The sequence below is a fragment of the Thrips palmi genome, unplaced genomic scaffold (assembly GCF_012932325.1).
Source record: "Thrips palmi isolate BJ-2018 unplaced genomic scaffold, TpBJ-2018v1 HiC_scaffold_4, whole genome shotgun sequence".
NCBI lineage: Eukaryota > Metazoa > Arthropoda > Insecta > Thysanoptera > Thripidae > Thrips > Thrips palmi.
The window spans coordinates 1,994,511-2,523,946 of record NW_023144631.1 but is presented as its reverse complement, the minus strand read 5'-3'; the positions used below and the strand labels follow the sequence as shown (position 1 = coordinate 2,523,946).

At 55.5% G+C, this 529,436-nt stretch overlaps 51 protein-coding genes across 86 annotated transcripts; 24 read left to right on the top strand and 27 right to left on the bottom strand.

Annotated features, from left to right (window-relative positions):
- The first annotated feature begins 55,185 nt into the window (after window positions 1-55,185).
- On the top strand, window positions 55,186-131,705 carry LOC117649725. 2 transcript variants are annotated; one of them, XM_034392709.1, is made up of 7 exons: window positions 55,186-55,549; window positions 86,364-86,471; window positions 117,940-118,256; window positions 128,564-128,765; window positions 128,846-129,001; window positions 129,075-129,248; window positions 129,513-131,705. In XM_034392709.1, the coding sequence occupies exons 2-7, from the start codon at window positions 86,408-86,410 to the stop codon at window positions 129,689-129,691; spliced, it is 1,092 nt and encodes a 363-aa protein (XP_034248600.1). In that variant the 5' UTR covers window positions 55,186-55,549; window positions 86,364-86,407; the 3' UTR covers window positions 129,692-131,705. The 2 variants fall into 2 exon arrangements, with proteins under 2 accessions (XP_034248600.1, XP_034248601.1); XM_034392710.1 differs by lacking the exon at window positions 55,186-55,549 and adding an exon at window positions 64,589-64,834.
- A 91-nt stretch (window positions 131,706-131,796) lies between these two features.
- On the bottom strand, window positions 131,797-133,153 carry LOC117649730 (rRNA methyltransferase 2, mitochondrial). Of its 2 annotated transcripts, XM_034392716.1 has the most exons (4): window positions 133,119-133,153; window positions 132,647-132,772; window positions 132,413-132,552; window positions 131,797-132,327 (listed from the first exon to the last, which is right to left on the bottom strand). In XM_034392716.1, exons 1-4 carry the CDS (start codon window positions 133,136-133,138, stop codon window positions 131,885-131,887), a joined length of 729 nt encoding a protein of 242 aa, XP_034248607.1. In that variant the 5' UTR covers window positions 133,139-133,153; the 3' UTR covers window positions 131,797-131,884. The 2 variants fall into 2 exon arrangements, with proteins under 2 accessions (XP_034248607.1, XP_034248606.1); XM_034392715.1 differs by lacking the exon at window positions 133,119-133,153 and having other exon boundaries at window positions 132,647-132,987.
- Window positions 133,154-133,614: 461 nt separating this feature from the next.
- Window positions 133,615-139,350, top strand: LOC117649723 (NFX1-type zinc finger-containing protein 1-like). The gene is made up of 13 exons (XM_034392705.1): window positions 133,615-133,705; window positions 133,809-133,957; window positions 134,158-136,291; window positions 136,375-136,535; window positions 136,606-136,827; window positions 136,900-137,102; window positions 137,180-137,538; window positions 137,616-137,759; window positions 137,828-138,002; window positions 138,110-138,374; window positions 138,453-138,615; window positions 138,700-138,864; window positions 138,948-139,350. Exons 3-13 carry the CDS (start codon window positions 134,171-134,173, stop codon window positions 139,029-139,031), a joined length of 4,062 nt encoding a protein of 1,353 aa, XP_034248596.1. The 5' UTR covers window positions 133,615-133,705; window positions 133,809-133,957; window positions 134,158-134,170; the 3' UTR covers window positions 139,032-139,350.
- LOC117649724 (protein KIAA0556-like) lies at window positions 138,925-144,177 on the bottom strand. Of its 2 annotated transcripts, none has more exons than XM_034392706.1 (16): window positions 143,864-144,177; window positions 143,691-143,750; window positions 143,126-143,601; window positions 142,789-143,048; window positions 142,508-142,705; window positions 142,294-142,431; window positions 142,060-142,200; window positions 141,820-141,964; window positions 141,627-141,723; window positions 141,352-141,514; window positions 141,114-141,270; window positions 140,864-141,031; window positions 140,623-140,762; window positions 140,446-140,547; window positions 140,231-140,367; window positions 138,925-140,151 (listed from the first exon to the last, which is right to left on the bottom strand). In XM_034392706.1, the coding sequence occupies exons 1-16, from the start codon at window positions 143,902-143,904 to the stop codon at window positions 140,022-140,024; spliced, it is 2,553 nt and encodes an 850-aa protein (XP_034248597.1). In that variant the 5' UTR covers window positions 143,905-144,177; the 3' UTR covers window positions 138,925-140,021. The 2 variants fall into 2 exon arrangements, with proteins under 2 accessions (XP_034248597.1, XP_034248598.1); XM_034392707.1 differs by having other exon boundaries at window positions 140,864-141,028.
- Window positions 144,178-144,398: 221 nt separating this feature from the next.
- LOC117649726 (methylglutaconyl-CoA hydratase, mitochondrial) lies at window positions 144,399-145,602 on the top strand. The gene has a single exon (XM_034392711.1). The coding sequence runs from the start codon at window positions 144,519-144,521 to the stop codon at window positions 145,422-145,424; it is 906 nt and encodes a 301-aa protein (XP_034248602.1). The 5' UTR covers window positions 144,399-144,518; the 3' UTR covers window positions 145,425-145,602.
- Window positions 145,439-150,383, bottom strand: LOC117649727 (monocyte to macrophage differentiation factor). 2 transcript variants are annotated; one of them, XM_034392712.1, is made up of 6 exons: window positions 150,163-150,383; window positions 149,496-149,660; window positions 149,306-149,393; window positions 149,075-149,232; window positions 148,738-148,990; window positions 145,439-148,659 (listed from the first exon to the last, which is right to left on the bottom strand). In XM_034392712.1, exons 2-6 carry the CDS (start codon window positions 149,606-149,608, stop codon window positions 148,486-148,488), a joined length of 786 nt encoding a protein of 261 aa, XP_034248603.1. In that variant the 5' UTR covers window positions 149,609-149,660; window positions 150,163-150,383; the 3' UTR covers window positions 145,439-148,485. The 2 variants fall into 2 exon arrangements, with proteins under 2 accessions (XP_034248603.1, XP_034248604.1); XM_034392713.1 differs by lacking the exon at window positions 150,163-150,383 and adding an exon at window positions 149,911-150,045.
- Window positions 150,384-150,496: 113 nt separating this feature from the next.
- On the top strand, window positions 150,497-155,705 carry LOC117649505. The gene is made up of 7 exons (XM_034392374.1): window positions 150,497-151,600; window positions 151,823-152,044; window positions 152,187-152,428; window positions 152,619-152,683; window positions 152,771-152,966; window positions 153,891-154,436; window positions 154,611-155,705. The coding sequence occupies exons 1-7, from the start codon at window positions 151,456-151,458 to the stop codon at window positions 155,598-155,600; spliced, it is 2,406 nt and encodes an 801-aa protein (XP_034248265.1). The 5' UTR covers window positions 150,497-151,455; the 3' UTR covers window positions 155,601-155,705.
- LOC117649729 (rab-like protein 3) lies at window positions 155,614-157,005 on the bottom strand. The gene is made up of 4 exons (XM_034392714.1): window positions 156,824-157,005; window positions 156,316-156,677; window positions 156,111-156,224; window positions 155,614-156,023 (listed from the first exon to the last, which is right to left on the bottom strand). Exons 1-4 carry the CDS (start codon window positions 156,867-156,869, stop codon window positions 155,766-155,768), a joined length of 780 nt encoding a protein of 259 aa, XP_034248605.1. The 5' UTR covers window positions 156,870-157,005; the 3' UTR covers window positions 155,614-155,765.
- An 890-nt stretch (window positions 157,006-157,895) lies between these two features.
- On the bottom strand, window positions 157,896-166,446 carry LOC117649504 (basic proline-rich protein-like). Its single transcript, XM_034392373.1, has 9 exons — window positions 166,231-166,446; window positions 164,658-165,502; window positions 163,084-164,555; window positions 162,830-162,873; window positions 162,552-162,744; window positions 162,266-162,471; window positions 161,999-162,184; window positions 159,637-159,837; window positions 157,896-159,554 (listed from the first exon to the last, which is right to left on the bottom strand). The coding sequence occupies exons 1-9, from the start codon at window positions 166,444-166,446 to the stop codon at window positions 159,501-159,503; spliced, it is 3,417 nt and encodes a 1,138-aa protein (XP_034248264.1). The 3' UTR covers window positions 157,896-159,500.
- An 11,401-nt stretch (window positions 166,447-177,847) lies between these two features.
- LOC117649970 (two pore potassium channel protein sup-9) lies at window positions 177,848-187,758 on the bottom strand. The gene is made up of 2 exons (XM_034393192.1): window positions 187,545-187,758; window positions 177,848-181,281 (listed from the first exon to the last, which is right to left on the bottom strand). The coding sequence occupies exon 2, from the start codon at window positions 181,150-181,152 to the stop codon at window positions 179,989-179,991; it is 1,164 nt and encodes a 387-aa protein (XP_034249083.1). The 5' UTR covers window positions 181,153-181,281; window positions 187,545-187,758; the 3' UTR covers window positions 177,848-179,988.
- Window positions 187,759-188,962: 1,204 nt separating this feature from the next.
- Window positions 188,963-190,887, bottom strand: LOC117649976 (ATP synthase subunit b, mitochondrial). The gene is made up of 5 exons (XM_034393202.1): window positions 190,733-190,887; window positions 189,833-190,117; window positions 189,557-189,720; window positions 189,290-189,478; window positions 188,963-189,199 (listed from the first exon to the last, which is right to left on the bottom strand). The coding sequence occupies exons 1-5, from the start codon at window positions 190,758-190,760 to the stop codon at window positions 189,023-189,025; spliced, it is 843 nt and encodes a 280-aa protein (XP_034249093.1). The 5' UTR covers window positions 190,761-190,887; the 3' UTR covers window positions 188,963-189,022.
- Window positions 190,888-191,256: 369 nt separating this feature from the next.
- Window positions 191,257-193,371, top strand: LOC117649503 (pneumococcal serine-rich repeat protein-like). The gene is made up of 4 exons (XM_034392372.1): window positions 191,257-191,479; window positions 191,549-191,774; window positions 191,857-192,271; window positions 192,355-193,371. The coding sequence occupies exons 1-4, from the start codon at window positions 191,386-191,388 to the stop codon at window positions 193,369-193,371; spliced, it is 1,752 nt and encodes a 583-aa protein (XP_034248263.1). The 5' UTR covers window positions 191,257-191,385.
- A 317-nt stretch (window positions 193,372-193,688) lies between these two features.
- On the top strand, window positions 193,689-200,910 carry LOC117649963 (WAS/WASL-interacting protein family member 2-like). Of its 3 annotated transcripts, none has more exons than XM_034393179.1 (9): window positions 193,689-193,968; window positions 194,585-194,794; window positions 194,881-195,030; window positions 195,114-195,283; window positions 195,366-195,633; window positions 195,750-196,081; window positions 196,171-196,246; window positions 196,330-196,431; window positions 196,512-200,910. In XM_034393179.1, exons 2-9 carry the CDS (start codon window positions 194,608-194,610, stop codon window positions 196,595-196,597), a joined length of 1,371 nt encoding a protein of 456 aa, XP_034249070.1. In that variant the 5' UTR covers window positions 193,689-193,968; window positions 194,585-194,607; the 3' UTR covers window positions 196,598-200,910. The 3 variants fall into 3 exon arrangements, with proteins under 3 accessions (XP_034249070.1, XP_034249069.1, XP_034249072.1); XM_034393178.1 differs by lacking the exon at window positions 193,689-193,968 and adding an exon at window positions 194,230-194,338; XM_034393181.1 differs by lacking the exon at window positions 193,689-193,968 and adding an exon at window positions 194,468-194,486.
- Window positions 200,903-202,261, bottom strand: LOC117649983. The gene is made up of 3 exons (XM_034393213.1): window positions 202,068-202,261; window positions 201,507-201,692; window positions 200,903-201,397 (listed from the first exon to the last, which is right to left on the bottom strand). Exons 2-3 carry the CDS (start codon window positions 201,660-201,662, stop codon window positions 201,227-201,229), a joined length of 327 nt encoding a protein of 108 aa, XP_034249104.1. The 5' UTR covers window positions 201,663-201,692; window positions 202,068-202,261; the 3' UTR covers window positions 200,903-201,226.
- A 20-nt stretch (window positions 202,262-202,281) lies between these two features.
- On the top strand, window positions 202,282-203,289 carry LOC117649982 (transmembrane protein 107-like). 2 transcript variants are annotated; one of them, XM_034393211.1, is made up of 4 exons: window positions 202,282-202,497; window positions 202,586-202,653; window positions 202,738-202,838; window positions 202,940-203,289. In XM_034393211.1, the coding sequence occupies exons 1-4, from the start codon at window positions 202,405-202,407 to the stop codon at window positions 203,092-203,094; spliced, it is 417 nt and encodes a 138-aa protein (XP_034249102.1). In that variant the 5' UTR covers window positions 202,282-202,404; the 3' UTR covers window positions 203,095-203,289. The 2 variants fall into 2 exon arrangements, with proteins under 2 accessions (XP_034249102.1, XP_034249103.1); XM_034393212.1 differs by having other exon boundaries at window positions 202,738-202,866; window positions 202,940-203,137.
- Window positions 203,161-208,904, bottom strand: LOC117649953 (transmembrane channel-like protein 5). Of its 3 annotated transcripts, none has more exons than XM_034393165.1 (21): window positions 208,799-208,904; window positions 207,238-207,370; window positions 207,012-207,164; window positions 206,825-206,930; window positions 206,593-206,743; window positions 206,360-206,511; window positions 206,162-206,280; window positions 205,952-206,061; window positions 205,732-205,880; window positions 205,495-205,645; window positions 205,148-205,404; window positions 204,944-205,061; window positions 204,761-204,870; window positions 204,532-204,691; window positions 204,326-204,456; window positions 204,085-204,243; window positions 203,874-203,998; window positions 203,724-203,800; window positions 203,585-203,645; window positions 203,374-203,502; window positions 203,161-203,294 (listed from the first exon to the last, which is right to left on the bottom strand). In XM_034393165.1, the coding sequence occupies exons 2-21, from the start codon at window positions 207,290-207,292 to the stop codon at window positions 203,251-203,253; spliced, it is 2,517 nt and encodes an 838-aa protein (XP_034249056.1). In that variant the 5' UTR covers window positions 207,293-207,370; window positions 208,799-208,904; the 3' UTR covers window positions 203,161-203,250. The 3 variants fall into 3 exon arrangements, with proteins under 3 accessions (XP_034249056.1, XP_034249054.1, XP_034249055.1); XM_034393163.1 differs by lacking the exon at window positions 208,799-208,904 and adding an exon at window positions 207,934-208,193; XM_034393164.1 differs by lacking the exon at window positions 208,799-208,904 and adding an exon at window positions 207,955-208,193.
- LOC117649948 (trichohyalin-like) lies at window positions 208,409-232,606 on the top strand. Of its 8 annotated transcripts, none has more exons than XM_034393148.1 (47): window positions 208,409-208,594; window positions 213,534-213,636; window positions 213,711-213,800; window positions 215,413-215,535; window positions 215,626-215,810; window positions 216,554-216,930; window positions 217,019-217,222; window positions 217,312-217,449; window positions 217,561-217,835; window positions 217,922-218,075; window positions 218,783-218,860; window positions 218,943-219,071; window positions 219,148-219,276; window positions 219,562-221,476; window positions 223,468-223,589; window positions 223,661-223,852; window positions 223,989-224,113; window positions 224,195-224,456; window positions 224,545-224,640; window positions 224,716-224,881; window positions 224,979-225,158; window positions 225,231-225,404; window positions 225,490-225,653; window positions 225,729-225,854; window positions 226,164-226,322; window positions 226,739-226,885; window positions 226,977-227,090; window positions 227,179-227,335; window positions 227,419-227,545; window positions 227,622-227,736; window positions 227,820-227,993; window positions 228,100-228,212; window positions 228,291-228,399; window positions 228,512-228,640; window positions 228,711-228,878; window positions 228,969-229,124; window positions 229,208-229,315; window positions 229,389-229,568; window positions 229,646-229,741; window positions 229,828-229,882; window positions 229,958-230,108; window positions 230,185-230,338; window positions 230,416-230,519; window positions 230,597-230,756; window positions 230,859-230,971; window positions 231,129-231,188; window positions 232,092-232,606. In XM_034393148.1, the coding sequence occupies exons 2-47, from the start codon at window positions 213,539-213,541 to the stop codon at window positions 232,321-232,323; spliced, it is 8,583 nt and encodes a 2,860-aa protein (XP_034249039.1). In that variant the 5' UTR covers window positions 208,409-208,594; window positions 213,534-213,538; the 3' UTR covers window positions 232,324-232,606. The 8 variants fall into 8 exon arrangements, with proteins under 8 accessions (XP_034249039.1, XP_034249044.1, XP_034249045.1 ...); XM_034393153.1 differs by lacking the exon at window positions 208,409-208,594 and adding an exon at window positions 209,124-209,360 and having other exon boundaries at window positions 216,761-216,930; XM_034393154.1 differs by lacking the exons at window positions 208,409-208,594; window positions 219,562-221,476 and adding exons at window positions 209,124-209,360; window positions 222,126-222,216.
- Window positions 232,489-238,541, bottom strand: LOC117649980 (proteoglycan 4-like). 2 transcript variants are annotated; one of them, XM_034393206.1, is made up of 3 exons: window positions 238,142-238,541; window positions 237,145-237,413; window positions 232,489-232,692 (listed from the first exon to the last, which is right to left on the bottom strand). In XM_034393206.1, the coding sequence occupies exons 1-2, from the start codon at window positions 238,451-238,453 to the stop codon at window positions 237,150-237,152; spliced, it is 576 nt and encodes a 191-aa protein (XP_034249097.1). In that variant the 5' UTR covers window positions 238,454-238,541; the 3' UTR covers window positions 232,489-232,692; window positions 237,145-237,149. The 2 variants fall into 2 exon arrangements, with proteins under 2 accessions (XP_034249097.1, XP_034249098.1); XM_034393207.1 differs by lacking the exon at window positions 237,145-237,413.
- Window positions 238,542-239,754: 1,213 nt separating this feature from the next.
- Window positions 239,755-244,092, bottom strand: LOC117649961 (alkaline phosphatase-like). Its single transcript, XM_034393176.1, has 10 exons — window positions 243,978-244,092; window positions 243,825-243,896; window positions 243,635-243,742; window positions 243,345-243,550; window positions 243,073-243,182; window positions 241,425-241,683; window positions 241,000-241,183; window positions 240,738-240,912; window positions 240,329-240,600; window positions 239,755-240,101 (listed from the first exon to the last, which is right to left on the bottom strand). The coding sequence occupies exons 1-10, from the start codon at window positions 244,054-244,056 to the stop codon at window positions 239,827-239,829; spliced, it is 1,740 nt and encodes a 579-aa protein (XP_034249067.1). The 5' UTR covers window positions 244,057-244,092; the 3' UTR covers window positions 239,755-239,826.
- A 4,636-nt stretch (window positions 244,093-248,728) lies between these two features.
- Window positions 248,729-255,553, top strand: LOC117649959 (receptor-type guanylate cyclase gcy-3). 2 transcript variants are annotated; one of them, XM_034393173.1, is made up of 10 exons: window positions 248,729-248,966; window positions 251,634-251,884; window positions 253,280-253,405; window positions 253,521-253,727; window positions 253,809-253,970; window positions 254,059-254,311; window positions 254,392-254,605; window positions 254,895-255,113; window positions 255,187-255,278; window positions 255,374-255,553. In XM_034393173.1, exons 1-10 carry the CDS (start codon window positions 248,859-248,861, stop codon window positions 255,536-255,538), a joined length of 1,797 nt encoding a protein of 598 aa, XP_034249064.1. In that variant the 5' UTR covers window positions 248,729-248,858; the 3' UTR covers window positions 255,539-255,553. The 2 variants fall into 2 exon arrangements, with proteins under 2 accessions (XP_034249064.1, XP_034249065.1); XM_034393174.1 differs by lacking the exon at window positions 248,729-248,966 and adding an exon at window positions 251,425-251,529.
- A 1,386-nt stretch (window positions 255,554-256,939) lies between these two features.
- LOC117649984 lies at window positions 256,940-261,607 on the top strand. The gene is made up of 3 exons (XM_034393214.1): window positions 256,940-257,215; window positions 260,960-261,100; window positions 261,177-261,607. Exons 1-3 carry the CDS (start codon window positions 257,101-257,103, stop codon window positions 261,239-261,241), a joined length of 321 nt encoding a protein of 106 aa, XP_034249105.1. The 5' UTR covers window positions 256,940-257,100; the 3' UTR covers window positions 261,242-261,607.
- LOC117649979 lies at window positions 261,484-262,573 on the bottom strand. The gene is made up of 3 exons (XM_034393205.1): window positions 262,497-262,573; window positions 261,972-262,354; window positions 261,484-261,891 (listed from the first exon to the last, which is right to left on the bottom strand). The coding sequence occupies exons 2-3, from the start codon at window positions 262,341-262,343 to the stop codon at window positions 261,667-261,669; spliced, it is 597 nt and encodes a 198-aa protein (XP_034249096.1). The 5' UTR covers window positions 262,344-262,354; window positions 262,497-262,573; the 3' UTR covers window positions 261,484-261,666.
- A 441-nt stretch (window positions 262,574-263,014) lies between these two features.
- Window positions 263,015-266,701, top strand: LOC117649971. The gene is made up of 8 exons (XM_034393194.1): window positions 263,015-263,269; window positions 263,803-263,835; window positions 263,933-263,998; window positions 264,077-264,456; window positions 264,605-264,723; window positions 264,834-264,940; window positions 265,046-265,181; window positions 265,280-266,701. The coding sequence occupies exons 1-8, from the start codon at window positions 263,195-263,197 to the stop codon at window positions 265,498-265,500; spliced, it is 1,137 nt and encodes a 378-aa protein (XP_034249085.1). The 5' UTR covers window positions 263,015-263,194; the 3' UTR covers window positions 265,501-266,701.
- A 3,477-nt stretch (window positions 266,702-270,178) lies between these two features.
- Window positions 270,179-271,427, top strand: LOC117649981 (kinesin-like protein KIN-4C). The gene is made up of 3 exons (XM_034393208.1): window positions 270,179-270,831; window positions 270,913-271,113; window positions 271,186-271,427. Exons 1-3 carry the CDS (start codon window positions 270,715-270,717, stop codon window positions 271,366-271,368), a joined length of 501 nt encoding a protein of 166 aa, XP_034249099.1. The 5' UTR covers window positions 270,179-270,714; the 3' UTR covers window positions 271,369-271,427.
- Window positions 271,428-272,713: 1,286 nt separating this feature from the next.
- Window positions 272,714-299,431, bottom strand: LOC117649502. The gene is made up of 6 exons (XM_034392371.1): window positions 299,406-299,431; window positions 280,110-280,206; window positions 279,845-279,952; window positions 275,940-276,011; window positions 273,545-273,757; window positions 272,714-272,986 (listed from the first exon to the last, which is right to left on the bottom strand). The coding sequence occupies exons 1-5, from the start codon at window positions 299,429-299,431 to the stop codon at window positions 273,614-273,616; spliced, it is 447 nt and encodes a 148-aa protein (XP_034248262.1). The 3' UTR covers window positions 272,714-272,986; window positions 273,545-273,613.
- A 598-nt stretch (window positions 299,432-300,029) lies between these two features.
- Window positions 300,030-303,602, top strand: LOC117649977. Its single transcript, XM_034393203.1, has 3 exons — window positions 300,030-300,487; window positions 301,696-301,918; window positions 302,255-303,602. The coding sequence occupies exons 1-3, from the start codon at window positions 300,347-300,349 to the stop codon at window positions 302,509-302,511; spliced, it is 621 nt and encodes a 206-aa protein (XP_034249094.1). The 5' UTR covers window positions 300,030-300,346; the 3' UTR covers window positions 302,512-303,602.
- Window positions 303,603-305,456: 1,854 nt separating this feature from the next.
- On the top strand, window positions 305,457-309,877 carry LOC117649951 (7SK snRNA methylphosphate capping enzyme-like). Its single transcript, XM_034393160.1, has 9 exons — window positions 305,457-305,621; window positions 306,104-306,470; window positions 306,568-306,814; window positions 306,893-307,156; window positions 307,247-307,452; window positions 307,531-307,660; window positions 307,752-308,108; window positions 308,200-308,418; window positions 308,531-309,877. Exons 1-9 carry the CDS (start codon window positions 305,498-305,500, stop codon window positions 309,506-309,508), a joined length of 2,892 nt encoding a protein of 963 aa, XP_034249051.1. The 5' UTR covers window positions 305,457-305,497; the 3' UTR covers window positions 309,509-309,877.
- Window positions 309,878-309,936: 59 nt separating this feature from the next.
- LOC117649958 (cell cycle checkpoint protein RAD17) lies at window positions 309,937-313,549 on the bottom strand. 3 transcript variants are annotated; one of them, XM_034393170.1, is made up of 16 exons: window positions 313,415-313,549; window positions 313,204-313,328; window positions 312,941-313,033; window positions 312,721-312,856; window positions 312,468-312,642; window positions 312,254-312,382; window positions 311,998-312,176; window positions 311,764-311,922; window positions 311,297-311,553; window positions 311,080-311,216; window positions 310,887-310,996; window positions 310,756-310,810; window positions 310,600-310,665; window positions 310,454-310,522; window positions 310,320-310,379; window positions 310,120-310,249 (listed from the first exon to the last, which is right to left on the bottom strand). In XM_034393170.1, the coding sequence occupies exons 2-16, from the start codon at window positions 313,249-313,251 to the stop codon at window positions 310,120-310,122; spliced, it is 1,803 nt and encodes a 600-aa protein (XP_034249061.1). In that variant the 5' UTR covers window positions 313,252-313,328; window positions 313,415-313,549. The 3 variants fall into 3 exon arrangements, with proteins under 3 accessions (XP_034249060.1, XP_034249061.1, XP_034249063.1); XM_034393172.1 differs by having other exon boundaries at window positions 313,204-313,275; window positions 313,415-313,537; XM_034393169.1 differs by having other exon boundaries at window positions 309,937-310,249; window positions 313,204-313,548.
- A 49-nt stretch (window positions 313,550-313,598) lies between these two features.
- On the top strand, window positions 313,599-316,419 carry LOC117649965 (zinc finger protein Xfin-like). Of its 3 annotated transcripts, none has more exons than XM_034393186.1 (6): window positions 313,599-313,638; window positions 313,753-314,757; window positions 314,844-314,977; window positions 315,047-315,267; window positions 315,348-315,821; window positions 315,901-316,419. In XM_034393186.1, exons 2-6 carry the CDS (start codon window positions 314,445-314,447, stop codon window positions 316,163-316,165), a joined length of 1,407 nt encoding a protein of 468 aa, XP_034249077.1. In that variant the 5' UTR covers window positions 313,599-313,638; window positions 313,753-314,444; the 3' UTR covers window positions 316,166-316,419. The 3 variants fall into 3 exon arrangements, with proteins under 3 accessions (XP_034249077.1, XP_034249078.1, XP_034249076.1); XM_034393187.1 differs by lacking the exon at window positions 313,599-313,638 and having other exon boundaries at window positions 313,645-313,815; window positions 314,599-314,757; XM_034393185.1 differs by lacking the exon at window positions 313,599-313,638 and having other exon boundaries at window positions 313,645-314,757.
- A 226-nt stretch (window positions 316,420-316,645) lies between these two features.
- On the top strand, window positions 316,646-323,705 carry LOC117649957 (ubiquitin carboxyl-terminal hydrolase 1). 2 transcript variants are annotated; one of them, XM_034393167.1, is made up of 9 exons: window positions 316,646-316,799; window positions 317,364-317,618; window positions 317,711-317,937; window positions 318,027-318,238; window positions 318,317-318,444; window positions 318,519-318,802; window positions 318,889-319,159; window positions 319,235-319,421; window positions 319,511-323,705. In XM_034393167.1, exons 2-9 carry the CDS (start codon window positions 317,375-317,377, stop codon window positions 320,157-320,159), a joined length of 2,202 nt encoding a protein of 733 aa, XP_034249058.1. In that variant the 5' UTR covers window positions 316,646-316,799; window positions 317,364-317,374; the 3' UTR covers window positions 320,160-323,705. The 2 variants fall into 2 exon arrangements, with proteins under 2 accessions (XP_034249058.1, XP_034249059.1); XM_034393168.1 differs by lacking the exon at window positions 316,646-316,799 and adding an exon at window positions 316,878-317,088.
- An 89-nt stretch (window positions 323,706-323,794) lies between these two features.
- LOC117649501 (aminopeptidase N-like) lies at window positions 323,795-335,125 on the bottom strand. The gene is made up of 16 exons (XM_034392369.1): window positions 335,083-335,125; window positions 335,007-335,013; window positions 334,834-334,859; window positions 328,069-328,304; window positions 327,715-327,989; window positions 327,489-327,644; window positions 327,051-327,362; window positions 326,636-326,976; window positions 326,280-326,545; window positions 325,859-326,203; window positions 325,589-325,765; window positions 325,195-325,394; window positions 324,946-325,113; window positions 324,706-324,849; window positions 324,524-324,605; window positions 323,795-324,437 (listed from the first exon to the last, which is right to left on the bottom strand). Exons 1-16 carry the CDS (start codon window positions 335,123-335,125, stop codon window positions 324,243-324,245), a joined length of 2,973 nt encoding a protein of 990 aa, XP_034248260.1. The 3' UTR covers window positions 323,795-324,242.
- Window positions 332,555-376,600, bottom strand: LOC117649950 (kinesin-like protein KIF13A). 4 transcript variants are annotated; one of them, XM_034393155.1, is made up of 36 exons: window positions 376,153-376,600; window positions 375,580-375,667; window positions 349,202-349,365; window positions 348,973-349,127; window positions 348,628-348,741; window positions 348,268-348,515; window positions 348,069-348,183; window positions 347,741-347,977; window positions 347,437-347,527; window positions 347,205-347,353; window positions 346,865-347,111; window positions 346,623-346,769; window positions 346,369-346,543; window positions 346,113-346,275; window positions 345,898-346,029; window positions 345,636-345,794; window positions 345,431-345,556; window positions 345,145-345,325; window positions 344,932-345,043; window positions 344,587-344,829; window positions 344,368-344,501; window positions 344,096-344,278; window positions 343,804-343,995; window positions 343,484-343,686; window positions 343,317-343,407; window positions 343,083-343,228; window positions 342,764-342,965; window positions 340,933-340,947; window positions 339,161-339,226; window positions 338,327-338,796; window positions 338,072-338,187; window positions 337,635-337,995; window positions 337,359-337,548; window positions 337,092-337,280; window positions 336,845-337,009; window positions 332,555-336,766 (listed from the first exon to the last, which is right to left on the bottom strand). In XM_034393155.1, the coding sequence occupies exons 1-36, from the start codon at window positions 376,205-376,207 to the stop codon at window positions 336,672-336,674; spliced, it is 5,919 nt and encodes a 1,972-aa protein (XP_034249046.1). In that variant the 5' UTR covers window positions 376,208-376,600; the 3' UTR covers window positions 332,555-336,671. The 4 variants fall into 4 exon arrangements, with proteins under 4 accessions (XP_034249046.1, XP_034249048.1, XP_034249047.1 ...); XM_034393157.1 differs by having other exon boundaries at window positions 347,765-347,977; XM_034393156.1 differs by lacking the exon at window positions 340,933-340,947.
- Window positions 376,601-376,730: 130 nt separating this feature from the next.
- On the bottom strand, window positions 376,731-383,064 carry LOC117649966 (cyclin G). Of its 2 annotated transcripts, none has more exons than XM_034393188.1 (7): window positions 382,786-383,064; window positions 379,963-380,220; window positions 379,738-379,875; window positions 379,394-379,655; window positions 379,061-379,308; window positions 378,765-378,976; window positions 376,731-378,686 (listed from the first exon to the last, which is right to left on the bottom strand). In XM_034393188.1, exons 1-7 carry the CDS (start codon window positions 382,855-382,857, stop codon window positions 378,554-378,556), a joined length of 1,323 nt encoding a protein of 440 aa, XP_034249079.1. In that variant the 5' UTR covers window positions 382,858-383,064; the 3' UTR covers window positions 376,731-378,553. The 2 variants fall into 2 exon arrangements, with proteins under 2 accessions (XP_034249079.1, XP_034249080.1); XM_034393189.1 differs by lacking the exon at window positions 382,786-383,064 and adding an exon at window positions 380,536-380,568.
- LOC117649974 (transmembrane protein 183) lies at window positions 381,967-396,705 on the top strand. The gene is made up of 7 exons (XM_034393199.1): window positions 381,967-382,199; window positions 393,994-394,080; window positions 394,174-394,269; window positions 394,351-394,537; window positions 394,631-394,838; window positions 394,915-395,067; window positions 395,141-396,705. Exons 1-7 carry the CDS (start codon window positions 382,163-382,165, stop codon window positions 395,429-395,431), a joined length of 1,059 nt encoding a protein of 352 aa, XP_034249090.1. The 5' UTR covers window positions 381,967-382,162; the 3' UTR covers window positions 395,432-396,705.
- Window positions 396,706-397,314: 609 nt separating this feature from the next.
- LOC117649964 (serine hydroxymethyltransferase, cytosolic) lies at window positions 397,315-400,188 on the top strand. 3 transcript variants are annotated; one of them, XM_034393183.1, is made up of 9 exons: window positions 397,315-397,472; window positions 397,976-398,182; window positions 398,277-398,452; window positions 398,545-398,727; window positions 398,827-399,039; window positions 399,125-399,297; window positions 399,377-399,551; window positions 399,638-399,754; window positions 399,843-400,188. In XM_034393183.1, the coding sequence occupies exons 2-9, from the start codon at window positions 397,980-397,982 to the stop codon at window positions 400,007-400,009; spliced, it is 1,407 nt and encodes a 468-aa protein (XP_034249074.1). In that variant the 5' UTR covers window positions 397,315-397,472; window positions 397,976-397,979; the 3' UTR covers window positions 400,010-400,188. The 3 variants fall into 3 exon arrangements, with proteins under 3 accessions (XP_034249074.1, XP_034249073.1, XP_034249075.1); XM_034393182.1 differs by lacking the exon at window positions 397,315-397,472 and adding an exon at window positions 397,744-397,900; XM_034393184.1 differs by lacking the exon at window positions 397,315-397,472 and adding an exon at window positions 397,750-397,887.
- LOC117649972 lies at window positions 400,178-404,844 on the bottom strand. Of its 3 annotated transcripts, XM_034393196.1 has the most exons (7): window positions 404,496-404,844; window positions 403,848-404,039; window positions 403,532-403,747; window positions 403,286-403,439; window positions 403,038-403,182; window positions 402,948-402,959; window positions 400,178-402,857 (listed from the first exon to the last, which is right to left on the bottom strand). In XM_034393196.1, the coding sequence occupies exons 1-7, from the start codon at window positions 404,581-404,583 to the stop codon at window positions 402,645-402,647; spliced, it is 1,020 nt and encodes a 339-aa protein (XP_034249087.1). In that variant the 5' UTR covers window positions 404,584-404,844; the 3' UTR covers window positions 400,178-402,644. The 3 variants fall into 3 exon arrangements, with proteins under 3 accessions (XP_034249087.1, XP_034249088.1, XP_034249086.1); XM_034393197.1 differs by lacking the exon at window positions 402,948-402,959; XM_034393195.1 differs by having other exon boundaries at window positions 400,178-402,959; window positions 404,496-404,841.
- A 79-nt stretch (window positions 404,845-404,923) lies between these two features.
- LOC117649978 (28 kDa heat- and acid-stable phosphoprotein-like) lies at window positions 404,924-407,244 on the top strand. The gene is made up of 6 exons (XM_034393204.1): window positions 404,924-405,081; window positions 405,554-405,660; window positions 405,737-405,844; window positions 405,929-406,092; window positions 406,185-406,336; window positions 406,419-407,244. Exons 1-6 carry the CDS (start codon window positions 405,072-405,074, stop codon window positions 406,481-406,483), a joined length of 606 nt encoding a protein of 201 aa, XP_034249095.1. The 5' UTR covers window positions 404,924-405,071; the 3' UTR covers window positions 406,484-407,244.
- Window positions 407,245-407,464: 220 nt separating this feature from the next.
- LOC117649986 lies at window positions 407,465-408,078 on the bottom strand. The gene is made up of 2 exons (XM_034393217.1): window positions 407,862-408,078; window positions 407,465-407,728 (listed from the first exon to the last, which is right to left on the bottom strand). Exons 1-2 carry the CDS (start codon window positions 407,953-407,955, stop codon window positions 407,574-407,576), a joined length of 249 nt encoding a protein of 82 aa, XP_034249108.1. The 5' UTR covers window positions 407,956-408,078; the 3' UTR covers window positions 407,465-407,573.
- Window positions 408,079-409,453: 1,375 nt separating this feature from the next.
- LOC117649973 (programmed cell death protein 2) lies at window positions 409,454-410,971 on the bottom strand. The gene is made up of 4 exons (XM_034393198.1): window positions 410,302-410,971; window positions 410,017-410,223; window positions 409,723-409,940; window positions 409,454-409,637 (listed from the first exon to the last, which is right to left on the bottom strand). The coding sequence occupies exons 1-4, from the start codon at window positions 410,822-410,824 to the stop codon at window positions 409,485-409,487; spliced, it is 1,101 nt and encodes a 366-aa protein (XP_034249089.1). The 5' UTR covers window positions 410,825-410,971; the 3' UTR covers window positions 409,454-409,484.
- On the top strand, window positions 410,944-413,393 carry LOC117649969 (transcription initiation factor TFIID subunit 7). Its single transcript, XM_034393191.1, has 9 exons — window positions 410,944-411,178; window positions 411,414-411,545; window positions 411,651-411,731; window positions 411,821-412,021; window positions 412,096-412,258; window positions 412,345-412,487; window positions 412,581-412,896; window positions 412,979-413,142; window positions 413,227-413,393. Exons 1-9 carry the CDS (start codon window positions 411,098-411,100, stop codon window positions 413,248-413,250), a joined length of 1,305 nt encoding a protein of 434 aa, XP_034249082.1. The 5' UTR covers window positions 410,944-411,097; the 3' UTR covers window positions 413,251-413,393.
- A 14-nt stretch (window positions 413,394-413,407) lies between these two features.
- LOC117649975 (L-seryl-tRNA(Sec) kinase) lies at window positions 413,408-414,829 on the bottom strand. The gene has a single exon (XM_034393200.1). It carries the CDS (start codon window positions 414,795-414,797, stop codon window positions 413,772-413,774), a length of 1,026 nt encoding a protein of 341 aa, XP_034249091.1. The 5' UTR covers window positions 414,798-414,829; the 3' UTR covers window positions 413,408-413,771.
- A 25-nt stretch (window positions 414,830-414,854) lies between these two features.
- On the bottom strand, window positions 414,855-415,901 carry LOC117649985 (mitochondrial import inner membrane translocase subunit Tim10 B-like). Of its 2 annotated transcripts, none has more exons than XM_034393215.1 (3): window positions 415,757-415,901; window positions 415,164-415,259; window positions 414,855-415,074 (listed from the first exon to the last, which is right to left on the bottom strand). In XM_034393215.1, exons 1-3 carry the CDS (start codon window positions 415,778-415,780, stop codon window positions 414,892-414,894), a joined length of 303 nt encoding a protein of 100 aa, XP_034249106.1. In that variant the 5' UTR covers window positions 415,781-415,901; the 3' UTR covers window positions 414,855-414,891. The 2 variants fall into 2 exon arrangements, with proteins under 2 accessions (XP_034249106.1, XP_034249107.1); XM_034393216.1 differs by lacking the exon at window positions 415,757-415,901 and adding an exon at window positions 415,610-415,750.
- A 23-nt stretch (window positions 415,902-415,924) lies between these two features.
- LOC117649962 (tRNA modification GTPase GTPBP3, mitochondrial) lies at window positions 415,925-418,293 on the top strand. The gene is made up of 9 exons (XM_034393177.1): window positions 415,925-416,090; window positions 416,192-416,368; window positions 416,458-416,577; window positions 416,648-416,817; window positions 416,899-417,009; window positions 417,088-417,193; window positions 417,275-417,641; window positions 417,715-417,900; window positions 417,987-418,293. Exons 1-9 carry the CDS (start codon window positions 415,979-415,981, stop codon window positions 418,264-418,266), a joined length of 1,629 nt encoding a protein of 542 aa, XP_034249068.1. The 5' UTR covers window positions 415,925-415,978; the 3' UTR covers window positions 418,267-418,293.
- A 579-nt stretch (window positions 418,294-418,872) lies between these two features.
- Window positions 418,873-422,236, top strand: LOC117649960 (constitutive coactivator of peroxisome proliferator-activated receptor gamma-like). The gene is made up of 11 exons (XM_034393175.1): window positions 418,873-419,088; window positions 419,187-419,329; window positions 419,403-419,620; window positions 419,761-420,033; window positions 420,109-420,325; window positions 420,409-420,726; window positions 420,826-420,995; window positions 421,094-421,300; window positions 421,371-421,451; window positions 421,574-421,682; window positions 421,862-422,236. Exons 1-10 carry the CDS (start codon window positions 418,997-418,999, stop codon window positions 421,625-421,627), a joined length of 1,773 nt encoding a protein of 590 aa, XP_034249066.1. The 5' UTR covers window positions 418,873-418,996; the 3' UTR covers window positions 421,628-421,682; window positions 421,862-422,236.
- LOC117649952 (exocyst complex component 1) lies at window positions 421,504-426,322 on the bottom strand. 2 transcript variants are annotated; one of them, XM_034393161.1, is made up of 16 exons: window positions 426,275-426,322; window positions 425,525-425,707; window positions 425,336-425,425; window positions 425,145-425,240; window positions 424,946-425,054; window positions 424,708-424,862; window positions 424,394-424,621; window positions 424,064-424,306; window positions 423,718-423,967; window positions 423,357-423,640; window positions 423,068-423,264; window positions 422,769-422,979; window positions 422,539-422,692; window positions 422,312-422,457; window positions 422,025-422,219; window positions 421,504-421,954 (listed from the first exon to the last, which is right to left on the bottom strand). In XM_034393161.1, the coding sequence occupies exons 1-16, from the start codon at window positions 426,305-426,307 to the stop codon at window positions 421,802-421,804; spliced, it is 2,727 nt and encodes a 908-aa protein (XP_034249052.1). In that variant the 5' UTR covers window positions 426,308-426,322; the 3' UTR covers window positions 421,504-421,801. The 2 variants fall into 2 exon arrangements, with proteins under 2 accessions (XP_034249052.1, XP_034249053.1); XM_034393162.1 differs by lacking the exon at window positions 426,275-426,322 and adding an exon at window positions 425,948-426,113 and having other exon boundaries at window positions 421,802-421,954.
- Window positions 426,321-429,924, top strand: LOC117649968 (mRNA-decapping enzyme 1B). The gene has a single exon (XM_034393190.1). The coding sequence runs from the start codon at window positions 426,590-426,592 to the stop codon at window positions 427,901-427,903; it is 1,314 nt and encodes a 437-aa protein (XP_034249081.1). The 5' UTR covers window positions 426,321-426,589; the 3' UTR covers window positions 427,904-429,924.
- Window positions 429,925-430,022: 98 nt separating this feature from the next.
- LOC117649954 (pyridoxal-dependent decarboxylase domain-containing protein 1) lies at window positions 430,023-435,337 on the bottom strand. The gene is made up of 16 exons (XM_034393166.1): window positions 435,205-435,337; window positions 434,584-434,781; window positions 434,269-434,504; window positions 433,980-434,181; window positions 433,734-433,881; window positions 433,507-433,634; window positions 433,346-433,417; window positions 433,115-433,255; window positions 432,914-433,015; window positions 432,741-432,812; window positions 432,558-432,656; window positions 432,315-432,479; window positions 432,008-432,233; window positions 431,752-431,904; window positions 431,508-431,669; window positions 430,023-431,398 (listed from the first exon to the last, which is right to left on the bottom strand). The coding sequence occupies exons 1-16, from the start codon at window positions 435,247-435,249 to the stop codon at window positions 430,902-430,904; spliced, it is 2,646 nt and encodes an 881-aa protein (XP_034249057.1). The 5' UTR covers window positions 435,250-435,337; the 3' UTR covers window positions 430,023-430,901.
- A 44,994-nt stretch (window positions 435,338-480,331) lies between these two features.
- On the top strand, window positions 480,332-502,694 carry LOC117649193 (GTPase-activating protein CdGAPr). 2 transcript variants are annotated; one of them, XM_034391699.1, is made up of 12 exons: window positions 480,332-480,547; window positions 492,041-492,175; window positions 492,882-493,091; window positions 493,188-493,433; window positions 493,515-493,919; window positions 494,018-494,562; window positions 494,644-494,891; window positions 494,984-495,670; window positions 495,761-495,948; window positions 496,032-496,271; window positions 496,377-499,210; window positions 499,288-502,694. In XM_034391699.1, exons 2-12 carry the CDS (start codon window positions 492,104-492,106, stop codon window positions 499,481-499,483), a joined length of 5,871 nt encoding a protein of 1,956 aa, XP_034247590.1. In that variant the 5' UTR covers window positions 480,332-480,547; window positions 492,041-492,103; the 3' UTR covers window positions 499,484-502,694. The 2 variants fall into 2 exon arrangements, with proteins under 2 accessions (XP_034247590.1, XP_034247591.1); XM_034391700.1 differs by lacking the exon at window positions 492,041-492,175.
- Window positions 502,695-502,781: 87 nt separating this feature from the next.
- LOC117649619 lies at window positions 502,782-512,665 on the bottom strand. The gene is made up of 12 exons (XM_034392517.1): window positions 512,475-512,665; window positions 507,299-507,445; window positions 507,062-507,205; window positions 506,745-506,981; window positions 506,531-506,671; window positions 506,285-506,427; window positions 505,695-506,208; window positions 505,352-505,581; window positions 505,009-505,277; window positions 504,888-504,919; window positions 504,497-504,795; window positions 502,782-504,434 (listed from the first exon to the last, which is right to left on the bottom strand). Exons 1-12 carry the CDS (start codon window positions 512,476-512,478, stop codon window positions 504,201-504,203), a joined length of 2,394 nt encoding a protein of 797 aa, XP_034248408.1. The 5' UTR covers window positions 512,479-512,665; the 3' UTR covers window positions 502,782-504,200.
- Window positions 512,666-515,553: 2,888 nt separating this feature from the next.
- Window positions 515,554-520,401, bottom strand: LOC117649051 (integrator complex subunit 6). Its single transcript, XM_034391432.1, has 16 exons — window positions 520,148-520,401; window positions 519,703-519,780; window positions 519,382-519,621; window positions 519,124-519,304; window positions 518,906-519,037; window positions 518,745-518,803; window positions 518,516-518,647; window positions 518,283-518,435; window positions 517,983-518,210; window positions 517,734-517,879; window positions 517,495-517,640; window positions 517,210-517,410; window positions 516,994-517,130; window positions 516,548-516,911; window positions 516,048-516,470; window positions 515,554-515,969 (listed from the first exon to the last, which is right to left on the bottom strand). Exons 1-16 carry the CDS (start codon window positions 520,262-520,264, stop codon window positions 515,734-515,736), a joined length of 2,973 nt encoding a protein of 990 aa, XP_034247323.1. The 5' UTR covers window positions 520,265-520,401; the 3' UTR covers window positions 515,554-515,733.
- Window positions 520,402-521,333: 932 nt separating this feature from the next.
- On the bottom strand, window positions 521,334-528,251 carry LOC117649052 (ras-related protein Rab6). Of its 2 annotated transcripts, none has more exons than XM_034391433.1 (7): window positions 527,896-528,251; window positions 527,369-527,427; window positions 527,232-527,285; window positions 527,048-527,153; window positions 526,767-526,972; window positions 526,616-526,682; window positions 521,334-522,877 (listed from the first exon to the last, which is right to left on the bottom strand). In XM_034391433.1, the coding sequence occupies exons 1-7, from the start codon at window positions 527,963-527,965 to the stop codon at window positions 522,807-522,809; spliced, it is 633 nt and encodes a 210-aa protein (XP_034247324.1). In that variant the 5' UTR covers window positions 527,966-528,251; the 3' UTR covers window positions 521,334-522,806. The 2 variants fall into 2 exon arrangements, with proteins under 2 accessions (XP_034247324.1, XP_034247325.1); XM_034391434.1 differs by lacking the exon at window positions 521,334-522,877 and adding an exon at window positions 523,291-525,639 and having other exon boundaries at window positions 527,896-528,250.
- Window positions 528,252-529,436: the final 1,185 nt, after the last annotated feature.

The window sequence follows — 529,436 nt, the reverse complement described above, 5'->3', positions numbered from 1 at the left end:
TTGCGACCGCACGTGATGATGCGGCCGTAGATTTGGAGCGAAGTTACGCGCGTCGGCATGGTGAATGGGTGACCGCACACGCACCGCACCGGCCCGGTTCACCTGGTGCACCTGACAGCTGATGACCGACTGACAGAGCGACCGACTTCCCCTTCCCCCACCGCCCGGTCCTCTCGGGTCCTCTCGACGCGACGCGCGAGGGCCCGGCCTGGGCCCGCCTGGGCCCGGCGGTGAAGGGCACTGGAGCCCTTTCACCTCAGTGGCCGCCATGCCCCGCCGCCCCGCCGCGCCGCGGAGGGCTCTTGAACGCCACAAAAGTTGCAGCTGGAGTGTCCCTTCCCTTTCAGAGCCAGGCATCGGATGGCCCCGCCAGCGCTGCAGACTGCTGCAGCCGTGCAGGCAGGCAGTGTACCGCCCACAATGCCTCAACGCGGAAGCAGCCTGCAGTGTGCCTGCAGCCCGGGGCCCTTCCGCGCGTCCGCCGTGCAGCCATGCAGTCCGCCAAGCAAAACAAGCCAAAAAGGATCTCGAGGCGTTTTCTTGAGGTGTGGGCTCTTGCTACGCACGGTACACTGCTATATGCACCGCGCGCCGCTCGGTCCGCGGACGACTCGCGGTGCAGCAGCACCGTGACGAGACCCCCCCCCCCCTTTTCCCCCGGCCGTGTTGTGGCGACAGGTGCAAGTGCTGGCTGACGCGGAACCCCTCCCCTCAACCCCCTAGGGGGCTGCTGCGCTACTCCCCTTCCCCAAACACCTCCCTGGGGCCCTCGCCCCGCCCCGCCCCGCCCCCTTCCAAGTCAACGCGGCCGGACCCCCTCCCAGGCTGGTAACCTTAGCCTAAATGTCAGTGGGGGGAAAGCCCTTCCTGAAAGAAAAAAAAGGAAGGACACTCAATTTGCAGAGTCGTAGCAGACCATAAGTCAAAAAGCGAGTTGTTTCGGAACGAGCGTGGAGCGGATATTGGCCGGCAGGGAAAAGAAAAAGTCGACTTTTGACCTGAAAATCTAGTTGCACGTAGTACCCAGAGGTGCCCCGAATCCGCTTAATCCCGTGAGGAATCACTTTCATTCACGGTCGCTGGGGCCGGAAGGGTCGCTGTGTGTGTGTGTGTGTGTGTGTGTGTGCGTGTGTTAGTGCGTTGTACTCGGCGGCCCTCTGCGTTTTATTCCCTGGCAGGCACCTGTGTGGACGGCATGCCTGTGGGGCCGCTGCGGGCCGCCGGCCGTTGTGGGTCCCCATTTCACTTTTGTTCCCCCGTCGGATTCCAGATATTTGGGCGCCACTCACACACTCTCACCGCGCGCGCGCGCACACACACACACACACACACACGTTGCATCCCAACTGGAGCTCGAGGTGGACGGAGGCGTCCTTGAAGGAGACGCCCTTGACCGGGGCAGGCATTAAGGACGCGGGGGCCGCGGGGCCGCGCAGGGCCGAGGCCGCGGGCACGACACAAGGTGTACACAACAAGGCACAGCAAGGCGTCCTCGCGGCCTCGCCGAGGAAAGGAAAGGAAAGGAAAAAGAAAAAGGAAAAAAACGTGGCGTCGAAACGCGATTCGAACCCACACACTCAGCGAATGTGTGCGGCCAGCCGGCGCCTCATGACGATAAGGAACCCCTTCATCAATGGCTTTTGACGGTGCTTCCCCAAAACTGGTGGGGCGTGGCGGGGCGTGGTGGGCCGTGGCGGGGCGGGGTGGGGGCGGGGTGGGGGCGGGGCCGCTAAGGCGCGGCACCGCTACTTGCGAGAATTGGCTTCTGTGTGAATCCCATGAAAGCGGAATTACCGACGGCGAAACGCTCGGTGCAGCAGAGGCAGACAGACAGAGAGGGACGGGCACAGGGCAGCATCCGCTCACTCCCCCGCACCAGTCAGTAAGCCCCGGCCCAAGATAAGCGGCACGGTAGCGCCGGCGGCACCGCCTGCACCGTGACTGCGCCATTTTCGGGAATTTTCGCCATTTTCTGCCGCCCTTCAAAATGTGGTGTGCCGCAGTACACGCGAAAGAAAGGGAAAATAAACCAAAACCTGCAAAGAATGAAAAAAAAATTCACGGTGAAAAAGATCTTTGAAAAGTCCCGCAGGATCTTCGAAGACATTGCGCATGGAAAATAATTGGACATTCTTTTCCCTCTCTCTCAGTCAAACCATCGGAACCGAACGTGACGAAGCGTTCGGCCCCATTTGGACGTCGACGTGCGGTGGGTTGTTGTGATTGCAAGAAAACGGCGCGTTCTTACCTGCGCTTACGCCTCCCTGTTGATAAGATAAAGCCAATGTTTGTGGCGCAAACCGCGGTAAGCACTTTGTTTATTGCACGTTCGAGGCGGCACAGCGCTCTGCCGCTCCGCAAACCGACACGCCGCACGCGCATCCCAATGAGAAGTAAACACAAAAACAACATCAACCGTAGAGTCCAAGGGCTCTATATATCCGAACGTGCAATTTTTCATCCCTCCTCGCAGCAGGGAGAGGTTGGCAAGGCTGCAAGACCCACTTCTCGCAGTTCGCACGCCGTCGTCGTTTTACATTGTGGAATATTCCTCGGAAATAGGGCACGGCGGCGCGGGCCTGCGAATGAATGCAATGAATGCACTGAATGCAATGAATGCACGCGCCCGTTTCTTCATTCATTGGTCAGCCAGGCCGATGCCTCTGAAACAATGTCCTGCTTGTCCCGCCCCTGCATCCCGGGGGGTGGCGCGGCCTGCGCGGCCTGGCCGGCAAGGGGGACGCCGACCGCCGACGACGTCCTCGACGTCCTCGCCGTCCTCCCGCGGGGGAAGGAAACTGCAAATTTCATTATTCGCAGCTCCCCATTCAAGTGCAGGAGGAATGCGGCTCTCTCTCGGGACGCCGCGCGAGGGCGAGAGAGACAGAGCGACTCTCCTTCGGACAGCCCGCCCGGCTGGCGGCCCGGACCCACACAAGGGCCGCGCCTCCCCTCCTGGGATGCGACGGGATGTGTGGCTGTTGCCATTGGCAGCTTGACCCTTTTCCTGTGCAGTCCCTTGCAGTCCGTGGAACGCAGCGTGGGCCTGGCACTGGCCTGGGCGGCCTGGCCCAGCAGATGCACTACACCACTATCGGAACACAAATCATTTCTCTCGTCTCATTTCGCATGGCTGGCGGCGTCCTGGCGGCGTCCTGGCGGTGCTGGGTGCGGATCGGGTTGGGCACCAGGCAGCCAGGCAGCCAGGCAGCCACGCTCCGCGGCAGGGGGCCGGTCAAGCGGACAAGCTCCCCACTACACTACAAGCCGCCCTGTCAACGCGGATCAACAACATCCTGACACATCCCCATCGCAGCCACGGCGTGCCGCAGCCGTCTCCGTCTGCCGCATGAAAGAGTGAGCGAGTCGGCCGCCGTGAAATCTTCGCCGAGTCCATCCATACATCGACGGGCAGGACAGGCACTCACTCCACCTGCACTCCGATCTCGCCGAACGACGTGCGCACTTCAGTGCTCCGCGTCCGTCCGAGCGCCGCTCTTCGTCTGTCTCTCTCGCACCCCTTGGAGCCGCCCCAGCAGTGCGACAAAGAGAGAGAGAGTGGAATCCAGTCCCCGCCGACGCGTGAGCAAAAGCACCCCAACTGCATAGGATACCCTAATCACTTGGCGTCTTTTTCCTCTCACCGGACTGGAGGGAGTTTTGCCGCCAAAACGAGGCAGCCGATAAAAAGCGTGACTCACAGTGTGGGTGCGTGGCGCTGGGTGGCGACGGCGCCAATCTGCATGCCGTGGCTCGGCCTGGCCACTGCCATTGTGCGCGCGGGACGGCGTGGGACCGTCTCGGCGCCCTTGACTACATCGCCCGCATCGCCAGCCGGGGATAAATAGAGCACATTCTTTCGCCAATAATAAATTCTCCAGCCACCTTTCCCGCCGCACCTTCAGTTTGTTTGTTTTTTTTAGACGACTTTTTTTCTTTTTTTATTGCGTCGTTCGGTCGGGAGCAGCTGGAAAGGAGAAGGATAAATAATCTGCATACTGACTGCTGCCGCCGCTTTGCGCCGCGGTGCGCTTCCGTCTTTTTCCCTTTTGCCTACAAGTTGCCCCTGCAGGCCGGCAGCCTCCGCCCTCCCACACGGCGTCCGCCATGTCCGCCGCTGAAGCGACCCTACAGGTTATTCACCGTCAAGTTTGCCCCAAACTTTTCCCTTCAAGGAAAGTGAAAAAGTCCATCAAGCAGACGATGCTACCTGGCGGCCTGCCGGCCTGGAGGGGGTGCTCCGCGCTCCGCGCCCCGCGGACGGCCCATTGGGCAGGCTGGCTGGCAGGCCGATTCCGAGTCGCTCCGTCTCTCTCGCACCCCTGCGGCTCGGCCCGTGAGTGCGAGAGAGACGGACAGAGCCGTCCGCAGGCAGTCAGCGGGCGTCGCGTTCACGGTGTAAACAAGCCGCCGGGGTGGCCTCTCGCGGGGCAATTAGCTCGTTCAATGCGACAGGCGGAGCGGCGGAGCGCACAACGAGATTTCGCGGAGCCATTCAGTGATTGCCGTCTCTCTCGCACTCGCGGGCCGGCCCGTAGAGGTGCGAGAGAGACGGGGCGGCGTGGCGCTTCCTTTGTGGGCCTTGCTGGTTCGTTTGGCCGCCCTGCGGTGTGGTGGCGCCAGGCGCCGGGCTCCGGGGCGCCAGTAGTCAGTCGATCATGCAATGCTCGCCCCGCCACGCCGCCAGGACGCCAGGACACCAGGACTCGTCCTGCCCGCCCCGCGGTCGCCGAAGTCTCCCAAAGCCGCACTTCTGACGGTCCTACGGCCCTTCCCCGCGCGCGACAGCTGAAATATGTTTGCGGGCGCGCGGCGCAGCATGACTCCTCCCAACAGTGGCGCTTCGTTCGCTCTGTCTCTCTCGCTCCCGACCGGCACGCCGCGTGAGTGCGAGAGAGACAGAGCGACTGACGGTGCGACACGTGACTCGTCGCGCGCGCCCGGCAGAGTCCTCTGCTGCGAAAAGCGGGGCGCCTTTATGCGCCCTCAGCCACGGCCCGGTGCTGACGACAGCGACGACGAAAACAGCAGTAGCAGTGCCTCAAGAAGTACTAAGTACTCGACGCCAGGCCAAACCGAATGAACGAACAGCGACATGGAACAGGGAGCGGTCTCGACACCCACGCAGGCCGCCGCAGCCTCGACGCCCTGCTCGGGAACGCTAACGCTTCAGCCGTCTGTTTCCCGACAGACGAATTGCAACTTTCACCCTTTTTCGACCGCCGCAGAAGTTTAGCTATTTGGAGGGCGCCGCCCGCCATAGGGACAGGAGAGAGAGAGACAGAGAGGGAGAGAGAGAAGGGTGGTTGGAAACAGGGGCGGCGCGGCCCGGTACGCCGAGTGTCGCAACAGGTTTGTGAATGCGAGGCGACGCGTGGCGACGATGCGAAGCGCTCTGTCTCTCTCGCACCGCTACGCAACGCTCCATGAGTGGGAGAGAGACAGAGCGACGAAAGCGACTCGCTTTTCCCCCATTGCCCAAGTGCAACAGCGAAAGGGAGATCGGCTGCAGTGGCGCAGCATGGCGCAGCAGCTGGACCGGATGGCCGGATGGCCGGATGGCCGCTCCACTGCATTCCCCGCGCCGTCAAGGTCCCCGTGACAGTGGGGGGTGGACGACGACGTCACCGAACGCCTCCCCGTAGTCCCGTGGGGCGGTGGGGCCGTAGGGAGGCCACTGTAAGGCGGCCGGTGATCCTAAGCCAATTCGCGCTCAGCCGCTCAGCCTTATCTCTGGCCTTGAACTTGGGCGTAAAAGGGTTTAAACCTCGCGGCGCCGCGCAGAGGGCCGCGTCAGACGCGCAGAGGGCCGCGTCAGACGCGCCAGCGCGCCGCTGCCTGCCGCCAGAGCTAGCTGCTTCCAGTGTCGACACCAGAGCGGAGCAGAAAACAGCAACACCAGCCCCTCGTTAGATGAATGGACCAATGAGAGAATGACGCGCGAGCGTGGCGAGGCCGCGTTCGAGGCGGCGGCGGTTCGGCGTCTCTCTCGCACCCACGGCACGATGCCGCCCTCGCACGCACGGCGCTGGGAAGGGGCGCCTCGGAGGTGGCCCCGCGTGGCCCCGCGTACAGGGAGACCCCAGACGCTTCAAAATAACTCTGGCTTCCCCCGACTCACCTCACTCTGCCTCTGTTCCGCCTCGAGGGTGCACTTTTCGGATGAAAGGGTTATGGGCTTCCCTGCGGCCTACGGCAGGCCCGCCGGGCGGCCTATCCGGGCCTATCCCGCGGAAAACGCGGCGAACGACAAGACGCCGTGGCGGCTTCACTTTGGCATGCCAGGACGGCCGGTCGACGCGGTGCTCCAGGATGCCGTCGACGGCAACACTCGAGGAGCAGCCCGCCGACGCGGCGCTCGCGAACCGCCCTCTTGAACGCGCAGCTGGGGCCGAGGCCGAATTCTTGAACCCTCGCGACCCCGACGGCCGCCGCGACGCCGTGCCCTTTTGGCCTGGTTTGAGTTTTGGCGGCGAAAAGGGCGCGCCTGGCCGGCGCACTGGCAGGGCTCTCGTGGCGCCGTCTCTCTCGCACCCCCGCGGAGCATACGGAGTGCCGCACCAGTGCGAGAGAGACGGAGAGAGACGGCCCACACTCGTCAACATGAACCAGGCTGCAGGCGGAGGGCGTTCTGGTACTCCTCCTTTAGCCTACCTGTGGACGCGAAGGCGACCTGCCGCATAATAACCCCAAAGCAGTAGCAGGTGCTGCTGCGCGGTGGGCCGGTGGGCCGTTGGTGGGCCGGCCGCCCGGCTGCAGTATTTTACCTTATAATTTATACCTCGTTTTCGCAATGGGGCAGGGTAGGGCCGTGCCCCGGCATCACAGTCCCCGCTTTCGTCCCTTTTGCCAAACTTTCGTTTTCCTTTGATGTACTGTTTCCCTCTCTTTCCTTTATTTTTTTGCCGAGCGGGCTTGTTATTGACTTTTTTCCCGTCCACGCACCCGGCTGCACTTAGCACCGCCCTGACCTCGGCAGAGCGGGCAGAGCAACTCGGCAGAACGCAGAGCAGTTTGCGAGTTGGCGGGCGAATGCGGCGAATGCAAGTTGGTTGTGATTTGTAAACAAAACAGTCTCACGGTGCGGCGGTGCGGCCGCACGGCCAGCCACCGCACCGCGGGCGCTGTAAAAGTCATCAGGTGCTTTGGCGGGCTTGAGAGGGGGGAGGGGAGGGGGAGGGAAGACCGACCGAACCGGGGGAAAGGAGAAGGGGAGAAACACGGCGTGAAAATCGAATTGGCGGTGCGTGCGGGAAACCTCTCCCCAGTCGTAGATTTCGCTCGCGTGCCACACCTCAGCAGTCATTTGATTTGTTGAAGGGGAAAAAATGCGATAAGGCGCGAGGCTAGCAGGGCGGCCGCGTCCGAACGGGGCGTCCGTCTCTGTCGCACTCACGGGGCGTGGGGGCGCGCCGCGGGGCGTGCGAGAGAGACGGAGATGGAGCCGGAATCCGGCAGCCCCGGCAGCCTATCGCGCCATCGCTCTTCTTAGGTCGGTTCACCTTGGCGGTGCTTGGCGGCCGGACGGTCAGACGCGGTCCGCCCGACCGCACTCTTCTTTCGGGCGGCGCAGAAATAGCGCTGGATGGAACGGCGAGGGGGTTGAGTGATGTGCGCGCGATGTTTCCAGATTCCAGTTTTACAGCGGCAATGCTGCCAAACCGCCAATTTCAGCGTCATTTTCACGAACGCGTTTCTTGTCTTGCTTGATAGAGTGCGGTTTTCTACGCTTCCGTCTAATTTGGAAGGGCCAGAGTAACCCGGCAGTCTCAGCGCGCAGAACTGCCGACAGTGTCGTCGAGAGGACCTCGCGGCGGCGCTACCGGCGCTACCCCCGGCGCCGCACGGCGCCGCGACGCGGGGTATGTCCGCCAGCGTCCTCCTCGCCGTCTCCCCGTCTCATCTCTTCTACCTTCCGCCCCGCCAGGTTTTCCAGAGAGGGGCGCCGGGTGCCGTGCCACCTTCGAGTACCGTCCTTCTCCGCCGCGGCGGCCGAGCCCCGGGTTCGAATCCCCCCCGCAATAAAAGTTTTTTGACACGGTGAGCCCCGAGCTGATGGCCGCCCCGGCCGAAGTTTCCAACTCCCATTCTGTACCATTCTGTTGCATGGGTGTCGCGGCGTCGCGGCAGCTCAGTGCCTAGTGTAGAGCCTGCCTGCCGCGGCGCGGCAGCTGCAGCATGGTGCTCTTCCCCCAGCGCGCCTTCTCGGCCCTGGGTTCGAATACCCAGTCGGTTTTTCTTTTCGGCGTGCGCGCCACGGCCGCCACGGCCGCACCCACTCGCGGACTCGCGCGCAGGAGCCAGGAGCCAAATTTTACACCGACTCGGGGCGCGCCACGAGGCCCCATGAGTGCGAGAGAGACAGAGCGACGAACGTTCTGTTCGGAATCGGGTAACGGCGTGGCGCGGTGGCGGCAGTGGAACAATGGGCAGCGTCTCGTTGCAGGCCTTGCAGGCGGCCCGGGGCGCTGCAGCACCGCGCAGCACCGCGCAGCACCGCGCAGCACCGCGAGGTACTGCTTGGCCACGCCGCGGATCGGGTGGCGCGGCGGCGCAGCACGACGGCGGATGCGGAGCGGGAGGTCCCTCTCTCTCCCTCGCACTCACGGGGCGTCCCGCGCGAGTGCGAGTGAGACAGGCCGACGGGAACACGCTGCATGCATCCAGCAACCGACTTGTGCTGGACCGAGTGCTGCGGTCGACCGAGCAGAAACGCGGCCCCCGCTTCGCCTCACCGAGTCCACAATGCACACAGTGTGCCACACACCACCAACCGTCTGGATTGCGGAAACCCGCGAGAAAGATGAATGAAATAAAATTTTGACTTGATATGCACTGTATACTCACTGTGTCCGCGACGTCGGCGGCCCCTCGCATCGCTGGCACGGCTGGCACTGTGAACCAGCGTAGTCCTCTACAGCATGGCCGTGGCCCCGCAGCTGCAAACAGCAAGGCAGAGAGTCAGCGCCGCGTCTCCGCTGAAGGTCCGAGGAGGCCGTCCCGGAGGCCGTCCCGGAGGCCGTCCCGGAGGCCGTCCCGGAGGCCGTCCCGGAGGCCGTCCCGGAGGCCGTCCCGGACAAACGTGAAGCGCGTGCAGTGCGGGTCAGAGGACACCCCTTTTCCTCGTCTCGCGGACTGCACAGCCTGGCACGGCCTGGCACGGCCCCACCCCCAAATTTTACTCGGCAAACGACGAAAAGCGGCGACCTTGGAGAACAGGAGCTGCGCGGACAGAGAGAACGAACTCCACGGCGAAGAAGGTGGCATTATTTTTCGTCTCTTTTTTCCGGCGCGTCTCTCTGGTAGCGTATTTGCGAACCGAACTTCAATCATCATCCCTGTGGGTACAGGGGGTGGGCATCGGAGGGGAAGGGGAAGGAGGAAGGGGAGGGGAAGGGGTATCGGCTTTCCGAAGGGACACACGGACACTGTGGCGCCTAAGACCGGGCAAGGCGGGGCAGCGGCGGGGCAAGGCGGCCAAAGTCAAAGGCCAGTCCGCCGCCTCTCTCGCACCCCCGCCGGACGCCCTCGGGACGCCCCATGAGTGCGAGAGAGGCAGCGCGACGAGAGCGCCGTTTCGGGGGCTGCCCGGGGGCTGCCATGGGGCTGCAGAGACTCCAGCAGCGCACGCTTCCAGCCTTCCCGCTTCCAGAGCCCCGCCGAGGGGCCCACCAGACTGGGGCCCACAGCCCAGCCGCCACGCCAGATCGACCGTGAAGAATGCAGGGGCTGGGCCAGTCCCTCGGCCGGGCCGTGCTGGGGCTGCGGCCACGGCCTGCGGTGCCTGCGGCCAAGGCATACATTTGGCGACGGCATGTACTCGCCGATAGGCGACCGCCTTGTTTCCAATTTCGCCCCGGGCCACCGAATCAGCCCTTCCGCTCCTCCAGCGGCCTGACTCGGAACACGGATCTCTGCCTTCTCTCTCGCACTCACTGCTCCCGAATCAGCCCCACACAGGCCTCTCGAGTCCTCGCATCTCGCGAGGAAGCATTGTGGCTTTCCGACCCGCAGCACGCGCCTCCCGCTGTCGCTGTCTCTCTCGTTCCCTCGCCTTGGCGACGCCGTAATTAACTCAGCCTGACGCACCAGTTACGATTAGGAAGTCGACAATAAACAAATGGTGCTTGCTTGCTTGCTGGTTGGCGCAAATGAGCAGTGGGGTGGGTCCTGTTTCCGTGAGGCGCTCTCACCGCGACACACACACCCACACACACACACACCCACCCACACACACACCTACCCCCCCCCCTCTCACACACACACACACCTAAATTAATTTGCCCCGCGCTGCTCAAGGCGAGGGGATGAATGCTTTGCGGGATAATCTACTTGCAACACGACGCGACCCTCATACTATCCCCATATCGCTGCGAAGTGACGACTCGGCCGCACAGGTACAGTCAGCAGCAGCAGCAGCGCGGCGAGGCGTCAGTAGAGTGTACACTCCGCGCCAAAGCTCAGCCAGCCGACCGCCCTCCGTGGAGGATAGCTGGAAATCGCCGCCGTTTTCAAACACTGCGATTTGCGATTTTCCCGGCGCGCTGCACCTCAGTGCTGGAGGCGGCAAGGTGCGGGGCAGGTCAAGGGCCGCGCGGGGACAGTGCAGGGACACTGCAGGGACTGCCTCCGGGTCCCTCGCACCGCCTCGCACGTGCTGCAGACAGGCAGGCAGACCGGCAGACCCCTCGCCCTCGCTCCGGTGCACGGTGTGGCGGAGGCCCCGGTCAAGGGGGGCAAGGGTCATCCTTGTCACTACCTGATTAGCACGACGAGGGCGGTGGTGAGGGCGGGGCGTGGTGGGGCGGGGCGGGGGGGGCGGGGCGGGGGCGGGGCGGCAGGGTTCCCCTTACAGAAATGGATCACGTCGTTGTTGGTGCTAAAAGTGGGTGATAAAGTGTGTCAAAAAGGGGTTCTCACGGTACCTCCTAGATGCACCACTAAAAGGTGTCTAGCCGCAGACACCCTTTTAACCGCGAGAAAGGGGTCCAAAGAGGGTCTGAGGTGGGTTCCGAAGAAAGTGCCAAAAGTGTGTGCGGGCATGCTCCGCGTAGGCGAAGCGACGCTGCAGTCGGGATTCGATCCTCGGACCTTTCTGTTATGAGGCCTCCACTTTACACCTGAGCCATAGCGCTTCTCCTGTCAGAGGTTCCGCGCGCCGCCCATATGCTTCTACAGGTCTGGACTTAGAACGCCAGGCTTGTTTTCCTTGCCGGGCGCGTATCCGAAAACGAAAAAGAAGAGTATTGCGACATCGCCCCCCCCCTTCCTTTCACCAGGTCCAGGTCCGCGGTTTCTTTCTCCAGTTACAGAAACAATAATTCGCGCGAATATGAAAGTTTACGATAGACCTGAGGCTAGAACCAGATTCTAATTATAGAACGCCATCCTCTCATAGAAACCAGGACTTTGCAGGACTTGGAAAGCCGCGACATCGTGACCGTCACTCCTCTGAATAGCAACTTGGTGGCGTGCATGGAGAGTCATCACCTGCGCCGTTCTGCATCGCGTCAAAGGCACCCCTTTTTGGACCCCCTTCGCGTGAAGAAAAGGGGTCCACGTCCGTTGGAGGACTCCCTGAGCTTGAGCAGCAAAAAGGGGGTACTGAAAAGGGCCCCTCGTCTCTTTGAGAGGAGAAAACGGGGTCACGAAGGGGTTCAAATGAACGAAGAGGGTCGCAGTGGGTGATTTTGAACAAAAGGGGTATGAAAAGGGGCGAAAAAGTGGTCCGCAGTACCACTTATCGACCACCTTCCACAAATCCATTTCTGTAAGGGTCCCGTCTCGCCGCAGTAACGGGCTGCCCCGCCAGCCCCGCCAGCCTCGCCACCACTAATCCCCATTCAATGCAAAAGACGCCCGCAGCCCGCCGCCGCTCCGCTGCTCCGCTCGGAAGACCAGCCGCCGCCCGCCGCGGCCGCTGCAAAATATGCCAGCTATTTCATATTTCACGACCAATATTTTTGACCTCGCTTTTCGGCCGCGCCGGCCGCGCTGTTCCGGCGCCGCGCCCTCGCCGCCCATTGTGTACACTCCACTAATAGCGCCGCCATTTTCTTTTCCCACCGTCCAAAGCAATTAATCGGCGGCCGGGCTGTCGCCGCGTCGTCGCCGCGCTGACGGCCACCATCGAGTGGCGGCCGAGGGCAGGGCGGCACGGCACGGCACGGCACGGCACCAGCCGCCCCTCGTCACCTCCACAAAGGAGGGGAAGGCATCCCATCGCCGCGAATAGCAGCTTCCGCCGCGACTTGTCATAAACGCGGAGGCTGGCTCGCGGCACGCCCCCGCCCCGCCCCGCCCCGCCCGGCCGCCGTATTGACAGCTCGGGCGTTCGGCATGCCGGCGATGGGATGAGGCGATGAGACGCGGCCAGCCACGCCAGCATCCCTTCACGCCGGGGGACAGCTTGGAGCGGAGCGGCGAGCGGCGAGGCGCAGTCGGGGCGTTACGTCGGGACGAGGGCCCGTCCGCCCCGTCCGCCGCGCGAGTATAAAATAATGTGAAAAGAGCGGGCCGGGCTCGGGGCCGGGCACGGCGGCACGGCCAGGCTGGTCCGGCCTCGTTTATCTGACACGCCCTGAAAGAGGCTGGCGGGGCCGACGGGGCTGGCAGCCAGCCGGACGGGCGGGCAGGGATGGGGCGCGAAGCGCGAATTTGACTCATTAAAGTCACCGGGTTTGGAAAAGGCTTGACAACGGGGCGCTCTGGAGGGTAAAAACACGGCACGGCTTGGAATCGCGCTAATGGAGGCCGAGGTCGCCATCCAGGCCATCCAGACCGTGAGGCCGTCGAGCAAAGACGCGCGGCTCAAATCTATAGCACCGTTTTTGCACACAGGCGCGGTTTCTAAAAAATAACCGCTCCGCAGAGCGACCGACGTCGCATCGGCTGACATTACCGCCTGCGTGGCTCGGACTTTAGCTTGAGGTTGTTCTCAACCTTGACACGGTCGATGCGGGGCAACGCGTCGCTTCCTGATAGCCAGCACCGCCAGCACGCCGGCCGACTCGCTCCGTCTCTCTCGCGTCCGTGGCGCGTCCCGGAGGCGTGCGAAAGAGACAGAGCGACGATGCCCGTTCGCGATGGGACTGCGAGCCGCGAGCAAAGCCATCCTCAACACGACGGCGGCGCACTGCGGCAGATTGACTCGGAGTGAACCATTCCATTCACCTGAGCGACTCCCAGTGCAGCGCCGCAACCACCGAGTGCGTTCGGTGCTCGGCGTGATGCCTTCGGGGACCGTCACTAAGCGGGCAGCGGGCTGGGCTCCGCCGGGGCTCCGCCGGGGCTCCGCAGGCCCAGCAAAGTGGCGGCGGTGAGAGGGTTGACCGCAAGCCAACGCAGAGGTAACCGCCAAAGTGTCGAGCCAAGTGTCCCAAGCTGTTTCGGCCCACCGCCCCTTCCTGAACCTGAACCTGAACAAGGCCCTCGTCTCGTCGGCCAGCGGCTGGAGAGGTGGTTTTGCGCGCGGCCCCTGCAAGTAGGGCGAGCTGGTCGCTCTGTCTCTGTCGCACTCGCGGCGCGTCCCGCAGGACTGCGAGCGAGAGAGAGAGAGAGAGAGTTACAGAGCGACGACCGACGCCGCTGCTCTTGTTTTTCATCGGACAACGCCGACAACGCCATCCCCTGGCTGCCGGCAATCTGCTGCTGCAGCGCGGCCCAGTCCTGGGGGACGCGTCGCGTCGCGGGGGCACCGACCGCGGCGGCGTCCTCGGAGTGGCGACCGACGGACCGACCGCCGACGCCCTCCGTCGCGTGGCGGCAGTCCCTTCATGTCCTCGGGCCGGACCAAGAACCAAGGGCAGAACGGCCCGGCCAGCTTGGCTAGCACGGCCAGCTTGGCCTGCCGCCGGGCCGACGCGGGCCGGAACGGGGTGAGGGTCTCACCGAGGCGGGGGGAGAGGGGGGGGGAGGCGAACAGCACTTCCACTTGAGAGGCAACTGCCCAGACGGACCTTTGCTCCAATCCGACGGCGTGGCTATAAACGGGTGCCTGGCGGTCTGGCGGCGCTCTCCGCCTCCCCTTCCGACAAACCACCCCCAACTCCCCATCCCTCCACACGACTCGCTCGCGGCCGGCCCGGCTGGCCCGGCTCGGCGCGCAAACTTATTTGCAGGCCTCCGCGAGCTACACACATAACTCAGGAAAAGTCCGCCTTTTTTACGATTTTTCCCCTTTTTCCGCGCTTATTTCCATTATTCTTGCCTTGTTGTTGTTGTCGAGCTTCTGGCGGCCTGGCGGCGGCAGCGCGGTGCGTAGGCTGCAAGGACCTGCAAGGACCTGCAAGGACCGCCCCGCTGACTTTGACGGCCGCCAAAGCACAAAGGGGCTGCTGCTCTCGAGGAGCGCGATTCCCGCGAGAGGCCGAGGAGGTCGACGACGCCACCAGGAAGGTTTCCCCGCTGGAGGCTGGAGGCTTCGCTGAAACGCCGTTTTTGGAGCCTGTCGTCATGGCGGCACCGCGGCAGCAAGGTAAGGCCGCGTAACAAATGGCACGACGAAGAGGCGATCTCCTGTCCCGTCGTACCGTCCCGACGACTGGCCCTTCCTCAGCGCCCCGAACACAGTCGCCCTGTTGCGCCGCGCGCAGCCACCGCCAAGGACCGCGCCAGACGGACAAAAAGCGGAAGAAAGTTTAAAGGGCCACGAAGCCAAGCTGCCGCCGCCATGGACTTTGATTCACGGCCTGTCCGTTTGATCCGCGCGCGGTCCGTGACCCCCGTGACCTCCCCGACGGCCGCCATGGCTCCGCGTCGTCCGTGGCACTCCGTGGCGGCAGGGCGAAGGACGTCGTGCGGCGTGGCCCTACACTGTGGCCCCACAGTGTGGCCCCACAGTGTGGCCCAAGGACCAAGGACGCCTATTACCGACATGATAAATGTGGCCGAAGGATTCCCCGCGCCGGAGCGTCGCTGGAGCGTCGCCGGGGCAGGCGAAGCAGGGCGGGCCGAAGTACACAGCAGCTGCCGCGCCTTCATCCCTCATTCTAATTGACATTGAAATGTATGAGCCTATAAGGCCCTGGCGCAGCGCGCAGCCAGCGCTGTCCCTTACAGTGTCAGTGCTGGTGTGCGTGTGCTGTACGTGTAAATGGAAGTTGAAGTGCGCCCGCGTTTCGCGACGAGGAAAGACATAGAAAACGAAGAAGCAGCAGGTAAGTGCGATGGATAAGCTTGCGTCACAATGCATGCAGTAAACGCGCACGGTAGTCGACGGTCTGCTTGGCGCGGCACGGCACGGCACGGCGCCACGAAGGGACGTGGTAGTACCGCAACGCGCCAGCGCGCCTACCGCCCATTCATGGCTGGAATGCGGTGCCGCGCCGTGCCTCGCCGTGCCAGTCCGTGGCCGAGTGGCCCGGGCCAGCGGGGCGCGAGTGCGAGAGGGAGAGAGAGAGGCAGAGCGACGAAACGGCGTTCGGAAATCAGATGAAATGCGCAGAACAGCCCGCCAAAGCACACTCCACTCTGCGATGACGTGTGCGCACCCACTCTAAGTGATAGGCCTGCCGCCCGGGCCGGCCGCCCTGGCGCCCCTTGGTCTGGTTTTCATTTCACCGTTTCCGGACCCGAACGGCCGAATGCCATTCTAGTCCGCACCGGCCCGGCCCCGGCCCGGCCCGGCGCGCTATGCCGCTAGGGGCGTGACCCCGTCTCGGCCGCGTCCGAGAAGTGCGCGCTCCTGGCCATTCATTAGTGCGGGCCGCTTACAGTGAGTGGCCCAGCGGCGCCCTGCCCGGCCGTGCACACGCCGTGCTTGGCGGAGTAGGGGAGCGCGGCCGACGCGGTTTGGCGGTGCGGTGGCGGTGGTGGCCGCGGCAGTTGCGCAACCATCGGGGGGCGAGAGGTGCCCGTTGCAGCGGCCGCCCCTCCCCGCCCGGGGGGAAATGCACCACCAGTGCATACCGGATGCTGAATCACGGTCTGCTCCGCCAGCACCGAGACCACGCCGTCGGAGTCTTCCAGCGCGGTTCGCGATACGGCGTGCCCCCAGCTCGGCCTGCTCGTCAGCCAGGCCCTTGTTGTGCTCGCCGCGCGCCGCGTGAAGGGGAGCCAACAACGGAGGATTACCCTCTAATCTTTGGCGGCACTTGGCGAGCTGTTTTGCAGCAATGCAGCCGGCAGCCCGGCTCGCTCGCTTGACCCACTTGGGCCTCGTCATCATCATCCCCCAGCTGGTGGCCGAGTCCACCAAGTCCGGGTCAGCACTCTCTGACCTACATCGCCGTCGTGAGTCATTGGCGCGTCCTCGCGGGGGTGGCGGGGCGGGGCAGCCCGCTCGGAGCAACCAACTGGGAGCAAATAGTCAACACGCCAAATGCACTGCAGCGCGCTACGCCGCCACGCCGCCCCCGTCCTTCGAGACAATAAGGCTTCATATCGTGTGTGTGTGTGTGTGTTTGTCTCTGCGCCCCGCCCGGCCCCGCCGCCCCTGCGCCGGCTCGGCTTGTGGCAGGGGTTGATACGAGTCTCGGCGGGGTAGTCCGCGGCGGTGGCTGCGCTGGCGAGCCTCTGGGGGACGACGAGTGGGGGAGGAAGAAACGGTTCACGGCTCCACGTCGACAATGAATTTGTCAAACGCGGAAATATCCCCACATCACATCGTCCACCAAAAGGACAACATTTTCCCATTTTTTTTCCAAAACAAAAGGGGGAGAAATTTCCTTCTGTGCTAATCGCAAAGCAGCGGCCTGGCGTTTCCTCCCAGTCGTTTCCGGCCCGGTGAACTCATGCAAGGATCGCCGCCTTGTTGATCAGGTTCAAAGTAATTATTGCTGAGAAGGGGTGCAGCGAGGGTGAAGCGCCGGCCGCAGCCAGCCCGCTGCAAGGGCTGCAAGGGCTGCAAGCAGGCGGGCAGCAAGGCGCGCCCAAAGGCGAGGCCCTGCGACTCCGGAGGGTCTTCCGTCTCTCTCGCACCCCCGCGGAACGCCCCATGAGTGCGACAGCGACAGAGCGACGAAACGACTCTTCTTCGGAGCCGCGGCAGAGGACGGACGAATATCACGATTTTGTTCCTCCCGAGCCGCGCGAGGAGTGCACACTGGCCCGGAAGGGAGCGCCCTCGTTGTTGTTGTTGTTCTAAAATCTTTTTTCGCAGCATTCCTGCTTGCCGCCACCGGGCGCGGCACGGCGCGCCGGCCGAGATGCACCTATTGTCTTTTCATTTACGAGCGTCACCACTTCCATCGCGGCGCCTCGCCTCGCCTCGGCCGCCTGGAGCAAGGCCTGGAGCAAGACGTCCAGCCTGGAGGTGCCTGCCGTGCCTGGGCGACAGCGCACAGTGGGCCAGAAGACCGGCGCCGGCGGCCAAAACTCTAGACGCGTTTTGGGCTCCAGAGTCTCTAAATGGGACTCGAACCGGACGTGTGACCCCACCAATGGATTGCTCTTCGAACGAGGATTCCATTGGTGGGGGTCACACGTTCGGTTCGAGTCCCATTTAGCGACTCTAGAGCTCAAAACACGTCTACGGTTTTGGCCGCCTCCACCGGTCTTCTGGCCCACTGTGCAGCGGCGTCGTCTCCAGCCTTTCCAGCCTCTCCAGCGCGGCCGCCAAGGCCCGGAGAGGCGCGGCGTGAGGTGTTTGAACCTGCAGCATAACGATGAGCCCGGTTGGGCTAATCGCACCGCCACCGCCACAGTCGCACACCAGGTGGTGGTTTTGACGGTTTTGACCCGCAGCCGCGGTCGCCGCCGCCGTCGCCCGATACAAAACAAACACCGATCACACCTGCAAGTCGCAGAAGCAGTCTCAGGGAAACTTCCGAAAAACATTTCTTGAATCTAAAAAAATTAGGCTGAATTTTGTATTTTACTAGGTCACGAGTACTACCCTTCTCTCTTTACTCAAAGGAAAGAAAAGCATGTTGTTGGTTTTCTTCCATTGCAGCTCAACACGTGCTGATAAACCCCTCATCAACTACGCACACACACACACACACGCACACACACACACAGGCCCCGGCTGGCCACCAGACCACCGCGCGTGCCCCGCGCTACGTACACAGACAAGGCCGATACAGAAGCCCACCGAAACCTCCCGGGCCGGCGGCTCGCCCACAGCAGCACCACCGCCCCGCGCGCGCGCGCCCACACACACACACAAACACACACGTACGTGTTAGTTAGGCGAACACAAACAAAATTCCGCGACTTTTCTCGTCTTTTTGGCCGGGCGGGCCGGGCGTGGTGTGCTGCTATGTGTGCCCGGCAACGCGTGGCTCTATGGCCGCCGCGCCGCCGCAGCGATTGTGCAAACCGCGCACGGCGTTGCACGGCGTGCACCTGCCGCCCCAGTGCCGCCCCAACCAAAGCACCAAACAGCACCAAACAGCAGCGCGACCTTGGCGTTGGTAATTCCGTCATGCCGAGCGGAGTGTCGCCACGGGGATACAACGAAACAACGCCGCTCGCCGCTAATCCACTGTTTTTTCGGATCGACGAACTTTTGGTCGTGCTGCTGTTTTCACACCAGCACAGTGACACGCAGTCCCTGATTTTTACGGTGGGGTGTCTCTTCTCTAAAACGGCCCCCCTTTTCAGCAAGATCGCCTCCCGAATGCCGCTCCGTCTTACCGGGACGCCCCACGAGTGTGACAGAGACGCTGCGACGGAGCTGTTCGTCTGGTTGGCGTCGAGTGCCGTCCCCGCTGCCCGGAGCCAGGGGCAGTCAGGGGGCGGTGGAGGCGAATTCTTTCCGCGGCGACCGATTGTTTCGAGAGGGCGGTGCTCGCGGTGCTCGTCGAGCGAGGTGAGGCCCTAAAGCCCTAAAGGCCCCAAAGGTGCGGCGGCCGAATCAGTCTGCAAGGCGGAGGAATCGGATTATTTCAAGCAGCCGAGCCGAGGGGAGGGGCCGTCCCCGAAGCCGCGGTCGCGCGGTCCACTGGCGTTGCGTTTTATGGCGGGCTTTATCAAACTGCATGCACCGCTGCGGCGCTGCTGCGGCGCCACTGCCAAACAAACTGCTGTTCCGTCGTTCCGCGTTCCGGCAGGGGATCTACCTCTCCAAAGTTTGCCTCTCTCTCCAGGCCCCTAGCGCCGCCACTGCGCCGCCTTGTCGTAGACACGCCGACCGACAAAGCCCTCCAAATCCGATCTTAAGTTGTTTTAATGCAATAAATCACTTTTACGTTCCGCGTTCGTTGCCGCTAGTCTTTTTCCAGCCACCGCTTCGCTCCCTTGCCGCGCCACTTTGGCCGAGTGGTAGTCCTGTCCTTGTCGCGAGGCTAGCCCGCTCGCTAGGGGAGGCAGGGCTCGAGCCAGCCCTGGGGTAGGTGAGGTCTCAGGTGCGGTGCGCGCGGCGGAGGCGAGGGCGAGGCGACAGCGCGGTCCCGGGCGTTCCGAGGGCGGCTCCTACCTCATTGCTACATCGCCTCACTCCACTGGACGGACTTTTCCGCAACGCTACCCCACCGGAAAATGTGGCGGGCGTGCTGTGCGCGGAGCCACGCGAGGGAAAATTAGGTCACACGCCGATGACGAATGTTCGGTCGCCAAACGGAATTCTATTCGAGGACACCCGCTGGAGAGCGGCGGGCCCTTGCGCAGCCCTCTCTGTCGCACTCACGGGCCAGCATAGGCCCTTGCAAAGAACGGCAGGGTGCTGCGGACAGGCCGTCACGTCAGGGGACTACGTCAACGGTGTCCTGACGTGGTGTAGGGCCCGTAGGGCGCAGCGGCGGCGTCCCTTCGGCCCTGCGGCCCCAAGCCAGCCGACATCTGGAAGGGAACTGGATGGGGTACGCCACCCACACACCGCCTTCCCAGAAGTAAAGGGAGCGGCCCTCCCGCCCTCCCTCTCTCCCACACACGCACAGCCCCACCTGGTACGCTGTAAAATGGCCGGCCGGCCGCATGTTGCTGGCCGCTCGGCTCGCTTCCGGCGGCCAAATAATCGAGTTTCTCGCGTTTCCACCGCGCCTTGCCACGGCCACGGCCCGGCCGCGCCGCTGACGACACTTTGAGCGCCACGATTTGGAAGCGCGACGCGAGGCGACGGGGCGGGACGGCGCCCCGAGCGAGCGAGTAACTGTGCAGCGCCGCCTCGCCGTGCTCCGCCGCTATCAGCGCCAGCTCCGAGTGTGTGAGTCACAACAGTCTGCCGCCGCCCGCCGCTTTTCGGGAGGAATATTACTTTGACACTTTCTCATTTGCATGCCGCGCGTGAATCGGCCCCGCCTGCGACGACACTGTCAGGCCCACGCCCCACGGAGGGGAAGTGAGATCACATCGCAAGTTTTATTGCAGTTCGGCTTCCTGGCAAATTACGATATGAACCAGGTTTGCGTACTCGGTCTCGGATCGGTCGTGGTCGCCGAGCTGACGAAACTCTGTGGACGGTTCGAGGCTCGGTTCGATGTCCTCCGGGGTGCCTCCTCAAGGGCCGACCCGACCCCTTCCCCTTCTGTCTGCAGCCCGAAGTCCCGAAGGCACCCACACTCGATACGCGCTCTCCGATTGGTGGAGCGGTGGCCGCGGCTCCGGGAAGCCATTAGGTCGATAAGTTGACTGGATTAGGCCGCACTCCGCCGAGGTATGCACTTGTCGGCGCCCGATTGGGCCCATTGTCGGCGCGGCACCGGGCCGCTTTGGAAACACATTCACATTCGGATCGGAATCCGGCCGGCCGGACCACGCCACCAAGAAGCACGCTTTTAGAAGCGGTGGCGTGTTGCCGCCAACACCACGCGGACCACGCCGCGGACCGCGGCTTGGGCTGGCGGTGCCAGGTGGTCTGCTGCAGCCCCATCGATTTGAGAGACACTGCGGTGGCAGCCCAGCCCAGCCAGCCGGCCGGCAGATGCACCGATTACCTAATTCTCTTTCGGAAAAGCGGCCGCGCTATTGACCCGCCCCGCCACTCCTCGACTCCATGAAGCATTGGAATAGGATTTCTTGGGGCAACAAACTTTGAACGCGCCGCCCAACTGGCGGAGCAGCAGCAACACATCTGGGCCACTGGCAAAAGTGCATCGCCACGCAAGCTGCAGCGAGAGAGGGAGAGAGAGAGAGCACTGCTATATTTACCAGAGGCAACGGCATCGCATCCAGTCTAGTCGCGGCACGCGGCACGGCCCGATGTGGCCGCCGCCAGGCCGCCAAGGCCGCCTGGCCGCCACGATGCCCCGCTCTGTTGCATCTCCCGGGATGCGGTCGGAGAGCCCAAAAGTTGAAATTGTCGCTTCGGCGACCAAACGAGCTACCCGGCACGGCGGGCTCATTCCAGTGTGCTCTCGTCGCCCTGTCTCTCTCGCTCTCACGGGTCGTTCCGCCGGGTGCGAGAGAGAGGCGACTCGCCGCTGTCCGGAGTCGGGCAGCACCGCCCGCGGCCGTCCTCCGAGATTGGCCACACGTGCCAAAGACTCCAGAGACGACCAAAGGGGAGGCTCTACTCCAAACGCGGCGCGCGCTGCGCTGCCAAGGCTAACGCACTCTGGGCCCCGCGTCGCTCCAATTCAATCGACGTGCTCACAGTGCAGCGGACTGGCCTGCCGAGCTTTGGGCAAAGCAGCGAGGCTGCGGCCGACGCGTCACGGTGAGGTGCTTGACCTGCGTCCTTACGGCGAGGTGACGTCACCTTGACGTCATTGCGTCACTTCGTGTCCACTCAGGACAGCGCCCGGCCGTTCGATCTCTGTTAGTCATCTCCGAACGCAGTCCCATTTCAAACAGCGTTGCTACGGGACGCCCCCCATGAGACGGAGCGACCAAAGCACTGTTCGGAATGGGCCTGCTGCATGGAGAAGCATTTCCGGCGGCGTCCTGCCCGGCCGGCATTTCTGCGGTCCGAGTGTTGCAGTGCAGCGGGCCGCGGTGGCGACCGGGCAGGCCTGGGCCTGAGGCAAGTCAGGGGCAGGCCGATGACTAAACCAAAGCCCACCTACGTATTGATGGTGGCAGTTTTTCTAGACGCGGACGTCCAGACCCATCCGGTCTGTGCAGCGCAGCGCATCGGGACTGGCCCGCCGGAGTGGCGATCCTCGCCGCGGCCCGCCTCACCCCGCCTTCCGGATGGCTCGGAATAACTCTCGACCTGTCCTCCGGGCGGGTTGAACGAAACACACACACACACACACACACACACAGCGGAAGCGATGACCGGCGGGTCAATGAGTCATCCTGCGATACCCCACGCGTGCGTGGGCGACTCGTCCCCCAGTGTGCCGGCCGGTCCCCGCGGCCTATCATTGCAACCCCCTCGTCCTCCTCCTCCTCCTCCTCCTCCTCCTCGTCGTCGTCATCCCAGGCAGTGCGGCGGACGGCGGAATTCCCTGGCAGGTGATTTATCCGTCCGATTGCGATAGTTTCCCCGTCGTTTCGTCAGGGAGGCTGGTTGACTGGCCGGGGGGCGTGGCGGGGCGGCCGTCGTGGACACTGCGCCGTGCGGTGGCGGCGGCCGGAGGGCGGCCCGTTCCCGGAACCCGCGCCACGCCACTGCGTATCACACCGCCTTCTAGACCTCCAGGCCCTTCAGGCCTTCGGACACCCACCGGTGGGTGATTCACCCCGCCGGCTCGTCTCCAGTAGTCTCCAGCAGGCCCGACCCATTTCCAAACTTTCGTCGCTGTCTCTCTCGCACTCGCGGGGCGCGTGCGCGTTCCGTAGCGGTGCGAGAGAGACGCGGAGAGCGTCTGCAGCGGGCCGCCCAGTTTCACATAACTTGGCGCGCGTCGCGCGACCTCCCCGGGCCGAGTCCCGCCCCCCGAGGCTGCCGTGTGCGTCCGTGTGCGTCCGTGTGCCCCATGATGATGCATCGGTGAGCCATTCCATTCGGCCACTCCAGCGACTCCAGCAGCCAGGCGTAGCCAGGCGTGCCTGGAGAGTGACTCCAGCGCGGAGCAGCGCGGAGCGGGAAGCTTCTGGATTGTTTTAGCCACGCGTTCGAACGACCAAGACATTTCCCGCAGTCTGTCTGTCCGTCCCTCCGTCCGTCCTCCAGCACTTATGGCAGTGCCGCCCCGCCCCGCCCCGCCCCGCCGCGACGGGCCTAAGCCGATGAGCGCAGACTGCGAGGCGACAGCGGCGGCTGGAGGCTGGAGGCGGCGTGGCTGGCAGGCTGGATCAGCCAGCCAGACGAATATCTAACCATCAATCAAGCGGCCCGGCTGGAGCGGCTGGAACCACTGGAACCACACAATGCACGAGGCCAATCGGCTCTGTCTCTCTCGCACCAATGCGGGAAGCGCCGTGGGTGCGAGGGAGACGGGGACTCCGCATGGAAGTGGCGACGGCCACCGGCGCGGCTCCGCGCTCCGCTCCCGGTCCACCTCCCATTCTTGCGATTCTTGCAAGGCGAAAGGGTGCGGGGGAATGAACCGACCATGGAGAGGGGAAGGGGGGGAGTGTCTTCCACACGACTGCGCCGCGATTGGCTCGTTACGTTCGGGATTTCGGTTTGGCGTGTTTCGGGCTGCGCGGCGGAGCGGCGGAGCGGCGGGCAGCGTGACGTGACGCCTCGAGAACGGCAGCGATAGTATCGAATCGAACTGTCTCGCGACGAGTAGACGAGTAGCAGTGTGGCGGCGGTGGCGATGGTCCGCCTCGACCGTCTCGGACACACCGCCCTCCTGCTTTCTTCGCGTCAAGGCCGCCTCACTTACTCCGTGCGCCCTCTTTATTGGCTGCCGCCACTTTTTCCTCTGCCCTTCCGAGCGTCGCCTCTCTCTCGCACCCCGGCGGTGACGCCCCACGAGTGTCAGAGAGACAGAGCGTCGTCCCTCTCCCACCGACTTCCAGCCAAGTCAGCGGCCGTAACTATAGTACCGCACGCATTCCACTCTCACTGCTTCATTTGACAAAGGCACGCATTTGTTTGTGGAAATCTCGGACCGTGCGCGTCGCTGCTGTCGCGCCACTGCCGCACGGAATGCACCGTGGGGCGTTACTGATTGCTTTCGAAAGGAAGAGTGCATCGTTATTACGCCCCCCCCCCCCTTTCCCAGTGTACCTCCCGGTGGCGGGGCGGCACCTACAGTGTTACGTAATTGTTGTACGGAGGACCATTAATAGAGATTAGATGGGCTGTAATGACGGTCATCGCGGTGGCCGCGGAGACCACAGGGGTCGCCCCGCCCCGCCCCGCCCCGCCCCGCCGTGCCCCGCCCCAGTTATGCAAGCCGCTGTCACTAATGGTACGTGCGTCGCGGTGCGTACGCTGGGATCGGTAGGTAAGTCCTCCTGGGGCGGCGGGCGGCAGTGGCGGCAGCGAGGACGCCGTCGGCTCATATTTAGGCGCGCTATATCACGGGCTTTAATCGGACACTAAACTTTTACAACGCGCTGCCTGAACGCTGCCTCCGCGGGTTCGAATCCTCGTCCAGTCGGCGGCTGAGCTGCCATGGCGGCAAGCTGGCCAGAGGCGCGACGCGCGCGGTGACCAAGCAGTAAGTGGAGTGGACTGGCGCGCGTGGCTTCCTGTTGTTGTGCTTTGGCTTTGGCGCGAGGTCGCGGTGGACGTCGGGAAGGTGGCGTCTCAAAATGCCCCTTGTTCGCGACGCCACTGCCAAGGGCCGACCCCCAGCCTGCCAGCAGCGCGCCGAACAGCCACCCCCGCGTCAGCACTTTAGCATGGGACAGTTCCTCAATCGCAGTGCCCCGCCCCGCCCCTTCCACTGACTGCTGCGACGCTGTGCGACGACGCCCCGTCGGACCGACCGCCGCGCCCCGCCCCGCCCCGCCCCGCCCCGCCCGCCCCCCCCGCCCCCCGCCCCGCCCCGCCCGGCAACGCTCTACGGTCTCCACGGCATCGGAAATCTTTCAGCCGAAATCGACTTGCATTCGAGAGCCGCGGCCTCGATATCTCGAATTGTTCTCGGCTCGTCCTCCCCGACCTCCAGCCAGCCTTCCCGATCTTCGACTCGGACGCCGTTTTTAATTACCGAGGCGCTGACACGAAATCCAAGGAGGGGAGGGAGCGAAGGGACCCGAAGGGACCAAAACAACGAAGAACACGGCCCAGACTGCCAAGGCGGGCGTGAGAGTAACGCTGCCTGTTTTTCGCAGAGCGGCGGAGCAAGGATTTTTCCGGGAGGAAGTCACTTTGAAGTCACTCGCTTTTCTCGCGTACGCAGAATACGAAGATGCGTGAATACTTTTGAACGGGTCAAAGGCCTCCTGCCGTTGGAGTTGCACGACGCCGTGGGCCGCCCAGCCCGGCCCTGCCTCGCTGCCTTTACTTTCCTTGCTGTGCGTGTAAGTAACGCCGCTCAAATTTTTCCGCGGCGACGCACGCGCGCTCGCGCGAAGAACACGGTGCGCTCCAAATTGCTTTAAAATCCACAAAAGTTTCGGATGACTGCGCATGCGCGCCAAAGTTGAAATTGGTTTCCGTGCCCGAACGTCTCTGAGCCCTGAAAAGCTCTCCCTTTCTCCTGGGAGACAGGCCGGGCAGGCTGGCGGGGCTGGCGGGGCCGGCGGGGCCAAGAGAGCAAAGCTCCAAATTTGACATGGCCTTCGCTAATTCAATCCAGCGCCGCTGAAGAGCAAAGGGCGACGTGGTGACGGGGCGACGGGGAGGTAGGGTTGCCACCCGCCGCGCTGGCCGCGCTGGCCGCGCTAGGGGGGCCGCCCGGCGCGGCTCTGCCACAAACTGCAGGCAGTCGCAGGCGGTCGCGGGCAGCACATGAATGATGGCGGAGGCCCGGCTGGTCAAGGCAGTCGGCCACACGTGAAATAGCGCCAGCAGTCATTTCGCTGCTCTGTCTCTCTCTCTTTCTCTCAGCGCTGCGGGCCGCCCCACGAGTGCGAGAGAGACAGAGCAACGCTCGGACTGCAGGCCTGTGGAAAGCCCGGCGCGCCTCGAACAGACCGGCCAGAGAGAAAGCACCATTTTTTGGGGGGGAGCGGGAAATTTGAAATGGGGTGAGAAATTGATCGAGTGCTTGATGGTGTGACGCGATGACGCGCCCTGACATGGAATGGGGTCCACGTCCACGGCGATGGAGGCGTTATCGGCGGCAGGCCTCGCGAGTCGCCAGAAACAACGGCCGGGCGAGGCGGGGCGGGCGGAGTGGCGGCAGCAAAACTTCGCCACTCATTAGCCGAGAGTTTGGGCCCAACGCTATCCGGTCTCCAGAACGGAACGGGACGCGACAGACAAGGGTGATGCGCCCCGCCCCGCCCCGCCTGTCGTCCTTGGCGCCAGCCACCACGCGCGACATTAAAAAAAGGAAAAAGAAAAGAAAAACAAGCAAAGGTTTGAAAAAAAAACCTCATAAAAATTCCTTGGCAGAGAAAAAAGAATGAGTGGGCAATTTGCGGCAGGGAGATTTCGCGTTGTCAGTGTGCCTGCTTGTCCTTGAGGCGGCGGGGCGCGCTGCGCGCTGCGGGGGAGTCGGTGGTGGACCGTCGGACTGGGGCAGCGCGACAGTTAGCACAGCCACAGCCGCGGGGGGCGGGGGCCTGGCGTGGGCCGAGGGGTGGCGCGGCGAGGGAAGTCCAGTCAATGATTACTTCCTCATGCCGCAACATCGAACAGAAACAGCAGCAGGGCCCCCTCCCCCTCCCCCTCCCCCGGGGTGGCCAGGGCCAGCCCATAGGGCAGCCCAGGGCAGCTGGGCCTTCCAGCGGCCTTCCGGGAGCTTTCTAGTTAGGAGGGAGCCGAGTTGGACCCAAGTCCAGTCCGCGTGGCGGCGTGGCGGCCTAGCCCGGGACGGCCGGGACGCGAAGCAACTTGGGCCTGTATTTCAAGTTGCGGAAACTAGTGCGCCTCCCCGGCCTCCCCCACCCTCCCCGTTCAATGGTGGCGGGGCGGCCGCTCCGCTCTGGACCACGCCGATGATGACGATGACGGCGACCGCGGGCACCGCGCGCTAATCACTGTGATTGGTAGTCGGCGAGGGCCAATCATGCCGCGCTGATTGCCGTCACTTCCGGTTGCAGGCCACTTCCGGTCCTCGTGTGTGTGTGTGCGTGTGTTTCTAGTGTGTATGGGGGAGGGGGTGTTTTTGTGGCCAGGGCGCGCCCGGCCGCGCCCCTTACGAATCAACAGGTATTAGGGTGGCTCGCTCGCGGTGGGCCAGGGCCGCCACCCCGCAGGCCGAAGTGGGCCGACTGCCGCCGCCCTTGCTGCCGCGGCCTCGACGTGGCTTTCTGTTGGGGCTCCGCGCCGCTTCCTCGCTCCTACATTGGCCGCTCCCGCACGGCCCTTCTCACGCGCGATTTGGCAGGGCGGCCGAAAAGAGAGAGAGAGAGGATGAAGGGGCTGCGAAGGTAGGCAACAAGCTGGGGGCTCCGGAGCCACCCCCTGCGAGGGCGGCGTCGAGCAGCACGGCGTTGTGGTCGGGGCGGCGGGGCGCGCTTGAGAAACATCTCATGAGGAGATGGGGCGCAGGGCGCAGCGAGGCGGGCCGGGCCTGCCACGCCGGGGCCTGGGTGCCTGGGCGCTGCAGGTTGGCGTCAGATAAGACACGCCCGGAATGCACGGCGCCACGGCGCGGTGCTGGGGTGTTGGGGGATGCCGTCGACGCCCCCGCCCCGCCCCGCCCCGGCGGATGCGGCGCGGCCGTGTGTCTTGGCGCTCAAATTGAATGGCGAGGCGAGAAGTGAGCCCCGTCGCCCCGTCTCTCTCGCGCCCCTACGCGACACCCCTAGAGTGCGAGGGCGACAGCGCGCCGTCCGGAGGTTCCGGAGGCAGCCGGCCGCGCCATCGCTGCGCGCTGCGCGTTCACAAAGGCAAGACTGAGCCTCATCAGACCGCTGCAACGCTGTAGTGCTTTCCTCAAAGTGGACACCTTATTGTCGCCGTGACGTCACACGGGGCTTCCTACGAATGAATGGCGCCGCCTCATTGGTCACGGCCTGCTTCGCCTGCGCCGCCACCGCTTGCTGCTTTGTGCTGCTACGGCCGGGGAGGCGCCACGCCAGTGCCACGCCACGGCCGCCACAGATAGCAGTGACGTCACTGCCGGGGAAACGTCGGGAGACTGTCGGGAAGGGGGTCTTTATGGCAATGGAAACCCATCCGCCGTAACATTACCGGCCGAGTGTGTGTGTGTGTGTGTGTGTGTGTGTGTGTGTGTGAGTGTGCCAGTATGTGGGCTTGCGTGCTTGGACGCGCGGCGCACACATTTCGGCCCATCAGGAACCCAAAATGACCGAGTCCCTGAGGTTTTACGTGTCAGGAGGGAAGTCCCTCTGCCTCCGCCGCGCGGCCACGCCCTCTCCCTCCCTTTCGCCTGGCCTTGGGACCCATTACGCATCATCGCCCGAAACCGAAAGTGACTGCAACTGGAGGCGCGCCGGGCGGGCCGTGTCGGCCATGTCAAATCCGGACCGAGTCGGGGCGAGGGCGAGCCGGAAGCAGCCGCCCTGCACTGTGAGTGGCGATTGCTGTACAGTACATGTACAGTACGCGACACGCACACCGATCTAATCTCGACATTCTGCCAAAACGGCGCGGGGGGTGTGGAGTCTCGGTGTCTGGGCGTCTCCGGGGAGCCGTGTTTCAACACTGTGCCGTGCCGCGCCGTGCCGTGCCGCCACCAAAAGTGCGCGCCTGTACCGGATGCGGGCTCGTTCTCAATTCCAGCAGCCACTAGTACAGTACTCCAGTACTCCGCGAGAGCGGTATGTGCACACACACACACACACACCGAGCACGCGGCGGCCAAATCGGGAAACTATCATCGGAATCTGGTTGGCTGTAATCGCGGGCGGATCTTCGAGAACCTCGTTGGCGGTCCGTCTTCCGCAGGTGTGGACCGAAACCGAAATTCCAGTCCGATACACTGTAGCCGAGCCTTGACCGTCAGCGCGGACGACGGGGACGACGAGGGCAAGCCCGGGCAAGCCTGTCACTGCGAGGAAGAAGACGGCCTCCTTGGGGACGTGCTGCACGGCGAGCTGCGGGGTGCGGCCCGCGCCACCGAGGCGTCCAAGGGCGTCGCTTGGTACGGCCAGACGCACGACAAAAGGAAGACCTCGCCCGGCGAACAAGATCAGTGAAAGTGACCACCGCGTGGCGCCAGCGCGCCAGCCCGCCAGCACCGCGCCTGGCGTTCCGTCTCCTTCCCTCTCTCTCGCACCCCCAGGGGCGCCCCCACGAGTGCGAGTGAGACAGAGCGACGAAAGCGCAGTTCGGAATGACCAGGCCGCAGCGCCAGCATTGTGCTCCGAGCAGGAGTCACTCAGGAGCTCATACAAACAACAACACAACATTTCGCCTTCGCCCCGGACCGCCCCGGACGTACGGTACGGTCTTCATGAATTATCCTCATGGCGGGGCAGCGAGGCAGCGAGGCAGGCGGCCGCCGGACTGGACCATCCGTGAGAAGAAAACAAAGAAAACAAACACAACATTTCCAGCATCGGAGTCTAGTCCGCCCTTTTCCCCGAACACGAGGCCTGCGGGTCTGTGTGTGTGTGTGTGCGCGCTCCTCTCTATTTACGTACTGCAAGCTCGTTACCCTGCCCATGCGTCGTGTCGGCGCGTCGGCGCGTCGGCGCAGCACCCTTTGGCCCCAACCTACTCCACGACATCGAGGCGACTCGACCTCTTCCTCCGCCAGGCTGCTGCCGCGGCCACAAAGTAATAGTTAGAGCCGACAACAACAACAAGCAGGCAAGGAAACAACAACAAGGTGCGATAAAAAGAAGGGAACACGGTCATCAGCGCGGGCCGGCCAGGGGCGGCGCGCGGCCCAGGTGATGTGATGCGTGTTTAAACATAAATTCAATAACCACAGGCGGGGCGGGGGGGGGGGGGGGGCAGCGCGGCGGGCCTCACTTGTAATCATCCTCGCCGTGGACGTGGACCCGTAGACCCGGGACGAGGGCACGGCCTAGACGATCGAGGCGGGAAACAATTTGGGCTGGCGGCGAGCGCGCCCTGGCCCTACACCGTGGGCGCTGGCCCGCGCGCGCACTGGTAGTTCGGTCGGACAATTGATTTCCATTACATCGGCCAGGCGGGCCAGTCCCTTCGGACCTGCGTTACAAGTCTGTTAGTGGCAGGGGGCGTGGCGTGGAAGCCGAGCCGTCACAGCACGGCATTTACATGTGATGTAACTGAACATTGATCCCGAGCAAAGCAGTCCGCAGGGGAAAGTGTCAAATCGACGAGCAAACGACAAAAGTGTAATGATATGCCGTTTCTCCGAAATGCGTCCGAAAATCAAGAAAGAGGCCTGGCCTTTGCGCGCCTTGGCGGCTTCCTCCGTTTGTAGGTCGTGTACACTGTACGCATGGCGTTCGCTGCGAATGACATGCCGTGACGGCGCCAGTGCCGTACTGCACGCCGCCTCGCCGCTGTCCGTGACATTTGTGGCGGAGCGCCTCATCTGCCTGCGCGTCTCTCTCTGTCTCTCTCGCACCGCCGGGTAACCTGCGCGACGCCCCACGAGTGCGACGGAGACAGAGAACCTCCGTCCGCGGCTCCGCGGCTCGCCTTGGAGGGTCCGCGGTATCCCATCCCATCGATGCTGGAGAGCTTGGGGTTGATAAATAAGGCAAGCAGCCGTCGCCGTTTCACCGTTTCACGGCTGGAATAAGGCACAGTCAGCGAATCGGGCGCGAGGCGGCGAGGTCCCCAGGCCGCACAGTGGGCCAGAAGAGCGGCGCAGGCGGCGGCCGAAACTCTGGAAGCGTTTTGAGCTCCAGAGTCGCTGAACAGGACTCGAACCGAACGTGTGACCCCACCAATGGATTCCTCGTTCGGAGAGCAATCCATTGGTGGGGTCACACGTTCGGTTCGAGTCCCATTCAGCGACTCTGGAGCTCAAAACGCGTCCGGGATTTTGACCGCCTCCACCGACTGGCATAGCCACTGTGCGCCAGGCAGCCAAGCGCCGTGGCGGTAGGCAACACGGGCAACCCGCGTCGCGACGCGCAGTCTCCTTTCCCGCAGGGTTTCCGGGCGGGTGGGGCGGCACGGCGCCACAACGCGACACGCGAGCAAAGTGGAGTGACGAAAAGTGAAATAGAGCGGTTGGCTGCGGCGCCTCGCCGCCCCGCCCCGCCGCGGCACCGCGTCGACCCGAGTGCCAACCAACTCATGCAAATAGGGAGCGCGCGTGCGCGAGAACATTGGTTTACATGTAAATTATTTCATCGAGAGGAGCCTCAAGGGGGATGGCTGGCTGCCTGCCTGGCTGCCTGCCTGGCTGCCTGCCTGGCGGGTGGGGCCGGCCGCAATGCAGCCAGCCAGCCAGCCAGGGAAGGGGTGAGTCAAGTGTCGCGAGAAACTTTTTTAATTTCACTCAGTTTCCTTTGACGATTGTGAACCGCTGCCTTCCGCCCTGGCCATGGCCAGGCCGGCCTGCCAGGCAGCAAGCACATTCACTGCGCCGACTCCAAACTGCGCCTTTCGTCGCCCCGTCTCTCTCGCACTCGTCGGGCGTGCCGTATGGGTGCGAGGGAGACGGCGGAGACGCACAGTGGGCCAGACGACCGGTGGAGGCTGCCAAAACTCAAGACGCGTTTTGATCTCCAGAGTCACTAAATGAGACTCGAATCGAACGCGTGACCCCACCAATGGATTGCTCTCCGAACGAGGAATCCATTGGTGGGGTCACACGATCAGTTCGAGTGCCATTTAGCGACTCTGGAGCTCAAAACGCGTCTAGAGTTTTGGCCGCCTCCAGCGGTCTTCTGGCCCACTGTGAGACGGGCCGGAGGAGCAGGAGGCAGAGGCAGGCCACAGAACTCACAGAACGCATTAGAAGCCGGCAGGAGAACTGCCGTGCGGAGTAGCGGACGACTCCAGGGGGGACGGGAAGGAGATATCAGCGTCAGGGGAAGATGCATTAGCGTCGTACTTTACTCGCACGCGTCAGCCCCTCTCCCTCTCTCTCGCACGCACGGCGCCGCACGCACTCGGCGCGGACGTGTTCGCACATTTCACTCACGCGCGAACTACTCGCAGCGGAAGCGCCGCCTGGCGTCGCGAATCAGTTGAGATAGAACGGCCGTCTTCAGCGGAGAGAAAACACAACAAAGGCTCCGCTCGTCGAATCAATGGGGCACTTTAGAAAAGTCTATCCACGCGGATCTGAAAGCCGTCTCCTTTGAGCGTTGTGTTGCGCTGGCTCGCTGACTGGACGAAATATTCTTCCAGTGGTGTGTGCAGCAGCCAGGCAGGCAGCCGTCTGGCAGCCTCGGGAATATAATGTAACAGTAACAAGCCAGCGACAGTTATACAGTTGTGACAAGACGCCCAGTTCAGTGTCCGGCCCGGCCAGCGACATACGGCGACGCGGACCTGTGCCAACCTGCGTGTCTGCGTGTCGCGTCGGCGAGGTGGCTGGCCGAGACCACTGTAACAGAGCCGGCGCGTGGCACAGTTACCTGTCGCTTCTCGGAGCAGCGGATTAGGGCGTCGCCTCGCGTCGCTCTGAGCGAGTCTGGACGCGTCGAGGAGTCAAGAGGCCGTGCAAGGTGCACTGCGGGGCGGTGCACGCACAGTGCATGCCCTGGCCGGGCAGGCAGGACCCTGCGACTCGGAGACACGGGACCACCGCAGGTCAAACAAAGAGTTCGCTAATGCGCCCCTCCCCTCCCCGCCCCGCCCTGCTACTGACCTCTCCACTCCACCACGGCGTCGAGGTGCTGACCAGGGACTAGGGACCGGGGACCAGGGGTTGGTGTCCTCGCAAAGCGACCGCCGGGCGGCGTGAGCGCCGCTAAGTGACAACTACACACCAAGTACACGACCATGGTGACCGGCCGGCCGCTCTGCCTCCCTCGCACTCTCGTGGGGCGTCCCCGCTGGCCCCGCAGGGCCTCGCAGGGCCCCGTAGGGGTGCGAGAGTGACAGAGCGGCCCCGGCGGGCTGCAGGCCGGCGGGGGCCGTCCCTCAACGAGGAGACGGGTGCGGCAAAAAGGCACACAAACCAGGGCAGCCACTGCACTGCAAGGAGGGCACCAAGCACCAAGCACCGCGCCGCGGCAAATAAGGAGAGAAAAACGGGGCGCAAAAAAGGTGGAAAGGTTGCGCGGAAGGCGGGAAGCGGTGCGGCGGTCATGAGGAGTAACGCGCTCACCTGTCATTGCCCTCCAGGCTCCAGGCTCGCTTCCAGGGCCTCCAGGCGGGCGGCGGCAGCGCTCCAGGACTCCAGGAGCGGCTTCAGGAGCGGCCCGCGGCGCGGCCCATGGCGCGGCGGCACTGGGAAAGAAAGAGACGACAAAAAGGAGGTGTAAGGACGACGCAGTAAAGATCCCCTGCAAATAGGACAAACGGCGACGCCAACGACTCGCGCCACTCGCGCGTTTTCGTCGCTCTGTCTCTCTCGCACTCGTGGGGCGTCCCGTGGAGGTGCGAGAGAGACTCTCGGAACCAGTGTACCGAGGGCGGCGATAAAGAGGGACAGGGCCTGCACTGCACTCCTCGGCGGCCCGGCTAGAGCATGCAGGGGACGTGCACACTAGCCTGCAATCACCCACACCCACACACCCACATACACACACAGTGTATTGGCAGGACGGCATGGGATTCCATTGACCGGCACTTTCTCACGAAGAGACCGGCTGCTTCTGGGAATGCAACGGCACCCGTGTAAAGCCCCGGCACGGCACGGCACTGCAAGGCGTGGCGGAGTCAGGATCAGCCCACAGCGGCCTGCAGCGTGCACTGTGCAGCGAGCGTGCAGCAGGGCGGCGTGGGCGGCGACGGGCACGAAGCACAATCTCACGGCGATCTCCACGACGGCCGCCGTGGCCGAGGACTCGCACTTCTTCGGCCTGCCGGCGAGCTTGCCCTGCCGGACACCCCGCGGACCCTCGGCCTCGGCCTCCGGGCTGCGACCAGCGCACGGAGAGCGCGCAGCGGATGAGAACCCGCCGGTGTGTGAATGCCTTGCGAGCACGGACGCGGGGCGGGGCGGGGGTCGGGTCAAGCTCTACCGGATCAAGATGCGACTACGCGGCGCCCCCAGCACTCCGCTTTACCTCCAGCAGGCTTGACGGGTGAGACTACCCCTCCTTGCTAATTTTATTAGGCTGGAGACTGACGCCGAGTGCCCGCCCCCACCCCGCCCCTTCGCCATCAGAGTTACGCCTGAGTCGGGAGAAGCGGGAGAAGCGCTCCGCTCACTCTGGCGGAACAGGACGGCGGAACGCCCGAAACGGTTTACCCGCAAATCGATGGATGGTCACGTCAAAAGCCCCCGCCTGCTCCACGCGCCACGCCGCGCCAAACCCCGCCGAACCCCGTCGGAACTTGCGCCTCGCGCCTTCGCGCTCACTGTAAACCCCTTCCACCAAGTTAAAGCAGTTTCCGTGTTTACCGAGCTGGAGCCCTGAATAAGATGCCCCTTTGGTCCGTCAGAAAGGGCTAGGCCGGGGCCGGGGCCGGGGCCGGGGACACAGAGCGAGACTGAGAGATAGAGAGGCAGGAGCACCGCCCCCTCTTGCAACTCCAACCGCACCATCGAGAGGCGAGTAGAGGTAGCGCCCTGTGGGTAGGCCACCCATCGCGCTCGCCCCCTTCCCCCCCCCCCTTCCCCCTTTCTCTCTCACTCCTTTCCTTCTGCTCGATTACGCCGAGTTCGTTCGGGTTCGGAGGTTATCGGATCGGCGTCCGGCGGACCGCACTCGCCAGCAGCCTTCCAGTGCGGCCTCTCCCCGGGAGTCGAATGGGATGCCTACCTCGCCGGCGCCTCTCCGCCTTGCAGTGCCCTGGCAGTGCCCTCCACCTCGCACGAACCCGCGTCCGCCCGCGTCGCACAGCACGTCCCAGTCGGTGGCCACGGATCCGGAAAATGGGCTGCGGACTCGAGTAGAGAATTTTCTGGCAAGAGCATGTCGTGCCCTGAACAGGGGCGTCACCGACACGGCGACAGACACAGACTCGTGGTTACTCTACTCCTCTGGCACGTGTAAACGATTTTAACGAAGCCGTTTTGACAGGGAAGGTCCCCATCAATTTGATGGCAGCTTTATTTTAGCTGCCGCCGCGTCTGCCTGCCTGGCCGCTGGGCCGCCAGGCCGTTAGTCCTAGTCAGAGCCTGACCTCAGGGAAACACAAGTTGTGCACACTCAGCACAACACCGACGGCCCGGGCATGGTGGGCATGGCGGGCATGGCCCACAGCCATCGCACAGCCCAGCACGAGCACACAGCCTCCGCAGACCCGCCACGCCAGCACACACACACACACACACACACACACACACACACACACACACACACACACACACACACACACACACACACACACACACACACACACACACCTAATTCAGAAGCGGGATGGCAACAGCCAAAGCGAAGTCATGGAACGCGTCGTGCTTCCCGCAGCAAGCGTCGGCCGCCGCCTCGCCCGGCCGAGACAGACGCAACGCGACACAACAAACACACTCTCATGTCGAGGACTGCGCACGGTGCCTCTGCGGCCACACCTTCCCCTCCCCTCTCCCCCCTCGCCCGGAGCGGCAATGCAGAGACAATACAGGTCCTTGCACCGCGCCGCACACGCCAGGCACGCTAGGCGACCTGCAACGCATTCGAGTGCACGCCACTGTGAACGTCCCCCTCCCCTCCCCTGCGCCGTGTTACTTGTCTCGAGCCGTGTCTGCAGCCTTGTGTTTGCGCTAGGCGTTCTAGCCGCCGTCTCTGTTCTATTTGCCCCCCGCCCCTCCCCCTTTCCGGCTTGGCGGAGCAATGTGACTACCGTGACCGCTCGGCCGGGCCAAAGCCGCGGCGCTGGGCCTGCTTGCCAACCATCCTGGCGGGGAGGGTCGCCGTCGTGGACTTGACCGGAGCGGACGACGGCGTCGAGGTCGGCGTCGACGGCGGCCTCGAGGTCGCCGTCATAGAACGGTAAGAAACCCGACAGGTACTCAACGACTCTAACATGATCATAGCCAAATTAGTAAAAACTGAGCACAAATAAAAGGAGGCAAAACGTTTTGTTGTGATTTCAATCAAGATGCACTACAGGAAGGGGGGGGGGGGGCAGCGACCCGCAACCGGAACGTGCCGGTGCATCCCTGGGCCTGTCATCAGCGGCGGCCATCGCCTTGCACTGTGGCCAGGACCCCTCGGGCGGGGCGGAGCGGAGCGAGGCGGGGCGGGGCGGGGCGGAGCACGTTCGCACCGCGGTATCTGATGCACCTCGCCGCCGGGGAAGCCAAGTCAGGCGAAGCACTGCGGTGCGCCGCGCGGAGCAGCGCGGAGCAGCAGGCCTAAATGTAGACATGGCGTGTTTGCATCCTGCTGTCGCACCGCTCGCTGTTGTTGATGTTGTTGTTGTTTGCAGGGGTCGCGCTCGGTCAGGCTATGCCGGGCCATGCCCTACCGCACCGAGTTGCCGTGCCGGCGCTCGGCTGTGCCGTGGCTGTGCCGTGAGTCGATGCGCAAAGTGGTGGGGCACTCAAGTTGCCTACCGACCCGGCACCCGGGCGTCACCTCAAAGGTAAGCGGTCCCGATGGGACGGCCGCCCCACTCCGCCAGGCCCAGCGACGCTGGGATGGGGATGGGGATGGGGAGTTTGATACGCAGCCACGCAGCGCGCCGATGGGAGGATTGGAGGACGTCTCCGCGTCCACGCCGCCCGACCCGTCGGTCCCGTCCCCGCGACCTCCACCGCAGCGCGCACGTGCCCGCCCCGGGCCAGGCCCCGCTCCAGCCCGCCTAATGCATTTTTCATCCCGGCCGGCGCGTCGGCACACAAACTAATTTGTCGCGGCGCCGCTGCTTCCCCGCGGCATGGCGGCGGCACGGAGCTGATTCCTGTTTTATTGCCGCGCCCCGCGTGCCGTCGGCGTGCCGCTCCTCTGCTTGCTGATGGTGGCACTCGCCAGCGATACGGGTCGTGCGGTCTAATGTCCCACCTGCGCTAGGTGGGAGGGGACGTCGCCAAACGGCCTGCAACTCGATCACGGACGGCGGAACCGCGCCCCGCACCACAGACAAGTCATTTCCCAAATTCCATTTCTGATCGATATGGTCCCGTGCGAGAGTATCGCAGCTGTCGCCGTTTTCGAGATTCGCCCGCACGGCGGCACCGCACCGCCGCCGTGGCCCCCGCGCGACCGGCAGGGCCCTTCCGGGGGCAGAAAATATGTAACCGGCGTGTTGGCTTTGCGGTATCACGGCATGGCAGCATCCGATCCGAACGGCGCCGCGCCCCGCCCCGCCGCACCCTGCCCTGCCGCACTCGGTATCGCCGGCTCCTCATATTGACCTTGCATAATGAAAGACATGGACCGAAGCAGGGCGGGCCTTTGGCGCGCTTTGGCGGACCCGGCCGGGTCGGCAAACAGGGCTAATGGTTTGGCGAGTTGAGAGTCTTTTGTTTGTTGAACGCCTTCATGTATAATGCAGACACGCGCGGTTTAAAGCGCGCGCTGCTGCTGGATTTTCAAATGCATCAACAGTAATTCATTAGGTTGTGCTGCTGCGTTCTGCGCTGCCAGAGCGGGGTGGAGGGCGGAGCGGCGGAGCGGGGGGTGAGTTTTTAATTTGAGGCGCCTAGGCACGGCCCGGGGTGGGGCCAGCCCCGCCCCGCCCCGCCAGGACGGCTATGGGGCGCAGCGAGGCGCAGGCTCACCGCGACCTGTGGCCGTGCCGCCGTGCCGCCGTGCCGCGGCCGCCCTGATGGGTGCTGTTAGCGGATTCGAGGGGAGTAACTTGTTGTGGCATAAGTTTGATGGAAACCCGCCCTGGAGGCCGGCCGGGGGGGGGGGGCGAGTGCACTCACCCTCGGCCGACGGCAAAGGTGCGCGGTGTTTTGGCAGCTCTATCCACCCTTTGCGCCCTGCTGCGCCCTGCTCGGCGCGGCGGGGTTGACAGCCGCTCACTACATCAAATTAAGTCCGCAGTTCTTAATTGTCCGCCAGCTGAACAGCCCGGGCGAGGCGACGTGGAGGCGGAAGCGGGCGGGAGTCGCTGGGGCGAGCGGCGAGCCTGACGTGACAAGGGCTGGGCGCGGACGGCGGGCACCAAGAACGTCATCTGGGTCAAGAATTCTTCTGGCAGTCACAGCGCGGCAGTGGCAGCGGCACCAGAAGTGGTATAGTGCTCCCCGAAGGCGAGGAGTGCCCCGTGCCCTTTTTCTTGCAGCCTGCTGGCGAGGCTATGGCAGTGCCCCACCCCACGCACTGCATCACCGCCGCCTCCAAGACGACCGGGAACTTGCTCTGCCAGCCCTGCGCGCCGAACATCGTCGCCGACGAGGAGTCGAATCCACTTTGATTCAACGGGCGAACGGCGCGGGGCCTTTCATGGCGTCTCGGAGGAGGACGGCGTCTCGGTCCGCGAGACTGGGAAGAGTGTCCGTCGCCGTCGTCCTGGACGGCGGTTATCAGGGGGATAAGGAGGACGGCGCGGTAGGGGAGGGGAGGGGGCGCTGATTATTCATTGAAAAGGGAAATGAACCATTTCAGCTTCTGCGGACTGGCAGCAGAGATGAGCGGCGCGGCGTGGCGGGGCGTGGCGGCGCTTCGTTCGACGCCAAATTAAATTTCCGTTCCAAACGCGCATCATCAGTTTGTTAAAAGGCCGCCTCTCACTCTCTCTCTCCCCCCCCCCTCTCTCCCGCACTCGGCCGGCGGCGGTGGCGGCGCCAACCCTTCCCGGCACCAATTATTCACAGCGCGAATCGCACGGCCAGGATTATTCGCAGGCAGGCTGGCCGAAGTGATTATTCGCAGCGCCGTGCTGCTGACCGTGCGCGACAGGGGTGTGGCTATTCGCAGGGCGAGGCGCGAAACCGCCGACCCCGGCGGCGCGTGGACACTGTGAATCTTACAGTGAGGGGCAGGGGTGCCTTATGGCGACACGGCAGACCGTTTGGCCCGGCCAGATAGTTTAAGTTGGCCTCCCGGAGCACGCGGGGCAGGGCGCGGGGCAGGCCGGCCTGTGAGTAACAGGCTTTGGCCGAGCTTTTGGACGTCAGCGTCCGCTCAGCCATGGGCAAGCCATGGGCAAGCCATGGGCAAGCCATGGGCAAGCCATGGGCAAGCCGGGAGCGCCGCCACGGGCAGAGACATAGGCACAGCCCAAGGCACAGCCCCCGGCGGTCGACTGGCACTGCAGATAAGCGGCCCGGGGGTGGGGCGGGGTGCTGGACCTGCCGGAGGCCGTCTAGTCCGAGAGCGCGCTGGCCGCAGCGCCACAGCACTCCGGCCCGGGTCGGAATGGGCGGGCCGGTTCAAGCGGCCACCAGCAGGGAGGCGGTCACCGATGTCAAAGTGCACAGCGCTCGGCAGGCCGCCCCGCCCCCGCCAACCGCCCCTTGCAGCCACTACACTGGCTTCGGCCCTCGTCCGCTTATGTTAATAAAGTGGCCTGCTCCGGCGGCGTGGCGGCCTGACGGCGTGCGGGGAGGGGTGGGGATATCGCACAGCTGTCCCGCACTGGACACTGCCGCCCCGAAAGGACGACCCCGCAGAGAGGGGGAGGGAGGTCGCCAACGACCGAACCACCCGAAATCTCGCGCGGCCGTGGCCGGGATTTGAACCTACGACCGTCATGTTTCGGCAGTTTGACGGCGGCGCGCGGCGCGGGGCCCTTCGGGACGCGCCTTGGTGCCGCGCTCCGCCCTCGGGACTCTGTGGACCGGAAATGGACGCGGCGATAAAAAGATTCGAGATCTCGCTGCGGAGCGCTGCGGAGCGGGCCTGCTGGCTGCAGAACGAGGCTGGGCCAGCAGGCCTCGCGCGTGCCCCAGTGCTCCAGAGGCCCGGCCTGGCGGCCCGGCCTGGCGGCCCGCCTGCTCCAGCGCGAGAAGCTTGTTGCAAACTTGATGCCGACTCATACGGGATGAGCGACAGCCGATACCTTGCACCGAGTAAGCAAGCCGTTGCCATCCCTCTCCCAGACTCTCCGACAACAACAGCAGCAGCCTGCAGCAGCCAGCACACTGCAGACAAGCCCCAAATTTTCGAGCGAAAATTGCGAAAGTCATCAGGCCGCGGCACGCGCGGCCGAAAGAACAATGCGCCGCGTCGCTGTCTGTGTTCGACTAGCTCGTGTTTTTCGACGAGCGGCGGCGCCACCGGGCGCCACTGCTTGTTCTCGTTTTGCTTGTTGCCATGGAAACAATCAATGGCCGTGGCGCAACGCGAGGCAGCACGAGGGCCATACAACAAGGGGCGAGGCTGTGCGAGGCTGTGCGAAGCTTGCCGAGCCGACGCAGCGGAGCAGCGAAGCACTCATGCGATTGGCTCAGCGCTGGAAAGAAAGACCCCAAGCCGGGCCGGCGGGACGTGGCGGGAGGTGGCGGGACCCTCCCCTTGATCTGATTCCTATCGACAACTCGCACACTGCCGCCCGGGCCGGGCCTGGCCGCCCCACCGATTGACACCTCGGGACAAGAGTGGCGACGATGGCGCGATACACTCAAACGTTCTCTTTCTCCGGCCGGACCGCCATCGCAGGGCGCCATCAGGCTGTCCCTCTCGCACGGGGCGCACCATGAGTGCGAGAGAGAGAGACTACTCGGAATCGGAACCAGGGATCCGCGATAAACGGCCCGCCACGCCACTGTACGTGACAGTGCTCCGCCAAAGTGGTTCCCCTCGTTGTCGTTTTTGCCCGCGGTTGTTTAGGGACAGCCCCGTGTCCGCCGCGCCACTGGAACACACTCGCCAAGTGTATTTTTGTGTACTCTGCGACGGGATGGGTCGCGCGGGGGGCCCGGCCCGGCCAGGCCCAGCGAATCGAGGGCTCGTCTGCTTATTACTTTCACCGCGAGAGAGAAAGAGAAAAAGAGTGGAAATAAAAGGCCACTGCTGGCGAGCCCGCGGCGGCATATGGGCGTTAACGGGGAGGGGAGGGCAGGCCGCAGCGGATCTCTCATCACGATGAATTCGTTTACGTTCTATATTTTTGGGTCACGGCGCGGCCGCGCGGCAGGGCGCTGTATCCCTCCCTTTTGCGCGCGCCCTGGGCTTTGATCATTCATTTTTATATGCCTCCGCCGGGCCTCTGCATCACTCACGCACACAGACACACCGACTGCGTGGCAGTGACCGTGGGACCGGCCTAAACAGGACCGGTTTGGGAGCCGACTTCTGCTAGTCAGTGCCAGCTCCAGGTTGGCCCGTCCAGGCCCGGACGACGGCCTGGTCGCGCGCCCGTTCCCCTTCCTGGCCGCCCCAACCTGTCGTCGTCTTCGTCGCTCTGTCTCTCTCGCACCTATACGGGGTGCCCGTGAGTGCGATAGAGACAGAGCGACGAGAACGACTCTCGGAGTCTGCTGGCCGCCGGGATTGGGCTGGTGGCGGTGCCGGCCCGGCGTCCAGCAGTCTGCGCGGACCGCGCCGCGCCGCCGAGGCGCAGCGCGCGGCAGCGAGTCCTCTCGACGTCGCCGTCGGACGAAAATCAAACGCGCTAGAACGAGGAGAGACGGCGAGGCGGACGACAGGCGGCCAGAGACACAGTGGCGGGCCCTGCTCGAACTGCGGTGACCTACATTCCCGATTCAATGATTCAACATCGCAGACGGGGCATCGCGCGTGGCGTGGCGGGGCGTGGCGTGGCGGGGCGGGGCGGGGCGGGGCGTGGCGGGGCGGGGCGGGGCGGGGCGGTTCGCTCTTCGATTCGGCGCCAATTTTCAGGCACCGGCGGAGCAGTAAGCGGCGCCGCGCTTCATGTTCTGTTCCTTACAGGCTGGGGCGCCGCTCCCACTCCACTGCGAACAGGGCGAGGCAAAAGGTTGCACGACACCGCGCTCCGACTGTCTCGTTTCCACCGACAGTCTTTCTATTTGGCTCTCTCTCTCTCACTGTCTCTCTCTCTCTTTCGGCCGCGGCCACCGAACAACAACACGCGCCGAAATGCCGAAATCAAAGCGTGTAGCGCGCGGCGCGTTCGCCCACCCGTGAACCGAATTGGCAGTGTATGGGTACCCCTAGGAAGCCCTAGGAAGCCCGGGGCGGCCGCGGCGGGGAGGCGGGCGGAGAGCTGCTGACGCGTGCGGAGTGCGCGGCCGAGCCGCGAGGTGCCCCACCGGTGCGCGCGGTCGGAAATGCGTTTCCAGTGGACGCGCCGCGCGCCTCAAACGCACCAAATGGACGCGGCCGACCTAAGCCCAGCCCTCCCCATCCGCACGGCAAAAACGCTTTCTGCTTTTCCCAGGTGGCCCAGCGATTTTCAAAGGGGAGTTCCCGGGAAAACCAGGACCAGTTTTTGCCGTGCGTTCAGCGGCCAAAAGAAAGTTCGAGCACGTCCAAATAAAAAACGGACCGCCGAGCCGCGCGCGTTTGCGGCGTTTGCGGCGTTTGCCCAGCCATCGGCCGCTGCCTCTGTTTGGCTGCGATCATCAGCGGACCATTGTTTGCAGTGGCGGGGCGAGGCTGGTCGCGCTGCAGTTCTGCTACTTTTGTGCCGACGACGCGTAGCGTGCGCGATTCCGAACCCAGAACCCCGAAACCCCGAAGCCGGCACGGCGTCGAATGCAGCTCGTCACAAACCCGACTCCGACTACAACGCAGTCTTTCCGAACGCGAGAAATTGGTGACGGGGATGTGGCGGCGCGGCGGGCGGAGCGGGACGGACGAGTACCGTTCCAGGCGGGCGGAGGGGGGGGGGGCGTGGCTGTCCCGCTGCAGGCCCTGCAGGGGCTCCAGGATGAGGGACTTGTCCGCCGCCAAAGGTCAAAGAGTCACTGCCGCCGCGCAGCCGCGCACCACACTGGAAGTGTGCGCCGCAGCCACACTGCCGTCTCAGCCGCGCTCTGCTGGGACCGGGTTCGATTCCCGCCTAATCCAGGGAAAAGGCTAAAGGCTCCGCCACTGCAAAAGGCTTTACCTTTTACAGCGGGCTTGCACTCCGCCGCGAGTGCCGCGACGCAGAGTGGCCCGCTAGCCGCACCTGGAGCCCGCCCCGCCCCGCCCCGCCCCGCCCCGCCCCGCCCCGCGTCTGGAGTGCACGCTCTGCAGCGCCTCCAAGCGACCGGCCAGGAGTGCCAAATGAACGGCCGCGAAACGAAAATAGGCGGGGCGGGGTGGGGCGGGGCGGGGCGGAGTGGGGCGGGGCGGCCGGAGCGCTCGGCTCGGCCTGTCGATACTCTCACGGCGAGACGCAAATTCTCGGCGATTACCCGAGGTGGAAAATGGCGGCCGCTCGCGACTGCCGCTGGTAAAAATCTATCGAAAGTAGACGACGGGTCTCGAGGATAAGGGGGATGGAAAAGGAGGGGGAGTGCATGCACTTCCCCCTCAAGCGGGCCGCCCTCTCGGTGACGTCACTTTCGTTTTGCCTCGTTTTCGGCGTCGAGATGTATCGAGAGTATCGAGCACTCGGCGTCGTGGAAATACAGCCGCACAGTTCGAGTCTAGTTTTCAAACTGCAAGGCGGGAATCTGTCATTGCCCGCCCACAGATTGCTCCGGGCAAACAATCGGTGACGCGTACAGCGTCGGTGCCGTCCAGCGGCAAGGCCTACTTGAGCTGCAAGTGGCACAGGCAGAGGCACAGATTGATTCAGCTTCGGCCTGGCCACCGGGCTGCCACCGGGCCGGGTCCAAACAATGACAACCCATTGATTCGCCTCCCGGCCCGGCCCGCCCCCTCTCCGCACTTCCAGCGTGCTTCCAGCGTGCTTCCAGCCCAGGGGCGCAGTGAAAGTCGTGGGGCCGGAGACGGTGCGGGGGAGAGGGAGGGGGGACATTGGGTGTGCTCACGACACAACTTGCGGATGTAGATAGGACCGTCTTGCAGTGGCGGAGCGCACTTGACATCGCATTGAGGGAACTAGGTGAGGGGGGCAGCCGGTGGAGGACGCGTCGCGGCAGCGAGGCAGCACCAAGCCGACGGCAACGTCAGCGATCTCAGTACTCACTTTTACGCACTGCACGGAGTTGGCCGGACTCAGTTACGTGTTTCCATTTTCTGAGGACGGAATCAGGCCGTGTCATTTGGGCGCGTTTGGGACGGGGAGCGACGCGGAGGAGGACGTCGTCGTCGACGCGCGGCGAACGTGCGTGACACAGTCAGCGGGGCCCACTGGGGCCCACTGGGGCACACCGATGCCGATACGCGCCGATACGGCCCGAATCAAGTCAAGGGCAGGGCGCGCCCGTGTGCCCGAAAGCCACATGGAGCACGGAGCGGCGGCAAAAAAGAGGAACACACGGCGAGGTTTAGGGGGCAAGGCGTGCCGCTGAGAGTGTGCCCCCGCGGCGGGGCGCGGCGGGGCGCGGCGGGGCATCGCGCAGTGTACTGTACTTGCTTAACTCTGTATTCTTATCGCGTTCCTGGAAATGTTTGCTTTAATGGGCCATCAAAGCAGCGGAAAAAGAAAGTGTGCGATGGCAGCTAGGCTGGGCCCGGCTAGGCCCGGCCAGGCCAGGCAGCGCGACAAGAGGAGGAGGAAACGGCGACCGAAAACTCGAAAACCCGAAGACTGCCGATCATAAACTGTCGTTGAAAAGTTTGCGCACTTATCGTGGACGTGATGCGACGCCCTGGCCGACGCCCTGGCAGGCGCCCTGGCGATGCGGGCCGAGGTCTCGCCAAGGCCCCGAACCCCTTGCGAGCAGCCTGGAGCAGGATACAGGACGGCGGCGGCGACACGGCGCGGCGCGACGCGACCCGCGCGGCCGACATCGCAGACCGCAAAACCGCGCGCACGCGGCGGCACGCGCGGCCGCAGACACGCCGATTGAGGTATCCGTGTCAAGACGCGCCTTGCCACTACACCCTTTAATCAAATCAGGGGCTCTGATCCACGCGCCACGCCGCGGGTTCGACTGCGATACACAACGCGCAGTTTCCTGCCGAGGTTCATGTCCTCGGCAGTGGCCAGGGCCGAGTGACTGGCCGTAGAGTGCAGGGGCCGAGTGTGACAGTGCAGGCACGCGGTGTCGTCGGCAAGGTCATGAACCCAAGAGGCCTGGTTACGTCGCAGACCTGCGAACATTCGGGAGGCGCGAGGTAATCCTGGCCTGCCGGACTCGGCCCGCCCCACACACGTCCCACACGGACACGGCATGATAAGTCACGCCGGGCGTGTCCCTCCAGTGTGCCTGCCCCGCGCACGCCGCGCCGCGTGCTCCAGTCGGGTTCATCGCGCCCATTACCGGCGACACCCTCCCTCCGGGCCGCGCCGCGAGTGCGAGAGAGACAGCGCGGCGTCCGGAAGCAGCCCGCTGTGCACGGCCGGCACGTCCCGCCGCATGCCGGTGACCAAGAGCCATGTAACGCGTCGAGGGCCGCTCCGTCCCTCTCGCACGCGCACGGGCGCGCCGCGAGTGCGAGAGAGACGGCCCGCAGGCCCTACACGCCGGCACCAGCGTTGACCCACTAAAAGCCGCTGTGCGCTCACAAGAGCACGGCGAGCCGTAATCACCAGCATCGCGCGCGGTTTGCTTTGCGTGGCCCAAATTTGCGGAACGCCACCGCTTTTTGTTTGCCGCCCCTTTTTCGGGTGGCGCGGGCCAATTTGTCGGTGTAGGTGCGAAGGGCGGTGCACGGCGTGGCCGGCGAGGGTCACCGTTGATTAGAGTACAGTGTAGTGTACACACACGACGGCCAATGAGTTTGGCGGTGCGGGCCTACGGGTCAGGTCACTGGCGGCCGCGGGGCGGCAGTGTGGCGGCTGGACGGGCCGGAAAGGTCCAGCCACTTGCTTTTTTACGGTGCACGGCCTAGACTACGACCACCACGAATCATTTTTCATTTCATATTGCACTTTTGCGAGCGGCCGCGCGCTGCGGGTCGGCCAGTTTGCCAGTCCGCCCACCGCGGGCCTCGCACAAGGCCTCGCATGGCTGGACTGCGTTGAACACCGCGCCGCCAAATTCAGCCGGCCGATTACCCAGCAGGCCGATTCCGCAGCGCGTCGCTCTGTCTCTCTCTCTCGCACTCGTGGGCCGTCCCGAAGAGCCGTAGGGGTGCGAGAGAAACAGAGCGACGAGGGTTCGGGCTGGGGCGCGGCAGGTGCCGGGTGTCGCCCAGGGCGGGGACGCGTCGACGCCCATTACGTATTCTCTTCGCACTCTCCCCCCGGCTGTCTCCGGATTCATTTCTGTCCGAACGACGCTGGCCGCGCTGGCCGGCATCACGAGGTACCTGAAAGCACGCGCCCGCACCGTTAGCGTCAGCCGCGCTCACGTGCTGCCCGCGTTGCGCGAGTGTGGCAGTGTCGTCGCTCTGTCTCTCTCGCACCCCTGCGGCACGCTTGGCGGCACGCAGCGGGGGTGCGAGAGAGACAGAGCGACGCAGCCGCCGTTGGGAATGAGCCTGCGGCAGGCCAGGCACCGCCGCGGTGGAAAGGTGCTTGTCTCATCTCGGCCGCCACACTGTCGCGGCAGTCCGCGGCGGTCCCCGGCGGGGCCACGCGACCGATGCAGTGGCGGTAAGCAGTTCTTCGGCGACGTGACGCGACCGGGACGGACTCGGCCGCCTGGCTGGCCACACGCGGACACGCCGCGCCCACGCACTGGCCGGGCCGGGCTTTACCGCCAGGCCACGCAACGCCACGCAACGAGGGCCTTGGCGGCGACGCAGCAGCGACGCGGGTTTTTACCAGTGTCACCCAACGCGCAATGCTGGCAATACTGCGGCCTCCAAAATCACTCACGTCGCAGTGTGCGTTTTGTTTGTGGCAAAGATACCGCGTTTTGAGGGCCCCACCGCGCCCCGCCGCGCCCCGCCGCGCCCGGGCGGCCGAAACAGGCCAGTAGGCTAGCTAACGGGCACCGGACGCACTATAGCAATTTTGGACCCCTCGCCCCGTCCCCTTCCGCCCCACTGATAAGCACCATGTGTCTGCCTCGGAGGGTGGCGCGGCGGGGCGGGGGGGTGGGGCGGGGTGGGGCGGGGCGCGGCCGCTGGGCGGATGGGGCGGCCCAAGGACGGGGCGCTGGGTTCCGGAAGAAACAGTCGTATCGATAATTAACTCCGTCGGGAAAATATTTTTCGACGCTCGCAAGTTTTGAGACGACCGCCATGTTGCTGTAATTTGGCTGCCCTGCCCCGCGGAGGCCCTGCTTGCCAGACTCCAGACGTCTGGAGGCTCCTGGAGTCCTGGAAGCCCCGGCGATGGTGGAGGGCGGGGGCCTTCCCCCGAAGCCCAAGCAGTCCCTGGGCGCCTCGGCCGGCCTCGGCCCTGCGTTAGAAATTGCACCAACAGCTTCTTCGCCCCCCCCCCCACACCGTGTCAGACCGAAGAGCCAGCCGATTGGCCTCGTAATATTTTATGTGCCATTTCAGGAGTGTCATAAACCCTGCCCCGCCCTTCCGCTCAAGAGAGAGAGAGAGAGAGAGAGAGAGAGAGAGAGAGGCGATCTGCAACCCCCTTTCCTCCCAGTGGCGTGCGCGGCGTTGTTGATGCGACGACAAGTGCTGGTGTCGGACGTAAAGAAAAGAATTAAATGAAATCTGCGCTCCGGGTCGCTGCGGGCCGCGGCGGAGGGGCGGGACACTTCCATGGACAGCAGAATGAAAACACAGAGGGGGCGGGGAGGCACGCCGAGGCACGCCGACATGGTCTCGTGGTCCCGGCGGCAAGCAAGTCGGCAAGCAATCGCCGCACGGTCCGGGAGCGCATCAAGAAGACCGTGGCCGTGCCGTCGCCGTGCCGTGGCTGGGCGAGGAAGCGTTTGGTTCTGCAAGACTGCCTCGGGGACCGCGCCGTGCCGTGCCGTGCCGCTCCTGCACGATCACTTTCCCAAAACAACCGAGCAGACGGCCGTGACACTCGACTCTCTTTGTCTCCTCCATTCATTCGTGCATTCATTCATTCGAGACGCCGCGACACGATCATTATTGCGTTTATCATAATGATCGGCCGTCGCGCCGCCGCCATCATTGTATTCGTCACCGTCTCGTGCGAGAACAAGTGCACGAGCTTCATTACTCTCCATTTTTCTCCTTTCGCGGCGTGTGCCGCGGGGCGGGGCGGGGCGGGGCGGGGCGGGGCGAGGCGGGGCGGGGCGAGGCGGGGCGTGTGAAAACGCTCCTCCCGTCACCGCCGTCACGAGTCCGGCACCTGGCCCCCGAGCCCCGGGCTGGCAGTGCACCACGCGTTGGTGGAACGAGCCAGCCCCCGGGGTGGCAGTTATCTCCTCGGCCTGCACTGGCCCCATGCACCGACACACACCGACCCCCTTGGCTTTGGCGGCGGGGCTCCGCGGCTCCAAAGCATAACTACGTTTCCCCCAATTCCGGGTCCGTGGCCCTGCTAACCAGATGACAGTGCCCGCAGGTGTAACCGCGGCGGCCCGACATGCGTGACAAAGCTGCCAACCCGCGGCCAACCGGCGCAGTGCTTTCGCACTGCACTGTAAGGGAGACTGCAGTCTGGGCGGCAGCACTCCCGGGAACGGCCGGGCCGGAGTTCCGCGGGTTATAGAGTATCGAAAATCAGGGATTGAAATTTTAAATTAACGCCGCTGCTGCGCGCGAAACGCGTGTTGGAACTCCCGCCGTTAACGAGATATATGAGCACGAAATCGGGAGCGAGTTACGACCGCCGCCTCCCCTGCGCGCTCGGCCTGCCTTCCGCAGGCTGGTGCCGAACAGTGTGCTTGGTCGCGCTGTCTCTCTCGCACCCTTCGGGGCGCACCGTGCGTGCGAGAGAGACAGCGCGACGGAACCACTGTCCGGTCGGGAACGGAGGCAGGCTGCGGCGGAGCGCCTGGCGCGTAGGCAGCCCGGCCGCACCGGTGCGCCGCGGGCCGGCCTGTGCAGGTTGTCAGGCGTTCCGACCCTGCTGCACTGTAAGCTCCGGCAATCAGCCGCCGAACTCTCCTGACCCATTTCGGCCTGCGTCCCTTTCCGCCACTCGCGGTCACGCAAAGTAAACGTCCTGCAGCCGTTTGAAGGAACCGGCAGGGCCTCCGGGACGTCAAGTAGACTGATCCCGAGAGTCGTCTGTCTCTCTCGCACTCACGGGGCGTCCCGCATGGGTGCGAGAGAGACAGTCCGCATGGCGATGCAGCGCATGCACAAACGCTTTGCTAATGAGGCGGCCAGGGCCGTGGCCAGGGCCGTGGCCAGGGCGAAGTGGGGCTGGCTCATTAGGCGCGAGTGCGAGGTTCGGTTTCGGCCTTTCGGTTCGAGGAAGCTCCGGCCAAGGCATGGCCAGGCATGGCACTGTGTGGTCCCGCCGTGCCGACTGGCCGTGCCGACTGGCCGTGCCGACTGGCCGCACCGCGCCGACTTCTCGTCACCTACTTCCCACGGGCCGCGGAGGGAAAAGGGAGGGTGGAGCCGCGAGCCAGTCAGCCAGCGAGCCGGTCCAGGTCCAGCCAAGGGCCCCTCCCCCCTCCCGCCAATCCTCCTCGGCGGTGGCCGAGCGCATATGCTTTTGTGAATGGCACGGCGGCGCGGCACGGCGAGGGGACTCGTCTGCCGCGCTGCCCTGGGCTCTGGCCGTTCCGTTTGGCGCGCGTGGTGGAAAGTGTTCCCACAAGAACGACTCGCTTCACTTTCTAGTCGATGGGATTACGCACGCCTCGGCCGGCCGGGCTGGCCCTCGGACTGCACGGAGTGCACCGCCATAAAGGCCCGGACTGACGGCCGGGCAATTAAAGGGACCGTGGGGAAGTCGAGTCCACGGGGGCGCCGCAGGGACAACAGGACCGCCGCCTCGCAGAGGACATCGACGACGAGGAAATGCCGATCATTGAAATGGCGACTAAACAGCCGTGGTGCTGCACAGCGCATGCGTGCTGCTGCACTGCTGCACAACCCGCGAGGACCGCGGACGCCGAGCTCACCTGTTGTTCCCCTGCGGGGCTCGGCGGGCTGGGCGGTGGTCGGCCCGCACGGAGAAGGAGAAGAAGTATCCACTCGGCTTGGAGGCTCGGCCTGGCTTGGCCTGGCGGCGGCCCGTCAAGGGGTTAGGGGCGCCGTGCACTGCTGGGCCTGCTGCGCCTGACGCGGCGCACGCACGTCCGCACGGGGTTCAACAAGTCGTCCGCGACGCTCGCGGCGCTCACTCGCGGACTCGGGGGACACAACGACGCGGCGGGAAGCACTCGGCGGGGCACGGAGGCACGGCGCACCTCGACGGCGACGCGGCGAAGCACGCGAAGCACCAGCACCGCGAACGACGGCCAGCAACTGAGCGGCTGGGCCGGGCTGGGCGGCTGAGCGCGCGGAGGGCCGACGACGACGGCGGACGGGCGGACGGCGCCGGGCTGGCTGGCTGGACGGGCTGGCCGGGCTTCGGGCCGCAACACTGACTGCCTGACTGACAGAGTGACAGACGGACAGACAGACAAAGCTGCACACCGCCGGCCTGCCGCCGGCCGAACCAAGGAGCCGGAGGAACTAACACAAGCAAAGGCGACCGCGCCGCGCAGCTACGCCCCACCACCGCCGCCCCGCCCCGCCGCGCCCCGCCAGCCTCTCGCCGCCGTGGCCGTGCCGCCGTGCCGGCCGTGCCCCCCTGTACCGCGAACAAGTTCCGTTGGATTGCGACCTGCAGGCGAAGCGCGAAGCCGGCGAAGCGGCAGGAGGACGCTGCATAGGACAAACGCAGACGCAGAGCGCAGGCAGCAGCCGAGCCGTTCAGGAGTCGCTCCGTCGCTCCGTCTCCGTCGCACTCATGGGGCTCTCCGAAAAGGTGCGAGGGAGACAGAGCGACGAACCGCTCTTATGAATGGCTCGGCAGCGGCCGCGTCGGGAACGGCGAGTGTGCGCGTCGCTCAATTATTTCGGGAGTAGGTAATAAGCTTACTTGCCTCTTACTTACCTCCACAACTCACCCGTCTACTCACCTGAGGCCCACTTACCTCCACACGCACGACTAGAACGTCACGTCGCTCATTGAAAACAATATGTAAGTGCTCGCCGTGCCGTGCTTACCTTTCGGACGGCCGTGTCAAATCTCGCATCACCATGAACACGATCCTGTTTTACAGCGGTGCTCGGGTTGCCGCTGCATTTCCCAGTGTGTCATCATCGGCGGCCTCGTGGCATCGCTGGCTACGCTGGCGTCGCGTCGGCGGGAGCTCGAGTCCAAAAACCATACCGCCATTGGCGCGGTGCCGGCCGGCAGTGCCGCTGGATGGATGGCCGGGTCGCGAAGCCGATCAACTTTATTTTCCGCACCAAAGAGAAATTTCACTTGGCACTGCAGGCCGCGGGGCTGGGCGGCCGGACGGCTGATTTATTCCCATCAATCATCTGATCGGCGAGACCGGAGGCCGTCGGCCACCTCGTCGTCTAGCCTCACCTCGCCCTGCTGCCGCCGCTGCCGCCACTGCCCAAGGCCCAGCCCCGGGCGGGGCGCGGGGCGACGGCGAGATGCTATCAGTCAGGGCGGTGGCGGTGGGCCCGGCCGGGCTGCCGGCCGGGCTGCCTGCCTGGCTCATTCGGTATGCTCGCAGCGGTCCGGGGAGATGGATCGGCGGCGTTCGACGGCCACCCCGGCCGGGCCGTGTCAGCCGTGTCCGGGGCGCGGCGTTCCGGAGGCGGCCGCGCGGACCGAGGACCCGAGGACCAGGACGCCCAGGACGGAGGACCACTCGACTGCTTTATTTGCCACTGTCCGTCCGGCAAGTTTGACCGGCACGCGCGGCGCGGCGCGGCGCTCGGCCACCTCGGGACCACTTTCGCTGTCGTCTGTCCGTCCGCCTGTCCGTCCGTCCGCGGGGGTGGCCTTCGAGAATCCGAGACAGACCTCGATGAGCAAGACGACGCCTTTGCAGCGAGCGCAGGCAGCGCAGGTGACAAAGAGGTGCGACAGAGAGGGAGACACGGGGAGATAGAGAGAGGGAGAGGAGAGGAAGAAGAGGAGGGAAACGACGTGGAAACGGGTCAGTGGGTGAACACGGCCGGGGGGAGTTTTGTTTGACAACAGCGTGTCGCTGCCGGCGAACTGCTGAGTGTGTACTTTCGCATCATCAGTAGCCCTGCGCGGCGTGGCGCGGCGTGGTGTGGTGGCGGTGGAGAGGCGGCTTGAATCGGTACGCGGTGCGACTGCAGCGTGCAGGGATGTCGTGGCGTGGCGGGCGTGGCCCAGCGGAGTGGACAAACACAACACGGCGAGCGCGGCGCGCTGGCCGGACCTAGGCGGACCCAGGCCGCCGCGGCGGAGGCGTGTGTTGTGTGTTTGGCGCCGGCAACCGGAGCTGCGGCGCGCCGCGACACAACACCGGCACGTCCGCCAAATTCTTGCAGCGTTCACGAAAAGGGAGGCGCCCAAATAGTGTAGTGACTCACGCACCACGCGGCGCCGCCGAGGCGAAAGGGGTGGGCAGAGTCCGCCGTGCTGCCGCCAGGGGAAGACCATGCAGCCCGAGGCAACCGGAGGCAGGAAGAGCAAAAAAAGGTGACCCTAACGGGATTTGAACCGGCGGCCGGGCCGGGCGGCGCGAAAACGTAATTAGATCGGCAAACAAGAAATTAGGTGCTTCACAACACGGAGGCGGCCGACGCGCCCGACACCGGCACGCGCGGGATGGCCGAGATCCCCGGCAATAACGCGATCCTAATTGATATACGTGGACGGCATGGTGCTTGGCCGCTTGGCCCGCGCACCGATTAAATGACGCTTAGGGAGCAAATTGAAAGATACGGAGCCCTTACCATATGCACCGCCAGCACCGCCAGGGCCGCCGGCCGGAAATTAAAAACTTGCGCCTCTTCGCCGGGGCCAGGAAAGAGAGGAGCCTTTTGCGCCCCAAAGGAAAATGGACGATGAAGAAAAATTGAAAAATTAGACAGTCAAGCGGAGGGAGGTCATGGTTTCATCGCCCTCGACGCGCCTCGACGTCGTCGGCCTTCCTGGCGGTTGGTTCTCTCGGAGCAGGGGGGAGGGGCGGGGGCTACAACTGGAGCCTTGCAGACTGATTCTGAGGGTCGCTCTGCCTCTATCGCGCCTGTGCGGGACGCCCCGTGAGTGCGAGAGAGACAGAGCGACTCTCGGAATGAGTGTGCTGGCTTGCCGTGCCGGTGTGCATCAACTTCGCCATCGAGCCTCGTGTTTGTGTTGCTCAAGTAGCATTCAAACTCATATGGCAAGCGAATGAGTACGGTCCGGGCGGGGCGGGGCGGCTCGGCAGGGCTCTCCATGAAGGCGCGCCCAACTCGGCGGCCGCTGCGTCGCCGTGCTAGTTGGGAACGCACGTGAGCCCGGCACTCCGACGGGCCTGCCGTCGCTGTCGTCGCTCTGTCTCTCTCGCAGCCATGGGGCGTGCCGTGCGGGCCGTGCGGGTGGGAGAGAGACAGAGTGGGGTCGGCCCGGATCGGCCGGGCTGGCGGTGTGGCGGCAGGCCAGGGCCAGGCCCCGCGCGCAGCGGCTGGCCACTCAGCGCGCGCGCACGATGGGCTGCCTACGCTGCAGGCGCTCATCCAGTGTGGGTCGCAGCTTTCCAAGTCACGTCACAGCTTTTGACTTAAAGTCAAGTCACGGCTTTTGAGACCAGGTCGCGGGCGTGGAATAAATTGCAAATATTCCACGGACAGTAACAAACGGTCCGAATTTCGAAATTCAGTGGTGCACGACGGTCGTTTGGGGAGCGCCTCCACTCGGTTGCTTTTTGCCGTCCGTCCGGCCAGGACTCACTCCCTTCGCTGCGTCCTCCGCCTCGTCCTAGGACAAGCGTCATTTCCTTCAGACTGCACAAGGACGCCACAGGCTGGCAGGGGGCGGCAGCGGGGGCGGCCGGGCTTGGCGCCAGAACTGGGGCGTGAAAATGTGAGCTGCTGACATTTCATAAATGCCGGACGAGCTGCGGAGGAACCGCCGGCGCGCCGCCGAGGGAGCGCGGTGTGAATCCGAGCATCCCTGCCAGCCTCGCCAGCCTCGCCAGCCCCCTCCCTTCCCGGTCACCCGAATAACTTCGTTTCCGGTTCCGGCCCGCCCGGGTTCGGCCGTGCCTGTCCCTGCCCAAGTGGTGCCCGTCCGCCCTCCAGGTGGCGCCTGATTCGCGCTCGTTAGCGACGTTCCGCTCGTCTGGGCCGCGCCGCTTGATTCCGAAGGTTCGCCTGCCTCTCGCCGTGAGTGCGAGAGAGACGGAACGACTTTCTCGGAATCGGTCTGCTGCGCCGCGGAGCTAGGCCGCACAGCGCGCGGCAGCGCTACGCTTGCTACGCTTGCTACGCTCCATCGGAGCGGCCGCCAGGGCAGATCACATCGAACAAAAGGAGGCGCAGGCGTTTGCATGCCTGGATCCGGGAGAGGGACAGGGAGGGCACGCTGCCATTAGAATCGACGAGGCGGCCGCAGGGCCAGTCCGGCGAACATCTGCAAAGCTCGCACTTTTCATCCCCAACGTGGTTAGCCCCCGCCCACCTATTGTCTGCGCACCAGCAGTGGCCTCTGCGTTGGGTCCACTGGCCGCCGCACTTGCCCTGGCTGAGCGCGCCGAGCGGCACGCGTGGACAATGAATGCCGTTTCTAGCCCACGGTGGCCAGGCGGGGCCAGGCCGAGCGTTAGCGTGGCGGCATCGCCCTCCCCAACAAGTAAATCTCTTCCCGGGGCGGAGCGGCACTGCGCCGGCAATCGGATTCCTGGCGGCTTTAAATCGGCACCGCCGACAAGCAGGCCGCCAATGAGGCGGTTCGGCGCGCCGCGCAAAAATCCGCCAATAATAGGCGATTAGTCGTGCCCCGGGCACGGCGCCAGCTTGGGCGCCAGCCTGGACCCTGGACGCGCCGCCGCCACGCCGCCAAGGACGACGACCTCGGCGCCCTCGCCCCCGCCGGAAGGACGGGGAGGCCGCCAACGACGCCGTCAGTGCCGGCTGGCCGTTTGCGGCCTCGTTCGCCGGCCGCCTGCGCCTGCACCGCCTCGGGGGGCATCACCACGATCAACGTCGCCGTAGTTTTACATTGTGTAGTCGGGGCCCAGCGCGCCGTGCCACGGTTAAGCAGTCAGCCAGCCAGCTCGCCGGTCAGCCAGGCAGGCAGCCTGGCTTTTGTTAGGGCTCACTGCCCCCCGCCCCCCGGCCGGCCTCCGGGCCACGGCCCGCAATCAAGAACTTGGAGCCCCCGCCCCTGCTTCCTCGTGGCTGACGACTAGAAAACGCCGAAAAGCAGAGCGCCGAGCCAGCAGCGTGGGCTGGCGGCATGACCCTGCAGACTGCACCGAAAACAAATCCAGTGGGCCGCCTCGCCTCCCCGCGCCCTGCGCACCACATACGCGCACTGCCGTGCCGCCGTGGGGCTGAAGAGCACTGAAAAGTTGAGCCAAACACTGGGGCAGAAACAACCGAGAAAACGGGCAGTTTTGAATCATACAAAGAGAAGAACAAGACGTGCGCACTGCGCAACCTGTTCTAGCTGTCTGCATGGTGAGCGTGCTACATGCTGCCAGACTAAATAGTGGACTGCGAATACCGAGGGCAAAACAAAACACGGCCCCGCGTCGGCAAAACAGTGTGCAGACTGTCCGTTGTGTCCACTGGTTCGCGTCCCGCGCGTTCCGCACCGCTTCGTTCTGTTGTAATCGTTAAATATTTGTATTTAATTTTTGTGTTGTGATAGTGACTGTTGCCGAATCGTCTGTTGGTTCGAAACTTTTCGTTTGTCAACACCTGAATGCTCAACAGACTGCGTGTGTGTTTGAAAGTCATACAAGTTTATCAACACACATCACCTGCGTCTAGAGCCGTAGTACTGTTCAATTACTTTAAATGTTGGTTCCCAGAAAAAGCAATGGCCCTGTATTCAAATTTCTTCTAAGCGGGTGCTGCAGTACCTAAGGTTAGTATAATTTACAGAATCAAATGGATGTGAACAAATGGGGGCTATGAAATACAAACAAGAAACCTACTCATATGAAAGCGACGTAGTTTGGCAAGTTTTTAGTTTCACCAATGTGCTGGTGTGTGGCTTCACCACCCAGGCTTTATGTAAGCTAGCAAGGCCGCTGTTGTAGTGAGTGGTGTCTATCGATGTTAATTATACAGGCGAAATCACCGGGTTTTATTCAAATTGTCTTGTAATAATTAGCGTACAGTTGTGATGTTGATGGAAAATTTCAAAAATAAGCAGGTGGCTGGTGTCATATTCATAATAATATGACTGCTCAACCAAGCCTGTGATGTTACTTCAATTGTGACCAATTACGTTCAATTGATTAAAAAGGATTTCCCATTTGAAGGAACGTGACAACGCTACGCTCCTGAAATAGCAGCATACTTGATACTAGGTTACAATTCCAAGCTTGCAAGCACACCCTTTGAAGTGCTGAGAAGATGCCATGTTTATGATCATCTCAGAAGTGTCTCGCATTTGTGAGTGTGTACCTAGTCAAAATTTAGTTTTGTTATTGTTCCTTCTGGAGAAACGGGCTCCAATAAAAAGTGTCTGGAGGTGGTGCGACCGAGCAGGGAGAACGGCGCCATGAATTATGGCCTCTCTTTGGCTTGAAACACTGTGCAAGCCCCTCGCCACGCCGAAGGTGCGGTGCCATGGGCGGGGTGGGGCGGGGCGGGGCGGGGCGGGGCGGCCAGGTGAAAAGGCGGCCGCCACCCTCAATTACCGCCTTGACAGAAATACAGGAATAACGATCACGCTGAGGCGGCGGGGCGGGGAATGATGTTGGACCGCACACGCGTCCCCGACGTCCCCGTCTTCCCCGTCGTCGTCGCCGAGGCCGAGACCCTCTCCATCCCGACGGAGCGAAAAATAATTTTCGGGGCTCGCCGTGCCGTGCGGCGCGTGATCGCGGCGGCGCTGTTGTGTTTTCCTCCAGCGTGCGGCCGGCTGGAGCCACGCTGGAGCCACGCTGGAGCTGGAGACGTGAGGGCGCCACCCTAGCGTCCCGAGCGGTGGTGACCAGCAGAGGCCGTTCCACCGCTCTGTCTCTCTCGCACCCGTGCGGGACGCCCCATGAGTGCGACAGAGACAGAGCGACGAAAACGACGCTTCGGAGTCAGTTTGGTGGCGGTGCCCTGGCGGTGCCCTGGCGGTGCCCTGAGCCCGCCGGCGCCGGGCCCCGCTGGGCCCCACTCCCCACGCCCTCTGGGAGCTAAACGCCAATTCCCCGCAGGCGATGGATTTACCTCGCCATGGCGTGCGGCACGGGGCGGGGCGTGCCTTGCATTAAAAGTGCCGCCAATGATTGCCGGCCGAGCGAGCCTGGCCGCCTGGCCCAGGCCAACCCGGCCAAGAGGCCGGGCCGCCCTAGCCCGTAATGGTAATGGCAATACGGCGGGTAGGCAGCCGGCCGGCCTGGCGCGCGGCTGTGCGGCGGGACGGCGCTCCGCTCCGCTCCGCGCTGCGCACCCCACTGCATTGTCCGTCCACGCCGTGAATGCTTGCCGCTGCAGTCGGAATTTTCGGTGCCGCTGTTTGAAAAAACAAACAAGCAAAAAACAAGCAGCGCGCAAACAAACATGGCAGCGCAATCGGCACCGCTTTGGAGGCCCCGTTCCGCTCGCCATTCACACGGCGGTCGGCAAAACGAGGACTCCTCGACTCCACGCGCTGTCTCTCTCGCACTCACGGGGAGTCCCGTGCGGCATCGGCCGAAGCGGCAGCCGAAGCGGCAGCCCACTGGAAGCATTTTTGGCGCGCGGGCCGCGGGGTCGTCGCCGCGTCGCCGTTGCCGTCGCACGGTTAGTCTCGGTCCTGAAAGATTCAGGACCGGAACGGGTCCTCGAGTAACCAGGACACCTGTTTCCAGGACGGGGGTGGCGCAATTCGACCAGTTTGCCGTTTGGTCCTGGAAACGGGTGGCATTGGCGCCTCGCGTCACCAAGATCCAGGACGGTTCGGAATGTTTGGCGCTCTCGGTCCTGGAAACGAGTCTTCTGGGCTCCAAGACGTCGAAAAGAGACCAGATCGGACCAGAAAGCTTGCGCGCCGCACCCAGGTCGGCCACAGACCTGGTTCTGGTTTGCTGCGCCCCTGGCAGGTCACGGCTGACAGTCGCCCTGCGGTCCAGGTCGGCCGTCAGTCCTGGATCTGGTTTCTGCGCACCTGGTTGGTGTGGCGCCGCCAGTGTCAGTTCCATCCAGGTCGGCCGTCAGTTCTGGCTCTGGTTCGCAGCGCGCGCGCCTGGAAAGCAGACCACCCACGCGTGCCGCTACGCAGCTGCGCGAGGTGGGTTGCCTACCATGCCCCTTCCTCCACCCCTTTTGCACCACTCCCCTTAGTGAACTGCGCCAATGAAAGGATGCGTTAATCATTTCCCAAGTCGCACGATCCCCAAAATCGAGGTCTCGGATTTCGACCAAACTCGGTAAATTCTTTCCTTAAGTGCCCAAGAATACCCAAAAATTGTCAGAAAAAATATTCATTGGGTTTGATTATTTGCTTCAAAGACACCTAAAAAAAATCTCAAAATAGTTGTAATTGAGTGAAAATTTTCCAAAAATGTCCCAAAACTCCTAGCATATCTTTGCATTAAATGCCATCTAATTCTACTAAGAAACAGGGATGATACCCAAACCGAAACGATACCAGGGCCGTTACGACAAAAGTTTGCACACATGGCTGAAACTCAAAAAGTGTTGCACCTGGAACCAAGGGAAGAGCTTCTCCTTGTTGATCAAGGCGTACCGGAGTTTTGTTCCCATATGGGCCAAGTCCAAATTCCGCTTCCCTGAGTTTTGTTCTTTTTGGGGCCTAAATCAACAAAACTCAGGGAAGCGGAATTTGGACTTGACTCATATGGGAACAAAACTCCGGTGTGCCTTGATCAACAAGGAAAAGCTCTTCCCTTGGTTCCAGGTGCTACACTTTTTGAGTTTCAGTCATATGTGCAAACTGTTGTCGTAACGGCCCTGGTATCGTTTCGGTTTGGGTATCATCCCTGCTAAGAAATGGTTAAGAAGTCCAGAAACTTGAATTTCCGGAAAATAGGAGTGACATACTTTTAGCATTTACTTGATTCAGTGTAGCTCAGCCACAGTGTAAAGTAAACAAACAGGTTCTTAACCATTTCTTAGTAAAAGTAGATGACATAGTGCAAGGAGTTGCGCAGCTGCGTAGCGGCACGCGTGGGTGGTCTGCTTTCCAGGCGCGCGCGCTGCGAACGAGCCAGAACTGACGGCCGACCTGGATGGAACTGACACTGGCGGCGCCACACCAACCAGGTGCGCAGAAACCAGATCCAGGACTGACGGCCGACCTGGACCGCAGGGCGACTGTCAGCCGTGACCTGCCAGGGGCGCAGCAAACCAGAACCAGGTCTGTGGCCGACCTGGGTGCGGCGCGCAAGCTTTCTGGTCCGATCTGGTCTCTTTTCGACGTCTTGGAGCCCAGAAGACTCGTTTCCAGGACCGAGAGCGCCAAACATTCCGAACCGTCCTGGATCTTGGTGACGCGAGGCGCCAATGCCACCCGTTTCCAGGACCAAACGGCAAACTGGTCGAATTGCGCCACCCCCGTCCTGGAAACAGGTGTCCTGGTTACTCGAGGACCCGTTCCGGTCCTGAATCTTTCAGGACCGAGACTAACCGTGCGCCGAGTCGAGTGCGAATGAGGCGGGGCACCGCGGGGCACTCGGTGTGAGTGTACGAGGAAAATCGGCTGCGCTCCCCTCCTCCCCCTTCCGCTGATTTACATTTTTCCGCTGCACTGTAAAAACAAAAATTGACATTTAATCAATTTTTTTTGGTCAGTGGAGCCGCGCGGTTATGCGGTTGGCTGCCGGCTGGGTCTCGCCGCGCCCGCCGCGTCGCCTTCGACGGCCACCTCGCCAAATGGCGCGTGAAACTCCCGGACGACAAAAGGAGGAAAAGGTAAAGGGTGAAGGCGGGAAAGGGGGCGACCGGGGGAAAGACAAACTAACGAAATGTCTGTCTTTGGACCGAAACCAAGAACCGCGAGCCGAGCCGCCAGTGGCCCGCCAGTGGCCCGCCAGTTAGGCCGCATCAAAAATCACCGATTTTTGCGAATTGACATTTTTCTGAAAGATCATGTTCAGAAACGACCCTCCACCAAATTTGAGCGCGTTCCGACAACGGGAACCCGAGGCGCACAGGGCCTAAAGATTTGCGGTCCGCGGGTTGCCTACCTCTAGCTGCTTCTTCTCGGCGCCGCGGCTCTCTGCTGGTGCACTCAAGGAACGCAACACAGCGTTGGGGCTGTCCTTTGGGGTCAGTACTACACATTCAATACGTTTTGAGCACCGTCGGGTGCGACCCCGCGAGTACACCGCGAGAAAACCGCGAAAGGTTTACTCTACTTTCTACGCATTTGAAGCGTTCGCGACGGGCGAAATCGCTGGTGGAGCAGCAAACCATATCGGCCAAGGACACACAAAGTTTGAGCAGAATGCGCCACCTGCATCACCGTCAAAATGAGGGGAATAGTGGCCCCCGGGAAGCTAGGCCAGGGTTGGCCATAAAAAAAGTCCCGAATTTGCAAATCGACCTTTTCGCCTATTTCTAGTAACCATGCTTAAAACGACCCTTCCCCGAATTTGAGCGCATTCCGATAACGGGGAAAAACCGAGTTCCATGGGCGAAAATTGATTGTGCGCGGGTGGCCTACCTCCGGACCGAGCGCAACACTATTCCCTCTTTTGACGGTGATGCAGGTGGCGCATTCTGCTCAAACTTTGTGTGCCCTTGGCCGATATGGTTGTGCTGCCCACCAGCGTTTTCCCCCGCCGCGAAGGTTCAAATGCGTAGAAAGTAGGAAAAACCGGTTTCGCGGTTTTCTCGCGGGTACTCGCGGGGTCGCACCCGACGGTGCTAAAAAAGTATTGAATGTGTAGTACTCCCCCAAAAGGACACCCCCAACGCGTGTTCTTTCCCTGAGGCCCAGAGAGAGCCGCGGCGCCGAGAAGAAGCAGCTAGAGGTAGGCAACCCCCGGACCGCAAATCTTTAGGGCCCGTGCGCCTCGGGTTCCCGTTTTCGGAACGCGCTCAAATTTGGTGGAGGGTCGTTTCTGAACATGACTTTCAGAAAAAGTAAATTTGCAAAAAAAAATTTCGATTTGAGCGGCCCCACCGCCAGTGGCCCGCCACCCGCAGGCCGCGCACGGAGGGGAGTAGCGACGCAGCGGAAACTGCAACGACCCTAAGCGGCAACCTGTTCGAGCTGCGAGGCTGCGAGGCAGCGCGCGGAGGGACGTGGAACGTGTCTCGCGAGCCAACAGCTAACACGATCTCAATCGCCGGGCCGGCCGGGCCGCGGCGTGCAAATAAGGCGGGCCCGACTTTGGGCATTATTCGCAGCGCGGTCGCCGTGTCGCGGCCCGCGCTCCGTGTGCGCGTGTGTGTGTGTGCGTGCGTGTGTTTGCCCGCCGTGCCCCACTGGCAGGGCAGCGGGATATTATCCCGGGGGCACACACGCAGACGTGCCTGGACACTGAAGAGATGTATTGCCATCCGGATTTATGTGGGCAGCGTCGTCGTGGGGGAAGGGGGGAGGGTGCAGGTGGGGTACCGCTGCCTGCGGGGGTTGGGGGTGGGGGCAGATCCCGCGACCCGCCCCTCCCCCCGTCGCCCCACCGCCGCCCCACCGCCGCTGCTGCATGGATTGGGGGATGAATAGGGATTTGGCCCCGGGAGTCGAGCGGCACACACACACACACACACACACACACACACACACAGAGACGCGTGCACACACATTACACAACACGCGTACACAATCGCACACCTCCAATACAAAGTGCGCGTTGAATGGCGGCGTGGCGCCCGATCCCCGTTATCCGCACTATTGTAGCGCTGCTCCGCCCTGCTCGCGACGCCGCGTCCGCCACGCCACTGCTACAGACTCACTGCGAGGGACCGTTTCCGTCGCGCCGTCTCTCTCGCACTCATCGGCCTTACCGCACGGGCGCGAGAAAGACATCGCCGAATAAACGACTCTCGGAATCAGTCTGCCTGTGCTAGTGCGGCGGTGGTAGTGGTGATCCAAAGCGTCACGCTGTCGCGACCAGTCGCGACGTTGTGGCTGCAGACACACACACACACACACACACACGTACACACACACACACACACGAGGAAAACAGCGCCGTGACGGTTTGACACCTTGCATGCTGTGCGCCAAACGTGGCCAAAGTAGGTGCACGGCCCCGCCCCCCTGACTGGCGCGGCGCGCTGCTACCGGGGGGCACGTTTCGGGGACAACCCCCCTTCCCCCTCCCCCTTCCCGTCCGAGCCCCATTTGCGCTCCCTCCCCCCACTCCAGGAGGTCAGCGGCTCGACGCCATCCGCACGGTCATTTATTCTGCGCAGTTTTTATTGTTTTATTTTTCCTCGGGCGTGATCCATTTGTGGTATTACAGTGACACGCCCCGCCCCGCCCCGCCCCGCGCTGCGCCGCTCCAGCGGCAGAGAGCAGGCAGCCGATGGCATCCCGACCCGCCGTCGCCCTCTTCATCAATGAGAGCTGGAGGCCGCACCAGTGCCGCGCCAACAACAACAACATAAAGTATTCCGCGGCAGAGATAGATCAAAGAGAACGCGGCATTGGACTGACATTGAAAGTGCGCGCTCGGCGAGCTCTCCTTCAAGACCGTCGCGATCTCGGTGCGCTGCGCGGCGCTGCGCTCCTCTGCAGCAGGCGGGCACGGCGGCTCCCCGTGGACGCCCTGCCGGCCGTGTGCCTCAGGGATGACGGCCGCGATGGAGGCGGCGGGGCGCGCGGATCCAAGTCTGCAGCGCGCAGCGGCGCAGCACAACGGAAAACTTGGCCCGGCAAGTATGCGCGCGCTCTAAGTTGAGATTGGTGTCAGGGAAACAGTGGCAGGGAGGGAGGAAAAAGGCGCGTGGACTGGGCGGCGAACCAGCGTCCTCGCGCTTGGCGCAGCGGAGCGGAGACCGCTTGGCTAGCGCGTCAACGGGAGAGGTGCGCGGTTGGCGGTGCGCGGAGAGGGCGGCTGGCAACCGTGACGGATAGGCGCCCCCCTTCCAGCGCACCGCCTACACGGGGCCGCGCCGCCCCGCCACTCCACCCCGAGTCGCATTCCGGGCGAGCGGGACGGTGACAAGGAGGCGACGGGGATGAGAGCGAGAGGGGGGGGGGAGAACTTCTGGACACATTCATCCATTCCTCCGCTCGAGCCGCCGCCGTCGACGTCGCCCGCCACACTGCAGGGAAGCCGTAGCGCGCGTCGTCGCCGAGATCGAAAAAAAGTAATTAGTTTGTTTGTGTTTCGAATGAAATAAACATTGATTCAGTTCTCGGCGGCGTGGCGGGGCGCTTGCCGGTGTCAAGGTGGGCGATGGCGGCGGATGGGCGGCGGGGCGACACGGCAATCAAGCCTTCGGGGAGGGGGGGGGGGAAGCAGCAGGGCCAAATTACGGCCCCCTCCCCTCCAGGCCCTCCCCGCTCCTCCTCTAATTCTCCAGTTCTAATGTGCTGTCGGTTCTTCCTCCCGCTCAAGACACAAATTATGAAGATTACTTTCTCGACTCTTATTTGAATTCCGCGCGCTTTGCATGGCGGACGAGAATTATTATGAGCGGGGCACTGGAAAATGATGTTTCCATTTTTTGGCGCGCTGCACGCTTCCATCCCTCTGCGGCGCTTTGCGGCGCTTTGCGGCGCTTTGCGGTGGAGGAGTCCGGCCGATCGGCGCACTTAATCCTCATCCAGCCACTGCAGGCCGAGGCCGACGCCGAGAGGGGCGTCGCTGTCTCTCTCGCACCCTCACGGGACGCGCCGCGAGAGAGAGAGGGAGACTCCACCCCTTCGGAATGGGCCTGTTGGGGCGCCTCTTGATCAATCTTCGTTCCCGGCTGCAGGGCGCCGGTCCACCCCGCCGGTCCACCCCGCCGGTCCACCCCGCCAGGCTGCCCTGCCTTGGCCCTGCCCGCACTCGGGCTGCATACAATCCCTTGATGAATGGCACGGCCTGGCACGGCCGAGAGGTGCCGAGCCTCAACAGGTCCGCTGCTGTTTCTGCGAGATGGATAGTTCCTCTTCTTTGAGTCGGTAAGTAAGGAATCGTCGCGGGGCGGCCAGCTTACCCACAGCCTAACACGTCCTTCGGCGTGTCGGTGTGCTTGCCTGCGTCAGTGTGTGTGTGTGTGAGTGTGTGCTGGTGATAAATCCCCGAGGCAACACTCCGCCCCGCCACGCCGTACAGAACTCGGGAAGCTTTGCGACTACGGCGTGGTGCTGCTTGGCTGCGCGCTGCGCGGCGGCAGGCGGGCGGGCGGCGCGGGGAGCGACCCACCAGGATGACGACACGGTTAGAGGCATTCCGGCGCGCCGTCCCAGGACCGTCCCAGGACCGTCCTCGGCTTCTAATACCGGCTGCCTCGACAAATATACAAGGGCGGCAGCGAGCGGCAGTCTGCAGACACGTAGCGGGGCGGGGCGGCCGGGGCCCCGCGGCAGTTAGCGCGGAGCAGGCAGCGCTAGTGGAAACGATAACCTTCCCCCGCACTGCCAGCACGCGGCCCGGAGTTTACTCTCCGAAAGCGCTTTGCGCGCAGGGCGCAGGCAGCGGCCCACTCTCACTGCAGCGGCCTCTTGAACGCTGCCGCCGACTTGGAGCGCGGTGCGGCGCGGTGTGGACTCGAGAGTCACTTTGAGCGGGCCGCCAGACTCGGCCCTCGGCGGCGTCCCCGTCCTCGGCGCGCAGGGCATGCTGCAGCAGGGGCTCCCTCGCCCACTACGTAAGTACAGTTAAAAACAATGTCCGCCGCCGGACGCCCCGCCGCCCCGCTGGACGCTCGAGGCCCTGGACGCTGCCTGCGGGGCGCGGCGGGGCGCGGCGAGGCGCGGCCCCTGGAGGGGATGCTGGTGGGGGCGCCACTGGAGGGGGCTGCGCGGGTGCGCGGTGGTCGCGGGGCGGCGCGGCCGGCAGTCTGCCAGCGGACCCCGAGCAGAGCGAGCACCCCGAGGACGCACGCGGCGCGGCTCGCTGTGGCACGCTACGCTGTGGCACGCTACGCTGTGGCCCCGCTGAGAGCGCACACGGCGTCGCGACGCCCCACCGGCACTCCCCTACCGGCACGGTGCCGCGCTACCGCGCGTCGAGCAGCGTCCAGCCTCGCCTGGCCACGCCGGTGCAGCCAGCGGCAGCCAGCGGCCAACCTCCTGGAGTAGCCGCCGTCGCGACGTGCGGTAGGTACTTCCGACTTGGCTCGAGTGCTTGTGCGAAAGGGGTGCCGGAGGCGGAGTGTCTTGGAGCGTTGCGTTACTCGGCGTTAACGTCCGTCCTTTCCGCTTGACTTCACCCGTCGCACAGTGGATTTGCCACGAGGCCGGTGAACGCGTTTTTAGCTCCAGAGTCACTAACTGGGACTGTAACCGATCGTGTGACCCCACCAATGGATCGCTCTCCGGACGAGGAATACATTGCTTGGGTCTCGGTTCGAGTCTCATTTGGGGACTCTGGCGTTCAAAACGCGCCTCGAGTTTTGGCCGGTCTTCTGGCAAACCCACTGTGCGACTGTCCGAAGTGAGCGACGCGCGACTCCGCCACTGTGCGGGCGGCACGTGCAGGAGAGCGCCTGATTGGTCGTTGCGACGGCATTCCGCGGTGGCGGCAGTGGCGGCACTTCCCTCGTTTCCCAGTGTGCCGCGCCGCGCCAAACTTGGCGGTGACATAATTGGAGGCGGACAGCGCGGCGAACGGCCGAGATGTAAACTTTAATTAATGCCCGAGCCGACGCGACGGCTGCCTGGCCCTTCTTGGCCGCGGCTCTCCCGGCGGCTTTTCTTGACGGGAAGTCGGGCAAACGTCGCGGCCGCTCCGCCAGGTGCGCGGCGACGCGGCGATGCTCTGGGGACGCGGCGCCGCGCTTGGCGCCAGGCCTCTTGAACGGCGGCCTGCCTTCGGCCTACCTGGAGTGTAGCGGCGCTAAGTGCCGAGGACAACAAGGCGGCCCGGCCGTCTGACAGGCCGACTGCCTTGGGCAGTGTGCCGGAGGTCGAGGACGGAGCGCCCGGCAGCCCGCCGAACGCGGCCGCGCGCCGGGCGGGGCTGCCTCCACGGCGCTCCCCGCGGCAGCCGCCCCGCGCGCTGTCCCGTCGCACGCGCGGGGCGTGCCCGGCGTGCCCGCCGCTCCGCGGGGGTGCGAGAGAGACAGAGCGGCGACCGCACGCGCGAAGGGGCGAGATAATGAAATGAGCCGCTGAGGTGCGGCGCTCATCACGCCTTATGGGGTTAACTACCCCTTCCCTCCCCGCGCCGCACCGCGCCGCGCCGCGGAAGGCGGAGACGGTGCGAGCTTTACGGGCTGCTTGGCTGCTTGGTCATTAGGAGGCTGTTCAAACACGGCTCATCTCTCCGCCAAGCGCGGCCAAGCGCCGCCAAGCGCGCTCATCCCGGGGCTGATCGATGCAGCCCTTCGGCCCAACTACTCACATCCTGCAGCGGCAAGCAGCGGCGGCCCCCTCGGGGCACGGCGCGGCCTCGGCCTCGGCCTCGGCCGCCTCGGCTGGCCGGGCGGAGGGCCTCCGGGCCGGGAGGCGGAGGCAGATAGGTCAAGCTGTGAGCCCGCAGCAGCAGCACCAAGTTTTTCCCTCGCCGTCCCTCTCTCTCCCTCTCTCACTCTCCGGCTCCGTGCGCGAGGCGGCTCTCTTTTTCTGTACGTCGCTGCAGCAGTTGGCACCACTGTAATTGGCGCTCCGCCTCGTCCCTCCAGCCGAGCCGCCCTTTGCTCCGAGCGGCCGGCGCATCCAGGCGGAGGGACCGCAGCGCAGCGCGCCCCGCCGGGATGAGATTTTTAATGAAAGGTGTCGTGCGCGGCGCGCGGCCGAGAGTCGTCACATCGTCGCTCTGTCTGTCTCTGTCGCACTCGCGCGGCGTGCCGTGGGGGCCGTGGGGGTGCGAGAGAGACAGGAACGGACTCCCCGGAGTCGACGCTCGCAGAGCAGCAAGCGCGTCCAGGATCGGGAAGGCAAGCGTCATACGCAGAGTCATGAACGGAAGTTCAAAAATACAGTTTTTGTCACTGTAAAATTTTGTGTACAATTGATTGTGTGAATGTGCAAGATTTCTGGCGTTTTTGCCACACATGTTGCCCACTTACAGAGGCGTTTTTGCCACCTGAATGTGGAATGTGGTGAAATTTTGTACAATGAATGTGGGAAGCTGTTCCCCCCATCGTTTTTTTTTGACATAATTTCTTAAAAACTCATCGTGGTTTGAAACAGCACCAGTGACGCGCGGGAACCACCCAGCCGCGGATGCCAGCCGTTGCGGTGGAGTGCGTGCGTGACCCATTTTTAAAGCTGCTTTCACGAAGCCGAACGAAGCTTTGAACAAAGTCGGGAAGAACACCAGCAGCAAATTTCCCTAAACCGCGCGCACCACGTTTGCTCCTGCAGCGGAAGTGCCGCGCTGTCGTGCCGGGCCGCCAGCGTGTGTGCGCGTCGGGGAGGAAGGGCAGGACAGGTGCCGAGAGAGAGAGAGAGAGAGGGAGAGAAGGGCGGAGAGATGCGAGGTGGGTGATATGAAAAACGGGCCCGGGTAAAAGGGTTCTAAATTCGAGCGGGCGGAACGTGGAACGCTTGGCGCTTGGCGCGCACCTTTAGGGGGTAAGCAACACGCAGCGCCGGGCACGGCTCGGCTCGGCACGGCTCGGCTCGGCTCGGCATGGCACGGCTCGGCTCGGCACGGCTCGGCTCGGCATGGCACGGCTCGGCTCGGCACGGCTCGGCTTACAACACGCGGCGCCACGCCACAGTGCCCTGCAGCAGCGCGTTCAAACGAGTCGCGCTAAATGACAGCCCTTCATCTCACTCTACACGTCTCTCTCCGGTCTCGCTCCGCCTCTCTCTCTCTCTCTCTCTCTCTCCTCTCTCTCTCTCTCTCCCCCCCTCCCCCCCCCCGCTCTCGCTCTGGCAGCATGCCCCCGTCCGCCTGGCGTCGAGAGGCGGGGAGGCGGGGTTTCCCTTCGGCAGAATGAGAAAAGAGAGAAAGGAGAGGGGAGGGGAGAGAGAGAGAGAGAGAGAGAGAGAGAGAGAGAGAGACATTCCTCTTGAAAAAGTTGATTGCTCGAGGAGGCGGACGCTTTATTCTGGGGATGGAAATTGCAGTTTGGTCGATGAAATTAACGCAGCGGGGCAAAAAGGGGAAAGGATAGACCTCTCGGCGTGGCGCTCGGCGTGACGGACAAGGAGAGGACGAGGGCGGCAATGGCGGCGGGGCGAGAAGGGCACTCGAGAGATCGATTTATGAACGCCCCCTCCCCCTGCACGGGGCGTGTTCTGCATGCTCGCGATGCGACCGGTGTGGTCGTATTCGGTCGTTTCCTTGCTCCGGTCGTCGCGGTCGCTCCGCACCAGTTGCTTCGAGCAGGCCGTGGCATTTGCACAGCGCCCCGATGGCGACCCCGCACCGCGTCCAGAGGGCACACTCAGAAAAAAAAAGGTTTCTTGATTTTTAATTTTTTTTTGTTTTTGTAAGAGAAACAAATCTTTACACTAAGAAAAAAAATTCTTATTCAAGAAAACAAAGTTTGGATCCAGATATTTTTTTTAACAAAACCAAGCGAAAAGTTAAATTTTTCTTGATTCAAGAAGTCAGGTCGGGGAGGAACATTTCAGCGATTTGCTGCGGCGCTTAAGTGGGTTGCCGTTTGCAATTGAAAATTAAAAGAAAAGAGAGAGAGAGAGAGAGAGAGAGAGAGAGAGAGAGAGAGAGAGAGCGTTTCTCAGCGTCCTGGTGTTCTTCAGACCCTACTTGTGCTGATTGCCAACGACTGATTGAAACGACTCGCCCGATTTGGGTGCGGACCTCGGCGTTCAAAAGGGCGCGGGGCGCTGACCCCGCGCGAGATTCCCACGCTTGCGTTTTGGCTGCACTGCGTGGGCTGGCCCGCACTGCGCTGTTAGTTGTGGCTGTAATATTTCCCGCTGCCCCGATGGCGTGCGGCATGCTTGTTCAGCCCCCCCCCCCCCCCCCCCCCCCCCGCCACCACAGGGTCCGGTCCGGCACAGCCGAGACAACATCCACAAAGAAAATATTTTCCCCGCCGCTGCGCTGCTGCCCTTCCCATTTTTCGCGGGGTGACTTTGATCTCGCATGACACACGACATGGCGGCGTTCCGAATGTGTTTTCTTTTTTTCGTGGTGGAAGAGGGGGGCCGGGGCACAACACACAGGCCGGCCTGGTTTTGCCGACAGGGTGGTAAAACCGCGACCCTTAGCAGACGACCCCGTCGAAGGTACACCCGCCGTGCGTACACACCCATTCCAATAACCCAGTCTGATTGCCCATCCCCCCTCTAGAAAGCCCTCGGGGGCGGGGCGGGGCGGGGCGGCCCGTAAACCTGAAAACAGCTGCCTCGAGGGAGGCGGGGTTCCCGAAGGGGTTCCCGTGTGAACGCCTCCCCTCGCCGCGCCGTGCGCCCCACACTGCCGCTTCTATCACATTCGGCGTGCATACATTATTTACGATTGGTCCAACCTCCGCGCCACGCCGCGCGCTCTGCCGCCCTATCTCTCTGTTATTTGGCGTGGCGCTGCAACGTGTGCTTACCGAGCGGTAATATTCTCGCCTGTGTCCCTTGTTATTGTGCCATAAATCTGGACAAAACACTGGCGGGGGAGGGGCAGGGGGGTGAAGATCAACGCAGCCATGGAATTATGTTAATTTCGGTCGGGGAGTGGACCTTGTTTTGGGTGTTGAATTGAATTAATCTGAAGCTGCAGTGCGAGGGTGTGGGGGGCTGGCGCAGGGCTTGGATGGCGTTATATGGGGGCTGACCCGCTGGAATGGTGCCCCCCCTTCCCCGCGGAGCCTGACGCGCTGTAACCGGACCCTTTCTAAAAGCACGCGCAGCCCGGCCGGCCTGGCGCTGCCACGCTGGACCGCCGCGCCCGCCATGGCGCGCCACCGCTAAAATGTCACCGTTATGTGTAGCGGCGGGGCGCTTCCTGAAAAAGGGGAAAAAGCCACGGGGGCGAAGCGAAACGAAACGGCAGGGAAGGTTTCGAGTTCCGTGCAGTTGTTTGGTGTTTTTTTGGACGAGGCGAGGTCGCAGCGGCGCTGGGATGGACGGCACGCTATCTGTGGGATCGTCAAACCCGGATTTGCATCCCTGGCAGTGGCGTGGCAGGCCGGCGAGCAGCACCAAGGCAGCCCCAGGTGCGCGGCGAACACCGGCCTATTTTCTGCGCGCCTTCGCCCTCTCGATGGCTCTCCGGGCGCCCTCGCCGACCGAGGCGCGGCAGTGGCAGATCGGCATTGGCATCTCATTGCGCTAACGAACTCGAACCGAAGCGGCCATCGGTTTCGAACTTGTTGCTCCCGCTATGCAGCTGGTAGCAATGGCACACTGCTCGGAATGGCACGGCACGGCGAGCAACTAAAAAAGCACACAGCGACGATCCCCCCGGAATCCTCTGACTCTGAGCGACGACGAGGGCGACGGCGTCCAGGGCTGTATTACTTTGGCACACTTTAGCATAACCGCTTTCACTTGTGTACGCGCACGTGTGTGTGTGTGTGTGTGTGTGTGTGTGTGTGTGTGTGTGTGCGGTGCGTGTGAGAGAGAGTGAGAAAGTGAGCGAGCCCCCGAGGCCTTTATCATCGTCATCCCAGAGAGTTGTCGCGAGTGCGAATAAAACCGGCAAAGCGGCTCGCAACGCCCCAGCAGCGGCCCCGACCCGCCCCGCGCGGTTTGAAATTATTTTGTCACGAGGAAAAGAAAAGAAGGGAACTCTGCGATGGCCCGCGGGCAGGCACGGGGAGGGGGAAAGGGAGGGGAACTCCGGGCGGAAGTGTTTCGAAAAGTGAGCGTGTCCAAAGCGAGCCGCACGGGCGCCGCGGCGCGTCGAGCCATAACAGTAACAGTATCACCGACCTCGTTCCTTCCTTCGCTGCTTCGCTCATCTCTCGCAGTGGGCCAGGGAGTGCGCGAGAGAGGGAGAGAGAGAGAGAGAGAGAGAGAGAGAGAGAGAGAGAGAGAGAGAGAGAGAGAGAGAGAGAGAGAGAGAGAGGCGCGAGGGGATTACCGCCGGATTTGGGGTGTCGCCGTGCCGTGGCGCTCCCCGTCTTCCAGCCTTCCAGGCGCCAGTCTTCCAATCCAAGGCAATCGTCCGTAATTTGCCGCTTTTGCCGCGAGCCGCGGGGTAATGAAATCCAATACAGCGGCGCCCCATTTGCATTCAGATATGACAGCTGTGTTCCTCCTGACCATAATTCCACCCTCTCTCTCTCTCTCTTCCCCCCTCCCTCCCACCGCCGCGCGGGGCGGCGTTTTCATTTCCAGGACCTGCCTTACCACGGCGCCGTGCCGTGCCACGCCGTGCCGTGCCGTGCCGTGCCACCCTCGCCAAAGTGGGGCCGCGCCGCGCCGAGTTACTGGTGTACCAATCTTGATGCGGCTGTCACAGCGCAGTCAGTCCTGTCGCGCTGCTCTAAAAAAAAATAGCAAAAAAAACAGGGGGCGCGCAAACAGTTTGCATAGAAAAATGGCGTGGTTCAAAAAAGTATTTTTTAAAAAAGTGGGTGACAATTTTTTTTGTTCATTTCGCACGGCAGGACATTGCAGTCGCGACCGAACGCGCGATCCCCATTAAATTTGCTCGCGCGAGATCGCAGCCAATCAGCGCCTCTCTGGCGCGGGGCGCTTTTCCTCCTGGACTTTTCCTCCCGCACTTTCCCTCCAGAACTCTTTTTCTAGGACTTTACCTTTTGGACTTTCCCTCCGGAACTTTTTCTTCGGGACTTTTCCTCTGGAATTTCCCTCCAGGACCTCCCCCCTTGCGGAGTGTGGTGGGACGGTGGGACGCACGGGTCGCGACCCCCTTCCTCCCTGGCGGCGCTGTGTCGCTTTCCCCGCGTTTTCCGTCCGCTTTGCGCGTCCCCACCTCGACCTGCCCTGCCGTGCCGAGCCGAGCCGAGCCGTGCCGGGAGTTAGCGCGCGTCTTTTGAGTGGTCCCTCGAAACCCAATTTGCAGCTCGAAAAGAAAACAAACTTGTTTCCCTCTTCCGGCTGCTGCCGGGCCGGCCTGCCCGGAATTCGCCCCCCCTCCCCCCCCCCTCCCCGCGGCTCGGACACGATATGTTTTCGCTCCGCGGAGCTCCAAGTCGTAACCTCTTCTCCCCGGTATGCAAAACCTCTTTCTGCCGGCGGGGCGGCGGGGCGGCAGCGGCAAAACGGATCGCCCTGGCGCAGCAGACTGGTTCCGAGAGGAGCCTTCTTCGCGCTGTCTCGCTCGCACCTGCAGGGACGCCCCATGAGTGCGAGAGAGACAGAGCGACGATAAAGGCTCTCGGAATCCGTCGGCCCCGCCGGATTCGAGGACGACTCTCTGCCCCCTTCACGTCGCCAGCCAACGGGTCCAGCCCAGTGGTCCAACCGAAGCACCCGATTGGCTGGCAACAACTAGAGCCGCAAAGTCACGAAGGAAGAAGGGCGTGTGTCGAGTGCAGTGCCTTAGTGCCTATAAGAGTGTAGGCGCACACTGTGTATGCGCGGATCGCTTCTGCAGCGCCGGATCTGCAAATTTAGAGGAGAGGGGTGGGGGTGGGGGCAGTAATAGGTGTGTGCGCGATGCACAATTCATGAGGGCGCTGGGACAGGCCTCCGTGCCGGGGGGGGGGGGGGAGCACGCTAAACGCCTCGGCAATCGCTCATTGCTGTGCAACAATTACGGCACGACTATCACGCGCGTCGAAAGCTTCTTCAAAGACTGCGAATAGTGACGCCCTGCGAACACCGCGGCAATGGCGGCCAAGTTTTATCATTCCGTTCGGCTGTTTTTGTTTTAATAATTTCCGAGTGGGTTGGCCGGGGGTAGCCGGGCAGCAGAAAGCGAAATATGGGTAAAGAATTTGTGTCGCGCGCCGCCGTTGGCGCGGCCTGCAGCCCCCAGCCCCCGAAATGGGGTCGCCCTATGCACAGCCAGACCCAGCGGACGACGCACATGTGTTGTAGACGTGACCCCCCCCCCCCTGCCGCCCCTCGCCAAGCCCTCGGGCACTCCGGCCCCGTCATTGGCTTTCTGGACAACCCCGTGCTCGGCTCCAAGGCGGCCCAGCCGAGGCCCAAGCGGGAGCATCCCTCACGCGCGTTTCTTCCCCATACCTGTATTAGTCGCCGTAACCCCCCCCCCCCTCCCCACCAAGTTTGCGCCAAGTTTTTGCAGTGCCGCGCCCCACCGAGCGAGGGGTCGTAAACGTGTTTATTTTTCGCAACGGAGGATGAAACTTTCCATTGAAAGTCATTTACAAAGTCCGCGCGCGCGCGCGTCGTGGGTGCAGCCTCAAACACTCGCGCTTACACACACACACACACACACACACACGCACAGAGGCGCGGGCTCCCCCCTCCCCCCTGAATGTGTAGCCGAGTGTGCTCCGTTCCGTTCTTTCCGATACATTTTCCAGACACGCGAGCCCCGCAAAGCCGCGCGCAAGCCGGCCGGGCATTATACGGCACGAATGCGGGACAACTTACGTCACCGACACGCTCGCTGCCGCCCGGCCCGGCCCTGCCCGCCCGGCCAAGCAGTGTACAACGTACAGTACAGTGGGCACAAGTGCTCCCGAAACGGGTCCACGCGGTCCGGGCGGTCCGGGCGGGGAGGAGGCGGGCCACGAGGCGAAGCGGCGAAGCCCGTAGCCGCCTCACTGCACTCCACTCCTTCATTTATTCACCCCGTCTCTCTCTCTCCCTCGCTGCCCGGCCACATGTGCGTGCGCGAGTGTGTGCGCGTATCACAGTGACTTCACGCCTCAGTTGAAGCGTGCGGGCTCGTTCGGCCAGCAAATTAAATGCAGCGTGAGTGGCGGGGCCGGCCGGGGCGGGCGGGGCGTAGGGTTGCGGTGGGGCCCCAGTGTGTGTGTGTGCGTGTGCCCGCCTTGCCAGTGTGGGGGCCCCACCGAGGCTGCGTGATTAACGAGAGACCTGCTGGGCCTTGGTTCGCCCGAGGCCTGGCCAGTCGGCCACCCCGGTCTGCGACTCGGACCGGGGCCCGGGGCCCCGACACCCCCTGCCAGTGTGTCTCCCTGTATCGCGACGCTCGGCCGTGTTTCGGCTAAAGGGCGCTCTGCGGTCTGTCTCTCTCGCACCCCTGCGGGCCGCGCCGCGAGTGCGAGCGAGAGAGGGCGCTTGGCGCGCACTGGGCGATACCCCCGACTCGGCCGCACGCGGCAATGGCACGCGGTCAGTGGAAGCGGCGCGTCATCCATCTCTCTCGCCTCCTCAGCCCTCTCTCTTCCTCTCTCTCGCCCTCCGGCCCCTCCGGCCGCTTCCCTATTCATGGTACTCATCCGTCCGCCCCGTCCGTCCGCTCTGTTTCACTCTGTTTCGCCGCTGGGCTGGGGTTCAAATACCAGCCGAGCGGATGCCTGCCGTTTTTTCACCCTCCTCGTTCCCCGGTGTGGTGGGCGGGGCCGAAACGACGTGACCACTTTGGAGCCGTTGGGCGCCCTGGGGTCATCTTGACGTCTCGACTCCGTTTCAAGGCCAGCGGCCGAGTGATTCAGAAGCGCGGTTCGTCGCTCTGTCTCTCTCGCACCCTTATGGAGAGCCCCATGAGTGCGACAGAGACAGAGCGACAAATGGCTGGCGGGTGCTGGCTGGTCGTGGGACGACGGGGGCGTCCACGTGACAGCCCTCGCCCCTCATCGTCTTGTGCCTCATCTTACTTCGACTGCCGCCGCCCAGCAGACTGGTCGGGGCTCGTCTCTCTCGCACTCACGGGCCGTGCCGTATTGGTGCGAGATAGACAGCGCGACGAAAACGGCTCTCGGAATGAGTGTGCTGGGTGCCCACCGGCCGGGCCGGGTGACGTTGAAGCATGCGCCTCCCCGCCAACATTCTTCTTGATCAGACGGCCGTACGGGCAGGGCAGGGCAGACCGACCGCACGACACACCAGCGACTCAAACGGCTGCAGCGGCGGGCCGGCGGGCCGGCGCCCCCACATCCTTCATTGCCCTTCGCGCTAACGTGCGCGTCGTTACTCAGTGCCAGTGCCGTGGAGTCTGGAGCGGCCGCCATGGAGCTGGAGTCGAAGCAAGGTCGTGCCATTATCCGTCGGCCTAGTTCGGCCGTCGCCGCTTGTGTCGGCCACTCTCCCGAACTCCCTGGCGGCGCTGGCGGCTGGCGGTCGACGGGGTGCTAAGTGACTGCATAGCCGTTTAGCGGCCTGTTACAGCCCCCTGTTCGATCCCTTCTGGGGCCTGGCCTGGCTGGCCTGGCTGGCCGGGCCCTGGTGCGGGGGCTGTGCCGGTCGAACACATCGCACTCCGCCCGCCTGCCACCCTCGACCAGCAGCACTCCCCGGAGGCCCCGGGCGCCGCCAACGCCGACCCGCTCAGGTTAGGTCGAACCCCGGGCCCTACACCCCGAGCCCGACACCCCGAGCCCTACACCCCGAGCCCTACACCCCGAGCCCTACACCCCGAGCCCTACACCCCGGGCCCTACACCCTACACCCCGAGCCCTACACCCCGAGCCCTACACCCCGGGCCCTACACCCCGAGCCCTACACCCCGAGCCCTACACCCCGGGCCCTACACCCCGAGCCCTACACCACACCCCGAGCCCTACACCACACCCCGCGCCCTCCACCACACCCCGCGCCCTCCACCCCGAGCCCAACACCACACCCCGAGCCAGACACCCCTGGGCGGGCGGGGCGGGCGGTGCTCATACCGTTGCGGCCGTTGGCGGCATTGACTGGGAAGTTTATCGGCGGGCCTTTCACCGACACCCTTTCACCTCGGCGGGGTGGCGGCCCTGGCGGCCCTGGCGGCCCGATGGCCCGGCGGCCCCGAGGCGGGCCGGCGGGCCGCAGGCTATCGCCCCGATTGCAGGCCGTTTGGATTTGGCCAACGCGGTGACCGCCATGGCGCGCCATCGCCACGCCGCCATCCCGGCCGGAATCCACAATGGCCTTAACTTGCGCGGGGTGCGGGGCGCGGAGCGTGGAGCCCGACCCGCTTCCATTTTCCCAGCCGTTTTCCCTCCTGCTCGTTTTCCGGCGGAAAAGTAACATAGTCGGCGCGCGTCCGGCAGGTGGCGGCGCTCTCGGAGTGCTGGACGGCCTGGACGGCCAGGACGGCCAGGACGGCCCTGGAGGACGGCGGCGGACACACGTAGCGTGCATAAAGGGCGCATGAGGGGCATGAATCACGCTGATGGAGCACCGTCCGTCTCCCTCGCACTCGTGGCCGGCCCGGACGGCCCTGCGGGTGCGAAGGAGACAGAGCGACGGACAGCGCCACTGTTCGGAATCTGCAGCGTGCTGGAGCGGCCCGGCCCGCCTGGAGTGGGCCGCCTGGAGTCCTGGAGAGGGGCCCGGCCCGGCCCGGGCGGCCCTGCGGGTGCGAAGGAGACAGAGCGACGGACAGCGCCACTGTTCGGAATCTGCAGCGTGCTGGAGCGGCCCGGCCCGCCTGGAGTGGGCCGCCTGGAGTCCTGGAGAGGGGCCCGGCCCGGCCCGGACGGCCCTGCGGCCGATGGATGGCCGCGGAGAGCAGTCGAAGGAAACTTTTTATGGAGGTAGAAAGTACTCGTGAAACCCGAAGCCAACTTTTGCCCTCTCCCAGGCCGCCAGGCCGGCCGGCTGGCTGGCTGGAGGGAGGCCTCTTGACGTCGGCTTCACACCCCGCCCCCCGAGGGGGAAATCACTCCTAAAACCTGCGACCCGACTATTACGCCTATAACGCTCTATTACGCCTCAAAATATAGCGATTAAGCTGAAAACAGACCAAAAAACCCCTAAAATAGATCAAATTTTGAGAATTTAAGCTATTACGCTACTATTACGCACACTATTACGCGTGCTATTACGGACAGAGTGACCCGACTATTACGCGAGTGCTTTCCCCCTCGCCGCCCCCTTTTACAGCGCCGCAGCGCCGCTCACTGCACTGACCTTTCCCTGAAAAGGTGGCGCTCTGCAAAGCGCAGCAAAGGCCACCCGGTCCACCCCTAAGCCCTAAAGCGCGGGTGGGGCTGCCTGCCGGCCCTGCCTGCCGGCCCTGCCTCGGGAAATGACATGTTCTCTCCAAAAGTTGTATTTCCCTCCTTTTTCCTGGCGGATCGACGCCCGCGGTGTGCACGCGAACACGTGTGTCGGCGTGGCGCGCCGCGCGCCGGCCGTGTGACCTGCATGGCGGCGTGGCGGCGTGGCGGGCTCGCCCTCGCCCCCGGGGCTCCACCTGCCAGACTAATTGGCTTCGTTATCCTTGTTGGGAGCGAGCGAGGAAGCAATTGGGGGTGGGGGAGGGTGCCCCCGGGGGCCGGAGGAGGGGTCGGCGCGCGCGAGAAGACGACGTCGCCGTTGCCGCCCCGCGTCGCCCCGCGGCGCTGTGGCGCCGGGGCCTCGGCTGGAGAGCCCCGTGGCGGCGAGGTGACTGGCCATCTGGCCGAACACCCGGCCAAGCAGGCCAAGCAGGCCAAGCAGGCCCAGGTGTTGCTGGGGGTGCCGCGTCGTGCCGTGCCGTGGCCATGTTGATTATGACGCTGCGCCAATTTGTTGGATGCGCCGTGTCGTCGTCGGCGAGGGTCGCTCCGCTGCCCGCGGCGACGCCGCCACGACGCCGCCACGACGCCCACATCAATCATGTGCGGGGCCACGGCGCTCCGGCTTGCTCCAGCCTCGCGCCCGCCGCGCCCCCAGGCGGCCAGCTGATGCCTGTTCGAGAAGGGTGGCCCGCCGCCGTCCCGGGTTGATTGGCCCTGTCGTGCCATTCCGCCGCGCTGTCTCTCGCGTCCACGGGACGCCCCGTGAGTGCGACAGAGCCAAAGACTCTTTCCGAAGCGCTCGGCTCCTCGCGGCCCGACTGCGGGACGGAGTCGGTGGAGTGGGCGCCGAAACAGGGAGGCCGGCCCTGCCGAAGGGCTCAGCGCGCTGCGTGCAAGACGTGCAAGGCCCGCACCCTTTCGCAGTGGGGGAGGCAGCGGGGCGCGCGGCAGTGGCAGCAGGCTGAGAGGTGGGATCCCCTATCGCTCCTAATCCAGGCCGTGCCGTGCCGTGCCGTGCCGGGCCGTCGAGGGCGTCAAAGAGGCGGCCTGCCCGTCGCTGCCGAGGCCGCCGACCACACGACGGCCCGACAGCCCCCCGATTGCGAGTGTAGTGGCCCGTCGGTCCGCCGGCCCGTCCCGTCCCGAACCGCTCCACGAACAAGCACTATCCACCCGGCCAGCGAATCCACTCCCAGAGACCACTGCTTCCCTCCCTGGCTGCGCGCCCTGCGCCCGCTGCCCGGCCAAAAACGGGGAAGTCCAGCTGGGTCATTTTTGGCGCCGAGAAAAACGACCACAACGTCAACACAGTTGTTTACGCGCGTGCCGAGCCGAGCGGTGTCGGTGACAATGATTGCAGCTGTGATTGGGCACATCCATCATGGCCTTCATGGCCTCCGTGGCGGGGAGGTTCACTCCGCCCCGCAATGGAGCCGCACTGCTTGTGGTGCTTGGCGCCGGCGCGCGGCGCCCGCCTCGCCGTCTCGAATTTCTATTTTTCTTCATCTTTTATACTCTGCACGGAAACCGCATGGAGAGGGGTGAGATATTTTGAAGGATTCATTGTCCTCGACCAGGCAGCTCAGCCCCTCCTGCTCCTCTCTGCCCCGCCTCTGCAGTCCCACACAAGCCACCCGCCCCGCCCCCTCTCGGGGCGGCCCAAGAACGCCGATACAAGCAGGCGGGTTCCTTGCCTATAACCCGCGGCTAAGCCGATATCTGCCACGGCGTCGCGGCCAACTGGTGCGGGGGAGGTGGCTGGGGTGGGGTGGGGTATTGCTGGAGTATTGGGGGTAGCTCGGAGGAGAAAGATGGTCCCCTTCTATGGCGCTCTTAAAAGCAGCCTACAAAGGCACGCCCCGCCCCGCCCCGCCCTCCGAACGCTCAAGAAAATAGTCTTTCACCGGCTCGCCTTCCCTGTTCTCTCTGTCTCTCTCACGGCAAACAAGCAGACTCTCCGTCTCTCTCTCTCTATCGTGCATCTGACACGCGTGCGTGAAGGTGTGTATTGATCTTACATAGCTGCGAGGTGCGCCGTTTCGTGTGAGTGTGTGTGTGTGTGTGTGTGTGTGTGGGTGTATGTGTGTGTGTTGGCAACCAGCTATGGGGCAGCAATCCACCCTCCAATGGTCAATTTGGAGCGACCGTAAACGGCGGCAGTAATAAAAGCCGGTGTGCGCTGCGTGCGGATATCAACTCTGCGTATATATGTGTGTGTGTGTGTGTGTGTGCCCTTTGCGAGTGTGTGCGTGCCATCTGCGCGAGGCGCGCTGTGTGTGTGTGTGTGCGTGGCGCGTGTTTGTGATTGCGTGTGTGCGTTTGTGATTGCGATGATGGAAGTGTGATTGTGGCGTGGGAACAGGAAGACGTTTAGAGAGATACCGCCGCGGCCACAGCCCTGTGTTTTTCCAAGGACGAGCAGGGCTTGCGTGGGTGTGCGTGCGGTGCGCGTCGCGGCCGCCGTGTTTTCACTGAAAATGTTGCGACAACGCGCGCCGCGCGGTGGTTGGTTTGCGTGTTTGGCGCTGTCGCCGCGCCGCCGCGCCCTGTCGCCGCGCACGGCTTTTGGGGCTCCCCACCTTCGCCGCCACCAGCGGCTCGCGGCCCTCCGCACTGGGTTCTGCAGGACGGTGCAGTCCGCGAGCACCGCGCCGACACGGCGAGTCAGACAGAGACGGACACAGCAGCGCCTCGGGCAGAACCACTGGACTGCACTTCCCAGCCGCGCCAAGGCGTTCCGGTTCGCCTCGCCTTCCGACCCTCATTGGGGCGGACGCGGCCGAGATTTGGGGCCCCGGGGGGAGGCCTGGGCGAGGGCCTGGGCGAGGGCCTGGCTGAGGCCGGCGCCGTGGCCGAGGCCGTGGTCCGGGCCGTGGCCCCAAGGTCAGGCGGCAATCCGCAAATTACGCCGCACCCCTATTTATTCTGTCTGCCCGCCCCGCCCGCCCCGCCAGCCCTTCGCGTTTCTTCTTCCGCCTTCGCGCCTCGCTCTTCACGCCTCTCCCCCGCGCGGACCGTGCGGCCGGCTGAGCCCCCCGCCTGGCTCTGGCTCTGGCTCGCCGGGCTGACTGAGTAAGGTGCGGCGGGGCTGTGAATTCCCAATGCCTCGTCCACACTGCTACTTCCTTCCTCTCTCTCTCTCTCTCTCTCTCTCTCTCTCTCTCTCTCTCTCTCTCTCTCTCTCTCTCTCTCTCTCTCTCCCCCTCTCCCTCTCCCTCTCCCTCTCCCTCTCCCCCCCCCATCCCCCTCTCTCCCTCTCTCTCGGTGTCCGTTCGCTGCAATTAATTCTGCCTGACGCCGCACCGGCTAGTTTCGCACGGAAAAAAATCCCTTAGTTGTGACAGCTAATGCATTGGCTGATATGGGGCCAGCCAAGAATCAGCAGTCGTGGTAACTAAAAATATTGCTAGCAGCATCAGCAATCATGCCTGGTCGCGACAGCCAAACACATTTGTTGTGCTAGCTAATACCTCAGTTACAAACGCTAATAAACTTTTTACTCTCCGAAAAATACTGAGACGGGAATAGAACCCGGGACTACTGGCTGAGAACCGTGCTCGGAGGCACTGAGCCACGGAAGCACATGTGTGTGTCGTATGGCCTGCCCCAATGTCACTCCGGGTGGAGGGCCGAAAAAAATACTTCGCAACTTTGATCGCAGTTGAAGTAAAGCTTTGAGGGACTGCATGATTTGCGCGTGCAGCTAACCCCATTAGTTGTCTCAGCTAAGAACCCCACGCTGGATCAGTAAACGTGGGAGTGGCTCTCACGGCAAACACTATCAGTTGCGGTAGCAAAAGCATCATGGTTTTCATAGCTGAACCTCCTACTGTCTGCCTTAGCTAATTTAAAATTTGTAGCCACGGCAATGAGGGTTATGTTTTATAGCTAAGATAATGACTGCGGTAGCTGAGAACATTAGCTGGCGCCATATCAGCTAACACATTAGCTGTCACAACGAATGCTCAGCTGTAACAACTAAGATATTTTTTTCCGTGCGGGGCGGCGGGCAGAAAGGCAGGGAGGCGGGCAGGGAGGCGGGCAGGGCGGCGGGCGGGGCGGCAGGGGGATGATGAAGTTGTGGCACCGAGCAAAGCGGTTCGAGCCTCTCCTGCGGCGCGCCAGCGCCACGCTCGCCCAGAAACCACCTCTAACATTTTAAATGCGTTATGCGACGCCCACGCGTTCGAATACCTCGTCTAAAAAGGGTGGGTAGGAGGGAGGTTGGGTGGGTCGCGAAAAGAGGAAAAATAGGAGTGAAATAGCCTGCTTCAATGGGTGAATCTAATCGTGCCCTTTGTTGGGTTCACACCAAAAAATAATTTTAAACTAAAGGTTTCAGTTTTTTTTTTAGAATTTAGAACATCGCAACCAATTAGCTTTGCCGAGGAAGTAAGGAGCAGGCAAATTGTCAATTTGGAAATCCAATTTGAATCGCGACGCCGCCGGAGATATCCTGCCGGCGTGTGATGTGTGTGGAGAGTCGAGGGGGCGTGGTGGCGGGCGGGGCGGGGCGGGGCGGGGCGGGGTGAGGCGACGCCGTTCGACAAGAAGCGGCCAATAATTGGTGGGAGGCCATGCGTGAGCGAGTCGAAGTACGGGAAATGGAGGGTGACTTGGAGTTGTGAAGAGAAGGGCGTGGTGTAGGCGGCCGCAAGGGCGCCTCTGTGCCGCGCGTGTGTGTGTGTGCGTGCGTCTTGTCTCGGCGAGTGTGTGTGTGTGAGGCCCTGCAGGCTGGTCACGCCGCCTGCCCGCCGTGATAAGGGATAGGATCAATAAGAGGAAAAGAAAGGCAGTACACTTCGGCCGACTCCGAACAGGCCGCTGACTCCGTCGCCCTCGCGGCGGGCTTCCCGTCGGAGTGCGAGAGAGATGGAGACAGCGGCAGTGAGGGGCGGCGGCGGTAGGGGATTACGGAGTCAGGCGACGCGCCTCAGCTCGACGCGGGATCGGCAAACTCATACACGCGGCGACGCGGCGTAATAGGCCGGCAAACAGGCCAACAACATCAACAAGACAAATACGGCCGCCAGCCATCCTCGGGCCTTGCCGGCCGCGCTAATTTCAGCCGAAAATACAAACAAAAACAAAAGCAACGCGGAGATCGTCCATCACCCGGAGTGCCCGGCCCGGGCAGCAGCCCGCCGACACGCACACACAGCGAGAGACAGATTCGCTGTTGAGGGATCTAATTGTTGCCGGCTGGCTGCTGTGCTGTGATTGGCCAAAGCTGCAGTCTGGCCGGCAGTCTGGCCGGCCATTAGCTCTGCCTCGATGAGGTGGCCAATCACACGGAGAGGATCAGCACCGCGATCAGTACCGCCAGAGCCGCACGAGCGGCACGGGCAGCACGCCGCCGCCGCCGCCGCCATCCCGTTCAGGGAGGTTGGCTCTGTGTGTGCGTGTGTGTGTGTGTGTGCGCGCGCGCCTTTCTTTTCATTAGCCTTGCAAGAAATGGTGTATATTCCGCAGCAAGTTTCCGTGGAGCCTCTGTGTGTGTGTGTGCGGCACTCGCTCACACCGCAGCGGGGTGGGTGGCTCTGGGTGGCTCCGCCGCGCCGCCGCTCCGCCGTTCAAGGCCCCTTTTGCGCCGTCCGACGCGCCGCGCGCCGCGCAGTCTACCCCAGTGTACCGCGCAAGGCTGCGTCGCCCCGTCTCTGTCGCACTCGCGGGCCGGCCCGGCGGGGTGCGAGAGAGACGGCGCGGCTGGTGCGTCCCGACTCCCCGGGCCCTCGCTCGCGCCGCACGTCACCGGCAGGTGGAGGAGGAGAGGGAAAGTTAAAACAGAGAGAGCACCTTCTCAGCAGAAAGATGAGAGCAAGAGGCCCAGGGCCGGGAGGGCGGTTTCAAGAGCGAAGCGGCGAGGCTGCGATTGGCAAGAGGGAGGGCGGGCAGCCACTTGCACGCCGAGGCCGCTGTGGAGGCCCTGGAGGCCCTGGAGGCCGAGACAAAGGCCTGCGAGTGCCTAGGCCGAGGCCTAGTCCGAGGCCTAGTCCGAGGCCTAGTCCGAGGCCTAGTCCGAGGCCTAGTCCGAGGCCTAGTCCGAGGCCTAGTCCGAGGCCTAGTCCGAGGCCTAGTCCGAGGCCTAGTCCGAGGCCTAGTCCGAGGCCTAGTCCGAGGCCTAGTCCGAGGCCTAGTCCGAGGCCTAGTCCGAGGCCTAGTCCGAGGCCTAGTCCGAGGCCTAGTCCGAGGCCTAGTCCGAGGCCTAGTCCGAGGCCTAGTCCGAGGCCTAGTCCGAGGCCTAGTCCGAGGCCTAGTCCGAGGCCTAGTCCGAGGCCTAGTCCGAGGCCTGGCCGGCCGCGCGACACCTTTGCAATAACGCTGCAAAACGAAATGACGCCGTAACCGCGCCCAAATAATTGGCCGTTTACGAGGGCGCCGTAAAAAGGGCGTAAAAAGTAAAAAATCGGGAAAGGGCACAGAAAGCAGCAACAAGCGAATAAGATTTGCGGCGCGCAGCGCGGGGGGCTTTACGGCACTGTAAAAGCGATATTGTAACAATTGTCATTTACGGCTGCCGCCCTTCGGCCTTCATTTGCAGTGCAGGCACTGGCATCGCGGTCGCGTGGCTGCCTGGCTCGCTTCGCACCGGGTTTGCTGTTGCTTTTCGGAGTGTGGCCGCCGCCCGGGCCACCCGGGCCGCCAGGGAGCGCAGCGAGGTGCACACGCTACAACGCCTCGCGCCCTCGCCCCCCGCTACACCCTAAAAACGGCAAGCACTGCGAGTCGCCCCGCAGTAGCCGCCTATACAAAATTCATTTTGATTTACGTCGGCTGGGCGTCTCAGCCGCGCCGCTCATCCAGGCGCGTCGGCTGCCCGGTGCACTCGAGCTCGCACGGACCGGATTCATTTCGGGCGGGCCTCGGCCACGGCCGCCACCCGCACGGCGTTAATAACAAAAAGTAGAGCAGCAATAATCAGATGATACGACAACTGCTGTTGCGGCGCCAGCCACCGGGAAAAAAAGATATCAAAAAGAGAGGAAAAGAAGTAATTTCTGGGCGCTGTAAATCCTCCTCGCCCCGGCTGACCCGGGCAGCCGTTGGCAAATATCTCAAAGGAAATAAACGGGAAGATGGTTGCGTTTTGGTGTCCAGTGGGGAGCAGTGTCTTGCCTGCCGGGCCCTACCCGGCCGGGCTGTTGTTGCGGAACAATCCGGCGGTGGAGAGCAATAAAAAGAGGTCCGCGGCACGCCAGGGCGCCAGGGCTCAGGGGGCGGCGAGGTGCCACACCGCTTGCTTGCAAACACGTCGCCATTTCGTGGGGATCGCCCAGCATCGCTTTGACCGAAAAGGAAAAAGTAAAAGTGATTCTTTTTTTTTGTTCCCCGCTGCCGGCGGCGTGTGGTTCTCTCTCCGACTTGCCGCACCCCGCGCCGGTTAGGTGTGGTCAGGCAGTGGGTGGGGCGGGGTGGGGCGGGGCGCCAGCGGGGCATCCGATTAGGGTGTGGGGTCCCTGGCCGCTGCCGTGCTGGTTTTTGCGTTGCCGTGACTGCTTGGGAACGCCTAATGACGACTGTCGGGGATCCCCCGATAAGAATGCCCCGGGGGGGGGGGGGGGGGCGTCCGAGGCGGGGGGTGGCGGCAGCGCCCTGTGAAGGGGTAGGCCCGAGGCCACGCGGACGCCCCCTAAAGTTGCAGGGCGGCAAGCGCCTGGCGGCGAGGGTCAGAGACCGACAGAGGCCGTCAGGGACCCCCTCCACTGGCATTCGGAATGGATGTGCGCCACGCTAGGCCACGCCACGCCGTGTTCTTTGCGCGCATCAATCCGACTGCCAGCAACAACAACAACAACTGCACACGCTACACGATGACACGAAATGCGCACTGCTCGCTCTAAGTTGGCCGGGCCGGGCGGCGGGGCGGACGGCTCGGGCCGGGCCACTGGGGCCTGCACTGCGAGGCGTGGCGGCCGGCCGGGCCAGAAATCACGTAACGACGCACTGCGAGGAAACCGTGTTCATTGTTTTCATTACCAATCCGCTGAGGCTGTCGGACCGTGCTTAGCGAGGAGTGCGCTTTCTCAACAGCGGCAGAACCTGTGACCTTTTGCTTCGCAACGAGAGGAGTCAAGCCCGCCGGGGAGTTGGCACGTGCAAACTTTGCGCTCAGCCAGGCGGAGAGCCCGCGACAGGGAGTCTGCGCGCGAGTCTGTGTCACTCTGACTGATTTCGAGAGTAGAATGAAAGCTGCTTTTCCCCCTCCTTTTTCACGTGAGTCGTCGAGTGAGGCGATACGACGTGCGCGAGGGGGGAGGGATTCGGACGCAAAGCGAGCCAGACTGAAGTCGTTTTCATCACTTAACGCGTTGCACCCCCCGCCCCCTCTTGTCTCTTTGAATGGTGTCGCTAATTTTCAATTTCGGCGCCCGGAGTCGCTCCGGCCCGCAGCCGCCGGCTCGCATCGAGGGGCACTGACTACGCACTCGAGGTTTTCCTCGATGCAGCACTTGGAGGATTAAATGTAGAGCCGAAATGCGATGACGACGCGGCAGGTGAAGCGCGACAGTGTCGCGGCAGGTGGAGCGCGACAGTGTCGCGGCAGGTGAAGCGCGACAGTGTCGCGGCAGGGGAAGCGCGACAGTGTCGCGGCAGGGGAAGCGCGACAGTGTCGCGGCAGGCGAAGCGCGACAGTGTCGCGGCAGGGGAAGCGCGACAGTGTCGCGGCAGGGGAAGCGCGACAGTGTCGCGGCAGGGGAAGCGCGACAGTGTCGCGGCAGGGGAAGCGCGACAGTGTCGCGGCAGGGGAAGCGCGACAGTGTCGCGGCAGGTGAAGCGCGACAGTGTCGCGGCAGGTGAAGCGCGACAGTGTCGCGCCTGGCAATGCGCGACGGCGTCGGGGCAGGTGAAGCGCGACAGCGTCGCGGCAGGACGGTGTCCTTCTAATTACTCGCCTTTGAATGTAGTGAAAGTGGATAAAAAGGCGACAACTTTTTTGCATCTTGTGAAAAAGCGGACGCAGTATATAGGAAGGGGAGATGGGAGAGCAGCGAACGAACACTCCGGTCGGAGAACACGACAAAACGAAGAGCAAGTGGATCGGGGGGATCGTTTTATAGTGGTATTTCCGCTTGCTCGTCGCGGACTGTGCGATGCGTGGTTGGTCCATCGGGGCATCGGCGGGGACGTTGACAACTCATCCAGGCCCCAAGTTTGTCCCGGCGAACGCGTATCCTCGAAATGCGGTCCTGCAAAATAGTGTAGTTGCGGGTTGGCAGTGTGGCGTACGCGGCGTTCAGGCCGGAGATGGAGTACGCCAAGTACAAATGCAACCCCCCCCCCCTTCTTCCACTCCAGCAAGTCTCGCCAGTGTAACACAGCAGCGGACGCTGCGAGACATTCGCTTGACGGAGTAAGTCTCATTTGTCATCGCAGTTGTCTTGGAGCGCCACTCGGTGGACTTGCAGCGGGCCTCCAGCCTCCAGCAGGCCTCCAGCGGGCCCCTGGCTCCCAGCGAGCTTTCGCGGGGCCTGGGGGACCTGGAGGCGGCAGCATCCGGGACGGTCCGGGACGACTAGACAGCGGTTGTCCTGTTTGAATGTGTGGTTCAGGGAGAGCCGTGAGAAATCGTCTGTTTTGGTCGTGGATCGAGAAAACCTCCGAAACGCGTCCGGCAGGCAGCCTGTCATTCCGAGCGTGCAGGCAACATTGGCAGTGACCCTGCCCCCCTCCAGCCCGTTCCTGGACTCACAGTGCCCCTCCTTGTGCCGCAGGATGATGCGCTGTGCCACCGCCGCCGCCTGAGGACGAGGACGCCATGTGGGTCACCATGTGGGCAGTGCTGTCCCTCGCCGTGCTGGCCGTGGCCGCGGCCCACGCAGGTAAGCAGCAACAACAACAACTAAAACGGGAACAATAAACTTGTGACAACGAGGGTAGGTGGGCGCCGCCCCTCGTCACTTGGAGCCACGCCACCGTTAGCGCCGCGACTGCGAGCACTTTCCCCAGCCATCCATTCCCTTTGGGCGGCGGTGCATCACCCAACGATATCCATAGCAGCCCCTTGCCCCCCCCCCCTCCTCCCTTTCTTCTCTTTCAGGGGGTGCTTGAGGACGAGCGTCCCCCTCGCCTTGCTCCTTTGTGCTCCTGTCGGCACGACGGCACGCCAAGCGGCACGCCGAGCGGCAGAGACACTGGGTGGGGGACAAAGTGGGGACAGATATGGCGGTTAGCGGCGCCGCCGCGGGCAGTGTACTTGCAGTGCGTGCGTGTGTGTGTGTGTGTGTGTGTGTGTGTGTGTGTGTGTGTGTGTTTGTGTGTGTGTGTGTGTGTGTGTGGGCGCGCGCGTGTGCGTGCAGAGGTAAGGAAGGTGCAGGTGTGCGGATCAGATCCGTATCAATTTTCACTTGTGTTTGTTGTCAGAATACGACCATGCAAGTGCGCGGGGGATGCACTTGTGTTTCCTTTCAGAGTGTGTGTGTGTGTGGAAAAGGGGGGGGGGCAGTATCGACATGACAGCGTCATCGGCAAGGTAGAGGGAGACACAAGATGGGGCGAGATGAAGGAAGCTGGGTCCGGAAGAGGAAGCAGGCGAAGCGGGGCGACGAGGCGGTGGCGTCGGGTGGATAGAGACACACTCACACGGACACACACACACACGTAGCGCTGTAGGTACAAAGGCCCGTGGCAGTGAAGGCCGTTTGCCCCGCCCCGGCTGCCAGCGAGTGGGGAAGGACCAGGGAGGACCCGCTGGAATGAAAACTGCAAGGAAGCGTGCCCGCCGCGCCCGCGGTCCACAGACATGCAAATCAACGCAATTACGGCTCTTGCGCGGGTTCAAACCCCGCCCAGGAGGAGTGGCCACGCCAGTTTTTTTTCTTTCTTATTTTACATTATTTTTTTTAAAGGGTGTGGGCAACGCGCCGAGCGCTCGTCGCCGCCCAAAAGCAAAGAGAAAACCGTTTTAAAAAAAATGGGTGGAAAACGACGCTTTTGCTGCGTCCAACACGCACCACGCCCCGCCACGCCCCGCCACGCCCCCAGACCCCAGGAAGGGGCTTCGTTCGCCACCCCTTCCTTTCACAACCAGCCCAACGTTTACAGGTCTTTTGTGCGTCAAGCTTGGGAAAAAAAACTAAACATAAACTAGGCGAATAAATTACACTAATTGCGCGGTGATTAGGACCTGCGTGCGCGCCTGTGTGCGTGTGTGTCACTGAAACCCTCCGCGCGCGCGTTGCGCAATAGCAATCCGGCCTCGCCACACTCGCTCGGATTCCCGGTATCGGAATGCAACGCACCTTCGCATTCGCCGCATTTCAGGATGACGTTTGCGGGAATCCGTTTAATGCTCTTCCGAAACAGATGAGGAACCCCCCGCGTTCTCGATGATAGATGTGCTTTTCGGTGGAAGCGCGTAGGGTAACGTGCCCAGTGATGGCCAGGGTACCAGTGATGGCCACTTCACACTTTGCGCTGACTTTCCCACCAGGCGAGATTAGTTAAAGAATTGAGCTTTTGAGGTTTTGTACTGTCACATATTGACAACACAACGCCGAAAAAATTTCAGCTTTTTAGTGTTAGGGACGGCCGCACGGGCGCAGCGCGCTGAACACTGCGTTCTCGGCCGGTCGAACGTTGCTTTCCTTACCGGCCCAGATTAGCGCAGGCTTTAACGGCGTCGCTTGTCATTTGTGAATACGAGGTCCGTGCAAGAGAAACATCACGTCAGAAGAATCGAAAGAGGGCAAGTTAACCATAACATGCAAGTTTTTTTGAAATTTCGTTACATTTGAGGGAAAAGGGGTGGTGGCCAGTACTGGGCAGGCAAAACAGTGCACAGCCAGTGATGGCCACACTAGTGTTTTGAGGCAGACTTTGCAACGAGCGATGCGACGCCGTGCATGTCCGTCTAGTTTGTTGCCTGAAATATCTTGGTTTTGACCTGGCATCTCAATCCGCCTGCCTCATGGGGACCTGAATTCACGGTACCATGGAAACTGTTTAGACTCCGTACGTACAATAAGTTTTGTTTTTAAGTCAAAATTTTAAATATGCGATAGAAACAATTCGATTTCAGAAACGCGTTCACCTCAACAAGATGAACAAAAAATGTTAAGCATGTTTTAGGTTCAGGCTTGATTTTCAGAAGTTATCGGCCTTGAAACAGGCCTTGAAACAGGAAAAAAGATGCATTTTGTACCTTTTTCCACTTTGGACACCGATAAACCTTTGAATTTGAAGTCTGTACCTATAACATGCTTAACATTACATGTTCACCTTCTCGAGATCAAATCATTTCGGAAACCAAATCTTTTATGGTATAAACACAAGTAGATTCCCAGGGTAGGTTCCCAGGGTTACACTGATTTCCGTTTCCTAAGACACAGTGACCCCTGTAGCTTCGAACAAGGTGCAAACCAGCTGAAATTGGGTTCAATAACTGTCAAAAACGAAAACAAAGCGCTCAAACCCTAGTGTGGCCATCACTGGGCCGGGACCCTGGCTATCACTGGGCAAAAGGTGGCCATTACTGGGCAAACTGTACTGATAGTTTGGTTAACTTTTTCTCAAAGAATAAATTTTATTTTGCTGGTTTCTACCCTTGGGAACCTTTACTCTATCCTTCTTTTATGTTTCTGGAAATTTTCATACCGGTACGACGTGCGGGACGCTTAGTAAAGGGGTTAAAGGCGCATCAGTGCGCTAAAAGTGGCCATCACTGGGCACCTTACCCTACCTTCCCTCTCATAAATGACGTCATTGTTCGCCAATTGCAAACGCGCTGTCCCGCTCCCTCGGCGGCAGAGGCTTCTTGATACGTCGCTGCAGCCTGCAGTGCTTACGTACGTACACAAGCCGGCAATGGCGCCAGAGTTTGCTGCGTGGAAAAGTTTGGTTATTGCGCACGATTACAGTGGTGTGGCCCTTCCTCGCCCTGCGTCGCCCTGCCTCCACGATGATGACCCGGACAATGGCGTAACATTCCTGAACTCGCCGCTGTCGTCCTAATTGCCCGCACCACGCCCGGTTGCTGATGTTGTTGTTGTTGTTGATGGTGATGATGTCGTCGTCGTTGTGATTGTGCGCGTCGGGACGACGTAAGATGGATGAAACGCGTCGCCAAGTTGGATTCGCGAGGCGGCGGGTGGAAACGATACGGGCCGTGGATCTAGACGAGGCGGGGCGGGGCGGGCTGCCAGACGCACAGACCGCACCTGCGAGGGGCTTTGGGAAACAAAAGCCAACAAAACCGCGGCGGCGGCGGCAAGCCTGGGCCAGCCAGCCAGCCACGGGCGTGCCGCGTGCGCGCGAGCGGCTTACATGAATGATTCATCCATCAGAATCCTCCGCGGCTGAATTTAATGAATTTGATGAATTTAATGAACGGCCCTTTCTTTTCCCCGCGAAAGTAGCAGCAGCAGGCAGGTGGGTCTCTCTCTCTCTCTCTCTCTCTCTCTCTCTCTCTCTCTCTCTCTCTCTCTCTCTCTCTCTCTCTCTCTCTCTCTCTCTCACTCTCTCTCTCTCTCTCTCTGAGTCGGGCTGCCCATCCGCGTTCCCCGCCGCAGCCATCGCGACTGTCACGCTGCCCTGCGACTCTCGACGCACCTGATGGCACGGCCCGATACACCGCATACTAGCAGCACTAGCAGTGTGGCTGCGAGGCGGCCCGCGACACTGGAACTCGCTCGCCCTAATCGGAAATTAAAATTGTTGCCGATGCTGGCGATACGGGGAAACGAACCGCGTGTCTCATTCCACAGTGGCGGCGCGCTTGGCGGCCGGGCGCGTCGCTCCGTCTCTCTCGCACCCCTTCGGGCCGCCCCACGAGTGCGACAGAGACAGAGCGACGGAACGGCGGGAACGCGGCGCCCTTGTCTTCCGCTGCGGGACGCGCGCGCCTCGCCTCGCTTTAGCGGCAGTAAAGCGACGAGGAGGTATAAAATCGGGGAAAAATCTGCGCTGCCCCGGCCGCTGCGCCGCTGCACCAATTTGATGGCACGGAGCGCAGCGCACCGGCAAGCACCTGTTGGCCGCCATTAAGACGCAGCAAGCACGGCGAGCTAAGCTCGGCAAGGCCAGGCAAGGCCAGGCAGGCGGAACCTCGCTAAAGTTGGCCAGGGTGAGCGTCAGCACGCCTTCACGGCAAGAGCGGGAACGGGACGGGGACTGCATCCGCGCGAAGACGAAAACGCGACCAACCTCGGTGGGACTCGAACCCACTTCAGACTGATAGTGTCGCTCTGTCTCTCTCTCGCACTCGCGGGTCGTTCCGCCGCAAAGGGCGCGCAAGAGAGAGACGGGGAAGGCATTACGAGGCAATGAAGGCCCCGATGCAGTGCGGGCTGCGGCACGGCGCGGCACTGTGCGTTGCGCCGCCCGCATCCACCACACTGGCGGCACTGGGCGACCGCCACCGCACTGGTAGGCCTGGCAGCGCAGGGCCGGCAGGGCAAGGAGGGACGGATACCATTCGGCCTGTAATTCGATGGGCTTGGCCAGCCCGGCCAGCCGGTCATTTGCGGTCAGGTGAACGAATTGAACGTCTCCCCGTCCTCCCCCCCCCCTTCCCCACAGAGCGCCCGCCGGTCTGGAGGCCTTGCCAGCGCCGCCCCCTCCTTCATCGCCTCCTCTCCGCCGCTCCGCCGCTGCGCCCCTCAGGCCCGTTTTCAGCAACTCAGCATTAATTGAAACTTCCCCAGTCACGCCCACATTTGCATGCACAAGTGGACTTCCTTGTCGATGCCTCTCGCCCCATTTTTCTCGCCGTCCAGCCCGCCCGCTTGCCCGCCTGCGGGGTGGGTGTCCGGTGGCGCCACCGGGCGCCACCCCCTGCCCGCCGACATGGCGGCCCCGATGCCGCCCCGACGGGTAACTCGAGTACCGTCCCGACGGGTAGGTGCAGCGGACTCATTCCGAGAGCCTTTTTCGTCGCTCTCTCATGCGGCGGTGCCCCGTGTAGGTAAGAGAGAAATGGAGCGACGAAATCGACCCTCGGAATGAGTGTCTGCCGCCAGCGTGGCGGCGTCCACAATGGGGCAACTTTCTCCGGACCTTCTTGTTGTTGCTGTTGTTGCTGCTGCGCCGCAGCTTATTTTTCACTTGAGCGACTGGACTGCGGGGGCTGCTCCTGAAATATTGGCCGCCGCTGTCAATATGGCCTTCCGGGCAGCGCGGCCGCGCAGCGGCACGCCGCCGGGGGCTTGCCGGGGGGCAGGCCCAGGGCCACGACGACGGCCACCCCGCCCCGCCCCGCCCCGCCCCGCCCCGCCCCGCCCCGCCCCGCCACGCCCCGCCACGGTCCACATGACGCCGAGGGCCTCGCTGGCTGCCAGGCTGCTTGTTGCAGAAGACGTACGTGATGGCCTTGAAGCACAGAGCTGGAGGCCGTGCGGGCCGTGCCGGCCGTGCTGGCCCGGACAGTGATTGGATAGCCGAAAAAGCCACCGAAGCGCGGCGGAAACGGGAAAAAAAATTTGGCGGCGAAAGAAAGAGCGCGATGGTTTAAAGGCCTTTGACGCTTGGTGGGGCGGGGCGGGGCGGGGCGAGCACCGGGGGCGTTTAATCTCGCCCGTCAATACGATGACACAGCGACAAGTGCAGATTAGGGGGCGGGAGGCGGCAAAGAGCAAGGTGGGGCCGTGGGGCCGCAGCCGCGGTGGCAGCTCGGCTTGTCGCTTGATGGATACGACTCGAGATGCACAAAGGGTCATCTCCCTTTTTACCGATAGGCAACAGAGAAGAAGAAGAAGAAGAAGATAGATGAAGAAGAATAAGATGATGAAGAAGACGATGGTGAATAAGAACAAGAAGAAAGGGAGTGAAAGAAGGAGCAGAAACAACTCGTGTAGTTGTAAAGAAAAGGACAGCAAGCCCATGATGGTGCCCGAGGGTTGTTCCGCCTGGGCTGCACCGCACGGCGCCCCGTCGCTCTGTCTCTCTCGCACTCGCGGCGCGCCCCGCAAGACCCGCGGATCCGCGACACCGCTAATGCCGCACCGTGGCGCCGATTGGGGTCGCGCGGCGCGCAGCTCGGCGAGGAGTTTCGCCAAAGATTACAAGTAAACAGCATTAAAAGTGTTCCGGCAGGCATGGAAGCGATCTTCCTCTCTCTCTCTCTCTCTCTCTCTCTCTCTCTCTCTCTCTCTCTCTCTCTCTCTCTCTCTCTCTCTCTCTCTCTCTCTCTCTCTCTCTCTCTCTCTCGCTCTCCTCCCGGCCGGGCGCCGCCTTCCCAACACAGATGTTGTCTACAGCCGCAAACGATGCCGCACAGTTTAAGTGGGTGGCGTGGACGTCCATTTGCGAACGTCTAATTGTTGGTCGAGGGCGGCGCTGCGGCTCGGAGACGGACGGGGACGAGGTCTCTGTCGCTCGAAACGAAGAAAACGTTGACAGTGGCGAGGCATCGGCCTTGCCCCGGGGCTGTGGCGGGCTGTGGCGGGCTGTGGCGACATGCCCCGCAAGGTGTTGTGATTGTGCCGCGCCTCCCCGTGATCCCCTGCAGCCCGCCGAGTCCCCGCCGTCACCTGGCTGTGCCGTAATGCCTCCACGCCGGCCTGGCCCGACCCGACCCGGCCCGACCCGGCACGACCCCCGTCAGGCCCTCGCTGCCCTCGCCCTGCCCGGGCAGAGCCGCCCTGTGCCGAGCCAAGCCGGGTCCTAATTCAAGTCTTCGCCCCTTCTCTGTCACACCCAAAGCCTCCGTCCCCATCGGAACGGCAACAGCGGCGCGGCCCGCCCCGCCCCGCCTTGCTTACTGTCAGGCTTTACCGGAGGCCGGGCCGTGCACGCCAACAAAACCGAGGTGACTTTCCGAAAAGGCAAGCAAACTATCCCCCGCGCTGCGCCAGCTCGCCGAGTCGCCGTCCTCCGCGGCCCTGACGTGTTATTCCTGGAGATGCAAATCAAAGAGGGGCTTTCTCAGAAGAAAGCCGCCTGCCCGGTGGCGCGCCAATCTGGGCCAACCCTTCTCTCTCGCTCCTCCTTCGGAGAATCCCCGGTCGTCTCTCTGCAACAACGGGCCGGTAACGACGTCCCCGTCGGCGAGGCGAGGCGAGGAGACTTTCAATTCATCGCAGCGTGACGCACTTCGTCTCGGCCGGTTTCTTTGGGCGAGGATTTTCACTCGGCGAGTGGCGGCAAGGGCGCCGTGATCAAGGGCTCCACGGTCACTGCGCGAGGCACTACAAGGACAGCCGCCGAGTCGTTCCAGGTCGAGCAGAGGCGTTCTCGCGGTACAGTGTAGCGACCAGTGTAGGCCCTGGCGGGGGTAGTTCCCGCGTCGACCGAGGGGAACGGGGCGCTGCTGCCGCTGCCATTGACTCGCTTCGAAAAGGCGTCGGCGGGGCTGCTGGCTGCCTGCTGGCTGCCTGCAGCAGGCAGTAATGAGGGGAAAACAATTGCAGGCATCTGTTCCTTTCCTCTCTCTGCAGCTCGCACGGCCTTGGCGGCCTGGGCGGCCCGTCCCGGCCCGTCGTCCCGCTCGCCGCCAAGCTCTCCGTCATGCTCCCCGCGTTGCGCCCCGCGCCCCGTTCCGCCGTCGTTTCCGCGCGATATTAATTAGAAGCCCTTGTCTTCGGGACGAATGCCGCCAGTGATGTAACGAAAGAGGTTTTGCTCTGTCTTGCCTCGCGCCGCCTGGTGCTGCGGCGCTAAAGGGCTGGGCCTCTGGCTGGGCCTCTGGCTGGGCCTCTGGCTGGGCCTCTGGCTGGGCCTCTGGCTGGGCCTCTGGCGGAGCCGGCTGAAAAAGAGGTGGAAAGCCGAAACCGGCCTGCTTGCTGCAAAGACGAGAAAATTACTAGCGACAGCAGTTGTTTCGTGTTTTTGCTGTTGCTCGTTTTATCTTTTTTTTTCGTGATTTGAGGACCGACTCCCAAGGTCAGCCAATGACTTTTCGTTGGCATTTTGACTAACGTTGCTAAGCCGATACGCCCGCCCACTGTACTGCGGCTACCCGAGCACCATACTCGATGGGTCCCGATTTCACCTCTGCCGGCGAATTCTCCGCCGCCCCTTTTCTAGTTTGTTTTTGTTTTCGGCGCCGGCCGGCCACTCCCCGTGATTAGCGCTGCACTCGCCGAAAAAGCGGCGAGGCGGCGCGATAAATCGAAGCCCGCCTCGACCTAACGAAGGTTAATATCTCGATATCTCGACCCGGCGGCCCGGCGCGATGTTGCGCCTCGCGTTCCCTTCTGTGCTTTCTTTTTGCCGCGCCCCGCCCCGCCACGGACAGTATAATTAAGTCCGCGGGGCATTCTGATGATAAACAACGTGCCTAAGAGCGAGAGGGAGGAGAGGAGGGAACGGTGCAGACGTTTCTCCCCCCCCCCCTTCCCTCTCGCTCGGCCGGTGCGCGAAGCTACAATTGCGTTTACATTCCAGCAGGCACACCGTCGCCGCCATCGCCACCGATATCCGTTATGTAATTCGCGGCCTCCCTTCCGAGTGCGCGGCGCGGGGCGCGGCGCGGCGGTCAGCGGGGCCACCCCGCCCACTCCAGCGGCTCCAGCGGGGCGCCGCCGCCAAATTATATGAAGATTCATGGATTCCGGTTTATCTCGCCTTTTAAGCGCGGCAGGTTATTCGGCCGATGTTTGGGCGGAGCGGCGCGGCGCCCCGAGTGGAGCGGGGTGGAGCGGGATGGAGGGGAGGGGAGGGGAGGTTCTCGATGGAACCATCAGTCAGCGTATAACGGGCTGCCAACTTCATCTTATCGGGGCTGCTGCTGCTGCTGCTGCTGGGCCGCAGCGAGTCGAGCCAACTGCTGCCTTGCGGTCCGAAAGCCCGACCGGCCGGGGTCGGGATTGCCTGCGCACCCATTCCCAGGGTCTCTCTCGCACTCATGGGGCGTTCTGTGTAGGTGCGAGAGAGACGGACAGACGAAATCGACTCTCGGAATCGGTCTACTGGGTATCAATCTGGCGGGGCAGGCAGTGCAGGCGCCTCTGATGAGAGGGCGCGTCTCGCTCGCACCCCCCAGGCCCCAGGCTCGGCGCGCGAGTGCGACGGGGACGGAGCACCGATATCAACCTGGGCGTGGCGTGTTTGCGGCTCCGCTCGGCTCCGCTTAGACGCGCAATAAAATGCAGATCGGAGCGGCGCTGCGCCGGGAAGGCTTGTTGCGGTGCACCTGCACGCGCGGCTCGGCACGGCGCGGCTCGGCTCGGCACGGCTCGGCCGGCCGATTGGCCGGAGGGGAGGGGGGAGGGGGTAGTCAGGCCGTTTATTGCATCATTCGTTACTATTAACAGCGCCAAATCGAAATAAACTGTTCCCCGGGGGAAAGGCGCCGGCCAGCCGGGCAGGCAGCCAGGCAGGCAGCCAGCCTGGCAGTCATCACAGCCAGGCAGCGCATCGGCCCTGCGCGGCCCAGAGGCACACCCTCGTCATGAAAAGCTGCTCGCAATGACACCCGGCCCGCCACGCCACGCCCCTCATCCGACTCTGCTTCTTGAAACCTATGTGCTCCCGAGCCCCGCGCAAACTCACAGACACAAATTGCAGCTGCCGCCCCAGCCCTCACCGCCCCGCCCCGCAACTACTTCAGACGTCAGCGCGCCAGCAGGCGGGCCAGGCAGGCCGGCCTGGTCCGCGCACTTCCGGCCGACCTCAGCCTCTGGCCGACCTTGAGGCCTTGAGGTTGGCTCCCCGCCGCTCTGCCCCGCTCTGCCCCGCTCCGCGCCGCTCCGCCCTCTGACCTTTTGACCCTCGCCGACAATCTCCTTCCCGGACGGAATGCTCACCTCCGGGCAGTTGATGATGGCCGGCAGCGCACGCGCGTGACGGGGAGGGGAGGGGGCAACGGGGCAACGCTGTGTCGCGCGTGCACACACACACACACACACGCACACAGGGCGTCTTCGTAATGGCGGCCGTCGCTCAATGGGACGTTTAATCCCGACTCGAGCTTTACGACGAGGGCCACGTCGTCCTCGCCTCCACGACACACTGCTTGGGCTCCACGAGGACGGCCTGCTGCCACGGCCCATAACGCACCAGCTCTAGCATGCTGCAGCACGCGCGGGGCGTCGTTCGGTACAGCGGACTGTCTCTCTCGCACCCGCCCACGCCCCGCCCCGCGCGTGCGACAGGGACAGCAGCTGGCCGCGGGCGACGCGGAGCGGCGTAGCGCCTGCCAAGTCGAGGGTAGGCCAGCCTCGGCGGCGGCGCGGCGGCGTGCGCCGGGTTGCCTACGCCGCGGATGGCAGGCGCGCTGCCTGCTGCCTGCCGGCGGCGCAGCGGAGTGCCGAGTGAGTGGTGAGCCGCCGAGACACTCCGCCCCGCCACTGTCCGCCATTGCTGTTAGTGCCGCACGGTTTGCGCCACCCTACACTGTGCACTAACACTGTACACGCCGCCCTGATGGCGCCGCGGAGTGGTCCGCCCGGGGGGAGGGGCTCACGTGAGCAGGTCGCCATTCCAGACACGCGGCGCGCGTCGGGTGCGTCGCTGCGTCGCGGGGACAGAAGGCGTGGCGATAAAATGCGGTATTCGATGGCGGCGCGGCGCGGCGCGTGGAGGTAAACCGATATGGACCGCCGTGTGTGGCGGGCGAGGCGGAAGGCGGGCGGCCCGGGCGGCCCCGGACATGCAGCATCAAATGCCCCCGGCGTGCCCCGCGCCCCCGCCGACGCGGCCGGGCCGCCCCAACCCGAGTCACCTCCTCGTCGATATCAATATTACCCCGCCTGTCTCGCCAGCAGACGGCCGGATCAAATAAAACAAAACGGGGAAAAGGGTTTTTTTGGCCTCCTTTCCCGATGCATGGTTTTGTGATATGCCTGCACACGATGGCACCGACTCATGTCTGTTCGCTTCGCGGCGACCCGCCCCGCCCCGCCCCGCCCCGCCCCGCCAGGCCCAACGTTACTTCTGCTGCGGGCCGATTCCGAGAGGGAACGCCCCGTGAGTGCGAGAGAGACAGAGCGACGAGACGACTCTCGGAATGAGGCTGCTGGCGCTGCGCCTCCCAGCCCAGGCCGCCGCCGTCGGGTCGTCGTCTGTCATCAGTGCGATCGCCGATTCCGAGGCTCTGTCTCTCTCGCACTCGTGGGGCGTCCCGTTGGGGTGCAAGAGTGAGAGAGAGAAAGGGCGACGCGGCCTGTCCGGAATCGCTCTATATGCTGGCCCCGCACTACTCCCAGCACTAGTGTCGCCACTCTCGCTTTTTTTTTTTTCGTGCTGCCTCCGCGCCGCGCATGATATACTCCCACACTAGTTGCATGCCGGCCCGGCCTGCCCGGCCCAGCCCGGCCTGGCCCCGGACGCGCGATGCGCGCCGAGAAAAATGGCGCCAATATGTTAAACTGATGTACTGGCACTCTGTGCCGACGTCGGCAGCGCGGCCAAGCGGAGCCAAGCGATGGCACGGCACTGTTAACATGGCCGCCCTGGTAATGACAAACCGCCACGCCACTGCAGCAGCGCCATCTGGCGCCGGGAGAGGGAAGGAAGGGTCATTGGGACTAGGGGGCTCGCGAAACCAGAATCATGGTTCAGCGAAGCCAGAAAAAACAGCAGAAGGTAAATAATTGCCCTGAGCCTCGCCTCTTTCCCTTTTATTCGTGTCGTTTCCGACCTGCCGAGTGTTTTGCCGTCGCTGTTCTTTGAGGCGCCACTGGGCCGCTGGCTGCTCGCACGCAAAACCTCCGCGGCCGCCGAGACGCCGCGGCAGCGCTTCAGGAGAGAGGCCGCCGCCTCTCCCCTCTCCGCCTGACATTTTAATTTCCTGTCACCTCCGCGGCCCGGCGCGCCGCCAGGCCGCCACCAGGCCGGGGCGCTCCACCACATGCCGCTGCGACGCGGCGACGCGGCGACGCACTGCTAGCGCTGATTCGCAGGGACGGCCCCGCCGGCTGCTACACTCTTCACGCGCCTGCGAAAAAAAAAACAACGAATAATTTGGATGATTGACTTGGCTAGGCTTAATTCGATAGCTGCCATCGAAAATCCGATCAAACCACACGACGGTAAATCGTAAAGGACAGCAGGACAGGGTGGCGGCACCGGCTGGGTGTACAGCACGCCGGGTAAACACGATCCACTGTCCAAACTGATCTGGGCCGCGGCGTCGCGCTGTCTCCGTCGCACTGGCAGGAGGGAGGCAGGGCCGGGCCCCGGGGAAGGCCGAGGCGAGCGATTCCTTTCCTTCCTCCAAATTAATGCGACCTGCCGATTCCCATTTGCAGTGGCGTGGCGGGCCGCGGGGCCGCGGGCTGTAAATAAAATAGGCGGGAAAAAACAAAACACGCGACCCGACGGCAGTGGCGGCAGTGGCGGCAGGGCTATCCGTCTCTGTCGGGCTCCATCTGCCCCGACCCGACCGCCCGGCAGTCCGGTCCGCGGCGCCACCAGCGTGGTGCCGCCACGGCCAGGGCCTCCACCGCCACCGCGACGCCTCCGCAGCCGCCGCCTTCAATAATACGCGGCGCGTTGTTGTTGGCGGTGCTCGGCCACGCTCCGCTTTCACGCGTCCAAAAGCTGAACCACGTCCAACCAACCAACGAGCGAGGAAAACCCAGAAATGATGTAGGGCCCACTGTAGGCGGGGTGCATTAGCGCCTGGTACCCGCTGATCTCCCGGCCGCGGTGCTGCGATGCGCCCCGCGATCTCCGCCCCTCCCCTCCCCCGCGACCCGTAAGCCACGCGGATTATAAACAGTAGCAGGCGTATAATGGCTGATATTCGTGATGTACACAATGCGCTGGCGGGGCGGGGCGGGGCGGGCCGGGGCGTGGCGAGGCGCGGGGAGGAACAAGCCAGACAGAGAAAGGGCCGCGATTATACGGCGAGCCATTGAAACCGTGTCGGCGGCAAACACCGCACGGCTCGCAATTTCGTTTTATTTTTCTTTATTTCCGACTTTCTGGCGGAACTTGCTTCCCGGTTAGCAGTGCCGCCTCGCCTTCGGGCCGTGGCGCCGCGGGGCCGCCTTGACCTCCCCGCCATCGCTCGATGAGTTTTATTACCGTGGGCCTCGGGGCTTGTGCCGGCTTCTGCCTTCAAACATCCCAAGCTTATGACTTCCACGGCCGTGCGCCGCGTGGGTGCGGCGCGGTGCGGTGCGGCCGGCCCCACTGCCTCCCTCTCTCCTTGGAGGGGCGGGGGAAGCGCGCCCCGTCCCCGCCTTCCCGGCCGTGCGCCGTCCCGAGTCCTGTGCAAGCAATCACTTGTTTCCCGCAACGCGCAGTGCTCGCCGTGTCACTCCTGGCTGTCTGGCCGGGGCGGACCTGCCCCCGGTGTAGTGTGTGCACACTACGCAGCGCCGCCCGCTTCTCACGACAATAATACGTACAGCCAAAGAAGGCAAACGGGCGGCCAGCTTCAGAAAAGATAAGGTCACGTTTTGCGGCCGGACGCTACTCCAAAAAAGATGTTTTTCGGCGTGCGCCCGGCCACCGCCTTGACGCGAGGACGACTTATCCCGACGATTGCGGCGACTGTCCCCCCCACCGCAAAGCTGGCCTCCACGGCGTGCGGGGCGGCGAGGCCGCGGTCCGAACGTGACGAGATTCAGGCTCTGTGGGCCGAGTGGCGTGGCAGAGGATTTCCAGCCTGGAAGGTGAGCCAAAGTGTTGGGCTGTGCCGCGCCGTGCCGCGCCGTGCCGTGGGGCCTTAATGGGGCGGCCAGCTGCCAGACGCAGCCCCCCCGCGGCCCCCGCGGCCCCCACAGCCCTCCGCGGCCACGCCACGCCCGCCTGCACTCCGGATTAAAAGCCCTCACCGGCCAAACTGGAGGGCGGCCGAAGGCAGCGCACAAGGGGCGGAGTGGCGGCCCGCTCCAGTGTGTGTGAGTGCGTGTGTGTGTGTGTGTGTGTGTCAGTGCGTGTGCTGGCCGTGCCAATGAGAGGGCGCATCTTGCACCGCATTGACTGCGTTAAGGCTGGGCCTCGCTCTGATTAGAGGCAGGGGCTCTGGCAGTGCCTTGGTACGGTTGAGGGCGGGGGGGGGGGGGGGGGGGGGGGAGGGACGCACTGCCCTGGGCATGCCCTGCCCCGTCCTTCGTTGTGGTCGCCTTGGTGGACGGAGACCTTGTGCGTCCTTCTGGCACGGCGCCGAGGACGCGGTTTCGACTCTGTGTGTGTGTGTGTGTGTGCCGCTCGATGCAGTATTTAAAGGCCACACACACCCGCCCTCGTAACGCGCCACGCGGCTGCGCCGGGCTGCGCGGCAACGGAAATGAACGGCTGCAGCGCCGCACTTCCACACGCCATTGCCCTGCATAAGCCATGAGCTAAAAGCTAAAAGGAGCTCTTTAAGACGACCCTCTTTCCTTTTCCTTTTTTCCCTCCCCTTCCTTTTCCCTTCTTTTGTCGTTTCCGTTTTACTCTCTCTCACTCTGTCCCTTTTTCTAAACACCGCGCCGCGGCTGCTGCTGCTGCTAGTACCACCAGGGGAACATACAAATGCGTACAAAGCACACACATGTACGTGTAAGTGCACATGGTCACACACACACGCGCGCCCGCGCGTATAAGTGAGCACCCTCCACATCGCGTACACACCCACACACGTAATCACTCTCTCTCACACACACACAGGGTGCGCGGAAAGCTACCCCCAACTTACAGTGCCACTACCCACCCGGCCCCAGGCTTGCCCGAGGCTTGCCCGAGGCTTGCCCGGGGCTTGCCCGGGGCGCGCCCCGACCTTTCCCGCCCGTCCGGCAACTTGTGGACCAAGTTATCTCTGCTCCGGGCCGGCCGTGCCAGCCGTGCCAGCCGGGCCGGCGCCACACTGATAGCGCTGATAGTCCTGATTCCGATGCGGGCAGCGCGGACGCAGCCAGCAGCTCATTGAAACGGAACGGGGACTCTCTGGACCCGTCCCGTCCCCACCCGCGTCGCAAATAAACAGGTTGTAATGCGCGCCAAAATAATGTATTGCACTCCCCCCCCCTCCCCACCAGGCCCTCCCATTCGCCCGCCGGCCTCCGGTCTGTCTGTCTGCCTGTCCGTCCGTCCGCTCGCCCGTCCAATATCCTCCCCGGGCGGCGTGGAGCAGCCCCTCGACGTCACGAGTACACGCCGCGCGCCCTCCTCGCCTCGACGAGTGCCTGCTGGCAACACACTACACCAACACGGCGCCGCGTTATTTACACCTGCACGCCACACACACACACACACACACACACACGTGCAGGGCGTTCGGTAGGCCTGCATATCATCACCCCCTTGCTGTGACGGCACGAGGGCCCCTCGGGGGGGCCGGGAGGTTAAGGTTAGGGGGTAACGAGGTGAGTGGGGGGCGTGGCGGGGACGTGGGGGGGGGGGGGGCAGGGCAGGTGTGGCGGGGGCCGTGTTGGCACGAGGAAGCTCGGGGCGGCGCGGGGCGCGGCGCGGCGGGGCTGCGGGCACTCACACATTACCGGCATGACCACAGCCGTCAGACGCAGGGCGCTGCAGAGCGCTGCAGCCCGGCCTGCATGACGGCAAGGAGTCCCGCCACGAGTACGCCCGCCACACAGTCGTACAGTCCGTGCCGAAATAACAAACAGTCGTGGTGGCGGTGCGGCACCGAGTTGGCCGGCCAGTGGCTGCCTCGCTGGCTGGCTGGCTGGCGGTAGAGCACTGCCGCCTGTGGAACTTTTCGCTCCGACAAAAAGGCGGTGAGGGAAACTGGAGCGTGCAGGTCGCTCCGCTCGCTCGGCTCAACTGCAGCGGCCGAATTTATCGGTGTTGTTCATAAACACGCCGCCGCCGCGCTGCTCCGCGCTGCTCGCCGGAGTCTAACACGACCCGGAGGAATTCTCGGCCGTAATCAAGGTGATGAAAAAAGGGAGACTCGGCGGCGGCGAGGGAGTTTCCCCCACGGACCGTTGGCTGCAAAAAAAGTGAAGGGAGGGGGGCAATGATCGCGAAACGCCCCCACCCACTGGCCCACTGTTTAAAGTGTCACTAGCGGCCGGCGCGACACGGCGAAAAAAAAACACAACTATTAACCCTCAACACGAGCCGAAGTCGCCAACACGTGGCCGGTTAATATTTAGGCGGAGTCAATGATTCATCCCCACGGGGCCTCGCGTCGCTGTGTGTGTGTGTGTGTGCGGCCGAGTCGGTGTGTTGGCGTGTCACCGGCGGTGGAGGGGCGGATGCAGGGGGGGGGGCGGCGAACTTGAAAAGCCGCTCCATTGTCAAACTCTTTCTCCGTCCCGCGCTCCGCGGCTCCGCGCTGCCTCTTTCTTGCTCCATCTACCTCCGCCTGGACTGTGCCATAAATAATGCAGTAGCGAAGGAGCGCGGGGCGGGGCGCGGCGCGGGGGCCACAGGCAAATTCCAACTTTCACTGTCAACGACGGCGCACCACACCCCGGGAGCGGGGTGTGGGGGTGGGTGGTCGTGAGGGGCCGGCCAGAGGCTCACGGACTGGGAGCCCCGCCGGCCCGGCAGCCCCCACACCGGCTGGCCGGGCAGGCAGCTCGTCGCCAAGGCCGCCAGGCTCTAGGCCGCCGCGCCGCAGGAGGCGGCTTGTTGCTGCTCGGACGAGCGCCGTCGCAGTGAGCCAGACCGGTGGAGGCGGCCAAAACTCCAGACGCGTTTTGAGCTCCAGAGTCGCTAAACAGGACTCGGACCGAACGGGTGCAAATAGATTGCTCTTCGAACGAGGAATCCATTGGTGGGGTCACACGTTCGGTTCGAGTCCTGTTTAGCGACTCTGCAGCTCAAAACGCGCCTAGAGTTTTGACCGCCTCCACCGGTCTTCTGGCCCACTGTCGTGCCTCGCCGCGCACCTCTGGCCTTATCCTGTCCTGGCCCGTCCAAACAACTTCTATTCCTCATTTTTCCTTTTTGTGTGTGTTTTCCTTTCGCGAACACGTGAAGCGCGCGCGTGCCTGCGTGCGTGGTGGCACAACACGACAGCCACCTCTCGCGGTGCATGACACCAGGACGGCCAATTCGTCTTGCTCTCCAGCGCCCTCACCGCCACCGCGTTGCTGGAGCGGCGCCCCCGGCCGCCCCCGGCCGCCCCCGGCCCTGGAGCGGTGCTTCGTTCGCCGCCAAAGTTGTCGCCGCTGTCGCGCTGTCGCGCGCGAAATGTACTCGCGTTGTTTACACCTACACCACAAAAACACTGTTCCAATTTCAAAGCAAAGTTCGGTTTTCATTGTTTTGTTTTATGTGTTTATCTGGCGCTCCGGTTGCAGCCCCGCCGCCCCCTCTGCCTTCGGACGGCCTCGACGGCCTCGGCTTGAACCCCGACCTGCCACGCGGCACGCCATTCCGGCCTCTCCGCGAGACCCCGCAACATGATGTGCGGTACGCCCCACCCCGCCCCGCCCCGCCCCACCCGCGTCCGGTCTAGAGCCATCTCGTTCCGCTCCGACAGCTCCATATCACTTGGACCTGTCTACTACCCGCCACGCCGCGCCACGCCACGCCATAGTGCTCGTCGCGCGTCCAAACAAACTCGGAAACACAATCTATCACCGCGCCGCTGCAAAAATACCGAAATACACGCGTGGTGCGGCCAGATAAGAAGATGTACCAAAGCGCTCCCCCAGCGGACCAGCGCCCCCGCCTCGCCGGTACCGTGGACGGCCTTCTGGGAGCAGCCGCCGACGTGCCCGCCGGAGAACTAGAGGCTGGGGGCAGCACGGCCAGGGCACGGCCAGGGCACGGCCAGGGCACGGCCAGGGAGCGGCCAAGGCGTGTGGCCGTATGAAGTTTACTCTGGTGCAAAGCTCCTCGGTAAATAGAAGATGGCTGCTGGCCTCCCAAGCGCGGCGGCGGCGCGGCGGCAAGGGGTTAGCTCAGCAAACAGGTGGTGTGGTCTGTAATTTTGCGAGCAGAGTGGAGCTGGGCGGGGCGGGGCGGGGCGGGGCGCAAGGTGGGGATGGGGCCGTTTGGACCTCGGGGTGCGAGCAGTGCGGAGCAGAGCGAGCGGCGTAGGCCAGACTCCGATAAGGCTGGGGTCGGAAGGAGGGAGAGTGAGAGGGAGTGAGAGGGAGGTAGGGTAGGCAGGGCGACACGCCAAGCCCGACCCGTCACCAGCACGGCGCGGCCAGCACCGCCAGCAACGCCAGCAACGCGGGGCCATCGACTTGGCGCCGCTCTCCAACTTTGGACGCTCCGCCTCCCTCGCACTCGCGGGGCGTCGCGGCTAGTCCCGGCCGGGTGCGAGGGAGACAGCGCGACGAGGCTCTGTTCGGAGTGAGACTCCCGGCTCCGGCTTGGGTCGGTATTTGGCACCGCCTCGGATGCACTGCGCGAAACTCCCGCCGGGCCGGCCGGGCCGGGCCGGTGTGTGACCTTGCCGCCGCCCTCTCCCTCCCCCAGCCTCCCGGCCGGGGCTCAGGCAGCAAAGCGAGGGAAATCGGCGTCCTCCAGAGGAAATGGATTTTTTTTCCCCGCCAGGAAATTGGTTGCCCCGCCGCGACCGCGACGTCCTCGGCGGCGTGCGGGTCGCGCGGTCGCGGCGGTCGCGCTCCATTCGTCGCGGAGTGAGTGTTCCAGGGGCGGGGCGTGGCGGGGCGTGGCGGGGCGTGGCGGCATAGCGGGAGATCACCCCTGACTCGTGGCGGACTCAGGTCGTGCCCTAAGCCCCAGCCTCGCCTCGGCGCGGCCTATGCTCCATGCACTCCCACTGCCCCAGCAGGGCTTCCCTTCCGGCCCTTCATTCAGACGAATCGGTGCAGCCGTCGCGCGTAGGTGGTGCCGGACACCTTGTCGGGGCGCGGCGCGGCGCAGTCCGCGTCCTTGGCCCTTCGCGCCGCAATCCTGGAATCCTGACTGGCGCCGCGCCAGGGGAGTCCTTCGCGCTTCGCGGCGGAACGGTGGAAAGGAAAGTCGTGGCGCGGCACGGCGGCGTGTCCCTCTCGCACCCTGACGGAGAACCCCGTGAGCGCGAGAGAGACAGAGCGACGAATCGACTCATTGCAGGCCGCTGCACTCGCGTCCAAAGCCCGTCGCGACGGCCAGACGGCCGTAGAAGCGCAGCACCGTCGCGTCGCCTCGTCTCGCCGCCCAAACTTATTCCACCCCAATTTCCTTCGTTCGCTCGCGCGGCGCGGCGCGGTTCGTCAACGCGAGAAGGTGCTCACTGCACTCCCAACTTTGTGTCCAAAATCCTCTCGCTCCATTTACCTGACGGCCTCGCGCGGCCACGTCGCTTCGCCGGGGAGGGGGAGGGGTGGGGGCGGCTGTAAGCTATCTAATTAATGGGGACAAACGAAGACCAGGGGGGCGGGGCGGGGCGGTGCGGGGCGGGCGCGAACTGAACAGTCGTACCTGGGGGATGGGACGGCCTGGGACGTCCTGTTGCCCGGGAGGAGGGGGCGAGTTAGTCGAGTGTACGAGGGGAGGGGGGAGGGGGAACGGGAGCAGACACCTGCGTCCGACCAACAGGCGCTCGATTAGCTCCCTGGGATCGTCCTTTCGTCCTCCTACAACTCATCCTCTCGCACACGGTGCTGAAAGCCTGATATGTGGTCTCTCTCTCTCTCTCTCTCTCTCTCTCTCTCTCTCTCTCTCTCTCTCTCTCTCTCTCTCTCTCTCTCTCTCTCTCTCTCTCTCTTCTCTTTTTCACTCACACACACATAGAGTACTCGAGCGTGTACGGTTTTATTTGCCCCTTGTCCCTGCCAGCACGCCACACGTGTACTCGCACCCCCCCCCCCTTGCTTACTCGCAGCTAAATTAGCATCGCTGCGCTCGGAATAAGTCTACCGTGGCTCAGGGCGCGCACGGCGCACGGCGTCGCATATGATGCAGGCTGCACGTTTGTTGCCTTTGCCTGCAAATAAGCAGTGGCGGCGGTATACGCCGGTGGCCGCACTGCGCTCTGCCTCGTGCGGTGTGTGTATGTGTGTAGGTGTGTGTGTGTGTGTGTGTACTCCTGAAAACGCCCCGCCCACCCGGTCCTCGTGACGGCACACACGGTAAGTCTCATCTCCACATCGGCGTATTGTGTCGCGTGTTTGCTCGGTTCGCACACGCGGGGAGGGGAAGGGGGACCACGTCCCGGGACGACGTCGTGGGTAGCGTTCAGAGCGCGGCCCGCCGTGGGAGACAAGGCTGGTTCCAACGGTACCTCCGCCATGTCGGCCGTGCCTCCCTCGGACTAGTCCGGCAGCCAGGCCCTCTGCATATCACGCGGCGACCCTAATCGCTCGCCAAGAAGGGGTGGCCCTGGACCGCTGCCTATCTCGGACGCAGGTTGGGCGGCCGACCGCGGCCCGGCCCCCTGGCGGCGTGCTTTAAGGACAGTCCCTGCGGGGCCCGGCAGCGCGGACCGGGCGGCTATTGGCTCCATCCGGATGGCCAACTCGCCGGCCGGGCCCCGGGGACCGGACTCATTCATTGATGGGCTGCCAGTCTCGTTGGAGATCTCGTTCGAGCGGAGGTCTCTCTCGCGGTGGCTGTGCCTGCCAGTCCTGCCAGTCCGCTTCGTCCCAAATCCCCAGCCAGCACCCCTGTCTCGCGGCCAGACCCGCTCCACGGCGGCACGGCGGCGCTCTGCGGGTTGCCTAGCCGGGACGCCGTGCTCCGCCGTGCTCCACCGTGCTGCTCCTGTTGCTTTTCAGACGAGTCCCTGGAGCAGCAGCAGCAGCGGCGGGCCGCGCCATTGGCAGAAGCCGCAGCACGATAACGCACGGAGCGCGCGCACACACAGACACACCTAGCCTCACACGCGGTCACGAACGCACTCACACACACACACGCGCACCCCTTTCCTTCGAAGAATGCGTGTGCCCTCTAAACGTGCGCGGCGCCCACCAGTGCGGCGGGGATAAGTACACGCGCTCTGTGTGTGTGTGTGTGTGTGTGTGTGTGTGTGTGTGTGTGTGTGTGTGTGTGTGTGTGGAGGGGGCTGGCTTGTGAGAATGTACCGTGCTTAATAACGCGCTGTGTGTGGAACCGCCTCAAGGCTCCAAACTATCCTCAGCCTCCACGAGAGCGAGGCTGCGAGGCTGAGGAGCGCTCCCCCCCCCCTCCTCCTCCTGGTGCCGCCCCTGGGACGCCTTGCCGGCCTCGCCCCTCAGTCGGGGCCGCGCACAAAAGCCAAGCAGGCCAAGACGGAGGGGCGAAAGGGGGACGGGGGGAAGTGGGACGTCATAAGTACAGCAATAATCTCGCTGCGGGATGAGCCACGGCACGCAGCAGGCCGCCGTCAGGCTGCCAGAGGCACGCATACGCACCCACCGCGAGCCAGCCAACTCACTCGGTCCGACCCCAAGACTCGTTTGGACGGGACGCGGACTCGCCCCGAGAGGTTTCTTCGGAAAACCTTTGACCGTCGTAAGCTTTCAGGGAGTGATTTTGCAGGCCACCGCCTTGCCAGAGGCGGGCAGAGGACGGCTTGCGGTGGCGCTGCTGGGCCGGGCCAGGCCGGAGTCGGCGCCAGGCGATGGCCGCCTCGGTCCGATCCGCAGAGTCCGTCTAGTCCGCCGCCAACTTGGCGATGGCAAAACAAAGCTTTGCGCTGGTCCTCTCCTCGCCGGGCTCCTCGTCCTCCTCGGACTCCTCGGACTCCTCGGCCGGCCCGGCCCGGCCGGCCCCTCCACGGTCTACATTGTTTGCTTTGACGGCCCGCGGCCCCGCGGCCTCACTCCGCCCAAAGCAGTGATTGGCGCCCAAGTATTCCTCTGGTCCGGCAGCCCGCCAGTGCGGGGTTCGGAGGCCAGGCCGGCCTCTAGCCCCTGGATTCGGGGTTCGGCCGGCTGGGCGCTGGCGCTCTGATCTTTGCCCGGCTGCCGCTCGGCTTCCCGCCAGAACCGCCAGCAGGCTGATTCCGAGAGTCGTTTTCGTCGCTGTCTCTCTCCCACTCACGGGGCGTCCTGTAAGGGAGCGAGAGAGAGGGATCGGCCTGCAGCACAGACGGAATGGAGCCACTTTGTGCGTCGGATTGATACTCAGTCGTACACAGCGTGGAGCGGCGTGGAGCGGCGTGGAGCAACAATGCGGTGGGGCGGACGGGACGGGGGCTCTTTCGGCCGCCACACAGTGGGCCAGAAGACCGGTGTGGAGGCGGCCAAAACTCCAGACGCGTTTTGAGTTCCAGAGTCGCCAAATGGGACTCGAACCGAACGTGTGACCCCACCAATGGATTGCTCTCCGAACGAGGAATCCATTGGTGGGGTCACACGTTTCGGTTCGAGTTCAGTTCAGCGACTCTGGAGCTCAAAACGCGTCTGGAGTTTTGGCCGCCGCCACCGGTCTTCTGGCCCACTGTGGCCCGCCCGGCGATCTCCGAGAAAGTTGGCTGACTCGGCCAGAAACTCGTCCGCTCGGCTCGCGGCTAATGATTCAACAAGCTTAGCCACTAACTAGGTCGACTTGGAGGAGCGCAGCGCGGTGGCCGTCCTGGCCGCGCGGGCCGCGCCGCGTGAGCGGCAGCAGGCGGGTTCGCACTAGTCTCGCGCAGGGTCAGCTTGCAAAACTAGTCAAATAAAGGGCGGATGGCTTGGCCAGCCTCGCACCTGGATGAGCCAGCCGGCCAAGCTTGTTGACGGCCAGGGGCTGCGCTGCGCAGTGCGCCAGGCCGGGCCGCACTGCTGCAAAACAATACGGACTGGATCAACACGGAATGTCACAAAGCGTTGTCGGTACGCCCGTCGCCTCTCTCTTTCTCTCTCTCTCGGCTGGCTGGCCGGCCGACCGTCCCCGCCTCCCTCTCTGTTTGTTTACCGAATACTCATGCATTTTCATCATTTTGTTCCGACGCAGAATGCAGGCAGACGGCCCAATCACTATCGCCTGCCACTCTCGCCTAATCCAGGCTTGTCCACACACACGCGCGCGCACACACACACACACACACACACACACACACACACACACACGCCAGAGACACTGAGGCAATCGACATTCTGGTCGGCACGAAAGCGCCAACTCTGGAGAAACTGGTGGGAGCCTCTGCGGCCCTAGGCCCCGCTAGGCCCCCTTGGGGTCCCCCCTTGGGGTCGACGGGGTCCCCCCTGACAGCTAGTTGTGCGCCTCACGTAAAGTATTGAAGCCGTTCACTCGGCAAAACTTGTCCCAAGTTTGCAGTACACCTGCAGTGGCGGGACGGGGCGGGGCCTTAATGAGGGCCTCGGCTGCCTCCTGGGGCCGTGCCACGCCGTGCTGTCCGTCCGGCGCAAGATGAGTAGCGCCGCGTCCTCGAGGTTCATTCTTCCCTTCAGTTGGCGGTGAGGACGGCGATGGCGGTGGCGGTGAGGACGATGACGACGGTGACGACGAGCTCCCCACAATGAGCACGGTCATCACCATTCAGCCCCATGCACTTTTGTTTTCCTCTCTGCAAGTATTTCCCTTTTCGTCGCTGAGGCAAAACAAAAACATCGAAGATGTTTCTTCCATGATTGTGAGTTGTTGTGGGAGTATCACGACGGCTCGAAAGCCCGCTGGGAAATTTTGTCGATATCTCCGGACTCGGAAATTTTCAAGTGCAGCAGGCCAGGACTGCGAACGTGCGCCTAAGTGCACCACTATTTGATAGGGCGCGCTTGAATTTGAATGGCGTGCCGTGCCGTGCCGGGCCGGGCCGTGCCGGATACAGCAGAATAATTGGCTACTCCTGTTGGAGCGTCGCCAGTATCTGATAATCGTCCTGCTTGTCGGCGGGGGAGGGGAGGGGGGGAGGCTGATGTGGGGTGGGGGCGCGGGCTCACAAAGGTGACGGTCTCAGCCTCGCTCGGCCTGCCTTGTAAACCAGCGTGTAAGGCCGTCGCAGCGCTGTCATCCTGCAGGCTCATCCCGCATGCTCTCTCTCTCTCTCTCTCTCTCTCTCTCAGCGCAGCCATCAACCTGGCGGCCATTAGAGCAGGCCGACACGCGTTATCGCTGCGTCCTTCTCGCAGTATCGCGCGCAAGTTTCCCCCTTTTTTCACTTCCCTCTCCGTCCGGATTGTTTTTATTCTTGTTGTTGTTGTTTCCCGGGGCCGGGCGAGGCCGCCACGCCACACCTGCCGCGGTGGACGAGGGCTCCGCGCGGCTCCACCGTAAGAAGTCCAAATCCCGTGAATCCCGGGGGATGGTGGCGCCGCGGCGCCGCGCGGCATGGCGATGAGGGGAGGGGGGGGGGCAGTCGGTTGGTCGGTTTTCATTTCGGCCGGCGAAAAAGTGGCGGGAATAATCCCCTCGCGGCTTTTGCTTACAGCGCGCTAGGAAAGGCTTGGCTGCGCGCTGGCTGCGCGGAATGCACACGATTGTCCCGAGAAGGATTCACCTCGCCGCTTTGTTCTTTGTTCCGGCAAGAAAGAGTGCGCCCTGCCGCGCGGCCGAGTTTCGGTCGCGGTGGCTCGGGCCGGCCCAGGCAAGCAGCGCGGGTTCAAACACTGCTCTTCTTTCCCTTTTTTTGTGTGGTTGCCTCCCGCCGCGTGCCTTAGAGATGCTGGAAACAGTCTGTTTGGCGCACAGTGGCCGCACTAAAGTGCCTCCCCCCCCCCCGCTCCGCCGCCCACTCATACATTCCCGGCCTACACCCCTCCCCCTCCCCTTTTCCCCAGAGCCAGATGGGGCAGCATACCGGTATTGGATCGGATGAGACCGCGCGCTGGCAATCAGCATAAGAGCGCGGAAGGTAGAGCTACTCTGTCGACAAAACCTACCAATTATTTTCCTTTTTTTCCCTTTTGCTCGATGCCGTATAATGGGCGCCGGGCTCCTCGATTCCCCAGCCGCCCGAAGACAAAGTGTCGACGAGAACATCAGCGCGGTGCGGAGGACGGGGCATGCTGCGCCACGACACCGCCACGGCACCGCCACGGCACCGCCCCCGCTGGGAGTCGAACTCGTTACCTTAGAAGCAAACCTCGTTCAATCCGGCGAGCAAAGACCGAGGCCGTAATGAGAATGGCGAAGCCTCGTCGTTCAGCTCGCCTTTATTTCTGCCCCTTTTTTTTCCACGACAAGGGTTTTTCTTTTCCTTTTTTTGTCGAGCTGCTGTCCCGGACGTCCCCCGACCCGACCCGCGGTGCTGTCAGCCGGCACGGCGCCTCGGCGGTCTCGGTACACACGGCCCCCGGCCCCCGCGGCCCCCGCGGCCCCCTGCCATCTTGACTCTCACCTTGGAAATAGAATTTGCCAAAGTCTCTGCCGCGGCGCCGAGGCTGCCGAGGGATTCCGAACCGGCGTTGCGTCGCCGCTGTCGCTCTCGCACCCGGACGGCACGCCCCGCGAGCGCGACGGAGACAGAGCGACCGAACCAGACCAGTTCCCTGCTGCTGCCGGGGCGCCGGGGCTCGGAATACACGGGCCCCATGATTGAAAGTCGACAATGCAGGTCACAGCCTATCTCCACGACGATCCATACCCACATGCATTACGCCGAGGGAGATCAGAGGACACACACACACACACTCACACACACACACACACACACACACACAGTCGAGCCTATTTCCCCGATGAGAACGTTTCCTGGCTTCGATCCCTTTTTCGCCCCTCCCCCTCCCCTCCCTCTCCGTCCGCGCGCGGCCTGGCTGCCTGCTGCTTGGCGCGCTCTGTGGCGCTGTAGCGCCCGCGAACTCGCGGCTAGGCCAGCCCGCCGAACGCGGCGTCCGGGCGGCGGCCTACCTCGCAGGCGCCATGGGCCTCGGCCGGCCGGGCGCGCACTGTCCCACTCACACACACGCCCACGCACACAGTGACACTGTGAGACAGACAGCCGCGGACGGCAGAGAGGTGCCAGAAAGTTGCCGCCTCTCTCTGGTGAAACTTGAGGGTCCGCGGGGCCGACCGAACTCTTTGCGCCCCCTCCCCCTTCCTCTTTCTGCAGCAGCCGGGCTCGCCGGGCTACACAGTGATGTGTGACAGCGTGTCGAAGCCAGCCGTGCCGTAAATACGGAGGGGGACAAGCCCCTCTGGAGGGGGCCGCTACCCGCTGCAGGCTGAGAGTCTGTCTCTCTCGCACCTACACGGCACGCCCCGTGAGTGCGAGAGAGACAGAGCGGCACGCCACGGCGGTGACGTCACGTGGGCCCACCGCCAGCAGGCCACTCTGTCTCTCTCGCACCCTGAGGGACGCCCCAGTGCGCGAGAGAGACGGCGGCTGCTCGAAGCCGGGCCCGCTGAGGTGTGATTCGAGGTGTCTTGGCTGCTGGCTGGCGCGGCGCTGCGTCTCGTCCTCGTCGCGAGCGAGAGAGACAGAGAGAGGGGGGGATTGGCGACGGGAAAGTTGAGCCGTCGTCGCGCGAGGGCGGCCGAGGGCGGCGCAAGACGAAGGCGAGGCGGCGAGGGAAAAAAGGAGACAAAATAAGCGAGGACGTCACCGGCAAGCCGTGCCAGGCCGTGCCAGGCCGTGCCAGGCCAAGCCATCCCCCGGGATGAGGTTTTGGTTGGACTCGGAAGGCGAGAAGCGCTTTGGGCTTTGGGCTCTCTGGGTGGGCCTGGGTCGGGCTGGGCCGGGCCGGGGCGGGCCAAGTAAGGGTATTGGGGGAAGGGCGCACGTACGCAGAAACGGTCGGGTGTTTGGTCAGGGCACCGGCCCGCCCCCCTCACTCTCTCTCTCTCTCACACACACACACTCACACACACACGCGCCCGATCCCCCAGCCACACACAAGCCATCACACAATCCAGGGCAAGCCAACACAACACACTAACAGCCAAGGGAGCAGAAAGAGAACGCGGCCGGAGCGCCGGAGCGCTGCCGGCCTGATTGAAATCTCTTAAGTCCGATAAATCCCCAGGCCCTTCCCCCCTCCCCTCCCCCCTCCGGGCTCGTCCCTCGCCGCCCTCGCCGCGCGTCCCCGGGAGTCGATCCTGCTTGGACGTCGGAGAGGCCCCGCCCCGCCCCGCCCGGCGACATTCCCTTGTTCCGAGTCTCCACCCAATTACCATGTCCAACGCGCGGCACGGCGGCACGGCGCTAGACCCGGAGACGAGGCGGCCGCGAGGGTCTGAGGGCACGCGACCGTGTCCGCGTTCCGCGTGGTTCGCCGACGGCGCCCGCCGGCGCCCGCCGCGCTGTCTCTGTCGCACTCATGAGGCTCTCTTTAGGGGTGCGAGAGAGACAGAGCGACAAACCGATCTTCTGAATCGCTCGGCAGGGCCTTGGACAGCGAGGCTCAAACTAACGTTTCGTCTCTCTGTCTCTCTTGGACTCAGCGGGCGCTCCGCGGGAATGTGAGCCATGGGTGCGAGAGAGATGGAGGGGAGGGCGGTTCGGAGTGAGCTCGCAGTGCGGTGCCCAGGCCGCGGCCAGCGAGCTGGAGTAGCGACAGACCGCAAGGCCGAAGTACCGAAGTGCATCCCAGGCCGGGACGGCGCGCCGTGGCGGGTAGTTGGCCGGACGGACCAAACCGCGGCGGCAGTACTTGGACTGCGCCACCAAGCACCAAGTTGGCCGCGGAGTTGCCTTGCGGTGCCGCGACGACCAACGGGGAAGACGGGGTTGGGATCCAGGATCCAGGCCAGGGAGTCACTGGAGCTTGGCGGGCCTCGGTGTGCCGCACGTGTGGAGGCGGGACAGCGGGACGGGACGGGGCGCGCAGATTTATATTCATATCGATGTCAACGCGCCGCCACCCAGTCACGGACCCAGTCCCACCTCGGCTCGCTGTTGGCTTCGTCTTCCGGACCCCTGCTCCATGCCTGCTCCGTGGGGCCGTGGGGCCCCGGCCCGTCCCAGCACGCCCACCGCTACCGCGCCCCTCGCCGGGCCTAGGGCGGCCTGGGGCGAACCCAAGCCCTACCCCAGACGGCCGTAGATTGGGCCTAGAAATTGCTCTAGCGCCCCAGAGGCCCAGCGGCCCAGCGCCTCGAGGAGGACGTCGACGACGTTGTCGTCGGCTGCATCCCCCTTCCCGGCCCCGGCCCCGGCCCCGGCGTCCCCTCGGGCGGGGCGGCGCGGCGCGGAGGCGTCTGCAGGGTGTTTCGCGGCCGCTTCCGCCGTTCTCTTTTCATTTGTTTTGGTTGCGGCGGCCCTGATATTGGTTTCTCTCTCACACCACACCCCTCGCCTCGCACAGCGCCTCGCCCTCGCCACTAGGCTCGAAAATATTTGGCGAGGTGATCGGTGTCCTGGCCGTGTCGTGCCGTGTCGTGCCGCGCCCCCCGGGCGACGCCACCGCCGAACCGAACACGTTTACCCGGGGAGGGAAAGCAATTTAGTGTTTGCTTGCCGAGGAGCTCCTAGACGACGCGCTGCGCCCGAACCGCGACACGTCACGCCGAGCCGAGCCGAGCCGAGCCGAGCCGAGCCGAGCCGAGCCGAGCCGAGCCGAGCCGAGCCGAGCCGAGCCGAGCCGAGCCGAGCGTGGCGGCGCCCAGTCCAGCCGGGCCACGGTGGAGTGCACCACGCAAAACGGGCCGAGTCGGGACGAGTCAGGCAAAGACAATCAAGGACAGGGAAAGGCAAGTTCCAAGTGGAATCGCTCTAGTCATCCCAGCGGGGCCGCTGGTATTGAATGGGTCTCGCAAACATGGCCGCAACAATTGTGAGGGAAAGCAGTGGCCACGAAAACGCTCTCCCTGCAGCCGAGGGAAAAGCATCTGGCAGAAGCCGTCCACCACCGGTCTGGACCAGTGTTGGAAGCAGTGTGTTGACGACAGGCCTGATCTACACCGGGTGTGTGCTGAGGGCGACTAGAGGTACCCAAGGCGGAGCCGGCCCGTCTCCTTCGCCCAAATGGACAAACAAATTTTGTCTTGGTGGGGGGCGGGGAGGTGATACTGCGATCAATAAGTGACGCTTGACTGCTCTTCTTGACGCCGCCCTCCCTGAGATGCACTGCAAAAAAAAAAACACGCACACACACAGCCCCAGCGCCCGTGCCCCGCCAGCCGGTAAAGCCATCTTTATTGAATTTCTCGGATGTTGAGAAGGTCCGGCGAGACTCTGGAGGGCAATAGACGGACGCCCGAGAGGCACTGGCGTCAAGCTGGAGAGACTCTGGAGAGACACTGGAAGAGAGGCGAGGGACGTCGGACTAGGGTGGCCCGGCGAGGCCTCAAAGAGAAACCCTCCGGGGGGCAGAGGGGCCCGACAGGCCAGTGTGCAGGGGGGCGTGAACCGCCGCCGTATGACAACCAGAATAGCAATCGGACAATAACAAGATATTCTTCGCTAAGCCGATACCGGCGGCCGTCCGTCCGACAGGCGGGGCTGGCAGGCAGGCAGGCAGGCAGGCCGACAGCAGGAGGCCTTCCTCGTCCTTCGTCAGCAGCGAGAGTGCTGAGCTGGGCCGGGCAGGCCGGACGGCCGGGCGGGCTGACCTGTCTCGTTTATTATTTCATCTCGCTCTATTAGTGTTCCCTCCCCTTCTGGCGAGGCTGTCGCGTGCGGGTGAGCAAAGCGGTCAGGCCCCGGGTTCGACTCCGGACGACGCGGTGCCGTTTTTGCGCCGGCGTCGTTCGTTCATCAAGCCTGGCCGAGGATTGAGTGACAGTCGCACGCGGGGCGGCGGAACGACAAGACGCGCGCCGAAACTCTACACTCTGCTCTCGGCTGGATTTGCATAGAAATGGGGGAGCAAAATGGAATTCCGGGGCCGCCGTTGACGAAAGTGTATCATGCGATCATGTCGATTGGAGATAAGCGCGAAACGGGTGCGCTCCACGCTTTTTACTGTGTTTTTTTTCGGCGCCCGTGTGCGTGCGCGCGTGTCGGGCTTGCCGTGCCGTGAAATTTGAGCTTCCAGTTTACGGTGTCCGGGACCAGGATACGCGCACACGGGATCTGCTGCCTGGAATGGACATTGAGCAAAGTTGACGTGGTGGTGGCAATGAGTTTGTGCAACAAAAATGAACGAACCGCAACCCGCGCGACGCCGAGTTAGTTACACACACACACACACACACACACACACACACACACAACGCCGCGCGGTGCAGTGGGGCGAGCCGTACCCCCATGCGCACACACACATGCACAGCGGCCTGTCTTTTCCTTTCCTCTGTGTGTGTGCCTGTTTGTGTGCGGGGCGGGGTTGCGCGGTGCGCTCTTCAATCTGTCTTGTCGACCTAGTTTTCATCAACGCTATTCAGAGCGGCCGGAAAATGAAAATGTCAGTTGTCATATGTAAGGACGCGACGGGGGCGGGGCGGCGCGGGGCGGCGCAGAGCGACTCCATCCCGGCGAAATGCCCTCCCCTCTCCTCTCCCCCTACCCGGGACGGATTTCCTGTTCCCGATGTCCTCTGCCCCGCCCCGCCCCCTTCCCGCCACCACTGCATCGCCTTCTTCTTCCTTGTTGCCGCCCGCCAGGCCCCGCCAGGCCCCCCGGGCGCGCCGGCGTGGAAAAGCGAGTGATTCCCCCCGTCGTCGTCCTCGCCCCGCGCGCGGTGCGCGATGCGCGCGATCTTTGCCGCGCTGCAGCCTGCAGCATTCAAAGTGAACGAGTGGATGATGCGCCTGCCCCGCCGCCTGCCGTGCCGCCGTGCTTGCCGCCTTGCCGCGCGCGTCAACTGCAGCCGGAGGGGCTCTTCAAGGCGGTCTACTTGGTGGCCTGCTTCCGCGCGCCCGTGGAGATTGGCCTCTCTCTCTCTGTGTGTGTGTGTGTGTGTGTGTGTGTGATTGCGAGTGTGTGCGTGTGTGTGTCTGAGAGTGATTGCTAGTGTGTGCGTGTGCGCCCTCAGGTCAAGTGGGCGGTGGTAGAAGCGGGACTTCCGCCTGACTGCAATCGCCTGAAAAGCCCGACTTGGAAACCGAGAGCGAAGAAAAGGGCGCCGCTTGGGTCTGTCCGTCTACCCTGCCGCCCTGCCGCCCTGCCGCCCTGCCGGCCTGCCCCTGGCCGCCCTATGCTGTTGCGCATCACATTGCGCAGGGCTGGGGCGCAGGGCTGGGGCGCAGGGCTGGGGCGCACTGCAGGCGGTAACGGGGCCAGTGGGCCGGCGGGGCGGCAGCGCCCGCTGTTTGAGGCCAAGCAGGGCAGGCAGGCCAGGCAGGCCAGGCACACCGCTCGTTGCCGATGATTAAACCCGCCCCCTTTTCCGCACTTTCTCTGGACGACGGCGACGTGCCTCGGCCCTCGGTCTCGGCCCTCGGGCTGGCTGGACCGGAAGGCCGAGGTGTCCGGCACTTCCACGTCCTGTCACCGGAAGTGAGCGCCCTGCCCCCGCCGCCCCCGCCACCCCCCGCAGCGCCCCGGCCCCAAAGTCGCCAAAGTGCCCCCCGCCGCCGCCACCCCCACCCCTCGTCGCGAGCTCTAACAAGCTATAGCAGCAGCAGCCTCCCCCGGCCGGCTCCCCGGCCTGCTTTGAGGCGAGGAGGAGGAGTGTCAGTTACCGGCGGCGAGGCGGCCGGGGCCTTGGCCGGGGCGTCGTCCGGGATGACCCCGCACGACGGTCAGCCTGGCAGATCCCGGCTCCCCTGTCTCTCTCGCACTCATGGGGCGTCCCGTAGGGGTGCGAGAGAGACCGAGCGACATCAGCCTGCAGCACTTTGTGACGTTGTGTTCTGTTGCAGCGCCGACGTCCGCCATCGTGGGCGGGCTGGAGACGTCCCTGCTGGACGGCCGGACGCAGGGCCAGGGCCAGGGCCAGGGCCAGGACCAGGCGCAGCCCCAGGGCCCCGTGCTGGGCCGGCCGACGACGGCGCGCCTGGAGCGCGTGTACAGCAGCAGCGTCAAGGCGGGCGGCAAGGTGAAGGCCGGCGTGGCGCGGCCCGCCACCGAGTCGTACGCGCGCACCGGCAACCGCGTGCACCTCACGCCCGCCGGCACGCCCTCCGAGAACCCCGCGCCCTGCGCCATCGGCGGCAGGCACTTCCTGCACGGACAACAGGTAGGCCAGCGGCCAGCCTGCTCACAGTGGGCCAGAAGACCGGTGGGTGCGGTCAAAATCCCGGACGCGTTTTGAGCTCCAGAGTCGCTAAGTGAGACTCGAACCGAGCGTGTGACCCCACCAATGGATTGCTCTCCGAACGAGGAATCCATTGGTGGGGTCACACGCTCGGTTCGAGTCCTGTTGGCGACTCTGGAGCTCTAAACGCGTCTAGAGTTTTGGCCCCCTCCGCCGGTCTTCTGGCCCACTGTGCAGTACACCGGCGGAGAGAAAAAAAAGATTACGAGTTTGGCGGTGTTCGAACCCACGCACGCGGCCGCGCGGCTAACTCAATCAACGTGCGAATTGGCTTGGGTGACGGGCCGCCGCCCCGCCAGCTGCGCGTGCAGATTAGCGCCGTGCGATGTAGTGGTGTGGCGGTGTGGCGATGTGGCACAGCGCGGCAGGATGTAGATGTAGCGGCGCAGCGCGCGGAATGCGCAGTAATCCGTGCAGCCAAATCGTTCCGTTCCGAGTCTTGTTTGTTCGGCGGGGCGGGACGGGGCGGGGCGGCGTGGGAAAAGGGAGGCTCAGGTTCACGGCGTCGTCACGTCACAGTGAGGTCGCTCTTCCTGCCCGGGTGGACGTCCCCCCCCCCCCCCCCGGGGCAAGTTTTTGCGAGCTTTCCCGTTTTTCCAGTGGCCGCGGCGACGCCTCTTCCTCGGCGAGCCGTTTCATTTCGCCCTCGGCCCTCCGGCCCTCCGGCCGCGCTGCAGCGATATTGCTCGTGTAGCGATGCAAACGCTGAGCGCGGCGCGCCACGCCGGTGCGGAGGGCGCGCCGCGCTTATAATCATAACCGTTTTGCCGGAACGCCGACTTGATTGTTTTCAGCAACGCCGGCCGCAGCGCCGAGTGGCAGCCGGACGGACGGACAGACAGACAGGCAGACAGACAGACGGACAGACAGGCGGGCCTCCGGCAGGAAGGGCAGCGCGAGGCGAGGACGGAAGGTGGAAGGCAGGACGTAATGCTGGCGCAGTCGAGCGATGCCGAAAGGTCGTTCCGCCGCTCTGTCTCCCTCGCACCGCGCCCCTGCCCCCTGCGGGACGCCGGGACGCCCCGGGAGTGCGAGAGAGACGGACGAAACGACTCTTCGGAATAGGCCTGCAGGGCGTCGCAGGGCGCAGCCGCACAGAATGGCTGCTTGCTCCCTGGGTGCGTCGCGGAGGCCTGGCCTCGCCTCGCCTCGCCAGCCATTCTGTATGCACGGCCTTTTGTTTCGTTGCGCGGAACGACCGGCCTCAGCCTCACGGCCTTGGTGGCCTCGGCCTGGTCCCGGACCGCGTCCCGGACCGCGTCCCGGATCGAACCGAAGAGGGCAAACTTTACGGTCTCCCCGACGACGTGCCCGCCGACCCCTTTTCTCCGCGCCCCGTCAAAGAGCCGAAGGGAAGGAAAGGTGAATTAATTTTGGAAAACGTTCGTGACTTTTTGATGCGCCCAGGGGATCGATGATAAACTGCGAGACCCGTTTTCGAATTTTGAATAATTTAGCTAGGGCGTTGAGTTTAAAAGAGAGTGGAAAGCACAGCAGGCCATCAGTTAATCTGCAATCCTTTGCGTCCGATGGTCAGATTAAAGAAAAGGTGACGCAGTTTGTGAATTTGAAACGGTATTTCGGTGAAACGGCGCTAGGCTGATACACGCAACGAGCACTAGAGCCGCGGTCCCTCTCAGCCACCCAATGACGGACCTTGCAGTGGGCTCCTCTCAAATGTAGCCTCGCGGCGGGCCTCTCCCGTAATTTAGTGTTGGACTTTTCGGAATGCACGGGCACACGGCTCAAGTGATGGGGCAGGGCTGGGCCGGGCCTTGCCGCCTTGCTGGGCTGAAAGCCTGAAAGGCAGGGCTGAGAGGACGTCGCCCCGTCGCCCCGTCGCCCCTCGGAGCCTGGGAGCCTCGGAGGCGCAGTGGAGGGCCATAAAGGGATGACTACGCAAAATCTATGATCCCTCACTCGTGCCCTCCTCCCTCTTTCCTCACTCTTTTCTCTCTCTCTCTCTCCTCCTTTTGTCCCCGAAATCCCCTCTAATTTTTTATTCCTTGTCCCTAAGCCCAATCCGCCCACCGCCACACCCTCAGCTCCGCCTTCGTTTCCGCCCTTGGATTTTTTTTTATTTTTCTCTTTCCTCGTCTCCTCTCTATATTCGGGCCTCTCTCTTTCTCTCTCCGCCAGGCATCCCCGGCCGCTCTGCTGCGCTCTGCTGGCAATGTGGTCGTTTTTCGAAATGCCCGAAACGGTAATGGTTTCGCTTGGCGCACCGCGAGAAGGCCAAGTCTCGGCCCGCGACTAGTCTTCGCGCTCTGCTCGACGCCGTCAGAACAAAAATGACTCCTACAAATTGAAAACTTGGAAACTAAATTAAGTTTCCGAAAGTCGTGACTCTGGTGCCCCACCCTCCTATCCTCCGTCCTCTATTGTCCAGGGGACGGAAGCGCTTTGATGCAATCACCCCCCCCCCCACCCACCCACCCCCCGGTCCCCCCGTCCCCCTGCCCCGGTCACACGGCGTGCCGACCGCAGCGCAGGCCGCCGGGGCGGGGCGGGGCGGAGCGCACCACCACTTCGCTCCTAATACCCTCATTGACTCGCAAAGCGCGCAGTTTATCCTTTTGCGAGTAAAACAACAGTTCACCTTAACGGATTGTCGCGTGCCGTGCCCGCCCCCGCCCCACTGGCGCCGTTGTCGCCAGCCCTGCCAGGCCCGCCACTCTCCCCGTGCCCTCTGTCTCTCTCCCTTCCGTCGCGCGTTGGAAGCCTCCCGGCCGCCACTAGCAGACGGCCGGTGCCGTTTTGACGCAGGCACTGTACCAACCCCTTGGCCCCGGGCTGCCGCTGCCCTGGCGCTGCCCTGGCGCTGCCCTGGCGGATGTGGCTGCGAGTAGCACTCAGAGCATGCTGGCTGGCTGCGCTCGGCTACGCGGGTAGACAGGGCAACCGGTGCGAAAATGTCAGCCGCCGCCACCCGGGCTCGAACCCAGCGCCTCTCCGGTCGGCCGCCTTCAAAGCCGCTCACTCTCCCCCTTCCCCTTCCGCGCCCCGAGGCATGCCGTCAACAATTCACTCTGCCGCGCCACGCACGGATTCGTAATTTTATCGATATGCGCCGTGCAGGCAGCAGCAGCGTCCCAGGCCGAGCCCAGCGACGCGGACGCCTCGTCAGACGACGCCGTCGCGCATGGCAAGCCGGCGACGGTGATGCGATCTCGTTTCGGCCTCGGCCTCCCCCAGACGGCGGCGTCCTCGCCTCCGGGTGTGCTGCAGTGCTGCAGCGGCGTCGCTAAGCAGACGAGAAGCCGGCGTAGTCGAGTGCAGTCAAGGCTGCAGTGGGTTTGCTTTTTCCCGGGCCGCCTTACTGCGTCCCCTCCGACTGGGAGCGTCCGGTGCCGCCGTTCCTACGCCTGCTACGCCACTGCCGCGGCCGCTGCGGCGCTGCCCCGGTGGCATTGCCGACGTACGGGGCCGGGAGGACGAGCAGGACGAGCAGGGAGAGGGAGGAGAGCGATGATGGAAGCGGCCGCCCCGTCAACTCTCTTTTGTTTTGCCCCCCCCCCCTTTTCCCCCGGCTGCTCTTTTCTGCTGTCGATGTGGGATCGCGACTAATGAATACCGGGAAATCCAAGCCCGGCTTCAGCCGAGCGATCCCGAAGAGCAGCCGCTCGCTCTCTCTTTCTCTCTTCCTCGTTCGACGGGCGATCCCTCGGCGCCCTCATGTGTTTCATTCAACTCTCGTGTGAGGAAGAGAGAGGTCGAATCGAAATGTGCTGCTTGGCTCGGCTCGGCGCCTGCCAAGCGGCGTTCAGGCCACCGGCACACACGCCTGTCGGACGGCGGCCTACCTCGCAGGGGCACTCGGCACTCATTGCGGCTCAGTTCGGGTCGGGGGAGCTTCGAGCCCAAAACGTGCCCCGAGGTGGCCCAGACTGGCCTCGCCGGCGACCGCCGCCGCGCCCCAACACGCCCCCTTCCCGGTCCGCGGGGTGGTGGCGGGGCGCAGAGCGGCGCGCAGCGACTAATATGAAGAGGTTATTAGAGGCACTCGGAGAATGCTAATGCACTTTGTAAAACAAGGATCCGGCACTTGTTAAAGTTTACTCATATTTCAAGTGAAAGGGGTGGGGGCGGCGCGCCATTCATCAGCACCGCGAGGAGTGCGAGGAGTGCGAGGTGCATGAGGGTAACGGGGGCGTGCGCCGCGTCCGTGCGCCACTCGGTGCGGCGGCGGCATCAAAAGTGTACTATTCATAGCGGCACTTAAAAGATACCTCCGCGACGGCGATCCCCGTGGCAGAGGTCATGTGACGTCATGTGAGTGAGGCCAGGGGACGGAAGGATGAAAAGAAAATACACCGACAATTTTTTTATGGCCCCTCTTCTTTTTGCTCCCTACGACGCTCCACGCGGCCTAAAAAAAAAATACTTGATGAAATTGTGATGGTGACACGATGCCGAGACGCGTTGTCGTGTGACTCTAACGCGAGGAGGGCGTGTCTCCGTCTCTCCACAGTGGGCCAGAAGACCGGCGCAGGCGGCCAAAACTCTAGACGCGTTTTGAGCTCCAGAGTCGCTAAATGGGACTCGAATTGAACGTGTGACCCCACCAATGGATTGCTCTCCGAACGAGGAATCCATTGGTGGGGTCACACGCTTCGTTCGAGTCCCATTTAGAGACTCTGGAGCTCAAAACGCGTCTAGAGTTTTGGCCGCCTGCGCCGGTCTTCTGGCCCACTGTACTCTCTCGGTCTCTCCGTCTAGTCCGTTTTCGCGCTGTCTTCTTCTCTGTCCGTTTTCGCGCTGACGCGTCGTCGCCACCCTTTCAGCCAGCAGGCCCACTCCGAAGAGTCTTGCCGTCGCTCCGTCTGTCTCTCTCGCACTCGGGTGGCGCCCCGTGGTGGTGCGAGAGAGACAGACGGAGCGACGGAACGACTGTTTGTAATCGCGCTCGGCCAGCCCGCCCGGCCCAGGCCCAGCCCGCTCCCCGTTCCACCCGCTCGACGCCCCAAATTATTCACGAGTTGAATCAGAGAAGCATTGAGTTGTGTGTCTAATTTTTCCGTCCAAACACTTGAGCCGCCCCCCCCCCTCCCCTCCCCCGCGGACCGTGGCCAGGCTGGCGGCGAAGCGAGGCAAGGCTTATTCCGAGGGGCTTCTAGATGCGGCGCATCGCAGCCTGGCAGCGCGGCAGCGCGGCGAGCCAAAACCACTCCGCCAGCCTTAATGCGGCCGTGAGACCGATTCTTCTCCTTTCCTTCCCGTTTTGTCTTTTTGTCGTAATTAAAGGCGAGCGAAGAGTGAGGATAAAGCCCGCTAGCGGACCGCCGTGGCGCCGAGGCCGCAGATCCCGCACGGGGGGCGGCGGGGGCGGCACAGGTGGCCGACTGCCGGGCGGCGCGGCGGCTACTCAAAGTAACAGCCGGCGCAGCGTCGCAGCTCCAGTCTGCCGCTGGCCCGCCGGCCACGGCGTAAAACTGTATCGGGGTGACGTTGATGCGGGCCGCATGCCACGGCCACGCCACGCCGGCCGCCCAGCCCGGCCCGGCCGTCAGAGTGGCGTAAAGGCAAAGGGGTCGTATTTCAAACGACGCGGACATAGGTCGTATTACCGTAGCATATCATGGTTATTTTTCATTTTATTTTTTTTTGAAAGAAAATTAATTATTTTTTTTTTACGTCGACTGTGCGCGTACTACAACTTCCCCCTCGCACCGGCATGGCCGGGCATGGCACGTCACTGGCAACGGTCGCGCCGCCACTGCTAATAAAGAAGAGGCATGGCCGCGGTAAATCGCCCAAATGAACGCCGCCGACTCGCCGACTGAATTAACCGGAGGTGACGCTGCAGCCGCGCGAGGCACGCGTCGTGCTGTCTCTCTCGCACCGCCACGGGCCCCGTGGGACGTAGTGGGACGGCCCGTGAGTGCGAGAGAGACAGACCGGCGACGGACACACTGTTAGGAAACAGCCCGCACGGCGCGACCCCCATAGTGCGTAAATGTGATGCGTTTTGTTCTGTGGCTGGGACGGACGCGCGGTGCGCGGCGCGGAGCGGCGGCCACTTAAAATGAAATCACTGATGGAGATCGATAGTGGGGGGGAGGGGGAGGGGGAGGGGGCGCTGCGGCACTTAGCCTGTTGCCGGGGAGAGGAGCGGAGAGGGTCTCCGCGAATGCTTACGTCACGGGGCGGCGGGGGCCTCGGCGGGGGCCTCGGCGGGGCGGCGGGCGTCACGTGGCGACCGGCCGGTCGGTCCAGCCGATTCCAGCGGGCTGTGTCGTAACACCGGCCCCGCCGGTCACGCGGAGCTTTAAGGGCAGCGAAAAATATGTTGCCCCCCAAGAAAAGCGTCTCGCAACTGGACGCGATTACCGGAGAGAGTCGTCAGGTTTGGCGACCCTGGCGGTTCGAACACCGGGGCTTTCGCTGTTTCCGGTCGACTGGCTCTGCTTCGCGTGCTTGGCGTGCTCCGCGACGCGAGTGGAGTGCGCCAGTGTCCCAGCAGGCTGGTTCCGAAGAGCCGTTTCGTCGCCCCGTCTCTCGCATCGCGCTAAACGGGGCGTCCCGCGGGGCTGCGAGAGAGAGAGAGACTCCTCAGCCTCCAGGGTCGCGACGCGAGTGGAGTGCGCCAGTGTCCCAGCAGGCTGGTTCCGAAGAGCCGTTTCGTCGCCCCGTCTCTCGCATCGCGCTAAACGGGGCGTCCCGCGGGGCTGCGAGAGAGAGAGACTCCTCAGCCTCCAGGGTCGCGACGCGAGTGGAGTGCGCCAGTGTCCCAGCAGGCTGGTTCCGAAGAGCCGTTTCGTCGCCCCGTCTCTCGCATCGCGCTAAACGGGGCGTCCCGCGGGGCTGCGAGAGACAGAGAGACTCCTCAGCCTCCAGGGTCGCGACGCGAGTGGAGTGCGCCAGTGTCCCAGCAGGCTGGTTCCGAAGAGCGTTTCGTCGCCCGTCTCTCGCATCGCGCTAACGGGGCGTCCCGCGGGGCTGCGAGAGAGAGAGACTCCTCAGCCTCCAGGTCGCGACGCGAGTGGAGTGCGCCAGTGTCCCAGCAGGCTGGTTCCGAAGAGCGTTCGTCGCCCGTCTCTCGCATCGCGCTAAACGGGGCGTCCCGCGGGGCTGCGAGAGAGCGAGAGACTCCTCAGCCTCCAGGGTCGCGACGCGAGTGGAGTGCGCCAGTGTCCCAGCAGGCTGGTTCCGAAGAGCCGGTTCGTCGCCCCGTCTCTCGCATTCGCGCTAAACGGGGCGTCCCGCGGGGCTGCGAGAGAGCAGAGGACTCCTCAGCCTCCAGGGTCGCGACGCGAGTGGAGTGCGCAGTGTCCCAGCAGGCTGGTTCCGAAGAGCCGTTCGTCGCCCCGTCTTCGCATCGCGCTAAACGGGGGTCCGCGGGGCTGCGAGAGCGAGGCTCCTCAGCCTCCAGGGTGCGAGCGAGCTCCGTGAGCAGGGCTTCGTGAGCAAGGTATGGTTTATTGTTTTCCACCCCTTGCCATCCCTTATCCGGAGCTGCGCTGGCGCTACCATGGCGCTACAGTGGCGCCACGCTCGCAGCGCGCTTCGCTTCGGGCTTCGGCTTTTAATGGCCTTCCCTCGCCGCGCTCGCCGCCACGCCATTGTATCTCCACCGCTACGGTCCATCTCTGCCGGCGAAACCAGCAAAACGTGGCTCAGTAGACTGATTCCGAGATGCCGCACCTGTGCGGGACGCCCCGTGAGTGCGAGAGAGACAGAGCGACGAAGGCGACTCTCGGAATGAGTCTGCCGGCGCGCATTTCCAGCGTCGCGCATCAGCGTCCCTTTTGTGGGCCGTGCGTCTGGCTGCGTCTGGCGAGCGCGGCGAACGCACAATCATCTGCCTCGGCGAAGCGGCGAAGCGGCCGAGCACAAACTTTGGGCGTTGCATATTGGAGAGGCGTGCCGGGGAGTGTAGTGTTTTAGTCGCAGTGCACTCGGGCTAAAAGCGTTGGCGCGGCCTTTACAAAAGGAAACTTTTGTAAAGTGCGTACAAGGCGGTGCAACGGCGGCCCTCCCTCCCAGTGGCGGTGCCGCCCGATGCCGCCTAGAGACCTAGAGGCTGACGGAGAAGCGCGGGCGCCGTCGCGCGCTGGCGGCCATTTTGTCTGGGCCGGCCCAGAGGGGAGCGGGGAGGGGACAGGGAGCGGAACGGAGAGCGGTGCGGTAAGGTGGGGCCAGGCGGAGCGCAGCAGACAGACCGAACAGTTTTTCGGCCACAGCTCGAAAACCGTTCAAGTTAGAGTGGTACAGTAAGCGAGCCGATTGTAGCTTGTACAGAGACCTACAATCGGCTCGCTTACTATACCCCTCTATCTAGAACGGTTTGGAAGCTGTGACCGAAAAACCTTCTCCAGCCGTTAAGTGCGTGGGCCGCCATTTTGTCTGGAATATGAGACAGCTCTCCGGCCGCGCGCGGGGAGTATGAGAAACTGTTGGTGCGCTTATCGGCGCCCGCGCTTCTCCGTCAGTCTCTAGGTCTCTAATGCCGCCTTGCCGGCCTGCCTCAGCAACAGGCCCGGTCCGCGTTTCCTCGTCCCGATCATTGCCTTGGGATGTTCGCTGTCTGTGTGCGCTCCGCCCCGCCCGCCCCGCCTCTCAAACCGTGCCGGAGTTTGTTCCGAGAGACTTTGCCACGCGGCATTAGGCTAAGAAGGCGTAAGACGGATAGGCGTGGCTGCCGGCTGGCTGTGCTGCCTAGGCAGGCGGCCCCCTCCGCGGCGGCGGCCCCCACTCAGCCCAGCCCCTTAGGCCTTTCGGCGGCCCGCCTACTTTTCTAATTTCGCGGCGCGCCTTGCGAGCGTTCCCACCGCCGCGGCCTGGTAGTTGGATGGGGTTCTTTGCGGCGCGCCGGATTTCTCATCCTGGACTTGACAATCGTCGCGAACCTCTGCCGAGGCCGCCAAGGCCGTCGCCGACGTCGCCGGGGAGCCTGCACTGATTGGCAGGCAGGCCTCGCGTCGCGGCAGGCTCATTCCGACCGGGGTTATGTCTCTCTCCCCCCTCTCTCTCTCCCTCTAGCTCTCGTGCCGCGACACATGGGGTGCGAGAGAGACAGGGCGGCCGAGGGGCACACGCGTACGGCCTGACGGCCCTGACGGCCCTGACGGCCTAGGCGCGGCGCGACCTCCGGCGGGGGATGGCGGCGCGCGCCGCTCGCCAATCAGCTGATTTGATAGTCCAATCGGCAGCGCGGCACGGCGGGCGGAGCGCGGAGCGGCCCGCCGGGGTTTTATTATTTATTATTTTTTCGTTTCCTTGTCGACGCTCCGCGCGGCTCGGCGTGACGGGCGCGGCAGTTGGATCAGGGGGGCGAAAAAGGAAGGGTACCGTTCCATATTCGCCGGACGGGTGAATAAAAAACGAGAAGGGACCCATGCGGCATTTGGAAGCGAGGCGGGGCGAGGCGGGGCGAGAGGGAAAAAGGCGCCAAATTGGCGGCAGTGCAGACAGGCATGCCGGCCCGGCCCAGCCCGGCCCGTCGGACCGATCGGCAGCGTGACCCAAAGAGGACGCGGATCTTTGATGAAATAATGGGCCGACAATGGCGAGAGCAGCGAGAGCAGCCAGCTTTCTGCAAGTTCCTTTTGCACTTTGCGTCGCTCTGCGCTTGAAAGGCCCTTTGTGCACTGCACCCCTTCCCTGCCCTTCCCGCCCAAAATGAAAGCGAGCGATGAACGCAACGCGTACGTGTGTTCGTTCGTTCTCTTTCTTTCTTTTTCTCCCCCAGTAGTGCTGAACTTGTCCTTCCCTTTGTTGCCGGCCAACTGAATTTCCCATCATTCGGAGAGCGCAGGCCGGATTAGCCTGTGTACACTGTGTACGAAGGGAGGGAATCCGGCGCGGCATTGTCCCCAGAAGCGGCGCCGCCTCCTTCCCGCCAAAACTGTCCACGCATGCGCCGCCGCGCCGCCGAGTTTGGCGGGAACGGGAACGGGTGGCGTGACAAGCCGCTACTCCAACTTTCCTTCAGCACCATTTCGGAATCCAATATGAGGCCTCCGATTGTCTGCGATGCCTGATAAGCGACACGAAGGCGGGAGGGGGCTGGGCCAAGAGCTGGGCGAGGTTAGGGGCGGGGTCTCACGGGGAAGTTGATCCTCATCCCGGCAGTCCCAACAGGTATAGCGGGGTGGCGGGTCGCCCCTTAAGGATCAGAGCAGACCGTGGATTAGCCGCAGCCCGAGTGGTACTCCCTTTCGGTGTTCCGCAAGAGAGCCAGTAAAAGTGAAGCCGGCCCTCGTAAAGCCTTCCCTCTCTGTCTCCAGGTGACGCGGTCCGACCCGTGCGAGTTCTGCGTGTGCCTGGACGGCGAGGTGTTCTGCTGGTGGCAGGACTGTCCGCCCTCCACGGCGCAGGGCCCGTGCCGCGGCCGGCCCGCCTTCAGCAGCTGCCAGGACGACGCCACCGCCACCGCCGCCTCGGCCACCGCCACCTCGGCCACCGAGCAGGCCTCCGCGGAGAGCGACGGTGGGTGGAGTGGGGCCTGGAGGGCGCGTGTACGAATTCCGCGACCCCCTCCCTCACTTCCTTTTGTTTGTTTTTTCCAGATGCCTCCCAGAATGAAACCTCGACTGTCTCCGCCACGCCGCCTGCCGCCACGGACACCACCTCGCCGTCGAGGGGCCAGCAGGGCCAGCAGCTGCAGACGACTGGCGCACTGCAGGACCCCACGACGAACCCGCAGCCCGCCGTCCCCGGACTAGGTAGTAAAGAAAACAACTTCCATGAAAAATTAACCGTTTTCAGTTTTTAATGCGAAACGTTTTTCCCTTTCAGGCGATCAACCTGCCAGCTCCGGTACGGAAGCGGCCTCCGCGGCGACCGGGCCCGACAACAACGGCAGCGTGCACGACGGCCACGCCGCGTCCACCGCCGCCAGCGCCGCCAGCGCCGCCAACACTACGACCACCAGCGTGCCGACCACCACCGAGCTCATGTGCCACGTCCTGGGTACGTACGCCACGCCTCACGTCAACGGCGAGCCCCGTGCTGGCTATGCGGTCCCGTCGAACAGGGCTGCGTCCGGGACTGCCTACCTGCCAGGCGCCCTGCGGCGAGGATGGCGTGCGCGGCAGTCCCCGGTGCGGTTCCGCTGTCTCTCTCACACTTAAGAGGCGTGCCGCTAGAGTGCGAGAGAGACAGAACGGAGGAGCGTAGGTGAGCCACTCCGACTCCAGCCCCTCTCACGTTCCCCGTCTGGTCTGCCTTCTCCAGGATCGAGCTACCGGGTGGGCGAGGTGCTCCCCCGCGACACGGGGTCCTGCCTGCAGTGCGAGTGCAGCCCCGTGGGCCGCGTCACGTGCTCGCCGAAGGACTGCCTGTCGGTGCGCGAGGAGGAGGACGTGTACCAGCCCGCCAGCAGCCTGGACATGTTCGACGTGGACAGCTTCTAGACGGGCAGCCGCCACCACCTCCACCCTGCGCGACAGCGACACAGCGACCACCTCTGTGACACGCGGCGCGTCGCCCCGTCAACAATGTGTGGCTGTGTGCGTGTTGTGAGAGAATGTGCGTGAGAGTTTGCGTGCGTGTGCGAGAGAAAGGGAGAGAGAGAAAGGGCGAGCGAGAGAGAAATAGTAAAAATGACCCAGGCGGTGGAACTAGATAGTAGGGTCGATCGTCGCCTTGAAACCCCCCACGGTGCTCCTGCACCATTTAAGTGCCTCACCAATCAGAGATGTAGAGAGGGTGCGAGAAAGTGCGTTAGTGTTGTGTGTCTGTGTGGGCGAGAGAGAGAGAGAGAGAGAGAGAGAGAGAGAGAGGGTGAGAAAGAGGTGCGAAAATGAAAAGGGAAGAGAGATATGGGGGAGAGGCTCTCATCAAATCCAAATCTCATATCCTACAAATTTGTATTGCCCCTGTGATTAAATTCCTGTAGCTCCTTGCTTAGTGGGCCACCTCCAAAACGCTTAGAAAAAGCTGTCTATCAAGTCACTTTGTTACAACGTATCTATCAAAAACTCTATGTACCATTTTCAAAAATATCTGTAAAAAGGAAAACTATTGTAATGATCCCTCTAGCTTTCGTAATTTGTGTAAGCCAATGCAACTTTGTTGTTTATTGTTGAGACAAAAAGACAAAAAGGGTATTAATTGATCTATTTGCAATCATGTAGCACAGGGACATCAATTAGGAATTTACTAAAGTTATCACATACTCAATTTTTTTTTTTTTAAAGGAAAATTATTGTGAAAACTGGAAATAGGGGAAATAACATCAAACAAAATGAAAATTTGCTGGCCTAATGTATGATGAAGAAAGTTTTTCACAATTCTGAAATTTAGATGTCAGTGATAAAATTGTTACAGTTATTATTCTTACTGCTTTCTTACATCATCATTGCATAGAATTTTGTTTTGTTATTTTTTTTCTTAGACTGCTTCAGTTTTTTTTATGCAATGTGTGTGTGTTTATCCAAAGAGTGAGTGAGATATAGAGTGATACGCTTGAGGATTAAAAAGAGGTTGAGATAACTTTAAGCTAATACCTAATCATCATTTTTAAGCCCACATATCTTTTGTTTTTCTCAGTCTGACATTATCTTAAAATTATTTGATTGATGTGCAGAGCAGAAGTACCCATCATTATCATCACTTTGTCAGAACCAAGTTACATATCGCATGGCAGAGGTATAAAATGTGCCCATAAAGAAATTTCCTGTCTACAATGAAAGGAAATCAAGACAGTTTCAAGTGCTCTAGACAATAAATAAAAATGATGCAAGCCATGGTAACAGAAAATTTCATGTTTAGATTCAAAGGAGTGGCACATCATGTGACTTCATTATTCGTAGTCTCATTCATTACTTGTGTTGGTTTTATTGAAATGGGTGTTTAGGCATACTGCAGCGTTATTGTTAACTTTTTCTTCTCTCGCATAGGGCCTATACTGTGTATGTGCGGTGTGGTATACGTGAAACATGATTCTGCTGGCAGACTAGGAAAATATTTTATGGGCACAACTAAATTTACCTCCACCTTAAAGCTTATTGTGGCATTGATTCTATGCAGATACTGGATAATCCTTAATGTAGTTCTCTCAAGAAGTTTTCTGAAACTATGTGATATGTGTGAAACAAATCTACTCCCATATTGAACTGGATAAATAGAGATCCAGCTCCATCCTTTTCCCCTTTATCTGGCATGGATTACTTTGGTAAAACAGCTTTAGTTTATCAGCTGCCTTTCTTAGGTACTTTTGCATTTGTTTACAATGTCTTCCACAGAAGAACCCAAAGCATTATACCATATTATTAAAAATCTTCATTCACTGTTTTTTTCCTCTCAGCTGCTACGTTTGATTAATGAAAATCTTATCAGAAGTATTATAGTAGTATGAAAAATGTTACATGTATAGGTTTACCATTGTATAAGTTCTGAAAAATAAATTGGGATTCGAACATATCACCATTACTTCATCAATCTTTAGTAACAACTTGCTCTTTTCTTTCTCTCTTACTCTCTGCTCATTAAAGACATTAAAAAAATGGTCTGAAAGTAAGGCTGTTTCAGTCATTTCTATATTTTTACAAGAAAATAGTTGACAGAGAACAAGACAAACAGAAATTAAAATGCAGCTCTAGTAACTATTGTGAAGGACGAGCCTTCAAACCCTTAAAGCCCTGACAATAGAAGTAAATTTCAGCTGAGTCCTTACGACTAGCTGGAGGTTTTACAATATGAACTGTTTGGTAAAAACGCTCTAATTCATTCATGAGATTTTGCATTTGAGCTCCATTCCAAATTTTGGCTAGAAAGGAACCTCCTGGCCTAGACACTTGAAGAGCAAATCGTAAAGCCTGAACAACCAAATCGATTATTCTTTCATGATCTAACACTGCAACACCTGTGGCATTTGGAGCCATGTCACTCATGAGCACATCTACAGGCTTTCCATTCAAACATTGTTGAATCTTTTCCTGGGTGCTGACTTTGGTGAAATCCATGGGACTCAACAATATTGTTCCAGGAATGGGATGAATCCTTATCAAATCAATGCCGACCACTGTCCCAATGTCACTATTAGTATCTGAAAAGCCCATCAATGAAACCTCACTTTTAAAAAAGACAAAACAGTTTCTTATTGACGCAATTAATTACAAGTAGTCAGTTACCTTTTCCATCGGCATTGCAGCGTTGGGCAGCCACTTGTGTCCAGCCTCCAGGAGACGCCCCGCAATCAATAATGATGTTTCCAGGTCTCAAGAATTTAAATTTATCATCAATTTCGATCAGCTTAAATGCACTTCGACTCCTTAAGAAAACAAAATAAACAAACGAACAACTTGCAAAGGGAAAGAGTCATTTTAAAACTGAAACCAATGTAAAATGAAACATCGTACTAATACCTGTAGTTTTCAAGTCTTGATTTCTCCACATATGGATCCTTAAGCTGCCTTGTAAGCCATTCCTGAGAACTTTTCTTGCGACCTTTTAAATTAGTGGGCGTTTCTTTGAAAAGAGTTCTGCACGTACTAAAACAACGTAGGTTAGGTTTAGTTAACATTGTGTGAGAACTTCGAACTAAAAGTTGTCATTTGCTTCTGAGGCAAAAAGTATGCGCGACAATAATACTTTATTCAGCTGAAATAAAACTTAAGGCTCCATTCACATAAAGACAAGTAAACCACATGGCAACATCTAAATAAACAACAGCAGAAGCAGACAACACACACGACCTCGAAATTTTTCATACGAGTCTTTAATCGGGGTAGAAGGATTTTGCCCCACTCCGACTCACTGCCACTACCGAGGCCGAGAAAGCTAAGGATTGTAAGAACGCTATAAGATATGAGAGGAAATGAATTTAAATTGTATCACTTTCTTAGTATTTTGCTCATAAAAATGAACAACTTAAAGGACTACTTCGTGGAGCTATTTGTTTCGAAACAGATGGAGTTCCGTACTACTCCGCTGTCACCGTGTCTACCAATGTTTTTAGTCAAACAACACGACCACACTATGCAAAAGCAATTTATCACTGAACATTTTCTACAAATCTATAAATATGGATTTGTATGCATTAAAAAAATCATACAAGCAAAGCCACTGTCTAGCATAATATCTACAAGAATAATAGAAATTTAACGTTTGTACAGTTGGCATGAGTCCTCATTTCCGGCACTATTTGAACTGCAGTAAATGGGGAAACGAAAATGCAACTATTTGTTACAGGTCCCAAATCTACTCAACTTTCAACTTTTTTTAAACGTGGTGCATTGTAACAATACTCTATAAACCTTTCTGTTCTTTTCTACAAACACTCTAAACTACATCAAAGTTTACCATTTCCCGTTTTTCTGTTTCCTTTGTTTCCGGTAACTTCCAACCCTGCGAGCATCCTGAAAGATAGGCAATCCTCAACACAACCTGTGGAGTCCCGAGTCACGACGACCAGTGTCAAGAAAGTAACGTGAACTATTTTTTTTTTTTTTAAATTTTGAATCTATTTGTCCGCGGATACCTCGGACTTATCGTAGTTTTTGTTTCTTTGAAATGAAAATTTTATAGGTATTTACTGGATAGTTTGGTTAGCAAGTGCAGAAAACTTGCGGATCGTGGTGGCGGACCAGCGATCGCAGAAGGCACAACGAGGCATTTTGGTGCCTCGCGGAAATGAGCTATTCTGAATGAAGTTTTTAAATCCACATCATTAATAGGTAAGCAATGCGATGATTCCCCTAGACTTTAGCATTCGATCGTTGCTGTCAGCGGTGTTTGGTTGCTTCTTTGGCATGTCAACGCGAGTGATCCCATTTGACCTGTCACTGATCAGTTGGCTGACAATGATTTAATGATTCACTGTCCACCTTGTAACTTTACTGTGGTTTCATTTTGGAAATCTTCCTTATTTTTGCAGTCTATTTTATATCATGAATTCGCAGACTCTGCTTCAAGATCTCCATTTTGATCTGGGCAGCTCTGATAGTGCTTACGTCTCAAAACCAAAACGCTCTGTTAGTAAGGAACGAACATTTCTGTATGAGTTTGTTGACCGATCACTAAGGACTGCAAAGTGGGTTGCAAATTTGCACAGTAGACAGAGGAGTTTGAGCACTGACAGCTATTTTGGTTCAGAGTCTGTTTGTGATAAGCTGAAGAAGAGTTTCCTGAAGCCTCGCACTGTAACCGAAGAAGAATTAGAAGATCTAAGATCAAAATTAGCAGAGATAAAAATCAAAGACTCTGAATTCTGCCTGGAGGATCCAAAGTTAAAATGTACTCAAGGAAAAATCTTACATGCTGATGACAGTAATGTTACAGAAGGTGACATTTGTTTTATTTCTGAGCATAATAGGCCTGTAATGCAAAGATTCAGGTCAAAAACTGTGCCTTTGTTTAGTTTTAATAATGAAGCGAAAAATGGATGTGTGTGTGAGAGTTCAGATAAAAATGATAAACAAACGGATGAACTTGGCATTTCATCCATTCAAATCATCAAATTGAAGCAAGAGCTTTTCACCTGTAATAATGCCCCCGTACAGCCTCTTGATGAGGGGTGCAGTGAATCAGAACCAAAAGATGCAGTGAATGAGCAGATTTGCCAAGATGCTGCCTTAGCTTCTATTCAATCAGTTGACTTGATAAAGGATTTATGTTTGGATGAAAATCGAAATCTGATTGCTTCTGCTGATCTTGAGAGGCAGGAAGAGTGTAATTCAAAAGTAGAAAGTTTGTCACACAATTTTCGGTGTGAAAGTGTCTTTCCCAATCAATCTGAATTAAAGGGACCAAGAAAACCTTTTGACTTGAGACCCAACAAATTAATCGGCCTGTATGAAAATGAAGAGGATTATTTGAAGACACATTTTTATTTGCTTAAGGAAGATTTTATTGGACCTCTGAAGGAGGGTATTAATGAGTACAGGAGACAGCTAAGGAGAGGCAATGCTCCTGTTGATGTTCGAAATTTGAAACTTCACCACAATGTGTTGGTAGTTGAACCTCACATTAAAGAGGACAGGCTTGGTCTTGTAATAGATATGGGCTTTCCTCTTAGTGAAAAAATAGGAGACAAAGACTTTATGGATGGGTCTCTGGTTCTTATCACACCCAACCATTTTAAAGATATTTTTGTTGGAACTGTATTCTCTCGTAAATTTGTATCTCCGTCAGGTCAGAGAGAAACTCGTAATCCAGGAAAGAATAACAGAAGACCATCCAATATTTTAATGGTGCAATTGCATGGAACAAGTCATTTTGACCCAGCTCTCAAGCACCGTAGAGTGTTGCTGGCCGAATCTCAGACTTTCTTTCAGCCCTACTATTATGTCATGAAAATTTTTCAAGGCATGACACATGATGATTTGCCATTGAAAGAATACATTCTGGGCTCTCGATCTAATGGTGGTGTTGAGTGTCCTTCATACCTACTTACGGACACAGAATATACACTAGAGGACAATTTTAGAGTTAAAGTAATGAGTGATGCTTCATGGCCTGATGCTCAGGTGCTAGATGTAAACGACTCTCAGCTCAATGCATTGAAGAGAGCCCTATCAGAGAAGCTGGTTTTGATCCAAGGGCCACCTGGCACTGGGAAAACATACTTAGGGTGCAAAGTTGCTAAAGCACTTCTGCAGAACAAGCATGTCTGGAATAAAGGCGGCAATCAGCCTTTGCTATTGATGTGTCAAACTAATCATGCTCTAGACCAATTTATGGAATTGCTTCTACCAATGTCAAGAAATGTGATTAGAATTGGATGTCAATCCAAAAGTGTCTTGTTGGCACCCTTCAATATCAGAGAATGGCTCAGAAGAAGGCGGAGCAAAGCAGGAAAACAATCTGCTGTCGTAGATTTAAAAAAGGATCTGAAGACATTGTCAACAAACATTCAAGTTTGCCAGATTGAGCTCAAGAGGGTAGCTTCCTATGGTATTGTAGATTTTCAAACTCTTGTCACCATGGGAGCCATGGATTTGAAAAGTGCAAGCTGTTTCATAAATTCAGAAAATTACCTGATGTGGCTTGAAGGTGCCAAAAGTGATCAGGTGAGATAAATATCATTTTTCACTTCCAATTTGGCCCTAGCATTTTTCCTCTTAACAGCCAAGATTACTATTGTACCTTGCAGGCTTCCTTTGTTTCGGATGATCAACTGGCGCAGGAAGGAAACACTGGTAAATCAACTGATTGCTTGGTTCACAAGAAGATGCCTCCTACCTCACTTGAGTCACAAGGACTCAATACTTACAGTAATTTCCCATCCTCTTTAAATGAAGAAGCCAGCTCAAGGTATGGTTTTTCAGATACTGGTATTAATGAAACAATATTACTCAATAACTTACTCATGTTATTTGTATAGCGCAATGAAGAATATTCATATAAAATATCTCATTAGTTTATATGACAATGAGAACACTGTAAAAGAACAGCCTAGCAATACATCTGCAGAACCTGATCGTAAACTGTTGGAAGCAAGAATCCGCTTTTTCAAACATTGCCTTTCTGAATCAAGTGAAGATTCTCATGTAACGGTGAAATGTCTGTGGACAGTTGCTCCCAATAATCGTTGGGGTTTGTATAGGTAATTTTGATATTTGCTCTCTAAAATTGCCTTTTGAGGGTGCATTATAATTTATCCTATTGTATGTTTTAGGTCATGGATTAAAAACCTTGAGAATGTGTTGCAGTCACATTTGCAGTTGTTGGAAACTCACTATCTGTCATCATCTTCTGCCTATGCTGATTTAAAGCAGTTTGAGAAATTGGAGGTGATGCGTCAAGCTGAAATTGTTGGCATGACCACATCAGCTGCTGCCAGATTATACCCAGTGCTATGTGAACTGCACTGTCCCATTGGTAAAAGTTTACAGATTTTATTTTCAATCCAATTTTTATGAAACTCTGCTATAATTTTAAATCTTATTTATTTGTAGCACTTGTTGAGGAAGCAGCTGAGGTCCATGAGACGCACATCGTTGCTACCATCACAAAGCACTGTCAACATTTGATACTTCTGGGTGACCACAAACAACTCCGACCACGTCCAGCATCATATGCATTATCAAGAACACATTTTACAGATGTGTCACTGTTTGAGAGGCTATTGTTAAATAAAACAGTTACTGTCAACACACTACTCACTCAGCATCGTATGCAGCCTCAGATTTCAGCTTTGATTAGACCTAGTATTTATGCACAATTGTATGATCACATGTGCACAAGAAACAGACAAAATATACTAGGCATCAAGAAAAATGTGTTCTTTTTCTCCCATCGGTGGCAGGAAAAAAAGGTATCGTACTTTTATGCAAAGTCAAAATTGCATCTTTTCATCTCTTAACTAGTGTGTTTTGCACATTTTCCTCTCAGAATCTGCTCACTGGAAGTTACAGCAATCCTGAAGAGGCCAAAATGGCTGTGCAACTAGTAAGGTACCTACTAAGGGAAGAGTATAATTCAGATGATATTTGCATTCTAGCAGCATACCGTGAACAAGTGAATGAACTTGAGTCTGTGAGTATTTTTTAAATCTTGGTATTTCCGCCAAAAAGACACCCTTGCATAGATTTCGAATTTTGCAGAATTGCAACATGTACCCTGAACTAACTGGCATACGATGTCTCACTGTGGACAATTTTCAAGGAGAAGAAAGTAAAATTGTCATTTTATCTCTTGTTCGCAACAACTCTGAAAATCAAATTGGATTTCTTAAAATTGAGAATCGTGTTTGTGTAGCTTTATCCCGAGCACGCGATGGTAAGTTACTAGATTCATAAGAGATTTCTACTTTGCAGCCTTAAACATGCAACCCTATTGAATTTATTTATCAGTGGGTAACATTCCTTTGTAAATTTTCCTTTCAGGTCTATTTATGTTAGGTAATGTACAATTGCTGTCAAGTAACAGTGAATTGTGGATGTCAGTTCATAAGGTGTTAAAATTAAATTCAATGGTTGGTCAGTCCATTCCATTAAGCTGTAGCCGGCATCCACAGAAGCAAAGAAATGTTTGTAAGCCTGATGACATCCCCAAATACGTATGTCGACAAACCTGCTCCTTTAAACTGGCCTGTGGCCATCTTTGCCGCAGAAAGTGTCACCCTAATGATTCTTTGCATTTGAAATTCAGGTGCTGTAACGTTTCAATTATTTTAATGACTCAAAGTCTTAGAAAGTTCATGACTAACACATTCCTTTTTCATTCAAGGTGTGAGGAGCCCTGTGACAAGACCTGCGCATTTGGTCACAGATGCAACAAGCTATGTTTTGAGGAGTGTGGGGAGTGTGAGTGCATGGACTGGAAGCACCTCGCTTGCGGGCACTGGGCAGTGATGAGGTGCAGTGTGGAACCCAGCAAATACCTCTGTGAAGTGAGATGCAAACAGTAGTACTGTACAGATTTAGAAATTAGACCAGTATCAACTTGAAGTAATTCTTTTCTCCACTTCACACAGGTCACAGTGAAAAAGCTCATGCACCCATGTTCACATTCTGTAAACTTACAATGCTGGATGCCTTCAGTTTCTCACAAATATTGTCCTAACCAATGCCCAGTGTCATTGAAATGTGGCCACAAGTGCCCAGTGCGCTGCAATGCAGTAAAACATCCAAATCACGAGGTAAAAAAAAGGCTGCTGCCTAGACCCAACCCTGGACAATCTGCCTAATTTCTGCCCTTCTTTTTTTTTTTTTTTTTTTTCAGGTCAGTTGTTGCACTTATGAGGATAAACCACGTATTCTCAGTTCAAAGACCAAGAAACATGGCAAGTCTCACAACAGCAGATAATACAAGATATTGTAGGGCGGAGGTAGTAGACGGTGTATGAAATGTGCTTTGCAAGATATGAGAGTTCATTTTGTGTCAAAATGTTTCACTGCACTTGTTATTCAACTAGTTCTATTTATGTAAAGAATCATATTCTTTCTTCAGCTGTAATGAATATTTGTCAATTGATTTTATTTGCTTAGTAAGCAGTGATTTACATAGTCATGAAATTCGAAAAAAGAAAGCTATGTTGAAGCATCAATGGTCTTGCATTCATCATAATAAGGCAGTAATTGTGAAATATAAATAAGTGAATTAAATATACATTAAAAAGTACTTACAGAGTTTGTAATTAGTTAATACTCCTCTTTATGGATATGCAATGCGTAAGTGGTCCAGCCACATAACTATACTTATAAACGAAAAATGTGCCACATAAAGAAACACCACACAAAAAAAATCTAGTTTGACTTGCAAAAACTTGCAAGCTGTCATTGGTCAAAAGCCTTATTTGGAATAAAAAGGTGGTTGGTCCCACATAAAATCACAAAATGCAAAGTGATTGGGCAGTGCAGGAAAAATTTCCTTTGAACTCCAATCACAAATAACAGGTAAAAAAATCAAAGAGTCTTGGATCATGGAATATTGTTTTTAAAAAAATCATTAGAAAGCTTTTGTATACAACCATCATTGGCCCACATTTTCTGAATGAAAAAGTTTGGCATATTGTTACAATAACACTAAGCAGTCAACTTATTTCTTTTGAAGATTTAAAGAGGCTGTGTCTATATGATTCAAAAATGATGTGTACCCTTTTACAGGTGATTTTTGCACTTTCCTATTGTATGGCCAGAAAGTCACACATGGTCTAGTAAAAAGGCAATTCTTGATACCCACACTCCACCCACATAAGTCTATGCAAAATGCAGCACCACTCATTGTTAGTTAAAAGATGATATAAAATAAGTAAATACAAAAAGTTTGAAATTAAAAATATCACAAAATATTCGGCTATGAAGATTGATACGTGCCCGGCTGCGTGCGGTGCTGCAGGGATGTAAAAGGTCTTTTGGACTGATCTGCAGATTGAGAATGACCACTGGAGGTCGCTTGAAGCCTTGGGCTGACTGGAGAGCTCCTCCTGTAAGAGACAAGAGAAGGTGAAATTTCCATACACACTTCTCTGTGTCAATTTTTACTTAGCTAGATGATAAAATTACCGAGTCTGTGTTTCTGCTTCTCTAGCCAAAAGACTTTGGTCAGCGGAAAATATCACACTTCTATAAGGCACATTACTTCTCTTTCCATCAACACAATCCAAAACTCCATTATAAATAAGTAAATCATCAACCAAAACCTGAAAATCATATTAGTCTTGAATCAATGCTACTTCATAAAGGCTTGTGTTTCATCACTGGTATTTTAATATACTTACACCAAATTCTCTAACTCCACGACTTGGTGTCTTGGCATAATTCCACAGTTTCAACATTGAAACTGTCATAGCTGTCTCAAACATGATATTAATCCTATTTATCTGAAATGCAAGTAAAAGATGACAAGTAGCAATCATAAAAATAATGAAGGAAAGAACACACTTGACTCTCCATACCTTTCCAGGCAATATAGGAGCAAGCCACATGTGACGTCCGTCAAGAGTCTCATTGACACCATCGATGAGCTTATCTGGGGTTCTAACGTCTCTTGCAGAACCCTCAAGGACATTCACACTTTCAGGATGGGCACCAATATCTAGAACAGAGTTAAAAGGAGAAAAAAGTTGGGAGCTTGTTAGTAAATGTAAAATATTGAAAAGAATAATTCTCGATAGATAAAATATTTTTGAAACTGACTGTGATGTCCTAATGATATTCGATACCCATCAGCATCATAAAGCTCAATACCATTGAGACCAACATAATATGGGTCACCCCAGGTAGAAAAAATAAGTAATGTAAACAAGGTACCAGTAGGGACACCAGTATGTTCATACTCATCTTCAAGCATGTTGGGTAAGACTACTGTAACAGAAATAATTCATATGCAGCCCTTCTTGGTTTCTGAAAAATTGTTTAGTTGGTTGAGAACATAAAAGCAACATACATGACGGAGAGTGAGAAAAATTAGTTCCTTCTAGCATGCTTCCTTTTTCCAAGCGCAAAATTTGTCCAAAATTGTAGTGTAAATTTCCAGGAGCTCTACGTACAGTCAAGACACCACTTTTGAATTTGCCTTTAATTCTCAACTGAATTTCCCTCACCTGAAATAAAAAAGCAAGAAGGTAACAAATTTGAAATGAACAATGGGTGCCGCACTTGTGCTGAAATCAATAGATACTCACCCCGCATGAGGTAAAATCTGGTGATGCATTGTAGTTCCAAACTTGAACGGCAGAGACTTGGTGCTCTGCTCCAATCCTGATAGAAAGCACAACAGGGTGCGATTTGAAATCTGCACTCCACATGTGAGAAGAGTCCATAGTCCAATTTTCCCCATCAAGCAACCTGTGAGAAAATAAATTTATATTCATGTTAAGTGCAAAAGGAACAAACTAGAGATTAATTTCACTAAATATTCCCTCCTTTTAAAATACAGGAATAGAACCCTGGTACAAACCTGTAAATATGACTAGGATTGTCTTCACTTTGAATGTCTTGAGGAGAAATTGGAATCAGAGCACCAGAGGATCCCATTATCTCAAGGCCAGTGAGCCCTAAAGAAAGGTTGTTTTAGTGTTGTTATTTTATTTTTTTACAACTTAGAACAATAAAAAATCTTAAAATTTGAGCAATTAGTTAACAATACTTACCTATGGTTGATGGGTGGCCCCAATTGCTTAACAGGAAAATATCCAATTGCTGTTTAACTTTTTTCTTTGAGCCCCACTGAGAAACCTCTTCAATATCATTTGATCCACTGCCTGGCACTGATGAAGTGAAAGGTCTACTAGATTCCTAAACAGGAAACATGAAAATAAAATGTTTCATAATAATGTAATTCTGCAGAGGAAACTATGGACATAAAGAGACACGAAACGGTTTTTACTAACAGAACAATCAGCAGTTGGAGGACGCTCAAATGGTTGAATTGATGAAATATTACCATGATGATATGATACATTACTGTCAAATGACTTATCATATTTTGATATTAGTTCTAGAATAGCATCATCAGTTGTAAACAGAATTGTCTGGAAGATAATCCAATCACATAAAAAAAGATAGAACATGAAGATTCCTGGGTAAAACACACATAGTTCTGGTTCGGAACTGCTGACACTTACATCACCAAATGCATCAGTACCTCCCTGTATAGTACCACAAGCTCGTGCAATTTCTCCCCGGAAAATAAGTACACCATCAAGAAATATCTCTACATCTTTGGCACCTCTAAATGAATGAATACGTGATTTATTGTAGTTCTGAAAAACAGAAGAATAAAGTGAAGTCTGCAAACATTTTCCAAAAGGGGCATCTTTAGTGTCATTTATTACATACCCATATTCGTAACATTGCAATAGTATATGGGACAGAGAAGTCCACATTTATGTAATGATGGGCACCAGGTGTGAATGGCGCAAGCCACAGGTGTAAATCATCTCTTGTGCGATTAACTCCATCGATGAGATTCTTGACAATGCGTGGATCTCCATTGTACTCAGGAAGAACATTAATGTCTGCTGGCTGGGCCCAAATCTGGAATAAAATTCACTCAAACGTGTGAAAAACAAGACGACATGTTAATGAATAAGATCACTTGTTTGTTAGAAAAGACTTACATGAGCAACTTCGGGTGGTAGACCATCACTTGTAAACAGTTCAATACCATTCAAGCCAAGATAGTGTCGATCACCCCATGTACTGAGTACATCAATGGTGAGTTTACTACCAGAAGGAAGTTCAGGAATGATAAAATCTCTGGGAGATTGAGATGGTGTTAAATCACGCCTCGGGTCCGGCCCTTCACTGGCAGTAGATTTCCTACGATCCAGATGGCTTATAGGCCAGTCTAATGGGCTATCATCTTTTAGGTCAGCATCTGCTTAATACAGAGAGTATAATGATATTAAATGAAAAAACAACAGTTTTTGACAAGGAAAATTAAAGTAAACTGACCCTGATCAGTGGCTGTGATGGTTAGTCTTCCTCTTTGTTTCTGATTAAAAGTATGCAGGACATTCCAGGATTCTTCAAGAGCCTGTTGCGCAAAGGTAGAATGATGAAATGTATCCAGCTGTGCAGGAACCTGAGGTCTTCTGTCATCCACTTCTGCTGATCGACTTGCCCAGCTATTTCTTGCTAAGGTAAGTTGATCTGTTCTATCATCCTCAACTGACTTTCCTGACCTTAGACTATGCAACCACCTGCTTCTGTTGGGCTTATCCCACAAATCTTGTAGTGATAATTTATCCCAGTCAGCACGTATACCACGTAGCCTTTCTCTTCTGGAGCTCTCTTGTCCAAGACGTATATCATTGCGAAATTTATTCGGACTTAAAGGACTATGAGGGCTGTTTCCTGCGGATGATGATGCTCTCCGACCATGTCTTGCAGAATCTCCTCGAAGGGAAAGCAACGTTTCACCATCAGGCCTTGAAAAACGAGTCCAAATTTGAACAAAGCTTGAAGAAAAACTATGGCAAAATGCTTTTGGGCACAACAGGTTGTAAAATCTACTCACCGTAAATGAGTACTTGTGAGAGCTCCTTCGGCAGACGATGGTTGCAATTGCCGCCCATTGCTGTAACAATAAGAAATATGATATGAGTTCACTCAAAGACAGAATTTTTTTTACTCGAATTTACCCACTAAAACACAAAATGGGGTAAGAATGACAAGCCTTCACAAGCATACCTTGATAAATCTTGGAGCCACTTGGGTACTGTCCTGTCCATTTCGCACAGGTACAAATGTCATGACATGATTTAGCTCTTCCTTGGTTTCATCATTTATGGCAGGTTTCAGCGAGGAAAGGGCATTTCAAGTGATGTCAATAATGACTTCTCCTATGTATAACTTTCATGTTTTAAGTCACGTTCTGAAAACTCAAACTTGTCTCACATGATTTGAAGAGTTTTTTCAAATAAACTTAGATATATTCAACAGTTACTCGCTGTTCCTTATTCGTGGTCGTCCATGTTTTGATCAGGTTTTGACTATCAGTTACCATGGCAACGCCTTTGGTAGAAAAAGATGGGGGGGGGCGGGGCAGCAGAAAACCATTGCACAAAACGAGTAGAGTTGGATAAAGTCTTAAAAATATTTTAAAAACATAAATCTTTTACAGTTTTATTGCTTTTCATGCTGAAATATTTGTTATAATCACGTAACGCCTCCTTCAAGTTGTGAAACTCCATCCATTGCGCGTTTATCTTTTTGACGTTGGTAGTAGAAGTAGCAGAAGATACACTGCAGACGACACATGCGCCACGCTGCCAAAAACTTGCGACATCATCCGAATCATCATTATCTGTTGACAAACATCTTTTAACATTTGCATCTTTCAACAATGACTTTGAAGCATTTAGTGCGTGGTGTGACGTTGCTTCAGTTAGCTCGTTGTCATACAGTGTCGTGTCGTCGAAGAATTTCATCAACAAGACAAGGGACGGATGAAGAGAACCTACAGGTGTCTTACCTTGAAGGAGACCTCAGCGGAATAGCGGTGTTCGGATTTAATCGTCCTAAGGCTAAAAATGCGCTTAGCAGAGACTTAGTCAAAAATTTGCTGGACTCACTGGACTCTGTTCGTTTCAACTCAGCCGTCAGAGTTGTCATTCTGCGGAGTATGGTCCCTCAAGTCTTTTGTGCTGGTGCCGATTTGAAAGAACGAGCTACATTTTCCCCTGCTGAAGTGAGTGCTTTTGTCAACAAATTACGTCTCATGACTAATACTATTGAGAATTTGCCCTGCCCTGTCATTGCTGCTCTGGATGGAGTTGCTCTTGGTGGAGGCCTTGAGATAGCCCTTGCATGCGATATGCGAACAGCTGCAGCTTCAACGAAAATGGGTTTAGTTGAGACCAAACTGGCCATCATCCCTGGAGCTGGAGGTTCCCAAAGACTTCCAAGAATAATTGGAGTAGCTAAAGCCAAAGAGCTTATTTACACTGGAAGAATTTTAAATGGTCAGGAAGCCCTAGACATTGGGCTCGTCAATTGTGTTGTTGAACAGAATGTAGACGGTGATGCTGCGTACATGAAAGCGTTATCAATTGCATCTGAAATACTACCAAATGGGCCAATAGGGGTACAAATGGCTAAAGCTGCAATCAATAGAGGAATGGAGGTTGACATAAGCTCTGGATGCTTTATTGAGGAAGCTTGTTACTCCAGATTAATCCCCACCAAGGATAGGCTAGAGGGCTTGAAAGCATTCAGGGAGAAGAGGGTTCCAGTTTACAGAGGAGAATAATATCATGCCTACCATTCTGTGGTTCAATCTCACAATTTCTTTATTCTTCTATATGTTTTGTTATAATGTTGTCTCGTTTCAGTTGAAACCTATCTTGAGACAGGACATCACTTTTTAGATACAATAATCATATAATGTAAATTACTAAGAGAAATAAAGACTGTTTTTCTTATCTTGATTCACAATTTTAAATTTAGTGAAACAATCCTGCCATAAACTGCATATTTAAGGAAAAGTTATACCAGCTGACCAGCGAGAATAAAGCCACAAAGGTGAAAAGAATTCTTTTGAAAGTCAAACACACACACACACACACACGTTTTCCCTTTGGGTCATATGAGTAAAATTCGAACATCAATGAGAAAGCCTATTGATCATGGAGACATTCTACGCTCCCATTTTATAAAGAGTTGAAAAAGGGAGGTCTTGAATTTATGAATACAATGAAATGAAAATAGAATGGAGATTCAGCATGAGGCCCTCTTCTAGACCTTTTAAGTTTGAGTAAGCGACTAAAACAAACATCACGCAAAGAAAAACAAAATCCTAACAGGAAAAAAATCTTATTTGTAATTTGCAAATCTACCATGCCAACAGACAAGCCTTTACAATGAAGTTGTAAAATTTGATAGGTCAAATCAAATCAATCCACAATTATTTTTTTTAATGGTCCCAAACTCTATATGTGAGAAGCTCCTCTACAAAAATGTCAGGTTCAAACTATAACAGCAGTTTTAAACACATATATTCGTTTTTTGTTATAAATTTACACAAACTTAAAGCAACAGAGAAAGAGATAAAAGGTTTAGTAGGCCTCCATAATCAGATACAAGTTACAATCTACAGACTTAGGGCATCAACCATCAAAAACAGTTCCTTTGAACATTGAGTTAGTAGGTACATGGCTTTCTTTACATCACAGACAATGAGCAAGTACACGCTCTCCTACCTGAAAGCATTTGAGCTGATTTGATCACAATATATCAATATCTATGTAAGTATAAACCTCTTCTAGCTTAAGGTGAATGAAAAACACTTGAAAGAAACACAAGGCAAGAAAAGAAATGAGCTCATGAAAATGGTTTCTCACACGCCAGACTTGCAACCTTTTTCACAAAACTGAATGTTGTATCCAAACATCAACTCAAACTGACCTTATAAAATAACAGATGGCAATTCAACAAAGCTGTTCTCGTGGCTGTTTAGAATTATTGGAGATCAGTTGTTCTAACCTTCATTACAAGGTCAAATGAATATATAAAGAACAAGAAGGAAAAAAATCTACAATACTAACACAACTTATTATTAATTCCATTTTTTCCCCTTTTCTTTCATGGAAACCAAAATAACAGAATCCAGTCTCTTAAATATTAGTCAAAAAGAAAACATTTTGTCTTCCAGGGATTTTAAAAAGTTCAAATTTTAGGAAGAATGTTTTTGTCTTGCACAGGTACACTTCAAAGTTGCTCCCCAATCATAGCACTGCAAGTTAGTGTCAATATTGGACCTATACTATAATCAAGGTAAATTTAATGTTCAGTAGTACCCTTTGACATTGAATTGGAGAAGAGGACCGACAGATCAGTCAAAAAAGAAAAACCAATACATGAAGTAGTTTTAGGACTACTTGAACACACTCACTGTTCAGACACATACTAAAATATTGTTCAATTGTTTTTTCCTAATTGGCACTAAATGACATCATTCTCAAATTATTCTGTTCGGTCTTGAGACAAGACTCACAAATGAATTCAGAATTTGAAATATTCTTGTAGCCTTCTGTTTTAGTTGTATATGTAATTCGCTTTAACTATAGATAAGAGAAATGGAGAAAGAAAAGGCAAAATATTGGCACTCTATGTCTTAAACAAAAGTCATCACAACAGTGACAAGCACAGAAATTACAGAAAGGGCAGTTTTGCATTTTACCTACATTCAGGCTGATCATATCTCAAAGTTGGCTTCCTTCCAAGGAACACTTTGGCTAAAAGGGAAAGGGAACATCCCCCATCCCTTCTCCCTTTTTTTAACACCCACTCCAATCTCTGCGAACACCACTGTATCACAACCAAGAAAAAGTAAGAGTATAGTCATTTTCTTTCCTTCCTACCTTAGAACAACTCAGGACACCTACGGACAACAAACACTTTACTACATACCCATAATGTTGGTTAGTTAATTTAAACACAGGAAATGCTCATGGTAACTAAAAAAGAGATAACACACTAGCTGCTTAAGGGATTAATCTTCACCAAAAGAAGATATTGTACCAACTTTACACAGAAGTATGATTGTAATACATTTTCATACATTTCAAAAGGGAACATGAGTATTTTTAATACATGGTTGACTATCGCTTACCATTAAATTCTTGAAAAATTCTACACAAGCTATCGCCATGTTCCCCTTCACAAATTGAGACCATCTGACTATATATGACACACAGTTTGATGACACATGGTCAAGTATTAGGCCACACATTCACTGACTAAAATAATACAGTTCACTGCTTCAAAATGGTTCTGAACCTAAAATAACAATTAACCTTTCCACAATATCTATAAACATGATATTTATCTTTTCTAACGTTCATATATATATTTATAATATACATAAAACAGATTGGCTGCAGAAAAGTGTGATACTTTCTGTGAGAATACATATACACTCCTCGTCTTTAAAAAAAAAATCAATAACTAAGTATAACTAAACTTTTTTTTTTCACTACAACTAATACCACATGGAATGATAATCATTGGCATTGAAAACACCAGGAGTTAACAAGGTATTTGTTTGATATTTTTTGGCAATACTACATTATGCTTACAGGGGAAACAAAACTAGATTTTTCAATGCACAAACACATGCAATTGGCCACTAACACAGAGAGCAAATATAAACACTGTCAATTAGAGATAAATGTTACCCCTATACAACAACATGGGTGTACTAGAACATGCTTCTCTTTTTAGAGTAAACGTGTCAACTCATAATAAAACAACAAAAACATAAACAATGCCTAATATAAGAGAGCCATGTAGTGATAGACAAACTTTCCTGTCTATGGGTACAGGTATTTCTGGACAGCATTGTAATGAGTGGCAGCAGCCCATGCCACCATCAAATGCCAAATGGCATGAGCACAGGGAATGCGCCCATCACATTTAAAAAATGACACCCCAATCAAGTAAATAAGCCCACCAAGTTTCAACTCTGTCAATCCATGGAAATCATCCTGAAAGAACAAACAATGGTATAAAAACCAAAAGAAAAAAAACACACAACTTAACGGTGATACTTCTAGCAGACAAACCTTTGGCATTATAGTTGTTGCAGGAGCTATGCCCATGAAACAGTAGAAGATAGTTTCAAGGGTTTTGTACCGTTCATGGAATAATTGTTGGTACAGAATGCCGCAAAACGCTAGGACCCATATCAACCACCATAGGTGAGAACCTATACCATCAGATGCTACGGGGCCAAGCATTAACCAAGGAAAGTATGAAGCGGCAATGAAGACATAGATCATTGCTCGATCGGTTCGATGGAGGATATCCTTTAAGTACCTGCACATTGACCCACATTAGATTATCACCAATAGAGTGGATTACACAATCCAAATCAGATAGCATTTTGAATCTTCCTTTTACCTGCTAAGTCCACAGAAGTGAACTGTATGGAAGGAAGTTGACATGAGGAATAGGAGAACCAGAGATGAACCGTAGACCAAAGCTGACAGATACTGTGCCCAGGACTGAGAGCGGCTCATCAAGTCCCTTGAAGCCCAAGCACTAGGTATGATCAGCAACTGCAAAGGGAAAGGTATGTCATAAAATTGGTTGTGAAAATGATCCTAGACTGTTTACTGTAAATTAACTTACTCCATGTGTTAAGATATTAGCTACATGTTCGACTGTAGTCGGTACATAGGCCTGATTGGAGAGGGCCGGAGAATTACGCCACTTGACACTGAAAGGAATAAAATATTTCAGATTACTAAAATAAGCGAAGATTTTGCCTTTTAAATAAAAATTAAAGAACCAATATGGTAAAGAAAAATAGAAGTCTTACCAATGCATTGTTTTAAAGATCCAACTCACAGAGCTGGAAGTTGAACCACAGAGACCTTCACAATTATTAACTTTATCTGATGATACTGAGCCGTTTCGAACCTTCATTGTCATTCAGCAGACTTTAGTGTATGAAAACAGTCCTTCTCCAAAGAGGCTGCTGAACCTGATGACAAAGAAAGGTTATAATTTATAGAGTTAATGACAACAACATCAATGACAAGAGCTGAATGCCAATGACAAACATCAGAATCGCAAGAAAATGCAATAAGGAAACCAAACAATAACCTAACACAACCACTGTAAATAAAACATTTCTTCTAATAACGGATGACAGCACGGCTCTTGGCAAAGAGACAACACGAAAACCAAAGAGGAAAATGTAAAGGAATCAACAGCGTAAGGCTGATACTAACGGAAGCGGAATGTTTACTTGGTTCCAACCCCAGGCTCCAGTAGCAGACGAAACTCGTCTGACAGCGTCCCCGCACCACAAACAGCTGAGCCGTCCTGACAGTCCACTCGCCTCGATCCAATTGTGACCATTAAGGCCTCCGTCCTATCACTCTCAGCTGTTCTGTCGCACCCTGATCCGAGTTTCCTGAACCTTGGTCTATTTTGCAACGCCCCACTAGAGAAAGTTTCCCAGCAGACGGACTGGCACTCACCGTGGTGCAGCTCCTTCTCCTTCATTGTGTGGAAATGGGAATGGGCCGCTCGAAAGCCTCGGCAATGTCCTCCTCCGCCTTTGGCTGCCTTTGGCGCCGAGCGCGGCCACAGGTTCACCCTCTCATTACCGGAGCAAAGCCAGCAATTATGCAACAACTGCAGACTGCCTGGCGAGAGGCTGCCCACGGGCTGCCCCTGGCCTAGCAGACGACGCGACGCGACGCCCCTCACAGCCCTGCGACTTGCACCGTTCCTTGCGCCAAGGCTGCCAACCCCCAACCCCTACCCCCCAACCAACCCCAACCCCCAACCCCTCTGCCTGCTGTCCACCGTCCACCCAGTGCCCAGCCAGAGCAGCCGAGCCGCGACGTTCAGGCGCCGACGCCGAGCCACGCGCGCACTGTGCAGATTACGCCGAGAGACTGCCCCTGCCCCCTCCCTCTGTGGCCCTGGCCCTGGCTAGACCGCCTCGACTAGACTAGACCGTAGACCGACCCGATGGCCATGGGCACATGGCACGCGGCATGGCATGGGGCCGCATGGGGCCCACGATGGGCTTCGTTCGCGACATGGTCCCGTCCCGTCCCGTCTGCCGTGGACCAGAGCCGCCGCTCCACGGGTCACTGGTCACTTCCGCACCATGAAGACGGCTAGCACCGCGAGGCCCGCTCTGCCTGCCAGGCCGCGCCTGCGCACGCACCGATAGGCAACCCGCCAGTGTGGGTACAGATGAACTGGTTACCCCGAGTCATTCATCACAAGCCCCAATCGGGGAAGGACCAAGTAAGAAAGGTAGGGCGAGCCTAAGGGGAGCAGGCCCCGCACGAGGGAAGTCCCAGGCCCGCCATGTTTGGGTGTTCGGGACGCGCCCTGGGTGTGGCAGGCAAGGCAATTGAACGCACATCGAAACAGACGCAGAAAGTATTTCGTGCCAAGTTGTGCCTCTCTCCCTCAACCCCCGGCCGGGAGGCGAGGGGGTGGGTCGGGGTGGGTTGCCATAGCAACAAAACACGTCTCGTGGAGGAAGCTCGGCCGGCGGAATAAAACATGTCCTGTGTTGGCAAAAACCGCGGGAAACTGCAAACGCGCCAAGATGAGGAGGAAGACAAGCAGCCCCGGTGAGAACTGTCTACTCGTGGGATCGTTTCAGTAAAAAGCGCGGGCCAGTCGTCATCGATCGTAGAGGGCTTTGGAGGTTGCCGCGCAGGAGGAGGATTCCGGACAGAGGCTTCATCGCCCTGTCTCTCTCGCACTCATGGGGCGTCCCGTAGGGGTGCGAAAGAGACAGAGAGATGTCACTGCTCGGAATCAGCCAGCATGGTTCGACTGTCGTGGCCTTCTTCAGGATAACGCGCGAGTCCCTGAGGCGCCTGTGCAAGGAGAACAAGGGGTACGTGACGCCACACCTCAACGACATCCTGTACCTCCACTACAAAGGTAGGGGAGAGCAATAGACGACTTGAGCTAGGCGAAAGAAGAGGAAGAAAACACCTTCCCGAACATGGCGGACGGCCGCCGTCGGCTGCTAGGACCAATGAGGGGCCGGCCGCCATGTTCGGGAAGGTATTTTCTTCCTCTTCTTTCGCCTAGCTCACGTCGTCTATGGGACCAAATGGGACAGGGTGGCCAACCCACTAAACCGTACCAAAACAACACCAGGTTACACCAAGATCGAGAACCTCGAGGAGTACACGGGGCTCAAGTGCCTCTGGCTGGAGAGCAATGGCATTTGCTGCATCGAGAACCTGGACCAGCAGCTGCAGCTCCGCTGCCTGTACCTGCACCACAACCTCATCTCCAGCATCGAGAACCTGGAGCACCTCGAGTTCCTCGACACGCTCAACTTGTCGCACAACAACCTGCACCAGCTGCAGAACCTGAGTGAGTTCGGTGGCGGCACCGCGAACTCTGCAGTGTACCTGGTGCAGCACTGTACCACACTGTGCCCGCTGCTGCATCACTTGAACGCGATGCCCCGCAATCAGGGCGAGTCCCACCATTCCGCTCTACTTGTTGTCGGCAGGCGCGCTGCCCGCGCTGCACACGCTCAACGTGTCCCACAACCGCCTCCGGGCGGTGGAGGACGTCGCCGAGCTGCAGCGCTGCGCCGCGCTGGGCGTGCTGGACCTCTCCCACAACGTCATCGAGGACCCCGGCGTGCTCGGCGTGCTGGGCGCCATACCCAACCTGCGCGTGCTCACGCTCACCGGCAACCCCGTCATCAAGAACGTCCCGAACTACAGGAAGGCCGTCACGCTGGCCTGTGTGAGTGCCGCGAGTTCAAACACCAGTGTGCTCTTTTTTTCTCTCTCTTTTTTTCTTCCTTTCCATTATTCCGGTTGGCTAGCCCGTCAAGCCAGACCGGTTAATGATGGGCATACGCGGGGCTCCGCGGAGACCTTGGCCATTTGCAGCGACTAAAAAGAAAACACGAACAGAGAGAATTTTGTTGCAGAAACAACTGACATACCTCGACGCCAGGCCCGTGTTCGACAAGGACAGACGATGCGCAGAGGCATGGTCAGTGCGACACATGGCGTGGATCGCGGTTCCGAAAAAACACGACGAAGAGACTAACCTAACAATGACTGTCGGCATGCCCTGCAGGGAGAAGGGGGGCCCGGAGGCGGAGCGCGCCATGCGGAAGGAGCTGCAGGACGCGGAGAACAGGCGGATCTCCGACAGCGTCAACGGTAAAGCGCCAGGAGTGGAAACGGCCGTGGGAGCCTTCGACGCCCGCCGCCTTCCACTTAATGCACTAGATGTCTATCTTCCGGCGCCCCTATGCCGCTATGCAAGTTTAGCAATAGAATAGATTAGAATAGAAAGATCGCCGCCCGAAGCAACACACTCGCGTTTCTGCTGTCCACAGCCAGTGAGTTGACCCCGAGGCCGTGCTGGTCGAGGCCGAGCCCGCCTTGCTGCTCCAGACACGGTAAGGTGCCGCCCGCCTCCGTCAAGCGCGTCTTTGTCGTGTTGCAGCGCTCATGCGGATCCGGCGCGGCCGGGACGACGCCAGGCCAGCCGAGGCCAAGCAGACCGAGGCGTCGGCGGGGGACGCGGCGTCGGCGGCCTGCAGCAACGCGTCGGCGGACAGGGTGAGCGAGGAAGGCCCAGGGAAGTCCCACAAAGACTCACGCTGGCTGGCTAGCTGTCCGCATGGAGCGCGTGGAGCGCCGTGCAGGTAGGCAGGCCCGCGGCACTCAGCTGTGTGACGGCGGCGGCCCTGGCAGGCTGGCAGGCTGAGTGCCTCGCCGCGCGCCTTGCCGCCTCGGCCCGCATCCCCGTGGGGCCCCTTCCCACCACTTCCCTTCTCCCCTGCTGCCTTTCCCTTTCTCCCCCCCCCCCTCTTTCCCCCAGCGCGCTCGTAAACGGATTCGGGAACACGTCACCGACAGAGGGTAGCAGCACGCACAAAAAAAATGCAATCGAACATAAAGGCGACTTGGGTCGGGGCAGAAAAATGGGGGCTCACCTGTACGTTCTGGGCTGCGACAGGTGTCCGGCGGCGAGCTGGGCGGCGATGGCGCGGCTGAGGACGCCGTCAGCGACGAGGAGGCAGGGCTATCCTCGGACTCGGACGCACCGGCGGTGGCAGCGGGGCCGGCTGGGGACGTACTCCGTCAAAGCGGGGGCGTCCTCGTCTCAGAGGTACGTGTATGTGTGTGAGTGTGTGGCGGCCGGCCGCGTGTCCAGAAGTGTCTCACAGTGGCCGTCCTGATTCAAGGTCGGCGCGGAGGACCCGCCGAGCAGCCCGACGCTGCCGCAGAGGAAACGAGGCCAGCAGGGACTCGGCCTCGGCCTCGGCGCGCCGGGCCCTCAGTGCGCCAAGCTCATTGAGATGATAGAGGAGGACGGTGACGGCCTCGACCCGCCCGACCACGACTTGCAGGACCTCTGCCCGCGCCAGCACTGCCAGCCGCAGCGTGACAGCTCGCTGCTAGCGCTGGAAGGGCTGGAGGAGGCCGCGACTGCCGGCGTCACACGCAAGGCGACGCCCGCCAGGGCCGCGGCGCCGCGGATACTCATCGAGGAGGTGCCCGAGCCCGTGGCGGGGCCCAGCGTTCGCGATGACGTGCGACCCGTGGCCGCCGACGAACCGGGACTTGAGGAGGAGAGGGTGGACGTCCGAGCCCTCGACGCCGAGTGTATGCATGTGGAAAGCCCCGATGCCGGGGAAGTACACGTAGAGACGCTCGCCGGGGAGACCGCCGTCACCGATGCTACCATCACGGAGACCGCCGTCACCGAGACCGCCGTCAGCGAGGCCGCCGTCAGCAAGGCCGCCGTCAGCGAGGCCGCCGTCAGCGAGGCCGCCGTCAGCGAGGCCGCCGTCAGCGAGGCCGCCGTCAGCGAGGCCGCCGTCAGCGAGGCCGCCGTCAGCGAGGCCGCCGTCAGCGAGGCCGCCGTCAGCGAGGCCGCCGTCAGCGAGGCCGCCGTCACCGAGGCCGCCGTCACCGAGGCCGCCGTCACCGAGACCGAGACACCGGACTGCAAGTCAGCGGGACAGGACGGTCCGGAGTGTGCGCCAAGCCCCGACGAGCTGGAGGCGCTGGCTCGCCTCGAGGCCCTCGTGACGCAGCCCGACGCCGACTCGGAGTCCAGGGTGGTGGTCCCGAAGTACGAATGGATTCGGGGCCGCCTGCCCGAAGCATGCGCACGCCGCGCGGCAGGCCACGAGGCAGGCCAGGCCGGCCCGGGGGAGGCCATCCTCGACCACCAGACCATCGCGCAGCGCTACCTGGACGACCTGCGCGCCAGGAACGACCTCTCCGACGAGGAGCGCGCCATCATGGAGAGCATCCAGAGGATGGCGACGGACAGCGCGAGCGACGAGGACGACAGCGAGGCGTCGGAGGGCGAGGGCGAGGCAGGCCCGCCCCTGAGGCACGCCAGCTCCGACAGCGAGGACGCCCGGGACGTCGTCATCGGCGCACTCAGGGACTTCAAGGCTGTGGAGGAACTGCCGGAAACAGAAATCTCCAGGGAGGACGACGTTCAACCGCCACACATGGAGACAAAGGTCACAAACGCCCAAATCAAACAAGCAAAAGTTGTTAGGAAGAGTGATGTGAGGATAAGCAGATGTGTGCAGATCAAGAAGCTGCTGGATCAACACGAAAACATCATGGCAATGCTTCCAGAAGAACGCAAGCAGCTGACAGGCCAGCTCCTGCAGCACTTGCAAGAATGGAGAAGTGTGGAAGATAAGAGGAGAAGAAAATCACAGAAACAGAAAGTAAATTGTACTGATAAGAATCATCAACCAACAAGCAAACCAGAGGCAGATGACAAAATGAATAAAGATGACGAAAGACAGACAGCTGATACAACCAAAGTCGAGTCTGATGATGATGATGATGGAATACAGGAGGATGAGATAATAAGAAATGTGTCGCAGACTTTGGAAATGCAAATAGCATCTATAGATATGTAGCTAACAAATTTTGTCAAATTTTTATGACAATTTTATTTAAAGAAATGGAAATTACATGAAACAAAAAATAGCACAATAAATTCTTTTAACATACATAGAAAATGCAACATGGAAAATTATTTTGACATTTTAATAGCTCAGTCTTCCATAAATATCTAATAGCCTCTATTCATTATGAGCAGATTTAAAACTGTACGCACTGTAGGCACTATATCCACTTAAGGGACTCAAGGTACTCAGAGGGCTCATTGGGTTACTGAGTGGGGAGGAGAATGGCCTTCGCCCACTTAAATTATTTCTATCAACATACGGGCTGATACTGTCACGGCCATGATGCCGCCTTTCTATTACCTTATCAAAAAACCTGCTAAGTTTAACAGCCGAACTGCTTCCTGCTGCCAAGGACCGCACCTCAGTATTATCCTGAAATCGAGCGTAAAAACACATTAGTCTCTAAATGACAGTACCCTTACACAAATACCGCCACTGAGCAACAATCTTCATACATACTACAGCAATTTCGTCCGCAGCACATTCTTCAGCAATTGTTGCTGATCTCCTCTGAGCATGTGCACGGGATGCTTCAAGCATATCAACCTTTGTACCAATCACAAGAATGGGAATCTGTAAAATAGAAATTTGGATATTCAACACACCAGTAAAGATTAACTATTTCATTTGAATAGCTATTCCATTTGAGTCCAAGATCATGTACCTGTGTAGAGCCAACGAACTGCTCAGGATCAAAGTCATCAAAAGTGTGGTTCTTGTACTTTGAATTGCCTTCTTTGTTTAATACCTCCGCCAGCCACTTCTGAAGATTTTGTTCGGACTTTCGGTTTGTCAAATCATGAACAAGAATTATTCCGTGGGTAGGGTTGTAGAACACTGATCGTGTATTGCGGTGACTGCTGCTGCCACCAACATCCCACAGCTCCACAAAGTAAGTCTTTTGATTTTGAGTTCCCTCGCGATATTCATGAAGCTTCATCTCAACAGAGCATCCCACCGTCCACGAAGGGTTGCTAATAGTTTGCCCATGACAGATGAGCTGCACTAAGGACGATTTGCCCACTCCTAGAGGAACACGAATGATAAAGTGTGAAAATTACATGAGAAACTGAGAAAATGGCAGAGACACTGGACGTCACGACGATTTACATCAAAAAAGTAAGAAATGAATGAGTGAATCGTGCTTTGACAGATCACATAACCACACTCACCAGAATCCCCGACAACGATGACCTTCACTTTATCGATAGCCGCCATGACGAGAGATTTTTGGGGGAAGTGTTACGGCTTACAATTTTAAGGAATGTTAATCCAAAGAACTGTTTTCCAGTCTCCCAAAGAGTTGTGTTTACGTCAGGTGTCCCTCGTCCCCTCCCCCTTCCTTCTCCTGCGAATAACACGCTCAGCACTGCGAATAGGCGCCGGCAGCCTGCTCCGCGCGGCGGCACATTTGACTGCAGGCGGCGGCCGGTCCAGTAGTCCAGTGGTCCCCTTGCTGGGACTTAGAATGTCTCGTAGTTAATGATCATTCTAGAAGTACCGCGTCCACGATATATTGTGAAGGGCTCAATTTATGTTTTATGGGAGAATGAATAAACAAAGGGAAAATTTGAGGTAGAATAAATTAATCAATATTATGATGAAAAACAAAGGCTGAAGATTTACACTGTTGCTTTATCTCTTTAAAACAAAAGAAAATCGAATGGCGATTTTTATTTGCTAAATTGCGTTAGAAACGCAAAAATGCAGGTAAGGTATTTTATGCAGCAATTAGTGTACAGACTATAAAGAACCTTAACATATTTATCCGTGAGTCAGGCTTCACCAATATCAGCTGACAAGAATGTGCATCCATCTGATCGTACAAACGCCTCTAGCAGGAGAAGTTGTTGCTCCTCGTGGAGAATATACCTAGCGCAGTCAAAGTCAAATGATAGGTTTTACAACAGATAAACAAGTACCTAAAAGTTCGTACATAATAATGGCACTCGCGGTATAGTAGACAGGGAAACAACCTCAAAACTCTATGATAAAACGAAGCGAAACACGTTATATAAAATTAACACAAAACTCCCACTGCGAATAGGCCCCAGTCAGCCCTATCTCCGCGCGGAAGGCACATTTGACTGCAGGCGGCGGCCGGTCCAGTAGTCCAGTGGTCCCCTTGCTGGGACTTGAATGTCTCGTAGTTAATGAGTCATTCTAGAAGTAGCCGCGTCCACGCATATGTATTGTGAAGGGCTCAATTTTATGGTTTTATGGGAGAATGAATAAACAAAGGGAAAATTTGAGGTAGAATTAAATTTAATCAATATTTATGATGAAAAACAAAGGCTGAAAGATTTACACTGGATTTGCTTTATCTCTTTAAAAACAAAAAGGAAAATCGAATGGCGATTTTTATTTTCTAAAATTGCGTTAGAAACGCAAAAAAATTGCGGGTAAGGTATTTTATGCAGCAATTAGTGTACAGACTTATAAAAGAAACCTTAACATTAATTTTATTTCGTGAGTCAGGCTTACACCAATATCAGCTGACAAAATGTGCATCCATTCTGATCGTACAAACGCCTCTAGCCAGGAGAAGTTGGTTGCTCCTCGTGGAGAATATACACTAGCGCAGTCAAAGTCAAAATGATAGGTTTTACAACAGTATAAAACAAGTTACCTAAAAGTTACGTACATAATAATGGCACTCGCGGTATAGTAAGACAGGGAAACAAACTCAAAACTCTATGATAAACACTGTAAAAAATACCATTAAATTTATGTAGCCAATGGCTTCTTGAATTTTCTTAGCCAGACACGAAAGTGTGTTTAAAGCGCCACTGGCTATGGAAAGGTCACTTTCCAAACCGCGACAGTGAATTTATAGTGCCAGTGGCTTATGAAATTCCAAGTTCGAAACGTGAAATTTACCGCTTGGCTAACAAAACGATGCTTCCCTCAGCCACGACTTTAAATTTAACAGCCCCTTGGCGAAGAAAAATCATAGGTGTGGCACTGAAAAGGCATCCTACCCTGACGACAGTTATGAAATTTCAAGTCGTGGCTAAGGGAAGGATGCTTTGCTTCGCCGCACCTGGTGGTGGCCAGACTAGTCCTCGCGAGTCCATGATGAAGCTCCGTCGAGCGCTCTGCCAAGCAGCGGTGCGGTGGCCGAGGGGTCAGGGCACAAGACATCCAAGTTGAAGTTTCGGGTTCTATGCCGACCGCTCGTGCCGCTTTTTTCATCGGCCCGAGACGAATTCTCCTCGCCACAACTAGAAAGTTCACAATATTGGTTCCGAGTATCCTTGCCAGCGCCACGACTCAAAAATTGCCATTTGGCGTAGGAAGAAGCCTTCTGATCGCCAGTGGCCAACAAAATTTCGTGTGCCATGGCGAACGAGATTTCATTGCCACTGGCACACGAAATTCATTAGAAGTATAACTAAGAAGGGGCGTTTCACTAGCCACAACAAGAAATTTCGTGTCAAAATTTTTTACAGTGAAACGAAGCGAAACACGTTATATAAAATTCTACACAACAAAACTCCTCCTCGCGAATGGGGCATGAGTCCCCCAAGTCGAGCTCACGTATCTCGCGAGGGGAAGTGCGAAAGTCATTTATTGATAAACATGCGTTACAAAACGCTACACACGCTGCTCGCACAGCGCGACTAAAAACTCGTGGGTACAAAGTACAAAATCGTCTTGTTTCTCTGGTTTTCCCCGTGACCGGAAAACAACGATGACTGAGATGAGCAGGAACTCGTCGAGGGCGTTGTTGTTGGCGATGGCACGGTGCAGGGCAGGGCAGGGCGGTCCCAAAGGTCCCCAAGGACGGCGAGGGTGGAGGGGTGGACGTCGGCGACGCCGGCGGGAGGCTGCGGCTCCGACGCGTCCTTAGCCCTCGCTCTGTTCTGACCGCGCCATGGACGGAGACCTCAGCATGGGACTCTGTGGGTGGAAGGAGACAGATAATTGAAATTGGTGGCAAATTTGGACTTTCTCGTCGAGGATCCCAGTGAGTGAGACGTACGTGGGCGCCGGATGCTCGACCCTCCGAGGGCGCTCTGGAACTCCGGCAGGAGCTGGGGTCGCGCTCGCTGGGGGTCGACATCTGCCGCAGGTAGTCCTTGTCGTCGAAGATCTTCCTCTCGCCGCCGCCGGGTTTGTGCTTGACGTTGTCCAGCGAGCCGATCTTGCTCTGGGCCTTGACTTCAATCTTCTGGTCCTCGATCTGTAACAGGACGGTGAGGACCGTTAGGCTCGGCGGGGCGTGTCGCGCAGGCTGCGTGCGACAGACACAGACAGACAGGTGGGGGCGGGGTGTATTTACACCGTTCGGATCGGCGCGAAGGCTCGCAGTGGTCAAAAGCAAGAATAAGGGTTCCAAACGTATCGCATGTGCAACGCACAGTCGAACCGCCACCCGTCACGGCTGCGTTAAAAATGCGTTACGTCAACAACCCGCTTGATGGTGCCGGGGACAGGGCGACTACCGACGAGTGCGCAACAGAGACAGACACACACCAGATGACACGGCAGACAGACAGAGAGAGAATGTGAGTGTTATGTACACACGTGCTGAAAAAGAGCTTCGGTGTATTAGAGGGTAAACCTATTTCTCATCTTCTTAGTGATACTAAACGCCATTTACACAAAGCTCAAGACCGGTTCCACTGTTGAAAATAGGATTAGTTTTGTAACAAATGACTATTTAACTCATAATTATTGTAAGCGAACTCGTGCAGTGCGGACATAATCTTCCTCGGGTGCAGTTAGTTCGGTGCAGTTAGGTCAATGTCACCTTTATACAGACAGAGATTAGTCAGTATTTGCTACACTTTTTGCCGAGGCAATTTAGATTCTAAAGGGTGTGCCAAGACAGTCGAAAAAATAACTTACCTCTCTATGGTTTGTTTCATTGCATGTTAGGCCTACCCTTTAGTAAAAAAAAATTCTGCATCAGCAGTAAAATAAAAACAATTGGGTGTTTTGTGATTATTTTTTATTGAGTTGAGTTGAGACAATTTTGTCATACTTGATGTGGTATCAGAGGTTTGATTTCCGTTTCCCTTTCCCAAAAGAAGCCGAGCGGCGCCCGACAAGCTCCGGGGTCCCTAGCTCCGGGTAGGCAGCCCAACCAACATCTGGCCCCAAAATCTGACCCCACCGTACATTCACGCGTCTCTCTGCAGTATTGGACACACCGACAGGGAGTTTTTACTCGGCAAAGAAAACCTAAAGCTACCATTTTATGTACCTTTTGGTGCTCTTAAAGTTTACCTTTTATGGAACGGGTTGTACAAAAAGGTCTAAATGACACTACGAAAAGAAAAATAGAAAAATACAGAGGTCACAATGAGGTTACTTATTACTTGTTTACTATGAAGGAGATCACGTAAATTAGGTAATCGTTTGTCATTAAATGTAAAGAAAAGTTTTTACAATACACTAACATAAGAAAGACTTTCACGAGAGACCTCTTGAGGCAGCCTTTAAAAATCTACCAAAAAAGTCAATCTGATACCACGACGTATTAAAAAAAGAAACTCTAACAATAATGCAGAATAATTAATTACATAAAGCACGACAAAGCTACCGGGAGCGGTGATACAATAAAGTAAACCGAGAACGACGTCATGCTGCACAGCGGGTACGTCATGTTAATCATCATCTTAGTCGTCGTGTGAGTCTGGAATGTCTCGGTGAGATTCGTTTTGTCTACAGTTATTGGTCCTATGAGAAGCGAAGTCGACGGATGGACGGTTAGATACAAGTTAATGAGGTGAGTCGGCCACACGCCTCGGCCCCGCCTCGGCCACGTCGGCCCGGTCGTGCTCGTCATCGACCACAAGGCCCTGGCCGCGGACGCGTCGCCCCGCGTCGCTCCTGCTCCTGGAGGCTGAGGCAGCAGGGCCGTGCCGAGCCCTGCCAAGGCCCTGCAGGGCGGCGTGGCGGCATGGCTGCTCGGTGGCGGTGGCGCCGTGGCTACGCCCTACGCGTCGCCTTCCTGCGTGGAAATATGACGCTCCAGGATCAGTGCGGGCTCGTCGCCAGAGAAAGGGGGAGAGAGGGGGGGGGGGCGCTGGGGGGTGGATGACGAGCCGCACTGATCCTGCGCATGCTGCGAGTGCTTCAATGCCCAAAAAATGAAGAATTTTTACAAAACTGACATCTGGGATTTTTGTGGAAAAATGCATGCAAAACCGTAGGGGCGCTCCCGGTTTTGTTTACTACAGTATCATTTCTCGTACTTTCAAAACAATGGCAAAAATATGCAGTTTCTAGGAGGCTGAAATTCTTTTCAAAAAGATGTAGCTGGCATGCACATTCTTCATCACCAAAAGAGTAAAAAAGTTGAAAAAATTATTTAAAAAACGCAAAACTGCTCTCACCTTGACCTTGCCCCCGCCAGGCTTGTGTGTCATGTTGTCCTTGGAGCCGATCTTTGGCTTGGCCTTGTCCTTGAAGTCCAGCTTCACCGATTCGATCTTCTTGTCCCCTCCGCCCGGCTTGTGGGCCGTGTTGTCCAGGGACCCGATCTTGGACTTGGCATTCCAGATAAGCTTTTTCTGCTCAATCTGGCCCAAACAGGAGTGAACAAGAAATTAAACAAAAGGATTTCCCTTAAAGCACTATACCTTTTTTCTTCTCATTTGTACCTTCTTGTCGCCGCCGCGCGGGACGTAGGTGTCGTTGAGGGCCTCGATCTTGGGCGCCGCCTTCCACTCCAGCTTCCTGCTCTCGATCTTGACGCGGCCGCCGCCCGGCTTGTAGGCCGCGTTCTGCAGCGACCCGATCTTGGACCTCACCGTCTTCAGGTTGGGCGACGGCGCCGCGCCCACCTGGATCTTGTTCATCGGCAGCTCTGCGGGAAGGGCGGACAGACAGTTACGCCAAAAGGTTCGCGTCAAACTCGCCTTTGCCGTCCTCAATCCGGACCCTTACTTTTGGCCGCGCCGTCCGGAGTCCTGGGCACGGACTGCGACGCGGACCTGGGCGACTTGAGGGGCGACTTGAGCGGCGAGAGGTCCCCGCCGGTGGCCGGGGGCGCGCTGGGGTCGCGCGGGCCGCGCGTCTCCCGGGGCCTGCCCCTCGGCTTGATGGGGAGCTTGGCGGGCGCCATCGCCCCGTTCACGTCCTGCGACAGGTGAAAGCGGGTGTCAAGCCGAAACTCTATTTATTGCTCCCCGAAGGGCCGACGGCAACGGGTCCTGGGTACTCACCCTGCCCTGGGTCGACTCATCCACTCCGCTATCGTGGTCTCCATCTGGAAAAAGAATGATGCGGAGTCAGTTTGTTATTGCTCGGGGCAAGGCCGCTCCACCTCTCCTCCTCCTTCGCGGGGTCACCCTCGCCACCCTCAGGGTCACCGCGACCTTACCTTTTCTCTGCGCCTCCGAGCCCGAGTGTGTTCGCATGCGCGGCGGCTTAACAGCCACACGCCTCGCGAGGGAGCACTGCACTCCACTGCACTCACCTGAGCCTGCCTTGTGCGCGTCCGCGGCGCCGGGCGACGTCCGCACGCCGGGCGTCCGCTCCACGATCTTGCTGGAGATGCCGTTGGTGAGGGAGGCTGGGGCGTTCCTGTCTCCCGACGCGCTCGGCGGTCGTTCCCTCGTCGCCTCGCCCAGGACCCTGCTCGCGTTGGCGTTGTCGAAGGACCTCTCGGTGGCCAGCTTGAAGGGCGGCTCCGGTCTTCTCGGTAGGTCCACGCCGCTCGCGTCGGCCGCGGGCCGCGCCGTCCACCGGTCCGGCTCTCTCCTGTCTTCGGGCTTGAAGGCGGCCGGCGGCTGCTGGGGCGGGCCCTGGGGCGGGCCCTGGAGCACGCGCTCGCTCGACTCCTTGGTGAAGGTGGTGTTGAGGGGGAAGTTGGGCGGCGCGTTCTGCAGGGGGTTGGCGGGCCGCATCCCGTTCGTCTGGCCGCCCGGCTGGTTGTTGACGGCGCCACCTAACCTGCCGGCGCCTCCCCCGGACGACGGTCTGTCCTCCTCGAAGGACGACCGCAGGGGCTGCTGCTGCTGGCGAGGAGGCCCCGGTGGGGGCTTGGCCGCCAGGCTGGGGTCCATTCCTCCGTGAGGCCCCGCCGACCCCGCGCTGGGCGGCCTGGAGAGGGGGCCACCTTCGCCCTGCTGTCCTGGAGGTCCTGGAGGTCCTGGTGGCGCGCCGTTGCGCATGGGCTGGCCTCTGCCCATGCCAAGAGGTTGCTGTCCGGGTTGTCCAGGTTGTCCGGGTTGACCGGGCTGTCCAAACTGTCCGGGTTGTCCGGGCCCCGGGCCGAGCTGCTGACCCGGTGGAGCTCTGTTCGGATAGGGCGGCCCCCGCTGCACCGTGACCACGTCCTCGTCATCATCCACGCTCCTCCGGTCCACGTTGGGCTTGGCCATTTGGTACCCGGGTCCTGGGCCGCCCCCGGGCCCACCCCCAGGGCCGCCCCCAGGCCCAGGCGGCGGTCCCCTGATGAGCATGCGGGGGTCGCCGCGCATCACGCTGTCCGTGCGCTCGAAGGGCCGCGGCATGCGCGGGTCGCCCTCCCCCTGTGGACCCTGCGGGCCTTGTGGACCTGGTGGGCCCTGTGGCCTGTAGGGCGGCCGCTGCATGGGCTGCATGGGCTGCATGGGCTGCATAGGCCGCATGCCTTGCGGCGGCCCTGGGTAGCCCTGCGGCGGGCCCTGCTGCCCCGGCATGGGCATGCGGTTGGTGAGGTCGGGCCGCGGGCCACCCTGGCCCTGGCCCTGGCCTTGGAATGGCGGCTGCTGCTTCATGAACTGCCCGGGCCCTGGGCCGGGGTACTGGCCGGGGGGTCCGGGCGGCCCAGGCGGTCCGGGCCGCGGCGGCTGGTTCATCGGCATCCTCGGCGGCATGCCCTGTTGCTGCGGCCCCTGCGGCCCCTGCGGCCCCGGCGGCCCCGGCTGCCCTCCGCCGTCCATGTCCGCGTGCGCGACGAGCCTGCTGCGGACGCGCGCCCAGCCGAGTGCTGGCTGCAGAGGCGGCTGCAGCGGCTGCTGCTGCTCCGCGGACGTGGCGGCCCTGCGCGGCCCCGCGGCGACCTGCCCGGACGGCGGTGACCTCGACGGCGGCGAGGCTGGCGGCGTGCCGAGCAGGAAGGACTGGGAGCGCGTGGGCGTGCCCGGGTCGCCCAGGGACGACGGCGGCCTGCTCGGCGGCTTCCACGCGCTGGGGCTGCTCGGGGGACTCTGCACGGAGTGCTGCTGCTGCAGTTGCTGCAGCTGCGTCAGCGGTGGCGGGCGCTGTCGCTGAGGCGTTCCCTGCTGCGGCGGCGGTGGCTGGGGCGGCTTCTGCTCCGTCTGAGGGTGGTGGTTGTAGTTCTGGAAGGCGTACTGCTGCGGGTATTGCTGCTGGTACTGCTGCTGCGGCTGGAACTGCGTCGGCGGGTACCGGTTAGGCGCCGCACTTTGTTGCTGCTGTTGGTGTTGTTGTTGTGGTTGCTGCTGTTGGTAGCCTTGGCTGGGAGGCCTTGGGTACGCGGCTTGGGGAAGTTGCTGAGGCGGAGGGACGCGCTGCTGGCCCCGTGGCGATAGCTGCTGGTTGTGGCCGGCCTGGGGCGCGAGCTGGTTGGAGACCTGGTTGGGGACCTGGTTGGAGGCCTGGTTGGGGACCTGGTTAGGGACCTGGTTGACGGCGGCGGACGGCGGCGAAGGTAAAGACCTCTGCTGCTGCGGGGGCTGCTTGGCCTGCTGGGGTTGAGGGGAAGTGTACTGCCTCTGGTACAACTGCTCGCTTAGTTGCTGCTGAAATTGTTGTTGTTGGCTGTAGTTGTTGTTGTTGCGCGGTGGGGGTGGGGGAGACTGCTGGTAGCTGCTGGGGCTGTAGGGCGGCGAGGCCTGCTGGATGCCGACCAGGGACGCCTGCTTGTACTGCGGCTGCCCCGCTGAGTTCTGCAACGGAAAGGGGTCGTGTTGTGGACGCGTCTCGGCCTCCTCAGTGACCCTCGTGTGGGACGCGGCGGGCGTGCGACGGGGTGGCGCGCGCGGGAGGCACCGGGCTGGGCGCGGCGCGGCGGGGGCGGGCGGGGCAAAGCTTTGTAGGCCGTCGTACCATTCCGTTACATCCTCTGCCCGGCCCGCCGCGCCCCACGGTGCCCCCACCACACTGCCACCCCGCCGCCCCTCCCCCGGCCACCCCTAGGGGGCCCCACCCTGGGGCCCACCCCACTGCCGCGCGAATAAAAATCTATTCCATATTTTGACTGCTGTCTCACGGCGAAGGGGGCTCCACGAGGTCAGGACACAGCATACCGTCGCCCGCCCGGCCTCGCCCTCCGCGGCCCTCCACGGCCCTCCACGGCCCTCCGCCACGCTGGCTTTCCCTTTCGCGGCCCCTCCCCTCCGACTGCGGCGTCCCCCCTCCCCTCCCCTCCCTCGCTGCGTGGCGTGCGGCTGATTGGCTCGCAGCAATTGCGCGGCCGAGCCTCTCCTCTCCGCGCCACTGCTAAGTAGTCCACGGCGAATTACCGCGGTGAGGCCTCGTAAACGGCCTGCCGGCCGTGCCACAGATTAGCGGAAAGAAAATGGGGATCTCGATCCGCGAAGCACCCTTCCTCCTCCCACCATCGACGACGAGGGCCTCTCCGCCGAGGCCGACACGCCGACTAGGCCGACCTTACCGCCGCGACGTGTCCGTTGATGTCCGAGGCCGTCAAGAAGGACGCCGGCCCCTGCCTGGCCGCGAATCCGAGGCCGGCGTCAGAGGCGTTGGGGGCCGGGGCCGCGTGGCCCGCACTGCCCGCACTGCCCGCAGCACGCTGCTCGCCGTTGACGAGGGACGAGGCCGTGGGGCCCGGCGAGTCCGAGGCCGTAGCTGAGGCCGCCAGGGCGGCCATGTTCGCTGTTCGCTTTTATCCCTGGTTTGATCTTTAGTTACGGCCGAGGCCAGAGAGGCGGGGCCATGGTTTTAGCAAGATGAAGGCAGGGCTGGGGATGGCGGCCGAGGCCCGGGTGGCGTGGCCGAGGCCGAGGCCCCGCGCCTGCACGGCCTGCACGCCCCGTCGGGCCCGTCGCTGCGGCACCCCCAGCCAGCCCCGGGAACGGCGCGCCCCGCGAGAGCCGCGACTGCCGCGAGGCCGAGCCGAATGCTGCTTATTTAGCTCGAGTACTTTACGGTTTAGAGTTTGGTGTTTAGCAGAAACAGAGACAGACAGCATTAGTTTTGAGTTTCCAGCGGGCACGTCGAGCGCGGCCGCCCAGCACTGCCAGCACGCACCCCTAGGCGAGCGGGGCGGGGCGGCGGGGCGCGAGAGTAAGACTGGAGTTCGTTTGGAGCCCAACAGCGCCACCTGGTGAATATTTTTGTCGCTTAACTTCCCCTCGCGAAATGACTTTCTGCGGGATTCGACTGTGGCTGGCGGTGCTTGGTCGGTGTACTTTAGAGTAACTCGTTGCCACAACAAGGCAGAGTCCACTCGAAGCCCGTCACGGCTCGTCGCTGCACGCCAGCGTTGCCTCGGCGCCTCACGCTCCGAACGGAGTTCCCTGCCGCCGAGGCCGAAACTCGCCGGCCCATGTTGCTAATGGGTGCCAAACACATGAAGGCAAAGTTTGCCTCGAATCTGATTCGAGAGTAGCGGTATCTCGTTTTCGGCACGGCGGCGCTACGCAGCGGCAGGGCGGTGGAGTACCGCAGCCCACCGGAGAAGTTGCCTCAAGTTGGTCGCTTGGCTTGCTTCGCCGCTCGCTGGTCTGCGCCGCGAAATCGGCACGTGAGATCCAAGGGTTGTCGTCATGGCCGAGGCACCCAGGTACACGAGGCCCAGACTGCAGAGCGCTCTAGCGCCTGCGAAGCGGACTGTCCCGTCGCACGCCCCAGTGTGGCGGGCCTGCCTGCCCAGCCAGGCGCTCCCCGCTGCCGGCCGCCGCCGTGGGTCCCGCCGTGCGCGCCGCGCGCCTAAAGCGTGGGCGGGGAGGGGTGGGGGAGGGGCAGCACGCGCGTAAGAAGCTTTGGCATGTGCACCGCTCGGCGGGGAAGCCCCACGCCCACGCCGACAGTCGACACGCGCAGGGAGAGCAGGCGAGCGCGTCGGCCGACGCGGACCCGGCAGTGCCTTCGAATCTTTCATTTCAATGCTCCCGCCTGCTCCCGCCGCCCCCAAGGAGACACGGCACCGCAGCGCCAGGCCACCGGCACAACGGCTTGAGTCTGGTCGTTGTCGTCGGCACCGTCAGCACGTGCAGGCGTTGTCGCCGTGGCCGCCCTGGTCTGGTGGTCGATGCGGCGATGCGGCCACGCCTGGGCCACGCACTTGTCCCGTCCGCTCCCTCCCCGCGCGCACCCCAGCGCCTCAGGTGGGCTGCAATCTAGCCCGGCGTATTGGCAGAGTGGGCTTAACCACTTAACCGCTTTCGTCTGCCGGCTGATTCCGAACCCCGCTGCCGTCGCTTTCTCTCTCGCGCTCTCGGGGCGTCCCGCAAGCGTGCGGGGGAGAGAGAGAGAGAGAGAGAGAAAGAGAGGTAGCGATGTGCAGTGGACCGCGTGCTGGCTGGCTGGATGCGCGTGGCCGACTGCAGGGACTGCATCGGGGAGGGTAATGAGGCTGCCACTTAGGCCTTCCATCAACCCTTCCCTTCGGCCCTCCCATCCGCGAAGGCCCAGCCATTCACCCCGCCCGAGCACACCGTTTGGCCCCTTTGGCCTCGACGTCGTTGCCAGTCCGTTTTGCGTCTCGGAACGACGGCGGATAGCGTCGTGTGTGCAAGCGGGGGGCAATAAAATGAATGTGTGTTTTACCTGCAACCCGCCCGGCCCGTCCCGTGCGCCCCGCCGCCCCGCCCACGGACGATGGAAGCAAGTAGAACGTACCCCCGGCCCTTATAGTGCCGCCGCCGCCCGCCGCCCCCGCGCGCCGCCCCCGCGCGTGTCTGCGTGTCCGCGTGTCTGCCTCCGCGACGCGCCGTTAGCATCGATCGGTAAACATACATTGTTCCGTATGGTTCTGCGGCGGCCCGTCGGGGCCCGTCGCCGTCGCCTCGGCGGCCCTGCAGTCCCGCACGCCGCCGCGGCCTCCAAACTCCCCGCGCCAGCACCGTGCCGTGCCGTGCCGCCGCGCCGCCAGGCCGGACACAACTGTCCGAGGAGCGGCCACCGGTCGCCTCCAGCAGCAGCAGCAGCCTCATGCCGCGTGCCGCGTCCGGGAGGACTGAGGCTGCATTGTGGATACACTGCCAACCACACCGCCACGCCATGCGGTTTGCGCGGGCCGCGTGCGTCTGCCGCCGCGTCATTGGTCTGCTTCAGTCTGCGGCGCATCACTAGACCGACAAGGAGGGAAGGAGGGAAGGCCAGAAAAAGGCGGATATATTTTATTGGGGGACGCCCCAACCGCCCCCACCGCACCCCCGCGACCCTCCCCCTCCCCCAGACTTGCAGGCGGCCACGCAGCCCCCCGGCCCCCCGGCCCCTCGGCCCACCTCGGCCCACCTCGGCCACCCCGGCCCACCTCGGCCACCCCGGCCCACCTCGGCCCACCTCGGCCCACCTCGGCCACCCCGGCCCCCTGGCGGAGCAACTGCGGCTGTTATGCAGCCCCATCAAAACGCCAAAACACGGAAGGCAAGGGCGGGCCTAGGCCGCTTGGGGCGGGGCGGGGCGGGGCGAGGCGGGTGTCGAGTGAAACTTGGCCAAATTCTCAGTGACAGCAGGGACAGGGACAGGCCCGTTTGCGGGACGGAGTTTATATCCGGCTGGCTGCAGCTGGAGCGCGTCCTTGGCGTCCTTGGCGGCGGCGCGCGCCACAGCATGCTCATGCACAGCACGTTCTCGTCGCCGACGGGACGCGCCACGAGTGCGAGGGAGACGGCGGCGAAACGACTCGTCTTCAGTGTGCAGTGCCCCAGCGGCCAGGGACGAGCGGCGAGCGACGCGCGGAGCAGTGACGTGCATCCCGGTTCGGCACTGACAGATTTCCTGTTAGCGAACGACACCCGTACGCCGGTGAGGTTCGTCGTCTCGCGCTGTAGGCGATCCGCGCCGTCCGCGCCGCCAGCCGCCACTCGCGTGACCCGTCCAAGACGCCCGTCCAAGACGCCGCGTCACGGCGCGTCACGGCGCGTCACGGTCGTCACGCCAGTCACGTCGATACGGCGTTCGACAGACACATCCACCGCACAACACAACGCCCCCGCCGTGGCACCCAGCCTGCCGCTAGGGTTGCCTACAGCCAGGCTGCGGTGCTGGTCAACAACTCCTGGCGGCGGTGGGCAACCCAACCCTGTAATCCGCCACCGTGCCCGGTGTCCACGACAGGCCCGGAAGGCGTGGTGGCTGGATTGATTGCGAATGATCCGCGGACTGTCAAAACGCCCCCTCCCCTTTTCCGCCCCGCCCCCGGCAAGAGCTTCCGCTGTGTATAACCCGGGCCCCCGTTTGGCGATACGGGCACGTTGGTGTGTGCTGGTGTGTGTGCGTGTGTGTGCATGGTATTGATTGGAGGGTCGCTGCCCCCTCATTGCTGCTGGTGTGGCCGCTGCCCGCGCAGCCCCACACTGATAACTGCTGGAACGTCCTGGAGCCGAGGCCGAACCGGAGGTGCGCGTCGACGCAGATCGCTCGCTCGCCACGGAGACCTGCACGAGCGAGCCGTCGGCGCGGCGTGACGCCTCGAGCGGCTCCAAACACTGGCCACTGCCAAAGCAGCCCGGAATTAATTCTTTCTTCCCGCGCCTTCCAGTGGCGCGCCGAGCACGAAGCACCGAGCACGAAGCGCCAATCACAGGCGGGCGGTGTTTGCTTTGCCAGTCCTTGTCGAGGGCCGCGGCCCAGGGCGCACTCCGCACGACGCGCACGACAAGGTCGGCCTCGTCGGCCTGCTCCGAGACGCCGCGGCCGAGCACTGGGTCAAGGCGTCGACGGGCACCCCCGGCCGGCCACTGCCCTTCACTTCCCTGGATTCGCCGCCAGACGCCAGAGCACCCCGTCGGCTGACGGCGAGGCCGGCGGCGAGGCTGGCGGCCGTCCGTGCCCTCTGCTGGCGTGCGCGTCGAAGGCCCCGCTCGCCTCGGTCATGAACTTGACCGGCGTGCCGAGGAGTGACACAAACCTACTCTATTATTCAGTCTCCTTCTCGGGGGGCCTTATTCGGGGGACGGGGAGGACGGGGGAGGGGCAGGGCGTCGCAGCAATGAGGGCGTGAGAAGACGCTTGCATGTTGCGGCGCCACCGCCCGACAAAAATCCCCTCCCCACCGCACCGCACGGGGCAGACAACGACGACGGAAAGAAGGGAAACCCCAGCAGCAACAACAACAGCGCGCCAACACCACCACCAACAACAACAACAACAACAACAACAACAACAAAATAAACACCCCCTCGGGGCTCAGGTCCGCCAAGGCATGCCTCGGCGGCCAAGGGTGGCTCGCAGCACTGGATGCGAGGCGAGGCCCCCGCGCACCGCGGCAGGCAGGAGGCCGTCGGTGGATTGCGGAGGCGACTTTGTAGGCCGCACCACAAAACCATAAAACGCGCTCGAAACCGACCATTTCCAGTGGGCCTCCTGCCTCGTCCTGTGCCGGGCTGTCGGGCTGGCAGCAAGCCGGTTTCGAGCAGCGCCCTCGCACAGCGTCTCTCTCACTCACACTCAAGGGGCGCAGGGTACGAGGGAGACAGAGCGCCGAAGCATTCTGGTCGGAAGCGGTCTACTGCCCAAACCTTTTCCTGCCTAACTAACGACGCGATCCTCGAGTAGTCTGTCCGGCCGTGCCGCCGCCGTTGAAGCAGTGGCGTCGCATCCCTCTCGGATACAATCGATACCCCATGAATAATGAACACACACACACCGACACACACACCGACACACACGCGCGCGCGCCATCGGCCACCCACACGGCACGGCATCGTCCTTTGCCTTGGCCCACCATGATGGTGGTGCACTGCTTCGCCTGCTTGGCTTGTCCGCCACGCCGCGCGGTGCGGTGCGCTCTCAATGGCGTGGGAACGCGTGGAGGGTGTCGGCGAGCGTCGGCGGGGGCCTCTGACAAACGAGGGGGACAACACTGGCGCCCCGCACACCGCCAGGCGACCGCCAGGGCACTTTCGGACAAACCATTGTCTAGGAAATGAAAATAATAACCTACTCAGGAATGGGTCGGTCTGGAATTCAAAGACTACTAGCAGGTGAAGTGTTCTCGTTTACCAAGCGTGAAAAAGGTCCCTTTTTTGCGAACTTTTAGTGACAGTGCACGAGAGCGTCTGCAGATTGCAAGCGGATTCCGAGAGTCGTTTCCGTCACTGTCTCTCTCGCACCCACACGGGACGCCCCACGAGTGTGACAGAGAGAGACGAAAAAGGCTCTCGGACTCACTGAGTGTGCTGCAGGGCGCTCCGCGGGCCTGTCGCCGCCCTGACTCTGACCTCCGCGGCCTCCCGGCCTCCGGCAGTGGGGCACACGGCGTGCACGGCGTGCCGTTCGCTGTTCCGACGTTCCGCCGCTCCGCCGCTCCGCGCGATGCCACTTTATTTCCGAGATGTGCCCTGCTTTTTTCCTTCCCCTCTGTGACGCTGTCACGCTGTCACGATGTGACTCACGCCGTCACGCCGCCACGTGAAGCCTCGTCACACGCGATCGTGTGCCTCCGCTTGGGCGGGGCGGCGCGGGGCGGAGCCTTTGGGCGCGGCGGGATGGGCAAAAACGGTAGCAAGTTACCCCTTGGCCGATTCATCACGATCATCACGCTGCAGGGCCGCCAACAGTGGATAACGAGGTCCGAACCGAAAGCGCGCGCTGGCTGCGCTGCAGGTCGCAGGCGCACCAACCCAACCATTTCCTTGCCCGTAACGCTGTAATGCCGTTGCATGCCAAATTGCCGCCCGGATACAACACACGCGGCGCGCCCGTAAAAGCGATGAGTCACGGAAAGAGAGATTCTTTGAAATTGGGGATGCCTTTCGTTCCGCCGGGCGTTTCTGCGTTGTTGTTGTGGTGGTGGTGGCCCGCCTGACCGCAAGCCGCAGGGGCTATTCGCGTTAACCCGGCGCATCATTCGATTAGCGTCTCTTCGATTTTCGATTCGCCGATTGATTCGCACAGACAAAGGGCTTGTTGTACCAAACGGGCGGGCCCGCGTATCTACAACAAACTGCCTCGCTGTTCGAGAATGTGAGCTCTTGTAAATGGAAGTCATAACAAACAGCAAGACCTGGCTTCGAGTTTTGAGTGAGCTCTCAGGATGGCAAAGGACAAGGACCGGGCAACGTACGATTAATTTGCATGCACCATTCACAGAACGATTCATTCCACATTATTGACGTCACTGACTAGACAAAGTCTCAGGGCACCGGCTCAGGAATAGTTTCCGAAACACGCCCATGCAACTGATTGATCACCAGAAGGCATGAACCAACGGAGAGGTCGGTGACCCGGGCACACCAAAAGGCCCTGCAGGTTGCGTCTGTAAGTCAACCGACGTCTACGTAACAATCGGCAACCTCTCGGCACGAACACCCGAGGCAAGGCGGCAAGGCCGTACCCTGTCGGGCTGTTGCACTCCCCCTGCAGCCTGAGCTACCCCACCGAGGCGCACGGCATGATGCAAGAACCAACAACGCCCTCTGTCAACGTTCATTGACGAATGCATCCAACCGAGGGCATCGGAGCTAGCTGTTGGGTATCTACGCGGGCTGGAGTTCTAACCCCCGTCGAAACAATTGCATGACACACAGTGCTGGGTCGGCAACCCTTCCTCTAGAAGCGCCGCCTTGTCGTCTGACACTAGACGGCACTCCCTCGACTTGTCAAGGACAAGGAAAATCGGCGAACTTCAAAGTGAGCACAACCCCCCAGTTCGCTGCCACGTCGCTGCCATGGTGCTGCTCACCTGCTGCCCGCTGGCGTCGAGGCGTGCGTCCGCGCCGCTGCCGCGCCGCTGCTGCTCCGCTACGTTGCGAGGGTGGAGGCCTGGTGGGGGCGAGGCGCGTCCCCGGCCGAGGCTTGGCGTCGAATGACGGCGCAGGGCTGCCTGGGGGCGCGGGGCGGCAGGGCGCACGGCGCGCATAGGGCCGGGGGCTTCGAGCCAGCGGGGCGGCGCGGCGGCGGCGCGGCGGCGGCGCGAGGGCGGCACTGCAGGTGGAGGGGAAGGGGCGGCCGTCGACGCATGCAAGTACGCACTCGTCACTGAGCCGCACGCAGTAGCACGCAGTCGTTGTCGAGGTCAAGAACAAGCAATCCCCCTTCCCCACATTGGTTCATGCACATTGGCACTCCGAGCCAAGTGGATCGAAGTTTTTAAAAAATGGATTCATTCTTTTTGGCAGCTTCCACGTTCAGAGGCGTACGGTCTGTTCCTCTACCATTCCTCTACAGCCTGGAGGGCGTAGATGTAATTCCGTTGTGTTCATTTGAGAGGCGTGTTCGCCTCTTCTCTGTTGAAGATGATTCCAGCAGGGAGGCGACATCGACATCAGCAATGGCCGTTTCTTCTGAAAGGATGTGCAGTTTAGCCCGGCCTCCTCGTGGTTCGGCGCCGGGCCACGCCGGGCCGTAAAGGGCATAACGAGCACGTCGTCGTTGATGTGGGTCCGGCACGCCGCGGCGGACAGCCCGCCGGCACGCGAGCACGCCCTGCACGACCTGCACGCCCTGCAGGGGCGGACGGTGGCGCTGGACGCTGCACTGTGGGGCTGTAGGCGATGATGCCTGGAGGGCGGAGCTGGCGGAGCGCGCCTCGTCCAAGGCCTCGTCCCCGCGGTGACGGCCAGGTGACGGCCATGACGATGACAGGCGGCCTCTCCAGGGACACCGAGCTCGTTGGCAAATTGGAGTGCAGCGCGGCTCTTACCTGGAGGCGTGGCGCCGCGGGCACGAAGGACTCTCTGCGGACCTACCTGCCAGTTTCAGCATCGGCCCACGCACCCGCGAACAGCGTACCAACCTGCGGACACAGAAAGACAAACAACAACTGTTACTCTGGTTGTTATTGTTATTATTGGCTCGGCTCGGGCCGCCTGGGCCGCCGGGGCGAGTGACATGTGACTGGCGATGGCACGTCGAGGCACGTGACGGGACGCGACCTTGGCAGGAGGCAGTGCCTCGTACGGACTCGATGGCGCGGAGGAAGCGCGGGGGCGGCTCGGGGGAGGAAACTTGAACGCTTGCTGGGCCCTTTCTTGAATGAATGAATGAATGAATGAATGAATGAATGAATGAATGAATGAATGAATGAATGAATGAATGAATGAATGAATGAATGAATGAATGAATGAATGAATGAATGAATGAATAAATGAATGAATGAATGAATGAATGAATGAATGAATGAATGAATGAATGAATGAATGAATGAATGAATGAATGAATTCATTTTCGTCTTTTCGTTTTTGTTTTTGAAAACGAACGAACGAAGGAACGACATCGGTCCCGTGCCATGTGTGCTTTCTCCGATGGTGACATTTCCTCCCGATCGACTGGCTCGGCGGCCCGGTGACCCTGGTGACCTGGTTGTCATCGCATCGCCGTGCCATGGCTGTGCCGCCTTGCCGCCTTGCCGCGCCCCGTCCCCCGCGCCGCGCCGCACGCAAGTTGTCATTCCCTTCCCGCTGCGCCTTGCTGCGCCTTGCTGCGCGCTGCGCCGTCCGGCAGACGTCTCCAGGAATCGATGTTGTTGTCGGAGGGCGACGATGATCGCTCGAAAACTGCAACGTCCGGTCCGCCACGTCTCTCCGTCCTTGCTCTTGCTTCATTTGTGTGCGGCGGGCATTTCTGCTCAGGGAGAAGTTGTCTGGCTGCTCCGTGACGTGACGATGTGACGTCACTGCGAGTTGGCGGGACGGTGGGACATCCTCATCAAGGGTGGGCGTCGCCGCGTCGCCGCCACGCCGCCTCTCATCGGGCAGCCTGTTGCCAAAGCGCAGCGCGCCGCGACGACGCCGCGAGGAAGGGCCGTCGGGGTATCGACGCTCGGCCGCACGGCCCGCCGTGGGGTATCCCCGGCGACGGCTACGGCGACGGCGTCGCGACGCCCGGCGCTACACCGCGCGCTGCGCGGGTGGTGAAAGGCCTGACGGAACGGCGACGCTGGCGCCCTCTGCGGCCGAGCGCCGCAACTCGGCCAAGCCGAGCGACACGCCGCCCCACTGAGGGGTGGGGGCGGGGCGCGAGAAGGGCAGCCAGGGGGTGGCCGGGGGCGGGGCGGGGGCGGGCCAGGGGCTGGTGAAAGGGAACAAAGCCCAGCTCGAAAGCGGTCGACGCCGTGCCGCCCGCCGTATCCAGCGAGAGGACGACGAACTACAGAGCCGGCAAGCTGAGGCAAGCCGAGGCAAGCGGGCAAGCATCGGGCAGGGCGGCAGGGCGGTGCGGTATCGCGGTATCGCGCTGCCGTATCGAGTGGTGCGGTCGCCGTGGTACTGCGGCTAGAGGTAGGGAGGCTGAGGCCGCCGCCGTCCAACCGCGGTATCAGTTCGGGGCAGTCCGGACTGGCTGCTGGTAGCCCTTTGCAGGAATCCTGGTCGCAGAAATGGAAGACGGCGAGCCCCGCGTTGGCGGCACGCGGCACGCGGCAGCAACGGCAGGCAACCCGCCGGGTTCGCAAAGCAGGATGGCGACGGCCCCCAATCCGGACGCTGCAGTGAACTGGCCCCCTCCTCCTTGATCCACGGAATCCAGAGGGCCGCGTCCAGGGCGGCGCGCGCGGCGCGGCGTGCGTGCCGAACAGTGCCGATCTGCGCGTGCGAGACGAGGAGACGCCGTCGCCCCGGACGCCACCCCAAGGAGGCTGTCAAATCGCTGGGGGTGTGAGGGGGTGCGCGCGCAGAGCAACAGGCATGGGGAGGGTGGCGCAGTGCCGGGCGGGGAGAGGCGAGGGGCTGCGGGGGCTCGGGCCGGGAGGGGAGGGGGTGAGTCACCAAGTGTGTGTGCTGCTGCTGCTCAAGGAAGTGGTTTCGCTCGCGCATATAATGGACGTTTCGTCCCGCAACACACCACCCCTTCGACGCCCCGCCACCCGCCACGCCCCGCCACGCCCCGCCGCGCCTTGCTCCGCTTGATCGAGCCGCGGATCCACATCCGCCCCCTCTGCTCCCCGGTCGACGCGCAGCTCGCAAGCGTGCTGGCGGAGGGGCACCTACCTAAGAGCCTGAGCCGCCACATCTGCAAGATGCGCTGCGTGTCGCTGATCGTGAACGTGGCGGAGGAGGCCATGGTGCTGCGCACTGGGCGGTCCTGGGTCCGCGACGACAACGCGACGACAACGCGAAGACGCACTGCGGTCCGCCGCGCGCGCAACTAGACTGGCCGACATGTGCGATAGTTTGTTGTCCGGCCCGACGGCCTGGGCGGCCTGGGCTGGGCGGCCTGGGCTGGGCGGGCTGCTCCAGGCGGAGGACGGCCGGGCAGGGAAACAGGAACAGAGTCCCGGCAGGCTGATTCCGAACAGTGCTTCGTCGCTGTCCCTCTCGCTCCCCAACGGAACGCCTCGTGAGAGCGAAAAGACAAGGCGACGTTTCGAATCGAATCAGTCTGTGGGCAATTGCCCAAACGATGGGTCTCATGTTGTGACAATGAGGCCCCGGCACTGCTTGGCCGGCGGCCGACCACACCCGCGTCGTTGGCCTGCACTGCGCCGGTGCGCGCGCCGCGCGGGCGGGGCCGTACGTCGTACCCCCGCGCTAGCGGTCCTGAGGTGAGGAAGCCTCTTCATCTCTTTCGTTGCGTTTCGCTGGCAGCGCCTGGTGGCGCCTTGAAGGCGCCTAGTCTGGCAAGTTCGGCACCGCCTGAATGGCCGACCGCAGCCCTCGCCGCACCCACGCCCGCAGCGGCCCGAAGCCACACACAGCTGCACCACGTACTGGTAATTGACCAAAGTACTGCAGCAGTCACTCCAAGGACAAAAAAAGACGACGACGCGGCCACATCTATCAGAAAAAGCGGCCGAAAAGAGAGCATCGCGCGCGCTGCGGCATGGCGATGGCGCGCACACCGTGATATCAATTCCACGTTGCGGCGGTGACGTCATCGTGCTGAGCCGAGCTGAGCCGCCCCCGCCCCCAGCTTGGCCAGCTTTGTGGCAAAAAAACAAAACGTAATCGTGTTTCGGACGTTGCGTGCCGCGGCGCCTCGCCCAGCCTGGCGCAGCCCGGCGCGGCCGATGAAGGCGATGAAGAGTCGCCACTTCCTTTAATTATTTGATTGCGCGACTTGGTGGGCCTGGCTGGCCTGGCCAGCCCGTCCCGGAAGGGTGTGTGTCAAGTTGGCATCCGTGGAGGTGGGAGGAAGCAGGGCAAAGCAAAAAAGGCGGCAGAGGCATTGTGGACGACCTTTTTATTCTGTCGTGATTCAAACGTTTGGCACGGAATAAAACAACAGATTTTAAAGTCGTTTACAAAGCAAATCAGTAAACTGGCAAACATGAGAAAAAGAATTGTTTCACAAGGGAAAAATGGATAATCTTCTAAATATTGGTCAAGAAGGGGGAGAACTACAAAAAGAGAAATGTATATAAAATGAGATCAAAAAAATAAATTAGTTGAAAGACTAGGATAACATATAATTTCTATCGTTAACAACGAACCGATTTAAGTTCCATAACAGACTTATATAATATCAAAATTGGCAATGCAATTAGATAGTGGCCGGCGCAACGCCCTGAGGACTCGCGGCTCTTGGATGACAAGGCAGAGGCTACTCAGAAGACTTTGAAAATACCATGTACGGTTGAAAGAACTAGACCTGCATCGCTACGGACTGATACATGTTAAGATGCAGGCCGAACTTCTAGTGCAAGAACTGTATAATCGATATGAAAGGATTAACTTTAAAACGAAAAAGAGACTTGGCGCATCTGTCGTATTTTAGAATATACAAGAGTAGTAAACTGATACGTACTAACTACTGAATAATAATAACAATTGGAGGAAAAAAAGATGTATCTAAATGTTAGAGTAGAAAACTGCCGCAGCATGTGGCATAGGCACAGAACACACATCGTCCAATTCGTCCAAATCAGCCTTGAGTTGAGAGGGGTGGGGGAGCGCCCGGGGGGGCAGCCACCGCGGCAGCCACCCTGAGCGGGGCCCTCCCTGCCGCCCCCCGGCGCCCCACCGCGAGCCCCTCGAAACCCTCTCGTTCGTCATTTCTCATAAAAACATGATTTATAAAAGTGATGCTCCGTTTAGTTTACTTTGTAATGTTAAGGCCCACGCGCGAAATACGCTAAAAATATTGTTTATTCGGGAAGAGTTTAAAGCTCGCTAGAAGTAACGTTATTTAAAAGTTAATTGATTCCCTTTAGATTTGTCATTATTATTTCAAAAGTACCGAAGGCGTTTGCGCGAAATGAGAACAACATTCTTAAAAGGAAGTAAAAGCTTACGCCAGAATCACAGATTCCTATCACCGCCGACATTCCAATTTCAACTTTTCTGGCACTTTCTTTTTAACACTCTCCACCTCTCCACCACCCGCTGCACCCTCGTGTAGGTTCACGGCGCTAAACCCTTGATAGTTTAAATTTCCGTCTGAAAGCCCTGCATTAGTTTTTGGTCAAAATGAATTTGTAAAAGAAACGAGTTAGAACATTAAAGATTTAAGGACAGCCGCTTCGGTGACACGAAAGAGACGCTAGAGATGCTTTGTAAGACGGCTAACTCGATCACGCCGCCTGACATGAGGTGCAACCTCCCCTTCCCCTCCCCCGTCCGTGGGGTGCATGGGGTTGGCCAGGTTATGCAACCAGCCCTCGACCGACTGGGGTCTTTATACACAAGGCGACGGGCTCGGCTCGAGTAAGGCTTTAGAAGCTCCTGCAAAGGAAATTATATCACCTTTTTTTCCCACCTCCCAACCACGCAAAAGTTAGCCAACACGCACCCCATAATCAATTTTGGACTTTTAACCGGTCGTTTGTCCACAAAAGCTCACAACCCATAAATTGACTTGGTATAAAAGTAGGCTTTTCCGTTCGAGGACTCATCTTCCACTCTTAGTGACGGGCGCTCACCACAATATATTGTCGTATCTTAGCGTAGTTAAAGCATGGTCATCACAACTTCTCAACTTATCTTTTAATATGGAATTTTTTCGACAGGAGTATTGAGCATTTTAGCACGCATGTTTTGAGTTTTATCTAGCGCAATTATATGACCATAAATTGCTTCCAAACCTGGCAATAGTACACAAGGTATACAGAAAAATTATCACATATTCTTTGGCTTTTTTTTACGTCTACTAAAACAAAATTGGCAATAATAACAATAATTATAAAGGCTAGTGGTTGCAGAAAATTGTCGAGCATCGTTAGACCCTTTGTGGCAAGGCCTGGGGTACACCACGGGCCTGAGTGAGCCCTGAGTGAGGCCCAGACAGGACTGGGTGTGCAGGCCAGGGGCCTGGATGCAGGTCTGTGAATTGGCCATGGGCGGCCAGGGGCGGTAAGGATGGAGGCCTAGATGGAGTTGCGGTAGGTGGGCACGGCGGGCCAGTCGCACTCGTTGGCCAGCCTCTTGGCGCGCATCGGCCGGTCCCGCTCCATGAGCAGGGGCATGAGGGCCTTGAGGGGCGGCATGAGGTGCGCCGTGTTGTGCGCGATGCCGTGGCCGAGGGACGGCCGGTGGTGGCGGCTGGGCGGCGGGCTGGGCGGCGCGCGCGGTGCGTGGCGGCCCAGACACCCGCACGGCAGCGAGCACACCGAGGCCACGTCATCGTCCATCTCCACCAGCTCGGCGTGCTCCACGTGCTCGCCGTGGCCGCCCTGGCCGCTCATGATGGAGCCGTTGGCAGTGATGACGTCACCCTCGAGGCGCACGGCGCCCTGCATGGCCTGCAGCGCCTCGGCCTCGTCGCGCCGCTCGTCCTCCGTGTTCATCGTCACGAACCGCAGCACCAGCAGGTTGAGCGACGCGGCCACGATGGCCAGGCCGAACAGGATGAAGATGAGCGCGAAGGCCACGTACTCGGGCTTGGTGGCGAGCGCGTTGTCCTTCTGCAGCGCCACCATGTCGCCGAAGCCGATGGTGGTGAGCGTGATGAAGCAGTAGTAGACCGAGTCGAAGTACGTCCAGCCCTCGTAGCGGCTGAAGGCCGCCGCGCCGCCCGCCACCGTCAGCCCGGACAGCGTCGTCACCACGCAGATGAGGTTGATCTCGGAGGCGTCCGTGTCCTTGCAGTTCATGACGCGCTTCACCTTCTTGATGACATGCGAGGAGAACTTGTTGAGGCGCTCGCCGATGCTCTGGAACATGACGAGCCCCAGCGGGATGCCCATGATGGCGTAGAACATGGTGAACAGCTTGCCGGCCACGGTGGATGGCGTGGAGTGGCCGTAGCCGATCGTGGTGAGCACGGTGGTGGCGTAGTAGAAGGCGCCCGCGAACTTCCACTGCTGGCCCGCCTTGTGCGGCTCCGACTTGAGGATGATGGTCTCGAACAGCTTGAAGTCGTCGTTGGACACCGAGTACTTCTGGATGAGCTTGCGCTCCACGTAGTCCAGCACGTCGCGGCGCCGCTTCTCCGTCTCGGACTCGAGCGCGTCGAACACGGCCGCGCCGATCAGCAGGTAGGTGAAGGTGCACACGATCAGGGAGAGGGTCCGGACGTTCTGCTTCTTCATGGCGGTCGCAGGGCGCGGCGGCCCGACGCCCCGCCGACACCGCCGTCACCGCCGTCAACGGACCGCCGTCAACGGACCGCACACCCTCGACTTCGGCTCGGCTCGGCTCGGCTCCCTAGCAGCCCGCACCTGCGCACACATACAGGGTGGTTAGAGAACAACCGAGTAAGGACCTTTTTCTGCGGCACAAGATGCATGTGTGCTACGTGTGCGCGGCGGTCCGAGCCGTGCCGAGCCAAGTCGAGCCAAAACCCTAAAACCCTTTCAAAACGCAACCAGACCGTAATGCCCTTTAAAAGTAAATATCCGAGAGGAGTGCCCCGCCCGCGGCGTGCCTTAGTTACACGGGCCACTGCGCGCCACTGCGCGGCTGGCCCGGACACACCCCGTTTCCTCCTCGGCCTGCCTTGCCTGCCGCCTTGCCTGCCGCCAGGACCACGTCCGACCCTGTCGTCAAAACGGCTGGAAATGCAGGCAGCTCATCTTTAATGACTCGCTGGCCGGCGGAGCGCGACGGGGACGGGCCGCTGCCACACTGGTGGCTTGCGTTCCATTTCGATGAGGCTCCGGCCGCCTCGCTCTCAGGCCTGTCGATGCAGACGCACAGCGCCAAACGCCGCACGCAGCGCAGTGTCTCGGTGAAATGGCAACGAGATCGGCCACGCCGGGCCACCACGCCCACGCGTCCAAGACAGTGGCGGTGCTTACATCATGCTGCCCTTCCGCGCAGAGCAGCACAGACAAATGACCCTCGAGCGGCTCCGACTCCGTGACTCAGTGGAGCGCCTCCCGGTGGACCTGCCCGAGCGGCCCGAGCGAGCCCCCTCCCCTTCCCGGCCGCTACCGACCGCCACCCCTGCTGCGCCAGCAGAGCCCGCCGCCGAACGCTCATTCCGAACAGTGCTCTCTCTCTGTCTCTCTCTCTCTCGCTCCCTCCGGGGCGCCCGGGCAGTCCGGGGAGTCGGGGGACTCAATGGCCCAAAGGAATGGCGTGTCATGCTCACACGTGCGCGCACGCCCGTGCGCCGACCGGCAGGGCGCGGCCTGAGTTACGGACTGCAAGCACACCCTGGCCTAACCTAGCCGATCGGCCGTGTGTGTGTGTGTGTGTGTGTGTGTGTGTGTGTGTGTGTGTGTGTGTGTGAGAATGTGAATGTGTGTGTGCAGGTGTGTGTCTGTGAGAGTGAAGGATGGACCGCGCCCGTTGGGGTGTCCCTGCGCCCTTCTCGCCCTCCTCGCCGTCCGCTCCCACACACTCCACCACCGCTCCACTCCAACGCCCTGCTCGCTCTGCTCGCTCTCTGCTCGCCCGGCTACGCCCCCACCCTGGAGTCCGCAATGCGCAACTGCTGTGTATAATCCCGGCCGGGCTGCTGGGAGTGCCGGGAGCGCGGGGAGCGCCGGGAACGGAATGCACCGGCAAGCCGCGGCATGCAGGCCCGGAATCAATAGAAGGCGTCGAGGAGGCCCTTTGTAACGGGCCGCGAAGCAGCGAAGCCGCCCAAGCCGTGTCACCGCGTGTCGCGCTCGTGGAGATGAACAAGGGCCTGGCGGACCTGGTGCGCGAATAAAAAGGGGGAAACGCGAAGGGGAAAAAACAGCACAACACACGCACTCCGTCATGTCCTCGCGAGCACCCGCCCTTGCCTCCAACGTGCGCCATGTCAACTTGACCGCGTCACCGCGTCGCGTGTATGCAAAGCCTGCACGTTTGTGTGTGTGTGTGTGTGTGTGTGTGTGCGTGTGTGTGTGTGTGTGTATATATGTGTGTGTGTGTGGTGACGTCACATGACGTTGGCGCACTCCCGCAGGGTGGGGACAGCGGGCCTCGGGGAGGGGAACGGTCTGTGTGCTCAGGATGTGCAGGGGGAACACAGTGTGGTGGCGGGGAGGGTAAAGGGAACGCTGCTCCCCCCCTCCCCCCTCCATTTTCGCCCCGTCGCTTTCATGGCAAATTGCCACTCATAGTGCGACAGAGCATTTTGGAAAGGAGCGGAGGCGGGGGACTTCCCTTCGCTGGGTGTGTCTCTGTGCCTCCCTGCAGGCCGATTGCGAAGAGTCGTCTGGTCGCACTGTCCCCGTCGCACTCTGGCGTCGCGTTAGGGGTGCGAGAGAGACGGAGCGGCCTAGGCTGGCGCGGGCTGGGCCGCTGGGCCGCTGGGCCGCTGGGCCGGGCGATACGGTCGTTGAGTCGCCACTCATCGGCGTGGGCGGCCGGCCGACCAGGGGCCGAACGCGGCGCGGCAATCTGAGGACCGCGCCGAGGAGAGGCGCCTCGGTCTTGGAGTCGAGTCGCACTCGTGCCGAGTCGACTTCAAGCCGAGTAGAGGGGCCTAAATCGAGAAAGCGAAGTCCTTGCGAGGCGGGGCAGCGCGGCGATGCTGGATCCACGCGTGGCGTAGTGGATCTAGGCACGGTCCTTATGAATGGTCACGCGACGCGCCAGGCGTCCGTTGGCGTGGCGTGGCGCGGCGCGGCGTGGCGTGGTGGGGTCACGGTGTGGGTGGTGAGGTGTGGCTGCAACGTCTTCACGCGGCGTGCGCGAAGTCAAGTCCGTGCGGCACTGGTGTGGATTCTATCGCCTCTGCTGTTGCCGCTTCACTCAAGTCCCTCTCCCTCCCTCTCTCTCTTTCTCGCACGCTCGCGCACAGCACTCACACACACGCACAAACGAGCCATACTGTTACACACCGCTGCGCGAGGCTGTGTGCGACACACACACACACAAAGTGCCCACCACCTACAGGATGTCCCAGAATACATACTCGGCGCGCGGCGGCGGTCGCTTCTTTTCCCCTCCCTTCTTTCTCCGATCGCGTTTTGTTTACCTTTTTACCCTTTTTGCTGACGCAGAGGGCGGAATTGGCGCCAGCGGCGCTCTCTCCAGGCGGGGCGCGGCGCCCATGGGAAGCGCACTGCGAGCGGACAGGCGGCGCCTGGGACAGTACGGACCATGGGGACCGGGGCCACCAACATGGTAACGAATAAACGACAAAGGTTCTCCAACGAAACCACCAGATGAGGGCCATCGGTCCATTGGTTCGTTCGCCCATTCACCCAAGAAGTGAGATTTGTTGTTGTTTGTCGTGGGTTTTTCAGTTAGCACACTTTCTTCCTCACAGTGTGGTAAGTAATGACAGTGGCGCCGTCATTGTGTGGCTGTCGTCCCTGTCGGTGGCGTCTGAAGTCCTGAAGTCCTCTGAAGCCTGGTGTGGGACTCGGACAAAGGGACGCAATTAACAGTGCACAGTGCACCGCGTCATAGCAGCCATGGAGTCCCCTCTGGTCCCCTCCCCGGGGCGCGGTGTGGCGGCGCGGTATGGAGACAGACAGACAGACAGACAGACAGACAGACAGACAGACAGACAGACAGACAGACAGACAGACAGACAGACAGACAGACAGACAGACAGACAGACAGACAGACAGACAGACAGACAGACAGACAGACAGACAGACAGACAGACAGACAGACAGACAGACAGACAGACAGACAGACAGACAGACAGACAGACAGGCAGGCAGGCAGGCAGGCGCCGCGCCGAGTGCTCTGGGACTCAGTCCGAATGACTCGCATGCCCGCGGCCGGGGCCCGCCCGTTTTACTTTGACGGTCAAGTTCGCCTGTCCCTGCCTCTCTGCCGCGACGCCGCGACCCAGGCCCCGACCGCCACGCCGCCGCGGTCCTGGCTCGCGAGGCCTCTACGTGCTCGCCAACATTGCGCGCGGGTTTCTGGCTTCCTCGGTTCGAGCAACCGCACACCAACTCCTTTCACTGTTTTTGCGCGTGTCTTTTTGGGGGGGTGAGTGTACTCGTTTTTCGCTTGCTTTCGTTGTTGTTTGGTTGTTTCCGACCCTCGGCTTGATCATCGGAGACCTCCGATATTTGGACGCGGCCCAAATTGAGTCACCCCAACGCTCCAACGGCCGCACTGGGCGCACTGTACAGCAGTGCTGCACGTACTGTGCCAGGACAACGGGGAGCCAAAACACCGAAAGCTCGCTTCTTTTTGCGGACCCATTTTCCGTTCGCTTGGCCGGCCAGGGCGACCCGCCCCGCGGGGCGGAGTCTCCCCGACGACGCGGCGCGTACACGCGTGAGCGTCGCGTGAGCGTGACCCCCGCGGGGACACCGCCTTCTTTCGAGGCTTATCTTGTTGGAAAAGAACAGCAGGTGCAGATAGTGTGAGCCTCAGTGGCCCACTTACAGTGTGCGCTGCACGTTGCAGTTGTGCCATGCCACCATGCCGGCTAGGAGCAGGCAGAGCAGGCGGTACTGGTACCCTCCACGCCCCGCCCCGCCGAGACGGTCGCAGTGCAAAATCGATTAGGCGTATTCAATTAAGCTGGTGGGTCCCTGGGCCCGGCCCTGCCCTGCCCGGCCCTGCCCGGCCCTGCCCGGCCCTGCCCCGGGGCGTGGCGGTGGGAGTCTCCGCCAGCAGGGCCAGCAGGGCAAGCGGGGCCACCAGGGCGCGGCGACTAAACTGCGACGGCGAAATGCGCCATGAATGCACGCGACAAAACTAATGTCCCGCTGCACTGCACGCCAGGACACCGCGGAGTGGAGCCCAAAACATTAGTCGCAAAACACGCCGATTACAAGCATTAAAAGGCCATCAGTGACAGGCGGGACCAGACAGGGCCGGCGATGCCTCCGAGCCCCGCCCCGCTCCGCCACGCCACGCCCGGTAACGTGACGTGCCGATGCCCAGAGGATCAATCCCGATCTAGCTCATCATGTTCGCTCCCGCGATCATGGGGCGCCCGGCGAGTGTGCGAGAGAGACAGAGACAGAGGTGATGGAAATCACTGCGCAGGACGCAGAGTGTGCACCACGCGATCGATAATTCCCGCGTTAGTACGTTATCTGACACGCCGGGGCTGCCGGCATGCGGCAGTGCCGGTGCCGGCGGGGGCCGCCCCGCTTCCGTGCTGTTTGCGCTGCTGCACTGTCAGGCCCTCGGTCAGGCCGGAGGAGTGATAAAGATAAAGAGAGACAGAGCGAGAAAAGCGCTGTTTGGATGAGCCGGCCGGCGGGCGGGCGAAACCGCCTGCCGGGTCCGGGGTAGGCCGCCGAGCCGCACTGCGCCGCCGCCGCGTTGCCTGCCTCCACGGCGCTCGGGCCGCCCTGGCCGTCCCGGCCGTCCTCGTCACGGACCAGGGACGGGGACGACACGCGCCCGTCGATCACGTCAACGTGTGTGCCGACGACGACCCCCTTCCCACCCGTCTGTTCCGCCGCCATGGGAAGTTCCAAAGCTGCACGTCGGAGTGATAACCGCCCCCGGCGTGGCCGCGGTGCCGCGGTGGCGGCGCCCAGCCCAAATCCAGGACGACGTCTGGGCTGGCAGGGCTGTCGGGCCGCACCGCACGACCCTGCAACATGCATGCAACGTGTCGTGCAGCGCGGCACCGCGGCACCGCGGCGGGCTTCCGTGCCATCCAAGCCGCGCCCCTTCTCATCGCCCCGGTCCCGGGTTCAACTACCGCTCGAGGCCGGCTCCGTTCTTGTTGGCTTTGCCGATGGTTCCGGCACGCTTCGTTCGTTTACACTGGGAGGCCGCCGGCTCGGGCTCCTCCAGGCTGGATTAGACGGGCGAGTCATGGAGGAAGGGTGAGCGCGGACCGCGGGGCGGCCGCGCGGTGACCACGGGGGCCGCCGCGGCCGCGGTGGCCGTGAGGCCATCGGCGGCCATGGGGCCGTGATGGGCGAGAGGGGACGCTGCCCTCAGGGCGAAGAGCGATTTGCCAGAAGCCCACGGGGGCCATGGAGAGCGTGTGGTGCTACCCGCAGGGGGCCATGGGGCCATGGAGGCCCGGCGGAGTGTCGCAGGCTGCGCGCTGCGCGCTGCGCGGACTCTGGTCCACGCGGGCCGTGCCCGCCGTGCCTTATCGATCCAGGCAGGCAGCCAGCAGGGCAGGACTCTAGGCAGGGCCACCGGCAGGGGGTAGGGCTAGGGCTGCTCCGCCTTGCTCCGCACGGCGTGGCGGGGGCAGCGGGGCCCGCGGGGGCAGCGGGGAGGAGGGGAGGGGGCACACTCGGCCAACCGGCTGGGCTGGCTGGGCGCGCCCTCACCCCTTGTGTCCGCTGCCGTCCTGCCCGCCCCGCCCCGCCACCCCGGGGAGCGCGCCCACCGCGGCCCCCGCGGCCAAACGGACGGACACCCTTCTGACCGACAACTTTTCTAGACTTGGTCGTTTGGCCGGAAGTTGGCAGCCACCCGATTACACTGGTGTGCCGCCGTGCGGTGGCGGTGATCGCGGAGGCCCGGCCAGTGTCCTGCAAGGGGAAGCGTGGCGCCGGGGTGCCCAAGCTTGCTGTTGAGCACACTCGCCGACGACGTGTTTTTGTTTGCCAAAAGTGGTCCCACTGCACTTCCCCGAGCTGCTTACCTTTGTGCGGCGCTCTGCTCTCCCTCATCGAGGCCCCAGAGGACGCCGACGTCGGGGCACCTGGGGCGACCGTCGTCGTCATTTTGGCGTGGCGGGCGGGGCGCGACTCGGCCGGGGGGCGACCAGCTGCCAACAACGCGGACGTTCACCGGCGGGGCTCACTCGGCCGCCGCCATGGCGCCCCACGAGGACAACGACGGTCTCGGCGAGGCGCGGCGCGCGCTGGGGCTGCGGCACGCGTTCGCTGACCACTCCGACCGCCGCGGACTGGACTGCCGTCGACCGTCGGGGACAGCGGCGAGGGCTGGGGGGCGTGGGGGTGCGTGGGGCCGCGGGCACGGCAGGCAGGCAGGCGTGGCGAAGGCCCGCGCAGTGGCCCACTCCGCGGGGAAGGCAGCGAGAGACTGAGCGAGGAGCGAGCGAGTCGAGTGAGCTGCTGCTGCTGTGGTCGCGGGCGCGGTGGGGCGTGGTGGGGCGCGGTGGGGCGCGGCGGGCGGACGCAGGATAGATCGTGTCGCGTCCCGTGCGCTGTGCGCCCACCCGGGGCTAGGGGCTACCCGGGGCCCGGGATGGGGGCGGAGGCGGGGCGGGGCGGCGGAACCGGGGAAGGACTAGTACACCGTCCTCCCACCAGGGGCCGCGAGGGTCGGTGTGTCAGTGCAAGCAATGGAAAGCACAAGCACGCCACCGTTGGACTTAACCGCCATGCCATATCCTAGGCCCTGCACCCTCTCCTCTCCTGCTGTGCTACCACCCTAAGGCACCCGCGAGTACCCCCAGGCCCAGGCACCTTTAGGGTCTCTAGGCGTGCCGGCAGACTAACTTACATCGTGCCGGTGTGTTCGCGTTGGCGGGGGGCGGGGCGTCGTGAAGCGGGAACTGCTCCATCCCACTACGACCACGTGATGCAAGTGCGTGCAACACGAATGAGAATGAGGAACAATTAGGATAATTTTCGTACAGTTGGAATCGTTTGAATAAATAGCGGTTTGATGGTAATTTTAAGGAATGGACTTATTTTTAAGCAGTATTTCTGCTGACAACTTGTTCATGAGTGTCGGAGCGGAGTGCTGCCTGTACCTCATCCCTCTGTTCATTGATGGGTGACCAACACACACTCAACACAAGCTCTTCTATCCTGGAAGAACGCAGCCATTCTGTAAACTGTACGCAAAGTCTTAGGGTGGTTCTAGAGCACTCCTGCCCTGACATGCAAATGTTTCCTCAAAGTTCAGGGTGTAATTGGTGAAAGAAATAACAAGAGACGACAATTTCTAAAGCCCAAGCTTAACATTTATTAAACTTGACATAAAAATTTGTACAAGGTGTTTCATTTTAATTCATACATCACTTTGATGACTGTATACTGGACAGGTAAATCCACTTGCACATGAACCTAGATAGCTAGGCTAGGTGGAATAATTGAATTATTGCAGCATTATCAAAAGACTCCCCGCTGACTACTAAAGAAAGCCCCACTAAGCAGAAGCGGAAAGAGATTTCAAGTCACTAATGCACTTCTTGAGCGCCTCAGCTTCCTGAGCAGGAGTGATGGATTTCAGGACATTGTTAGTGATCCATGAGGACATGTTCTTCTGGGCAATGCGTCGTTCAACAGTAGCAAGGTCGACCTGGTAGTCCAACCTCTTCTTAGCCTGAAATGATAATTAACACAAGGAACATGAAAGGGGGAACTTTCAGCAGCAAGTGAAACATTCCAAGAACTGAGCACCAATGTTAGTTACCTCTTGGTAAGCAGTGACCTGCCACTCTCGGTAGAGTGCTTCCTGAGCAGCTGCAGCAGCCTCACGGCGAGCATTCATGATGTCCTTGTAGACATCCAGCTTGCTGTTGTAATCATTAATGTCAGCAATAGTTCCCTTGATGTCCACCTTTTCCTGATCCTCAGCTTCCTTGGTATCCTTGGACCATTGCTGCAAACACAAAAATAAAGTTGGAAAACAGTTGCAATTTAATTATTCATAAGAACATTGAACATTTGAATATCTTACATCAATTTGCTTATCAGCCCATGCTGCAATCTGGGGACCCATTTTGTTGTGGATGATGGAAATAATCAACAACATGGAGAGACCGTTGTAGAAGTTGTGCTCCAGAACGTAGATCTCTTTGCTCAGCAGCCATGTCCAAATACCAATGCCAAACATATAAGGACCTAAAGTTTATATTTAAAACAAAAAATAAAAAAAAAAGATAGGTTACATAGGTTTAGATTGTGGAAGATCATAGTAATAATAACACTTCATGTATCAATAAGTTCGACGCACCAGAAACACCAGTTTTCTTGTAGAAGAATTCAAAATATTCCTCAGGAATGAATGCTAGGCGAACAGGATCAGGGTGCTCCTTCTGCACTGGCCTCGGGAAGTTAACAAGATCACGTTCAGGTCCTTCTTTGTTCAAAGCAGGAACAATCGGAGCCTTGTCAATGGGATCCTCAAGATCCTCAAGCTTAGGGATAGCTGGGTTCGGCTTGGCAGGGGCAGGTGCAGATGATGCCATCTGCACACTGACAACCAGTGGGCGACTCAGCATTGGCTGACATTGCAGCGCTGGAACACAAACAATGACAAGTTGATTACAATCACCGCACTCTTGTTGACAAAAAAAATATACAAAACACTAAAACTTATAAACATGTGTCACATGTCATTGGAGGGTAAATCAAAAAATTCAGGAAGAAACAAGATGAAGGGAGATTGGGGCAAAACAGACTGAGGTACCAAAAAATTATTGAACGTGTCAGTGCTTTTTTTTGCAAGAACTTGCCCCATTAGATACGGGTCAAGCAAAACGACAGTCTGTCAGGGAAGAAATGATATTCTCGGGCAACGCTCCAATCGAGGGGCTCAAGCCAGAGGGGCGCAGACAGAGACGACGGGGCACCACAACCTTCAAATGACCCACTACGGCAACGCCGACTTTTGACAGGCGCAAGACTTGCCAGGATAACAACAAAGAATACTCTGCAGGATAAAGTCCTCATTGATGGATGCAACAGATCACAGGCCGGGCGACAAAATTATTTCAAGGATTCAAGCAACTAAATCGCTGTGCAGAGGTTAGAGCGGCCCGCTACACTTGAACTCCGAATGGTCCATGGGTACGACAAAAGTCTGGTTTGACGTCAGCGACAATTTGCGTACAACGGAGGCAAGAAATATTACCTGCCCTGGACGCCAATCGGGAGAGCATTTTGGGGCGCTCTAGTTTTAAAGTCGGAGTCGATCAAATAGTCTTCTGCCCCGAGCACTTGCAGACTGCTCTCAGCTGGGAAGAAGATCGGGGAAGAAGAAAAAGAACCCGATCGACTTGGTCAGGTTTGGTCACAAATAATTCCGTTTTCTAACCTGCCAAAAACCCGAAAACGAGGCACATCAGGACAGATTTTGGTTTCAAAATTGACCAGATGAATTTTCTGACACGATTCAAGTCCGGAATAGCTGGCCGCTAGCCGCCGGGGCAATGGCGCCGCAGCCAGCGATACCCCGTGCCCTTCCAAGGGCTGCCCCGCTCACCCCTCCCCTCCTCCTCGCCCGGAGAAGCGCCGAAAGCGACGCTAACTCCGCGACCCGCAGTCGCCCTCATTTCAGAAAATTGTGCCGCGGCCCGGAGTCGGCCCCGTTACTCTATCTCCTCCACTTAGAGAAACTCTCGACGGACAGCGATAGAGACGCACCCTGCTGCAGTAGGCCGCCGTATCACATTGCCACCCACCCTCGCCCCGCGCCACGCAGCCTCCGTGTATAAGCCGGTGGCCGCCGCCGCGAGCCAGTTGGATGCCGAGGAGGCCCGCGTCGTCTAGCTCCGGCACTGGGAAATGGCGATGTCGTCGGCGGCCGCGTGGCTGCTGTTGGTGGCTGCGGGGTGCGCCGTGGCGGTGGACGCGGTCGGCGGGCCCCCGCCTGTCGACGGTGCGTGAGTGTCTGTGTTCTAACGCGCGAGCGGCCACAGCCGAGCTTTAACGTTTTTAACTGCTCCAGATCGAATTCGCACCGACATCTTCGCGAGAGGGCTGAGGCCCCGCTTCTCGCTGCCGAGCAAGGAGGGCCCGCAACTGCCTCTGGAGACTCTCAAGGCCATCGACAAGCTGTGGGACTTGCCCTTCTTCCAGGACGACGACGAGAACCTCAAGTCCGTCCAGAACATGGTGACAGTGACCACGGACGACATTGACAAAGCCGACAACGTCATGCATCCGCCTCTAGAGTGAGTGGTCCTGGAGGGAAGCGTCGCCATATCTGGAACTTATTTCTTTGCAGTGTTTGCATAGTTTGTGCGCTTGTTCAAGGTACTCGGTCCCCGAGACCTTCCGGCAGCCCGATGACGCCTTCTTCGACTCGGTCGCGGACACTGAAGCCTGGGACTCGTCGACCGAGGCGGCCGAGGCGGCAGACGAGTCGACGCAGGGCAGCGACACCCGTCGCCTGGCCGACTGGCTGCCCGAGGGCGTGCAGAAGTACCTGCCCAAGGTGCCCACGCTGTCCTCCATCCTGCCCTCCTACATCCCGGGCGTCAATCTGCAGGCCGAGGTGCACCGCAAACCCATCCGGCTGCCCGTCATCCCCTCGGCCGCCGACGTCAAGGTGTACGTCAACACCCTGCTGCAGAGGGCCTTCGACAACCTGCACCGCAAGCAGCTGCAGCTGGCCGAGCTCATCAAGTGCTCATGCCCGAGGCCTGCGCGCTGCGACGCCATCCTGGAGGTGAGTCGCCGCGGAGCCGCGGTCGCCGTCCATGTCCATTTCATTGGCTGGCTGACCAGCGCGCCGTGCCGTCCGTGTTGCAGGAGTTCCTGGACGGCATCAAGACGAACAAGAAGCCGTCCTCGCCCTCCGCCGCGAACATCGCGACCCCAGCGGGTGCTGGGGCTGGGGCCGCCACTGGGGCGAACGCGGGCAGCGCGTCGCCGCAGCTCAGCTTTTACGCCGGACTCACAAAGCCTGACGGTGAGGAGGGTCCCGGCCTCGGTTTCTACGTGGACCAGAGCGGTCCCCACTTCAGCCACCACAGCCCGCAGCACCAACAGCAGCACCAGCAGCACCAAGCCACCGCCCAGTCACAAGCCTCGGCCACCTCGGCCGCAGCAGGACCTTCCTCATCGAAGCCACCGGTCCCTGCCGGTTCGAGGCCGTCAAAGCCGTCGCGGCCCTCCGGATCGGCCGCGCAATCGCAGGCCTCGGCCACGTCGGCGGCGCAGTCACAAGCTTCGAGGCCCTCCTCCTCGGCCTCTGCCCAGTCCTCGGCCCAATCCTCGACCCACGCTTCGAAGCCGTCCGGGCCATCGGGGTCGGCCTCGTCCCACTCCTCCGCGTCGGCGTCCTCTCACTCTTCCGCGGCGTCCTCTCACACCTCCGCGTCGGCGTCCTCTCACTCTTCCGCGGCGTCCTCTCACTCCTCCGCGTCGGCGTCCTCTCACTCCTCCGCGTCCGGCTCGGGGCCGAACGCCTCGGCGACCGCGCTCTCCTCCGCGTCCGCGTCCGCGCACCGTCAACAGCTGCAAGGTGGCGTGTCTGTGCCGCCGGCGGTGCCGCCGGTGCCGACCCCCACGGAGTACACGGCCACGTACGGCGCCCCCACCCCCACCCTTCCGCTGCCCACCTTCGCGGCCCCGCCGACCGTCGGACGCGCCCCCGCGCCCATTGCCCTCGGTCTCCCTTCCGACACGTCTGACGATTATCCCTACTCCTTCAGCCCGGACGAACCACCAACCACCACAATCCCCGACCGCGCAGAGCCTTCAGAACCCTTGTACCCGTCGCAACCAGACCCGGAGACTGCGACTTCCCCCATGACCCGCGAGTAGGAATGCTGTTAGGAAAAGTTTCACGTTATCCTTCTAAGTTTATATATTTTTATATTTTTTAGTTCAGATAGTAATTGTGATATTTTTAACTGTAAGTAGTGGCAATAAATTTCCTGCAAAGCTCTGCAATCATTAAGTGCAGAAACAGCCAAAACCCTCACTCTAAAAGCAAGTAAACAAGGTGCAGACGATTCTTGATTATAGGCAGTGTACACCCGAAGCGCTATTCGCAGTCAAAACTCCCACGGCCTCTCCGTGTGACGTCACGAGAGTTCCTACCATGTCCCCCGAGTTCTCGCCAAGTTTCACTGTCTCTCTCTCCCTCCCATTCATTGGCGCATTCTCTCTTTCTCTCTTTTCCGTCTCTGTTTATCATCTAGTTCTATCTCTGTCTATCTCAACTGAGTCAGCAGCCATATTGATAGGTGGAGCTGGGCCGTGTTGATGTATTTGCTAAAATGTTGGTGGGCTGCAAATTGAAAGCCTCCCACCCAATGTAAGCTCTAACTAACAATGCTTGAAAAGCATTTTCGCCCCCAAACTAGCCCAGTCGAAATTCTGGAGTTTGGGCCGTCATTTGTAGCCTTTTGATCACAGGTGAGTTTGGAGGACGTGTTCCAAGGAACAGGTTGACGATCTAGTTATCAAGAAAGACCATGAAAATATACACAAATGAGACTTCAGTTAGTAGCGGCATTCTTGAGACACTTTTCTAGTCGCTGCCATGTGCCTAAGCACTGTGGTGTCGATGTACAAACATCAGGAAAGGCAGACTTGACCTCGGGTTGGGGTTCCCACCTTCTTGACGAGGAACATAACCCTGATCAGTGAAGTGCTCCCCTCAGCCTATTTCGCTTCGTCTTATATCTTATCTCCTCGTTCTATGCCTGTGTACTTTTCGATATTTAGCAAACAAACGAGTGCCAAGTCTTTGGCATGTGTGTGTACCGAGGAAATAGTTTGACTGGCATGTACTACAAATTTTCTAATATTTTCCCTCAATTTATTTTATTTTGATTGTACACCCAACTCAACGCCACTGTTGTCTTGCAACTATTGTTGCAGCAAATAAACACATGCTCTAGTTGCCTTATTTCATTTCATCTCTTGTTAATGTATGTTAGGGCTCTTGCGGATGTTTATTTTCTCCCATATTTGTCTTTCCTTGTGTGTTAATCTGTTCTCATATAGTGTGGTTTGATTGTTACTTTAGGGTTTGTCGGCACCAAAAGCAAAATGCCGCCTCCTCCCCCACCAGGACCTCCGCCTCCACCAGGTCCACCCCCTCCCCCTGCGATGCCATCTCTGTCGCTTGGGGGGTCAGGGGGTGCTGATGGCCGTGGTATGCTTCTGCAGTCGATCCGAGCGGGTACCAAACTTAAAAAAGTAGAAACAGTTGACAAATCTGCCCCACTGATTTCGGGTATGTAACAAGATATTTGTCTTTCATATATTCCAATATTTAACATTGTTTCCAAATCTGTTTTACAAAATAATTTTTGTTTTTAGGAAAGGTTGGTGGGAGCAATGGGTCACCCTCTCCACGTGTTGCAAGCGGTGGTAGCCCTGGGCCTGGGCCAGTGCGTGCACCTCCCAACGGATTGGGAGGGCTTTTTGCTGGTGGCATGCCCAAGTTAAAGCCCACAGGAAGAAGTCGAGGTGACTTCTCTTTCCAGTTGTGCTTTGACATTTTCATAGCTCAGCTATAAAACTAACTTTATTCATTTGTTTTTCTTTTGGAGGAGGGGAAAATGCATCAGCATCATCTCCCGCTCCTTCATCTCCTGCTGCATCAACGCCTCCACCCCCTCCATCAGAAGCTCCAAAAAGACCTTTCCCGGGCGATGTCAAGAATAGGGGCCCTCCCCCACAGCCGCCTCCAGCAAATCAGAAGCCAACAGGGCTCGCAACTGTATGTCCAAACTTTTATTATTTTTTTGATTTATTCATTTACTTGCAGCTAATACTGTTGTCTTGTTCATGATATTTTGTAGAGTACTTCAGATTCAGTTTTAACTGACCGAAGCCAAAGGACTGCTCCTGTTCTTCCTAATAAACCACCTGTAGGGGGTTATGGAAAGCCTAATGTTGCCCCAAAACCACCTGGTATGGCACCAAATCCTCCCAGTACTCCTCCTAATACTGCATTGAGCAAACCATCACCACCAATGAAGAAAGTAGCAAACGGTGGTCCTAAACCTGCAGTGACTAGGGCGCAGAGTGTCAGAGTGCCTCGGTCACCACCAGTCGTACCTCCCACTGGTAAATATGCTGGGGCCGATGAAATTCCGCAGAGTCTCAGGATTCCAGCGGGCTTCTATGATTTTGTCGTAAATTCTCATAGTTATAATGTATATTTTTTTCTCTGTGTCTCGCAGGCCCCATGTTCCCGACTTCACCTGCCAGCCAGGGGGATTTGAGCAGATCGGGCCTGCCTTCTTTCCACCAATCTCAAGACTCCTTGCACTATAAAGTCTCCAATCCGCCTCCCCCTCCAAGAACAGCTACTTTGCCTCCGAACTTCCACAAACCCACAGCGCCGGCCCCACCTCCGCCCACGAATCGTCCCCGGCCCCCTATCGCCCGCCCCCCGCCGCCCCCGACGAGGCCCGTACCACCGCACGTGCCTCCGCCTCCGCCGCCCACCGCGGCGCCGCCCCCGCCCCCGCACCGCACGGCCCCGGTAAAAGCCTTCCCACCTCCGCCGCCCGTAAGTATCTGAAAATCAAATGGAAGTAATTCCTTTCATTGCAAATGTGGATCTTGTTGGTAATGTCCAAATGTGTTTGAATTGTTTAGAGTCTCAATGTTGCCCCACCTCCACCTCCCACAAGGAACTCATCCATGAGAAATGGATCGTCCACGTCGAGTTTAAGTAAGTCGTCCTCCCTGCATCGTCGAGAATTGACCTCCAATAGACCTTACTCTAAATATGTGTGCCACTTTTGTCTGATTTAGGTGACTTAGAGGCTCGCTTTTTGGATTCATTTCATGGCATCCATGAATTTCCTGCACCACAACCATTCAAGAACTGTTCCAAAATATACAATAGCAGAACAAGTATGTTGATATCAACCATGTCTTTAAAGTTTTCTTGATAGAAATGCAATTTTGATTTGACAACTTATTTTGTTTTGCAGCTGCCAAGCAACAGGCTCCTCAACCTCCTTCACATCATTTACAGCTGTCAGGGGCCTCATGGGGTCACAATACATCAAGTTGCTAGCATCGGCTTGAGGCACCGCCCCAAACTACTGCATGCCAGCAACTTTGGAAGTGTAGGCAATGGTGGAGTCAGTGTTTGCATTTTAAATGGAGGTGGTGTCGTAAATAATTGTCAGTGATGCATATCATCGAGTGCAACCCATATATATATATGTGCTACAACTGCAATTACTTGAGATGGTTTAAATTGCTCAAATGTAAGATGTTTTCTGTTATTCTCTACATCACTATGTGAAATCTATTGAATATCAGTGCAGGGTACATTAGTTTCCCAGCAGGTCAAATGTATTTCACAGATGTTATTTGTTTCAAGTTTTGTCAACTTACACGATTTTTAAATCTTACATTTGAGCTTGAATGGTATTGTTGTCTTCATATTAAAAGCAGCAGGCTCTGACGTTGTTGGAATGCCCTTGGCTTTTTCCATTTTTCAAGGCATCTTTTGTACCCATCAATTTTTTTTTTTAAACTTATTTATCCTTCCATATATTGTATTAGAACTACCCAAGGTCATAAGCAATATTAGCATAATCTTTTAAATGATTACTTCATTCTTATTGGGACTTTCAAAATTGGTGTTACCAATAGGAATTTTAAGGCTAGTGAAAGATGCCAAAAGCTTATATTCTGCCCATCTTTTGTCATGTGAATGACTTAGTTTGATGTATTCTTCTGTAGGGTGTTATGTTAAGCCATCCTCCCGACTACCCTGTTCACTGGGTTTTATTTCGCTCTTTCTTTTCTGACCCATTTGCCTTTGAAGGCTTTTAGTTCTGGCCCAGCAAAGGGTCTGTTTGTCTTGTGCTCACATATATGCATTTTCTTTGCGCTGCAGGCTTATTTATTTCCTATCTGCTTAGATATAAGACTTCTTTGTAAATTATGTAAATAGTTTGTTGTAATGACTGTAACAGATTTTAAAGTTAAGTTTGTTGTACTAAATTTTTGCTCAACATGTGAATGAGTTTAAACATAATCAGGATCAAATAATTCATCTGAAGACTGCTCTTTTAAAAGGAATACTTGTTGTTGATGCTTCAGTTGATATTCAACTGCAAAACTTTATATTGTTGTTGAAATGTTAGAAACCTTCCCCTTAAAACTGGGTTGTGCTGCTTTGATCGCAATACTGACATTGGCTTTAGTTTCTCATATATATGATGTCTTTCATGGAATCTGTCTGAGAAACTGACTGCTTTTATTGACTAACTATTCTTCTATGAAGTTGACAGGTGACATCTTATGCATTTGTTGAACAAAGGTAAACTGTGCAGTTATGGCTGTGTTAGATATTATTCTCCATTTGTTAAAAGCTATGCACAAAATTAAAAGCTTTATGTAAGCTTGACTGTTATTAAGTTCACTGTATTTAGGCTGAAATTGTGTGTGTTCTGTGGATTGGTTACTGCAATCAAAAGTCGAGGTCCTGCGGCAAACTCTTTGTGAAGCATAAAGTATCAAGAGTTGGTTGTAAACCACCCTGTTAATAGTTCTCTACAGATTTTTTTATTATTATTTATTTTTCCAAATTTTGCACTTTATTTTTCTTTTTTTGCTCAAAACTGGTGTTTTACTCAGTTGTGTCAAATTAGAACAGTGTGAACTCTATTTATTTGGTGTACAGTATTCTTTTATAGATATATAAATTTTTTGAATCCAGTACCTTTTGGCATTTTACAATTAAACTATAAGTGCTATATAGCTCTGTATTACAATTTTTATCCTAAACAATCTTGTTTAACGTCTGAGTATTTTTGTTTTCCTCTTGAGGTGGAACATAATAGTATTTTTGAGTTTTGTACCACTGCCGAATATTTTGTCTTGAGTTTTTTTTTCCTTAGATACGCTTTCATTTTTGGTCCGAAGCATCTCTGGATGATGGCACAATTGCTTTGTATTCTGTCTCTGACACATAAAATACCTGCACCTGAGTGTAGTTTCATAATAGTCATCAAAATTGATAGGTAGTATGTTTTTTTTTTAAATCATGCTCTTTTTGTATTAGTTTTCAGTGAAATATGGCTTAGCTTCTGTAACAAGCCTTCTTCATCTATGTTTTTCTGTTTTCAAGTTCAATTTCGCTTTTTTGTTTTGACTGAGGTTTTAGAGTGTGTTTTTACCTAACTGCTGGTACCTTGATACTTATTCAATCAAGTTATTAACCATGGAAGTGGTTAACGTTATGTTGGAAATGTTTAGAAAAGAGGTTTGAAAATGTGCTAATAGGATCTGGTTGGTTTGAGGAACATTTCACTCAAGTTCCTGATGTTTTCCCCAGTGCTTAAGTGTTAAATAGTTGTTACAATCTTAAGAAAGGAATCAGACCTTGTGCCTTTAGTTTAATTCTGTGATGAGAAATGTGGATGGGGTACTAATAATTATGAGTAAGAAACTTCTCCTACTCAGTTAAAATATTTGCATTCTACTAATTCATTCCTAATGTGAAAGATATTCATGTGCCTGGTAAACGACCGTGTCGGATATGAGGGTTGGCATTCATATTCTGGCATGCTACCTTTATGTACCTCATCTTAAGTTTGTTTCTAAAAAAAAGTATTTAAAGTAGACTATTGCAAGTATAGAGACCTTCTAACTGTCACTTTCATTCTTTCCTATATAGATAAGAATGATTTGTGTTTTGAAAGTTCAGTGGACATTTCAATTTTGGTCTGCAGGGATGGAACGGAGTAAGATATTTTGAGGTGTCTCTGAAATGGTGCCAGTCCAGTGCGTTTGGTTACGTCTTGTTAGTGATACTTATCTAGCTGCATTGTCTGCATGTATGAAACGTGGACTTCTTTCAAGAAATCCATTGAATGGCATATGCCCAGTGTGAGTGCCACAGCGCCACAGAAGGCACAGCACCAGTAAGCAAGCCTGAGGCCACTTTCTTGTTTTGTAGGCCCTTTTCTTCAGTCCTGTTTTTTATCCAGGCTTGCTGTCAGGTTTGTGGCAGTGTGTGATTTGTGACCAAGCTTCTGAAGCAGCAATGCTTCACCTAGTCATATTTTTTCTCTTTGCAGTATAGGGTAAACTATACAGTTATCGGCAGGGGTACAGTTATCGTCATCTCGGCAAATAATTGGGTCCTGCTCCTGCAAGTACGCGTCCGTTAGTGATGCGGCCAATGCAGGTCGCTAGAGACACCTTTTGAGCATGCAGGACCGAGACAGCATCGCGTTTGACTGAGCATGTCAGCCAACAGAGCCACGTTTCTTGTCAAGTGCAGAATGAAGCCGCTTCGGCCGCCCGTTCTTATCTTCTATGCTAGGAACAGGGGTTCAATCTTTCGTTAAATTCGTGAATGTGGGCGGGAATAAACTATTCTCTTTGCCAGGTTCCTTCTCCCCATCTATTGAAGAGGGCATACTGTGCTTGGCGCACAGAAATTCCTCTTGCTTGTCTTCAATCGGGGGGTGCCGATAACTGTACCCAAGAAATCACCCCAAACACAGTTATCGTCAGGGTGGCCTCAAACTTCTCTGCTGTTTCGGGCATCGTTGGGGAGTGAATATTCTGGTTCATTAAGACCATAGGAGGACCCCTACTAAATTTGAACGAAATCGGATCACTTTTTCCCAGTGATCTACGTGATTTACGAGATGTCCTCCTCGGTGCTTTGGAAGGTTGTTATTTCGCAACTCATGGTGCTAGTAGTCTGTGAGTCTAAAAAGAAGAGCCCAAGAGGCATAACAGAAGAGAGAGGGGGTTCGTGACATGTCGAGGGGTGATATAGAGTGCCTGTGACGACTGTTAAAAATTTTCGTCGCTTTCGGTCATGTTTTGCCTTTTAAACAAGGCGTGCCGATAACTGTCATATTGGGTGCCGATAACTGTATTTTGGCTGCCGATAACTGTGTTTTCGGTAACCATTTTCTCAGGTCAAATAAGAGCGACACAAAAAGTTTTTCGTGAAATCTTTATCAGCCACTTCGTTGACTAGATCCTTGTGAGGTGTCTGGAACAAGTCGCACGGGTCTAAATGTCATAACCTACCCTAGAGGCCCTTGAAAAGAAAGTGATGCTCTTAAACTGACGGTAACTGTATACTTTACCCTACCTTGGCAAATTGTTAAGAAGTTGTAATATGTAGCGCTGCTTTCGCAGCTTTTAAGTCTTAAATCTGACCTGTATAAACAATTAGCAAGCTCTAGAACATTGTAAATAACCATCGAATTTTGTACAGTGATATAATAATCCATGCATGTAATCAAATGTGCAAAGGGTTAAATTCTACTCTTATTTTTGTTCTTGTACTCGAGCTAGATATTGTAATATATGTATCAAATAAATAAAGTAACATATCTTGAGTAAGAATGTCAATTTTTTATTTTAAACATTGATCATTGCTTAAGGACATGTATTGTTCACTTTTTTAATTCTCTTTTATTTTTCCTAAAAATTTTGCACCATTACAGCTTGAGATTCAGATTCGATAACTCATGATGAATTGCTGCTGCTGGCAGGAGCAGATTCAGCAGGAATGCAAAGGACAATTGACATCCCCCGCCCCACCCTTTGGCCCCTGGATAGCAACTTTGCCCCTGGAAGTAGGCAAAAAGTGCTGCATTGCCCCTCCCTCTCCCTGAGGCCGTCTCTGGACCCACCACTACTGGCAGCTTATGTCATGTCACCTATTTGATTGGCTGTCATTCATATTATTTGAGTTGTGAGAAAAATTGAAGGAAACTTCTTTTGTTGGCAGTGGCTGTCCTAACATGATAAATAACTGGTCAACACTCAAACTTGACTTGTTAGCCAGATTTTCCAGTTTGATCATGTCCTTGGTTACATCATCAACCTGAAAAAAATTAACATCATTAATTAAAACCAACTATAAATTAATTTGAAAAATTATGTTGAGAACAAAGTTTAACAAAAGACAGAATTGGAAATGATTGTATTCTTACAAAGTGCCCATAAGTCTGAAGACGCCCGAATTTTAAATGCTGGTGATAGATGTGGCGCATTTGCTCAATTAGAAAGCATGTGGCAACAAGGGCTAATGCGATGGCAAGGAAGCCTAGGAGACGCCTTGTCAGACGATGAATGGGCACCAGCACCATACGGCAAAAAATGCTAAAAGCATTATACTTCTGTTCAAAACAAAAGCAACAATCATTTTAAAAAACGCTGCATCACAAATAAATAGTAAAATTAATCAATGCCGAATAGTTAGTGCCATGATATGGTAGCATGAACTTCTCCACCAATCATTCTCATTCTAAAGAATTAAGCAGACATTTGCATCCGGCATCACATCTTTACTTTCATTACGTGTTGGGTGCATGCATTAAATGCCTATGAAAGGAAAAAAATCTTCAAAAATTCATCTGACACAGTTCTGAAAAGATGTTGAGATGAAAGCTACAAAACTGATTACTGTGACTAACAAGTTCAGCTCGAGGGAATGTTTCAGTTTCTGCAGATTTAACCTCCTTAAGATGAACTACATAGAAGAATGTGCATACCTTGTTAAATCATCACGCATCCGTAATGCATGAGAGATAGATTAGTCAGAGACTATACAATGGACTTTACAATCACTCAGCGCAAACATTCTTATTTTTTGGATACAATATGATTCCCGCAATTAACAATAAATGAGGAACACGGAACAACATAAACCAATCCTGCGAATAAAGGAACAGGGAACGCCGGAAACAGAAGAAAGTCTTTTGGTTATTTGCAGTCGTGGTTGCTATAGCAACCAGCGCGCCTTATTTGTAAACATTCATGTTTGTGTCAAGACTCAAGAGTTTGTTCGTTTCCTCGTCTTCCAAGAGCTAGTGTTTTGGTCTTTTCACCATGGCTCCATGTACAACAAATCGCATAGTCCCAACTAGATTTCTCACTTTGATCTCACATTTTACAATCGCAGTTATCGCACTGTGGGCAAAGGTACTCTTTAAATCCTTTAATTTTAATTAAATTTTCTTCAAAGAAATTTTTTAAATTTATCTTATTCTATTTGAATATTCCATTGCAGGATGAAAATGTCCAAGCTAGTCTACCGGTAGATCACACTGCTAGTGATTTCAGTGTAAAGGCTAATGAGTATGGATCTCTGTAAAAAGACAATAATTTCATGAATTTGCCCAGATGGTGACTCTTTTATATTTTTATTTTTTTGTCTTTCAGGATGACTGTTGGTCTGAGTCTTGCTATTGCCTTCATTGGCCTGGAGCTGGTTGGATTTCTCTCAGGAGTTTCGTTTTTTATGCCATTTATCAGTCTAATATGTATCCTTTTTACGCTTTACCCAGCTAGGTGGGTAAAGTACTCAAACTTTGAATTAAATTTGCATCAGCTTTTGGTAAGATTATTCCTTAACATTTTGCAGCTATTGCAGCTCACTCCAGTGCAACTGTGCTGCTTGCACATTTTTTATTTGATGTGTGGAACTGTGAAGTATATTGGTGGATTTTTGCATTCTGCAGTGCTCTGCCAGCAGTCCTAGAAGTTGGAGCTTTTATGAAACTTTTGCAGCAGCTATGAATGATTATGTTGCTTCCATCAACTGTGCTTCCTCACTCTTGGTTATATTATAGATTAACACATTTATTAATGCCATTGTTTACTTTAATATCACTTTATATATACTGACAGCTTTGTAAATATAACTTTTGTTTTAATTTAGAATTTTCAAATGAATTAGGGCTTCATCTCTGATGTGTCACTTTTTGTTCCACTAGTACCTGAAAATGTTGTTTAACATTAATGACCAAATATAGATGATTTCTTACTGCAAACAAATTGCATTATACCTCCATTTACCTGAGCTTGAACTAGTGCTGGGCTGATCAGTCAGTAAGTCTGGTCTTATGTTCCCTCTTCCATATCTCCAACTACTTCGAGAAGCAATTTGGCTGGTGGAGTTAAACTTTCTCTGCAAACCATGGGTCCCTAGAAAAAGTGCATTGCATAAATTGTCTGAACAGGTATGGCCCTCATGACTTCCAAATCAAGGCCTTGTGATTTCACTTACTTCTGTTTGGGGTCGAAAGAAAGGATGACTGGCTTTCCCTGGTAGTTATCTTAAGCTGTCTCTGCAAAAGTTTGACAGTGATCAGAATAACTAACAACAAAGATTTCTTCCACAACAGAGGTCATCTGAGTTAACATACCCTTGCAGACAATGGAGTATGAAAAGAGCTGCTGCTCGAAAGAGTGGGGGATCCTTTCATCTTTTGGCTTGCTTTTTCTGAACACAACAGATGAATATTGAGACGACAGATTTTATTGGATGCAAAATAGTAGGATACAGGGTCACTTACCAGTATTCTTGATGTGCTTAAACAAAAACGCTTTATCCTTTTTCTCCTGTATCAACATGTTGTTCAAAATTTCCACTTCAATGGTATATGCTTCAGCCTTTGCTCTGAGTATGTAAGTGGCTATACTGATAGGGAAAATAACAGTATTGATGAAGTGCAGACTACTAAGGCGAACTTGGATTTATATTAAATTATTCCACATGTTACTCACCACATGGCAATTAAAACACCTCCAATAACACCAGGTTTAGCCAAGAATAAGACAGTTATGAAAAATACATTATCATTATGCAATTGAAATATCCCACTAAGAATGGCCTCATACATATACTTGAACCCACTAAATGGTCCACATTTTGAAGGTGAAACACTGCAAAAGATCACAGAAAAAGACACCAATCACATATTTTATCAAAGTAGTAATGTAAGGCAAATTTCAGGTATAAACCTACTAGACAATAAGGTAGCCAAACACCAAAAATACTCCCAGGAGTGCAATGAAGGTGAGAATTAAGAATATGGTTTGAGTTTGAGCAGCTCTCCAAGATTTTTTTGGAGCTTGGCAGTTGTAGAGGGCTCCTGCCTATCAAAGATTATCATTTTTTTACAAAAATCTAAACAATAAACAAGTAAGTTCAATTCAAAATTCTATGCATACCTTTTTGATGTAAAATGTTAAGAAGAGCTTTATTACAATCACAACAGAGAGAAGAGGACTGAAATAAAATCCTACTAGGAAAAGTGTTTGATTGTAAATGAGATTGAGTGTGTTCCATGCTATGTTAAACTCCGGCTGAGAAGAAATCTTAGAGAATTTCCTAATAATGGAAAAGGGAATGTCATTAAGTTTTATAGTGACTGATGTATTATTATATGAACACCCTTACCTTCGTATTATTGACCAGAAAGTCTCAACAAGTCCCATCAAAAGGACAGATATTATAAAATCTGTTATGAAAAGACGATAAACTTCCTGACCCAGAGCAGTCTCCCAACACTAGAAGTTAGATAAGATAAATTTAGTTTGCATGCACAAGAGCTGTGTACAACAAGTTTATTTTATATATTACCTCATCAGAGTGAGTTAGCCAGAATGTTGCTGTTGTGCCAATAACAACAATATTTAAAATAAATGTGCGAAGCAATGTAACGTACAGAGCTGTACGAGGATTGCGATAATCTTCATACCTGGTCAAAAAGGAACCATAAGTAAACACAATAAAGTTGCAGAACATTAGGCAATATAGTTATTCTTCAGAATAGCACAGCTTCACCTGACAATCCAGGAGAAACCAATTGGCAGTATATTCATTACTAAAGAAGTTACAATGGCCATGGTCATGGTGTGGCTGTTTGATGTGGAATCGGAAAGGTAAGCTGAGTGTCTCCCCAACAAATACCACATTGACAAGGCAATTCCTGCCATTAGGAAGAAGAACATAAAGTTAAGAGTGAATTGGACTGTTATATTTGTAAAACGCAATAAACAAGATGTATCCCGCTTCTGAAAGTCCTCTTCATTTAATGCTTCCTGTACAAAAGAAAAGAAAGTTCACCATTCGTCAGTACACACAAGGCCGAGCAAAGAGTAATGAAAAAGCAGGTGTTGACCAACCCAAACCTTTATTTCATTATAAATGCGCCGTTGGTTTAGAGAGGCTGCTTTAACAGTTGCTACACTATAGTCCCAGCCTGAAAATACTTTCAAAGCAAGGCTTCCCTTATGAGTTCCTCTTGTTTCAATGTATGTTTTTCTGTATGAACGTGCCATGCTGCAAAGAAAAATCTTCAGATTAATTCAAAATTCAAAGAACATTCATAATGAGAGATAGACAAAAATATGGAAAGACTGGCTTACCTGACTGACACGGTAATTAAAATAACCACATAGCATACAAACATGGAGAAAAAATATGCATTTGGTAAATCATACCGATAGCCTTCAAACAGTTGAAAAGTTTGATTTCCATAAGAGCCATAATACATTGTTGTGGCAGTCAGAAATCCCTAATCATTGTAAAAATAGTGTTACAGTAACCATATTACATCTGAAGAAAATTTTAAAAAATGGAGTTTACCTCTCCTGTAAATAAATCAGTGATGCTAAACTCAGCATGAACCCCATACGGATTAGTTCTATGCAGAAGAGATGCAGCAGTGAGAGGTGGAGGAACAGTTCCATTGGCATCTGCATAAAGAAAGGCAAATAAAAAGTAAGTATTGTATTTTCAATCAACTGAACTGAACCACACCAGACCAAACAGTACAAATTAATGATTAAGCCTTACCTGGTATATCAAAAAAGCTTTTCTCCAAGTAAGTACCACCATTTTTGGTAACATCGGGGACTTCATCAAAATTATAATAAAACTGTCTGAGAGTCTGGGGGACTACCAAGAAGCTGACACTGCAGACATAAAGATGAAAATGAATACACATATATGAAGCTGCCAAACATTTAGAGAAGTTTGTGAAAAGTAGTATACCTTATTATGAGTGAAGACAGATTTAATAACAGAAGCCATCTCAGAAATCTGAAGTACGATGCTACGCCACTCCCAAAACTCCCCTCTATTAATTTAAGACTGCCATACCATAAGTCCATCGAGTATGCTACAGTTATTACAGTTTCCTTGAACTATTAGACAAACAGAAAATAGTTACTTTGGGAAATTATATTAGAAGGGTCAAGTAGTCTTGTGATAAATGCTGGAAATACCTTCTGGAGGGACATGCTAATACTGTATTTTGTCATAGCAAATATTCCAATAGTTTGTTCCTTCGATCTTTCACTGTTCCTTCGAACAATCTCAGCCTTTTTTTCTCTCTTCTCAGATAGGGTCATCACTGCATCACGACGAGCACTATCTCTAAAATTCAGAAAAGCAGGTACTAGGTAGGGACTGCATTCAATGATAAAGTCCACAATTTCTACATCAGCAATCACTTACATTTGTTTAGATAAAGAACCATCATTGCCATTGTTATCCGTTTTATGAGGGTTGGAACGAGATGGAGATTTATTTGGTACATACAAACCCACTTCAAAATCAGAATCTGTAGGCAGAGAAGACTCAGCTAGTAGGGGGAAAAGAGAATTGGAGTACGAAAAGCGCAAGATGATTTATGATTACTTACACATTTCTGGTACCCTATGGTGGGAAACACTCTCAATTCCTGAGAGACATGAGTGCTGGGAGATTAAAGAGTTTCTACGAGATAGGTTATTGTTATTTGCTCCACATAAATATTGAGACTCAGGACTATCACTGGATATGCCAATCGTGTCCACTGAATGAAAAAACAAACCTTAGAAACCATACTATGCGGAAAATAATTAAGAAGTGATACTTGTTACACTCACATCTAGCCATTGGTATTTCTTCCACTGATGAGCTATGGTTGACACCACGTTTCATTTTGGTGGTTTTTAATCCTTCTAGATTTACATTGAAATTTCTGCTTGGGAAAAGATTTTCTCTCCAATCCAGGCCATCCTAAAACAAGCAAAAACATGAACACTTTGTAGGGGAAAGGCTCCTTGGATGTTGTTTTCAATTTATGAATGCCACTCATGCCGACCTCACTTTAAATTATCTAGACCAGCTACTGTGCTCATAAGATAAGATTGAAGTAAAAGATGCATTCGTTTAGAATAAAACTGAAAAAGAATGATAGCAAATTGCAAATAAAGTCCCACTGAATATAAAAATCCCTGATTAAAATCAGGAGGGTAACCTTTGGTCATGCATGAACAGCTTCACTGGCAAGAGATCCGCTGAGGCAACAAAGTTCGCATAGTGGCCCGTTAGTTGAGTAAACAAGAGGCAGCTTCAATAGTGACCAGCAAGAATAATTATTTAGAATACTGACATCTGTAATATTAAAATTTCCATTGCACAATTTGTACAACGCAAACAAATAAATAAATTTGCTACAAGAAATTTAACCATCAACAATAATGTAAAGAAAGTTTAATTTTCCCAACTTGGCCGTAAGCCTTAGAGTGTTTTTAAAAGTGGATCAGTAAAAATTTCGTTAAATTACCCGATGAACTAACCAATTTGACAACCGGACCCACCTCTAGTTCAACGACCTGTTGACGTTGACGCACAGATCCGTCACGCCGAAAAACCATCCTACACTATTTTTCGGAGCCTCCTTGGTAAGAGACGTCAACACAGAGGCAGCTACTTAACCTTGGCAGCGGTTAATGGGAGCGCTACCCCCGAAAAACAACTTAACAATGCAGTCATAACCGCACGCTGATTAACAGGTAGGTTGCTTCTGCTTCGGCAGAGAGCGCTAAAAATCAAAACAACAGCTGATGGCAGTGTGAGCAACACAATAAAACTATCTGGTCTAAAAGCGGTCCTCTCAAACCACATATCAATCTAAAAAACCAATAGGCTAGTCAGGCTACTTAATCAAAAGTTAAAAAAGAGTTTAAAACTTATTAAGAAGCCCTGCAGATGCCATTGTTGGAGCGCAAAAGAACGGAGTGATATCGCTATCCAGTGTTGGCAACGTCTCCCCCCACCACCGGCAGGACTCGTTGTTTAAGGCATCCTTGCTGTGCATCCTGGTTTTATTCGGATTCCCGTTTCGTTGCACAGGAATTTTTCCTTGATTCACCTAGAAAACCCGTTTTGGAACGAAGTTTCATCCCGGACGTGCGACCAATCATTCCAATGAACCGAGAGGCCGTTCGAAACTGCGAGGCAAGTGCTAGTTGAGGTTATGGGTCCGTCGCCGGAAACCTTAAAGCTACAGCCACAAGTGGGAGGGAAAAGGGAGGAGTAGGGGTTGCAGAGGACTCGCGGTATGTCGGGGCTCAGCAGTTTCATCTTTTCTCTCCGCGTCTTACAGGTTAATCCCTCTCAAGTACCCTAATGTTTTCGGCAGGCCTACCTTTTGGTACTTACCGGCAAACAAGGTCTTTATTAAGCAACTCAACAATCCAAGGCTGGCGGCCCACTCATCCCGACGATCCCGGCAAGCCGTGGCAGGGAAGACCAAGGCGGTGGGGGATGGGGGCACAATCCGCGAGGGGGAGGGGGCGGGGCGGGTGGACAGGGCCGGCCGGGCCGCGGGAGGGGGGGGGGGGGCTGGGGGGCTCGCTGTCGGCCTGTCGGCCAACGAGGCCCGAGAGGGAAGCGGGATCGGCGATCGGCGAGGCAGGGCGAGGCAGGGCGAAGCAGGGCGAAGGCACCCCCAGGCCAGGCCGGCCAGGCAGTAGCCACAGTGCGGCAGTAGTCGCCGACCAAAGCCGCAGTCGATCCCCGTGCGCGCGTGCGTGCGTGCGTGCGTGCCCCGTGCGGTACCTTCTCAGTGCAGTGCATGTGATCGTGCCGCACGCTGCTGTGGCCTGCTGGCCCGTGCGACGCGCTGCCCGCTGCAGCAGCCAGCTTGGTCCAGGACACTGGACTGCGGTCCTGGACTGCGGTCCTGGACTCTAGTCCCCGCCAGCGGTGCCCAGCCCATCGGGTACGGTAGCCCCAACGGCCCCAACACGGGCACGGGAGCCCTCGCGGCCTCCCGGAGCCGCACCCCCGGAGTCTGACCCCCGGCCCGCTGCCCCGCGGCCCCAAGTGGGGCTGTACCTACCTGCTTTGGGCTGCTAACGGACGCGGCCCCACGGCGCGGCCCCACGGCGCTGCCGTCGCCGCCATACCACCGCGCCACAAGTCGGCTCGGCTCGGCGTGAAAATAGACTCGGCTCGCCGCGCGCCCGTGTCTGTGTGTCTGTGTGCACGCGAGTGTGCGTGTGTGTCTGTGTGTGTCCGGCCGCTTCTGCAGGGGGCCGCGTCTGCCTAGGCCCTCGGCGTGCCACCGGGAGCACGGCGTGGAGCCTCCTCAGCAGCTGAGCCCCCTCGAGCCCCCTCCCCCCGCATGGGCCCCTGTTGCATGCCTGGGGCTTGTCCTGTGGAGCCCGCGCAGCCCGACGCGGCGTCTTGGAAAGTTCAAACGTCACCGAAAGTTCGTCGGGAAGCTTCCCCGCGCTACCCCTCTGGGCCGAGGCTGACGCGGCTGAGGCCCTTGATCTGCGGCGCGGTGCGCACCTGGGACCGGCCGAGTGGCGGCAGGCAAGCCGCGGGCCGCGGGGCTGCGCGGATGCGGTACACGATGCGGGGCACTCGGCCAAGCGATTTGCACTCTTGATATGAGTATACAGTCGCCAGCCTAGTGCTGGGACTGGGCCCGGCTGGGCCGCCTAGCCAGGTTGCGGGGGCAGCAAATTCGCCGAGAGTGAGTGTGCCGATTCCTTGGCCTCAGGTGGCTATTGGCGGTTATTGGCACAAGGGCTTGCCCTGGGCTGCCGAGGGGCCCGGCCCGGCCCGGCACAGCACAGCGCGCAGCAGCCCTCGCTGGCAGCACGCTGGCAGCGCGCCAGCCCAGTTGTTTCCACATTCCTCCTGGGCTGCACCCTGCACCGCTCTGCACCGACCCGTCGCGCGGCCAGCACGTCGGCCAGCACGTCAGCCAGCACGTCGGCCAGCCCCCGGCAAACCGGCAATAGAGTCCTAAAGGCTTTAGGACTGGCAAGGGCTGGGGCCGCCACGGGCGCCACGCCGCCACGGCAAGGCCCTCCCATCCCCCTCCCCTTGCCGGCGCAACAGGCGGGCCTAGGCTGCTAAAGAGGCTGTGGCAGCTGAAGCAAGGCAGGCTGGCCGACGGCGCCGACGGGCGCTGGCGGCATGCTGGCGGCGAAAGGGCGTGGGCGAGGCGGCGTGTCGTTCCCGCCACTCACAAGACCAGGACCCCGTGCCGCGCGCCCCGCCGCGCACAAGACCCTGGTCAGCGGCATGGCCACGGCCATCTCGGGGCATGACGCCGTGATCACCCTCGGCCTGCCCGGCCCTCCCTCTCAGCACTCTCAGTGCCCTGGGCGTTCTTGTTTTAAGCCCGAGCCGTGGCTGTGCACGCACCTGTGCCGCCACGCGCCGCCACGCCGCATTGTGTCGCCGTCCCCGCCGGGCTGCTGCAGCACGCTGCCTGCCTGCAACAAAACTGCAGCAGAGCGAGTCCGAACAGTGCCTCGCCGCTCTGCCCGTCTCGCTCTCACTGCGCGAGGCAGGGAGTGCGAGAGAGACCGAGCGACGGAGCACTGCTCGGTATGAGGGCCCGAGACCCGTGGTACTGCGGCCACGATGGCCACGGTGGCCACGGGGTGGCTGGTGGCTGGCTAGCTCCCGGAGCGGGAACAGGGACGACTAGAGACCCTCCCGTCAGAGATGCGCAAGGGGGGGCCCTCTCAGCCAATCACAGACGATTGGTAGTCCCATGCGGAGCGGGAAGCCCGAATTCGCCCCGCGCGAGGCTACGCAGGTCAGCATCTGGTGCGGCACAGCAGGTATACGGCGGTCGCCCGCTAGCCTGACTCAGGGTGCCTTTGACTACACGGGACTACCAAGCGCTGGCTTGCGCATCTCTGACGGGAGGGTCTCTAGGGACGACCCGTCACGTGCTGGTGAATCACCGACATGGCGGGGCGGGCCCGAAAGGCAGACCATCACTTGTGGTCCAGCCATTAGTCGCAATCGCAATCGCCCGGCGGGTGGGCAGGCCCGCCGGGCACGCGTGTTCCGCCGTTGCCTACCCAGCACGGCGCTCTCGCCGGCCGGCATCACCGGCTGGCTGGCTGTTGCGGCTCCAGCGCGACGCGTCTGCGTCTGCGTCCGCAAGCCTCCCCTCCCCCTCCGTCTCGGATCGGGTACTTCGCCTTGCCTCCCTCGCAGCCAACCCACCAGGCGCCAAACAAAACAGTGTGGTGCTTCAGCGACAAAGTCCGCACTCTCTTCCCCCCCCCCCCGACAAAAACAAGAGAAAGGAAAGGAAGGGACCAGCGTCGCGTCGCCGACGTCACGCCGAACCTTTCCACCGCGCCGCCCCGACGGACCGACAGGCCGACAGGTGGGGCTGGCCTGCTGCGCGTGCTGCGCCTGCCCAGTGCCCATGCTGGTGACGACTGCTGCTACCACGCTACCGTGCTACCGAGCGAGACGCCATTGATGGGTTACTCGGGGCGTGGCCGGGCGTGGCGGGGCGTGGCGGCCGTGCGGGGGTAACCTAAATAGGCCGAGCGGGCCCTGGGCTGGCGCGGCGTCTTTAGCTGACATCGAAGGGGTTGCAGGGAAGGGGCGGCTTGTGGCTTAGTGGTTAGGGACCAGACGAGGCTAAGCCGGCTGCAGACTGATTTGTAACACTGGCTTCGTCACCGCGTCTCTCTGGTACCCCTACGTCAGCGGTTCTCAACCTTTTTCGGCTCGCGACCCCAAATTCGTAGCCAAATATTTCCGCGACCCCCAGGAAAAATTTCGCAACCCCACGGGCTGACTTTAAGCAGCCTCTGCGTCCGATCCGAGGCGGGCCTTCGTACTTTCTCAACGGTCAATTGGCTTTTGGCCCTTCCTTTAGCATGCCTTTGTTACGGAGTGCGATTATGCGCCTTTGTTTGGGAGCAGTATGGGCTCAAAGTTGATCAAAACAGTCAAAAATGCCTTTGAAAAATCGTGTTTTGGGCCAACTTTAAGCAGCCACTGCGCCTGATCCGAGGCGGTATTTCGTCCTCCCTCAACGGGCATTTGGTCTTTGGACCTTCCTTTAGCATTCCTTTGTTACGGAGTGCAATTATGCGCCTTAGTTTGGGAGCAGTATTGGCTCAAAGTTGATCAAAACGGTCAAAAATGCCTTTAAAGTCGGTTTTGATCAACTTTTAGACAATACTGCTCCCAAACTAAGGCGCATAATTGCACTCCGTAACAAAGGAATGCTAAAGGAAGGTCCAAAGACCAAATGCCCGTTGAGGGAGGACGAAATACCGCCTCGGATCAGGCGCAGTGGCTGCTTAAAGTTGGCCCTAAACACGATTTTTCAAAGGCATTTTTGACTGTTTTGGTCAACTTTGAGCCAATACTGCTCCCAAACAAAGGCGCATAATCGCACTCCGTAACAAAGGCATGCTAAAGGAAGGTCCAAAGACCAATTGACCGTTGAGAAAGTACGAAGGCCCGCCTCGGATCGGACGCAGTGGCTGCTTAAAGTCGGCCCAAAAACAAGGCTTTCTAAGCAGTTTCCGCGAATTCCCGGCAGTGCTCGGCATATGTAGGCCAGCCGGGAAACCGCTGCGACCCCAGGCGACCCCAGCCACCTCGCCGCGTCCCCTCAAAAGGTTGAGAACCACTGCCCTACGTGACGCCCCATGAGTGCGAGAGGGACAGAACAACGGCATCAGCCGTCTTAGTGCGCCTGGGCCCCGCCACGTCGGCCACGTCCTCCGAGGAGCCCGGGGCTCTAACGACTGACGTGCACCTCGATGCCGGTCAAGGCGGCCCCGGCCTGCTGCATTGTGCCTGTCCCCGTTCCACATCGGGCAGCCCTAGGCCCCCTGGGCCCTGTGTGCACCCTAGGCCAACCCTAGGCCAGCCTGGCAATTAATCCCTGGGGCCGGCGGGGAGGCGGGGAGGCGGGACTTGGAAGAGGGCGTCTGGCCATGGCTGGCCATAATGGTCGTAAACGAGTCGATGGCGGCCGCGGGCCTGCCCTGTCCAATTGCTGCCGCAATCGCCACTCGAACCCCCGACCCCCACGAAGGGCTCGCCCTTAAATCTGCAACGGGCCAGGAAAGCTGACAGGAAGTTAACGGGCCGCTTGTTGCAGGAGGCATGCACCACCTGTACCCCTCCACCAAGGGGGACCCGCTGTGCCCCCTCGGATTCCACCCGCAAGTCCGCTGGCCCACCCGGTGCAAACGCTGCTTCAGGTTGGTGGTCCGAGTCGCGGGCTTGGCTTCTCTCTGTCCTCCTTTGGCGTTGTTAACTTTGCTCCTTCCGCCAGGGACTACAAGGAGCATGGCAACCGCAGCAAAGAGCAGGAAGTCACCGCGTCGTCGCCCAGCCTGTCCTCCTGGAGCTCGACCTCATCGCGGTGAGTATGGGCGCCGTCGGGGCCATCGTTGCCACTGCCGTCGTGCCGGCGAACTTAATGCCAGTGGCTTCGGTGGGGATGGACTCGTATCAATGCCAATGCCCCCAGCCAGCCCCGGGAGGGTGGGGTGACTGCGGCGCCTCCCCGCGGGGCTGTCCGCGACCTCCGCGACGCACCGTGCGGCCGCCAGCCGCCAGCACCCGGGTGGGGCTGGCCGACGTGAGGAAGGCCTCGGCCAAGCTCCCCGCCGGGGCGGCCAGGGCGGCCAGACATTACCTCTTTCTGTTGACATTGACTTGCCACCCCCGGCGTCGCCGTGCCCCTTGCCCGCCGCATCCGCGTGGCCGGGCGTCGCGCGGCGGCAACATCGCCGTGGCGTTTTGCGACTTCGCGCTTCGCGGCGCCGATGTTGGCAACGCGGCCGCGGCCTCCCTTACCCGCGCCCCGCTCCGCCCGCCTGCCGCCACCCCCGCGTGCCGTCGTCGCCGCCGTCGCCGCCGTCGCTGCGTGGGACTCGTGGGTCCGACCGTGTGTGTTGATTTCGGCTTGGGGCGGAGGGCGGCCGTTTGGCCTGCTGGGAGTGCGCGGACGTTCGCGGACGCGGCACGGTCCGCGTGGCGGCGCTCCAAGTCCGCCCGCGCCACGTCCGGTCAGTGCATGACGGCAAGGCGGCAAGGCCCGGCACCGCCGTGGCCAACGTGGACATTGTGGCTGGCGAGTGAGGCCGGGTGGGTGAGGCCGGGCAGGGTGGCAGCCTCGCACCCCGGCCCGGCCCCTGGCTCTGCCGGCTCTGCCTGCTCTGCCTTACCCCAGGCTTCATCAGCGTCACACCTGTCACGCCGGTCGCCGCCACCAAGCCGCCACCAGCCCGGTGGGGCTAGCGACGCTTCACGCGCTAGCGACGATTCCGACGCTCGTCTCTCTCGCGCCCCCGCGTAGCGCGGCTCGCCTATGCGAGAGAGACAGGCCGACGACGCAGTGTTGAGAATCAGCCCGCAGGCGTCACGATGATGAATGCGTCGTTCCCGCGAATACGTGTTGCAATCGGAGAGGGGGAGAGGGCGAAGTTTCGTTTTCATCGGGCTGCTCTCTTTCTCTAACACGCTGCAGGCGACGGCGGGGCGGCACCGAGGGGGAGGGCCACGCCGACGTTCGTGACGTCACGGCGCGCCGAGCGACAAGCACGCGTGTCGCTGCCGTGGCGTGGCGTGACGCGGCGTGACGCGGCGTGCCGCGCTGTCTCATTACCACCCATGTCCTCCGTCACACCCAAGGCAGTCCAAGGCCCTCCGGCTGGCAGCGTGCTGGCAGCGCTCCCCGAGTCTCCGCTTCTCGGCCCGAGACCGCCGAGACCGGGGGAGCTAAAATAACAAAATAACAAAAGCAGCAGGTGCCCTCGGACGGTGCCGAGTGCTGCGGGTGGGGTGCGGGGCTTTGTCCTTCCCTCGCCGCTGCATTTCTCATTTCTCGTGTGCCGGAACTCCGCCGCCACCGTCGCGCACTCTCAGAAGCGGCAGTGGTCCTCGTCGAGGCCGTGGGGGGCCGCGGACTGTCCAACGTGAGGTCGTACAAGCTGTTCAATTTGGATTCTGTTGTTCTGTCGGCGTCCCAGCCTCCGCGATGACGGCCGAGGCGACAGTGGCAGCAGCGCAGTGCGGTCGGCCAGCAGCAGCGTCGGGCCGGTGCCCGACACCAAGACCAGCTCCAGCAGCAGCAGCTCGTCCAGCGAGTCGAGGTGAGCGGGAGGAGTCGCCTCGCGCAGTCCCCACGAACAGAAGGAAAGTTGCACCGAGGGTACGTTTGTTACTATGTTGTTGGTTTTTAGGTTTGGGAACAGCAGTCTTTCCCGGCCGGCCTCCTCCTGGACGTCCACTCCAGACCTGGGCAACCTCAACGATGACAACCTTACGACCACCGTGAGCATCACGCTGCCCAGACGTCGACCTCAGCCCCAGAGCACGGAGAAAACACCGGCCCCTACCCCGACCACTGATACCGGCCAGGGAGAAGGTATTTTCCTCTTTCAAAACACAACACACAAACTTATTGTAATTTTGTTCATGTTCTCTTTAGTACTTCACTGTGTCTGCTCAGAACTCATTCCAAAGTTTTGCTTCGGGTTTGATTATACGGGTAGGGCTGTCGTTGTCATCCACCATCTTGTCTTTTTGCCAAAATAATTGTGACTGATCAGCTAAATTTTGTTTGCTTTTCTTCATTCACCGTGATTTCATTGTCAAAGTTTTCATCAACTATCATATTTTTAAAATTGCTTGCTGCAATATTTCTTAATAGGCCCATGGTTTATTTATGTGCCAGGAATTTGAAGTTGTGATTAACATACATTGCTTTTCTTTCAGCTTTTTCGGTAGAAAATTATTTTTTGCAAGCCACTTTTTGAAACAGAATGTTTGGTTTATGCCATATAAAATTTCAAAATATTTAAAAATGTGTAATCAAACAGAGGTGGCACATTTTTTTGTCTTTGTTCTTAATGAAATTACCTAATGGGCATTTTTTGGACTTTTCCATTTTTCATCTAAATTTCTAAGTTTCTTGAAAAATAATTTATCTACATTTCTTTGGTATGTGTTGCTGAATTCTGGTTTGCAGCTTTAAATGTTTGTAATTCAGGACACAAGGCTTGAAGTTGACGAGCCAATCACCCCACATGTTGCTTGTGAAAAAGTGTCTGCTTGCTTTGCAATGAAGTTCTCCTTTCAAGCTGTAAGTTGTTTCTTTCCTGTGGACAGATAACTTTCGAAGTACAAGTTTCACCGTTCGGAGACGAACAGCTTCTCCCTCTGTGTCTGCTGGCTCAACTCGCAAAAGTTCATGGGCCTCTTCTTCATATAACTCAACTAATGATACTAACAACAACAATAGCAACAACAATGAAAGTAGCAGGAATGTCAAAGAAGACGCATTATCATCCAATACCAATAACCAAACCTTATCAGGCAGCGGTGGTTTGCGAACTAGACCACCCGCTGCCCCCTCTGCAGTTTCCTCTGCGTCAAAAGCCACCAAAGAGTTATCATCCAAACCACCCATGAAAAATCGGGCCACTGGACTCAAAGCTGACCAGAAGGATACTGTTACCAGCCCTGATGTACAATTCATACTCCAGGTATATTGTACTTTAGGAAATGTCCATTTCTTGTTTGTATTTTTATTGCAATTGTAATTTTCTGTTTGATTTCAATCTCTCTAATCAGGTAAAGGGATCAAAAGCAACAAAAACAAAGACTAAACCCAAGGGGGCTAAAGTTACCAGCTTTTCTTCAGTAAACAATACGCATAGCTCCAGCTCAGGCGAGGATAGCCTGAATGAAGATGATGATGACATCAGTATAGCTGGAACTGAAACAACAGAAACTACTGAAACTACTCTTGTGGACAGAAACGAAAGTGATTTGCAGGTACATAATTTATTTTATTTTGTCTTTACTCCATATTTCTTGTGGCCTTTGAAATAATTTTACTCTGTGCGATGTGTTGTTTATTTCAGGAACAAATTGAAAGTTTGAAGGAAGAGCTGGAGACTGTGAAGGCCAGATGTGAAAGAGTAGAAAGAGAAAAAAGTGATATATTACTGAGACGACTCGCTGCAATGGACACAGGGCCAAGCAAAACTGCTGCATCAGAGGTGATTGCCTTATTGTGTATTCTAATATCATCCTTTCGGAACAACTGCTTTTTTAATGGACTTTCAGAACTTTTGCTTTTTTAATTTAATTTTTTATCCTTTGAATTAAAGGTTTTGAAGCTGCAACAAAAAGTAAATGAGAACCAAACCAGGATAGAAGATTTACAAGATGATAAGAAAACTTTGGCACTAAAAGTGAAAGAGCTAGAGGAGGAGCTTAACAATAGACCTCCAGCCGGTACAAATCAGAGAGGCATGGATGAATTACGGTCCAAGCTATTGGCTGCAGAAACTCTTTGTGAGGAGCTAATGGATGAAAATGAAGATATGAAAAGAGAGCTTAGAGACTTGGAGGAGGAAATGGAGGAAATGCAAGACAATTTTAGGTTGTGATCATAGAGAGAAATTTGTAAACTTGACCCATTCTTCTGACTTCTACTGTTAAATCTAAATATCCATGTTTACATTTCAGAGAAGATCAAGCAGATGAATATACATCACTGAAAAAAGAATTGGAACAGACTGCAAAGAACTGCAGAATTCTGTCTTTTAAACTGCGGAAATCAGAGAGGAAGTTAGAGTCATTGGAAAATGAGAAATCAGATTATGAGAAGAAGCTTCACGAAGTGAGTTTGTTGGAAAGTATTTCATTAGTTCTTAGAGTTTTTTTTCTGGAATCTTCGATGTGCTGAATGTGATGCTGTGTTTAGAACACCATGTGCATGTGTTAAGTTTTGCATGTTTTTACCTTCCCTTGATTTTCCTGGGCCTCCCCTTTACATCATTTTAATTTCTGGGGTTTTGGAATTTTTCTTTCCTTTTCACAATTTTTACCACAGCACATGTGATATTTACAACACACACCATTCTCCATCCTACTCCAGCTGACAATGTCTCAGGCAGGTTTGCTGCTTCGTGTACCTGTAGTAGCAAAAGCGCTTGGAATTTCAGCAACGAACCCTATGCAGTTTGTAGAAGATAAAATTACAGCATCGCACTCATTTCTACACAGTGTGGTGAGTCCAGGCAAGGTCACATAACACAAAACATAAACATAGGATAAAGGATAAAAACTAAATAAAAGCTTTACACATTAAATGAACTACAAATACTTCTTTTTAAAAGTACCACTAACTTCCTTCCTCTTTCTACTGTTTTTTAATTGTTGCTTCGGCCCATGTTTCTTCCTATGAACATCAAAAATAAATGAGTAGAGTGAGTGCATGATTTTCCTATGTGACTAGAATTGAACTTTTCTTTTTTCCAGTTTCTAAATTTGTACGTCTGACTTCTTGTATGTATTTGTTTTATCATTACTGTAATTTTTTTTCAGTTGGGAGTAGGTGAAGATGTGACTGAAAAAGCTAATAGAATAAGACATCTTGAACAAGAATTGGCTCTCTCTAATGAGGTACACAGCTACTTTCCTTATTAAAAAGAAACCTTGATTCTGTTTTGTTTAACTTGTTGCTCCATCTCTCTCTTTGTTCAAGGTTTCTGCTCGATTGCAACGGGAACTTGAAGATGCTAACAACAAACTGAAAGCCAAGGATGATCCTAAAGATGAGAATAAACGAAAGGCACCTATGCTTGGCAGCATTCCCAAAGTTCCATCTGGAGAGGTATTGGCCTAATTTGAAATTTTCAGCTGAAGTTATGTTATGTTATGTTAAATTTAAAGTGGTTTTATCACACCAGAAAGTGTCTCGTGAAACACTTACTCGAGGGGGCTCTCAAGACGATCCAGCCCAACTCCTACGTGATCTTCAAGATTCGGTTGAAAGAGAGGCTGATTTGAGGGAGCAGCTCAAATTTGCAGAGGAGGAGGTAAAGTGTTTCAATGGCAACGGCTTTAATTTACATGGTGTTCCAAGCAATATTTTTTCAACGAGAAACAAATTTATTATTGCTACTTAAAGATTTTGACAAGTCTTTGTCTTAGACACTTTGTCTAACCACTTGGTCTCTTAATAATTTTTTTATTTTCTTTTGAATGTTGTGTCGGTGGTTACATTACAAGGAGAATGTTTTAGTTCATCTGTGCACAGAATCCTAGCTGGTAGTCATAGGGTTTTGAATATTGCTTGTGATATAAGCTGCTCATTTCACCAGATCATAAAACTTCAACTGAAGCCTAAGCCCAGAATGAGCAAGCATGCTATGATGAAAGCAAGATCGCAGCATGAGAAGTTGGAAGAAGGGGATGACCCAGCATTCTCTCTGCTGCCCATGCAATCCCACCCTTCCCTCCAATCCTTGTCAACACAAACTGATCCTGAGCTCGAATCGCCAATGTCAATGTGGGATACCTATGATGACTTGACTGATAATCAACCTACTTTAACAGTGGCTGCAGACATCTTCATGCTTTCCATTTCAAAACATGCACCAGGCTTAGCTCCGGCTGTTAGAGCTTTGTTAGATTCTCTTCTCATTTTTCTTTCAAATTTGCCCTGCTCTTTGCTCTGTGATGAAAATGCTGATGATGAAATGGAGGCTTTTGATTCTATTGAGCCATTGTATGTTCCTCATGATCTCCTTGCGCTTTTAAGAGTGTTCTTTGTGATAGATGAAGTTCTTACATCGAGGCAACTTGCTGTATCAGTTGATTTACCTAAAGAAGGATCAGAAATTTGCGAGATAGGCAGTAATTTGTCATCTGCTAAGTCTGCAGCCCCACCAGTTTTCAATTTAAACAAAGCACCAATTGAACCAAATGCCTTGTTAATTAAAAATACCCTTGTCAAAGACAAAGTAGATAGAGAAAATGGAAATTATGAAAATATTTTGGCCTCTACAACCCCATTAGGACCAGCAGTAAATTATAAATTGGACTCGTCTACTCAAACCGATATTTCTCATAAAACTGAAGAAGAAATCTTCAGACTGAATTCTTCCACTCAAACTGATAACTCTGCCACAGTATTCATGGAATTCTGCAAGTTAAACTCTTCTACTCAAACTGAAAATTTTATCACACCAGTCGCTGAAATTTTCAAATTAAATTGTTCCACTCAAACTGATATTTCTGCCACCTCTTCTGTAGGTAAAATATCTTTGAATGAAATAATAAGTCCAAATAATCAGATATCAGACTGTATGACTGATGCCTCAACTCAATGGGAACTGGGCACCAGTTTTTCTGAGTCTTTAGAGAACTCATGTGGCAGTCAAACCAGGGATGGAATGTCACAAAATTGTGGTGACAAACGTATTTGTGTTGTTGCACCTCTGCAAGATTTCACTTATCACATGGTACCACCAGAGTGTAATATGAATGACGTTGGCACACAGACAGACTCTCTCTCTGGCATTGTGGTTCAAGATGCTTTAATTGTTAACTGTAAGTCACCAGATAGTTTAGAAATGGAACGAAAAATTACCTTCTTATTGAATTCTTTAAATGTGATTGCCGAGTCTTTGGGCCATGAGAATCTTTCAGAACCTCAAAGCTTGGAAGCAAACTGCCTTCTCTCACAGATGGAGTCCACAATTCCCAGCCTGGAGTCCCTCTTTTCCCCCTCTATCTCCACTGAGACTTCAATTACAGACTGTATGAACACTGCTGACTCCAGTGCTACAGCTACCTATTTCATACTGGGGAACAATGAAAGTGATGCTGAAAGCAATTTTACTACACGAGATGCTGAGTTCTGGGGACCTCCGGCGATATCGGATATCAATGTAGATGATATCCTGGAAGAAAATTTACCTGACGAAATAGCCAGTCCTCCATTGTCGATGGACGAGTTTGCAAATCATCCAAGTCACCCCACAGCAACAGACAGCACTTCTCAGACTGGTGATGGGACACGTGTAGATAGCAGCAAGCTCCTGGCAACACAACAACACACTGGCCAAAGCCTTACAGATGCGTGGGCGCTCTCTCAGTGCCAAACCAGCCTGTCCCTCCCCATCTACTCCCTTGCATCCTGGTGGAGAATGCCGCTGTCTCTTGGGTGGGCTTTTCCTCCTGGTTTACTCTTTTCATGCAGTTCCCCAATGGCTGCCCTTCTCACTCCTCTAGGTAACACGCCACCCATTCATTTTTGGTTGGGTCAAGTGAATCTTGTGATTTTTAGTGACTCGGATTTTTAGTTGTACGTTAGGAATGTTTTCATATTTTTTCTTAAATAAAAAAATCTTTCCTGAATATTTTGTTTTGATTTTTGTGCTTTGTCTGGAGTTGCCTAAATCACAGGATTCACCAGATTGGAATGCTGTGTTTTAATGGCATGAGTAGATCAGATCCAATGGACCAGACAGTCCACTTGGAATGGCAGACAGTTTGATGTGGTTTTAGTGACATCAGGGCCTTATTTGTCCACATCCTTACCTCGTCCCCATGTTCTTTGTTTTTTAAGTAGAAATTATTCCCATGTGAATTTTGATTATGTTGAAAAATAGTTTTCTACCGATTGACTGTGTCTAACTTTGCCACCATACCTCTGCAACTTGATGTATACCTGCATCATAAGTTTTACATGTAAAAACGAATGAGAGAGTTGCTCGTTTTTCTTCTGGATGGAACATAAATTACTCTTTGATTATATCACCTGTATGCTCATTTATTTTTCCCCTTAGCTTCTGATCTTTAGTCAAAAAGTAATTCATTCAGGTAGCATCCAATATCCTCTAATTTTCTGTAGTTCATGCTTTAATTGTTGTGTTTGCAGGCGCAAATTCTGAGAAAGAAGGTCTCACGAGTTGAAGATGATAACGAGTCTCTCGTGTTGCAACTCAAGAAAATGGCTACCAAGGCTCGAAGTACGTTTCTTCAAAAGCAATAACTGCATCAAAAATTATACATTGTGTTGTAAATGGGACATTGTATGGTATTGAGTTAAGCAGAGATTTTGCTTTTCTTCCAAACCTTGATTTATTCATAGCATTTCTCACTAATCAATTGCTGCAAAGCTTACTACACTAAAGTTTGATGCTCTTGAAGATTGATCCTGTTAAAAATCTTCTGGCTTTACATTCCTCTTATTTTTCCATCTTGATAATATTTCCAGGTAAAGATAAATGTTAATGCTTATTGTTTTGTTCCAAGCCCTAAACTTTAAGCTGTACTTTGAGGTAAATCATTCATGCACAATGTCAACCTTGTGTTTTCTTCCCAACTGTTGAAAAGCTCTTAAAACAATGCCAGATTGGACGGGTGTGAATTTTTCAACACATATAGAACAACAGTACAGTTTTTGTATTTTCAAAAATGAGTATATTTATGAAGATTAGTTTTACTAGTCTTGTACGGTAGCTTGTTACATTTGTGCTTCATGTGCTTGCACTGCCTGGCCCAAGCATATGCATTGCCTCTTTCGAGAAGTGGGTTGATCGCAATGGAATGCAGCCCTATACTGTACTTGTTTTTGCCAAGATTTGCCCTGTGGCCTCATTTGCTATATGCTTGCTGTCCCATTTGTTCCTGATAGTAGAGGGTATTTTTTAGACATAGGTAGGTGCAAACCTATATATATTGCAGCCAAAAAAGTGTTTTTCTCACTATATATGACAGAGTTGGTAACCATTTTCTTGATTGCACTTAAGACATTCCTTAAAAAAAAATTGCACACATTATTCTTTTATAAAATATTTAGCATGGTCCATTTGTATTCTTTCTCTAATTTTGTGTCACTATTTTTGTGGTATGCCTTTACTCTTTCTTTCTGTTAGTGTTTGTGGCAAAGATCGTAACCATTAGATTGTATGACTTCACTCCACTTAGCTCCAAATTGCTCTTCTGTTACCTTGAACTGAAATGCTCACTGCATGCATGATGCAATTTTCCCTTGCCTTCTCACTATTTTCATTTGTAAGAAGTAATGCACTTATGAGTGTCCCCCCTCAACACAAATGTATAGTAATGGTTTGCTCTCTGAAGTATGTTTTAATTACAAGAGCAAACATGTTTGTGCTTTCTAAAATTTTATTTAATTTCTCCTACTACTCTTGCCTACTACTCTCATTGTTGTGTTGCATGTCTTGTACGTTTATGTGTGTGTGTGTGTGTGACAGCTCGGCGTCACAGTCCCACCCCCAATCGCCTTACTCCTGAGCCACCTGTCGAGAAGGATGAAGGCATCTCTGATGAGGAAGATCCTGCAGAGCTACGATTGCTTTTGGAACTGAATGAGCAGGTTTGTGTGCAGCAGAGTTTTGTTAAGGGTTTGTTTACTTTGGAGTCATTGTTTTTCTGTCCTAATCATAGGAAGCTGCTGTACTCAGAAGGAAAGTTGAGGACCTTGAGTCAGAAGGAGACAAACTTAAAAGGAAAGTGAAGGAACTTCAGGATAAGCTTACTGCAAAAAATAACCGTAAAGGCTCCATTTCATCCCTTGCTACATTAAATGAAAATTCATCAAGCACAGGATCCAATGCTATTCATGATAAGAAAATCAAGGTATAAGCTCAGTAGTTGCGTTCAGATGGTGATGACTATAGAGGCCTACAAAAGTGGGACTCTTGTAATAACCATGAGATTCAACAAATTTCTGATTTTTGCTTATTTTACTGATGGCTTTTCCATTCTTGGTCAGGTTTTGGAAGAGGAAACCACTGAACTGAGAAAGAAATTAATAGAGAAGGAACGAGAGTCAGAAAGGCTCAATGCTGAATTGTCTGTTTCTCAGAAGAAAGGAAAGGGAACACTTGCTAAGACAAAGTGGGTTACCATGCTGTAACTTTTTTTTATGGTCAAAAATTTCAAACTTTTAAAATAATTTATTAAAATTGGATATTTTAGGTCTTTAGATGGCCCTTCAGAACAGCAGGCTCTGGATTTAAGGCGACAATTGCAAGTAATAGAAAATGAAGCACTGGTGTTGCGGCAACGCACTCAAACCCTTGAGGCAGAGAATGAAAAATTAAATTCAGAAAACAAAAGGCTCCAACTAACACGCAATGCCAAAAATGCTCGAGATAGTAGTACAAGTGCCGCAGAGCTGCGAGCTTTAAAAGACAAGGTCAATTCACTTGAGTCAGAGCTGTCAGCTGCCAATCAGAAGGTAGAAGTTTTTTTATGTTTTTGTTTTATGTTTTCTCTGTTTACTAATCTGCACTGATCACTATTTATAAATTTTGTGATTGTAACAGGTGCGAGATCTTGAGGGAGAACTCATTAAACAAGGAAGCAAAAAGGCAGGCCTGAAAAATGAAGAGCTTGACAAAATGAAAATACAAATTACTAAGGTGAGACGTCAAACTTGTGTTGTTGTTGTCTTTTTGTGTTTGCACTTTTTTTGCTTCAATTTAGAATTATTTCAGATTACCAAAGAAAATGAGAAACTAAGTGAAACCCTCAGGAAGTTGAAGGATGATGCAGCAAACAATATATCAGAATTTTACAAACCAAGAGCCCCTAAAAAGCCAACTGAGGCCACTACTAAGCTACAGATGAAACGAATGGTGGAAGAATTGGAAAGTGAAATAGGTAGGTCAGAAAAGTAGTTTCATCAAGCAAAACAAAAATGTATAAATAATCTAATTTCCATGTTTGTTTTTGTAATTAAAATCTGTTTTTCTTTTAGGTGAAATGATTGTTGCCTTACGAATCTCTGAGGAGAGTAAAGCAAAACTTAAAGGGGCTGATGCTCTTGATGAACTCAGAGATACTAAACTGAAGGTTGATAAAGAATTAGTTGAAATCAGGACTAAACTTAGTGACAAGGAAAAAGAACTCCAAGAAAGCAGAGTTGCAGCAGCAGAGGGTGAGTAATCATAGTCTTTTACATCAGGGGTAAAATTAAACTTTTTTTTGTAAACCATTGACCCAATTTCAGCTCAAAAGAAGCTAGATGAAGAAATGGCTCGTGCTTCCAAAGACCTTAAGAAGATGGTTGAGGAAAAATCCAAGCTAGAGAAAGAAAAGGAAAAGATTAAGGAGGAGAACAACAAACTAAAGAAAGAGAAAAAGGATATTGATGACCAAATTGCGAAATTGCTGACTGAAAAGAGTAAGTACAGTAATAAAATGATGTAGTTTTATGCTTTCTGATGATTAATTTTTTGTCCTGTTCATTATTTTGTTTTTGTTTCTAGAAGCAGCCAGCAGCACTGCTCAAGGGGAAATGTCAGCCCTTGCTCAAAGATTAGAAGCAATCACTCGTCAATTTGAAGAAGAAAAGAAACAGTCCGCTCTATTAAAGAAACAACTGGATGTGGCGCAAAGAGCTGAACAAGAAAAGAACAAATTGCTCAAAGAGGTAAACATTTTTAAACGCACTTCCTCACCTGGCCAAGCTTGTTCTCACTTTAACTGCATTGTAATTTTTTTACAGTTGGCTGAAAAGACAAAACGCCTATCTGAAATCGAGCTTAAACTGAATGAATCAGAAGAGAAACTTAAAAAGACTGAGGGGCTTTTAAGTACGAGAAAGGACAAAATAACTAAGCTTGAAAAAGAGGTATGTATATTGATACTTAAAATAGAGAGAGAATAGAAAGTTCTGTGGGGGATTAGATCTTGTGATATCTTTAATTACGTTTTGCATAGCTACGTTTCTTGTTTACTTGCGTAATTTTTTATGTCGTAAATATGTGGCATGACACAATAACCAACTTATATGTGGAAAGATGTTGATAGATTTTCATTTTCTTAACCTTCTTGATGTTCTGGCTTTGAATGAGTTCAAACTGTACATGATTTTAAAAACAATGAATGTTGTGACATGTATATATCTTACAAATCAGCGAATTTTATTGTCATGTATAAGCTGGAAACTGAGCGCAAAGGAGCTACGGATTCTGCGAGCAAGTTAAAGGCTGATGGAGAGGAATTGAAAGACGTGCGGACGAAGCTGCATTCTGTTGAGAGAACCCTTGATGATACCAAAAAGCAACTTGCTGCGAAGACTGTTCAAATGGAACAACTGGTGAGCTCGCTGATGAAGTGTGCGAGCATCACTCTCATTTTAATCTTCGATCATACTTTCCCAGCTGCTTATTTCTTGTTAAATATGCATGTACTTTTCAAAGCTTTAAGCTTCTCATAATCACCATTTTCAGCACCCCCATATGTTTGCTTGTTGGATTAATTTTCCCTGGTAGATGAAACAATTAAAAGGGAATACAGAAAAGTTGATTTCAACTGCTGTTTTTTGTGATCAAGTTTTTATAGGAGTTAGTGGCCGAATATCCTCCAGGTTCCTAATTGGACCTCTACTATGCTCTTACTAGAAAAGATATTTTTCTTGCTCCCAGTTTGCTCAAAATATTTGGAGAATTTAGTTATCTCACAATATTTAAATTTCTCCTTTGGAATTTGTCTAACACATTTTTTCTGTAATAGGAGGCTAATTTAAAAGAAGAGAGAGAGCGGGCTACTGATGCTACAGTGAAAGCAGGTTCTGCAGCTGCAAGAGAAGTGAATGCACTGAGAGAAGAACTTGCTGAGGCAAAAAGCAATGCTCAGAGTTTGGGTGATCAACTGGACAAGGTCAGCCCAGTCCTTTCATTTGATATGAGATATGATTGGGAGTTTCTGGTTTGTTGATCATGTTCTCATCTATTTTATGTTTTCCTCTCAGGCTGAGAAGGCCAGGAGGAACACTGAGGAAAAACTCAAGCAGCTTGAAAGCCAACTTCTGAAGGAAAAAAGTGAACTTGAACGCAAAGTGTCTGACATGGAAATGGACTTACAGGTGAACCATAAAAATTGTTTTCCTATAAAATGGGGGTACATTTATTTGGAGTTAAGTTAATAATAAATTTGTTCTCTGAATAATTCAGGCTGAAAGGAAGAAAGCAGAGCGCACTCGACAAAACCATGAAAAGGAGGTCAAGAATAAGGACACTGAATTGAGCAACTTAAGAAGCAAAGTAAAATCCTTAGAAACAAATACATCTCCAGCCTCTGTTACTGAGAGTCTTCAACAGCAAATCTTAAGTATGATTAATTTTTATATCATATTAATTCTTTGGTAGATCACAGGTTTTGATATAGAATGTTACAATTTGTCCAATTTTCAGCACTCCAGGAAGAGTTAGGATCAGAGAGGCAGGAGTATGAGGATTTGACTGCCAAGTATGAAATTTTGGAAGAAGAGCATGTTGTGACTAAATCACAGTTAGTGACAGAGAAACAATCTCTCGAGAGGTAGGATGCATGGAGATGCACTAAATTACTTCATATTGTTGGGTTGTTATTGACAATTTTCTATATCATCGAGCAGACAGCTTGCTGCAGTTGGAACTGACTTAGGAGCTGTTCAGTCCCAGTTACGCACTTTGCAAGATACTTATACAGCAAAGCAAGATGCTTGGATCAAGGAAAAGTTAGACATGCAGGTACACTTTCATTTCAATTACTTCATGATGTGAGGTACCCATGCTTATGAAAGCTTTCTCATGAATTTTCAAAAAAAATCTAGGAGCAAATGAAGGAAACGATGGAGAAGGCAAAGCGAAGCAATGGAAATGGAGACACATGGCAACTGGAGCGACAAAAGCTCATGGCAATCTGTGATGAAAAGAGTTCTGAGCTTGATCAGCTCAAACGAGAGGACCAGGTTCTCCGAGAGCAAGTAGATCTCATCAGAAGAGAGGTATTTTGCTCTTCTCTGTTTTTTAAAATTAAACTACAATTTACTTCTAACAATATCCAATTTTTCTTAACTTTATATCTTTTAAAATTATTTTTTAAATTTTAAGTCTGAAGATATACGTCGAAAACTGGATGACTATGAAAAGGTGGCTGAAGTTCAACGGCGAATGACTGCAGACTTTAATGAAAAAGAAAATCAATTGAAGGAACTTAAGAATAAGTAAGTCAAATGTATTTGGAGGCAAAACATTGTTTATTTTAATCTTATTTGGTGCTAAAATGTGATGTTTGCTTTCAGGTTACTTCAAGAAGAAAAGGCCCGTAAGACTGAAGTAGGACAATTGAAAATGCGTTATGACAGTCGGGTATCTCTTATAACGGAAGAATTAAATTCCCTTCAATCTCAAGTAAATTTCAAGATTTCATTTTCTTTACCAAAACAAGTGTCTTTTCTATCCAATTAGTTCTTTTGCATCTTACTATTTTTTTTTTTTTTTTTTTTTTTGCGTCTCCAAATAGGTGACCAGATTCAAGCGTGAACGTGATACTTTCCGCCATATGCTTGATGGTGCTCAAAAGACTATTTCAGAATTGAGATCAAACCCTGGAGCAAATAAGCGTTTATCATCTATCAGCTCTAGTGAAGAGGTAACTACTTGGTTTTTTAAATATCTCAATCCTGAGAATTTGTCTTCATATTTATAATTTTCTGATACAGTCAGAGGAAACACGATCCAAGATAGCTGCATTAGAACAACAGGTCGGCTGTCTCGAAGATGAACTTTCAGAGTCACGTCTTGTGGCTTCCAAGCTTAAAACAGAGTTAGTCTCTGAAAGGAGTGCATGGGAAGTGAAACGGTCTGAAATGCAGTCCAAAGTCAATGAGGTACTGTTACTATCCCACAATTTATATATTGAATTACTTAAACTGCATTGTATGTCAAACTAATTTTGAACTTTTGAACTGACCTTTCAGCTTGAAGAGGACAGGCTTCTTGCAAGTGGACGTACAAAAATACCTGGAATGAAAACGAGAATGGAACTTGCATGGCACAAGGAACGAGAAGAACAAACTAGACTCCTCCAGGAAACATCAACTCTAGCTCGTGATTTGCGACAAACTCTTTTTGAGGCAAGTGAAAATGCATTTACTCTCTATGAAACCAATTTTAAAATTTGTTACTCTAGTTCTTAGATTTCCTGACTGTATTGTAGGTAGAAAGAGAGAGAGATAAGGAGCGTCTTGAAGCAAAACGAAGAATGGATCAAATTAAGAAAACCACTGAAGAAGAGCAAGAAGAAAATCGTAAGAAAGTCATGGAGGTAAGTAAGGTGACCCATGTTGGTATATTTTAAATACATCTGTACCTTAGTAATTATGTTTTTAAATCCTTAGTTGCAATGTGATTTATTGGAACTGCGAGACGCTCATGCCAAATTACGAACAACTAACGAAAAATTGCGTCGAGAGAAAGAGAGATGGGATCGAGAAAGAGATGACCTGAGACAACTTGCCTCAGCAAGACGTAGAGCTGACAATGATGAGGGTAGAAGAATAGAACTTCTTTTAGACCAGGTTTGTTGAGTTCTCTGAATAAATCTGAAAATTTTCTATGTTTTGTTCTGAAAGTTTACTCTTCCTTATAATATTAGGTTGAGGAACTTATGAGGTTGTCTCCCGATATGGTCTCCAATAGAAGAGGTTCCTCTCAAGTTATTGGTACACCAACTCCACCAGTTCGACTCAAGGTGCCATTCAAAAAATAATTTAAGACATTGTGTGAGCACTTTTTAAGTTTTCCCATAAGAGCTGACTTTTTTCATTTATTTTTCAGGGTCCAAAGTCAAGGGAATCTTCACCTCTGGCAGAACGAAAAGACTACAGTAGAGGTAGTGTACCTTTTCTTAGTTGTGAGCATATCGAATAGGATGTTATTATTCCTCATGTTATTTCTCTCCACCTAGAACAATCACAATCACGAGACGAATCAAAGACGAATATGCAATCTACTCTTCAAAGATTGATTGAGGTTACGGAAGAATTAAGAAGATATCAGAGAGCTGACAGCCAAGACAGGGAAAGAGAGAGAGCCAGACGAGTCCTTGGTCTTCGAAGGTACGTCAAATCATATTTTGACCATGTGAAATTTTTAAATCAGTCCATTAACTCAGTACTTTATTATGTCAAACAGAGCTGCGTCCACTGAGTCTGACACTGCAGCTGAAGTACCAGCTGACTCTCGAAGCAAGCCTAGTGTTGGCAGAGGGGGTGTTGGACTGCAAAGGAAGGGTAGTTTGATGCGCAAGACTCTTTCATTGGAGCAAACCAGTAATGCTCAGGAACAGGTACTTATTTGCCGGGTAATGATCTCAAAAATAAATATTTTGTGGGTTTTTAATTAAGGTTTTTTTTCTTCACCTAGAACTTTTGGAAGGGTGAAGATGAAGATGGGAGCATCAACAGCTTACAGAGCATTGATGATGACCCAAGATTAGCAATTAATAGACGAGATAACAGCATGGACAGGTACCAAGGAACCCAAACTGCCACTTAGTTGATCACGATTTGGAGTGTTTATAACAATATATTCATTTTGATTTCAGTCGTTTGTCAGGGGGTTCCACTCAGAGTGAAGTCCTTCAATCAGGTGATAAAAAAAAGAAGAAGGGACTTCTAGGGAAACTGACTAAACGACTTACAAAATCAAGAAGTGTGGATGAAAATGACCCTCGAGACCTTTCTTTAGAATCTTTGCATAATAAGGTGATACTTTCAAAGCCTACTTTTAACTTTCACTGTCTTTAAAAACATTATTTCATCATTGTAAAGTTTGTTTATATTGTCCTGCATTCCCTCTTCCCTTAGAATGGCTCGGATGCCAGTTTGAACGCCTCAGAAGATCCGAAGGGAAGTAAAAGGGATCTCAAAGAGCGGCTGTCAGGAATGTTCAAAAAGGGGTCGTCTTCCAGAAGCAACAGGTACGTAGATTTTAAAGGAATTAGGCTGTTATTCCCATTTCAAACCAACTGAATTTTAATCCTTCACACAATCCAATTCAAAGACCCTTTTCCACAATTTGTTCCACATGAAAGATCCCCTTCTTTTAAAATCATTTATTACTTTATTCCTATCCAGTGTTGAGGAAAGGCAGCCCTCAGGCTTGCCTCCTCCTCACAATAATTCCAGGTCATCAACGTAAGTTCAAATTATAAATATATATATATATATTATGTGTAGAACCTTTGTATTGATTTGGTCTCTGTGGTATGTTTGTGCTCTGTCATTCCCTTCCTTTTCAAAGACTCTCTTTCTCTATCAGAAATATATTTTTAACACATAAAAAAGTATGTATTTTTTTTTTGTTGTGTTTTTTCTTTTTTTTTCAACATCTTTGATGCTTGTGCGAAATTAAATGCACCCTGATGTCTCAGAAACAGTAGATGCTGTCTGTTACATCAATATTTTTGTTTTTCTTTTTGGATGCGCTTTTTGCAATTTCATCTTAAATCATCTGTGCCAAAATACATGGCATGATTTTCATGTTTCTATTTGGACTGTAGCATTTTTATGTGTCTCTGAGATCATACCGTATTGATGTGTTAGATTTTGGGCTGGTAGCAATTGTGTAGAAGAAATTGTAAGGATTGTGGTCCCTAGAATGTTGGTTTTTGACTCAGCAGAATCAAACTAGCCAGCAACCATTGAAACACTGTGTGCGACTGCCTGCTTGCCTGCTGATTTGATTTGATACAAGAGACAGATTGTTTCTGTAGTTTGGTTGAAGTTGAAGCCGTGCTGACTGGGTGCTGGCAGAATAATTAACAAACTACAAACTATTACAAATTTATTTTTGTGTATTTAAAAAAAATATTGTAAAAGTACAACCTTTTGATTTAATGTCACACAGCTTAGACTGGTAAACAACTACTAACTATAGTTAGTCCATTACAACACTTACTTTTTCACACAGTAATAACTAAGTTCAAAAAATATATTTATATACGACTGTTACATTTTCTTACTAGCCTTAAATCTTTAAGGTGCTTAAATAACTTCATTTTTGTTTGCTACTCTTTGTTTTTTCTTTTTGTTTTGTAGCTTGGAGAGAAATGCAAAACCTCCAACTTCTGACTCACACAAACGACCGTTAATAAGAGCCTCTCCCGTAAGTATTATAACTTATTTTGTTCATGAACAAATACAAATTTTTAAAATTATTTGGTTTTTGCAGGGAAGTGATGGTACAACATCCAGTGCTTCAAGACCTCTGGCAGCCAAGAAACCTGGTGATGTGTCAGCCTCTTCCACATCCTCAAAGAAGTCTAAGTGATAGTACGCTTTTCCCTAAATATGTATGTGTATTGCCACAATTGTGGAACTATGTGCATTGTCATAATATCATTTCCATTGCCTGTTCCCTCCCACCTACCACACCCATTTAAGTCCCAAATTTGTACATGTCTTGTTATCTCATTGTTTTATTTATTCACTGTTGTTTTTTTTTTCCTTTTTTAGACGATAAAGAAAAAAAGTCAAATTCTGTTGTTTCTTCCACGCCCTATCCAAGACATAATCCTTATTTGCATAGTTTGTAATTTTGGTATATTTGCTATCACAATCTGCGAACAATTAAAATGCACAAAAAAATGGACGAGTTGACATGGATCTTCTAGAAGGAGAATCACGCTTTCGGTGCCTCCTGCAACAAAAAAAGGAAAGGGCTGAGTTACATTCGACAGCGAGACAGAACCCAGGCTTTGGTCAAGGTCTGTACGGTCAGTTCAGCTCTATTTTTTTTTATTTTTTTTTTGCAAGTTTGCGTCTATGCATGGTTTTGTACGCCGCCTGCGAGTCTCAGGATAGGCCATCCCGCTCGGCACGCAGGTCGCGCGGTTGCCTACCAGCACGGCTGCCAGACGCGTCGCTCCGTCGCTACGGGACGCTCCGCGAGTGCGAGGGAGACGGTGCGAGGAATCACGAGCCGCCCGTGCCTGCCCCACTTTTTGTTTCTGCATAGTGCCTGAGGGAAATTGCGAGCACGAGGAGGGAGGAGACAAGGACTGGGAGAGGTGGCGTGGCGGGATTAGAGGAGAAGAGGCTGAGCGGCGAGGCGCTCCGCCCAGGGCCACCGCCAGCCAGCCAGCCAGCCAGCCAGGGGCACAAGCCAAACTGATTGCTAATTACAAGACACCGCAACCAGCAACGAGTGCTGCAAGGCTGCAGGGCAGGGCCACGGCGAGAAAAAGAATTTGAAGGCAGTGAGTGAGAGCCTCGTGGCTGCCGGGCCGCCGTTTGCCCCAATACTCCCGTCAAAATTTGAAACCCCTTTCCATTTTGTCAGCCCAAACAGCTTGGAGGGACTCTCTCGCGCCCCCGTGGCACGCTGGCCAATGGTACGACGCGAAGTAACCAGCCAGCGGGAGGCATGGGCGCGTCAAAGGCAGAGCGTTACGTAATTCGCGGACACGCGCCCCGAGAGCCAATTAGCACGGGGGCTGATGTACGGGACGGTGTCGCGCTGTCGCGCTGTCGGCCTGATGAGGGTGTGGTCAGTTTCCAGTTCCGACTTGGACCTGCCGGCATTTCTCAAAAAACTTTTTGCGGCGGTCCGCGCTGGTGACGCTTGTTGGTTCTCTGTTCTTTTGCGGTCGGCGCGTGTTTTGGACGTGAAACAATAAGGAACAAACCTCCGGACGAAATCACGCATCACGCCAGTGTCCATACTGTCAGCTCGTTCCTTGGGGCAGCCGTAAAAAAAATAACAATTTTCCTCCTCCGCAAAGAGGCGCACCCCTTCGCGGGTTAGGGGTGGGGTTGGGGGGGGGGGTCGACGCACCGCATTTTGCCGTCTTACAGGCGATTTTGTAGCGGCTCCCTCGGCCTGCTTGCCGCTGCTTGCCGTCGTCTGTTTTTTATGGTGGTTCAACGGCCGGCGCGCGTCACTGCGGGGCGCTGCGGGGCGCTTCCTACTCCAGATGTGTCATTGGGTCGGCCGGGCGAGCGCCAGCACCGCTAGCATCGTGTCCTCTGCCATTTGCCTCTGGTAACGGGCGGCGGGGTGTTGACGAGCGGCACACAGCGTGGTGGCGGGGCGGGGCGGGCCGTTATGGCGGCCGGCCACCGCGACTCACTTCATGGACAAGACGCAGGGCGAACGACCCAGCAGGGCCAGCTCGGCACGGCCAGGCTAGTGGGTCAAGTCCAGCGGCAGACACTGGCCCTCGTCCTCGTCCTCCCCGGCGAGGGCAGGGCATCACAAGTACAGTGCGCACGACTGTAGGGCCGGAAGAAGGGTCCACCAGTCGCTTGCAGCTCGCAGCGGGTACCGCCTCGGGTACCGCCTCGGGTACCACCTCGGGCACCGCGCGGTGGCGCAGCGAGCCGGGAGGCGGGGAGGGGAAGCGCAGCCTGGAAAGCAGCGCGTCGTCTTTCACCGTTACTTTCCAGCCCCGCCCGCCCCGCCCCGCCCCGCCCCGGGCCGCGGGCGTAAAGCACCCTTAACGGCAGCGCTGCCGCCGAAGGCACCGCGCACCACCACACTTTAACCGTTTAAGCTCCAAGACCTGCGCGAGGGAGGTGAAGGAAGGGGGAGGGGGCTTAACGCGTCCGCCACACACACACACACACACACACAAGGGGCCGAGGCGAGGCGAAGCGCAGGGGTAGATCGGTCGCGCCGTCCCAGCCAGAAGCGCCAGAAGAGCGAGCGGACTTTGACGACGGAAAAAAGTCAGGGAAATAGGACTCCGGAAGGAGCGGCGAGAGAGGGGGGGGGATTGGAGGGGGTTGGTGAGTGCTTTGTTTACCTAGCTCGGCGGGGTTGTGGTCCGAGGGGTGTCGCGCTGGCCGCGCCCAGTCCTGCAGGCTGCTTCCGAGCGGGGGACTTCTCTCTCTCTCTCTCTCTTGCACCCATGGGCCGGGCTGTAGGGGTGCGAGAGAGACAGGCCGACGGGACGTCCCACTCAGCCTGCAGTCCAGCAACACGTGCGGGGCGGGGCGGGGCGGGGCGGGGCGGGGCGGGGCGGGGTGAGGCCTGCGAGGGGCGATAATGCTGGCGGCATTGGCGGCCAGGCCGACGGCCAATCTATCACCCCGCAGTGAAATGCGAGCCGTCACACACCACACTATAGCTGATGGCAGCGAGCCCCCCCGCCCCACAAGCCTCTTATTATCAGTCGCAGATGAAATGCCGACTCTGATAAGGACCGCGTTGCTCTCGTGCTCGCGGTGAGTCAATCATTGGTCCCGTGTACACCGTGTGTACATCAGTTGGCGTACCCGTATTTCTCAGAAACACGGATAAAAATATTGTGTAAATATTCCTCTGGAAAGTCGTTGTCGCTTGAGTTTAAGTTCTTCCCTATCGCCTCAGCCGGCCGACATTTTAAAGTCGTCCGACGGGCCGCGAAGTACGCTCTAGCACGGGCTGTGTCATCGCTCGCCACAGCGTGCGTCCGAACGGCTTCTCTGCGCCGCACTCCACTCCAGCCCCGCGGTGCGCTCGGCCCCCTCTAGCGCCCGCCGGCCGCCGGGTAGGCAGTCCCGCCGCGCACGGCTGCGGCGCGAAGGAGCAGGCTGCCTGCTCTCCAGGGGCTCGCCGAAGACGAGTGGACTGCGCGCTGCTGGACGGCACGGCCAGCTTGAGGGAGGAGCAGGCGGAGTTTTACTGCGGGGAAACATCCGCGCAGAGAGCACGCCCACAAACGTCCATTCACAACGGCAACAACAAACACTCACTTACTGGTCAAGTATTTTGCTCCGAACATGCCACTCTCTTTTCGGTGTAGGACGACATGACACAGTTAGGTCGCCAGTTTGTCGCAGCCGTTCAGGCCGAGCCGGGCCGAGCAGTAAAGGGTGGTCGACCCCACCCCGAGCGCATGCGGGCAGTGCGGGCGTCACTGGGGCGGGGGAGGGGGGGGGGCAGTTTACCGGACGCGGCGGCGCGTGGCGGCGCGGCACTCACCCGCTAAGTCCAGGCAGCGCGTGAGACCGGCAGGCCGACAGGCCGTCACCAGTACGCCCTGCAGTTGCCCTTGTGGTCGGCGTCGGTGCCGTCGGGGCAGGTGGGGCTGTTGGGCTTGGGCACGAAGCGGCGCGGCGCCTTGATGAGCACCGTGGTGGGGTCGCGGGGCTCCAGCCGGGTGCCGTCGGCGGCCGTGCGGCCGTGGCCGTGGCGCATGCCCGCCCCCGACTTGACCGTGATGCGGAGCTTGTCCCACGAGTGCACCACCGTCCTGCCGGAGGGGCCTCCGCCGGCGGTGTCGTTGGCGTCGACGCGCGGCGCGGCGGGCAGCCCTTCGACAGGGGGCGTGGCCGTGCACAGCAGCACCGCCCCGAACAGCAGCAGGAACAGGAGGCGCGCGGGGAGCGGCATTTCGACTTGGAGGCGCGCGTCGGTGCGGGGTCCGGCAGTCCGGCCGCGAGTACTACATCGTCACGTGGCGCGTCGATCGCCGCGCGTCGCCTAGGGGCAGCCAGGCGCAGCCAGGCGCCGAGAGGAGGGGGGACGCGGCCCGCGGGCAGGCCTGTTCCGTCGGGGACTCGGTGGTCACTGCTCACAGAATCCCAATTCAAGTGTCAACGCCAAGCCTTGCCCCTTTCCCGCCGCCTCCCACCGCAAACCGAGTGGACCACCTCCCTCACTCCCCCTTCCCTCCCTGTGCCCTGCCCTGTGTTGCGGGCTATTGCGCTGGAAAGCCAGCCAGCCAGCCGGCCGGCCGGCTGGTCATGTGTTCTTTCAAGTGCGCGGGGACTTGGATGTTCGGGGAAAAGGGGGGGGGTGTATACTACACAACCGGCTTCTTCCCGCAATCGCCAAGCCAAAGATAGCTTTCGTGGCGCAGGCCCCAGGGGTCATCGCCAAGGACTTTTTCGTTTTTTTTATATCGAAGTTTGTTTATTTGATTTCTCTGGCTTCTTGCAGGTTCGGCGTTCGGTAACTCGCCGCTGTGAGAACAGGACTCGCGCCACTCACATCGATTTGTACTGCCCCCTATTTTCCCTCACGAGGCACTCCCTCGCAGCGTCACACTCACAAATCACACACACACGCGCACGCACACACACACACACACACACACACAGACGTGCCCAACACACAGACAGAGGTACCATACACAAACTGGCTGTAGTGGGACACGCGACTGACCTGTCCTAGGCCTCCTCGTCGGCGTCCTGGTACACCTCCCTGCACCGGCCGTTCCTGTCGGCCTTCATGTTCGGGCCGCAGCGCTTCGGCGCGCCGATCAGTGTCCGCGAGTCCGGCTTCTGGGTGGTGGTGTCCGGGAGGTTGTCCGGGGTCGTGGGGGCCGCGGTGTCCGGCCCCGTGGGGGGCTTGTTGGCGGTCGGGTCCGCCGGGGCCGCGGCAGTGGTGGTTGTGGTGGAGGGGGCTTTGCTGTGATGGTGTGCCTGCGTCGCCTGCGAGCAGGGCAGCGCGTGGCGCTGTCAGTCTCGACGTCGCGCCATTTCATTAATTTTCTTTTTGTTAGTCTGTTTTGTTAGTGTTGTTAGGTCCATCATGCAGCAAGTCGGGGCCCATGCGAGTGTTTGTTTTTGCCCCGGGGGATGCAACATGCCGTCGGTGTTATGTATTGGGATTGGGACGCCCTGCCAGGCGAGCCGGACCGGCGGGATGCCGTTCAGGACGCGACTTAGCTTCCGCTTGCAGCGTCATAGCACTCATGCACCGCTGGGTGAGAACTGCCGTCTTACGACCCGTCGATTGCAGCAACACACACTCTCTCTCTCTCTCGCTCACTCACACCCACGCATGCGCCCACGTGCATCTTATCTCCATAGGTGATTTGCCACCGCTCTCGCGGCTCGGCGCTGAATTTCTCATCGTGCGCCGAAGCCTCATTATCGGCGCGACTTTCACCCGCAGCCAACGGGGCAGCCAAAGCGCAGCCAAAGCGCAGCCCGCCCCGTCATTCGCGTCTATCACGCGCCAGACGAACAAACGGACGGACAGACAGACAGACAGACTGGCCAGCAGTTGACCCTCAGCCAGGCCAGCTTGCCAGCTTCAAGACGCGTTTGGCGTAAACATTACGTCAGCGTGCGTGCACCGTGCTCCGTGCTTGGCGTTGCGGCGTTGCGCCAACTGCAGCCGGTACGCGGTACGCGGTAGGCCTCGCGGTACGCACCTTGGTCGTGGTCTCCACGCCGGAGCCGGTGGTGGCGGTGCCGATGACCCTGGCGATGCCGCCGCGGACGCGCTCGCGGAGGGCGCCGGCGTTCTTGCGGAAGTTGTCCTGCAGCGTCTTTACGCGCTCGGGGGCCTCCTTCACCAGCGTGTCCAGCGCCTGCCCGATGGGGCCGATGGGGCCGACGACACCGGACGGCGGCGCTGACGTCGTGGTGGCGGCGGCGTCCTCGGCCGGGGCCGCGGAGGCCGGCGCCACGGCCAGCAGGCAGGCCAGGATGGCGGCGACGACGGGCAGCGCGGAGGTCTTCATGGCGTCGGGCTGCGCGTCGCTGTGTGGCGGAGACGAGGGGAGTCTGCTTGCTGCTTCGCCTCGCCGCGGAATGGCAAAAGTAGTAGCGAACAAGTCGTGGATTGGTACCGGACCGAACCGAGCCCACCTACACCCCTGCCCCCGCCCCGCCCCGCCCCGCCACCGCGAGGTCGCCGCGCCCCGCCCCACCCTTCCGCGCGCCTTGCCGGCGCGGTTCCAGTCGCATCGCGTTGTGCTCATCCATATCCGTGCCGTATTGGCCGCCACGCCGCGCCACGTCACGCTGCGCCGCGCTACTCCACTCCGAGAGCGGCGGCACGGGCTGCGAATGACTGTCTAGGAATCGGAAATAGTAGGCACTTCGTGTGCGACTTGCTCATCCACCAGACTGATTCCGAGAGTCGTTTTCGTCGCTCCGTCTTTCACTCGTGGGGCGCCCCGTATAGGTGTGAGAGAGACAGCCGGAGCAGGAAGCCCCGAGCCAGTCCTTCTTAAGCTGATAAAACGCCCCGACGAGGATGATGGTCTCGGTGTTGCGGTTCAGATCTGCCAGAGAAGAAGAAGAAGAACAACAGGAGGCTGGCTGGCCAACAGTGTAGGCGAATGTCCCAGCGACGCGGCAGCCTACGGTCCCGCCTGCAGACAGATTCCGAGGGTCATTTTCGTCGCTCTGCCTCTCTCGCACCTATACGGGACAGAGCGACGAAAACGACTCTCGGAATCAGTCTGCTGGCGCTGACATGGTCCGGTCTGGGTCTGGGGAGGTCGACGCGAGCGATTTGTCTGGCGGGAACGCAGAGGCAGGAGTCGCGTTGCTCGCGCGTGACGAGACGGGACGCGAGGAGTCCGCGAGTGGGATTCGGGAAAACGGCGACCGTTTCGGCAATCACGACAAGCTGCGGGCCAAAGGTCCTCTCGGATATCGCGCTCCGCGGAACGCGAACGCGAACGCGCACGCGGCGATGCTCCCGCGAGTGGCGAGGTTCCCCGGCGGCCCGGCGAGCCAATCTCGAGCCCGAGGTGCAGCATGCGGCGGCTTGCCTCTGTTTCTAGGCGCCAAATCCATGGCAGTGCAGTGGCAGACTCCAGACACCTGTGGAGTGCGTCAGCGTTATGTTTCGCTCGGCGCGGGAATGAACTAGGCTCTCCGGTTATGCTTTCTTTGTATTGTTTTAATAAAAAATAATCACAATCGCGGCGAAGCGTTATCGTATAAAATGGTCATCAGTCTCTTTAACGTGGTGGTAGGTCTTGTGTCTTCCGCACGACACAGGCGTGGCAAAAACAACGGCACATCGCAGTCTCTTTTTTGTACGCGTTTAATGTGAACCCAGCGAGGAGTGTGCGTTCGCCTCTGGGAGGGCCTTGGCGGCCTACAGCAGGCGGGCCAGGGGCAGCGCCGCGGCGGAGAGCAGCGTCAGCAGGGCCACCTGGACGGAGACCGCGCCACTGTTGTCGCCGCTGTCGCTCCTGCCCTTGAAGGGCCCGATGGCGGCGGCGTACGCCGCGATGTTGGGGATCATGTTCTGCTCGTGCACGCCGGTGTACAGGTGCGCCCAGGGGCCGCGCGCGAAGATGCCCACGTCGTCGGCGCCGTGGGTCTCGCTGTTGAGGTACGCCGTGGCGGGGAACTCGTAGTCGTTCTTGTCTGGAGGGGGAGGACAGCGTTAGACAACGGAAACCAGGAAGGAACCAGCCCGCCACGTCAGACGTCAGTAGACTGACTCCGAGAGTCGTTTACGTCGTTCTGACTCTCTCGCACGCATGGGGCGTCCCCTGCAGGTGCGAGAGGGACTCTGGGAATCAGTCTGCTGGCACTGGCCGGGCCGGGCAGGGCAGGGCAGGGCAGGGCAGGGCAGGGGCCAAGGGACTCACTGCGGTCGTCCTTGCTGGGGTCGTGGCGCGTGCCGTCCTCCTCCGTGGGCTTGTAGCCCGGGCCGTTGGCGTAGCTCAGCGTGGTGTACACCTCCTTGGACGTCTCCTCCACGCCGCCGAAGTCGAAGATGTAGTTGCTGCGCTTGGCGTACCCGGCCATGCTCATGGTGTGCGCGTGGTCCGACGTGACCGCGATCAGGGTCTCCGAGGCGCTCGTCATGTCGACGGCCTTCTGAATGGCCTTGGAGAACTCGGCGGTCTCGTCGAGGGCACTGTGAAGCGAGGCGAAGCGAAGGGAGGTCAGGCGCAGTCATGAGATGGACTCGAGGTTCTCGAGGCGCCGGATGGGTTGCCGACCCGCAGGCCCGCAGGCGTACAGCAGTGTGGGTGCGGCCGTGCGGGGACTTACTAGTGCGCCATGGTGTCGTGGTGGCCGTGGTCGATGCGGCCGCCCTCCACGAACAGGACGTAGCCCTTCTCCTGCCTGCTCAGGACCTGGATGGCCTTCTCCACCATCTCGGCCAGGGTGGGCTGGGTCTCGTCCGCATCCAGGTGGTACTGGACGTGGCTCCACTCGAACAGGCCTGGTGGACACAGGAACGGCGAGGTTGCAGTGTACGGAAGCGGAAGCCTTCATGAAGGGGGCTGAAGCTCAATTCGTTTGTCCGCACCCAGCAGGTAGTCGGTCTTGGACGCGTCCACGGCCGCCAGCTCGGTCTTGGTGGCGACGTAGCTGCTCTGGGCGCCGCTCTTGCTGGCCTTCCACGCGTCCACCAGGTTCTTGCCGTCCTGCCGCTTCCCATTGGCGTGCTGCTCCTTGGGGATGAAGGCGCGGCGCCCGCCACCCATGATGACCTGCAGGAGGGCGACAGGGTGACAGTGAGGGGTGGGTGGGGTGTGGTGTTTGCGGAGGACGATGGCGGCCGATCTACCCTGCCGATTATGTTGGCCGAGGGGCGGAAAAAGGACAATGGAGAGTGTACAGTGTACACAACGCCACGGCGGCCACGGCCCAGAAACTCGCCTCACAACAAACTAACAAACTTTTTGAGCTCGCCATACAATGCAGGGCGGTATCTTTTTTCCAGTGGCTCACCCTGAAGTCCTTGCCGGGCGCGTCCTCCACCAGCTGGCGGGCGATGTCCTTGCAGCCCTCGCCGACGAGGTCCTTGTCGTCGGTCATGTCCTTGTCGTCCTCCCAGTCGCGGTTGGCGGTGTGCGCGTAGGTGCCGCCGGGCGAGGCGTGCGTGATGCGTGTCGTGGTCACCACGCCGGCCCACTTGCCCGCCTCCATTCCCCACGCCAGCACCGAGTCTACGTGGTTGGCGGAGTCCTTCTGCTCGGTACAGTTGTGCCTGCGGCCCAAAGTGGCATTTGGTACACCGGGTACACGTCGAGAGCACACTCGTCTCACACCGTGGTGCACATGTAAACTCGCTCGTGGTCCCGCCGATGCGTGGCGGGGTGGGGTGGGGCGGGGAGGAGGGGCGCGTCGTGGCGTAATGGGTTGGTCGTGACAGGTGACGCCGTGATGTACCGCGTCGGAATCCGAGAGGAGTGGGGGGAAAATAGATTCATCAGCTTCCCCGTGGCGGACCGGGCGGTGGCCACCCCATGGTGTACTGTCGCGTCGCTGGGGGGCACTCCGTTGAATAACGGACGGCAAAGGGAGACTCCTCTGTGTCGAAGGGAACCGCCACTGGTTTGTAACCACACAACCACCGGTTTGTGATCGCCACTGGTTTGCGACGCGCCACTGTCTGGGGCCCTTCACGCGGACAAGCAAGACAGACGGCACGCGCTGCGGCGCGCGGTTCGATGACTTAAAAGATTAAAGGCTACTCGACGTTGGCGGTCAGGTGAGTCGGCGTCCGGCTCGTGAACAACAATGACGCCGTGCACGCCGTGCGTGGAGTAGGAGAAGTGGGACTCGGAGCGCGGTGACCAGCACGCCACGGGAAGTCGGGGCCGGTTGAAAGTGAAACATCGCGCCGGGCTGGGTCCACCAGTACGACCAGCACTCCGCCACTTGTAGGGGCCGCCAAGCCGCCATGCCCGAGTCCGGGTCGCCGATCTCGGCGGTGGCGTCACGGAAGTCGCGATTTTGGTTCATCCTGCTCAGGGCGTCGCGTTTCACCCCCGGCCCCACGACCGCCCGCCAGTCCGCCCCTTGCCGAGGCTAGTCGGCGCTTTTAATTGGCAGCAGGAGCGCCGCTTGTCGTGCTTGTCGTGCTTGTCGGCCACGTCGCGATAAGGGAAGTGCCGAACAGGGCCCTCGTCGCTCCGACTATCTCTCTCGCACCGGTGTGGCGCCGCCCGATGAGTGCCAGAGAGACAGCGCGGACGGCCAGGTGCAGGAGTCCGGACCAGGATTATCGCAAATCCTTCGCCAACGGCGGGCGGCGCCTAAAACAGCGCGCGGCGCGGGGCTCGCGGAAGGCACGTGATTTGGCCGGACGGCACGGCGGGGCCACCTGCCGCCTGTCACGGCACTCGAACACCACGTTGTCTGACATTGTCTCGATGCCCACCTCCCACCAGAACCGCGAACCGGGGGTCTTGGCGTAGCGACTTGACACCGACGCCCTCCCGGCGAACTTGGAGGCAAACACGGCGATTAAGCGGTAGACGGCCGACGGCGACCTGCTTGAGGCGCTGCAGGACGTGCGGCAAGGGCGGCAAGGGCGGCAAGGGCGGCAAGGGCGGCAAGGGCGGCAAGGGCGGCAAGGGCGGCATCCACTCACCTCGGCACTTTGGCGCTCACGCCCATGGTGCCCATGTTGGCCTTGACGCCGCACAGGTAGGCCGTGGCGCTGCAGGCCGAGTCCGCCGTCTGGGTGTCCACGCAGTAGGTCTGCAACACGAGCGGCAAGCCCGGCAAGCAAGGGGCGTGTCAGGGAAGTCCCTCGTTATCGGTTTTTTTTTGCTCCGGCTGCCAATGCTAGGAAGCCCAAGGACCGATCTCGAGTGCCTTGTTTGCTTTCTTTTCGTGTTCGAGCGCACGGCGCGCGCGCACCTTGGACAGGCCGACCACGGGGAACTTCTCGAAGCTGAGCTGCTCGTTCTCGTTGCCGAGGTACATTCTGGTGGCGGCTAGCGTGGGCACGGACATGCCGTCGCCCATGAAGATGATGACGTTCTTGGCCACGCCCTTGATCTCGGCGCGCTTCAGCAGGTCGCCCTCGATCGCCTGCTTGGCCTTCTTCATCCAGAACGCGGAGTCTGCAGGGACAACAACGGATGATAAGGAATGAAGGCACTTGATTATTTCGAGGAACTGCGATTTGATGCGCTCGTGCTACGTGCCTTGCTCTTCCACTGGGCCTGGCGGCCTGGGGTTGGATCCGTGGTCGTCGGCAGAGTCCCGCAGCACGTCATGGTCATGAGGCGCCTCGGGGTGCATCCACTTCTCCCCTGCGAACAATCAGCAGTGTTCCCAGAGAGCTGCTACCAAACCACACGCAAAAAAAGAAAAAACACAAACAAACAAACTTACTTTGGTCAAAAAGTTCGGCAGCGGCCATCCTCCTCTGAGCGGCTAGCCTGTCGGCCTCCGCCGCTTTGGCACCTGCAACACGCACACGTTCGGCACCATGAGGTCCAAGGTGACAACGAAGACGACATCAACAAACATTGGCAGTGTACTGACGGCTGGTGAGCACGCTGGCGTGGCCCTGGGCCACGAGGGCCGCGAGGGCCACGAGGACGAGGGCGACGGCGCGACGCATGGCGAGGGTGAAGGCGTTGTCCTGGTGGCGGGCGCGCGGGAGCGGACTTTTAAAATGTAGCCGCAACGCCCCGCCACGCCCCGCAACGCCGCGCCACGCCACGCCGCGCCACGCCACGCCACGCCGCGGTCGATAAGGACCAGCTTATTGGGCGGTATCGCGGCGAGTACCTAGCCAATCAAGGGGAATTAGCAAGCTTCGAACGCAGCGCCGCGGGCCGCGGGACCGCGGATCTTGGACTGCCGCGCCACCCGAGCCGCTCCCTGTGCCCCGTCGTCGTCCTCGGCGTACTTGTCGCTGTCCTGGACGGCGGCGCTGATTGCACGTCATGGAGGCAAAGCGCGACCCGGGAGCGGCGCCTCGGCCGACGGCGTCCTCCGGCGGGGACCGGAAGCTTCCCGTTCGATCGGACCCGATCATGCGATCGCACGCAAAAAAATGCTGGTGCGTCAGAGCGGACTCTCCGTCGCAAATAGAACGTTATAACCCACTCGACTCAAACGTGTCTTAAACTAATAATATTCCTATCTGCGGTGACAGATAACACGTCGGCAGATAATCGCATTTGCGGTAGCGCGGAATAACGGTCGGAGCTTTATCCTCGCCAGCGAGCAAATTGCGCGCAAGCCCCGCCCGGTGTGCAGTGCCGTGCAGCAGCCGAACAGGGAGCACGAGCGCAGGCAGGCCTACCGGTGCCGCGGCAGACATTGTGGTGGTCCGTCGTTATAACGAGTTGCTGCTGAACCCGACTTGTCTGCCAAGGACGCGCTGCTGAGCTTCAAATTGAAACGGTCACATCAAAATTGTGATCCGGTGTTCTGTGCGTGGAGGGCACAATGTACACGGGGAACAGCCAGAGACGCGCGCAGTGATAATTTGGAAATGGTCCTGCAAGGCGGCCCGCCGCGCCGCGCCCCAACTGCCGGCGTCGGCGTCCTCCTTATGGTGGGCGCCCGGGGCGACGTGGCTCCACACCATAATCATAATGTAGCCCCGCCACAGCATAACAGGGAGCAGGGCGTGCTTGCTGGCTGGTGCTGGCTGGTGCTGGCTGGTGCTGGCGTGCAACCTGTTGAGGGGCTTCTCCTACTTCCTGCCTGCCTGCCCTGCCCTGCCCTGCCCCCATGGGGCTGCTTGTCTGGGGCGTCGGGGGCGAGAGGGCGCGGAATGATTTTAGAAAAGTCTACCTCGAGAGGGGCTTCGCTCGGTGCCTGCCCACGAAGGGGGTGGGATGCGAACAACCGACACAATAACTCATATCCGGACCAACAGCGCCTCGAGTCGAAACGCACCGTGCGGCAGGGTAGCGGCGTGGCGGCGTACCCCACAGGGTACTCGATGTGTTCCAGAGCGCGCGCTCCAATTGGCTCGCACGGATAGAGTGAGGAGAGGAGAGAGAGGGGGGAGGGGGAGGTGAGGAGTCCAGGGTGGCAGCAAGACTGCGTGGGGCGGCGGGGCGGGGCGGGGCGCGTCGGCGCGGGGCCGTGGGGGGCCCGCTGGGGGTTGATCCAGTCATACTTCGGACGTCGAGCGGAACAGCGGAGTAGAGGAAGCGCCGCACAAGCCGTTTAAACCGGCCGGGCCCCGCTGAGCCGGACACGCGGACTCGCGGACTCGAGAGCGTCCCGGGTGTGTCACGGCCGAGACGAGGACGCCGTCGTCCGTCCGTCCGTCCGCCCGTCTGCGAGGAGGAAGACTGCGTCGGTAATGCCGCGAGTGGCCGCGAGTGCCTACCTCACGGCATGGACGGTCATGAACAAGCACACCAACGTGAACCGAACCAAAAGATTTGGCGGCAAAATCTTCTTTGTTGTTCCGGTCGTTGCCGTTGTTGTCATAACTCCTGCTTGTTCATAACCGCCCGTGGCCGCGTGCGAGGGTAGATGTGGTGCGTGTTTGTGCGTGTGCATGTGTCCGGGTGTGTGCAGCGTCGCCGATCTAGTTTCAGGGCGTTGAGCCTCCGCGCTGCTCCGCGCTCCGCGCTCCGCACCCCCGGGACTGTGCGGACTGCGGGGGCTCTCGGCGCACTCAGGCGGACGACCCCATCGAGTGCACCTCGGCGAGCGGATCGGCGCAGTGCGGGTCGTCTGGAGCGCCCGGACTCCCCCAGCAGGTGAGCAGACCAACATCGCTGTCGGGCCTCACGCTGCGACGCATTCAAAACACGGCGTTGCTCTCCGCCAATGGGAGTGCGACTGTCGGCTAGTGCAATCGGCGCGCGCAGACATTGATTACCAGCGTGCACGCCACAGCGGATCCAATTACTGCAGTGCCGGGCCCTGGAGTTCTGGAGTCCCTGTGCCCGCGCCGCGCCAGGCCCTTGACAGCATTAAGCACTGCTCAATTTAGGGGCTTCCAGCCAATTAAGTGCCTCGCCGCGCTGCCGTGCCCGCCGTGCCCGCCGTGCCCCATGCCGCTCGACTGATCTCTGCACTGCCCCTCGAAATAAGCGCATCCGGCTCGCTCGCTGCTCGTTCGCGGGTTCACTTGGCTGTGTAACGCGCCGCGGGGGCGTGGGAGTGGTGGAGGAGGAGGAGGAGGGGAGGGGAGGGGTGTCTGCTGTGTGGACCCACCCCGGGGAGGATGGGGCAGGGCAGGTGGGCTGGGGTGTGGAGGAGGCGGGCGATGCAAACGGTCTTAGAGGTATTCAGGTCTAAGCATGGGCAGGACTGCTCTAGCGCAGTCAGCTCCGAGGCCCCTCTTCCAGCCCCGGCAGGGCGTCCCCGCCCCGCCTCGGCCTCTCCCCGTCGCGTCGTCTGCAAACTTTGCCATCGCTCCATCCTCCATCCTCCATCCGGCAAAATGATGACTCCACGTTCCCCCCTTCCGCGAGGCACGAGGCGAGGGATGAGTTGTGAGTACGGCCAGTGCGGCAGGGGCGGCAGGGACGGGGCGGGGATGGCCCTATCCGAGTCGACCGCCGAGGACGCCGCCGAGGACGCCGCCGAACACACCGCGCGAAACACTGCGTCGCAGGTTTGCGCCACCATTCAAGCGATTCGAGAGCTTTGGCAGTGGAGCCCTACTTCACTTCGCCCCTTCAAAACGGGCCTTTTGATGTTCCTGGATGGACTGGCAGAAGCCTAGCCTCGCATCGGACGAGGCGGTTGGCTGCCACCGTCAAGTCCGCGTGTCCACGCCGCCCCGAAGCCCGCAGCCACCCGACTCCACACGGTGGGTCGCGATGGGTCCAGTTTCCAAGTTGGAAGTGTAAAGCCACGCCCCCTCCCCTGCCCCCCGTCCCCCCTCCCCCAGGCACACACCTTCTCCTTGGCCAAACTCATCAAGCTCCGCCCCGCTCCACCCCGCACACCCTCATTGTATTCTTTGATCTGCCCCCCTCCCCCCTTCCCCGTCCCTGGTGTCGCTATTACTGCGCCAATAAATTCCAATACCGTGGACACGTTGAAGCCGCGTCCTGATCGCCTGGGACAGGGCCTTGGGGAGCGGGCGGGGGACCAGAGGAGGGGGGGGAGCCTTCTTGGCGGTGCGGTGGATTAGCCCGGCAGCGACGCGAGGGCCGCAAGGGGCAAGGCGGGGCAAGGCGGGGCAAGGGGCCCTGGCCGACGAGGCGAGCCGACGCCGTGCCGCCAAACAATAAACAACTGGTACAATTCGAACGCGCCGTCAAACTCCGTGCTTTACCTGAGACCTGCGGCGCCACTGTGTTCAGGAGTTATGGATTCCCTTGGGGTTTCCCCCGAAAGACACCGAAGTTTCGGAAGAAATGGGCGAGTACTGCCAGCGGTTCTTTATTCGCACCGCCTCTCGCACGCGTGGCTTCCGCCATGCTTCCGCCATGCTTCCGCCATGCTTCCGCGGTCCAAGTCCAGCAAGCTGCGCGTGGGTGGCGGCGCGCGGCGCGTTGCCTGGGGCAGGCAGGGCAGGCAGGGCAGGCAAGGGGCACACCGCGCCCTCCCCCTCGCCGCCCCGAGCCGGACCGAACCGGAAAGGGAACGTGACAATGGGAAGACCGCACGGCGGACGGCGTGCGACGCCAGGGCGGCGGGGCGGCGGCGCGGCCGGGACGACGGCCTCCCGGAGCAGGCCATCAGCCGCGCCACGCTGGCCGCGCGGCCAAGCCCGCCGAGCCAGCCAACCAGCCGAGAGGAGAGGGCTTCATCAGAATCGGATATGAGGCGGGGGCGGGGGCGGGGGACGAGCCGAGGCTGGGCGGGGCAGGGCGGGGAAACCATCCGACAACACAACCTGACAAGGCGTGCCATACGCGGCGGGCCTGCTTTTGGAGACGGCGTCGGCGGCACTGTCGCAAAAAACTCCGTCTACGACCACACCACAGGAACGTGCCATGACGCGAATGGCGTGATGGTGAGGGCCCCGAAGGACCGCCACCGGCGACGCGAAAAATAAGACCTTATGGTTCCGAAGAGCTCGTGGCATTTAAATAATAGCGCATGTTTCAGTGTTTCTGTTTTGTTTTCAGCCGGGCCATGACGCTGTGCGGCAGCAACGGTACCGCCCCCAAGCCCGCCCCCGCCCCCCTGGCCGCCATCGCCATCCCCGTCAGCGTGGCCGCCGCCTCCTCGTCCGCACCCGCCGCGCCGCCCCTGCCTTCGCCGTGCATCCCCACGACGCCGGGCATCGCCGGCACGCCGTGCCGTCCTGGGGGCACGGGGGCGGCGGCGGCGGCGGCGGCGGCGGACAGCGGCTCGCTGCGATCGCTCAGCTCGGAGGACGTGGCCTCCGCCGTGGAGGCCGAGGCGGGGCGCCGCAAGTGCGGCTGCACCTGCTGGACGTCCAACCCGGTGCACGAGAAGGACCGGCAGCTGCAGCTGCTGCACATGCTGGCGCTACCCTTCATCCCCATCCTGGCGCTCATCGTGCAGACCGCCGTCGCGCTCAACGGCATCCTCATCGACCGCCAGGAGGTCGCCGACGTTGAGTGGCAGGTAGGGCACTCTTCCAGCACCCGCCAGTTGACTGATTCCGAACAGTGTCTCGCTCTCTCTATCGCACCCCTCCGGGACGGCCCACGAGAGCGAGACGACGGCACTGTCCGGAATCAGCCAGCAGACACATACGGCACACTGGCACACACACACGCGAGGGATTTGAGCTGCCGGTCCCTTTTTCCGCGTCATATTGCCGCCCCTAACAAGGGCCGGGGCCGGCTGGGGACGACTGGGGCCGTCTGGGGCCGGCTGGGGCCGACTGGGGACGACGCGTCGCTGCGTGCCGAAAAGGCCCTCAGACCTCGTGGCCCCTGCTATCTCCCACGCCGACAACAACGACAACAACGACAACAACAACCGAAAGGCATATCTCGGAGGCGAACAGGAAACTCTGTTGGCCGCGGTCCGCTGTTATTCTTCGCTCGCCACCGAGTTGCCGACGTCGACGTCACTCGCAGTGTATCGGTTTTAATTGTTTTCGCGGCTGGAAAGGCGAAGCGCGAAGCACGGCGGGGCAGGGACGTCGTCGGGGTGGCAGGACTTTGTCGGCGCGTTCCCGGATCACCACCACCACCCCGGACGAGGGGAGGGGGTCCTTCATTTTCCCCGAGCCACGGCCAGGCCACGGCCACGCCACGGCCACGCCACGGCCACGGCGCCGCACGGTCGCACAGCAATTGGCGCCGAGTGTCGATTTTCATCTTCGCTTCCAATAAGCGGCCATTCGAAGCAACGAGCGCCTAACGCCCGCCTGGCTGCTTGGCTCCTGTTGACGGGCTGACGGCTTGACGGCTTGACGGCGTCGAGTTCATTGCGGCAGTCGTTATGGTGTAACGTGGCCTGCGCGTCCCTACACGCTACGCGGCTACACGTCGACGCACACACTGGGAAGGGGAGCAGGGTGCACGTGTCGCCTGTCGGCCTGCGACGCCCTGCGCTGCATACACCACCCGTACGAATCACGCATTTACCTTTCGCGAGGCCTCTGTTCATCTCTCGCCGTCACCTTCCTTCGCGGTGGTTTCCCCCGATGTTCATCGTTTGTCCGACCTTCTTTTGAGTCGAACCCTAGCCCCTGCGCGTGATCATGATTTGCCGCAGTGTGGAGCCAGGAGTGAGATCGGCGACTCCGTCTCTAGAATCGGCGACGGCTGAGCGCGCAGAGGCGTTGGCCCGCACCTCCAAGGGCTAGGGTTCGACTCCCAGCAATTCTTTACATTTTAGGAGTGGCTTTCCTGATGCGGTTTGGACCCGTTGCGCCACTCGGATCACCTGGTGAGCCGCGCTGGCCGAAGGTGTTGAGATGTCTGAATCCGACACTCGGATCGAGCGATCGAATACCAGCTTCCCGCTATTTTTGTCTGACTATACGGTTCGGACCAGCAGCTTCAAAGGCTCCCCTTCGCTCACCAACACCTATGGGCCGTGGTGGCCGAGAGCGCAGAGGCGTCGGTTCCCGAATGCGGGGACCGGGGTTCGACACCCAATGCAGTGTCGAATATTTTGACCAAGCTTGTATCGCAAGAAGGCGGTTCAAGTATACAAAATCGGCCGGCGTTCAGTGTGCCTCTCATAGCCCAGTGGTTCCGCTGCTGGGCAGGGTGACGCAGACTCCTGAGTACCAGTAGCATGGCCCCTGAGTGGGAAGGGGGCCGGGAACGAAACCCGACTACTGGGAAAGGTGGCAGCCTGGCCTACTATGAGAGGACTCCTCCACATCACAGTTGACGTGACCAATGACGGGGCCACTGCGGTTTAACTCTGAGGTTGCTCCTGTGATGAGATGGGGGAACCACTGGTCCACCAAGCCAGCGGGGAAGAGGGCCGGTTCGCCGGGGTGCCCTCTTTCGCTGAAATTTTCTTTATAGTGTTAATTTAACTTCTGTTACTCTGAATACATTTTATGTCAAAATGTCTTTGGATTGTCCTGCATCCAGTCTTGATTGACATAGAGAGTGAGCCCCGGGTGTTAAGCGGCGCGGCCCGGCAGGCAACCAGCCCGGCAACCAGCCCCGGATCAACCGGGTGTCCCCTGTCCTCCGTCCGCGCATGCACGTCTGTCCTTGTCTCTCCCGGGAACCAATCAACCAATCATCGGCCGCCATCAACCCAACAAACTCATCAACCTCTTATCGCCCTGCTGCACTCGGTGCGGAGGGAAGGGGGAGGGGGAGGGGACGTCGCGGCGACGGCAGGGGTGGGGCAGGGCGGCGTGTCACGCGCGTGACAGGGACGTGACGGGCGGGACGGGGCGGGGCGGGGTGGGGCGGGGCGGGGCGTGCAAATGGTGTGCCTCATCCAGCCCCGCCAAGCCATGGCCCACGGCCCGCCAGTTTGGCGACCGATGAATCAATAAAACGCCAATCAAACGCGAAGGGCGCCCCGCCCCGCCCCGCCCTGGCCGCGCAGTGCGACGGAGTGTCCCGCGCTGCACTTCCTGCCTCCTCTTCTCTCCGTCCGTTGCTTCCCTGGTTCCTTGCCTTCTTCCTTCCCGCGTCTCCGTTTTCGCCAGTGCGCTGTGCGCTGGCTTGCTCTCTCTGTAGCGCCTGCGGACGGGCGGGTAGGCAACCCTCCACGCTGCCCTGCCCCGCACCGCCGAGCGTTGCCTACCCGCCGGGCGCTTTCCCCCCGTTCCGTCGATTCCCACCGGTTCCCCTGCCGCAGGTGACCATCGCCACGGACCTGGGCAAGGTGGTGACCGCCATGCAGCTGGAGCGCTCCGACGTGGCGTTCTACATCTTCGCCAACGGCAGCACCACGCGGCTCAACCTGACCAGGCGCTTCGCGGAGACGGACAAGGCGCTGGCCAACATGAGCTCCTGGCCCGAGATGGAGCTGCCGCCGTCCGACGAGCAGGACGACGACCTGGTGGTGGGCAACAGGTCCATGTTCGAGAGCCGCCTCAACACCTTCAGGTGGGTGTCTCGGCTTCTCCCGGTGTGGGAGTGAGAGAAACGCAACGCCACTCGGCGTGGTGTTTAAACTCATCGGCGCGGCCGGCTCGTTTCAAGTTGAGAGTCCATTCGCGCGCGCGCGCTTGTCACTTCTCTTTCATTTTTAAGCGGTCATCCGCGGAGCGGTGCGGTGCCTGTACCGCACAGTGCCCCCCCCCCCCCCCAGACTTGGACTGTTGTTTGTGCGACGCGGTAATCCATTAGAGCGACATGCTGCCCATAATGCATTATTCGCACGCCACAGTGGCACTTCAGCGCTCATCCGCCGGCGACGGCGATGGGCGGGGCAGTCGGGGGCTGTGCGAACTCCGGCGGGCTGCAGGCCGCGAGCAGGAAAAAGACACCCATTTTTCGCCGCGTCCCTCGCACTCGTACCGCGCACCGCTACAGCGGCGCGAGAGAGGGAGACGGAGCGACACTGTTCGGCATCGAACTGCAGGGAGCACTCCGTTTCGGACGGTGGCACACACAGTGTTCGAACCCCGCTCAGGGACGGCCCCTCGAAATGACAGTCAGCCCAGCCAGCCGCCACCTCCCGTTCATCCGCCCGACCCCGACGAGGGCGGGGCGGGGCGGGGCAGAGTAAACACAAACACACACCCCCTGCCCCCCGGCCCGGCCCACCCCTCACTGCGCCCGCAATATGAACAAGGGCATGCGAATTCATTCACGACTACCCACGCCGGCGGCGCTGCAGGCCGATTCCGAGTGGGGGGATTTTCCCTCTCCCTCGCACTGGTGGTGGCGCCGCGTAGGGGTGCGATAGAGGAGGCGCGACGGGGCCTCCGCGCGGAGTCATCCTGCCGGCGGCAATCGCGAGGACGGCGCCAAACCGTTCCGGGAACACACCACCGCACACAGTGGGCGCTGCTGCCGCCGCCGCTGCTGGCGGTGACACTGCTTGGAGCGGCGGCCTGTGCGTCCCGGCTGGACGGCTGGACTGCCGCACTGCCGGACGTCGTGTCTCGCTTGCTGGCTTCTCCCGTATTTATTCTACGGATCAGTACACCGCGCCGCCCCTCCGTTCGACCATTTGTCACTCCACTTCCGGCCGGCCGCTGTTCCTCCCCATCCCCAGCCTCCGCGCCCCGCGTGTTACGTAGTACGTACTACCCGCGGCCCGCCGGTCGGTCTTCGCCGTCTTCGCCTTTCAGGCAGGGTCCCAGGGTCCTCTGCGGCCTTTGGGCGGCCCTTGGGTGGCCCTTGGGTGGCGGTTCTCGGGGTCTTAATGAGCTCCCCAGAGGCGGGGGGCAGCCAGCCAGCCAGTCAGCCCCCGGTTGGACGGAACGGCGGCGGAGCTTCGGTTTGCAATGGCCTCACTCGTGTTGGAAAAGGAACGCTCCCGTCATGTTCCAGAGAAACGATCAGCGCGAGAGAGAGCACCATGAGCGGGGCGCTACTGTGGTACAACCGCGTCAACACCATCCTGCTGGAGCACCTCACGAGGCAGATCAAGGAGACGGACAAGAGCGGCGTCTGGAGGTAAGAGAGAGACACACACATTGCGTCCACGGGGAGTCGCTCACTCATCGATGTGTTCATTTTTATTTTTTTGAAAAAGGACTTGACGACTGGTATTTGAACCCGCGACCCGCAGGTACTTGATCGCTTTCAAGAACCTGCTGCGCAGCATCGAGCACACGGGCATCTCAATGGTGCAGGGCATCAACTACTTCGGCGTGGGCAGCCTCAGCAACGAGTCCTACATCAGCTTCGTGCACCACGACGCCATCGGGCGCGACCTGCTCAACGCGTCCTTCACCTACGTGCCCTCCATCCGGCAGACCTACAGCCAGCTCGCCAGGCAAGCGCGCCACGGTCCGCTGAAGCCGGCCCAGGTTCAAACACCGGGTGTCGGTCATTTTTTGTTTTGTTGTGTGCGCAGCAACCTGTACGAGTACGGCAAGCTGCGCGAGCGGCGCCGCGAGGTGATGGGCAACCGGCAGCGCAAGTCCAGCCTGGACGACGCCGAGTACTACTTCCGCTCCATGGGCAGCTACCTGGACCAGCTGCGCACGCTGCTCAAGGACCTCCGCAGGAAGATCAAGTAGGCCGTGCCGCCGCGCCGCCGCGCCGCCGTGCCCCGTCCATGTGCACTCGGCCGACGTGCGCTCACCAACCTCCTTGTTGCTCAGGACCTACGTGGAGCGCAGCCTGCACGAGGCCAGCAACCAGGAGGCCGTGGGCATCGCCATCCTGGTGCTGGTGCTCATCGTGTCCCCCGTCATCATCGTGCTGGTGCGCAACGCCGTGGCCACCATCCAGATGTTCGCCGCGCACCTGGCGCTCAAGGCGCGCGAGCTGAAGCGCGAGAAGCGCAAGAGCGACATGTTGCTGTTCCAGATGCTGCCGCCCAGCGTGGCGCAGCAGCTCAAGCAGACCCAGCAGGTCGAGGCTCTTTCCTTTTTTCATTTCGGTGAAAGAAAAGTGTGCGCCTTAAAGCCGGCTCTGGCTGTCCCTCCCTCCAGGTCCCCGCCGAGTACTACGAGGCCGTGACCGTGTACTTCAGCGACATCGTGGGCTTCACGGAGATCGCCGCCATCAGCACGCCGCTGCAGGTCGTCACCTTCCTCAACTCCATCTACAGGCTGTTCGACGCGCGCATCGAGTGCTACGACGTGTACAAGGTGGAGACCATCGGCGACTCCTACATGGTGGCCTCGGGGCTGCCCGTCAAAAACGGTGGGTGGCGATGTTATTGGTCTGGGCGTCGAGGAGGCGGCGACGCACAGTGGGCCAGAAGACCGGTCGAGGCGTCCAAAACTCTGCATTTTGAACTCCATAGTCGCTAAACAGGACTCGAATCGAACGTGCGGCCCCACCAATGGATTCCTCGTTCCGAGAGCAATCCATTGGTGGGGTCACACGTTCAGTTCGACTCTGGAGCGTCCAGAATTTTGGCCGCCTCCACCGGTCTTCTGGCCCACTGTGCGGCGACGTGACGGCGACGTGACGGCCCGCTCGGTTGCAGGCGACAAGCACATCTCCGAGATCGCCACCATGGCGCTGGACCTGCTGGCCGGCTCCGTCAAGTGCCGCATCCCGCACCGGCCGCACGACAAGCTGCAGATCCGGTCCGGGGTGCACACCGGCCCCGTGGTGGCGGGCATCGTGGGCTCCAAGATGCCGCGCTACTGCCTCTTCGGGGACACCGTCAACACGGCCTCGCGCATGGAGAGCACGGGCGAGGGTGAGTGGGGGAGGGGTAGGGGGTGCTTTGCAGTGCAGTGGAGCTTGTCGTTGACGCACGCCTCGTCCCGCAGCCCTGCGCATCCACATCAGCGGGGAGATGAAGATGGCCCTGGACGCGGTGGGCGGCTTCCGCACCGAGCACAGAGGGCTCGTCGACGTCAAGGTAACGCCCAAAACCAGGCCCGAGTACTGTGAGGCAAAATTGGTCTGTTTTGGTATTGGAACCCGCGAGCCTGTTCTGACGAGTGGCGTGCGCAGGGCAAGGGGCTGATGGACACGTACTGGCTGACCTGCAAGGAGGGCGTGCCGCAGGCGGACCCGGACGCCGCCGAGACTCAGGCCACCCTGCTGGACGAGACCTACGACTCGCAGCCCGCCTTCCTGCGCCGCCTGCGCGGCATGCGGGGCGAGCGCTACATCTAGGCGGCCAGCGCGGCGGCGCGGCGCGCGTCGGTCCGAGGGCGCGGACCAAGGCGAAACAAGACTCGGCGCAGTTGGACGCGAGACAGCAGCCGGCATCGCGCCCGCGGCCTCGCCGTCTGAGTTTCCAAACCTAAATAATGACTGAATCCTCCTTCCCGGTGAGATGGTCCATTTGCAAGCGAGGCGGCGCCAGAGGCCCTCGCCGCACTCTTGTTGTCGGAAGCTCAACAAATCAGCAAGTCTGACAAGGTTGAATATTTATGTCTTTCTCTTTTCCATTGCACTGAAATACTAATCTCGTAGTTCTTTATAATGACAAACGATAAGCGTTATGTACTTAGAGGTAACATTCTTTTTCTCTCCCTCTCTCTGTCTCTCGCTAGTCTTACTCATTTTATATTATACTTGTATGACTTGTAATGCGATTCTTTTGTAAATACAGTATACTTAAACATCCTTGGAGTCGGTGAAACTCTTGCCGTCTATAAAGGCTTAACCTCCACAGAGGCAGTAGGCCCTCCGTACAGCTCCAAGTCACTCATTCATTCAGTCAATCCGCTCGCCGCGACTGCCATTTTCTCGTTCAATAGTTCCCCTTCCCCCAGCGGCCCAGCGGTCGGTGGCATCGCGGTAGGCGCGCAGCAAGCTGCAGCAAGCACGGCGCTTCGCTCTTCGCTTTCTCTGGCCGCTCTGGCCGCGCACTGCACTGCCACGGCACAGCTGATCGTCCCGTCCGTTGCTCCGCGTCGTCCCGTCCCGTCCGCGCGACCGGCCGGCCGGCCAGGCCCTGCCAGGCCGAAGGCGCGGACGGCGGGGCGCGGGGCGGCCGCGGCCACACTCCGCTGCGCGCTGCGCCTCTCGCCGGCCTTTCCCTTCCCCGACACGCCGACACCGCCACCGCACTAGACATGCAGTCGCCAGGGCGCCGCCAGGACATCACAGGACAGCGACCAGCAAGCAGGTGCAATACATTGTTCGTTGAGCCCGCTAAGAAGAAAAAGGAGAAGAAGAAAGGGCGTATCTTGGACGGAAGCGTGGTCACTTGAGTAGTTTTTGGAACGAACTCAGACGAAGTTTTTCAAACTCTAGCTAACCACGTCCCATGCGGATGCGGGGAAAGCCACACACACACTTTGGCTCCGTGGCGCGGCGCGCCATGCAGATTGGCTCACGCTTTGTTTTCCCAGCGGCGCCGCGGGGCGGGGCGGGGCGGGGCGTGCCGTGGTGGGACACGGCGGAGTCCGCCACGCTCCGCGGATGGGCGGCGCGGGGCTGCGCGGGGCTGCGCGGGGCGCGGCGGCGGGGCGCTTGGCCGTGGCGGGGACGGCGCGCACGGCGGGGACGGCGGGCACGGCGGGGAGCCGCGCGAGGCGGCAGAGCAGTGCAAAGCCTCCAGCGCCGTGCTCCAGCAAACCGTGCCCCAGCACCGGACCCGCCTCACCGTCCAGCCGGTCCGCGCTGGCCCCGCCGCTGCTCCACGCCGCCGACCGCGCTCGCCGGCCCTCAGGGCAAGCCTGGCAAGCCCAGGTACTCGCCCAGCTCGTCGTCGACCGCGGGCCGCCATGACCGGGCTGCGCGGCGCCATCCTGGCGGTGCTGCTGCTGGCCGCGCTCGTGGCCGCAGCCTCCGCCAAGCCCACCATCTACGTCAAGAACGACAACGACAAGCTGGAGCCTGGTGAGTAGGTAGAGGCGCCAACGGCGTGCCGCGCGGGGTGCTGCGATGCCATGATGTCACGACGACTCCCGCCCCGAGTCGGTGTCGGTGCTGCCAGAGTACGCAGCGCGCTGAAACCTCTCCCTTCTTTGTCACACCTGGGCAACACGTTGATTAGCTTGGGTTCCATCTGTGCTACAGCCGCTGATATGTTTACTTTTGTGTTTGGCTCTCTGACTTCACCACTGCAAGCGTTCGCTCCGCTATTTGCGCCCCCAGCGCCCAGCAGAGCGCTCCCCTCCCCGCCCCGCCCCGCAGTGTGGCGGCACGCGCAGGAAACGCAGTGTAGTGTACCGCAAATCCAACTAGCTGGCCGCGTAGCCGCGTAGCCGCGCACGCCGCGTGCAGCCGATTCACAGGTGGCTGCCCATATGGGCTGCCCACGCCCCGCCGCTCCTTGTTAGTCCTTATGATTCACGGCCGGCGGGCCCGACGGCACCGGCAGCCTGGCCAGGGGGCGGAGGCCGCGGAGGCCCCAGTCCAGTCGACGACCATGTCCACGCAGCCAATCCGGTCGCAACATTTTATCACTTCGCCGACGCCGACCAGAGTAAGAGACGTCGGGAAAACTACAGAAGCATCGTTTTCGGAGATGCACAACGCCAGGCCATGCGACGCGCCACTGCTCACGGCCAAGCAGCAGTGACGCGGCGCGTCGGAGTGAATGAGCAATGACAGTCCAATGGGATGAAACAGCCGTCGAAACAAACACCAAACACGGCGACGTCTGCAGACTGCAAGACTGCAAGGTGTATCGCGGTAAGGCACACCGGGCACACCGCGCAGGGCCTTGCCTTGCCGCCTTGCGCAACGCCGCCTCGGGGACCCCCCCCCCCCCCCCTCAACAACAATATCAGCGAGCCCGCTAAGGCTTTCGCTAGGCTAAAGCGCGCCGCTGAGCCAAGCCGGGATAAGTTCAAGTACAGTCCGTAGCGTGTACTAACTTTCTCGACACAGAAAAAACTTTTAAACCTGCGCGTCTCCCGCGCAAACGCAAAGCGGGGCAAGGGCCTCTCTACCTGTTGGCCCGGGCCCGCCCGTTCGCCTGTCCTCTCCAGTCCTCTCCACCTGTCGTGCACTCGGCGCCGGGTTCGCCGCGCCCCGCCGAGGCCGCGCCCCGCCGCGCCCCGCCCCGCGCCAGCCACAACAATGACGTAAGGAAAGAGGACCCGGAGCAGCGCGGAGAGGACTATTGTTCCAGCGCTGCAGAGCGCAGAGCGCTCGCGGCCCCGCCCGAGTGGTCCCAATCCCCGGCCTTCCCCCAAAAGGCCAAAGCGAAAAGAGAGGGGAAAATGGATTAGACGAAACGAAATGCGCGGCCGGGCCGGAGCCACTTTGAGAGCCGTTCGTCGTTCCTGTCAGATCAGAGGAAAACGCGAAAACGCTGCTGACGAACTTAGCGAGTGATTGGCGCTGGCTGGCGCGCTGGATTCGACAGCGGCGCCTCGCCGAGCAATGCCAAGCAATGCCGGCAATGCCAAGCAAAGCCCATCGCCCAGCACAGCGCAGCACAGCGCCTGCCCGCAGCACGACACGCAGGCCGCGACGCCGTGCCGCGACGCCGTGCCGCGACCGAGGCGGTGGGCGTGATGCGTGTTGGTATTTCCGCGTTGGCCGCGCCGCCACTAGACCGTGCTGGCCGTGGTGCCGTGTAGTGTAGTGAACTGGAGTCAAGTACTCTGCTAACGCGCTAAACGCGGACAGAGAGAGGCGCCCTCGCTGAGCAGCCTCCGCGACCCTCCCTCCTCCTTGGGCTTTGACTTTACGCAACCGAGTTTGTCCGCTTTCGTTTATTCGCGTGGATCGATTTCGTTTGATTCTCCCCCCCCCCCCCCCTTTCCCCTCGGCCCGCCGGCCCCCTACGCGAAAGAGGTCCCAAGCGGCGGCGCACAATGATCCAGAAATCTCAAAACGGGGAAAAAAAAACCCGCGGGGGCCCAGATGGTAGAAAAAAGTTCTGAACTGGAGTTGTTACTAAAATAAGTATTTTAGGTCGGTATTGAGGCCGTTTTCGAAAAGGCACTTGAAAACTCTTTAAGAACTGAAAATTTTGACGCTTTTTCATGCAGTTTTTCACATGTTCCTTTTGAAGGAGTTGTCCTACAGGGCTCGTCTTAGGCTCAAACGAAAACTTATAAAATTTCCCCATTTTTTGACACCCCCCGCCGTAACGCTAGCATGCTTATATCTTGGCATTGCTTCAAAACAGTTTAAATTTTTTTTTTTTTCTACATTAAATGACTCAGAAATTTTTAATTACGTCGGAGCATAAAAATTTTTGGCCTTTTATTATTTTTTTTCAAGGAATCGAATGGGGTATCTGGAAGTCGGTACCAGCAAAAGGAAAGAAGTTATTAGACATTTCCGGACTTTCAACCCTTTTTGGGCCGATAAATCGCAATGGTGCTCCATCAAAGAGTGTCCTACGAAACTCTCAGTAGTATCAATCGAAAGAGAATACATTCCGCAAATTTTAAGACCCCCGCCGTTTTTATATTTATTTAGTTCTCGAGAAATCACCCAAGAATCTCTATTTAGGGGGATCAGACCCAACTTTAGCCCCCCTCCATCTTTTGTTCAAATTTTTTCCCCATCAAAACCATCTTGTCAACGGTCTTCTACTATCTCAAAGACTCCATTTCGCCTTAAAATTGGGCGTCAGAATTTATGATCCACCCCACTGAGGGCTGCGTCGTCTAACGCCATCAAGAGCAAAAATGCGAAAATTTTTAGTTTTTCTCTATCTTTTGGGATCAATTTAGGCCCAGAGCCGCAAGTGGCCGCACCCATCGTTGACGGATCCTTTTACTACACCCTAGTGGGAGTCAAATGTCACTTAGGACACAACAACGCTCACAACAGTCAAGAGATAGGGACCATCAAAAATCAAGATATTGCTTTTTTTTAGCGTTTAAAAAACCGCTATAGTTGCAACACAGACGTCCAAAATGTAAAAGCCGGCACTGGCATCTTGAAGAGGGCGTCGAGACGTTTTTGAAAAAATATAAACATTATGCATTTTGACTTTGCATCACAAAGATACACGAGTTTAAAATTAACACAAATTTACAACAATGCAAAGTATTAAAAAAAACTTAACTTTGAGGCCAAAAATCACCATATATGCATTCCCGAAGCTCAAAACTAAGTTCATATTCGTTTTCTCCAGAATTTTTTTTATTAAATTCACCACTTGGATTCATGAAAATTCCAAAAAAAAATTTGAGGTTTTTTTCCGCGATTTGACATTTCTGGATCATTGTGCGGCGCTCCCACGCACGACTCACAAGCAGCGCGCCAAACGGCTCTCAAGTTTGGCGCTCCTCCGTGGACCGATGATGCACACCCCGCGGCTGCCTACGCCACCGACCGCCATCGTGGCCAGGACCATGGCCAGCATGCCAGACGCCAGGACGCGTCCCGCAGCACGCCGACGACGTCAACACCGTGGGCGGACCGGTCGGTCGGTGCCGATCCGGCCAGTCATGGCGTGCCGAACATCGCCATGCATGTAACCGAGGAGCACGGCGGGCGCGCGGCGAGTCACTGGGGTTGCCTACCCTGCGCTCGGCCGGCGCGCGGCGAGCCACTGGGGTTGCCTACCCTGCGTTCGGCGGGCGCGCGGCGAGCCACTAGGGCCGGTGCCGAAGTGTGTCCAGTGCAGGTTTCGCTGGCCGCGCTGACCTGCCCCTCTCTGTGTTGCAGTGCTGGTGCCCGTCTCCTCCACGGTGATCCCGCTGCCCGTGTACAAGGTGGGCTTCAGCCTGGGCGCCACCAAGGGCGGCAAGGGGGGCGACAGGGACCGAGCGCAGGGCAGGCCCGAGGAGCCCATCCAGCTCATCACGGGTAAGCCAACCCCCAATGCATCCCTAGAATGCGCTATGAATCCTTTTAAATATTTGAATCTTATTTCTTTTTGTAGTGCATCATAAGAAGAAGGCCCTGGGTACAGTGACCAAGGAGAAGAGCACAGGCTTATCACCATAAGATACCTGAATATATTTTCCCTTAAGTGAGTGAGTGTTGTGTGTGTGTGTGTGTGAGCACCTATCAGGGAGTGAGAAATGGCATGAGATGGCCTCATAGAAAAATAGCAGACTGTCTAATGGCAGCTATCTACTTCAGGTTTTAGTACTGGGTCTAAAATTGTACTGTGTTTGTAAGTGTGACGTATGAAAGCCACAGAAGAATTGGACATAAAAACAAAAAATTGATAGTAACTTGAGAAAGTTAAATATATTTTGTATTTCTTAGAAAATAAATGAGCTTTTACAATATAATCAAATAAGTATGGTCAGTTGTGGTAAACAAATTCTTCCTTTCTCTGTCATATAGTAATTTAATAATGTATGAACCTGTATCTTAAAATAAAATTCCTCTTTCATTTAAGAGAAAACATACAAAATACTTATTCATTCAGAATCATCACTGTCTCCTGAATTTGGCCTATCTATGTCATCACTTTCATCCGCAATTTGATCCAAATCATCACGAGGCACGTCACTTGAAGGTGCTTCGATTTTTGGGCCTTGTAATAAGTTCTCTAAGGCCTCCCAAGGATCTTCCACCATAGATGGGTGGTAGTATGCGGATATTGGAATATCAGAACCCTTAGGGTATTTGGGATTCCTAGGGCCCTAACAGAAATACAATGGCAAATTAAAACATTACCAACTGAGAAAATAGAACAGATTTGATTCACAAAGAAGCCACTCACCTGCTGCCCGCGGAAGTTCTGATTTCCTCTGCCTCTATTTTGACCTCTCATGTGATGAGGATTATTTGAATAGAACGGTGCTTGGCTAGGTTCTCTCATGTGATGAGGATTATTTGAATAGAATGGTGCTTGGCTAAGTTCTCTCATGTGTTGCGGATTATCTGAATGAACGGGTTGGCTGGGTCCATCACAGAACTGTCTCTCGAATCTGTTGTACGACTGATGTATACCGCGTCCACGTCCTCGTCGGTTCCATCGCGGCCATCTCTGATTAGAATCGTCTGGTCCACTATTTGATCCGAGAGAGATGAAGTCGCCCCCCAAACCTCCAGAGGTTCTCTCATAACCTCCTTGGTCCTGTCTTCCGTCCATACGAGAAAATTCTGAGGAGATATAGAGGTTTTAAAACACATGGATTAGACAAAAACCAAAAGAAAATTATATTGAAAACAAGAGCACGCACTTCGCGGGGATGGAACGAACGAAATCTTCGAAAATTACAAATGAAGTACTTTGTTTACAAACTTTCCTGCGAAGTTATCGTCGTCTGCTGCCGCTCTGCGTGCGCGGCAACTTCAACTTTTCTCACCAGAGAGCGTTGAAGTCGAAGTGCAGCCCTCCCTATTCACAGGATTCATTGTAGTGCGAATAAAATACACTGTTTTCACTTTTCACAAACAAAGATAAATCCCAAGGAAGAGTCAAAAGATCAGCAAATGGTCACCAAAAGAAAATTTGAAGATTTAATATAAAAAAATGAAAACATTTTGAACTTAGACTAAACGGTCGGACACGACACATGTCTCGATTCTCTGAAGATTCCAGACCAGGATTTTAATTTAAATTATATCCGTAAATTGTGGCTATTGATTTGGTCCAGGAAATGTAATTCTCTATACTTTCTTAGGTTAACGGACCATTAGTATTCTGCGTCACCTGAGCGCTTCGCACTGAAAATCGCGCCCCGACCCGCCTAGCCGGAGAGTACCACGTGACTTCCGGTGAACTTCATTCGGGTCCGCTTCGGGAGACTTCGGCACCTCTCCGGCCACTTCGGCTATCTTTGGCGCTAGAGCGCGAGCCTGTTGTTCTTCTCCCCATTTCAAGGTGGTGTTGATTCTCGACCGTGCCTGGCTTGCGGTGTTTGTGAAATTGCTTATCAAAGTCAAGTGGACTCGCCGAAAATATCAGCCAAACTGGAGAACCCAAGTGTTAAGGTTGCCATGCCAAACATGCAGCTCCATAATGAGATACGCACCGTGCAGTCTCAGCTAAAAACGGCAATACAGAACCATCAGGTGACTACATTTTGCAATGTTTTTGTTTCTGTTTTTGTTGTTTACGTTAACAACCTCGGCTTGAAAGTCATTCCCTTGGTCTAGAGCATGACTTTTTGATTCTGTTTGAGTCATTTGCTAAATCACTTCTATTACAGTTTACTTTCTGTTACTTGGAAAGATTCACTTGTCAAGGTTAAGAACGGCATGGTTCGTTTTTACTTTAATCGCGTCATAAAACTCAATTCATGTCGTAACGGAAAAATTCTACTGTATGACACTTAAGATGCTGTCATGCGATTCCTCCCTATGTAAATTTGCATAGAACCAAGTCCAATTCTGTCATTTTGCTGCCTGCTATGAAAGAACTTGCAGAGAAGCTACAATTTCTCTATGTACTTGTTGTTTGTTCTTTAAAGGCCTTTTAATTAACATGTCTTTAATTTTGACTATATTTGTTAATGTTTAAATTTCTCATTTTCTTTCTCATAGATAACACAAAACTGTGCAGAGGCATATGTAAAAAATAATTCTTAAAATAATTTTATTTTCAGATGATAGTGTTTAAGCTGAAAGACCGTCCTGTGGTGAGCTAATAATATCCCAATTTTATTCTATGTACTGAATATAAATTTGCATTGTCAATTACTACTTTTGTTATCATGTTTGTTCATTTGTTTCCAGTCTATCAAACTCAGAGTACAGATGTGCAATATCCAGAGACATATAGTGAGTCTAGGAGAAAGACAGGTAAGTTTTAATTGGTTTTTCTGTCTCTGTTAATTTGAATTTGGCACAAACTCCTTTTTAAATGTATTTCACTTTCAGAAAAAATTATTGACTCAGCTGAGACAAGAGTTAGAGGCTAATGGAGGGTCAATGAAAATGTCGCCTCTCCAAAACCTCAGACCAAACCCACTATATCCTCAGTTGTCTTCTAAATCACAACCGATCAAAAAGGAGCTCATCAATATAAAATGTGAAAGCATCTTAGATGGTTATGAAAATACTAATAATATTCAAGCAAAACCCGAGGTACCTCATACTTCAAGAAGGAAGTCCAAGCTTGTTGCCATTACTGACTTGCCTCTTACAAATGGACATAGTGTTCCATCACCAACTCCAGTACTGAAAGAAAACACTCCGTCTAGCACACCCTCATCTTCACCAACGCATAGCTCCAATCCTGTAAAACAGCCAAAACAAAGGTGCATATGATGCAGTGTTTCTGGAGCTTTAAGATGTTTCTGCTTTTATTTTAAATCCTTCCTCAGCTCAATTTTTCCACATGCGAAGTCCTTTAAGATATTAGATACTTTGACTGATGCTTTCCATCTGTCTCTTTTTTTTTCACAGGACAGCAAGAGTAGAGAGTATCCCTACATCTTCTGTCTCAGATGAGTCGCAGGATGCATTTGTCAATCTTCCCGCTGACCCAGAGACTAGGAAAAAGCTCCAGTTCATGACAGCTCTTAGTAAGTAATGTTTTTACTAAATATTGTCTGTCTTATTAAGGTGGTGTGAAATGTCAAAATTAAAATTCAAGAAGGTAAAGGGTTTATTAACCGACTTTTGACTCTTTCAGGTTTGGTTACTCGAGAGGTCCTCACAGAACTCAAAAACAGAAGAACTGAGAGAAAACGGCGCAGCACTGCCAACCCCCACTTTCTGTATGGAAGTATTTTAGAGCAGGTAATAAACCACAACACACACACATCATCACTGCAGCTTTTGGTTTCCCTTTCCAACTCATCAAAAAAATCATTTTGTTTTGAAATCATTTTATTTCTTTTGCAGAAGCGGAAAAGGACTTCTTATCTTGCCAAGAGCCCAGCAGTAGATGTCCCTTCTATTTCAACTAGTGGCTCAAGCAAAGCTAATGAAGAAGAAAACTCTCCGCAATCAGCTTGCATGTCCTGCACCTCTACTAATGGTGAGTGTATTGAAGGTGTCCAAATAAACAAATCTGTGTATTACTCATCAATTTCAAAAATTAATTTAAACCATTGTTTGTTTTTTTTTACATTGTAGGTTCTTTAAGTAAATGTGCAGTATGTCAGAAATCCTTCCATTGGATTGTGTTTATGATGCTGCAATCCCTGAACCTGCCGAGGGAGGAGTCCTCAATTGCAAATCGTGTCAGGAGGATAAAACCCATGTTGCTGATAATGTCCCTAGCTCATCTTAGTTTAATAGTGAACCCAAATGTTTTCATTTGTAAGCCTCAGCACTTTTCCTTTCCACTTTCTTAAAATAAGCCAATGTTACTTTGCTAATGTCACTTGTTGACTAATTGTGTTAGTTGTTCAACCTTCAGCTGGATTTTCAGTTTTGGTGTTTGTTGCTATTGGTCTCTGGAAGTAATGTAGGCTGCTCAAATCAGGAGAAGCCTGCTCTATAATTTTGTCTTCAGAATGAATGACTTTTAGTCAAATTTAATTTATAACTTTTTCCTTGGTGGAAATAGCTTTTGTGATATATTAGTAATATGTACTATTGTGAGAAGTTCAATTGGATTAGTAGTGTGGTTGCATGAAAATCCCGTTAATAAGTATTAGTATTGCTAAGCTCTTGTTAATGATGATGCTCAGTAATTGATGGAACATGCAGAGTAATGTGATAAACACTAAGTTACTACCTGTGTAGACCTTGTGTAAGTATGCTATCCTAATGGAATTGCACATTTTACTCTAAATTTGGCTTGTAAACTTTTTTCTTTTTCATTATTTTAAAATCTAAATCATAAGTTTCATACCTGAGGTTTCGCTATGTATTATGCTTTCTGAGAATTGCAACCTCAGGAGAGAGGAAGCTTCTTGTAATCTCTTTACAAGATTCACCTCCTTGCCATTTCCTATTTTGTTAAAGTAAAAATGTTTAAAGTCTAGCTGGGTGTTCTTATTATTCAGATTTTGAAGTTTATTTCTTAAAAGATGCTATGGAATGAAAAGTGACTGATTTGTAAATGGACTGCTCAATTGTATCACCACAATACAAAGTCGATAATTGAAGATAGTAGGACCTTTACATTTTAGAATGAAGAGAACTAGTTTTATTATACTCTTGTGAACTGTTTTTTGTTAATTGTTAAGATTTGCTTGTTCTGTTTTCTATTTAAACTGTCAAACTGGCATTCTTGGGAATTTGTTTGTTCCACTTAACAGATTGATTGTCTTTGCTGATGATAGTACTGTAATGAAGTTGCAATTTCTAAAGTCATCAGCTCTTCTCCTTTTGTGTGTGTGCTTTGTTTTGTATTCTTGAGTTTAAATAGTTTGGCAGTATTTCTTAAGAGTGAATTTTGTTTGCAAGTGGATTCCCCTCTCAGTAGACATTAGTAACTTACTAACGTTGTTAAAATTTCTTGAAAATGTTGTATTTTTACCCTCCAAATACAACTTGTTTCCTCGTGATTGTATCTCCGGGAACGCAATAAAGGATTAATTTTATTTATTTGTAAAGAAGCCGTGGAGTCATTCCCCCTCCTCTCTCTTAGACACGGTAGGGAATACTCCGCGCGAGAGTGCCCGCAGGCGGCAGGCGTGGAGTACCGCCGCGCGCCTCTACCCCACAATGTATGACGTCACGTTCGTCACTTTTCTGCGTGAGCCGGGTCCCTTACCTTTTCCCCTCCCTTTTTTCCCGGAGCTCCGAGCCGACCACGCCCTCCTGGGCCCTTCGGTGCGGCCCGTCGGCCCGTCGGTGCGGCCCTTTGCGCCCTTCCGGCTCGCTGCGCTGCCGGCAAGCCCTCCCCGCGGGGCGCGCTGCACACCGCGCACGGTGGCGTGGCGGGGACAGGGGACTACGGGGACGGGCAACGAGACTACCGCGAGCAAACTTGACCAAAGCGAAGTACATAGAGGCAGCGACGCTGACAGTGCGGAACCCCTGCAGCGTAGGCAGTGCCGCCATGCCCGCCTGTCCTGCGGGAGTGCCTACCCCGCGCTCCGCAGGCGGCAGCACACTGCAGCACACAGCGACGCGGCGCTGCAGCGAGCGAGGCTGGAGCGCGGCGTCCTTTCGGCAGAGGGGTGGATGGGCTGTCCTGGAGATCTCAGTGGCGTAATAGTTTTCGCAACATCGACCAGCAAAGCCAGGAGCTATGACAAACGAATGAGTGGGCTTCGGGCGGACTGCCTCCAAGCGCCTACCCTGGCCTACCCAGAGGGTGGTGGTGTCATCCCCAGGCCGCGCTCCGCCGTGCCGCCGAAAGGGCGCCGCCCACACTGCGGCCCGAGAGTCGTTTCCGTCGCTCTGTCTCCCTCGCGCCACGGGGCGCGAGAGACAGCGACGGAAACGACTCTCGGGCCAGTCTGCAGCATCCCGATGGCGCCGTCCCGGTCCGTCCCATCCGCGGCGTCGCGACGCCATTCCCCGGGCTGTCCGCCTGTCTGCCAGAGCGCGCGGCTAGCGGCCCTCCAGCCAATGGCGGCTCGGCTAGGCGCGGCGTGGCGCGGCGCCCGGACCAAGATGGCGCCCCGAGCGGGATGGGGAGGCTGCGCGGCGCCGCCGTGGAGGCCGTGCTGGCCGCGGCCGGGGCCACGCCGACGGGCCGGCCGGGCGCGGGCCCCGTCCGTGGAGCCTCGTGTCAACGGGGGCGTCGCGGCGCGTCGCGTCGCGGCGTCGATGGCGGCATGTTTGTACACCTGGCAATCGGGCCGCATCTGTGCGCCCCGCGCCGCGACGCCACGCCTGGCGACCCAACGGGCCTGCGGCTCGGCCTGCGGCGACGACGACGGGGAACGGGGCCCGCCGACAAATCTTGAATCGCCGCGTTGTCTGCCTGCTCGGTCTGTCCGTGCGTGCGACCGTCCCGTCCGCCCCGTCCGCCCATTCCGTCCGCGGGCGTCACTGTCGTTTGCTGACGTGGAGCGCCAGCCCCGCCAGCGCGGCGCACTGGGACTGGGCTTCTTGTGTTGCATGCAGGGGGCAGAAACCATGGCAGAAACGCCGCGCCGAGCGGTCGCGCCGCTGCCAGGACCCAAAGCTATGCAGCGGCAGCCCCGGCCAGCCCAGCCCAGCCGTGCCGACTTCCGACTCGCGTTCCTCGCGTTTCCCGCGAATCTAGATCGTCCAAGCCACGGCTGTGACTGGCAGCGCCTCCGCCGGCCGGGGCTTGGGGCCCAAGGCTTGGGGCCCAAGGCTTGGGGCCCGGGGCTTGGGGCCCGGGGCTTGGGCACCAGGAAGCGGGCGCGACTTCGGCCTCATATTCCACGGTGCACTATCTGAGGCCGTCTATGCATGGCGGTGGCGGGTCAGAGGGCCAGGGTGCACAGGGCGCCGAGTAGGCCCGGGTCAAAGGGGTGGGTGGGTGTCCGCACTGCCGAGTAGGCCGCGGGTGGGACGGCGAGGGTGCACCGAGTAGGCCCGGGTCAAAATGTCGAGTGACAGCGCAGCCCTGGCAGAACAGGACATGTGTGCGAGTGTGTGAGTGTATGGGTGAGTTTGTGTGTGTGTCTGTGACCGTCGATGTGGCAACGCGGCGGGACCCGGCAGCTCGCGGCTCGGGAAAAAAGTCGAGTGCGTTCGTGTTCGTTCACTTTGGCGGGAAACGCGGCCCGAGTGTCCGTGCCGTCCGTGAGTCCGTGCCGTCGCGGCGCTCACTCGTCGCGCGCGAGTAAGCCGCGATCCTTCCAAATTTTTAACTCATCGGCAGACTCGGGATTCCCACGCTGCAGAATGAACTAGTTAGGAATATTCATTCCAAGGGCGTCGCCTTCTAAATCCTCTTCATGACGCCAGCGTCGGAATACATTCAATTCAATTCATTGGTTCTATTTGTTGTTCTTTCGAGCTTGGTCCACCCGACATTGGTCATCCTTTCCTTCCAAATGCACCCGACATTAATAGGGCCCAGAAGACAGTAGCCCCCACCACCATCCCAAGCGTACCCCACCCTTCCTGCCTTGCTTTCCTCACCCCCCCGCAGCGAGCTAAACATTCGGCGTAGGGACGGCGCGGGTGGTGGAGGGTAGGGAGGGGGTAGAGGGGGACGGGTCCGCGCTGGGCAAGTCTTACTACGTTTACACGGGGGAGCTAGCCTCGGTCAACTCGAGGGGTGGGGGAGTGGAGGGGGTAGGTCTCGAGCTAGCCGGGGTCAACTCACGCGCATGAACACGTAGGTGGGTCAACGAGTTAGACCCCTCGAGCTACCCTGGCTAACTCGTTGACCGAGGCTAACTCCAACGTGTAAACACCACAGGGTCAAGTGAGGTTAGGTGTGCGCAGTGTTTTTGAGGTGTTGTAAGCCCATCTATTTTCTATTATTATGAATACACCTGTGAAATCGTTGGAAAAAACTTGGGAAGCAGTTTTCTGTTGTATGAAATCATTAATTTACTTATTCTATTTTAAGTAATTTTTATTGATTTGATTTTTACCACTTGTAACTGATTGTTTCTGAATAAAAATATCCATTGTCTATTGCGTAAAGCAAATTTCGACCTGATTTCGACTTAAATTCGAAATTGTTTAGGCTATCTTGAGGTTAGAAAGTCACCCCAACAACGCTCCACCGGCACCGCGTGAACACGACGTCTGCTAGCCCTGGCTGAGTGGTGTCTCCCCTCCACTCCCCCACCCCTCGAGTTGACCGAGGCTAGCTCCCCCGTGTAAACGTAGTATCTAACTCGCTGCGCGGGTGGTTGCGGGTTGGTGCGGTAAGGTGGTGGGGGCTACGATTCAGTGCCCCCACACCATGCCCAAGCAGTACCACCACCTTCCGCCTTGACTTTCCCCACCACCCCCGCAGCGAGCTAAACTTCAAAGGCGTAGGGACGCGCGGTGTAGGGTAGGGAGAGGAAAGGCACGGGCCCGCATGTTCTGGTGCTTGGGAAGTCTAATGCTGCGCGGTGTGGTGCGGGTGGTGCGGTATGGTGGTGGGGGCTACTGTCTTCTGGGCCCTATACTTTATGAAACCAGGTTGACCAACATTTCGTATGAACTCCGAACCGTTTCTACGCCTTTCAAAGCAGCTTTTACGTACAGAACATATTAGAAAAAGCATACACAACTTTCTGAGTGTTCATACAGTTTCATTTATTTGCACTTTCTCGATTATTGCTGACAAATGTTTTTGCGACATCACAAGAAAAGTTGCCTACCCTGCCACGGGATCCCGTCATCCCGACTCGCAAACCCCGCTGTCCACACTGGGTGTCGCTCCATATGGCTTCGCCATTTTATTTTATTTAATTTTTAGTTCGTTGGGCGAAGCCAACCAAAGCACGTCCTAGAATGTGTGTACACATTTCACTCACCACTACATATCACAGACAACCGATTTGAATGCACTTACATTCATTCACTCTCTCCGAACACAACTTCTTACGTTTGGCGCCAAAGCAAGCCGGTTATGCGCACCACCAGCTCCATCGGTTGTCGACTCTCTCACAGTATCCAGGCTACATGCGCTGCCGTTATTGAGCAGAGTCTCTCTCTCTCTCTCTCCTCATTCTAGTCCGAAAATGTGCAACTGTCGAAAGACACTGTGCAATACAAAGCAGTGCACGTGTAAGAAAACGAGTGCTTTTTGCTCAGAGCAATGTGGATGTCCCAAGGAACTTTGCCAAAACCGACCTGAGGTGAGTGAGAAAGCTGTTGTAAAATTAACTAACTAATCCATTCTTATGGGTTTTTATAAAATTTAACTTAACTTTGAACAGGCTGAAGATGCATCACAAAATGAAGAGGCTGGTGCATCTGTGAAGGCTCTGGCTTGGGCGGATGTTTGGAAGTCACTCGATAAAGAAAGAGAGCTGCTTCAATTGCTATCTCAATTCAGAGTCATACCGAAAAGACTTAAAGAGATCATGGAAAAGAGGAAAGGAGACTTTGATGAGATGACAGCGTTGCTCGCAGAAATGGTGAGTTTATGAAAATTTTTGCTGCAGTTCACCCTAGTTTGTAAACACTTACGCTTTTCCTCTTTATTATAGAATGGCTTAACAATGGCAAATGCAAATGCTGAAGAACTCACCGAAGACGAGTGGAAATCATTTGAGCAACAATTGGTGCAGTGCTCAAAATGTGAGCGCAGGTTTCATCCGGAGAGGATTGAGAAACATGAAGGCATTTGCCCGAAGAACGTATTAAAAAAAACAGTAACGTTTCTTCTGTAATGTTGTAATAATGTTTCTTGTGGATTTTGTGCATTTCTTAAAAGAAAATTGTTTTGGTTTTTAGTATTTTTAAATACATTTGGCAAATTGCAGCATTTGTGTGGCTGGTAATGTGCACCGACCTTTTCAAAGAGGTGACCAAAAGTGTACAGTACGTTAAGGTTAAAGTCACTGTCTAAAGGAAATGGCAAGTGATTCGTCACGCCACATATTTTTCACCATACTGGTGAACTCGATTGTGGTGTTCTTGGCACTGCATGTTGGGGGTATCCATAGCTTCTTTTCTCGCATGATACCTGCTTTAGGCCAAACAATACCACTGCCAGACTAAAGAAATTGATAAAAATATATCAATCTTGAATGCTTCACCCAGTAAACGCAGAACTTACTGTTCATGTTTGACTCCACATGATGAAAGAGCAACCCCTTTTTCTTCCTTCACTGCCAACAATCTGTTCCTCAAACTCGTCGAGAAGAAAGTCTTGCTTAGCATGGAGCCAATTTCTTCATCAACAGGTGGCGGCTCCTGAAGAGTGATTTTGCCATTTTGCCCTGATTCGCCTGATTCAAATGTGGCCACCCTCCTCGCGACAAAAATATAAGTTTACGATTCGTCTGCATGTTCTGCAGTGTCATAATAATCATTTATCAACAAATTTATTTGTTTATGAGGAAACGAGCATTCTGAGTTTGTCAAGGTTGCACATCAAACGTTGTTCTCATTTTTAGTTGTTCTGTAATCCATTATCGACGTTCGGTCATAGAACCTTGCTGAGAAGGAAACTGTAGTCGACAACACCAAACCAAAATACTTGAACTTGTCGAGGTTGTGCAGGTCGCAAGTCTTCAGAGAAGGCCTATACCCTTAAATCGGCTGTGACGTAGAGGGTCGCCCCAGTACTGGCAACCTAAAATAACTAACACAATGTTTTTGTTTCTTTTAAAGTCTCTTTGAGAAGCATTGAAGCCATAATATTTATTTTAGACGGCTACTGCATTAAAAGCAAAGATACTCTGAAAATTCCAAGCTGCAAAAACATGATGTTATTTTTGTTGGAAATGTAAAAATTTGGGCCCTCAGCAGACGAAATCCAGTAGCTAGCAGACGGATTTCACATTCAGTTCTTGTTTTCTTTCTGGACTTGGTGCAGATTGTCAGTGTATTCATTTTTCTGTTTAATCGATAACAAAATTGTAATCAACTAAACAGAAAAATGAATACATTTACAATCTGCACCAAGTCCTGAAAGGGTGTTCTGATCCCGGGGAGGTGGTCAAGAGGCGGTTGCCACGAATAATAACAATAATAATGAAAGATGATATCAGATCAAATAATACACAATTGTTCATGTAAATTAAATATATTTCACAAAATTGCACATAACACCAGCGTCCTTCAGGGCTGACCAGTTCGAAACTCTTGGCTGTGAAATCTTCTGTACTATTTTGGGCAAAGTCTTGCTCCGTGCTGACTCTGTCTTCTTGGCCAGCATAATTTGCAATCAAATTTTCTGCTCGAACTGAACCTGTCTCAACAGGCTCTTCTGCAGCAACACCAGGTACACTGGAATATGGCACTTCAATGCAGGCAGACCCTGAAGCAGCTTGTGAAGGACCCCTGTGAAAAAAGATATGAAGTCATGACAACGACAACTCAGACATTGGACCCATCACATTATCATTGACAATGTCCACAATTTTAGTGACATCATATCCTAATAACTCTTCCTTTTGCCACAGTTAATTAAATTTAGAAAAATGTAAAATGCCCAAACCAACAGATAACGTTGCAACACTTAGAGTAGGAGGCGTTTAAAAAAAACCCTTTCAATTGGTTTGCCTTTCAAGGTATTGCCTTTCGAACTTCATGTTCAGCTCTTAACTATGTTAAACTTTCTATTTAAAATGAATTTTAATAGTGGGATTCAATACAAAGAAAGTAACATTCTCAGTTTAAATGCATACAGCAAAGCAGACGCCAATGTTGATTCAAAGTCCTGTCTAAACAACTCCACACCCCCATTTCATAGAAAGCAACAGCTGAAACACAGTCTTAGAATTGTAACATTTTATTATGAAGGGAAATTGATTTGTTTGTTTGTTTATTTCATCAACCATTCTTTAAAGTACAGTATTGCGCACTTAAATATAAATTAAGTGATTTAAGAGAACATACCCAATTTGTCGGCCACCATCAGCTCGAGGGGGTGTCACGTTCCCAAGATATCAGACACTGCATTAATTATCAGACGTGGCATGGTGTTCTTCCAAAACATAGCAAGGGTGAAATGGTCTCAACGCACTTCCATCTTGAGTAATGCAATCTGCAGAATATTCTGAAGTTTGGGATTCCCACTGAGTCGCAGCATGTCGAAGCCATATGTAATACCTAAGACAGAGAGAAACGTCAGTAAAGCATTCACAAAGGAAAATAGAGATATCTGGTAAAATCGTGAGATGATCAGTTCACTGCATGAATGTCCACAGGTTTAGATTCACCGGAGAGTTCTTGAGCTTGTGCGTTTGATTGGTGCTCGCAAATCCACGAAAAGAATATTTTACGACAATAGCCATGCTCTCAGATACAAATTATGAGGAAAATACAGGAAAAATCAAATTTATGCACAGAACCAGCCGGGCCAGAGAGAGCAGAAAGGGACAACCAGGTCTATTTTCACCAACTTTCGAGGATAACATTTGGAATATTTCAAACTGCTATCTAGGTAAAACTCGGTCGCTAAGAGACTCAGTTTCAAACAGAATCATCGAAATAACAGCATATTGGTACGTGTTAATACAGTTTCCTTGGTTTTTATGTCGGAAAACTGGTTCGTGTTTTTCTTCCCGTTGTAGTGTAAGAATGGGGAAACCTTATTCGCGCCCTTTTTAGTGCCTACCCCCACCACGGTCTCTTTCCATACCCTGGTGCAGGTTAGGTTGACTAATACGTCTGCCAGGTCGAGCCGTTGTGAGCCTGCCCAATTTCAGGATACATTTACCGTCGCTGACTCGATATTCACTCGCTTGCACGTTCTGATTCAAATGTTCCCTCCTCCAGCACGTCACTGACTCAACATTGAAATTGATAGACAGATTCGCTTTCAGGTTCTGATTCAAATGTACCCGCGTTACCAACATAAAGAAATTACATTACAATGCGTTCCCGTGTGGTCGTGATATTTTAACGAACGAACTGATAGAAAACAACAATTTTATTCTGTTGCTTTGATTTCTTTGTCGATTCGTTTCATTTCTTTTCCTATTCTCCATTTGTTCGCTCTCCGACCGCACATTTACTGTTGTCTACATTGTCCCGTGTCAAAACGGACCGTGTAGGGCAGGCTCACATCTCGACAAGCGACGATCATCTGGGGATCAAAACGAGCGGGAACATTCAAGTAGTGTTCTCGTAATTAAGCATCGGGATGATTATTTCGTGACTTTAAATGGCGTTTTGTTGCTCAGAGGGAATACTAACGTTCGCAAGCACGCGTGCAAGCTGCCTAGGAGCGTCAAAATTGCTTCAAAACAATTTCCCCTTAATGAAAGTGGGGCCCGCAGTAGCAGCGTCCGCTACCAAGGCGCCCATAACCTCCAACCACATCGCTTTTATTTTTTCATGCGAAACGTTATAATAATTTCAGTGAATACGCATCCTAGGTAGGCGTTCATGCTAAGAAATACAAGGCAAGTGCATAAATCGATCCAAATGCCCGATAAACATCAGAAAAGAAGTCAAAATTCAAGCTTCCCGCGAGAATGATCCCCAGATGGAAGGGAACGTTGTTGGTCCCATCACCGCTAGTGACTCGCAGAAGCTGTTGTGAGCCTGCCCTGTTGACCAGGAGAATTATAAATGCCTCGCCTGGTGTTGACGGTTTTCAGACACCGTGGCTCTGACTCCAGATGGCTCCGCCATTTTATTTAATTTAATTTCTTTTCATTTCATTGGGCGAAGCCAATGACACTCTTCTTTCAAAACAAAGCGCCATCAGGAACTTATTTTGGTCAGAAATGCGACGCAGAGTCCGCCCGTAATATACTACTGACGTTTCTAAAAAGTTGAGAAACCAACAGTGTCTTATCTAAAACGGCGACTGTTTAATTTGCAGACTGATGTTCGCTGGCTTGGCTGGCTTGCCGGGGTGTGCGGCGCGCTTACCTGTGCTCGGCCCGGCCTGGGTATGCCTAAGCCTGGGCATGCGTGGGTATGCCTGGGCCTGGCTGGCGGGCTGGCAATACCGTACCGCCGGTTGTTTGAATAAGTAGGGTCGCACCACTGCCTCGCTTCGCCCGCCTTCAAGGTGATCCGTCAATGTCCTCGCACTCCGTGCAGGGGTATACGTGTCTACGAGTCTACATGGGCCCAGGAAGTACCAAAAATTCGAACTGCATTGCTGCACCCCTCGCAGTTTGCAATCGGAGAGCTGTCTCTCTCTCTCTCTCTAGAACACACCTACTCGCGTAGACACACACGACTCAGACACACACACACACACACATGCCCGTGAATACCCCTCCCCTCCCCCTGTTTTTCCACCGAAAGGCTGGCAGCACCTGTTGACACTTACAGGGGGTTGGCACGGTCGTTTCGAACCCGAGAAAACACACGTAGCACATCGCCACATCAGAGCAAAGGCAAACTGAAAGAAAAAGAAAGAAAACCAAAATAAGGCTACTTCGTGCCTAAAAAAATGAACAAAAATAAAAAGGGCAAACGGTTTTGCTGCCTGCTGATTTATGTGTGTCGGACGGATCTGTTTCATTTTCGGTTCCCAGCACTGTTGGGTCCCTCGCCGTCCGTCCATCCGTCCGTCCGTCCGTCCGTCCCCTCGCCCCGCCCCTGCCCCGCCCCTCTCCGCCCCGCCGCGGCCCATCAGGTGACAAACGTTGGTCGCGGCACTGGCGGCACTGCTGATAGTGCTGCCGGTTCCTTATCGAGATTTCGGCCCCGAGTCCCCGGCGGGGCGGCGGGGCGGCGGGGCGGGGCGACTGCCGGCGACTGCTGTTAGAGTGAAGTGGCGGGCGCAGCGTGGCGGGGCGGCGGCAGGTCGCAGGTTGCACGGGGTGCCGATCGGTGCCGATGTGCCGGTGGCATGCGGTAGACCGCGAACCCGAGCGACTTACTAATAGTACTTCGGTTTGTGAAGCGACTGTGACACCGGTTTGGTGATTGTGCCAGCAGACTGATTCCGAGAGTCGTTCTCATCGCTCTGCCTTTGTCGCACCTTTTAGGTAACGAACGCCCCATGAGTGCGAGGGAGACAGAGTGACGAAAACGAATCTTGGAATGAGTCTACTGAAGCGCCTCGCATGCGGCAACGTGACACACGGCGTGACACACGGCGTCACTCGTCGTGACGGACGCGGTGTCCGACGGGCCGTGACGCGTTATTGCTCCTTTGTGCCCCGCAGTGGTGTTCCGAGGCGTTCCGAGGCGCTCCGAGGCACTCCGTGTCCGTGACGGAAGGGTCACGCCCTGACCACCCCGCCCCGCCTGCCGCCCCGCCTGCCGCCCCGCCTTGGGGTGCCCGTCGTGCCATCGATCGACTTATGCAAACCAGCCCTCGCCGTATAACAGCCCTATCAATCTCAACAACAATCTTCTCCACGCAAAAGCTCAGCCGGACTCGGGCCCAGTAATAGCGCCAGGGCCACTCCATGGTCACCGCCTCGCCGCCACCGCGCAGTGATACGCTTTCGCTTTCGGCGAGCACCTCCCCCGCCCTCCCCCTGCCCTCCCTCGAGGTCGCCGTCGTACCCCACACCGCCACCGCCGCGCCGCCTGCCGTCCGCGCAGTCCGCGTAATGACTTGACAATTGAATTCCTGGGTTTTTAATTTCCCCAATTCATAACACTGGTGTGCCACGCTGTTGGGCTGTGCGTTTCCTGCTGCGGGCCCGGCGGCCTGGCGGCCCGGCGTGGCGGCCCGCCAGCTTGCCTGCTTGGGTCCGCGTCGTCGTCGTTGTGCCGGGCGTCGCCGCGTCGCCGGGCCGCCGCCGAACGTTTTCCGGCAGGAATGGAACGTGGAACGGGAAAAAGCGACTCCATGGGGGATGAGAGAGCCCCTGCCTGCCGCGCCTGACCCGCCCCCGCAGGCCCGTTGGGCCCGTTCAGCCTGCAGGGACTTCAGCGGCTAAAGGGCTCGTACGCAAAGGTGGGCGGGGGGAAAGAGTGGGGAAAGAAACGCACGAATGTGGAAAGAGACTCATGCCGAGATGGGGAGGAGGGGGGGGCAGAGGGGCAGGGAGGGGGTTCGTGTTTGCCCGCACTTTGTCAAGGCCCCCACTGTTGCAGGGCAGCGCACAGCCGCTTGGGCCCTTGCACTCCCCCTCGCCAGGTGTGTTTGTGTGTGTGCGTGTGTGTGGTGCGCCGAGCAGTACTTGTGCCGGGTTCATGACCACTGTGTGGCGACAGTGGCGTCGCGGTCTCCAAATGGGTCCGTCCGGTGCAAGAAAGAGGGGAAGGGGGGGGGGGAGGTCTGGTGAGAGAAAGAAGGAACACGAAGGAGGGGGGGGGGCTGGGCTGAAATGGTGACTCGCGCGCTCCGACGAGAATCCTATCTCTAATAATGTGGCTATTATTGATGATCTGCCTACAGGCCCGCTCCGCCCCGCTACGCTACGCACCGCCACCCCTCCAACAGATTAGATTAAAAGGGCCCACGCCGGCCCCGGGGCTTGGCAGCAGCCAGCCACTGGAACTGTGCACAGAAATGTCCTCCCATCCGTGCAAGACCGTTCTGTATCATCGAGCAGTGCGGCCGGGCTGCCTAACCTCCGCGAAGCGGACGGGGTCCGAGCACTGCTTTCGTCGCTCTGTCTCTCTCGTACGTGTACGGGACGGCCCATGGGTGCGAGAGAGACAGAGACGAAACGAGCCTTCGGAATGGGACTGCAGGCGCAGATTACCAGTGCGGCAAGTCAAGCCAGCATGCATAACGCATGGGGACGTCTGCGTCTCTGCGTCGGCCGAGTGGCGAGTCGGGCGGCGAGTCGGGCGGCGAGGAGTCGAAGGCGATGCCGAGAGATAAGTGAGGAGCAAAGAACCGGCGAAGCGAACCACAAAGGCCGCAAAAGCACGCAAAAGCAGCAAAGGCACGGAAACCCAAATCAGCATAGAGTACTTTTCGTGGATCCCTGACGGAGAGTGTAGGAATACAAATCCTTTCCACGCTCCGCACAGTACGTACACTGTACTGCGTACTCGGAGGAGTATGAGAATTTCGCGAAGCGGCAGCGCCGAGAAGCACCGCAATGAATTTCCGTTTCCGAATGCAGAGTAGTTTGTGTTCTACCCGCGGGTACCTCGTGTATTAAAAGTGTGCTGCCGCTGGCTCTGTTTGAACGCACGAGGCACGAGTAGTCGCTTCGTGCAGCACGGAACAGGAGCGGAGCGCGCGCACCGTTTTGACCAACTGGTCAAACAGTTTTTCCCTCGCTTTTTTCTTCTTCTGCTTCGCTCGTGTCGTCTGCGTTACGCAACATTGGCTGAGCCGCACGGGTGTGTCACGGTGTCTGCCTGGCTGCAGTGTGTGCGTCCGTCCGCCCGCCCGTCCGTCCTCGCATCCTAGCAGTGTACTACTCCGACTTGAATACGTCCCTAGACGATATTCGTAAACAACTCCGCCGCGTCGGTCCGCGTGTATTCGTGTACGCCCGCGTGCGGCCCGCGCGTGCGTGCGTGCGTGCGTGCGAGCGCTAAACAAAAGAACAGCTGTGGCTAAATTTACAGACTTGGGGCAACGCAACGGGGAGCGGGACTGCATCGCCAGGATTGAGTGAAGGCTCGAAGAGGGTCCAGCGATGAGCCGAAAAACTGCAGCCCAGCCGAGCGATTCAGAGGAGTCGTTTCGTCGCTGTCTCTCTCGTCGGGGCGTTGCTGTGGGTGCGAGAGAGACAGGGCGACGAAAACGACTCTCGGAATCAGTCCGCAGGCGTAGCAGGCGTAGCAGGCGTAGCAGGCGTAGCAGGCGTAGCCCAGGCGTAGCAGGCGCAGCCAAGGCGCAGCCAAGCGACAGGACGAACCAATTTACGACCAATGCACGACTGCGGACGGGACGGCCAGGACGGCCCGGACGGCCAGCACGGCGAAAGGGAGTCCCGGGGGAAGGGGAAAGGGGCCTAGGGGTGTCCACTTGGAGGCGGTGGAGGGGGCAGCCGTCTAGGGCACGCTGAGATGCGCTCGATGTCGGACTAGACTCGACTCGACCGGTAGGCTCGGCGAGGCACGACGCGCGCTTCGCGTCTTCAACGGGAAACTATTTCGAATTTTAAAACCTGACTCGACGGCCCGGAAGGGTCAGGGATCGTGAGGCGAGGCGACGCGGCGGCGGCTCGACACGGCCCGGCAGCACGTCGCTCTACTGCGGCTAGTTCGCGGCCCGAGTCCTCGCGCCTCGCGGCCATGGAGCACGCCGAGCAGGCAAAGGCTTGCCAAGGCATCCCTTCCTTCAACGCCCCGCGGCTCATTGACCTCTTGTTGTATCGGTGGTTGTTGTTGATGTAGTAGTTTTTGTTGTCGTGGCTGTTGTCCGCAGCTGGCCCTTAGTGGGGCTGTTGATTGGCAGGTGGGACGGCTCGTCTGTGGGTCAAGTCCTGATTAGAATGAATGGGAGCTCTGGGAAAGGGGAGGGGGCAGTGTCGCGTAGGGACTGCGACGTCCGTCTGGAGGGCCATCTAGAGGGCCAACTGGAGGGCCTCCTAGATGCCACCCACAGAGGCGGCCCTCGTGGACTCACCACCAACACGGGCCCCTCGTGCACCACCCTAGCCAGCCGCAGTGCCACCGAGCGACACCTGGCCGCCACGACGGCCACCTCGAGGCCACCTGATGCACTAGGTTGGCAGCCCGCCGCATTTATAGCGGAGTAATCTCCAATTCAAGGCAGCCCGGCGTGGCCGGCCCCAGTGGCCTGCCCGGGCCCGGCCCGCCTGGCACCAGTGGCCCGGCGTCGCCGTCCCCGCGGTGTATATGGGCGCCGCGGCATGGCGGCATAGCAGTGCGGCAGGCAGTCCCGAGGGGCCGTGTGTAAATTGGATTCGTAAAACAGCCTCGGCTCACGTTTTATGACGTGTTCCGCCCCCAACCTGCCGGCACCAGGCCCTACCTGCATGAGCCGGGAAGGTACCGGACAGCGGGCCAGTGCGTTCAAATCTCTGCGGAAATGTGACGAAAGCAGCGAACGGTGGCGCGCAGGGTTTGGAGAAGGTCGCGCCGATTCGGTATTCAAATGGACTGAGGTTTCATTCCGACGTCACAGAAAACCGGAAGCACGGCGCGTGGCGTGGCGCGGCGTGGCGAGGCCCTGTCCAAGTGCATGAAGGCCTCGGCGGTCGCGCGGGGGTGTGCGTCAGTCCGGGCGGCGGGCTGGGCTAACTCCTGGCGTGGGAGCGATTGCCAACAAGAAAGCCCTACAAGAAAAACGGCGGAACCTTCTCGACATCGACGCAATTCCGTCCACGTGGTGATCGAGCGACGCGGGACGCGCGGGACCCAGTTACAGAAACTGCAGATCGACGGCTGAAGACCAGGGCACCCCGGGCCACGCGATGACCCCCGCGATAGCCTGCAGGTCGGCATCGCAGCGTGCGGCAGCGTGTTACGTACAAGACGGGCACTCGGCGCATGCTGCTCGCTGGCCGCGCGTGGACGGCGAGGACGGCGAGGACGGCGAGGACGGCCTGGCGGGGCGGTGCGGCGACGCGGCCTCGGCGTCAATAACAGCAACCTTTGTTTCCTCCCTTCCGGCTGCCGACCATCCCCGCGGCCCTCGGCGAGGCCCTCGGCGCGGCGCCCTTTCGCCTTTTGGGCGCGGCCGGGCGCGGCTGGAGGGCGTGAAGAGGGAGCGGCCCGCAACCCCGCGAGCCCTTCCCCTCCCACCCCCACCCTCGCTGGGCTCACCGCTCACCCCGACGGACGCTCCCCCTCCAGGCCATCCTCCGGCCACCCCGCAGGACGTCCCTGGACGTTCCTGGACGTCCCCAACCCCCGCCGCACGGCGCCGGGCCCCGCCGGGGGAGTGGTTTAGAGCCCTGCCACGCCCTGCCACGCCCCGCCACGCCCCACGCAGGGAGCACGCATGCAACCCGCACGGCCCATAAAAAGTATCGACCTGCGGGGCCTACCGTCTGGGCGGGGTGGGGCGGGGCGGGGCGGGGCCACTTTCATTACCAGCAGCCGCGCTGGTGTCTCAAAAACCGAGGCTGGAATGGAAACTATTCAGCACAAGTCACCCCACAGCCAGCGTGGTGCACTAGCGACCAGGCGGACGGCACGAAGCTCAAGGGGCTCAAGCCCGGCCGCACGGCACGGCGGCAAGGCGTCCGCTGTCCCACAAGGCGCTGCCTCGCTGCCTCGCTGCTTTCGACTTTCGAGTGGCGGCGCTGCAGCCCCCCATACCAGTCCCCAGTCACCAGTCCGCGATGACACGCTCAGAAAAATCGGCCCGTATGTGTGTCACCGCGCGCATAAGCCGCGCGACCCGGCGGGGCTCACCCCGTGTTCACGCCGCACGCACGCACACGCACGCGCACGCAACACGCACAACGCACGCGAGCTGTAAATCATCCCCTTTTCATGGCACGCCTCACGAGAGGGCCCTTCCTACTTGCCAGCTTTTGGTCACCGCTTTTTCTCAGCTACAAAATTGTTAGTGTTGGCGGTCGGTGGTGGTCTCTGACCATGTTGTGGTTTGGAGCGCGGCGGCCTGTGGACTGATTCCGAACAATGTCTCTGTCTCTCTCGCACTCAAGGGAAGTCCCGTGAGGGTGCGAGAGAGACTGCTGGGCGCGGCCGCGCGTGCAGGCCGGGCTGGCGTGTCAGCGGGTTAGTGGGCTGCAGGGCGGTTCGCAATGACTCTTTGATGACGGCCTGCCCGGCCTGCTCGGCCTGCTCTGATTGGAAGGGCCGCTTTTTATGATGTTTTCCGGGCCGTTTCGAGTTCCATCCATCTTATCTGCTCTCGCTCGGTTCAAAGGGCATGCCTGGGCAGCCTGGGCATGCCTGCACGGAACAGCAGCGCCTCGCCGCCTTCCGCCCCTCGGCACATCATCACCCTCGTCGCCCTCGTCCCACGCCACGGCGGGCCGGGCCGGGCAGGGCCAGGCCGGGCAGGGCCACCTCGGCGTCTAAAAGCGCCCCCTTGTTGTATTGTAATCAGCAAGTCTTCGATAGCATCGCAGGGCAGGCCTTGGGTGCCTTGGGTGCCTTGGGCCAGGCACAGGACGTGCGAGCCATTCAGGCGTGTGTGAACCAAAGCGCACAAAAGTCGCTGTCTTCCTTCCTGAGGGGTGCGCCTTCCTCGAGGCTGGGCTCCGGACACACTCGCGAAGGTCTAGCGGCGCGAGAGGGACAGACTTTGAGACACGGAGCCGCCGAGGCACTGCAGTCGAGGAATTGGCCAGCCTTGTTGTTTTTGACAGGGCGGACAGGGCGGCGTCCTCCTCGGCGTGCTCCGCGCTGCGCGTGTGTGCGCGTGCGTGTGCGTTGCGTGCGCGTGCCGGCGTGCGTCGGGGACCTCGCGGCGCGCCGCTCTCGCTAAACTTAGCCCGCGGCAGAGCCGGGCAGAGCAGCACTGAGCAGCCCCCGCTCTATTCTCCTGCCTGCGCCTTCTCCTGCGTGCCGCCCTGCGCGCCCTGCACGCCTCCACGGGGGCCGTCCCTCCCTGCTTTCTTCGCGTCCTAAACGCCCGGGATGCGGTTTCGCAACGCACTCAAACACCGGCATCGGGCGCTCTACCATCGCCTCCCAGGGGCGCCACGGCGGCCGGAATTGGGGTCTGGGCGCTGTCGCGCTGTCCACTCCACGTCTCCGCTTGCGCGCCGCGCCCCGGCCGAGGCCCTGGCCCTGGCACACATCGCCGTGCCCGGTGCGGGCCCGCGGCCTGGGGCCCGGCCGGCGCCGAGCCCACTCCACCCTGATGAGTGCGGATAGCCGCTGGACGGCCATCGGGGCGGGTGGCTTGTTTGACGGATCCTTGTTGGTTTTCGCATCACATCACGGACCCCGCGAGGCCCACGCCCACGCCGCAGGCTGGCCATGCTGGGCACAGCCGCGGTGGGGTCGACGACCCGGAACGCAGCGAGGGGCCGAACCCCAACCCGCCGGAACCCCTCAGGGTTGCCCCACAGGTTCAGGTCAGGCGGGCCGTCCGCGAGGTTCGCCAGGTTGACGTGGTTGACGAAGTTGATGCAGTGGCCGCGGCCATGGCGTAGGCGGTGTAGGGGTGGCTGCCCTGATCTGTGTGCTCGCGCTCGCACCGCGTCTCGGGTAATCGAGTTACTCTAAGCCGATTGGAGGAGAGGCCCGTGGTGGTGTTGCCGTGCGCCTCGTGCGCCGTGCGGTTGCCTTGGGGCCTTCGGGACGGCGCCGGCCGCGTTGCAGGGTGGTTCAAACCCTACGAGTGCATTGCGCGGCGGGGGCGCGGCAAGGGGTGGGGTGACATTCAGGCCGCCCTGCCCGCCTGCCCCTCCGGGCTCCCCTCCGTCGTGTATACAGCCACACCCAAGCATCCCATGGGCCTCTAGGGGCGCCGCGACGTTGGCAGCCCTGCCGGCCTGCCTGCCTTTCCCCGCTCGAAATGATGACGCTGCGCTTTTGGCGCCACTTTCGCACAGTGGCCGCGCTGCCGCCGCGCCGGGCTCGGATGCCGCGGTGTTGGCAGCCTTGGGCCGGGTCCCTGGGCCGGGTCCCTAGGCCGGCCAGGGGAACGGGGAGGGCGTTGCCGCCAATCCGTTCAAGTCGATGAGCGTTTCGGCGTTGATGAGACCAAGTTCTAGGTCGTTTGGACGGCCAATTAGGAGGCTGCCGTCCCCGCCGCCCTGGTCGCGCTGGCCGCGCTGGCCGCCCGCCCCCACGGCGCGCACCTCAAGCCCGCGACGCGACGCCCTGTGGGGAGGGGAGGGGGCGGATATATTTAGAAAGTCTGCGGCCAGGGCGGGGCGGGCCGGGCGGGCCGGGCCGCGGCCGCGCGCTTCGTGGGCGTGGGGCGGGTGGGGCGCTGCCTGTGCGCGCCCTGCGTGTCAGCGTGTGGATACTCACCCGACGCTCACCTCTCCTCCACTGGACACGCATCATCGCCGAGACGGTGGCGGAGATACTAAGTTCCGTCGATCTCCGTTACAGCCGCAGTTGCTGCTCGCCTCGTTCGGTTTGTATGGTTGGCACCTCTTGTGGCTCCACCACGGTTGCAGCAATGCAGCTCCCAGGCCCGTCGTACGAGCTCCCCACGAGCGCCACAATTTATTTGACAGTGGCGCGGAATCCAGGTCTGGGGGGCGCTTGCTCGCCCGGCTAGGGACCCTCTCTGTCAGAGATGCGCACGCTGGCCGCGAATCCGGCCTTCTGATTGGGCGAGAGTAAACTGGGGAAAAACCGCCCGGTCGGGAGCCTCGCAGCGCTAGTCTCGCACGGGGCGAAAATCGCCCGGATTACTCCAGCGGTCGAGCGTGCGCATCTCTGACAGAGAGGGTCCCTACGCCCGGCCCGCCCGGCCCGCCCGGCCCGCCCGGCCCGCCGTACGGACGGACGCATTTCGAGCGAGGCAGTCTAGCTGAGCAGCAGCGCGGCGACTCATGTGAGGTCCGGAGGTTCCTTATCTCTGATTATGCAAGGCGCGGCGTGGCCCGGCGTGGCGCTGGTACACCGCCAACAAGAAAAATAGACTTCGGAACAAGGAAATTGTAATAATGGAAAGGAGAGATCGTTGTTCTGGTTCACGCCCAGCGTGGTTTGTCGCTGGGCAGCCGGGGCAGCCAGAACTGTAGTGGTATAATCGCTCGCAATCATCTGTCCAGTACTTTCAGGTGCGGAGGGTGGCCGACGAGGCGACGAGCTAGCAGCGTTTTGGGTGTAAGGTTCAGTGCTGGGCGTTTAGTGCTCGGCGTGCCATCCGCGCGATCCGTGCAGGCTCGTAACGGCGAGGGCAAGAGTGGCATCGCGTCCCCACCCTCCAGCAGGTAGGTAGGACAGTACCTGTGCCGAGGCGACAGTTCTATCACGCGTACTTCTGGTGTAGGTGGCTTCCCACCCCCTTTCCCTGCCCCCTCCACTCTGATGCACTTCTCCACTCCCTGGCGCTGCGCACAGGCCACCTTGCTTCTACAGAATATGCGTGTGTGTGTGATTGTGTGTCCGTGTGTGTGCATGTGTGAGCGGAAGTGCTCTCCGATTCAGTGCTAATGCTCACGGTGGCCCGGTGCGGCGCGGCGCGGTGCGGCCCGGTGGCCCAAAGGTGAGAAACGTGCCTGCCGCTTGACAGCGCACGACGCGGCTTCTGTTTTTGCGCGTTTATTTTACTTTTGTATCCTTTGAGGGCATGAAAAAGTAAACGAAACAGATGGTATTTTCATAGCGGTGCCCGGTATCGAACCAGCGTCCTCGAGCCACCGACGCGTGCGTGCAGTGAACGCTGTTACGGGGACACGCCTTCTTGAGTCTGAATGGTAAGCGCCTCCTGAGCGAGGCAACCAGGGCAACCCACGCGGCTTCTGTCCCCCTCCCCACCGCACCCCAGAACGTCCTACCCGCGTGACAATCGAGTAAAGGGCTGAGCGAAAAGAGGCACCAGAGGCACGCGGAAGGCCGAGCAGGCCGAGCAGGCCAAGAAGGCCCTCGCTGGGCAGGGCACACGCGTGTGGGGTCGCATCCGGCGCGGCCATGGCGCAGCCAACGAGCCCAGCCCGCCTTGACTCGCTCGACTCGCGGCGCGGCCATTTCCCTTGAATATGGAACGATAGGGGAGCCTCTCCATGCATATGCACGCGGACTGTCCCGGACTGTCCGATGTCGCCGACGGTACGCCCGGTACGGCACGGGAAAAAAGAATTAGTCCTTTCGGCTGGACGTTTAGCGTCGTCGTTGTTGTCGCCCCGAAAACGGGAGGGTGGCGGGCGGGCGCCATCTTGGTTCAGAGGAAAATTGGTGAAGGTAAAGACTGCGTTGCTTGCGGCGGGGTTTCGCGAGGAAGCCGTACGGGGGCAGTGTCTCCGTGCATGAAGGGTGTGGGTGGACATTATGGTGGCGGTGAAATAAGGACAAGGACCATCTTATTGGTACGAATTGCATCTTTATTTGCATCAAGAGTGTAGTCAAGGCATGCGAAATACAGAGACATTTCCAAAACATGGTCGCAGTGCACCATTTTTGTTTCCCCATCCGGCCAGGGCTGACGACACAAACATGCTACGCGTGGCTTGGGTACTATTTTCCCCCGAGACCGCAAGAGCGACACTTTCACTTTCTTGCCCAGCAGCACCCCTCCCCCCCCCCTCCCCCTGCGCGACAGTTTGGCGGCGGATCGGCGCGGCGCGGGGGTTGCAGTGCAGGTTGCAGTAAGGTATCTGTATACCACCTTAGGTTGCAGGGGATCGCTGCCAGCCCCGCCAGCCCCACCGGCGGCGCGGCCTGTGGCGCGGGCCATGTCAGCAATCCTTACTGTGATTGGGGATTGGGTCCTGCGTGCAGTTTCCCGCCAAGATCAACAGGTTGGGTTGGGGCGTCGCTGGCGTCGCCGCGCTGCTGTGCCGGGGCTGTGCCTGCTCCAAGGGCCGGCCGACTATTTTCAGCCCTTTTACCGACGACACCGCGGCAGCGCGGCACCGCGCGCCTGTTGCCGCCATTGGCTGCCGCGGCCGATTCTGCCCCCACGCAGCGCGTCGCAGCGCGCGCTCCACCTTGGCCCTCGCCGAGGCCCTCTTCGAGGCGCCAGGTCGCGGCGCACACACACGCCGGCTCAAAGCAGGCCGTCGAAGCCGCCGCGGCCTCGGGGAGGGCCTCGGGGAGGGCCTCGGGGAGGGCCTCGGGGAGGGCCTGGGCGAAGGCCGTGGAGGGGCGTTACCGAGTCCCCAAAGCAAGGCACTTGTTCGGCTTCTCATCGCCTTGCCCTGCCGCCGTGCCGCCCTGCGCCCAGCCCCTTCCCGTCGAGCCTTACAGACCTCCTTTCCTTTCCTCCCCGGCGCGGCCCGGCCTGGCGCGGCGCGGGGGCGAGGCAGGGAGGCAGGCGCCGAAAATGGCCGCCAAGCAAGTAAATACATACCACCTTCTAAAAGCAGCAACGCCGTTGAGACACATTTGGGGCTGGCCTCAGCCCCAGCGAGGCCCCGGGGAGGCTAGACCTGCAGCGCGCGCTGCCGGGCACTGGGCACGGCCCCCGCGGGACCGAGGGTAGGCCGCCCCGCCAAGCACGAGTACACTGTGGCGCCAGGGCAGGCTGTCAGCACCAGTGTGTCGCTTGCGGCTCTCGTGGCGGCCCGGCAAATGTCAAGTTTGGCGCGGACGGCTGGCCGTGCACGGTGGTGGCAGTGGTGACGGCACAGGGTCACCGTAGGTCACCGTCGTAGGAGAAAGTGGTCATCGCCGGCGGGGCGCAGTGCGGGGCGTTTTTAGGCTGGGACTTTTCGGAGCTGACCGCCAGTCTGCAGGAATCCCCGTGTTGATCACAGCTGCAACGCTGCAATTCCCCCAGCTCATCCCGTCACATTCTGTTCTTAGCCTTTTTTTTGTCGCGGATATCAAGTCTCCGCGGAGTGCGCATTTTCGCCGAACTGAGCCAACAGTGAAATTCTCAAGTAGGAAGGGCAAATAATTTAATTTCTGCCTTCGCCACGGCCGGGCAGGCCGAGGTCTGATAAAACTTCACAAACCGACCCAAAACCAAAACCCGTTTATCATCTGCTTTCTCGTGGATATTTTTTTTTCGGGGCTCTTCGTCGCGAGACGCTCGGCCCTTGTGCAATGAATGGAGGCACACCAGTCACTACACTGGGCGCGGCGAAGAAAGCGGAGACCGGACCGCCCCGCCCCGCCCCGCCCCGCCCCGCCCCGCCCCGCCCCGCCCCGCCGCGGAACCGAACAGCCTGTTTGTTTTTCGAATGTCACTTGGAGCTGGTTCGTCTCCAACCAGCTCCAACCAGATTGATTCTCTAGAAAGAGGAACGGAAAGGGGAAAAGAAATATAGAAAGATACAGGCCAAGGGTGTCAAGGATACCTCTAAAGGTTGACCCCAAAAACTTGGAATAAAAGTGTCAATCGGCATTAATTTGGCGCTGCACGTCGACTGGCTGACCGGCTCGCTCGGGGTGACGGGCCGCGATAACCTTCCCCCCCCCCCTCTCTCTCTCTCTCTCTCTCTCCCTCTCTCTCCCTGACGATAACGAGGCACGGCGTGGCGGCCGAGCAGCGGATGCGTTGCGAAACCAGCGGCCAGTCGGCCGGTCCAGCGATAGCGCCGCCTGCTGCCGAACGGCCCGGTGCTTCCACTCTCTCGCACCCCTACGGCACTGCGGCACGCCGACGGCACGGCCCTCGAGAGCGAGAGAGACGGAGCGACCAAAGCCAGGGCGGAAGCAGCCCGCCGGGCCGCCAGCCGCCCCTAGCGACGAGCAACGGACGGGTCCGAGGTCCGGCCCGACCCCATGGCCCCGGGCCTGGCCGCCTGGCCGGGCCGGGCCGGGCTCTGCACAGCAACATCTTCCACAAGACGGAATGCCACTCTCGTCTAGAGACCCGTCACGGCGGGGTCGCGCTGCCCCGCCCCGCCCCGGGGCCACGGGTGGTGTTTGCGCCAACGGGAACAGGGGGCGTCCGGGTGTCGCGGAGCGGACCGGACGCCCCCAGGGGAGGGGAGGCGTGCGAGAGAGAGCGCCACAGGGTGCACCTCACGCCGCAGCGCGTCTCCCGAAAGCCCTGTTTCTCGAGGCAGTTTCCTCGCTCCCCACGACAAGAGACGGACTGCACTCGGTACTGCACTCTAAGACTAATCCCCCGAAAACGAAAAGCCAAAGCCCTGGCCGGGCCGGGCGATTCGCGCTACTCATCAGCCCATCCCGCTTCCCGCTCGTCGAGCGCGTGTTCCTCGTTCCCGGCCTGCACGGCCTGCACGGCCTGCACGCCCTGCTCAGGGATCAGCACGAGCAGCGCGGCTTCCCCCGGATTACCCGCTGGCTTTCACCGCCCCGCCCAACCCCGCCCCGCCAGCAGGGCCAGCGCGGGAAATTCAAATCCGAGGTGATGACACGCGCGTAAGAATGAGAACGCCCCGCGGCCAGGACTCGTGCCCCACTGTTTTAATTTTAAGGCCAGTGGATACATTACGGTAGTCTCGGAGCTCGCGCCCTGCCCTCGCCGGACTTCGCCAGACTTCGCGCGCCGCCAGTTCCAGCCTTTCGGACCGTTGACCGTTACGGCAAGGCGGGAAAGTCGCAAGTTTGAGAAGTTGGCACACTTGGAGAACGGCGTACTTCATCGACTGCAAAAGAAATTCACACACACACAAAAACAAACACAAGACACAATCTCGAGAGGAAAATTCCTTATCGATTTTCCGGTGATACTATTCAGCGTGTGGATAGACAAGACTGAAATTTACAAGACGTATTCCAGAGATGAGAAAAAGAAGCGTGCAATGCAAAAACCGAGCGCTGTTTGCGAATGCGGCCGCGTGCGTGAGTGTGCGAGAGTGTGCGAGTGTTTGCATCTATCTGTCGTTCGGCGGCTACGGCGGCCAGTGTATAATGCTGTGTTTCGTCAGCGCGGGCAAAAAGTACGAGACGGCGAAGGAGCTGCAGATGGGCGGACGGACGGACGGGCGGACACCCTCCGCGACGGCGATGACAGCGCGTCACTGGAAGATGGCGGCCGGGCCTCGCCTCGCGTCGCGGCATGGCGTCGCCGGCCGCCACCGGAAGTCCGGCCGATTTCGATAGATCGAAACGCCTCCCCGGGCCGGGCTGGGCTGAGCTGGGCGGCCGGCCGGGCGGCCCGCGCGCCGCACAGTGGGCCAGCAACCGGCGGAGGCGGCCAAAATTCTGGACGCATTTTGAGCTCCAGAAACGCTAAATGGGACTCAAACCGAGTGTGTGACCCCACCAATGGATTCCTCATTCGGAGAGCAATCCATTGGTGGGGGTCACACGTTCGATTCGAGTCTCATTTAGCGACTCTGGAGCTCAAAACGCGTCTAGAATTTTGGCCGCCTGCGCCGGTTGCTGGCCCACTGTGCGGCGCGTCGCGGTTTCGCTGCCATGCTGCCACTCGGCGCGGCGCGGCGGCCCCTTTCCCCTTTCCCTTTTCGAGTGTGGAGAGGCTCCACGTGTTGGGCCACGCCGAAGCAGCCGAAGCAACGCGGCTCGCCGGCGCCCGATTCTGGGCAGTGCCTGCGCCTGCCTCACTCGCACTCGCGGGGCGTCCCTTGAGGGTGCGAGAGAGAGGGCCGCCACTCCAGCGCGCTGCGCCACTGCTTCGCTGTGCTCGCGGCCAGACGCAGTGTCACTGACACTGTCGCCGACACTGTCACCGACACCGCGGCGGCTGCGGGCCGACTCAGCGAGTCCCTCCGCGATGCATTCCACCGGAGGGAGCCTCCCTCTTCCGGGCAAAGGGTGAACGAGTGAACGAGGGGCGCGTTGGGGCGTTTGGTCCACTGCCGGGGACTTCCCGCGCGGCGACCGGCAATCAGCCATCAGCGCAAAGCGCGCAAAGCTGCCATGATTGGCCCGCAGCTTTCTCGCAGTGTCTGCACTCCAGCCGGCGACTGCAGCACGCAGCGAGGCTAGCGAGGCTAGCGAGGCACTGCTGGACCGCGCGGCTGGCTGCTGACGCGGCGAGGCGGACGGCGGACGCCAGTGGACGCGGCGGGACCACGAGGCTCCATCAGCCACTACACTACGGCCCGGCACAGGGCCGCTAGAACGTCCTAGAGACGGTCTGGAGACGGTCTGGAGACGGTCTGGAGACGGTCTGGAGGCCAGCCGGGCCAGCGGCGTAGCCGCCAAACTGTCTTCCCGGCCAAGTCTTTCTGCCGAGGTTGGCTATCTGGGCCGTTCGTTAGGGGCCGGCCCAGTGAGGCAGCCTGGACACGTTTATGCAAGAACACCGGACGGCAGGACGGAACCGACGCCCCGCCCCGCCCCGCCCCGCCGCGCCACACACCGCCACCGCATAGGCGACATTTTATGGGGAGCCTACTGCCTTTTCGCCGGGCGACAGGAACATGTGGCAGACCCCCCCTCCCCGTGGCCTTGTCCTCGCCTCCTCGCCCCCGCTGGGCCGGCCTGGCTGCCTGGCTGGCCGCCTGGCTGCGCCTCCAGGAACACTATGTAGGCCACACTCGTGAAATAAAAGGTGCGTTCCTCGCCGTTTTGCGTTTCGCGTTTTACACTGGCGGCACTGGGCGAGTTCCAGCAGACTTCCAGACGTGCAGCACCACTTTCTCCAGGGAGTCCGAAAAGGCGAAAACGCGCCGCCCGCTGCAGCCGGGGATTTTGCTGTTGGCGCGCAGTCCATGTGGAGGCCCCGCCCCGCCCCGCCCCGCCCCGCCCCGCCCCGCGACCACGTCGTGAAGCGCGGCTAGCGCGGCTGGCTATCTGACGGCCAAGCACGGCGTTTGGTCGTGCGCCGCGTCACGCCTCCCCCACAGGCCGAGCACCTGTACGAGCAGGTGCAGTCCGTGCAGTCCGGCCGGCGCCACGGCCGCCATGGCCGCGAGCCGCTTTTGGCGCGGAGGGACGAGCGCAGGACCGCGCCGCCTACAAGACCTGCAGGACCCCGGCAAGGACCTCGCCAAGGTCCCTGGCCTCGGCCTCCGGCTGGGACGGTATGCGCGCCGACTGCCGACCCCGGCTCGGCTCCGCAGCCCGGCAGGCCCGGCACTGCGGCCGTCCCGGCTGCCTGGAGTCCGAGCTGGAGTCGCTGCCGCTCCGCTCGTCACCGCCTGGCTGCCTGCCTGCCCGGCCTGCCCGGCTGGCTCAAAAGGCGCAGCTCGGCTCCAGGCCTCCAGGCCTCCAGGCAGCCGGTCCCGGTTTCGTTCTCTTCTTCCCGGTTCGAGCCCGGCTGGTCTGCTGCGGCCTGCGGCCCGCCCGACTGCCCGGCAGGCAGGCAGGCAGGCAGGCCAGCTGTGCACAACCTGCACGTGCACGACCAGGAACCGAGCCCTCGACCCTCACGCGGCTCAGTGGACTGCAGTGGACAGCTCCGAAGGCCTGGCTGGCGTCGGCACGGCAGGTCGATATGCACCGGACCAGAGTCCTGGACGAGAACCGATCGGCGAACCTTCGCGCTGACGCGCAGCGGCACTGGGGTCACCACACCAGCGTCCCCAGCCAGACCTCGCCGGCACCAACCAGACCGCCAAGCCGGGCCACATGTTGCTCCAGCCTCCAGCAGCAGGGCGGGCCGGGACTAGAAAGACGGCGAGAATGTTACGAACACCCCGCCCCGCTCTCTCCGCCACTCCCCTCCCCTCCCCCCGCTCTCGTCTGGCCGCTCTCTACTCCGCGCGCGGCTCGGCGACAATCTCAAACCGGAAGTTGGTCGGTCGAAAAAGCTGCTATCTATCTCCCTCTCGCTGTGTGACCCGGTTGCTCCCAGACGCCCGCTTGCTGCCGCTCGCTCGCTCCCACAACTATTTGCCGCCAACCAGACCCCGCCCCGCCCCGGCCCGGCCGCCGAGCTGGCCCGCGGGCTTATCGCTCTGCCCAATGCGTGCGTTGGGGCGACTTGGCGACTTGTAGAGGCAACGGGAGGAGACGGACTCATTAGCGACGGCCTCGTTGGCCTCCACTCCTCCACTGCCCTGCGCCGCCATAAGCCACATTGTCGGCCACTGTCGGCGAGGCCCTCAGCAAGGCCCCGCCAGGCCTCGCTACCGTGCTCGCTCGCGCGCTCGGCGTCGAGTCGTCGAGTCAACTCGCCGCAGGTATTCGGTTTGGGGGACTTGGGGCCCGACGTTGACACGCCACGCCGTGCCCGCCGTGCTCGGCGCGCCTTCGAGTTTGATGTGACGTTCGCGGCGTGGCGCGGCGCGGCTGCGGCCAAAGACAGCCAGCCCCGGCCACCACCGCGTCGCCACCTTGCCGTCTATTCTCGATCTGCCCGCGGCCACCTCGGCGCCAGCGCGCCAGCGCGCCCCGCGCCAGCCCTCCCCCGAGCCTTGCCCGCGACGAGACGAGCCCCCCGATGAGAGCCTAACGAGAGGGCCTCCGAAACGACGCGCCTTGGGGGTAGCACTAGAAGGCACCGGCGCTGCAACCCCCAACCCCAACCCCCGCATTCCAGTCTCCAGCCGGGCGAGGCCAGGCGAGGCGGCCGAGGGCCCACGGCATGCCCAGGGCCCATGGCCCATGCAGTGCACACACGGCCTCGGCTTGCCTCCGGAAGGCGTCGCGCCGCGTCGCGCTGTACAGAGCAAGCAAAGGCACAGGCAGGCAGCAGCAGCAGGCAGATTAGATAGACAGGACCAGCACCAGCTCACTAGCCAGGCGGGGGCTCGGGCTCGACACTGGCTCGACACTGGCTCGACTCGGTGACGACATTACCTTGGCGGGCTTGAGGCTTGGGGGCCATGCCGCTACGCAGCCGCTACGCGCTGCGCCGCCATGCCGGCCTGGTGGGGCCACATGACTGCCGGCCGGGCAGGGCCAGGCCGGGACGCGGCGCGGCGGGGCGCCGGCGGCAGCTGCTTCCAACGTCGCACCGTCGCACGAATCGGAAAAAAAGGAAGACGAGGACGAAGAGGGCGCGGCGGGACGTCTGCGGCGTGGAGGCCTCGGAGGCACGCATGGCCGTCGACGTCGAAGACGCGCTGATGCTCGGCGACTCCATCGATGCGAAGCGGCGATGTGCTGAATCGTTGACTGAGGAGTCTGACGACATCTTTACCTGACAGTATTAGAGGCTCTTTCATCCAAGTCTAATGCTGCCCGGTAAGATGTGAACAGAGTCTCCAAAAGGCGGCGGCGCTGGAGGCTGGAGGCGACGCTGGAGTGCTTCTCGCTGGAGCGCTGGCTGGAGCGCTGGAGGCATCAGCTGGCCGCGGATGGCGCGGGCGTTGCGGACGGCCTCAGCTGGCCCGCTGCCGGCCTGCCGGCCATGCTGGACGCAAGCTGGACGCGCGGTGCCGACAGGTTTACAGGTTCCACCTCGCGGACCACCGACTTTACCATCCCGCGACACGTGCGTGTGCGTGACGGCGAGCGTGCGCACCGTGCGTGCTGCGTGCACGCGGCCGTGCCAAGAGCTCCAAGAGCGGGGAGGGGAGGGGGAAGAAAGCGATGTGAAGTCACACACACACATGCATTCACGCACACACATGCACACACACACACGCAAACACACACTCACAAGCGCACGCAAAGGAGGAGCGCGGGCACCGCGGCGTGAAAATAAAAACGCCTCGGGCATGGCCGGACAGGGGGGCAGGCTCTACTAGAGCCATCGCCAAGATTAATGGGAAAGAGAGAGAGGCTGCGAAATGGGGCGGAATAACGAGGAAACGACGAAAACGGCTCAACTGGCAGCGGGAGCGGCGGGAGCGGCGGGCAGCTGGAGACCGGGATGGCGCGGTGCGGCGGCGCGGCGGGTCGCGGTCACCGCGGTGCGCGGGCAGGGCGAGGCGCTCGCCGGTCGCGGCCGATGCCGACCGAATCGAAAACCGAACTGAACTGAACTGAAGAAGAACGAAGAACAAGAACCCGACCCGGTCTCGACGCGAGTCGAGTCAGCCGTCGAGCTCCCCCCGACTGGGCCCGGCCCGGCGGCGGCGGCCCGGCGACGCGAGGCCACAGCGCGGGGCCCCCACCCTGCCCCTCCCCCTGCCCGGCTGGGCCCACGTAAGGCCCACGACGGAGCGAGCGGCCTGCCGTCTGGCGGCGCGCGGAGCAACTAACGCCCCGACCGGCGCGCCCCACTATAAGTAAGGTTCGGCCGCCGCGCCCCGCCGCGCCCCGCCGCGCCCTGCTGCCCCTACGAGACTGCCCCTGCGCGACGCCCCTGCGGCCTGCGCCCCTGCCGACGGCCCGGCCCTTGGGCCCTTCGGCCCCTGCGCGCGGCGACAGCGCGTCGTCGTGCTCTGCTTTGCGTTCGGCCAGCGGCGTGGCGTGAGGCGGGGTGCCGGGGGCACTCTAGGGCTCTACGAGCACCCCGAGAGCTCCTGTCGAGATAACGGCCTGCAAGGGGTGCGTGCCTGCGGGTGCCCGCGAGTCCCGTCGCCAATGTCTCTGCCGACTCGCCTCCTTCCGCGCACGTCACGCGGTGGCGCCACGGCCGCACGGTCAGCGCCACGCGCCTCCACTGCAAGAAGTCAGTCGTCGCTATCTCGAGTGTCCGCGAGCAAATGGCCCCGTCGTGGTGGACGCGGCGGCGCGGGTCGGGCCCTCGGGGGTGGCGGCGACTTGGTGGAAAACTTTGCTTACGTGCCAATAGGCCCAATTGGCCAATCAGGACGTTTCGGCCCTGGCGTCCCCGTGGTCCACATGACCCTCTGCTGTGAAGTTTGTGGCAGCCGCGGAAGCCGACCCGCGATATGAACATGGCGGTGGCAGTGGACAGGAGTAGGCACTGAACCCCATTGAGCGCCTGCCGAGCGCAGGGTAGGCCACCCAACGGCCACCCAACTGCACTCCAGGCTAGGGAGCTCCTGACTTGAACTTGAGAGGCTAGACCGCATATGATCTCATGCCGTTTCGGCCCCGGTAACTGCCACGAAAAGGCTCCAGGTCCGCGAAGGGAGGATCGGCCCTGGGGGTTGGCTTGTCCGTATCGGCGGGGTGAGTGCGGGTCATGCAAGGCGCCAGGGCGCAAGGCCAGCCGCGGACGGCGTGGCGGCGTGGCGGCGAGGGCGGGTTGCCGATTGCCCGCGTTACTGCCGTGGTGGCCGCGGTGGCGGTGGCGGCGGCTGCTTTATTGAGAGCTCTGCCGCCAGGCCGCCGGGGTCCCTCCTGATAATCGTCCAACGGGGCGTAATCAAAACGGAGCCGAGCGAGCAGCCGCGCTGCGCCGCGCTGCCGCGATCGAGAAAATAAACTGATAAGCGGCCGTCTTGGCGTCTGCGTCTCGGTGTTATCGAGGGTCAACTCGGTTGCTTCGGGCCTCGGGCGCCTCGCCGGCCGGCCAGTCAGGCCAGCCGCCGCCAGCACTGTCCGTCTCGTTCCGAACGTTCCGAACAGTGTCGCTGTCTCCCTCGCACTCCTCCGGGTTACCTACCGGTTCGCACGAGTGCGGGTGAGACAGAGGGTCGAAACCATGCTAGCACCGTCGCTTGGCTGCAGCTGCAGCTGGCCGCGCCGCCGGTGGGGCTCTCCAATCTCGGCCGCGCCGCCGGTGGGGCTCTCCAATCTCGGCCGCGCCGTGTCGAACTTTGAAGAAGCGAGGACAAAAACGGAAATAACAAAGATGACATTTTATCTGGAGGCGATATGGCGGGGTGGGGTGGGAACTGGCGGGGCGGGGCGGGGCGGGGCGGGGCGAGGCAGCCAGGGCGTCCGTGTCACGTCCCCGCAAGTCACATGGTCCGGGCGTGTCCCCGGGCCCCAGGCCGGCCCCAAGCCCCAGGCCCCTGATGAAGCTCCCTTCCCTTCCCGGCTCGACCCCGCTCCACTCACCTCTGGGGTGATAACCGTCACCCCACGCGCTTATCGCGCCACTGGGACTGTCTCTGCAGCGGGGACGGGGGCCTCTTGGTCAATAGGAAGCACCAGCTAGGAGAGGAGACTACTTGGAGGAGGTCGCGGAGGAAGCCGACGAGGCTTTGCAGCGTTGCGACCGCAACGCACTCGCGTGCTGCGCTGCACACCGCAGTGTGCTCACTGCACTGCACTGCCACGCCGGTCGGCAGTCCGGTTCCAGGCGTTCCAGGTTCCAGGCGTTCCAGGTGCAGCCGGTGCAGTGAGGCAAGGGCAGGGTGGGCACGGGCACGGTATGTTGGCACTGTGCCCGTACCGCCACACCGCCAGACGGAGGCGAGCCTCCAAACGGGTAAAACTGGAACTCACGCTCGCGCTGGCCGCACCGCCCGGGCGCCCGCCGTCCGCCCCACCGGCTGCGGCACTGCGGTGCCTCCATTCGGCCGTCCGACTGTCCGGACTGTCCCTCCGGTCTCGCTGCGTGCTCCACCAAGTCCCCGCCGAAACCGAAAGATTCTGACGACGGTGAAGAATGTGTCCGCTGTTTCACTTTTGGCGCCGTGCTGAGGCAAATTGAACGGGGAGCAAACTTACCTCACGCACCGCGAGATAAGCGGCGCCAAGGAACTCCTGGACGCGGGCAGCGCGGGCAGCGCTATGGCAGCGCAGCGTGCGGCGTGACCGAGCCAAGCGTGACGCTTCGCCCGGCTTGGCTAGGCCGTGCCTGCCGTGCCTGCTTTGCCGTGCGAGGCACAAGGCGGACGCACTCCCAGCACCCGAGCGGCCTGTGTGACATTTGGATAGCAGCTGGGCTGGGCTGCGGGGCACCGCACTGGAAAGGGACTGGAAAGCACTGATAAACACTGGCAACCAACACTAGACCAATACCCGCGTGACCCCGACCCCGACCCCGGCCTAAGGCCCGGCCCCCCACCGAGCCAGGGCCGCGGGGCCGCGCGCGTGATCCAATCTCTCGAATACTAATGACGCGAGAAAATAAAAATTCTATGAGTTTGATTTTGTCGTCCAGGAAGGCGTCGGCCGTCCCTTTGTGAGGTGACGCTGGCGCCCCGCAGCGCGCCCTGCCGGCCTCGAACAACTGGAACAACTGGAAGAACTAGAACCACTGGAACTTCAAGCCCACCCGGAGGAGACCACCTCCTCCGTGGCACTGTCCGGGCTCCGAATGATGTTTCCATTGTGGTTTCAGTCCCGCCTGTCGCCGTGTCCTGCTAGCCCTGCCGCCCCGCCTCCCCCTCGCCCAGGAGGCCTTTCACATTTAATCAGCCCCCCCCCCCTCCGCTCCAGACTTCCTCGCCGGGGAATTTAAAGGCCGGTAGTAGGGGCGGCGTGTCCTAGCCGACACCTGCAGTCTCTATTGTAGTGTAGTGCACGCACCTGCAAGGCCCTGCAAGTGCCACCCTCTGTCTCTCTCTGTCTCCCGCTCGAGGCCGTCGAGGCCCGAGCTCTCTCACGAGTCCGTCGGCACGGCGTCGCAGCCGCCATCAGAACGCTTTTATCGTATTTTCGCCGTGCACCGGACTCCGTTTTTCGGACTGAAAAGCTGAAAATAGACGCGATAGCGCAATGCGACATGCGTCACCCCTGACGACACCGCACGCTCCGCGCCGGGCCGCTGCTGTGGAAGAAGAAGCGAGGCATTACATCGAAACGCGCGATAATAACTCGACAATGGCGTCGACATCGCATCGAGATGACCTCGCGGTGCCTCGCGGCCAACTACACTGTATCGCTCGTCGTCGCTCGGGGTCACCATGAGGGCAGCCACCACAACGCAACGCCACGCAGCAGGGCCAGCAGGGCCAGCCAAGCCAAGCCCGGCAGCCCAGCAAAGGTTGCACACGGTTCCGCTTCCTTGGCAACGGGCTCGTCTCCAAGCACCACGCCACGCTCCACCCCCTGGCCGCGCATGCCGCCCAAATTTCAAATTTCGCGGCTCGTTCGGTCCGCGGTCGTGGCGTCCTCTCTGGATGAACCCACCACTGACGTTCCCACCAACTATTTTCCGCTCGTTCGCTAACCTTTTCTGTCGTTGCCACGCTGCCACGTGGCCGGGGCTCCCGGAGTGCCGCCGGTAGGGCCAGGCCACTGCAGGGGCGCAAGCTAGCGCAAGCCAGCCACTGTAGGGTCGGGCCGGACCTAAGGCCGAGGGCCTGCTCGGACCACACCCTCGCCCTGTTGCCACGTGGACTCACGCCCTCGCGCCCCGTTAGCGGCCCGGTGCCACGCCGGCCACGCCCCTCCAAGGAGCAGGGGCTGCAGGGGGCTGCGAGGGGCGTAGGCAGCTTGCGCCCCGACAGGCCGACACCGTGCAGAACAACGGCCAATGGGACGCGGGTAGGCCACACCGCGAGGGCACATCCTCGACAGAACTGCGCTGCGCCCCGTCCGCATCGGCACCTCCTCTTTAGGGCCTTTAGGACTCTATCTGGCGCATACGTCTTGCAGCAATTTCTCATACGAGTGCATATGAAAAACTGCTGACTGCACAGACGCGTTGTGTTGTGTTTCAAATAGACTATTTCAGCGGAGCCGAGAAGAAGAACAAAAGGCGAGCGGGCCACTTCCGCTTGGGTCACAACAAACCATAGACAATCAACTATATCCATAGACCAACTGCTTCATGCCCAGGCTGGGATCCATGTGTTACGCCGCTCCCTGATTGGTCGGTACCTTTCACTTCACTCGTCATTGGTCGGCTGCTGTGGTCACCAAGCTGCCTCGGCAGCGAACGCCGCGTCCTGATTGGTCGAGGAGGCTCGAGCTCCACCAATCAGAACGCGGCGTTCGCTGGCGGAGGCAGCTTGGTGCAGTCGATGCCACACTTGTGGAACAGTTTATACCTTTTAAGTTGATGTTCAGCTGCTTTCAGTGGGTGAAAAAGAAGCTCACATAAATGAGGAATATCATCAAACGGCTCGATTTTTCAAATGAACTTTAATTTTAGAGCCTCAGAGGAAGTTTTACGGAGGAACACCGCTCGTGCCGCTCGTGCCGACAACTGATTGTGTTTCACTTGGTATTTATACCAACAAGCTTTGCTCAAAAACCAAGAGCCAGAAACATAGATTTGAACAGGCTGAATGCGATCAGCCCACTAAAATTGACATTTGTCGAGTTTTTAACCTTGAAATGTTGAAGTGAAAGGTACGGACCAATCAGGGAGCGGCGTAACACATGGATCCCAGCTGGGCATGAAGCAGTTGGTCTATGGGTATAGTTGATTGTCTATGAACAAACAGACAACAGAGGATTTAAACATCGCCGAAAATCTCTTTTTGAAAGTTACGCGGCGTTTTAAAGCTTACACATAATATTTGAGACTCATCCGAGTGAAAATAACATGTTATTGGAACCGCTGGTAGGTAGAAAACCAACGCGTCGTCTGTTTGTTGTGACCCAACCGGAAGTGACCCGCTCGCCTTTTGTTCTTCTTCTCGGCTCCGCTGAAATAGTCTATTCAAAATGGCAGCTGTGACGCCTGAAATGTGAAATTTGTTTTCGTTGTGCTGGCGATTTGTGGTGGCGTTGTGTTATGGCACGCAGTTATTGAAAACGATGAGACTGGAAGGGCTAGATAAACGTATGGAGCTCGTTTACCCCGAGTATGTCTTCCTTCCGAGTGACTGCAGCCTCGACCTTCACCACCCAGCAACAGGGCTAGGTGACTTTGCTATGGATTGTTGGGCAGTCAAAAGAGTGAGTAACTAGTGTCATGTCGAACATACACTGTATGTGTCTTTCTGGATGAGAAATGTTTTAATTGATTCGTCCATGGTTAAGAAACCTCCCAGGTCTAACACGCACCGGTGCCATTTTATACATCAATAGTTGTAAAAATAGCGGAGAAGCTTTGTTGACGTAAAATACATCTGAGCACTAGACTTGAAATGCTTGCTTCTTTAAAGTATAAAATAGAAACCTTGCATAAGTACATATTTAGTAAATATTAAAAAATTAAAGCCATTATGAGCATTCACGATTGTGGTTGCCGTCCTCGCTGTAGTTTGGAGTGAGCTTGCTAAGCACGCTTTAAAATAGAGCACTCTAATTTAAAGCGTGCCTGCCAAGCACGCTCCAAATTAAAGCGTGCTTCATGGCATGCTCCAAATAGAGCATGCCATGCACACATTTCAGTTTGCAGAGTAGTCGGAGAAATAGTGAACTACAATTCGCAAGGCAGAGATTCCGTTATTTGGTGGCAAGTCAGTCTCTTTTGTAGTCAGTTCCCTCGTTCATTTCGTTATCTTTCGATCAAGCACAAAATTCTTAGTGCCAAAATCGCAGAGCACTTTTGCTAATGCGAGCCGCTGCAACTGGCCGCGGCGCCGCTGCTCGTCTGCGATTTTGGCACAAAGAAAATATCTTTTGTGCTTGATCGAAAGATAACGAAATGAACGAGGGAACTGACTACAAACGAGACCGTCTTGCCACCAAATAACGTACAAAAACAGTGTTTTTCTGAGAGGTTAGCTAGGCTCACAACAGGCCGGCACCGGCTGGGGCGGTGGTGCGGGGCCGGGCCTCGCTACCGCACGGAGCGCCAGGGCCGTGTTGCTACCCTCTGGCCGAGCCAAGGACATGAACAAAAAGTGTGCAAAATCTCACCGAGATCGGCCGAGCCGTTCAGGAGGTGTAGTGCGGACACACACACACACACACACACACACACACACACACACACACACACACACACACACACACACACACACACACACACACACACACACACACACACACACACACACACACACACACAGAGGGACAGACAGACAGACAGGAAAAACTTATCAACCCCGTAACAGGCTTCGCTATCGCTCAGTCAATTAACGACGTTTAAAGAAAAATAATGTCAGAAATGTAATTTAATTTTATTCATTTTTAACAGTGTGTGTTTATAATTGCAGCTGGTCATCCCCGTCACCTTCCTCCGAAGGATGCTAATTGCCGCGGAGGATTCTGCCGCCCTGTTGCTCCAGGGGCTTCAGGGGATGGGTGCCCTCATGGTGACGGAAGAGATCGAGTTGGTCGACGTGACGGACCCAGGGGAGGGCCCATTGTCACGTCGACCACTACCCACCTTGGAGTCAAGACCGGAACCAGGATGCATTTGTCAAGGAATCCCACCAGGCAACCAGTAGCACATTTGTTATTACCTGCTTAACTATAATGCCATTCCAGGAAAGAAGCGGAAAGAAGTCCCCTCCCTTCAAATAATGAAAATATTGCAATGTTTGAGATTTGATCACCTATTGTTAAGTCATTTTGTTTTATTATTTTTATCTTGTGCTGAGCGTGTGCCCTAGCCATTTTGTATTACTAATGTTTTAAAGATAATTCCTGTATTACTCTGTTGAGTTTTATGAACTACTGCCTCCAAACGGTTTTGCTAAGCTTCCTCTTCCTAAATGTCAGAAATGTAATTTAATTTTATTCATTTTTAACAGTGTGTGTTTATAATTGCAGCTGGTCATCCCCGTCACCTTCCTCCGAAGGATGCTAATTGCCGCGGAGGATTCTGCCGCCCTGTTGCTCCAGGGGCTTCAGGGGATGGGTGCCCTCATGGTGTCGGAAGAGATCGAGTTGGTCGACGTGACGGACCCAGGGGAGGGCCCATTGTCACGTCGACCACTACCCACCTTGGAGTCAAGACCGGAACCAGGATGCATTTGTCACGGAATCCCACCAGGCAACCAGTAGCACATTTGTTATTACCTGCTTAACTATAATGCCATTCCAGGAAAGAAGTTCCCTCCCTTCAAATAATGAAAATATTGCAATGTTTGAGATTTGATCACCTATTGTTAAGTCATTTTGTTTTATTATTTTTATCTTGTGCTGAGCGTGTGCCCTAGCCATTTTGTATTACTAATGTTTTAAAGATAATTCCTGTATTACTCTGTTGAGTTTTATGAACTACTGCCTCCAAACGGTTTTGCTAAGCTTCCTCTTCCTAATGTTCTGGAATTATGGCTATTTTCTGTTAGCACCTCTGAGGTGACGTCAGTAAAATTCTTTCATGCAAAACGCCAACAAGTGTTTTTTATGATTAAAAATTTAAATGTATTGTGGTTAGAGAGCTTGAATCAGTACGAATTATTGTGCTGAAGCCTGTATAAAATTCTTAACATTTTTACCTCCTGTTACAAGACCATATAAATGAGGAAGAAAATGTATCTGGACAATCATTTTGTCTTTGCCTACCTTTCCAATGTTCACCGTTAACTGTAATATCCGAATCGTCTACTGTTCAAGAATGTTGGGAGTAATGTGTAAGAAAGTTCGAGACATAATTGTTATAATGAAGATTTTTTGGAATCAGAGAAATCAGAAAATCAGTTTTCTTGCCATTCGATCTCTCTATCATTTTGAATGATAGAAAAACTCTATCAAAACTCGGAGTTCGCAAGTCTGAAAATAAAAACAACTGAAGCGCCTGTTGACGTGAGGTTGGGCCAACCCGCATGGCAGACCTGCGTGCGGGTTGCCTGCCCAGCATCCTACATCCCCTTCGGGGAGAAGCGTGGTCAAGGGTACGCGTCGGGATTGGCTGGCGGGGTGACGTTGTCCATGGAGGGATAAAATGGTGGCACGGTCCGTGCCGCTCGCATTTCAACTCCCTCATTTGTAAATAGGGACAAATATAGCCTCGAACAGGGTTGAAGCTATGCATCATGGAAATGTGAATCCTGTCCTTCACTACAACAGTGGTTGAGTTGTTTGTCTCTGGGAAGATATGTGGTGGCATGTTGCTGTAACGTGCTGGCGAGCTGTGGCGTACGCAGTCTCACTGATTTTGTCACTTTTTTTATAACCACATGACAAAATCAATGAAATGTAATTGTCGATGCCAATGCCGCCTAACCAAAAAAGTGCTTGCATTCAAATAATTCATCATAAATCAATTAATATACCCACTTGTCCACGCTACCACCGCTTACCCCATATTTCTTGCGGCACGGCCAGGGTCACTGCGCGGCCCTGCTGAGCTCGCTGTGCTCGGCGGCGACGCGGTGACGCGGGGCCAGGGGGTCAAGACGACGCCAGCGGGGATCAAGAGTTCAGGGAGGATCAGAGTCCAGAAGTGTGGCCGATCACGCCGCGGCCTGCGGCTGCGCGTGTAGCGCTGGGGACGGGGGACGCTGGCGCGCCAGAGAAAGAGAGGGAGAGAGGGGCGGAGGGGCGGACACGTCGCCGCCGCCCCGCCGCCCGGACGCCTGCGAGGTAGGCACACACTCTCCTGGGCGACGACCCTGGCGGAGGTGTGGCCTACCCTCCTGATCACAGGGGCAGGGCCTCGGGCAGGGCGCAGGGCGGAGCCGCGTGTGCCCTGCAGATCCCCAGCGGATGTGGTACACTTACGAATCTTGCGTGTTGCAGCTTCCTTGAAAATGGCAAAAATGTGTTCTTCACTTCATACGGCAGCACGTGAGATTCTTTCTCGCAGGAGTCAAAACTGTTCTCGCACTCGGTGTTTTTGCACAGGCCCGTCGTCTCTCTCACAACATTATGTTTAAACGTAACAGAAAGAGCGCCACAAATATCTCGGCTTGTGTCAACGAGCGGCTGTATTTCCTCTCCTAATTCCTAATCACCCTGCATCTCGTTCCCGTCCGAAACCGAGCCGACCGAGCCCGCCCACCGGGCGGCGTTGGCGCTACTCCGCGCCTCGGGGCTCCTCAGTCGATACCCCCCGCCCAGCATAGCAAGGCGCGGAGTAGCGCCGACGGGCCAGGCTTGTTCGGACTTGCCTCCGAAGGTGGGTAGGTAGGGCATAGATGAGGGGGCAGAGCCACTTTATTGCATTCGAGGTGCGACCTCAAATATCTACACGTTTTATGAGCAATGATTTAGATACCACCGAGAGGGAGTGACGAAGTGTGGTGCAAGGAGTGCCATTGTAGACGATTCGCCGAATTGCACAAAATCTTTAGTCACACTAACATAAGCTTTTATCTAGATGCAAGAATCAAAAGAATGCAAGTGTTTGGATTCAATAGTTGTCTAGTTGTCATGCCAGGGTCCCTGAGTTGAGACCAGTGAGACAGAGTGGTGGCTCTCGCGCGCCCGGCAGCTAGACTACTTCTTTGACGCCGGCGCAGCCCCGGCGGACGACGCAGCAGGCGCCATGAGTGACGTTAGTGACGTTTCCCTAGTGCCTCCCTCTCCTAAAAACACTTTTTGTTCTCTACTTTATTTTAAGCTTTGTTTTGAGCTTTAAAAAAACTTTCGGTTTTTAATTTTGTTTGCGTGCTTGCATACCACATGCAGGAGAAATAAAGAGTGACGAATCGAAAAAACTTTGGCTATTTTTCTCTGTTACCTCTTTTGTAACTGTCATTCTATTTTGTTCTTCGCGGCATTTGTCGTAGCTACGGGTCACACGAACGCCCACAACAGGAATACGTAACAGCCGGGCAGTTTCGAACTTCGCGCTCCGTCAACCACGTGAGTTTCAGACCACTCCAATGCTTCTTACTTTGCTGTGGCCTCTGCCGAACGGAAACCATGGTGTAAGGCTCATTCCTCCAATTTATCAAAGTGTTTTTTCTCCGACCATTCTGAAAGAAAGTTAAAGATCGAAAAGTATTGCACAACTTTGACTAGGGCAGTGAACGCAAGGGGCGAAGCGGGGCGCGGGACGGGGGGAAACTTGGGTGGGGTGGGATGCGAAACGAACGACAAACAAACGAACTGAGCCCGTAGCCGATGGTCGCACCTCTCAGTGCTCCTGCTTCAAACGTGAATTTGGTTTGGAAATATCTCGGTCTGGCCTCGGTATTGGCTGAAATATTGTGCATAAGGACTTCAACTTCTCTGCGAAACTGTCGGGGTAAGTAAAAAGCGTCTCTGGAAGCAACATTTTGCGTTAAATGTGGTAACCAAGTGATGAATTTGTCATACGTCGCTCTTAGGCTTTTATTGCCTTTTCCTAGAGCGGGAGGAAGTGACGTAGGAATGAAAATTTGAACATAGCCTCTTGTACATATTTAACGTTGCGTGTTCGTCGTTAATTTTTGGCCTCTCACCGAGAGTCATCCTCCTTGACAGTCCTAGAGTGTTATGCAGTATTGTCATCTTTGCTTTTCATCTTTTGTCCATAGAGTTGTCAATCATTACTTTCATTCACTTTTTTTTAGTCGCATTGACAACATTGATGTGAATTATAGTAATGATGAAATTTCTAACAAGTAGTATACCATGAACTGATATGCCTGAAAAAAAAAGTTCCCTCTCTCTGGTTTATTGTCACCAATCTAATATTCCAACAAGTTACAAATATTTTGCTTAGATTAAATCTTTTGTTGCTTGCAGATATGTCTCAAGTTGCCACTATTCTTGATGGTGGAGGAGGAGGCACAGGACCAGAAGGTGGAGCGGGTTGCGGTGGTGCAGGCAGTGCCGGTGGAGGTGGTGGAAGTGGCGGCGGGGGAAGACGTAAAGCCCTTGCTCACAATAATTTAATATTCCCAAGGAAACAAAACATGCACAACCACAAGCATGGTCGCAAAAGGCTCCACAGTCAACACAGTCAGTCTGGTGGAGAAAGAGGAGGAAAGTTTCATCTTCCTCACAAAAAACGCCGTAAAGATGGTCACATTCCTCCGACGAAATTTTTGCTAGGTGGAAATATTTGTGACCCACTTAACCTTGGAAGTCTTCAGGATGAGGAAATCAACCGGTAAGTGTGATCAGTTACCTTTCTTCAAGCATTTTTTTCAGTTTAAAATTTTCATTTATAATTTATTAAAATCTATTTCTTTTAAATCTAACTACAGGGCCATGAATGCAGTTACTCCTAAGTCATCTCCCCTTCCAACTCCCAAACATAGGAAAGGAGAAGTTGAAGTCATAATTCCTCCAAACATTAATGATCCTCTGAATCTTAACTCATGTGAAGATGATGAGGAGTATGTGGCACAGCTTGCCAACTCTGGTGGTTCTCCAGTGAAGAAAGCTCGTAACAAGAGTAAACGGAAAAAGAAAAGACTGAGCGGAGTCTCATCGTGCTCTGGGAAAGAGGAGGTTAGTGATATCTTGTTAATTCAGTGCCATTTGGTTGAAATCTAAACTTAACATAGCAACAATTTTTGTTTCATCCAGAATTTAGATGGGTCTACTAATTTAGACAAATCTGGCAACATCAGCATGATGTCAGATACAGCTGAAACACCATCAGAGACCACTTCAATGTTCAAGGAAGGCATACCAACAGGAGGCCCTGTTACACCTGGTGAGATAGCTGCCCAAGGTGGTGGGGATGCTGTTGAGGCAGCTATACCAGAACCGGCAAAGATCCATGATAGCCCTATGAAAAGGCCTAACAGAAGGTCTGAGGAAGGTGGTAAAGACAGACGACCTCGCAAGGTATGTGCCATAGGTTTTTTTGAACTGGCTCAAATTCAAGAACACTGTGGATCTTACCATTTAACTTTCTAATACAATTCCTTTGTTCAGTTTCAGGTGGATCTCAAGGACAAAATTGTCAGCCCTGTCATCCGGCAGCCAGGCCAAAAATCACTCCATGGTTACCACGGCCACCACGGCCACCATGGACATGGGCGAAATCAAAAGTTCAAAGACAGGAAAAACAACGGACCACCGTTAAAGGAGCCCAAATTTAGAGCCAAAGATGCGAATTTTCAATATGGAAATTTCAATAGGTTTGTTAATTGTACATCTTATTTATGGTGAACTTGGTTGAACTTACTACATGTTTATCATGTAATTCTTATTTTTAGGTACTATGGATATCGAAACACAGTCCATGAACCTGATCTCCGTCTTAAATGCTTTGCTCAACATCCTGAATTATTCAGAGACAGAGATGTCTTGGATATAGGTTGCAATGTGGGGCATATTACTTTATCTGTGAGTATTCTCTTTCTTCTAGTTTTAAACTCCCAATTTTCCAGTTTGAAACTCTTCTTTAATGCTAATTGTAACCATTTCCCCCCTCCAGATTGGCCGAGACTTCAGAGCAAGAAGTGTTGTTGGGATTGACATTGACCGCAAACTAATTGAAATTGCAAGAAAAAATGTTCGTCATTACGTGAATTATGAACAGTCTCCTGCACCAACAGCAGCTGGGACACCAAGCAGTACTCCGAGTCATTGTACGCCTTCATACACGCCATCATATGGACCCCAAAGTCAGATGACTTCTAGCAAGGAGAGGAGCCCCAATGACCGTTTCTTCCCAATATCCATGCCTATTGTGTATGGTCCAATTGAGATCCCGGGAATTACTGACGGTATTCGAACCCCTCGGCCGGCCTGTGCACCCCTTCCATTTCCTAAAAACATATCATTTGTTCAGGTAAAGTAAATTAATTCTGTTTTCTTCTACTTCGTCTTGGGCCGGAGCACAAATCATTAATCCTCTGCTTTGTGTACTTTTGTTTTTGCAGGGCAACTATGTTCTTGATTCTGACTCACTTTTGACATTGGAACAGCCTCAGTTTGATGTCATATTATGCTTGAGTATTACAAAATGGTTTCACTTAAATTGGGGTGATGCTGGTTTGAAAAGAGCATTCCGAAGGATGCACTCACAGCTTCGCCCTGGTGGATGTTTAATATTAGAACCTCAAGGTTGGCCTTCTTACAATCGTAAGAAGAAACTGACTGTAAGTATCCACATCAACTGTCACATTTTACGTGTCTGGTGTTATGATGCTATCAAAAACCAATTAGATTTTTTACCTCTTTCCTTTGACACTTGCTACTTGTTTCTTTCAGGAAACCATTTGGAAAAACTACAACAGTATTGAACTTTTCCCTCATCAGTTCAGGGAATACCTTTTGTCTCCAGAAGTTGGATTTTCCCACTGCCGGGTGCTGGACGTCCCTCAACACGCTGCCAAGGGCTTCCGCCGCACCATTACCATGTTTGTGAAAGGCGACCCTTCGCCAGCTCACTCGGCCCTGAGCATGGACAGTTCCACCGTGCTTCCCCCAACAGTATATGCGCAAACAAGTTGTGATGGTGCTTCGCCAATGAGCGGACTCACACCCGATGCTAATTTAGGATCTCCAGGACCAAGTGGACTGCCAGACTCCTCTTCAGACCCCACTGGTCGTGCACCTAAATATCACTATGCATCTCTTGGCCAAAGCGGCTTTACTCCGGACCATGCCAGTGCATCCCCTCTGACCAACGGGCCGGCTTCAGTAACATACTGTGCATCTCCCATGTCAGGAGGGTACACCCCAGACCCTAGAAGTGCATCACCAGTTCCGAGTGGCCTAACTCCCGACTATTCCGGAGCTTCACCATTGCCTGCTGGCTTGACTCCTGATCCTCGAAGTGTATCCCCTGGGAGCATGACTCCAGACCCTAACAGCACTTCCCCATTCCCTAGTGCTGGTGACTTTCAGAGTGCGTCTCCCATCAGTGGTTTTGTTCAAGATACACAAAGTGCATCATGTGATACATCAGATGGTGAAGCAACGCGGTTTGGAGCACCAAGCAGAGACCAAAATAAATCAGAACATGTTCAAGGAATTTATTCTGATGGTGAACGGATGTGGACAGAGATACCACAATTTCAAGCACACAAGACTGAAGAAACTGAGAGTGTGCAAGTAGTAGAAGAAAAAGCTTTGTCAGGCAGTTCCATTGAAAAGGTTCCACCTGAATCAAATGAAATCAAAGAGGACTCCCAGGTTGATGGAGCGGTCTTGACTTTGGATTCTGCTAATGCTACTGATAGTTAGGCTGATGTCAGTCCCTGTGATCCTGCTACTCCTGGTGAGAGCAGTCTTTAGACTTTGGAGTGCTTATTTGCATACCCAGTGAAAGTAGCTGTCATTGAAGATTGAAGACTAAGGACACTTACAGTTTTTACCTTCAGCTACAAATTGTTTGTTATTTCTCACTTGGAACAGTTGTCATCTTTTTCTTTGCAAATTTATGTTAGTATTGTGGGATGTGTTACAGATTCCAACCATTCATCCTCCTTTCACAACTTGTTTTGACCATTTTTTGATTATTTTTTTTCCTTTTTAAAAATGTGTATTATTACGTTTTAATTGTTCCTTGACTTATTTATGGTTCTGTTAAGTAAACCTGTATGCTTCTTCTCATATGCTGTTCATTTGTCCTCTAACTTCACACATTTACTGCAAAAAAGTATAAGACACCATTGCAACTTGATATTTTAAGTTTATATTGACAAAGTTGATTCAACCAAAGAAAAATCAACTACAGTACTTTCAAATTAATACAGTTAATGAAACAAAAAACAAACCACTTAAATCAACAGACAGTATCACAAACAGAACTTCCCTCTTGAGTGCAGAGGGAAACCGAACACACATCAGTCTTGTCACATCTGAGTAAGCAAAAGATCATCATCGTCCGAATCATTCAGGAGAGCAGCATAGTCAACTTCTTGTTGGGAATCTTCTCTTATAGCCTCTTCAAGTAGAGTTAAATTATGGGCACCTTCATCCTCTCTAGTAAAGAAAAGATACAATACAATCAGATGCCAATCAATCCTTTGTTTCAAGAATGGGGTAAACTTACTCTTCATCTGCAGCTATGGCATCAACCAGCATGGATAGATTCTTAGCTCCCTCATTGTTGCTGTTACATGAAAGTTACATGTTATGCATCCAAATATGTATGCCTTTGAATGAGTCTAATCAAGTTTTACTTACTCATCATCACTCTCATCTTCAGAAATGTGAAGTTCGTCATCCTGCTGAACAGCTTGTTTCTTCGGATCACTTCAAGATTCAAGCATAAACCATTAGCTATTATTCTGATCAGGTATCTAAATCAATGATTACAAGAAACAACTTACATAAAAAAGGTGACTTTCTCCGATTTTTGCTCCTTCTGTGAGTCTTTAAAAGATCTAAAATTTTCACTGGAAGTGAGGAATTTAATAAATGTTGAAAAGGTAAGGGCAATTAATGATGGAAGCACAAAGAAAAGTCTTTCTATTCCAGCAACTTACCAGAAACTTTTGAGAGGTTCCATTGAAGTTACATGTGATGCAAATCTGCCTTGGTCTGAAGTTAATTTAAAGGCAATATAAGACACACTTACAAAAGACTAAAAGATTGCAAAGAATAATGAAAAGCTCACCATTTGAGAGATGTTCCGCACAGCAAAAGGGCATGTATGGAATAACATCACTCATCAAAACAGTATGACTGACTGGGTACAGTGGAAAAAGTGTTTCAGTCAAGGCATTGCTAAACAGAAAAAAAATTATTGAAAATAAAAAAAATAAAAATAAGAGTGTTTTGGTTCATTTAAAGGAAAACCACAAACATACACTTTTTGTTGAGTGTTCGTGAGCTCATGATAACGTGACCCCTTAACAGGAGTAAAGGCTCTATTGGGAATTTTATTATGCACCATGACACCTCGTACAAATGCATCCAAACATATTTCATTTGAAGCTTCAACACCCTGTAGAAAAAGTAGACAATTACTGCCAAATTCCGTCAAGAGTGGAAGAAAAGTTTACTGAGAAAACAATGATTACATACCACACCATTCATCATAATGTCTGCATCACTTAAGCACCTAGCAGCTAAAGAGACAGACTCAATAGCTGAGTAAGTCTTGAGGTAGTTTTCTTCAACCAACAGTAAAAGAGAACCAGCAGAAGATATATAAGAGTCTACAATAGTGCTTGGGTTGTGAATCCACTCTGCTCCTGGTACAGAGGCATCAAGATGCTTGTCATCCACTTTCCTCTTGCGCTTCACTTGACTACTCTGGGGTTTATCTCCTTCTGACTGCCCTGCACATCACAAATTAGCCAATTTTTAGTTCCAAAGACATCCAACATCCACATGAACTCCCATACAGATAGCTACACAACAGAAAATGAATGGCACCCATCCAATCACTACAACTATAGACACATCCAACAAGGGAGTCACATACTAACTACACACATATCCCATGATTACTACATGCAACAAAATCAGGCAACTAATAACACACATACACTTAGGGTACAGGATACGGCCCACAGCCCGGAGAATCCCCACTCGATCATCTTTCCCACAAGTTGAGACAACTTCTTCTTCTTGGGTGAGTTTCTGTGCATTTGTCTTCTTTCGTGTGGGCCCTTTCTTTCCAGCCAAATCAAATAGTGCTGCAACATCTGTGGAAATTAAGATAGATGAAGTTCCACACATCATACATTATATGGAGCGACATCAAGGACATGAGGGCAGACCTTCTTGAGGTTTCATTTGAAGAGTCAACATGGCATATCGCACATCTCCACTGGCACTTTCACAAATTTCATTCACAACGTCTGAAGGTGGAGGCTTATACCCAGGAGATATTGATTGCAAATAAGATGCCATGCGTTTCACTGCTAGCAGCATTTTTGCTTTGGTAACAGGATTCAACCTGAGGAGGAAAAATATACATGGAAGGGAAACACCCAAAACAAGTCCAAAAAACAAAAACTAAAGAAAATTACATACTTTACATGTGTCATTCCAAGTCTCATCTGGATACTAGCAGGAAATAGTTCCATTTCAATATTTAAATTTCTATCTGCCACATCGGAGCAAATAAAAATGATGGGAGCCTTAGCAGTCATAGAGTATTTCCTGAACAAAATAGATAGTCATAGAACAGTAAATGTGACAGCCTGAAGACAAAACTTTCTGTTTCAATATTACATGCTCAACATACCCTAATAAATCATGAAATATTTCTGGTTTCAGCAAAAATATGTTTGGATAGTCTTCTACCAAAAGAAGTGAAGCAGCAGTCGAGGATTTAACAAATAGATCAGCATACCGGCTACAGGAATACAAGTAGTCTTCAAACTTTTCTGTTTGGTTTTGAAATACTCCAGACTCTGCCCCTGAATAAAATAGCCAATGATCAAAATAAGAAATGAAGCACTAGAGTAAAGATACAAGAGCTAGGTAAATTGATGTACCATTTTGAAAGTCTCTGTCCAGTGGTGTAATCCATTCTCTTATTTCAAAACCCAAACTACGACCTACACATTTGACAACAGTTGTTTTGCCACCGCCTGTTGGTCCCGTAAGAAGCAGAATTCCACATTTCCGTCTCTGATTCGACAATAATGGGGAAAAAGGTCAATGTTTTGACAGGTGATAAACTTGCTGAAAAGGAGCTTATTTGAGAAGACTCACATGAGATGATAGCCAAGAAGAAATTTCTGCAACTTTCTTTGAGTCAACTGCTAACTCATCAATAGTGTATGGCTCAGCCCAGTTGTCTCCAAGCTTAAATAATGATAAGGTGATATTAAACATGAAATAATAAGAGATTAGGTAAATATAAGCTATACCCAACAACACAAATATGAATCACAACTAGAACTTCAGCAGCAAAGACTGTCCCAAGCAAACTATTATTGCATGAGATTACAAGAGGAACAATTGTGAGAACTTACAACAAATCGTTTGGCATGTCCTTGTAGATAATTCTGATGTCTTGCCATGCCATTTACATAAACAGCTTAAAGCTTTAAACAAAGAAAAGTGATCTATGCTTGAGGTGGCTTGAGGCTCCTATGACCTTCAGAGAAACGTTGTGTCAAGGAGTCAGAAGACAAAACAAGCCACGAAAAAGCTAGACAAAGTTTAAAAAGGCTGTGCGCATACTCATTGAAGCTCTTGCCACTTCAATAAAATTGAATAATAGCAAAAAGCATTCGAGAACATGAGAGATTTGTTTCGGAAAGATTGAAACCGCCTCCCCAAACCACCCAAACCAAAACAAAACACCTCAACCGGTCACCGCCTTCTCGAAAGCGTTCGGTCGCGCCCACCCCCTCCCCCTTCCCCTCTCCTGCTTATCGCGGGAATTCTCGAAAATGAACTGCTGAGTAAGTAACGCCGCAATGTTGTTGTAGCCTAAAGTACTTCCTCAGTTGAAGTTGAAACTATCTAAGCTTCTAAATTATTTTCGTTTTATGTTTCACACTTTTCTTCGTTTCAAGGTCTTCGGTCGCTCAAAGGATACAGGCATAAGTGTTTGTGAATGTGTGTCTTCAAGCTCAGAGGTTATTTGTTGATCAGCCTGTTGCCGAAATAAAATAGAACGCGAAATATTTTTTATGTACTTTGTACATCAAAGGTACATCTTTTTAGATTGTTTGCTGTGCCTTACGGTGCCTCTGAAGGCAGTTTAAAAGCATGACATGTCACTGATATACTCAAATGGCTTAATTGTGCTAACCATGCTTCAACTGCATTCTTTGGCTGAACTTTACTGTTACTTGCATTTTTCACCATGACATTATTTTGTAGCATTGAAAATATATCTCTTCTTCCTAGAACTCTACAAGAATAAATGCGATGCTCAGGAGAACTTCTTGCAAACCTTGTTACTGTCGAAATATATGCCCCTGCGATACACGCTGTTAGAATTATTTTTATTGATTTGTTTTTACTTTTATTGACTCAAGATCCAGTGTTAGTTTATTTTCTTGTCTCTCTGTGTGTTTCCAAGAACTGAAATGCCAGACGGAAACTGCCTACCCTGACCAGTCTCTTTCTAGTATTTCTCGTTCTTGGTGAAACTATTTTCAATTTTTTTTCTTTGCTTGTTTTGTTGATTTTATATTTTTGTTTAAGAATTTCCTCACAGGTTCGTTCCTTAGAGGTTTGTGTGGTCGTAAGCCCCAGGTTAATGTATTCTGCTGAGAGTGTGGCAGTTGCTTTTCAGAATCGTATTGTAGCAGTAGTTTGGTTTGAGAATGGGGCATGCGTAGAATGCTATTTAGTAGTTACTGAGCACCCACTGTCTGTTTGTGCAAGTAAGTTCAACATAATCTCTGTTGCAGATATTGTCATCACCGAGCTATGGCTGAATTCAGACAGCACCTCAATGCACCCTTCTATCAAGTGCTCTCCAAGGTCCTCCACGGACGACGAGTACGAAACCTACGAGGATTTCGACCTCCATGAAGCCGACGACCACGATGACCCCCTGCGATTCTTAGGTGGGAGGCATGGCTTCTAATCCCGACGTAGATTTCTTTTTCCGTCAACTTTGTTGGAGCATCAAGTTTTGATTTTCTTGTTTCAGTGCCTGTTAAACAGGAACTGTGGAGCCCCGCAGACAGCCGCGACTCCGCACTGGACGTGAAGCCCAACGTACGCCTCCTGGAGGCGAACCTGGCCGCGGCCGGCAAGCCGGGCCAGCCCTCCGAGGATGCCGAGGTGCGTAAAGGACCTGTCTTCCTCTCTGAGACTATCCTCCTCGATGTTCTCTACAACTTGGCGTTGCAGGTCACCACTTCGGAAGTCCGCGTTCACTGTTCGAAGCTGGGCATCGACTTGAACAACGCGGTGCAGACGACCCGCGCCGGGACCGAGGAGGAGGACGACGTAGACGTGGACGCGAGCGACGGCGACTCCAGTCAGAAGGCCAAACTGCACCTGTGCGAAGACTGCGGCGTCCTCCTGTCCACCGCTGTCACCCGACTGCGGCACCGGTGCAGCAAGTTCAAGTGCGTGGCCGCGTGGCGAGGGAAGCACGGGGCGGGCTCAAGTCGCACCGACTCACTGACGCACTGTTTTGGCATTGCAGGTGCGGCGACTGCGACTGGCGCGGCCCGTCCCAGGCGTTGCTGCAGGCGCACCAGCGGGAGCAGCACGACGCGGGCAGGCCGCACTCGTGCCCCGAGTGCAAGGCGCGCTTCACGGAGGCCAGCAGCCTGAGGCAGCACTCGCGCATGCACGCCAAGGGCACCACCACGTGCGCGTGCCCGCTGTGCGGCGCCAACTTCAACACGGTGCACAACCTGTCGCGCCACCTGCCGCAGTGCCGCTTGCGCTCGGGCTCGGGCCCCTCGGGCCGCAGCAGCCTCAGCCCAGGACACGGCCTCCAGGACACCAAGCCGTTCCTGTGCAAGCTGTGCCTGGCCACGTTCTGGCACCAGAGCCAGGTGCAGCGCCACGTGCGCGCGGTGCACACCCTCAGGAAGCCGTTCAAGTGCCGCGTGTGCGTGTCGTCGTTCGCCTCGCAGCGCATCCTCAACAACCACGTCAAGCAGGTGCACAGGTACGAGGCGGAGACGTGGGGCGCCAAATCACGCGCATCGTTCCGAATATGTTTTGAAACGACGACCTCCTTTTTCCAGCATGCCACGGCCGTACACCTGCTCGGTGTGCTTTATGCGGTACGGCGAACGCGAGGAGCTGATGCAGCACCTGCAGGTGCACCTGGTGTCGTCGCCGTCGGGCCGCAAGGTGGGCGTGGACAAGATGTCTGCCTTGGCCGTCAAGAAGGAGGTGGGCGAGGACGACAGGGAGCGCCGGATGACGCGCAGTGTCTCTCGCAGCAGCACGGCCAGCGGCGGCAGCGCACTCGACAACATCAAGACGTACGCGTCCGATAGCGACTAGCGAACATTTTTTGTCTCAGAAGGAAAACGGAGAGCTTTTTACTTGAATCATTATTAATTGTTAAATCAACGTGTTTTTGTATCAATTGTGATGGATTTTCAAAATACCTTATTTTTAGAGAAATCGTTTTTACTCCTTTATCAATGGGATTTAATGTTTAGTTTGATGTTACTTATTTCTATTTGAAAAATTGTCCCCACTCTGTTTCATTGGGGTTTTTGTTCATTTGTAATAAACGCATGTTTCTCACATGATGTAGTCCACAATTTTTGTCATCCATCTCCACCATATTCCTATTTTGTAGTATGTGTTACATGAAGAGTCCATTATTGCTTTGGTACTCTAATTACTATCAGATGCACGTTTGCACCATGAAGTAGGACTATTTGCACTTCCACCTCGCTAATTAAAAATTTAGCGCCACTCGAGGATTCGAGGCTCTCTACGGATAGTCGATCTCTCTACATTCGATCGATACCATCGAAGGTATTTACGAGCGCAGGCAGAGCACGAAAATAAAATGGAGGCTTCAATGTCACATAACCCGGTTGAGATCAAGTTTTGTTTGTTTGTCTAAAACTTGGATGCAAATTGGGACTTCTATCAGTTCCATGACTCCATATCGGGAATTCTCGTGAGTATTATTGTCATTTGTGTGACGTGGAGCTGTGCATTAGAGGGAACGAATTGACATTGCGCTGGTGTAGCTCTAGGCTTAGGCTTAAATCGGACGGTAACGGTTTTCCCAAGAAATTCTTTTCGTTTTATGGTTCAACAGTGTCGACCCCAACCGTGACATCTAATTTGCTGGGTCGCTGGGCTTCGTTTGGATATGTGGCTTGTCTCATGACCTTCTTGATGTAGGCTACTAGTTCAGTCTCTTCAACTTGATTTGCATTACCCAGATAGAAGCTTCTGTCACGGTATTTCATTTGTTTGTTTCAGTTTCCCTATTTTATTGTTTTTTAGTCTTAAATTTTATTGTTTTAATTTTTTTACTAATGTCATACACCCGCATTGCTATCTCATGATAATACAAATATTCATGTTGCACATAACCTTCTCTTGGCACTTAAGTATTGTTGGTAATTTGTGCCCAGTTCCTTTCTTCTTCTGTCTTTTTGTGCGTTCAGTCTTGTCTCTTTATTTTTTATGTTCGTTCCTGTACCTATTGTCATTTGAATTGATCATTCAACAGGTGCAGGGAAGATGACAGTGATTGCAACAGGCACCTCTGCTTCTGAAACCAGCGGTCCTCCCCCAAGGAAAAAGATTTGCCTCTCCCTGTCTGGGAAAGGGAGGACAAAGCCATCTACAGCCGAGGCGGATTCACCGTCTGAAATGAGTGTGACAGTGAATAGAGTTGACGCAAACAAGAGACGATTCAAGAAAAACTTTCCCCAGTCAGATACTCGTTTCAGGAGGGAAGCCTTGACTGGTCCATTAGAATCAGGTACTAAATTGCATTTACTCATGTGCACATGTTATCTTTAAAAAAAAAAATTTTAATAATTAATTTACTTGCTTATGTTTTATTTACTTCAGGCATGATGCTGAATGGATTTGTTTCGGATTCTGTGAATTCAATTCCAGCAAGCGATGATAGTCCTAGTAGTGATGCCCCACTTGTTGCGACTCTTTGCAATCTGGGCAATACCTGTTTCTTGAACAGCATTCTGTATACACTTCGCTTTGCACCTCACTTTTTACATAAACTCCATCACCTCGTTAATGACCTTGCCGATGTGGCTTCACGCGACAATACAGCAAAGGTATGGTATTTGTTGTACCACTTCTGAAGTAGGAAGTAGATAAAAACATTATTTAGTATTTTTTCTGACTTACTATGTTTGAATTTCAGGTGAAGTCTTCATCTCTTGGTAGAAGTATAGGTTTAAGTAGTAAACACTATTGGAATGTGGAACAAATGAGAGCATCAAGTGAGTCATATGCCAAAAAGAGGGTTCAAGCTGTTTCTGAAAAATTGCATGAAGTATATGAGTCACTACACAATGCTGAACTTAAGGAAAGTACAGAACCCTTCCAACCTGATGTGTTTTTACATGCTCTAAGGTGAGTTTAACTTCTGACTTTGTTCTGTATATTTTTATAGTTCAAATCAGATTTAAAATTTTGAGTTGTTTCTTCCAGAGAGGTAAATCCCATTTTTGAGGGGAATCAACAACACGATGCCCATGAATTGCTTGGATGCCTGTTGAATTACATGCGGGAAACCTGTCAGGACCTAGCTAAACAACTAGAATCACATCAAAACTCAGGTTTGTTTTCACTCGTTTTCAATCGATTGTTTGCTATTTCCTAAAGTGAAACCATGAATTTTCTTTGTTTATAGAGCTATGTAATGGTGCTTCAAGCGTTGAGGATGTCAAAAAAGAAACCAAAGGTTCCCTTCTGGCCCATGTGGGTCTGTCTTCTTCAACATCAAGTATAAGTGGTGCAAAATGGGGTATGAGGAAGTCATGGAAGCGCAAAAAGCCTCTTAGTGAAAACTTCCTCAAACCTAATCGAAGTGGCAAAAATGGTGGTCAACCATCTGTGATAAGTAATGGCAATGCCACTGGTCAACAATCCAGTAATGGTGAAGCAACTTCCAGTATTGAGCCTGCACCGAATGAGGTATATCTAACGGATTTTAAACTTCAAATGTGATTCCAATCTATTACAACTGTCATCATTTATGACTGAAATAACTTTTCTTACAGCCTAGAATATTGGTAAATGGAGAAGCACATGAAATTAGTGATGGGGATAGTGCTGGCAAAGAAAATGGTTCTTGTTCATTAAGACCCTTGCAAGAAACTGATGAAGCTGATAATGCTGAGGAAAAAACTAGGCTTAACTTTATAGAAGAAGATTTTGAAGGTGTAATGGTTTTGTGCACAAGATGCTTGGAATGTGAATGTATCACTGAAATGAAGGAAGCTTTCTACGAAATTGGTGTTCCGATTGCTTCTGATCAAGATCCAGAGATTCGTAAGTGCTTATCTTTTCCTACTTCATGACATTTACATTCTATCAGATACTGTTATCATGTTACGATTTCAACAGGAGAAGATGGAAAGAGAATCTCAGAGCTCTACAGATCATCAGTAGTCACAGAAGAACTGCTTCACCATGTGAACAAATATTGGTGCGAACATTGCTTGAGATATAATGAAGCTCGAAGATCTGTTCGTTATGAAACATTGCCACGGCTTCTTACTCTTCAAATGAAGAGATTTTCCTCAACTTTTGGGTACATTTTGTTGATTTGTTTTTCAAAGGAAATTGTGTTGGTTTATTGTGTGTACTATTTCATTATATTTTTCTTTATTATTATTTCAGATCAATGGTTTGCATGTCCAAGGTAAATGACTTCATGCCAACTCCTTTGATATTGGACTGTTTCTGTGAAGAATGCCTTGAAGCCGTATCTAAGGAACAGGGCGTGAAACACAGGTACCAGCTGTATGGAGTAATTATGCATTTAGGAGCTACAATTGCTTCGGGTCACTATGTAGCTTATGTACGAGCTTCAGATCCTATTTCTGAGTATCGCTCTTGTGACAAGGACAAACGCAAAACTGCAAGTTTAATTGCCACCAATGCCACCAAAGGAAGCAATCAACCTGACAGCGAAAAGGGTCGGGGATTACTTAAATTTTTCTCCAGAAACAAATCAAATACTTCTGATGCTGTTTCCACAAACCATCTTACAAATCCACACTATAGGAATACCTGTCGAAGTTTGGATTGTTGTGGAATTCGTTTGAATAGATCATATCACTCTGCGGAAAAGATTATTGCAGTGAATGGGAGTGGAGCGGGGAATGAGGAGGCTGAGGAAGAAGGACCAGAACCTGCATGGTTGGAATGTGACGATGAAACCGTCAGAGTTCTGAGTAGGCAACAATTGGAAGACATTTTGGCTCCCAAGCAATCAAAGAACTCTTCACTGACACCGTACCTTTTGTTTTATGCTCGTATTCCTTGACCAATTGAAGTTTCTAGTACACATCACCAAATTAATCTTTACATCTTAATTGGAGTGTATAGAGCCAGAAAAAAAAATCATTGTACTAGGTACATTTGAGACAAATAGTTCAGCCTTGAACTAAGGTAGATTTTCATTTATTGATGGTTAAAGTTCATGTAGAAGATATTAGAGTTGGACATAACTCTATATATTTTGTATTTCTAATTTTGCTGACTTTACAACTATGTCTCCCATCCCCAACCTTCTCCTCATTTTCCTTCTCCATTCATGTTGATGTCATAGTGTTGGGGCTTTCTTGAAGCTTTTTATTTAACTAATGTTGAGAGTACCGATAGTTGACTGAGAATGTTTACTGTACTTTACAGACTGTCTTTAAGTTTTTAGGTGTACCACACATTTCTATATCGCGTTATCACAGGGTTGCGCAGTGCCAGGACTATTTCTGTCTAACTCTTTTTACTTTGTCATTTCTTAAATTCTGAAAACTGGATGCATGCTGTGTTGTAATAGTGCAATTTTATAAATGTTACTTATTTGGTTATTGTTTTTATGTAATTAGTTCAGCTTAAATCAACATCCCTCATGTTTTGATCTGCATCTAAGGGCGTTCTTTTGAGAATTTTCCCTGAAAAGAAAACGCAGTTTTAGTAAATTTTGTCATGAGTAGAAGTTATATTTGTAATGTTTTACGGCGTAATTGAAGGAGTTTCTTCCAGAACTCTGATGTCAGATTTTTAAAAAAGGGAATCATGGAATTCGGGCAAATGTAAAGAAATGGCAAAAATTGAATCTTTTATTAGAGGCTACAGCATGTCTTGCTGACTTTGGTATCAACTGAGGGATTTTTCTCATGTTATACATTCTCCTTGCATCTGCTTGTTAGTGACACTAAAAATAAAGTACTTCGTTTTCTCTACTTAATGTTGATGTTGCTTCTCACCATTTTTTATGAAGTTACAACATTTATTACGAAGTTACGATGTTCCTCAACTCAATATTTTGGTCATATTTATATGATCTGTGTGTTCATCATTCTTTTGTAGGAAACTTCAAAGATATTTTTTTAAAATTATCTGTTGATTTTGTGATAAAGGAGGGGTTACTTTCACAAAAGATATGTGCTTGTAGCGGCCTAAATTGTGAAGACTTTTGAGCAATATTGGAATGTTATCAATGACCCTACTGTATATTCTATTAATATTTCAGAATTTGAAATTACATGTTACTATGAAGGTGGGAGTTATTTGGCAAACTCTTCTGTAAGCTTTGATAGGGAATTGATGCCACATTATTTGAAGACAGCCATTTTTCAATGAGACTCCTGTGCACTAATTAGACTCACAAGTTTTAGTTTGCTTCTGAGTGGCCAGTTCTGGGTAGTTTAAAGGACAGATTTGTTATTTCTTTTCTTAGGCTTCTTCATTATTCTCTTAAACTCACATTATTGGTCTTATTTCATGTCTTTCACGGTGGATGCACCATTTTTAGTGTAGCTTATGATGTAGGGACCACTTTAGTAATCCTAGCACTTTAATTATCATTCTGGTGTTCTAAACGTGCTGACTCACTGTGCCTTTCCTGAGCAATAGATCTTTTATTTGACAAAACCTGGTAAAATGTGTAGCTGCAGATGTAGTGTCGTACCAAGCCACAAACTCTTTGTGGACTTGCTTCCTATCACAACCCTGCGTTTTCTTTATTAAATTTTAGGTGCATGTAACAAGGTGATTGCTCTTTTATTCTAAAGAATACTATTGTCATGTTTTGTCCTGTTGCAGGACTGTAAGATCGTATTATTTGTCTATGTTGAATAGTGCATAGTATCATTAATATTTTCCTGATTTTTATCTTATCCTTATGCTGTCAGCAGTGGGAGGTAATTGCTAAAGTGAAGACCAAAGGAGTTCATGTGCAACAGTATTATTAACTGTCATTAGTTTTGTGAATTTAGATGATGTCAAAAGTTGAGTCAAAAGCAAGCTACTGAAAGGATTCTTTTTTTTTTATTTGAGTTCTATCATGGAAGTCTACAGCATATTGAGGGATACATCAAGAAACAAATATTAGTGCCATAAGTTTGAGCATTGGAAACCATGGTTCCCCGCCTCTTATGTTTTGTATCTCTCTTTGATACGTTGTTTTTAATTTTTAAGTGGTTATAAAGATTTGCCACTTATCTTTAAGGTACAGTGGATGTCCTTCTCAGAATTGACTCAAAGCTGATACATCTACATCAATCTTCCTTTTTCTATTTTTTTCTTTTTTTTCCTCACATTTCTCACTTCTTTATTCCTTTTCTCTCTCTCTCTTATCTTTAAATTAAGACTACTACATGATGAGTCTGCTTTTATTTGATATTTTATTGAAGCAAACTTTGTAGTGCTGTATGTGAGGGTGTAACATTGCCAGCAATAATAACAATAATAATGATAATTTTTGAACCTAGTACAGTAGTTTCTCTGAGTCTAACCGGCGTTTGAGGTCAAATTCTATTATTATTTTTTTTGTGTGTTTGTAAAACCTGTCTGAAATTTCGATGAATTTCTTTCTTCCTGCTGTAGCATTGAACTCATTTCCTGTGAGTGCATCAACTCGCTTGCAATTTTATCAACTGTAGCTTAAGATTTAATTCCTTACACTTCTTGTGTCTGGTGATTTTTCTTGACATTCCTGTTTGTTTATTTTTTTTTAATGTGTGTTTTATTCTGCTTTCCCTGTGGCTGTGTAGAAATTTCCAAAACTGTATTGGTTGTTTTGCTCTGTCTTTTCTTCTGAATTTGTTATTTTATCATCCTGTAACACAGCATTACTAGAAACATCAGTTGTCAGATGTTGCCGTTTCTTTATTCTTAGATGTGCCTGGCATTTCGATATTGTGTATGATAATGTAAATTGAAGCCCATATGAACATGTATATTTTCTTAATTGTTGTACATAATGTGATACATATAGACAGGTAAAACAAATTTTCAGTGTTGTTGATTGTTATTGGCTTTGTGTGAAAGAAAGTCCTGAGCAACATACTACACATTCCATACTTAAAAATTCAAATTCCAGAGTGGTAACCAAAATTTGATCGGGTGAGCCTGACCATCATGCCAAAATGGGTTAGGTTGGAATTATGTGGCCTGCTGATCAGAGGGAAACAAATGCAAAACATTATTTTATTTGTAATTTGTTTCTGTAAATTTGTATTTGTTTGCCTCTGATCATTGTGCCACTACAATACACTAGGTATTCATTTCAGGTTTGGAAATCCTCTGTAATAAATAGATTGCTGTTTATTTAAAATATTTGTTTTGTTGACTTTGGCTTCTTCTTAGCACCGGTTCCACAAACTACATGCATTTTACACTGAGAATAGTGCAAAGTAATGATTGTGATTTAATTGGATGTTTAGTGTGAAAGGGATCTTTAGTTTCTTACCTGTTGTGCAGTGCTTTTTTGCACATGAAATTGTGTTGAAAAAAGCAAATTGTTGTTCACTTTTGAGACTTCCTAAACTCCAAGTGAAGTTAAATAAATTTGTTCTAACAACGAAAACGAATGTCTCCTTTTACTTTCCCGACTCCCCCTCCTAAACGTACCAAACTGTTACCCCAAGATGAAGGGAATGGAAAAAGCACGATTCATTCGCTTTGTAATTACAATAATTTATTGTATTCGCGTTCAAGATTTTCGCCCGGCCGATCGGTGACATGGCCCTTGAAAGACACATCTTCATCAAAACATACTTGTGACGCACTCAGTACAAAACGTAACAAAATATGGGGGCTCTGCTGGGCGTTGGCGCCTTTTACTCACGGAGAGGACGATAACGATAGGGCTGATGGCACACGTCAACGTCAACGGAATCACAGTTCAGTCACAGTAGAATCACAGCTGGCTGAGCGTAGCTGAGGGGGTACGTACGACCCGCTGGGCCGGCCGGCCGGCCACCGCTCATGTCCCTTCTTCTCCCTCCGTACAGGGTCACTACTCTAGCCCAGCCCCACCTGCTCTAGGACTCCAGGCCCTCGGCTGCCGCGGCACTCATGGCTCAGGGCAACGTGACGCCCGGCCAGGGAAGGCCCCCTCCCCTCAGACAGAGTCGGTCACCACGCTGAGCAAGGTCTCACTGCCCTCGCCACCCAGGGCGGCCTGGATCATCTTGTAGACCTCGTCGGCGTGCCCCAGCCGCCACTGCACGTTGTTGCGCGCGTTCTCCAGGCCCTGCTTCACGGCCTGGTCGGCGTGCGTCAGGTAGTCGCTGTTCTTCTTGGTGTACTCGACAAGCTAAAATCGAATAAATCGTTCACATTTTAGTGGGGGCTTTTTTCTTGGGGGGTGGGAGGATGCATGCGTCCTCGCGTTTTCTTTACCTGCTGGTATTCTTCCTCGGTGTTCATGCGGTTCGCTATCGACGACACGTAGCGGCCGATCCTGGTGGTGCTGGTCCCGTAGCTGAGGAACAAGGAGAACGTTTTAGTCGTGTTTCGCTGCATTTTCTACTTGTTTCTGTCCGGCCGTCTGGCGGGCAGGCGAACAGGTGGGCGCCACTTACTGCTTGGCGATGGCCTTGGTGCGTCGGTATAGGAAGTCCCTGGCGAGGGGGTAGCCCGCCTCGGTGCTGGCCACGGCGGAGAACACGTAGAACGAGTCCTGGAGGCGCACGCCGGAGGCCTCGTTGATGCCCCACTCCAGGTACCTGGCGGCGACGGAACGGTTTAGACGGCGACGGTCGAAATGCGACGAAAAGCCGAACGCCGCTCTCATGTCGCGGAGCAGAAAGCTGTCGACTTACCTGCGCAGCACCCAGTGGTCGCGCGAGCAGCCCAGGGCGCTGAGGATGGTGACGCGCGCCGAGGCCACGTTGGACTTGAGGTAGCGGTCCCACAGCCAGATCCAGTCCTCGGACTTGCCGTGGCGGATGGCGTAGCAGTACACGAGCGAGCGCTGGTCCTGGGGGATCCTGCAACGACACAGCACACGGCGTGACTCATCGTGAACGTGCGCCAGTTTCTGAAGATCGCCAATTCCCTGCCTCACTCACGGGTTGTTCTTCTCGGGGTCCGGGGTGGCGCGCCACTGCGCGAACAGTTCCCTCGTCTGCTCCAGGCAGTCGCCCACCTCCATCTTGCAGGACCAGCTGGTGATGAGGTTCTTGAGCTTGCTGGCCGTGAAGTCAGTGACGGCGTCCCGGATGCGGCCCTGCTTCTCGAACACCGGCCGCAGGATTTGGCTCACCCATTCCTGCAACGAGCAGCAAACGGATCCGGTGTTGACCGAGCTGGTCGGCAAGCTGGGCGCTGGGCATGCAGAACGCCGCGGGGGTAGGCCGCGCGGGCGGGGGAGCACACGGCTGTGTTGCGGGGGGGCCTATCCCACGCTCCGCAGGCGCTCCCTCTCGCGCCTTCTGAGCGGCGCGTGAGTTCCCACTCACTCACCCTGAAGAAGTCGTAGTACAAGTCGTTGCGCAGCAGGTTGTCGATGCGGCTGAGGGCGCCGAGGGCGACGCGCCAGGGCTGGTACTCCTCCTCCAGGTGCAGGCTGCTCACCAGCTCAAGCGGCACGGCGTACTTGAGGCGGTCGGTCTGCGCCAGCTCGAACGCGTCGTCGAGCACCTGCGGCAAGGGGGAGCCTCAAGATGAGCTTCTCAATTCCAAACTCGGAAATGAAACACAAAGAGTCGGCGATGGACCCCTGATGGACCGGACCTGCGCCCTGCCGACGACGCCGATGGCGTTGCGCTGCTTGGGGTCGGCCAGCGCCGCGGCCAGCAGCCGCCAGTTCTCCTCGTCGTACTGCACGCGGTAGGCGCCGCCCATGTTGACGTTGAACAGCACCCACTTGTCCTTGGCGGGCAGCCCCGCCACGGTCTGGCCGATCTGGCCGGCCTCGTCGCGCTGGCAGCGCAGCCACTCCTGCGGCGCGTGGGTCGCGGAGTCGGCGGCGTCCTTCAGCGCCTTGGCCGTCTTGGCGGCGTCCGGCGCCGCGATGAAGCTCAGTGGCACGTACCAGCACTCCTCGGCCGAGTGCTTCTTGCTGGAGAAGAAGCGCTCCTGCGCGGCCAAGAGCGAAAGATGTTTAAAGTCGGGCAAGAGATTGACGGGAGTGGGGTGCGTGGTGGCCGCGTACCTGCGTGACGTTGGCGGTGTTCTTGTCGTAGTCGCGGCGCACGGTGACGACGGGGAAGCCGCTCTGCACCGTCCACGTGTCCATGACGCGCTTGACGGTGAGGCAGGCGGGCAGCGAGCCCTCGCGGTGAGCCTCCTCAGTCAGCCGCTCCCACAGGTCGTCCTGCTCCGCGTTGCCGTACGCGTGCTGCTTGAGGTAGCGGGACACGCCCTGCTTGAAGGCCTTCTCGCCCAGGAACGAGTGGATCATGCGCAGCAGCGCCGAGCCTGCGGCCGGCAAAGGAAACGGGGTTAAGACCCTCGACGGCGACGTGCTGGACGTCCTCGCCGACGCGACGCGGCCACGCGCGGACTCACCCTTGCGGTACGTGATGGTGTCGAAGCTCTGCGAGATCTGGCGGCCGTGCTCGATGGGCCGCACCACGGGGTGCGTGGACTCCAGGGCGTCTAGCGGCAGCACGCTCAGGGCCTGCGACACGGCCGTGTCCTCCATGAGGCGCCAGTCCGGGTGCAGGTGCGCCGTGCCCAGCGCCGCCATGTACGTGGCGAAGCCCTCGTTGAGCCACAGGTCGGACCACCACTTCATGGTGACCAGGTTGCCGAACCACTGGTGGGCCAGCTCGTGCACCACCGTGTTGGCCACGTGCGCCTTGGACGACTGCGACGACACGGCGGGGTCGTACAGCAGCTGGGCCTCCCTGGAAAGGAAGGGAAGGGACCGTTTGCCATTGTCCTCGAACACACACACCATGACGTCCCGCGCGTGACGCACCTGTACGTGATGAGGCCCCAGTTCTCCATGGCACCCGCACTGAAGTCTGGGATGGCCACCATGTCCTGCTTGGGCAGCGGGTACTTGATGTCGAAGTACTCCTCGAAGAAGGCCAGGGCCTTGGGGGCGATGTCCCTGGCGTACGCCATCTGGCCGGCGGCGTCGCGGCGGCCCCAGATGGCCACGTCGGCGTGGCCCTCCGAGTGCTCGGACTTGGTGACGTAGAAGTCGGACACGACGACGGCCACAAGGTAGGTGGACATGGGCACGGTCTTGGGGAAGTAGGTGTGGTTGAAGCCCTTGATGGAGGCGCTGCAATCAAGTGGGAGTCAGTGTTCAGTGTCGTGGGAGTTTATGGCTATGTCACCAATTACAGCCTCCTCAAAGAGGAAGGAGGGAGGCACCGCCACGCCAACCTCTCTCACAGTGCATACTCACTGGGGCCCGGTCTTGGAGGCCGGCATGTTGCTGAGCGCGGTGAGCGCCGAGTTGTGGCCGATGTCGATGGTGAAGGTGGCCTTGAACTCGGGCTCGTCGAAGCAGGGGAAGGCCCTGCGAGCGTACGTCGCCTCGAACTGCGTCACCGCCAGCCACCTGCAATGGAGGGCAGCGTTGTCAGAGCCGTCAAGCCGCGGAGACATCTTTATGTCGGGCCGCCTCTTACCTCTTGGTGTTGGTGGCCTCGTCCAGGTAGGACGACCTGTACAGGCCGTGGAGGTCGTCGCCGAGCTTGCCCTTGAAGGCCACCTTGACGACGTACTTCTTGTGCGGCGCCAGCTTGTCTCCGAGCTCGATGCGCAGCTGCTCCATCTCCACGTTGAGGCTCTGGGCCTGCACGGGCACCTCGCGCTCACCCTCGGCCTCCACCACGCGGACGGGCTCCACCTCCAGGTCCAGCGAGTGCAGATAGATCTTGTTCGTCGGCTCCGTCGCCTCCACCTGGGCACACATCACGCGAGTGTCACGTTGAAATCCAGTGATCCAACCGAGGCGCCGCGCAGCTGCACGCCAATCTCACCAAAATGTCGACGTGGCCCGCGAAGTCGAACTTGCCGCCATCGCCGATGTTGATGTCGATGCTGACGTCGTAGTGCTGCGGGAAGACGTCCCGGCGCAGGCGGTACTCGGGGTCGAAGTGCTCGGGCAGCCGGTCCACCGTCCACAGGTTGGCGGGGCACTTGTTCTGCTCGGGGGCGGTGGTGGTGGGGGCCCCGGTGGGCGAGGCGGCGGTCAAGCCCACGCCCGGCGAACGGCCTGCAAGTTGTCGTAGGTGCCTGCAGCAGCCACGCGTACTCGGGCGAAATAGCGTCCAGCTGAGCCAAAGCGTGATTGGCGAAGGGCAGGGATTTCGCGTGAAGTGCCGGTTTAGAGGGTCAGGGCGGTGGTCGGAGCACGAGCCCAGCAGCGCCTCCCGCATCGACCGGCAGCCCGGCACGGAGGGGCGAAGGGCGTTCGGGGCAATCGCAATGCGACGTCGGCGGTTTCGGGTCGTCGCCGACACTCTTCCTCGCGCTCCGCCCCGTCCAGCCCCGTCAGCCGCCCTCGTCCGGCGGACCCTCCCGGCCTCCAGGCTCCGGCAGGCCCGGACGCCCGTGCTAAGTCCTGGTAACCCGGTGCCAGTGCGATTGACGTGTCACAGTGGACGGACAAGGGACGGTGGCGCGGTGGACGTCCGCGTCATGCACTCCGACCGCCACCAAGTCCGGCCGTCGGCTGTCGCCCGACGTCCGTGCCACCGTGCGCTAGGGCCGGTTCTCTCCGGAGGCTCAGCGTGCGCCGCTGCGCCAGACAGCCAGTCTTTGAAGGAGTCGGGCCTACGACAAACCTTCCTGCTTTCAGACTGCCCGCCGGCGAGGTGGCGATTTGCGACGGCTTGGGTTACATCGGAGCCGACATCGACAGCGTCCCCGTGTGCGGCCCCTGTGTGTTGCGGGTTTGCCTGGCGCGACCTGACCCACTGCAGGTCCGGACCAAAAAGAAGAGGATGGCAAAAGTTTCTCTTTTGTGTGTCTTGGATGACTCGAGAGCGGGGCGTGACACGACCCGTCTGCTGTGTGGCGAATTTAGGGGCCGGCCGAGTGCGTCTCGTTTCCGGTGGCAGTGGGTCAGGCAGGTGTCGTCCGTCCTGACGGCCAGCAGACTGATTCCGAGGGTCGTTATCGTCGCTCTGTCTCCGTCCCACTCATGGGGCGTCCCGTATAGGTGCGAGAGAGACGGGGCGACGAAAACGACTCTGCAGCCAGCCAGTGAGGTGTCACCGCGGTGCCCACGGTGCGTAACGGGTAAGGTCGGCACGGTCCAGCAGGCTGGCTCCGCAGTGATTCGTCGCTCTGTCTCCCTCGCACTCCCGCGGGACGTCCCGTGAGTGCGAGAGAGACGAAGCGGCGAGTCGGGTTCGATTGGTCGCGGCGACCGCCGCGTGCAGCCCTTCCGTTTCCGAGTAGATGGCGCCAAATCGGCCAAATCGGCGACGCCAGCGCCAAACCGCGTGCGCAGTGCGGCCGGCGGTGAAAGCTGCGGACCGCTGCAGACATGACCAACGAGCTCCAAGACGACAGACGACCCGGTCCCCGGTCCCCGCGAGACTAGACGGACTTGACTGGCTCCTGTTGCTCCAACCGTAGCGAGATATCGGAGGGGAAGACGGATGGCTCGGCTTCCAATCTGGTTCCTACGGGCCGCCGCGCCGCCGGGGCGCTAGAGATGTTACGCGGGCACTTCCTACATTGCCGGACCGGAAGCAACCTTCCGCTTTCTGGGCGTTCTGGACAGCACTGGGTCAGTGTCACCACCGCCACCACCAACGCCACCACAGTGGGGTGGAGGCCAGGCGAGGGCCCATCGGCCGGACGCCGGATTAATCCAGCCAGCTCTGTTCTGTAGACCGTTTCCGAGAGTCGCTCTGTCTCTCTCGCCCCTACACAGGATGCCCCATGAGTGCGACAGAGACGGAGCGACGAAAGCGGCCCTCGGAATGGGTCTGCTGCCCGAGAAGCCAATGGCGAAGGGGAATGACCAGAATGACCAGCCATCGCTTTCCGATGCCACCCGCAATCCACAATCGCCCCGATGCAGTGCTCCTTCCTCGTCCCCAGCGGTGGGAATGATTCGCGAACTAACCTTAAAAATAAACGGGACCCCAGAATGTGGACCCCTTGCTGGTCTCGACAGGACCAGAACTTGGTGGCGATCTGCTGCGACGAAATGCCCCCCCCCCCCTCCCCCGGGTGGACTCATCGACTCATCGCGCCTTGTTTGCGCTGAGTCCGTCTTTACGGCCCGCCTGGAAGGCACACCTGGAAGGCACACCTGGAAGGCCCCAGCCCCCCACCGCCTCCCCTCTCTTTTTTAATCATTCCCTCCGAGTTGGCGCCGAGCCATGTGCCTTCGCATGTGGGAACAAGTACAAGGCAGACGGCGTGGCCCCCCTGGGAAGGGGGGGGGGGAGTGAGGGGGCACTGCGACACCGGCGTTGTAAAGTAAAGAACGGCCTGGCCTGCAGTCCGCAGGCGCTGTGAGGATTTCGTCGATCCCGATGAGCGGGAAACCGGCGTTGGCGTTCTCCAAGGAAGGTGATGGGTAACGCGCAGGCTGAGGCATAACGCAACACTTGACCGAGAAGTGCTCGTAAACGATCTTACTTTGCGCGCTGGCCGCGCGCGAGGCACTCTCAGTGCCGTAGACAAACTCAGCGCACGAAAGGAAAGGTGATTCGCCGCAGGCGAGGCGAAAACCAACACTTGACCGAAGTCTCTCACCGATGGTTTTTGCGCGTGGGGCGCGGGGCGCTCTCGTGCCGGCCTGGGCGCCGGAGTCTCTTCGCCGCGCCACTGCCCCTTTTGACCCAGGCCTCACCCGGTGCCCGCGTCGGCGCACGCGCCTCGCTCCGGCCGGGGAGCCGGAGCTCTCCCCCGGGCGAAACGCCCGCCAGGCCTCGACCACTGCCCCGCGCTGGAGGCGGCCTCTCCGGCGGCCTGGAGGCGGCCTGGAGGCGGCCTGGAGGCGGCCTGGAGGCGGCCTGGAGGCGGCCTGGAGGCGGCCTGAGGGAGGGAGACGGCCGCCTGGAGCAACCTGGAGCCTGGAGCAGAGACTCTGGAGGCTGCAGCTACAGCGAGTGTGTTGCCCCTTTCTCCCCCCGCTCGGCCGCCCGGCGGACTCCAGACTCCAGGCTCCAGCGGGTTACCTGGAGACAATGACCGATAAGCCAGGCTGGAGGTGTCCAGCCGTCCGCGCCGCGGAGGAACGGTGTCGCTGGCCGTCCGCCAAATGGGCCGAATTTCGAGTCTGACGCCAGGCGAGACGGAGTCGGCCTGCCGCCAGCCCGCCGCGCTGTTTCGGGCGACGCGGCGTTTCAGAAAGGGCTGCCCGGGGTGGGGCCTTTGGGGCCTTAGGATTAAAGACCTGCTTGTGGCTGAATCGCCGTCCGCGGCCGTTCGCGGTGCCAGATACGCTGTCTAGTTGCCCCCGTGTCCCCGCGGCGCGGCGTTTCCACGGCTCGCCCTCCCACGTCCTCCCCTCCCCCTCCGGTCACACTCCGCGGCAAGGGTCGCAAGGCGGGCAAAGCAAGGAGCCAAGGTGGCCAAGGTCAGCGTGCGGCCGTGCGGCTGCAGTGGCGGAGGGAAGCTCCGGGGACAACGGGGAGACAAACAACGTTGCTATGGATACGAAGGTCTTCCCTGCCGCTCCCGCCCCTCGCGCGCGCGCTTCCACCTCCAGCGGCCCTTGTTTAGTGTCGTGGAGACAAGGCGACAACGCGAAGGTGGCGTCTCGAAGGACGAGTCTCCATCTCCAGCGTGACCCATCTGTGAGAACTAAAGAACGCATTCTATATGATACTGTGGTGGTTGGGCCGACCTCGTTTGCAGACCCAAGGCGCGAGCCACGAGAGTCGAACGAACCGACCGGCAGCAGGGAATCCCCATCCCCAGACGAGAGCGGAGTGCTCGACATCGACATTGGTGATTGGTGGCCCGGCCCGACGTCGTCGGCCCGTCCCGACCGTCCCGACGTTCACGCTGTGACTGGCTGTGACCCGAATGCGGTGCACTTGGTTCTTCGGCAAGAGCTGGAGACAAATCCCGTTCTTCTTCTTTCTCCCTCCCTCCCTCCCATGGCGGTGCAGCTGCCTACCTGCCAGGCGGCGCGGTCTCCTGCGTGTCACTACACTGGTTCGCTTCGGTTCGGCCAAACAACTCGTTGTCGCGGTGGGCCCAGCTGCCCAGTTCGGTAGTGTCGCGCCTAGTCGGGGCGGGGCGCGGAGCGGGATGGGACGCGGGAGACCTGACGCCACAATCTCCTCCAATCGTGTTTTTCCACCCCGTGCCGTTAAGACCTGTGCGCCTCGCACCCGCTGCTTTAGATGTGGGACAGGTATTGTCTACATCGTGACTGGTCTTTTAACTTTGAGCTGCTCTGAGTTGCTCTCATGCTGGAGATTCAGAGTCTCGTTCTCCGACAAAAATAAAACCGTCTCATGGGAAGAGGGGAATAAATTAAACAAACACTTTCAAGCAGTGCATTAAAATGGTGTGTATTTGAATTTATGTACAAAAACAACAGCAAATAACAAAACATCTTAATGCTCATATAATTTATGACTGAAAATAAATTAGGTAGTGAAGCACCTCACAAATCAAGGGACGTTTTGATCCCCTTTTGTTTATACAAAGACACTGATGAAAATGGAGGGTTTAATTAAAAGGCCTTTCACAAAAGCCAAAGTCAATCAGAGGTGTTCAACAACCTTCTTGTTCTTAGTGCTAAAGTTTACAGGGTACTGCTCCACAATCCAATCCAGTGCTTCCAACATCACAATGAAAGTCATTAGGAACAAAATTAAGATAAAAATTGTAACAAAGACCACACAGCAAAGATTAGTGGCATGTTCCAAAAGAGACATTTCCTACTGTTTGGTTGGTAAAACCTAAAATAAATAATGTCTAGACTTAAATATTTTAATCACAGCTGAATATTACTAATATAATACGATGCAAGTACCAGACAGCATACGGTGCCACAGAAACAAGAGGAGGCTTTAGTCTGTTTCTAACACAACCAACAAAATGCTGACGACACAACATCAATCATTTTGTACATAATACTTGTGCAAGTCAAAATGTATGGTGTTTAATAAATTCATTAAGTCACTTACAAAACAAATGAAAAACCAAACTTTGAATGGGGAACAAATAAAATGACATATTACTTTATCAAGCATTTTTGATAAGTCTGAAAAGATAAAATTGAAACCTAGCGCACATTCAGCCACTTCAAACAGTTCATGAGAAAAACATTGTAGTTGATATCATGAAACTAAAAAATGTGTTCAAAAGTTTCCTGCTTCTTTTCATGAATCCTTCCCTATTCTGACAAATTTCATTTAACTGACAGCAAAACATCAGCTCCATATTTTGTCTGTTGTTTCCGTTACAACAGTTTGTAGAGAAATCACCTTCAAACACTGCCATTCATTTTAACTCCAACCTAATAAACATGCGCTTTAATAAAAACAGACTTAATATAAACGTTGGGCAACAATACTTTGCCAACAGGGAACAGCTAATGGCACATTTTACTTTGTATCATTTTGGACGAAAGTAAATCACAATTTCGACACTCTGGAGATACATTATCACATTACCACAAGTAGCACAAAAAATCCGTCCTCCTTGACAAGAACAACATACCCTATCCATTGAAATGAAATTGGGCAAGTGTCACTTGGTTCATAAGAGAAACATTATCAAGGAATGGTAATACCTGGGGAAAATATTTACCTCAAACAATGAAAATTTAAGCATACAGCCATAAAATTATAAATAAAGGAATAAAGTAACATCTCAAAATGTCTTAAGTGTCAGGATGAGGATGGAATCAAGTTCACATAAACAATTAAAATTGCTTTTCTTGGTTTTTAAGAGGAGGGAGACAACTAGTTTCAAAATGATCATAACAAAACAAGGACAGTCCACTAAAACCAAAAAAAAAAAACCATACACACATAAATTGGAAACTAAATAAAAGTATAAAGCAATATCAATCGATTGTAACTTAAACCACTGGAGCTGTTTATCATTAAAGCAAAATTGACAACAAGTTACAGCTCTAGATACTTCCTATCATCCTCGTCAATACAAGCAAATACATACTTGATGTACTTTCAGTAGAATTTCAAAGAAGAGAGATGGTCATGAGCTGTATAAACAAAACCACTATCACAGAAAACCATTTTCTACACAAAGAACATCTTGAGTAGAAACTTAACAACAGGAAAAATAAACACATCAAAACAAGAAAATGATCGTTATGACCCGTCCACTTTTACCTAAAAAATAAAACAAATAAAAAATGTACAAGAAGATAATATAATTTTTGTGTTGGAGGAATTGAAGTTCATGCAGAAACAAATCTTCAAACTGTCAGCGTTAACTGAGACTGGACATAATGAGGTACTGTACTATGATTTTGACACAAAAACTATTCGCATGGCCTAATTAATGAAGAACATAAGCACAACACCAAACACTTGTACTTTCATTCCAAATGTCTTGGCTTCTGATACATACAATGCATTGGACTTGACTACATCTTGTGGAGAAACATGAACATTTGCTAGGCATTACTTATTATGCAGCTATGGTAGTAAGTACCAGCTAAGCTTACTGAGAAACCTAGTCTGATAAGAAATGCATTAAATACTTTAATTTCCCAAACATATTGCTACAGCAATTGAAACCCAGAGAGAGTGCTACCACATATTAACTTGCACTCGGTGGCAACATACAGCACTTTTTGATGTCAAAATTCATCCTTTAATAGAAGACAAACAAACAAGACTAGAATGTTACACACTGATTATCATTTTTAAGACAATGACCTAAGGAAAATAAGAACACACCAGCGCTAAAAATGACTGAGAGACTAAAGTAAACAGGCTACCTATGCTGTAAGACTAACATATGATCTAAAATATGTACAGAAAATGTACAAATAGTTTCTAACAACTCTACACAAAATAGTCAGCAACTACTACAAGAAATGTTTAAAGACTTCTCAATTTCTCTAAGGTTCTCCATGATTATCAAGCTATTTGTGCCTATCATATTACAGATACACTTCCATACCACTGAGATGCTCACACATTTCACATAAAAAAATAATAATAAAAATTGCTAAATGCATGGCTCTGAAAATATGCAGTTTGAATCATCCATAAGCATGAACAAGAAGGACTTTCTTTCTTCCACACGGAGTCTTGCATGATAAAAGCAACCAACTCATTATGCACCCACTGTCATATCAAATCATTGACATACTGAAAAAGGCATTGCATAGGTGCAAGAAAAGTGCACTATAAAAAGGGGACCAACAGAGGCAGTCAATTCAAAATTACAGCAGTTCATAGCACACATTTCTCTCATCTTTGTTCCCTGTTTTAACAAAAACTGTGGCACAATTCAAATCCAAAGGTATGCTCATGAAAAGGGAATGTATGTACATAGTGATTAGAGACAAAAGAACAGTTTATGCATCAATCACTCCCACAATGAACTGTGAAGATTCACATAAATAATAATAGAACAAGGAGGAGAAGAATAAGAATAAGAAGAAATAGAAAGGAAAACTAAGGCAGCACTTCATTTCTAATTTTTTGGCAACAGAGGGGCAGAGAACTTTTTACTGAGGAAGAAACACAGAGGAACAAAGGAAGATGACAGAGTTAGCTCTAAGGACAATAAGGATATGTGTGTACAATGCCACTTTCTATCAAATGAACGAATGAAGCTGTTTTAAATTAACTAAACTGAATGCCAACATTAACTTGATTAATAATAATCTAATAAAAAAGAAACTCCTTTATGAAACTACAGTCTACAGGAAATCTGTTTTTTCAATGATGATCTTTATGTTTAACACCAGGTGAACAAGTACACAGTTCAAGGGGATATAATGGGTATAAACATGGTTCTTGCTCGGCTTTAGGTGAGTAGCAGATAAATTTGAAAATTCGTTCATTGAGTTAATTTGTAAAGGTACAATTTTATGACAGTCGCAAAATTTAATTCAAAGAAAAGGAATCCACTTTTACTTTGATTAATTGGACCCATTAAAATTCTGTAGCATAGCTCATTCACAAGGAGTTTCTGATAAAGACGGATAGAGAGGGCGAGAGAAACTCAATATGATTGTTACAAATTATTGTGTCTATGGAGCAAAAATGAAAAGTTAATGAGACTAGAAAGATTGAGTCAATCAGGTGGCTCCAAGAGCAGCACAGAACATCCTAGGACTAATGACCAATTCTGATGTTATTAAAATTTGTTTAAAAAAAATGCACCACAATTTTTACATCTAAATTTTTAAAATAAACATCAGGGAAGAAAGATAAATTAACTTCATAAGAAAAACCACATTGTAAACAACATTATTGCAAGAGTGTATCCATTGTAGACAACATAGTATAAAATATATACACTTCACACTCCTGGGAGAAGGAAAACAACTTTCATAGAGAGAAGCTTTTTTTCTTCTGCTCACAACAGTTGCACCATTGAGTGAATTGTAGCATTTCACACTGAGAAGCAGGCAGGGAGGAAACTGGCTGGTATTCTGCAATCAATTTTACTTTCCTTTGGAAGATGACCTACTTGTAGTTCCTACTGAGCTAAGGTTTTCTCCTCTACTTCTGGAGCGATGAAGTGTGGATAAACCTTCACCTGAAAATGAAGTGTTTATTCGAAACCACATCTATGGCTTAAAAACCAAGTTGCATCAAAAGCAGACGGCCCACTCACCTCGACTCGTACTGTGTTTGAGAGAACCAGCATTGGATGAAAGATCCCCATGGCGCATGGCACGCCCTCTTCTATCTTGAATTAATTTATCTGCTCTAACAAAAATTCCATGCTTTGGCCGACAAGTGAAGTAACGTACTCCTTGCACAGTACCATCATTCTTCCCTGTAAAATATGAATATTCTAATGTTTCGTACAACATATGGAAGTTTCACTGTAGCAATTTGACATATTCATGATAGCTTACCTGTGGGTGCATCGAGGTCTACACCAACCCAAGTCCCATGAGAGAATTCTGTTGGTCCAACAAAAGCAACAACACCTGTTGAATTGTAAGGCCGAATGATGACACTCTCGCCAATAAGAACCCAGTCTGGGATTGGTGCCTCCGACAGCCGGTGGAGGTCTTTACGAGAACCGTACATGTCACCTTCATCTGCAAACAATAAAAATACAGTACTTGCAGAAATTTTCAACCAACATGTGTTGAAATTCTTCTGAAACATGTACTGACCATCGCCTGAAAGCTTTTCCATGCTGGAATTTTTGTCACCATTCATATTTTGAGGAGAACTTGAAGAAAATAAGCTTTGTTCAAGTTTCTCTGCAGATTTACTGTCAGAAGTTTGGGGTCTAGCGATGGGGAATGATGCTCTATGGTTCTGATTTGATGAGCGATTTGGTGTTTTCTTCCTTCTTACCACCTACAGAAAAATTGCAACCACCATTAATTAACAGTCAAATGCTGTCAAACAAAACCTCAAATTTCATAGTTTACAAGTGTGTTTACCTTTCCAGGTGGGAGGGCAGTATGAACAACAGATGTGCCCTCATAGGGGGAGTCTTCATCACAAAAGCTTGCTGACTGACTGACAGACATGGAATCATTCTCATTAACATCACAAGAAGGATCAATGACTTCTTCTGCATCTTGATCATTCTCAGGACTTGTTGATGGAACCACATCGGATTGGTTCGTGTTTGATTTCACATGATTTGAAGCTGTTACTTCTGACAAAGGGGGTAGCTCTACAAACACAGGTCCTCGAGCTGATTCTGTATCAGGAGTATCATCAGCACTGATACTTTTAATTGAGACCGAATCTTCACTCGATAAATTGCTTGAAGAAACTGCTTGCGAGCCGTACCCACTAAAAATAACAAAACATATAAATTAAAACAGAGGGGAAAATTAAACAGCCTGCATTTATGAAGAAAATATTTTACCTTGAGCTTGAGCTTGGAGTCCAGATTTTTCCTGACTGTAATTCAACAATAGAATCAAGTGTCCGTGAGCTTGGCATTACTTTGCATGCTTTCTGGTCTAGGCTGCCTGATTTAACCTAATGTTGACAGCAGACATGGAAAAGAAAAAAAAATGAGTTACCAACCTTTGCTTAATTTCAAAATAATTGTTTTTATACACACAAACACTCACACACACAAAAGAAACAAAAAACAAAAACAAAAAAAACAACATACCTGGTAAGAATCTAGCTCTGGCTCACTCAAAGTACCAATGTCAGCATCCAAGAGATTTTCGCTGCTGGCAGCCCCAGAGGAAATAGTGTGCTCCTGTTTACTATTATCTTTCACATCAACCATTTCATTGCCTTCTTCCTCCTCAATGCTGTTGTCATGATCAGCTCTCAGTTCTGATGCAACTCCAATCAATGTTTCTACTTCAGCATCTGTCTCCTGTCCTAAACTTTCCACTGATTCAGACTGCGTTCCATCAACATCACTTTGAAGATTGAGCTCATCGTGATTTGGATCAACTTGAGTCACTAATGTTGGTTCTTCAATGCGACCTTCAGCAAGTACCTGTGTTTTGGTACTAACTTCTTCATCGTCATCCTCATCACAATCTTCTTCATGAGGAGAGATGTCAAGAGCCGTTGATGATCCTAATTGCTCTTCATGAAGAGTTGTCAACTTGGTGTTGGGCGAGGCTGCAACAAGAAAAAGCAACATAAAAATGTGGTTTTCACAAGTTTAGAAGTGCACTGCACTTTGCTACAATGGCTTGGGTGCAGGCGTCCATAGTTAACACAAACAATACATCCATTCCATTTCAAAGAAAAAGGAATAATAGAGGAATACAAAAAGAAAACAAGCATGAAATCATAAACTCAGTGAGGCTTGGACAATAAAATACCTACACATTCAAAAAATAAAAACATTAAACTTAGGTGGAGGATAGAGAGGCAGGTTCTCACAAAACGCAAACAAATAAAAAATTTGTGTATCAAACTAAAACTACAGAGTTCTCAAAAGAGTTACTGTTTACAGGAAAACAAGAAATCCACAACATACACTTAGATCCAGGCTGCAGCCGCAATGTGTTTAGATTGATGTTGAGATTGAGGAATGTAGGGCGTGCTGAAATAGATAGGTAGAGCAGGTTAGAGACAAACACCACCACCAGTGCACAAAAAAGCCATCATGAACCCTGAACTGAAGCTTTTGCACAGACTTTATTATTACTAAGATGATAGCAAGAAAGTTATCTCAAAATCATCTCTTGTGTCTCTCTTAAAGATAATAAGAACAATAAAAAGGGAAACTCCTGAATAAAAACACATCGAATCAGCTGAACATAAATACCTAGATAAAACCTTTCAATTAACTACACTCGCAGGGTTATTAGAAGCCTACTTTATTAATATTATTATTTAAGTTGCAACAACATATTTGAGACACTAATGAGAACAGACCCTTGCAAGTAACTGTAAACTAAACCAACAAAATCTAGAATTTTGAATAATTTGAAGCACACCTAGAAGTGCTAGTATCTAATTGTAGTCCAAAAGTAACATAAGATAGGAATTTCTAAATTCTGGTACTCCAAAAAATTAGAAGCCTTACAGGTTTTTGTAGGTTGCTGGTATTTACAAAACAGTTCCATGCAAAGGTTTAGATTCATGCCAGTTGAACATAAGTCATTCTATTATCTATCACTGTGCCAATAGAGTACTCCAAACAAGCTCTGGCCCGGAAGAAGAAGAACAAAAACGGAAGTAAGAAATTGCAGTTTCTATGAGAAATGTACGCTGCGCATGAGGGTCCGCAGCGTATATTTCTCATAGAATTTGCAATTTCTTACTTCCGTTTTTGTTCTTCTTCTTCCGGGCCAGAGCTTCTTTGGAGTACTCTATACTGCACTTGCTACCATAAGACATTTTCAGTGGAGTCAGGATAAGCCTCTTCATTTGGCATCAAATGATTCCCAGCCCAGCATTCTTAAGGAGTTTTTAAATAGTAAAACAAAGTAAGGCCTGAATTTTGATTTGGAGAGGTTCTTGAAACAGAATTGAACTACCTTAAATGAACCATTATGGTTCAAGTTCATCACCCAGATGAGGAAACATTCAATATCCTCACAATGTTAAACCCTAGGCATGATTAGTTATCAGTAGACACACACATACATACAATCTTACAGATTATTACTAATATTGTTCATGCATTCACATATCACAATGTTAATACAGACATTGTTCCTACTAGGCAATCTGCTATGAGAGGTTCACACAGAAAACTGTTCCTGAATGAAAATCAAAGTTCTTAATGATGTGTTGTAAATAAAGGCAAGATCTAAAGGAATTGAATTTTATCTACATTTTGCTAAATATTCCTACTAGCAGTACACACAAATATCTTCCAGCCATGAGGAAGAAGCTTTACAGGCAAGCAGGCAAGCCAGCTGTGCAGCATAATAGGCCATGCAGAAATACCAACACCAAAATGCAATCAGTACTAGCCTAAATATGTACACAAAAGTCAAGACAAGATATCCTCTGAAGAGAGATAATAATCAACACGAATATCAGGCAAATTTAAGACCACAATAGAATGTATCACCAATCAAATACAGTGCTATTGGAAGAATACAATCTCTTCTTCTTTAACCTCTGACTGCTATGATTTCAAAATTATCAGTTACAGTATTTTACCAACAACTTCTTTTTAATTAACATGAAGAGGCCAGAAAAAGAAAGTGAATCCCAACAACTTCAAAAGCAATATATTTTTACAGAGGTAAACATCATCAAGATTATACAAGTAAGGAAAGCCCAGCGCGTTACCTGACAGAATGGAGCCTACAAGGCAGCGAAACAAAAAACACACCACAATCACATCAGAATAGGAACAACGATTGGAAGGTCAAACTACTGGTAATGTCATATGGGTTGTTATGATAGTAGAAGCTGTATATGGATTCTTTATAAAATTGGTGTATTGTGAGTTACTGGCCTAATCTGCAGGCTATAGGTGTTGGCTATGCTAGCTTAGATCTTCCAAGCTCAGCGCTAATTATATGAAACGGATGAATAAGTGCCATATTTGAAATAAAAACATGAATGATTTCTATCAAAACATGAGAAGTGAGGAGATATTGCATTTGCTCAGTGTAAATTTTAAGCAATGTTTTTCCAAGTTGTGTAGGAAAAAGGCAAGATTTAGAAAGAAAATTTTGGCGTTGCACTGAATTTTTATCCCTCTTAAACTGAATAGATAAGATGAGATTGTACTGTAGAGTATATACAATGCACCTAAAAATACCGAGACCAAATAGGATGGTACTAAATTCCCCAAAAGCAACTGTAAAGAACCACAGAATCCAAAGTTCGACTGTTCAAAGAAACACTATTGTGTTAGAATATTGCTAAAAAACAATACGGTAGTATGGAGAAATAATTTAAAAAACAAACAATGCAAAACACCAATTAGAAGAGACATAAAGTGGTTGAAAAAATAAATAAATTCATAACAAAATGTTATTACCAATGGGGACATAATCAAGATATCATAAACTCAATCTAAGGAATGCAAAGGAAAAAGAATTAGGTAAGAAAAAACTCTAAGAGAACTTGGAGGATATGAAAATGAGTCTAGCTGACTGGTGTAAAACCAAAATGCAAGCTTCTTGTGTGAAAATGTAAGGTGTGTAAAACGTTGCATGAGGCACTATGTGGTACAGTACACATAAGAAACACAGAAAGTTAAAACTGTTCACAGTTGCCCCGCACTTATCTCATGATCAGATAATTCCTGCTGATACTAGCAGTTAACATTGATTGAACCCTAGGTTGTTTTCATTGAACAAAATGGAATTGGATGTCCGTTACTAACGAACACTAAAATTAAGCCGCTCAGTTGAAGGCAAGAACGTGGTTCTTCAGTACAACTGTAAGTAACTAACAATCTGTACACAAGAAGCCATTAAACCAACAGACTGCAAAGACTGTTCACAGACGTAGAGCATAGATACAAGTCAGATTTAATGGCAAGTAATGTTATGAAGGCGCATTGATTAATAGTAATGTTTACTACAGCGAAATGTAACATACAACCAAATTTACTGGGGTGATACAAATACTGCAACAATACATACTCTGGCTTAAAACTACTTTTCCTCAGCAAAATCACTTCCCCTTGCTTACTCCATAAGCTCTTTCAAAATTTGTTCCAGAAATTTTGAATCGTTTCAAAGGTCAAATGATCTGCTAATCACTGAGTGGCAATAAATTACTAATCTGTTTAAGTTGACTGCCACACCAGATTAAGATAAGATCTAAACTACAATAGCTAAGACACAATTTATTTCATATGATGATGTACATTGTAACTCATTCCATTATAAGACTAGACAAACAAACAGTTACTGAACTTGTTCCCTAATTTGCAATAAGGTAACCCAAGAATATTACATGATCAGCTCGGCACAGGTAACCAATAAAAACCACAGTACCTACAGAGTCCTCTCTAATCTATCCACTTTGCTAAGAGCCCTAACTGCAGAACTAGACTTTTCGGATTAAAACCAACACAAGGAAGACAGTTGACATTCATTCACAATATAATCACTGAAAATGATTAAGAGCGAGAAATATCTAGAAAAGAAAAGAAACTCACCAATTCCGAATGGTTTGCTGCCCGATGAAGCAAGATGAGCTAGATCCACACTCTCAGACGCACTTCGGACAAAACCACCAAGACTGGACCGATTTAGTGGACGAGAGTCCCTGATGCTAAAGCTGCCACCAGCCAAAACATCAGCAAGGTCTGTAAAGCTTTCAGAGCGAGCAACGTTTCCATCTGAATCCATTCGCATGATCTGCAAGATAAAAGAGTAAAAATCAGTATTACTAACATTGACAATACATTTTTGTAATGCATATACATTGATAAATGTATTTGCAATTGCAATCATTTCCAATGAACCTAAACAAACCTGAGAAAAGTTGGGAACACTACAAGTTTTTCGCATTGACAAAGGTTGTCCTTGAGTGTGGAGCAACTCTTTCACAGCAACATTCTGCCTTAATCGATCAAGGGTCAGTATACTTTCCACAGCACTTACTCCTCTAGTATATTTTTCTAGAAACAAATGATGTAAAAATTTAAATATTGCATATCAGATTACATTTAAAAATAAAAAGAGAGACATGTGTACCAATGTACCAACCAATGTATGTTTCTCCATCGCTAAGAGACGTGTCTTCACCAGAGGCAGCAATCTGTGCAAGTGACTCTCTTTCTTCTAACTCTTCACTTGCCTTGAAGGAACAAATTGCACATATAGAACAATGAACACAGACTTCAACACACAAAAGTAGCAAGACGTTCACTCACCTTTGGAATGTTTGAAACCATTTCATATGTAACACCTGTTCTAGTCAAATAATCAGTTCGTACAATCCTCTTACGGATGCGTTCAGTCAATGATTGGCGCTTGTAAATGTTGAGGCTGAGACGTTTCCTCAGAACTAGATCCATTGGATCAGGATGAGAGAGCCTCACAGTGGTTTTCAGTATTAAATATACTCGCTCATTTGCTACAAGAAATTTAACATCAGCAATCAGGTGCAGTGACACTTAGACATAATTTTATTTTGTTTCAGTTTGAAATTTTTTCAAATTAATTTTTGTGAAATAAATCAATATTTGTTTACCTTCTGTAACTTTATTTAGGTGAACATTATCCTGGATTGATGAGTCCCATGCCGCAACTGCACATACATCTTTTTCCATTCTTCGAATGATAGGTAAACTGTAAAATTTATTTCCCAGTTCTTTGGGCAAAATTGAATTGATTCCTGTAGTAGGGACTTCTTCACCTGACTGACTTGTTGAGAGATCATCAGCTGTAAATTATTAATCAAATCATAGATTTGCATTAAAATTTTTTTTGAAACAAAACAATAAAAAAACCCTGGCAAATGGGGTACAAATTATTTAACAAACCATTTAGATCAAGGAAGAGAACAGGTATGTGTGTTTCCATTCCTGAAGGAGGAATCCAGTCAGCAGGTGCACCTGGAATACCAGATCCAGCAGCTGGAACGAGAACAGCATTCTGTTCCTCAGTTAAACTAACCCACTGGCTCACCAAGCTATGTTCTCTTTCTACATCTTCTTCAGTTTTATCTGGAAAAACAGGAGAAGAAAAAATAAATAAAAGAGGCGAAAATAGGTCAAAGAGTAAATTTTAAATATAAGTGAAAACAGTAACGTACCCTGCTTGTTTATGAGCCGTTGAATTTGCTGATCAAGATACTGACGTCTTCGTAACAAAGCCTCTCCCCATTTTTCTCGTAACACTGCAAGATCTTCTTCCTGATAAGAATCCAGGGCCATTTGAAGTTTAGATCTAAAAATTAAAAAGACCAATTAGTTTTCCACTTTAAAATTCATAGATATACAAGTTTTGCTGTCACACTAGCACAAAAACTAACCTTTTGCACACACTTCCCACAGCAATTGTAACAATGGACTGGCAAATGATTGGAAGAGTTCCGGAATTGTGGACAGGTCGCACTTCTACCAAAACTCGTCGTTGTTGGCCTTGACGAAGCTGGTAGACACCACCAGTCTGAATGTCCGGGCGAGGTAGCACTTCTACAGGAGCATAGTCTCCTGCATCATTTACTTCCTGAATTTCCACCCAAAGTTCTATTTTTCGTGTGAGCTCACTCCACCTGGAATACACGTTTGACAGTCAGTCCTCATGCTAAGAACCTACAAATACAAAATCAAGAGCACACGATTTGCGAAATGGAGAATGTTGACAGCACAATTACCTGTCAGCTAAAGAACGAGCTTTAGCAAGTTGATGCTCAACCTCCCAGCCTGGCTTCGTTCGAGTGTAACCTGCACTTCTATGACCCCAGACTTCGATCGACAGGGCACCTTCTACACATTTCGAGAGAAAGAGAGAGTGAGAGTAAAAGGGAATTAGAACAATATAGAATGAAGCAAATGATAGTGGACACAGAGCGGCAAACAGCCCTTACCTGAACAATGCTCTATAAACTCTTCAGTAATGGGAATTGTGAAGTCTTGGTCATGGTTAAATGTGAAGTTGGAGGGGTCAGCAGAGACCACTTGAACATCTGAGTGATTCCAGAAAGAATATTGACAGAACACATAGTTTGATAATGATGGAGGCAAACCAGTAGCTTGTTTAATAGACACCTGTAACAGAAATGAGGAGTATGTTTTGGGGTTCAAAAAAGAAAAAGACTTCATTGTTGGAATATCAAAGCACAAGCAGAAAACATTAAATTGAATGTAGCTTACTCGACAGGTAATGGTTGATGTTCCATGAACACCATCATCATCTCTTCCACTATCCCCAGAGCACTCTGACCCTGCTTCACAAGTTCTGTCCTGAGGGAATGTTCCACAGATTCTACTGACTTCCACCTGGAAGAATTGTGGGAAACGTTAAGCAGCAACAGGTGAGAAATATTTTCCCTAATGTTCAATGTGCATAGAGACATACCTGCAGACGCCCAACAACCTCTCCTTGTTGACTAATAATTGGTGTGTGGTAATTAAGAGTGACATCATGAAACAGCACTTCCAAAAATATGTTGGCAACGCCTATTAGGTTATGATTTTCAGAGTACTCATAAAATGGGTCACATGCATCATCCTGGTCCTGTGTGATAAAAGTTGAAGTCAGACATTCCATTATTAACAAATAATAATTTAAAAAAAAACAAAAAAAAAAAAAACAAGATGGTATGAGAATCACAACTTACATGCTCTTTGCCATCTCCGTAGAGATCTCTCATGTCAATCAGCTTGTTCTCAAGCTTATCCATAGACCAGACTTGGCTACCTTTACCTTTACGTTTGACTAAAATAGCAGGTTCACTCACAAATGCTCCCCTCTGCAAAAGAAAGATAACAAAAGCTCGATAGTGAATTTCACATAATATGCATAATATTTCAAAATGCTAAAATAAATACGCACCCTTCGATTAGGACTTAAATTAGCAGGAGGAATTTGTAAAGTGACACTGAATTTTGTTTGACGCCCCATTTCTTCAGATAAGAAATTTGCTTCTTGGCACAGGGCATTGGCTTTGACTATATCTGCTTTCAAATTGCCCAAGCTACGCTTGAACATTTCATCACTAAATGGAGAAAACCAATGAATCAGAAACTAGAAACTGAGTTCCCAATGAATGAGACACAAATAAAAGCTAACATGAATAGTAACAAATTACCTTTCTTGTGCCCATTTCTCTACACGCATTTGAGTGGTTGGTGTGTTTGGAGTAATTTTCCCAACACGAATAGGATCAAATGGCACATAAGGAGAATAAGGCGTGGATGGAGACATGATGTTTCTTAACTGTTGAAATTGTTTCTCATATTCTTGGCGCTGTTTTTCTAATGCAACTGTAAAAACAACAATATAAATTGAATTGGTTGAGGAGGTCCAATTGATTACACTAAAAGGCAACCTAAGATTGCTTACCTTGTTTATCTTCTTCATGCTGACGCTCTAAACGTGCAATGGCAGACTGAATAGGTCCATTATTCAATTCATTTAACATGAGTTCCTCCCTTGCAAAATTGTAATCTATAGGTTGTGCAGGGGTCTGTGGCTCTGAAGAGGTAGCAGCTGAAAAAATGCCATGGTTTTTGTAGCTGTTAGAGCTTTGGCTGATTTTCCCACCCCATTCAGTAACACAAAATACAACAGAAAAATTTTCTTACAGGAAGATTTTGGACAGTTGACTCGGAAGAAATGATGATTTCCCCACAAAATACGATCACCATGATGTAAAGGAGTGCGGTTTACAACTGGCACGCCATTGACAAAACACCGAGCACTGGTTCGAGGTTCCATAATAAGACCACCATCCTCAATGACTATCACACAGTGCTCTGGTTGGATGCCTAAGCCAGATAATTGAATATCTTGCTCTGACTCTGCTCCTTTAGCTCCAACAAGTGTCCTTTCCTATTAATAAAATAACGAGTAATGTGGTGAACAGAATGAAAAGTAAACTAATGAAGCAACCAACAGAGTCTGTTTCTGAAAGTTAAGACAAACCTTTAAATAGTACACAAGTAATTCATTCAATGATGGATCAGCATTCAGGTTTACTAGATAATATTTATTTTTCTCCACTTGAATACCGGAGGCTTGAACACTTATACCCATTTTCTCCAATGCCTGCTGACGTTCTTGCTGAAGTCTCTCTGTAAATTGGAGAGAGATTTTAAGACAGTGGTACACAAAGCACTCCTCAATTTTCTTAGTCAGGAAGGTTTCTAAATCTTACCAGTCTTCTCAAGTTTCTGTTCCCACGTCTGACTCATTTCATGCATCAATTTTTCACTTTCACTAATTTTTTCATGAATGTCCTCTCGTTGCTAGAATTATACAATACATAGATTAAAACAAATGAAATGTGACTATTTATTTCTCTACCTCCATGAGAATAATGTTTGACATGCAGGCAAAGCAAAACAAATACAACACAAAAAAAAAATGTAACAGGGAAAGGTAACCAAAAATGTAAAGAGAAGAGACACAAAAGGAGAAAAGAGTAAACAAATGAAAAAACAAAAACAAAAGAAGCATACCAAGGCTGGAATGGCATGGCCTACCGTGGCATGCTTGAGCATTTCACGTAGAGCTTCGACCTCCTGTCGTAGCTCACGAATAATCCTTGCATTGGGATCTTCATTGACCACGGCATGGTTGACAATTCGCTTGGCTCGGTCAGCATATCTCAATGTTGAGAGTGTCTCCTCATAATTATCTGCTGATGGTGAGATTGTGGCAACCATAACAGTTTTACTATTACCACCAAGATTATCCTGGATGAGATGAATAAATAAACAAGAGTTGAAAAACAGGCATTGGCAAATAGATTACAGATAGAATAAAAACAACACAAACAAAACAAACCTTCAGGAGCCATGTCAAAACTGAATCTCGGTATGGAACAAATTTGTCCCTATTCTTCGATGAAGCAGACTGATCAGCTAATTTTGATATGACAAGACCAAGGGTAGTAAGCGACCTACAATGAAAATAAAAACATTAATTAAATCATATGACATAACCTGTTTGCTATAGAGAGAAAGAACTGGATGCAGAAACTTACTTATTTATATTCGATCCCTCTTTCAAGCGATCTCCTACAGCACCAGTCTTCACAGCTCTTTCGCTTCCGGCCAAATCCACCAAAGAAACTCGGGACACCTTCTCCCCCGACACTCCGCTCTGAGTGTCGGTTAGAGTTTGGGTGACTATGACAGAGAAGACGGCATGCGAGCGGGACGATTCACTGTTCATGTTGGTGGCCGCCACGGTGCGAGACTTGTTGCCCTCCGCCATGAGGGTGTCAATGTCCTGCAAAAGGGAAGGGAAGGCCCGGCGGCCCAGCCACGCATGAACCTCCGAACCACTACGGGGCAGCGCGGCAGCGCCACAACGCCACAACGGACAACCCCCGCATCTTTACCTGGAACGACGTCACGGCGAGCTGCGACAGGCCGTCCACGTAAGGCCCGAGAACGTTGTGCTCCCGCACCTTGAGGGACTGCTTGTTGGCCTTGGGATCCAATAAATCGTGCACCTGCGCCAAAAGAGGAAACAGATGTAGTCCCTGTGGCGCGGTGGCGCGCGCCCTCGCGGCCGGAGAGGGGGAGGGGGTGACAGGGGACGGGCGGGCCGACCCGCGGTGCAGCCGTGCCGCGCGGGCAGCCTACCCTCACGTTCACAGGCGCTGAGCTGAGCCCTGAGCCAACCTGGCCGTGCTGGCCGTGCTGGCGGGGCAGGCGGCAGGCGGCGCACAGCGCGTACTCACCTTCTCGTTGTAGATCTCCATGTAGCTCACTTCCACCTTGTAGGACAGCTCGGCGCTCTGGCGCTTGGCGATCGTGTCGAAGAGCGCGTCGCACAGCCTGGGGATGATGCCCTTGCTGTCGCGGCCGCCCATCATGGTGTAGGACTTGCCCGATCCTGGAGCAGCCGAACACACACAGTGAGAGGCGCTCCCAACGCGACGGCGTCGCTCAACAACAGCAAAAACTCACCAGTCTGGCCGTAGGCGAAGATGCACGCATTGTAGCCCTCGAAGGCGTTCTCCAGGATGTCGCGGCCCAGGCTGTCGAACACCTCCTCCTGGCTGGCGAAGCCGGGCAGCGCCGGGTCCAGGGAGTCGAAGCATGAGTCGAAGGCGAACGTCTTGGGCTGCTTCCTGCGGGACAACAAGACGAGTACGCGTTTAGTGCTATTGCGCATCCCCGGGAAACCTCGCATCGCACTGCACGGACGACGATGACGCGGCCGCCATCCCTTCATCCGTTCGCCGACACCGAGTGTCTAAGGCGATGTCTGAAAGGGCCGAGGCAAGTTTGGTCGCGGTGTGACGCATTCATTGTGCACACTGTGAGCCGAGAGCTCCATCCAGGCCCAGGGCCCAGGGCCCAGGAGAGGTCCCGCCGAGGGGGGGCTCACTGACGAAAATCATTGTACACGCCAAAAAAAATCAAAATTCTAATCAAAAAAAATCATGAAAAATCAAAAAATCAAAAAAAATCAAAATCATTGAAGAAAATCAAAATCAATCGAAACTTTGTAAAAAAAATCAAAAAATGATTTGAAAAAATCAAAAAATCAAAAAAAATCAAAAATAATCACAAAAAAATCAAAAATAATCAGAGGAAATGAAAAGGAATGAGCAACCGATACACAAGACTTCAAAACATAAGCGAGTTCGGTTACAGAATAACTAGCTTAGCGCGACACCTAGCATCATAGATTTCAAATGGTTTGAAATTTCGCGCCAACAACTGCCGTATGTTGGTACGACTGCCGGTAATTTGGGCCTCTGCAGGACATAAAATTAAAAAAAATCAAAAAAAAAATCAAAAAATCAAAATTAAAATCAAAAAATCAAAAAGAATCAAAAAAATAGGCAAAAATCCTTTAAAATAAATTTTTCGGGATAAATCATTGAAAATAAAAAAAAATCAACAAAGTGAAGAAAAATGAAAAAAAATTCCGACAGTCAATGGCCGTCAAATCTTTGTACGTTTGAGACCCCAGTGAGCCCCCCCTCGGGTCCCGCACAAAGTTTGCCGCGCCGAGGCCAAGTCAAGGACGTCGCAGTGTGAAGCCTGAGCTGCCTGAGCCTTGGCTGGCCGGCCCGACCCACAATGCAGCGCCACTGTGCAGCCGGGCCAAGCCTCGGACAAAGCCTCGGACAAAGGCGGAAAAAGGAGTTGAAAGGCTGGGCCCACCCAGCCTTACACACACTTCGAGAGGGCCTGTCGCTGTCTAACTGGTCGCATCATCTGCGGAGAGCGGGTCGAGCCCCTGGAGACGCCCGGCGGGTAGGCCAATGCACGCACACGCGTCGTGCGGGCTGGCCTACCCCGCTGCTCGCAGGCGCTTCCAGGCAGGCGCTCCACGGGCCGGCCGCCGAGGCCATCATACGCGCGACCCCACCTCCACTGCCACCCCTTCCGCCGTGCCGCCGTGCCGCCACCCCCAGAGTGGTGGATCGTAGATCGTGGGTCGGGCCGCAAACTTGGCCGGCCACGTCTCTGTTTCGTTTTCCCGCCACGCCGAGCAGCGCGGGGCAGCGCCTCGCCTCCGAGGCGATAAAGGCTGTGATTGATTGGGAGGGCCATGGCCGAGGCCGAGGCCGACGCCGGGAACAATGCGAGTGCCCCGTGCCCCCCGCATCGGCCGGAGGCGTTCTGAAAGGGGTGCAAGGTGAGAGAGAGGCAGCTCGCTCGCCCCGAACACACAAGGGCGGCGGCGGCAACGATTACAGCAAAGTCGGCTGCTTGTTCACAATCGAGTCGAAGCCCCACGACTGCCGCCAAACGCCCCCACCCCCTGGCCACACCTCGTGCCGCCCCGCCCCGCCCCGCCCCGACGCTGTAAGCTGCATTTTAAAGCGCCCTTGCATCACCGCGATCCAATTACCGCTTCGATCGTCGAGCGCAGCGGCGCAGCGCCTTCCAAAGCAGCGCTCCCGCTTCATCGAGCCCTAAGGGCCCTGGGCCCTCCTTGGCGGCGCTTGGCGCGCTTCAAGGCGACCCGCCGCACGCCGCGCGCGCCCGTCCAGCATCTTCACACGTCCTCTGCTCACTCTACCTCCAATAAATCATTCAGAAAACTCACTCTCTCTCCCTCGCGGGGCATCACGCTGGCGCGCGAGGGGGAGAGGTAGAGACAGCGGTGGCGCCATGGAGGAGCAAAGGGGCGGGGGCAGTCGCCCCTTTCCTTAATTAAACGGCCGAGCAGACGACGCGACGCGCGCCAGCACTGGAATTTTCCGCGCCATGGCCGCTGTCGCTGCCGCCACGCTGCCGCCATGCTGCCGCCATGCTGCCGCTGGAGAGGAAAGGGGGAGGCGACGGAGAAGACGGATCGAGTTGAGCAAGACGCGGCAATAGAGTAGCGGGTCCGACCGTCGGACCGTCGGGGCGGCTGCAGTCTCTTCCCCCTTCCTCTGTCCACGGGACCACGTCGCGTCCCGTCCACGCCACTGCTTCCGACGGCAGCCTTTTGGCCCCTCCGCCCGCGCCGCTGGCCGGAATCGAACCTGGAGCCGACGACGGGGCGAAGCGGGGCGAGGCCCACGGCAAACTTGGGTGCGAGGCTGTCACCCACAAGCGTTCAAAATAAAACCGCCTCACCCGCAGCAGAGGCGAGACGGGAGGACCACACACCGGGATCCGTCCCTCTCCACCTCATCCAGAGCCCGGCGCCTGCAGGCTGATCCCACGAGTTGTCTCTCTCGCACCGATGCGGGCCACCCAATGGGTGCGAGAAAGAGCGACGAAAACGACTCTCGGAATCAGTCTGCACGACGCAGACGTCCCGGGGGACGCAACGCGGGAGCAGCAGGCCTGGCCGCCACGCCACCAACTGGATCAGCCGGTGAAGTTACTTCAGGCCGAAGCGCGCGGCGTGGGGAGGAACGGGCCGCTCCACTGCTAGACAACCAAGTGGATGGCGGACTCGAGCGGAGCCACCCCGCCCGGGGAACTTTGAGAAAGAGGAGGGAGGCGTCGTCCGCGTCGCGTCACGTGCTCGCGGACGCGGCGACGCGCCGGCGACACTGACCGATAACAACGACCACCCCGACCCACTTCCGCATTGATCCTCGCGCACGCGGCGCACGCGGCACGCGCCACTCACCACGCACGCCATTAAAGAAAAATAACCCCCGACCAATTACGGGGCGGCGCGGAAAGCGAGCTCCTGCACTGCACACGCCGTGCACGCCGCCCCTGGCCGCCCCCGCGGAGACGGCGAGGCACCCTTGGCCCGGCCCCAGCAGGCAGACAGGCGGGCCCTTTCCTCGTCTTCCGACTCGCCAGTCACTCGCTAGTCGCTGGGCTTGGCCGCCTCATCGATTCGGGCGCACGTCAAGTCCCTCCAAGCCGTGCCGCGCCGTGCCTAGTGCAGCGGGAGGCGGAACCGCGGAACCGGGCACGGCGGGGCGGAGTGCGGAGCGTGGCGGAACGGCGCTGGGCCTCCTGTTGAGCGGCAGGCTCTGCCTTGGCTCTGCCATGTGGCGTGCGAGTGCGGGCCAGCCAGCCCGCCAGCCAGCCCTAGGTAGGTAGGATTGCGTGCCAAAGTAAACCCCGATAAACCCGACGAGGCCGGCGCGGCCGACGGGGAGGTCTCTGCCGTGCGGATTACCCCCACCCCCTTTTTCCACCACCCCCGCGCCAAACGGGCCTAATTACATCGCGGGTTCGCTTTTATCAGTGCGCTGCCATCGCCGGGGCGCGTACGGCGAACCGCGGCGAACCGCCTCGCAAACGGGACGCGGAACGCCAGCGCCGCGTTCCAGGGAAACGGGGTGGAGAAAGGCAAAGAAAGGCGGCGGCGGCAAAGCGGCGTGCGGCCCTCTGTGGTATTCCCTATCCGCGCCACAAAGGCCGAGAGCGGGGGACGAGGACGCCGTCGACGGCCAGCACCGACCCCGCAGACGGCCGCCACGGCCACACGTCCTCGGCCCCTTCACGGTGACCAAGGTGCGCCACCGCCACCTTCCGCGCCTTCACCTTGGCCTGAGGAAGCGCGCAGCCAGCGCAGCGGGTGGGGTGGACGCATTGACTGGGTCGCCCTGCGCGCCCAGCGGCTTACATTGTCGCGGCCTCCACCACGGAGGGGCGGGGCGGGCAGAGAGGACCAGGAGGACGTCCCGTTCCGTCGCCCCCCCCCCCAACATCTAGCCATACAACGCGGCTAATGTCGTCCCGTGGGGGGTGTCGTGTCGGGGGAACGGGACGGGACGGGGGCTGGGGTTTCCTATGTCGTCAGCTCATCATCAGGTCCAACCCCCGCGGGCACCATGCACACGGACGCGAGGGCTATTGGCTGCGGGCCGTCCGTCCACACACACACACACACACACACACATACACACTCACATCGCGTGCCACTTCCAGGCCACGCCTTGACAACAAAAGGTAAAAATTCTCCGCGCGCCTCGCCGACGCGCGTATTCGAACCCACGTCGCGTGCGCGCCGCAAAGTTAATCCGCCAAATTGAAACAAAGGGCGACCGCACTGGCGGGACAATTTGGGCAGTGGCGGTGGGGAGGGGGAGGAGGGTGGGCGCGCACCGCCACACAGCGCACGCCGATCGGACGGCCGCGGTGGGCCAAAGTGGCCTTGGCGTCGCCCCGCCCCGCCCCGCCCCGCCGCGGACCGCCTTATCTCTAATGGACGGCGACAGCGCCGTGTTTGGATGACAGATAAGGCCCCCGCCAGGCAGGCTGCAGGGCGTGGCGCGGCGCATCACAACAAGAGCAGCTCGCGGGGCACGCGGAGCAACGCCCCGACGGAGCCTGCGCCTCGCGCCTCGCACTTACAGTGGGGGCCTCGAGGCCTCTCCCTCTGTCGCACTCGCGGGGCGTCCCGTGTGTGTGCGAGAGAGGCAGCGCGACGAAAGCACCGTTCGGAATCAAGCGGGCAGGCCTTGGCCGGCCGAGAGATGACCCACCCCGCAGGATTCATGGGGCCGCGGGCCGCGAGCTGGGCCTGGCGGCCTGGCAAGGCTCAAGGCCCGCCCCCGCCACCCCCGGAGCAGGGCCGGGGCCGAGGCCGAGCGGCCCCGACGCACTGCCTGGCGTTGGCGCGCGGTTGGCGGAGAGGCACCCACTTCCGGTCCACGACGGCGCCGTGATGACCGCCGCGAATCAAAACCTCGGCCTTGGCGCCGTGGCCCTGTTGGGCCCTGCTCCTTGCGTGGCACACGGCACGCGGCAGGCCGTGCAATGCGTCAAGCCCTGCGTCAAGCCGAGCCGAGCAGCGGGCCGGCCAGAGCCCAGTCAAGCAAGGCGGCAAAGCACAGAGGGCGGGCTGACCTTGAGGCGGGGGCGGCGGGGAGGCGCTGGCCTGGCTGGCCTGCCGCAGTGTTACGGCCAGCCAGGGCCTCGACGCGAGCGGGGGCCCAGCGCAGCGCAGCGCGCCGGGAGTGCACCGCCAAACACGCCGTGTCAACCAGCCAAATTTTAAAACGCCAACAAAACGGCCTTCCACAGGGATGGGGTGGGTCGGGAGTTGGGGCACGGGGTTGGTGGAACGTGCGCGATGCCCCCTCCCTTTCCCTCAAGGCCCCCGAGCCCTTCCCCAATGATCGCACCGCGCCGGCCTTCGCCACGCCATAAACTCCGTGTTGATGACCACCGACAGCACGCACGGCCCCCACGGGGCCGACGGGGAGCTCGGGGAGCTTGGGGGGCCGGTGTGAACGTGCCGCCCCGCCGCGCCACGGCCGCGGCCCACGGCAGCAGTCGTTCGTTCGGACGACACCGCCGAGCCGAACCAGCCGGTCCCAGAGAAACAGCGAAACAGCACAATGGGCCGAATAAAACACGTTGCCCAACGCGGATAATTTGAAGTGTGCGCGGTGGTGGTCTCTTTCTCAAAATGCGACCACTATTTTCCGCCAGGTTTTTGAGTTTGCTTTGGTCCTCCGCCTCCTGCCTTCTGCCGCGGGACACGAAGCAAGAAGCATTCAAGTAGAGAAAAAGGGGGAGGGGAGGGGAGGGGGTGTCCTGGCCGTTCACCGCACCCGCGTCCGGCCATGCGGCGAACGCGGCAAATCTCGCCGAGGCACAGCACTGCGTGATGGACAGCTTCGCCTCGCTGCAGTCTGCTGCCGGAGGCGGGCGGTGGCGGGCGGACCGCTTCATCGGAAGCACTTCCCCCTCCACTACCCCCGAGGGGTCTGGGGTAGAGACCCTCCCGTCAGAGATGCGCAAAGGGGGGCCCTCTCAGCCAATCACAGACGACTGGTAGTCCCATGCGGAGCGGGAAGCCCGAATTCGCCCCGCGCGAGGCTACGCAGTCAGCATCGTGCGGCACAGCAGGTATACGGCGGTCGCCCGCTAGCCTGACTCAGGGTGCCTTTGACTACACGGGACTACCAAGCGCTGGCTTGCGCATCTCTGACGGGAGGGTCTCTAGTCTGGGGAGGCCGGGGCGCGGCGCCCTTCCATCGGCCAGGAGATGCGGGACGAGGACGACGAGACAGGGTGCCGACCATGCCGACGACGCGGTCTTTGGAGCGCTGCGCGTTGGTGGCAACGCGCACGCACGGATGGACAGACAGACAGACAGACAGGCAGACAGACAGACCGGAGGCCTGAAGGGCCGGGAGGGGCGCGCCAAGTCGAGGGAGTGGCGCCGCACCGCACCGCGCCGCACGCCGCAGAGAGGAGGCGGGACATCATTTCTTGTCTCTCTTTTTCCCTCTCGGCGACAGCCTCCCTCGGCTTGTGGCAAAACACCCAGGCCGTTCCCGGAGGCGCGGCGTGGCGCGGCGCGGCGGCGTGCGGCGGTGCAGTGCCGGAAGGCGCCGGGCCGCTGGAGGAGGGGCGGTGGCGGGGTGGCGGGGGCCAGTGCGGGTGGACCATCGATCGGCGAGCGGGGCGAGAGCGAGGCGAGAGCGTTGGCGCGTCGGGGCGGCCGCGGCGCACGGCGCGGCCGGGGCGGCGAGGGCGGAACGGGCCGCTTGCCGCCCTCCTCGCGGCCGCCGAGGGCCGCGGCCAGCGCGCCGCCCAGCGCGTCGTCAACAGAGAAAAGTGCAGCCGCGACCCCACCCCGACCTGCCCCGCGCCCGCCGCCGCGCCCCGCTGCGTGGCGCACAACAAGCAGTCCGCGGTAAGGCAGGCGGGCGCCACAGCACAAGTGACCCAATTCCCAGAAGCCAGCCCTCGAGCCCCCTCCACCGCAGGGTGCCGCCCCCGAGGGCCTGGGGGCCGCGCCGCGCCGCCCCCCGCGAGCCACCACAGGGCTTGGCGCTCGCCGCCACAAAGTTCCAGCAGCCGCATTCCAGGCGATTCCACGCCGCGATGGAAAAAACAACGGCATGGAAACAACGGCACACTGGCGAGTCCTGTCTGTTTTTCATTACGCCCCGCCCCGAGGCCCTCCCGGCCTCTGCAGCCCCCGCCAGGCCCTTCCAGGCCCTTCCAGGTCCAGGAGGCTCCACAACACACCCGCCGGGCAATTCCAGCAAAGGAGGACGCGCCACGCCAATTGGGCTCCAGGCGGGCGCCAGGGCTTTGTCTAGAGCCCCCCCCCCACACACACACTCGTGAAAATGACGCTGGCTCCAGCGGGGCTCCTGCAGCAGCAGGTGCCGAGGCCGCGAGGCCCGCCGTTTTCATTCTCCGGCGAAACAAAAATGTACCCAGCCAGCCGGGGCCTTGGCCGGGGCCGTACGAGTGCACACGTGCGGGATGGCAAGGCGAGCAAGAAGGGGAAGCAGAAGGAAATAAAAGAAAGAAAAGAAAACGAGTACCGCGGCCCTAGCCCTGCGCAGCGCCCCTGCCAGGCTCGGGGTAGGCAGTCCCGTCGCGCAGGGCGGCGGACGGGATGCCTACCCGCCGGGCTCCCCATTGCAATTACCATTACGGGCTGGGGGCTCTGGCAGATCCGAGAACCAAACGCATGCAGTTTCAAAACGTTGATTCCTCTGGAGACTCCTCTCGGCGGACGCGCCTTGCGTGTGCATGGCGGCATGGCGCCCTCAGGGCGAGCAAGCACGGGCAGCACGGGCAGCACGGCGAGGGCGGCGAGGCCGGCGGCAAAGGTGAAAGGTGAAAGGTGCTGAGGGTCCAGGCCCGGGCCAAGGCGAAGGCAAGGCGGAAGGGCAGCCAGAGGGCCCCGCCCCGCCCCGCCCCGCCCCGCCCAAGCAGTCGGGCAGTGCGCGTGCATAATGCAGCCGCCATTGGCGCAACAGCACCCCGCTGGGTCCCGGGCCCCGAGCTTGCCGCCGGGCCGGCCGGGCGAGGAGAAGGGCAGGGAGCAGGGCGCGGCATCGCAGGTGATTCCGACGCCAAATCCCGTTTAAATCTGGCATGAGCACGACTCCCTCTCCCTGAAACGCGGCGCGGCGGGGCGCGGCGGCGGCAAGGTCATCCACAACCCTTGCTTTTATCGCCCGTCTCCTACTTCCCTCCTTCTTTCTTTCTCTCTCTCTCTCTCGTTGATGCGGCCGAGGGATGAAACATTCATTGACTCGGCCCTTCATCGCGGCGGCGACACGGCTCCGGCCCATCGAGGTATCGGCTGGATTTACGGCCGCAGTCCCATCCGGGCCATGCCGGCCATCTGCGGCCGCCCCGCCCCGCCCCGCCCCGCCCCGCCACATCGAGCGCACCACCGCCATAACATAAAATGCAAAAAAAGAGAGAGGCGCCGGCAGCATCAGGCGGGGAGAGAGAGGAGAAATATATGAAAGAAAAAAAAGGCGCATGAAAATAGAGAAGGTGAAAAACGGGATGACAAGACGACTCACGAGTCGACAAAGCGATATCCGTTTCCCATAATGGTGTAACGGCGGCGGGGTGCAAGCACACGCTGCAGGGATTCGCGGCCTTCGCGCGGCCCGGAGCGAGGCTAGGCGAGGAAAGCGAGGCGGGCGCCCGGAAAAGCGCTTTCCATCTAATAGCGAGGCGACGGCGGCACGGGCGGTACACGAGAAAATGAAAACGCCCCACTTTGTTTCCAGACAATCTCCCGGACGCACATCTCCGTGATGAACGAACGCGAAGCGCGGGCCGCCCCGGCAGCACCAGCAGCACCAGCAGCCTGGCCACACAGATTTGGCGGCCTGCAGCGCGCCGAGGCAGGGCGAGGCAGGGCGAGGCAGGGCGAGGCACGCCCCCCGTGGGGGAATTACGGTGTAGGGCACGGCGGGTGTAATCCCGGGGGAGAGCCGCACGCCGCGGGCCCAGGCCGCCCCGCCCATTTTTCATCCTCTTCGGCGAAGCGGCGCGGCCACCCCGACGCCACGCCACAGCCAGCGTGGCGGTGGTGCAGCGAGTCGCTAACTGGTTCCGGTTCGAGGGGAGAGGCGGCGGCAGGGAGATCGGTCCTCCACTCAATGGGACACAGCAGCGAGCAGCGACGCGGCAACCCGATACGAGGCAGTGCCCCAGTAAGGCCCACCAGACAAAGTGGAGCATGCAGGCCCCGCCGGGACGCCCACCCACCCCCACAGCAATGAGCGTCCTTGGCGGGGCTCTCTCTCTCTGCCTCTCTCTTTCTTTACTCTCAATCCGTCGCGGAGCTGTGGGGCCACCTGGTGCACGCCCAGAGCGAGTTCCTCCACGTCGTCCACAAACGATAAAGTACTGTATTGGACACGGCAGCTCGAATGCGTCCCTAGACACACACACATATACACACACACATACACACGCACACACACACACACACGCGCGGCCGCAGCAGACGGACTTCCTCGGCCGTTCGGCGCGCACGTGGGAGGCTCCACAGAGGCTCCGGTGTCGCGTGGCCTGAGTCATTGGGGTCCGCTCAAAAGGAGGGGGGGAGCAACTTCCAGTGACTCCGTGTGTGAGTGGACGGGGCCGAAAGAAAGGGGGAACGGAGTGCACTGCAGAGGCGGGTGCATCTGGTGCATGTGTGTGTGTGCACACGTCTACACGGCGAGCCTGCAGCAATGTGCATTCCCGTCTCTCTGCGGCGGTGGCAAAAAGAAGGTCTGTGTGTGTGTGTGTGTGCGTGTGTGTTCATCGTCATCCGTGAGGGCTCGTCCATAAATAGGCGTCGGCGTGCCACACTCCAGGCGGGCCGGTTCGGCAAAACGCCGAGCGTGGCAGCGCGGCAGCGCGGCTCGACGCCCACGCCCACACAGCACGTCAATGCGTCCACAGCCGGCCCAGATATGGAGGGCCGCGGCCGATACGGGGCCATCCGTAACGCCCGTAACAGCTTGCGAAAAGGGAAGCAGAAACATGGAAGAGGCAGAGAGACGGAGGGAGAGAGAGAGGCGCGTTTCCGCGCCGAGAGGCAGCGGCGGCATATCAGAACTCGCGTAAAATACGGGCGAGCGAAACTGAAAGGTGGTACATATCGATATGCGAGGGGGATACGCCGCAGGTGGAGCCCCCCCCCCCCCCCCGAGTGGTATCGCTATCACGATCGGAAATGCGGCAGGGGGAGGGGGGCTGTGCTTTCTGGCGGGTCGGGGACGAGGACGCATCACACCAGCGGCATTTCGGGCTCTGGCGTAGGCTTGAACCCCGAGGCCCAAGGCTGTCCAAGGCCCCCACGCTCTGACTGACGAGGCCGCGCCGCCGCGCCGCCGTGCCGGTCCCACAGGGCCCGGCCGAGGCCGAGCCGAGTCGGACGGGGCTGCTTGTACCCTGCCGTACTCCGTGCTCCGTAAAGTACAGCGCGCCGCGGTGGGCTGGTTAGCACTGCCTCCGCGCCGGGCTGCCCGGTTGTGTTGGGCTGGGTCGGGTTGCTGCGGCTTCCAGGCAGGGCCGTGCCGCCTCGCCTTGCCTCGCCTCGCCTCGCCGCCGTGCCCGAATTGATTCTCGATCGGTGGAGCGGGCGGACGGGACGGGCCGGGACGCTTGCCGACGCTCAGCGACGCTCAGCGGCGCCCCGTCCGAGGGGGGCGTTGGTTGGGGGCTTGGGGGCGTCGCTGGGGGGAGGGGAGGGGGGCGGCGACTGGCACCGCTCGGCCGGAGGGCACGCCGGGTCACTAGGCAGCCATGGAGGCAGCCATGGAGGCGGCGGGGGCGGTACCGCGCGCAGGACGATGGCCCCGTCCTGCAGCCCACCGACCACCGGTCACGTGGGTCACGTGCCTCGCCTTGGCCCTTGGCGCCCAGAGCGCCTCGGCGACGGGCCGTCTCAGCGTCCCGCGGGACGAGACGACCTGGACGAGCTGCGAGAGCCGCCGCTACGGCCGTTTGGACGCCCATAACGCAGAGAGCCGCAAGCCGGGCGGCACTCCAGGCCCCGGCGAGCTGCCCCTCGAGCTGCCCCGGGCTCCAGGTCCGCTGAATTATCCAGCGACTCGCTCTGCGATTCACGGCGCTGCCAGAGGCGGCAGGAGGCGCCTGCAGCAGCCCCCCCCCCCCCACACACACATTATCGTCCCACGCATCGCACGGCGCAGGCCGGCCGCAGCCTCCGTCCGTCCGTCCGTCTCACACAATGTCCGGAAACAGGCCCCAATCGTCGCCGTGCCCCGGCCCGTGTCCCGGCCCGTGTCCCGGCCCGTCCCACGCCGCGCGGCCGTCGTCGCGTGCCGCGCTGCGCTGCTGCGCTCCGCCATCTAGAGCGAGTGCGACTTTGCGTCACATCCCGGCCCGTCCCGGCCCGTCCCGGCCCGTCCCGGACGGCGCACTCTCTCTTTCGCGGCGGCACGCCTAATTGGCGGCCCGCTGCAGCGCATGCACGCCGAGATGCGTGGTGCACACCTCGGCCAGCAAGCCGCAAGTGCACTGGCAAGTGCATGCACTGGGCCGCGAGCCGCGACGCGCAAAGGTCAGAGTGCGCGCACCGCCTCCAAGCAGTGCCTCCTCCTCCCCCCGGCCGGCTTCTTGCACGTGCAACGGGCCTTTCCTGCCGGCTGCCGGGGCCGCCTCGACTTATAACACTGCAACACGGCACAGCCAGCAGCAGCGAGCCTCCCGCCTGGCGGCGGCAAGCGAGATTAAATTTAAATTACGCTACATTTTTACAACTTCTTCATGTTCCCTACATACGACGCTCCGCGCGTGCAAAAAAAAATACACACACACGCACACACACACACGCACACACAGAGCTAATGCCGCGTTCATGCGCCAGTCCGTGTTGCGTTTTTACGACCCCGTGCGCCGTTTGGCCGTACCCCTCCCAGTGGCCTGCCGCCCTGACGAGGCTCAGGCTCTCCATGACGGGCACCGCGATGACGCGGCGCGTGACGTCATCGGCGGCGCGGTGGCGCCAGGGCCCTGATGGCCCCGCCGGCCCTGCAGGGCGCGGCGCGGTAATCACGTTGTACACACGCGGCGCCACGTGGCGCTACCTGTCGCAGCCCCGCCGCCCTCACGACCCCCATTACCGCGGCCGGCCGTGGCCAGGGCCCCAGCCAGGGCTGCGGGCCGAGCCCCCCGCGAGGCGCGGCGCGGCTCTGCGTGCCAACCGGCGCAAACCGGATCGGGGGACGGACGCGGGGCTGCCGGGCTGGCGGCGTGGCCGCGTGGCCCCGGGGGTGAGGTTGAGTCGGTCGCGGCCGCCGGAGCCGAAACCCTCTCCCCGCGGCGCCGCGGCCGACCCTCAACGACGCCGACCTCGCGGGCCTCGCGGTGGCACACACGGGCGCGCGCGGCGCCGACCACGCGACCCTCGTCGCTAACATCACCACCGCGGCGACGGGGCGGGGAGGCGGTCAACCCCCCGGATCGGGCAAAGCGCGCGCCCTGCAGCACCCCAACACCCTCCTCGCCCACCCCGAAAAACGAGACGGACCCCACCGTGACGCCGCCCCTTGCCCGCCCGGGCCGCCCTAGGCAGCCCTAGGCAGCCCGACTGGCGTGGCGGTTGAGGGGCGCTTGCTTGGCCGGAGACCAAAAGCCAGTCCAAAGACGAGGTCGCTCTGGGTAAACACTGGCAGGGGCCACCCTCCGGTCTGCGGTGTGTGAGTGTGTGTGCCGAGCCGACAGCAAGTCGTGGCGTCGGCGACTTTATAGCGGCAAACAAATCCACACACACACACACACACTCTAACACACTGCAGTAGAAAGACGGCGCGGTCGACGACGACGAGCACTGAGGGACATTAACGGGGCCCGCAACGGCCGTGGACGCCACCGCGCCACCACGGCGGCCTTCAGGGCCATCAGGGCGACGAGCTGGATAGGATAGGATACTTACTCGAAATAGCGGCCGACATCGAGTCGGCGGAGTGTCAAAACTTTTGCCGCCTGTCGGCGAGAGACGCACTGAGCCGAGCCGAACGGAGCGGCCCTCCCTTCGGCTTTCGGGCGGGACGGCCAGAGGGGCCCGGACGGGCCGACGGATTGCCCCTCGGATCCGTAATTGAGACATTCATCCAAATAAGTCCGTTCTTTCTTCCCGCCCGAAAGAGACGGGTGTAGCAAAGCGCAAAGGGGGTTGGAGGGGAGGGGCAGGGGTGGAGGGGCAGGCAGGCAGGCGAGGCGGTGCAAGAAAGAAGGGGGCGGAAATCATGGAAATCGAATCTCAGAGAAAGCCCTCGTCCAGGAAGTCCAAAGGGCCCCAAAAGAGGCGCGCGGGGCGCGGGGCCGAGCGCGAGGGCGTGGTCGCGCTGCGGAGGGGGAGGGGGGGCACCACGTGACCGCAGGGCCGCGGGGCCGCAGTGGCGGTAGTGACTCAGTCCAGCCGTGTGCACGTCAGTCTGACGGTGATTCAGCCCACCCCATTGAAAACACGAAGGGCGACTTCAGACAGGGGATCTCCTTGGCGCGGCCACGACGGCCTGCCTCAGACAGAAAGAGCATGGCGTGACGCCCCGTCAACCAAGTGGGAATAACTCTTTTCATGCCTTCAGCGACGACCCGAAGGCCGAAACACGGGCGGGCTGCCGTCGCCTCGTCACCACATTCGGGGCGAAAGCGCAATTCGAGAACTCGATCCGATTACGATGTGTCGATAGTGGGCCCGGCCCGGCAGAGAGCGCGGCCCCTGACTGCAAGCCCCGCCTATGGCGGCGCACCGAGACCCAAGGCCCCCAAGGCCCCAGGGCCCCGAAGGGCGGTCTTCCCGCCGCCCCGCCGCCACCGAGCCCCGCGCCCTGTTCCGTACACGCGACACGGCGCCCGGCTTACAAGGGAAATAAGCATTAACTTTATTGAGAGCGAGGAGCTGAAGGGGAGGGGGCGGGGCGGCCAATTTCGTGACCGGGGTCCCAAAAGGCGAGGCCCGCGGTGGGGGCCGTGGCGGTGCAGCAGGTGCCGGCGGAGGGCCGCGGCTACGTCCACGACGTCCACGTCAATCGGTGCGAGGGCGCGCCAGGAGCGCTCACGTTCAAAAGCCTTGCGTAGTACGTGAACCACCACGGTCACACCGTTGCTATTTAAAGTTGGACAAAAGTCCCCTCCCCTCCCCCTTTTCATTTCCTGGCCTCTGTCCGGAGCGGAGCGGCGGTCCGGGGCGCGGCGCGTGATCCACGGGTAGTTTACCTGCAACAAAACAAAACAGCCTCGTTAGGGAAGCGGTAAAACACCCAACTCCCAGCACCCCAAACCCGTCTGGGTTCCGAGTCCGCAGTGCTTTCGCCACCCCGTCTCTCTCGCACCCCTACGACATGCCCCATGAATGCGAGAGAGACAGAGTGGCGTCAGCCTGCCGGGCGCCGTGGCGCGCCGCTGCCCCGCCGAGCACGGCCGCCACGCGGGCCTGCCTACCCGCGCGGCGCTCGTCCCTGCCTGCCTCTCGACTCGACGGCTTGCTGCTCCATGCTCCCGGCGTCTACTAATGAGCTGCACCGGCGGCGCGACACAGGAGCACAAAGACGGCCTTGTTCTCGTCCCCGGCGCAGGTGACCCGACGACGACGCGGCAGCAGCGCCGCAGCGCCCCGACGTCAACAACGCCATTGCCGAGCTGGGGGCGCTGGGGCCGCGCGGTCGATGGCGCCGACCTGGAGGACGCCCCCGAGGACGCCCTCCGCGAGGTCCCCGGGGACGCACTGCGCTGCGCCGCGCGCCGGACGGGGCTCCGGGGAGGAGGCGGCCCGGCCGAGCTGCGCCAAATTGGACGAGATGGGGCGAATAAACCAGCCGCACTAGTCCCAGCCATTTCTCTCTCGGAGGCGCGCGACGGCCCTCCATGGAACGGACACACGTGACCCAATGCCGCTCCGGCCAGGCGGCAAGGCGGCGCCAGGCGTGCCGACTGGCGTCAAGCGTGTCGCCTCGGCCGTCGTGCGAGTGCGTGTGTGTGTACTGGACCAGGCAGCCTCGCCTGATATAGCCCAGCCGGGTCTGGCGAGTTCATCAGTCGCTGCACGCCAAGGAGTGCGAGTCGCAGTACGCTCGGCCGCTCTGGCGCCATTCTGTGTTGTGACAATGCGGGGACGCTCGCTCGCTTTCTATAGTTCCTACTGTCATCCGCGCGACATGAGTTTCCACGCCGCCGCGCCGCCGCCGGCAAGCCGGGCAAGCAGTCGCAAGCACCTCACCGGGACCGAAGAAAGAAACACGACGAACACAAGCGAAGACAAGCAAACAAACAGCAGAGCGCCGCGCCACGCCAAGATGGCGCCGCCGGGAGTGTTGTCGTACTACATTCGGGAACGCCCCCAAACACGGCCACGGCACGGCGGCACGGGCACGGCGGCACGGCACGCAGTCGCAAATCGATTCGCCACTTCACACCGAGTTTGACGATGTTATGTTTGCACGGCGGCCGAGGCGGGGCGAGGCTTGGGGCGAGGCGGGCGGGCTCGTACAGCCCCAGGGCAGTAGGCCGATTCCGAACAGAGCTTCCTCGCTGCCTTTTCTCGCGCCCCTTACGGGCCAACGCCCCGCCAGGGCGAGAGAGACAGAGCGACGAAAGCACGGTTCGGATTCAGCCTGCTGTGGGGGGCGCCCGCTGCGCCGCGCACTGATCGGGCGGGCACACACTGAGAATCAACACACCCACACAACCACACACACAGCGAGGCGGTTTATCGATATCAGGTGACCGAGCCGCGATCACGTTGCGCCACATCCAGGACCAGCCAAGACACCTGCCTTCCTGCCCGCCTGTCTGCCGGCTTGTCTGTCTGTCTGCCTGCCTAGCTGCCTGCCTAGCTGCCTGCCTGTCTGTCTGCCTGCCTGGCGGCACAAATTGGCGCCCCGTTTTATTCCGTCCCCGTCGCGAGTTTTGCGCGAGACCCCGGCAGGCAGGCAGGCAGCCCCTGGTTGCATATTCAGCCACCCGCCCAGCGCGCTTTCATGTCGCCCTAATAAATGCCGAGGCGGAGGGCGGAGGCGGCGGGAGGCACCGCCCTCGTCGCTCTGTCTCTCTCGCACTCTCGGGGCGTCCCCTAAGGGTGCGAGAGAGAGACAGCGACCAGGCCGGCGACCTTCCCTCCCCGTGCCGCGGCCGGCCTCACCGCAACGCGCAGCGCCATGAAACGCGAGCACCCCGCCGGATCCGCACCGCATTGGGCTCCATTTCCCTGTCACCCCGCCGCCGGCCGGCACGCCAGCAGACTCATTCCGAGAGTCGTTTTCGTCGCTGTCTCTCTCGCACTCATGGGGCGTCCTCAGTAGGTGCGAGGGAGACGGAGCGAAGGGGTTCTGCCCCTGGTCGTCGTCCCCATGGCCCACCAGGAGGGCACATTTTAGAACGCAGTTTCCATGCGCCTCTCGGCTGCCTGCCTGCCTGACTGGCTGTCCGGCTGGCTGGGCTGACAGCGCGTCGCGCCAAGGACGCTCCGGTTCGCACAGTGACCGACAGTGACCCACCGGCCGCCGCGGACCGTGACGGCATCCTCGTCATGCTGGCAAAGGACTCGCTGCGTCCTCACAAAGACTTGCGCAATCAAACTGCCAAAGTCTCCACAATGCATTGTTTTGCCGCCTTTTCGAGTGTAAAATGTCACTTGGATTTGGTTTCTGAATCAACTCGTTGATCCGTGCCTCGCTGCGTGCGTCGGGGACATGGACGACCTTGCCGCCGCACTGCCAGCGTGCCAGCGTGCCAGCGTGTCAGCGCCAGGCCGCGCCGGCCAGGCCGTCGGCCGTGTGCCGGAAAGTGGTGCCGACGGCGCGGCAGGCGGCAGCAGCGGCAGCGCCACGCCGCCACGCGATCAGCTGTTCCAGGGACGCCATCGGACAAAAAAAAATAGAGTTCCGCGAAAACAGCGGCAGCCGCGTACATTTCCACGCCGAAAAAAAAAAGACACAGCACGTTTAATGGCACTTCTCTCTCAGGCCCTCGACGCGGTCATTCACAGACGGGACACTGTTCATCGCCTCGTTCATTCATTCATTCATTCATTCATTCATCGGCGTCTGCGTTCGTTCATCAGTGCATGGGTGCAAGCGTGCATGCATTAAGTCAGCAGGCCGTTACCGACCGCGCGCTTATCCCAAGCTCCGCCTGCTCTGCCCTGCAGCAGCACAAAGTCCACGGCCCCTCGCCGTCATGAGACTCCTCTCGGCCGGGCTAGGCGAGGCTGGGCCCTGCTCTGTGCTCGCGCCTCGTTTGACGGCCCGATACAGGCGGGGAGGGGCGGGGTGGGGCTTCGTGCGGCCCCGCTAAACACACTGCGCTGCCCACACTATGAAACACACACCTTCGCGCCGCCGTGTAGACCCCGAGCACACACGCGGCAGCGGTGGCCACTCCACTGCCAAAACGCGAAAAGAGAGAAAACAAGCCACGCCCGACGTGTGACACCGTGTGACACGCCGTGGCAGAGACGGATGCGTCGTCCCGTCTCTCTCGCACCCCAACGGAGCCAACGGGGAGCCAACGAGCGGTGACGGTGATTACGGGCGCGAGCCTCGAAAGGCCAGGCCAGGCCAGGGAGCCTCCCCGAACAACGGCGTCGTCGTTGTCTCTCTCGCACTCCTTGGAGACGGCCCGCGACAAGCAGAGCGGCGGCAAAGCGGGCAAAGCGCGCCTCGGAAGCAGCCCGCAGTTTAATGCCGCGTCCCCGCTCGCCTTTCAGCACACTGGCGCCGCTCATCTGTCTCTCTCGCACTCATGGGGGCGCCCCTTGTGAGTGCGAGAGAGACAGAGCGACGAAAGCGACGCACAGCCTGCTGGGGCACCCTCGCCGAACTACACATCGCCATACATCGCGTGAGGACGGCGAGGCGACGACGGCGACGACGGCGACGACGAGGAGGGCGGCGAGGCGTCGTGTTCTGCCGGGGGCGGTGGCGTGGCGGCGGAGGCGGATCATTGCCTCGTTAAAGTGCTACGCGAGCTGCATGCCAACAAGCAGTGCGGGCAATTTTTGGCGCGCGCGAGAGAGAACCGCACGCGCGCGACGCGGACACTGCGAGGAGAACAAATCGCGCACGTCGAAAAACAAGCAGACTAAAACTCAAATTCGTGGTGCCCAGAACGGACGCAAACGTGCGATACTCATCGTCAGGGAGAGCACCATCACGCCACTGCCAAAGACCAACGCGACCCCTTCTCGTCTCGACGGCACAGCCGTCTCCAAGGGGCGGGCTGACGTGCGGCGTGCACTCGACGGCGTGCTCGTCGCGGAGTGGCGGTGCGGCGGAACGCCCCATTAGCAAAGAGGCGCTCCTAGATTGACATTGGCAACGCGACCGGCGGCGAGGCGAGTCTCTCTCTGTCTCTCTCGCACTCATGGGGCGTCCCGTGGGCGTGCGAGAGAGACAGCGACAGAGCCAACCCCTTCGATTGGGTCGGGTCGGGTCGGCCACTCCAGTCAGTCGACGCGACGCCCCATTGTCGGGGACACTCGGCACTCCATCCGCGCGCCACCGCCAGCCACCACCGCCACTGACTGCAATTTGGCGGGACCGCAGACAGGCGGGCGGGCAGGCGGGCAGGCGGGCGGGCGGGCAGACGGGCAGGCGCGGGCGGGCGGGCAGACGGGCAGGCAGGCAGGCAGGCAGGCAGGCAGGCTGGCCGGCCGAGGCCAGCTTTTCGAACCTGTTGCGGCGGTGGCCGCGCTGCGCCGCCAGTCCGTCCGTCACTCCGTCACACCCGCCCATTTCCCTCCCTGCCCCGAACCCCGAACCCCAATGGGTCGCGGCACGCTCTTCGCCCCGCTCACTGCCACTCCAAGCAGGCTGACCCGACGACGTGGCCGCCGGGGAACGGATATTGTTGCAATTCGCGGCCGCGGCGCTCGGTGCTGCTAGGCTAGCCCTAGCAGCCCTCCGCAGCCTGTGCCGGGCTGCGCTGCGGCCTCGGCCAAAGTGAAACAAACAAAAGCAAAACACAGTGCGCTGGAAGAAGGGGGCGACGGAGAGGGCCGCAGTGAAGAAAGTGGGCAAAGTGGGCCGGTGAGTGGATTACCGGCTGATTACCAGTGGCGCCGCCAAGCCGCCACGCTGCACCGAGGCGAGGCGAGGCAGGGTGAGGGCCTTACAGCGCAAAGGCATACGTTATCTGATTACCCGAAGTGGCCGCCGCACTCCACCCCGACCCGCCCCCGCCTTCCACCTCCGCCACTATAGTTTACCGGCCGTGCAAACCGCGGGGCAAACGCAGAAAAACGGCGGCAGAGGTGACCGCTGCACTCATTTTGGGGGAGGGGGGGGGGCGCTGGTACTCGTGCAGCGCCTCGCACGCCTCGCCGGCCACAATGGGTCCGCTGCGGCATGCTGCTTGCGCCGCGACTCCGTGACTCTGGAACTGGAGCGCCAGCCAGCGCGGCCAGCGCGGCCAGCCACACTCGTCGCCTCCATCGAGGCTCGCCAGCCGGCCGACTGCTCCGTCTCCCTCGCACCCCCACGGGACGCCCCATGAGTGCGAGAGAGACGGGGAGCGCCGTTCGCGAGCAGCCTGCGGCACGCCGCTGCTCCCCCACACACGACACTCCGCTCCACTGGCGGTGCCGGCGGTGCGGTGGGCCCGCAATTGCCTTTATTTTACGAGCCCCACGCAGCTATACGCGGCGACGCAGCGCGACGCGTCGTCAAGGAAGACAAGACGGAGAGACGGGCCGAGACAGTCCGTCTCCCTCGCTCTTTTTCTGGGGCCCGCATCCCGCATCCGCAGCAGCCGCCACCCCAATAAAAACACGGTGGCGTTACTGCGGGCCTCGACGGCCTCGTCGACGACGCCAATTCCGTCCCGCGCACCTCCTGGACCGATTCCGGCACGTCGCTCCGTCTCTCTCGCACCTGCACGGGAGGCCCGCAGTGAGTGCGAGAGAGACGCCCCGGCCCGCGCCCCGTTTTACGCGCCGAGTAAACCCCTTTAACGACAAAGGCGCCGTGCAGCCGCGTGCCCCGCAATTTCCCGCGCAAAGCGAACGAATCGCAAAGCGAATCGCAACAACGGTGTAGGGTCGCCTGGCCGATTTAACGAGGCCGTTCGTTATTCGCCGTTTCGGCGGCACGAGCGCCGCCACTCGATGCCGCCTGGCTAATTTTCCTCCTGCACACCCATTCCATTCCGAGAGTCGTTTTCGTCGCTCCGTCTCTCTCGCGCCGATACGGGACGCCCCATGAGTGCGAGACAGGGCGACGAAAACGACTCTCGGAATCGGTCTGCTGCCGACTCGTTCCCTTTCCTTTTCCCACTATTTGTTAACTCGCGGCGTCTAATTGTCACGCGGCTTCCGCTCGTGCCGCAGACTGCACAGAGGCAGAGAGGGTGGGGGAATCCCGCTCTGCCGCCTCGCCACCGTCCGGCGTCCAGCAGACAGGGATTTTTCGCCGCGCTGTCTGTCGCTCTCATATGGGCTATTTATTTCGCCTCGCGCCGAACGGGAGCGAAGGCGCGAAGGCGCGAAGGCGCGGGCGAGAGCGCCTCGGGGAGTGGTGGGGGGATCGGTTCGGGTGCCTTCGGCTGGCCCAGCCCAGCCGTGGGGGTGCGAGAGAGACGGAGCGCCGCCTCACGCCGCCCCAACAATGGACGGACGATGCGACGTGCCCCGGCCGACTGAACGACAGCGGAGTGCCTTTTCCCCCCTTCCCCCGCCCCGGCTCCACGCCTCGCGGTCCTTCAGCGCGGTGCGAGCAGGTCACGCGTCAAGCTCGCCACACGCCACGGCGTGCCCCTCGTTGCTATGTATCGAAAAGCAGGGGCGTCCCGACCAGTTTTCCATATTTTAATCTCATCTCCGCCGGCCGTCCCCTTCTTCCACTTCCTCGCCCGCGAGCGGACGGGGCGGACACGCTGCCACGCCGGCGCCAAGGTACACACACCGTCGCAGTTTGGCTTGGTGCAAGCTCGTGGGGAGGGAGGAGGGCCGAAGGGTCGCCTCCCGCACATCACGATGTAGGTCACGACCCAGTTCGGCGCGACTCGGCGAGACCCGACCCGCGTCCAGAGAAGGGAAGCTCCTCGCGGACAGCCCAAGGAAGCGCCGCGCATATCGACAGCCGGCGGCACGGCGCGGCACGGCCACGGCGCGGCACGGCACGGCCGGGGATGACCGCCGTGGGAACGCGGCCCTGTCAGTGGAGTGGCGGCACGGACCTCTGCCAGAGCGAGCGAGCGAGAGCAGCGAGATCGAGCCAAGCTTGGGGTGACAGACCTCGTCAGCACCACGCCACTGCCATTTTCGCGCCACCCATTTTCCCCGAGGTCTGCTGCTAGGCCTACCCCTACCCCTTTTCACACGGGGCGACAGGCACATTCTAGGCACGGAAGCGGTGTGTTGGTGTTGTGTGTGTGTGTGTGTGTGTGGTGTGTGTGTGTGTGTGTGTGACGGGGGGAGGTACACAGCGGCCATAACGCACCAGCCCCCATAGTAACGACCCCCTGTCGGCGCTGCCGCCGCGCCCCCTTGGGACGGTGACAGCGTGACAACGCGGCGGCGGCGACGACGCTGACAACACGCCGAGTTATCACGCGGACACGGCCAGCCCCGCTGTTCATCACCGTCCTGGCCGCGATAAGGCGAGGACTGCCCCGTCGTGCAGCGCGGGGAGGAGGCGGCGGCGGCGACGGCGACGCCTTGCAGACGACCGATTCCGCGCACCGTCTCTCTCGCACCGCTCCCGCCCCTTCGAGTGCGAGAGAGAGACAGAGCGACGACACCACGGTTCGGAATCGCGGGCCGGCCGCGGCGATGGCGGCCACGTCGTTTGATCCGCGGCCCCGCTTGCTCCGCCGCGGTGTTTTCAGCGCCGTGTCTCTCTCGCACCTGCAGGGGCCGCCATGAGTGCGAGGGAGACAGGGCGGCGAAAACAACCCCGGAATCAGTCTGCTGAACTCGGGGCAAGCGCGCAGGGCCGCCCTACACGCCGTGTCGGGGGGCGGCGGCGCGGCCGGGCGAAGCGGCCCCATCGGCGATTGGATAGCCGACAACACGCCCACTTGGCTTGGGCCTGGCTTGGCTAGCACGGTGCGGTGCGTCCACCACAGCACGGGAGGAGTGACCTCCGCCTCCTCGCCTCGCCTCCCCTCCTCGTTGTGTCCGCGACCCGCGGCCACGGCGCTATCAATACGGCCGACCCGACCGCGGACGCGCGGAACGGAAGGGCTGCGGGCAAAGCAAAGCCCTGCCCGCACCGCGCCGCACTGGAACGGCAAACGGGGCGTCGCTATTCGGGGAGCAGGCCGAGCAGGCCGGGCAGGCGACCGCAGAGGCTTTGCACCGCGACATGCACGCACGCGGTGCGCACGCGGCGCACGCCCAGTACACTGTCGCGCACCCCGACACTCATTTTCCCCAAACAGCGCCGCGGGCGGCCTGAGGCGGCCTGAGGCGCGTGCCGCCAGGGTGCTGCCGCAGATTGGCTGTGTGAACACCCGAACACCCTCCCCTGCCGGTTGCCGGCCGGGTCGGATATCGGATCGCATTACACGTCAGTGACTGCGCCGTCGGCACGGCGGCACGGCGGCACGGCCTTGGCGGCCTTGGGGCAGGTCAAGCAACGCGGCACGGCGCGGCGCGTTCTCTCTGTCGCCGAGCCGCACCGATTACATATACGCGTCGACGTGGCCGAGGCTGGCTGCGAGGCTAGCCGCGTCCACGATGTCCGTAACACTGTATCACCGAACCGCTGCCGAGGCTCACGCCAATCCAGCACCCGGAGAGGCGCGTACACTGGCGACGTGGCCATCTCCGGGCGGACGGGACGGCCAGTTCGTAGTGCTGCCCGGGGAGAATCTACCTGGCGGCGACCTGCGACCCCAACGGGTGGACGGGTCCAGGAGGAGGAGGCTTGGGCATTCAAGCATGCTCCTCCTCGATATTGCCCTAATTCCAACGTCGCAGCCTCGCCGCACGCCCCGCCCCGCCCCGCCCCGCCCCTCGTGACCACCCGGCCGCGTGCAATCGCCCCCGCCCACAGCCCCAATCAGAGGGCACCTGGTGCGCGCCCCGCCTGCCTGCCTCGGCAGCCCCGCCAGCCCCGCCAGCCCCGCCAGCCCACCAGGTAATCTCGGATGCAAACAAAAAACCAATTCCCCCTCCCCCTTTCGTTTCGTTTCGTGCGCGATGCGAGAAGGGTTTGGCGTGAGGAGGGCAGAGCGGAGCAGCGGCCCGCCCTTGGCCTGCCTCGGAGCGCCTCGGCGAGGTGGTTGAACACCGTGCAGCCGTGAGCTAGGCCGTAGGCTGCAGGACGCGCGGGCCGACAGGCACGCCGACGGGGCGTGGCACGACACACAGCACGCACGAACAGCCAGCAGCGAGCAGCCAGCAAATTGCAGGCCGGGGTGTTCCCTCCTCACTCGGTCTCTCTCGCACCCCTCGCGGCCTGGCGGCCTGGCGGCACGCCTCGCGAGTGCGAGAGAGACAGAGCTGATGCGGTCCGCGCCGCCCTTCCTCGCCCTTCAGCGCGACTCGCTGCCGCGCCCCGAACACCCCGACGACGACAACCTCGCCCTTTGCGCCCTTTGCACCGCTCCACGGCCGAGCGGGCTCTGTCTCCCTCGCACGTTCACTGGACGCCCCATGAGTGGGAGGGAGACAGTGCGAGGCAGACAGCGTCCTTCCGGCCGGACCGGACCGGCTCCCCGCTGATTGATGGCCGATCCCCTCCCCGCTCCGAAGGGGACGCCGCCTTGTCCGAGGGCCACTGCACTTTGCGCCCTAAACACTCCCAAAAGGGCCGACGGGCCAAAGGGCGCGCCGCAAGGGAGGGGCGCGTCGAGTTCATTCGCACCGGCCTTGCGTCGCATGCGGTGCAGACACGCCACGTTTGCGTCTCATTCCCAAGCAGCGCGTCGACAGCGTTCGAACCCGGGACTAGGCGAGTCAAAGACCGCGGGAGGGTTTTGTCGCTCTGTCTCTCTCGCCCTCGCGGGGCGTCGCGTAGGGGTGCGAGAGAGACAGGGCGACGAGAGCCCCTTCGAGTCGGCCAGCGGGAGCAGAGCAGGGTGCCGCAGGTGCGGCCACTCGACGCCTCGCAAAGGGCCTCCGCGCCACGCCGCGCCCGGAGATGCTCACCTACCGCCTTTTTACGACCGGCAGAGCGAGCGGCCCGGCGGAGCAGTGCCGGTGAAAGGCAGGGGAAAGGGGGCGCAAGTGCGCTGCAGTTGTTTGCCGAAGCCAGAGCCAGCCCCCAGGCGGCCAGTCCGCCAGTCCGCGGCGCCTGCCTCGCCTGCCGTGCCGTGCCGTGCCGTGGCGGGGCGTTCACTTTGCGGCGGTTCACGAGGCGAGGCAACGAGGCAACGCCACCGCCGGCCTCCACTTCGCCAAGCTCCGCCGCCCCCTAGAGGTATATAAGGCCCCCGGGAGCGTAGGGCTCGTGACGCCACACACACACACACAAACACACACACAGGCCACACAAGTTACTTTTCCCTGCCGCCCCAATCTCTTAAGACTTGTTTACGGCGCTGAAATGCGACCCCACCCCACATAGCAGCCCGCGGACACGGCCGACACGGCCCAGGGGGTGTTGGTTGTTGGCGCAGCAGCGAGGCTGTGCTCGCGGCTCGCGGGGGAGGGTGCAGGGACAAGGAAAACACGGAGAGTTCACAAGCAAGTAATGGCAGCCTCCATAAAACAGGGAGTTCGAAATATTGGAGGGAACGGCCTGCGAGCCCGGCATCGGCCAAACCGCGGACTCCCTCCGCTCCACCCGGAACGAGGTCGGCACGGAGCGGCACGGCGCGGCGCGGCACGGCACGCCCCACCGCATCGCATGGCCATTGGCGGCGACTGCAGCCGGAAACACCTCGGGCGGCGCGGTGAGCAGGGCGCAGGGCGTCGGGGGCCCGACGCCTCCCAGTCCCTACGCCCTACACTACAAGGAGGGCGCAAGGAGCGACCCTTCTCCAGCGAGAGCGTGCCGCGGTGCCGCGCGGTGCGACGTCCGGCCGCCCCCACGCCCACCTCGACGTCGACGTCGCTTCCTGGACTCGACGTCGCCCCGGAACGCTACCCATTTCAGGGAAATAAATTAGTGTGCGCGCGGCGGCGGTGGGCGGGGTGGGGCGAGGCGGGGTGGGGCTTGCTCGGTATCGCTTCCCGCCCCGCCGCGCGCCGCCACCTGAGCCCTGTGTCAACAGGAGTCCTGCCCTGGGCGCGATTGGAGGCATTTCATCACGTTCGACTCCCCCCGACTCCCCCACCCAGCCAACCCCCTGCGGTGGCGGTGCACGATTCCCTACACTGAGAAAAGTCGCAGCCTGAAATCCGTGCGGCGGATGCTGCGCCGTCCTCTCGGCCGTTTCCCACAGGAGCAGAGGATGGTCCTTGGGCCTTCGCTTCGGACCTGTTGGCGTGGCCGCGGAGGCCACCGACGCGTCGCGACGCGCACCTTGCGACAGGCGGCCCTACTTGACACGGTTTGCCCAACGCCCCGCCCTTCCCCGCCCCGTGGCGACAGCCGCGGCCACCGCGCGCCCAATCAGCGCAAAAAGTGCCCCCGCAGCGACAAGCTCAAAGCCCCCCAGTGTCTCTGTCCAGCGGCTGTCCAGCGCGCGGCGCGTCGCCCGGCCACGACAACAATCATTCCCCCAGTTCTCGGTTCCCGCAGAGCGACGAGTTTCACGTTTATTGTCCCGCCTTGAGGTGCGCAGCGCGAGGGCCAGTGGACGCGGACGCGAGCGCGCTGTGCTGCGCTGTGCTGCGCTGTGAGTACAGTGTGCCGTGCGGCGCGGACGGCCAGGACGGCCAGGCGCACTGGCCTGGGGGATGTGGAGGGACGGCCTTATCTCGCTCAATTCATTATCGTCACCTTTGCGTGAGGTGTCGTAGGTGCGGCCAGCGCCAGCGCTAGCGCCCCGGCGGGCCAGGCCGGACCCTTCAGCCCTCGCAGCCCTGCGCTTTGTTTTACTGCCGCAGGGTCGCGCGCCGTAAGGGCCGCGGGGCCGCCAGCCCTAGGGCCATAAGGGCCCCAGCAAGGGCCCAAGCAAGGACCCCAGCGAGGGCCGCGGGGCCGCACATTCCAGGCAAAAGGGTGGAGAGTGTGCCGTAAAAGTGACAGGTGCCCCAGGCAGGGAACACGCCAGGTTTTGGGGGGACAAGCGGTGTGGAGGACCCTGGTCTGGTAGGAGGTTGAATGCGGGCTCCAACAGCAGCCTACCTTTCTATCTTGTCCAGAGTGTTGGGGTGGTGCAGGATGGTCTGCTGGCTGTCCATCTCGACAACACATTCTGTTCCGAGTTCGAGTTCTGCAAAGCAGCACAATATGTTAGGGCCAAGATTTAAATAAAAAATGCAGGGTACACAGAAAATTAAATAAATTTTTTTTCTTGTATCTGGAGGGTATTAAAATCAGAACTTTGACAATTCAATTTTTTTTTTAAATCTTAGAAGTTGTAGAAGGGACAAAAAAATTTCATTTACAAATTTACGAATGGGCTTTAATGAAGGGAAAACAATGAGACAAAAATACAAAATGCAAATGTTAAAAAATACTGTGAATGAGAGCCAAAAATTTACAAAATTAGTTCGGCAAGGATTCGGCACAAAGTGCAAAGAACTAGAGTAAATTTTGACATGACAGAAATGACATTTCACAAAGTTTTACATCTTTTCCTGTAAAATTATTATGACATGACAGCCATAATAGACTGTGCTGGTTTTCACATTGACACATTAAGATGACAAGAAAATTCTGGGTAAATAAACAGGTTCATAGTAAAATAATTGTTACCTCTTCTGTTAAATGGACGGACCCGCACCGCCACTTTTATTTTATCCGTCGCCATTGCTGCGCGCTTTACGTGAAGACTATGGCGCAATTAAACTACACGCACTTGCATAGTACCAATTCATTTAACACGCCACCCAACCTTCAACCCATTATAAACCGCACGCAAATCATTATTTTCGGGGAACACGACACTCGCGACAACAGACGTCCACCATTTGCAATTCACTAAACATGACTGAGCTACGTCACGGGGTCTGTTCCTGTGCGCGTCGCGCGTGCGCCTTTGAAGCAGGTGGCGCTTGGCGGTCAAACGGCGCCCGAAGTGGACTGTTCGTTGTTCGCAGCACCGCTAGATGGCAGCACATCCCGGCAGCACGACTGCGAATAACGTGCACGCGCATTGGCGGGCTTATTGAGTGCGTTTCAAACTGCGGTACCTCTGTTCCGTTTGATTTCATTTTGCGGTTTATGGAGTAACAGCAAAATCGCAGCCGTATCGTCTTGGGCGCCTCTCATTTACCTCAAGAGGATCAAGTTGTGTGGTTCAGATGAAGGGGACACGAAATAAAAATGAACTGTTTAAGGTGAAAAGGGACATGGCTTGCGCCGTGCCGAATATTTATTTTGTTTTTGTTTTTTTCCTTTCCTCCACATCAGTCGGTAGTCAAAGACACAAGGGTTACAATAATGATATCCATGGTCTCTTAGGTAAATGGATTTTGGGTGAAAAGGAATATTGGCACTTAAAGATTTGTCAGTTGAGACGAGATAAGATGAGATGAGATTTAGAAAAGAATGATTTTGATGTCAATAAATAAAACTAAATACATAATACAGGAGATAGAACACTCACACCCATCTTATCTAGAGCTGTCAAGCTCAAACACCATAATAGCAATACTTCCGCACAGAAAGAAGAAACTCTGAACTCTTCTTCTTAAAACAGAAGATTTAACTCTATTGAAAAATAAAGAAATATAAAGAATCATCAAAGTAAATAAACAAATTAAAAATTTTTAACAGTAACAAATATAGGGATAATTCTTAGAGCTAAGTCCTTCTTTCTGTGGCAAGAGTATCACTTCCAACGTTCAATATAATAATGACCTTACAATGAAATAGAAAAGAAAGTACTTTGCACAATCTCACACACACTCAAATACACACCATGTCACAGACACGCATAACACACAATAAGAAACGAAGATTTGAGATCTTACCTTTGGAAGGAATTTTTTTTTTGTTTAAACACGCGTTATATAACTTTTTTTGTACTTTATCACTAATAAAGGCAGATGCAACCTTTCCAAACAGCTCGAAGTGGTCCTCCAAGTCGACAATTTACAATAGTAAGTCAAGTTACACCCTGCACTTTAAGTCGTACAATGGCTTCAGGAACAGTCAAAGACTCATTGTGCCTTTCTCAACCAGTGATGGGGCATGGGACAAGTACACAGTAGCTATATGACCGAGAAGCCTTCAATTTGACCCATCTGGTCAGAACTGGGCAATGATAAATGAGGCTAACTTAACACAAGATGACTAGCAATACACTGGCTGCATAAATATATAAGAAAGTGTTTAACACAACAAATCCGTGCAAGTGTGGCCTCTGAACTGCCTCCATACCAGAGGTCAGGCGCATTACAAAACTTCCAGAACGGACAACTTTCTGAAAACAACAGTGCATACAATTATACTCGTAAATTACCTCTCTTCCTCAATAGCAGGGTCAGGAAAGAGCAGTGTTAGAACTGATCACAAAATGCATTGCTTAGGCCTATCTTACAACTAGTTATTTTTTTAATACTTATAGATTTTTAACATTTATAATTTTTATTTGATTTTTATGCTGTGGTAACATGATTTGAAGCAGCTTGAACTGTGGAAAGATGAAGCAACATGAAAGAACCCACGTTACCTTACAACAAGTAACAATTCTCTTCCACAACCCACAGATAATTAAAAGTGATTTCAGTTCATTGTTCTCTATAATTGACCGTCAGTGCAACATAAATAAGCTTAATAACTAGGATTCTAACTAAGCGCAGCTCTGTCAGAAAAATTTATAAAAAGGCATTTAAAGAGAATGTTACCACAACAGCTTTTCCAATGGTTAACACATAAATGCTTATCATTGTAAGAGTGTCCTGATAAAATGCAGATTAATCAAGCCAATCAGCAGCAGTAAAGTTATGGACAATTGTGTACCTTTAACTTTAAGGCAAAACCATCAATACAAATAAAACATTTTTTGTGCTGTCATTGGTATAAATAAGGCGGTCATGAGTTAAAATAAAATTGATATGAATATTACAGAGAATTAGGCGATCGAAAGTGAGAAGCTGGTGGGTAGTGCACATGGGTATGACAGGCCCATTCAATCAAGTATGAATGAACGTCATTCCTCATGATACATGGGTGGCTGAATTTTATACCAGTGCATCTGTTCAGCTTTGTCACCACTAACTTTCCTGTTACAGGGCTCTTCCTTCTCAGATTCTGAACTCTCTTCAGAGCTTACACTTCCCGATCTGAAATTAAAGTAAACAAATTAAAACACATTCCAATGGGAACAGTCAAATAAAAGAAATATTAGAGAATAGATTTACCTTGGCCGTGATTCAGAAACAGTGAATTGCTTGTGCTCCTCAATAGTCGGTAGTTGAGCTGCAAGACGGTCAATGGGGCGAAGAAGGCGTCGGGTGCGATGAGACAACTTCCACACAAGGCGCTGGCGATGAGGCATCTGAGCTTGCGCATTGTACTTGGACATCACTTCATTAACAGCCTCAAGACAGATGGAAAATGAAGCAGCAGAAATCTGTGAAAATGAACTTTCGGTTAGGAAAACTGCAGAGGAAAGATAGGTATGAAATGAAGTCTGGAGTCTTGAGCAAAGGCCTACCTGTGACACTTTCTGAAGGCAGACAGCAAAAGATACAAGCTGCACAAGCTGAGCACATAATGCAGGATCAGCCTGATCGCCCAAAGCTTCCACTCCTGCTTGGAGTTGTGTGCACAGAAGTACAAGTGCAATGACACTGGGCCTAAATACTGAACACTTGGAATCGCAGACAACAATTTCTAGTCGCTGCCAAATATCTGGACCCTGAGCACCAGCTGCAAGTGTCTTTTGGAAAAGGACACCCATGTCTGCAAAGATAAGATATAATAAATAAATGACAAACCAATGAGAATGAGGCATAATAATGCAAGTCAGAAGTGATTTTTGACTTACCAGATGAAAGGAAGAGAGAATGGTACAGTCGCAGGAAACTTAAAGGTGTTGCTGGTAATCCACTAGCAGATACACGGTTGACATCAAGCTTTAGTGCTATGATGCTTTCCATCCGCTGCAAGTCCCCAGATGTGCACTTAGATTGTGAAATCAATGCCAAGTCTCGTAAATCAGTCTCGGGACAGCCTCCATGAAGAGCCACTTGCTGAACAGCCAGTGAGAAGCTGCTCACTGACACACAAGCCATGTGTTTGGCTTGAATCTAAAATCAAAATCGACCCATTAGAAACATTGGACAAGCAAATAGAATACCATTAACACTAATACTAAACTAGATAACATACCTTCATCTTTGAGAGGAACCTGTCCATGTAGTTGATAGCTGTGAAGAGCACATCGGAAGGCAAGTCGTACCAAACCTTGAGGCAGCGCAGAACATGAGCAGAGCCATCACGAATTCCGTCGGTGATGCAATTCTTATCCTAAAAGTCAAGAAAGGAACCAGACTTAGAAAAAGCACAAATTGTACTCAAATGGCTCGAGTTATAATAGGAAACTGAGATACTTACATTTCCTGAACTGGGGAGTTGCAGGTTTGCCACAAATTGGTCTTCCATAGCGATGGCTTCTTCAAGTTGTTTCAGAGCAGGCAGCATAGCTTCAGACAAATTTTGCTCCATTGTTGCGATGTCAAAAGTGTCAACAAATTGAGTAAAATCTTGAGTCTGGGCTGGGATGCTGTTGGGCTGGACAAAGTCCATTCTTGAGATGTCACCCTCAGAGACTCCCGTCACACCGCAAGAATGGGCCATGTTTAGGCCTTTAACCTGCAAGGAAACGAAAACATCAGAATGAAAAACCAATCAACACTTCTACCTATGAACTAAACACATGAACAGAAGAATGAAGTTTTAATAAACTTCCAAATTTAGGGAAATTTGAGAACTAAGCTAGGGGCCCATTGAAAATGTTCTGATGCAATTGAATAATGAGAACAAGATGCAAGTTACATTGGTTCATTGGCTCCTAAACATCAGACTCTAGAAAGATCATAACAAAATGGTCAGAAGCTTTTAAAGGTCCCAAACATTTAAAAAAAAATCACACAAAGAAAGCATAGCCTCCTCAATCCAATCACACACCGAATTCCCAGGAATCATTTAGGCTCCATTTCAAACTGACGCCAGTCTAGTGTCCAACTTCCACTGGTGATTTGAACTCAGTTTGAACTGAGCGTCAGCGTCAGCTGATACGGAACACAAAATTCTAACGGACATCGGGGGTTGACTGGGCGCCAAAAAAATAGTCCGCACCGCCGGCCGCAGTATCAGTTTTATCTGCCGCTCGCACCGAAAAGCAAAACATTCGAGTCCCTCCAAATAATTTAAACAATCACGCGAACCCTAGAGTCGACATTTACACCATTTATAATGACGGAAATGACAGAACGGGGGTGATGTCATTCACACATAAAGGACACTTGAGGATGCTATGACCAACAATCGATCTGAGGGCACAGCACACAAAGAGAATGACATCAGAAATTCAACGAAAAATCGACGAAGTTGTACGTGCATCTTCGAGCACCACGAAAAATAACCATTCACTGATGATTCACACAGAATAGAGTCGAATGTTTGACTTGGTGGGGGTTCGGTGTGAAATGGTTTAGGCCATAGCTCAGAGGCCGAGACAACATTTCTTAGAGAATTACTGAATCTCCCAGATGTAAAGCGGTTGACGCGAGATGCGAATAATGCAGGAGTCGAGATCCTACTTTTAAGATTTGGTTAACCATGGAGAAAGTTACTGGCTGGCCTTGTTCGACAATGAGCGAGCGGGGCAACGGGATCTGACGCAATAGCCATGACTAGTCCAAACTTCAAACCCAAATGAGGAGATGGCCCGAGGAACCACAATAAAACAGGAACGGCGAACAAAACTACGACATCATCCTAACGTTGCGCAAATTCATTAATTTCAGAAAGCGGGACCACAAGCAACGGAGAAGCCCAAACGATCTAGGACGGGGAAGAAGGGGGCCCCATTTCAACGTCCCAAACAAACGGAGCTTTTCGGAGTTTAAACCTCGAGGAAAACGGGCAGAACAGAGGTTTTTTTCGAACGTCAGAAAGAGGCAACTCACTCTTGTTATCGAATTGATAGGAAGAGGTAAACCATGACTAGCACAGTGATGGGCGGTCCATGGTGCTTCGTGAGTGATGTTTGGTTGACTACTGAAAGGAGGATCCGATCTCCCAGCCCCCAGCCCAGCAGAGGCACAGGCACATAAACAATGGTCTGGCACACTGGCACGGCGGAAGGCTACACTCCACGATGGAACAGGGGACTTCTTTCGGCCGCGGTCGGAAAGACCAACCCACCAGCGAACAGTGTCTTACCTCATTCGAATTGAACAAACCAATTTCACGCTAAATTTTTAATTCCTTAATTTTAAGTCTCAATTTAATCAAATAGAAGATAAAATACTAACTTTAAAAAGTTTGAAACCGCAGACGTTCTGAGTAAACTGTCTAACTGTTTTCACTCGCTTAGGTTGGCTAAGCTGCTCGTGAACGTAAACTCGTTTCAGACGACGAATGAAATTGACGGGTTATGTTTGCAAAGTGTTCAGGGACCTAATTTGTCAAACAGACAATGATCTCAAATAGTTAGAATTTATACAGTTAGAGCTTTAAAAAAGGCATGACATAGCATAGAAAACATCACACCGATTTCAAGCGGGTGTCTGGGAAGAACAAAGGAAGAATGTCTCATCGAAAAGGGTCGAAGCCGATGCTTGGAGGTTAGTACGATCCACGACATCGCTCCTTTTAACTTCGCAGTTTTCATCCATATAGATAACTTGTGTTACTTAACTAACGGACTCACTTACATTATTCTCTGTCAGTTAATAACAAGATAAGTGTATTAATAATCTTAGACACTCAGGAAAGCCCAGTCTACGAGAAGTGCACAATGTCTAGGTTTCCTAAATAATTTGCAGACATGAACTTTAAAATGTTCAGGTTCTTCAGTCCTTCACTTTCCAATACAGTAATTTTTTCTTATCGCATTGGTACATTAAACATGGTTGAGATTGTTAGGAAAAGTCATTGGGGCACTTTGACTCAGAATCATTTAATTTGTTTCAAAGTGCACTAATCCTTTTTGATCTCACATCAACCATTAAGCTTCTAATGTTTTAACAAGACTCTGAACCAATCTAACCCTCACTCCACATGACATGGACCCCGTCAAATTTTAATCCAATGGCTACTGACAACGTGAAACTACTTGCTGTGAACCTTCTCAAGCTTTTATTCACAGGCTGCTTGAATCAAACTCACAATTTCAATTTTAACAACTACTTCAAGACTGGTGGCACTTACCTCAACTTCCACAACTTTTTTGCCGCCCCTATGCCGTCTCCTGGCTTGCCTTGAAACTCTGGGTTTGACCATGGTGGTTCTGTGTGGTTTAGCACTGTATCCAAATCCTGTGGGCACTTGCTGATTCCTCACTGACACTGATACAAACTCGCGAGCAAAGAAATGGTCAAACAGGACCGTCCTTTGCGGTGACAGCGCTTCGAATCCCGGACCCTCAGGTTGCCGGTGGCGATGTAAGGTCGGGTGCGGGGCCACGGACGTGTTGAATCTTGTCGCTGAAGCCGGCAGCCGGCACCGCGTCACGGCAGCGTGCTCGGGCCTGCCGGCGTGCCGGCGTGCCCGCTCCCCACCATGCAGGAATAGACTTGCGACGTGCGGCCGGCCGGAGGCTCTCTCTCGCACCCAGACGGGTCGGCCCGCGAGTGCGAGAGAGAGAGCGCTACGCCACCGGCGAGGAGCGAAACCGGCGAAGCCGCGGCATCTTCGGCGGCCGGCGGCCACCGGCTCGGCGCGTGGAAGCAGCGGGCGGGTTCGAGAAGCGAGGCGAAGCGGCGCGAAGCGTGGTGGAATGCTCAAGAAAGTGCGAGCGAGAGGGCGAGCGGGGGGGGGGGGGGGGGGACGGTGGTGACCGCGGTGCAGCTGCCGCACTGCAGCTGGGGCCGAGGCCGTTCCGTGACCCTCCCCGCCCCTTTCCCCTTTCGCTCGGCGAGCGCGACGGCGCGACGCGAGGCGCTAATTTGCCAGAAGGGGGCGGTCCCGGCGAGCCGCAGGGAGGGGTCGTTGTCTAGAGAGCCAAGTCTGCCAGTCACGAGCACCGACCGTGCGTTTATTGCACATAATATGACATAATAACTTGCGAACCAAGTCCCGCCAAATCTCGGAAGTCACATCCTCGCGTGAAGAGAGGAGGAGTAGCTCTGGCGACCCCGCCGGGCCCTTTCTCGCCCCGTCAGAAATTTGACAGTGGACCTCATGACCCTCCCTCAGGCGTGTTAACAGCCCTGGTTACACAAGGCCGATGGCCAGGTGAACCGATCGGCCGCGTGTAGGCCGTGCCAGGGCTGGACGGCTGGACTCGTAGACCAGAGGGACCAGAGGCGTGGGATGGCTGGGCCGTGTCGCATGACGCAAGCCAAGGACCCGGGCCCAAGGGCGGCCTGCGCCAGCCCGGGCAGGTGAGTGAACCCAACTCGCGGGGCCGCGCGCCACTGACAATGAGGCTGCAGCGCTGCAATCTCGGCCGGAAGCTGCCTCGGCTCGCTCTGTCTCTCTCGCACTCTTAGGGCGTCCCGTAAGAGTGGGAGAGAGAAAGCGTCAAAAGCAGTGCTGCACCGGAAATGCAGCCGCGGGCTTTGGCCGCTTGAGCCGCTTTGGCGACGCGGCGACCCGCGGCAGCGAGGCAGTGCACGCCCTCGGGTCGTGGCTCGCGGACATCGCGCATCGCGGTGGACCAGTCTCCGCGACCTTTGGCCGGCACGCCAGCTTGCGTTTCCTTGCTGCTTCCTTTCTCGCCGCGGAAGGCAGGAAATAACGCCAACGCATAAACAGATGATACGAGGTGTTTTCGCGCGCAAGGGTCGCAGTTGTCGCGAGGCCTAGTTCTGACAGGATGGTGCGGTGGGCATTCCCTCTAGGGTTCGAATCGCTTCTACGCGGCTAGACTTTTGCTCTCTATGGTGTACAAACGGGTACTAGTTCGGTAGTCGCCGGGCTGTCTGTAAACTTTGAACATATTCCCCGCGCTCTCGTCTATTTTTTGTCTTTCTTTTTGTGGGGGGAAGCCGCGCTGTGTTATCGCCCCCTCGTGATCTCGCGAGTACCACTACTGTATTTATTTGCCGTGACAAAACACTCTGCCTCCTTTATTTTCCCCTTGCGTGCATTTTATCTTGTTGTTTGGAAACATTTGCTTCTTCTTATCGCCCATCCTGGCCCAGGTGTGTACGCAGCAGCGAAGCCACGCACGGGGAAATCGGAAATGATGCTTGCTGTTTGTTGTGGAGGTTTGACGCGCGAGTAAAGACTTGAGACGTCCTGAAGTGCGTGGCGGTGTGGCGGTCTCGCGCGGGGAAAGTGCGCGGTGGCCGCTGCGGCAGCTGTGGCAGCTGGGCGGTTGGGTCCTCTTTTAGGATGGAGAAAGAGCAGCAGACGACATGACCGACTCGGCGCGTCGGGAGCGGCAGCGCGGCAAGGACATTCCAGGGAAGTCGGGGGGGGGGGGGGGGGGTCGAGAAATGCCTGAAATGTCGGGTCGCGGCTTCTTTCTTCCCTCTCTGTCGCTCTCATTGATTGGCCGCGTGGCTGGCCTTAGCCTTACCTGCCGCGCCCCCTCGCCGCCCTGCCACCGGAAGGGGCGGGTCGGTCTTTATCTCCCGGTAGCTCGTTGTGTCTGCTCGATAACAGCCTGGCTTTCCCGTGTCTCTGTCTCTCTCTCACTGTCTCACCGCGGTTGTCTCCCTCCGATACCTGTCGACTCTCGGCGCCATCTACCCGGCCGGCCGGCTGAGGCAGGCCAAGGTCAGTCGCTGCAACCGATAGTGCACCCACCGGCCGCCGGCCGGGTCGCCGCCGGTCCGGAGAGAAAGGGAAGGTGTTCTTTTTGGAAGGCTCGTGGACACAACTCCGCGTGGAGCCCGAGGTCTTGTCATGAGTCAATTTCCCTCCTCGAGTTGCCGTCCCTCTCGGATTGGCCGCGCGGTGCCGCGTCGCGCTGAGAGTCTGAAAGGCGGCGCGCGTTTCGAAATTCCCCGTTTCTTGGCAGCGCGGCGTGTTTTTGAAATGCACCCGTTTCAGCCGCTGTGGCGAGGCGGCGCCGCGGCGCCCCTCGGCATTTTATTTCGTTATTTTTCTTTTCTGCTGTGGCGATCGCCGAGTGGGACGCGGCGGCCCTTTTGGGTCACGGCTGCTCTATATACGCTGCGCCGCTGCGGGGTTGTGGTTCAACTCGGGCCGAAGGCTGCCGCCTCGCCTGGCCGCCGCGGACGGGCGGACGCACGCCCGGCCGGGGCAACGAACGGGCTCTCGTTGGTCATGGCGGCGTCTGCCGGCTGTCTCGGCCAAGCCCAGGCGCCGCGAAGCACGTCCAATGGACATCGTCGATACTCGACCTTTGCTCGTCGCGCAGGACTAATCTAGGAGTAGTGCTGCGTCGTGCGCTGCAGGGCTAGGGCCTTGCCCCGCTGTCGGGGCGGTTTCGGCCGAGGCATGGCCGTGGCTTCGGCCCTTGGACAGGGCCGGCAGGGCCCGGTCGTTTGCTATTTCAAGCCCCCTTGCGGGGAGGGGGTCGCCAATAAAGCAATTGACGAGCAGTAGAGGCCGGCCGGCCGCCTATTTGCAGCCACGGCGTTGCCACGGCACTGCCACGGCCGCGTCGTCGGTCAAGAATATAATCTGTCACGAGTGTGAGGATTCGTGAGTCTTCTCATTTACTCGGCCCGTTTTTTGCACGGTCCGTTGGTACCAGCTGTTTTCTGGCGTGCTCCCCGAACAGCGCGACCGAGCGACAGCGCGCCTGTAAACACGCACGGCGGCACGGCGCTGAGCTTGACCTCATCCCGATCCAACCCGAAGCCTTGCCGAAGCCTTGCCGAAGCCTTGCCGAAGCCTTGGCGTCCTGGCTCTGCGGGCGAGGGGGTGTGTCGGCGAGCGGCCAGCGGCCGGCCGCAAGGTAAAGGTGGCGTCCTCCTCGGTGGCGTCAGCGGGGTGAGTGTGTCACTCTGTGATGAGTTCACCGGGATGAATGCGGACCAGATAAGCGGCCGCGGCTACGCAATAAACCTGGCTCTCTCACACTGTGGGGCGGCCCCTAGGGGTGCGAGAGAGCGCCTCGGGGTTCCTCAACTGACGGCCTCCGTGCAGGCCGGTGTCATCGTCGCGTTGCCAGCAGGGCGATAGGGCGTGCCCATGCGCGGCGTGGGTGTTTCTCCGGGTATTTCCCTATTTCGGTCGCGGGCGTGACTCTTCGTCGGGACCGTGCCGCGCTGGTGGCGCTGACTCACCGCGCTCGCGGCACCTGCCCGAGGTACTACACCCCTATCTGGCGGCCCGGAGGCGCGCTGTGCCTGGCTGTGCCTTCTGGGAAGGTTTCTAATTGGTTCAAAGTAAAAGCGCGTGGCGAGGAGAGCGCCCATGGGAACGCATTTCGTAACGGCAACGCAACGTCCTCGCTTGCTTGCTCTCGCCGCGGCTGAACGGGCTGAGCCGGGCTGAGCTGCCTCCACGGGCCGGACCGACCAGCCGGACCGACCAGCCGGACCACGGCGTGCGTGCGGGGGCGGCCACCAGGCGACCGACTTCCTCGTCGTCCCCGTCGAGTGCGTCGTGCAGGTGTAGTGGGTGGTGCTGACTCCGCGCCGCGTCAGATGCCGCCGAGGCTAGCGTGTTGTTGGTTAGGGACGTTTGGAAACTGCGCGACCGACTCTCGACTCTATGTCGCTCCGGGAAGTGGCTCGAGGCAGTCGGGCGTGGTGTGGGCGGCCGACACCGGAGACCGTGCTGGCGATGCTGCGACGGCCGGGGCCGGTTTCAAAGTTTCAAATCGAGCGAGGCTACGGCGGCGCGCGGTGATGATGAAACTAGGAGAGTCGTCCGCAGCTCTCGGCCCGGCGTGCTCAGCTTGTTCTGCTGCTGCGCGGGAACGCATTGACACCCCGCACCGCCCACAGATACCCGCGGCACGCAGGGCACGCAGCGGACGGACAGACGGACAGTTGATGCGCAGGGCGGGCGGGCGGACGCAAGGGCCTGGTAGGACGGTAGGATGGCCCTTCTTATCGGAGGGCCTGATGGACTCTGAGCCCGGCCCTTGGCTCGGCCCTTGGCCCGCCCGGCGCCGAGTCCTGGCGGTCGGTGGACTTCCCCTGGCGGGCTATCGGCCCCCTTGCCCGCGTAAATGTGCCCGTCATTGAACGGTGCTGAAAAACAGTTCTCCGGCCGCAGATGAAGGAGGAGGCCGAGGCACTCGTCGGCGGGTAAATGACAAAGAGCGCGCTAGCTCTCTGAGGACGGCAGGGACGGGAGGCCGGGCTTGTTGTTGCGTAAGTGAGACGGAAGCAGATGGGCGCGACAGACCAGCAGGCCAGAAGGCCTAGCAGGCCTAGCAAACAACAGGGCCGGGTTATCCTGAGCGACGCGACGCGTAGCGCGGGCCGTCCTGCACTAGTCGAAGGCGTCCAATGAACTAGTATGTTCAGTTTTCTGGAAATTTCAAGGATGGTTGTTTCTATTGTTTTCTACTTTTTACTCTCATTAGCGCGGCTAATTTCTAGTTCCAATAATTTTTATTTATTTTCATTTTTGTTTTGTGAAAATGGTGCATTTTATCTATCTTTGGCGGGGACGGCACTACACTCTTCATCAATTTTTTTCCGATTTGTTTTGCGTGCTCGTTGGGCTCGGTGTGACGCGCGGCCGCGCGGGCCCTGCCTGAGGACCCCCAGACATGAGGACGCCTGGTCTACGCCTGGCCGGCCCCCGTCGCGGTGCGCGGTGCACGTGATCGGCTGTCGCTCGCTGTCGCTCCGCGTCGTGCCCGCCGTGCCCGCCGAACGGCCGGACTGCGCAGAGCCTGCCTGCCTGCGGCCGCCACGCCCCTACGCGGTGCCCCGCGATGCCCCGCGATGAGCCCGCGGCCACCGCAGTGTGTGTGTGTGTGCGTGCGTGTGACGCGCGCGGCACTGACCGACCTTTGGGTGAGGCCTGCCTATCCCATGGCTGCCCTGCGCCGCGCCATGAGAGAAGGGCGCGCGCTCACTCGAAAAAAAGCACAAACAGCCGAAACTTCCCCCTCCCCCTCGTCCTGGTCATTGCCCCCTCCCCTCCATCAAAGTTATTTGTTGCGCAGAGTTTTAAAATTCTTCATCTGGGTTGTCGATAATATTTTTTTTTCGCGTCGCGTAGGGAGCGTTTCGAATAATTTCCACGGGGCCGTTACCGTTCGCGCGTTCGCTCGAACCCAGGGATGGAAAGAAAGAGAGAATCTGGCGGCGTTAGTCACGTTCGAGGCGTGCGCGCTGCGCGCGTTCGCGCTCTGTCCAGGGAAAGTGGGGGCAGTAGTGCATGGCTTGGGGGCTGGGGCATCGGCCGGCACAGATTCGAAAACGGCGCCGCCGCGCAGAAGAATACAACACCGAACATCGGGCGTCTCCGGACTTGGGTCGAATGGGCCGGAGCTAGCCTGCCGCGCGATACTTGAGTACGTGACCCAAATAAGGTTCGCGACAGCAATCCTGCCGCGTCTCCCCGCGCCGCCGCGCCGCTTGACGCTCGAAACAACAAACACAGCACGGTGCCGCGATAAACCGAAAAATTGCCGCTGTAAACATGACACCACCAGCGGAACCAGCCGGGCCGTCGCCAAGGTGACGCGTCTTCTGTTTTCGCGCGCGAATGTGCGCGCCGTGTTTATGCCCCCTTTTCTCGAATAAATTTGAACCGTGTGGGTCGATTTGTTTTCAATCGAGTGTGTTAGAACGGCGAGCCGGGCTGGGCGGCATTGGGGTCACGCTGGCGACGGCGCGTTGAGACATTGGCGACGCAGACGCATCACCGCGCCCGCCTCGCCCCGCCGCCCCGCCCCGCGGGTGGCGGGTGCCATCCTTGGGCCACTGTCTGTCTCCCCGAACGGGACCTAGCCCAACCGCCCGGCACTCGGTGGCCGTCGTGGCCGCGGCCGAAACTCCTCTAGGAATGCGGCGTCGCGGCTCCGCGCCGGCACCGCACCGCGTCCTGGGGGAAGGCCTTGTGGGCGTCGTCGCGGGCCTCCACTGCTTTCTTCGGCCGGAGCGCCTCTCCTCCCCCCCCTCCCCCTCCTCGACCGCTACTCGCCCACTCGAGTCAGCCTTCGGCGCTTCAAAATTTATTTCATTTTCGCAAGGCTTTGGGAGTTTGCGGTTTGTGCGCCGCGGCCTTGGCGTCGCCTTGGCGGCAGCACGGCGGTGTGGCCCTCGCACCCCGAGCTAGCAGCCAGCGTCACGACCGCGACGCCCTGCGCCTGCCTGTCTCTCTCGCACTCATGGTGCGTGCCGCAGCGTGTCGCAGGTTGCGAGAGAGACAGAACGGGTTGGCCCGAAAATGCGGGGATGGCTCCGCGAACGTGACGACGCCCAGGTGCTTCCGGTTGTGTCCCGGAGCCATCCTGGAGTCGAAACGCTGGGAGCGGCTGGGAGCGGCGCGACGATGACGCAGTGGGCCAGAATGGCACTCTCCGTCCTCCGTGCACGGCAGGCAGTCCGACGCGCGGGCCTGAAAAAAAGAGCGTAGTGTACGCAATAAATTGACTTTTGTTTCTCTGGCCCGAATCGGCTGTATCCTCCACGTCCGCCAGGGCGGCGGCGCCAGGCCGCCGGTAAAAGGCTCTTTAGCCGCCGGCCGCGAGGTCCGGAACCGCGAAGACGGCGAAGACTCGCCGCCAAGACGCAAAACAAGATGGGAAACTCGTTTTTCGGCCTTTCGGACGTGCGTCGCGCGGCGTGGCGTCGCGGTGTCACTCCTCCTCCTTCCAGTCCAGCGGCCAGCGCGCCAGCGCCTCGCCTTCCCGCCGTGCTTCCCGGCCTGGCCACGGCGGCCACGCCGCGGCGCGGCCTTGGCTACACGTGCCTCCCCCCCTCCGGAACCCCGCTCCAAATCTCGCTATCAGCCAAGCTCTCGTCCTCTCTTCCTCTGCGCGTGGTACTATATTGGTGCGGCGTCCTTTGTGGGTCACCTACTTGCGGCCCTTGTGTGCGAAGTGCGGCGTAGTGCGCCACAGAGAGGCGCGAAAAGGGACCGAGACGAAAGCAGAGAGGTGCCGCTTGTCTCCAAACCGCGGCGTAGGTTGAGGCGGCCTTCTGCCGGCGTTCGAGTCGGCGGGGCGGGGCGGGGCGAGCGCCCGTGCGGCAGGCGACCCGCGCGCACCGCTGCGCTGCCCGCCCCGCACTGCCTACCTCCACGGCGCTCCGACGCCGCCGCTGCAAGCTCTGCCGGAGCACTCGCGGGTTGCCGCCAACCGGCGTCGACTCTCGATTGTTGTGTTAGCCGAAATGACGAACAAGTGGGAGGGGCGCAGGGAAAGTGGGCTTGCTTACAGTGGCGTATTCAGAATTGCTCTCGGCGTGCGCCGCGCCGCACTTCGAGGCGGCGATGCACTGCGATGCACCGAGTCAGCAGAGTGATTCCGCTCTCGCACTGTCTCTCTCGCACTCGTGGGGCGTGCCGCATGGGTGCGAGGGAGACAGAGTGAGTCTGCAGCGCGAGGCGGCGAGACTGGGCGGCACCGGCGCGGCGTGCGGCTGCATGACTCAATGCGCAGTTACCGGCCGGCCGGCACGCGCAGCCACGCGCAGCCACGCGCCGGCAGACTGGCCCCGTCGCGCTCGTGGGGCGTCCCGTGGGGCGTCCCGTGGAGCGTCCCGTGGGGCGTCCCGTGGGGCGTCCCGTGGAGCGTCCCGTGGGGCGTCCCGTGGAGCGTCCCGTGGGGCGTCCCGTGGGGCGTCCCGTGGGGCGTCCCGTGGGGCGTCCCGTGGGGCGTCCCGTGGGGCGTCCCGTGGGGCGTCCCGTGGGGCGTCCCGTGGGGCGTCCCGTGGGGCGTCCCGTGGGGCGTCCCGTGGGGCGTCCCGTGGGGCGTCCCGTGGGGCGTCCCGTGGGGCGTCCCGTGGGGCGTCCCGTGGGGCGTCCCGTGGGGCGTCCCGTGGGGCGTCCCGTGGGGCGTCCCGTGGGGCGTCCCGTGGGGCGTCCCGTGGGGCGTCCCGTGGGGCGTCCCGTGGGGCGTCCCGTGGGGCGTCCCGTGGGGCGTCCCGTGGGGCGTCCCGTGGGGCGTCCCGTGGGGCGTCCCGTGGGCGTCCCGTGGGGCGTCCCGTGGGGCGTCCCGTGGGCGTCCCGTGGGGCGTCCCGTGGGGCGTCCCGTGGGCGTCCCGTGGGGCCGTGCCCGTGGGGCGTCCCGTGGGGCGTCCCGTGGGGCCGGTCCCGTCGGGGCGTCCCGCGTGGGGCGTCCCGTGGGGCGTCCCGTGGGGCGTCCGTGGGGCGTCCCGTGGGGCGTCCCGTGGGGCGTCCCGTGGGGCGCGAGAAAGACAGCGCGACGAAACGCTGTGCGGAGTCGCTTTGCGTGCTTTGCGTGCTTTGAGTGGTGGACGTGATTTGGATGTCTCCCCACGACGGCGTGTCCGGCGGGGCGGCGGGGGCGAGCTGATTCGCGTTCGCCAAACTGCGGCCGGCACAATCGCCCGCCGGCGGTTTCTCTGTCGCCGTGTCGTCTTGCCGCGAATTCGGCACTTTCCTTGGATGGCTGCAGGCCGATCCCAACGCTCTGTCTCCCTCGCACTCCCTGGTCGACCCGCAAGGGCCGCAAGGGCGCGAGAGAGACAGCGGCCGACGCGGTGCTCCGACTCTCTGTGTCGCGCTTCCAGAGATACGCGGTTCTTGGCCGTCGCGGAGCGACATCAGAAAGGGAGAGTTGCGTTTTCGAGAAAATGAATGTGACGCGCTATGCGCAAGCGTGATGTCACCCTGAGTTCCACTCGCGGCGTATAGCCTCTCGAAACTAGGGCCGAAGCCGAAATGCGCAGTGACACGGAGTGACGCGGGGGTATGCACTCGCGTAATAGTCGGTTCACTCTATCTGTAATAGCACGCGTAATAATACGCGTAATAGTCGCGTAATAGTCGCGTAATAGCCGAAATTGTCAAAATTTTATCAATTTTGGTGTGTTTTAGGCCGTTTTTAGCTAAATTTCGATTAATTTGTAGCGTAATAGAGCGTAATAGCGTAATAGTCGGTACACAGGTTCAGAGAGCGCATACCCCCTCGCCCCAATGTCATTTCAGCGGAACGCAGCCGGCGTTCCCGCGCCGAGTCCGACGCCCATGGCCTCCCCCCCCCCCCCCTTTCCGCGTCCGGTAGCTACCGGTTCTTCGTTTGGCGCCGCCTTCGCCTTTGTCTTGTGTTTTTTCCGGTGCCAATTATTGGGATTGGGACACTCGACGAGGCGCGGCACGGCGCGGCACGGCGCGGCGCTCCCGGTGGGGCGGTACAGTGCCGCCTTGTTTGTGTTCCGAGCCTGCCTGCCTAAGCTCTCTAAGCGCACCAGCCCGTCAGGCCCGTCAGGCCGCCAGCTTTGCCCCAATGTCACCCAACCAGCCGATGATAGGACAGGCCAACCGGCGGCCGGTATTTCAAATTGCCGTCTCATCTCACGGCTTGGGGCTTCGACTTTCGACACGCCGCCTCACGGGGACTCAGCCTCGGTGCTCGTCGTTGTCCGCGGTCAGAGACTGCGGGTGTGTGCGTCTGGCGTGGTGCCCTGCGGTACTACACTGCCACACCCCCAGCCCTCCGAGAGTCGTGTTTGTCGCTGTCTCTCTCGCACTCATGCGGCGTCCCGTATGGGTGCGAGAGAGACGGGGGACGAAACGACTCTTCGAGTCGCTAGGCCAGCCTCTCCCCCGTGGACGTGCTTGCTGGCTACCCGAGGGTCCGCGGCCTTGCCGCCGAATGTTGAGTCTGCTTCTCTTTCTCCTTGTTCTTTTCTGTCCAGCGACGGCCTCTCGCTCTCCGTCCGTCCGCAGCGTGCAGTGTCTGCAGATTGCACGGATTGCAGCTTTCGCAGCCACCCAGCTATCTGGCCATGGGGCTCAGGGCCGAGGCATTCGAACAGGACTCCGATTTGGAGTGGCATTTGAAACTGAGCCAACCGCTGCGATTCGATTCACAGTGCGGCCAGAGGGAGCAGGGGCGCAGGGCTATGCAGGGGCAGGGCTAGGGACCCAGAGGCCTCGGCGCGTCTGTCTGTGTGTCTGCCTGTCTGTCCGAGCGGCAGACAGTCACCGCGTACTTAGACACTTGAAACAACAAGGACGGCGACGTCGTGCACGTGCCGCGCACCGTGCCGCACCGTGCCGCCGACGCGTCGTCTGCTATCGGGGCTCGCGGCCCTGCGTCACAACGGACGCAGCCGGCGACCCTTCGGCCGACCCAGCCGCTGCGTATGAATGAATGCGTATCAATGCAGAATGAACGCCCCTTAGCGCTCGCGCAGACAGGCGGTTGGCCGCCAGCCCCTGCAGCCAAGCCAAGCTAGCCAAGCCAGCAGCGCCCGGCGCGCGGCCGCGTAGGCCACTCATCGTGCAGCGGCGCCGCTTGTTTAGCCCACCCTGAGGCGCTCAGCCGGGGCCACTCAGCCGGGGCTTCTCAGAGACTCATACTCAGACTTGCTTGTTGTCATTCCTGTGTTGCAGATGTGAGCATCTACAACTACGCGGACGCGCAGGTGGCGTCGAGGAGAGGCCGGCTGTCCAAGGCCGTGACGACGCCCATCGCGGAAGGTCCTTAGTCCTTGCACCCCTTGCACAGCCTTTGGAAACGCCTGTCGGTCATCGGGCCGGGTTCTGACGTGCCGCATTCTGTGTCTTTTCCAGTGGAGCGGCTGAATAGGAGGGGAGATGGTTTACGATGGGAGCAGCGGCAGCAACGTTTGGACGACACAGACGCGGACGAGGATTTTGAAGCCAGAGGTAGGCCCACAAAGTCGGAGTAGCTTGATCTTTCATTGATTTGTTGTATTAATTCTTGTTCGTTTCTTGTTTTGTGTTTAGTTACATCTAGATCCAGGACTCTCCAGAATGATGACGCTCCGAAACCGTTTCTTGTTCTTCCCATGGACATTTGGTTTGCCATTGGCGATCACATTCCTCCTGAAAGTGTGAAGGCCTTTGCATGCATTTGCAAGGACACACAAAAAGTTACAAACAGTGCTCGGTTTTGGTTTGGATTGTACAGAAGGTCAGTTTCTACTAATTATTTTATTTCCTCACTTTAAAAAATTTATTTGTGGGATTTACAGTTAATTTTACTTTATTATTGCCTTGTATTTAGGTTCTATGACCCAGCTCACCTACAAACTTTACCAAGTAGGTTACAACCAGAAAAAATGAAGGCTGTTCAAGGACTGAAGGCCTCTGTTATTCAATCTCTATTTATTATGTATCCTCCATTCATTGAAAGACTGAAACCAAGGCCTGGTAAAATTTATGACTTACAACCCATTCTAAGACGGAAATGTATCAGTACATGGTATACACAGGTTAGTACCTTAATTTTTTAAATTTATTTTTTAATTGATTGGTGTTATTGATTACATTTATCTATTGTTCCCATAGAAAGGAAAAATATGGACCTATTGGTTCAAACTGAAACAAATAAATGTACGTGTGGGAAGAGGATTGTCTTTACTGAGTCATGGTAACAAGAAGTTGCTTCAGATGGAGCAAGATTTGGCAACTAATGAAGAAAAGGACAGCAAAGTTCTTCAAGTGTGTATTTATGTTGTGAAAAAGCACTTAACGTCTGATGGAAACTTACTTAATCTTTTTCTTTACTTCACAGGTCTCATGCTCTCAGTACCTACCACTGCCTGCTGTACATGGTCTCCTCCTGAAGAAAGCTCTCATCACGGTCTCTCAAGACATGATGGCTCATAAACTTACCCTCACCTTTGACTCTACAGACATTGTTATCGACCCTGCCTCTAATATTCAAATTTTAGATTGGTGGCATCCTCAGTACCCCCACACTGTGTATCAGCTTGTGAAGAAGAATATCACACTCTCTCTTCAGGATAAAGACAACAATAATGTAGAGGCTGGGCTGCTAATTGATCACTGGTACAACGTTTAGGAGTAGAAGGAGTGGTATGCAGTGGTATGTACCTTAATAACTGCCTTAAATGTCAAGTAATTTGAAAAAAAAATGTGATTGTGTTTTAGATGTATGAGACTTGTGGGCAAGTACTCATGAGTTTTAGTTTAAGAAATTCCCTTACATTGGGGTATCTAGTTCAGAAAATTGTGATAAACATACAATTGTAAGCTGATTTGTCGAAGAGTTGCTAATTTGCATACATGCGTTAGAATTTCTTGAGTAAAGAATTCCTGATTGTGTTTTTTTTTTCTCACTGAAGAAGATTAATGTTACTGGTTACCTTAAGTTGAATGATGCATCAATTTTTAATTGTAGTCGTGGCTAATCCCTTATACTGTAATTAATTATGAATAGCCTATTTGAGGATCTAAAACAACTTGGTTACAAAACTTTGCCTGGGATGCAAATCATAGCTTGTAGTGTTTTTATTCCTTTTCTGTTTGCCATAATACAAATACTCTGTATCTGAGCCATATACTAGGAACCTTGCTGTGGCCACATTTTTTGTCTCTCCTTCCTTTTTTACAGGGTTTGATTCTCCTCGGAAATGTTCTGTTTGCAAAGGACCATTGTTAATCAGACATATTGTATTCTATAAATACTGCCAATTCAATATCAAGAGTATGTATGCTCATGTAATTACTAAAACATACATTTAAACATTTTTGTATATATACTGTGTGTCCTAGGGCCTACCCTCATTCCAACAATTTAGTTTACCAGCTGTTATTGTCTAGTTCATAATTCCAATTTTACTACGCATTGTTTCAATTTGTGTGCAGCTGTTACAATGGGAAAGCCCTTTGGAAAACAATCTCTTTGCCATGTATGTATCATTCTGTGTTTGACTTTCTATGAAGCTGGACCTTCATAAAGATTGGATAATGTGTGTACTGTGTGATCCAATAGTTCTCTAAATATTCAATACACCTTTTTGGCAACAACTTTGAATCATGAAATTTTTTAATTTCCCATGATTCAAAGTGAAAATCTCAATGGTAAATCATACTTACCTGTGATCTTAGTCTACTTTTTCTTGTTAAAGGTGTTTCTTTCTGAAAACCCACTTTCCATTGTACTTATTGTAGTGAATTTCTAGGGTTGCTTTTGTGAAAAAGTGGGTTTAGAAAGTCACACATTTTATGATGGCCTGTTATTGTGATGCTTGTGACAGTTTGTTTTTGTACTTAAAGTGTATAAATCGAGGCATATCTACCCTCGCAATTAAAAAAGATATACTACCAATTAAATTTTCATTTTATTTAAATGAAGCAAAATGACAAGTGGCAGTCGTCCGGCATGGGGTGGGACATTAGGCTGAATAAGTGGCGACCACATGCAGCAGCCTGCGCCTCTCTGAGGGACTTCCCTCGACCTTGGCGGCCGCTGTTCGCGGTCGCCGCACGGCCGAGTCCCCAACGAAGCAGCCGCGGCCCCCCACGGCTCAGGCGCTCTGGCGCTCGGTCCGGCCGAAATGACGCAACGATACTGAGTGTGGGGGTGTGCAGTATCCGAATAAAGCTTGCCGTATCTGCCCTCGCCTGCTCCCTGCGCCCAGCTGCCCCCCTCCCCCGCTTCCCCCTTCCTAAAGTTGACCCTCCCCGTGACAGGATTGGGGACCGGGACCTCCTCCGCAGTAATGCTGTGTATCCCACGTATATTCATGTGATTGCTCGCCCAACAGGCGATTTCTTTGCCTTCACTTCGGCTCCCGAGTCCCACATTTACTGGAGAATTTGAGACTCCTGCTCGATGTTACCGCCACAGCGGCGGTACTTGAGGGCATGCGCGGGCATGCTTCCGGTGCATCCTCGACCCAGCGGCACTCCAGCTGGAGAAAACAACAACAACAACAATAACAAAAGTCGCCATATTTGAATTACGTAACACACGTCAGTCCAGTTCAAAGTTTATGAGGCGAGGCAGGGCCGTTCTTGCACAGCAACTGGGGACGACGACCTCGTTGAGCTTGAGCGTTCTGCATCCATTTCTGCTGCAGCTGGATCGTGCGAAGCAGGTAACGGAAAATCTTTCCCAGACCCACTTGTTGCATGTGGGTTTCTTGTGGCACGTGTTGAGCGCTTTAGTGATGTGCTCTCGACCGTGGGGTTGTCGCCAGGCCTCATATTTTTGTGTTTTCTTTCCGCCTTCGCCTTCCCATACTCTTATTTTTAGTTAATTCGCCCAGCACTTAGGCGTGCCATGACCTGACGCGCTCATGTTAACAACACAGCTCGAGCTTGCATCTAACAACATATTTGGAAACTGATAAACTGGTTGGGCAAAACACATTGAGCAAACTTTGATGGTGGCTCGGTTCTTAACTGGGGTCCATGGGGTCATCTTCCTATCTGACCATGACTGCTGCCTGGGCCGGGCCTCCCAAGCCTCCCAAGCCTCCCTCACCAGTCAAAGACAGTTCACTGACTGAAGTGTGTAGACGTGGTATGCGTTTCCCCAGTGCAAAGTGTCCGTTCTGCTCCGATGTAAATTTAACAGCTTTGAATCTTCTCTTTTCAGAACCATGAGTTCCGACATGCAGAAAATGCTCCACGAAAATGTCTGGGACTCGGATCCCGAACTTTTTGAGCTGATGAAGAAAGAGAAGCAGAGGCAGCTCAATGGACTGGAGATGATTGCTTCTGAGAACTTCACATCCCTTTCTGTACTGCAGTGCCTATCTTCTTGCCTGCACAACAAGTATTCAGAGGGTCTTCCTGGTGCTAGGTAAAGACAACTTGCTTCTGTTCATCCGAAGTTGTGCTTTGCTTATCGTTTTGGTCAATTCTTGACTAATTTACATTTTTTATTATTTGTGTAGGTATTATGGTGGCAATGAGTTCATTGATCAGGTGGAGCTTCTAGCTCAGAAACGCTGCCTCGAGGCCTTCAGGCTGGACCCCAACGAATGGGGTGTCAACGTCCAACCCTATTCCGGATCACCCGCTAACTTTGCAGTGTACACAGCTCTTGTTCCTCCTCATAGTCGTATCATGGGTAAGTTGTGATACAATTTACTTTAATATTTCATTTGTACCAATCTCCGCTTGAACTGCGTTTGAATGATGCACCATATTCATATTGTTCAGGTCTTGACTTGCCTGATGGTGGCCATCTGACTCATGGTTACTTCAACAACAACAAAAAGATCTCTGCAACATCAATTTATTTTGAGTCAATGCCCTACAAGGTGAACCCTGAAAGTGGTTTGATCGACTATGACAAACTAGAAGAAACAGCAAAGCTTTTCAAGCCCCAGGTCATTATTGCAGGTGTGTGGATTAGTTTCAGAGTGCCTTGGGAGAGTTAGCATTTTTGTGTTAATACTCACTTATTCGGCCGTTTATGCTTTTCAATATTTCTGTGTTTAGGAATAAGCTGTTACTCCAGGTGTTTGGACTACAAGCGTTTCCGTGAAGTTGCTGATCAACATGGAGCATACCTCTTCTCAGACATGGCCCATGTCAGTGGTTTGGTTGCTGCTGGAATCATTCCATCACCTTTTGAGTACAGTGATGTTGTCTCGACTACTACACACAAAACCCTACGAGGACCCAGGGCCGGAGTTATTTTCTTCCGTAAAGGTAACAGAGCCTTCTCCATTAAATTTGAGATCCATCCAAGGACATTTTATTAAATACTGCTCCACTTTTCTTTTTTCTTTTGAAGGACTTCGTAATATTGGGAAGAATGGGGAAAAGGTCATGTGGGACTTGGAGGCGAGAGTAAATCAAGCAGTGTTCCCCACTCTGCAGGGTGGCCCTCACAACCACCAAGTTGCTGGCATTGCCACAGCTATGAAACAAGCCAAGTCACCAGAGTTCAAGAATTACCAAGAACAGGTGAGAATTTATTTAAATTTACTTTGTGTTAAAAATTGTTATTTGAACGGGGTGGTAATCATTCTGTGGTACTCTGCAGGTAGTGAAGAATGCGAAGAAATTGTGTTCAGGTCTCCAGGAGGCAGGCTACAAAATTGCAACTGGTGGCACCGATGTTCATCTTGTATTAGTTGATTTGAGAAACACTGGTTTGTCTGGTGCCAAAGCAGAATTTGTTTTGGAGGAAATGCACATTGCTTGCAACAAGAATACTGGTAAGTTAACTGTAAATTTATCTGGTTTGCCAATGCTCTCATCTTCATTAAGCATCACTTATGATCTGGATTTTTTTCCTATGCAGTACCAGGTGATAAAAGTGCATTGAACCCAAGTGGTATCAGATTGGGAACACCTGCTTTGACTACTAGAGGCTTTGTGGAGAAAGATATGGAAAAAGTTGTTGACTTGATTCATAGAGGTATGTAAATTACTCGAATCTACAGTGCAGTGCAACATTTATTCTGTAGAACATGCAACATGTAACTCAATTTATTCTTCTTCACTAGGATTGCAACTCGGGAAAGAAGTTATGGTTGCATCTGGTCCGAAGTTGGTGGACTTCAAGAAAGAGCTTCTGGAGAATCCAAAGTTTTCACCCAAGATGCAGCAGTTGAGAAAAGAGGTCCATGACTTTTCAAGTCAATTCTCCCTGCCAGGACTGAAGGAGTATTAATCTCTACATGTCATTTCCAAAAGGCCCACATTTGGTCATGACTGCTTGAATTTGAGACTGTCAGTGATATTTTTAAGTACCTGTGACTTTTCACATTTTTCCATTCCTTTATATGTATGCTGCTTTTTAAAAAAATGTGCCATTTTAAAATCAATGAAATAATATAAGGACGTTTTATATGCAAAGTTTATTCTTTATCCAAACCTCACCATACTACGCGCAGGTCATTGTGACTCATTACATCAAATAACTAAGTCCTTGTCTGGTCCACGATAACATACATATGAATATACATATTTAAGGTTTGCCAATGTCTTCTCATATATATTCCTCTCTGCAACTTGACAATACAAGCAGTAGGTCTTGAGTAAGAGCTAGACTAATAATTCACTTTTAGATGAATCACAACAGGAGCTTGTAGCTCCCATCTTCTAATAATACTAGAAGGTACACATCAGATGCCAGATGCAAACAGCATTCATCTCATTTGATCTTAGATTTGAACAATAAATCATAATTATTAAATAAGGATAGGGAGCTCAGGAAAAAAAGGGGTAATAGGTATGTAAGCTCAAAGGATTACATCCACCACCTGAATATGAAACTTTAGTACTAATGTGAGCAGACATACTGAGGTGAACATTTCATTGCAGCAAATTGAGGCTGTGACAGAAATCCCTGAAATTTTAAACAATTTTTATGAAAAGATTTTGTAAAGGTTAGTTAAAAAACCCTTCAGCACCCAAGAAACATATGAACTAATGCTTTCTTAATATTCAGACACGCTTGCAGCTAGTACAAGGTAATGTACATTTGACATAAAACATTAGTGTGACTATATATTGATACAAACAATGAGTTAATTTGTAGAGAACACCAGTATGATACAAATGAACATAGCAAACATGCCATTAACAATAAATATCACAACTAGACAATTAACATAAATAATGTTGTACTACCATCTCAAAATTATGTTATCTGAGTCACAGCATAATTGAGAAGTTAAATGATACTAAAAGACTAGACGTATCCACATATAATGGAAACATTATATAAAGAGCATCGGGCAAACACCTTTAGTAACTAAAATTGCTGCATGATAAAACTGTCAATTTTGATGATAAGAATTCTTAGTGAACTGACCAGTACATTCCTACCCGGTGACAAATGACGTCATCATCCATCAAACATTGGCTTGGTGTCAATTTTAAATCCATTTCTCACTAAGTAAACAATATGAACTTCTGTGACAGAACTATTATCAGGATTCTTTACTAGAAAGGCACAAACTGAGCCCATACTTGGTGATGCTTTCACAATCATTACAAACTACTCCTAAAAATACTGTCAGACAAAAAAACAAAATAAATATCTGACCAATAAAATTTCAAATTAACAACAAGGAAAATCTTAGCAAATACGATGATCATTTTGTGAAAAATAAGTAACCTCAAGAACCTAAAAATACTGAGTGACCTTTCAATATTTCTGAGTACAAACATGCGACAATTTAGACAAGATAATTTCCTTAAAAGTATCTTAAAAGAAACAAAGTTCAACAAACACATGAAAAATGAGACAAATCACACAAAAAAATCAAGACAATTCATTAGAAACACAGACTGAGATTGCAAACTAAGTGCAAGTAAAGATTCTGACCAAAAACAATCCACAGCTAATACAAAGATTCTTGAGACAATCATTACTCCATAAGCCCAATTTCAATAAACCTTACTTGAAGGTATAATAGATACATCAATAGTAGACAAAGAAGGCACATCATACAGTACAACTCAACTTTCAACCAAATTTGTAAGTAGTTCATTTTCAACAGACAATGAGACAAGTCATGGCCACACAAATAATGTGTGCTTACTGCCACTCAATTACATTTTAGGCCACAGGAAAAATACTACACCTACATGCTACTAAAGGCTCTTTGCCTTTTTATTTGTAGTAAAAATTTGACAGACAAATACTTGTGACATGATTTCATGATAAACGGACTTCATTCAGTGCAGGGCACATCTTCAATGCTTTCAAAGAAATGAGGTACAGAGGTTGTGTCCAGCACTGAATCTACAAGAAAAAAAAAAAAAAAAAAAAAAAACTGACAGAAAAACACATGTCAATAGACACAATACTTAAACACCAAAGTTAAATACTTTAGACACTTAATTTAGAAAAAAAAACAACACAAGGTATTGCTTTTAAGACTCAACAATTAGAAGAAACAGAAATTTGTATAGTTTGAACTACACATAGAGAGTAATATTCATTCCACAGCCATTCTAGCCTCTATTGTCCCCTAAACATGCAGTCCTGGTCAATATTTTTAAAAGGATTCCAGCATAGCACCAGTCTTTATTTTGCCATAGCAAAATTACACCTTTGGCTTCAACACACAACAATGGGCTTTTCAGCCCTCTAATAAAGAAGACTAAGCAAGAAAAAGTTATAACACTTCTCAGATAGTGTTCAAGTGTAAAAATGTTTAGTAGGTAAAAGAGATCTATAATCCTGTATATAACCGAGTGATAAAATCACATTTTCTTATATCAAAAATAAGCATCTAAAAAGTTGTACAAAAATAATTTTTGAGAATCTCTGAGATGACTCAGAATCAGATCTATTAGAGTTCTGTTGTAATTTCATCTTGAGGACGGAAACCGAGTGTGAGAAAATCGTCTTCATCCAAAAATTCTCTTGCACTTGGCCATTCATTCATAGCTGTGCAGTCCCACAAGCTGTCATCAGCGCAGGAATCACTCCAGTCCCCGCTGGCAGGGCCTACGCCCAAAGGGGTGACTGGCTGTGGACTGTTGGGGGAGGAAGGCGAAGGGGGCTGAAAGGAGGAGAGGCTATTTGATTTGGGGGCACTGCCTAACTGACAAGCAAACACATTGGTCTGCATGGGAATTTGGAGAAAACTTACAAGCTGATCAACCTGAAATTTGAAGGGTTATCAAATTTTACCAAAACTGAATGAACAATTTTAAAGGATAACGTTGCAAATTTGCCTTACCTCTTGTGGTTTGTGTTTTTTGTATCGTCGCAGAACACGCTCTGCCCACCCTAAGAGAGTGCGCCAATCATCAGGAGGATAAGTGATGCTATCATCACGTCGATTCAGAAGAATCAAAATACGAGACAAATCTTTGAGGACAGGCCTAGAAAGTTCAAAATATGTTATAAAGATTGAGTGAACTTGTTTGAACAGTAAAGTACACTTTATGTGGATACAGTGCAAAAAGTTCTGATGTCTGATAGTACCTATAAGCTTGAACTGCAGAATGTTTACTAGAATGAGCTTGGAGCAGACTTCTCACTTGACGTCTTGTGTCATTGAGCATGGCCAAAAATACAGGTGCTTCAGGGCGCAGTGTCCAAACATGCTTCAAAAACTCTCCTCTTTCAGCTGCGTCACCTAGCAAAACAAAACCAGAATAAATGAAAAGAAAATTCATCAGTCTTTCATTCTATTGAATCAAGTTATTTAGACTAGATTGACATTCCCACCATGACTATGTCTACTGATGGTTGACTGAGCAGAGCCAGCAGACAGGTGCTGTTCTTCTTGCTTCCAGTGACGAGAAGATCTAGAGCGACGCAAGCGCAGCAGTAGTCCGGCTAAGACCAGTAACAGAACACATATTGCTGCACCACACAGCACCCCCACTACGATAGACAATTTTGAGCCGGACAAGGCAAGGGCACTGAGAAGAAGAGAGCCTTCTAAAATGTTTCAAGAGAGAAGAAACAAATAATTTACAGATTAGTTTTAAATCAAATCTATAAAAAATAATAGATAAATTGCAAAAGAGGTCACACAAACCTGCACACACTCGACCCATGTAATCAATTTGTGATGACCATTCTTCTCGGTATCCCAATGGACAAGATTCCACACATTCTCTTGAGCCCATTACAATGAGATGAGCACATTTAATACATTTAATGTGAATAGACCCACCACTATCGTCAGCTTGACATCTGAGGCAGCCTTCCATGGTATCATTACAACCACCTAAAATAAAATACAGGAAATTTTAAGCTTAATACACAATAAACTTAAATAAGTTGGTTTCTAATTCAAAAATATCTTTGTTTCCTCTCTGGCATATAACGCCGTTTGAATATAGCCATCCCCGTTTGAATGGTAAAAACAGTTCTTGTTGCAAAATTATGGGGGGAAAAGGAGTTGGAGCTATGAAATAAATATTTTCAATGAATATAAAAAACATTGATTTCAGGAAATATCGCAAGTGAAAGTAAACCCTGATGAGGTGCAAAATTTAAGAAGAGAACTAGGCGACAAGAGGCGTGTCTTGCCACTCTCAAGTTAATAGAGCAGCATGACTCGGAACGAAGAACGGTATACAATGAATATTTACAAAGGAAATACAACTGAATGAGATGTGAATAAAGCAAGAAAGAGAGTGAATAAATTAAATAGAGTGAATTCAAGAGAATTTGCACTTACTTGAAGCTTGTAATGAGGTCAGATCACCTATGAGGCAGGCAAGTAGCATCCAACTAACCAGCCACACGTCTCTCGACGAGATCGACATGGCACATGCATCATAAAAATGACTGTTCTAAGAACAATGAGTACAAATACATTCCTACAATGAAATCACTCAATTAAATCCATTTGGCAATTCTGCCTTTCACCACAACACTCCGCCTCCTACGAATACGTAAACACTGTGACAGGTGGCCTAAGAAACGCGATGACAAAAATAACTGCACCTAATAGAATGATACGAAAACGCATGCAAATAACATCTCGACATCAACCGAATCAATCATCCGGTAGACTTAGTTCGTTGTGTAGAAATGAAAGTCTGTCGAGTTGTGCGACTGTACTTAAAGCGGATGCCCCATCAAACAAAAACAAAAAAAAATCAACAACATGTACTGTTTCCGGCGGTGTTGAGTAGTGTTGGAGGTTGGAGTGTTGAGGTTGAGTTGCGCTGGTTTTCTAACGCCTGCTTGGCGTGAATTTGCCTGCTTCTTCGTTCCTCGTTTTATCTGTTTCGTCTTTCCGAGTATCAAAATGCCCAAAGGTATTTTTGTCTACACTATTTTGTTGCTTGTTTAAATCGTGAGAGTCTGCTTGCAAATGCCCTCACCAACTATGGAAAAATTTACTTAAAGCTTAAGTCAAACATATTTTACCCAACAGTTAATATCTAATGCATTGTATGCAAGTTTTGGTACGAACGAAAGCTTTAAGGTCCATGGTTTATATCTTTTTGGTTCATTATTTTGTTCCTGGATTTCTTGTTTCTGTGTCGCAGGTTATGTTTTTGTACCAGAGTTCTCATTGTTCGTGCCACTCCTTTCTCTCCCAAATTCTCGTTTCAAGTACAATTTTTTAAATCTGATTTGTTCTATTCCCTTGGATTCCACTCTAATATTGTTTATTGTCCCTCCATTGCTGTTGCAACATATTTACCATTTAGATTGTTACATTTCATCATTGTCTTTGTGTCTATCTTAGGTGTTTCACTATTTGTTAATATATTATTGTTTCAGGAAGGGGAGGAAAGTTCATCAATCACAAAGGCAAACACCGGTCTTTCACAAATCCTGATGAGCTAGAAGAACAGCGCAAGCGTGAAGAGAAGGAACGACAGTGGCGAGTATGTATCATTCTTAATGCTCTTTTCTTCTAGGGATCCAAGAGATATTTCTTTACTGTTTGTTTCATGGTTTTAGGCCGAAAGGGGAGAAGTCTCATCAAGCGAAGAGGAAGAAGATGATGACAAGAAGGAGGGTTCAGATGACAGTTCCTCTGAAGAGGAAACTTCATCAGAAGAAGAGGAGGTAGACCATTGCTAACAACTTTTGCCTATATAACTAGTTTGAATTTATGAAAAGATGATCATGGTTTTTTTTTCTGCTTTTTAGGGCAAGGCAAAAGGTGTAGAAGGTCTAATTCAAGTTGAAAATCCTAATAGAGTGCAGCAGAAGGCCAAGAAATTATCTACCCTTAACACAGAACTTGCTGCTGCGACTACTCCCTCTGCTCCTAGCAGTTCTAGTTCAAAACCGGAACTATCAAGAAGAGAGAGGTATGAATAGCATTTCTTTTGCATGCCTGGTTTTGTGTTTACTCTGCATGTATTTACTTATTTATTTATCTTATCTTAATCCATTTCTTCAGGGAAGAATTAGAAAAACAACGGGCAGCGGCAAATTATCAACGTCTCCATGCCAAAGGTAAAACAGAAGAAGCAAGAGCTGATTTAGCTCGATTGGCTATTATTAAGGCTCAAAGAGAAGAGGCTGCCAAGAAGCGAGCAGATGAAGCCAAAAGTAAGTTCAAAGTTCTATGAGCTTAAAGTGTCTTATCATACAAACAATTCTGTGGAAGTAATGTAACTATTTTATTCTACAGTGAAGGAAGTTGAGAAACAGAAAAAGTCTCAACAAACTCAAAAGGCCCTTGGCAAGAAGCCTTGAATGGAAAGGACAGCTATTTTACTGTGGAAGTGGTTTTCATGCTGCCATTGTTTTCTTATGAATCTGATAAGACCCAATCATTTAAATTAATTTTGAGTGATTTTAACTTAACAAAATCATTTGTGGATTTTGTTTAAACATGGTTGCTCATTATTTTGAATGCTGTGGGACTCAAGAATACATACCTGATGGATCATACTGACAAACTGTTTCTACTAGCTTTTCTCTATTTTTTCTACTCTTGTATAATTTTTCTAAATGTGGGTAGCATTCCATCTCAAACTTCATGAATGTATGTGGTAACAACTACTTGTATGATTTTGCTAGTTAATTCATGTCATCTAATCTTTTGAGTGCATTTCAACTTTAAATTTTCTGTATCATTTTGTTTTGCATTTTTTATCTGTAGCCCACTTATTTGAATTCTGTTAATGATAATGATAATGTTACATCTAGTCAGTCCTTTGGATGCACATCTATCATTTCTTTTGCAATTTTTTCACAAGTAGGTGAATTTTTATTATGAACCACATGCATCTTAGTAGAGATGGTTATGAATTATTGTAAGGTAGAGGAAAAAATGGATTTAGTTTCTCCTTATTTCGCTGCTGTGCTGTGATTTTGAGTGTGTTGATTTACTTGCACATTTTTCTTTGAAGATTCTAATTTAAAATATAATTGCAAGATAAATTTTGTTCTTACAGTACAATCTGTAACTTAAAAAAAATGCCTTGAATTACAATTGACAACTTGTAACCTCAGTGTTACTTTTATATTACCATGATAATTAATGTTACTCTGATCATAACATGTGAAGATGGAGCATCTCTCTGTCCAGAGAAATAAATCAGGAGACTACTGCAGTTATGAGATTTTGTTAGTTGAAATTTGCTGGAAGAGAGATGTGGCTTAGATCAGAATTCTCTTTTTTGCCTCAAAAATCACTGGTAGTGATGCATTCCGGCCACATAAAAAAACAAGTTCTGATGAAAATTTTTATTGAATATTGCATATTTTTATGTTCATCATTGTCATTATGCATAGCGCAGTCTAAGTCCATGAGGATTGTTTCTCTTTTCTTTTCCAAGTTTCAAGGCTTTTCATCACTGCAATAGCACCTGAAAAAGAAGCAGTAGCCGGAGTAGTGCCCATCTCGCTTGCAATTGTCCTCGCATTTGGAACTGACCCAGCACATGCCACTGCCTCCGCTCTTGGAGACACTTGATGTTGACTGGTTGAGAAGGTCTAAAGGGGGATGAGAAAAAGACACACTGTAGAGAAACTCGACGGAAATAGACACGACTCCCGGCCCGCCCCATTCGACGGGGGGCCCGGTAGCGCCGCAACGGTGATTCATCATTGCTCGTGTTCGGCTTACCCGCTCCTCGAAGCCGGTGAGCGTCCTCGGGCATCGCCTGGACGTACACCAGGGCAAGGGTGAGAAGGAGAGCGGCCAAGATGATGGTCTTCATGTTGGCTGGCGGGAATGGGGAATGCTCACTGCAGTCAGGATGTCGCGTCCGCGTGCCTGGCCTGTGGATCGCGCTGTGGAGGCTGCCGGGCTGCGCCGGGCTCCCTCCCCAGGAGCCCCCACAGTGTCACACGGCAGGCCCTGATTGGAGCGATAACGGTCCGCGTCAATCTAGAGGAAAATCACTGCAGCGGGAAAGGGCGACGGTGCACTGCGTACAGGCATCGCGGAACGGCGCCAACGGTCCCAATGGTGGGCGGGGCGTCGTCGTCTATGGGAAGTTGCCAAAATTGTGGGTCCTTTTGTGTCTTTGGGCCACAGTTTCCTTATTTTTCAACGCATCGACCTGCGGTTTGATTCCCATGACTGGGCTTCATCTCCCCTGCTATCCCACACACTAACCGAGCATGCAGTTCAAGCATTTCCCTGTCAAAACAGGCTAAAACTGGGCCAAATGTAACTTCCGTGCTGTCCATTGTCCAAAAAGTCCGTGTTCCAAGGCGAAAATCTCTTGAACTATTTGTCGGAGAGCAAATCCGCGAACAGCCTTTTGTTCCGTTGGCAACCCTTTATGACACCCTTGGATAGCAATTTATTCCAGTGACTCTTACCTCCTGCTTTATTGGATGAAAAAATGTCCACCGTGTATTGGTTTTCAAACATCGTAGGCTTTAGTTTCGCGCCTCAGCGCCGAACCTGTAGCGGGAAAAGTTCGGCTCAACGCCCAGAATCAGCAGCGTGGTTTCCTCTTTCCAGCGCGCTAGGCGGATTTTCGCTGGAGGGCACCATTCTGGCTAGCTGGACCATCGAAGGTAAAAATCCGGCATGTGTCAGGTTTGTGTGTAACATTCCGTGTCATTAATAGCAAGCTTGCTACTCGGCCTATCGATTTCGGTCCACCAGGCCATTTTGCGCTTTCACGTCTTTTAAACTTTAGGCGAGACACCTGTTCGATTTGGTGAACGGGTTGGTCCGTTTTCACGGTTTGTTTGATGATGTAACTTCCGTGCCATGCACATTTTCGGTAACTTCCGTGCCATTCCCCCATGTAAAGTATAGGGGAAAAATCGAAGAGCGAGAAAATACTGGCCTCCTTCGGAAATGCGTTTAGAATGACCCCTAGAATACAGGAAAAATACTAAAAAAAATTTAGAACGAGATATTTTTTTCATTTTTTTCGGAGCCAAAAGGACCCACAATTTTGGCAACTGCCCCTATCGCGCTCTTTGCATCCCGAGGCACCTGCCAATTGTCTCATTATCTGCCCGGCTGACGCACGAGCAATCACCATGATGCCGGCACCTAATCGGGCTGCGGTTTCATTAGTGCCCCACAAGTGGCTCCGAGAGAGAGAGAGAGAGAGGCTGATTTGTGGCCCTCGGACGGGACAGGACTCCTGGCCCGGCGATGCGGCGTGTTCCCTGCGAGGCTGACTGAGGGAGCTTTGGGTACTCCAGGCCGAGAATGCGTGCGGGACTAAGGCAAATTAAACAAAGTCGGTTAAGGCTTTCCGTTTAATTGTGTCACAATCTACGCGTTAATGTCCTGTTTCCAGAGGAATTCCCTCTTGTAGGCGGGCCCTTCTGTGCAACTGCGCTCACAGGTGTACACCACTAAGATGCCCCAGTCAATGCTCTGGTCCACATTGTCTAAGGACAGGTGGTTCAAGAGTTGGGGTAAAATCTGTCAACAAAATGTGGATCCAAATGAACATGAACCAACCTGCAGATAGTACCATTCATGAAACAAGCCGAAGAAATAGGATTACCTGAAACTCAAAGACACGAGGTGAACCACAGTGAGTGCATGGAGGAATATCAGCATCTGAAGGTCGGTGGTCATCTGATAACCACAGAGGTTCTCCATTTTGTTGATACCTAAGAACTTGACCTGGATTATATGCAATCCGGGTCTTGAAGGATTTAAAAATTTTGTCTTCATCAAATGCCGCCATTTGGAGAAGATCAGCATCTACAGTGTCATCCTCTGTGCAAGAGGAGAAAAAACAAAATTACAAACTACACATCATTGAGGGCTGGAACTTGCTGATTCCTGTACCAACCTGCAAAGGTACCAGCTTTCCCTTCAAGCTGAAGGTTCTCAAACTCTTTCAATCTGGCTTTTTCAGCCTCATCATTATCGTCATCTTCATCACAGTCTGAATCCACAGATTTGACACCATCTACTGCATCATCCCCCTCTGGTTCCACGATTAACTCATATTCGGGTAATAAGCAAGAGGACTTGCCTATCACATTACCATGGTCTCCTAAAAAATTAAAATAATTTGCAATGGGAAAACACTTTAAACAGTAGAAAAATCACAACACAGTAAATCAATGCTCACCTGCAGTACATGCCTGTTTGTGGTGGTCTCGCCAGTGAAGTACTTGATGGTTTCGACTACAGTATTTCACCTTTTTACAGCGCCCACAGTGACTTGATCCACTATTGCCACAGGCAGCGCACACATCTGACCACTTGTCAATCTTACATTCAGGGTGCCAATTTTCTGAGTCTTCAGGCGGGTCAAAAGGGTAAAATTCGTTTTGACGTCTCAGTTGAGATCGTAATACCAGAAAGCAGGAGTTGTCATTGCTGGAATAGCACTTAGCATTTCGACACATAAAGACAAACAATGTTCGGTGGAAGCAGTCGTCTCTAATTTCAATAGGAGCATAGACTTGGCACAGAAAAATGCAAGGCTCATGACATTTTTCACATTCCATTTCTTTGGAGGACGGCAACTGAGATAAATGTAGCCAGGCTGGTCGCCCTCCCACCTTACTGGGAAAAAATCTGCTGTCTAGTTTCCAAGATTCTACTTCGTCAACGAAGCCTACATCCACTCTGGTACCTTCTTTCGCCATGACAGGAACAGTGGCGAGTTAAGGTCTATCGAGGAAACCAAACAGGGTGCCGACCGCAAACAATATTTGGATAAACAATCCTCTAAATTCCTAACCAGCACATGCTTTGACAGGTTATGTCGTGTGTCGTGCTAAAACAATTATTTGCACCACAACACTATATGCAGAAAGCAACTGTTATGAATTTTTGTGTTGTTTCCTTGGCTTCCTCTTGGTTGCCTTTGGTGTGTTTTTCCTTTATTTAAATACTGAGGTCTCGCTTTCGTGTGGAAAATGAGTCGACATAGTGATGCAAAAAGGGACGCAGATCCCGCTGTGGAATTGGAGAGTCAATTTATACTACGCCTGCCTCCGGTATGTAAAAGTCTTGTCCTCTCAATAAAGCTAGGTTATACGTCTTTGACGTTTCTCTTGTGACCTGTAATCGGAAACTTTTCGTTGACAACTTCGCGCATAGAATAAAGTATTTGGATTAGTTTTTTTTTTTTTTCAAGTTTAGGATGCGTTTTAGTGGACTTTCTTAATTGTCTACGTGGAGCTGCATTTTACTGCGTAACTGGTGACAATTTATCTATCGTTGTCTTTTCAGGAGCCATCTAAAGTATTACGAGAAGCAATAAGAAGTGGTGCTTCTAATTTGAAAGACCGTTTGTTCATTAAATTGGAAAATGATTTACGTTATGGCGAAGTGAGGATGGATCACTGGCTTATGAATGCCAAGGTATCGACAGAATCTTTCCATCTCAAATGAATTTCATTTTAAATATTGTTCTAGCTGCTAGTTTTTTCTACCAGCCTTACCTTTTCTGTTGGATTTTTTTTTTAGCTTGTAGATCTGCCAACTATAATAGAGTCTATGAAAACGATTGATGGGAAGAACTTCTACAAAACAGCTGACATATGTCAGGTAAATATTAAGTCTTCTCCTCCTAGTAGGCTTATTGATGTGTGCTCAGCATCTCTTGTGTTTTTAACACTAATCCATATACTTTACAGATGCTTATCTGTAAAGAAGAAGACGACCAAACCACAACTGATGAGGAGTCACCAGCAAAGAGAAAAAAGGATCCTAACAAGGTTGACAAAAAATTCTTATGGCCTCATGGAATAACACCGCCACTTAAAAATGTTCGCAAGAGACGATTCCGTAAGACATTAAAAAAGAAATATGTAGAGGCTCCAGAAATAGAAAAAGAGGTATGTCTCAGATTTGTTTCGGTTCACCTGTTGACACAAAATGCAAAACTTACATCAGAGAATTTCCTTGTCAGGTGAAGCGATTGTTACGGGTTGACAATGAAGCTGTGAAAGTGACATGGGAAGTTATTAATGAGGAAGATGATAAGCAAAAGCCAGGTTCCTCTAAGGAGGATAGAAACATGCGAGGTGGGGATGCATCACTGGAAGCAAGTACTCAGCACAGCGTGGATGTTGGTAAGTTTTGTCATCGTTCTTGTTTTAACAATATTCTCAAGAGCTCATTCAATTCATGGCTTTATGTTTGTTTTTGTTTAATGCAGCCGAGCATGACATATTTGGAGAAGCTGTTAGTGATTCTGAAGAAGAAGAAGAAACTAATATTAATATCATGGAGATGGAAGATGAAAACAGTAGGTTGTCAGCTGATGACAGCATGCATACCATGGATTCCACTTCCATACAAGTAAGTGCTCCTTCTTTTTTCTTTACTTCACTTTTTCGGAGCAAGGACCTCTTTAATTTTTACTTATTAATGTTTTTCATCCCTCTCTTTCAGGCTGCTCACAGCTCTGATAAAGGTCAGCAGCCTCTCGTTACTCAATTTAGTCATGAAATGTTCAGTGGACAAGAAGAAAGCAACCACAGTGTTGGTATCAAGCACGAGCTTGAGAGAGAACATGACAGTGAAAGAGACTTTGAAAGATCATTTGATCATGATCATGACCAGTCAGGACTCATGAAGGAAGAATCAACAATGGGTTATGAAGATGATGATGACCATGACAGACCAAGCAGTGCTGACCAGCATAAAGACTCAAAGTTCAATTTGGATCTTGAAGGCATGTCAAGTGATTCAAATATGTTTGTTCAAAGTAAGTCTTATGTTTATTTACTTTCAGTATCACTTCTCTTCAAATACAGTACCATTTCTAACTGAAGTCAATGTTACACTAGGGCGTATGCGAAAGGAGCAGTTGGAAGCTGAACTACCTGAACTCAGAGCCCGATGCCAACAACAAGAACTTGAGATATCCAACCTTGAAAACCAAGCCTTACGCCAAAGGTTCCAAGAAAAACTTGACAATATGCTGACAGAGTTGTTGCAAAAAGAGCAAGAGGTAGGTCTTTTATTCCCCTGTGTTTTCTGTCTCTCGTTTTTGTATTTTTAACATTGGCTTGCTTGTTTGTTCTCTTTGTAACAGTACCAGGACCTGTGTCAAGATTGACGGGATATTTAAGACAACTATGCAATATGTGCATCGGAACTTTTAGACCTTACGTGTTGTTATTGAATAATGTACAAGCTTGAAAGCTTTTGTTTATTTGTCTTTTGTTGGTACTATTAAATGTTTTTTGATCATTCTTTAAATGATTGTTCAAAAATTTCATTTGAAATATTAGATGACTTTTTTATTGTACATTTGTGGTTTAGGTTAGTAGTTTCAACATGGATGAAAAAGGTGAACACGTAATTGAAAAAAGTGAGGAAATGAAAGAGAAGAAAAGGATTACAGTGAATGAAACAATTCCATCAACAATCTCAAAATCCAAAACTTTTCTGTCAGCATGCAGTCCTCCTGAATGCACATGCCTTTCTGACCTGAGGATACTGCTTGATTGTTTAAAAAGTACATAGTTTCTGACCTGCCAGGGATCTGAATTTTGTAAGCATCATTTAGAAAGACAAAAGTTAAAAAATGGAAATGATTAAAATTTTAAAAAATATGTTTGATGATTAGAAAACAATTTATGGTGGCAGAAGTGTTGAAAGGAAACTGCGCAAACGAACTCCTGCCAAAGGATGACACAGCTGCACAGCTGCGCAAAGCTCTTCTGGCACAATAATTTCTCTTGTTTTCATTGCTTCCAAAAGTTCAATTCGAGTAGTATTCAGGATCCTTGACTGTGCTCTGAGATCATCAGGATCCACTGATTTTTTTTGGAGCAGCTTCATGCGCTCATTCACGAGGTGTCGCAATCCTAGATCAGCCTGATGTATGACACTTGCCATACATGCTTGCCTGGAGGCCTCTCCTAGCTCAGACCAATCATCAACAGGTTCAACTGGATTCAGAAGTGCTTTCGATACAATACTCCCAATTTTTCGCACTGTCTCTTCATTTGAAAAAGGTGTATGTGCCACCAATGGTAATGTGTATTGCTCCCATGGCTTGCCTTCTGGAGGTTCCATTCTATCTGCCATTTTCTTAATAACTTCATCAGGCACTCTCTCTTCCCTAGAGCGCCTGCTGTTGTATACCATGGCTGATGCAACGGAACATTCAAGGTACAACTGACAAAAGCCAATATTGTGACGTCGCGCCAATTGGAAATACGAGTAGCGCATGCTACTGTAGTACATGTTGTCATCAATGACAATTACAGTCCTCTTCTTAATGACAATTTCACACTCGAAATCCATCTTGATATATTTGTTTTCCACTCCACATTTCAATGACAGCTTGTGGATTTCTTTATCAGTGTGGATATCCTTCAACATATACATCATTTTCTCCACCATGGTAAGAACTTCTTGTCTTGCATCTCGCCAGTTGCCACTATCTGGGTCAGTGCTGCACCGATGAGCAAGATCAGCAGTGATCAAAGTGTCATAGCATATGTGAATCACATTCAAGGACAGTGTGTCCTCTGATGCTTCTCGCTCTGTGGAAAAATATTGCTTGAGGAAATGAGATAAAGTGGTCTTTCCACTTCCTGGCAAGCCCACTAGTAAAGCAAGGCAAATATCAGCAGCTGGTTGAGTACCCGACATGATGTAAACCACAGAAAGACGTTGGAAAATTATTAACAAAAAGAAAAATAGAAATCTCTATCTATAACAACCTTATCAATAATGTTCATAAATATTAAGCAGATACAACTTGGTCTTGCGGCAGAGCTCCAGCTGCTGCTTGTTCAATTTGCAAAGCTGCTTGGTTCATTTCTTCCATTCGTTTATTAATGATCATTGGCTGCAGCTCCATGAAGACTCCCATTACTTTGTGATTCACTTTTATATGCTTCTTAGCACACAAGTCTACACAATTTTCCTGAGAGAGTAGAAAACACAGACAGTCGTGAGCAAAGTTCAAACAGGTAATAATACCAAGATTTTTTCTCTTATAAAATAAAATGTTACCTCATCACTGGCTAGATCTCTTGAATAGAAATTGTTGACACAATTTTGGAAACAAGTATGTGACATATAGTTGTATAATTGGAGGAAGTCCTTAAACTGAAAAATCAAAGAAACAATATTAATAATTTGAGGTCAAAGGGATGCAATGCATAAAGTTATAGCTTGTGGGACATCATGCACTCTCCACCTATGTATCAGGGTAAAATGGGGTAAAAATCAATAAAGCCACGTGAGGCGAAGTAAAGAGGGAATTCCTGATGCAAACTAGATTAAGTTAAAAATAAACACAAAATCACAATAAATTAGCTTTCAACATTTCATAAAAATGGCAAAGACGTCGAACGACATCACGTAATAATTGTTAGAAAAGCGCCGTTCGTAAAAATTTTATGGGATGGAAAGAACAATCTCCATATTCGAAGTTACATGCGACTTTAAAAAGTTACCACAATCAAATAGTCTCAGAACAGCTGACGTTTCTACAGGTTAGAACCCGCAACTGACAGTCACTCAGATCTATTTTCCGTACGTCACACACAAAGCATGAGAGAAAGGTTGCACAAAATGCGTGAAACGGTTGCGCAGTGTCTTACATTTCTCAAGGCATTTTGTTCCATGACTTTAAATAGATAAGATCTCGGTATGCGTCCAGGAAGTTGGGTTTGCCCTCGGTGAGCATGTGGGTTGGGGTGAGAGGGGGGTGAGGGAGGAGTAAGGGGGTTGGGGCTTTTGCCTGCGAATAGCTATTTTGTCTTCTGCTATACGGCACCCCTTGCCGTTGCAACAACAAACAGCAAAACTGGTTGTGTGTTAAGATGTTTCAAAAAGTGAGGGCTATTTGCAAGTCTTTCGCTTGTCGTGAATTTAACGTCGACCTTTCACGAAGCTATAGTGCTGTCGGGAGGACAATATTTGCTCTTTCCTCCGGTAAATATGCATGTCGAGTCCACATTAACCTACAGAACTCATGTTCTCTTTTGTTTACACCAAGCAGAAAGAATAACATTAATACGTTCCTATATTTTCAGGCCGAGGCAAAAGCGGTGTCGCAGTAGTGCGAGTGTCAGGATCCCAGTCAAGAGTCGTTCTTTCTGCAATAGCTGACGAAACTTGTTTGAGGAAACCTCGATTTGCTCAACTCCGAACACTTCGAGATCCACAGTCAAATGATATTTTAGATAAAGCTATTGTTATTTGGTTCCCAGGCTAGTGACCAACTATGTTTACTCTCATGTTTCAGTTTAAGTTCTCCGTTTTGTTGCTGTCAAATAGTTATTGTGACTATCTGTTTTAGGGCCAAAGAGTTTCACTGGTGAAGACATATGTGAATTTCAAGTTCATGGAGGCTTAGCCGTAGTTAGCGGGCTACTGCATGCCCTTGGGAAAATGCCTGGTTTGTATCCAGCTGACCCTGGTAAGTGACAAACAAAGCAATTAATTAATTAGTCAGAATAGCAATATTTATAAAAATTGTAACATTGCAGGGGAGTTTTCAAAGAGAGCTTTCTTCAATGGATCAATGGATTTAACTGAGGCAGAAGGGCTGGCAGATTTAATTCATGCTGAGACAGAGATGCAACGCAAACAAGCATTGCATCAGATGGGCGGTTCACTTCATATATTGTACAACAGATGGCGTACAGTTCTTTTACAGGTGCTGTTTGCGCCTATAGCATGAATTTTTTGCTGTTTCTGTGCAACCTCTTCAGTTTATTCTTTTGCTTTATTTTTTCAGAACTTGGCACATGTAGAAGCTTACATTGACTTCAGTGAAGATGAAAATATTGAAGATGATGTAATGGCCAATGTCATAGACTCATTAAGGAAACTATCCCAAGAAGTTGAGGTGTGTTGTAACTTAAATAAATTCAAATTCAATCTTAAGCCTTACAAATTAAAGTGAAACTACATGTTTTGTCCTCAGACACATCTAACAGATGGTCGTCGCGGTCAAAGATTGCGAGATGGAGTTCAAGCTACTATAGTTGGAGAACCAAATGTCGGAAAGAGTAGTCTTCTTAATTTACTTTGTACGAAAATTAATCAATTCAGCCTGGAAAACAAGTCGTGAGGAAACCTAGTTTTTTAATCAGAAAAACTCTTTGTTTTAGGTGATAGGCCTGCAGCAATAGTCACAGCAATTGCAGGAACCACTCGAGACGTTGTGGAACAGTACATCAATATTGGTGGATATCCTCTATCCATAGCAGATACTGCAGGCATACGAGGAGAGTCGACTGTCAATGATGTAGTGGAAAAGGAAGGAATAGCTCGTGCCAAACAGTATGCAAAATCAGCTGATGTCATTTTGCTTGTAATAGACTCTGAAACATTTCTGAGCGCAAGCAAATGGCAGGAGCACCAAGACATATTAACTTTTCAGGAATTTGTTAAATCACACATGTTACAGTTGGGATTAAAAGATTTCTTTAATGGCCAACCTTGCATCTTAAAATCAAACCAGGAAGGATCTATAATGTAAGTCCTATAAAATCACCAAGATTTTCAAGTAAATGGATCAGAGTGCAGTTCTTTAACAATTTTTTTCCAGTGATTCTGATACACAGTTGCAGTGTTTAATAATTATGAGCAAAATTGATCTGATTATGGACGAAAGTATAAAGAAATCTCTAAACAAGTTACAAACTCAATTTTTAAATGTTGTTGTTCTGTCTTGCCTCAATGGTGATGGTCTCCCTGCATTGCTACAGAAGTTAGAATCCATTTTGGAATATTTGTAAGTATTTTAGTTTCACTGTCATGTAGCAGGTTTGCCCCAGCTCCTTGTCTGGAAGTAGTATCTCACTGTTCTTTAAATTTTAGGTGTGGTAACCCAAGCCAGGAGAGTCCAGCTCTTAGCCAAGTAAGACACCAGCACCATCTGATAGATTGCCTGGAAAATATACAGGACTATCTTAAGAAAACAAGTTACCTCTCCGAGGCTCAAAAAAATGCATCACTTGAAGGTTCACAAATAACTGACCTAGCGATATGTGCTGAAGATTTAAGAAGAGCTGTACAGCATTTGGGGAAAATAACTGGTCATGTAACCACAGAGCAAATTTTAGATGTTATATTTAGAGATTTTTGTATTGGTAAATGAACAAATTAAAGCAAAAAGTATTATCAAGTATGTTAACAATCTATCCCTACACATTTAAATTCACTAGCTATCAATACCTATAAAAGCTGTCTCGAGACGGAATCTTCATCAACAGTGGACTGAGTTTTGATAGCATTCATTTCTCGTCTGACTTCTTGGATGGCTTTGGCCAAGGCTTCTGGGTGCACTCCAGCTTCACACAGTCGAATGCAGATAGCTAATGACTCCGAATCCAAACCAGTATTCAGTAGTCGAGAGATGCGCGACAACAGCGCCATTGCTTCCCGCGCTCTTAAACTTTCAGTCGCGTCTGCCATCCCTAAACAAACAAATTAAACGAAAATCCTTTAGTCACAATTTGCTTAGCAAGAACGAAAACAAGACTAGGCTTTAACCTCACTAAAATGTTAGTAGAGGAGTTCTGTCAGAGTGCAATGGGATGGAAATGAGACTTCACTGAACTTATTATCTAGAACCTAACACACGTGTATCACTAACATAGACCACTCACTTCATGAGGTACGTATTCCTTGCCTCAAACTTTAAAAACTGAAGACTTTTTTTCTCACTGTTGACTGCTTTTGAAAACATCAACAACACAGAAACAAAAGAAAAAGGACACCCGGAAATATATATGAAAAATTTCTATCATATGACAAATTTGCCTTATGCTGTGTATACTTTCTGAGTTGAATTCCCTTGACAAAATTGTAGAGTAACGTCCACGAAGATGGGGGTGAGGCGACTTCAAACATACCTTGAGCAATATTGTCCAGATGCTTGTTATGAAGTCAGTATTGAACAAATCGCAAATAATTATAGGTGTGTGGTCTGAGAAGTATCCATTTACTGTTTACTCTACTGGTTCTACTTGTGCCATATTTTCTGATTCGTTGTGATTTGTTTTTGGTTTTTGACAGGCAAACACACAACAAAGAACCCGTTATTGTAGTGGATGGATCTTGCTGCTATCGCAAGTTGTATGGTGGTCTTGACTGGGTGTGCGGAGGCCAATATAAAGAGCATGTCGATTCAATCACAAAATTTATTGACAGTTTCGAAAGTTTGTATCATGGTCCCCTTGCAATCGTTCTTCTTACTTTGAATTCGATCAGTTCTTTCATGACCTTTTTCAGGACTGGGCATAAAACTTGTTCTTTATTTTGATGGTGCCACTCAAGAGAGTAAAAGACCTGTTTGGGTCAGCAGACGTTTACAAAGTATGGAAAAGGCTCATGCCATTTTTGATGCTCTGAAGGCTGGACAAGAAGTAAAAAGAATGGATAAGGAATTGTATGTATTACCAGCAGGTGCTGGTTCTGTTATGTCCTCTATTTCCAGAACGAGGTGTATGGTAAATATCCGCTTATTATAAATAATAATATTATTATTATTATTGTTATAGTATTGAGGCAGTAAGAAATCCATGAAGAAAATGGGTCAACTTTCCAATAAATTCTTTAGAATGTTTGAATATATCCTTTGTTTGCCTAGGTTCAGCGATCATTGAAAGAGTGCGATGAAGAAATAACTGAGTATGCTGCAAGAAACAAGTGCTTTGCTATTTTGGCACAGGATTCTGACTTTGTTATTTATAAAAATGGAGCAGATTATTACCTTTCTTCAGAGAACCTCAACATTGACACAATGACCACTTTAGTTTATGATAAAGAAGCATTAGCAAGACATTTAAATCTTGATGTGCGGGATCTTCCTGTATTTGCATCCCTAATGGGCAATGATTTCATACCAGCTGATGATTTGAAGGTGGGATTTTTTTCCAAATTTGTTTCTGTGCTGTTCTATACTTATTCTATCTTTTAATAATCATATTATTTTCAGCCTTTTCATAACTGGTTGATGGGTAAACGACGACATAAAAATTATGTGCAAGCCTTAGTGCTGAGAGTAGCTGACTTTGTCTATAAGCTTCCGAAAGGTAATGACTTGTTCTCATGTTTGAGAGAATTGTCTTATGATATTTTCAGAACACCACATCGTGCTAAAGATTTACGTCAAAGTATTCTGAGTTACGTGAAGTCCTCCAAGGATATTCTTCGTGAGTCACCTTCATATTATATTGGAAGTTTCGTGCACCAATAAGATATCAATTAATAACTTCAATTTATTCATAATATCCAGGTATAATTGACAATAGATGTGAGAAATGGGATAAAATATTGTCTGTAGCCCATGACAACTATATAAGCATGGCATCACCATCATATGTTTACAACATATTGCGGAAGCTACCGTTTGAGATGAGCACAGCTTTGGAAGATTGTCGTATTACTGTGCAACCCTCAGCTGCTGCTCTAAGGCTCATGCGGCAGCGAATTTATGGTGTAGCCCTTCGAGAATACCCAGGAGGACCTGACGGACTTGTCGTTGAAGAATGGTGTATGAGCGGACCTCAGAGTTTAAAATGTGCTTTAAAAGTTAATGCGATTCTTCCCCCAGGTATGTTATCCCCCGTCTTGCTTCTTAACTTTTAAAGTTACTACATTTCTTTTCAGACCTCTCTGCTATGCTGAATATGGAATTGACTTATTTTTCTAGATGATAGCCCGCTTCTTCTAGATCTTTGGTTCAATGATTCAGAAGAACTTATCATAAAAAAATTTAAACTCTTGGCTTGGATTGGGTCTTTCCATTTGACATCTACCAACCTGCACACATTACCTCATCCGCTCCTCCCTGCTGTAATAATATTGTCTTACCTGTATCATGTAAGAACTCTCCATATATTGCTACACCTTATTTCCTTTTTTTAAATTGTTGCCCAAGTTGCAGTTTGTTACATTATTTTTATTTTTTATATCTGTAGGATGCTGGCATTCTTTTGGATTGGGAAGTTAAGGTATTTGCTGCAGTGATTATTGATGTACAAATCATGGAATCAAAAGAATTATCAGCAGTTACGGTTAATAAAGTAGATGTCAGAGGCGTTCAGCTAGCCACTTTGTTTACAAGATCCATAACTCATTTGGGATTGGCAAATTCAATTTGTGGCAACCCTATTGAAGTCCATTGGGTAAGCTGAAACTGAATCATATTTTTCCTGTCCTCATACATTTGACTATAACTTGCACTTCTCCTATTAGACAAGACATCCTCAACTCTTTGATGGCAAACTCTTTCAAATCTCATACTTAAATGGGAAGTCTGTTCCTCCTTCACCAAAGGTATGGGTATACGAATAAAATATAATGCAGAGTTAAAGAAATACAAAGCATAGTTGCATCCAGATGATTATGGCTAATTTTATTTCTTGTTAAAATTCATCTAATTTACAACTTTTTTCCAGAGGGGAAATATTCAACAATTCAATCAACTATGTGATGTAGTCCTTAAGCATTAATGCATTTAAGATGATTTAAGGACCAGATCAGAACAAAGCAAAGGCATATTTACAAGTAAGATAAATATTTAACATTAGATAACATTTTACAGAAAAAATATAGTTCTAAAAAATCAACATGACAATATTGAGAATGCTCGACAGTATTTGTTTTATCTAAGTTTGATGCTGTAACTAATGAGATCTAGCTATTTCTGAAAAGAATTCTAAAATATCACTTATGGTGAATTCCAGAGCTATCATAGATCCTGGATAACAACGTTGAATCAAATCCTCTACAGATTTGTATTGTTGTATGAACTCTTCTTGCATTGCTCGCCACACAACCTGGAAGAAATTACAATGTAGAATGCAGCTGCATCCATCTTTAAATTGAAGATAGACAAAAAACCAGTACCTGCAGTAAATTCTCCTGCTCACAGAGATGTTTATCTACTTTACGGTAAAGGTTCACCAAACCACGCTTCACTTCCCTTGCTGGATACTCTTTTATGACTTTGCGGAGCTCTTGTTTGCTGAAAGCCATTTGGTAGCTGATTTCTGATTCTTTGACACCTTGATTGACCTTAGCTTGAACTCCATCGAAGAATTGCTGAAATATAAACACATTGTTATTATAGTTGTTATTTTTTCACCCACAGTCAGTATTAATGTTCTCTTAAGGATATATTAGTTGCAACTTACATTTAGCTTTTCTAGAGGTCGCCCGAAATAGCGAGTAACATAAGCACGCATGGCATCATTATACCTCTGTTTAGCCTCCTTGCGGAGGTTATCAAGAACACCAATCTTCAGTTGAGAAAGTAGGGCAAAAAGATGGTGGTAGTTTTCTGTAACAAATCAAGGTCTATATAGCAATAGCTGCATTGAGCACACACCAAGCAAGTAAAACAAATATGAGAAACACTCACCCATTTTCACAACTTCACTTGGAGTTTTGGGATGTTCAGCAGCAATGCGCGGAATGGCATCAAACATAGCCGAAACTAATTTAGTGTACCACTTATCCAAGTCAGCCCTACGGTCTGAGTTTTTGAATATTTCCTCAGACGTTCGTGCAAAATCCTGGAAAAGAACATAAGTTTAGTGCAAACCATGGTAAATCATCACCATGCTCATTTATCAACAGCATCAACTGTACCTCAAAATTATCAACAAAAGGAAGGATTCCACATGTACCCTTCCTATTTGGTCTGGTGTCTTCAATAGATCGAAGTTGAGCTTGCATGAACCGGTCAAAATTTCTTTTCACTTGTACAAGGGCAGAGGCAAAACTCATACTGAGGAAGGAACCTGTGTCCTGAGCTGACATTACATGTTGACTGAGTCTCACCAGCACATACATACAATAACTAGGGTAAAGAAATAAGTGAAATAAATATATTGATGCCCATCTTTGACAGTACCAGCAGTATAATAGGAGAAAAGAGGATTACTCACAAACTATCTACTTTCTCATAGTGGCTTACAAAGTTGACAAGTTCGGGTTCAATACACCCAAAGAGGTCTGCCATCATACGACGCACTTCTTCATTTACCTGTTTCTCAGCACGTTTGAGAGGAACAGACGGATCAACATCTTCTCGTGGCACTCCAGCCCCTTCAGCAATCAAACCATCTAATGTTGTTTGAGTATTCTAAAAAATGGTGAAGAATTAAAATGACTGGATAACTTAAGTTAGTCTAGAGTCATGCTATAGTTGTTGTTTGAATAATCATGTTGTTATACCTTTGTGGAAGGAGATAAAACATCTAACTGGAAAAATGATATGCAGAAATTCTGTTCTGCAAGGCAAACAGGCTCCAGCTGAGCCAAGACACGCTCTAATACTTCATCAAAGCGGCGCCTCTCTGCTGCACTAGCACTGGCATCAGTGCCCCACTGATCTCTTTCCACTCCTAACAGCAAAGTCAACGTGCCTCCAGCTGCTCCCCCAGAGACTCCACTGACCACATTGGCCGCTCCCTGCTTTAGTTTGCCTGCAAGATCTTCCCGTGATCCACTACCTTTACCTACATGTTAAATTATTTTGTGAGAAAACTGCACAAATAAAGGTTGCTGGAAATAATTTTCATGATTATTACGTTACCTTTCTTGTCAGTCCGAAGACCTGAAATTCTAAGCTTTGCCTCCTCAAAAAACTGTTTGGTGTCTCTATCATAAAGTTTACTAATAGCTCCAGTGTAAACTCGCATTAATGCAGTATAAGCTTTTCGGTCCATTGCTTTCATCCAATGCATAAGCTCTGCATAGACTACCAAGTCCCTGTGGATAGATTCGTGCCTTGGCAAAGTTAATTCATTTGCATGAAAACTTAAGGTCTCTCCAGCATCATTACCCTGAAAATGGAAATGGATCATTTAGTTTATAGGCTGTGGTATGTTGCAGTTTGCCAGCAATTGTGATGAGCAATACTAATAATGAGCAGTACTTACAAGGTGAATGAAGAGGTTGTTCAGATGCCTAGATATTGTTTGCGAGAACTTGGCTTTCCATTTATCAAACCGTTTCCTCTGTTCCTGAACAGCAGCCATTCTTAGAAGAGCTGGGTGTATTTCGGCATTCATTGCATTTAGGAGGGCTTTGCCTGCCGCAATGGCATCAGCCAAACCAGTTGCACTAGTAAGATCTGCTTCAGTTAATGCTGCTTGGTGCTTGCCGTCAAGTTCAAGTTGGAACTAAAGGGTACAAGGAAAAATTTTAAGTTAAAAGGACTAGAGAAGATACTAGCAGCAACGTAATAATAAAATGCGTAGATTACTTACAATAACATTTTCTAGTTCTGCCAGAAGTTTTTGATTATTACAGTTCACAATATTGATCATTGAGTTTTTCTCTTCCATTTTTTCCAATGCATCCCTGACATGACTTATCACTTCTTCGTACATGTTAAGACGAGTCTCCACGACATCCACCTCGGTTAAAGCAGCCTCAATTTGTGTCATAAGCATTTCTACTTGCTCTTGTGAAGCCAAGACACTTTGAACATTTTCCTGTACAAATGATTAAAAAAAAAAAAATTCAATGAATAACTTTTTACAAGAACATTAAATATATTTTTATTAAGTATAAAAATTACCCCGTCAAGGACAGACAAATCCCTTGCAATCATTTCCATAAATGCTTCTGCATTACTGATAGCAAATCCACATTGAGACATAAGTTTTTCCAAGTCTTGCTGTTCTCGGTCAGTGAGGGCATGATAGTCTTCAGCTTCTGTTGGTTCAACAAACCCTGGAACAAACAGGAAATTACAGACTTTACCTTCATTGTCTTTATATAGTTGTGCTTTACTTTCTAACAAACCACAATCTCACCTGGAGTCAGTATTACTTGAGTTTCTGGCAATAATCCAGGGTCACCAATCCAGTCTTCAGGTAGATTTCGGAATTCTGGCTTTTCCTTGGGTAAATGAATGCAGCATTGCTAAATAACAACATACATAAGTAAATTTTTAACTTTTTAAAAAATAAATTTTTTTTTAGGCAAAAATTAGCCAATGGAAATTGCTAATACCTTCCAAAGCAGGACAAGAAAATTTTGTCTCTCTTGTATATTACTACAGTACCATCGGAACACCTTCTCAAAATGTAGGTCCAAGTCATTACAGTCCTGGAAGAGAACTCATTGAAATCATTGAATCTTTCACATTCAGTCCCCAAAATGTGTGCAAATAAATCAAAAACAAAGAGAGTTTCGTATCGTACCAGGTTAGGAGTTCGCCCATCGACGACTCTTAAAGTATTAAGTTGCCAAGACCGTTTCTTTTTCAATACATTTTTGTCTGTTTTCTTTACCTAACAACAGATACAAATTTGCAGCCTGTCAGATGCTCCACAGAAGTAGCACAATCAAAGGAATGTTGAATAAAAGACTAAACTAAAAGGGCAGCCTACCTGATAAATAGTTACACAAATTGGTGTTTCCATTGTAACAGCTAGGCATAGATAGCTGATCTTCTTCTTTTTCAGGACTTTACTAACGTGCATCACTGCCAACAAGCGTTCATCATTAGGCTGAAAAACTTCCCTCTGGAGGGTGTGTCTTATAGCTGCCATGGTGTTTGATGAGATTAATGTCTGAAATAAATAAATGAGGTAATATATTAATCACCGAGAGTCAACAGTTTTGATCCACTACAGATATTAACATCAAGAGCACGCTGTGACATAATGTGACAATAAATAGGCACTTCATAATGAAATAAAAGAGACAGATTAGTCTGAAGCATCAGTACACCTTTTCAAAACAGTTTTGACAACTAATTATTTACAGGTTAGTATTTCACTTTCAAGTGACATTTCAAGTATTCCTTTCACCTTGAAAATCAAGAAGAACAATATGTAAACTTGTTTTCACTGGCAGGTGCCGTAAAATCAAACAACGGAGGCGACACCGACACCTAAGCTTATGAGTTTTGCCTTCATTTTTAACGAATCAACAAATTTATGTGGGTTGATCCCGTCCCCCTCTCTTCCTCCTTCCCCTTCCTCCCCCTCCCCCCCTTTTCTCTGTTTTAACTCCTTTTGAAAGTTGTCTCAACGAGAAATAAAGAACGTTCAATCTCGTTTATAGAATTTTTCTTAATCAATTTAATGTATTTTTATCTAAATGTTCGAGAGATAAACACTTAAACAACGCTTTACCGGACCGGTGAGGCCGGTTGCCTCGCCCTCCATGCTGAAGAAGAAGACCAAAAAGACAAACAAAGTTCATCGCGGAGTCGGAGTGTTTTGATGGTTTTTCAGAAGAGATGTGTGATATGTAGTGCTATATTCCAGAGGAGTTTGGCGACTCAGTTAATCTTGCCGGGGTGAATTTAAAGTGAACTCTTGATACAAGAACCTCACCGAACGACTTCTTGTCAGACTTAGCGTCCTTTCTGGATCATCTGAGTGCTAGTTTGCCTCTACGCTGCCTAGTTGTGTTGTGCTGTCGAACTTGCCGAATCGAGGTGAAAAATGGCGGACTCAAATGCTGCTTCGAATCAAATTAACCTTGCAGCTGTAAAACGCGTCGACCCGTATGCCAGAGACATTTTGGAGAAGGCCTCTCAAGTGGCACTGTATTCGTTCAACGGCGAGAAGAATGAATGGAAAAAGACTGAAGTTGAGGGTGCCCTTTTTGTGTACAGTCGCACTGGGGAGCCGTTTCACAACATTCTTATTATGAACCGCCTTAGCACTCAAAATTTGATGGAACCGGTAGTGCAAGGTCTGGATATTCAAAGACAGGAGCCTTTTCTCCTGTACCGGAACACCAAGTGCGACATCAATGGCATATGGTTCTATGACAAGGACGAGTGTGTGAGGATTGCAGGAGTCCTGGACAGACTGTTACGGGAAGCTCCTCTCACAAACTGCCCTCCACCGGCATCCAAACCGGTGCCAGTTCCGCTGCACAACAATAACAACAATGGTACTGACATATTCAGCATGCTTAGTAAAGCTCAGGAAGATTATTTTTCCAAGACTGTTTTATCGCCTAACCATGCACATGAAGCTCGCCCTGCAGAAACTCCGCAGACAGTTTTGGACTTTTTTGCAAAGGCCAGCACTAGCTCCAACAAACCAGTGGTGACGCCGTCTCCTGCTCTATTCATGGCCCAACATGCTGCTCAGAGAGTTCAGGCCCCAGAGGCGCATGACCCTAGTTTGAGGCCCATTCTTCAACGCTTGAAATCTAATCCAGTTCACAGTGTTGAGCACATAGAGAAGCAGCAAAGATCAGTGACGCCACAGCAGATGGATGTGCCACCTCATGAACAAAAGTCTGCTCAAAAAGAACAGAAGCGAAGTGGATTCAAACTGAAGCCTGCAAAAGAAAACGGGAAAAGCAAAGCACAGGGTGCAGGACATGCAGCCAACAACTCTGTCTCTGCAGTGGCAAATGGTATCAACTTCCTGCGAATCTCTCCAACAAATGTTGCCGTGTCACCACAACAACCTCAAGGTGTTTTGGCTTCTCCTCGAACCCCAGGAACAACAGGCCCTATGCATGACTCGAGACCTGATGTCACCCCAAAGCCAGCTCTAATGCCTCCTGTCATGTTCACTTCATCACCTGCATACGATGCATCTCCCCAGGCTTCACAACATCCCGCACACATTGTGAATATGGTGAATCAGGTTTCACAGTCCCCACCGCTGAAACCAGAGCCTTTAACCAAAAATCAACTGCTTCAGGCCTTCCATTATCTTTTGAAGAACGATCCAGACTTTGTCAACACGCTTCATGAGGCATATGTAAAGTCGTTTGCTGAAATTGTCCCTTAGTTTTGTTCGCTTTCCTTGACTTGGGCCCTAGTTTGGTGTAAATTATTTTACTACTTGTGATAGCCAATCATCTTATTGATTGGTATACTCTTTTATTGAATGGATCAATGGATTTCCTTAGGGCTTTGTACAAAATGAAGCAACTTTATTTCTACATTGCCCTTTGCAATCTTGTGGTGTTAATTTCTGTGACTTAGCATACCACAATGACTCGGATAAACCTCATGGTTTCTTCTAAACACTTAAAAGAGATTTTGATTGCAAAAATTCTCTCTTTATTAGCTTCTATTTCTCAAGAGAGATAGTAGCCATATCTGGCCTTTCTAATGAAGTGTGCCATCAGTTTCTTGAATGTTTAGCACCTTATCGCCTTAATGACTTCTGCTGTGGATGTTTGTTAGCCTATCTGATTTTTATAAGTTTATGGAGTACCTGAGGGAGTGGGTAGTGAGCTGAGGCTACTTTTTAAAAGAAAAAGAATCATTTGTATGACCTTTTTACCTCCCTGTAACTATGACTCTTTGTACACCATAACCATGACAGTTGCTTACTGTGAATTGGCAGGTCATGCTTGAATGTTACTTCACTATACTCAGCATCATTTCCCCCTCTGATATAATTTTATTATATTTGAAGTCACTATTTTTGGAAGATAATTTGTCTCTTAATTTGTCTTTTTTCCTTTCTTTGGAATGAATACCTACTTGTTGTAGGTATGTCTGAAGTTTGATGTGATAGCTAAATGAATCATCTGGAAATGATCTTATGAAGTTGGCAAGTTAAATTTTGCAGTTTCTGTTGAAATTGTTTAACATTGCTGCATTGTAAGAACATGTGATGTGGTTTGTTCATGGCATTATATTGAAATGTGTTCCTTTTATTTAAGAAGAATTTTCAATTGTAATTGAAGATAATTTGTAACTTTCTTTGTCTGGTTCTTAAATAGTGGCCACTGATTCACCATTCAATCTGTGTTTTTTTCTCTCTCTCTCTCCTTTTTTCACTTTTTTAAATTGATGTGCAATATTGGCATGGCATTTCCTCTTTTATCTGTTTTGTCTTAATGTCTTGTTCTTTTTGAGTTGTGTAAAACAATCTACATCTCTGTTCTATTTGATTTAAACTTTGTGAGAATCACTTGAAATTGTTTGTGCTAGATTGTATGTTCAGTGTGCTTATTAGGTTCTGAAATTCCCCTGCAGAACATGAATTATTTCATTGTCCCTCCTGGTCTGAGACTGTTAAATTAAAGACAGGTTTATAGCTCACCGGGACACTCATTTTTAATCAAATTGTGAGTTATTTTCTCACTGTAGTCATCATTTCCAAATTTACTTAATATTATGACATACTGTTCTCAGTCGATTTTTATTTTTTATTTCTAGATTTTGATTGACTAGGGTAAATAAACTGTGAAATCTAATAGGCAATGTTTCTTATTTCCAATTTGAATAAACTGGAGCTTTTTACTGTCTCAATCTAAAATAATGTAATTGAATTAATTTTGTGTTGGCTATTGGCAAGTGAGGCAATATAAAATGCCTGCCAACCTCCTGAGAATCACTCATGTGAAAAAAAAAATTACTTGTTCAATCTTGAAATTGTTTGCCTCTCATCAGTACATTGTAGATGATGTTTTGTTTTAGTGAACTTTAGATGCATATAGTCAAAGTTTATTTTGTAGAAAGAAGAAACCCTTATAATTATGTTCTCTTTTAGAGAATATTTTGTTTGTGCCAATTGGAGCATGTATTTAGCATTGGTGAACAAGTAGGGAACATCCCAATAGCATTGTGAGATTTGGTTTTGAGGATCTTATTTTTTAAGAAAAGGCAATAACGTTCAGAGTGCTTAAGACCTTTGCATTGAGACAGCCATCAGTGTCATGTTGCTGGATAGTCTTTATCCAACCCACCGTCAGTTACTATTGTTGTTGCACCTCAGGTTTAGGGGATCCATTACATACTGTAAAGAAGGATGCTGTTATTCTAGAACAATAAATGCTGGCAGGCAAGGAAGTACCTAACTGACACTTTATTTTCCACCCATTCCTTAACCACTCCCTACAACTGGTCCGCTGGCTGCTTAAGCAAGGCAAATAAAGCAAATGGTAAAGCAATCAATGTATAACAATAATTTATTCAACATCCATTTTGGAACTACAATTTCAAAATTATAGTAAACACCAAAGTGTTTCTTTGGTTGTGGTAACTTGTGTCCATGTTTCTTCCAAATTCTGAGTCAGAATAAAATTTAAGGGGATCGATCAAAAACAATAATTGCCTTATAATCCTCAATTCTAACCTGATGGCTGCAAAGGCTGGAATGGAACACAAGTACAGGAGAATTGGGTGCAATTACTACACAGTACTTTGACAATAACCAAGCACAACGAATAGAGCATAAGTACAGAGCAGATAAAATATGGAATTAAATATATAACAAGGAAGGATAACATAAAACAATAAAAAGAAGTGCTCTAATTTATAACAACAAAATGGAACAGGAAGTCCTTCCACTTCAGTTCTTGATAGCAAACAAGGTAAGGGATTCCATGTCCTAATGTGGAGTTGAAACCAACCCACAACTAGTATGTACAAACATAAATTGAAGGCGAGAGAATGTATTGATTTACATTCAGCAAATAAAAATGCACTTGGTGAACCGACAAGCATCCAGGAACATGATTGACAAAAACTAGCCAGACAAATGAGTACTTTCTGTGACAATAAATTTTGTCTCCTCATTTAAAAAAAAAAGATTTATTCAAAACATAATATAAATTTCAGGACAAGTTATAAACTTTATTGTGGTAAACCCTCTTCACTAAATTTGCAAAGAAAACTAAAAATAAGATTGAATGTAGTTTGAAGCATGCCCATGCATTCAAACACTGATTGTCAACCAGACTGGAAGCAGAACTTGTTTTGAAAACTTTGAAATTGATTATACCAGAGGAACTGTCACATCAACCTAATAATATGTTCATAATTTGTCATCAAGGCACTCTGGCTTCTTTTGGCTCATTATTGAGAGCACTTGGTACATGCACAGTCTTGACAGACTCCAAAACAGAACCCATGGGAAGCATTGTAGGTGGCGCCTGGGTTGCTTGAGTCAACACAGAAGGGATAGGGGCTGCGTTTATGGCTGAAGCGATGGCTGGAGCTGGGGATGAAGTTGTAGCTGGAGCGGGGGCTGGCGCAGTTGCAGAAGCGGGGGCTGGAGCAGGGGCTGAAGCGGGGGCTGAAGCGGGGGCTAGGACGGATGCTGGACCAGTTGCTGGAATGGAGACTGTAGGAGAGGTCTGGGAAACCTGAGATACTTGAGAGGTTTGAGAAGAGCTTCGCGAATGTTGACTTCCACTAACAGTACCAACAGGAGTCTGGACCATTGGAGTGGGGGTGACTCGATTGCCCTGAGCACCAGCAGATGCAACACCACCTTGCAACTGCATGTGATACCTATAAATATTTTCAGTGCTCTCAACAATACCTGGAACAATCAATTCATTTTATTAGTATCAAAAATTGGTGACTTGTTAATGACAACAAAAATGTTATGAGAGGAATAAACACACTTATGAGCAAAACAATAAACCTACCAGCATTAAGATTCAGACTACGACCTTTAATACCGCCTTCCTTATTACGAGGAGACCACCAATTCACAAAAGATCCCACAACTGGGACCTGTCGTAACAAACCCTCTTGCCACAATCGCTCTTCATTTTCCTTCTGAAGGTCCAAAGTTGCAGCTTCTATGCCTGAACATTACATTAAATGATAATAATAAAAATATAAAACTAGGAAAACAAATAATTTCTAGAATAGGACCTTAGTACTGACCTTTTTTCACTACCTGAGACATTGTTTCTAAAAATCGAGATGATTCTTCTACTTCTTTTCCAACAGAAAGGACCATTTCTAAAAGCTCTTCTACATCAGACCCAGTGGTCACCATTCCAAAACGAACATATGCCATGCCCTCATTATCTTCTCCTGCAAAAAAAAAAGGAACAGTGAAAATATAATTATTTTAGCATACATGCAGTGATAACAAAAGAAATAAAAAGAAAGGCAGAAAGAAAGAAGTAGACCATACCTAAAGAGAAGGCCTGGTCAGAACTCTGTAGTCGTTCAACTAACTGCATGTTGAGACGGTTCAATTCATCTCGCGCACTGGGCAAGAGCTCCCAACTGTCAGGCATATAACGGACACCACCGAGGCCTGCCCAATCTGCCATGTCTTGAACAAGTAGCAAATTTTTGCTCCGAGAAACAGATTGTTGGAATACGTCTTTTAGCTGCACAGTAGCAGTTAATACCTCCTAAAAAGCCAAGTAAGTTATTTAATTCACATTAATTTATTTCAGTCAATAATATAGAGGAGAAAGATAAATAAAGCATACCATCTGTTGCTCAAGGCAAACTGTAAACTGTTCAATATCCTCTTTGCTGGGTAAATAGTCAGGAGATAGCTCCAGGGGACAGTAACGTAAGACAATACCATGGGACTCAAGTTCACACAAATCAATGATAAGTTGAGGACATTCTTGTTGTAAAATATGTCCAAGCTAAAAAAAGAGACAGATTTTTGTTAAAAGGTTGTCAAGAAATTCATTTTGAGACAGAATGTGTCAAGGTTAAATTACCCAAGTATTAAGTTTGTCATAGTATGGAGACACTCGGCCTTTCTCAGTTCCATTGATGAATTGAAAAGTCACTGTACTTGCCACTACTTCAACCAGAAGCTGTAAATTAGATAAAATAGAAAAGTTACAATATACACTTAATGCAGAATTGAGAGAAAATAAAAGTTTGATATTTTGACATACCAAAGGGTTGAGTTGTTTGCCTACAATATCTGCAATTGTATAAGACCCTCCTTCACCGCCAGGCTGCTGACTCTGTAAAACAAATTAAGCCAAAATTTAGCTTTTTGTTTTCTTGAGAGAAAGATAAAGAAGGTGCTAAATAAAAGTTTTTCTACAAAAATCCATCATCATACCAGTAATCGAAGAGATGGAAGGTTTGCAAGAGCTTTCCACATCATTTCAGCGGACTCCAAAGCGCGTGTAATTCTTGTTTGTACCCCCTCTTTTCCGAGTGACTGAAACAAAAATGAAAGAAAGAAGGAGAGCATATTTTGGAGCCATTTGAATAAGTTAAGATAAAAGCATCTTAATGCTGTTTGTAGCATGCAACAAACCTGGAGAGTGGTCCATAAAGGTAGACTGACAAATCGCCTTGTTGATAAGTCATTAACTAATCCAGCAATAATCGGAAGAGTATTAATCCTTGAGACATCCTCACCCTCTGCATCATTAGGGCGAGGCAAGTAATACATGGTCTGAAGAAACATTAAGAAAATTTACAAAGCAAAACAAGGAATTAAGTGAAAGAACATGGTCGAATACCCAAATTGAATAGGAAAGGATACAGCAATAGGCAATGAAGGTATGCCTAACCAATTTCCTAGGGGCAAGGAGAGACTGTCTGCCAGCTTAACAGGCTGAAAAACAAAAACAAAAATTTATGAGATGAGGTAATTGAGAGTGAAACTGCAGAGAAGGGGAGTTGTCCTGTTCATTTTTATCAAACCTTGACAGATGGATGGGTGAGCACTAGAGCAGCAAGGTTATGACCCCTGAGGTGCATCCAAACATTGTGTTTCTCACACACCTCTTGAATTCGAGTCAAGTTGTCCACATGTCCAGCAATGACTGTCCCTTCAAAGCAGCAAAATTAAGAAAAAATTATTGACAGTTCAAATTTAAAAAAAGCTTATAAATGTACATTTTTAAAGACATTTTTTAAAAATATTGTACCTGCATCAGCAAGAACCATGAGAGGAACTCTATGCGCACTTTTATCTTGTTCTATAAGTCGTTCCAGTTCAGCAACATCCATCCTTTGATGGGAGCCAAACATTGTGTTACATGGCACTGGCTGAATACAACGTACTGGAAGCCCCAACTATAAGGTTGAATTTACATGTGAGCTAGTTACAAGGTTGTTACTAATTAATTGTATTAAACAATTTCATTAAATAAGACATTTAAGGAAATAATGACCTGTCTACAGAGATGCTGGACTATATTAAGAGGTGAAGCCACACTGGAATAGATTACTGGCCGTTCTGAAGTTAATGCTTCATAACCATCCTCTTGAAACTTTGGATACCTCTTGTGTAACAAGTACCGTCCAATTCTTACTACACCTTCCAATGGATCTTCATGGAATAAAGCTGAGCTCTCTTCTGTTATTTCTGCAAGTCTTCCAAAAAAAAAGCAAATGAAAACATAGATAACAAAGAAACCAAGTTGGCTAGTTAGAATCTAACTCGTTCAGTGGGCGGCATACCTAAACAAATGGGCAAGCCATCGGCTGCAGTCACTTGCTAGGCGGCTGTTTAATTGCTGAGAGTGAGTTCTATCTAGTGTGCATGCCAGGGCAGCAACACTGTGAGAAACAACAGCGAGCTTTGATGGGGCATCCAGGGCTGGGACCGATGCCACAGCGGGATTCTCTGCATCCGTCTGTGAGGCATCTTCATTCCAAGTGGAAAAACTACTACTATCTTCAAATGCTATCAAGTCCTAGAATAGCAGAATATAAAAAAGAAAGTCATTGATAGGAGACAATGTGGGGATAATTTCATTCCATTCAAGGGCTTACCTCAAGAACCCTAAATATTTCACCATTGGTCTTGCTCGGAGGTGTAAGCACAGGCACATTGCTCTTCCATGCAAGTCCACCTGTAGTGTTGGCAGTGCCTTCTGCAGCTTGCTCAGCAGCCCTCTCTGCTGCCTCCTCTAGTCGTTCAATCACTTGAGACGCTTGAAATTCCACATCAGAGACAACTGATCGTCGTGTCTGGTCGCATAGGAGGGTGACATAAGAAAAACACAAGAAGCACAAAAAAATCATGAACAGGAAACCACCATATGCAAAAACGTTTTGAAAATTTATTAAAGAGTCTGCAAAATGTCTAGCTGTAATAGACCTGAAAACTAACAACATCTGAATTTTGCAAGGTAAAAACTCCAAAGGGAGTTGAAGAAATAAAATCATCACGAATAAAAATTTCGTAAATTTTATTCGAAAGATTAAAATGTCACGATTGACGGACACAATTCTTCCAACCAACGTCACGTCAAAACACAGACGATAGGTTAGTGTCTGCGGAAACTAGTGTCAGTAGGATTGAATATAAACCCACCAACACTTTAACAACGCTCACAGGACATACAGAAGAAACGAAAGAAAGGAAGAAACGACAACACATCAAAGACAAACCTCTAGTTTTAGATTATCATGCAAATAACCGGGATCAGACATCATGGGAATCTAATCTTCAAAACGTCACGACGAAACAAAACATTACACATCAGACACAATCGAATCGGCAATCGATGTGATACTTCGAGATTTGGTCTCAAGTTGGGATTCGAGCGGAGGCAGGATACGAGACTAGATCTATGAGAAATTGTAAGTGAGGCAGAAGCGAATCCTTTGACAGCGATTTCTGGCGAGAATCGCGACGCTCACTCTAGAGTCGCGTTGGATCGCTTTATTTAATTCTTTTCAGAACATCTCCCTCACTGGTTTCTTGCCAACTGGTTAGTAAAAAAAATGAGAGGTCTCTCCAAAAGATTTAATTTTAAAATATCTTATTCCCTCTTTGATGTCAGATGCTGCTGCCAGAAAGCAGTAGGACCTTCCGTGGTAATAATTAACCGAGGAATAAAAACTTCTCCAGGGCATCAAAATTCTTGACCTGTCCTTTCAGTCCGCTAACCCTTGATGGGCATGAAAAAAAGGGGGATTGGAGAGTGCGGGAAGTCCACCCACGTCCGGCGCTGTCCCGGCCCTCCGCGCGCCCCGCCCCCACCGTCCCGCACCCCGCCACGGGACAGTCAAAGCGAGCATCCTGCCCTCTCTGCCAGGGCGGCCAGGGCGGCCAGGGCCTGCCTTCCCTGTGGCCCGACGGCCCGGCGGCCCGACCCAGCAAGTGGACTCGCCCGTCTCCCCACCCCTGCCTCCCTTGCCTCCCTTGCCCAGTGCACCCCACGTGCCTCCACGCTCACAGTTAGAAAAATTGCCGCTAATTTTCATAGCAAAGGATGTTGGCCTGGAATGATTCGGTCGTAATTTAACGACCGTCGTAGTCTACCCACTCGCTTCTTGCCTTGCTTCGCGTGCGTCGCGTCGTCCCATGCACCGTGGGAGGGCATGGCGACGACACCGGCGCACCTTTGCAAAACTTTGGCCTCTCTAATGGCGTGGCTGGTCGGGGCCTCATTAAGAACCGCTCGTCGCATCGACAAGCACTTGACAAAGTCGGCCACGAGCGCAGCAGCGCCGCCGCGCCGAGCGGGCTCCACTGACCGGGTTCAGCCACGGGGTGGCGCGTGAGTGCAACAGAGAGAGGGAGAGGCGATGCGACTCGAAAGCACTGCTGGGAACCACGCGGCTGGATTCCGCTCTGGGAATCTAGCGTCATCCCTCGCCACGAGCGACTTGTCGTCAATCCTCGAAAGTCTCGTCGAGTCTCGTTGATTTGAGCCCCGACGAGCCCCAGCTGCAGACTGTAGGCTGCAGGCATGCCGGCTGGTGGGAGGAAGGGCCCTTTACGTTCCAGCCGTCTCTGTGGCGCTGTCCAGCCAGGTCCAGCGCGGTCCAGCGTCTCAAAAGAATTATTTCACTTTTGGCAGCGTGGCGCGGGGGCTCGCCCAGAATCCTAGATGGGCGGTGGTGGGCTGCACCCACCCTGGGCACTGGCGGGGCACTGGCGGGGCACTGGCGGGGCGGGCACGCCTCGCTTCAATTGGACACCTTGTCCGACTCCCCGCCCCCGGCTCCCCCGACTCGGCAGTGCAGAGGCACGGCCGAGACCGGCCAAGACGCGCCCCTCGGAATGCCAAAACGAGGCCGGCCGACCGGGGCCGACCAGGGCCGACCGGGGCCGGCTTGTCGGAGCTAGCAGCACTGTGCACCCCTTCGCTCCGCCCTGTCGGGGCCCGGCGCGCGGCAGCTTGTTTGTCCGCGAGACGCACGCAGTCGCGGCGCAGTCCAGTCCTCACGGAGTCCTCACGGAGTCCTCGCGGAGTCCTCACGGAGTCGGAGGCCCAGGACGGCTAGGTCCAGGGCACGGCGGCAGGGCGTATTGATTGCCAATGCCCAACTCGGTCCGTGAAGGGCTCTGGCTCTGCCTGGCTCTGCCCACTCTGGCGGGCATCCACACCTCCCGCCCTCTACACGCTGCGGCCGCTGGAGAAGGGCCGCAGGGCCGCAGCACACTGATTCCGAGAGTCGTTTTCGTCGCTCTGTCGCTCTCGCACTCAAGGGGCACCCCGTATACGCGCGAGGGAGCCAGAACGACGAGAACGACTCTCGGAATCAGTCTGCAGGGAACGAGAGGGAAGGCCCTCGGCCCGGCCCAAGGCCCAAGGCGCACCCTGATTCTTTTTACTGCCGGGACCCTCCTCGGCTTGGCTCCTTCCCGCTCCCGCCGAGGCTCCCGCCCACCAGCAGTCGCTTCGTCGCCCCGTCTCCGTCGCACTCCAGGGTTGGGGCGGCCGCTAGCGCTAGCTGGATCTTCGAGGAGACAGCGACGCAACGGCCGGGGGCTCGGTGGGGAGGGGGCGCGGCGGCGCGGCGGCGCGGCACTGTTTCATCGGCCGGAGAGGGAAGCCACCCGGAAGGATGATGACCGGAAATGGAATCGGAACGCGGCGGAACGCGGCAGGCGGCTGCCCGAGCAGGCCGCGGACGCCGCGGACCTGCCAGACGAGACAGCCAAGGAGACAGCCGCCTCCAACCCAACGCCCTGGGCCGGCCGGGCCAGGCACGGCGCGCCACGGCGCCCACGGCACGTCGTGTCGCCTGTCGCCCGGACCGGACCGGCGATACGGCCAGATGTCTCGCATACTGATCGCACCCATTAGCGATCCGGGGGCAAGGGGCCGCTCGAGGGGCAAAAGAACCTCCCCCTTCCCACGCCACCGGGCTACAGGGCCGCCACAGTGCTGTCGGTGCCGTCGGGGAGTTTGCGATACGGGAAAAAAGAAGGGGGTCATCACAGCGCGGCCTGCGGGCCCCAAGCGGGCGGGGGAGGCTTTTCGGAGGCCACCCACCCCCTCTCCAGTGTTTCGCGTTTCGCTCCTGTGGCTCCGGCCGGGTGTGTATCTGTGTATCCTGGCATCAGTCTCTGCAGTCAAGGACCGCCCCTGGCTGGAGCGTGCCTGGAGCGTGCCTGGAGCGTGCCTGGAGCGTGGTCTGGAGTGGATCCGCCACCCCCCGCCCCCCTGCAGGCTTCCAGGCTGGTGCCCTTCCCGCCCTCTCTGGCGCTGGCTTTCGGAGGCCACCACGCTGTAGCTGTGGGCTCGCGCCGGGCTTGCGCGGCTTGTGAGCCTCCGTGAGTGTGGAAAGTGGGTCGAGAAACGAAGGGAAAGCGGGATGAGTTTCAACGGGACTCACGGCAAAGGGAGGGGCCGTGGCCGTGGCCGTGTTGGGGCGGAGCGGAGTCCAACCTTTCCCAGTGGCGTGGCGGGGCAGGCGGCAAACACGCCAAATCGACGCTTCTTTCCCTTCTTCCTCTCGCTTTCTTTTTCCTTCTGTTTTGTTTGTTCATCTCGCCGACCCAGCGAAGACACCGTCGGCTTCCCTCGCCGTCCGAGGGCCTCTGCGGCGCTTCGAGGCGCACCGCTTCGCGCCTCCGAGCCCCGCATCCCTGCTGCTCCCTGCTGCCCCGCCCCGACGACGCCTCGAAGGCTGCCTCCACCCGCCGGGCCGGGCCCAGCGCCGTGCACGCGAGGCTGGCGTCTAGTTTCCCGGAGTGCACCCCTCCGCCCGTCATTGTGGTGCTGTGGCGTGTGGCGCTGCCCTCGACGGCAGCGACAGCGTCTCGAGACACAAGGCGGTATCAGTACGGGGAAGTCCGCCCCGCCCCGCCCCTCCTGCAGAGGAGCGCGCACGGCGGAGCGCTTCCTTCGTCCCCCTGTCTCTCTCTCTCTCTCTCTCTCTCTCTCTCTCTCTCTCTCTCTCTCTCTCTCTCTCTCTCTCTGGGTGCCCCTGGAGTGCGCGTGCTGGCGGCAAAGATAGAGAGAGGGAGGGACAAAGCGACGAAGCACTCACTGTTCAGGAACGTCCTGCTCTCGGCGGCCGGTGGCGAGGCCAGGACCGGTCCGCGCGTGCCCGACCGACCCCGAGACAGTCCTGGCCGCGGTACCCCGGTGTGCTGCCGGTGCGCGGTGCGTGCCTTCCGGACGACAGCGCATGCCGCGCCGTGCCGCGCCGTGCCACGCCCCCAGCTGTTGCACCGGCCGACACGGCGATATCCAATCGCGCATCCTCCCCCCCCTCCTTTCCGCCCCCCTTGCCGCGGGCCAGACTGCATGCCTCCGCTCCTCCCCGCGCCCCGGGCCTCGCTTCCTTTGACGGCCCGCCTTTTGTGCACACGGGGCCATGCCACGCCGCGCCGTGCCACGGGCCCGGTGGAAACTCACTCCGCCACGTACCCTTCCCGAAACTCGCCCTCTCTCTCTCTCTCTCTCTCTCTCTCTCTCTCTCTCTCTCTCTCTCTGTTTGTTCATCCATCAATCCTGCTTTGTTCCGCCGCCCAGACCCGCCCCGCCCCGCCCTGCCCCGCCCCGCCCCGCCCCGCCCCGCCCCGCCAGGCTCATCTCCTGCGTGCCGCACAATGCTAGGGGTGCCCGCCGTGCCCCCATCCGGGCTTTACAGCGTTACCTCATCTTATTAGCGGGCCGCCTCCGCCCCAGCCTGCCACGCGCGTGCGTCCGTCTCCAACTCAATTTGTCCAACTTTGCCGGTCGGCGTGAGTCGTGTGTCTCGAGCGCGGTGTTCGCGGCATCGCCACCCGCGGCATCGGCGGGCGGCAAAACCGCCTGCGAGGTAGGCAACGCGCGCGCACCGGTGCGTACCAGGGCGCGCGCTGGGCGCTCCGCGACGGCCAGGTTCATTCCGCTCAGTCTTTCTCACTCGCACCCATGGAGCGTCCCGAGGAATGCGTGAGAGAGAGAGAGAGAGAGAGACGGAGCCGTGAAGCACTGATCGGAATGAGACGGCCGCCGGGTGTCGTGAAGATGAGCAGGACGACGACGACGTGGGGACGACCAGGCACTCGGGCGGCAGCTTGCGAGCCGCATGCGGTTCGGCGTGATACCCAGGGAAAGGGCCTCACCGGAGCAACAGGGGGCCGTGGGGACGGTGGTGGAGGAGGGGGAGGGTGGCCGACCCGCACCGACCCGCGCGACGCCGAAGGTACGTGGTACCTCCAAGCCTTTGATTGGTTCTTTGGCCCCGTCCCCGGCCCGGCGGTAGCAGACTGACTCCGAGGGTCGTTTTCGTCGCTCTGTCTCTCTCGCACCCACACGACACGACACGCCGTGCGAGAGAGACAGAGCGACGAAAACGACCCTCGGAATCTGTCAACTGCGCGAAGCTGCTTTGTGCACGCACCGCCACTGTTTCGCGAGGCTGGCGCTCCGAAGGGAATCTCTCGCGGGACGTGGCGACGTGCGGGGGAAGGGGTGGGAGCACGGCGTCGTGCAGAGAAAGCGTGCGGCGGCGTGGCGGCGCGGGTTATCAAGGGGGGAAACTTGGGGCGGGCAAATGTGCGCGGCGAGGCTTAGGACAAATAGAGTGAGGGGTGGGGAGGGCGGAAATGGGAAGGCGTGGTGCAGGACGGCCGGACCTAGGGCCGGACTGCGATGATGAAGGGCGGGCCGGCGGGCCGGCTGGGCGATCACCCTCCAGAGACGGCGAGGTGGCAGTTCAAGGTCACCCGGCCTGGCGAGGGCCTGTAGCCGGCCAGCCGGGCAGCCCTTCCAGGCCACGACACGACCTTCGCCTCCAGGACCTCCAGGACCTCCAGGACCTCCAGGACCTCCAGGACCTCCAGGACCTCCAGGACCTCCAGGACCTCCAGGACCTCCAGGACCTCCAGGACCTCCAGGACCTCCAGGACCTCCAGGACCTCCAGGACCTCCAGGACCTCCAGGACCTCCAGGACCTCCAGACCCCGGTAAGCGACGCGCCCTTCCCTGCCTCATCCCCAAGAGGACATCTTCTTTTTCGCAGCTTCGCAGTGCGGGGTGTTATCTCAGCGATACGGGAACCACGGCCGCGCCCCGAGAGGCCCTCCAGAAGGTCCTTTAGCGCGGCGAGGCAAAGAGGGGGGAGGGGGCGGGACGTCGGGCCTCACTGCTCCACGCGACGCGGCCAAAGGCAGCCAAAGGTGGAAGTGGGATCAGCGGCAGTCGCTCTCGACGTGAACAACAAGCTCCTTGCGGCCTGCGGCCTGGGCGCCGTGCCGCGAGATTCAAACATTCAAACGCCGTCAGTCGTGGCCGCGCGGTCCGACGCGCCATCCTGTAGAGCGCGAGGGCAAGGCCTAGCACCAGCCAGCATCCGTATTTTTCTTGTCGTCGAAATAATTTACCAGTGAAGCGTCTTGTTGGTTGGTTAAATAGTGTGTTTGACTCCCTTTTATTCACTGCATGTCATCGTCATCTCAAAATCCTGGGTGGAATGTTTTTCCGGCGCTGGTGAGACTCGGCCGGCCCGGCCGTCTTGACCACCACAACCCAGCCCGTAGGCTTGGGCTGGCCCTGCGGGGGCCGCGGGGGCCGCGGGGACCGTGGGGGCCGCGGCTGCGTGTGGGAGGGGCGTGGACCGCCCCGCTCACTCCGTGCTCCGTGCGGGGCGCAGGAGTGGGGCCCAGGCAGCAGGCAGCTCAGTTGGCTCGCGACGCTAGAGGCGTGGGGACGTAGCCACCCGCAGCAGCCGCGCCCCACCGTGCCGTGCCTGGCCGTGCCGCACCGCCCGGGCCCCAGCCCCCACCCCCCAGCAGGGCGGGCCGAGCGCGCGCGGGTCTCCGTGTGCGTGAGTGAGTGAGTGAGAGTGTGTGAGTGGTGTTTCTGTCCGGACAGCCAGGCCTTTGCGACGCGGCGGGTGTGTTGGCCGCGCCGGCTCCTCCGCGTCCCCCAGGTGAGTCCTCGTCCAGCTCGTCCAGCTCGACCAAAATCCACCCGGGACTGGTCCACTGGTCAGCCCACCGCGCGCCGCGGAGGCGTAGGCCGTGGCCGGCCGTGGGTGCCGTCGTAAAGGCTTTCACGCTCTAAAAAATCTCCACATTTCAAAAGAAAAATTGAAAAAGAAATGAACACTTCAGCTGATTTGGCGGAGGAAGTACGCCTTGGTTCAAAAAAAGCTAGGACCGACTCTTGATCCGACGCCAGAGTCCGCCATGCCAGGCACAAAAAGCGACGCCCATGAAAGAGGAAAAAGAGTGGAGGCGCAAAAACACAGCAACAGCAGCAGAGGCAGGCTGCAACGGCGACAAATTCGCCCCCACCCCCTTTCCGAGGTGGCAGCGCGCAGTGTGGGAACGAGGAGCGATAAAAATGAGCCGGCCGACACGTTGTCCGTTTCGGACTGGAGCAACAGCAAAAGGAAAGGACGCGCTGCTGGCACGCGACGTGCTGGCCGTGCTGGCCGCGTCCACGTCGTCCCTGACGTCCCGGACGACTCCCGGACGCAGCCCTCGCCGCAATCCCGGGCCGACATGTGTCGCGCTATGTACGCGCCCCACCCGTCCCCCGCCTGCGTCGTCTTCATCCCCGCGTCCCCGCTCACGGCGTCAGCGAGTTAATTCACGGCCAGATCTGGCATAAGCGGCCTGGGGATCAGCCTTGCCGCGCTTGCCGCTGCAGCGCGCTGTTTGCCGTCTCAAAGTCCCTCGGCAAACTCCTCGTCCTCGTCGCCGTCCTCGTCGCCGTCCTCGAGGCACAACGTGTCGCTACACTGCTCCACGAGGCCGTCTTGCGCAACAAGTTCGATGACACAAATAATTGGGCCGTGTTTGACTCGGAAAAGCGAACGAGCAAACAGACAAACAAACAAAAAGTGCGGCTGAGGGCTGAAGGGGGCTAAAGCGAGGCCAATCCACGACGCGCTCCTCTGCCGGACAGCTGGGGCGGCTGGCTGGCCGCTCCGACCAATCCGCTGGAAATAAAAGCACTCAGACCGCGTGGTCGCGTGGGGGTCTGTCGCGGTGATGGTTTGTCTCTCTCTCACACACACACATCCCCCGTGCTGGTTGTAATTGCCTCACAATCACACCGGGCCACCATTTCCACCCCGAAACAAAAACAAGAAGCCACAACGCCCCGCGGTATCGAACCGGGCCACCACGAATCCTCTGTCCAAAATCTCTATCGACTCCCGGTCACCAGGTTCATTCTGCCTTTTAAGGGATTTTGGAGCCTGGGGCGGAGCAGAACAACGCGGTATCGCCGCCCCCATTGTCGGCACCACGACCCGCCGCGACGCCGCGACCCGCAGGCAGAGCGGAGGAACAAGAACAAAAACAATAACAAACAGTCGAGGCACAAAGAACAAAAACGGGGTGAATTTTCTAAACGCGGCTCGCAATGCTTCGCAGTGACTTCCCTCCGGACCAGCTGCGCCGTGCCGTGCCGTGCCGTGCCGTGCCGTGCTGCCGTGGCTGCGCTAACGTTGCGGCTAAATAATGTGTTTCGCTGCTTTGCCACCCACGACCCGCGCACGCTATCTCTGCCCGTCTGCCTGTCTGCCTGTCCGTCTGTCCGACCGCGGGGCTTTCTCTCCGCGCCGCAGGCCCTAGTCTTCCCAAAGCGAGCGCGACGCGGTGGACGCGTTCCGTTTTTATTTCTGGAAGGTTTGTTTACCGGAGACAATAGGGCAGGGATGCGCCTGGCGGCCGCACCTTGATGTGTGCGGTGCGGTCCACGCGTGTGCGTGCGCGCGCGCGCGCGCGCGTGTGTGTGTGTGTGTGTGTGTGTGTGTGTGCGCGCGCGTGTGTGTGAGTGCGTGGGTGGGCGGTGGTGGACAGGGTGGGGCTGCGGAAGTTCTCTGCAGGGTAAACAAGTTTGGCGCGAGCAACCAAGCGCTGTATCGGCATTTTCGTCATAGATTTATGTGCCGTGTGAATGTGTATACGCGTGGGCGGCGGTCGTGTGCGTGTGTGTGTGTAGCAGCTCACCGCTGCGCGGCCTGCGCGGCACACGGACGGAGTGTTTGGTCCCTGCTCGGCCGCACGCCGCACGGCTCGTCTGTTGAGACTGAAACTTGGGCCTGTTTACTGTTTCATTCGAGTGCTAATGGCACTGCGTCCATTTCAGTCCATTGCCGGCTGGCGCGGCGCGGCGCGGCGGATGACAGAGCCGAGAGGGGCTCCTACACCCGCAACAAGGTGGACAGAAAAAACGCGCAGACAGTGACCGATGCCGCCATCTCGACAGAAGGGTCGAAGCGACGCGAAGCAACGGCGATTTGCTGGTCCGGAAGCACGCCAGCACGGCCAGCGACGCTAGCGCCATTCATTTGACCATCCATTCACGGCGCCTCCCATTCAATGCGACTCGAAAGGAAAGAATTACCTCTCGCAGCGACGACACAAACAACAACAGCAACGGTTGGACCTCGCGGACGTCGCTGCCGGCGTTTTCTTTTCCCTTTTTTCCCCGTTCGGCGTAGGGGTTTTCGGCGGGCGTGCTTTCCCCGTCGGGCCGTGGGGCCGTTGCGCCCGGGTGATGCTGGCTGGCTGGGCCCCCGACAGCAGGCTGGCAGCGAGGCTGGCAGCGAGGCTGGCAGGCAGGGGGAGCCGCTCGCTGAGCAGCTTGATAAGCGGTTCCCTCCCATCCCCACTGATTATGGGCGGGGGACGAGGCGGGGCAGCCGGGGGAACTAGGCGGCTGGAAGGATGGAACAATGGAGCAGCCTTCGATTGTGGGGTACCCGCGAGTAAGTGGTGGCGCGGTGGTGGCGCGGTGGTGGCGCGGTGGTGGCGCGCAGACAGCGGCGTTGCCCGCGTTGGCGCGCCCTCCACCGCCCACTCACGAAAAATAGAATAGCGCGCCCTTGAACTGCGCACTGCGAGACTGCGCGCGCGGAGGGCGAATGGCTGCCATAATAGTGTTACTGTGCCAGCAAGTTTTCGGCCGTGTACTTTACGATATTTCATTTCTCCAGCAGTGGTCCAACTTTTCCATGTAATAAACCGCAGCCTTCCAAGCAGCTTGTGCGTCGTCCCTTTCCTTCCTCCTTCTCCCGCGGAGGGGCGCCTGCCGTGCCGTGCCGTGCCCTGTCCACTCTGCCGTGCCCGCCCTGCCGTGCCCTGCCGTGCCGCTGGCCCCCTGGGGCGAGCCCCTCTCCCCCCGCTGATCTGCAGGGCCGGATCCCCTGGCCGGGGCCCTTGGTCGGAGCCCTTGGCGGCGGCCTTCGGGCAATCACCACTAGGCGGCCCTCCTGGCCCTCCTGGCCCTCCTGGCCCTTCTGGCCCTTTCCGAAGCGCTGGCCGGTCGGCCCGGGGGAGGCGCGGAGCGCGCGGAGCCCTGCACCTGTATCACGTGCACAGCGCCCTGGCAACTTTTGGCGTAACTCACACACACACACACACGCACGCACACACGCACGCGAGCGGTGAAACAGCGGATTCACGGAAGCTGGCGGCGCAGCGGCGCGGCTTCGGCGAGCACCCCGTCAGCGCTTTCTTCGGGAGTTGGAGGCTCTCTCTCCTCGGCCTGCCTAGGCCCCCCGAGCTGGCCGACGGGACTGATTATGCGGCGGCGGGCCATCCAGGCCGCCCGGGGCGCCCGGGCCGCGGCGGGGGCCTTTTAATGCCAGGGAGAGATGACGCGGACAATGGCCGTCGGCCGAGGAGGAAGAGACGCCCGCCGTCAACAAGGCGCCGGCACCGCGTCCGCGTCGAGGTCGTGGCGGCGGCGCGGGGGGCAGGCGACGGACACGACCCCCGCACTTTGTCCACATAATTGTGGGTTCGACAAGAAGTGGCTAATTGTGAATCAGCGCCGCTTACAACTCCGGAGGGCGGCGGCGGCGGTGGTGGTGACAACGCCGTGATTAACGGCTGCTGGCGAAGCAGGTCCCTGCTGGGGGAGGGGGAGGGGGTGAAAAAAGGGTGGGCCTGGCAAGGCCCTGGCCGCCGCTGGCAACCTCAGAGGCGGTGTCAATGGAGCACGCACGATCAGCGGAGGGCAAAAGTAATTGATGCGGTTCCATGTCCGAGCCATTCAGGGGACCAAACCGCAGTCCAGTCCATCAGGAGTCGCGCGACTCTGCAGTGGTGAATGAAGCACGTTGCTGAACTCGTTGAGTGGAGACGCGCTCTGCTTTGCCGGCCGCGGACGGCAAATGCGGCAATCTGGGAAGCCGAGACAGGCCGACCATGTTTTATTAGCGTGCCAGCAACAAGCGCTCAAGGCGTGAGGCCTCAGACCCCCTCCCCTCCCCCTACGGCGGCGGCGTGCTGCTCGCGATGTCAACACATTTTTCATGAGAAATTAAAAAGGCGGCGCTGGCGCTGGCGTCTGCAGTGGCGCTGCTGGAACGTACCGTCATTTGTCACAACGGCCTGGACAGCCTGGACGGGGTGGCGGAGCGTGGGCGTCATGCCGGCCGGGGTGGGGTTGCGAGCGAGAGGGGAGATGCAGGCTGATGGCTCGGGCCGCTCGGGCCGCTCGGGCCGGTCCATCTGGACATCTGGACCCGCCCAGCCCGGTGCAGCAAGAAGCAAACATCATCAAGATTCAGGGTCAAAAGTCCTCTGGTCAGACTTTCATGAGGCCCCAAATATTTGACGGCGGCCGTCACGGCGCGGTCGGCGGGTTGCCTACACTGCCTGCACGCAACAGGGCGGGGGAGGGGAGGTCTGGACGGCACAGGGCGGCGCGGTCTCGTGCGCGCGCGGACTCGCCGACTCGCTGAGGAAGAGGAGAGGAGAGGAGGAGGCTCGTGGGAAGAAAGAAAACAAGCCCTGGATTCGGACGCAGCTGTTAAAACAGACTGCTTTACACGTACGACTCGACTTTTTGCGGCGAGCGATGACTTGTGGGTTCGCCTACTTCACATGGGTCTTGTCCGAGGTAGGACGGTGTGCAGAACACCCTCGCGGTTTTGCTTTCACCGAGCAAAGTTTCGACGGCTCCGTTTCTGATCCTTCCAACAGCAACAGCTTCAACTCTCTGCTTCCAAATTTCGATTAGGGACTGTGAAGGAAAATAAAAATGTGAATGCATAGCGCAAGGGGGAAAAAAGGGGGGCACAGCAGCAGTCACTGGGCTCGGCAAGGGGCTCGGGGTGCGCGTGCGTGAAAGAGAGTGCCTCCGGATTTCGATACCACGACGGGCCCCCGGCGGGGCGGGGCGGGGCGGGGCGCCTCCTCCATTCCATTCGGTTGGCTGCACTGCGAATATGAAAGCGCCATCATATGCTCTGTGCGGCTGCCCTGCAGCGCCCTGCCGCCTTGCGTGGCGCTCGCAGCGCCGCTCCCCTCTTATTTTTATAGTGGGGAAGGAGTTGGCGGATCGGGGGAGCAGAGGCGGCGCGCGCTCGGCAAGCCGGTGCCCCCTCCCCTCCGCCGCCCGGCTTCCTTCGCTGTTTCGCCTCCTCGTCGGTATATTATACAAAACTTTATAATGCCCGGCAGGCCCTAGACGGCCCCAGCCGGATCCGGCAGCCAGCCAGCCAGCCAGCTCGGCAGCCTGAGCTTTGCTTGTGACTGCCCCCTCCCGGAGAGCGGTGCGCGTACCGCGGCCCCGCGGGACCCAGCGGCGTCTCGAGCTGCCGAGGTCGGGGGCAGGGCCGGGGGCAGGGCCGGGGGCAGGGGCCGGGGGAGGCGGAGGTGCCCGCCGCGGTGCACGGGGTACGGGTTCGAGAGCAGTGCACCGCCCGCGCCGGGAGCCCGGACCGCAGATTTCCCAGACGGGAAAAAAATGTCCATCTTTTTCCAACGGCTGCCGAGGCCATGCTGTCCGAGGCCGTGCTGTCCGAGGCCGTGCTGTCCGAGGCCGTGCTGTCCAAGGCCGCCTCTGCCGCTGATCCCGGAGGCGGCGGCGCGGCCAAAAGGCAAAGGGCCACTCGGGCCGCAGAGTGGAGATAGCATCACATTGTCGCGCAACGCGCAACGTACTGAAGGAGAGGGGTGGAGTGGAGAGCTATTACCGACCTCAAAGCGGCCCGGCGCTCCGACCATCCCTCTTAAAGTCCCCCGCCCCCTCTCCTTTTCTTTCTTCAAATTTCCATCCGACGGGGCGAGCGAGTTGCATCATAAAGCGCGGACGGGCCTACCCACCCCGGCCCACCCCGAACGAATAAAATCCCCCCGATGGGCGCGTCGGTGCGTCCCCGTCGGTCCCCGTGGTGAGGCAGGTGCGGCCAGAATCCGGAAACGGGACAGCGAGATGGAGCGAATGCGAAATGCCGCGAAATGCCGCGAAATGCGAATGGCAACGAGCAGTAATGCGAATGAGCGGAAGCCAGCCAAGGCAGCGGAAGCCGCTCCGTCTCCCCCGCACCCCCGGTGGACGCCGCATGCCTGCGAGAGAGAGAGGGGGCGACGACGGCGCGGCAGCACGGCCTTTGACGAGGAGGCGGCGCGGCAGGCGCGGCAGGCACGTGGTCGCGGCGATCCCTCACCTCCCTCACCCTCGGCCTCCAGGCCCCCGGGCCTCCAGGCCCCCGGGCCCCGTCCGGGCCTCTGGGTCCACTAAGCCCCGGCGCGGCCCCGCCACCGGGGCGGGATGGGTCCGGGTGCCGCCGGCGAAGTGAAAAGGGGCGGCTGAGCCCGCCGCGCCGCCCCACGCCACGCCGGGGCCACGCCGGGGGGGTTGGAGTCTGGCTCGGCTCGTACCAGCTCCCCACGGAGCAGCACGGGGGTGGCTGTACTCTTGTTGTCGGTCAGTTTGGCCCGAAAGGAATGCAGGGCGTGGGAATGCCGCGGCACACATTTCTTTCTCCACCTCACCATCCGCTCGCCGTGGCGGACGGGCGGCCTCTGGACGCCGACGTCTGACTCACCCCACAATGGTCACTCCTTGGCGCTGCGTGAGTGTGCGCTTACAGCTCGCGGGAGGGGAAGGGGCGGGCGGGCTGCCAGTCAGCGGCGAGCTGGGGAAACAAACACAGCGCCTCGCGCCTCGCGCTGGCTCTCCTCTCTGTCGGCTAATAACGCTGTCAACGCACGGCCAGGCGGCCAGCCACACACAGGCCGCCGACACTGCCGACGCCAAGCCCGGCCAAGCCGCAGCTAGAGTGTATGGGCACGTCCGTTCAGTCGGCCAGTCGGCCGCAGAGAGCTGTTGGTGTGGCTGTTAGTCCCCGAGCCCCACTCCACTGCCCTGCTCCGAATCGGCGCTTCATCACAGCCCCTCTGCTTGCACCACTACGAGACGCCTCATGAGTCCGAGAGAGACAGGGATGCGAAGCGCCGCCCCAGATTGAGCCCTCCTCCGGCTGGCCCCGCCGCAATCTGCTGTCCCCGATCAAGATCCCCGTCCTTCGCCTCGCCCAAGCCCTCCATTACGCACTACGTACCGCAGCACCGCAGCTCAGCGAGTCACTCACAGTGAGCTAGACGCCGCAGCTCAGCGACATTTTAACACAAAATGTATTCAGAGTAGCAGAAGTAAAATCAACACTATAAAGAAAATTTCAGCGAAAGAGGGCACCCCGGCGAACCGGCCCTCTTCCCCGCTGGCTTGGTGGACCAGTGGTTCCCCCATCTCATCACAGGAGCAACCTCAGAGTTAAACCGCAGTGGCCCCGTCATTGGTCACGTCAACTGTGATGTGGAGGAGTCCTCTCATAGTAGGCCAGGCTGCCACCTTTCCCAGTAGTCGGGTTTCGTTCCCGGCCCCCTTCCCACTCAGGGGCCATGCTACTGGTACTCAGGAGTCTGCGTCACCCTGCCCAGCAGCGGAACCACTGGGCTATGAGAGGCACACTGAATGCCGGCCGATTTGGTATACTTGAACCGCCTCCTTGCGATGCAAGCTTGGTCAAAATATTCGACATTGCACTGGGTGTCGAACCCCGGACCCGCAACCGGGAACCGACGCCTCTGCGCTCTCGGCCACCACGGCCCATGGATGACGCTGTGCGAAGGGGAGCCTTTGAAGCCGCTGGTCCGAACCGTATAGTCAGACAAAAAGAGCGGGAAGCTGGTATTCGATCGCTCGATCCGAGTGTCTCATTCAGACATCTCAACACCTTCGGCCAGCGCAGCTCACCGGGTGAGTCGAGTGGCGCAAAGGGTCCAAACTGCATCAGGAAAGCCACTCCTAAAATGTAAAGAATTGCTGGGAGTTGAACCCCAGCCCTTGGAGGTGCGGGCCGACGCCTCTGCGCGCTCAGCCGCCGCTGCTTCTAAGGAGGACGTCGCAGGTCCCACTCCTGGCTCCACACTGTGGCATCCCGAGGAAAAGCCGCTAGGCGTCGAAACCAAGTCTTCTGGAATCTTGCAGAACGAGAGGCCGATCTCGATCTTCCCCTCCTCGCTGTTCCTCGTCGCCGAGCTCGTGTGTCGAGTGAGGCCGTGAGGCAGTGAGGCGTGGCATGCGTGTGGCCTTGCTTCGCCCCGCCCCGCCACGCCCCGCCACGCCGGGGTCCCGGATGCGCGATTTCGCCCCGACGCACTGGCGCGGCAGAAGCGGTCCTTGAGCGCGGCCGCCACCATGTACGCCATGTACCATGTCCCCGCCATAAACACGTCGCGGCCGCTTTGCGCGCCGCTCCTTTGTTGCGCGTCGTCTGCCGTCGTCTGCTGCGATACGCGCCGCGCGGTGGCGCCCTCTTGGCTGTGGGACACGCAGGCTTCGAGGCTTCCACGGCCAGGAGCAAGGGTTTCTGAAAAACTTCGTGTGAAATCAGAGACCGCAAAGCTAACTGTGCACTGCCAGTGAATAAAAGCCTCGCAATGGAAACTATCGACTTTGTTATTCTACCACCAGCGGTACAGCCTGCTGCTCCGCCCCTCCCCGCTGTGGCGGCGGCGGCCTGGCAGCAGCCGGCCTGCTCGGCTCGGCTGTTGCCGTTCGGTTGTCCGCAGAGTAGATATCGGCGGTTTTCGGTTCGGCCCGTTCAGCCCACTGGAAACTCGATGCTCGCCGGCAGGCAACGGCAGCCAACGGCAGCCAAGCACGGATAATGGCCGGGATCGTTTCGCGGTCGTCCTCGATGCGTTTCACTTTCCAGTGCCGCCTCTTCTCTCTCTCTCTCTCTCTCTCTCTCTCTCTCTCTCTCTCTCTCTCTCTCTCTCACTCTCGCGCACCCCTCCCTCACCCGTCTGCCTCTCCGTCCCTCTCTCTTTCAATTCGTTCTGGGTCACTTCTCAATTTTAATGACGACTCGTCGCGCCGTGGATGCATTTCGAGTAGCACTGCTGCTTGAGTTGCAGGAAAACCTGTCTGCGCTGCCGACATTTTGCAATAACGGAGCTTTTGGAGTCGGTGCGAGCGGCGCGCTCTGTTTGTGCGCGGCCTGCCTGCCTGCCTGCCTGCCGGCGACAGCAGAAAGTTGATTTGTTTTTTTCGCGCCCGTGAGCCTTCGACTCGGCGGCGGCGGTGCGCGGACGTTCGCAGAGGTGTTTGTTAAAAAGCCGATTTATCGGGCGCGAAGGCAAGAGGGGCGGGGGCCGAACACGCCACTGCGAAGGGGATTTGCGGGAACTGGCGTGGGGTGGAAATCCGCCATCGCAGCGACTCGCCGGCTGAATGGCTGTGGGCGGCTGGGCGTGGCGGGACGTGGCGGGGCGTTGGCGGGTCGCTGGGCAGCTGGGGCCGAAAGGCTCGGCCAAAGGGCAGCCCATTATTAGGCCAGAGTAAACAACATTCCCGCGTAAACATCCTGCTGCTCCGGACCATTAAGACGGCCGCTTAATGCAATTATGACGCGGCCAACAAATGGCGAGCCCCCCTCCCCCCCCTCTCTCTCCTGGCTCCAATCCCGGAAGGGAAGCGGGGGCACGCGAAAATAAAACAGGACTGCTGCTGCTCGCTGCGTGTTTTATGACTCGAGCACAAGTATGGGTCGCAAAAAGTGAAAATAAAAAAAAATAAATGCTCGTTATTGTTTTTTGTGCGTGTGGTCTCGGGTTTGTTTGCTAGAGAGTTGCAAATAGGCGGGGCATAAATCTTCGTCTCGGAACACATTTTGATGAAAGCGGACACGGTGGACGCCGCGGGAGCGAAACGGGGCGGGGCGGGCAACAGGATTAGTTTCCACGGCAACGTCTCCGCTGTCCTTACCGTCCTCACCGTCCTCACTGGCCGGGCGGGCGCGTAATGCGGCTAATGTCCCGCCGTCGCGCTGTCTCTCTCGCACCCCTGCGGGACGCACCACGAGTGCGAGAGAGACAGCGCGACGAGAGCGCCGCGCCGTTCAGCCCGCCGCCAACCGACCGAATCGGACCCGAATTGAGAGGCTGGCCGAAGGCACCGAAGGCGAAGGGGTGGAGGGGGAGGGGGAGGGGTGATTACGGCGGCATCGCGATGGACCCTATTTCAATTTGTGGAGATTGGATCTCGGCGTCCGCCAGGCCGACAGGCTGGCCAGGGCCTTGGCCAGGGCTGTCCCTTCTCCAGTCACCTGCCACGGGCCGGCGGCCGCCCCGCCGTCAGGACGGAGAAAAGCCGCACGACGTCTTGAGCGGCTTGAGCGTCTTGGGGGGAGGGGGGTTCGAACCCGGGCCGCGCGGAGATAACACGAGATAGCGCACCAAGTCGCCCCGGGCCGAGGGCGGTGCCGGCGATGCTGCGCGGTGCAACGGGGACAACGACGGGCCAAGTCGTCGCCAAGTTGTTACGGCTCATCAGGACGTCCCGCCAAACAGCTTGCACTGCATTGGGGCGCACTCGCGCACTTGCGCGGCCTCTCGGGGGGTGACCTAGTCTCCCTCACTGGACAGTGCCGTGACCGGTAGCGGACACCGTCAGCTCAAAACCAAACCAAACCTAGCCAAACCAAAGCCACGTGTGACGATTGATCATCGCAGACGTGCCAACGGCGCGGCGAAGACGTGTGCGTGAAGCGAGACGGCCTCGACGGCCTCGACGGCCTTGACGGCCTTGAGGAGTGGGCGCAATAAGCGACGGGGAGGGCGAGGAGGCCCACCCTGCCCCCGGGACTCCAGGGACTCCGCTTCACTGTCACGATGTCAACGTGCCTCGCCTCGCCCACCTCGATGGCGCGGCGGCGTGGCGGCACGGCGGCACCCTTTGTGACAGGCAGCGCCTCTGGCGGCGGGAAATGAAAACGCTGCCGCCGTGACGGCCGTGACACACGTCGACGTCGAGGAGGCGGAGCAGCACGACGGAGCGGAGGTGGCCGAGCTGGCCGAGCTGGCCGAGCTGGCCGTTCTTCCGGCCGCCGGTGGTCGAACTGCCGCGCACTGCCGCGTCATTCCGAAGCGACCGTTTCTCTCGCACTCTCACGGCAGCGACAGAGAACGACGACCCTTCGAAAGCCGTCTGCCGCGCGCTGCGCAGACGCGTGGCGCCAGCCACTCCGGCGAAAAGGGCTGCCACATCAATTACGGCGAACGACAATCGGGGAATCGGGGGGTTGAAACCCATTTATACGGCTCTGGCCGATCCGGCCCCACCCCGCGCACCCCGCGCGCCCCGGGCACCCCGGGCCGGCAGTGGGAGCTGGAATGGCCACTCCCGGCAGATGCGACCCTGCAGAGGCGGCAGGCAGATGACGGCGAGCTGCCGCAGCTGCAGGCGGCGTGGAAGGGACGCCCCGCCCCGCCCCGCCCCGCCGCACCGCACGTGCCAAACAGTTCCCGAGAGGAGCAGCCGGAATGCCGATGGCAAGCGGCAGGCGGAATGATATTGGGCGAGGCGAGAGAAGGGGAGGAGAGAGAGAGGGGCTGATCATAATAACGGGAACAGGGCCACCCCCTGGCTGTGGTTGTCCCCGCCTGCCTGCCAGCCCTGCCAGCCCAGCCTGCCCGCCGGGCCCTGGGCCCTGGGCCGGGCCTGCCGTCACGGAGATAGAGGCAGTGTGTCTGAGCTGTTTGCGGCGGGCGGGGCGGGCGGGGCGGGGCGGGGCGGGGCGGGGCGGGGCGGGGCGGTGTGGCTCGCTTGCCAGGGGAATTCGAGTCGGAGGGAAAAGTAAAGTTGTTGGTCTCCCCCCGGTGCGGTGCGGTGCGGCGCGGAATGCCAGAGAAGAGGAGACTTTCATTCTGTTTATTATTCTCATGATACAGTGAAGCAACGACGCGCCCGCCGCCGGCACAGGCAGCCCCTCGCGGTTAAACGGCACGTCTAAATCACGGCAGTCGTCATAGCGCCGTCTCTCTCGCAACTCATGGCCCGCGTCGGGTGGAGAGAGAAAGAGAGGAGGGCAGCGCGATGAATCAGTTGTACTGGGATTCTGTCTGCCGCAGTGCCGGAGATAGGCAACCTGCAGCGATTTTTCTAAGCCAATTCCCCGGCCGGGATTTCGCAGGGGGTGGGGAGCCTCTTCACCGACACCACTGGAACGAAACAAGTCAGGTCGGGAAAAGGGCCGAGGCGAGCCGAGCTGCGCGGGTCGTGGCGATGCTCTCGGCCGGGGCGTTACGCCCCCACCACCACTCCCAGAGACAGCCAGCACGCCCAGCACGCCCTGCACACCCTGCACACCCGGCCAGACGAGTGCAGCGCTCGCTGGCTGCCCCGCCATCGATTCAATGAGGCTGGGACAGGCGGCGGAGTCGAGTCGAGTCGAGAGGAGCAGCCTCTCCGCCTTGCTCCCGCGGGGCCGCGGGGGTTGCGCTGCGTGGCTGCGTTTCAGCCTCCGAGTGTTGCGGCGCGGTGCGGCGCACCAAAAACCCGGTCCAGCATTGCTTTATTTCTCACGACGTTCTTTTTAAGATTTTTAGCTGGGGAAGAAATAGTCAGCCACCCGGCAAGGCGGAAAATGGCAGTCGACCAGCGACACTGCGGACCACACCACGTGTTCACGACGTGTTCCAGCACGGCCTCCCTGGCGTGGCCCAGCGTGGCCCGGCATGCAGCGGGGACGAGTGGCTGCACGGGCCGCACGGGCGCGGAAAATGGGCTGGAGGCGGGGCGGGGCGGGGCGGGGCGGGACAGGTCTGACTGAGTGGGCTCCTGGCTGAGGGGGTGGGGCGGGGTGGGGCGTCGGCATTCAAGGCCGCAATTATCGGGGAGGGAACGCCTCGGCTGTCTCTTTCTCCGCGACAACTTTGCGGCGGGGCGGGGCGGGGTGGGGCGAGGTGGGGCGCTGTGCGGTGTGGTGGGGCGCGGTGGGCGGCTGGCAGCATGACCGTCGTCTCATACCGGACCCGCCCTGACCAGCGTCCCGGACCGCCGCCCCGTTGCCCCGCTGCCCCGCTGCCCCACTCCAACCAGCGGACCAGACCGCACTATTCGTGTCAACGGACGTCTGGACAGGCCGAGCAAGGCCGAGCAAGCCCGCCCGACGGCCGACCGGATCCGGGGGGCAGCGGGGGATCCGTGTCGTGTTTAGTGTTCCGCGCGGATGGGCCCAGAGAAGTACAGTTTTAGTGGCGGCGTTTTCGAAGGTCGCGGCCAGCAGACCGATTGCGAACCGCGATTTGGTCGCTCTGTCTCTCCCGCCAGGGTCCCGTAGGGGTGCGAGAGAGACAGAGCGACGAAGCAGTGTGCGGAATCGCTCTGCGCGCGAGGCGGCGAGGCGACGAGGGCGTGGCGCGGTCGGGCAGCCCCAGGCAGCAATGATTTGATGGACGGGTCCCCCGGGCCCCTCCGCAGCCTCCCTCCCTCTCTCTCGCTCTCCTTCTTTCCGCAGCCGCGTCCCCCTCTCGCGCACGCCGTTTGTCTCTCTCTCTATCTCCCACTGTCGGCACCAGACGGAGCAATGGAGGTGACGGCAAGATGTAAGTACCACACGCGGCGCTGCTGCGCCCTCCTTCCTCGCAAGATGGAGAACGCCATGAAGCGCCCCGCGCAGACGGAGTTCCGTTGGCTCAAACAAAAAGCCAAAGCAATGCCGATTCGCAAGGCTGATTCGAACCTGGAACATTCATGCCGCGCTTCCGAGTCCCTGGAGGCCACGGCCATGAGCACCGTCTGCAGCCATCCCTTTTCCAGGCCATGATGGCGGCGACCTGGCCGAGCTGGCCCGCCGCCCGCCGCCACGGCCGCCAGCACAGCAAGGCTGCAGCAAGGCGGTGGAATGGAGTACTATGCGAATCTGGCTCTGGCTCGCCTCGCCCCCTCGGCCCACCGCCTTGTCGGCGTTCTTCTCGCGCTCCGAGAAGGCGCAGCGGAACGGCCCTCTGGAGTCGGGTTCCGAATAGTACTGCGTCGCGCTGTGCTTTGTCTCTCTCGCACTCGTGGGGAGGTGCACCATGGCCCGGAGGCGTGCGACAGAGACAGAGCGAAGACCCTGTTCGGCACCGGTGCCCGCGAACGGCGGCAAAGATTGGAGCGATCCGTTTTGCCGCAGGCTGACTACGAACTCGCTCCGTCTCCCTCGCACTCGTGGGGCGTTCCGTGGGTGAGCGAAAAAAACAGACGCTGATCGGAGGCAGCCGGCAGGCCCGCGTCGCCGCCCGTGAGGTCGTGGGTAGGCCAGCCCGCCACACACGCGGCAGTGCGTTGCCTATCCTCCCGGCGTTCTGCGGGCCAGTCCAGGCACTCTGTAAAGGATGGCTGTGTCTCTGTCAGCTCTTTCTTTCTCTCGCCCGCTCCCGAACCGAGCCCTACTCTGTGCAAATTGATCCCAAGGAGTAGACTTACAGCCCCCTTCCTCCTCCCCCTCGTATTCCTCCTCGCAGCTGTGCCGCCGGGACGTGCCCCATACGTCCGCCGCGACGCGCGCCGCGACGCGCGCGTGAATCGGGTCACGCGGGGAAGGGGGTGTTTTACGCACGCGCGTGCTGCGCCCCCGTGTTGTCGTACACACAGACACACACACACATAGGCACACCACTCACGCAGCCCGGCGGCGAGCTAGCGAATAACACCATAATCCAGCCCGGGCCGGGGCGGGGCGGGGCCCGCTGCTGGCGCTGCTTGCCCGCTGGTCCGCCCCATCCAGCCCACCAGCGCCGCCCGCTCTGTCCATTTTCGCATTTTCGCCGCGTCGGCCACTCGGCGAGTGGGTGTGCTATCGCTGTTCGACATCATTGCCCCCCTCCCCTCGGCCGGTCATCGCCGCGGAGCGCGCGCCGGCCGAGCAAGGGCCAAGGGGGTGGCGGCGAGGGAGGCGAGGGAGGCGGCCCGCATTTATTTTCATGATATGGGCGAGTAAGCGACTTTGGATACGGCGCGGCGCGGCGCGGCGCGGATTCACGGCGCCCTGGGGGAGGCGGAGTGGGCGGCGGAGTGGGCGGCGCGAGGCAGCGGTGCGGCAGGCTCTCCCACTGCTTGTTGTGCTCCAGCGCGGCCTCGGCGTGCCGGCTCGCCGCCCAGGCTGCTTCCCGAGGACCGCGTCGAGGAGCCACGGCACGGCCCTTTCGCCTTTCACTCCTTATTCCGCTACTCAGAAATGAGGAACGAAAAAAAAGGAAAAAAAAGGAAATAGGAGAAAAGAAAGGAAAGGAGGCGGTGTATAAATGTTTGCGGCGAGGCGCGGCAGGGGTGCTGCTGCTTGCTGCTCAAGTCCTCTTCGCTCACCTGTCTGTCTGTCTATCTGTCTGTCCGTCTGCCTGTCCGTCCGTCCGTCGGCGAGAGGGACCCGGAAGGCAACGAGGAAACGTCGGCGTGACATGAGATGTCCTCTGCGGCCCGGCCGAGGCCTGGGGCCCTGGCCCGTCGCGGTGGCCGCGGTCAGAGAGGGAAAGATCGCCATGTCCGCCCCTCCCCTCCCCCAGGCCCAGCACACCCAGCAGACTGATTCCGAGAGTCGTTTTTCGTCGCTCTGTCCCTCTCGCACTCATGGGGCGTTCCCTGTTGGTGCGAGAGAGACAGAGCGACGAAAACGGCGGGGCTACACCTCGCAGCCTTGCAGCCTCGCAGCCTCGCAGCCTCGGTCTATCGACCCGGCCTGCCGGCCCTCTGCATCCGGCCTTGCAGTGCCTCGCAGGGCGACGGCCACGGACTAATTAAAAGCGAATCAAAAGGATGATTAGGAGGACCGCGGACTGACGAGCATCGAGGTGGCGGCCAAGGCCGTGGCCAAGGCCGTGGCCTGCAGAGGCCACCCGCAGCGACGTCGCCCAGTGTCCTACACGCCAGCACACACCCACAAAATTCCCGTGGGAATGCTCTGCTTTTGGGCGGGGGGATTGCTCTCGGGTGGTGGTGCCCTGCCCGCGGTGCTGTGGCGGCTGCAGGAGGTCTCTGAAGGTCCCCGGCTCGATCACGAGCTGTGTTCATTCAGTGAAAAGCAGTGGCGGTTGTGATCAACTCTGTCCCCCCTGAACCTGAACCCCGGTGCCGTGCCGGCGCATCGGACTCCCGGTGGGGGCCTCACATGCCAGCAGAATCGAGTTCGGCATCGGGTTGGCTCAAATCAGATAAAAAGGCAATTCTTTTAGCCGGTGCTGGCCGGATCTTTTTTCCCTATTTCGTCAGTATTTTTTCTCGCGCGTCGTTTCTGCGTTTCGTTTACAGAAATTTTTCCAAATGGCCGTGGCCGCTTTCAAGGCCTCGCGCTTCACGGCTCTCTGTGAAGGGCCCGCGGGCCCCGGGCCGTCCCGTTAGAACGCCTCGCCAAGGCCTCCGGGCCCACGGACTACGGCGGCGAGGGCCGCGGGGCGAGGCAGGTCGTCACCACATCGAGCGGCCGACTCCCACGTTGTCGCGTCCTGGGCGTCCTGGGCGTCCTCGGCGTCCTCGAGAGGCCCTGCCCACGACGCCGAGGATGAGGAAGGGGGACAAGGGGCGAGCGCGGCGGAGATCTCCTCTCGTTAAATATTTCAGCCGGCAATGGAATACTTTATGAGCGAGTTGTGTGGGCACTCTCTTAACGGGACAAAACGAACCACCGCCGCCCCACTACCCCACTTCCGTCTGGAGGCGTGCTGGAGGAGTTGGCGGAGCACACTGGCGGTGGCGGGCGTGCCGGGGGCGTCGGGGGGAGGCCGTCGTCGCGGACCTGCAGCCGTACGGCCTAGGGGCGGCCTTGGAGCGGCCTAGGGGCGGCCTAGGGGCGGCCTAGGGGCGGCCTAGGGGTGGCCTAGGGGCGGCCTAGGGGTGACGCGCGACGGAGCGATGCGCTGGGGCGCGGCGGCTATTACGGGAACGCCGGGGAACGCCGGCGGCAACGTCAGGCCTTAAGCCTGCGGGCGGCGTGGATGGAGCAACACCCTGTTTGACACTCGACAGCACTGACAGCAGCGACAGCGATTTCGAGGTGGCGGCATGGGGGTGGGCCTGGCCTGGCTGGGCGTGGGAAGGAGCCTGGCCACTACACTGCACCACACTCCAGTGGATGGGTCCACCTGCCGGCCGCTGGCCGTTGGACGTTGGCCGCTGCCCCGCGGCTGTCCGAGCGAGCGAGCAAACCGTCCATCCATATTGATGAGCAGCAGTTGAACTCTCTGCCCCCGTGTCGGCCCGTGTCGGGGCATGACAGGGGATCCCTTGTCGCGCTGTCATTTAGCCCGTTCGCGATCGCCCCGCCGGCGATTCCCTGCAAAAAGCTTCCCCGTCGCGCTGCCTTGTTTTAATCCCTATCGCTTTCGGCGCGTCGTCATCTGCTTCCGAAAAAGAGGCAAAGCCGTTTCCACGCGACGCGCGCGGGGACGGCATTCCGAGACGCAGCCCCCTCCACTGCCAACAACAGCTGCTGTCTCATTCAAGATTTATGCAATCAGTTGGCTAAATGGGAGCGACGCCGCGGGGCGGGGCGGGCGCCCTAATGTGCTGCGCACCGCAACGCCGGGGAGCCGACCTCCAATTCCACCACCAGCAACGCCAGCAGCAGCAACAAGAACAACAACAACAACCACCACGACGCGTCCCCGCGAGCTGGATGAGGTTGTTGTTGACATGGGTCCCGGTGCACGCGTACACGCACACACTCGTTGCATTGCCGCTTCCTAATTGGCGCGTCAGCCTCACTGACAATCCGCATGTCGAATGGCTCCGCTGCACACGAGCCGAGCGATTCCGCACGCTATCCCCCCCCCCTCTCTCTCACTCTCTCCCGCAGTCGCGTTGGCGTGGTCCGCACGGGTGCGAGAGAGAGACGGAGCGACGAGGAAAGCGCTGTTTAGAATCAGGCCCGCCAGCTACGCGGCGCCAATGGCGCGTGCCACCTAATTAGGAATAATCCGCGTCGCATGGGGGATTTAATGGACGGCGCGGCAGGTTAGGTTAGGTTAGGTTAGGTTAGGTTAGGTTAGGTTAGGTTAGGTTAGGTTGAGCTCCGCCAGTCTCTACGCGCGCGGCGTTCGAAGCGCGCGACTCCCTTCCCTCCTCGGATAGAGACTCGCCTCGTTGTGCTCCATTCTACAAATCTCGCTGCCACACTGGCGCGGCTGGTTTATGAGCAATAAAACTGTCATCCACAGACCTGGAAAATGGCAGGGGGGGGGGAGAGGTGTTTCCAGGTAAGCTGGCAGGAGAGTACTACATCCGTGTGTCCCTCTTCGCCAGTCGCCCCCGCCGTAGGTGCCTCCGAATTAAGCCGTCTGGTGCCGTGCAAAAATTTAACAATTCGAATGCCCCAAATATTTTTTAAGAAAGAGAGTCGGTAATGAGACTCGAACTGAACTTGTAACCCCAAGAATGGATTGCTCTCCGAACGAGGAATCCATTGGTGAGGTGACACGATCGTTTCGAGACCTGTTTAGCGACTATGGAGCGCAAAACGCGTCTAGAGTTTCGGCCGCCTCCATACCGGTCTTCTGGCCCACTGTGTCACGATTTGTGCATTTTCGATGTCCAAAGTGGAAGGGGAAGCCGCAGCGGTGTGGTGACGTGCGCCACAGCCGGACCGCATTGCCCGGCATTGCCGGAAGCGAGTACAGGGGACTGCCGGACGGACCGCGCGGACCACGCGGACCACGCGCCGCTTCCGGCTTCCACCGCGTAAGCCCGTTGTAAGAGGCAGCCTGTCCGCCCGATTAAAAGAGTGGCCTCTGAAAAAATACGCGCAAACTAACAACAACAGAAAAAAAAACATTTTTCGACCTCGACGTACCACGCGCGCACTTGCGCACGCGCACATACACGCCCCCTCACACACAGATGCGCGTGTTGGCTCCGTGCCTGAAGGGCTTGTCCGGACGTTATTTATTAGCGACCGCCCGGTCACTCGTGTAAACTTTCTCCCGTGCGCTGGCCGGGCTGGCTGCCGGGCTGGCTGCTGGTCTACTGGCCCGCCGGACCGGACCGGGCCTTCTGTTCCAGTTCTGCGTATGGGTGCCGCCCCGAGCGGAGCGCCGGAGCACCCTCCCTCTCTGGTTTCCCCTTCTTTTTTCTCTTCTCCTCTACTTTTTTCTCTCTCATTGCCCTCCCGGCGCTCGCTCTGGCCGGCCGACCGGCCCTGCGGCGAGTGACCACTCGCCAATATGCCTTGCGGTTGCTGCGGTCTGCTGCTTCGGCGGTGGAGACCCGCTGGACAGGCGGGGGAGGGGGGAGGGGGGCGAGTGGCTAATGGCTGCATGTCAGCCCGGATTGGCGGCCTGTTGCGCGAAGAAACGCCGAGGGGAGGGGGAGGGGGCCTCAAATGGGAGAGAGGCGGAAACTGTTAGAGACGAGAGCATGTTTTGACAGCGGGGAAGAGGGAGAGCAGGCCGCTTGTCTAGCCGGCGAGCCGCGGCGAGCGGGAGGGAGATGGAGAGAGAGGGGGGCTGCCTCGAGCTGCCCGCTCGCGCGCTCGCCGTGGGAATCGCGGGTTCCTTAAAGACTCCATCAGCGGACAACGGGGAGCAGCAGTGCGGCGGTGCGGCAACAAGGGGGCGGCTGGAAAAGAATCCAGCAGGTCGGCGAAAGGGGCGGGGCGGGGCGGGGCGGGGGGCGGGGCGGGGCGGGGCGGGGCGGGGCGGGGCGGCGCGGCGCGGGGCGGGGCCGAGCCAGGCCGGGCCCGCTTCGCGAGCACAATGGCGAACCCCCTACCCCTGCATTGTAATGCGTTCCGCCGCGTTCCGCACAGACGCGGGAACATTTCCGGGACAAACAATCATGCCGAAAAACAATACGGCGCGAGCGGCACGGCCAACCTGTGGGAGAGAAAGAGAGAGAGAGAGGGAGGGAGGGAGTTGCCGAGATGAAGCAAAGACGGGTACAATAGTCCGCCGCGTCGCAGAGCGCCACCCTTCAGACTTGAGGCTGACGACGCGGAATCAGTGTCCGACTCCAGGGCGTCGTCGTCGTCGTCGTCGTCCTGACGCTGGGTGATTGATCGAAGCGCCGCGACGCTGCTGCTGCAGCAGCACGCCGTCGTTGTGGGTAGTGGCAGAGTCGCGGCGACTTCATGATGGCCGTGGTGACGGTGCCCTGACGGTGCCCTGACGGTGCCGGCCGCGCCGCAGCCTGAGCGAAGCTCCGGAGGGCGCACGGTGAACGGCCCGGCCATAATTGTGGGCTTGATCGCGCTCTTTACGACGCGGGCCGCGTTAGGGCTGCGTTGGGGGCGGGGAGCGAGGGAACGACGTCTGCAGACTGCCGAGCGCGGAGCAGCGGAGCAGCGAAGCACTGCGGAGAGCGCCTGGGGGGTAGGCTGTCCGCCGCGCGGCCGTGTGTGGAGCACTCGGGTGCGGCCTACCCGCCGTCCGCCGGGCGCTTGCACTGTACAGCTCTGTTTGGTTTGAGAGTAACCATTGTCTTTGTTGTGCTGTTGCAGGAGGAGGAGGCATGGCTCGGTCTTGGCCGCTGCAGTCGGCCTGGCCCGCGTGGTCGGCCCCAGGCTCGGCCCCAGGCTCGGCCCCAGGCTCGGCCCCAGGACACCACGGCGCGTTGCTGCCCGCTCGCGCGGGGCCGCTGCCGGCGGACGGGGCCGAGGCCGGGGGCGGCGCCGCGACAGAGGCCTGCCCGGGGGCGGCGGAGGCTGCGGGGGGCGGCGCTGGAGGCCCGGCCAGCTGGCCCGCGAGCGGCCGGCCGTGCTGACGCGCGGCGCTGGGTGACAGCATGGCGGCGGCGTCGACGCCGCTGAAGACGCAGGATGTCGACGTGGAGGCCGGGGACCCCGACGCCGAGGCCAGCGCCAGGGCCAGCCCGCTGCTCGTGGACAAGGCCGTCTCCACGGGGGACCTGGGCGCGCCGCTGGGGGACCTACTGGCCGCCCTGGTGCAGACCAAGGCCTCGGCGATCAAGGCCGAGTGCGAGCGCGACCGGCGCGGCGGCAAGGCGTGGCGGCTGCACTGGCTCAGGCTGCACCGGAAGGAGCCCGCACAGGCAAGGGTCACGCCCATGGTGCACCACAACCACACCGGCCACCACCACCCGCTGCACCACCACCATCACCACCACCATCACCACCGGCACCACCATCACCACCACGGCCGCCACCAGCCGCCCATCACTCTGCACGGGTCCCCGCTGTCCCCCGACATGCCAGCGACGTCCATGCACCCCGGCGGCGTGGACCTGTCGGCGTGCTCGTCGGACGTGGCGGCCTGCACGCTGCCCGCGCCGCAGGACGTCACCATCACGGGCATGTGCACCACCTCGGACGCGCCCGGCTTGCCGTCCGACACGACGCTGTCGCCCCCGGCCGACGACTCGGACTCGGCCGCCTCGGCCGACCACGCCCTGCCCCCGCTGCCCCTCGACCCGCCGCCGTCCCGCCCCCCGCCCCGCTGCCGCCGACTGCCGCCCCCGCTGCGGAGGACGCTCAGCTCGCGGTCGCACCAGTACCACCAGTACCACCAGTACCACAACTACGACTACACGACGCCACACGTGACGTCGTGGTCGTGCAGCGCCACGCCGCTGGGAACGCCCTTGGCCACGCCCGTGGGAACGCCCGCGGGAACGCCTGCTGGGTCTCCCGCGGGAACGCCCGTCGGAACGCCCGTCGGAACACCCTTCGGCGGAACGCCCGCCGGGAGCGCCGCACCCAGCAGAGCACCATCGCCGCCAACGCCGCTGAGCCCAGAGTAAGTGGACACAGACCAAAAAATTGAAGTCATAAACAGACATAAACACACAAAAAAGCAAACAAAATTGACGCGGGTAGAACATTGGTGTAACCAGCCGGGAATCGAACAGAGAACCTCCTGGGTTGAAGATCCATTGTCCTAGGCGCGCGGCCACGAGGCCGCTCGTAATTGCATGATCCCCGGAGCGTGGCCTAGGCGGGCCTCGGTAATACACGTAATAGTCGGTGCGCAAGGGGCCGGGGGGCCGGAGTGGTTCGCAGCCGATGCCCCTTTACTGCCGGGGCCGCCGGGCCGCGCCGCCGGTAACGACCTCCAGCTCCACCACCACCTCCGCCTCCTCCAGGGCCGCCGACGGCCGCCGTGATCCTGCAGGACAGTCAACACCTAAGCCGCGGCCGTGTCTGTGTCTCTCTAACGCGGCCCCTCTCATCCCGTGACGCCACGACCCATAACTTTGCAGCCCCTTGTTTATGTCAGACACAGTGGGCCGCCCCTCCCCCAGCCCCTGACTGCGCCTCTGGATATATTGGGCCGGTGTCACACGCCTCCACCCCTTGCTTCGCTCGGAAAGAAATATACTGTAATTTTAGTCGTTGTTGTTGTTGCTGTTGCGAAAAGCCACCAGCAGCAGAGGCATACCTGCGCGCGCCGTTCAAAGCGACAAGGAGATATTACTTTCCCCAAGGACGCGTTCGTGGTCTTTGCCCTTTCGCAGTGTGCCTGCTCCGCCTGCTCTGCTCTGCCTGGCTCTGCCCGCGGCTGGATAGCGAGTCCCAGCGTTGGGGCTGGGGCGCAAGCAGCCGTGGGCTCAGCGTGGACCTTTGGCCCTTGGACCTTGGACCGCCCCACCGGCCGCCGGCCCCCCACTGTCACATTGAAATAAAGGTGGCGCCCTTGATGACGGAATCGGACTTGCAAATGAAATAAATCTTGCGTGGGCGTTTAGTGGTCCTGACCTCTTCTTTGGCAGGCCACGCTCCGGAATCAAAAGTAAATAACTACCAAATAAATGACATGGTTAAATGCTGCGGTCAACGCACTCCCCCGCCAGTGTGTGGGTCCGTATTGCAGCAGCATGTCCCGCCTCGGGAGTGCTCTGGCGTGACCAAACTGTGAGCAGTGGAAGCCTCACAAAGTGAGTCAGAATGAGATTAAATTATCACCGAGGGTGGCGGAATTAACCGACTTTCCCGCTTGAAACACCCGCGGAATTGCCTTTGCAGTCGCTGGCCGCTGGTCGCGTCAACACACTCAGTCACGGCGGTCATGGCAGTCCCGCCATGTTCATCAGTCTGTCCGGCTGCTCCGTGTCCGCCCGCTGGTGCCCGCTGGCCGCCCACCTGTCCCGTGTCTCTCCCCCACCCCTTTTCCCCCGCGGGCCGCGGCGCCGCGACTCGTCGGTAGCGCGTTACACGTCGTGCTACACAGTCTGTGCCGGCCCTGCCCTGCCCTGCCCTGCAGCGCTGGCCTGCCCCGTGGTCCGCTGGCTGCTGCCGCTGCTGCTTATCGATCCTGTTGCTTCCTTGTGCGGGCCGTGCCGTGCCGTGCCGTGCCGTGCCGCGCCGTGCCCCGTGCGCCACGCGGCCGGGTGGCGGTGGCACGGGAGTAGCCAGCTCGCTGCCCCGCTGCTCCGCGACCACGCTCACGCTCACGCTCCGCGGCGTGCTCCGTCGCCCGCGCCATCGGAAATCACGCCGGAAGCGCGCCGCCAGTTTTTCCGTATCCACTTGCCTCCGATCCCACTTCCGGCTGCTGCTGCTGCTGCGCTGCCGGCCGGAAGAGCCAGTCGGGCGGACGCGACTGACGCGCGTTGCGAGAAACTCCCTTGAAACGCGCCGCGGGGGTACTAACGAGGAATCTATCGGTGGGATCGCGCAATCGGGGCGAGGGCCACGCCACAACAGGCCGAACCCGGACGCTCCGTTCGCCGGTCCGTCTCCCTCGCACTCGCGGGGCATCGCGGCGTCGCGGCGTCGCCGTGGCGGCGCGCAGGGGTGCGAGAGGGACGGCGTGGCGTTCCCCCGGGTTCCCCGCGCGACCGCGCCGTCATTACGGCGGCATGGCCCGGCCGCCCTTTCTGCCACTTTGGCCGCGTGAAAAATGAGGCGGCGTGTGACGTCGGACAGGCCGGACAGGCCGGACAGGCCGCGGCGGCGGGCGGCTTGCCTCTCTCTCGCACTCGCGGGGCGGCCCGTAGCGGTGCGAGAGAGACAGCCTCCTCGTTCGGAGTCGCCCTGCAGGCTGTGCAGGCCGTGATCGATGGCCGGCGCTGATGAGACATGATGGACCACGCGGACCACGGCAGCGGCGGCAGCGGCGGCAGCGCCCCGTGGCCAGCTGGGTCAGCAGCTCGCCGACGACGCCGGCCACGCCGACCCGGGGGAGACTGGGAACTGGGCGACGGCCAGTTCCTGCTGTAGGTGCGGCGCAGGCACCGGGAGCTGCGAACCGTGGGACCTCCGGCCTAGCAAGCGAGATTGCTTACCGTGCATGCACAGGACTTGGCTACTTGTCCTTGCCGACCACGGCTCTGTAATCGCACTCTCGAGAATGCCGGGCTGCTCGTGTTCGCGTCTGCACTGCGAAAATTTAGGCGGGACTCGCGCACCTTTCTGGCCAGGGCGCCAGCCCAGCGCGGTACCGCTCGGCTGAATGATGTTAACAAGTTATGCCACTCCGCTGGCGCGCAATTTTTGCCCCCACCTCCCTTTCCTCTCTTTCTCTTTCTCCCTGTTTCCGGCAACGCGTTTTACCCCGAGAGCGCGGCTGCACGGCGCTGAGCGAATCTGCTCCTGCCGGAACACCAAAGCAGCGAAAGCAGCGAAAGCAGCGAGCATATTCTCTCGCGTCTCATTTTCAACATGGCGGGAGCTGTTCCGGCGGCAGCGGGGGGCTCGATGGCCGTGGCATGCTTGTTACATGAAGGTCTGCCGCCCGCTCCAACTCGGGTACGCCTTCGCTCCTTCGGGTAGCCTGCGGGTACGCCTTCGGGTAGCCCTCGGGTACGCCCACGAGCACGCCATTGCCGCCCCGCTGTCCGCCTCAGTAGGCATTCCGTCTTGACCTGTCACCGCCTGCCGTCCTTGACGCGCGGACCGGAATGACGATGCCTGGGGACGGGGGCCACGGGGGCGTGTGCCGCGCGGTGAACGTATCGAGTCCTGTCTAGCGACGCTGGAGCTCGAAACGCGTCCGGGATTTTTACCACCTCTGGCCCACTGTGGATCGGCGTGCAGCCCGCCGTGACGTCACACCTGCACGTCGAGCGCGGCCCGCGCATACAGAACGCCCCCGCGGGGCCGCTCCGTCCTGCGTCTCGGACGGCCTCGGACGGCGAGGCGAGACGGCGAGACTCCGGGAGGGGCAAACTTTTTGACGGACGCTAAAGTGAGCGGCGAGCGGCGCCGCCAAAGTTCGGGCCTCTTTTTTCTTTCTTTTTTTTCCTTTTTCCCTCCGCCAGTGCCGCGTCCTCGTGCTCGTCTTTTGTTCCGCGACGTGCATGGCGGTGTGGCGGCAGGGCGGCCCGCTGGACTGTGCAGCGCGATAACGTGTGGCAGCGCGATAGCGGCGCGGACGTGACACGACAGCCTCGACAGCAACAGCGGCACGGCACGGCGCGGCACGGCGCGGCACGGCGCGGCACGGCACGGCACGGCACGACACGAAGCCGCGGCGGCCGGCAACAGGTAACCTAGGTAACCGCCTGTCCGTGCTGCTGGCGCAACGAGCACGCAACGCGTACACAATGCTGCCGAGCAGAGATGCCCAACCCGTGGAGATTCTCTCTCTCAAAAAAGGAATTGCTCGCGGCGATCGGAATGGCTTCGGTTGATGAAAGCGGCGACCGAAATCCTGACCCCCACGATCGAACTCTTTTTTTCGTGCAGGTAAAACTAAACGGCCGTGTGAAATGTGACCGGAGTGGAGCAGGCGGCCTGAAAAAAGAAGTGCCATGAAACGATTAGAGGGGGGATGAATACGGCGGCGGGGAGACGGGCCGGCGGGTTGACGGAGAGAGGGTTGTCGGTGAGGAGACCGCCGCCGGTGGCGGCGACAGGGCGACAGCGATGGCCATCGACTTTGCAATTTAAATTAGCGGGCCACGCAAAAAAAAGCGCAGCATCATCAGCAGGCCGGGGAGAGTGCGATGAGAGAGACGGACCACCGCCGAGAGTCCGGCTAGCCGCGTGGGAAGCGCAAGCGGCAGGAAGCGGCGCCCGAAATCTATAGCAAACAATTATCTCTCTCTGCGCCGCGGCAGCCGCGGTGAAAAACGAGCCCCGCCGTTAGTGGAAGCGTTAGTGCGGTGCGGGGGAGGGGGGGGGGAGTGTTTTGCCTCTCCCATTCTCTGGCCGCTGCGGACCAATGAATCAGTTGGCCGACGCCGCGCCGCTGCGGCCTGGAATGCAATCGCGCGTGTGTCTGTGACTGTGTCTGTGTGTGTGTGAAAGGGGCTGAGGGGGTGAGGGGGTGGGGTGTTGGCGGCGGCCGCCGTGTCCGGCCGACGTCCAGCAGCCCGGCGACCAGCCTTCGGCCGGAGGGGAAGGACATGGTGTCCTGCGCGTCCGATCCAACTCAGGGCCAGCGAGAGAGAGAGAGAGGGCGGGCTGCAGGGGGTGGCTGGCGGAGTGGGTGGGTCGGAGGGCGCTGCGGGAGGGGGGGGGGGGGTAGTTTGGCCGAGGCTAGCCGCACTGCGACATGGCCGCGGAGGTGAACGGCTGCTGCGCGCACCGCGCCGCACCGCGCCGCACCGCGCACCACTGGTGGCTGCAATAAAGAGAGCGCGTCGACGAACGGACGGACCGAACGGGCGGACCGAACGGGCCACAGTGGGCCAGAAGACCGGTGGAGGCGGTCCAAATCCCGGACTCTGGGCTTTGAGCTCCAGAGTCGCTGAATGGGACTCAAACCGAACGTGTGACCCCACCAATGGATTGCTCTCCGAACGAGGAATCCATTGGTGGGGTCACACGCTCGGTTCTGCGAGGCGTGTGGCGAGCGCGCTGCAAGCGAAGCAAATTAACATGCATCACGGCAGACGAGCCTCGGCGTGCTGGGCGTGCTGCTGGGCGTGCTGCTACACTGGTGCGCACACGTCGCTAACGTCGCTAATGGCAACAAAGGAGCGAGCATCAATAACGAAGCACTCCGGATCCGCCGAGCGCTTCGCCGTGCTGCGCCGCGGGGACCTCTCCTTTTCTCCCTCGCACTCTCGGCTTGGGCCGTCCCGTGCGGGAGAGAGAGGGGGCGTCGGGGGACCGGGGCACTCGCCCCCCCCCCCCCCCCCTCCGCGTTGTCGTCGTGCGTCGTCGGTTCCGCTCGCCCGATCGTCGCATTGTCCGCGGAGTGGCGGGGATATCTGGCGGATGTCGGTAACGCGACTGCTCCCTGCACAGCCCCTGCACGGCCCTGCACGGCCCTGCAGCTCCAGGGCCCCCTCGGCGGAGGGAAGAAATAACCGTCGCCGTCCGGATCCCCAAGCCCCCTCCCCTCAGTACCACCACCACGCCATCGTGCCGCGGGCAGAGCCGCGGGCACTTGTTGACTTCGACGACCTCGGCGGCCACCAGAGACAGGCCCCCGCCGAAGACCGGATTACGCGTGGATGGGCTTACTATGCCAGCGTAGGCAATGCCGGGCAATGCGTGGCGGTGCCTGCGTTACAATCCACACGAGGGAGCTCCGCTAGCGGTGGCGAGCCAGGCGAGCCTTGTGCCGAGGCAATACCGCTGTTTGCCGACGGCGGAACACATTGCCCTTGCACTGTAGTGGCGTGTTTCATTGGGCGCTCCCCGTTCTATTTGTTCCCGTCCGTCCGTCTGCCTCCCTCCCCCTCTGGGAGAGTGCGCCCCGCCCCGCCCCGCCTGCGGCGAAACGAACGCACAAATATTGAAATGCGCACGTCCTTGGGCTTCCAATATAGTGTAGGGTTCCGCTTTGGTTGCCCCGGCTGCAGCAGGTGTTGTTTCAGCGGACCCTTTGCAGCACGCCTTAGCTTAGCCTCACCTCCGCCCGTCCGTCCGTCTGTCTGTCTGTAGGTCGGTCCGTCCGTCTGTCTGCTGGGCCGGCGGCACCGCAGACCAGCTCTTGCGCAGCAGAGAAGCTCGCAAACAACTAGCAAAGACCAGACCAGGTAGCAAGACCGATATGCCGAGCGTATCGGTAAACGCCGAGCTTCCGACAAACCATTTCTGTCTGGGTCTGTCTGTCTGTCTGTCTGTCTGCCCGTCCGTCTGCGAGGCAGGGCGCAAGCTGCTGATCCGCCCTAATGCTGTGGGACGCGTCGCGGCGGCTTCCCCTCGGCTTCCCCTCGGCTTCCCCTCGGCTTCCCCTCGGCTTCCCCTCGGCTTCCCCTCGGCTTCCCCCCGGCTTCCCCCCGGCTTCCCCTCGGCTTCCCCTCGGCTTCCCCCGGCTTCCCCTCGGCTTCCCCTCGGCTTCCCCCCGGCTTCCCCCCGGCTTCCCCTCGGCTTCCCCTCGGCTTCCCCCCGGCTTCCCCTCGGCTTCCCCTCGGCTTCCCCTCGGCTTCCCCTCGGCTTCCCGGCTTCCCCGGCTTCCCTCGGCTTCCCCTCGGCTTCCCCTCGGCTTCCCCTCGGCTTCCCCTCGGCTTCCCCCCGGCTTCCCCCCGGCTTCCCCTCGGCTTCCCCCGGCTTCCCCTCGGCTTCCCCCGGCTTCCCCTCGGCTTCCCCCCGGCTTCCCCTCGGCTTCCCCCGGCTTCCCCTCGGCTTCCCCCCGGCTTCCCCTCGGCTTCCCCTCGGCTTCCCCTCGGCTTCCCCCGGCTTCCCTCGGCTTCCCCTCGGCTTCCCCCCGGCTTCCCTCGGCTTCCCCCCGGCTTCCCCTCGGCTTCCCGACACGACGACAGGTGTCACATTTTATGGAGTGTGCCACGGAGCGTCTCCCTCTCGGCTCGCGTGTGGAATGCCGCGCGTCAAGTCACGTCGCTGGAGTGTGTAGCAGAGGGGAGCGAGAAGGTAGAGGGAGGGCGGAATGAGAGGGAAAGGGAGGGGTGCTAAAGAGGAAAAGGGGACAATGTGGCTATTTCAATTTCCGGTCTGCGGGGGCTGGCGTCTGCCGGTCTGCGAGTCACCATGGTGCTCCGGGCCTCCACCTCCCTTTCTTACCCTCGACGTGTGGGTGGCCGGGCCGGGCCCCTGGACGAGCCGAACGACCGGACTGGGGGAAGGAACAGGGAATAAGGGGAGGGCTTGCGCTCTATCCGCTCGCTCTCCAGGGACTTGCAGAGACTTCCAGGGACTTCCAGGGACTTCCCTGCCGCAAGAAGTTGCGTGCAGCGCGGATACCGTGGCCCCGACGCGTTAAAAGAGAGGACAAGACGGGGCCGACCCCCCCGGCTTCGGGCCGCTTCGCTCGGCTTCGCCACTGGCGAGGCCCAAGCCCAGTGGCCTGCCCAGTGGCCTGGCCCACTCGGTGCGCGAGCATTAAGGCTCCCACCTGAACGATCTTTCAGTTAGCGCCTCCCTCCCTTCGTCTTCCCCCTCCCCAGGGCGTCCTGATGGCGCTCCCTTTCGGCACTGATGAATAAGGAAAGAAGGAATCAATTTGGCTGGCGCGCTGGCGCGCTGGTCCGGGATGGCGGCCAATGGTGGCTGGCTTGACGGCTGGATGCACGCAGCCGTCCGCCCCCGATTAGTTTGCCAGCTCCGGGCTCTAGGATTCAGGCTCCAGGCTCCAGGTGCTGACGGATGCCGTGCCATGCCAATCTCAGCGGCATGCCACTCGGCGTCCGCCGAGGACCTGAGTTGTTTGGGAGCCCCCTTCAAAATGGCTGCCCGTGAGAATAACCCTAGCATACTACTGCCGCGCCGGGGGACCATAGCGAGTTGTTTAGACACCCTCTGGAAGATGGCTGCCAGTGAAAATCCCCCTTCTGTACTACTACTGCGGCGGTGACAGTAAGTTGTTTAGAGATGCCTCTTGAAAATGCCTGCCCGTGAAAAAGCCTCCGAGGACCGCGTTGCATATTGGTTGCATAGCCACCGCCGCGTCCAGCGCGCTGACCCGCCGCCGCCAACTTTGTTAATTACGTCGAGGACGAGATGTTTCGCAAACTGTTTGTTCTGAACGCGGCGCCCCAAAGGACCTTCCACCGTCCGCCTCCGCATTCCATTCCAGCGGCGCGCAGTGACGCCTCTGGAACGCGCTGCGTGGCGCTGGAGCGTGGCGCTGGAGCGTGGCGCTGGAGCGTGGCGCTGGAGCGTGGCGCTGGAGCGTGGCGCTGGAGGCTGATTACGCGCAGCTTTCATCGCACCGTCTCTCTCGCACCCTCACGGGGTGCACCGTGAGTGCGACGGGGAGGGACGTGACAAGGCACTGTTCGGAATCAAGCGCGCCAGCTCAAAGAGCGCGTGATTCAAATCCACTTTCAAAAGAAAGGGCCGCGTGCCGTTTACGACCAAGCCGCTGCCTCCATCGTCGTCCCCTACCTAACAGGGGCGGTGCGCCCCCTGTGGACATGCCTCTGGAAGGACTCACGTCAAACTTGCGGCCAAACTTGACGTCAAAGGCGGCAGACCGCGGGACGGCCGGGACCGGAACCCCATGAAAGGAAGAAGCACCACCCGGGAATCCGGAAACGAGTGCCTGAAAAGCCCCTGCAGTCATTATCGGAACCCCCAGCCCCCTGCCCCGCCGAATCCGAATCCCGTTTCCCGGCCGAAGCGGATTCAAAAGCCGGAGAGCACATCGCGGCGCTGCCGGGCTGGCCAAGCCGCAGGCCCGCTGTACGAGGCGGGGCTTTGGGTTTCGTCCTGAAAGCGCTGGAATCTGGAGTCGGCTAGTGGACATGTGTGGAGCCCCGCCCCTGGCCACACCTCTCCGCTGGGGCTGGGTCGGGCTGGGTTCACCTACACCGTCCACGGCACACACACACACACAGCCCAGGCCAGGCCCAGGCCTTTTGGCCGTGCCTTCACTTGGCTCTGCTCCGCTTGCTCCGCTACACTGCATTACCAGCCGTAAAATGATAATGAACTCGGCACATAGCTATGCCATGCCATTCCGCGTCCCGCTTGCTCCGAGCGGGTAAGCGGTGCGGGCGACGTAGACGGCACGCCGCGCGGCGCCGCGGCCACGGCCACGCACACACGGACGGACTCGCTGTCTCACTCACGCGGCCTCTCGCACACAAGGCACCTGCTTCTCTCACTCTGTCACACCCACTCACACTACTCCCACTCTGCCTTCTCTCGCGCATGCAAACACTCACACATACACGTACACACACACTCACACTCTGTTTGTGCTGCTCCACTCCGCACTGACACGGCAGGATTGTTACCCGCCGGGTAGCTGTAGTCACAAGAGCACTGGTAATAGTTTGCTCAAAGTGGATAGGAGCCCGGCCAGCGAGCCCAGCACCCCGCCAGCACCCCACGTCGCCGCGTCGCCGCCGAGCTGCTAGCCGAGGAGCGCTTGGAGGAACGCGAGCGAGAATTGGGGCGGCTGAAAATTTCACGGCGTTAATGGTTCGGGCTGCGGGGGTGGGGGACAGGGGGCGGGGCACCCAGGGGGCGTCGGGCCTGGTCGGGCCCGGTCGGGCCACGGCCGCGTCGGGGCCGCCGAGCGCCGAACTTGCCGACGCTCGGGTCAGGATGAGGCTCGCTTCGGCTCTTTTGTTTACCCGACTCGCAGAACTTAATCTGCGTTCCAAAGTACCCCGTCCCGGGCGTCCCGGGCGTCCCGGCCCCGTTGTGATAGGGAGGACCGTGCGCCCGGCGGAGATAGAGGTGGACCGGCGGGATAGAGGGGGAGAGGGGGGGGAGGGGGCGGTGGATCGGCGGGATAGACAGGGGGTTGGAAAGAGATAGCGGTGGCAGAGCTTGGAGCCTGGCCGAGCCTGGCAAAGGCGATATCAAATAGACTCAAAGGAGGACGGCAAAAGGCGAAAGGGATGGTGATCCTCGGGAAACACATTCAATGCACTCCGGTCAAAGGGGCCTGCTCCGGGGACCGGAGAGACAACTCTCAGCGGAATCTCCGGGCGACGGAGGGAAAACCGACCTAAAGTTAGACGCACCCGCAAACTCACACGAAATTAAAATGTTTGAAAAGCACTGGACTGCGACGGTGAACCGATGGGGCGAGCGCGGCGGGGATGGGCGGCTACGATCATGTGTGGTCTAGCCCTTAATGGCAATGGTAATGGGGAGCGCCTGTGGAGGCAGCGGCGCGACGGCCGCGTGCGGCGGGCTGCCTACCCTCGACTCCACAGGCGCTTTGCTCCGCTCCACTCCGCTCCCGCCTCTCGAACTTGGTGACGGTCCAAATCATGGCATCTCATTTGTGACTGTGGCAGAAATCTGAAGTGTCCGTTTTTGCCCCACAGGGACCCGCTGCGGCTGCTGTACCACGCGTCGTGCCGGTCCCCCGCGGCCCCCGGCCACGCCCGCCTCGACGCCGCGCCCCGGGAGGGCCGGGAGGGCCGGGAGGGCCGGGAGGGCCCCGCCCAAGACCGCCCCGACCGTCCACGGCGCAAGAAGCGGCGGCGGCGCAAGGCGGGCACGGCGGCCACGGCGGCGCCGGGGACGCGGCGCGCGGCCAAGGGAGCCGCCAAGTCCGGCCAGGGCGCCGCCAAGAAGGCCAAGGGGGCGGCGCGGGGGCGGGCCCTAGCTGCGCCGCCCCCGGTCCTGGCGCGGCCCGTGGACCCGGACGAGCTGCCCAAGCGCGCCAGGCTCACCATCGCCTTCACCGCCTGCATCCTGCTGTTCCTGTGCATGCTGCTGGTGGGGCTCACGCTGCGCATGGCGCCCATCATCGACGAGATGGGTAAGCCTAACCTAACCTGACGGCCGAAGGCACACGCCGTTCGGCGGCACTCGGATTAACGGGCCAAAGTTGTGGCCCCGCCTGCCACTGCCATTGAGGGCCTCACCGCCTCACTCGCCCCGCTCGCAGTAACGCCGTAACGACCGCGACACGGCAGCCAATCTGTGGCCTTGCCTGGCCGTGCCTGGCCGTGCCTGGCCGTGCCTGGCCGTGCCTGGCCGTGCCTGGCCGTGCCTGGCCGTGCCTGGCCCCCTGGCCGTGCCTGGCCGTGCCTGGCCGTGCCTGGCCGTGCCTGGCCGTGCCTGGCCGTGCCTGGCCGTGCCTCCGGTGGGCCGTGCCCTGGCCGTGCCTGCCGCCTGGCCGTGCCTGGCCGTGCCTGGCCGTGCCTGGCCGTGCCTGGCCGTGCCTGGCCGTGCCTGGCCGTGCCTGGCCGTGCCTGGCCGTGCCTGGCCGTGCCTGGCCGTGCCTGGCCGTGCCTGGCCGTGCCTGGCCGTGCCTGGCCGTGCCTGGCCGTGCCTGGCCGTGTCCCTGGCCGTGCCTGGCCGTGCCTGCCGTGCCTGGCCGTGCCTGGCCGTGCCTGGCCGTGCCTGGCCGTGCCTGGCCGTGCCTGGCCGTGCCTGGCCGTGCCTGGCCGTGCCTGGCCGTGCCTGGCCGTGCCTGGCCGTGCCTGGCCGTGCCTGGCCGTGCCTGGCCGTGCCTGGCCGTGCCTGGCCGTGCCTGGCCGTGCCTGGCCGTGCCTGGCCGTGCCTGGCCGTGCCTGGCCGTGCCTGGCCGTGCCTGGCCGTGCCTGGCCGTGCCTGGCCGTGCCTGGCCGTGCCTGGCCGTGCCTGCTGCCGGGCCCTGCCTGGCCGTGCCTGGCCGTGCCTGGCCGTGCCTGGCCGTGCCTGCCGTGCCTGGCCGTGCCTGGCCGTGCCTGGCCGTGCCTGGCCGTGCCTGGCCGTGCCTGGCCGTGCCTGGCCGTGCCTGGCCGTGCCTGGCCGTGCCTGGCCGTGCCTGGCCGTTGCCTGGCCGTGCCTGGCCGGCCTGCCGTGCCTGGCCGTGCCTGGCCGTGCCTGGCCGTGCCTGGCCGTGCCTGGCCGTGCCTGGCCGTGCCTGGCCGTGCCTGGCCGTGCCTGGCCGTGCCTGGCCGTGCCTGGCCGTGCCTGGCCGTGCTGCGGCCTGGCCGTGCCTGGCCGTGCCTGCCGTGCCTGGCCGTGCCTGGCCGTGCCTGGCCGTGCCTGGGCCCTGCCTGGCCGTGCCTGGCCGTGCCTGGCCGTGCCTGGCCGTGCCTGGCCGTGCCTGCCGGCCCGTGCCTGGCCGTGCCTGGCCGTGCCTGGCCGTGCCTGGCCGTGCCTGGCCGTGCCTGGCCGTGCCTGGCCGTGCCTCCGGCCTGGCCGTGCCTGGCCGTGCCTGGCCGTGCCTGGCCGTGCCTGGCCGTGCCTGGCCGTGCCTGGCCGTGCCTGGCCGTGCCTGGCCGTGCCTGGCCGTGCCTGTGCCGTGCCTGGCCGTGCCTGGCCGTGCCTGGCCGTGCCTGGCCGTGCCTGGCCGTGCCTGGCCGTGCCTGGCCGTGCCTGGCCGTGCCTGGCCGTGCCTGGCCGTGCCTGGCCGTGCCTGGCCGTGCCTGGCCGTGCCTGGCCGTGCCTGGCCGTGCCTGGCCGTGCCTGGCCGTGCCTGGCCGTGCCTGGCCGTGCCTGGCCGTGCCTGGCCGTGCCTGGCCGTGCCTGGCCGTGCCTGGCCGTGCCTGGCCGTGCCTGGCCGTGCCTGGCCGTGCCTGGCCGTGCCTGGCCGTGCCTGGCCGTGCCTGGCCGTGCCTGGCCGTGCCTGGCCGTGCCTGGCCGTGCCTGGCCGTGCCTGGCCGTGCCTGGCCGTGCCTGGCCGTGCCTGGCCGTGCCTGGCCGTGCCTGGCCGTGCCTGGCCGTGCCTGGCCGTGCCTGGCCGTGCCTGGCCGTGCCTGGCCGTGCCTGGCCGTGCCTGGCCGTGCCTGGCCTTGCCAAACTTCCGGAAAGAAAATATGAATCGACTAGAAGTTAGGGCGGCGACGGCGCGCGCGGGAGGCCGCCCGCCCCGCCCCGCTCTGCCCCGCCCATAAAGCTAAGGCTGCTCATCTGAAAGTGGCGAAGAAAACAGGGAGGGGGGCTGGGAGGTAGTTTCCAAACAGTCTTCTATATAACTACTTTTGCGGAGCCCCGGGGATAAATTAGTTGCGCTTTCGGTGAGGAAAGCAAGGCAAGCGGACACGGGGCAGGCGCAATTACTAGACAACTTTTGTCTATAATTTCCGCGGCCCGTCGATGCGCGGGCTTTTGGCCGCGGGGGAGGGGGGGGGGACTGAGGTCCGCAACCAGCCCGCCTCGCCGTGGCTCCGCTGCTCTGCCTCTCTCGCGCGCTCACGGGACGCCCCGTGAGTGCGAGAGAGACGGGGCGACTCTGTGTCCTAATGGATGTTCCATCTTGTGCTGCGGTGCGCTGCGGCGGCCGGACTGCTTGCCAAGGCCCCGCTGGCCGGCATGCTGGCTACCCTGGCCGCCTCCGTGCTCAACAACCTTGAAGTACCGGACTGCTGGACCCTGGACTCGGCGGGACGGCACCGGGCCATGGCCGCCCTTCCTGCACGCGGCTCCCCGTTTAGTGCATTCCGCCGTGCTGGCTGCCGTGCCGGCTGCCTTGCTGGCTGTCCGAATGGAAGGGGAGAGGGCGCTGCAAGCCGACACCGAGGCCGTACATCCTGGCACCACTCTTCCTGCCGGCCTGCGGGCTGCAGATCCAGCAACAGTGACGATCTTCAGGGCCCCCTTGTGTTTCACGCGCAAGGAGTGTCCGTCGTTCTGTCTCCCTCGCACTCACCCTGGCGTCCGGGTAGAGGCGGAGGCACGGGAAGGTGGAAGTCGGGCAAGGACTGCAGCGCCAGGGCCAGGACCAGGATCCAGTGACGCACAGTGGCGGTGCGCGGCGAACAACGCCGACACCCGACACCTCGTCGCGTCGCCAATCCGGGCGTGGGCGTCGAGAGGGAGAATACCCCACGCGATGACGTCCTCGCTGGCGATACTCCGCGCCGCAGCGCCGCAGCCCTGGTGGCCCGGCGCGGGGTATCGCGGCGGTGCCGCCTTCTCCTGCCTCCAGCAGTAGCAACCCTCCCTCGTGCAATATTCACACGCAGCCGGGCCAGCAGCTCAGGGCAGGGCAGGGCAGGGCAGGGCAGGGCAGGGTGGAAGCAGCATAAGCCCCAAAATGAAACGCGTGGGGCCGGCCCCGCGCCGCCCCGCACCGCCTCCGCACAACTCATGAAAGAAGCAGCATCCGCTGGGGGCCGCCCCGGGCCGCCTTGTTGACGAGTCTGCTTTCTTGTTGCAGTTCGCAAGCAGAACGAGGAGCACATGAGGAGGCTAAACAGCACGTTCCTGTTGAACCTCACCAGCGACGGGCACGGGTCGTGACGCAGCCATGGGCGCAGCCCGCCACGCGTCCGGGACCCGCACCTCGCCGTCGTCGCTGCCGTCACCGCCGTCGCCGTCCTGGGGCTTGCCTGGGGGCCGCGGCACGGCGGTGAGGACCAGGACGACCACGACCACGTCCGCGCGGTGCTGGCCCCGGACGCCGCCGGCGCTGCCGCCGTGTGGCCGCGCGACGCGCCCCGACGTCCCCGACGACGCGCGCCCCGCCGCCAGCGAGAGGGTCTGCACCGTCTGCACGCTGGACTCGTCCCGGGCGCGCACGGCTTCGCTGAGGAATTGATATTATTTTGCCTTGTGAAAGGCGAACTGTGTTGTTATTGTTGTTGTTTGTAGTGCCTTTTTGAACTGCGCTAAAATAATTGTTGTGTTAAGAAAATAGACAAAAAAAAACTGTAATAAAATTGGTTTGTTGTGTAAACCGTGCGTGCGTGCTGCGAACGGCAACTTGCTGCTGCTCTTCTCGGGGGGTCCCCAAAGCACGTCCAGCCTGTCTGGAGGGGAGGGGAAGGGCCAGGGCCTTGCGGATTTCAACGCGATTGTGTCGAAACGGTGAACAATAATTAATGTAGGTTGTGCGGGCTCAGAGTGTCGCATTGGGCCGCGTTGTGGAATGCCTCGAGAAGCGTGCCTGGAAAAAGTGCTGTCCAGTGATTCCGCCGGCCGCACTCATCGCTCTGTCTCTCTCGCACCCCTACGGCACACTCCATGAGTGGGAGAGAGACAGCGAGGAGTGCGGGCGGCGGCATCGCTCGACAGGGTGTCTCGCCCAATCAAGATGCCCCAAGCCAGCCTGTCATTCAAGGGCAGCTGCTATTAGGGTTCGTTCACCTATTACGTAACGTCTTCTGTCTCTCTCGCACTCACTGGCAGTCCGTAAAGGAGCAACAAGGACAGAGCTATGGGGGAAAAGCGTTACGTAATGAGTGAACGGCCCCGTAGGGGGTCGTGCCGAATAAAGCCTTGTTGTTGTCGTAATAATGCGTTCCAATTGCGTCTAGCAAAAAATTGTTAATTATTTGGGATAACTTTTGAAAATTGCCATTATATAATTTATGTTAGAAATGGTTTTTTTAAGAAACCAATTTGATTGTTACAATGTGTGACTGCTTGTGGGGTTTTAAAGAGCTCTATGATTTTGTATTGCCGTGGCCGGCCGCGGCGAAGAGGCGTGTAGGGAAGTGCCCCCGCCGAGTGGTGCTGCCTTTCCTCTCTAGCGCGCTCTAGCGGTGGCCAGGGCAGCGACGCCGCGAAGCGAATGATCGCATCACTTGGTCATTTCAAGTTCGTTGTTCTAAAAAGATTGCATATGAGAAGTGGATTTCTCGTTTATGTAGTGACGCCCTGGAATTAACTACACTCCATTCCAAAACTTTCTGTACGTGCTCAAAGATGTTTCTTTTTTTTAAAAAAAAAAAAAAATGGCAATTAACGCCAGTTTTAAACGTGCCTGATTCTGTGGGAGTGAAAACCCGTCGTTAGTTTCAGAAAAAGCTTCACCCATCGTGTCGAGTTTGTGCGGTTAAAAATTGCTGCATTTTTTTTTTCGGCTCGAACCGAACGCGGCAAGTGTCTCGTTTGTTGAATAAAGAGACCGAAGGATAGTTTCCCTCTCTATGTTAAAGTCATTCGCAGCTAACATATCCAGGGGAATTCCTGTCGTAGGCGCGGTGGCATGTGATGAAGATAGAAGGCCATTCAGATGCGATGTTAGGTTTATTTTTGTCAGGTTTCTTTTCGGCTGTTTGTGTCTTCCACATATGGTCTTCATCAAGTTTCCTCCAGAATAATCGATTCACAATAATTGTTGACATTGTCCCTAGATTTGAAAAAGAGTTTGTTACGGTAGACTGTGATTTTTAATTAATAAATGTCCTTATGATGAGTTAAATCTTGTCCGCCTCAATGTTCTCCCGTCGTCCAACCAACCCTCTGTGAAGTGAGACTGCAGCTGGACTGCAGCGTACCGGCAACTAAATGCCATCCGGCCATGGCTCGCCACCCGCAGCATTCAAACGCCCCGCCTCGTCGCGCCGCGCGGGAAGATGAGTTTCTCATACCACAGTGGACGGCGGCTGCCTAGCCTCACAGCCAGGCCCGCCGCGGCTCCCGCGTCACACTTTCTTTACGCATTTCCTCGGTACTTACAGTGTGCGTGAGGTAGAAATCACGGTTGCGGAATCGCAGTCAAATTGATAGAAACTTGGATGGGATTCGGAGCTAAAACACAAAGAAAGGGACAAACGGCTGGAGCTGAAGGCTGGCGGTGAGGCGGGAAGCGGCGGCGCGGAGAGGGGCGGGACCAGGGGCCGGGGGTTGGGGGGAGGCGGGGTCGCAGCGCGCCGCGCGGCAGTGGCGTCCCGCAAGGCGGTGGAAGCGGATGTGTGTTGGTGCGGTCGCTCCGCTCCTGTCTGTCCCTGTCTGTGGGATTGGCGTTTTGTTGTGTCTATTTCCCCCTGTTTCGTGCAATTTACGTTGGATACCTTCCTTCTCGCCGATGGCTCCGCTGCGCCGGCCCCTGTGACACCCCTGCCGAGACTCTGCGCGCCCCGCGGTCGCCATGAACCCCGACACATAGGTGAGGACAGCACAGCAGCCTCGGACCGTCACGACGCGACGAAGATGTCCAAGTCCAGGTCCTTCGCCTCCGGGCCCAGCGCACCAAGCGACCCAGGGATGTCCCGCGGTGTCCTCCGCGGCCCCCGTCCTCGCCGCCGGCAGTGCCCCCGCACTGGCCGCGCCACCCTTATTTATTTTCTCAGGTTTCTGCTCGGCGATCGCCTCAAAAGCGCCGGTTTCGATTTCCTTCTGCTTATTTGTTTATCATTTGGCACTGTCTGTCCGCGCTAACAAAGGCTTCAGATCTGAGTTTTCTGGTTTTTCTGGCTCTTATCCGAGCCCACTTGTGCAAGATTACGCGTCTCCCAATCTACGTCCTATTTTCTCGTAATAGAAATGCTTGGGGTTCTTAAATTGACCTGAAGTATTCATATGTTAGGTTATGTATGTTATCTTGTGGTAGCATCAAAGTGTTCACATCTGCTGTCACACTGCAGTGCACACATTATTCAATTCATTAGAACACAGGGAAAGCTCTCTTAGTTTTGTTTAACATAGGAGTTTGAGCTTCATATCGTGTTGTAAATGTAATAATGTAGATAAAGTTTACAGGTTAAAAATTGGTTTCAACTGCGTCAATGGTAAATGTCAAGTGAATGTAATGCGCTTTAATTCATGCAGCGGGAATGTTTCAATCTTGACTTTGGTTTACTAAATTCACACGTTCTTGATGTCTCCCTGGTATCATGTCTCATAATTTTTTTTAAGTGATACTGCCAGTTGTGGCACAGCAATAAGTTATTTAATTCTGGTCCAAGCACAATTTTCTACCTTTTCATACCGATAGTGTGCTGTTTACTTCACTCATGGATTTGACTTTAAAATTTCCATGAGTAAATTTAGGGTATACTAATATAAAGGCCAGGAAAACAAAAACAAAATGGCAAAGATAAACAAAAATCCAAAATTTTGTTCTCTTTTTGTAACAGGTAAATATAGAAAAACATCATCTCTCTGATAAATCTACATTAAAACATATTGTCTACTGTAGAACTCCAACTCGTATTGAAGGAAGGATGCTGGACAAGACTTCCCCCAAAGCATGTGCACCATGAGGCACTTGCCAGGAGGGTCAAGAGTTCGCCCCTTTATCACGCCCGGCTGGTCAGTCTTTTGTTTTGGCTCTTTTCGCTCTCGGCCGTCTCGGCGCGAGGCTCTTGTCGCCTTATTTTATTTCATTCTCCCCCCTCCCCTTCCCCAACTCCTCCTTTACCCGTCTCCTCTCCCTGCGGCGTCCTCTGTGGAGTCTGATTCCGAGCGTGAGTCTGTCTCCCTCGCACTCGTTGGGCGTCCCGGAGGGGTGCGAGAGAGACAGGGCGAGTCGCGCTCCGCGCTGTCCGCGGCGCAGTGCACAGGAAGCGGCAGAAGCTTGCTGCCGCGGGGACGGGCCGGGGCCGGCGGGGACGGGGCCGGCGGGGTCCCGCAGGAGACATGGCGCGCAGCACGCAGCACGCAGTGCAGGCAGTGCAGGCAGTAATGGGAATGGGATGGGGGATCGGGGGACGCGACGGGAAAGAAGTGAATTGGAGGAGGAGCCGGCCGCCGCACCACCGCCTGCATTGCGGCCTCTGCGGCCACCGCGGCCACCGCCCGCGGCTTCGCCTCGCCTGGCTTTGCCTGCTTTGCCGCCTCGCGAGTCGAGCGGTGACCACTGGGCCGGAAAAAGAGGAGCGGCGAGCGGCCGTCCTCTCGGCAGCCCGCAGACCCATTCCGAGAGTCGCCTTCGTCGCTCCGTCTCTCTCGCACTCTAGGGGCGTCCCGGACAGGTGCGAGAGAGACAGAGCGACGAAAACGACTCTCGGAATCGGTCTGCCGGCGGGGCCGGCCGGCATCGCATGCCTTATTGTTTTGCGTCGTCCTTTTCCCTGACATCCCGGAGCGTCCGGAGAGGAGTGCGCGGCCATTCATTCCTGAAACACGCGACGGGACAGGCTGCAGGGCTGCAGGGCCGCATGCAGCAATGCACCGAGGAGCCTGCACACGTCACGGCCCGCTTTGGTTTTTGTTGCTTGGCAGTGTGTCGCGCCGTGCTTTCTTGTGAATTAAATACGTCTGTCCGCCTCTGGGAGTAGCGGGGCGGGTACGACACTGCGACGCGCTCCGCGGCCTTGGGGTCCTCGGCGTCCTCGGCGAGGAGGACGGCCGCTCTACTCTAGCCGGAATGCGAAGGGCATTATGCAGATTAGAAAATAACGCCCGTTTCGGGGAGGGTCGCGTCCCCGTGCCCCCGCCCCGCCCCGCCCCGCCCCGCCCCGCCTCGCCCCGCCCGCCCCGCCCCGCCCCGCCCCCTTGACTGCGTTATCGCCGCCTGCAGGATCTCCGCGCGCGGAAACTATATCCCTGCCCCACCCTTCTCGGTGTACAGCCCTCGCCATTTTTCCTTGTTTTGTTCTTGTTGTTTTTTTTCAGCGAGCAGAAAGTGCATGTTTTTGTTTTCGTCTGCTGCTTTTTTCCCCACTCCGCGGGGAGTCGAATTGTTATGGATTGTTTGCTTCTGGTGCGAGCGCGCGCGTGTCTGCGGGTGTCAGGTCAAGAAGCAATAAACTTCGGAGAGGTCCCTCCCTCTCTCCCTCCCCCCTCTCTCCTTCTCGCGTACTCCCGGCGCGTGGTGGAGGAAAGCCCCGTGTGTGCCTCGCAGTGCCTCGCAGGTGGCACTCGTATGGAGTCCCATCCCATCCGCTTTCTATGCCAACCGGTCGCCAAGCCGCGCCAAGCCTGGAAGGCATTGCCAGGCATAGCCGCCCTAAAGTAGCAACGCGCTAACGCACTCGCACACGAGCGGCTCTTGCGCCTCTGCGGCGGCAAATCTGGACTCTGCACGACGTCAAAAACTTTCCGGGGAAAGCCAGAAAATCTCGTGGGTTTTCCCAAAAGGAACTTTGACGTTTTTCGTGGGTCTCTAGATTTAACCGAGCGGCTCACACACAGTGTAGCGCCAACTCGGAGGCGGGCAGGCGCCGCTGTGTGTGTGTGTGTGTGTGTGTGTGTGTGTGTGCGCGCGTGTGTGTGTGTGAGCGCCTCCCCGCGGGGTGGTTTGGCGGGGCGTGGCTGGCGGCTGGTCAGCGCGGCGGAGGGTCCGGTCCGGTCCGCGCGTGCCCAAACTGCCTGTGGAGGCACACAGAGGGGCACAAGTGTAGGCCCTGCAGCGCCGCGCGTCCGTGTGAGTTGCTGTGTGTGTGCGGCGCCCGGTCACGCCTCGCCACGACGGGGTGCGGCGCCGGCGCGTCGCTCCGAGAGGCACGGGCGGGCGCCCTTTTTGCGCTCCGCGGTGCGTCGCTGTTCGTCGCTCTGGTTCGTCGTGCTGGCGGACGACCTCGGCGAGCTGCACGCGGTGCCGCGGTGCGCGGCGGTGCGCGAAATGCGTCCCCCGGGACGTCGATTGCGCCGAGCTGACTCACGGGGGTCATGAGGTGACTCAGGTATAGGCAGCCCGCGCCGCGGCCGCGGCCCTGAGTCACATGCCGTGGCGAACCCCCCACCCCTCCGTAGTGGTGGGACTGTTTCTGGAGGACCGGCGAACAGCCAGCGGCTTCGTCACTACACTGTCTCTCTCGCAACCCCTACGGTCCGCGGGCCGCCCTGCCTTACCTTGTTTTTGTTTTCGTCTTTTCTTCTCCGCCTGTTCTCGCAATCAGTTTGTGCGTGTCGTCCACCCCGCCGCCCCTCCGCCCCCTGTCGGCGCGGCGCTCATCCCCGGTGCCTGGCCGCGGAGAACGAGACGAACGCTCTGGGAAACTTGGCCGAGTCCAATCTCGACTCGCAATGGAGCCGCCGCACTCTCCCTCTCTCTCCCTCGCTCTCTCGCCGGTGGATCCATAAAAACAGAGACGGCTTGTCGGCGCTTGGAGTGGCTTGTCGTGCGCACTGGTTAACACGGCGAGGCGATTATGCCGCGCTAAGGGCCAAAGGCGCCAAAGGCCGCTACGGGCGTCTCGCTCTGTCTCTCTCGCACCTGTAGGGGACGCCCCACGAGTGCGAGAGAGACAGAGCGACGAAAACGACCCTCGGAATCAGTCCGCCGCCCTGTTGGACCGCGTAATTAGCGAGGGGCGTGCCCTTAATCATTGTCTGCGCGTTTTCCGCTCTGTTGCTCCGTCGCGGCGTCGCGAAGGGAATGGCCAATTCGGCCCCTCTGTCTCTCCCTCTCCCTCTGCCGGAGCCCCACACATTCCCCACTAATCACCCGCCACCCCCTGGGCCCCTGCCCGATGCCATCGCGGGGCGAGGCGGGGGCTGAACTTTTTCGAGGGCGTGGCGCGCCGCGCTGCTGGAGGAGAGGAAAGGAAGCACGTCAGGTTGGAGTGCCTTTATTGGTGACGGGGCCAGTGGCGCCAGTGGCGTGGCGGAGGCAGAAAAACAGAGGGGCCCCGACGTCGACGTCGGCTGGTGGTCGAAATTACCTCCCGGGGAGCACCCCTTTTTGCATGTGGGGCCGCCCCGCTCCGCCTCGGCGCCCCCCAGCCTTTGGGGAGGGAGAGGGGGCTGCGGGGGCGCTATGCGGGTACAGTCGGTCACCGGCCGGGAGCTGGCCCGCTGGGCCCCGCAGCCCCGCAGCCGGGCTGCTTGTCAGGCCCCGCTGGCCCTGCCGCGGCCCTGCCGGGGCCCTGCTGGGTCTTGGGCGGGGCGGGAAGGGAACTAGGAGGGTGAAAGGGGGTGGGGCGGCGCTATGCGTCCTCAGCATCCCAGCTGGCCCGCCCTGGCCCACCCCGTGTAGCCGCAGCCCCCCGCCGCCGAGCCCACCCCCACCCCCTTCTCCGCGCCTCGGTGCGCCAGTGAGCCACGCCGGGCCCTCGCCGCCCTCGCCGCCCTCGGCGCCCTCGGCCCAGTGGCTGCAGTTCGATAACGCGGGCAGGACGCACCGCGCCTCCGCCCCGGCCGCGCGGCACAGCGGCACAGCGGCAAGGGGAGAGGCCTCTGCGACGCGCGACGCGGTGCGGGGAGACGCCACCCTGCTGGTCCTGTTCGCGCCGCAGAGTCGCGCCCGTCCTCCGCGGCCGCCCTCCTCGACGCGCAAACGCGGTAAAACTGCGTTCAAATTGAACTAGCGCCGCTTCGCCGCTTCGAGGACCGTGACGACGCCTCGACGCGCCGCATCAGAGTGGAGCGAGTCGAGGTGCGGCCGAGCCGGCCGACGGCGTCGTCGGCGTGGTGGTCGCACGGACGAGGATGCCGCGCCGCGCCGTCCTGCGCGAGGGCGTGCGTGAGGTGAGTGGCGCGTGCTGCCGCCGCGGTGCAGTTCGGTGCGATGCGCGGCGCCACGCCGGCCGGCAGCAAATAACGCAGTGCAGTGCTCTGGGCACCCCCTCCCCCTTTTTCTGTCCCCCGGGAGGCGTTTTGTAGGTTACTGGGGAGGGCCGCGACGCTGGCGCAGCGCGCACCCGGCGGGGGGCTGGCCGGGCTGGCCGGGCTGGCTTGCCAGAGAGGACGGGGCCGGCCGGCGGGTGAGCTGACCGGAAGGAAGTGGCGGGGCATTCCGGCCCGGAAAAAGTGGCGGCAGAAAACGGCGTCGGCGTGAGTCCGGCAGCCCGGCTCCCGACGCGTTAACGAACGCGCGTCGCCCGCGGCCACGTCGCCTGGTTCGCCCGCGCTTCCTGCTGACGACGTCGACGACGACGACGCCTTTCGCTGGCGGCCGTCCGCCCGTTGCTGGGCCTCCGCGGCCGCGGCGTGGAGTAATCCCGCCAAATTGTTTAACATTCAAATTAGCCCCGGTAGCCGCGGGCACGGGAATGGAAGCGCAGCACGCGTGCGAGCGGCAGGCGGCGTGGCCGGGGAGGCGTGCGTGCCGAGTGCGGACACGTGTCGCGGTGCAGCGGAGCCGAGCGGAGCACGCCAGCTGTCCGACTTGATGTTGATGTTGTAGGCGGCGGCGGTGGCCGCGATGCCGCCAAGCCGCGATGAAGACGCGCCGCCTGGGGCGCGGCGGGGCGGGGCGTGGTACCTGGTGCCCGCGGAGCCCCGCAGCACCGCGAAGCCAAGCCCACGCCTTCCCAGGACGCGAGCGTGTTGTGTGTGTGTGTGTGTTCGTGTTCGCTCATTCCAGGCTCATACATGCGCGCCGACGCGTCTGTGTCCGTCTGTCTCTCTGGCCGACTGTCTGTGCGTGTGTGTGCACTGCGTACGCCGCTGTGTGTGTACTCGCCCGCACACACGAGCACCGAGCACTCACACGCGCGCAGCGCTCTTTAATTGAAGGGAAAACTGTCAAGCCGAGTGCTGTGCTTGCGCCGTGGGCTCCTCGCCGGAACGAAACCGCTGCAATTTGTAAGCGAGCAGCTCTAGGTGTGTGCACTGTATGCGTGTGTCTTGCAACGACGCCAGAGGAGGGGGGACGGCGTTGACGTGACCCGATGGATGTCCAGAGACGAAGAAAGCAGCCCTGATGGATGGGAAACTGTGTTTTTTTTCTGCACTCTGGCGCTTATTGGCATACCATAACAAGATGGACTGGTCCACACGGGTCACGCCATGCTCGCCAAGGCCGCTGTAGGCTTGGCGGCTAGGCGGCCAGGCTCGGCGCGACCAGACTCTTCCTTGCATGGCTCTCCTATTGGGGCCTCGTTGCCTCGTCTCTTCGGCGGGGCGGGGCGGGGCGGGGCGGGGCGGGGCGGCCTTAATGGCATGTCCACTGTATGAATGGCGGCCGCCTTGACGACGCCGACACTACGATGACGGCGTGGTGCGTGTGACCGCGCGAGCGCGCTCTGACTCATGCATTTCTTTTCTTTGGCGGAGAGATAAAAAGTCCCACAGAGAAATTGGTGACGAACGGCAAGCAAAAAAAGGGCCAAGGCTGCGCCTTGCCGCGCCTTGCCGCGCCGCGCGCGGCCCAGTGTAAGTACTTAGCGCGTCGTGACGGAGCGAGCCTCCAGCAGCCTCGGCGAGGTGGCGCTGCAGGTCCGCCTGTCTGCCTGCCGTTTGGGCCGAGTCGATTATTAGAACGAGCACTCGTGCATGTGGCCGCAGCGCTGTGGAACCGCGGGGGGGCGTGGCGGGGCGGGGCGGGCGGGCGGGGCGGGGCGGGGCGGGGCGGGCGGCAGGTGCCGGGGCCGCGGGGCGATATGATGTCTGCTCCGGTTGTTGATTGGCTTGCCGACGGCGCTGCGCTGCGAGCACTGTAGGTACGCGCCGTGCCGCCGTGCCGCCTCACCGCGCGCCCTGCAGCCCGAAGGCAGGCTGTTCAGGCCCAGGCTCCAGGACGCCAAGACTGCAGTGCCGGGGCCCCCGGCCCGGGGGAGTCCCCGCGGGGACGGGAGCATCGATTTTCCGGACAGTGGATCGTGCAGCACCTGACTCCACGCCTGGCGGTCGGCGTCGGAGGAACCAGAGGAACCACTGCGGGGCGGCCAAGGCGGGGCGATCGGAGGGGCCTATCGCTCCCCCGGCCTGGGCCAGGCCCTGCTCGGCCATGATTAGAAGTCGGGCGGGGCGCGGAGCGCGGGGCTCGCCGGCAGGGAGGCGGCAATTGGATTTTTGGCAGGGCGGGGCCTCGGCGGCGGTGCGGCGGGGCCCTGGGATGCGTGCCGACTAACAAGGTTAGGGTCGCCCTGGAGACCGGGGGGGGTGCCCTGTCGCTCCGCCTGGAGTGCCTGGAGAACCTGCTGGAGAGGGGCCGGAGAGGGTGCCGAGTCAGACTCTGGAGGGCTTGCTGCAGAGAGAGCCTGGCGCTGGGGAATGTCGAAGACGCGTCGTTGTATCGCTGTCTGGCGTGTCGCGGACATGACGCGTATTTTGACGCCTCCGCGGTGCCGTTGGTCGCGAGGCTGCGCGGAGCTGCGCGAGGCTCTATTGGCGGCCGGCGAGGTGAAGCGCGCCAGGGCCGGGCCGGCCACGCCACGCCAGGCCTGTCCCAACGCGATGCTTTCCTTCCACCCCCGCCCACGTCTTTGCAGGCTTCCGCCACGCCAACACCGCCTCACCGCGAGCACGGCGTCGGCAGACCTGTAAGGGGCTCGGGGCACGGCAGCCCCACCCCCGGCCGGCCCGGCCCGGCGCCGCCCCGCCCCGGGTCACGTGCTGGCTGGGGGCATGGGCGTGGCTCTCCGGCCCAGGCAGCCCAGGCCCAAGGGTAGCCGTCCGCGGGACGAGCGGGCAGCGGGCGTGACGTCCCGGCCTGGCGGCGCCGTCGTCGAGGCCGGCGTCGCCCTTGGCGCGGCGCCTGCGGGTGGCGGTCGCTTTGCGCCACAGTCACGGCCTCCTCGTTGGCGGCGGCGTGACGGGCCTGCACTCGGCCCGAGAGTGATCGACTGGCTGTCGGGTCGGCCCTCCGTCCCCGCCGGGCCTGCCGGGCCTGCCGGGCCTGCCGCCCGGAGTGCGTTCGTCGGGCGGGTCGCGGTGGCGACGACGGCGCTGACGGCGGCCGTCGGGACGGCGCACGGCGCAGGGAAACTGGATCAAAAGTAACGACCCGGAACGGACTGTGCGGAGCGTGGAGCGCGGCGCGGAGGCTGGGCCGGAACAGAGTAGAACAGAGCAGCGCGACGAGACGGGACGCGGCGGGTCGACGTCCTGCCCTGCCCTGCCGCCGGGCCGGACCAGCGCAGCGAAGCACCGCGCGGCACCGCGACGACGACGCCTCCGCGTCCTGCCGTGGCCGTTGATAAAAAACGGCAAGCGAGGCGAGATGACGAGCAGAGGCCGTGCCAGCGCCACAGCGCCAGCCGATGCCGATAGCGACGCCTTCCGGCCATCGCCTTGGCCATCGCCATTGTCTTGCGCGCCAGCGCGCCGCGGTGTAGTGGTGTAGTGGCACGCCGCGGCCAGCCGACGGCCAGCCGACCAGTAGGCGTGCATTTCTCCGGCGTGTCCTGGAAAGCAAAGCGCCTCTGTGTCCGTCCGTCCGTCTGTCTGTCCGTCTGCCGCGTGTTAGCTTTGGCGCGCAGTGTGGCGCCGTGGTGTTGGAGGCCGATCGGGCGAGGCACCGTGCCGGTAGGCAACCAGCCGACACATGTGCGCGACGGGCCCGCCTGCCGCGGCCCCGCGCCGCGACGCGCACTCGCACTCGCAGTCTGATGTGTCTTGCTCGGCCCGGCCCGCGAAACCGCAGAAATAGACTGCACGGCGCTGCCGCGCTGGCCGGCCGCGGGCCACGGCGGGCCGCGGCTCCGCAGCTGTCAACCCCGATGACACGCCGGCGTGCCGCGTGCCCCGCTGCCCCGCTGCCGCACTCGCTAATTGCTTAATTGCGCGACCGGGGCAAACACACAATGGCGGTGGGACGCTGATTTTAATTTCATGTTTGCCAGTTTATATTTTTTTGCCGCGGTGTCATTTTTGTTCGGTGTGTGGGATCGCGCCCCGAGTTGGTCCCGTTCCAAGGCGGCGGTGTGTCGGCCTGCTCTCGGCGCGGTGATCGCGCTATTAACAGTGTTGTCGGGGCCCGGCTTGTCGTAGAGCTACTCCTCGCGGGCTTATGTGTTTTGATCGGATGAAAACAAACGGCTGGGGCGGGACTCGAACCCGGGCCCGCGTGTCCCGCGCAGTGTACGCGGTGCATATGGCTTCATGCATGCGTGCGGCGCGGCGGCGCGGCGGGGGGCAGACTTTGGACGAGCCCGTCGATGCGATGGGGGTCTTGCAGGCCGCCGGTCCCGCCGGCCCCGCCGGCCCATATGGGACGAGTGTAAAACGAAATTGCAAAAATATTCCTCGCCTCGCCGGCGTCGTCGGCTCGCCCCCACCTGCCTGCCCCGCACCACACTGTGTGCACCGGTGTGTCGATCGCTTCATTCCATATTCGCCGAGCCCAACAACAAGAGCAAGGGAGTCAGTTGGCGTTGTTGTTGTTGTTGCTGCCGCCGCCGCCAAGGTGTGCGTGTAGAGTGCGCGGTGAGGCCTGCGTCCCTGCGTTGGCGAGGGGACAGCTGTGCTTGTCCGTCGGCCGGGCCGCGCCGTGCCGCGCCTGGTCGCGACGCTCCTCGCAGGCACGGCGCGGGACGTTATCACTTTCTCTGGAACCCGTTTCCCCCGTGGCAGCAGTGCGCTGAGTTAGAGCCGCATGCGTGTGCCGCCGTGCCGGTGCGGCGTGCCTCCTTCCTGTGGGGCGGCGTCGCGAAGCCTTCGGCGGGGCCGGCGGCGGGGGGGAGTCATCATCGGGGCAATGGACGAAAACGTTAATGGCCGAATTAAAATTTTGCGGTCGTTTGTGCGGTTTTAAGGCCTCGTTTAGGCGGCCGCAGAGGGCGGTGCGCGCGGCCGGGAAGGGAGAGGAGGAGGGGGGGGCAATCTTAAAGGGCGACCGCCGCGCGGCCGGCCGGCACTTTGCACACACACACACACACACGCACGCAGAGGGGCCGCGAGAGGCTTTACTTTACGGTGGGAGCGGTCTCGGTGGACATCCGTATCCGGCGGGCTCGTCGACGGCGTCCCCCCTCCCCCCTCCCCCTCGCCGGATGCGCCTCGCGGCGGTGCGGCGGTGCCCTGCGAAAGGACGGCCGGCCGGCCGGCTCGGTCGGGCGGTCGGGCTGGGCCGCGCTTGGCCCGCAGCGCGTTGTGTCCGATGTCCGCCGAGCGCCACGATACCGCACTAGTAAATAAAGCTGCCCGTCGTCGCGCCAACTGCCGCGTGCTTTCCACTCAAATAACGTTCTACCCCCTCCCCCTCCCTTCGCTCCTCTGCCATTGTTTTTCCAATCGCACATCACGCTTTGGGCGCGTGCCAATACCCACGGACGTGCTTTGTGTGTGTGTGTGTGTGTGTGTGTGTGTGTGTGTGTGTGTGTGTGTGTGTGTGTGTTTGCGTGTTTGCGTGCGCGCACGATTCACTCTCCACTTCGACTGTATGTGTGTGGTGTGTGCGCGCGCCGAAGGTTCGTCCCTCCCCGTTTGAATGCTAATTTATTATTTGCCCCCTTCCTGGTTGGTTCCTATCTATTCTTCCTTCTTCGTTTTTTTTTTATTTTTCGCGTGCTTGCGCGTCGAGGCGTCGAGGGAGGAGGCACGAGGGACGCCCCTCTGGCCTTTGGCGGCCTTTGGCGGCCTTTGGCACACTTTGCCCTCTGTCGGCTTGCGGTCGTGCGGGACGGACGACGGACACGGCACACAGTCCGCAAATCCGCGCTCATTAACCTGGTGCGGTATATGTGGCACTGTGTGGCGGGTGACGCGTCGAGGTGTGTGTGTGTGTGTGTGCGCGTGTGTGTGTGTGTGTGTGTGTGTGTGTGTGTGTGTGTGTGTGTGTGTGAGCGCGCGCGCGCCGTGGGAGGACAGTGTCGACGACGCGGAAAGCTTGGCGCCATTATCCACGCCACTCACTCACTGGTCCGTTCGTGCCCACAGCAACGCACGTGGACGAAAGGGGGAGAAAAATGATTGAAATTTTCAAGGTTTTCATCTGTGTAGTACTTCCTCCCCTTCCTTTTCTGCTAGGTACGCGGGGACTCCTGGCTCGTTGGTCTTGACGTCTCTTCACTTCTCTTGTCAGAGCAATGCCTGTGGTGGTGTGTTGTAGGGAGGGACGCTGTGAGGCCTCTGTTTGAGGCGGGCCAAGCGGGCCAGCGCCACGCCAGGCGCCATGCGGCGAGTCCTCAGTGGCTGTCAGGCCAGCCTCGGCTTGGACCTGGACTGGAACTGCACCCACTGCGTGGTTAGTCCGGCCCGACCAACCAAGACCAACCAAGCTGTTTTAGATGTTGATGGATTTTCTGTTGCTGCGCTGCTGCGCTGACACTGCTGCCGTGCCGCTATGTTTATTTTATTTTTATGAGTCAAATGTCTTTCTATACTTTACTGTTTTCTTCTATGACTTTTCATTTCTCTATTTCCTTTTTCTTTTATGGCAAGAGGCTGCTGCTCCCCCTGCAATGTTGTGCAATGGTTTCTGTCTGCCCCTATTGTCTTTAGTCTAGTTGTGAAGCATTCTAGTTGTTTCTTTTTTGATAATTAAAAAATCTGGTACTTCAAACGTACTTTTATTTTCTGGCTCTTAGTAAGTAGTAGTTTGATGCAAACACTCCTAGAATATTTTTAATTTTCATCTTGCATGGAAGCATTTGTTCTGTTTTCTTTCTGTCAAAGAGGACAGCACTTTTTCAGTAATGACCCTGCATTGTCGTTTGTATGGCTTAGGTGGGTGTCTAACTGCATTCATCCAAGCTCAATTGTGCACTATTCGAACCAAGGTCTCTCATCATGGCTACACTTCTGCTTGCAGCTGTCAAACATTTGTCATGATATACCATAGAAAATATCTCAAATCTGAGCAATTTAAATTTTTTTCATTTTGGTTTTAAGAAATTTTTAAGAAAGTTTTAAGAAATCCTTTTAACAAATTGTTTTGAATTGTGTTTCAGAGGGTGCCCGGCGAGGCTGCTGACATGGACAGTGCCCGGAGCAGCATCCGCATCCACCACCCGCAACATGCCCCCCTCGGCATTGGCAAGGTGGGGTCCAACTCGCCCCCCATCATAGCCAAGGCCACGGAGGGACATTCCCCACGCTTCCCCAAATTGGACGAGTGCGCCCATTTTCATTATGAGCATGTAGAACTGGGTCTAATACAAGTAAGTTTCCTTTCTGTAATTTTGTTTGTTGTTATTTTTCAAATTTGAACTGAAATATTTTACTGTATTTAACACTTTTATTCCCTCTATTTCCAGATTACTATCATTAATGATCAAGACTTAAGTTTGGGTAGTCGAATGCATTCGGAGGATGCCGAAAATCAATCATACACGGTCCAGGTTGCATCCCAAGGCAAAAGCTGGCTTTTGCGACGAACATTTCAAAATTTTCGCTCACTAGACTCTCAACTTCACCGCTGCATCTACGACAGAAAATTCTCAGCCTTGCCTGAACTACCTCCGGAAGAAAACCTGTCAATACCACAAGGCCAGGACCATGAGGTTTGTGAAGTTTGGGAGTGCTTTTGTTTAAAAAATGATAACTTTGAGTGAATTATTATTAACGCATAGTTTATCTTGCAGGAAGCTGTTCAGAACCTGCTCTCCGACTACCTGAACCGCTTCTCCCTGATCGCGGGCAACCTCATCAACTGCGGGCCCGTGCTGAGCTGGTTCGAGCTCGACAACCGCGGCCGCCGGCTGCTGGTGCCGGACAATGACTCCTGCCCCATCAACACCCCCGCCGTGGCGGCCGCCTACTCCGTCAAGAGGTACTCGGCGCAGGCCCAGGACGAGATCTCGTTCGAGGTCGGCGACATGATCTCGGTCATCGACATGCCGCCCCCCGAGGAGAGCGTGTGGTGGCGCGGCAAGCGCGGCTTCGAAGTGGGCTTCTTCCCCTCGGACTGCGTCGCCCTCATTGGCGACAAGGTGCCCAGGAACTTGCAACTGTCTGCCGGGGCCAGCGCCCCCAACTCGCCTAGGGAGGTAAGCATTGGGTGTCATGTCGCAGTTATGGTGGACTCAACACCTGGCAAGCCCAGGGTGATGCATGGGACTAACACATGTGATTGATTCGTTTTCAGATGATGTTGGCTTGTCAACCAAGTAAACCTGTCCTGCGCAAGCATGGAAAGCTCATTTCATTTTTCCGATCATTCATTTTGTCACGACCATCTCGACGGCGCCTCAAGCAGTCTGGTATTTTGAAAGAGCGCGTTTTTGGTTGTGATCTAGGGGAGCATTTACTTAACTCAGGCCATGACATACCTATGGTACTCAAGTGCTGCTCAGAGTTTATTGAAACTCATGGCATTGTGGATGGAATATACCGTCTATCTGGCGTCACCTCCAACATACAAAAATTGCGAAATGCATTTGATGAAGATAGAGTGCCTGGATTGTATGAAGATGAGGCAATACTGCAGGATATTCACTCTGTTGCATCACTTCTCAAAATGTACTTCAGAGAATTGCCAAACCCCCTTTGTACGTATCAGTTATACCATCAATTTGTGGGAGCTGTCCAGAAAGATGGCAGCACTCGTGAAGGCCCTGACGAGAATAGAGATAGTACACGCCTGATGCTCATGCGTGATGCTGTTCAAAAGCTACCACCCCCTCACTACAGGTATGGTTTTGTTCAGTCATTTGTATGCTTTCCACTGTTCTTAATTTTTATCTATGATTAATAATTTTATTGTCATTGCAGAACACTTCAATATCTGGTTAAACATCTGTCACGTGTGGCTGAGCATGGGCATCAAACTGGAATGACTCCAAGAAATGTTGCTATTGTGTGGGCACCAAATCTGCTCCGCTGCAAAGCTCTAGAAGTGGGTGGAGTGGCAGCATTGCAGGGAGTTGGAGTTCAAGCAGTTGTTACTGAGTTTTTAATTTGCTATGCAGATCTTATTTTCTGTGATAGACTTCCTGCCTTAAGTATTCCTGTTCAGCAAGGTAGGGAAGGCAATTGTGACAATGTTCATGATTTCTGTTAAATTCTTCTGTTTTGATATGTGGTTATTAAAATTTTTATTATTTTTTGATAGCTACACCAAAGCGATGCCGACCTAAATCTTTGGCCATATCCACTCCAACCAAGCTGTTGTCTTTGGAGGAAGCACGGACACGTGCATTACTGTCAGCAGCTGGGAAAATTGATCAAGAATACATTGAAGTTGGTGGTGGGCCATCTAGCCTACCCGCTAAATATCACACTGTTATCGATTTACCTAGTCGCAAACGTGCTGGATCCAAACGCTCTCCTCTTGGCTGGAAATCATTCTTTAGTAAAGCTGGGCGAAGCAGCAGTGGGGCTAGCACCCATTCAAGCCGTAAGGCTCAAGAACAACAGCAACAAATGAAGCCTCTGCGGAAAACGTCTACACCTTCAGTAATCAATTTTGGCATAGAAAAGGCTGTTACTGAGTCAGATGTTGCTGTTGGTCGCAGACGACTGCGACCTGTGAAAAGTGCAGAGAGTCTTGCATCTGGCAACAATTCCAGTCGAAATTCTACTGCCTTGAGCCACGGATCGGAAGCTGCTGGACCTAGCTGTTTAACCCCAGGAGCTGGGAGTCGCCCTAATAGTCAGGCTGTCAGCCCTTCTGATGGTCTGATGCCAAGCAAAGGAGGCCACAATAGATCCGTTTCTCATGACTCGTACTTCGACCACCTTGCGGAGACACCATCCATGTCCCGTCGGGCCTCATCCCGCTTGCACGAAGAAGAAGAAGGTAGGTGCACTGTTTTCAGCTTTTGCCTTTTCAGCCCCCTGCAAATTCCTTTCTGCCACTTATGCCTCCATTTTGCAACTTTCCCTCCAGGCTTTTCTTCTTCACTTGATCTGAGTGAGATCCAAGTAAACTTTGAACTGGAAGAGTCAGAGATGCGCATGTTTTCAGAGGATGAGACTCTTATGTCTACATTTGACAGTGCCAGTGTCATGTCTCAAGGGTCCCCTCATACAAATCATACCAGTATTATGTCACGCCAAGGCAGAAGTTCAGTGGGAGTGAGTGCTATCTGTTGTTTGTATAATTTGCTTTTATAGTGATTACAAGGTTCAATATTTTTATCGTGTTATTTTTGTTTTAGGTTGGCAAAAGGCTTACTCCGCATGGTATCCCTCACCTTGCTCGACCAGAAGACACTTTGAGTGGTGGATGTTCTTCGCTGGATCCTTCCCCGAAGAAACAAAAGACAAGTGGCAACAGTGAGTCTGAAAAGACTGTAGATGTCTGCAAAAGATCAAGATTAGAACAGCAGCTAACCAGCTCAGCAGCTGAATTACGCTACATTGACAGCCAGTCTCCTGAACAAATTCCCATGCAACAGGTGTGTGTTGTTTATCTGCCTCCAATAAGTTTTGCTTAAGTGAATGTTCAGTTTCTCTTTAATAAATTGTGTGTTTCTTCTAATTTATTTGTGTGAAATTTTCAGGTTCTTGTGCATGCTGAAGTGCATCACAGTGCATTACCTGCCACAAGTGCTAGTTCTTCCTTAGCTGAAGCTCCAACTTCTGATACTGAAAGCGTCACATTACTGAGCTCTGGGTTGACAACACCGGACACACCAGTGCAACATTATCGTCCCCTCAGGGAAGATGGAGAATCAAGCGGAAGTGGTGTCGGGTCTACACCCGATTATGAGAATATGGCCATATCAGCCTCAAAACTCAGTCCTTTAGAACCAAAATATGAACAGCTCATCGCCACTCCTTCACCTAGTCTGGATATCAGGGCTTATGATGGCATTCCTGTTCCCAAACCTCGTTTTCAAACTCCTCGGACTCCCTACGAGAACATTCAGCGAGACTTTCTTGCAGCCGAAGTGAAAGCAAATGCTGTCGATAAAAGAAATCAACAGAGCTCCAGGTCTCCCTATGAAAATTTGCAGAGGGAATTCATCATCACAAGTAGTGAGTCAACCCCCGCCCTGAGCCCTCCAGCAAGTAGCAGTCCTTTACTCAGTGCTGGCACTACAGCTGTGAGAAATTTGGAGTCAAGTGGAGAAGACGATACTCTGGAAATCAGCCAAGATAATTTCTCTTTGGATCTGAATGCTGGCTTCGATCACATCTACACAGAAATTATGTCAGGTACTGATAAGGACTGTGAAACTGTTGAAGGTTGCTCTATGAGTGATATTTGTGAAACTGAAGATCATTTTGGAAAAGTATCAAATGCTGTTTTCATACCAGATGAGTTAATGACACCTTCCTCTGAAATTCAGTCCCAGAATGTTTATCAAAATGTTCCAAATTTATCTATGGAAGAGCCTCATCCGGTGTGTCGATCAGATGACGATGTTTATGAGGATTTTGCTTTTGACAAAGAAGCCGTAGAAACAACTAATTCTGAAATACCATCTCAACAGAAGGTCCACAGTACAACACCACTGGATCCCAATGTGGTATATCAGCAAGTGAAGTATTTACGACGCTCTATTCATGAAGTTAATGCACTATTGGAAGATAGTAGTCAAGATGTTTCATTACTACAGCAAGTCCATGGTGGAGGCACTATTACAAATGAAGAAGTCCTGAGCGATGCATTTAGTTCCTATGTCAGTGGGGAGACACTTGTTACAGGAATGGAAAAGACGGCTCCCTGTCCTGAAACTCATTTTGATTTTTCCCTTGCTGGAGCCACTGATGCAAGTGGCACTGTAATTAGTGAGGTGCCAGAAGGGACACAAATTTCTCAATCATTTAACTCTGAGTCTTTCCCTCAAGAAAATCAAGGTCTTAGAATTGATAAATGTTTAGAAAATGAGGTAGTAACTTACTGTGATGAAAGTGAAGGATCAGCATTACAAGAAGCTTCCCAAACTTGTTTGTTTCCATCTCATTCCAGTGAGGATATTACTTCGGAAGAACCTCTTCAAGCAAGTGCTTTCCCATCACACTGTGTGGCAGATGATGTTTCTACACATAAACCAGAGCAAGCATGTGAATTTCCAACTCTCCAAGGTCAAGTTTTGAAATCTGAGGTTCTTTCCCCTTCTTCTGAAATGACCTCATTGTCTGATCCATCTTTTGAAGAACCCACTGGTGCTGTCAAAATTGCAACTGACAGCCGCAGACGCTTCGAATCGGAGATCGGCCGGGAGCTGGTCAGAGAAAGGCGCATGACCCAAGAACTTCAGGAAGTACGATCAACCAAGTCATCACCCCATGAGTCACCAGTCCACAAGTCTGACCGGAACAAATCAAGTGTGAAGGAACTTCTTTCTCGCTTTGAAGTAACATCTATGGATTCAGAGTCGCCATGCATGTCAGAGACATCACCCTCGCCTAATGCTTCCAGAAGATCAGATCCACATCCCAAACCAACTGAAAAAATGGACATAACATCAGCCACTTTACCTCCTTGTTTGAGGGCTCGCGCTGCTCGAATGGCACGCTCAAAGCTTACACCTGCTCCAAATTTTAGTGCATCACTAGACGAAGATCACTTTTTGAGATCAGGAGGAAGTAAGGGTGAAGGTCGAGCTCTGATACGTACTCAGACAGAGCCTGATGTGAATGCTGAAAACAACACTGGGGAGGACCAGGAAGAGCAGCAGCCTACATCATCTGAATCAAAAATAATGGAGAATGCATGTACACTTTTTTCTCAAGATGATGATCCCCAGCGAAGAGAACGCATAGAACGATATAAGGAGGAGCGTCGAAGTTTCTTGAGGAAGAAGTACCATTCAGAAAGTTTTCGTTGTGAGAAAGACGAAACACTGGTACGACTAAAGCAAAAGTCTGGAGGTAAAGTAGAATCTGAAGAACCGTCTGTTGAATCAGAAAGAGTCAGTAAACAACAAAGAAGCAGTTTACCTGACCGTCTGCCTTCTGATAAAAAATCTTCCAAAGAGCCTGGCAATTCACCAAGTAAATCACCAAGCAAAAAATCTGCCAAGAGCATTGGTGTTTCATCACCAACAAGCCCCGAACCCATTACATGTGTAACAATTCGTCAGAGGATTGTAACTCCTGATAAAGTTTCATTGAAGGGATGTGATTCTCCTCTGAGCCCTAAATCCCCTAGAAATGAAAGTAACAAATTTGGTTATTCCCCTGAAAAGATAGCCCCTGGTAAAGTATCGCCAGAACGCAAATATTCAGAAAGAACAAGAATTCCGGTGTCTGTGGACCTTGCCCATACAGAGAGGAGGCCCGCACAGCTTGTGCTTGTCCAGCGTTCATCTTTACCTGTCGCTTCCTCTGATAGGAGATTATCTGCTGGAAGCAAAGTTACCTCATCTGAATCCAACTATCCAGTGTAAGTTTCACTTCTGCAGTAATTTCTGTTGAAGTATATTCTCTTCTTCTAATAATTTTTTTTTCTTTTTTGTCTAGTGGTGATGTAAAGCGGAGGGCATCTGTAGAAAGTAATGCCTCACAGCGCTCTCCCATTAAGTCTCCATCTTACTGCATTAAAGACATGGCTGCTTTATTTGAAGCTAAGGAAAATAGTTCTCGGAGTACTGCGAGTAATACTTCTTCCAAATCTGCTCCTTCCACTGCTGGTAAGAATTGTGTATCCTCTGTTTAAAATGTATTTGATTAAGTTTTTGGCAGTGTGTGACGATGACACCATTTATATGTGTGCATCGAAGCCAATTTCACTTATGTCGACTATGCTGGATGATGACCCATCTATTTCTGTGATACGTAATTTTTGACTCTGTGTGCTGATTCAATTGACTCAATGAAGTTTACAATTTCTTTGTTTTGAATTGAAAGGTCTTGTGGTACTATAGATAAACCAGTGCATTTTACGATCTGTTCTCTCCTGTCACTGGCATACGTTTGTTGTGACTTGAGCAATGAATCTGTTTTAATTTTTTTTTGTAATTGTAAGTGTTAGTGGGTGATATATATTTGAGATGTGACATTTAAAATGTGCAATCAAATGGAAAATATTGTTTCCTCTAGAGGATGATTAGGTTTTTTCACAAAATTTACCATTTGTTGTTTTCTTAAGTTTAATGTTGATTGTAAATTTCTTATTGTGCTTTATAATGTTATTTCCGTGTAAGATGAAGTGTGTGCCAATCTTGTTTACTTTCTTTACATTGCTTGATTTGTGCTGTTTTTTTTTCTGGCATGTTATCTGTTTTACATAAGTGTCTATAAAACAAAGGAGCTGACCCTGTAATTCTGAAACATTCCTTTTATAAAGGACCTTAATTTTAATTTTCTTCCTTATTAGAGCCTCTAGTGAGCATTGATATGATTCTGATTCCCAAACCTATTGCTGCTCCCCAGCTTTGGGTTTGATAATGTAAATGATGTCAGCAAACCCAGATTAGTACTATTGCAGTACTCTATTCTTGTTTTTCGGAACTAGGATCAAATGCTGACTCTCATTCCTTTGTGTAGCAGCAGTGGAGGTTGTGAGCTTTATTATGTTGTGTGGGCCTGTTTACAGAAGACTCAAGTTGGTAACTTTATTACAGACTAGTGAGGTCCATTGGTGACTAGACATAGTCAAAATCTTTTTTGGGTGTTCTATTGGAAAAAGTTTTTGAACACCTGTCAAACAAGCGCTTTCTGTGTCCCTGTTTAAACTCATACATATATTTTGATACTTATGAGTTTTAATCTCAATTATGGAAGAAATTCTTAGCTTGTATTAACTCTGACCTTTCAACTTTATTAGGGTAATAGAGAATAAAACACCAGTTTTAAGATTTCGGGTTTTAAAGAGGACGGCTTTTTTTAAATTTGCTAGCTTGCATTATCCTTATTGCTTTTCTCTCTGTGCCAAATAGACTATGAAGCACCTAACTCATCTTGTAATCATACTGGGCGTTTGGGTCTCAATGCAAGAGATCTGTATAACCCTCAAATAGGTAATCAAAATTAGTGCCTTCTTTTGTGTAGCTTAGATGATGCATCTGTGGGATTTGTTGAACATGTCATTCTGATGATCTGAAATGAAGCCATTTTTCTTTGCAGCAGGCATTAAGTTTCTGAGAGATTGCTTTAAAGAGACTGATCTGAATATGTTATCTTATAGTGAAACACTTAGAATGTCTTCCCTCTTTGTATTAGAGGTCTAAGTTCAGATGTCACAAAATTACCACTTACGTTTAAGAAAAATCTTGTCTTCATTTTGAGACTAGGATTTCTAAAATATACTTAGTATATATAGTCTAATATATCTATATAAATTTATATGATTGTTGACAGTCTTCTGCTATTGCTCGTTAATTCATTTTCCGATTAGTTCTGTTTCACTTCCTGCCATTAGTTAACATAGTGTAGCACCTGTGTTTATTGTTGTTTTGGTAATGGTTTTGTTCAACTAAGTACCTTTTTTACTGTTTGGATTTCATTATTCACTGTTAATGAATTTGTGCCATATGTGCATGCACCACATCTGATCTTTTGCTTCTGCTCTTCCTTGGACCAAAATTGGGTAATACCGTAAAATTAAAATATTGTCCTCCAAAGTTTCTGTTAGTTGTCTCGTAGTTATTATAGGCCAATAACCATTATGAACATCACAAATGGCAATAGTATTGTGTTACTATTCCAGTTGTTTTTCACTCTTAATTATGTATCAAGGGACGCCCAGTGTGCTCTTTTATTTGTAGGTCTTAACCGTCGATGTGTGGTGTGCTGGATGGTGTAACGGCAGGCACACCTTGCCTCTGAGCAAGAATAAGTTAAAGCGTTATGCTTTTATAATTAACCTAGACTGTAGTCATTGTTAAATTTTTTTTTGTACTTGCTAACCTTTTGTAACACATGAGTTCAAAGCTTTATTTCTTTTAATTTTGCGACTGACTAGCATTTCCTATTTAAAATATAGAACAAAATACCCACTTGTTGAATATGACAGAAATTAACTGCATTATTATATAATTTTAGCTTGCCAGCCCTATGGTTATGATAACACAGCATTTTATCATGTGAGCATAGTACAATTGCCACATTTGATTAGGGCTCCTAAAATATAGTTCGTAGCTTATTTGCTAATTTAGCCTTGAGATTTGAATTGGTTGTAACTTTTAAGCCCTTTTTCATTGATTTGAAAAAGAAAAGGTTTTTGACTAATACTGTTGTGTAATAATCTCCAGTATTATTGGCAATTTTTGCAATTTTGTTTCTGTCCATAAGCAGTTTATTTCACCCTCTCTTCGTCACGTGTTGAACCTCTTTTTATTTCTCTCAAAAAGTGTTATCAACTGTGTGTCACTTGAACTGACAGCTGCAATATCTTTTATTGACTGACTTTTAATTTTTATTTCCCTTCTTGTTATACCAAAGTTTCTTTTTTTCCCTTTTGTGGCTTGTTTTGCTCTTTTGAAAGTTCTATGGGCTGGATTATACCAAACGCCTAACATACCACTGCAATTTTTGTGCCTTTATTTTAAATGAGGCATTCTATTTCTGTTTTGACAAGTAATTTGTGTGCTAGTGCCTTTTATAATTATTTTTCCCTGTAAAGTTTACTTGGACCTTTTTATATCTTCTATGTATGGAAAACTGTACAAACAGTTGACAATCAGTTTTGTTGAGGGCCCAGAATGTTCCAGGAGTCTTAGTGGTGGACCAAACATAAGAGGCAACTGGATTGGAAATTTGTAATAGGGAAGGTCAGTTCTCTGTAATGTGATTGATTATGTTATATGTATGTTGTAAGAACAAATCTAAGCATGTTTGTAAATTTGTACAAAACACTCAAGTCATGCTGGATAATTTTAGTTGGCTTTGTTTATGTTCTCATATTTTTCCATAAATGTTAATTTCTACCTTTGACTTCTTTCTTTTCCTTCATCCAACCATTCACACTAGTTACTTTATTTGAATAGGGTGACATGTGAAGAGAATTACGGAAGTTAGGTTTCCTCACTGTTTATTTCTATTTTCTTTTAACATTCTCAGAACCGGATCAGAGACAACATCAATTTCACATTTTATTCCCATTATTGTCTATAGTTACAATCTAAGTGAGTAACATTTAACTTAAACTGGTCTAGTGGTTCAAAAAGCATAATACACTTTATTTTTGTTGGTTGAGATTTACATATTCTTTATTGCTGGTGTAGTGAATGAACAAGTGGGGAATCCTTTGAATATTGTAATTTAAACAGAATTACTTAACACACTGATCTACTTGGGAAAACTCCATCTTCTTGATTTACGTTCTTAAAGCACTGTTTTGAAGATGCCTTCCAAAATTTGCACCCTTTTGGAAAGTTTCAAACAGGCTGTGAAACTAATAACATCAAAAGCATCACAAAACCTTGAGAGAAATCTGTGGAAGCTGATTATGCCGAGAGACGTTACAAGTTCTCCATCCTGGATTCCACACAGAGATATTCTCTTCATAAGCTGTTTTCGTCCTAGCTTCAATTATTAGCTATTGTTCCTCTTCCCCCACACATTATTGGATCATAGACTCATGCATTTAAAATTTAAAGCATGTACCTTCAAACTGTCTGACTACTTGCCTACTGACTTCACCAGAGACAGCAGTGGTTCAATACATATGACTGTGAATTATTATTTATTCTGCACCAGCCAATCACACAAGAGAATGAAGTGCCGGCAAATTTCGTTTCATTACCAATGCCAGATTTATCCTAATATCACAGTCATGATTTCCAAAGCGAATAAGCCAGCTGCGGCGGAAGCCTCGGACATGGATTTAAAAAACCGCGAGGGCTGAGGGCTAGTGAAAGCGGGGGTGGAGAGTGAAGTGGGGACACCTGGGACTTCCCCACCCAAAGCTGCGGCTGTGTGTACTTCGCAATCAAAGTAACGCGGCGGGCTGAAAGGGACTCAAGGATTTGAAGCTCGTCTAGAGTGAAGTCAGGTGCACTCGGCCCGTCGGGCCCAGTAGTCAGAGGCATCCCTTCCCGGCATGCAAGTCGACAACTTCAACTTCCCCACGAGGTAACTCTCCCTCCACAAAGAGACAGGCACACTGAAACACTGAAACTGAAGCGGCGGGAAGGACACAGACACACAAGCTTGATATGCGAAGACTGCGAGGGCCGGCAAGCCGGCAACGGCAAAGCTGCCAGAAAGCTGGGGCCGGAGCAAGCTGGAGATGCTGAAGCACCACGTGGCGGAGGCCCAGGCCAGGCCTGCCTACACTGTCACGTGGCTCCCCCACCCAATCCGGCATTCCGGGCGCGCTGCGGGGGTGCTGCGGCTGCTCTCCGCCCAGCTCTCCGACAGGAAGGCCCCGGGCGCCCAAGGCCCACCGCGAGCGTCGCGAGAGGAGGGCGAACGCGTAGCGGCCTAGCGGCCTAGCGCGTGAAGGCCACGGCGGGGGCGGTGAGGAAGAAGAAGCCGAGGCAGGGCTGCTTGAGGCACGTGTCCCTGTCCCGCTCGGAGGACGCCTTGCTGCTGTACAGGCGGGCCACGGCCTTCACCTTGGCGCGGCACTCGGGCTCGTGCGGCGCCGACGTGCAGATCTCGGCACCCAGGCGGCGCAGCTCGGACACGCACGACGAGCTCTCCGGCAAGCCCACGTAGGGCCCCTGGAAGGAGAGGGTTGTGTCAGGTTAGGCTGGGTTGCCTTGCTGCGGCACTGGCTACTCACGCAAAGGTGGCAGGCGTGGTACAGCACGCAGATGGGCACCAGGCCGTTGTCGCCGCCCACCACGCCGCGGCAGGACTGCGACAGCTGCGCGACGGCGGGGCAGCGGCCCATGGTGTCGCGCGCCCAGAAGGTGATGGTGCGCGCCACCGGGGTGATGCCCGGGCGCGGCTGCAGCACGCCCTCCTCGTCGTCCTCCGTGACGACGCCCTCGTCATCGGCCAGGTCCCAGCGCTTGTCCCACGCCGCCGGCAGCAGCTCGTCCGGCGAGGCGCCCTCCTTCTTCACGGCCACGCGCTTGTCTGGTGTGGAGTGAACACAACGAGCGCGTTAGGCAATATTTGAAAATACTAGTGTTGTCACTTTGTCTCTTTCGTTAAAAAGTTTTACTCACTGATGTTGCCTCCCTTTGAAGACTTGAAGCCCCTGAAGAGAAACAGGAAAATCGCCCGTTTTTAAAAATGTGAGTCCAAGTGCCTCTGTGTGTGGGCACATGGACTAGCTTCGCAACTCACATGAGGTTGTGTCGCAGCAGCCACTCGCCGTCCACGGCGTTCTCCAAGGCGTCCACGTCCGCGTCGCTGTACTGGGTGGACTTCTTGCGGCGCCGGTCCAGGCCGAAGTACTGCGACCAGTCGATGGACTTCTTGGCGATGCGGCGGTGGCGGGACAGGGCCAGGGGGATGGGCAGCTCCTCCTGCTCGCCGTCGGCCGCGGCCACCGCCGGGGCGCCGTTAGCGCCGGCTGCCCCGGTCGACGCCGACCCCTTTTCCTGAGACGGCGGCTGCAGGGAGGCAGAAAAATGAGTTTGTTTTGTGTTTTTCTTTGGGATACCTCGAACAGCCACCCGGCACTCACGGGGTGCTCCTCGGCATGCTCCTCGGCGTGCACGGCCTGGTCGTGGGCGTGCGGGCCCTCCGCGGCCACCATGGGCGGCGCGTGCTCCTCGTGCACGTGCACCACCGTGTTGGGGCTGTTGGTGGCGGTGCCGGGCGCGTGCTGGTGCGGGTGCTGGGCGTGCTCCCTGGCGATCTTGTCCGTCTCGTGAGCGTGCCCGATGGGGCTCAGGGGGACCGGGTTGCGCTGGGCTGCGCGCCAAACGGAAAAGCAGGTGCGGGGTCAGTTGACAAGCGGTCGTCGGGGTGTTCGGGAGTTCGCGGTGCATCCCGCGAGGTACCAGTGCTTTTGAAAATGGACTTACCTCCGTCGGCCTGCTTGGTGGCGTTCTTGTTGGGGCCGGCCGTGGTGGTGGCGGTGGCGGTGGGGGCCGCGCCGGGGACGGTGGTGGCTGGGGCGGAGGCGGCAGCGGCGAGAGGCAGCGCCAGTGGCGGCTCGGGCTCGCCGTCGGCGGGCTCGGGCTCGCCGAAGATCCTGGCCAGGTCCTTCTGCACGTTGGGGGCCGTGTCGGCGTGGGCCTGCGTGCTCTTCTTGCGGCGTCGCATGGCGTGTCCCTGCTGGCCCTGCTGCAGCGCCTCCTCGTCCGGGCGCTGCGCGCTGCGCTTGGTGAGCAGCAGCCGCTTGACGGCCGGGTCGTTGTAGCGCTCGTCGAACAGCTGCTCGGTGAGGAGCAGCGCCAGGCGGTTGCCGCCCGGGCCCGGCGGGCCGCTGGGCACGCTGGGGAAGTTGAGGCTCAGGCTGCCGGGCCCGTACTCGTCGTCGTCCAGCACGCCAGTGGAGTCGTCCAGCCGTTCATCGCCCCAGTCGTCGGAGTCATCCTGCGAGGCGAAGAAGCGTGTCAGAAACAAAAGCCACTCGTCCCCACTGGGCGCCTGACGACAGCGAGGACTGTACCTCGTCGGGGTTGGTGGAGCGCTTCTTGAGCTGGTAGCCGCTCCAGACCAGAGGGGCGGCCCAGTCCAGGGAGGAGGTGCCCTGCTGCTGGCTGGGGGCGGGGGCGGGGGCGGGGGCTCGCTTCTTGGCGCCGGGGATGTCTTCTATGGAAGCAACGACAAAGGCCGTTAATCTCGCACCAAGTCACTCCGCCTCCAATCAAATAAACAGCTCACTACTGCTCTCATTGTGCCTCATTGAACTTGCCTCCCAGCGCCTCCAGGAACTGCAGGGTCTCCAGGTCGGTGAGGTCGTCGGGGCCGACGTCAATGGCCCCCGTCTGCTGCTGGTAGCGCACCCACGCCTCGCGCAGGGCCTGCAGGTAGCGCTCGGGGTTGTCCACGGGCTCTGCAAGCCAGTCACCTCGTGTTCAAGACGGGGTTGCGTTAGGTGAGGTCAGGTGTCGGTGCGACTCCCTTACCGGCCGCTGGTCCGCCCGCCGGGTAGAAGGAGCTGATGCTGGGGTTGTCTCGGCGCCAGTCGCCCCACTGCTGCTGCTGGGCTTGCTGTGCCTGCTGCATCTGGAGTCGCTCAAGCTGCTGCTGCTGCTGCACGCGCTGCCTGCGTTGCCGTGACGCCATCCGCTCCCTGAAGGCCGACGGCGCCGGGGTGTCGCCCGCGTCCACGTCCGCAGGGAGGAGCCGCGAGCGCTTCTCGGCTGGAATCCAAAATTCGACGCATCATTGGCAGCTCTCCTTTTTTGTTCTTTCGAGTGCGCGTCCGCGGGCGTGTCCTTACCGGCGTCGTCCTGCCAGGCGCTGGGCTGGCCAAGCAGCAGCAGCCCCTGCACTTCCTGCCGCCCGTTCCTGGTGACGCGCGCAAGGTGCGCGGGGTTGCGGCTGCGCTGGTAGCCGTAGCCGATGTCCTCGGGCTGGCCGTCGCCTGCAACACACAGCGCGCAGCACGCCGTTCACACCAGCGCCTCCACGACGGCCTCCTTGCTCTTTACCGTCGCCACGGCGTCGGGGAGCTTACCCAGTATCTGCTCCAGCCCCTCGGCCGGCGCGGCCTGGACGGCCAGAGCGGCGAGAGGTCTTCCTCGCTGAGCCGCCACGGCGCCCAGCGCGGAGAGCGCGAGCGCGAGGGCCAGCCACGGCGCCATGGTGCCTCGCAACCAGTCACCTGTCCAAACAAACAAAAGCAATGAGGCAAGCGGGAAGTTGTTGTTTTTAATAACGCCGTGCTTTTAATTGCCTTTCGGCGGTGGGGTTTATTCCGCCAAAGCAGCGTGGGGTGGGGATTGGGGGGGGGGGTGCGAATATATGGGTATACTACCCGGGAAACGTGCAAAGGAGGCGTGGACTCAGGCCTCCGAACCGCTTCGAACCGCGTCGAGCCGGGTGGCCGTCGCCATGCCGCCATCGGGTCGTGGCCGGTCAATGCAGCCGCGCCTAATAAAGGCCCAACAGACTGCAGGCCAGGATGCTTCCCAAACGGCGCCCTGGTCGCGCTGTCCTTGCCGCACTCATGGGGCGCGAGGGAGAGAGAGAGAGACAGCGCGGCGAGAGCACCGTGACCTTTGCACGGGCGCCACTGTGGCTGGCCTCCAGGAACACGGCGGGCACGGCCATAGACGGCCTTTGTGGCGCGTAACGGGCGCACGCATTACGTATGGCTCGGTGCCGCGGGCGGTAAAGCAAGGTGTGTGTGCGCGGCAGTGGCGGTGTCCATTGTTCTCAGTAACAGGGCAGGGGCGCGGCCCGCGGCAAGCTGCAGCTTTATATAACCCCCTGCCCCTGCCCTGGCTGGGGCTGGGCAAGCTGATCCCGAACAACGTCGTAGCTTCGACGTCCTGCCTCTCTCGCACGCCAGCGGGACGGCCCACGAGTGCGAGAGAGACAGCCCCGCAAGGCGGAGCGCACACGTGTCGCGGCCGTCGGAAATAAAGTGGAGACAAAGTGGGGAGGCGAGCGGCAAATGGAATCAGGCAGACGAAGTGGGGGGGGGGGCTAGTCGCGGCGCTGAATCTGAAAGGACGGTCTGGAACAGCCTGGAGCGGCGAGCTGCGAGAGCAAGAGCGCGGCGAGGGGTGGCTGTCTGACTGTCTGGCTCTCTCGCTGTCTGTCTCTCTCTCTCTCCATGCGCTCCGCTCTCCGCCCCGCGCGACGAGACTAAAATAGAAGCAGCGGCGAAAGCGCGGGAAAAACGAAACGAAACGAGGACAGCGGAGCAAAAGCAGAGCGACAAACGCGCCGCGGTGGAAAGCGGAAAACTCCCCGGCGGGGCCGAGCGGGGCGCACTTTGGGCCCCATCACGCCGCATGCGCGGCCCAGCCAGGCGCAGCCAGGCGCAGCCCACACACTGTGCACGGTGCAGCTCGTTGGGCCATTCCGCCATTTCGCAGTGCGGTGCGGCGCGGTGCGGCGCGCGGGGCCTAAGCCGCTGCAAAGCCGCCACGGCCCCAAGGACGTCTGCCCTCCGCCTGGCTGCCTCGCTGCCTCGACCTCCTAATAAGGCTGGCTGGCTCGGCGCAACCCCGGCCTGCCTGCCCTAGGCCCTCCAGCCCGCCAGCCGTCCCGGCCCGGCCGCCCTTCTCCAAGGCCCTTATTCACCAAGACTGGCCTGCGGCTGGCAAGGCGTCTTATCAAGTCCACAGCCCACGCCGTGGCGCCGCGCCGCGCCTCCCCCACGAAATACCAGCCGCCAGCCCCGCCAGCCCCGCCCCTTTCCCTGTCCGCTTCCGGCGCACAAAGCGTACTTGGGCGTACTCGACGACGACACTGGAAGCGCGGGGCGACGCACAGTGGGCCAGAAGACCGGTGGAGGCGGCCGAAATTCTAGACGCGTCTTGAGCTCCAGAGTTGCTGAACAGGACTCGAACCGACCGTGTGACCCCACCAATGGATTCCTCGTTCGGAGAGCAATCCATTGGTGGGGTCACACGTTCGATTCGGGTCCCATTAAGTGACTCTGGAGCTCAAAACGTGATCAGAGTTTTGGCCGCCTCCGCCGGTCTTCTGGTCCACTGTGCGGCGCGGGGACTGCTGACGGGCTTCGCCCCGGCGCTCCTAAAGCGCGAAACGACTCTGCCGTGGTGGTCGCGGTGGTCGCGGTGGTCGCGGTGCTGCCGGCCTCGGACAGCAGCGGGAACGGCGGCGGGATGGCTGGATCGATGAGTTAATTAGCGAGACACTCAGGCCACACGGCCAGCACGGCCTCGACCAAGAGGAGTGAGACGCACTCCAGCCTCCAGGCCCTCTTCGTCATGGATTATTTTCGGCCTCTGAATTTTCCGCTCTCCCATTTCGAACAGAACAGCGGAGAGGAGGATGAGGAGGAGGAGGAGTCGGCGGAGAAGGAGGTCTTCATTCCAGCCCCCTTCCCATTCCCCCTCTCCCCCTCGCGCAGCCATACCACGCTTATATTAAGCATTCCTGTTCGTGCAACTCCGCTCCCGATAGCGGACGACGCACAACAAAGGGGGTGACCCGAGGCCCCTCCTCCCCACTCGACGGACGGACGGACGGACATTGATATCGACGTGTGAGTGGAGTGACGAGGCAGATTAAGCGAAGCAAGAGCGGACTCGACCGGACGTCGGGCACGCGGTGCGGTGTGCGTGTCTGCACAGTGATTCCGAACAGTGCTGTCCTCGCTCTGTTTCTCTCGCTCTCATGGAGAGCCCCCGTAGAGCGTGCGTGCGAGAGAGGTGGAATCACTCTGCTGTGGACACGTGGACAAAACGCGGCCTCTAGGGTGGACGGTCGGACCACCACAGCACCGCCAACTCTCTCGGGGAGTACTCCTCTTCCTTTGCAGAGTCCACACGGCCCCGCCTGGCCCCGCCTGGCCCCGCCTGGCCCCACCCCGCATAGCGCCGTCTCGAAAAATAAAAATAAAGGACTCCGACCTGTGACATTCAACCCCCTGCCCCTGCGGCGTGCGGGGGCACAGCGCTGTGCGAGAGAGAAGGCCTATACCGACCGGGGGGTTTAGTGAGGGGTCGAGCACGTGGCGCAGGAAATGGAGTTCTAAACGCGCACTCCACAGCACTGCAAACTGCACTGCAAACTGCACTGCAAACTGCAGACTGTAAACTGCAGAGCGCAACCCGCGACCTTTTCCCCGACCCGACAAGCGCCGCTAACTCACCAGGGCCGTTTCCGCCTCCGCTTCCGCGATGAGGAAGCGTGCCAAATTTCGCTTCCTGCTCGCTCGGCCAGGCGCTCCGCGCTCCACGGATTAGCGCGGCCCAACGCGACGGAGGCGGACTTCCAGTGTCGGAGACCGGCTCACGGCTTCGTCAAGCAGCAGAGCAGGCCCATTCCGGACGGTGCTCTCGTCGCACTCGTGCGGCGAGCCGGAGAGAGCGCCCGACGGCCCGAGGGCAGGCCTTCCGCCGACAGGCGTGTGCAGCGGGCTGCCTACCCCGCGTTCAACAGGCGCTACCTTGCCTCTAGCCCTCGCCGCCGCCACGGCCGCGGCCAGAGACCTGTTGGCGGATTTGTAATGGGAAAAAATTGGAGAGGCTCTGGAACGAAAGTCTTCCCGAGGTGGGGTTTTGGTGTGGGGAGGAGAGTTGGGATAAGTTAAAGTGGTGGTGAGTTTGAGGAGACAGTGCGACTGACAGCAGCAGACTGCGAGAGTGGTTCTCGTCGCTCTGTCTCCCTCGCACCAATTCGGGACGCGCCATGAGTGCAAGAGAGATCAGAATCGGTCAGCAGTGGTGGCGGCCAGCGAGACAGGGATGGACAGGGAACCACAGGGAGCAGGGTCTGGTGGAGCTAATTGGTGGCGGGACGAGTTGGACGAGGGAGTGGGGCAGCAAGCCAGCAAGCGGCCGAGGCAACGAGCCCATTCCGAACGAGGCTTTCGTCTCTCTGTCTCTCTCGCACTCAATGAGTGTTTGGTCGAGGTGTGAGCGAGACAGAGTGTGGCTTCCGTTTTCTGGCCCGGTCCGGCGCGCGCTCGAGTGTGCCTCTTGTCGAGTGCGCTGTGTTTGCCCCGGGCATTTCAAGGCTTTGGCCGTAGAGCCTGCCTGTCTGCCTGCCTGGGCCGCGCACCGCGCGCACCTCGCCCGTTGCCGTGGCAACGCGACAGCCAGGAGGGAGCCGAGGGACGCCCTAGGAGGGAGGCTGGAGGGGCTGGCTGGAGGCTCCAGCCACGGCTGGGCCTGGCTGGCCGGACTCACGGCAGGCGCACGAGGCCTTGGCGGCCGGCCCGCTGTACCATGTCACTCTCATGTCACCGGCATGGCGCCGCCGACGTGCCCCCTGGGGGGCTCCCCTCTCCCTTTCCTCCGACTGCGTGGGCCAGGGCGCAGGAGCAGACACGGTGGAAGTACGGGGGCCGTCACGCAGAGCGCGAAGCGCGGAGCCAGACCCGGAGCTCTATCGATTCATCGCTCAGCAACTCGGCATGCCGATGCGGTGCCGATGCGGTGCCGACTCCGTGGCAGTCGCCCGTTCGCGCATTCACATCGGGATTCGAATGGCCTCGACACGCGTGCAGGTGCATTGGAGCAGCTTTTGGAAAGCTTTGGGCCGAGCCATGTCCTTCGTTTGCCTAACCTAACCTAACCTAACCTAACCTAACCTAACCTGACCTGACCTAACCAAACCTAACCGAACCTAACCTACCATCCGCGCGTATTGAACGAGCTGGCCGCAGGTGGTCGCATTCCCACGCTATCTGTTGGTGGAATCGTCAATCGTAACGCGATAAACGCGTTCGGAGAAGCAGTGCAATTCCTCTCCCCCTCCCCTTCCCCCCTCCCGTGACCAGATCGTTTATTCTTTGTGAGGGCAATTCGCCGCTTCGCCGCCACAACCACAGCGCCATTACTCATTCCCATTAATCCCAATTTGGCGCTGCAATGTAAACCGTGCGCGGCGGACGGCAGCCTGGGCTTTATTCATGGTCGCGTCGACGGCTTCAAAAGGGCAAAGTCAGCGAGCAACGCAACTTGGATTCTTGATGACAGCGTGACTACCACTCGTTGTTCCGAAGTGCATCGCCAAGGTGACCTTGGGCACGCGGCGGCGGCCTTCCCTCCCCTTCCCTCCCCCAACCCGCGCCGCACCTGAACCTTGCCGCCGTGCCCGGCGCCCTCGTGCTTTGTGTGGCCGCGGCCGCAGCGGCGGTGGCGGCTCGTCGCGATGCTCGCCCTGCAGGCCGTCGCCGTGGCCATCCTCGCCATGGCCGTACTCACCCATCCCCGCAGGGCATCCGCCACCCCTAGGCCCGGCCCCAAGCGTGGCTGTGGTGCCGCCTTGGCCGCGGGGCGGACTGGCCGTGGAACTGGAACGCTGCTGGGGCTGCTGGCCTGGGCCTGCTTGGGCTGCTTGGGCTGCGGGCAGCGCGGAACGGCGGCGAGGGCGGCGACGTCTCAACCCCACCTCACTTGAGCGTCGACTACCCCGCCGAGCCGCGTCGAGGCTCGCTGGCCGGGGTGGCTCCAGGCCCCCCACCACCCCCTCGCAGCCCCCACGCCCCCCGCCCCGCCCACCCGGCTGGCTGTGGTGGGGCGTCCTCCGACAAGCCTCGCCTCGAACATCCAACATCGCTCCGTCCTTGTCGCTCGCATTGATTTTGCATCTCGCGACCGGAAGGCGCGACCGCTCTGCTCGCCAATTTGCTTTCCGTTTTCAATGACATCCCCGGAGCGACTGCCTCATCCACTGCCACAGCGACCACCGAGTCCACCAGCAAGGCCCCTGGCGTCCTCGGCGTCGTCCTCGTCCCAGGACACGGCGGCGTGTCGTGGTGGGCGAGGACGGCGAGGACCTCAAGCCCAGGACCCCAGGGCCGGGCACCGGGCATGCGCCCTGGGGCTCCGCGAGGCCGGGCTCCATTGATATATCCACGTCCGACCGCGCGGGCCTTGCGGGGTGGGGTGGGAAGGGGAGGGGGCCGCGCCGTGCTCAGGAGCTCGTTTGAGAAGAGCGTGGGTTCGAACACTGACTTTGAAAAAATATCTCAATCTGCATTTTGACACTCCTGCACGGGCCTTCTCGATGCCCAACAGGATCAGTCTTGCGCCCCTCAAGTCACTGGAGTGTTCCAGAATTTCCAAAGACTCCCAATTTTGAAGTGTTTAAGGGACAGACATTAAAGGACACTCAATTCAATCCAGTTTCGAGTATTTTATTAAGAGAAGGAATTAACTTCAGGGGTAAACTCTACTTTAAACTGAACATTTGTAGACAAAACAAGAGATCCATAGGTAAACATATAAAAATACGTAACAACACTGACAGTTCATACTCTACTCATAACCTACAGTATCACAACACAAATGTCAGGAGTGGAAGAAGTTGGTACTAAAGACTCCCTGTAATATTCAAATTCCAAATATTTTAAAACTGTAACATTCATGATCACATAAGAATATTCTTTTTACAAATCATTTGACACACAAATTTTTACAAAATGTACAGCACAAATATACAACAGACAAAAAGAATTTCTACAAGAGTTTCTTTTGATTTTCTGGATAATAAATTTACAAAGCAGAGATACTGATCATAGGCATTAACTCAGGACAACAAATCAAACCTTTACTATCTCATCTAAAAATAAATAGACCTAGCCAATCTCTGAGAATAACAGTAATAAAAGAAAAAAAGTCCAGTAAACTTTTTATTTTCAGTAAGAAACATGTATTTGCATTAAGGTTTGGGGCCTGGTCAAAAGAAGAAAAAAGGCTATTATCAGTTAATTGTGCAGCAAAGTCAAACCCTCAAACAATAGTCTCAAACTATGGTTACATCAGATCATAAAAACAGTTTATTTGAATCAACCAAACAAACTTAACAATTACTGCCATTTAAAACTTAACTAGATTTCCTCTGCATGTGTGTATGAAAGAACCACAATTCATTTGATCTTCAAAATTTGTGAAATTTCTGTTTCAATTCTTTTAGTTTAATGACCTAGAGGTGTTGACTCATGTACTAGACCCTTAGATTTACAGTAGAGTACCAAGGAGCAGTCTTGATTAAGTAGACTTTAACATTTATCACAAAATGGTTGGCTCACTAAACTAGAATATGCTAGTGGAGTGAAACAACATGCATTTCAACATCATCACAAGGAAGAAATTTCACAAATAAGATTTTACTCAAAAGGTTTAAGTATAAAACGCAATCAGCACAAATCACAAACAAGCAGAACATAATCATAAAAAGAATGTAATGGTACAGTAAGGAACATTGGAAACCAGTACCATGAGTAGTAAATTTACTATTGTAACATCAAATGAAACAGCTATTCTATTCACACATGGAAAGAGTAAATTTAAAATCAATACCAAAAAATTTCCATTTTATGGGCTAAAAAGCCTGCTTTCACAAGGAAAGATGGGAGAGCAGGAACCCATTTCCATGCCAAAAAAGGAAAATACTTGAATGAAATAAAAAGAATGAATGTAATAGAAATAAAAATTGTGGTACCTTGTGACCTTTGTCTTGCAGTAATGTTAGTCAAATCATGAATTGCACTAACTTATAGAAAACATAAGGAGTATATAATATTTTTTTTCATTAACCACGAACTTGACTAATGCAATATCTTAAAAAGGATTAAAAGCATTCACCGTTTGAAAAGGCCATTTTTGTATCAAATTCCCTGATTTAACTCCGTTATAACGTATCAGCATTTAGCGCGTATTTGAATCATCTCAAACATGCTTGTATGGTGTGACTCATAATCCGCATTTTTGCCAATCTAAAACTAAAATTGCTTACTAAGATTCCACAGTTTTATGCATTTCATGATGTTTGACGGAAAAAAGGGGAAGGGAGGGGCGTAGCAGTTGCCTTAAAGCCAAAATCTCTAAGTATAGCACGTAGCATGACCCTTCTGGTCAACCCCGTCGCTGCGTGATTTCTTGAAGAACCGCACACGCCTCGAACACCACCATCGCGCCTGTCATTGTTAACAAATGGTCCAAAACAGAAATTACACAATCATGTACTGGGTTCAGCTCAGTATTTAATAAAGTTTTTGTATGGACTATCTTAATTATTCAACAGAACTCGAAATCTTAAAATTGATCTATAAATACTTTAATGCGACGTCCAATCTTAATTGGCAAATTCGGGCTAGCATGCGGAACGCTTTTAAGCCAGCTCCGCATATAACGCATCCCGCTTATAGCGTCGGAAAAACGGTGCAACGGCTAGCAACGCTATATCGAGCTTATACTGTAATCATTAGATTATTTTTCATTTAACCACCACGAGACTTGACTAGATGCAATGATCTTAACATTGGATTAAGAAGACACATTGCACGCAGGCACATTCAGCCATTTATTAGCAAATTCATGATGCTCTGATATTTCCGTTATTTAGTACGTACAGTCACTATGATTTAATTATGCAATAATCTCAAACATGTTGTAATGGTGTGAATGCAGTAACATCAATTCATGTCAACTTCCAATCTTAAAACTAAAAAAGCTACTACTAATTGATTCCACCATGATTGTTATGATTATTATGATTGTTTGACGTGAGAGGAGGAACAGCTGGTGCAGTAGATGTTGAGTTGGCTTGCAAGTTCGTCAAAAATTGTTGTAGCACAGTAGCAAGAGCCCTTCTCTTAAAGCGGAGAGACTCGTCGATAATTTCTTGAAGAACTGGCACACGCACATCAACACCACCCTTCAGGTTTTCAAGTTGTTCCAACAAAGGTCCAAAATCTGCAAAAATAACAAAAATATTTAGATACTGATTTGGTCATGTATTTTCCAAACAGATGTAGAAACTTATGAACTTACTTTTCCCTGGACGTCGAACTTCTTTATATACTTTAGAGCGCACGTCCAGATTGTGTTTTCGAATTTCAGCCAATTCTCTTCGTGCCTGTTCCTTGTTGATAGTGATATTGTTGACATGAACTGCAGGTGGAGTGGCAGCATCAACTGGTGGTGGCGGTGGCACTGCAACTGCAGGAGGTGCTACAACTGCTACAGGGGGTGCAGGAGCTGTTGGCGCGGCGGGTGGTGCTGCCGGTGCAACTGGAGGAGGGGTGGGTGCTGTTGCTGCTGTTGCTGTGCTTTCTCCATTTGTTGAATATGTTATGTCCTGGGGTTGGTGGGGCGGGGTGTTAATCAACACAGAAGATACAGCAGCTTCCGGAACAAGTAACACCTCAGGTGATTTGGGTCTGTAATCATCTACTTCAGCATCCACAATATCGGCTGCAAGAGAAACAAAATTTATTAATCAGTGAAGGTGCTGCACACACAGCAGTGGAATGTGTTAAATGTATACCCACCAGAAGGTCCATTAGGTAAACTTGGTTGTTGTGCATCTGCACTTGGAACATCTCCTGAAAATGCAAGTGTTGGAACACTTGGTTCTAAGTTGGGTGTGGGTGAAGACGGTGGTGAGGGGTAGGGTGAACACGGAGGTGTTAATGACACTCCAGGGGACGGGGACTGAGGTCTACGTACTACCATGTCCCTTGGTATTGGGCCTGGTTTCCGTTTGTTAGGCGGCCCCCTGTTGGGATCCGCTAACATCTGTCCTGCACTACGTACTGAGGAACTTCTCTTGGAGGCTCGTTGACCTGAACCACCACCACCTCCTCCTCCGCCACCACCAACAAGGTCAATGTCGGCTTCATCAACCATCATACTCTGAAAATCAAAGATAAATAGATATAAACTAAATAAAATGTACACATACCAGAAAAAAATTCATCAGGAATTCTTAAAATACCTTGTCAATTTTGAATGGATTTCCAAACATGTGCTGGCGCACAGGAACTGATTCTATCTCACGTAGTTGAGGCTGCATTCGCTTGAGGTACTCTTGGTAGTTGCCCATTTGACAGACAGGCATACTGTGCTTAAGATCTAGATACAAACGAAAAAATAAAATTTATACAAGCAAATTTTGGGAGGGACACTGTGTCTTAAGTTAAAAGGGACAAACCTTCATCCATTATTTTTGTATGCGCAAGTGTTGGTTGAAGGAAATTGGCCCGCATTCTCACAACTTGATCAATTAAGGTACGCCGAGGGATGTCAAATGCATTGCGGTAACTTTGTCCACTGCGGATTCCTGAGCTCCGTTCTATACCTGCTTGAAATCCTCCAAATTCACTGAGCTGGTCTCTAAGATTGTTAAATTTATCTGCAAAAGAAAAGCCATGTAAAACTTAGAAGGAGAGGAGAGGAAGAACAAAAGTTATTCAAAATGGAAAAAAAAAAGGATTACCATGGAGCAAAGGGTGTGACACAAGGTCTTTTTTCAGAGGTGACCTGGACACTACACGGATACCTTCAGTCACATTACTGTTTGAACCTCCCAAAGAAAGCCTACTCATGGTTGAAGCAGCTTTGTTACTCACTTCACTGCAAAGTCTGATTAAAGAAGAAAGGAACAAGACAAGATATATTTAGATATTTCATGAAAATGCATTAGATAAGTTGTTGGAATGAGTTATTTGAACTTACTTATCATAGTCCATTTTGGCAGTGCTTTTCAGTCTCTTAAGGTGGTTAAGAACAGTATAACTAAGGAAGTTGTCCAAAGCTTCAGGTAGTAGTACACCAGGTAAATTTGGAAGAGCTCCCATTCGAACCAACGCTCTTCGAAGTGGCTTAAATCATGAGAAAACACAAGGTTAAAGAAGACACTTACAGAATTTTTAATTGACTGGTAAATAGAAAAATAGTTAAAAAAGGAAAGAAAAAACTACTTACCCCAACATAGTAGGGTGGCATTGTTCTAACATAATTTTGAAATTGAGCCCTCCATTCAGCAGAGGGCTTAGATCTATGAACTTTGAATAATTCATCCAGTAAAGGCAAAAGTACTGGGTAATTGTATGGCATCACAAACAAATTTACACAACTTAAATTAGTGCTGGCTTTCAAATAACCAAATGGATGCCCTACATCTGAATTCTTAAAGGAATTCGGAACATAAACCTGCATGAAAGAAAAACTTGGTTGAGCTGCATATCAAGAAACAGAAATGAGGAAATTCAGAGTTTTACACACCTGCCAACAAACTGTAGGCTGTTTCCGCGCTAAAATAAATTGAGTTAAGGGAGATGGCTCCAGTTCATACTTGTCAAATGGTAAATTTTCAATGACCATTGGTTCTTGGGGAACGCACATAAATTTTATGTTAGGATGAGCTGAACGAGGAGGCTGCAAAAGATCATGTACAGATTGATTATGAAAATTTTTAATAATACCACAATAGGCCTAGAGCACTTGCGGAACCTTACCAGCAGAGTTGATGATATATCCGGCCAAAATGATTCTGGGATAGGCCAAAACCCAAGGTTAAAACCCTTCTGAGTATTGCGTGGAACATAAATGAGCCTTCTGCAGTTGTGCCAAGACAGGTTAGATCGGACCTAAAAATAGGAAAAGAACAAATTGACCGTGAACTGAAATATTCCGCCATGGGGGAAAACACCAAGAAGTACCGGTATGTTCAATATCAGAACTCACTATGTCTGCAGGATCAGATGACTCAATATCTCCTTCCATTTCATCTCCTCTGTTAGCTCCTGTAAATAAGATTGTTGGAGTTAAAAACAAAAATAAAATTGTTTATATAATTCTTATTTATAACTGATTCACAGTAAAAATCAAAGCAGTTCTACACGCACCTTCACCTGTAATGATGGGTGGATCTGGACCAATCTTTTCAAAATTAACTACCACTCCACTTTGTACTTTGAGAACTAAACTGTCCACGCATTGCATTAACATGCGCTGTGAAGTGATGCTATAGGAGCGGCCTAGAAAGGGGAATGAAAGCATGAGATTCGGACACAAGGGAGCAATGATCTGGCTTTATTTGCAGCAGTATATATAAGACACTCACCACCAGTGACCTCGCACATGGCCTCAATTGGTGAATCATCGGTGGGAACTAGACCTGAATCCCTGTCAACAGCAGGTGTACCGGACAGTCTGAGCACTAGAGAAAATAATCGCTGGTCCCATCGGAATGGTTCTCGTGTTAGCTCTGATCCAGGGATTGGAGAATGCATGGGGAGATTAAACTGCAACAAGACAAGACCAGAATTGTATAATATTTTCAGTGTGAGAGCTCTACTAATGAATGACAAACAATACATACATCTCCTTGGACACCTTGGGCACAAGATAACTTTCCTCCATCAGTAATGACCACAATAACAGATGGCTCCAGAAAAAAGGGACAGCGCCCCTGGCCATAAGTGTCAATACCAGTCTGCATACGATTAATGTTCAGAACATCAAATGCATTCTTCAGAGCAGCACCCATAGTGGTCAGGCCTACACATTGGAGATTTTTCAATTCATTCATGAAAGTGCCAAGGTTCTCCTTCCAGCCAGCCTGTAGAAAATAAATTGACAAGTCAGAAAAGAGTAGTTAAAATAGTCCAGAGTTTATCCATCAGAATATTTAGGAACTTACTTTGATATGATTAGGGGGATCTTCAAAAGTTAACAGCATATATCGGTCTCCACGACTCTCTGGTATTCTCTGACGGACCTAAAAACAAAAACAATTCATCTTAAAAATAAACAACTCTCAATCAAAAGAAACCGTGCATGAAACTTGTGAGAACTAATAGATGGCAAGCTGTCATGCATAATATTGAATGTTGACATGTCTTAAATTAATTAGAAAATTCACTATGTAAACAAATTTGCAAAACTAGTTATTTTCTTTTAAATAAGTGAAACATAAGAAAACACGCTGACAAAAGAGTCAAATGGAAATCATTCTCGTGAAATGAAATTTTCATTCATTACGAAATCGTAAATAAAGAATTACTTCCCCCAAAAAAGTACAGGTTAAGCATCATAACATTTTGACGTGCAGAAGACCGCTCTGCTGCATTGAACAGTGTACCTACCTTCACGAAAGTCTCTACTGCTCCTTTGGCCACATCTAATAAAGTGGGGCGTCCACCTAAATAGGCTCTCTGATTCATAGAGGCCGAAGTGTCAATTAGAAAAACAATAATGGTCATTTTGAATCGAGGTGAAAATGTCTTATACTACATAATAATAACAAAATAAGCCATCGGCCACGACAAGGGTTCCTCCTCAAAACGGCGCATGAGTCGCCATTGATTCGGAGCCTTGTCGAGATACCACAACACGTCCTGGTGCATTCAGTAGGCGGCGGTGGATTCGACCCAGGACGTGCCAGGGCTGCCATCCTCTGACGATTTCATGACGACTCAAGGGTGACTTTATCATTGTAGAGTTTATAACGGCAGCCAGAACGGAAAACTAACTTAATAAACACGTCAAATCTAAAGATATTCTACCACCAACACTGCCAGAAAAACATCATTACCATGTCATCAGTACCGTTAATTTCCTCCAAAGTTGGATATCGTTCCCGCACTATAGTTCAAATCCACAAGGTGGAGGGTGGGTGTGGAGGGAAGCACCAAACCCACCAAACCAAGGCTCGTTTACAAGGAAATACAAAATAACCGGAACACAAGTCAAAATCTCTTTTATTTTTTTTACAGGAAAGGTCTACTTTAGCTTGTGGTTTATTTTGATCTTAAAAAAACAGTCACTTTAAACTATGATTCCCCCTCCAATTTTTTTAAAAAGAAAATGCTTGTTATAATTCACATGAAGAACAAGAAGCCAATAAAGAACAAATAAGACACTGTTGCAATATCAAAAGGGTTTGATAGACACACATGAATGGTGGGTGACATTGGAGAGTTGTCCACCACTGAGCAATGAAAACATGGCAGGTTGTCTACACAATGTATGAAATCTGAGCAAACTTCTTACAGTCCCAAAGAAACGGAACACCCCCTTGATGTCATTTGATCTACAACTGCTTTTAGCTTTAATTATGAGAAAAGCCACATCGTCATAGATGGTCACATTGACATCCTTTTCACTTCTTGACTGAATGTTTAATATTCTTTGGGATGGCAGAAAATAAGGTCCAATATACCAGCAGATTATCAGCCAGTCTCTGTGCTTTTTTTTTTTGGCATGGACAAAATACAAATTACAAGTCTAACATAGCTAACAGAGAACCAATTTAAAGGGAGAAAACCAAACTCATTCACAATAAAGCACTTTATTCATAACAAACTTTTTACAATGTAAAAGATGAGAGCACTAATTACACCTTCTCAAATAATTTTCTTTATTGCACAAGGTAAGTAAGTAAGAAAAAGCACAAAAGAGACAGAGTATAAATTCACTTTGAGTAAAAAAGTAATACATCAAGGACCAAAAAATCGAGGGAAATTAGGGAAAAACAACAAAAATGACTCAGATTGACAGTCTTATATTATTTGCTAATCTGAATGACGATATTGACAACATATGCCAGAAATACTCATGGTATTTCACATATCATCAGTTCCCAAACCCAGCGGAATTGACAGTAAAAATCTTTCTAGTCATAAGCCCTCATCACCTCCATTCTTAAATTCTAGAAGCAAGCTTAGCAGCTTGCTCTGCCACAAAACTTTGACACTTTAACATTAAGAGGCAAGATGAGATTTTAAAAACAAACATGTCGCAAAGCATTGGTAAAGATTTCCACAAGTAAAAAAGAAACAATAATTGAACCCTTATAATGAAACAACAAATATGTCAGTTTATAAGCAGAAACAGCCCATTTGAGCGTGGCATGATTTCTTTACAAAACTCAACTAAATTAACCATTATTCTTTAATTTTAAATGTTAAACATTAAAACTCTTTCAAACACCTTGTTAACTCCTCTTCATGTGAAATGTTCTAACTCCTAATATACAACCCAAAAGCCAACTAATGTATCCTGCAACCCATATTGCAGCATCAATTATATGACAAATTTTCATCACTTCATGGATTGATGATAAAATGTGCATAGTAAGGAATAAATAAATGATTGAGTCTTGAGTCTGAATTAATTCAGTAATGAAAATGGATCTGGCAAGAAGCCACAACTTAATAATTGTAATATGCATGGCTACATTGTGCTTACAGTCAGACTTAAAATGAAAACTCCAACAAGGCCGATTGTATAAAATTTGGTCCAGTACTTTTTTCTAGGATTTCAAGTCTGCAACAAACTTTGCTGAAACATTACTCTAGTCACTTACTGACACCTGGTAACATTTTAAAAACCCTTCCCACATGATGGTGCTCTGAAAGCAATCACGTCATGTACACAAGCAACCTAGAGGTGCAATTTTTTTGATATTTGAATTACACAAAGAAAAAGGCATTAGGTCCTGGCTTCAATATTTTCTTAGATGTCTAATTTCAAAATTCACATGAGCTTTCGCTGTAGAAAGAAACCAAAAACATGAACCATCCACAGAAATCTGTAACAAACTGCTAGAACAGTGGTAAACAAAAATATCAGAAGGGATTCCAACTGCTTCTATAAAGCTATACAGATGAATGGGATCAAACTGATGAGAAACAGCGCTGATCCAGGAAGCAGGGAATGTAGGTAAACCAATGATGCATGTGCAATTTCACCAGTCTTCAAGTAGATAGTGGAAAGTGCTAGGTTTTCAGTCATCTGACACCTTTAACACATACAACCACTTTCAGAATCCTGCTGTTCATTTTGCTGGGGTGCTTGCGTCTGGAGATCAACAGCTGCACAGAATTAAGTTAAGGGAAAAGAATGGGAAGAACAAGTTGTCACCAAAGAAAATCCAGAGCAAACACAAACCAAATTACAAAAGCCGAAAAGGAACATTGTAAGCTGCAGCAGCTTTAAATGCATGCATAAGATCCTTTTCAAAGCCCAAATCATGATACAATGGAAGCAATGGATGAAGTGACGACACAGATTTGTCTCCACCATGCAACAGAAATAATCATGCTCGTAATGAGGTAACACTTATTCATGCTTCAACAGCAATAATACACATGCAGAAGCAATAGGAACAAAAATTTCAATTGGGGCACAACAAGACACATGCATCAAAACATAAATTTTATAAACTTCTCAATATGAACAGTGTAGAAAGCATGTACGTTGAGATAAGATGAATAAAAACAGTAAATAAAAACGTTGAAAGAATGTATTGTATTTCAACCAGTAGTATTTAATTAACATAGATGCCACAATGACTGGTCAAGTCATAGGTAGTAGCGAGTAAAATTGTTAACAATAATTTAAGATCACTCTTAGTCAGAGTCTTCTTTTCATTTGGTCAGTACACAAATCCATCACGGTCCCCACGGGTCCCATCACTTGGTTCCCATAAACTTAATAAACAAGATCAAATCGTTACTCAATTAAATTTTTTTCTATAAAATTTGATTTTGTGATGCTAAGACACATACAAAAGAAAGCAATAGTTTTGAATGGATTACTTTACATGTTACAACCCATTTTTACAGCTGAACAGCACTCCTTGGGTTAAGTAGGGAGTGAAAAAAAATGTCTGGCTCAATAAAAGTACCAACAAAGATCACAGATTTTATATTACAAGTAAAAGAGGGTAATCATACATAGAGGACAGAATGTATAAGCGAGTAAATGCACTCAAGTTTGAGTTCAATGTTACAGGATGCATAAGTAACACATGCAGGTTCAATAAAAAAACCTGATTTAAGTTTAAAAAAAAATAAAAATAGTAATCACCAACAACCATGTGAACCTACCAGAAGTAACTAAAATGTTATCAAGAATTAATTAAGGGTAAGATGAGCACTGAGTTGAGTTGATTGAATCCAATCAACTATGCAACATTAGGTTTTGAGATTTACTCTTTGATTCATGTTGCTCATGCATTGAAAGTATATGGAAATTTGCTTTAAAAGTGTAATATATTGCAGTCTTCACAAAATGAAGTTAAATCAAAACAGATAACAAATTAAAACCAAAACTTCCCTCCTTGAAGGACAGGGCAACTACAGCAAGTAGATACATTTTGAGCTGAAAAAAAATGAACCAAATACTTGATAAAATTACGGCATAATGGAAACCATTTGTTCATAATACTACTGGGAAAATGTTTCCATATACACTAATGGATGGCACTAACCAGTGTTGGCATAAAAGCAGGCAAGACCTTAGTCCAAACCTTAGTGGCAGGCTGTCTCCTTGCCTACTACGAGAGTTGTTCTTGCCACTGCAGCTGCCTGGAGTGGCTAGTAGATAGTATGAGATACAACCCACTGCCCACTGGTTCGTTTAGACTGCTTTCGGCCTCATTTTCTGGCAACACTGACACTAACTGAACAAAGAGATGAAAGTAAAAAAAATATGCAGCCATTGAAAATTAGTTCAAATCTAAAACAGCAGTCAAAAGCAAAGCATAACATTAGAAACCATTAAATTAAAAACGCTCTATACCTGAATTAGAAGGGTGGGGTCTTAATCTTGTCAAAATATGAGGCTTATACTATGAATGTGCAGGGTAGAGGAATAAATATTTTCAGTTCCTCCACATGTAGCAAATAAATGCATACAAAAAGCAAACCCCCTTTACTTCCTAAAATCCAAGAGAGGCAAATCTCATGGGAAATATCATCTCTTGACTGTTTGAATTAAATTTCTCAAGTAAAAGTGACCAGCATAAGCACTGCTGATAGCAGCAGCAACAGTGCACAGGTTAAAAAAAAATAATTTCTGAAATGTTGTTGAGTGGAACACTTACCAGTACTCCAAAGCAGATCTCATTGATTACCCCACCCCTCCCTCTAAATGGACACCTCATTACATAAACAACATTGGTGGTTAAATCATACAATTGTCAAACAGAATTAAGGTTCAAGCTAGGAAGTACCCGCTGTAAGTCTTTGGCTCAACTGGGCTTAAGTAGAATTTTCTGGTCTAATTAAAACAAAATGGTTAATGCCACATGCACAGGTCAATCACATGCACACTGCTTGTTTTACCTTTTAAATGCCAGTCACTTCTATAGTATTTCCTTCCTGACAAGCTTAATACTATTATGTGATGATATGAATAAATGATCAATTTTTTGAAGGCAAAAGAAAACAGATTTCAGCAAAAAGGTACAAAGAAAACACTGTCTCAAAACTTCTAACGAGATATTCACACAAATACATGAATCTATATATACATACATCAATACACATAATATATATACTCATATATAACATCCAACATTATAAAACGGTATTCAATAAATAGTACTCTTTAAAAAACAATCTACAATGTACCTCTCTACCACTAGCTGCTCAATCAAAAGCACAACAACATCCCGAGCCAACGGGACAAATGGAAAGTAATAACCCAGAAATGAGAAGGGGAAGGGGGGCCAAGTTGACAGTAGCATTTAGGTATTTCACAGTTCATAAAGTTCTTCCTGTTCAGCATGCACAGCCGCCATCCTGGTTTCTGGGTTCATTAGGGGTGTCTTTCAGTATTACTTCTTGCACTAATGCAAAAACAAAATGAGTTAAGGAAAAAAAGAAAAAGAAACGCAACACAAAAGAAACTTGGAACAGAAACACAACGTAGATAGAAGTCCCAGAGAGGAAACGAAGGGCCAAAAGAAACATCAGTTGATGGATTTGTTTCGTAAAGACTAAAGAGTTCCAGATTAATCTAAAAGTTCAAACCCAATAAGTTACAGAAATAAAAACGAAGCTAAGAGAGTACACATGTAAACTTCCCATGAGATTTTATTTTAAGAGAAGCTACACAAAAATGCAATTTTCCCCCAAAGCATAACCAATTATTACTAAATAGAAATGGAATAGTAACTTTCATTGATTAAGGGAGCAAACAACTATGAAAGTATGACAAAAGATAGAGGGAAAGGAGGGGGGGGGGGATTTTTAATTGAATGGTTTCTTGGGTGCCGTAAAAACAAGAGAAACAGAAAGAGAGAGAGAGAGAGAGAGAGAGAAAGACTCAGACAGACAACAAAGACCACAACACATCTTTGCTTGCTAATCATTCCAAGGAGAATTCACTATGGTCCAATATAATAGTCACACTGGAGTGACAAGGAAGTTATCAAGGCCTACATTCAAAATCAAACTTTAAATAACCTCATGCATGTAACAGACTTACAGAGAATAAAATATTTTGAACAAATAAAAGCTCAAAGTGTAAAATAAACAATTGGAAAATAAAACGGGATATTTTAAAGACAAGCAGGAACATAATAATACTCACTTGTTACATGCATACTAGAAAACTTAAATGCCATAAAGCAGAAAAACTGATCAGAAAGCCAAGCTGAAAAAAAAGTTTAAAGCTTGATATTTCTGAAATTTCTGGCTAGGCACAAATAACGTTGACAGCCATAAGCAACTAAATAAAAAAACATTGATTTAGCAAGCAAAGTTGTAATCGAAAAGTTTGTCTAAATTTGCCAAACAACATTAGTAATTTAAAAAGGATACTGTCTTCTGGTGGTTTATTTTCAGTTGAGTCCATGCCAGGCAATGCTGCTGCTACACGCCGGAAAAGCTACACATAAAAAAAAAGAACCACAGATCATAAGAAGGAGATATAACAAGGCACAATGAATCAGATGACATTATAATGGTTTACCTGTTTAACATTATATCCTGCCTTCGCACTGGTCTCTATGAACATCACATTGAGCTCCTTAGCTTTCCTTTCTCCTTCCTCTGTTGATACCTGCCTTTTCTCAGACAGATCTGTCTTGTTTCCAACCAGCATTATAATCACATCACTACCTCTTTCAGTCCTTACATCATCTATCCACTTGGAGGTTTGATGAAATGAGTTGGCATCTAAAACAAATAGAATGCAATACAATACAGATGTACAATGTACCTAACACAGCCATCAAAATCGATTAAGCTTACTGGTAATATCATAGACAACAATAGCAACAGTCGAATCCCTGATGTAGGAAGGAATAAGGGATCGGAATCTCTCTTGTCCTGCAGTGTCCCATAATTGCAGTCTTACCTGTTTGACAATAAAAGTTGGTTAAAAAGTAAGGCACAATACATAAAAAGAAAAGTCAAATAAAAATAAAGCACTCACTGTTCTGTCTTCAAGATACATTGTTTTGGAAAGGAAATCGATTCCTATTGTTGCCTGCACAAAACAATAAGTTCAGATTAAATAAAATCACATTAAGTCAAGAAAAATGTGTCAATGTGACATTTTTAACAACATACCTGATAAGTATTATCAAAACTGTCATACATAAATCTGGTAATTAAAGATGTTTTCCCGACTGAAAAAAAAACCCAAAGAAATGTGTTAGATCGCAGTTAAAAACAAAGGAAACTGAAGGGAATTTGCCACATATACATGTCACTACATCTGTTTATGATTTAATGATGAAGCCTAAGTTGACATTTCCACACTCCAAAATTGTTTCAGGGCATCAGTTGCTCAGATATTTAGTAGGCCAAAACGTCAACGTGATTGGAATGTAATGTTTACATTCTCATTGAAACATTTTGAAACACCACTTTCTTCTGATGCATATACAAAGTTTATAGGCCTGAAGTATACATAACCTGACGGGTTAGTCAAAGTGCCGTGTTCCGTTCAATAGAAGAATTAAAAGTTTTCGTGAAACACCAATTTTGTCGGGTTCGTAATCAGGAAGTCGCTCATTACGCTGATAGCCCAAGGATTCCACATTTCTTTCATCACAAAGTACCGACAGACGTACGGGGTTATGTCACCGACTTACCGCTCTGCTCTCCCAGGAAAACTAGCTTAAATTTCCGCAGAGGATTCCCAAAATCTCCGGACGACGACATTTTCCTTACAAGTGTAACAAACAATTAAAAATAAACTAAGCTCCCGTTAGAAATAAGCGAGAACACAGCATGAATCAGTCGCAAATGACAGCCACTCCTTACGTTCCGCCACGTTAGTGGGAGTCATACAACAGGCTGGCCAACCCCGCGCGCCGAAATCGCGAAGTGCGTGGGGCTTTTGCGAGGCCGCACAGTGCGTCCCGATTAGCGACTCAAAGTAAAGCGTTTCGAGCGCACCGTGTCACCAGAGGGCTCGCCCTTGCATCGGGGTTCGGACGAGGCTCCGCGGCACCACGGACGCGACACCGACGTCGTGCTGCAGGCCGGCAGGCTGGTCACACTGGCAGCCGCAAGTGATCTACTTTCCGGCCGCTAGGTGGCATTGAACCCGGCACCGCTACTCGCTACTCGGCGAGACTCGCGGTTCACAGCGCGGGGCGCAGCGGGTATCGCGGGCCCCCGCCGTCTGATGCCCAAGGGTCGTCTCGTCGCTCTGTCTCTCTCGCACCTTACGCCATGCCCCATGAGTGCGAGAGAGACAGAGCGACGGAAACGGCTCCCGGAATCAGTCCGCTGGGGGTACCCGCAGACCTGCGCACGGGATGCGTGGAGTGATGCGCGGGAGGATGAAGCATGAGGCACTCCGCATGCAGTAGAGTGGGCGATGCGGCGAAGCAGGCGAAGCGAAGGGAAAGCGCGGCGTGGAGTCTCGGCCACGCTCCGCCACGCTCGCTCCGCCAGCCAGAGCGGCATTTGCGTGGGCGTGGGCCCGCAAACGGGGAGGGCCGAGTCAAGCCGACTTCGGCCCGTCCAGCGAGAACGGGAACGGGAACGCCACTTCGGGGAAAGACCACTCCGAAGCGCCGCGCTGGGCAGGCAGCCCATTCGGCACGACACTCTGCTCGGCGATACCCCGCGCGCTCCCCTGGGAGGGTGGCGTCCAGAGTCTCTCGCGCGGGGAGTACACACGGTCGACTGGACACTGCCATCGACAGTCCTCAATCGTGCCGGGGAAGTCGTACCCGCCCCGCCGACCAAACGGGTTGAGACGGCGGTATGCCACGCGCGCGAGACTGTTCGTGTGAAAAGCTTGTCGAATTCAGAGCGGTGGAGATGGTGTCTGTTGTTCTTCGCCACTGGCAGCGCCTAGACAGGGCGACGAAAACGACTCTGGGAATCAGTCTGTAGTGCAGCTGCCCCAGGTGCAGACCGGCCAGTCACAGCGCGCCAAAAACTTGCGGCACTTTATGGAGGACGAAAACTTGCCATGGCTGACTGCTGTTTGTTTACGACCGCCGTTCTTCATACTGGGCGAATGGACAAGCGACCAGCGAGTCCGGCCCGCCGTGAACCCGGCGGAACCAGGGAGGGGTGTTACCGAGCCGCCTAAACTTCAAAATGCATTACATCAGCCCCAACCCTTTAGAAAAATCCATCTTCGTGTCGCCGCGATGGCCACCAGGAACAGGGC

Excerpts from the sequence above, each read along its gene's own strand:
- LOC117649954 (XM_034393166.1), bottom strand. The coding sequence starts at position 435,249 with ATGATGTCTGATCCCGGTTATTTGCATGATAATCTAAAACTAGAG. Across the intron at positions 432,813-432,913 it reads TTCCATCTCTTCGATTACTG|AGTCAGCAGCCTGGCGGTGA; the intron begins GTATGATGATGG and ends TTTGTTTTACAG. Across the intron at positions 431,670-431,751 it reads GTCTCAGGTAGTGAAAAAAG|GCATAGAAGCTGCAACTTTG; the intron begins GTCAGTACTAAG and ends TGTAATGTTCAG.
- LOC117649952 (XM_034393161.1), bottom strand. The coding sequence starts at position 426,307 with ATGGAGGGCGAGGCAACCGGCCTCACCGGTCCG. Across the intron at positions 423,265-423,356 it reads TTTTATCTCCTTCCACAAAG|AATACTCAAACAACATTAGA; the intron begins GTATAACAACAT and ends ACCATTTTTTAG. Across the intron at positions 422,458-422,538 it reads AAGTGAAGTTGTGAAAATGG|AAAACTACCACCATCTTTTT; the intron begins GTGAGTGTTTCT and ends GATTTGTTACAG.
- LOC117649985 (XM_034393215.1), bottom strand. The coding sequence starts at position 415,780 with ATGGAACAAAATGCCTTGAGAAAT. Across the intron at positions 415,260-415,756 it reads AACAAAATGCCTTGAGAAAT|TTTAAGGACTTCCTCCAATT; the intron begins GTAAGACACTGC and ends TTGATTTTTCAG. Across the intron at positions 415,075-415,163 it reads GAGATCTAGCCAGTGATGAG|GAAAATTGTGTAGACTTGTG; the intron begins GTAACATTTTAT and ends CTACTCTCTCAG.
- LOC117649986 (XM_034393217.1), bottom strand. The coding sequence starts at position 407,955 with ATGAAGACCATCATCTTGGCCGCTCTCCTTCTCACCCTTGCCCTGGTG. Across the intron at positions 407,729-407,861 it reads TCACCGGCTTCGAGGAGCGG|ACCTTCTCAACCAGTCAACA; the intron begins GTAAGCCGAACA and ends ATCCCCCTTTAG.
- LOC117649969 (XM_034393191.1), top strand. The coding sequence starts at position 411,098 with ATGAGTCGACATAGTGATGCAAAAAGGGACGCAGATCCCGCTGTGGAA. Across the intron at positions 411,546-411,650 it reads ACTGGCTTATGAATGCCAAG|CTTGTAGATCTGCCAACTAT; the intron begins GTATCGACAGAA and ends TTTTTTTTTTAG. Across the intron at positions 412,488-412,580 it reads TGGATTCCACTTCCATACAA|GCTGCTCACAGCTCTGATAA; the intron begins GTAAGTGCTCCT and ends CCTCTCTTTCAG.
- LOC117649976 (XM_034393202.1), bottom strand. The coding sequence starts at position 190,760 with ATGCTCTCCCGATTGGCGTCCAGGGCAG. Across the intron at positions 190,118-190,732 it reads CCGATTGGCGTCCAGGGCAG|CGCTGCAATGTCAGCCAATG; the intron begins GTAATATTTCTT and ends TTTGTGTTCCAG. Across the intron at positions 189,200-189,289 it reads AGGTCACTGCTTACCAAGAG|GCTAAGAAGAGGTTGGACTA; the intron begins GTAACTAACATT and ends TTATCATTTCAG.
- LOC117649965 (XM_034393186.1), top strand. The coding sequence starts at position 314,445 with ATGTATTCTGCTGAGAGTGTGGCAGTTGCTTTTCAGAATCGTATTGTA. Across the intron at positions 314,758-314,843 it reads TGACCCCCTGCGATTCTTAG|TGCCTGTTAAACAGGAACTG; the intron begins GTGGGAGGCATG and ends TTCTTGTTTCAG. Across the intron at positions 315,268-315,347 it reads CACCGGTGCAGCAAGTTCAA|GTGCGGCGACTGCGACTGGC; the intron begins GTGCGTGGCCGC and ends TTGGCATTGCAG.
- LOC117649972 (XM_034393195.1), bottom strand. The coding sequence starts at position 404,583 with ATGTCGATCTCGTCGAGAGACGTGTGGCTGGTTAGTTGGATGCTACTT. Across the intron at positions 403,748-403,847 it reads CATGGGTCGAGTGTGTGCAG|AAGGCTCTCTTCTTCTCAGT; the intron begins GTTTGTGTGACC and ends GAAACATTTTAG. Across the intron at positions 403,440-403,531 it reads CATCAGTAGACATAGTCATG|GTGACGCAGCTGAAAGAGGA; the intron begins GTGGGAATGTCA and ends TTGTTTTGCTAG.
- LOC117649951 (XM_034393160.1), top strand. The coding sequence starts at position 305,498 with ATGGTCGCACCTCTCAGTGCTCCTGCTTCAAACGTGAATTTGGTTTGG. Across the intron at positions 305,622-306,103 it reads TTCTCTGCGAAACTGTCGGG|ATATGTCTCAAGTTGCCACT; the intron begins GTAAGTAAAAAG and ends TGTTGCTTGCAG. Across the intron at positions 307,157-307,246 it reads AAGACAGACGACCTCGCAAG|TTTCAGGTGGATCTCAAGGA; the intron begins GTATGTGCCATA and ends TCCTTTGTTCAG.
- LOC117649966 (XM_034393188.1), bottom strand. The coding sequence starts at position 382,857 with ATGGTCAAACCCAGAGTTTCAAGGCAAGCCAGGAGACGGCATAGGGGC. Across the intron at positions 379,656-379,737 it reads GGTTCCTCTCAAAGATGAAG|ATTCAAGCCAAACACATGGC; the intron begins GTATGTTATCTA and ends TTTTGATTTTAG. Across the intron at positions 379,309-379,393 it reads TTCTCTCTTCCTTTCATCTG|ACATGGGTGTCCTTTTCCAA; the intron begins GTAAGTCAAAAA and ends TTATCTTTGCAG.
- LOC117649961 (XM_034393176.1), bottom strand. The coding sequence starts at position 244,056 with ATGCGTCGCGCCGTCGCCCTCGTCCTCGTGGCCCTCGCGGCCCTCGTG. Across the intron at positions 243,743-243,824 it reads TGCCGAACTTTTTGACCAAA|GGGAGAAGTGGATGCACCCC; the intron begins GTAAGTTTGTTT and ends GATTGTTCGCAG. Across the intron at positions 243,183-243,344 it reads CCGTGGTCGGCCTGTCCAAG|ACCTACTGCGTGGACACCCA; the intron begins GTGCGCGCGCGC and ends CTCGTGTTGCAG.
- LOC117649982 (XM_034393211.1), top strand. The coding sequence starts at position 202,405 with ATGGCTCCATGTACAACAAATCGCATAGTCCCAACTAGATTTCTCACT. Across the intron at positions 202,498-202,585 it reads TTATCGCACTGTGGGCAAAG|GATGAAAATGTCCAAGCTAG; the intron begins GTACTCTTTAAA and ends ATTCCATTGCAG. Across the intron at positions 202,839-202,939 it reads GCCATTTATCAGTCTAATAT|CTATTGCAGCTCACTCCAGT; the intron begins GTATCCTTTTTA and ends AACATTTTGCAG.
- LOC117649619 (XM_034392517.1), bottom strand. Across the intron at positions 506,209-506,284 it reads GCTCCACCAACCCCGACGAG|GATGACTCCGACGACTGGGG; the intron begins GTACAGTCCTCG and ends TTCGCCTCGCAG. Across the intron at positions 505,278-505,351 it reads AGCATGCCGAGGAGCACCCC|CCGCCGTCTCAGGAAAAGGG; the intron begins GTGAGTGCCGGG and ends GCCTCCCTGCAG.
- LOC117649973 (XM_034393198.1), bottom strand. The coding sequence starts at position 410,824 with ATGGCGAAAGAAGGTACCAGAGTGGATGTAGGCTTCGTTGACGAAGTA. Across the intron at positions 410,224-410,301 it reads CAAACAGGCATGTACTGCAG|GAGACCATGGTAATGTGATA; the intron begins GTGAGCATTGAT and ends TTAATTTTTTAG. Across the intron at positions 409,941-410,016 it reads GAAAGCTGGTACCTTTGCAG|AGGATGACACTGTAGATGCT; the intron begins GTTGGTACAGGA and ends CCTCTTGCACAG.
- LOC117649503 (XM_034392372.1), top strand. The coding sequence starts at position 191,386 with ATGGCGATGTCGTCGGCGGCCGCGTGGCTGCTGTTGGTGGCTGCGGGG. Across the intron at positions 191,775-191,856 it reads GTCATGCATCCGCCTCTAGA|GTACTCGGTCCCCGAGACCT; the intron begins GTGAGTGGTCCT and ends CGCTTGTTCAAG. Across the intron at positions 192,272-192,354 it reads GCTGCGACGCCATCCTGGAG|GAGTTCCTGGACGGCATCAA; the intron begins GTGAGTCGCCGC and ends TCCGTGTTGCAG.
- LOC117649729 (XM_034392714.1), bottom strand. The coding sequence starts at position 156,869 with ATGGCGGCTATCGATAAAGTGAAGGTCATCGTTGTCGGGGATTCTG. Across the intron at positions 156,678-156,823 it reads CATCGTTGTCGGGGATTCTG|GAGTGGGCAAATCGTCCTTA; the intron begins GTGAGTGTGGTT and ends GTGTTCCTCTAG. Across the intron at positions 156,225-156,315 it reads AGTTCGTTGGCTCTACACAG|ATTCCCATTCTTGTGATTGG; the intron begins GTACATGATCTT and ends TCTATTTTACAG.
- LOC117649974 (XM_034393199.1), top strand. The coding sequence starts at position 382,163 with ATGTCTCATCGAAAAGGGTCGAAGCCGATGCTTGGAG. Across the intron at positions 382,200-393,993 it reads GTCGAAGCCGATGCTTGGAG|ATGTGAGCATCTACAACTAC; the intron begins GTTAGTACGATC and ends CCTGTGTTGCAG. Across the intron at positions 394,081-394,173 it reads GACGACGCCCATCGCGGAAG|TGGAGCGGCTGAATAGGAGG; the intron begins GTCCTTAGTCCT and ends TGTCTTTTCCAG.
- LOC117649730 (XM_034392715.1), bottom strand. The coding sequence starts at position 132,804 with ATGTTAACTAAACCTAACCTACGTTGTTTTAGTACGTGCAGAACTCTT. Across the intron at positions 132,553-132,646 it reads TCAAGACTTGAAAACTACAG|GAGTCGAAGTGCATTTAAGC; the intron begins GTATTAGTACGA and ends TGTTTTCTTAAG. Across the intron at positions 132,328-132,412 it reads CTGCAATGCCGATGGAAAAG|ATACTAATAGTGACATTGGG; the intron begins GTAACTGACTAC and ends TGGGCTTTTCAG.
- LOC117649963 (XM_034393178.1), top strand. The coding sequence starts at position 194,308 with ATGTGTGTGTACCGAGGAAATAGTTTGACTG. Across the intron at positions 194,795-194,880 it reads ATCTGCCCCACTGATTTCGG|GAAAGGTTGGTGGGAGCAAT; the intron begins GTATGTAACAAG and ends TTTTGTTTTTAG. Across the intron at positions 195,284-195,365 it reads AGCCAACAGGGCTCGCAACT|AGTACTTCAGATTCAGTTTT; the intron begins GTATGTCCAAAC and ends GATATTTTGTAG.
- LOC117649502 (XM_034392371.1), bottom strand. The coding sequence starts at position 299,431 with ATGGATCCCAGCCTGGGCATGAAGCA. Across the intron at positions 280,207-299,405 it reads CCCAGCCTGGGCATGAAGCA|TGCATCAGGTGGCCTCGAGG; the intron begins GTTGGTCTATGG and ends CTGCCAACCTAG. Across the intron at positions 276,012-279,844 it reads AACCACCGATACAACAAGAG|TTTGCCTTTGCTCTGATGTG; the intron begins GTCAATGAGCCG and ends TTTTTCTTTCAG.
- LOC117649958 (XM_034393170.1), bottom strand. The coding sequence starts at position 313,251 with ATGGCAAGACATCAGAATTATCTACAAGGACATGCCAAACGATTTGTT. Across the intron at positions 312,383-312,467 it reads ATATTTCATGATTTATTAGG|GAAATACTCTATGACTGCTA; the intron begins GTATGTTGAGCA and ends TATTTTGTTCAG. Across the intron at positions 312,177-312,253 it reads CTTGGAATGACACATGTAAA|GTTGAATCCTGTTACCAAAG; the intron begins GTATGTAATTTT and ends TTTCCTCCTCAG.
- LOC117649723 (XM_034392705.1), top strand. The coding sequence starts at position 134,171 with ATGAATTCGCAGACTCTGCTTCAAGATCTCCATTTTGATCTGGGCAGC. Across the intron at positions 137,103-137,179 it reads TGAACTGCACTGTCCCATTG|CACTTGTTGAGGAAGCAGCT; the intron begins GTAAAAGTTTAC and ends ATTTATTTGTAG. Across the intron at positions 137,539-137,615 it reads ATCGGTGGCAGGAAAAAAAG|AATCTGCTCACTGGAAGTTA; the intron begins GTATCGTACTTT and ends TTTTCCTCTCAG.
- LOC117649501 (XM_034392369.1), bottom strand. The coding sequence starts at position 335,125 with ATGGAGAACCTTAGAGAAATTGAGAAGTCTTTAAACATTTCTT. Across the intron at positions 326,204-326,279 it reads ACACCGCCAACGTCACGCAG|GAGCGCTTCTTCTCCAGCAA; the intron begins GTACGCGGCCAC and ends TTGGCCGCGCAG. Across the intron at positions 324,606-324,705 it reads ACCAAGGCCATCGCCAAGCA|CTACGGGACCAGCACCACCA; the intron begins GTAAGTGGCGCC and ends CTTGTTCCTCAG.
- LOC117649962 (XM_034393177.1), top strand. The coding sequence starts at position 415,979 with ATGTTTCAAAAAGTGAGGGCTATTTGCAAGTCTTTCGCTTGTCGTGAA. Across the intron at positions 416,369-416,457 it reads TATTGTTATTTGGTTCCCAG|GGCCAAAGAGTTTCACTGGT; the intron begins GCTAGTGACCAA and ends TATCTGTTTTAG. Across the intron at positions 417,194-417,274 it reads TAGTCTTCTTAATTTACTTT|GTGATAGGCCTGCAGCAATA; the intron begins GTACGAAAATTA and ends TCTTTGTTTTAG.
- LOC117649971 (XM_034393194.1), top strand. The coding sequence starts at position 263,195 with ATGCCAAACATGCAGCTCCATAATGAGATACGCACCGTGCAGTCTCAG. Across the intron at positions 263,836-263,932 it reads AGCTGAAAGACCGTCCTGTG|TCTATCAAACTCAGAGTACA; the intron begins GTGAGCTAATAA and ends ATTTGTTTCCAG. Across the intron at positions 263,999-264,076 it reads TGAGTCTAGGAGAAAGACAG|AAAAAATTATTGACTCAGCT; the intron begins GTAAGTTTTAAT and ends TTTCACTTTCAG.
- LOC117649970 (XM_034393192.1), bottom strand. The coding sequence starts at position 181,152 with ATGAAGAAGCAGAACGTCCGGACCCTCTCCCTGATCGTGTGCACCTTC.
- LOC117649964 (XM_034393183.1), top strand. The coding sequence starts at position 397,980 with ATGAGTTCCGACATGCAGAAAATGCTCCACGAAAATGTCTGGGACTCG. Across the intron at positions 398,183-398,276 it reads GAGGGTCTTCCTGGTGCTAG|GTATTATGGTGGCAATGAGT; the intron begins GTAAAGACAACT and ends TTATTTGTGTAG. Across the intron at positions 398,453-398,544 it reads TCCTCATAGTCGTATCATGG|GTCTTGACTTGCCTGATGGT; the intron begins GTAAGTTGTGAT and ends CATATTGTTCAG.
- LOC117649725 (XM_034392709.1), top strand. The coding sequence starts at position 86,408 with ATGTGGGTCACCATGTGGGCAGTGCTGTCCCTCGCCGTGCTGGCCGTG. Across the intron at positions 128,766-128,845 it reads GGCCTCCGCGGAGAGCGACG|ATGCCTCCCAGAATGAAACC; the intron begins GTGGGTGGAGTG and ends TGTTTTTTCCAG. Across the intron at positions 129,002-129,074 it reads GCCCGCCGTCCCCGGACTAG|GCGATCAACCTGCCAGCTCC; the intron begins GTAGTAAAGAAA and ends TTTCCCTTTCAG.
- LOC117649983 (XM_034393213.1), bottom strand. The coding sequence starts at position 201,662 with ATGGTGCTGGTGCCCATTCATCGTCTGACAAGGCGTCTCCTAGGCTTC. Across the intron at positions 201,398-201,506 it reads TTCAGACTTATGGGCACTTT|GTTGATGATGTAACCAAGGA; the intron begins GTAAGAATACAA and ends AATTTTTTTCAG.
- LOC117649051 (XM_034391432.1), bottom strand. The coding sequence starts at position 520,264 with ATGACCATTATTGTTTTTCTAATTGACACTTCGGCCTCTATGAATCAG. Across the intron at positions 519,622-519,702 it reads ATCCCCCTAATCATATCAAA|GCTGGCTGGAAGGAGAACCT; the intron begins GTAAGTTCCTAA and ends TATTTTCTACAG. Across the intron at positions 517,131-517,209 it reads TACAAAAATAATGGATGAAG|ATCTTAAGCACAGTATGCCT; the intron begins GTTTGTCCCTTT and ends GTTTGTATCTAG.
- LOC117649980 (XM_034393206.1), bottom strand. The coding sequence starts at position 238,453 with ATGAAGACCTCCGCGCTGCCCGTCGTCGCCGCCATCCTGGCCTGCCTG. Across the intron at positions 237,414-238,141 it reads GCGTGGAGACCACGACCAAG|GCGACGCAGGCACACCATCA; the intron begins GTGCGTACCGCG and ends CCCTGCTCGCAG.
- LOC117649984 (XM_034393214.1), top strand. The coding sequence starts at position 257,101 with ATGACCGGGCTGCGCGGCGCCATCCTGGCGGTGCTGCTGCTGGCCGCG. Across the intron at positions 257,216-260,959 it reads CAACGACAAGCTGGAGCCTG|TGCTGGTGCCCGTCTCCTCC; the intron begins GTGAGTAGGTAG and ends TCTGTGTTGCAG. Across the intron at positions 261,101-261,176 it reads GCCCATCCAGCTCATCACGG|TGCATCATAAGAAGAAGGCC; the intron begins GTAAGCCAACCC and ends TTCTTTTTGTAG.
- LOC117649726 (XM_034392711.1), top strand. The coding sequence starts at position 144,519 with ATGACTTTGAAGCATTTAGTGCGTGGTGTGACGTTGCTTCAGTTAGCT.
- LOC117649504 (XM_034392373.1), bottom strand. The coding sequence starts at position 166,446 with ATGGCCGCCCTGGCGGCCTCAGCTACGGCCTCGGACTCGCCGGGCCCC. Across the intron at positions 162,874-163,083 it reads CGCGCACAAGGCAGGCTCAG|ATGGAGACCACGATAGCGGA; the intron begins GTGAGTGCAGTG and ends TTCTTTTTCCAG. Across the intron at positions 159,838-161,998 it reads CTGGCGGGGGCAAGGTCAAG|ATCGAGGACCAGAAGATTGA; the intron begins GTGAGAGCAGTT and ends GTCCTGTTACAG.
- LOC117649981 (XM_034393208.1), top strand. The coding sequence starts at position 270,715 with ATGTGCAACTGTCGAAAGACACTGTGCAATACAAAGCAGTGCACGTGT. Across the intron at positions 270,832-270,912 it reads TTTGCCAAAACCGACCTGAG|GCTGAAGATGCATCACAAAA; the intron begins GTGAGTGAGAAA and ends AACTTTGAACAG. Across the intron at positions 271,114-271,185 it reads CAGCGTTGCTCGCAGAAATG|AATGGCTTAACAATGGCAAA; the intron begins GTGAGTTTATGA and ends TCTTTATTATAG.
- LOC117649977 (XM_034393203.1), top strand. The coding sequence starts at position 300,347 with ATGAGACTGGAAGGGCTAGATAAACGTATGGAGCTCGTTTACCCCGAG. Across the intron at positions 300,488-301,695 it reads ATTGTTGGGCAGTCAAAAGA|CTGGTCATCCCCGTCACCTT; the intron begins GTGAGTAACTAG and ends TTATAATTGCAG. Across the intron at positions 301,919-302,254 it reads TTGTCAAGGAATCCCACCAG|CTGGTCATCCCCGTCACCTT; the intron begins GCAACCAGTAGC and ends TTATAATTGCAG.
- LOC117649727 (XM_034392712.1), bottom strand. The coding sequence starts at position 149,608 with ATGACAATGAAGGTTCGAAACGGCTCAGTATCATCAGATAAAGTTAAT. Across the intron at positions 149,394-149,495 it reads ATCTTTAAAACAATGCATTG|TGTCAAGTGGCGTAATTCTC; the intron begins GTAAGACTTCTA and ends TATTCCTTTCAG. Across the intron at positions 148,660-148,737 it reads CAACAACTATAATGCCAAAG|GATGATTTCCATGGATTGAC; the intron begins GTTTGTCTGCTA and ends TTGTTCTTTCAG.
- LOC117649960 (XM_034393175.1), top strand. The coding sequence starts at position 418,997 with ATGGGGGTGAGGCGACTTCAAACATACCTTGAGCAATATTGTCCAGAT. Across the intron at positions 419,089-419,186 it reads CAAATCGCAAATAATTATAG|GCAAACACACAACAAAGAAC; the intron begins GTGTGTGGTCTG and ends GGTTTTTGACAG. Across the intron at positions 420,326-420,408 it reads GTCCTCCAAGGATATTCTTC|GTATAATTGACAATAGATGT; the intron begins GTGAGTCACCTT and ends CATAATATCCAG.
- LOC117649978 (XM_034393204.1), top strand. Across the intron at positions 405,661-405,736 it reads AGAAGGAACGACAGTGGCGA|GCCGAAAGGGGAGAAGTCTC; the intron begins GTATGTATCATT and ends TCATGGTTTTAG. Across the intron at positions 406,337-406,418 it reads GCGAGCAGATGAAGCCAAAA|TGAAGGAAGTTGAGAAACAG; the intron begins GTAAGTTCAAAG and ends TTTATTCTACAG.
- LOC117649724 (XM_034392706.1), bottom strand. The coding sequence starts at position 143,904 with ATGGACAGGACAGTACCCAAGTGGCTCCAAGATTTATCAAG. Across the intron at positions 141,965-142,059 it reads CTCCAACTGCTGATTGTTCT|GAATCTAGTAGACCTTTCAC; the intron begins GTTAGTAAAAAC and ends TTTCCTGTTTAG. Across the intron at positions 140,368-140,445 it reads GTGGAGTTAGAGAATTTGGT|GTTTTGGTTGATGATTTACT; the intron begins GTAAGTATATTA and ends TATGATTTTCAG.
- LOC117649968 (XM_034393190.1), top strand. The coding sequence starts at position 426,590 with ATGGCGGACTCAAATGCTGCTTCGAATCAAATTAACCTTGCAGCTGTA.
- LOC117649505 (XM_034392374.1), top strand. The coding sequence starts at position 151,456 with ATGTCACTGCTCGGAATCAGCCAGCATGGTTCGACTGTCGTGGCCTTC. Across the intron at positions 151,601-151,822 it reads CCTGTACCTCCACTACAAAG|GTTACACCAAGATCGAGAAC; the intron begins GTAGGGGAGAGC and ends AAACAACACCAG. Across the intron at positions 152,045-152,186 it reads GCACCAGCTGCAGAACCTGA|GCGCGCTGCCCGCGCTGCAC; the intron begins GTGAGTTCGGTG and ends TGTTGTCGGCAG.
- LOC117649193 (XM_034391699.1), top strand. The coding sequence starts at position 492,104 with ATGCGGCGAGTCCTCAGTGGCTGTCAGGCCAGCCTCGGCTTGGACCTG. Across the intron at positions 495,671-495,760 it reads CTTGCACGAAGAAGAAGAAG|GCTTTTCTTCTTCACTTGAT; the intron begins GTAGGTGCACTG and ends CTTTCCCTCCAG. Across the intron at positions 495,949-496,031 it reads AAGGCAGAAGTTCAGTGGGA|GTTGGCAAAAGGCTTACTCC; the intron begins GTGAGTGCTATC and ends TTTTTGTTTTAG.
- LOC117649957 (XM_034393167.1), top strand. The coding sequence starts at position 317,375 with ATGACAGTGATTGCAACAGGCACCTCTGCTTCTGAAACCAGCGGTCCT. Across the intron at positions 318,445-318,518 it reads AGAATCACATCAAAACTCAG|AGCTATGTAATGGTGCTTCA; the intron begins GTTTGTTTTCAC and ends CTTTGTTTATAG. Across the intron at positions 319,422-319,510 it reads AGATTTTCCTCAACTTTTGG|ATCAATGGTTTGCATGTCCA; the intron begins GTACATTTTGTT and ends TTATTATTTCAG.
- LOC117649975 (XM_034393200.1), bottom strand. The coding sequence starts at position 414,797 with ATGTCGGGTACTCAACCAGCTGCTGATATTTGCCTTGCTTTACTAGTG.
- LOC117649948 (XM_034393148.1), top strand. The coding sequence starts at position 213,539 with ATGCACCACCTGTACCCCTCCACCAAGGGGGACCCGCTGTGCCCCCTC. Across the intron at positions 223,853-223,988 it reads TTCATGATAAGAAAATCAAG|GTTTTGGAAGAGGAAACCAC; the intron begins GTATAAGCTCAG and ends ATTCTTGGTCAG. Across the intron at positions 227,994-228,099 it reads TAGATCTCATCAGAAGAGAG|TCTGAAGATATACGTCGAAA; the intron begins GTATTTTGCTCT and ends TTAAATTTTAAG.
- LOC117649052 (XM_034391433.1), bottom strand. The coding sequence starts at position 527,965 with ATGTCGTCGTCCGGAGATTTTGGGAATCCTCTGCGGAAATTTAAGCTA. Across the intron at positions 526,973-527,047 it reads TGTTGTCTATGATATTACCA|ATGCCAACTCATTTCATCAA; the intron begins GTAAGCTTAATC and ends TATTTGTTTTAG. Across the intron at positions 522,878-526,615 it reads AAATAAACCACCAGAAGACA|CTGTTGATCTCCAGACGCAA; the intron begins GTATCCTTTTTA and ends AATTCTGTGCAG.
- LOC117649950 (XM_034393155.1), bottom strand. The coding sequence starts at position 376,207 with ATGGCGACGGATAAAATAAAAGTGGCGGTGCGGGTCCGTCCATTTAAC. Across the intron at positions 342,966-343,082 it reads GTGTTCCCAACTTTTCTCAG|ATCATGCGAATGGATTCAGA; the intron begins GTTTGTTTAGGT and ends TTTATCTTGCAG. Across the intron at positions 337,281-337,358 it reads GGAAAAGCTTTCAGGCGATG|ATGAAGGTGACATGTACGGT; the intron begins GTCAGTACATGT and ends TATTGTTTGCAG.
- LOC117649959 (XM_034393173.1), top strand. The coding sequence starts at position 248,859 with ATGCTGGCGCTACCCTTCATCCCCATCCTGGCGCTCATCGTGCAGACC. Across the intron at positions 253,728-253,808 it reads ACCTACAGCCAGCTCGCCAG|CAACCTGTACGAGTACGGCA; the intron begins GCAAGCGCGCCA and ends TTGTGTGCGCAG. Across the intron at positions 253,971-254,058 it reads GACCTCCGCAGGAAGATCAA|GACCTACGTGGAGCGCAGCC; the intron begins GTAGGCCGTGCC and ends CTTGTTGCTCAG.
- LOC117649979 (XM_034393205.1), bottom strand. The coding sequence starts at position 262,343 with ATGGACGGAAGACAGGACCAAGGAGGTTATGAGAGAACCTCTGGAGGT. Across the intron at positions 261,892-261,971 it reads AGAACTTCCGCGGGCAGCAG|GGCCCTAGGAATCCCAAATA; the intron begins GTGAGTGGCTTC and ends TATTTCTGTTAG.
- LOC117649953 (XM_034393163.1), bottom strand. The coding sequence starts at position 208,011 with ATGGTTTTTCGGCGTGACGGATCTGTGCGTCAACGTCAACAGGTCGTT. Across the intron at positions 204,871-204,943 it reads GGCTAACTCACTCTGATGAG|TGTTGGGAGACTGCTCTGGG; the intron begins GTAATATATAAA and ends TCTAACTTCTAG. Across the intron at positions 203,801-203,873 it reads TAAGCACATCAAGAATACTG|AAAAAGCAAGCCAAAAGATG; the intron begins GTAAGTGACCCT and ends TGTTGTGTTCAG.